The 528,303-nt window shown below is 42.8% G+C and overlaps 3 protein-coding genes and 1 long non-coding RNA gene across 6 annotated transcripts; 2 read left to right on the top strand and 2 right to left on the bottom strand.

The window, feature by feature from the left end:
- Positions 1–18,413: 18,413 nt before the first annotated feature.
- On the top strand, positions 18,414–33,669 carry LOC118912026 (uncharacterized). Of its 3 annotated transcripts, none has more exons than XR_008993673.1 (5): positions 18,414–18,888; positions 19,758–19,792; positions 24,919–25,008; positions 29,583–29,697; positions 33,473–33,669. It is a non-coding gene; the product is annotated as an uncharacterized LOC118912026 (long non-coding RNA). The 3 variants fall into 3 exon arrangements; XR_008993672.1 differs by having other exon boundaries at positions 18,414–19,028; XR_005024700.2 differs by lacking the exon at positions 19,758–19,792 and having other exon boundaries at positions 18,414–19,024.
- Positions 33,670–79,624: 45,955 nt separating this feature from the next.
- On the bottom strand, positions 79,625–83,366 carry FOXI1 (forkhead box I1). The gene is made up of 2 exons (XM_036884827.2): positions 82,739–83,366; positions 79,625–81,238 (listed from the first exon to the last, which is right to left on the bottom strand). The coding sequence occupies exons 1-2, from the start codon at positions 83,313–83,315 to the stop codon at positions 80,679–80,681; spliced, it is 1,137 nt and encodes a 378-aa protein (XP_036740722.1). The 5' UTR covers positions 83,316–83,366; the 3' UTR covers positions 79,625–80,678.
- A 17,851-nt stretch (positions 83,367–101,217) lies between these two features.
- Positions 101,218–513,599, bottom strand: DOCK2 (dedicator of cytokinesis 2). Its single transcript, XM_036884746.2, has 52 exons — positions 513,483–513,599; positions 485,554–485,637; positions 462,981–463,021; positions 461,739–461,794; positions 461,159–461,255; positions 458,420–458,568; positions 453,329–453,464; positions 452,608–452,762; positions 448,917–448,998; positions 443,526–443,661; positions 441,215–441,290; positions 440,184–440,260; positions 439,482–439,607; positions 438,120–438,244; positions 432,955–433,053; positions 431,126–431,198; positions 430,907–431,010; positions 428,947–429,130; positions 428,704–428,801; positions 427,478–427,567; positions 426,311–426,411; positions 425,336–425,470; positions 400,425–400,533; positions 391,537–391,607; positions 389,682–389,788; positions 354,693–354,841; positions 323,814–323,909; positions 197,373–197,471; positions 186,610–186,704; positions 176,533–176,611; positions 166,496–166,596; positions 166,351–166,409; positions 156,319–156,467; positions 149,215–149,300; positions 143,022–143,178; positions 141,078–141,118; positions 136,886–136,976; positions 136,121–136,240; positions 132,184–132,273; positions 130,461–130,565; positions 128,052–128,193; positions 123,416–123,497; positions 122,102–122,186; positions 120,914–121,000; positions 115,217–115,393; positions 113,689–113,772; positions 108,337–108,474; positions 106,581–106,708; positions 105,475–105,646; positions 104,334–104,454; positions 102,668–102,789; positions 101,218–101,799 (listed from the first exon to the last, which is right to left on the bottom strand). The coding sequence occupies exons 1-52, from the start codon at positions 513,523–513,525 to the stop codon at positions 101,737–101,739; spliced, it is 5,472 nt and encodes a 1,823-aa protein (XP_036740641.2). The 5' UTR covers positions 513,526–513,599; the 3' UTR covers positions 101,218–101,736.
- INSYN2B (inhibitory synaptic factor family member 2B) lies at positions 283,248–306,847 on the top strand. The gene is made up of 3 exons (XM_036884747.2): positions 283,248–288,351; positions 289,486–289,560; positions 304,344–306,847. The coding sequence occupies exons 1-3, from the start codon at positions 287,009–287,011 to the stop codon at positions 304,525–304,527; spliced, it is 1,602 nt and encodes a 533-aa protein (XP_036740642.2). The 5' UTR covers positions 283,248–287,008; the 3' UTR covers positions 304,528–306,847.
- Positions 513,600–528,303: the final 14,704 nt, after the last annotated feature.

Here is a 528,303-nt window from a genome sequence, read left to right as displayed (position 1 = left end):
CTCATTGTTTATCATTGCACCCTGGGCCTAGTAGAACTCCTGGAACATAGTAAATACTCAATAAATCTTTGTTCAATGACTGAGCGAATGAACTGGCCTGCTGCTCTAGCAGTATCTTCGAGAGTCAGAAAATCCAGGGAGTGCATCAGCACCTGCCACTCTGCTGGACTCGCAGCAAGGCGCTGACAGCACACATCACCCTTCCTGGCTCCAAGCCCTCTGGAGGGCAGAAGCCCCCACCAGAGCTACGGCAAAAAGAATGAATGACAGCATTCTGAACACTAAGGATTCCCCCATCTGCTATTTGACCAAAGCGCACAGCCCAAAGATCCACGAGAGCAATGAGGGGCAGACTCATGGCCATCCTAGAAGGCGACAGCAGCCGGAACGGGTCAGAGCAGCCTTGTGCGGGAAGGATTACAAAACTGTTCCCTGATAAGAGAACTATCTTGGCTGTGGATCATCATTTGAATAAACATCAAATGACTTAGAATCTGTCCAAAATGAAGGATGTTTTAATACCTTGTGTGTAAAAACATGGATAGTTTGCTTCTTTTTTATTAAACAGATTTTATTATTTTTCAGAATCTTGTCAGCATAATCATTTTATGGGTGGATGAAATATTCAGCCCTGCCGCTGCAGGAGTTCTTTCACAGCAATTACCTTGTGGCACTTTCACTGTAATTAGGTTTTCGCCGAGGATTTTTCCCCCGGTCTGTGTAATAAATGAAATATGACCAGAATTTAAATTTGTCAATTACAAGCAAGCATAGTGCATAAACACACAACAGAGCCATGAATTCCACACTACAGGCTGTTGCTGGGGGGCAGACGCTCTGAAAATTAAAATGGAAATAAAACTACTGACTGGCAAGTGGAAAGTGGGCCCCAAAGAAAGCAAATCTCCCCTAACACTCATGCATGATTCTACCCAACAATGAGGGCTCCTGATTATAAATTCTTCAGTGTGAAACTGACAAATCAAGGAGCAAGCAGTGGATTTGTGTTAAAATAACCTACACAGGCCTCTGATATGCTGCCTTACGAATTTCTGTGTTTCTTGAGGACAGAGAAAAATAATAATCATGCCCCACTACATTACGCAGCCCAGTGTTGGTGTACTTGAGTGGCTCAAGGATACACAGGTTTGGGGACATGGTCTGCTGTCTCCCAGCAGTTGCTCTTTTCACTGACCTGACTTCCATTATCGCTCCTCTGGGGCCCTCTGCCGACCATCTCTTGCAGAGGGGAAAATTCTAGGAGTCTGCACTGTTGAGGACTCAGACAAATCATTTATTTCATTAAAAAAAAAAACAGAAAATAAAAGCACGTTTTGTGAACTTACATATATAAGAAGCTGTAGGCAAGGAAAAAGGAACTCATGTTTTTGTAAAGTTACCAAGTAGCAAGCATTTATTCATGGAACAGATCTTTCTTGAGTATCTCTTCTATGTCAGACAGCAAGTTTTAGGCATATAGTGGTGAACCCAAACTGATAGGTCTCTGCTGGTGTAGAGACAGACATGGACTGCTCATGGTCTGGAGGAGGAGACAGACTGGAATCCACAAATGACACCCATTAAGTGACAATCTGATTAGTCATTGTCCAAGAAGAAGATATGTCATGGTGGGACATGTGAGATGGTGAGGGCAGCTTTCAGGGGAGGTGTTCCTGAAATAGGGACATTCAGGCTGAGATCAGGAAAGAAGAGCATTCCAGGCAGCGGGAACAGCAATATTCATAGGCCCTGCATTCAAAGACAGCTGAGTGGATGAGAAGGCTTGAAAGAATGTCTGGCAAGGCTGAGGTGCAGGGAGACAGGGCATGCCTAGGGCAAGAGGAGACTGGAGAAGGGGGCAGGGACAGGACCATGGGGGCTATGTGGAGGATTGCGGTTTCTCCTGATGGCCTGTGGGAAGCCACTGAGGGTTCATACAGATGTGGAGGATGGGAGTGGTCACCATTGATGTGATTATATTCGTGATTTGGAGGATGACCCTGGCATCATGTTGGAGGACAGACTGAAAGGAAAAGAACAGACTCAGGGAATCTAGTTAGGAGTCTAGTGCCAAGTGCATGTGAAAGATGGCAGTGCCCTGTTTAAAATGGTGGAAGAAGGGATAGAAATGAGATTAGCTTGTATTTACAAGGTAGAATCAGGTGATGCATAGTAATGGTAGGAGACAGGTGATGCATAGTGACAGGTGACGCATGGTAATGGAAGGAGAGGGATGTTAAGCATAGCCTATACTATCTCATTTAATTGTTAGAGCCTTACAAAATAGCATTATCCCCATTTTACACATGAGGAAATTGAGGATCACAGAGGTTTAGTGTTGGGTTTGAGAACACTCAGCTGGGAAGTGGTACGGCCCTATGCCTACTACTCCCCCAGAGTGTCTCTGAGGTTGCTAGGGGTATTTGCTAAGGGATATTTGCTAGGAACTTATTTTCTCCATGTCCTTTCAATGTATCACCTACATTCTTGAGAACATCCCAAATCCTACTGCATTTGTTTCCTTGTCTTTCTTTCCTGCTAGACTGTGAACTTGTTGAGGCTTGCACTTTATTTGCCCATTCACTGTCAGTACTTAGTCCGTTGCTTGTCTCAGAGTGGGAGCCAGGGAATGTTTGTTGAGTGAATAAGAGACTTTCACCAGTCTCCTATAGAAGAGAGCCAATTGGAGGGCAATGTGTGTTTTAACATTCTCGCTTAGTTCTCTCTCACACTAAGACCACAGTTTGGGAATTTTTGCTGGAATGTTCAAAAAGGACTTTCAAAAAGGATCTAAAAGTTTCTACCAGCCTGGTGTGGTTAAAATACAGGCTTTGGAATCATGTGGCTCTATTTAAATACTAGTTCCTTGATTTGCAAGCTGTGCATCCTAGGATTACTTTTCCTGTCTGAGTATTCAGTGTCCTCACATGTAAAATGAGGCTAATTTAAGTATTATTTAATAGGACTGTTGTAAAGATTGCATTTAACTATCTGTGCAAAGTGCTTGGCACATTAATATATGAATTTCCTGTTTTTGTAGAAAAGAAGGGTTAACGATTCATGACTAGCTAAGAAAGTGGATGGCTGGGAATTACACTCCACTTGGCCTCAAAGTTCCTGTCACTTACAGACTCGTCTTCCTGTGGTTTTTTTCTGGAATGAGGAAAGAGGAAGTTGGCTCTCTGGGGGTCCCTGACAAGCTGACAGATGTCCCCTAAGGCAGCTTTCAACAGAGAGCTCTTTTTTATTCTTATTATTATTCTTTGTGATTTACAGTGTATGCCTACAAGCCTCTGGGCAGGATCATGGAATAGGAATGGAATTAATAAATCGGATCTGGTTTCTGCTTAATTCATGGCTCTAACAAAATTAAGAATGGAGACAGGTAGGACAGCCTAAGCAAACAAAGTGTCCCAAAGCCTTGATTCCGAGACTCACAGGACTGTGGGAAGAACACAACATGGCCAGAACTGCAGCTGGATCCAGACAGATATCCAGATGGAGCAGAGGAACGGGAGGACACCCAGAAGGCAACTAACCCTTCCAGTCCAAGCCTTTTGATTTAAGGAATCCAGGACTCTGGGATTATAGATGCGTGGGTTCAAATCCTGACTGCACTGCTTGTTTCTACAAACTGGGCAAATGGCTCAAGGTCACAAGCTGATTATTTGCAGAACAGAGTTTAGATGCAGATCTAAACCTGAGCCTGTGCTTGTTAGCCACAGTAGGAGAGGAAGAATGATTTTCCCTTTACACTTCTAAGTTCTTGGCTGAGACCCCCTATAATAAGATGGATTAAAAAAAGAAAAACAAACAGAAGCTATTAACATTGTTAAAACACAAAATTCAAGTGAATAAATATTAAAGATCTTATTGGCTTTATTCAGCCATTCCCTAGTGGGTCAGCCTCCAAAGTAGCAGAGGGAAAGGAGCTCCGAGGAGCCACGCAGAAGGAATACTTGTAAAGGCAGAAGGGAGCAGGAACAAGGAAATTATGGTGGGAAGAAAGGGAGTTGGTTATTGCAAGGTTCCTTTCCTTGAGGGGATGGCAGGGGTCTACCAGGCAGATTACCTAGCTTGTGCTGATTAGACAATTCCTCATTGACAGGTTTAAGATTCCATTTCTGGAAGACCTGAAACTGTAATTTAATTAAGTCTCCATTTGGTGATGTGGGGCTTAGCATAAGCAACCCCCTTTTGAGCCTGTTGTCTGTTTTTAAATAACATGTATACCTCATATACACATGGGAGATACCTAGAGAAACTAACTCCTCAAGATGTCCCAAGCCACCAGCTTAAATACCATCTTCCCCTAAAGACAAAAAGGAAGATGCTGGAGCCCAGTTACGGGAGATTACTAGGATAAGTGCAGATTTAAGTCAGTGCTTTTCTCCATTGATAAGCATCTTTTGTGACTTAGAGTCATCCTCCTCTTCCTACGACAGAGAGGGAAATGCTTACAAACTGAGACTTCCTTTATAAAGGTCAATGTCTTTTACAAAAGGATAACTTCTACTATGTTTCAGAGCTTTTCCGGTATCTGCAGTTTCTCAAAAATAATCAGGTCTTTTTATGCCAAAGAGGCATATTTTGCTACCCTCCACCATTATATTATATTGTTTATGAATATAGCATGACATATTATTGTTGCTTATATATTTACTTCATAACTATAAATTCCTTAAAACGAATGCCTAGTATACAGAAGGAGTGCAATAAATGCATGTTGAAAGTTGTTCTGTCTTAGATATTTTTCCCCCCTGAAAATTCCTTCCTCCTCAATGGCCTACTCCACCCCACAGATAATTATATCAGTCACTGGAAAAAACATCTTAGAGAAATTCCTCTTAAGACTTTCACAAATTACCAAATTCATGATATAAAAATAAATATCTGCATGGGGTTGTCTTTCCAATCTCATTCCCGTCCAAAATCACGAGATCCCTGGGTATAAACCCTCACACCACATATTGACCACTTACTTTTTTTTCCCATTACCCAGGGGCTGTTTTTCCCAAAGAAACAAGGTTCTGATCTTAGCAACTGACCCATCCATGCTGCAGTCAAGTGGTGATGAAGTGGTGGAGTAGGCAGCATCCAGCTCCCTTCCTCCATCCGGGGACACCAGGGTACAGTGCCCCCTCAGTACCATGCCAGGGGGCCCTATGGGCCATTCCTTCCCCAAGGCCAGGCCCAGCCCTCTTTCAGACTGCAAACACCCTCTCCTATTTTGAACCGGAGCTTTCTAACATTTCCAGGCTTATGTCTTACCATAGTTAATGTATTATTTTTAACATAAATTTTTCCTAGTTACAAAACCAAAACCATCATGGAAGACTCAGAGGAATACCCACAAAGCAAAACAAAAAATTGCTTGTATTCTCTCCACATTGGGAATGTAACTGCTAACATTTTTGCCCAAAGCCTTCCCATCTTTCTCCCCCCACATTGTAAAGCTTTTGAAAAAGGATTATTCCTTCAAATGTCCTTATGTTTAAGGAAAGGGGAGGAAAAGAGTCCTTATGTTATTCCTTCCAGAAAGAACCCACATAATCCCTATTATGTAAACTCTTTCACAGAAACAGCCTGTTCCAAACTGTCGCTAAGTCATTTGTTGCTATAGCGATGCTTGGCCCAAGAGCGCAATAAAAAACCACCCCGACTCCAGCCTTCCAACAGAAGCCACCCTCCCATCCTCTCTCCAGTTAGCGCTCTGCCCCAGCCTCCTAGGGCAACTGATGCGACTCCTCGGCCAGGCTTTCCCAGCCACCTCAGTCTTACACAGCTCCTGTGCTCTTGTGAGACCTCTTACTCCTCTTCCTTCCTAGCACCTGATCCCAACTGGAGAGTTTCCTAGGAGTTCCATTGTTAATGCTAGACCTCCCTTTATACCCCCAGCTATAAGCCAGGAAGGCAGGCATCACCACTAGCTCATATGTCACCATCTTCCTGGTCTCCAGCAAGATGCCTAGCTCATAGCAGATGTGCATTAAACATTTTGTTCTGTCTCATTGGAAGACTGAGGAAATGATCAACTGAACTCAAAGATCACCAACTGTTTTAGTGAATTATCTTCCTGCCCTTGGGCCCTTGGGCAGAGTTGCTTGTTCTATCTTTCTGACCCCTCTTAAGGCTTAATAAACCATTACTGTGTCACAAAGGCAGAGGCCATGCAATATTCATCAAGGTTCCTCTAGAGCTTGAGATAACATAGATGTTAAATAAATACAAGTGTGTTGAATGAATAATTATTAAATTATTATTATTATTAAATTGGTAACTAAAAACCAATTATACCAAGTGATAGATGTTTTCAGTTTATTAATTTAAAAAAAGGGATAACAACCTTTGTTTTTGAGGGAATTAAGCAAATAATGTATATAAATCTTACATTTAAGTGTTCAGTGACTGGTAATTGTTGTTATAATTAATAATAATAATAATAAATCATATGGTATCCCCAAGTTCTCAACACCAAGTTCATCTGAAATAAAGCAAACAAGCAGACAAATAAAGGGAGTGAGCAGTAGTTTGTCTGGACTTCTTTCCAGAAGGGTAGTGAAGGATGTAAATAAAATCCCCACCTGCTCCAGGCACAGCTCAGGTCCTAAGCTCTAAAGCAAATCTGGCGATAGTCAGGAGTGACAGCAGGGTGTGCTGTTTCCTTAATAAAGCAGTGGCCAACTCCACAGCTCAGCTTTTATACAGAACTTGAGAACTGAGTTTGGTGGAAATTTCAGGAGCAGCAGGTTCCTTGTGGCAGGAGCTGCACAGGTTCAGCACAGAAAGCTGTTGGCTGATACTCCTGAGTCTAAGGCCCTGAAAAGCAGCCTCTTTTTGTCTTTGGGGGGCTTTGGGATGGCGGGCTAGTAACTTACTCTTTCTTGAATCATCAACTTGAGAGAGGCATCAGTGTGTATGGGTGAAAGAGGGAGAGAAGCAGAGGAGCAGGACCTAAACTGTCCAGGGGCCCTTCCCACTGTATCTGGGTTCTGCTTCTCTCCCCAGACCAACTAGGGCAGGTGGGGGAAGGGAGCGGTACTAAGGCCACTGACGGCCACCTCTTTCTAAGTCTCACTTGCACAAAAGTTCCCTGTAGAGCATACCTGCTCTCCTCATGGTGACCTCTGTCTCAGATTGGGATGGTTTCCCAGTTGCAGCAAAGCTTTGCCTTGGTCCTGCCCCCATGATTGTTAACCACATGGAATAAAGCGTAGCAGGCTCAGGCAGCAGAGCCAGTGGTGCACAATAGCTGGTCATCTTCTCTGATCTCAATGCCCATGTTACGTCCTCCAGAAATCTTCCCAGGCCTCTAGTATGGTTTAGATGGCCATTTGTGCACTGAGCAACACCATTCTTCTCTAACCACACTACTGACATAGAGTCATCAGCTGTTTACTGCACGTTTCCTCCTTTGGCCTATGCCATACATTCTCAAGGACAGAGACGAGTCATTCATTTTTGTGCCCTCAGCATGGGGTTTGACTCAGAACAGTTGCTTGGGGAATAAGAAAAGTAGGGAGAGAGGGATGGAAGGAGGGAGAGATCAAGAGAGATCAAGAGAGAGAGAGAGAAAACAAAGCTTGTGAAAGATAGCTAATGTGCTGAATAATAAAGACTTAAAAGAAGATGATACTCAATGAGAGTTGTTGAAAGAAGCAAGACAAAAATTTATCCAGATTAATCGTGAAGTTCTGCTCTCCGTCTGAAGAAATCAACTGCACAAGGGTAGGACAGACCAGTGCTGGCTTGACAGAGGCTATGCGCCTGTGGTGGAGGATGAAGAGGGGAAAGAGATTAGAAGTGGAATCTTAGAATTAACAGTATAGTGTGCAGAGCATGGAAGATGACAGCCTTTTCAGAGTCTGTTCTGGTTTGATCCCATCTGGAGTCCAGCAATGTGAAAGTGGAAGTTGTCTGGGCGCGGGCTACACTCCGCGTATTAAACAGAACTGGATACAGTTGTCTTCAATGTCACAGAGGAAGGTGCTCTCTCAAGTGTTTTACTGATAATGCTCTGTGTTTACATTTCATTTTCTCACTTTTGATAGAGACAAAAGGAGCTGCAGATAAATATTTCCTGTTATGAAAAAAAAAATATCCAGCTAAATAATGATCAGACAATGGCCATGACACTAGGCCTCTTGTGAGGGATGTGACAAAGGATGGGAGAGACTTGGTGAACTAAAGAAAGCAGGTTCTGTTCCCAGAGGGCAAGCACCCTTCAGCTCCAATCAATTGTTACATGGGAGAGCAGGTCCTATGTTGCTAGATCTTCCAATTTTTCAAGAAATTCAGAAATTCAGAGGTTTAGGTAGAGTCTCCTGAACTTTTTTTCTTTTGAGGTTGTCTGAAAACATGCACACTAACAGTCCAAAGACTTCACATTGGTCTGTGGAAGATCAGTTTTCAATTGTGGCTTACCTGAAAGCCAGTCCTTAGCATGATAATCAAAATACATCACTGATTATCTATTGCCTAATCTCTTGGACTCTATACAGCTAGCTACTTACTCCTCTCAAATATTTAAACCTTTTTACCTCCCTGGGGCCTCTGGCTAGACCACCCTTCCTGCTCTTATCTGCTTGACAGACTTACACTCATCCTTGAAGGCCCAATCCAATGTTACTTTCTTTTCTCTTCTGCAAGAATTGCCTAAACGTGCTTACCTGCCACATTCCATTTATCGAGTTCTGATGTTGGTTGGCATTTGAGAATAATAAACATCACCTACCAATTCTACTCGATAGCCTGCCTCTTCCTGTCTTGATTTGGAAAGATTCTCAATATTGCCAAGTAAAATCTTGGGTAAAGAATTATGTATCTTATTTTGAAAAACTTTCAAATACATTCAAAAGTAGAAAGAGAAGTACAATGAACCCATATGTATCATCACACAGCTTCAGTAACTATCAACTTGTGACCAATTGTATTTCATTTATATTCTCCTTCACTCTGGTCAAAATTATTTTTTAAAAATTTAAAACATCATATGTTCTCATATATAAATATTTCAATATGTCTTTCTAAAAGATAAAGCCCTAATTTTATTATGGAAAATTTTTAAAATATACAGTAGTAGGTATACTACTATAATAAACTTCCATATGCATATTATCATAACAAACCTGTTTTATCTATATACTCTATTTTCCCCTTCCATAGGATATTTTGAAACAAATTCTAGACAAAATATCAATCCATTTTTACATATTTTTATGTATAAGAACTCTGAAAATTAAATAATTCACATGCAAAACACTGGATTTGGACCTCTATCTCACACCACATACAAAAATTAAATTAAAATGGATCAATGACCTAAATGTAGGAGCTAATACTAGAGAATTCTTAGAGGAAAACATAGTGCTAAATATCCATGACCTCGGATTTGGCAGTGGAATCTTATATATGACATCAAAAGCACAAGCAATGAAAAAATATATGAATTGACAAATAGATAAGTTAAAAAATTTTTCATCAAGGGACATTATTAAGAAACTTAAAAGACAATATACAGAATGAGAGAAAATATTTGTATATCATATATCTGAAAAAGGTCTAGTATCCAGAATATATAAAGAACTCTTATAAATCAACAATAAGAAGAAAACAATCCAATTTTAAAAATGAGCATATTCAAGTAAAAAAGACTTGAATAGATATTTCTTCAAAGAAGACATGGCCAACAAGCACATGAAAAGATATTCAACACCATTAGTTATTAGAGAAATGAAAGTCAAAACCACAATGGTATACTTCATTCATCACATGCACTGGAGTGGTTATGATTTAAAAAATGAAAGATTAGAAGTGTTGGTGAGTATGTGGAGAAATTAAAAACCTCACACGTCACACATTATTGACGGGAATGTAAATGTTACTGTAGAAAATGGTGTTTTTTTCTTCAAAAAAAAACATTTTTCATACATTTTTTCATACATAGAATTACCCAGCAATTCCACTCCAGGCATATACCCCACAAAATTGAAAACAGGTACTCAAACAAGTACATGTACATTCATATCATAACAACATTATTCACAACAGCTATAAGATGGAAACCGCAAATGTCCATCAACAAATGAATGGATAAACAGCTATGGTATATACTGCAATTGAATATTATTTAGTCATAAAGAAGAATGAAGTACTGGTACATACTACACCATGGATGGACCTGAAAAACACTATGCTGAGTGAAAGAAGTCAGTCACACAGGTGACATACTGTATAATACACTTACATGAAATATTCAGAATAGGTAAATTCATAGAGGCAGATGAAACAGACACAGAATGGTAGTTGTCAGAAGAAGTGGGAAAGAAATAATGAGAAATGATTGCATAATGGGCACAGGGTTTCCTTGTGGGTGGAGGGAAATGTTTTGAAGCCAGATAGAGGAGTTGTGATACATTCACAACATTGTGAATGCACTAAATGTCACTGAACTGTTCACTTTACAATGGTTAATTTTATGTCACATGAATTTCACTTCAATTAAAATAAAATAATACAATATCATTTCATATCCAAAAATCTAACAATAAATTCCTTTAATATCACCAAATATCCAGTCAGTATTTCCCTGATGTTTTTTTTTAAACGGATTGCTTAAATTGGAATACAAATAAAATTCATACATCCTAAATGGTTGATATATTTTAAAGTCTCTTAATCTGCAGAATCTATAGATTTCTCCTCATTCGCATTCTCCCTCTCTCTCTCTTCAATATCACTATCCTTCTTCCAATTTTTTAAACTAAAGAAACTGTGTTATTCATCTTGTAGACTCTTAATCTTGCTTACTGTATCTCTGTGGTGGTATTGAACATATTCCTTTGTCCTCTGCATTTTCTCTAATCTGATAGTTAGACCCAGAGTTTTAATAAGATTCTGTGTTTCTGTTGATTTGGTTTGTTTTGTCTATGTTTTTGAAGGGGCAAGGTAACTTCATAGGCATGTAATACATGGTTGTCTGCCTTTGGTGATGTGAGCAACCATGGATGATCATTAACTAGACCCATCAATTCATTAGGAATTTGCAAAATGTTTACATTCTATCATTCCCTCTGTGCTCATGAGCTAGAATCCTCCAGACAAGGAAACTTATCCTACTTAACTATTTGATTATGCAGAGGAACAGTTCATGGAGGAAAAGCAGGATTTTTTTTCCTTTTTATTAACCAGCTTTGAAAATATATGAGTTAGCTCTCTAGAATCTTCCAATGGAGGTCATTTTTCTGGTGTCCTTTTTCAACTCATGGATTGGAGCGTAGCTGATGTTGTCCAGCCCTTTGCAGTTATTATCACGATGCTCATATGGTTCCATTTTTGGCTAGTGCAAGCCTCTTCAAATTGTCTTCTGAGTCCTTTTGCCACAGTCCTGCTAGTTTGATGGCAATCCTGATGACAAGATGTCCCAGGCCTATCTTGTACATTTCCTGCCCTAGACCTGGTACCAGCCTTTTTTCCCATTAAGCCTGTTTTTTTTGATGGTTAATGGCATTTAGAAATTATAATCTGGAAGAGTCTCTTCAAAAACATAGCCCTACTTCCATTATCATACCTGGAAATTTAATAAGCACCCTTTAAAATATGAATCCATTTAAAATAATACCCCTCATGTGAAATTTTCAAGGTACTTTCACTTAACTTGACTTTCACATTCTATTCTCATAATATAATCTTCAGAACTGATTGTGTGAGGTAATACTAACAACATGTGCCACTTACCACCTGAGGGGCTTCACATAATTCACTCACTTAAAGCTTGTAATACGCTACGAGGTAAGTGATATTATCCCCATTTCACAGGCAGGAAAACTGACACCTAGAAACATGGAATCACTTGCTTATGAATAGAAGCTCATACAGAATAATGTAAATTACTTAATTCTATTCTTTATTCTGTAATACATAAGGAATGGGCATATGTGGAAGACAGATAAGATATGCAAATATGTCTTCAGATTTTTTAAATGCCATTTTAATGTATAGTATTTGTTGCTGGTTATTCTTATTACTGCTGTCTTATTCTATATTTGAATAACTCTTTTTTAAAATAACTTCATAAAATAAACTACCTTTGACTTGGGTGTAAGTGGTCTATCTCTTAAAAAATTATCATTATTATTGGAAATAATGAAATTTCACCTCCTAACTTAGAGAAAAGCTTGCATTTATTTTTGTTTTCTTTATAGAGGACTTAAAAGTCAGAGATCTTAGTGGAATCAATTTTAGGGATTTGCCAGAGAGGGTTGCAAACTGTTTATTAAATTCCCATTGATTTCTCACTCATAGGAATTGCCAACTGCACTGGCAGAACAAAAGGGATTTTCTTTCTGCCTCCTTCCTGCCCTCCTAAACAGATACCTTTGAAACAAAAATGCAGAAATAAACACACATCCATGGTCCCCAAAACTCTGAGGTCACAATCTGTAGTTTTTGATCTTGTTTGAGTTGACCACAAAGTACTCGTTTACTTTATTTAGCAAACAGTATGAGGCACTGTTTAAGCACTTTACAAGTACCTGCTCATGTAATCCTCTTATGAAACCCTCTGAGTTAGGCTATCATTAGCCCCATTTTACAGATGAAGAAACTGAAGGGTGTAGAGATAAGTGATTTGCCCAAGGTGCTTCAGTTAGCGAACCATGTCTGAAGTCTGTGTGCCTGACCCTATGCTGTGCTGCCTCTCCAGCTGCAGCATTCAAGCCTGCAGGACTGAAGACTCTGTAGCTCGTAGCACATCTTCTCTTGGTAAGGCTACCTGAGAAAAAGGACATTTGAGACACAAAAGAACTGTCCTGCCTGGCTCAAGGCTTCAGACCAGATTTAGCAGAATTCATCTGGCTTGGTTCTGGACGCCAGGAACCAGAAATTTGAAATGATGTGCTTTATTTTTCCCTAATCAAGTTTCACTTTGACAAAGGAAACAGAAATCTTGTTGGCAGAGGTAGATTCTGTTTGAGGCAAGACATCAGATGCTGCAGTACATCCAACATCTGGAGGAAAAGTAGTCACACTTCAAAGTGTTTAGCCGGGTTTCCATGGCAGCAGTCCTCTGAAAGTCCGTGTCTGATTGTTTCCCATTTAATATGGTTTTAACAGTAATAATTATGATGGTAATTATAATAACATAACAAATCACAGTCATAATGGCCAATATTTATCTAGTATTTGCCAGGGTCAGGGACAATGCTAAGAGCTCCACGAATCTAATATTCGATGCTCACAATAAAACTGAGGCAGAGGCAATGCATATGTGCATTTTATAGATGAGGATACTGGATCGGAGAAAAGTTAGGTAATTTTCTTAAAGTCACAGAGAGTTACGTATCTGTAATACAAAGCCTGGTCTGTTTGACCAGGGACTGGCTTCGTTCTCTAAATTGACTCTCTCACTATAGTCGTGGGCATAACTCAAAGCCCTCATCACTGCATATGGACATTCAGCTGAAGATCACTCTGTTGTTTTACTTCCTTTATTTATTCATGGACCAAATATGTCCCCAGTCATTAGCCTCTGCTAGGTTATGACCAACAGATGGAGGAACAAAACATAGTCCCTGCTTTGTGGGACTAAAAAAAGCCTGTAAAGGGAGAGAGATGGGCCTTCACAAAGAGATTAAGAAGGAGAAAAACAAAGTTAGTGCCTTGGTGCCTGGAGACCCCACAGAAGGGGCACCTACACTGTTCTATGATTCAGGGAAGGCTTCCAGGAGGATGTGACATCTAGGCTGTTAGAAAAAGAATAAACCAGAGTTTAACAGGAAAAGTCAGAGTTAGGATATGGGGTGTTCTGGGCATAGGGAAGAGCATTTGCCCAAATATGAGACAAAATCAGACACTTCCAGGGAAATGTAAGATATTACCTGAAGGCAAGGTTGAGGGGGACAGTAAGAGATGAAACTGAAAAGTTAAGGGCTGATTTTTCAGGGGCTTATATGCTTTGCAAGAGTTTATAGTTGATTCCTGGGATGGCAGACCCCTACTAAAGGAGATTCTGTCTTTGGATTCCCATAAGCTGTTAGCTACAGAGGTCAGCCTTTTCCAATCCACTTATAAAGACCTGCGGTCTGACTATGATACTGGGCATTGGACCAGTCTGTGACCTCTGGCTGTGCAGCAGTGAACTCGGGGGCGGGAGCAGTCCATTCACCTTGTAATTCCTCCTTGGTCATGACCTTTTCGGCAACAGCCTGCTCTTCCTTTTCAATCTCTTCAGGATCATCCGGGAAAGTCAGAATGCCTGGTGACGGCAAGGATAGCACATGGGAAGTTGCCAGGAATTTCTAAATTCCCTGTGGTTTCTCAGAAGTCAGCTGATGTTCCAAGCCATTCATGATACATTTCCGAAGAAACTTCTCTAGAGAATGAATATTTACTATCCCAGCACATAAGAGCAGTGCCGGAACTCTGAGATTAGGAAATCAGGTGTGCCTCTTGGCAAGAATGCAAGTTGATATATTGATTAGTATCTAGTTTATTCTTTTGTTTTGAGAGCAAGTTTATTTGAAATATGACTTGTTTGATGTATCAAACTTTTATAGAAGTGAAGAATTTGGGCTTTGGACTCAAACATGTCTTAGCTCAAGCCTAGGCTTTTTTGCTTATTTGCTGAGGAACTTGGGGCCAGTTCCAGCACTCTCTGTGCCCAAGTTTCCAGGTCTTTAACATGAGGATAGTAAGAGTATGTACCTTTTATGGCATTTGGGAGTAGTAGGTGGATTAGGTGAGACAGTTTAGAGAAAGTGCTTGCTACCCTGCTTGGCATATAACATTCAATAAATGATGGTGAGTATTAACATTGTAAACTCAGTCTTCTTAATATCTGAATGACAATAACTCTCAAAGGTATATGCATTTAAAAACTGGACATGTAAATCTGAAGGAATGAATTAATTATGGTGAAATTTCAGACACAGAGGAAGAATCAGGACTCATAAAAGGGTGGAACCATCCTTGGAGTAGGACTCAGGAAATACCCATGAGCTCATTTATGTGACATCTGGCAACTCTCTCTCTCCCACTCTCATTTTAACTTCTTTTGCAAACCATTTCAAACTCACAGGAAAGTAAATATACCCCATCTACTGTTACTTTTTGCCTTATTTGCTTTTTCTCTCTCTATATGCACACATACTCACATGCACTCACACAATGTTTTTTTTTAACCATATGGAGAAGTATCATATACTGTAGCCTTTTACTTCTCAATATTTTGTGTGTTTCCTAAGGATGAGGATATTCTTCATCAACAGTATAAATTCAGGATTGATGGAACACTTTTATCTAGTCTACTATCCACATTCTAATTTTGTCAGTTGAACACAACATACCTTTTTTAGTACTTGCCCTTCAGTACAGCTTCCAGTCTAGAATCAGGCTTTGCATTTAGTCATCATGTAACTTTGGTCTCTTTTAATATGGAACATTTCCATCTTTCCCCCTCTTTACCCCAGTTTCTCTTTCTTAAAAAAAAAAGTGGGAGAGTGTATTAGACATATCTGGACTTGTATCCCAGCTTCAGCACTTAGGAGATGAATGACCCCAGACAATCTACTTCAACTCCCCAGTGTTCTCATCGGCCAGATGGGAGCAATAATAATAGGTAGTGAGAATTTGGTGAAATCATACGTGACCCTGAGTTATCTAATAAGGAGCCTGGAATGTAGTAAATGATCAGTACCTTTGATTAATGTCATTAATGCGATATAATTAGTGATTAGTTCTGGTTCTGCCATTTCTTGCCATGTGAACTTAAGGAAGTTGCTTTGCCTTCCAGAGACTCAATATCTATGGCTATAAAAATGGGGCCTTTAATACCTTCCTCTTTGACTGAAGGAGACAATATAGGTGAAGTATCCCGCTCGAAGCTGGCACACAGAGGTGTTCAATTCATGCCAGTTCCCTTTCCCCTTACAAATACCAGCTAGCCTCTATTAATAATAAAGCCTCCTGCCTCCATTTCCTTTATCAGCGGAATTCTCAAAAGACAGGTATAGATTTTGTTGAAATCAGCTCCAGGGGCAAAGCCCTTACAACAGGTGCTATCCTGTGAGAAGTTCTGAAATCACGAGATGATCACTGGTTCAGGGAGAAACTCTCACCCTCCCCAGGGAGGCTTTTCACCAAGTGTGTTTTGGAAAAATCTTTTCTCTGTTGGTCAAATAAACTGCCATCATGCATGTGGTGGGTGTGGTAGGGGTGTGGGGTGTGGGATGTGGTGCTTGAGTGATTGTGATTCATTGTTGATTGAAATTAGAGTCTGGGGTTCCTTGTGACCTTCATGTCATCATGGAAACTCTGACGTAGTGACTGCCCAAAACAGAGCTCTCCACAGCTGCCCAGAATGCCCAGTCTTCCTAGGGCTGCTCCTTCCTGGCATCAGGTCTCAGCACAGTGTTACCCCCTCAGGGGAGTCTTCTCATCTAATATTACTTGTCCCCTACCACCCAAGATCACACCTGTTTTACTGTCTTCTTGACACTTATCATGATCTAACAGCTGGTCTGGTTTATCTGTTCACCTGATTCTCATCTGTTCTCTGACTATGATGTAAGCCCCAGATATCAGGGAATGTGTCTGTTACTCTCCACTGAATCCCCAGCCTATAACACGGTGCTCACAGTTTAACTGGTCATCAATATTTGTTGCTTGAATAAATGCATCCTCTCCCACTGTGGCCTCCTTGTAATGATGGGGCCCAGTGAAAGCAAACTGGCAGAGCTCACCATGCTTTGAGTCCTATCATGACTTTGGGACACACAGGGGAAACTAAAGAGGGGATCTGTGATGGATGGGGCAGGACGGAGTTAGGGGATCATGGCATTTGACCCCTGGGAGCAGGGAGACCTGCTTCCTCTCTGGAGTGGAATTTCCCCTTCTCCTTCTTTAATCAATGGTCATGAGCCCTTCCATCCCACTGTGGATGCAAAAGCCCTGGGGACTGCCAAGAGCTCCTTTCTGAACCATCTTCTCAAACATGGGGGATGTTCCCTGTGCAAATAGCTGCAAGTAAAAAAATAGGAATTTTTGAATGTGAAATGAGGATCCCGAAAGGAATGCTGAAACTCATGAAACTCACCCAACATGTAAGACTGATATGGGATGTGTTGATCTAGAAACCACAACATATTTAAACTTTTATTTTATACCCCACATGATTTGGAATCAGGGCTTGGGGTCCAAGTTCCAGTCACTACATAATATCTGTGTGACTTGGGCAAATGCTTTTCCTCTCTTGAGCATGAGTTTCCTCCTCTGTGAGTCGGAACTGTAACATGTACCTGATCTGTGAAGAGTGAATGATCTCCCCGTGTCTGGGCACCCAGCAGAGACCACAAAGGGATTTCCTAATTGGTGGGCAGGCAAGTTAGGGTAGAGTTCAGGATCAAGGTTCCTGTCAAACAGACCTGAATTAGTATCTCAATTCTCTTTACAAGCTAGGAGACCATGGAGAATGAATGCACTTCATTTCTCTTTGTTGTCTCATCTCTGAAGTGGCTATAATATTACCTGCATATTTCTTTGGGCTATTATTGGGAGAATCCATTAGAACTTTTTTTTTATGCAAGATGTCATTCAGGTCATTATTACTGTTTAAACCTTATAAATTCAGATCCTTTCCTTTCAGTCAGAAATGGAACTATCATTGTGACCAGGTCTGATATAACACCCAAATCCCTTAATAGAATAACAAATTTATTATTCAACCATAATCATGGAAATAATTGATTTAATTAGATGTCAGTGTTCTGTGCAACAATGAGGTTGATGGTGACCTTGAGGATTTAGGGGTGAGAGATATGTAGTAGGGATGTATCCTAGAGAAAAGATGACAGTCACTGCCTCCTGTCTTTGGTCTGCTGCATCTCCTGTTTACAACCTCCCTTTGCCCAAAGCAACATGCACCAGCTATTTACCCAACCTCTCCCACATCTCCCTTTAATTCCTCAGGAAGCCAAGTCAGCAACAGCTCAGACAGCTCATCCTGGGATGCGCTAATCGGGTATGGCCGGCCTCAGAGGGCCTCTCCCTCTGAATACATCCATGTTGTTTGGTTTGTTTGTGGACAGAGGTAGGTGGCCTGTCACTCAGAGAGGCAGGCTGGAAGTGACCTTCTCTAACTCAGCTCCACGGCTTTGTTTGCAAGAACACAGACACACAAGTGGCCACTGACAATATGTGTTCCGACATCATATACAGGGCATATTTTGCTCAGAAACATGCCCTGTTAGTTGTTGAAACCTTTTTTGCATTCCCTGAAACAAATGACACTATGGTGTATTTTCTTTTGGGGGGCAGTAAATAAAAGTCTTTTATGTTGACAATGATAATATTATATTCTACAATCTATTTGCATTTCTCTATTCTGTGGATTTTATTGCTTGGTATAAATCCCCAGGCTGAGGCACATTAAGCTTCACTCAGGGAGAAAGAGTGCATTTTATCATAGGGCTGGAGACCTACTAGCACAAGATATCACCCGCAGGGACTGGACTTTGCCTAGCTGCACAGGGGATATACACGGGCAGAAAGAAATGCATGCGTGTGTGCAGGTTTGAGCACGGGCATGTGGAGCCTGGAAGGATTTTCTCTGGATCCACAATCAAAATGGATTTCCAAGAGGGAGCTGGCTGGATCACACGCCTCTTTCACGGGCTGCATGTGGCCCCATCCTGCCAGTCAGGTCTTCAGGAAAGTGATCCGCAGCTGCTTTAGCTCTGGCCAGAGCTCTTTGGCCCATGTGGTGAGCAGAAAACTGGAATGAGGACAGAGAAGCACCTCAGAGACTCCCAGAGGAGCTGAGTCTTTTCCACCACCTTTCTGCAGGTCTTCTGAACACTTCTGAGTGTAGGAGCTTCTTCTCCCAACAGGCAAGTCAGTAGCTGCGGAGGTAAATCATGACACAAGCCTGAGCCAGTTATTATTAACCACTGGCCGTCTACTGAGCACTGACTGTGTGCCATGCATTATGCTAAGCACCCTCATTTAATCCTTACAACAATCCTATGAGGTAGGTGCTTCTCTTCTCCCCATTTTACAGTTGGGGAAACTGAGGCCCAAAGTTCCACAGCTGGACGCTTGCAGAGGAAGAATTCAATTCCTGGCAGTCTGGCTCCAACTGCACAGGGGATATACTCATAGCAAGAGGAAATATGCTGTCTACATGGGCCTTAAGTAACCATCAACGGTGGTCACAAAACCATTTGAATGCCAGGAATAAAAATACAAAGAAAGCATAAATTAGTAGCAGTTTTAATGGGATAATTATGTCTGTTTGATTGTCTGGCATAAGTTAATTTCCATAATGTTTTTCCATTTCAATGAAGACTGCCTTTTTTTTCTTTTCTGGTAAAATTTCCTAGGAATAGGAAGTAGGAATATGTTGGGCAAGTACATCTAAGAGTCTTTGGCTTTTCTAAAGGGATTGGTTGTAACTTCACTCCAAATCCCTCGGAAAAGAGCAGTCGGTGCTCCAGCTCCGTTTGGAAGAAGACCCCAGACGTGGTGGTTTCTGAGTCAGTAGATTGGTTAAGTTAAACAAATGGGTCTTCTAAACCCCCAACTTGTAATGAAAAAGTTTTTTTGACTTGGCTTATTGAAACCATAAAGTGCTTATTTAATCGTGTCTCAAGCCCATTTATTTATCTTTTTTGAGTCTACAGAAGATTCACTCAGTCAGAAGGGGGAGGATGTAAGGGGATTCATAAAAGATTTCCTATTTTTTCCTTTTTAACTTAGCCCAGGGAATCACTTAAATGGCTGTTTTCAAATCGAACTTGTAAGTATGACATTTGTAAGTCAAATTGTTCCTTTTGTTTTCAAGGTCATTGAATCTCGTTTTTCACTTTCCATTTCCTTCTAGAAAAATCAAAATGTTTTTAGAACTTAGTTTCTCAGTGGGTGATTTTATAGGGTGGCAACTCAGTATCACAAAAAAGATGGGTGTGGCGGTGACATTCAAGGCAGGGGCAGTCAGGCCTGTCCTCTGCAGCTGGACTGACCCCACCGGTCAGCCTAAGACAGCATATTGATTTCAATGTGTTTGCATTTGAAACACAGAAGGAATGTCCATATTTTGTCCTTGGGCCATGGCTGGGGGATAGGAGAGCTAGAAGTCTGTCCAGAATTTTATCATCCATGAAACAGCTGAGAGTCAATATTACTCAGAGGCAAAGCCTGGAACCATGTGCTGAATCGGCTTAGATCAGTGTCTCTCAAAGTGTTGGACAAATGGGAGCTGATTTTAGGTGGCACTTGGACAGGACTTTAAATAACATGGAATCGCATAGTGACATAATGATTGTCTTTCCATCATTCTGATTATATAAAGGACGAAGTCTCAGTTTGATGCTCTGTGTCTTTGACGTTTTTCAAGACAGACCAGACCTGGGTTGTGGGTCTTTAAAAGATCACAGTTTCTGGTTCAGATTTAATAACATTGTTTTATTTTTCCTTATTTTGTTTTTATGATAACCTTTAACTGATGGCAGTTTTAAAGGTAGGATATAAAGTTTCATTTCAAGACAAATGAGCCAAGATTTTTTTTTTAACTGTTACGTAAATGATTGTTCATGGATGTGGCAAAACTCCCCTGCATGGTGTATGACCCCCTAAAGTTTGGGATGTGCTAGTTTATGTGGCCCAGCAGGAAATTAAAGGGTTTTGGTTTCTTTCCAACTCACAGCTGTGGTTTCCAGTCTTCCCTCTGCCCTCAGTGCTGTGCGCTTTAGCTTCCTGGAGCTTCAGTTTTCTCATCTGTAAAGTGGGTATTATGAGCAGTTAGAGGAAAGTGGATGAGCTTCATTTCCTAAGACAGGGTGGGCATCGGGGTTGATAGTCATCCAAAAGGTACAAGAGCAAAGAGGCCGACCCCGGCCTGCCCTCGGGAAGTGCAGTTTCTCTTCCTTCCAGGTTAGCTGTGTTCTGCTTTCTTATGGCCAAGGCTCCGAGTTTGCTGCTGGGTGGGAGGGAAAGTGAGATACAGTTCAGAACCACTGCAGCCTGGTGAGGAGATGTGCTCGTGAGGCCAGAAAATCAAACAACCCTTCTGGCCAAGATGGCTCAGCAACCTGAAGGTCAAGGCTTTTGTGCACTGGCCGGCTTTCCCCTTCTCATGCTGCAAATCTTTGGCAATCGCAGGCAGTCTCTGAGTTAAGCAAACTTAATTAAAATTCACTCTTAATTAGAACCATTACTTAAAATGAACACTACATAATGAAGCTGTGTAATCGTAATTAAGCCCCAGAAATAGAATTAGGAAGCACAGAATGCAGAGGCCAAATGCTGATGGACTCAGAGCCGGTGGGGACAGCAACGGGACTTCTGGAATCAACAGAATTTTCAAATAGTCAAGGATCAGTGAGTGGGCTGATGAGAAGCTTGGGGGCCTTCAGGACAGCGAACTCATCAGAAAGAGGAGTAAGGAAGAACAGAACCCAGAGGGGAAGAGTGTGGGCAGCCTTACAGGCGAGAGGCAGGGACAGCATCCGGCCAGCATGTGGTCAGGAGAAAGAGGGGCTCCTGGGGAGGAGGACCAGGGCCGTGCCCCTATCCTGAGGCGATGAAGGCCAAGTCTGCCCCCAAGTACAGACCCCATTTTCTCAGTTGCCAAATCAGGGTGGAGGGCAGCAGGTGCCCAGAAGGACACCTCTAAGGACTCTCTTCAAACTCATGCAGCGCTCTCTTCATGGGATTTCGTGGTGGCCAAGCGTCAGCGCCATCTGCTCGTGGACGGCGGTACCCCTGGGGTTTAGTTTAGCACCACTGTACTTGTTGGCACCATTTGGTGATGGAGGTTCATTTTTTAACTGAAGAAGAGGGGGTGGTGAAGTGTCAGGTGGCAGTCTCCTGTTTGTGCATCGAGAAGCATGTGAAGATTAAGAGTGTGGGTTTTGGAGTTTGAACTCTGAATGTGTCAATTACTGACCAAGTGGTCTAGAGCAGCATTTATTTCACTTGTCAGTTTCTTCACCTGTCATGTGAGAATTAGAATAGTAGGTATCTCAAAGGTTATAATTTTGGAGCATTACACATAGAAAATATTTATAACACAGTGCCTGACATAATAATTAATTTTATATTGAGAACTTACTATGTATCCAGCACTGTTCTGGTTTTTTTTTTACTGTACGAGTTGATTTTATTCTCACAATCATCCTATGAATTTAGATATCAGTATTTTCTGTGACTTACAGGAGTCTGCGGCTCAGAGAGGTTAAGTAACTAACTCAAGGTCACATATCAAGTAAGTGGCAAATATTAAGAGCTGCACAGATGATAGCTATTATTATAAAGGTAGTATCTGTCTGTCTATCTGTTTGATCTGTTGGTCAGTTAGTAAGGCCTATAGATAATGACATGCCAAGAAGCTATACTAAGTCCCGAGGCAGGTCACTCACCCACGTTTGTCCCCAGATCCCAAGCCTGTACCTCTGACACTGCAGGTAGGCCAGGCATTTGCATTCAGAGAGGAAGGAGCTGTTGGGTGCTGATTCTAGAGCTGTGGACATGGAGGGGGAAGAGAAAGCAAGAGAGAGCTCTATCCTGTATCTGTTTTTTGATAGCATTTCAGTTTTCCTTGCTCAGGAGACCCTGGGAATTACACTCAGGAGGGGTGAGAATGAAAATAGCTGCTCCCCCTTCAAGCCCCCAATTATTCAAAGGATGCCTTATACCTCTCATGCCACATATGTGAGTGCCAACTGTATGCCTAGCACTGAGTTGGAACCCACACATATTATCTCATGTAGTTTTCACCACAGCCTCAAAAGTCAGGAATTATTACTCTTGTTCTGCAGCTGGGGAAACTGAGGCTTAGAGAAGCAAAGCTAGTGGCTCGTTGGCCAATTTGTAGTATAATTTACTCAAACATCATTTTGTCCCAGAGATGCTGTCCAGGCTGGGGTGCCTCCCACACTCTGTCCCTGCTCCAGCCAAGTAAGGCCAGCAGGAAGGACCTCTCTCTGCCCAGATTTGGAACCAAACATGCCTTTGGTGCTGTGAAGGTCCTGCAGTTCATGTTTCCCAAATCTCCAGGCCCATGAAGTGATTCCTTTCAGTGGCAGTCACTCTGCTTGCATGCCTCCAGTGGTAGGGACATCACTACTTGCTGAGTTAAAGTCTTCATGTTTGGACAACAGTGCAGAGCAGGAGGGAAATTTGGCCTAGGCTTAATATTCATGGAGGCCTTCCAATTCAGACTTCTGATATCATCTCTACGTGAGCTATACACATAACAGCATGTGAGCTCATCTGTTAAATGGAAGTGTTTCAATTCTATCACATTATTTTGCAAAGCTGTGTTAACATTTCCTCATTTTTAAAAAATAAACTAGGAACCTGAATTGAAAAGAAAACAGGATGTGGCCTGGTCCACTGTCCATGTCTAGGAGGCCCTGAGAACTACCAAGGATGTTCCTTGTTGGGCTCTGATCTCAACGTTTGTAGTGTTTCCACTCCCTGCGGAAGGTTCAGGGAGCACTGGTTCACTTAGGGCTTCTTGTACCCCTGCTGTCCTTAACACAGAGGTGTGGGAACTGGACGGAGGCCTTGCCCTCATAAGGAGAGCTTCAAGTTTCCTGCCCATTACATGGTGAGGAACCCTGCTGTTTTGGACAGGAGTGTAAATGGTTGGGGATAGAAAGGCTGGTGGCCAGTTCAGATTTTTCAGGATCCTAGAGGGTCTGCTTTGCAGGGAAGGGGAGCAACATGCCAGGCTGCTCCACAGCACAGCTCCAGGAGTGCCCTTCACAAGGTGTTTGCTGTAAATGGCTCCCTACTGAGTTGTGTTACATGGAGGCCCTGATACAAACCCCAGTAGCAGAGAGCACCCCTAGAGTGAGCTATGCTATGTTGGGAGGCTGAACCCCAAACTGTCAAGGTGTTCAGAGACACTGGCTGGCGCATGAGGAGGCCACCATCCCTATCCCAGCTGTGACCTCTTTGACCTTTATCCTGAGAGCATTTACCTCTATTTACACTAAATAGACCCAGTGCCACTTGCTGGTTCCTGTATTTTGGGCTAGCCAAGCTGGAGGCCCCTGAAGCCAGTCTGAGCAGGTAGCTGTTCTGGCGGTGGTCACGCAAAAGGCCCTGCTTTTACAACAAAGTTTAGCAAACACCTTATCTCCCACAAAACAGGTGAGATAATGTTTATGAAAGATCACTCTGTCCCCTTGTGCCGGGCTGTGGGGGTGAGAGTGTGACTGACACACGCCAGAGGGTAGGTTCCCCTCAGCCACCTCGCTCCCCTGTTCTCCTCTTCTGCTCCCTTCGGTCAGGCAGAAAACCTGACTGATGTCCTTCTTCACGGCAGGTGTTGGGAGAGCAAGACTGTCCATTGCCCTTCCCATTGACCCCTGTGTCTCCACTTTTCCAGGCACATTTGCAGCTCCCTTGGGAGGTATTATGAGCCTCATTTTGCATATGAAGAAATTGAGGCAGAGAGAAGCAAGGTATCTTGGCTAAAGTTACAAAGCAGGTTGGTGGCTGGGCTGGGGACCCAGGGTCCTATTCCTACAATGTCTTCTGAACTGCTTAATTTGTGGTAACTATTCATTTAAAGACTCCTGATTTTTGATATGGGTGAGTAGCTGGTTATAGAGACAGATGGAAAAAACACAGCTGGACTAGTGAACATGCAGGTGGAAAAACAGATAATTGTGTCAACGTGGACAGCTCTTGGAGGACACATAAGAAAGTATGGACAGTAGTTGCCTCTGGAGAGAGAATGGGGAATGTGGGTGAGAGAGAGAGAGATTACTTTTTATTTTCTTCCTTTGCTTCATATGAGTATTGGAATGTTTTAAATTTTAATTTAAGTTTTATATACAAATAAAATTTAAGTTTTAAAAACTTCCTTTTCTACCTTTTGTCCTCTGTATACCTGTTTGTTTGTCCACAAAGGAGATCAGAAGTCCTCACTTCAGAAAAGTTGCAGGAGGCTCATAGGGGAACCCACAAAGTCACTTCCTTGTCAGAAACCTGCCCCCCCAGGTGAGTCAGCTCCATCAGCTCTCTCGGGCCCCCGGGGGGGCTCAGGCTTACACTGAAAGGCACAACAGCGGAGTTGGGTAAAACCAGCCTTTGCAGGCCAGGAGTCCACATGGCTGCCCCAGTTACCCCCCTCCCTGACTCAGTGACCGGGGAGCCCCTTCACAGAGGCAACAGCAGAGATGTTTGTTTCATGGGTGCTTATATATACGACTGATTGAAAACCACTGCCACGCCCAACAACTTGGAACTGGTGAAATGATGTTCAGCTAAGTCATTCAATGGAGTATCATGTAGTCATTAAGAATAAATTTAAAATCTTATACTTTTCACATTCAGTGTTAGATTAAAATAATGGAACAAACACCTCTGCCTTACGTATGTAGTCTGGTTTCACGGATTGCAGAGAAGCTCCCTGGCTGATTTGAACCTCAGTCTGGGCCCAGGGGGGGCAGCTGTTCTGCAATCAGGGTTTCTCAGAATGGAATGCAGAGAAGTGAAGTCAAAATATTGCTAAAGATGTTAACAATAACCATCTCTTGGTTGTGATATTTATGCCAAAGATGTTAACAATAATTATCTCTTTGTTGTGATATTTTGAGTAACTTATATTATTTTTCAGTTTTGTCTCCCATTTCCAATGTGTAAATATACTTTGTTGTAAAAAAATAAACATTTATAAAGAATCTCTTAGATCTCTTCTCAGGGAGATTGAAAAGAAATAAGACAACATGATACCTTTGGGTGGTAACATCATAAATTATTTTCTCTCCTTATCTTTATTTTTTATGAATTTTCTGCATTTGATATGTTCCCATTTATAATGGAGCATTCATATTTAAGATACTTTTTTTTTTTAATGGGCAGAGAGGGAAAGAGATTACGCTGCTAAAAAAGCTCAAACTTCAGGCTTTCTAGCTTGTTCGTGGTAATCATTTGCTATTTCACAGGCCCCTAAAATGTGCAAGTCACTAGGCCGCAGGATACAGAGGTGAAGGAGATGCAAGTCAAAGTACTCATAGTCCAACGGAGGAGATAAGACCCTTCCTGGTACAAGATGCAGGTCTTATCCTAGAGATTCAGGCTATTAAGATTAATAATCAAAATACTGACAATATGCAGAGGGGCCAGGAGCTCCAGCTTCAAAGCTCCCTCATCTGGGAAGAAACTCATCTCCATTCCTTAACCATGTCACGTCTGAGCCTCAGTTTCCTCTTCTGCAAATGTAACCTACCTCATGGGGTCCTTGTGAGGATTAAATGAGGCCTGCACACGAAGGGCTGGGCCAGGGGCTTTGCCAATACTCCATCCTCAGCGTGAATCACCATTGTCACCATTCGGCTTTTTGTGCAGGCCTGCTGGTTAGCAGTCAGGCTCTCCGGGGTGGGGGTGAGGAGTGGGGGTGGGCAGAGCTGGGTGGGATCTGAGCCCACGTTTATCTAATCTTGCCAAGGGTCTGGCCCCGACCACCTGCTGCATTTCCCAAGTTTAACTTAAGTTTCTTCTAAACCTCACTCTGTGATCTTGCCAGAAAGAAAATCTAAACTTTCGTGAAAACATCAATGGAGAAAGGAATCTGTTTTCAAAGGACATCCGAGGAAGCTGGACTCATCCCCTCTTACAGGATTTTGCAACGTTGTCCATTTTGCAGTTTGTGTCTCAGTGCAGGTTCCTTCTGCAGCCTGCGTGGTGACGCACTGCTGGGTGAATACCCAGCTGTGGACGTGACCAAGGCTGCAGGTCTGCCCTAACCAGAGGGAAGATGGCCACGAAGGGACAGAAAGAGAAAGCACAGGGAGGGGCTGGGGGCCTGGGAGAGCCCTAAGGAGCGCCACAACCGCAGCCAAGAGGTGTGCGCTAACTGCCCACAGGCTAAGGTCTGGGGTCTCAGGGAGCTGAGACAAAAGCCATGGAGGCTCAGGAAGGGGAGCAAGAAAAATTAAAGCAGAGGGAAAAGTCCGCTTAGGGACCTCCATGTTACTGCCAACTGCTTAGCTCCTTGAGAGATGCTTAATATGGATAGTTTCTGCCTGGCCCTCTCATCAACTGTCTTTTTAAGGGATCTATGTGACCCAACTAAAGCTCAACCTGTTGCATTCTCTTCTATTCTGTCCACCCCACTCTGGGCCATGCCCTGTGCTTGGTACAAGGAGTGCAGATAAGAACACTGGTGGACGGTGCTGGGATGTAGAAAAAATGAGGTAAACATATCAGGTGACAAATGCAGTCCTGGTGGTAGGCACAATGTGCTGGCTAATGGGGGAGGTGGGCAGGAAAGGCTACCCAGAGACACAGGTACTGAGCTTGGTCTCCAGGGATGCTGTGAGCAGTCTCCCCATGGATCTGAGAGAGGAAGGCGGTTCCCAGCAGAGGCACAAGACTGGAGGATGTGCCCATGATTGGCTGGTGGACTGCAGCATCTGGGTAGCAAATGCGCAGAGATCTAGGGCAGCGAGGCTACCGCACAGGTGGGGTGGTGCCCAGAGGGCCTTTACTGACCTGCTGAGGGACCTGTAACAGGGGTCCTGGCAAGGGAGAGGCAGCTCTGATGTGTCCCTGACAGTACTGCCCACGATGGACAATATGAAGATGCAGTTCTCTATCCTCTGTATCATGTCTTCAGTTTAGGGAGAAGACATTCTAAACTTCTCACTTAGTCAAATGACTTTGGAAAAGCAGGTATCTGGGTGCTGAGAACATCTGTTCATCCATTCCTTCCTTCTTTCTGAACTGTTCTTGTTATATTCAGTACTGCTGATGTTTCTGTGGGAGCTGCACAGGTTGTTAAGACTTGGTTCTAATCTCAAGAACCTTAACAGCCAGAAGAGGAAAAGGTAAGTACTAACCCCATGGCCTTAACCCACAAACTGGGCTGGTTGCATTGCCTCCCAACATCACTTAAAACACTTCAGTGGACTTCAGTTTCCCTCAGGAAAAGTGCCAACTCTTCTCCAGGCCAAAGCGTCCCTATGTGAGCTGACCCCCTCTCACTTCCTGAAACCTCTCTCCTACCACCTTCTCCTCAGCATTCTGCTCCAGCCTCTTTGTTCTTCTCTAGTGGTCCTCACCAGATTCCCTTCAACCACAGGACCTTAACACATGCTGTTCCCTCTGCCCAAGTCAACTCCCCTGCCTCATGGCCACTTACCCTCTAAGCTCAGACCAGTGCCGCCTCCCGAGGGAAGGCTTTCCTGGTCTACCTGGATCCACCCTGTCCTTATTACACTCTCACACTCCTTAAAACATCTTTCATCATTCTTACTCCAGTTATAATTATTCTGCATTTATTCACATGATAACTTGATTAATATCTGTATTCTCCACTTTCAGTGTAAGCTCCATGAGAGCAAGGACTGTAAGTTTAAAAAAATCAACTTAATTGAATTATAAATCTTGTACAACAAACACACCCCTTTGACATGCACATTTCCATGACTGCTGACACATTTTTACAAGAATTTATACCCTCGCGTAACCACTACTGTGATCAAGATATAGAACATTTCCATTTCCTCAGAGGTTTCCTCTGAGCCTCATCCCAGTCAGCCTGCCCCCGGCTCCCAGCGGCCACCGTGCTGCCTCCTGTCTCTGTAGATCAGTCTTCCCCAGAGCCTCACATAGCAGCATCACGCTGCAAGCACTCTTGTGTCTGGCTTCTTCCACCTCACCTGTTTTCCAGAGTCATCCTGTCGTTGGTTGCTTCTCGTTGATGAATAATGCTATCTCCTCTTGGGTCATGGGAGGGACCTCCGTCACTTCAGGTAAGCCATCAGCTTCCTGAGGACAGGGGCCACTTGTCTGATGCCTCTGATCCTTGATATGGACCTGGGTGGGTCGATGGCCCTTGGGAGTGGCAGGTCCATGTTCATGACCCAGGGCATCTGAGTGACCACTCTGTACCCCCACACGACAGTTACTCGGACCCTCATACCTTCCCCTCCATATCTGCAGGCTGACCTTCCAGGCCCAGGATCCCAAGCGTGTGTTCTTCCCTTCAGGATCACTCTGATGTTTCCTACAGTCATGAAGAGAAGTTCTGAGTTGGCCACAGCAACTGGGGTCAAGGCCATGTGATCACGCGTAGGTCCCTCCAACACCGTGAGCTTTGACATCCTCAACTGGGAAACGGAAACCCTGTTATCTATCTCTGGGGCTCGCTAAGTGGGCATGTGTGTGTGGAAGTGCTGTTGGAAATAGAAAATATGATGCAGTGACAGTCAGCTTGATCCTTTGAGTGGATTTATGACTCCCTGTGTTACCTGGGACTCCCTTTCTCTCTCTTTAATTTCTTACCTGTCAGAAGGTTGAGCTAGAGTTCTCTACTGTGTCTTCCATCTTGAACCTTTCTGTAATTTAAGGTGCTGGAATGCTAGAGGAAGGGCCTGGTTGTCTAGAATTGAAAAAGTTGTCTGACGTTTTTTTTTTTAGAGAACAACTGGCTTTTCTGAAAGCCATCTTCCCGAGTAAAGGACTGAACTCTAGTTTTGAGAACAAACCAGTAATTTTCCACCAATAGACTCAAATCTGTAGCTATTTCCAAGGCTATTATAGAAAATAATAGAGCTCCTTACTTCCAGGTGTGCAGGCTGGTGCTCCCAAGCATGCCTTTTGCTGGGACCTGGATCTCTGATGGTGATAAATGTGCCCCCAACTTGCTGGAGGGGCAGGAGCAGCCTTCTACTTTGTAAACTGGTAATTTAGTTCAAACCACCTCTACATGGGCCCTGCCATTCAACAAAGGATTCCTGAGGGCCTTCTCTGTGTTAGGGGCAGCATATGCATTGTCTTTCTCCAACATCCCAGTGATGGAGGTATTAAACCACACAGGGCACCTCAACACTGTGCACAGGGACTACTCGCCCAACAGGACACAGGCTTCCCGCAGGTGGGCTGGTTCCCATGGATGACCCAGGAGGCAAGACAATGAAGTGGGGTTTACAAGCCAGGCAAACAGGGGCTCAGACCCAGATTCCACCATCTGAGAGCTAGGTTTTCATTTCTTCAAGCCTTGGTTTTCTTGCCTATAAAATGGGGCCAGTATAACCTACCTCAGCATTACTTTAGGTGCTTTAGTGAGAAGACGTTGCCTGAAACATGGAAGATGGGAAGTGCTTACTGATTGAGATGCACCATTCTTGCCATGTGGCAGATGATCTTCTAAGAGTCCCCTTGGTCTTAAATTGAAATGTCCTATTCTGCCTCCCTTAGAGTCTGGAGCACTGTAAGACTATCTGGGGCTCTAGCCCTAGTCAGTCTTGCTCCAGCCTCCAGGTCCAGAGCAGCCCCCCAAGGGCCACAGCCATCACTTTGCAGTCGGGGCAGAAGCATGTCACCCCCATGTTGGGACAATGGTACTAGACCGTTGACCCAGAGAAGGTGGCAAGCAAATCAGTTCAAGGCAGCAGAGACTGGAGAAAGGATGAAGGAGACATGTGGGAGAGAGACAGGAGAGAGAGAGGTGATGGCAGAAGCTAATTTCAACTTGCTGGGAGGCAGCATGTTCTGGTGGGTGAAGGACATGGGGATAGCACAGATCTGGGCTGCAAAACTGGCTCTACCCTTCAGTAGGTGTAACTTTGGGTAAACCATCAACTCTCTCTCAGCCCCAGTTTTCTCTTTTATAAAATGGGAATACTAATTGCTCCTCCTTCAGAAGTTTGTTTTCAGAGAGGATTTAATGAGATGATACACATAAAGCACAGTGCCTAGCTCATAATAAGTGCTCAATAAAAGCTAGCCATAACCATAATAATTATTATCTCCTCCTAGTCAAGTGATCAGCTCATTCTTTCAAAGACCAAGTGTGGGTGCTACCACCAGTGTTCCCATTTTACAGAGAGGGAAATCAGGGAGTGGCAGAACCACCCCAAGGCACAGATCCTTTCACTTGCACCCATTGCCATCCGGGTGGGCTCCGGATGCTCGGGGGAGAGTGGTGCCACATGCAGGAACAGAACTATTCCCAGCCTTCTCACTGTCCTTATCCCCGGATGCTGTCTGTCCCAAACTGGGACTCCCCCACCGCTTCCAATGACAGGGCTCAGGAGCAAAAGCAGCACAGGCAGGCCTCAAGGGGGCAGCAGCCGCCTTGGAAACCGCAGGCCAGCTGCAAGGTGGAGCTGAGCTGGTTGAGTTAGGATGCTTGGCCTCCTCCTCCACCCTGCTGCCATCTCTGTGCAGTAAATAGGGGCAGCACCCGTCCAGGCTCCGTGGGAGGTTAGATGTGTCCGTGCCTAGCCCTCCAGGCAGCGGAGGAGTCCAGTGCACCTGGGGTGAGTGGGCCTCAGCTGGGTCGGCCTCGTCCCCAGGATCCCCGGGCCCTGCCACTCGCCTGGGGAAGAGAGGGTTGGTGTACATCATGCAGGAGTTATCCCAAACCACTAAGGACCATGCAGAGCCCAGGGCATTTCTCAGGACAGCACTTGGACCACTGCAGCCACTGCCTAAGGAACTTGTTCACCACCATGTGATTCTAGGGTGTCCACCAGGGGCCAGATTCCTGGGCATTCCCCAGGCCTCTGAGTCAGAAGTTCTGTCGTTTTGGCCAGTTGTCAAAGGGATCTTTATGCAGGCTCACATCGGACAGCCTCTGCTCTGTGCTGGCAGCTGAAAAATGTAATAGAGGGGCAACAGAAGGGCTGAAGATGGCTGTTTATTGATCAGCCCTTGCCAGGTGTTTAGCTAAGTGCTCTACAGATACTGTTCTATATTTTCCCCCTTCACAATACTCCTTTATCTGCTCTTTATGATCTGGATGGAGGCTCAGAGAGGTGAGGTGATGTGCCCAAGGGTGCCCAGCAGCCAGTACCTGAGGCAGGATCAGAACTTAGGGCTGCCTGGTTCTGAATCATGAGTGCTTTCACTTTCCAGGTTGGGGAGTCAGCAAAGGCTGTGGGTCACGAGGCCCCTCAGAGAGGTACCCACCTTGGACTGTGCACTGGGGAGCCAGGCAGATATACAACACTGGAACACTTGGCCTTTTTTATTTTTATTTTTATTTTTATCATTTGGTGATAATAGGACAGCTAAGCCTGTATTCTTTCCTCCACCCTGGCCTCTGCCAGAGATGGCTCATCCTCCTAATCAGACCAGAGTCCATGTTATCCTGGGCTTTGGTCCCTGTGCATTTGGCAGGGGGCTGGGACTGGGAGGCGAAGGGCCTGGGTTTGAGGCTCCTTGGCAGTCCAACTTCAGACTCCTTCAAGTTCTGCTTCCTTTTATGAAAGGTTTTCAGCCTCAGTTTCCTGATATCAAAAATGGGTCTCCTGCTTCTGGCCTCACAGGAAAATTACAAGGATTCCAGGAGATCACATGGCAGAAGGGCTCTCTGAGAACTCGAATGTATATACGAACGTCGATTACCCTGGCGACTGCTGTGTGCTGTCTCACTTTGGGATCAGAAATCGAGATCAGCGGGGGACCATCCTCTGGCCGTACTGTCTCTCTAGCCCACTAGTCAAATAAGATTAAAATTGCTCATTGACGTGGTCCTTGTGCCGACCTTGCAGATGTTTGGCTCTAACTCTGGTAACTCAGACAGCCTGGCTCTCATTTATGTTTCCTCTCCCTGTTCCATGTCTAATCTCTCTGTCTCTGTATCCTCGCCATTCAAATTCTTTATTTGAATGACTAGAAGCCAGAAATTTCTTCTCAGGCCCCATGGCTCAGAGCTTGCCCAAGAATTCTCCTCCCCCAGGTTTTCATAGATTAAGAAACACTAAGTTTCCCACTGTGCTCTGGCCAATCCTTTTGCCACTTGAGATTTTTGCCAATTCAATATAGTGGGGCTCACAGGTTATCAGCAAAGCTTGCTCCCTGGCCAATAGAGATAAGAAAAGAGGCCACGGAGCATCCTTAGGCATTCTAGACAGACGAACTGCTTCTGTCTTTTGGTCAAAGGTGGCACTTAGCCAGGATGTTGACTGATTGGTAACAAGGAGAAGAGCAGACGGAGACATTAGTAATACTGATGATCCTGAGCAAAGCACTGGCCCTCAGAGGCAGCCCAACTGCCCTGACACCAGACACCTCTCACTTTTGGAATCCTTCTGGTCTTCCTGCAGCTGCTTCTGCGTATGACTCACCCACAGCAGCAACCGCTGCAAGGTGGTGGCAGCTCTTGGGCTCCCAGGAGTTAGGCAAAGGTTTCAACAAATCTCTGACTCCTCAAATAAGGGACAAGTTGTACTTTCACTTTGACCAGAAATTTCATTTTTGGGACTCTAACCAGGAGGCATGAAGAGGAAACTAGAAAATCCCTACAAAATATACATCATTAGGAAAGAGGCTGAATAAACTATGGTACATCCACATTATTGGATTAAGTGGCTATGAACAGGGGTGAACTTTTTCTTTTTCTTTTGATCTGGGGAGATAGCCATGATCGTATTCATTGAAAAAAATATATAGGGAGATTTGTGTACCTTGATTTTTTTTAAAAAACAAACCACTTTCCTTTTCCCTATAGATGGACATACGTGGTTCTATGAACTTATCAAGAGATGCAGAGTGATCCACACCAGCTGTCAACATTGCTTCTCCACAAGGAGGCTTGAGGAGAGAAAAGAGATTTAAGAGACTATTACATTTATTTCTATTCTTATCTAAATGATTTGCTTTTTCTCAAACATATGTATCATTTTCTTTTGTAATGAAATAAAGTTGTTAGAAGGCCACTGCACAGAAAAGTGCTGCATGAATAAAATAAGTCTGAAAATCCTACCATTTCACTCTTTTGGAATAGGAAGTATTTTCATGTTCCAGATGCTCTACCAATATGCAAATACCTCTGAGGGGGCTAATAAAGCCAACATTGTCACTGATCACCGACTTGGGGCTTGCCAGCCTCAGCCCAAGATCAAAACAGGGGTGTGTGTGTGTGTGTGTGTGTGTGTGTGTGTGTGTTTGGAGGGAGGAGAAGAGAGAAGTATCATCTGACAGATACTTTCTGTTTGTCCAGCAACATGCTAGGTGTCCTCATACACATGCCAGTTCATTGAATACAGACACAACCCTGTGTGTAGTCTCAGACTCATTTTATGAACAAAGAAACTAAGGATTAAAAGGTTTGTGATCATCTTGCCTAAGGTTATGTCCCTAAAGGCTGAGCAGGATATGAAAGCCAGGCATCCGACTCCAAGGCAGAGTCAGATGCTTCCAAAGTCCCTGATACCAGAAAACTTCTGCTTTAAAACACTCCTCGTGCTGGAAGTAGAGGAAATAAACAGCTAATATATTGAGTCTTTGCTCCATCCTTGCCAGACTTTTTGCAAGTATTCTAGATGATTATCTTAATTCACCCTCATGAGGACCCATTGATGAGAACCATTATTATTTCCATTTAACAGATGAGGCAACTGAGGCACACGGAGGATAAGTATATTGCAGAAAGACACAACCTCAGAAAGTGAGGAGAAATTTGAACCCAGGCTGTCTGACTCCAGAGCCTGTCCCTTCGACCTCCCAGGGGACACGGATTCACTGTGACAGCCCAAGCCCTGGAAGTCCCCATCCGGTGCACTCTTTCTACCAGGCCAAGTCAGTATCAGTCCCCAGGCGCTGCTCAGTAAAAGGGGACTTGGGCAGAGGGAGGTGGGCAGGCCCAGTTGCTCTGATTTCCCTCTGGCATGCCCTGACAGGTTTTAGGAAGGCTTCCAGGGGTAAATTTGGTCTTTTCTGGGTTATCTCAGAGCATTGTGGTTCCAACATCTTCTTAGACTGCCTGCTGCCCCCTCCCCAGAAGTCCAGCCCAGTGCCACCGCCTAGGCCTTGGTGACGTGCCTCCGTGATGGCTGGGCAACTTCCTTCGGGTCTATGCTCAGGAGAAGGCCACTCTCATCTATCCAAGACAGTGGGTGCCAGAATTCAGACATTTTCTTCCCACTAGAACTATTGTTGTCATTTCTGCCAATCCACCAGTCACCAGAAATATTATTTATTTACTAGTTTAATTTAAATAATCTTACTGTTTAAATTTTTAAAAAACCAAAAGAAAAAAAACGATGGCAAAAACACAAGAAATAAAGTTTATTTTTAAGAGGAAATCTATATCACTGCTATAAATGGGAAACCAGTGTGGCTTACCATAAGAGGAAGATGATAAAAACAGAACCAAATCATTCAGTGCCCCGAGACACCACAGCCGCACAGGGCTGAGCCTAAGCAGGCCTGCCGTCAGCTCGTAGAAGGGGAGAGCACGTTGGAGAGCCAGTCAAGACACACCAGCACCTTCTGAGACTCTCTCCTTGATACCACCTGAAGGCTGGAGAGAGAAGCAGAGACCAGCCCCACGTGCCTGGGTGCTGGCCATCTGGCTCACGGTTGCCAGCCACTTTGGGGGAGCACCATCGCTGACGTTGTCTTCCCTCCTGATACTGAGCATTACCCATGCAGTTCTTACAACCACTTTAAGGATCACCATGCTCTTGAGCCTCTTGGCCAGAGGGCCCGTCTTGCACAGGGATGACCAGTCCAGCAGCCCTGGCCAGCTCATGAGGCTGCTTTGAAAGCCTTTCCAGCAAAATATAAGGAGGTGACATTACTTTTAATGGTAATATTGCTCCTGAGAAGGGGTGTGGAGTTAGGGGAGACAAACTCTATATCTTGTCAATCATCTATTTATTTTTTGTTAATAATGAGAAAATATTTACATGTTGTTTAATAGTAGACAATAATGATGATGATGAAGACTTTGCTGGGACAGTCTGGCGTCCCGGTGCACTACCTGCCAAGGGTTGGGGTGTCCTACCTGGGCATTTGGAAGGCAGCTCAGGTGAGCAGGTTGCAGCAGCAGCTGCTTCTCCCCAGTGTGGCAGGGTTTGGAGCAGCATGAGCCTCAGACGCTGGGTCCCAGTCCCCTTGGAGCTAGGGAGACAGTACGGCTTGTCCTGGATTTTTAATCCAGGCTGGGAACTCGGCAAATCACCTGAGTCCTCTAAACTTTCGTGGGATGATACAACCTACTTTGAAGAGCTGCTGTGAAGGTTGGTTAACAAGCTAGCACACCATGGTGCCTTCATCCACAGTGTGACTTTGATGTCCTGGCAATTGATTGGCTGTGCAAGACTGGGCAAATCACGTTCCCTCTCTGGACTTCAGCCCTCTCACTAGCAAACTGAGGACAGGATTAGATCAGAGGTCCCCAACTAGGGCCCACGTGTCAGGCCCAGTCTTCAGCCATGTTTTTGTAGACTACAGGGTGTTTTCTGATTAGCTGCCAACATTTAAAAATCAGGTGACTGCACAAAGAAATCCAGGTTTTCCATGTCTCCAGAGAAATCTATAGCTCTGACAACACTGGCCCATGTGGCACATTTGCTGAGTGCTAAGCAGGGTCTGCCCAGAGACAGGATTCACCCACCTGGGCTTTTTTAGCAATTTCAGTTAGTAGGTGTTTAATATTCACACCAGCTGTATTTCAGAGGTAGAAAACAGGCATGTGGAGAGCTTAAATAACTGGCCCCAGGTCACACAAAGATGAATGGGAGATTCAGGAGTCAGTTGCACACAGTCTGGCTCTGCGTGTATTTTGTGTTTACTTCGTGATGCTGTCCCTCAGCCCGAGATCCAAAAACTGAGCAGCATGCTGGGGAGACAGATGGAGGCAGTGAGCCTCCCAGTGTTCTCTCTGCAGGTTCTCTTCCCCCTGCCTTTGCTGGGGAGGCAAGGGTTAACTCCACCTGCTGTCTCACCCATGCCAGAGGCTGCCAGGATAGAGTATGCAGGAGGTGCATGAAGCCAAGTTTCTCCCTCTATGACAGCTAGCGTTGACCCTGACAGCAGACCCCTGCTCAGGCTGGCCCCCAGCTGGCCCTCAGCTGTGGCTTGCAAGGTACAAGGGGAACCCCGCACTCACTCTCTGTTTTGGTTTGGCAGAAGAGCATAGCTGCCTCCCCAGTGGCTCCATCCCTCCTGTTTACCCTGCAAACAACCAAATGCTCCACACCAACATTTAGAGGCCAGGGGGCAGCTGCCGCAGGGCACCAGGCGGTCCAGGCCTGTTTGAGCTCTCCTGGGACCTGTGCCTGCACGCGCGCCCAGAGCCCATTTGCCTAGGAATTAATGGGCCCCCACACCCCTGCTAGGTGCAGACATGAGCCTAGAGCCTAGGCAGGGAGCCAGCTAGGGAAGGTGGAGGGGAGGGGCTATGGGAAGGGGTGCTGCTGGGCTCTGGCTAACTCAGGTCCTTGTGAGCCCCATGACCTTGAGCTTCTCAGGTTTGATGCCTCAGTTTCCTCTTCCATATCCAGCCTTCCAGAACTCCAGAAAGCAGTAAGTTCATGGACGAAGAAGATTCTGGTGAGGGATCCACTATGGGCATGGCAGTGGGGTAATGATGCCATTATTTAACGTCTATTATAGTTAGAAGCGTGGAACTAAATCTCTGAAAACGTGTCATTGAAGCATAACATACTTTCGGAAAAGTGTGCAAATTATAAATGTTTCGCTCAATGAATTTTCACACACTAACATGTCTGTGTGCAACAGCCAGATTAAGAAGCAGTATCCCCAGCACTCCAGAAAAAGTCCTCACGTGCCCCCATTGGCCACTAACCACCATCTGACTTGTATCATCTCTTCCTCATCACTACAATTCCACAGAGCAAGTACCAGACCATTTCTGTTTTTAAATGAAGGAATAGGGGCTCAGAGGGGTTGATCACACCAGATAGTTATTGGGCTGAGATTTGAACCCAGGCCCTTTATCTGCAGAGCCCACATGCTAACTAACCACTGTGTTGGGGAAAGGGGCCAGGTAGGGGGTCTCCCTCTCCAAGCTTCGGTTTCCTTGGGGCATCGAGATGATGGTTACAGGTCCTGTGCACTGACATCCCAACTCTCCTGTAGTTTCTTTGGACTGTGGGGAGATATTCCCTCCTCTCCTGTTTGAAGGTGTGTCTCATTCTCAATTGAAAATGAATTTTATCAGGAGAATTTTCTGAGGCATTCATTGAAAGGGTTTCAAGAAGACTGGAGATCTCCTACCAGTAACCAGAACACAAATGGCAACAAAAATCACATTTATTTTTGGAGCATTTGCTTGTGTCAAGACCTTACATGGCAACACTCTGTGAGGCAGGCATGTATGTCCCCATTTATAGATGTGCATGCTGAGGCCCAGAGAGGAAAAACAATTTTTCCAGGCTTACAAGTGTAAATAATTGGCAGAACCAGTATTCCACACCCGGTTGGTTCGATTTCAGTGCGTGTGATCTTAGTGATGAAAGTAAGCGCTAATCTAGACCCTCCTGTGCCAAAGCATTTCTACCCTTTGAAGCCTTCTTAAAACCATAACTGCTCATTAATACTTGGTGTCAGAACCAATGAGGCAACATGATGAAGACATATTAGCTTCTCCTTCAGAGAAGGAAACGGGCACAGGTAGGTTAGTGACTTGCATAATACAGTGGTGCCCAATATTTCTGTGTTCATGGACACCTTGGAATATTGGAATTTGAGGGGCAAACTCTAAAGGATTACAAAGTAAACACCACATTTTATAAAAATAAGCTTGGGAGATACTAAAGTTTGGGGTATGTTTATTAAGTGCATGAATAAACACCTGGATAGAGATGGGTGTTTTCAGCTCTGCATCTTTCCCACCTTCTCCTGACCGTGCTTTAGGCCCAGCTGTCTACTTGGTTGATAGAAAGGGTAAGTACATCAAATGACACTAAAGATCTTAGTGACTTACCAGTTCTGTCTGGAGGCCTGCAATGTGGGAGGTAGAGTGTCTTCAGATCCACCAGACTTCTCTGAACTTTTACGGTCTACAATTCCTACCAAGCCAGAGAAGGGCATTAAGAGGCTCTGGGAACAGTTACTCTGTAGTCCCAGACCCACCACAGATCACGATGCCTTTTGCAGGTCCCAAAGCTTGTGCTGTATGTTTTTGGATTCAAATGATGAAATACCCGGCAAAGGTGGCTTGGGCAGTGAGTTCATTTACTCTCCCACACTGCAAGAACCCTGGAACCATGAAAGCTTCAGAAAGTTCCCCCCATCTTCTTAATCCTTTGCACATTGGTTTGTCTTGGGCAACCTTGTGGTCACAACATGGCAGCTGCAGCTCCCAGCATCAAGGACACTCATGTCATGTCTGGCCAAAGAAACATGTTTCCATTCTTGTGGATCCCATGTCCATGTATGAGGAAGCCTGGGAAAGACAATGTCTAGCATTTCCAGTTTCTCAGATGGGAAGTGGGCTCTGCCTGCAAGGGAGAAATGGGTGCAGGTTGCAGGAGAACGGCTGTTGGTAGGGTAATCAACCTGCCACAACTAGCAAAGAGGAGTCTATTGTCCACTCCACCAGTGTGCTTGTGCAGCTGGCTCCCCTGTGGGCCGTGCACTGGTATAGCCAAAGGATGCTCCTGCTGGGGTCAACTGCCCCAGCAGAGGCGTGTTCTCCAGTCTCATCTCAGACTGCTCAATTCATACATGTCGCTATTTCATGTGAGGAGGGGGGATGGAAGCATAAAGAATCCATTATTACAAAAACTTGTTACCTTGAGTATCCACAATATGCCATCTTCTGTGTGGAGCACCTGATCTATTGTTTCATTTGTCCTCACAACAATTCCCATTTTACAGATGAAAAAGTTGAGGCTCAGAGGTGGAGGGACTTGTGCAAGGTCATACAGATGATATGAGAAGAAACTGGAGCTGGAACCCAATTCCCTTTGACTCTAGGCTGACCCCTTAAAAGTTATTATTAAATTGCCCTGACTTAAAGGCTTGGACCTCCAATTCTACAGTCTGAGCTGGAGCCCTGATTTCTGTTCTGTCAGCATCTCCCTGGCTTAAGGCTAACCTGGCAGTGCCCTCCTCTCCCCTAGGCCTAGACTCAGCTGATGCTTAATCTAGGTTCTGTTCCCTGGCTGGATCCTTTGCCCCTACTAGTTTCTCTGCGTGTGTGAGATGGGGAAGCTGGGGAAAGGAGGGGTCACTTCTACCTGCCACCTTTAGGAGCACCTGTGTCTGGGCAGCTCAGACGCACAGCCACTCTGACCCTCCTGCTTTGCCCTGGCAGACCTCAGAAGATGCATGGGCAACCAGATGTGATCTTGGAGTCGCCCACATGGAAAATCCAGAGGAACAAATCCTGTTGGCTCCAGACAGGTGCAGCTCTCACTGTCCCCAGCCCCAAGTTCTGGCTGGCTGACCCCTCCCTCAGGCAGGAGAGGCAGGGAGCAGGGTGCTGTGTGTGGTCTAACACAGACACACACACTGGCCCCAGCAGCCCCCTGCTAGAACAAACCTGTTCCCCACCCTGTCAGAAGAATCCACTGGACAGAGTGAGGCCACAACTACCAAATAAACACAATTAAGTTTGTTGTACACGTTCCCCCAAATAAAGGCCACCAGACACCCACCCCCATTCTCCATGGCTAGGCTCTTTAGGAAATGACCCCCTCCCCTAACTAGTCCCTGTAAGACCATTCTGGCTCAGGGGAGAGCTGTTACACATAGGAGACAATGTGCTGCAGCTTGTCCATCTCAGTTTCTGCATCCCCTTCTCTGGAGTTGAAATGCCCTGAAAGGAAGGACACTCACCTTCCTCATACAACAGCCTCTGTTTAAGGGGAGGAGGTTGGTCACGCATAAACACTTCTGGAGCCCCTGAAGTGGACTTGAGTGGTCCTTCCCATCTTAAAGCACTTGCCTGGGCCAGTATGCATCCAACCATCCATATATTCAACCTTCCATTTAACAAGCATTTTTCATGACAAGATATTATTGCTATCCTCCCTTTACAGTTTGGGGACTGAATTCTTGGAAGATTAAGGAACTTGCTCTAAGAATTATGACTGGTTTGTGGTAGAGTCACGTGGCAGAGCCCTGGTCCTTCTGATCTCAGAGCTCAAGGTCTTGGCCACTTAGAGGGACCCCTGTCCTGCTCTTTAGTACCTCCTGCTCATACTTAGCACTCAGTTCCTACCACCCTCTGTCTGTTTGCCCCAGACATCCCTTTGAATTTTACCTTTTTTGAAAGTGATCAGCAATCAGCCCTGGGCTTGCTCAACATAGTGGGGAGGAGCCTTTTATGGTTCCAGGATGGTGGGATCCTGAGAGATGGCAGCCAAAAGCATGTTCCTATGGAGCTCAGATAGGAACAGACAAAGCAGGGCAGTCCCAGGGCACCACCCAGACCCCAGACAGCCTCCTAAGGGCACTTCGTACTCAGCAGACAGGATCTCCTTGCATTGATATGATCAGGAAAATAGAGGTTCAACCTGTTCTCTGTGAGAGGCTGTGGACATGTGTATCAAAGGAAGAGGAAGAGGGAACCCGAAATGACATTTTGTGAAAGGTGCACCCTGCAGGAACCCAGGAGGTTCATCCCCCTCCCCTAGTTTCCTTTCCAAATTTCCTTCAATGAAACCAAGTTGAATGGCTCCAGGGAACTCACATCATAACAAAATGCAGGCCAGTGGATCCCTCTCTCCTGGGCACAGACCCCAGGGGGACCTGTGCATTAGTGCAGGGTGCCAGCAGACCAGCTGAAGCCCTCACTGTCGGCCCTCACCCTGAACAACCAGCATGCCTTGCATATTTATGCTCAACTCTTTTTCGTTTCCATTTATCTACAAATACTCCACAAATATTCATTGAGCATCTCTAAAATGGCATTCATTGTACTGCAAATGGAAGTCAGAGTGCTGACCCAAGCTGACAAGACACAGTCTCTGTCCCCAGGAGTACTGAAAGGGAGCTGGTTTCAGGGCTACTGTTATGGCTGGCAGTGTGGTCTTTGGCCTCCAGCAGGAGACAGCATCCTTCTAGGATGGGGAATGTACTGAGATGATGGTATCAGGCACTCTCCACATTCATGGGAGGTCCCAGAAGTGGTGGCCACTAATCAGACAGCATTTTCACTACCCTTTAGGTAGAGGAAAAAAAAAAAAACAGACCTCTCAGCCAGACATCATGAAGATTAGTGGAAAGTTGCCATGTTCTGGATTCACTATGACTTCCACAGTCACAGACAGATTCATAGGGCTTCAAATAGCACTGGGCGGAGTTGTTCCCCAATCACTCACTTGTTCATTCAAGGGACATTTATTGAGTGCTTGGCACCATGCAAAGGGCTTTACATGGATTCTCTCACTGAAGCTTTGCAGCACTCAGTGAGGTAGGTACAAGCACTGTGTTCAGATATGGAAGCTGCAGCCCAGACAGGGCAGGGACGTTGCCCAAGGTGGCACAGCCAGTAAGTGGTACTAGGTTGACTTAGGTCAGTCCTGGCTCTGCCATCTCAGCTGTGGGAATCTGGAAAGGGATAATTTTACAAGCCTTGGCTTCCTCGTGTGAAAAATGGCTATGATGGTCCCTACCCCACAGCTGCTGCAGGTGTAAGTGTTTCCAAAAGGCCGGGCCCTTAGGTGCCTTTAGTACACTTCAAATTGCCTTCCCTGTCCTGGCTCCCAAGGCTCTGGGTGGTAACTCCCTTCACAGCCAAGCAGGGCTCTGAAAATTAGCACCCTCAGTCCTCAGACCAGCCATGCCTGGCCCTCTGGGTGCCTCCAGGACAGCCGAGGGGCCGTGTCCTGGCCCAGGCCTGGGCGGAACCAGAGGGTGCCCATCCCGTAGAGCTGCGTGTGCGGTGGGCAGCAGCTTCTTTCGGCCAAGAATGTAAGGATTCAGCTATTTCTCATATCTTTGTTGCTGGGCACTGCTGCCAGAAACTAGCAGGGCAATAAATGTTTTAATTGTACAGTAATAAAAAACTGGGAATAAGTATTAAAATCCTGCCTAAGTGCTAGCTCCTAAAAGGGCCCGTTTGTCTTACCGGGAGCGAGGAGAGCCAGTTTCCGTGGCCGGCAGAGATCTGGCTCAGCCAGGGAGGATCCCATTGGCTCCAGTTGCTGGGGCTTCAGGGTCCTAGTGTCAGTTTGGAGGGGGCTCCCTGAGAAGCCTCCCTGAGCCCCACTGAGCTAGAAGACTCAGAAACCCAGTGTGAGTAGCTGGGAAGGAGAAGAGAGGAAGATAGAGGGAAAAATAGGGATTTCAATCCAAGTTGAGCTCCACACTACTTAGCCTTGTCTCTTGTCTGGTATTGGTACTGGGTGGGTCCTTTAATAGAGAATCCTCTCAGAGCCTTACAGCAGCCCTGCCAGGTAACAAAAGATGGACTGGATATCAGATACACCTGAAATTTATTGGCTCTCTGAGCGGGGGGGCACTGGGGTAAGGCAAGCTAGGTACCCCCCAGGGCACACCATTTAAGGAGGCCCCATCTCAGGGTGGTGAATATGCAGCGTTGGCACTTTTCCAATGCCAACTTTTGGTAGTTACTTTCCAGGTCTGGATTTCCCCAGCTGTGAAGCTGGGTCCAACAGCACCCACCTCCAGGGTCCATGTGTGGACGAAATGAGATACGCTGTGTTCAAGTACTTAGGTCATGGCGAACACCTAAGCGGTGATTGATATTATTACCAGGCCACTTGACAGATGAGGAAAGTAAAGCTTAGTGAGATCACACAGCTAGGAGGCAGAGCTGGAGTGAACCCAGGCTTGGGGGTGATGTTTAGAGTGAGGTGAGGACAGAGACCTGGAAATAAGGTGAAGACATAGGACTGTTACAAGGTCTGGAGGCTTGGACTTGGTGGCAACGGCACTGGGACCTTGCTGTTAGCTTCTGGGTCTGTCACACAGCTTTCGCCTGCTTTTTCAGGAATTTAATGGACACTGGTAGCCATCTCCCCCCAAATTGTATCCTCCGTACATCACATGACCAGCTGCATACAACCTCAGGAGGTATGGCCCGCGCTGAAGCCATCCTTGGTGTGCACATGAAGGAAGCTCTCAATTTTGCGTATTCCAAAGGCACGGCACAACACGTGTCCTGGCCCACCCCTTGCTATGCCCACCCTTGCTTATGCCCTTGCCCTCCCTCCCCCTTGCACTCCCTTGCTAGGGCCTCTTTGGACAGGAAGGTAGAGCTGCTGGGGTTACCAAGGGTTTCCTGGGTGGCTCTGGCCCCTGCTTGGGAAACTCCTTGGGTGGGCACAGTGGTCCAGGCTGAATTCCCATGTCATGAGCTACACCCTAGCAGCTCTTCCTGCCCTCGGCCTTGTACATAGTGTGGGGCCAGATCAGGTTACAGAAATGGATGGGTGGGGTGCAGAAATGGCATTTACTGGGCACCCAAAATAGTCAGCAGAATCTGTACATACTTTTGCTATGGTCCTGACAATAAAACATTATAGTTATTGGTATATGGGCAGTGTCTTCCCCACTAAATTGTAAGATCTTGAGGGCAGAAGATAGCAATGTTGTTTTACTCATCTCTGAATAAGAGGGATGGAAGGAAGGGAATAAAAAGGGTGTGAGAACAGATTCTATTGGCCTAGCTAGAACCACTTTTTCTACAGGCCAGTAAGGTTGAAAGAATATAATCTGGTAGGACAAAATGGTTGCAACAGAGTGGTGGAGATTGTGAGCCTTAATATTATCTGAGCTTCTGAATCCAGCTAGACCTGAAGGCACTTCCTGGTTGTATGAGCCAGTGGTTTTCTTTTCTGTCCTTTTATCTGTTCGTTTTCCTTAGAGCTAGTTTGCATCGGATATCCATCACTTGTAACTAAGAATCCTGACCCATTCAGAAGGGGAGAAGTCAAGTGGGCAGAGTGAGGGAGGGACAGAGGGATGTATGCAATGGGCAAGGGAGCACGGGGCCATGCCAGCTCTGCTACAACAGCAGGGTCTAAGGCCTCTGGGACTTCTCTTGCTGTGGGCTGAAGGCTAGAATGCAGCTCTCCATGGTCATACAGAGAAGAGGGAATTAGGGTGAGCGGGAGGTGGGCAGGCAGAAGCCCTGGGAGGCGTGGAGACAGGATTAGTGGCAGTTTGAACAGCAGCTCCCGGTATTTACAGCAAACAGAAGACGGGTGGCCAGTCGCCCTGGAGCTCAGAGGGGAGGGAATGGTTGATGGAAAACTCCTCCTCCCTACCCCTCTGGGTTATTAAGCAATGGTGGGGAGGGATGAGGAGGTTGGAGAGAGGGGAGGCGTGTAGACAGGAGCGGCTGCCATAATCCTCAGGGTTTTATCCCCTCTTCCCCAAAACTTGGCTTTTTTCTGCCCTTGAGTTGCCCTTGACTCCTACATCCCAACAGACCCCAATAAAGGCTGTAGCCTAGGCCTTCCCCTCACTCTTGACCAAAGCCTGGTGCTTTCCATGGGGCCCTGTGTGGCATGGAAAATGCAAATGCTAAAAACCTTCTTTCAATGGCATTGAACTCTGTGCTGTCACCCAGTCACATAAATTAAATTAAAGCCCCTTCTGATCATAACATCTGTTTCTAGCCAGACCTGACACCCCAGTCTCCCACCACCACAGCCTAACCCCAAGAGCCAGAGGTGAACAGTCCTGAAAGGGTGCTGGGCAGTCCCGGCCTCCAGCCGCAAGAGATGGTGGTCCTCCCTCCTCTGCCTCTGGCAGTGGCTCTCAAAGTTCTTGGTTTCGGAACCCATTTTACATTCTTAAAAATTATTGAGGACCCCAGATAGTTTTTCCTTAAATGGATTTTATAATTCATATTTATTGTATTAGAAATAACAATAAGAAAAAAATTAAATATTAGTTTATTAAGCATATAAAAAATAAACACACATTAAGACAAAGTGTTTTGTGAATAACTGTATTTTCCAAAGCAAAACAATTACTAGACAAGATGACATTACCTTCCATTTTTGCAAATCCCTTTTGTCTCTGGCTTACTAAAAGGGAGCTGGGTTCTTACACCTGCTTCAGCAGGCAATCTGTTGAGATATGTTGTTTTGGTTGAAATATATTAGAAAATCTGAATGATGCTGTGCTGAGTTATTCTGAAACATTTCCTTTCTTAATAAATTTTTTTATTTGGTAATAATATCAACAATCTTATCAGGAGTCTTTAAGTGGCAGGAAGTTGTCAAGCTCACTGTTCTGAGCTGTGTACGGGATCGTCCGCTCCCCATACTCATTCATGTGCATTAGATAGATTCTGTATGCCTCTGTTTTCATCTGGAGAGGAGGACTCAGTATTGTCCAGATGTTAATTCTTCCCAAATTGAACTGTAGATTCAATGCCATACCGATAGAAATCCCGCAACGTTATTTTATAAATATCAGCAAGGTAATTCTAAAGTTTATTGGGGGAAGCAGAAGACCCAGACTAGTAAATAAAACATTGGAGGAGAAGAACAAAGTCAGAGGACTCACACTATCTGACTATAGAAACTATTATAAAGCTACAGTAATCAAGACAGTGTGATATTGGTGAAGGAACAAATAGATCCATGGAACAGAATAGAGAGTCCAGAGATTGACCCCCATAAATACAGTCAACTGGTCTTTGACAAAGAATGACGGGCAATAAAATGGAAAAAAGATAGTCTTCTCAACAAATAGTACTGGAGAAGCTGAATAACCATGTGCTAAACTATGAATCTTACACGTTTCACAAGAATTAACTCAAACTGGATTATAGAATTAATGTAAAACACGAAACTATTAAACTCCTAGAAGATGATATACAAGAAAATCTAGATGACCTTGGGTTTGATGATGATATTTAGATACAGCACCAATGGCACCATCCATGTAACATGATTTCAGTAAATGTTTACTATTCTTCATGGTGAAATTCTTCTGTGTATATGGACAAAGACTACAGAGAGTCCATTTGCTATTGTGACAGAATTTTGGTAGGCTTTTTGTTTTTGTTGTTGAGATTTAAATTATGTTACTGTTGCAAAAAATATATTTTTAATCAAAATAGTCCCTTCCTTCCTGTCCCTTCCTCCCAGCCACCTCCTTCCTTTCTTCATTTTTTTGGAAAAAAGCCAAAAGTCAGCTCTAAAGGCTGCTGATAGCCTGCCCAGAGGCAAGAGACAAAGCAAATAACCCTTCTAAGCCTGAGGCTATGCTGGAAGAGCTCAGTCAGGATAGCTTTTCAACTAAGAAAATGAGGGCTCTTGTCTAGGAAGAAATAGGCCTGGAAGTATGAATCTAGGCAACACAGAGGTCACAGATGACGCTCCCCTCCCCATTCCAAGGGACTTGATGTCACATGGGGGCATTTCTGGTTCTCAGGGCACAGCATTCTGGCCAAGGGAGGCCTGGGTGAGTTGTCCAATGCAAATAGTCAGAAGCTCATTTCAGCATCTGTTTGCCTAGAAGGACAGGTAGACCCCGTTCATTCCTTTCCCCACTTGCCATCATGCCTTAGTAGGCCTTCTGAAAACTGTGCTGGAGAAAGAAACGAGAGCTCTTGAACATCAAAATGATCCCAACAAGTGAAGAGCCTTCAGACCAAAGCAAATGTTGGCTTTTCCTCCTCGCAAGCTAATATTCAAAGACTTTGGTTGAGACAAATTGAGCAATCCTGGATACACCCAAGTGACATATTTCAATATTTAGGCTACAAACTAGTCTTTGATCTAGAAGAGAACAGCGTAAACTTGGGGAAAAAGTCAATTGAAAGTTAGCAGGCCTGACCATGTTTAAGGCTGATGGAAGATAGATAGGAAAGAATCATATTGTGAGGCTTTTCCTCTCAAACCAAAGCAAAGCAGGTGAGAAATAGCCATCAGAGGCAAGGCAGTTTCTGGAAAATGCTAAGTAATAAAAAGCCTGCAGAAACAAACCTATCAAAGAAACTTGGAAATTAGGAAGAGCGGCTGGGCTGATGTCTTCTTCCCTATCTTAGACAAGAAACTCAGGCAAAGTTATGATGCTGACTCCTCATGACCCTCTGGGGACCTCGGTTCAAATCTCCCCCAGCACACCCCAACTGCTAGCTGCTGTGCCCTACAGCAGGATGGGAACCTCACTGAGCTGCAGGGCTCTTGTAGGTAAAATAGAAAATGGGAACTGTAACACCTAGTGAGAGAAAGAAGGGAGATCAACACAACTGCTCTGTTGCTGAATGCTCACCGCATGTGAGGCATAGATCATCTCACCCTCATTGCTTCAACCTTCTCCCCATCATCCCTGCTGTCAGGATGTATAAGCCCTGGTACATATACTAGCACTATTTATATTGTCATTTTTATTACAGGAGATGTGCACACCTCATAGTCCAGGGTGGGAGGCAGCTTCTCTGAATCTATCAACAGTCTGGGAAGCCTTTAACCACACAGGAATCCTAAGCAATCTGGCTTCACACGAATCGTCCTCCAGAACGTGTCTTTGGACAACCTCTCTTGCCCTTATGTTCTAACCCTTGAATGTATAAGGCAATTTTAAATGCAAATAGGTTGTCTTTTTTTGAAAGGAACTTTGAAGATGTTTCTTCTACATCTTTTACCTCTCACATAATACTTGCCCAAGTCCTGGGCATGTAATTCCTGCTAAATAAATGTTGTGAAAAATAAGTTTATTGTGTTTCCCTTTATAAAAGCAATTTAAGTTTGTTATAGTAAACTTGGGAACTATAGGTAAGTGAGAAAATATGCTCTGAAGGGTCTTTAGAAAGCAAAATGCAAATACCAACCTGGAGACTGGAGGATTGGAAGGTGGCTGCTCTCTTTGCCAAACCCCAGTAAGCTGGGACCCGTGGGTTGGTTTGCCAACTCAGCATGCCCCGGGCCTAGCACAGTGCCTGGTGGGAGGCAGATGCTTGTCCTGAGTGTCATACTGCCAACTCCTTTGCCCAGGTGTGGGCTCTGGCAAGTCATGGCAAGAGCAAGGAGTGTGAGGGACAGTTTCGTGCTCCGAAATGCCAGGAACTATGTGCACAGTTACACACAATTCTATGTGCATAAATGCATGGGGCGAGTCTCGAAGAGCATGTAGCCTGAAAAGCTAATGGAGGTGACCCTCTGGGCATCAGAATCATGGGAGCTTTAGAATCACCTATCCTTGTTTTCACTTTATGTATGTGTGTTTTAATTTTTTCCTACAAAGAACTTCTGTGATGTATGTGATGTGATCAGTAAGAGTATTATTGTATTTCCCTGCAGATTTTTTCCCTAAAGATAGGTATTATTCGCAAATACAGTTGAAAGATTCACATAGTGAATGATGCAATGATTAAAATAAATCACTTTATGATTACTAGAGTAAGGAACCAACAGATGGAGCCCTCCTTAGGGGATGTGGTACTGTCCCCCTGCTCCTCACACTTGACCTCAGTGGAACCAGGAGGGACATAAAGAGTCCTTTATCTTCCCAGGGCCCACCACAAGCAGGTGGCTTGTTAGTCACCAAGGGGCCAGTGAAATGGAGACGGCTGCTTATCAGTCAGGGCCGGGCAGATACTATCACCGGGGACCAGACCCACACAGAGGCTCAGCCCCGACTTGTGTTTCTAGTCTGTTCCCCCAAGATTCCCCGACAGCCATCTGATAAGATGCATTTAGCTGTCTAGTTTGCATGGTCCTGACAATTTTTATTCAAAACATATGCAAATACTGGGGGTTGGTTGCTGGGGACAGAGGTTGCGGTGAAATGCTTCTAAACTTTTAACCAAATGAATCTATTAACCTCAAGAAGAGGAGCTTTTGATTTCGGCATCTATTTGCATCAAAAGGACAGTTAGACCCCATTCATTCCTTTTCCCATCTGCCAGTTTATCTCATCTCTGGGAAGATGAAATAAGCAATGTGACCGGGTGACTTTTCCAAAGTCCCTGGGTAACTTGGTTAGTGAGGTTGCCACAAAGGCCCTTGGAACTCTCCAGCAGGGCCCTGTGTGAGATGGAAGCTGGGCAGACCCTGGGCACATTCCCAAGCCACTAGGCAGTGGTTGGAGCCAGCGCTTACCAGAAGCAGCCTTTCGGGTCCTTTGGGGCACCTGCCTAGTGTGTTTATACAGTGGCAGGGTCAGCCGGTTGAGGAATTAGTGCACAAAGAGAAAAGGCCTGCACAAACCCTGCTGATTAATTAATGCTCTGAAAACAGTGCCTCTGGAGCAGTAACCTGATACTCTGACAAGGGAAGGGGCTAATCTCCAGGGAGGCCAAGGGAATTTTGCAGAGGTGTTTCCTGCTTCCTTCCTCAGGCATGGTGGGCTCAGGCTGTCACCTCCTAAATGCCAAATAGGACATGTGTTCAGATCAGTGGCCTTGGGCAGCACCAGCTTCTTGGGCATGCAGCCTGTGCACACAAAGGCCCTGGCTTAGTTTAATGCTCTGCTGTTACTTTCTTGAAATTCTTAATTTTTGAACAAGACGTTCCTTATTTCTGTTTGCTTTGGGCCACATAAACTATGGAGCTGGTGCTGGGTCTGGGTTACAGCATGGGGCCCTGGGGATTGCCAAGGGTGGCTGCAGCTCCTTATCTTGGCATTCAAAGACCTTTCCAATTTGGTTTACTGAGTAGCTTTCCAATCATCTCCACATTCCACATGCTCAGGAACTTGTTGCCTTCAGCCAAAGATTCTGACACACACCTCCCGGCCTTTGTATTTTTTGTTCCCTGTTGCCTGGTAAACCTTTCCCTCTCCTCATCTCTCTGTAGACTCCTATTCATCCCTCAAGACCCTGGAAAATAGTCTTTTTTCCCCCACTGAAAGTTTCTTTGAAATCCTGCAGGTAGTTAGTGGCTTCACCTCCGGCGCTTTCAGAGAGCCCCTTAACATTTCTTTTATTGCTCTTGATGAATTGCAGCATAATGATGCATCTGTTTCCCAGAAGTATTTTAAAATATTTAATAGTTGGCATGGCAGATGCACTAACCAATGAGAGCTGATGGAAGGAGGCCAGACAAAGCCCAAGAGCAGGGTCCCTGGAGGTCCACTGTGGGGCCTGGGGTTAACCCTTCACTTGCTGGATCATGGGACTCAGAGGGCCTTAGGAGCCCACGACAGAGTCTGTTTACCAACTGTTAAGGAGTATTTCAATATCTTAGAAGCATGAGCTGCTGCCCTGGTGCACCCTGGCTGACAAGCCTCCCTGAGAGCTCCCCACCATAATATGAGCTAACTTTCAGCAGGGTGCTTGTGTGATTCATCTCTCTGTCCAGGTGTCTGGGGCAGGGCTTGGCCCAAAGTCAGCACTCAGAAAAGGAGGACGGAAGGGTTTGGGGAAATAGTCACTGCTCACTGGGGTTCCAGGCATCCTTCTCAGGGGACGGGGAGTAAAGGGACTGCTCTGAGATCTGGAGACACCCACCTTTCCAGCTTTCCCCAGAGAACCTTCTACAGCTAATGAGTGCAGCATGTACAAGGTGTTCTGCAGTGGCTGGGAGAAAACAAAAGAAAAGGAAGCAGGCAGGCACACGAGACACAGCAACACACACTAACATATACTCAAACATGCCCAGGACACATGTGCATGCACACAGACATGCTATTCACACACACCACATACTCCCAATTATACCTACCCACCCCTGAAAGCCAGGAGCGACCCACAGGAGCGAGAGTGTGGGCAAGGCTGGCATCTATGCTGGGTGACAGGGTGCCAGGGCCTGGGGGCTGCACGGGTGCTCTGGAGGGGGAGTAGCCTGGGTCCTGGCAGGTTTGGAGAGGCAGAGAGCCCCAAGGAGAGGCTGGCTGTGCAGGGGGTACAGCGAGTCACCACCCTGGCTGGGGCAGAGCACAGGTCTTAGAAGGAGGGTTTGCAGATGGGAAAGTTGTGGAAGGAGAGGTATGGGGCATGGAGAGGAGGCTGGCACATGCAGAGAAGCTTCCATACACCAGACACACACCAGGTGCCTCACAGATTCTACTTATCTTCACATCCATCCCAGGAGGTACGGATGACGATCTCATTTCACAGATCAGGCCCAGAACCACGAAGTGGCTGGCCTAGGGCTCTGCAGCCGAGGAGTGAAGCCTGCACATGGATGCAGGTTTGCTGGGTTCCAAATCCTGTTATTTCCCCCTTGCACCCATGGGTGAAGAGCTGTGTATATTGACCTTTATTCCCCACCCCATGCTTCTCCCCTTCCAAAAGAACACACCTGGGGTGACTGCCCTTCCTCCTCTGTTACGTAACTGCAAACTCCAACTGGGCAAAAGCGGGCGAGAGCTGCAGTGCAAGGGGATCAGGCTACAGCCGTCTTTCTCCCCCTCAACACTATTGTTATTTTGGATCAGATCATTCTTGGTTGTGTGGGGCTGTCCCGTGCCTTGTAGGATATTGCAAAGCATCTTTGGCTAATAGCATGCACTCCTTCCACTCTATCCTGAGTTGTGACAATGAAAAATGTCTCCAGACACTTGCAAATGTCTGCAGGGGGGTAGAATCAAGCCCCAGTTGAGAGCCACTGGGTTGGACAGACGGCTAGCTGTGAGGATCGGAACATGATTCCACAAGCCTCCTAGCTCCTTCTGCAATGATTTTTCAGTACTCTAGCAGACACCTGTCCTTCTTGCTTAGATGCTGATGAGTCAGGTCTAGTGGCAGGGGGATGGACACCATGACCTCTGCAGGGCCTCCTGGTCAGCCCTGGAGATTTGGGCGGGCACAGCCCCACCCTCCCCATGGGTGACTGGGCTCCCACAGAGACACTTTGTCCAGTAGCTTCCGCTGCAATCCCAGGACGTGCAGACCCAACGGCCAATTATGAAAATGAAAAATCCAGGTCTTGGCCTCAGATGAATATTTTCCTTTGGTGCTTTGATTCTCCTGTAATAAGTGCTGGTCACCAAGGAATCCCAGGAATGTGGCCTTGATAATGAAAAGAGCACCTGTCCCAGGGGGCCCACTCACTGGCCTGGCACAGAGGCCTGAGCAGGCAACCTCCAGATCTCCAGCTGCCCCTCCCCTGCTGGGCAGTCTGTTTCCACCTCCCTTCACCCAGCCGCCTGGCTGCAGCGACTGCCTCCTGAAGAAAGTGAGAATCCTTATGAGCATTTGGCTTCATATCAGGAGAAACAAAACTAAATACACCTCTACCTCCAACCTAACATTTTTGGACTGTTTACTTTCTCATTTACTATCACAACAATGGTACTATTATTATTCCTGTTTTCCAGATGAAGCAGCCAAGGCCCAGAGGTGAAGTCAGTTGCCCAAGGGCTTGTACCTGGCAGTAGAGCGGCTGGGGTTTGAATGCAGACAGCCGTTTCCAGAGCTTGTGCACCTAAAGAACTGAGCCTCATCTGCAAAATGACCAAGTTTTCCGGGGCCCCTCGGGCTGGGGTCTGAGTATAACAGGCCTTGGCTTTGAGCATACCCTGCGTGGCCAGGGTGGCCTAGCTTCATTCCATGTTCCCCCGGCTCCGGCAATCTTACTACACTCTGTAAATGAGGATAGATGGGGTAATAAGAAGAAAGGCCTACTTGGTCAGGCTGGCCAGGGAAGCCCACCTTCCTTGGGACTCTTCCTGAGATCTTAATTCTTCTATGTTTTACCTCAAAAGAGGATTCCCCCAATTCAGGATGCCAGTCAGTGGTATTTCTCCAAGAATCAGTGTTATCTAGGTGGTTTCAGGCACAGGCTTGGACCCTGAGGAGCCAGAGGGGCAGGCTCATCTCTGCTACCTGATACTCTGTGCTGTCGGGCAGGTCACTAACACGTGGGCTTCTTCGTCTGTACGCTGGACAGAATGAAGTCAACTTCAAAGAACTGTGACATTTAGTGAGATAGTGAATGGGAAGCCTGGCACACTGGGCTTTTAGGCCCTTGGGTGTTAGGAGCCCCTGTGTACCTGGGACAGGTGGCCAAATGTCTCTGGGGCTCAGCTGGCTCACCTGCAAAGTAAGGGAAATAATAAACCCATTTCACAGCACTGGGAGCACCAGGTGGTGGGGATGGCACAAGTAGAGGCTCAGAGGTGGGAACTGCGCTGCCTGGTTCAGGGCTCTGGGGAGCTGGAGATGCCCTGGTAGGGATACCTAGAGGCAACTCATGAGAGTTGAGGCTACAAGGTGGGCAGGCTCCAGTTTTGAGGTTGAAATCCTCTGCTGGCTGCTGAAGGCCAGGGACTTAGAGATACAAGAGATGGTGACGCACTGAAATGTTGCTGCCTGTGTGTGCTTTTGATCCCAGCGTGCCTGGGGCCCCAAGCTGCGTTCCCAGAGGAGTGCAAGTCTGCAGAGTGAAGGAAACAGCGAAACTGTGGCTGGGCCAGGAAGGAAGAGAATTCCAGGGCATGAGGCCCTGGGGGCAGACCTCCCCCTCCTCCCCTGTGCCCTGGTCCCTCCCCTGACTTACACACCATTATGTGGTGCTCACAGTGGGCTGATTGTGGGGCACTGAGGACCTGGGGCAGGTACTGGGCTGGAACACACTACTAATAATAGCCACTATTTATCAAGGGCTTGCTGTGCACCAGGCACAAAGCTAAAAGCTTCCCAGGAATTATCTCATTTAATCCTTACCAAGGCTCTGTGGGATAGGGATTATGTTCCTGTTTCAAGAGGAAACTGAGGTTCAGAGAGGTTAAGCACTTTGCCCAAGGTCACACAGCTGGCACAGAATAGAGCCAGGATTAAGTTGTAGGTGATCTTACACCAAGGCCTTAACTACTATGCTTGCTGCAGGCCCTTCAGAGACCTGTTTTTCTTAAACAGGTGGGCACCCTATAAACCTCCTTTTCAAGTTTCCTTAAGAGTTTATCCCATTGTATTTCGAGTCAATTCAACATACAGTGAGTGAATTCTATAAACTTTTTTCTATATTCAATGTTCTAAGACATATAATCTGTTTTAAGATGCAGCTTTGGTTTCATGATGACTTTCTGCGAGGAAATGAAAGAAGAGCACATTAACAGAAAGTGCTCTGAATTCTGCCACTTTGCATCATGGGAATATGAGTGTCTTAGAATGGAGGAAACAGTGGGCCAGGCTCTGTGCTAAATACCTGTGATATGAATAAGAACAATAAGGCACACAGGTAAATTCATGCATTTAGCTGCTCTTTCAAGTATCCTACACATTTTTTATATAATTTTTATTAAAGCATAATTTATCTGTGGTAAAATATACACGTACTAAGTGAATTCTTATGTGTGCACCCACATACCATCCCTTTGATGAATATTTTTTAAGTACTGTTTTTTGAAGGCCAGGGAGACAATGAATGATGAACATCATTGGCAAGGTGTCCTCCCTCCACAAGGTGCAAAGTCCAGCAGACAGGAAGCAATAACCGAGTAAACAAAGAAGTCCACAAAATGATTGCAATTGTGTTGTGTTATGGGAAAACCAAGTGGTGTGAAAAAATGAAGAAGAAGGAGGAAGAGTGTGCATTTTCAGTAGGGTTGAGGAGGGGAGAATCTCTCATGCAGGCAACTGGAACCTGGAAAATTAACTTTTAAAGAAAGAACAGAAATTTTGAAGTCCCTGAGGTGGCAAAGAGCTGGTATTTGGGAAGACCAGTGTAACTGGCATGATGTGGGTAGTGGGGAAAAGTGGACATTGGTCAAGACATGCCAGGCCTCACCAGACAGCCAGACATGGTGGAGAACTGGGAGTTACTTGTATGTACAGATGCATACCATCTGTGCTGGTGTAGTGATTGCAAGGTTGGAGAAGGCTTTTTAAGGACTTCACTTGGAGTGGGAGAGGCTGTATCCAAATCCCAGTCTTGTCTCTTATTTACCATCTGACTTGGGAATATTGATTGGGATTAAGTTCATGTGCAAAATAGTAATAAGTAATAGAACTAAATAAGATTGAAGTAAAAGTCTGAAGGTCAATAAGTCTATGGTTGATAGTGCATTCTTGGTGCTGAGGACGCCTGGTCTGCCATGTATGAGTCCTTTCCAGAGTCATCTCATAGGCCAAGATAGCTGCTGAAGCTCCAGCTTTTACATCCACATCCTAGCTGACAAGGAGAAACGAGGGAGACCCATTCTCCTTTTAAGGACACTTTCTGCAATTGCACACACCACCTGAACCTATATCCCATTGGCCATCCTTAGTCACATGGTCATCTCTGGACATAGGGAGGCTGGAAAATTCATTATTCTGGTTGTCCACATGTCCAGATCGTCTATAGCTAAGGAATTAAGGATTACCAGAAGGACAAATAGCAGCCTCTGGCACCACTGGGAAAGCCTGCTTCCTCTCATTGATCCCCTTTTTCTTCATCTGTAAAGTGGGGTTCATAGTAGTCATTCATAGCATCATTAGGAGAGGTAACCAAGGTTCTGTATGGTACCAAGCACATCACTGGGCATCTGGTGACTAGTTGATGTCTTTCAAGAAATATTCATTCCTGTGACCCATGGCTCTCACCTTAGAATATCTGCAATAAGAAGCAGAGAATTGCCCTTGTGGAACCCAACTCAGGCTGTATACAAGCCTGCTCTGGGCTGATTTAGTGTCATATTACCTCACGGGCAGCACCTGGTTTGGAAGGGAAGCATGGAGGAAGCTCCCAGGGATCAGCTGTAGGTATTGTCATTTCTCTGATTTTACAGATAAGTCCACTGAGGCTCACAAAGGTGAAAGGGCATACCTAGCTAAGCAAGAGAAAGTGCTAGAATTTGAACCAGGTCTTTTCCTGAGCCTCGGCCCTTAACCACCACACACATTACCACTCTTGTATGAATGTCGGTGGGCAAGTGTCCTTATGGCCGGGAGACTCCAAAGGGAAAGGTTTTTCTTGAGAGGTGTGTTTCAGGCTGCAGGGATTTTTACAGCTCATGTGGTGCTCCAGTGGGATGGTACCAAAACACCCCGCCTGGGGAGCTTGGAGCCCCATCAAGTGCCCCAGGAAGCCTGGAGTCCCAAGGCTGTGGCAGGAATCTGGGTTGCAGTGGGACAAGAGCTTCCTTGTGGTGGTCACCAGCCTCCATGCTCCCTCTGGTCATGGTGCCATAGTGGGGGGCTTGGACAAGTTCCAGCCTGAGCCCTGGGTGACATCCCTGTGCTTTTACTTTTCCATGGTCGCTACCAGGGGGTGCCCATCTGGTGCAGGGGCTTTGGTTAGGGTTCCGGGTTGGCTGAGATCCCCAGAAAGAACAGTTGCTCCAGGCCTTCCACCTACAGGAGCCAGGGAAGCCAAGCCAAGGGATTCTGCCAAGCCTGGCTCTGCTCTGCCTACAGAGGGACTGGTGGGAGCAGGGCTCCCTCTGCCTTCTCCTGAGCTCGACATGCATGTCTGGGAACCTCAGGCCGAATCCAGAGGGCCCAGGCCTTCACGCAGCTGCATCTTAGTGATCTAGAAGGCCTTCAGAGTGGGGGGTAGAGGACCTGGAGGACTGGAGAGAGAGGTCGGCTTCTGAGCCTCCCCGGGCTCCTGTCCTCACAGTAACTCCTCATGGCTCAGGCTGGCTGAAGAACGGTGACCACGAGGGACCGGGGAGGGGGATGTCCCAGGAACTGGGGAAACTGAGGCTGACAACCAACCAAACTTCCACCCTTAGAAATCACCTAGGGAGGGGTGGATTTTTATTCCAGGAGTATGGGGAATTGAAGTTAGGTTTAAGTTGGAGTGGGACCTTATCTAACTAGACTGCCAAAAAGATCTCTGGGGCAGTGTGGAAGTGGATGCCAAAATCTGTATCAGTTAGGGTTCTCCACTGAAAGAGAACCAATTTGGAGGTATATATCTATATCTTAAGATTTATATACACACACACACACACACACACACACATATATATATATATAGAGAGAGAGGAATTTCTTTTAAGGACTTGGCTCAAGTGATCCTGGGGCAAGTCTGAAATCTGTGGGGCAGGCTGGCGGGCTGGAAACTAAGGCAAGAGCTGCTGCTGTGGTCACTGGGCAGAGAGATACCACCTGTAGGCTGTGGTGCACACCAGAGGCCTCTAGGGATCTATGTGGGTCATGTCCCTGGGTTGAGGGACAGTTTCTGCCCAAAGCTGACCTGGGACTGGGCCAGTCTTCTCCCCTGCACTCACCAGTACCCATCAGTGTATCTGTCCCATCTGAACTGTGAGCTCCTTGAGGGTGAGGCCCCGTCGTACGCTGGGATGCCCTGCATCCGCACAGGGCCTGGTGCCAAGGAGGGGCTCTATAAATATGAAAGAACCAGTGGCTTTCCATCTGGAGCCTGTCTCTGTGTCAGGAGGGTCTCTCATCATCCCTCCCCTTCCTCTTGCCCTCTGGCCCCCTGGACACTCCATCAGTCACGCATCCCTGCAGGACAGAGGTGCTTACAAGCCATGGGGTTTGGCATGAAGCAGGCCTGGGGCTGAATCACAGTTTTGACATTTACATGCAACCTGTTCACAGATAAGTTTTGATTGCTTGATCAATCAATTAACTGATTCATTCTTTTTATCTACACATGCCTATTCATTAAACTTTCATGGGGTAACTAGTAAGGCACATTCAGGTGCTGGAGTGGCACAACAAAGAGCTAAGATAACTATCTTAACAAGGTCACTCTCTGGACAGGGATATTTACAGAGAAAATGACAAAACAATGCATCTTGAAGGCAGTGGTAGGAGAGCCGAGTGCAGAGTATAAGGGAGCATGGGAAGGCACAGCTACCTCAGAGGTGGGAGGGCCTCGGGCTTCCCTTTGGAGGGGAGAGCTGTGCTGACCCTGAATGATGTATGAGAGTCATCAAAGTGGACAGCAGAGTGAGGGCTGGTGGAAAGAAAATGGTTCAGGAAAGGGTCCATCTGGCTGCCCAGGAACCCAGTGCACGGCAGGCGAGACGTTTCCCAACAGAGCAATTCTTTGGCACTCCTGGTGAGAAATGGGTTATTTTTTTACCCTGGGTTTTCAGCATTCAGGCCACCTGCGCTCATCAGGTTCTTGCCATAAAGAGTTCACCTTGTGCCAGGCTCAAATGAGGCTCCTCTCCCCTCCTCCTCTTCTCCCTCTCTGTCCCTCATCCTGGCTGGGCACATATTCCTTCAGGGAGGCTGAGCCAGTGGGGAAGAGCTATGGGGTGCTGCTAAGGGAGGCAGGAAGGACAGTGGGGATGACCTTAGCGAGCTGGCTACGGGGATGTCAGGCTCTCCCCAGTCACAGAAATCCACACCTGTCAAGTGCAGCCTTTGGTGTTCTGCCTTGCTGTTCCCATCTATAAAATGGGGTTAAATAATCACATTTCAATTAAATGATGGTTTATCGGCCATTTTCTCCCCTGTGCCTGGTACAGAACTGACCCAGAGTAGCAGCTAAAACATGTTTGTTGAGCAAATGAAAGGATTTGGGAAGACAAAAAAAGTGTTAAACATTTGATTACAATGCAGAGGAATGTTCTCTCTGCCAAGGAAACTTCACAGGGGCTGCTTGCCTTCAGGATCCCCTGAGGTTTAGAATGCACCAGTGGTTTTGCTAGAAGAGGAGAAGGCCATGGAAAACAGAGAGAGAATGGAGTTATGCAGCCGCAAGCCAAAGAATGCCTTTATATTCTGCAAGCTAGAAAGGACAAGAATACTCTCCTCTAGAGCATTCGGCAAAAATATGGCCCTGATTTTGGACTTCTGGCCTCCAGAACTGTGAGAGAATAAATTTCCTCCATTTTAAGCTACCTAGTTTGTGGAAATTTGTTAAAGCAGCCCTAGAAAGCTAATAGAGTGGGCTTCTCAGGCTTGGTAGGAAGGAATGCCACACTTGTTCATGGCATCTGCACGGGCGGGGTGCGTAAAGTGGCAGGGCCCATGCTAAATCTTGGCAAACCTTGATTTAGATCAACAGCACTCTGGCTGGGGTCTTCCTCTGTGTAGGTAGATATCAGCTCATTCTGTCTCAGGGATTCAGCAGTAAATGCTGCAGAAGCCCTGCAGGGTTTATGTAATTAGCCAGAGGAGGACAGAGGCGTGGGAAGCAATGGCAGCCTCAGTACCTTCATTGTCATCTTGTCATCAGCTTCACGAAGCAATCCTCAAGGCAGAAAACTTTTGGGAACTTGGGCAAAACAAAGGTGGGGGCTGGCCATCTCTTTCACTCCCCCTCCTGTCGCCTCTCATTAGGACCACAGAGAATCATCCAGAAAACATCAAGCCCGTCGCTGGCAGGGAGGTCATCCTGGACAGAGTTCTGCTTTCATTGGAGCTACCCATTCCAGAGTCTAACCATCCTTTCTGTCAGGCTTCCCCTTCACTGCTGACCCCTTCATACCAGCATTTAAACCTTGGCTTGCCTGTCCTATCCACTGCAGAATAACAGGCAAACTACCTCCTCCATGTAAGAGGACAGCCTGGTGTGGAGACAAGTAGCTGGGGACATGGTCTCAAACTCCAGCTTTTATCCTTTCTTGCTGTATGATCTTGGAGAGCTTTATATCACTGGTCCTCTGTTACCTTTTCTGCAAAATGGGAAGAAAATAGTAATACCTACTTCCTGTTTCTTTGAGGATTCATTTGATCACACATATAAATGTATCCAGCACATACTCTTAATACCTATGCAAAAATGTTTAATCTAAAAACAAAATATTGAGACAAACACACACATAAAATCAGTTGTCCTACTGTATACTATGCCTTTTTACCTGCCTTTACGGGTTTTCTTCCCTGGACCTTTAGTAATTACCATTTATTGAGTGCTGATCGCATGCCAGGTGCTGTGTCAAGCTCTTTACATGTCACCTGTTTTGGCCCATGAAGTAGGCACTATACTAGGCCAGTTTAACAGATGAGGAAACTGAGGCTCAGTGAGGAAAGTGGCCTGCCCCAGGTGACATAGCAAATGGAAGGTCTGTCTCTTAGCCATCAGATGGCTCAGCCTCCACACTGCGGATTCCCCTCTGAGCGCTCCTTCACTGTGTGGTGTGGCCGGTAAAGCTGAGGGCCCCTGGGTTCCTCTTAGACCATGGGCCCTGTAAGGAAAGGCTATGAGCTCCTTTGTCTTTACACCCCAAGCACTCCATGCTGAGTCTGGCACAAAGTAACCATCACCAAGTACGTGAGACAAAGTAAGTGAATAAATAAGTGAATAGTGGAGGGTTTTTAAATAAAACTGTCTTGTTTTTCAACAACATGAAAACTTCCTGCTCAGATGCAGGAGATCTGAGTTCTCATCCACCTTCTACCCTTTCATCTGGTTGACCCTGTGGGTGTCAGTTCTGTCTTTTATAAAATGGGGATAATAATAGACTTTCTGCTTCGGCATGAAATGGGGTCAAGGGATCATTTAAAAACCCTTCAGCTTGCACATAACTAGATGGTGCTGCTCCTGTTCATATTACAGCCCCAATAGCACCCAGAAGACAGTATGTGTTCAGTGGTGATTTGCCACATGGGTAAATGGACTCTGCGTCTTTCTCAGCAGTTTCAGAGTTATTTAAACTACAAAACCAACATTACATGGGCGGTATCATGGATAGGCTGTATTGTCCTGATTTGGAGCAGGGCAGGGCTCTCTCTTCTCCTGGAGGAACCAGCTGAAAACCCGGGGGTGGTTAAATCAGTCCTTCAATGAGGATGGTATTTATGCACTCACCCATTGCAGCCTAGAAAGGGTTAAACCTTAGGCCGTCTGGCCTGGGTGTTCTCCAGCCATGCCTTGCCCCATTACCTTGCCTCCAGCTGAGATTAGGCCATTAGTTTACTCATAAACAGGTGGCACACTTCACCTGAGCAGATGGAGATAAGGGCCATTTTCCTGCTGCAGCACTAAATGCTGCTGTCTGCGCCCCAGCCTGCCCTCCACTGTGGTCTCAGCAGCCTGGGAGGTTGTCCTTTTCAGCCAGCTCTGCTCTGTCCTTGGGAAACCCCCGTGTTTGTTTTAAGACTTTGGGAAGCCCAATGGCCAGTTTTTGTCTGCAATTCATGATCAGCCTTCCAGAATCGAAGGAGCCTTGGGCCAGGAGAGTACTGGTCAAGTCCTGCCAAACCCACCAAATCAGGGGCGGTCTGGAGAACTCCCATTCCAGAATTAAGGCTGGGTCATCCCAAAGCTCCAGAAACTTCCATAGCTATTTATTTCTAGTCCAATCTAATTTTGACTAGCAGGTCTTCCTGCTGGCTACTTCCTCCCCGCCAGTCAGATATTAGGGATAACCACAGAGCATCAGAGCAACACAATACCCTAAATTTTGCCTCTTGGCCCACAGAGCCTAAAATGTTTGCTATTTGTTCCTTTACCTAAAAAGCTCGGCTACCTTTGACCTAGACCATTGGACTGTGCCATAAATTTCTTTATTTTGTTCCCCCAGCTCCATGTCTTAGGTTGTCTGACCCTCATACATGTTCTTTAACAATACTGATCGTGAACAGCTTAACTCCTCATGTAGACTGTGGCCTAGGAGCAAAATCTGGCCCACCACGTGTTTTGTATGGTCCATGAGGTAAAAATGGTTTTAACATTCTTAAATGATTTCTTAAAAATCAAAAGAAGACTATTTTGTACATGTGACAATTATATGAAAGGCAAATTTCAGTGTCTATAAATAAAGTTTTATTGGAACAGGGCATGCTCATTTGTTTACCTACCATCTGTGGTGGCTTTTGTGCTGTCAAGGGCTGAGTAGTTGCTGGTGGTCTCCTAGCTTAGCTGCACAATGCGCTACAAATCACAGCAGTGTCATGTGTATCCCCTACCTGCATGAAAGACACTGTCAAATATGAAATACAGAAAATCCATTATAGATCAGCGTTAACAAATGACCATTTGCAATTGATTTTGATAGGTGAAACTCACTTTGAGTCCCAATTAAATGAAATGTTACCTCCCACAAAGAACCCCACCTTCTCATTCATAGAACTTTATTTCAAAACACAGGATTCAATTATTATGATCATGTTTTTTCATTAATAAAAACTCTGAAGAATTTTTTTCTCTCTTCTATCTTCATAATACCCTAAATTTTGCCTCTTGGCCCACAGAGCCTAAAATATTTGCTATTTGTTCCTTTACCTAAAAAGCTTGGCTATCTTTGACCTAGACCATTGGACTGTGCCAGAAATTTCTTTATTTTGTTCTCCCAGCTCCATGTCTTAGGTTGTCCGACCCCCATACAGAGCCTAGGAATCCTTTACAGATCACAGTCAAATCTAGGTATGAATATTCTTACCACTCTTAGAGGGACATGAAAAATTAACAGGAAGATCCGTGCAAATGCATTCCTTGTCCTGGCCTTCCAGATGCCTCTTTTCTGCCCTCTGGGCATATCCAGTAGCCCCCATGCCTTGATGCTCCCAGGGAAGCCTCTCTGACACATCAAGGGCTCATTGATTTTCCTCTCCTCTGTTCTGAATCCCCATAGGAGAAATTTAATTAATCCTGGTCACTTGATGGATCAACTGATACCAAAGCAATGGAAAATTAATTAATTATATAAACATTTATCAAGCATAGTGGGAGATCCTATTTGGCACAAATCGCAACCCCAGGACCAGGGTGGCTCAGGGGCACTGGATTCCCCTGGGAGTCTGGAATCTCGAGCCAAGACTTAGCTGGTGCTCTGTACTTCCTGTGTGACCTCCTTGAGTTGCTCCATCTCTCAAAGTCTGCATTTCCTCATCAGAGATGATGGGACTCAGGTTGCCTGAGGATTTATTATAAGCTGGCTAAACTGGCAACGAGGCCCCTCTACAGGGATGGTACTGAGTGTTGCCAATGTCCTCTTCCCTTCCAAGCCATAAACCCAGTCCTCTGGATGTGTCCCTCCCTGTCTTGGACAAAATGTCTCTTTAAGCATTTGCAGCCACATCCCTCAGCCCTATGCCCCCAAGGAACTCTGGAGCTTATTGCCTCCCATAGCCCCAGGCACAGCCAAGCCCAATTTCTTCATCCAGGATCAATTATTTTTTTCTTCTTACCTTAAAGAATAATAATGAATCACACTGTCAAACCCACAGTCTCTTCTATTATCCCTCTGTCTGCCTGTGGATTTCCGCTTTGATTGTGTAATTTGGCCTTTACAGTATCTTTCCTTGCTAACAAAAATGAAGGACTGGGGAGGAGGTGTTTGAGGTCGTTTGGTTCTGCTACACCAGGAATTTGGTGAGTTCTCGACTCCTGCTTCTCTCATGTCCCTTGTTGCTTCTGTCACCCTAGCACCCTTTTCTCTCAAGCATGTCTCAAATCCATTCCTCCTTCCAAGCTTCCAAGCATCTGAATGTGAATTCCCATAAGGTTCTTACTCTGTTCACCTCTTGAAATGGATACTTGTTTTTGTTTTTTTTTATTTTTTTTTTCAGATTGGCATTCAAGCCCCTTTTTATTAGGAAAGAATCCCATGAGAGTCTTGAAGAGGCAGAACCCCCAATGCCACCTAGTCCTACCCAGGCAGAGTCTGGGTACAGCCCCTGCTCAGTCAACTGCATGTTGTCCTTAGGCTCTGTGTCCTGAGGAGTGGCCCAGGTAAGGAATTCCCCTGGAGAAGAGGCAAGTGCCAACACTGTGGTTCTAACCACAGGGCCCAGTGGCTGACTCAGACTGTAATGCCCACACCCGCTCATCCTAGCCTTCACCTTCCACTGGCCCTCGTTCCCCAGCCTTATCTTTGAGTCCACTAGCCACTCAAGAGCCTTCCCTTGCATGCTTTGCCACTTATGATTACCCAGAGTGAGTTTTGTGGCTGCAAATGAGATTCCCAGCTGGCACCCTGAGTCCATGCCGTCTACAGCCCCACTTCTCCTTGAGCTCAAGGCTCTGGCCATGCTCCTTCATGTTGCTAGAGATTTGCCCCTGCCAGTGGTGGTGGGAAGGCAGCCAGCCCTATGGTAAGAAATTTCTGTTACATGAGCCAGTGAAATGTTCTTGGGTGAGGTTTCTATCGATTGTAACCAAAAGAGCCCTGGCTCATACAGACATTAAATAATAAATTTCATTAAATTTAGGAAACATTTCCTGAGCACCTGCTATAGGTCAGGCTTAAGGAGTGACTAGTCCTGAGTTGTTTCCCAAGGGAAAAATCTGGGTGCTGTTACTTAGGGGGGAGTGGGAGAATAGATGCTGAGCCGACGAGCACAGTCATCTCCATGGGCCCTGATGGTCATCATTACCTCATTAATTTTGAAATTAAGGCAATGTGCTTTCATTAGGAGCAGACAGGAGACAGGCTGTGAGAGATTAGAATGTGCCTTGTCCACTGGGGTTTAGCACTAACGTCCCCAGTGCTGGGAATAGAGGACAGGCCGGACCATTTGTTCTGAGGTCGGCCATCAGCTGACTTTCTGCTCACATGTGCTCAGAATGCGGTCACAGTCAATGTTACCAGACAGGTCAGAGAGAGAGAGCATGGGCCTTTTTCTAGCACCCATTTCCTTATACTCCTTCCCACACTCCATTCATTCATGGACAGATTCAGGTTCCTCCCAAGGGTGAAAGTTGGAGTTAAAGACCTTGCCCTGTCCAGTCAAGCTCTCCTGTGTCCCTGAGCCTCAGTTTTCTCATCTGTAACATGGAATAGAGTTTGGACGGCATTATGACCTTGCTGATTGCTGAGAACGCCAAACCTGAGATTCCAGTTTTGAACACACTGAAATGCAGAGTCTCACAGAAACATTAGTCAAGGGGATTTCAAAAGGTAAACGTGCTCATGTCTTTACCTGAATTCAATTGTTCTGATGGTGCTGCCTTGTCATTTGACTTAAAGCCATTTCTCAGGTCCACTAAGCCCTGCCTGACCTGATCCCTGCCAACCTCCAACATTATTGTGTGTACCTTCACCCTCTGTCCACCTCCCTCCCAATCCCTTCAAATACAAGGGTCTGCCCGGACTGGGGCTTGTGTCGTCTAGTTCCTCTGCCTGCATCAGAGTTCTGCTCTCCTCTCCTCTCCCCACCCAGGCTCAGTACAAACCTCACCTCCTCACAGAAGCCTTCCCTGATACCCTGGTCCAACTCAGGTACCTTGATGGGCATATTGCTAGCACCTGGACTTGGTCTTGTTTGTTCTGATCTCAGTGACCTTAATTAGTTATTTGTAAAATGAGCTGATTTATTTCTGTCTCTCCTGCTAGAATATAAACTCCTGGAGGGCAGGAACTAGGAAAAACTTACTCCATGCTCAGCATCACTGCCCAATTGAAAGTTCTCAGTAAACATTTATTGGAAAAAATAAAGAATGGATAACTGCATTAATTAAAGATATTAATTTAATTCCTTTTCTGTACCATGTACTGGGATAGATGATGGTGGCATCATATATTCTACCCAAATCAACAGATTGGGTAGAAAAGCCAAAGGAGGTTTGTGATGCTTTAACAGATTTCCAGGCAAATCTGCTCATTCAGAGGGAAACTTCATGGAAATAACCATCGCTACTAACCTTAACATAATACAGATCATGCAGTGGTCATTTGGATCTGACAGAGAAAATCTTCTTATAATATTTAGAAACTAAAAGATCCTGAAGCTACACCCAACATTGTATCTGCAGATAATTAATAAACATATACTATTCATTCATTGAGCAAATAATTATTGGTGCCTCCTGGGAGCCAGCCACCTTGGGATGGCTGAGATGAGTCAGACAGGACCCTACTTTCAAGCAGTCCACAGCTGGGGAGACAGAAAAGAAAAAGTAAATAAATGACCAGGTCCTGAACAAAGTGTTTATAAAACCCTCAGTCTTGATTAATCATGAGCCAATCTATAAATCGGGACCCTTACAGAGGAAGGAATTGAGGCTCAGAGAGAAGAGACTCGGCGAAGGTCCCCTCGCTGTGGCGCCAGGCCAGGATTTGCCCACTTTGTCATTCAGGGCCGTGGTTTCCCTCTGTGTCTGGCACACCCTGCAGAGGTTCAGCTGAAATGTGGCAGGGGCTTTGGTGAGTGAAAGGGAGCTGGAACTTTGCATAAGAAGGATTTAGTGAAACCAGACCAGGGGCCATTGCCAGCCTGCTGGAAGACCAGTTATCACCATCTGTATTTTGGAAAAAACAACCAATCGAGGCATTGTTATCTGCCCTTTAATTGGCAGACCTCGTCAGGAGTGCTGCGGGCTGCCCCTAAGGGATGTTCAGTGCTGCCACCCCCCTTCAGAGAGTCCTGAAATAACTCTCTTCTGTCTCTCCCTGCACACAAATTCTTGCCCCCACCACTCTCCCCTTTGGATGTAATAAAATCCAAATTGTTGCCAAGGCCTGTTGCCTTTGCTGTCCGCATTGCCCTCCTGGAGTAGCCTTCTCTCAGAGCTTTGCGTGGTGGGCTCCTTCCCATTCCTCAGTCTCCACCCCAGTGTCACCTCTGTAGAGAGCCTCCTCTCACCTGCCTGTCTTCAGTTATGTCTCCAGTCACTGTCTAACCCTGACCCTGCTGTGATTTACTTCATCGCAATAGTCACTACCTGGCTTGTATTAAATGTTAATATAATGATATAACCTGCTTATGTTTTATTGGCTGTTTCTTCCATTAGAAGGCAAGTTCCATGAGGGTGGGGACTTTGTTCGCTGCTGTATCTCCTACACCTAGTTCAGTCCCTGTCATTGAGTTGGTACTAAAGAAAATCTTGTTGAATGAATTAAATCCACAGGGCTAGAGGGATGCCACTCTTTCTCATCTGCCACTCAGTGCTTCAGTTTTACAAGGAGAAACTTCCCCTTGTTAGAAGAGGTGACACCCCTCACATGGCGTCCTGTGTGCGTGGCAACCCCTGGAGCCCACACAGCTCTGGAATTCCACTTGAACCATGCTTCTCAAGGCGAGCCACAGGGCATCCTTGGTCACATGTGAGCCCTAACATCAGACAGCTCTGGGTGGGGATTCTGCCTCCCCTACTTACTACCTGGGTAAACGTAGGCATGTTCTTAACCTCTGTGTGTCTCAGCTTCCTCATCTACAATATGGGGATGACAACAGGACCTGTTTCTTAGGGTTGTTATAAGAATTTAATCAGCTAATATATGCAAAGTGCTTAGCAACATGGCTTGCCTATGGTAAGTGCTCAAATATAAAAATAAAACTGCATATGCTTATGCCTGATAGGAGTATAAGTCAGATGCGGAAAGGCAACCCTTAGAAACTATAGGCACTAAGCTAGATAGTAAGTGGCAAACACTACTGTACTCTAGCACTGGGTCCCAAAATCAAACATTTCCAGGGCTGGGCAGGTCACATAAAAGAGTGGAGCTTGCAGGCTAGCCGCTGCAACGGGGTGGTGGGGTGGGCGGAATCTTGGCTCAGCACTGCCAGAGTGTCCTACTTTTCAGAGGAGCTGAAATCTTCCTATTTTCCTGAAATCTCACAGGTTTTAAATATTAGCAACTACTTCATTCAGTGTTCTGGAACCAGCCTCTGCAAGGGTTCTAACCATCTCTGTCATTTCTTGCTATGAATTCCAAAAGTTTCTTTTTATTTTAACCACCTGCATTGAGGTATAAAAATGCACCTAGTTTAAGTTTACAGATCTATGAGTTTTGACAAATTCATGTACCCATGTAATGACAAAAGTATCAAGAAATAGGATGTTTCCATCATCCCAGAAAGTTCTCCTGGGGTCTTTTACCAAACAGTCTTCTCCTCTGTCCCTACACCAACCCTAGACAACTGCTGATCTGTTTTCTGTCACTACAGATTAGTTCCCTCTATTCTAGAATTCCATGTAAATGGAATAATACAGTATTTACTCTGTGTCTAGCTATTATTCTTTGTGACCCAGAAAAATGTTTTAAAATCCTTTAAAATGTTGTGAGACTTGTTTTATGGCCCAGCCTATGATGAATGCACCGCATGCCATTGAAAATAATATGTATTCTGCATTGTTTGATGTAATGTTCTAGAAATATCGATTAAGTCAAGGTGGTTGCTAGTGTTGTTCAGATCCTCTAAGTCCTTACTGGTTGTTTTCACTATTTATTCTATTGATTGTTGAGAGAGAAGGGCTAAAATCTCCAAGATTGTGGAGTTGTTTGCTTCTCCCTTTCATGCTCTCAGTTTTGCTTCATGTATTTAAAATTGTTCTATTTATGAATGTTTGTGACCAGATGAGTTGAACATCTTGTCATTTTAAAAGTCCCCATTCTGCTCTGATATTGCTCCTGGTCTTCAGGTCGATATTATCTATGTTCATACAGCAGCTCCTGCTTCTTATGCTTACTGTTTGCATACATTTACTTTCCATCCGTGTCCTGTTTAACAGCATATACTTGAGTTGTTTTCTTTCATTCATTCGGTAAATCTCTGCAGTAAACTTGTAGTGTTTAGTTCATTAACAATTAACATAGCTGATGACGCGGTGGGATTTAGAACTACTGTGTTATAGTGCCTTGTTTGTTAGTTTCTTCTAAGTTTTTCAGTTGTTTCGTACTTTCTTCCTCTGTTTCTGCTTTTTAAAGAATTATTTGAATATTTTTAAGGTTTCATTTCATTTTACATATTGGCTTTTTAATAGGACTTCATTGCATAAATTTGCTCTAGAAATTTTAATAACTTCCTTAACTTTTCAATTAACAGTCTGTTTAGAGTTAAGGTTGTACCACCTCACAAAGTATGCAGAAAAAGTCTTACAATCATATGGATCCATTTACTTGCAAATCTTATCCCTTATAGTAAAGTTGTCATTCATGCTACAACTGGGTACATTATAGATCCTACAAGACATCGTTGTAGTTTTTGTTTCAAACAGCCTTGTGTATTTTAAAGAAATTAGGAAGATAAAATAGATTTTAGTATTTGCCTAAATTTTTTACCATTTCTGATGCTTCTCATTCCTTCTGAAAGATTTGAGTTTCCATCAACTATTATTTCCCTTTAACTTGAACAAATTCCTTCAGTTCAGGTCTGCTGGTGATAAATTTTCTTAGTTTCATTTTATCTGAAAATTCTTTACTTAAAAATAGAAATATAATTCACATACCATACAATCGTCCATATAAAATGAACAATTCCGTGTCTTCTACCATATTCAGGGATGTGTACAAACATCACTATGGTCAATTTTAGAAGATTTTCATTAACTCAGAAAGAATCCTTGTACCCTTAGCTGTCAGCTCTGTATCACATTACTTCCCCCACCCCAAGTCCTAAGCAACCATGAATCTATTTTTTATCTCTATAGATTTCCTTATTCTGAGCTTTCATATTAATAGAAATATATAATATGTGGACACTGACTGGCTTCTTTCATTTGGCATAATGTTTTCAAAGTTCATATAAGTTGTAGCATGTATAAGAACTTCATTCCTTTTCATGGCTGAATAAATCATTATATGGATTTGTCACATTTGTTTATTTGCCTACTGGTGGACATTTAGGTTGTTTCTACCTTTTGACTACTGTAAAAAAAATGCTGCTATAAATGTGTGTGCAAATTCTTGTCTGGACATATATATTTTTTCATTTCTCTTGGTTATATACTTATGAATGGAATTGCTCTTTCATGTGGCACCCCAATATTGCATTATTTGAGGAACTTTCAGACTGTCTTCCAAAGTGACCTTAACATTGTACATGCCCACCAGTTGTGTGTGAATGTTACTTCTTCACATCCTCACCTGGCACTTGTTATATGATTTGACTTTGATTCTAGCTATCCTAGTGAGGATGAAGTGGTATCTCATTGTGGTTCTGATTTGCATTTCTCTGATGACTAATGATGTCAAGTATCTTTTCACGTGCTTTTTGACCATTTGTAGATCTTCCTTGGAAAATGCCTATTCAAATCGTTTGTCCATTTTAAAATTAGGTTGTCTTATTATTACGGAGGTTTAAGAATTCTTTATTTCAGATTCAAGTCCTTTATCAGATATATGATTTACACATACTTTCTCTTATTCTGTGCATTGTCTATGCATTTTCTTGTTGGTGTCCTTGGAAGCACACAGTTTTTAATTTTGATGATATTCAATTTATCTATCTTGCTCTTTTATTGCTTGTTCTTTTGGGATCATGTAAGAATTCTTTGTCTAATCAAGGCTATGAAGGCTTATCCCTGTCACCTTCTAAGAGTCTTATACTTCTAGCTCTTAAATTGAGATCTTTGATCCAGTTTGAGCTAATATATGGTGTGAGGTAAGGGGTCACTTTCATTCTTTTATATGTGGCTGTTCAATTGTTTCAGCATCATTTGCTGATAAGAGTGTATTTTTCTTCCATTGAAGGATCTTTGAACCCTTGTCAGAAATGAGCTGACCATAATTGTATGGAACTCTTGATCCTATTTCGTTGGTCTCTATCTTTGTGTGTCAATTATCATTGCTTTGTAGTAAGTTTTGAGATTGACAAGTGTGTGTCCTCCTACTTTGCTCTCCTTTTTTCCAGGATTGTTTTGACTACTCTGGGTCCCTTACTGTTGCTTATGAATTTTAGAATCAGCTTGTCAATTTCTACAAGGAACTCAGCTGGGACGCTGATAAGGGTTGCATTGAATCTGTAGATCAGTTTAGGGAATATTGTTATTTTAACAGTGCTAAGTTTTCTGATTTAGGAGTATGGACCTTACATCTGTGACCAAGGCAGCCAGTCAACAATGTCAATTGTGTGCTTTGCATGGGCTGGTTAGAAAATGCTGAGTGGTCCACCACGGACTCTTGGTTACTGCAGGGTAGTTTGATCCTGGGGGAAGGACCAGGAAGTCAAGGTCTTCTCTATAGCCTTTTACTGGAGGTAGTAGAGAAAATTTCATCAGGCCAAGGATAGAATCCATGTAGGTGACAGAGACCAGGCTTGATTGGGGTAAGGGCCTATTACCACTGTTGCCAATATCTCCCACAGTGCTGGCCAACTTGCTACTTCCAGAATGCAAATCACTCAGTAGCCCTGACAGAACAGACCCCTGGGGGTGTCTCATGGGAGGGACCACCCGCTCGAGCCTCACACAGATGTGGTGGTCCTCTCTGGGGAAGGGAACAGGAGAGAGCTCTCATTTCAAGCAACTGTCCGGGGCAGGAGCAGGTCTGACACTACCTCCAATGACAGTGAGTTGCCCAAATGCCATCACTTACTTGTTTTCATTTTGGTTTGGTGTTGATTTGTTTCAGCCCTAATCACATATTACCTATACTATCATTCACACAATATTTCCTTTTTAAATCAGCTCACTTTTTTCTAAAGTTTATTTGAAAAAGATCCTTTAAATCATTACTAGGGAAAGTGAACTGGCAGCACTTGCTATAGAAAGAAGGTAATTGTAAAAATAAATACAATATAACACTGTTACTCAATTATTGGGTACCACTTCCCCCAAGGGCTTTGAGCCTTTGTTAAACAGGGGGATTAGCAAGTATCAGGAGGTGCTGAAAACAATAAGAGCACCCAGTGGGGGAGGGGGATTTCTCCTTGGCTGAATGGAGAAAGGAAAAGCTTTCTGTCTGGGATCAGTGTCCTTTAATGCCTTGTCTACAAGTCACCCAAATTCGTCCTTGTGCCCAGTGCTGGGTGTCTCACAGGCTCAGAAATGGTGTCATACCTCGTGTAGGTTTCACAGTCACTTGGCAAATTGGTGAGGAGGGTAAAATGCATCCATTTTTATACATGAGAAATTGGAGGCTTCCCTGATTGTCCAAGAACAGTGGCAGGAGCCACGGTTTGGAGTGGGATGGCCACTTTCCAAAATACACAGTCATTTCATTGTCTGCTGTGTCCTCTCCCCTAGCAGCTCAGCTCTGGGATCCCATTGTGGAAGAGATGGACTCAAGAGCTGCCTCTCAGCTCCACTGGCCTCAGGTTGATTCCATGTCTCTCTTTGTGTCTATGGTTTCTTTTGCACACAGACTGGACTGACCTGCCCCGGCCTCACCATTCTTATGTTGAAGCCCTGCTCCAGAGTGACTGCATTTAGAGGCTGGGCTTTCAGGAGGTAATTAAAGTGAAATGGAGTCATGTCTAATCCAACAGGGTTCAAGGTCAGAGATTCTCTTTCTCTGACCTGTGAGGGCACAGCAAGAAGGTGACAGTCTGCAGGCCAGGAGGGAGCTCTCCCACCACACACTCAGCATGCTGGCACCCTGATCTCGGGCTTCCAGCCTTCAGACCTGGTGTTTGAGCCCCCTAGTCAGTGGCGTTTTGTTACAGCAGCCTGAGCAGGCTAAGAACTGAATTTTGAGGTTTGGAGATCTGCATTGTCCCTGACATGCTCTCACCAATCCTCTGTAACAATGCAGACAGTGCACAGAGCTACGCCGGTGCCTGAAACCTGCTGTCACCAACGTAAGGCCTCACCCTCTCTGCGCCCATCCATCCGGGAAGTGGAGATAACACCTGTCCTCATCTTCCTCCCAGAGTCTTATGAGTATGAAAATATGATCAGGGATATGAAACGCCAGTCAAAGTCACAGGGAGTTAGAGTGCATTCTGTCCTGCCCTTTCCTCCTTCAAATGAGCAAGCCGAGGTCCCAAAGGGCCTGGGCCGCATCAAGAAATGCTCGGGCAGAACTCTGGCACGGGGCGCCTCCCAGTCCAGTGCTCTCCTCAGGGCACCGCATGAAAGGAAAAGCCTCTCCTACTGGCTAAAGTGAGAGTAGTGCTCTTCTCAGCAGCAGAAGAATCTGCAACCTCGCTCTGTCTTGGATGACACCGTCTTCCTGCGGGCTCCCAGTGCTGGCTGTGAGATGGCTGGCTGGTTGAGGTCTCTTCCCACAGCCATCCTGGAGTAGCCATTCCTCTCCTGTCGCTTGGCTGCAGGTGTCTGACAGCAGAGACGTTGCTCCTACTTGCCCCAGATCCCTATCCCATCAAACTCCAGAATCTGGACAGTGCCCTTCCCACCCCTCATCATTCCAACAAAACTCCTGCCTAAAGAATATTCATCTTGTATTTGTGGCACTGTTTATTTCTCACAAGTTTTCCTTCAAAGTGCATGGCTTATTCTAAATAGCCATCTTCACTCCTTCCTCCCCAGAGGGGAGGCAGGTTGAGAAAACTGGCAGGACAGGGTACAGCTAGGACAGAGGACCTGGCCGCAGACCCAGCAGGATGGAGGAACCTCGGTTAGGTGTGTCTGGGTATCTGGTACTGACAAACTTGTTCTGAGCTCCACGGCCTTTCCTAGGCAGTCCTGGCATGAACACTATGACCACTGTTGTCTCTAGTATTTTTATTGTTGAAAGGACCTGAGGCTTTTGAGCCAGACAGACCTGGGTACAAGTCTTGCCTCTGTGGTGATGTGAGCAAAACCATGTCTCTAAGTTACCTTCCCTTCCCTTTAAACAGGGATAATAGTGCCTGCCCCATGGGATTTAGTGTCTGGCTTATAAAAATGTAACAGCTGCTAATATAAGCCCTTGCTGGTGTCTAAGGTTTCTAAAGCATTTCACATCCAATATCCAAATTCATGCTCATTTTATAGAAGTGGAAGCTGAAGAGAGGGGGTGCTTTGCAGTGCACAGTGTCTAGTGGCAGGGGTGGGACTGCCAGCCGTGGCTGTGGATGAAGGGTCAGTACCTCTGGGCAGCTGGGAGCCTACTCTCTTTCCTGGTCTCTCCATCACAGGAGGAGAAGCAATGGCTCACCCACTCTGTCCTCCTGAGCCTTTTATCCAAGGTTAAGCTGGCAGGTAGTCCCAGGGAATTTAAACCGGAGGAGGCATGTCTGAGTCTAAGAGCTTGAGAAATTCAGCCTCATTTATTTCCTTCAGTACTGTGTGCTGGGAGCTCCAAGGATTGTTCTGGATCTTGGGGGCCAGAGTTGGGAGGAGGGTCCTTAGGGGCAATGGGGCTCTTGGAAGAGCTGGCAAGAGTTCTGGTCTTCACTGGGGACAATGTAGGTCACTGAGCCCAGTGACCATATGCTGAAGTTCAGGACCTGTGCAAGGCCAACAGGTTGGGGAGAAGTCTGCAGCCTCCTCTCAGGTGAGACAGATGACATTTCTAAGACCTGCTTCCTGTCCTCAGATCTCACGGTCTATAGAAATCCAGACAAAGAGAAAGGAAATGATGACACATGGTAAGGGTCTCTTGCTATAAGACACCCCGGGTTGTACCTTTGCTGGTCAGGAATGGCTTCCTGGAACAAGTGGCTTCTTAGACAAGAATTAAAGGCAGGCCATAGAACAGTAGGAGAATGGGGAAGAGGAAAGGAGATTGACAGAGAGACTCACAAGAGCTGATTGCTAAGTTTTCAGGAGTTTTATGAGCCATTTGTTAAACACAGCTACTATTAAAAACTTATTTAAATAAACTTGCAGTTAAATAAGTTAAGAACAAAGGTAGTACATACTCAAACTCATCACTTCCCAACCATTTTACTACATTTGACCATTGTGTAAGCTCTTGATGTTATTTATATCTATTGTATCTTATAGCGGAAATAATACTTAATGTTCTACCTCATCTATCTTCCCACCTCTGCCTTTGGTTACATCATATGGGTCACTTGAAATCAGCCATTAAGGGAGTATTTACACTATGAAAATGGGCAGATACTACAAACCTGGACCCTCCATTTCTTCTCCAGAGAGCCAGTGGTTAAACATTTACCTGAATTTAATGAACATACATAAAAATGCAGAAATCACAAGTGTAATCTTAATGCATTTTCCTGAAGTGAACATACCTGTGTGTCCAGCACTCAGATAAAACAGTAGGAGATTACCAGCACCCCAAAGCCCTCTCACACCCTTCTCAGGTTGCTAGGCTCCTTACTCACCCCCCACAGGGGTGCTGACTATTCTGACCCCCTCAATACCTTTTAGGAATTCTTAGGAGGGCTTCTGCCAGCCCCTCATTCCCATAGCACCCCCCCTCCACATTTTGGGGTTAGCATCTGGGTATTTCTTTTCTCACTAACCTGTTTGAAATATTTTAAAATTGTACTACAAATACAGAATCACAGAGAAGAGATTAGAAAACACATATGTGGAAGTCGTCTCTTGAGGTAGCTGCCTGCTTACACTGGTTCCCCTGGACAGGCAGAGTGGATCTGAATCCAGTTTGGTCTGATGCCAAGCCCAAGGCCTTAACCAGAGAAAGGCAGTGACTAGATCATGAAGGGTTGTGTGAGCCATGCAAATTAACATGCATCTAAAGGAGAAAGGACCACCCAGGAGGAGGAGGGAGGTGTGACCCACTTTGCCCCCGGAAGCTCATTCTCTGCATGGAGAGGGAGGTACTGGAGGCAGGTGACCATCTGCAGGCTTCGCTGATCAGAAATGTAGAAAGAATAGTGGCCTGAGCTGGCCAATATCCTTCTGAAGACCATTCTCCCCAATATCATTGTTCCTGAGCCTGTGAAAAGGGAACTGTCTGTACAGTTAGGACAAGAGGAGTGGAAGGAAATCTGCTTCCTGTGGGGATAACGGCTCCTAATTCTTAGACCATGAGCTCTCTCTAGCATTCAGGTTAAGAGCATGAACTCTGAGCCAGGCAGACCTGTGTTTGAGGTCTGCCTCTGATACTTACTGGCTGTGTGAACTTGTATAAGTTACTTAACTTCTCTGAATCCTGGTCCACCTTCATACCAAATTATAATAACTGCGGCTCCATCCTCAAAGCTCATTGTAATCATCAGCTATGAAGTACTTAGTTCATAATAAGCACTCAATATATGTTCCACGTTGCTGTAGCCTCGGCTGCCTGATCTGAAAGAGAGGAAGGAGAATTTCCCAGAGAGCTGTACTACTTTCAGGACAGACCCTGCGTGTTTGGTCTTCTGAAAGCCAAGGTCAGTCTCCTTGGGATCCCAGAGGCTTCTGCAAAGGAGGATCATATGTCCAAAGGATTCTCTGGGGCCTGCAGGAACCTGGAGGGAAGCAAACGGTGTCTGCAGCATTGCGGGATTTCTGCCTCACAGAACCTGAAAGGTAGCCCCAGGTTGAGATCAGAGACAAAGGCTGAGGTAATGATTTTGTGGCAGCCCCTGATAGGCAGGTCTGCAGAGAAGGCAGCTCAGGCCTCTTTCTTTCTGGGCTGGAATGAATCAGGAGGCAGGGGGCGAGTGTGTGTGTGTAAAGGCAGGGGCTGAGCTAAGGCTTCCAAAGGACAAGCTTGGAGCCCCGGTGGGCGTCATGGCTCCACTGGATTTGCGTGCCGTGCCCCTACGTCCCTCCAGTAAGGAGGCTTGGACTGGTTTGTTCACAGCAAGGCTCAGCGCCCCTTTCCAGGGGGTGTGCGAGCCGGAGATTTATCACATAGTCCGGGATCTAAATCTCTGCGCCCCTGTTACTAACTTGTGAATCCTGAGGTTTCCTGAACCCCCGCAAGTCCCAGTGCTACGTCAAACGCACCCAACATCAGCACGCAAACCTCCCTGCTGTGAGGGTGACCGGGCGCCTCCGCAGCCCCACCCCTCTGGCCTTCAGCTCCCGCCCTCTCCGGAAGGCCCCTCTCTCACCCACATCCACCAGGGGCGCTAAGGAGCGCCTCTGCACCTGGGTGCCCAGGAAACTCCAGCCAGCCTGGCATTCGCATTTCAGGGACTCTGCCCCTCCTGTTTTAGATAAGCGGCCGACCTCCCACTGATCCCCCTTGCTTTCAGTGCAGTTCTAACAGCGCCGCCTAAGGGCCATGCCTGCTCTGAGGGAACCTTTCCTGGGCCACAGGCGCGGGAGCTCAGCCTAGCTGCCGTCGCGCCGGACCAATCCGCGCGGGAGGCGGGGCCTCAGAACAACGGGGCGGGCCTCTGGGGCTCCGCTGTTGCCCGAGCGGCGTTCTAGCGAAGGCGGGCTGGGTTGACAAAAGGTTCACTGCGCGGAAGATGAGCGCAATGACTAAATCATCGCCCACTGGTACATCCCCCAGACAATGACTTAATATTTGCATGTTGTATGTCTTTTCCCCTGGCAATTTTATGTCTTAAAATAAAGTATATTATGATATATTCATATCTTATACATACATATTCTGCTTTGAGGTGTACTTTTTACCCCCTACAGGATAGACGTTTAGACACTCCGACTTAGGGTTTGGGAGGGTTGGAGTTCGGTGGTTGAGGGTGAGTGTGTAATGCTCACTTCCACTGGCCTTGGGCTCCAGTCTCAGCCCTCCACGCAGGCTTCCTGAACACCTGCGGCATAACCAGCCCTCTGTCATCCGTACCTCCCTACCTACTTGTCTTTCTTCCCTCCCTCTCTGCAGCTCTCAATTCTTCTCCAAGGAAAAGAGCCAAAAGACGGGTAGGAGGCAGCCCATGGAAGCTGACCGGGGACACCTTCTTCCTGCCTTAGTTTCCCCCACCTGCAGTGCACACTAGGCCCCTCTCCCAGGGCCCTTCTCTTGAGCTCCTTGTGCGGCTGCCAGCAGCTCCTGGCACCCATGCCACAGATGAGAGTTGGCAGGGTCTTCCTGGGTCCCTGCAGACATTCCCTTTACTGCTGGGCCCATTTAGTTCAGGGCTGAAAAATGGAGACTTGAGTGTTGTGGACCTCAGTTCTAAGTGGCCACCTCCTTTCTGGGTCAGGCTGGTTTCTCTGGGCCCTTCTACACCCAGTGCCTCAGGCTACTGCACCCGCAGGCCTGCTGTGGAGGAGTGGGGTTTGAGGAGCAGGTGGTCAGCTCCTCTGTAGGGAGGGTTGGATTGCAGGGTCAGGTATGGCAAATTTGGTGGCAGTGGATCTAGTGCAACAGAAGGTCCTGGTCTGGGCTTCAGAGACCTGTATTTCACCTGTGCCTCTGATGCTATCTTCCCGGTAACATTTGTGGACACCCTTCCGCTCCTAGCCTCAGGCTTGCTTTGTGTGCAGCAAGGCGGCAGCCTATGCAAGCTTTCTAAGGCTTTTCATGGCCTGATGCGAAATCCCTTCCCTTCAATTCCCCCACCCACTCCCACATGCACCTCTTCTGCCAGGAGAGGTCTGGCTCCCTGCAGAAGGGGCTCCCAGGACAGGAACTGACTGGTTTCTAAGGAGGTCCACTTTTTCTCTTCTCTGTTTCCCTGCATTTGCTCTCTCAGGTGAGACCTGGGCTCCTCAGCACAGGGTGCAGCAGATGAATCTCTGCCCTGGCTTCAGTGTATCCACATTTGAATCCTGGCTGTGTGTTCTTCATCAAGTTACAGAATCTCTCCAAGCCTGTTTTCTCACCTATAAAATGGAGATAATAGTATTGATTGCAATGGATTATTCTGAGCAATAAATGCAATAAAATTGAAATGTAATTAAGCAGGTCAAGTCCTAACACAGTGCCTGACACATAGTAAACCTGCAATGAGTGTTACTGTTGTGGTCATCGCATCATCGTTATTGTTATTTACTGCCCACCCTCTGTTACTGCAGGGAAATAGACCCTTCCTGCAGGGCGAGTGGGCAGCTTGGCATGGCTAGTGCCAGGGGCCAGGGCACCCTGGCTTGAGCCCTCTGTATGTACGTCCCAGGAGCAGACTCCAAGGAGAAGCCCTCCTACTTCCAGGCACAAGTCCTTCTGTGTGCATTGTGCCAGGCCCCCTAATGAATTGCCACTGTACCTACAGGTGGGCTGCTGTGAGGATAAGAGTCCCCATCTGCATAGCACTTGGACCAAGGCCTGCCCACCCCTCAGAGATTGCAGCCAAGGGCACTGTTGTCATTGCCACTAGGATCAGCCACGTCTGAGGCTGTACTGCAATGGGATGATATGCAGGAGTCCAAAGATCTGGGCATGAACTGGTGGTGGGCTTCAGGCAAGTCATTTAACCACTGTGATCCTCAGGTTTCTCCTCTGTATAATGGGACTGTACCATCCCCTTCACAGGTTATTAATGTGTTAAATAATCACAGCACAGGTATGAGGATTGCATAAGCTGTAAAGACTGGGATATGCTAGTCCATATTTTGTGTTCAGTATAGGTGGGTACCTAGTACATTCTATGCACCTATGCCATTTGCAAGCCTCCCTTTTTTCATTGGGGGCCTTTGTCCTGTCTCCATGCCCTTGTGGAGGAGGACAAGAGCCTGGGTACCCATTTTTCCTCTGCTTCCTGTCCCAAAGCTTTCAGCTCCAGGCTGCACTTGGCCCAATGTTGAGTCAACCAGCAGCTGAGAGACAGGAAAACTCACAAGGAAGGGACACATGCAGATATTTTTTTAATTAAAAACTAAAATAAGAAAACAGACACTTCCCAGGGTGTGCCATGATGAAGTACATACAAAACAAGAGAAAACCCCGGATGCTGCCTGCACAGACCCTTGTGCAGCAGGCTGCTGGCCCCTCCCGAGGCATTGTTTTCTGACATTCACCTCTCCTGGACTATAAAAAAGGAAGGGCTTATTCAGCCTTGTTTCTCTTGGAAGACCCAGCCACCTCTAGCTCACTGGTCCATGACGTGCACACAGGAAGCGGACTTTACAAGACTTTAGTAGGTGGGCAGCACTGGGTTCGGGTAGGGAGCTTGTGGTGCACCCTCCTCTCCTGCTCTGCTCAAGGCCTCTCCAGAGCTGGTGGAGCAGCATCCCCCTGTGGGGAGAGGCTGGACATGCTGTTGGGAAGAGATGTGGGCCTCCTTGAGTGTCAGCAAAAGGAGCCACAGAATAAGGACTTGGACCAAGATGAGATATTCCCAGGGCTGCTGCTAAACGCAGAGAGCTGGAAGGCAGTGGAAAGCTTGCCATCATCAGCTTTCACACTGATCTTAGCTGCTCAACTAATACCTCCACCTTGCCTTTGTTGGCCCAAACTTTGGGGGTCACATAGACTCAGACTTAACTCCTGGTCCTGCCGCTTACTAGTTTGTATGACCTTGGGAAGTTACTTAATGTCCTCAAGCCTCAGTTTCCTCATCTGTTAAATGGGGAGGATCATATGAATCCTGCAGGGTGACTGTAAATAGTAAGTGTGATTGTGTCTTTAAAAAGCCTGGGAAGCACCCAGCACATAGTAAGTGCTCAACAAATGGCGGCTATGGTTACTGGTATCCACTTATCAGAGTTTCCATTGCAAAGTTGTGTGTGTGTGTGGATATATATGTGATAAACAGAAGGCTTACACAATATCCTAGAAAAAGGAAGAATTGCTCTGAGCCTCCTGTCTATGGCTGAACAGTTCAGAGGCCTTGGACATAGGGATGCTGGCATGGAGCACTCAACTGCTTTTCTCTCAGGCATGTCCATCTGGCTCGGGAGCCTGTTCTAGACCTCAGTGCCCTCCCTGGGGTAGAGGACAGTGTTCGTGTTGATGCTGTTGTAGAAATGAGGACTGAACTGGTTGAGGACAGAGCTGCTGTAGCCGAGAGCGTTGGTGGGCACAGGGTTGGCCCACTCACCCCCGCCGCCGTGGCTGCTGAGGTTGGTGAGTGGGGTGTAGGAGCTGAAGTTGAGCAAGTTCTGTGCCATCTTGTCAGTGGGCTCAGGGCTCAGTCCTGGTGTCGCCACAGGGCGGCTCATGGGACTCGACCCGCTCACATAGGCTGTCATGGAGGAAAGGAAGTTGTTGAGGCATGGGGTGCCTGGCGGGGGAGGGGAGGGACGCTTGTCTGTGGAGCTGGTGGCTCCTGGCGAAGTGCCGTCCAAGATGTCCTGGGCCTCTGTGGCCTTGGGGCTGCCCACCAGGAGACTGGTGTCTGTTTTCTCTGAGGCCAAGGAGCCCACGCCAGAGGAAACATCTGATTTTCTCTTCCTCTTCCTGCGGAAATTTCCATTATCAAACATCTTCTCACAGTTGGGGTCCAGGGTCCAGTAATTCCCTTTGCCTGGTACAAAAGTGGGAGAATGAAAGTAAAGAGATGAACAAAATGCTTTGCTTCTGTTCCTCCTTATTGTCATAAACTAAAAACAAAGGAAACAAATGCAGAAGACAGAAAAAAGGCAGGGACAGGGAAATGGAGAAATCCCACACACCAACCACATGGATCTTTATTTAAGCACCTGCCTTGCAACTAGGCACTCCTGGGGCACAGAGGGATAAGCCATGAAGGAGCTGATGATATAGGTCTCTGTAAGTTCAAGTGCCAGGGGAACAGTAGGAGAGGGGTTCTTCCTTTGCTGGTGTACAAGAAAGCTCAGGAGAAGATTCAGGCTCCTGGGAAGTCCTGGGCATTGGGTTTGAAGATGCACTTGAGTCTGGGCTTTGCTCCTAACTGAGTGGGGAACTTTGGGCAAGCCTCAGTTTCCTGGTCTGAAAAGTGGGTCCAGTGTAGCTGACCTTTCTACTTCAGGCTGAGTGTGAGAAAAGATAAATGCTAGATGTGCAAAAAGGTTTGTAACCACTAGGTGTAATCCCAAGGTAAACCCTGAACTCTGCCTGCCACCATATCTTGTCCATGAGTGAGGCCATGCCTTGGGTAGGACAGGTGCCCTCTTCTGAGGGACCAATAGCCTGGCCCTTGTGAGCCTCAAAGCAGGCAGAGGTGGGGCTCCTCTGAACCGTACCCTGGCTTCTTGTGGTGGAACAAGAATGGACTTCAACTCTGGGAAGTGCATGAGTAATTAATCTACTATTCTATGTATGTCTCTGTATTTTAGAAATTCATCATTAAAAAGAAAAGCTCACAGTCTTTGGTATTAGAGAGACGGCCCTTCAGATTCACACTCCATCAGTCATTTCGTTCTGGGTCGCCTTGGACAGGCTGCTTTACCTGAGTGCTATTCTCCTCTGCAAAATGGGTTTAGTAAAAGCTGCCCTGCATGGGTGGATTAAAGGCGATTCTGTAACTAGGGTGACATCACACCATGGCCCTTACTGGTTATTCAGCAAAGTCTCAGAAGGCTTGGGATGCACATGGGCTGTGTGTACTCCAGTCGCTCACTCCCAAGGACTTTCAGTAGCTGGGTGCCAGGGATTCAGATGCACCCTAACAATCACTGCAGTCGCATGGGCACTTGTCAGCTGCAAAGACTGCATTCATTGTCTCGTGGCCATCACTAGCCTGCAAATGAGCCACTGCTGCCATCCCTATTTAGGGGGAGCATCCATATTTATACCATTCCCTATATGAGGAAACTGAGGCTCAGAGGTCTAACCTGCCACAGGTCTCTGATTGGTCAGTGGCCCACCCAGGGTGGAAACCCGAATCTGTCTTCAGGGCCCACATCTCCCCTCAGCCCCGAGTCCTGGGGTCACAGGCATATCAGAACTTTCTAGAATGGGGTGTTGGGGAGGAATGAAGTGAGCCTTCCCTGGGGGCACCAGTGACTTGCCCAAGCAGCGGGCCTCATCCACCCACTCGGAATGGCGCCAGCAGCCCTCTTACCCGGGTCGTCCTCGTCGCGGGGCACCTTCTTGAAACAGTCGTTGAGAGACAGGTTGTGGCGGATGGAGTTCTGCCAGCCAGCCTTGCTCTTATTGTAGAAGGGAAAGTTGTCGGCCACGTACTGGTAGATCTGGCTGAGGGTAAGGCGCTTGTCGGGCGCGCCGTGGATGGCCATGGCGATGAGAGCCGAGTAGGAGTAGGGGGGCCGCACCAGCTTCATCAGCTCCTCCTGCGAGGGGATGGGCAGCCAGCCCAGGTCGCCGCCCCCCAGCCCGGACATGCTGGGCAGCAGCTGCCTCTGCACTCCGTAGGCCTGGGGCAGGAAGGGGCTGCCGTTGGTGCCCGGCAGGTAGGGCGGTGGGGTCATGGCTGGCCCGTTGAGCCAAATGTAGGGGTTGGGGGTGGCCCCATACTCGCCGCCACTCTCGAAGGAGGGGGGCCGCTGAGGGCTGGGCACCCCCTGTGGGTGGAAGAAATTCTCGTAGTACAGGTTCACCTCCGGGGGCTCCTGGCCGATGCTGGGGAACTGGGGACCGCAGCGAGGTGGGGAGGGCGCCTGGAGGTCGAAGGAGCTCATGCTGGGGCTGGGCTGGTCGGAGCCACCTGCCTGTCACCTGCACAGGGGAGATGTCCCTGACAGGTGCTCTGCAGGCCCCAGCCTCCCACTTATACCCCTGCGGGCTTGGCCGGCGGGCGCCACCCAGGGGCGGCCACCTGCCGCAGACCCGCCCCTCCGCCGCCCGCCCGGCCGGAGCCAAGGGGAGGGGGCCTCCCGCGGGCAGGTGCCGCTGGTGCCCAGCTCAGCCCCGGGCCACAGGGGATGTTAACAGGACTGGGCGCGCTTCTTTCCGTCTCTCCCCTCGGATTTTCTTCCTCTTTCCATCTCGGTCTTTCTCCCCACCTTTCCCTGTGTTTCCCTCCATTCTGTCCCATTTGCCTTCTCTCCTCTGGTTTCCCACCCCCCTCCTTCCCCCTTCCCTCTGCGGCCATCCTCTCTGCATCTTACTCTTTGTTTCTTTCCCTCTTTCACATTTTCTTACCCTTCTCTTTGCCTCTTACTTTCTTTCTCTCCCTCCTGTTTCTTTGCTCTGCCTGGCCACTTCTCCCTCCTTATGTTCTCTGAGTTTGTTTCTAGCTCTTTCTGCCTCTCTGTCTCCTCTTGCTCACATCTTGGTTGTCTCTTCTTCTCTCCTTCCTTCCCATCTCAGTCTCTCTCTTTCTCTGTGTCTCTTTTCCCATCCCCTCCGTCTCCTTCTCCTTTCCCACCCTGACCCCTGGCTCTCTGCCCAGTCCCCCAGACTGGATGAGACACATATCAGAAGCTACATTTTTTGGTCTTTGAAGTGAAGACACACTTTCTGGATTTTCTAGGAAAGAACCTGGCTCTAGAGAATCTGAAGAGCAGAAGGGAACTTGGCCTCTGGCCCAGTTTCAATAAGGCCGCTAGTTATTGGGGGCCTCCCTCCCCTGGCACACACTGTAGGCAGGCAGAGAAGGCGCTGTGGACAAGGCCTGGGATTCTCCCAAAGGAGCACAGGGCTCATAAAAATAACAAGAGGAAGAGAGTGTGAATGGGCTTTCAGGGAAAATGAGGGAGAACTGGCACTCTCCAAGTTTCTTTTGGCTGCAGGGACAAAGCTGGCTCCCTGGGCCTTATCTGATCAAAGTTTTTGCATGTTTCAGATTGCAGAGGCCCTGGAAAGCCAAAGGCCAGGAGGAGAGCCATTGACTGCCCAGCTCACCCTTCCCCTCACCCCATTTCTGCCTCAGGCTCCAGAAGCAGGAGCTCCAGCCCCTCCAGCTTCTCTGTGATGGGTGACCAGGCCCTCCCTCTCCGGCCTCCATTCCCTGTCCATGGCCTGGAGATGCTGCCTCTCCTTCATCCCAGGGCTGACTCTGGGCCTGGGGAGTGTGTGGTGGCTGCCTTCTCAGAGGGTAGGCAGCTGTCCCCTGAGATGACTGAGATATTCAGGAGCAGACAGAGATATTTCTCTGGTATCAGCAGATAGGAGAAACTTTCATGCCAGCTTCTCTGCCACCACCTTCCTCTTGCCCTCCTGCCTCTCCTTTATTTCCCCATTCCATTTCCTCCAGACCCCCAGTCTGTGGGGCTGGTCAAGTAAAAGGAGGTCATTTACTGTCCCAGCTGGAAGAGGGGCTTCCCAGGGAATCCTCCCCTGCCTGTCTCTCTGCTTTTCTCTACAGTGGCATCAGGACACGTGTGGAAACCTTGAATGCCAGGGAATGAATCTTATTTTGCAGCATATTGGTGCCCAGAGGATGAGTTTAGGTAACTGAGTGGAAGGGTTCCTTCCAGGCCCTGAGGACCCACCTGTCCCCACCAGGGAACAGCAAATGAGGGGTGATGCTGAGAGGGCCCACTAGCCCTGTGAGGCCTGCTGTGAGCACACTTGCACTTTCTCTCTGAAGAGTAAAGCAAAAGAGGCCACCCTTTGGTTTAGAGGTTCTCTACGAGACCTGGCTTACTGAAGGTGGGGCCCTGGCTTTTCAAAGAACAGTCACACTGGAGCCCACCAATACAGACCCACAGCCTCACAGGTAACCTGGCAACTGCACGTCTGATAGTTCATCCCACAGAATTGAACAGAGCCATGAATTATCTACAGGGGTGTCCACCGCAGCTTTCTTTATGGCTGCAAGAAACTTAACAAACCTGAATGTCCACCAGCAACAAATTGGTTAAATAAATTGGGTATTATCCAAATGATGAAACATTATGCTGCTATGAAAAAATTGATTGTAGAATATTTAGTGATATGGAAAGATGATATGTTCTAATACTATAATTCAGAGAAACAGGGTGCAAAATACCATGATTTTTTTTTCCTGGTAAAAACATATGTTTATACGTGTTTATGAGCTTTATGACTATAAATACCAAACTGTCAGTTATTATCTCTGGATGGAGAGCTGGGTGTGATTTTTGTTTTTATTTTTCTGTAGTTTCTGATATAAATGATTAGAGAAAGGCAAGCAAGCAGGTGAGATTCAATAAAAAAGCCCAGCAAGAGGCAATACAGCAGACTTCTGGCAGACATGGGTGCTGAGATCAGGACCCGGGTTCAAATCCCTGGTTTGCTGATGAGTAGCTATGCAAATCTGACAAGTGTTTTCTTTTTCTTGGCCTTGGTTTTCTCCAGTGAAGATGGGGATGTTGCCATTTAACCCATAAGGCTGTGAGCACTTACTAAGGTAATCAATGTACGTCATTTCACATGGAGCATAGAAAGCACTAGTAAATATTAGTGATTATACAGCATAGTTAATACACATTTGATATGTACAATACATTGCTTAGTTTACAACCTGTCAGGTTAATCATTCCCTTTCAGCAGTCTGTGGTTAGGAGGGGGTGAGCAGGAGGGGGTTACAGTGAGGAGCAGAGGGAGGAGTACTCAGCACAGATGCCCACTGTATAGTCAGACCCTGCCACCTGCAGCTGACGGTCAGAGAGGGCCTTGAGTCACATAACAAGTTCATGTGAGCTGGGCAGGACCCCGTGCCTGCTGCTGGGGTCTCCTCCCTAGAGGTGTTTCTTGAAGAAAGCTCACTTGAACCTCCCTGTTGCACCACGGTCCTGGCTTTTTCCCCTGGGGATCAGGGAAAGCCTGGCCTGCCTTGAGAGGCCTTGTCCATGTGGAGCCTCTGACCTGGGGGCCCAGTGGCTGGGTCACAGCCTCTCATACCCTCTCTGTGCCTGGACCCAGGGTCAGGCTTCCAGTCCAGCGGTGCCCAAAGCCTCCCCCGAGGCCCTATTCCCAATCTTCATGAGCACTGGCTGCAGTCCTTGGGCTGGTGACAGGAGCTGCCTGCTCCTACCCACCCTGGAGGTTTGGGAGTTACAGTTCCGGAGCCCCCTACCAGTCCCAAGGCCTCTGGGAAAAGAGTCAAATGTCTCTATTAAGTGGAGTCATTTTGTGGATTAAATTATTTCAGTCTTTTTAATTTCCCGGAAGTGGAGATCTAAATGCAGGAAGGTAGGCCCTGCTCAAACTTCCGGGGAATGAGGGCTACGTGGTGGGGGCCTGAGCCCGCCTAGGGACCGCTGGGCTGCAGCTTGCAATTACAGCCCAGAGGGAGGCCTTCTTAGTGAGAATGACCATATATGCTGAACCCCAAGTTGGGATGAGGGAACAGAACATGAAAAACATGGGTTCTGGGATTTGGTGGAGCTGTGTTCAAATCCCTGCCTTTCTCTTTGGTTAGCTGTATAAGCTTGGCTACGTTTCCTAATCTCACGAGGCCTCAGTTTGGTTACCTATTAAATGGAGCTACAAATAGAATCTGGCTCATTTGGATTTTGCAGGGAAAAATGATGTGATATGTAAAGTGCGAATCCCCAGATCTGGCAAAAACTGCTGCTGCTGAGGATGAAGACGATGAGTGTGGAGGTCCCAGAAGTTGGATATTGACGAGGAGGTAGGAGGTCCAGCATCTGTGCTCCTCCTGCCAACATTTTGCCACTTGCTCTCTGCCTGGGAAGATCTTGTCACCTGGGGGTGATGCCTGGGGAGAGAGGGAGGCCTGCCACTCTCCCAGAGTGTGTGCCCAGTAGTCAGCTGTGTGCTCTGCCAGGTTCAGAAGCCCAAGCTGACTTATGGCCTGCAGGAGGGGTGAATGTGCCCAGGCCACCACCTCTGGCCTTGACTTTCAGGATTGTGTGAGGAAACAAGCAGGGAGATGAATAATAATCAGAGACAAAAAGGCCAGAGGGGCCTGAACTGGCTGCTGCCGCATCACAGGGCCGTACAGGCAGCAGCCAGCTGACGCTATGGAGCCTCTTCTCCTCAGTAGGGCACTCAGATAGCATCCGATTGTTTACAGTGTCCTCATCTGTAAAATGGGGAAAAACAAAACCCTCGAGCATTGCTTTGAGGACTAAGTTCCAGGCACATAGTACAAACTCAGTAAATGTGAGCTCTTGCTATGGACCCAAGGGTGAGGGGGAAGCCAGTGGGCCACCTGCTAGAGGGGACCACATCCCCAGACTCAGGGACCTCACCTGCCTGGCCCACAATTCTCCCTTTGAGGGGCTTGGCTTCTAGGGCACCTCTCCTTTCTACACATGAAACACAAATAGCTTCTGAGTTCCAGGGCTTCTGGAAGCCTGACAGGGTGGAGATAGGTTGGGAGGGGGAAACAGGGGTTTAGAAGTAGCTGACTTCTAACTTAAACCCTCTGCCACAGTTTCCTTATCTGTAAAAAAGGGGCTTACAAACTGCAGTTTTTCTTCCTATTGTCTATGAATAATTCTCTATGAATAGCTATGAACTGTTATCTGCACTTCCTGTCCCACCTGGATGGCAACCTTCAAGGCAGCTGTCTCAGTATTACTACTTTGGGGCTCTGGGAAGTCTGGCCAGGCGGTAGCCAGGTGGAAGGAAGCTGGTCGTGGTGCTGTGTTGCCTTTTGGCTTCTGGCTGAGCATGATGCTGGAGAAACACAGATCAATACCGCCTTCTGGTGGCCATCTCTTTAGAGGCAGGGAGCAGAGTGCAGAGACCACATGACATTTCAAGGCAGTGCCTGAGGATTTCTGAATCTCTGTAAGGAAGAAGCACCCAGAATGAACAGCAGCCTCAAAGAGAAGATGTGCCCCTGTAGGAAAACAAAACACCTTAACTCCACTGTGAATAGTGGGAACTGGGTTGGCAATGGGGCCAAATGTGTTAGAAGTCAGCCTTGTGGCTGTTGGACTGGCCTGGATTCAAATATGACTCCTCCAGTTATATTTTCTGAGTGCCTTGCTGTTGTTTAACATCGGAGCCTCTGTTTGCTCATCTGTAAAATGAGGGTAACCAGGGCTACCGCCCTCAGAGGGCTGTTGCAAGGACTGAATGAGACAATGTAAGAAATGCCTCTGGAGTGATGCTTGGCAATAATTTATTCCTTCACTTTTTCTGCAGACACCCATCAATTGTCTCCATTTCCGGGGTGTGCAGGATACTGTCACAGTCAGTGTTGAGGCTCACACTCCTTGTGATTTGCCATCTTTGTGCAGTGCCTGAACTGTTTGATTTACTTGTAATTTTAAAATTGGCTCTTGCACTCTTTGTTTTTACTTAATAAATTTATTTTAAAGATGAATTGCATAAGACTTCTGGAAGTGACATCAGTAATCAGTATCACTTGGCATAAATAAAATGAGAATAACTCACCTTTATTTGGTGCTCACATTGTGCTGGGCACAGTCTGAACTCCACCGTGTTATCTCCTTCAGTCCTCATGGCAACCTTGGGAGGTATATACTGTAATTATCCCTACTTTACAGATGAGGAAACTGAGGTAGTCCAGGCCTGAGCTTGCTCACTCTGCTGGAAGGTGAGATCAGCAAATATTAGGGTGGTGATGAAACACCAAGGACTTTTTGTTTGAAGAAGGCCAAAGGATTGGAAGAGAATTGGAAAGGGAGCCATTTTTCTCATCATGACTGTGGTGGGCAGAATAATGACCTCTCTCCAAAGATATCAGTGTCCAAATCCCCAGACTCTGTCTTCCAAGGAACCTTGCAGAAGTCACTACGTTAAAGATCAGATGGAGCGATTACCTTGAACTATCCAGGTGGGCCAGTGTAATGAGAATTGCCCTTATAAGAGGGAGACATGGAGGTTTAACAATGGAAGATGTGACAATGGATGTAGAAATTGGGCCATGTGGTCATGAGCCAAGGAGAGTTGAATGCCTTTAGAAGTTGGAAGAGGCAAGGAAATGAATTGTCCCCTGCAATCTCTGGAAGGAACCAGACCTGCCATCACCTCGATTACCCATAAGACTTATCTTGGCTTTCTGACTTCAAGAACAGTAAGAGAATACATTTGTGTTGTTTTAGCCCCTAAATTTGTGATAATTTGTTACACTAGCAATAGGAAACCAACTGGATTCTACGTTACTAAATCCGCTAAGGCTTTCCTCCCACCCCTCAGTGACCTTTGTCCTACGCCTAGGGAAACAGAGTCTGCTCAACAAGGGGTTCCCCTGCCCTTTCCCCCTTTTTCAACCCTCCCTGTCTCTTCAGGTCCTCCACCCATTTTTTAATCTGGTTATTTGTTTTTTTGGTGTTGAAGCCTATGAGTTCTTCATATATTTTGGATGTTAACCCCTTATCAGATAATCGTTTATGAATATTTTCTCCCATACTGTAGGATGCCTTTTCGTTCTGAAGATGGTGTCCTTTGCTGTACAGAAGCCTTTAAATTTGGTGTCATCCCACTTGTTCATTTTTTATTTTGCTTCCCTTGCCTGAGGAGATGTGTCCAGGAAAAAATTGATCATGCTTATTTATGTTCAAGAGATTTTTGCCAGGCAGCCACATTTCAAGGAACTAATACCTTTCTAAATGTTCACTGGTTTAAACATTTTGTAATTAACATTAGATTTTTTAGAACATTTAACACCAAATATGTTGTTCTTTTACATTTTCAATTATTTTTCAGATCTGTGTGAATTTGTAGGTCTGTCATAGGGACTGATTTTTCATAAAATCTACTTTCCTCCCCCAAATTCATAAATATTCATATATAACTGGATCCAACTTTCTGAAGTTTTTCACTAGAGTCATTAAGAATTGAATCTGTGAAAAACATATGGTTAATTGTGCTTATTATTATAAGAGTTTGGGTTATAAGCCCTTATTATAAGGGTTATTATTGGAAACCTCTCAGTAAATAGAACATAATAATATTTTGTAAATCAGTATGAAAGTCACCCAGCACAGTACTGCGCTGCAGTTTGCCTCTTCTGTACTCTGCACTGGGTCCCTGAGGGCAGGAGGAGCCCGCCCTAAACTCCCTGCCCCATGCCCTCAAAGCGGGCAGTTTCCCTCAGGACCAGTGCCTCTGTTCTTCCCCTGACCCACACTCCTCCTTCTTGAGTCTACCCCAGGCAACAATCTGTGAAGACAGAACTGGTCCCTCCCTTTTCTGGTACCTCTTACCCACTCCAGGGTCTCACCCCAGTGGTCTTCCTCTGAGCAGTATTTGCACTTCTCATCTGCCACATCTGCCACTCACAGCGCTGTCCTGTGGTGTGTTTCTGTCCTTGGAACATTTGAACCTTGGACAGCAAACTGGTGGTTGCTTTGCATCAACTATCCCCGACGCATGAGCTCCACACAGGCAGGGTGCCATTCTTTAGCTCTTGATCTCAGGACAGTGATCTCTAATGAGTACAAGCGTCAAGCTCTACTGGATTGTCTTTTCTTCGGGAAAGCAAAAGTGAAATTTTCTGGACTCAGTAGCCCTTTATGATAATCACAGCACATACCTTTAAGAATCTAAAGCAAAGCTATGTTCTCCTTGATCCTGTATTTAAAAAATAGCTCCCAGAGTGCTACTGGGTCCTAGCAGAGGCAGAACACCTCCCTGGAGGACACCGAGCACCAATGCAGTGTTCACCAGGGGTGTCTCCAAGTCATCAGGGGGGTAGACATGGCAGAGATTCATCATATTATGGAAGTGGAAGATTGGAATCTGCATCAAGGAAGTCTAGAAGGTATGAGTTAATTATGTGATCCACTGGCTCAGAATCCCATGGTATCTCCTTTTGCTTCACTGATGTCTCTCCTTCAGCCCACACCTGTGGCCTCCTGGAGGGGTTACCTGTGGGGAAGAAAATGACTAATACCTTGCTTATGGACAGGCAGACCTACCGCACTGGTGCTAGTCAGGAATGGACTGGATTTTGTGGCCGTGTTACAGCCCCACTCAGGGCTGGATGGAAAGCCTCCCAGGGGCAGAGCAACATGCAGTACACTTGGCTGTCCTCTTTATTAGTAGAGGGAGAAATAAGCTGAGCTATCCTGGGCAGTAGAGAGAATGGCTTGGCTTGTTGGTCAGAGGACTGAAAAGGAGAGTACTGGAAGATCGCTGAGTGGGGTCCAGGGAAGAGGTACAGGCATAGTCCAGCAGGAGATCCAGGTTGTAATGCCCACAGAAGAACTGTAGATCAGAGGACGGGAAAGACTGGTCCTGTCAGTCAGCCTTGCTGCCCAGCTACCGCCTGCTTGCTCAGTGGGCCCAGGAAGCAAGCAGGGACAGAGGCTCTGCTTGGGCCCAGCAACATGGGATCCTTTCCATCAAAGATGATGTCATTATTGCTACCTTGCATGTCCTACCTGCCAGCAACAGAGACTGACACTAATGAGACATGGCTCAATTCCTCAGGCAGCAGAGTAGCTCCCCACCTCCCATTGCTCCCTACCCCCTTTCCCCCTTTCTTACACCCCAGGAGGGCACCCAGCCCCTCAAAAGCATGGGCATTCAGTCATTGCCTGAGGATCGGTTTGCTTGGGAACTGGAGCTAGGACAGGAAGGCAGAGGCACCCAGGGTTCAGAAGGAGCATCAAATAGACGTGTTACAGGTTAGGATGTCTGGAGGGCAGAGCTCAGCCTGATTTTAGATGCCCGGAAGGCCATTTGCTTCTCTGAATTTCTCTCCTACTTTCTGACATAAGCCTGAAGACCTGGAAGAAGGAAGGAAGGAAGGCTTCCAGTCTATGCTTAGAGAGAAGGCTCCAAGTGCCCTCCCCAAAGGAGAGGAGACTTAGTGCCCCAGATCCCTCTAAAGCGTGAATGGCAGGTATCTGCCCTGTGTCAAAGGCAGAGGAAGGGAAAGTAGAAAGCAAAGGTTTCTGGGTGCCTAAAAAGAGGGTGAAGGAGTATCCCCGAAAGCCAAGTACCTGGAAGGAAACCAGGCTGAGTCAAGCAGGCCTGATTCCAGAGCGGGTCCTGCTGGTCACAGCTGTGTGGCCTTGGGTGAGACATTTAACTATAAATGAGAGGGTTGGATGAAAAGGTGTCTAAGGGTATCTAAAAACTGCATCAGGAAAGGCAAAGACACAGCAAGTGGCTCCTTCCTCCCACTCCCCCACCATCCCAGGCCAGCCCACCCTCCCTCCCTGGGAGCTCTGAGGCACACATACATGCTTCCTTGGCATTAGTAACCACTTTGGACAGACCTGGCTTCCCAGAAGGGAACAGCCCATGGCGCCAGGGAGCGGTGTTCTGGAGACACAGCCCCGACCCTCACTTATCCTGGGTGCCATGATTGCCGTTGTGGGGAAACTTTCAAAACAGGTATAGGACGTGCAGAGTCTGCCACTGCTGAGGTCAAAGGCCAAAAGTGCACAGGTAGATTCAGGTCAGAAGTGAGATTAAAATAAGGATTAAGAGCCTAGAAGCAGATGCAGCTGGCTGCCCCCGGCTCGCTGGGTGACGAGGGTGTGAGGCCAACTCCCCAGGCCTGGGTTTTCCATGTGTGGTTGGAGCTTCGACCTTCCTGGTGGGACTGGTGTGAGGATCTGGGGAAAGGATGCACGGGCAAGTGCCCCAGCAACGGCAGCTGTGTCATTAGTGTTGTTTTGTTATTATTGCTGGTGGTGTTGCCTTGTACCTGCAGCGCCCGGAGTTCTGCCACAGCACCGGGCAGGCTGTCAACCTGGGGACAGTCCTGATGAAATGAGATTCGACTCACACTTTAAATAATCATCCAGTTTCCCTTTTTCCTCCATTTCTGTGGGAAAAGGAGAAGTGCCCAAGGCCCCGTCAGGCTTGGTAAACAGCCCACAGATGCTGGCAATTGTCAGAAAAGGGCACTCAGAAATATTATGATCAGGACCACACGCTGTTGAGTGAGCAGATCAGAGCCACGGAAATTTTGGAGGTTAAAGCTGATTTTCCCAGAACGTAGCAAGAGTCTCTGAGTCTGGGAGTTTTGCAAGACTCCTTAGTGTGAAATGACACTTGCACTTTCAAGGCATAGGATCTGGTTTTCCGCAGCTGTGGGAAAAGGGGAGACCGTTTTCTTGTCTTTGCTGACATTTTTTCCCACTAGTTGGAGAAACAGACATTTTGAGATTAAACATTGGGATTTCATTAACATGCCCTGAGAGGAAAAGCAGGACTCAGAAGCTCAGTCCTACAGCTTGGACACGAAAGGGCAGAACAGGATGCACAGGGGCAATGGGGGCTTACCAACTGTGAAGGCGTGGAGATGCCCCCAAGCTTTCAGCTCCTCTCCTTCTTGGGAACATTCCTCTGTCCACATGCACTTTCCTCGCCCATTAGAAAGTAAATTCAGTCAGATTCCCAGCCTCCACTGGACCCCACCCTAGGGAACTCTCGCTGCAGACAAAACCCCACTCACCACCATAAAAGAATATTTTGGAGTTGAGGGAATTGGAAGCTGGGCCGGCACCAGGAAGACACTGCAATGGGCAAAGTCTACAGGACTCAGGATGTTCTGTCATGAAGGTGCCAGCAGATAGCACAGCGTGGGGGCTTCCCATCCAGCTGTCCAGTTGGAATCCCAGACTTTCTACTGACCAAGGGTAGGATTTTAAGTCATTTTATGCCTCTCTGCCTCAGTTTCTTCATCTGGGTAATAATCATACCCACTTCTTAGGGCTGCTATCAAGATTTGAGATTCTTTTTTTATTTATGTATTTATTTTTATTAAGGTATCATTGATATACACTCTGATGAAGGCTTCACATGAAAAACATTGTGGTTACTGCATTCACCCATATTATCAAGTCCCCTCCATATCCCATTGCAGTCACTGTCCATCAGCGTAGTAAGATGCCACAGTCACTACTTGTCTTCTCTGTGCTACACTGTCTTCCCCTTGACCACCACACACCATGTATACTAATCATAACACCCCTCAATCCCCTTCTTCCACCTTCCCCACCCACATGTTCCCTCCCCACCCCTTTGGTAACCACTAGTCCCTTCTGGGAGTTTGTGAGTCTGCTGCTATATTGTTCCTTCAGTTTGCTTCATTGTTACACTCCACAAATGAAGGAAATCATTTGGTACTTGTCTTCCTCTGCCTAGCTTATTTCACTGAGCATAATACCCTCCAGCTCCATCCATGTTGTTGCAGATGGTAGAATGTGTTTTCTTCTTATGGCTGAATAGTTTTCCATTGTGTATATGTACCACATCTTCTTTATCCATTCATCTACTGATGGACACTTAGGTTGCTTCCATATCTTGGCTATTGTAAATAGTGCTGCAATAAACATAGGGGTGCATATGTCTTTTTGAATCTGGGAACTTGTTTTCTTTGGGTAAATTCCTAGGAGTCGAATTTCTGGGTCAAAAGGTATTTCAATTTTTAGTTTTTGAGGAACTTCCATATTGTTTTCCACAATCGTAGAACTAAGTTACATTCCCACCAGCAGTGTAGGAGGGTTCCCCTTTCTCTGCATCCTCACCAGCATTTGTTGTTCCTAGTCTTTTCAATGTTGACCATCCTAACTGGTGTGAGATGATATGTCATTTGTGGTTTTAATTTGCATTTCCCAGATAATTAGCGATGTGGAGCATCTTTTCATGTGCCTGTTGGCCATCTGAATTTCTTCTTTGGAGAATTATCTGTTCATATCCTCCACCCATTTTTAAATAGGATTATTTGCTATTTGGGTGTTGAGGAGTGTGAGTTCTTTATATATTTTGGATGTTAACCCCTTATTGGATATGTCATTTACAAATATATTCTCCCATACTATAGGATGCTTTTTTGTTCTGTTGATGGTGTCCTTTGCTGTACAGAAGCTTTTTAGCTTGATGTCATCCCATTTATTTGTTTTTGATTTTGTTTCCCTTGCCTGAGGAGATGAGTTCAGGAAAAGTTGCTCATGTTTATATTCAAGAGATTTTTGCCTATGTTTTCCTCTAAGAGTTTTATGGTTTCATGACTTACATTCAGGTCTTCAATCCATTTCGAGTTTACTTTTGTGTATGGAGTTAGACAATAATCCAGTTTCACTCTCTTACATGTAGCTGTCCAGTTTTGCCAACACCAGTTGTTAAAGAGGCTGTCATTTCCCCACTGTGTATCCATGGCTCCTTTATCATATATTAATTGACCATATATGCTTGGGTTTATATCTGGGCTCTCTACTCTGTTCCATTGATCTATGGGTCTATTCTTGTGCCAGTACCGAATTGGCTTGATTACTGTGGCTTTGTAGGAGAACTTGAAGTCAGGGAGCATAATTCCCCCAGCTTTATTCTTCCTTCTCAGAATTGCTTTGGCTATGCAGGGTCTTTTGTGGTTCCATATGAATTTTTGAACTATTTGCTCTAGTTTGTTGAAGAATGCTGTTGGTATTTTGATAGGGATTGCATTGAATCTACAGATCGCTTTAGGCAGGATGGCCATTTTGACAATATTAATTCTTCCTATCCATGAGCATGGGATGTATTTCCATTATTGGTGTCTTCTTTAATTTTTTTCATTGAGTGTCTTGTAGTTTTCAGGGTATAGGTCTTTCACTTCCTTGGTTAGGTTTATTCCTAGGTATTTTATTCTTTTTGATGCCAAATGGAATTGTTTTCTTGATTTATCTTTCTGCTAGTTAATTTTTAGTATATAGGAATGGAACAGATTTCTGTGTATTAATTTTGTATCCTGCAACTTTGTTGAATTCAGTTATTAGTTCTAGCAGCTTTAGCATGGATTCTTTAGGGTATTTTGTGTACAATATCATGTCATCTGCAAACAGTGACAGTTTGGCTTTTTCCTTACCAATCTGGATGCCTTTTATTTTTTGGTGTTGTCTGACTGCTGTGGCTAGGACCACCAGAACTATGTTAAATCAAAGTGGGGAGAGTGGGCATCCTTGTCTTGTTCCTGATCTCAAAAGAAAAGCTTTCAGCTTCTTCCTGTTAACTATGATGTTAGCTGTGGGTTTGTCATAGATGGCCTTTATTGTGTTGAGGTACTTGCCCTCTATACACATTTTGTTGAGAGTTTTTATCAGGAATGGATGCTGAATTTTGTTGAATGCTCTTTCAGCATCTATGGAGAAGATCATGCTGTTTTGGTCCTTCTTTTTGTTGATGTGGTGGATGATGTTGATGGATTTTTGAATATTGTACCATCCTTGCATCTCTGGTATAAATTTTACTTGATTATGATGGATGATCTTTTCGATGTATTTTTTAATTTGATTTGCTAATATTTTGTTGAGTATTTTAGTATCTATGTTCATCAGGGACATTGGTATGTAATTTTATTTTTTGTGGTGTCTTTGTCTGGTTTTAGTATTAGAGTGATGCTGACCTCATAGAATTTGTTTGGAAGTATTCCCTCCTCTTCTATTTTTTGGAAAACTTTAAGGGGGATGGGTATTAGATCTTCACTAAATGTTTGGTAAAATTCAGCAATGAAGCCATCTAGTCCAGGGGTTTTGTTCTTAGGTAGCTTTTTGTTTACCAATTCAATTTCATTGCTGGTAATTGGTCTGTTCAGATTTTCTGTTTCTTCTTGGGTCAGACTTGGAAGGTTGTATTGTTCTAGAAAGTTGTTCTACATTATTCAGTTTGTTAGCATATAATTTTTCATAGAATTCTCTAATAATTCTTTGTATTTCTGTGCTGTTCGTATTGGTTTTTCCTTTCGCATTTCTGATTCTGTTTATGTGTGTAGACTCTCATTTTTCTTGATTAGTCTGACTACAGTTTATCTATTTTATTTATTTTCTGGAAGAACAAGCTCTTGCTTTCATTGATTCTATTTTTATTCTTCTCGATTTTATTTATTTCTGCTCTGATCTTTATTATGTCCCTCTTTCTACTGACTTTGGGCCTCATTTGTTTTTCTTTTTCTAGTTTCATTAATTGTGAGTTTAGACGGTTCATATGGGATTGTTCTTCTTTCCTGAGGTAGGCCTGTATTGCAATATACTTTCCTCTTAGCATGGCCTTTGCTGTGTCCCACAGATTTTGCGGTGTTGAATTTTGTTGTCATTTGTCTCCATATATTGCTTGATCACTGTTTTTGTTTGGTCATTGATCCATTGATTATTTAGGAGCATGTTGTTAAGCCAACATGTGTTCATGGGCTTTTTGTTTTCTTTGCGTTATTTATTTCTAGTTTCATACCTTTGTTGTTTGAGAAGCTGGTTGGTAAAATTTCAATCTTTTTAAATTTACTGAGGCTGTTTTTGTGGCCAGTATATAATCTATTCTTGAAAATGTTCCATGTGCACTTGAGAAGAGTGTGTATCCTGCTGCTTTTGGGTGTAGAGTTCTGTAGATGTCTGTTAGGTCCATCTGTTCTAATGTGTTGTTTAGTGCCTCTGTCTCCTTACTTATTTTCTATCTGGTTGATTTGTCCTTTGGAGTGAGTGGTTGTTGAAATCTCCTAAAATGAATGCATTGCTTTCTATTTCCCCCTTTAATTCTGTTAGTATTTGTTTCATGTATGTAGGTGATTCTATGTTGGTGCATAGATATTTATAATAGCTATATCCTCTTGTTGCACTGACCCCTTTATCATTATGTAATGCCCTTCTTTGTCTCTTGTGACTCTGTTTTGAAGTCTATTTTTGTCTGATACAAGTACTGCAACTCCTGCTTTTTTCTCCCTATTAGTTGCATGAAATATCTTTTTCCATCCCTTCACTTTTAGTCTGTGTATGTCTTTGGGTTTGAAGTGGATCTCTTGTAGGCAGCATATAGGAAGGTCATGTTTTTTTAATCCATTCAGTGACTGTGTCTTCTGATTGGTCCATTCAGACCATTTACATTTAGGGTAATTATTGACAGGTATGTACTTATTGCCATTTCAGGTTTTAGATTCATGGTTACCAAAGGTTCAAGGGTAACTTCCTTATTATCTAACAGTCTAATTTAACTCATTTAGTATACTATTACAAACACAACCTAAAGGTTCTTTTTTTCCTCCTTCTTCTTCATCTTTCATTCTTTTATATATTAGGTATCATATTCTGTATTCTTTTTCTATCCCTTGACTGACTTTGGGAGTGGTTGAATTGATTTTGCATCAGGTTATTAATTAATTGGTCCACTTTCTTTACTATGTTTTTATTTTTCTTGGTGACAGCTATTCAGCCTTAGGAACACTTCTATCTATAGAATTCCCTCTAAGATAAACTGTAGAGATGGTTTATGGGAGGTAAATTCTCTCAGCTTTTGCTTATCTGGAAATTGTTTAATCCCTTCAAATTTAAATGATAATCTTGCCAGGTAGAGTATTCTTGGTTCGAGGCCCTTCTGCTTCATTGCATTAAATATATAATGCTACTCCCTTCTAGCCTGTAAGGTTTCTGTTGAGATGTCTGGTGGTAGCCTAATAGGTTTTCCTTTGTATGTGATCTTTTTTCTCTCTCTGTCTGCTTTTAATACCGTCTTTATCCTTGATCTTTGCCATTTTAATTATTATATGTCTTTATGTTGTCTTTCTTGGGTACCTTGTGTTGGGAGATCTGTGTACCTCCATGGCCTGAGAGACTATCTCCTTCACCAGATTGTTAATGTTTTCAGCAATTACCTCCTCAAAGACACTTTCTTTCCCTTTTTCTCTCTCTTCTTCTTCTGGTACCCCTATAATGTGAATATTGTTCCATTTGGATTGGTCACACAGTTCTCTCATATTTTTTCATTCCTAGAGATCTTTTTTTCTCTCTGTGCCTCAACTTCTTTCTTTTCCTGTTCTCTAATTTCTATTTCATCTACTATCTCCTCTACTTTATCTAATCTGCTTTTAAATCCCTCCATTGTATGTTTCATTTCAGATACTGTGTTCTTGAATGTTTGTATCTCATTTCTGAATTCCTCCCTGAGCTCTTGAATATTTTTCTGTAGCTCTGTGAGCATGTTTATGATTTTTATTTTGAAATCTCTTTCAGGAAGATTGATGAATTCAGTTTCACTTGGCCCTCTTCTGGTGTTTGTGGAATTTTGGTTTGACCCAGGTTCCTTTGAGGTTTCATATTTGTATGTGGCACCCTCTAGTGCCCAGAAGCTCTACTCTCTGGAGCTGTTCAGCCCCTGGATCAATGGTGGGGGTTGCAGAGGAGCAGTGCTGGTGCCTGTCTGGAGGAAAGAGGTCTTTCCTGCCTCTTGGCTGCAGTGTCTGTCTCCTCTGCCAAGGCTAGTGGGCCAAACATGCAGGGAGAAGCCTCTATGCTTTGCACTTGTAATTGCTGTAGGCAGTGCTGCCCTCTGGCTGGCCTGGGGCAATGGCAGGGACAGCCAGTTTGCAAGCCAGTGCTTGCCAGGAGGAAGGCATAGCAGGCTGTGTATCATGGTGGGGGGCCTTGGAGCTCCATAGCTAGCCAGGGGGATGGAATGCCTGAAGTCCTGAAAGTTCCCAACCTGCTGGGCAGAGTGTGCCCAGACAATTTTTCCACCTGCCCTTTCTCCTGAGCACCAAGCCCTGTGCAATCCTAGCCCCTATAGCAGCCTTCTCACTGTTAGGAAGTCTCTCAGACTGTCCACCTTTCTTTTGTCCCAGAGCAGCCAGATGTGGATCTCTGTTTTCCATAAGCAGCTGGCTTCTCAGTCTGCCCAAGTATTCCATCTGTCTTAGCTTTTCAACACCATGAATCTCCAGAGCACCATGTAATGTAAGTTCGTGCTCCCAGAGCAGATCTCCAGAACTGGGTGTTCAGCAGTCTTAGGCCTCCACTCCTTTCCTGCTCCATTTCTCTTCCTCCCTCCAGTGAGCTGGGGTGGGGGAAGGGCTTGGGTTCCTCTGGATCATGGCTTTGTTACATTACCCTTTTCCTTGAGGTCTGCTGGTTTCCTCAGTGGAGAGTTTGCCGTAGCCTTTCCTGTTTCTCTTTCAGGATTTGATGTATTTGTTATTTTTTTATAGTATATGTGGTTTTGGGAGGAGGGTTCTGTCTCACCCCTCATGCCGCCATCTTTAATTCCCCACCCACCCACCCACATTGGGAAGTTAATTCTTGTCATGTCTCTAACACTGTGCTGGGGAAATTCAGAGCTCAATAAATTTGAGTTATTATCATCATGTCCCATCCCTCATTATCTCTAGAGGGTAAGCCTCTAAGAATGAGCATCTGCCCCAAGGTCTCTAGATGGCCCTAGCTCTGAACCTCATGTTGCCATGCATTTCAAATTCTCCCAGGATTGATTTCCTCTCCAAATGGTGTTCTCAGCTTCCTGTCAATACTCCTCCCAGCCCCCTGCAGGCTGTGAAGGTGGGCCTCTACTTCCATCCTCTCTTCTCTGCCTGGATAAGCTCTTTGCCACCCTTGGGCTTCATATGAGGAGCCTGGAGATTCCTACAAGAAAAGCTACCACTTTTGACTGATTGACAAGATACAAAGCCTGGACAATTAGCCCACTGGACCTCAGCCATCTCTTTTAGTAACTCTTGAGCATTTGGTTGGGTGGTTTTGCCATCTCTTTTCAGCAGAGAAGAATGGGAGTATCAAATGCTCCACTATGCAGATTACAGAAGGAAGATTCTCGCATCCCTGTGCCCCAGCACTCAGCCTCTAAGGAGCTGGAGTTCTGAGGATTCTTAGGAGTGGCATAAATGGAGAGATTCTGCAGTGGGACAGGCTGGAACCAGGTCCCTTAAAATCACTGCAGGACTTGGGTTGCCTGCCTTCCTGACCCTCACCTGCCCAAGCCTGGACTTGAGGAATTCAGCTGAAAGAATTATGCAACAAGGCATACTTGAACCATGGAACCATTTTTATTGTCAGTAAGAAATAGTAACACTTTGGGGACAATCAGCTAAGAAAAAGACTGGTTGGTTGTATTAAAAAATGTGAAGTACAAAATTGTCAACCAAAAATAAAATAAAAGACTACTTAAGAGGCTTTCTGTTAAGTGTTAGGACTTAGAAAATGAAATAAAAATACAGCTCCTTATACCTAAGAAACTGGGTTATAAAAAGATATGCCTAGGATGCTGGGGACAGCATACTGGGAGAAAGCATTGTTGGTTCCTCATGTGGCCAATGGTCATGGTGGGCTGTCCTCGCCCATCACCTGGACACCTGGATCCCTGCCCCCATGGCACTGGGTCTGCTGTCACTCAAGTTCTGGGGCCTGGATCAGTGCTGTATCCTCGTCTAAGTGAGAGTGACTGGCAGAGGTCTCTCAGTCTTTGAGGCATCAATGTCCCATGGTATCTCTCTTCTGGAAATTCCTCTCCCTGCCCCCAGGTACAGGCCTGGTCAGCAGCATCTCATGGGTCAGATGACAGGAAGTCATGGATCTGCTTGCCTTCTTCACCAGATTTGCTGGTCAGCTTTCAGAGGGAAGAAAATAAACAAACACAACACCAAGATGGATGTCTCGTGAGCACCAAGGTGCAGCTTCTCTGCCCCAATTACACGGACTTCTAAACTGACCCCCACCTGAAGCCCATGGCACATGAGCTACTGTGACCTCAAGTGTATTCAGAAAGGCAGTGCTATGCAGTGGTTAGAGCACACACTTTGCTGTTTCATGGACTGTGTGCACTTGGGCAAGTTGCTTACCTGACAATGTTGAGTCTTAAGAAATCCTCACAGGGACAGTGGAGGGTCAAGTAGGATCATGTTTGGAAAGTGCCTGATCCACTGAATGCTGGTCATCAGCTTGTAGGGGTGGAAGTACCTGAGTTTTGCTTTTATACCATCTTGAAGATCAGAAGTGTTGACACCACCACCATCTTAACCTCAGGCAAAGACCAGCAAAGTACTATAGGAGGTGGCACTCAAGGAGTCAGGGCTTGGGAACTAACTTCTAATTAGTAGGATTTTGTAATATATATTGACAAGGAAATCTCTTTCAAAAAAATTAAAAAGCACTTTCAGCTTCCAAAGACAATCGTCTCCTGTGGTTCTGATGGGTGCACCAAATGCCAGTTAAGGCAAAGGACAGCCTCCAGTTCTGAGGTCTCAGGGCCCTGCGTATCCCTTTGGCATCCCTGCAACCCAGCTGGGGTCAGTCCTGCTCAGAGGAGTGACCAGGGCCCAGGAGCTGTACTCTGGGCATTGCTGACCAGTGCCCCAGCCCTTGGGGGCCCTGATCTTTCCCTGGGAGTGGCCACACAGGTGCCCACACACAGGCCCCCATTTCTTCCTCTCTTGGCATTGCTCTCTTCCCACCCTTCCACCCATCTGGCTCCTCACCATTGTCTTGAAGAACTGATTTACTTTCTTCCGCTTGAGTGTCTTCTTGTCCCCATCTGAGAGAGGGAAGAAGGTCTGGCTGAGGCGGGGGGATGAGCTGGCATCCTCCATCCCGGGCATGCCTGCCACCGAGAAGGGTGGGAGGAAAGCAGAGAGATGGTGTGAGCAGGTGGGCAGAGGATGGGGTGCCCAAGGGATAGGAGGGGCCCAAGGAGGCACATGGGAGACGGTCCAGGGGACAGAGAGAGGATGAAGGGAGCACACGTCATGGTGCTAGGCAGGTGCTGAGGGCCCATGCAGCTGTTCTCTTGGGTGAGGTTTGCCAAACCCCACAGTGGCCTGCCTGCTGGCCCCACTTAAACCTCATCTGAGAGCTTCTATGCTGGCAACATGGAGGCTGAGGTGGAGGAAGGCCCTGGCCACTTGGACCCTGACTTCCTCAGGGGCTAAAACCTTTTGCTTCAAGGCAGGGAGACCATGGGAGCATACTCTTCCTTAGCCTCCCAACACCAGGAACCTGGATTTCTCATTTTCCCTGAAGGCAGGGGCCTGTGGGGAATGCTGGAGCTTACAGCCCCAGCATGGGGTCACACAGACCTGAAAAATCAGCTACCTTCTGACCCTCAGTCTTGACATTGGTAAGTTGGGGGGAAGAGCATAGCCTTCCAGGATGCTGAGAGGGCAGCAGTGAGAGACTGCATGCTCGGGTACACACCATCGCCAGGTAGGGGTCATTCTGCCTGGCGTGGCTGGGTGGTGGTTGGGGGCATGGTTCAAGGGCACAGGGTCTGGGTCTGAAATCCACCTCTGCCACTTACTAGCTGGAGACAGGCAGGAGATTGAGATCTGCAGCGCCTCAGCTTCCTTATCCACCCAGTGGGGCTGATGACATTATCTATCTCACAGGTATGTGTTGAGGTGTAAGTGAAATCCCGAAGGAGAAGCATGAGCACAGAGCCTGGACTGACCAGCCCCCAGGAATGAGCACGGGTCTTCACTGAGCCCTGCCTGCTGAGCTACGCGGGGCAGCCCCAGCCTGCCTTGTCCCTCTTTCCTCTGGCCCTTGGCACAGAGAGCCTGGCACAGAGTGGCAGACGCCAGAGTTGCTGCCTGCCAGATGCAGCGCTCATGGATGTGCATGTTCCCGGGCAGGGCCTCAGGTTCTCTCCTGGGAGTTGGGATAGTCATCTGTGTGCTGCTGACCTCTGCACCAGGCGTGGTGAGTGGCAGGAAATAGGCAGCACCTGTGTAGCAAATGCTCGCCAATGTAGATGTGGCAGGATTACTGTAAATTCCAGAAATAGTCTTCCAGTCCACAAAGGAACCACAGGGCTTAGGCACATACCAGGGATGGACCTCTGGCCCCTGGGGAGGATTGGCTAAATGAGAATGCAGGGCCACCTGGTGTGACAAATAGATTCCCACTGAATCCAGAGGACCAGAATGACAGCAGGCCTCCACCCCAGCCTCAAGGTACAACCTGCTGGGGTGATTTCAGCCATAGATGGGTGGGTGTGAGGGGGATTCAGAGGATGGGGGCTCTGAGCAGAGCCTCTTGCCTCCAGGATGCCTGGCCAACTTTGCTGTGTAGACACAGTCCCCACCCATCCTCCACCCGCTAGGCTGGTGGTCTGGACTATACATTGTGTGCTCACAGGGTGCATACCTGGGATGGTGGGCATGGACTGGCTGGCAAAACTCATTTGAGAGAGAATGGATGTCCTGTGGGGGATGGCCGCATGCTCCGAGAGGTTGGTGTCACTCATGAACTCATGCTTCCTGGAAAGCTGAATGAATATAACACACAACACACACACACACACACACACACACACACACACAAGCTTAGCATGAGGTAATCCTAGGCCCTAAAAAGTCAGTGATGAGGGTTTGGCAAGGCTTCTGTGGATCCAGCTCCAAGTTCATTATTGTTTTACATCATGCACTGCCAGCCTGCCATATGTGGTTGCACAGGTTGCCTACTATACAACTCCAGGGTTGGGGCAGGTGGGTCAGTCACCTAGACTACCCTGTGAATGATATCCTATAGAACTGTAAAACATAGAACTTATTTCTAGTCTTCTCTCTTGGCAAGCCTCTGAATCTACTGGGAAGTGTGCAGAGGAGCCTTTCTCATGGGAAGGCATCTCAGCTGGCACCTTGCCCTTCAATCTGGCGCCCCTCCCTTGCCAGTACAGCTAAACCTTCTCTACTCCCAGGATCTCAGAATGTCTTCAACAGATTTCTTTCAGGAGGAAGCTTTCAGGGGTTCAAACCTGAACCCAATGCTAATAAGTCTCATTATTAAATAGTTACTAGTTTACAAAACAAAAACTCTCTAAGCGAGGGCAGTGAGATTTTCCTAACTGCATCCCCAGTGGGACCCCTGGCACTGAAGGAGCCTAGTGGAGTCTGAGTGTCAGGGGTTAGAATAGCTCAGGGCTGGGGGAAGAGGACCCAGAGAGGGGGAAACAGCAGCCCAGCACAGGGAGGGCTGCTCGGCTGGTCAGTGGGTGCACAGGTGGCCTCACTCCATCCTCGCACAACTCTGTTGAAAAGACACACACAGGCTGGATGGAGTCTGATAGCCTGGGTGCAAACCCCGATTCTGTCATGTGCAGGCTGCATGGGCAACGGCAAGTGCTTCAGCGCCCTGCTCCCCAGGTGCCCACTGCCTCTGTGACGCCCACCACACCACAAAGGTGAGGCTTGGGCGGGACAGTTTCTCGGTGCCTGGCGTACAGAGGCCGGCACACATCAGAGACTTGCTGACAGTGCTGCAGAAATATCCTGCCATAGCTGCTCACCCGCTTCAGGTCCGACTCGGCCGCGGCCTTCTCGTCGGCGAACACCACGCTGCTCCTCTTGGCCCGCTTCTTGGACCTCCGCAGCTTCACCTCCGGCAGAGTGTTCCCGGGGATGATTGGCTCCATCTGCTCCGCTTTTGGAGTCTTGGGGGATGCTAATTCCAGGTCGAAGCTGAAGGGCAAGAGGGACAATAGACAGAAACTGCAGTTAGAGCTTTAGTGGAACTGCCTTGCAGGGACCCAGCTGTCACTACAGGGGTGGGGGCAAATCAGCCTACCTGGCAGACTTTGGGGAGCTACTTGATTAATTTTCAGACATTCAAAATACAGGGTAAAGTGAAATTGAAAGAGGTCAGCTATTAGAAAGACAGACTGTAGTGAGAAGAGAAAACTGGTTAAACATATGGATTTGGATTCAGATCCAGACACTGCCCCCTTTACTAGATGCATTTGAGTTAATCACTCAGCCTCCCTAAGCCATTATTTCCTTTCTGTAAAAGGGGACCTTGCTGTGTGACCTTGAAGCATGGCCATGAGATGAGTGTGAGGCCCCCCTCAGCATACTCTGCGTGGGCACAGGCTCAAGATTCATGGTATCTGGTATCTACTCTAAGAGAAGTCGGGTTGGGCAGGTAGGGCAGAGCGCTCCCGGAAGGTGGGAGGGGAGAGCCGTTTCTCGGGGTGGAGGCCGGGGCCCCTGACAGATGGGTGGGTGCAGGAGGAGGAGCTCTGTGGTGCTAATCCTGGGGAATGGGCCCCTGGCAGCAGTGGGAAGATGCAGGACTGTGCAGGCCATGTGGGGGCCTCTGGTTGGCTGAGGAAGATGACTTGGCCGGGAGAAGGAGGCTGTGGGCTAGCCTTGCAGGGCCTGCCTCAGGAAAAGCTGCCTAACCTCTCAGGGTCAGATGACTCTCTCATGATGCACTCAAGTCAGCAGCTTCACAGGGCGGTTGTGAGGGTTTTAATGAGGCACCAGGCAGGGAAAGGCTTTTAAACAGAAGGGCTGGGAGGCAGACTTAGACACAGAAGTTGAATTGGCGAGGCTTTGCTGGGAGCTGAGAGGGGAGAGGGTAGGGGTGCAGGCGCTGCCTGGGGCAGGGACCTACCTCTCAGTGGGTGTCTTGCTGGGGGTGCTGCAGTCAGAGTTCATGGAAGCCATAGAGATAATGGACATCTGCCTATAGGAGCGCAGCATCGACCGGGGACGGCCTACTCTCCTGTCCTCGAAGTCGGGCTGCAGGTGGGAGAGAAGAGTGAGGTTAGCAGTCAGGCCCAGGGGTGGGGTGGGAGTTAGGTAATGCGACTTCTACCTTATTGCTGTATCCTTCCCCATCTGCTGGTTCCTGCCTCCCACATCCTCCCAGCTGGAGCCGTGGGGCAGAACACGGCACTAGTACAAAATCTTTCTGGCTGGTTGAGGCTAGGGGGTTGTTGTTTAATAAGGAATTTGGCTGGCCTTTATTCCAGGTTCCTGGGAGGTGATCTCTCAATTCTTGCAATTTCCCCAGTGACAGGAGTGTCTTTGTTATTTGCGGTGGCCCCTTTTTGCTAATGAGAAGACAGGATGGAGTAAAAGACTAGCCTTGTGACTACAGGGCTCGGGCTAGGCTTTGAGCCAGGTAATGTCAACTCAGCCACCACAGAGGGAATGGGGCTAGAGACTGATTTCAATCACGAGACAAACAATTCATCTCATTTTGACTATATAATGAAACCCCAATAAGAGCTCTCCACACGTAGACTGAGGGGAGCTTTCCTGGCTGGTGACCCACACTGATATGCTGGTGGGGACCTAGGGTGATGTGTTCTGAGGACACAAGCTGTGTGTTTGGGACCCTCCCAGACCTCACCCTAGGTGTCTTCTTCATTTGGCTGGTCCTTATTTGCATTCTTTATAATAAAACTGTAATCACAAAGGTAATGCTTCCTTGAGTTCGGTGGAATTCTTGAACCTGAAAGGGCAGTGGGAACCTCCAAATCTGTAACCACTTGGTCAGAAGTGCAGGTGGCCTGGAAACCCTATACCCGAAGTGAGGAGAGTTTTGTGGAGGGCTTTGATATTGACCTGAGAAATCTGACCTACTTCTGAGTAGTTAATATCAGAATTGCACTGCAGTGTCATGTAACTGTTGGGAGAGGAAACTTGCCTCATAGAAAAGCTCCTGGACCAGAAGATGAAAGACGTGAGTTCACCTTTACACTCTTTCAGTCACTCACGTTCCCTCTGTGGGCCTCAGTTTTCCCATATGTAAAATCAGAGGATTGGGCCAGATGGCTTTAAGGAACTGCACAGCCTTGATGTTTTATGACTCCACTTTCTGGGAAGAGGATAGTGAAGATGTCCCTGAGAGCACCAGACCAGTGGCCTCTTTAGGTTACGGAGCTTATTGGTGGCCCAAAGCACTGGGAGGCCAACAGAGCTGGTGAAAGGTCTGCCCTGCGCTCACTTACTATGCAGTCTTTGTGTTATTACTTAACACTTCCAAACCTCCAGCACAGATACAAGGGGTTGAAAATCATTCCTACTTCCCAGGCTTGTTGTAAGGACTACATGACCTAGTAGGTGAGACCTAGATCAGGCCAGGCACATAGTAGGGATTTTGTCAATGTGACTTTTATTATTAGCAGGGACCCTTAAGAGCTAAGGGCTCCATTTGCACCTGGTGTTTATGTGGGGGTGACTCAAAAGGGCACATTTATAGGAAGGTCCCCTGGATCATCAGCTCCAACAATGCTGGCCCTCAGGGTCTGCACCTTACGGGCAGGCTCACCTGCTGGGTGCCTGCCAGTTCCATTCCCACCATCCTCCGCCCCCCCACTCCACCCTGGCTCAGCCCTCCCAGCCACAGGCACCATCCATACCATCTCTCGGACACCATACTCCTTTTCCACTTTCACTTTCAGGTTCTTGAAACATTCTTCCATCCGGTCATGGAAGGGCCGCAGATTTTCTGACACTCTTTTCTCATGGATCTTAATCCCGGCTCCCAGGAAGGGGATCTGGAGAGAAAGGTGTGGTGAACAGTGAGCCAGAGGCTGGCTACCTGGCCTCAGCCTGGGACCCGGCCCAGAAAGGCAGGAAGTCACGTCTGCCTGGTAAGAATTCATTGAGGGCCTTGGGGTCCTCGGGGATCTTCACACAGGTTTGCCAATCCTGAGAAGTGGGAAAGCTGAGGCCTTGGGGTTTGCTCTGGAAATGGGAGAAAGAGCTCCAGCTGCCCTTGCCAAACAGGATGGTTGCTCCCCCCTTTAGAGGTTATATGTCTGGGAGTGTCTCCCCCTTATGGAATCCACTGTGAGGCAGCCTTCAGGGCCAGAGGAGGAGAATCTGTGTTGCTCTGACTGACGTGTTGCCCAAGAAGTTCTTGGTCATGCAGAAGGGAAAGTATGACTGTCAGAGGCTGGGGGATAGAAGGGAAGGGCTGAAAGGAAAAGGAGGGGTGGGCACAGCCTCTTACGACACGGGAAATCCGATTATACTTTATGTGGGTGTTGGAGAAAGATACAGACAGAGTTGTTAGTACACCTAGTTAGACAGCCAATAGAGAATTGTTTAAAAGTGATATAAAAGCCTTGGGAGGAGGATGGAGGAGCAGATGACTGATATGAGGGAGTTAAACTTTATTTATCAACAAATGAGATCAGTGGATACTGTCTAAATGGTAGATAGAAGGGAGACCAGCCAAGCTGAGGTGGCCACTGCTAGAGGCAACAGCTGAGGAAGCAGTGTGGCCTTGGGGAAACATAACTAGGGGTGCGAAGAGATAGAATATATATTATTTTGAACAAAAAGGTCTCCATGATGGTGACATAAAGACATTTCTGCCTCTTCTTAGAGGTCTCCCCACAATGACGAGATAAAGGAGAAACTGAACTCTTCAGTGAAACTAGGAGACATCTGTGAATGTGACCCACAATCTGTCAGGAGGATGGAGTATGGAAAGAGACCTTCTAGGGCAGAGGAGGGAATTGGTGATAAGACGAGGCCAATCTGCCTCTAGGAACCCAGGAGGGGCTCAAGGATTATAGGCACTAGGAATCCCAGAAAAGCTAGGGTGAATTGAGGGGCTGAACATAAAGGCATGAGTTGAAATTGTGACAGGAGCAGTTAGAGCTCCAGGTTTTTGCCACGTCACCTGTAGCCAAGCATTATGCCCACCCATTTCCCCAGCAAACAGGAGCTAATCCTCTAGAACAATCAGAACAATGAGGTGTAGGCTAATGGTACCAGACATACAGAGGACAGGGTGAGGAGCTGCATGGGAATGGGGTTGAAGGGAAAGTCCGCATACTGGCAGTGGGACCTTCACTTCTCAATCCCCAAGTTCCAGCAGTACAGCGGGCAGGTCACCTTCTTGTGCAGCAGCTTTAAGAATCTCTCTGGAGATTAACTGTCCCAAGTTATACAGACATTCATAGGTCACTCACTTACCACATGGACACCCCAGTTGACAAAGCCATCTCTCATGTACACAGTTCCATTCAGCTCTTAGTGCCTTGCTCTTAACTATGAAGAAACTTCCAAGGATCACCCGACATTGGAGGAAAATCTCAAATATGAAAGACAGAGATCAGAACCAACAGGTAGGAAAGAAATCAAAAAGTAAGGAAGGAATGATGGAATGAATAAACTAACTTGAAAGAAACAGAGAGAATAAAGAGGGCCTTAAAAACATTATTTAAAATTAGTTAATGTATAGAAACAGACAAAAATTTCTCCATCTATGAGACAAGACAAAGATTTAATTTAAAAAGAAAGGAATGATAACAGATATATCACATATAAAAACTAGTGAAATATAGTTAAAGTTGTAAATGGAAGTAAGTTTATAGCTGTGGTTTTACATATTAGAACAGAAAAAAGTTAGCTAAACATTCGTCTCAAGATATTAGTAAAAGGACAAAAAATTAAACCTAAAGAGGGTCAAAGAAATGAAATAGAAGTAAGAGTAGACATGAATGAATAGGAAAACAAACTTACAACAGAAAAGATCGACAAAGCCAAGGTTGGTTCTTTGGAAAACTTCCTTGGTATTCAGTAAGGCTAAGATCATGACCTGGCAATCCCACTACTAGACATATACTGAGGGACTTGAGTGCTTATGTCCATCAAAAGACATGAGTGAGAACTTCATTCATACTACACAAAACCTGCAAGCAGCTCCAGTGCCTACCCCAGAAGAACGGAAGAATAAATTGGTATGTTACTGGTATATTATATAGTCATACAATGGATATTGGAAACAAAATAGACAAACCTCTGATATATGCAGCAGCCAGGACGAATCTCAAAGGCATTGTGTTGAGCAAAGAAAGCCAGACACAGTAGTACCTACTGTATAGTACTATTTATATGAAGGTCAAGAACAGGCAAAACTAACCTTTGCTGAGGGAAGTTTGGAAGTACCTACTGGAACCAGATATTCACATATAACATAGCCAGTTCCATGCCCAGGTACACATCCAACAGAACTTGTGCATGTGTGTGCCAAAAAGACACATAAAAAGATGTTCAGAACAGCATTACCTGTAATAGCCTTGACTGAAATCAACCTAAATCTCCATAAGTTGAAAAATAAATAAATACATTTTGGTACAGACTATTAGATATCAATGAAAATGAATGAATGATGGCTATGTACAACAAAATGAATGAATTTTATAAATGTAATATTGAGCAAATAAGTTAGACACAAAAAAATCCCTATGTATATAGGTCAAAAATAAGCAAAAGTCAACTACAGCTTTCAGGAAGGGTGCCTGAGTGGTAAAACACTATTTTTAAAGCAAGAAAATGATTACTGTAAAAGCAGGATAGTGGTTAACCTTGGAGAGGGCTGGCAGTGACTACAGGAAGACCCAGAGTGGGCTTCTGGGTGCTATCGGAATTCTATTTCTTCATCTGGGCAGTGGTCAAAAGGGTGTATGCTTTGTAAATATATCATCAAGCTGTATATTTTTGGTATGTGTATTTTTCTTTATGTGATATTTCACAAAATGTTTAAAGAAAAATGTATTGTAGACATCTTTCCGTGCCAATAAATATAATCTTCTTAAAGAAAAAAATTCAGAAGCAACCGATCTTAAAATCTGTGAAATCTTGAACACAAAAAGTACTTTGAAAGCTGTACCTTTTGTTGGATTGCTAGACTGGATGCAACTACACCCAATGTTTTGAGAAAATTCAAAGTGTATCTGATTTTATGAAACCAAGATCCAATCTAGAATTAAGCTCCAAGAGAGCTGGGGGCAGGCCTGATTTTGTCCAGCACCATCTTTCTCTTGCCAGCATACAACAGGGGCTCACTAAATATAAGGAGCAAGAATGAATCGAATGGATGAGGATGAGCTTATTTGCTGTCTGTAATAATGTGAAAAGGCTGCCTGCACCACGGACAGGGAAGCATCTTTTGAGTGCAAGTGCCCATAGTTAGGGTGCCTGGACTCTGGGCGGAAGGGACATGGCCCCTGGAAATCTTTGTGCTGCCGAGTGGCCTTGGTAGCTTGGTGGCAAGGGGAAAGGGGCCGTGCTAAGGAGAAGGTGGCCACTAGGGGGCGTCCTCCAAAGAGGTCTAGCCAACGGCTCTTAGAAGCTGCAACATCTAATGCTGTATATGCTTTCAAAGTCTCCCTTCTTTGTATTGTCCTTCCATGACCTCCAAGATTTTGGCAGAATTTTCTTAGAAGGCACAACCTCATATCAACTGTGCTGTGAGGGTGAGGTCCATGCTTTGGGGGACATGTGAGCCCTCCCAGGGCACCCCAGAAATATCTGGGGAAGGGAACCAATCAAAGCCTGGCCTTCCTGCTTGCCAGGTTGGGGGTGGTAAGGGGGGAATACCATCTTTGAATGACCTTGAACGGCTGGGGATTCTGGGGGATGTTTGGGTTTCACAGATGGCACAAGGTAAGAAGGCTGAGAAAATTCCAGACACACAAAGTGCATTCAGGAAACAGCATCTGTGCAGCACTTGGTATTTCATTTTTAAAGCCTCTCTTTGCATTAATTGGCAGAGGCAGAGAGGGACCTGAATTAGGAATCCTTATTTTAAGAAAAGAGGCTGCACCCAGTGTTTCTCGTTCCCTGATTTCCCTAGAGTAACAAAAACTCCCTACCACAATAGCAGGCAGGCTTTTCTTTGCATGGTAACTGGCATGAAGGGAGGGAGGTAGGACAGCCAGCGGCAAACTGCTGCCCCTGCTCCCACCTGTGCCTCCTCCAGCCCCTGCCCTCTGGAGCCCAGCCTGTGTGCTGGGTGCCGAGGGCTCCACGGAGAGCAGGTGGATGTTTGAGGAGGGGCTGCCGCTGGCCTGGAGGGAGAGCCTGTCCTTTGAAAGCCTCTAGTTGTTGGGTGGTGGGGGGGCTGTATCTGATGGATTGTTTCTTCTCCAGGGAGTGGGGAGGAGAGGAATAAAGGGAGAGAGAAATACAGGGAGAGAGAGGGAAACACGAGAGAGAGAGCCAGAGAAAGGAGGGGAGGAGATGGGAAGTGAGGAGAGAAGAGGAAGAGAAGCAGAGGGGGACAGGGGCACAGAGAGAGAGATGCACAGAAGGAAGTCAGAGAGGAGGGCATGGAGGAGAGGGGCACGGTGCACAGAGAGAAGGATGTAGGGAAGTCCGGCAAAGACTGGGGGTGGGGGTGAGCAGCGGTGGGGAGACGTGCCTGCCGATTCTTTGACTTGGCCCCGGAGGGCTGAGCAGCTCCTGCAGAATGCAGGCCCTTTAACTGAAAACCAACCGAAGGCCTCACTTATTTTCAAAACCAGATATCCATCTGAGCATTATCTGCCGCAAGCTGGGTCAGCCTTAGAAGGAGGAAAGGTGAGGCTGGGGGTCAAAATCCTCTATGGTCTGACTGGCACCTGCTGGGTGGGGGGTAAGGTGGTGGTGGGTGTGCGAGTGCCTGGCTTTCATTTTATTCCCCTGGGAAAAGCCACCTTCTTTGAATTCAACACCCAAAGGTGCAATTTCAGTGACACGCAGCATGGCATTGCCATCTGGCACCTATAGAGCACCCCAAGGGTACAGTGCCCCAAATCCTGCTTCCAGGATGAGCCTGCTGAGAAAAGATGCAGAGTCAGAAGACAGGCTGAAATCCAAGGGACACAAGCAGAGGTTAAATGAGGCCATGGCAGCCAGAGGCTACCTAGCAAAGGGCCAGGGAACCCGGGCGAGGGAGGGAGAGGGCCTCTCCCGGTCCAGCGCTGCTTCACCTGCCAGGCAATCAGGTCCTTGAGGCGGCTGAGCTTGTCCTGGTCCTCAGGGTGGTCCCTGGTATACTCTTCAGTGAAGAAGGCCTGGGGAGGACAGATAGGCATTTCGGGTTTCCTGCGCACTTGGCATGGATCCCACAACCCACCTATGGCACTGGGAGAGGATTTCATTTGAGAGGGACAGTTTCTTCTTCCTGGAGGCTCAGGTCAGTACCCAGTGGGAAGGATCACAAATCCCAGGGATGTAGTTCTCAAAGTGGGGTCCCCTACCGGAAGCATCAGCATCACCTGGGAACTTGTCAGCGATGTAAATTCTTGGGTCCTACCCAGACCTACTGATTCAGAACCTCTGGGAGCAGGGTATTTGTGTGTTCGAAAGCCCTGCAGGGGATCCTGGTGCACATTCAAGTTTGAGAGCATTGCCCTGGGGAGAAGAACTCAGGGAGGAATTTCACCTGGGGGTGTTCCAGCTCAGTTCACCACTTCCCTCACTGCATGTGACCCTGGCAGCCCCTAGCTCTTTCTGGGACTCATGTCCTCAGTTAGTGCACACATACATGTGCGTGTGTATATATATATATATATATATATATATATATATACACACACACACACACAAACATATTTTTCAAAGCTGAACAAAGGGTTACCAGCGATGACTATATGGACTGGTAGCAGAAAAACTGATTGGGTAACTGGAATTACTGTCCCTGGAATTATTCTACTGTGTTGTATTCTTTTTTTTTATATCAATGGATGACACAGAAAAAATAACAGGGAATTCCTCATGAGATTTATTAGAATGAGGAGTACTTTTTTCTCCTCAGTGACCCACTAATGTATGGCCTAAGTGGAAATCAAATATGTACTTTCTATTCTGCTTCAATGCTGGGAAAAGCTATTGAGAAATTGATATTTTTCTTTCAGTGGGAACTGTGACTGATATGACCGATGGCATTTCCCTTTTTGCCATGGACACCAGGAGGATCAAAAACGCAATCTGCAGCTCCTATGTGTGGGGATTCCTGGGGAGCCCTTATGACCTGGATGTCTAGATCACAACTTGACCCACTTTTGTAGCTGTTCTCCTATCCTATCTATATTTTCACAGATTCTTGGTTTCATTCTTTCCACTTGTAGAGGTCTTTTCAATTGTCTGTATGAGACATGTGTTTACACGAGCAGCATGTACTTTGGTTTGTGGCTCCTGTACTTTTATGATCTGGTTCGTGGTCACTCTGGAGCCTTTCCTCAACAGAGGTGCCTGGATATGCCCAGTGGGGTAAGGGCCAAGACCCCTGCCCCTTCCTGCCACCACAGAGTGTGGCATTGAGAGGGCGGGGTGGGAGGAAGGGGTCACGAATGAGGCTGTTGATGCTCTGAAAGGTATATGAGGTACAACTGAGCTGAAGTGTCCCTTTGGGGGAAAAAGAGTCACAGAGATGAGTGATGTGCAGCTGCACCTGCCCCCTGGGCCCTCCCACCACAGCTCTGTCCTCACTGCAGCCTGGAGAGTGCAAGTCCTCACCTTCTCGTACTTGGCAAACCCTCCCATGACAGCAGGGTCCACGATCCCATTCAGGAGCATGGAAAGCGGGTTAATGGGAAGGCTGTCGTCACTCTGGTACTGGTTTATCATCATCAGGATCTTCTCATTGGCTGTGGACATGGTTTCAATCGCATTCTCCAGAGGGCTAATTGTGGTCTGTTGAAGCGAGATCACCAAGAAGAAAGGGCCTTAGCAGTTCACTTTAAATTAAAAACAGATTATTATTGGTATGGATTTCATCTGGAGCTGGAATTCAAATGAGGCAATGCTCCCCAAGGGGCTGGAGCAGGCTCTTAACTGTAGGTAGTGAGCTCTGAGGGCTGTCTGCAGTCTGGGGAGAGACACACTAACTTTCTGCTTAGTGAGAAAGGGAGGTGGAGGCAGGGGAGGCGGGGACATGGAGGCAGGAAGTGTCAAGCACTTGCTAGGTTTTCAGCTCAAGGGAAGGTTTTCTGTCATTACTTGGGTGAAACACTCCAATTCAACCCGTCTAGTATTGCTTGTGCACCTACCATGTCTGAGCTATTAGTTTGAGGCACCAGAACCACTGGTGATATGATCACCTAGCCTGGCCCATAGGAGGTCCTAGGACTGGCTGTTGTATGAACACTCACAGCTCCAAGGTAGACTCGGTTTAGTTGGGAAGATAAAATCAAACACTGTAAACTAAAAGCAATATAAACAGAGTGCCATCAAATGCTAACTGGCAAAGCAGTGAGTCAAGAGCATGGGATCGGGAATAAAAAACTAAACAAGGCGTCTGCAAATATCAGTGAAAAGGTCAGTTAGTAATTATTTTAGGGTTTGTGGGGCAATGTTCTCTATTGCAACTACTCAACTCTGTTATTGTAGGGAGAAAGCAATGTGTAAACAAGAGAGCATGATTGCTCCAATCACAGTATTTACAAAAATAGGTTTGGGTGTGATCTGGCCCACAGACCATGTTTTGCCCACCCCTGAGCTACACTAAAGGAAACTGAGTGCAAATCTCAGCTCTGCCATTTTTCCTAGCTGTGTGACTTTGGGCAAATTTCCTGAACTTTCTGGGCCTCAGTTGACTCACTGGTAAAACGAAGATAAGAAAATCTACCTAAGAGAGTAGCTGGTAGCTATTGTTATTAACTCTTGTAGGTGTTAGGACAGAGAATAACAGCTTTCCTGCGAAGGGAAGACTCCCTGGCTGAGGCAGGGTAGGGGCTGCCGGGAAGGGTCAAGCAACCGGAGAAAACTTCATGGAGGAAGGAAGGGACACTGAGTTGAACCATCTGTGGAATGGTGGTGACCCAGTGCCTGCCTCATTGCATAGTAAAGGCTATTTGGGATAATATGACTCTGTACTCACAGCACAGTTCTTTAAAAATTGTCACCTGATTGTTATTATAACCACTGGGTATATGAGAAGGGCAGAGCCAGTCTCCACAGCCATGTTCTTGGTCATCTTTTTAAACCATTTCTTTGAATCCCTGGGAAATTCTTAGCCTTTGCACCTTCTTTCCTTCTTTTTGGGCATTTTTGAAGATGGCTGCTCTCTGAAGTAAGAAGGCCCTGGGAATAGATTCCCTTCTATCTGTGTCACTGTCACTCTCTCTTTGTGTTACACACACACACACACACACACACACACATTCACAGACACACACCTCCAAACATGCACACACATATAGGCTTACACACACATACATATACATACAAGGAGGAGAAGGAAGTGAAGGGGAGGCTGCCTGGCCTGGTGGGGGCTGCAGTCCACATTCCACAAGCTACAACCCATGGTCTAGTTTCTTTCAGGCACACAGACCAGTCCTGCAGAGGCTTTATGAAACTGAGGTCTAGACTGAGTTCTGAGGAAAATCTATCACGACCACTGGGATTGAACCCAGCACCACACCTGGATTTCAATAATAGCCTGGCATCACTGAAAGCCAGGCTTTAAGGTGAGTTATTAAAAATGGAAAGTCCTATTGATTGGCTTTTCTCCTCATTCCTAAAGCTATTTTTGAATCCCCAAGACCTTAAACTCATTAGAGCCATCAGGAACAGAGAATGAGAAAGAAAATTCTCCTGGTTTCTCACCTATGGGTATTTGTGCAGACTGAGTTTACAGCTCTCTGAGTGGTTATGGGGGTTATATATTTGGTGGAGGGCCTGGCTCTCAGGAGTTGCTAACAGGAATAAAAGCAATGATCATGATAATGGAGAGGGCTCCATTTGACAGTTGCCTCCTGCGTGCCAGCGCATGCTGGGAAATGTCACATACAGGCTCCCCTTTAATTCCCCTGATAGCAGGTTAAGTCCCTTGCCCAAGGGCAGATGGTGGCAGAGCTGGGCAGAGAACTCAGGTATTCCTGAGTCCAAAGGTGAGCCTCTCCCCCCACAGACAGACCCTGCTCTGCTACCAAACTTGTCTTAAATTGGTTGTTAGGACTTAGTTAAACCCTCAAATCACTGGTCTCTTTCCTAAACTGGGTCTCAGTTTCCTTATCAGCAGTGTAGGTGGATAACCCTTGCCAAACTTGCTGTGAGGGGAAAATGACTATTGGGGGAAAGCATTTTGGAAACAGTTTTAAAGGAGAGGAGGATCATCAGCCAAAAGATGACATGCAAGTAATCCCTTGCCATCAAGTGGCGTTTCATAGTCTTCAAAGGCATTTCCTCTGTATCACCTTCTCAGACCCTCTCAGGAGCCCTGTGGGCTGCATAAGACAGCATCATCGTCACATCTTCTTTCCACCATCTAACATGGTCAGGGCAAGTCCACTCTATGGGCTTTTTTTTCCCTCATAAGCAAAATGATGGCACTGGACAAGAACCAGATGTGGAGAGCCACACTGGAGATCTGTAGGCCAAAATGGGCCTGGAAAGGTCTATCACTCTGCCAGCACATGAGTTATAATTTCTTAAAATTTAATACAAGTGGTGGGAGTTTGTCACAGCTTCAGTGCTTTCTGTTGTCTTAATGTGACTGTTTCACATATTTCCATTATCTTCTTGGGTTCCGAAGGTATTTGCATTTGTAGCTCTTGGACTAAATGACCTCCAGAGGGTCTCTCAGTAAAGATATACAGCGTTGGTCCAACAACGCACAGCTCTTTTATGACCAAGTTCAATTTGGGTTTCTGACCCTCAGATCAGGGCTTCTTGTAGAGATAACAGGCTCTCAGGGCCCAGGACAAGAAAAGAAGCTTCCACAAGCAGAACTTACATTTGAATCCTGTCAGAAAACGCCTCTGTGCAAATAGTACTATAGTCATGACAATTCACCAAGGGAGCCACCGAGAATGAGACACGAATCCACGTAACACGAAAACCAATGCTTGGAAATGAACTCACTCAGCAGGCATGAGACTTTTGTATCTGAGATATCCTGAAATTCTTGGTAACTCAACAGAGGGAGGCTATGAAGAGATAAATTCACCCTGGTCAATTTTTTGGAGGTTTTTTCCAACCCTTTATCAGAAGGTATTGGGATAAGTGGAACAAAGCAAAAACATTGACAGTTTCCTAACTTCAGAATCTTGAGTTCAAAAAATAAAGTTACTAGTTCAGATATTATGGGTTTCTGCATGTTAATTGAGTGATTGATTGATGGATTTACTTAACGAATATTCTTGAGCACCAGTTATGTGCCTTGGACTATTCTTTGCACTTGGAGATACAATAGGGAACAAAACAGACAAAAATCCACCTTCCTGGAACTTTTGTTCTAGTGGAGCTTATATTCCAATATATTGTTATATTCAAAATCTACATAATAAAAATAAACATGCAGGCAAATTATGTGCCTATTAGGAGGTGATAGGTGCTTTGAGGAGAAATTCCGGAGTGGAGAGAGGTGGGAAGTGCAGGCAGGGATGCCTCAGTTTGCCTACAGGGTGGTGGGGACAGCTGCAAGGAGAGAGGCACTTTGCTGACCTCAGCCAGAGGAAACGGCACAACCGGGCCAGTGGGCAGACACTGCAGATTAGCAGGAAGTTTCTGATTCCTCACCTCAAAAATGGGATTAGTAATAGTTTGCACTTCACAGGGTTTGTGAGGGTTAAATAGGATAATGCTATAAAGCCCTTGGTGCAGTGCCTGGGACACTTGGTGAAGCTTATCATGTGTCACTGTGTCCCATGAGTAAAGGGCATGAATAGTTTCTTCTTTTCCAGGGTACTACTTATTGCTGGGGTGGCCTGGGGATCCCTGAGGAAGAAAGAGAGAATAAGTCCAGTCCAGATGCCTGATATGGCAGGTTGAAGTCAAATCCCACCTCTTTTACTAATCTTTGAGCAGCCAGCTAATTTACTCTGCACCTCAGTTCCCTGATCTGTAAAACAGGAGAATAGTAATATCTACCTTCCTGCATTGCTGAGGGGTTTAAATGAGATCATGAGATTTTAGCACATGCTTGATAAATGCTTGTTGATGTCATCATCATTATAATACCTTCCCTAAGGTCTAGGCCATACTTATGAAAAGGAGATTGGAGGGCACCTATGTAAAGGAGATTAGCAGGCTGCTGGTGCCAACCAGGAGGCATTAAGGGCTGGGGTGAGGGGGTCTTGATGCTGATAATACAGTAACTCGAAATGTCAGACATGTCTGTCCTCTGCTCATGGCTGCAGGCCAGTCAGTGGAAAAGCCACAGTCCCTGTGGTGGCCTTTAAAGTGGTTTCAGACTACCACTTCTCACCCCTCACTTGTTCTGATTCAGACACAGGCATGTTCTGCCCCAGGGCCTGCGCCCTTGCTGCTCCTCTGCTAGAATGTCTTTCCCATCAGTATCCGCATGCATCACTCTCTCAAAAGCCCTCCAGGCCTTTGCTCAGAAGACATTTTAGCTGGGAGGCCTTCTCCGGCCACACCCTTCTTAAGATAGCAACCCTTCCTCCATCACCTTTTGCTTTTATTTTTCTCCGTAGTCAGCATCTGACATGTTATATATTTACTTTGCCCTTTTTAGTACATGTCTTCCCCACTAGAATGTAAGCTTCACTGCAAAATCTCCAGTTGCTTGTCATGTGTTAGGTACTTATGAAATATTTATTGAATGAATAAATGAATAAGACATCCTGAATATGTCCCTACTTTTCAGGTTTCCTCACAACTACCCTGGCTTTTTCTTTGCATCCTGGGAGATGTAAGATCCTTGGCTATTTGAGGACATGGAGCTCCTGAAGTGTGCTGAGAAGCAAAATACATGCTATCTGCACAAGGGAGTTCAAACATTTGCATTCTAGCCAGAATTTTTGCCTTGGCCTCTGTGGGATTTCTTCTCTTTGAGTCTCAGTTTATTCAATCATAAAATGGGTTCTTGGCAGGATTCTGTAGAGGTGCCTCAAGGGACTACCGGGATGGGCAGATATTAGTGAGTGGCTGTGTGGATGGAGTCCCAGGCCCTCTGCCTCTGCCCTGCCCCCAGCTACAAAGTTCCCCATTTATAAGCTTTGTTCCTGGATTCTATGGTAGGTTTCATTTGCATGGAAAAAACGTTACCTGAAGCTTAAAAGGAAAAATACCTGACAGAAGGTAATCTGGAGGCTGCCTTGGGTCCCTTCCTGCACTAGAATTCCAGAGCTCCCACAGTGGCTTCCAACAAAAGCTTGTCCCCCTTTTACAGTCAAAGAGGCCTTGGGAGGATGGCTGTGTCCTGTCTATCAGCAGGGAGTGGGTGTGCCTGAAGGCTTGGAAACTCACCTGGGACATGTGAACCACTTCAAACCAGCGCAGGATCCCTGGAAGCTTGTACGCAGTCATGAAGGAGGTTCTCTCGATCCACATCGACTGTCCCACGGGCAGGGGATGGCAAGGGCAGGAAAGCAACACACTTAGAAACCTGGCTATCAGCGAACACAGCCAAGCGCTCAGGCCTTCTATCCACCCAAAATCAGAATAAATATTGCAAGATCCAGAAATGCACTCACACCTTACTCTTCAGAATTCTTTCCCAACAGGAAGTTCAAGTTTTCCACTGATTTAGGCCCAGAGTTTTAACCTGGATCTCAACAGTCAGAATTTTTAGACAATATTGAATGCATCCATGTGCATTTTCTGTGGAGATGTAAGATCCTTGGCTATTTGAGGACATGGAGCTCCTGAAGTGTGCTGAGAAGCAAAATACATGCTATCTGCACAAGGGAGTTCAAACATTTGCATTCTAGCCAGAATTTTTGCCTTGGCCTCTGTGGGATTTCTTCTCTTTGAGTCTCAGTTTATTCAATCATAAAATGGGTTCTTGGTAGGATTCTGTAGAGGTGCCTCAAGGGATTACTGGGATGGGCAGATATTAGTGAGTGGCTGCGTGGATGGAGTTTTCATTTGCATGGAAAAAACGTTACCTGAAGCTTAAAAGGAAAAATACCTGATGTGCTCATTAGATTCTCAAAGGAGCAGTGACTCCCAAAATATGATGAACCACAGTCTAAGACAAAGAGCTGAGAGAGAGGCTTGGGGCCGCCTTCTCATGCCAGCCTTGGCCCTTGGGAATAGAATGTAGGTCCTACCTGGGAAACACACAGGGGCCGGTGGGGACTGAAACCACTGTGGCTTCTTACTGGTGTTTCCTGGAAGGTCTGACTGCAACACCCCTGCTGAGCCTGAGGGCCCCTGCTCCCTGGAAATGCCTGAGTGCCTCGTGGTTGAAAAGCCATCCCACACAAGGCCTGGGTTCTATCTTGAAAGAGGAGAGGCTCAGGAAATGAAAAACAAACTCAAAGGAAGAGACTGAAGAATGCATGTCGCCCTATCAATGGATGTTAGTTCTACTTCCTTCAGCTTTGGATCAAATGCCCCCCCATTCTGAATTTGGCGGGCACAGGCTCTGCTCTGGCTGGTCAAGGTGACCCGAGGGAGTGATGAAGGCTGCTGAAGGGTGGGGATACTCACGGCAAACTCATTCTCGGGGTCAACAGCCCCCCTGCGCACTGGCCGAGAGTAGTGGAACTTCTGCACGTGGTTGGATTTATAAAAGCTGCAAAACAGGAAGAGGCTGTGGCTTCTAGTGGCATGCCTGGCTGCTGACACAGACCCTGACCCAGCCGCATGCTGGCCGGAAAGGCCCCGGACAGTAAACTTCAGGTTTGGCAGAGTTCTTCTGGTCGCGTTTAAAACCGGGCTTTCCTTTCAAGGTCATTTAGAAGCTAGACTCTTATTGTTTCCTCAGGAGAACATAGCACCCCTTAGGGCACCCAAGGAGTTGGAGTCCAGCATTAATGCACACAGTGTTGCCTGAGTCATTATTTCCTGTGATCTCAATAAAGGATGTAGATATACCTAAGGTCCTAGCCTAATGTCCCAGGGGTATTTCCCAAGGATTTTCTTAGGTGTCCCCGCCACCCCCAAATCACTCTTCCTGAGTCTCTAGGGTGATTCCAACATTAGAGCAGGCAGGGCACTGTGCTAGCTGCAGTCTTGCTGCCTGCCCACAGTGCCTGGCTGAAAGGGTATGGGAGGCTGAGATCCAAGTTGAGCTATACCTGCTCAGCCACCTGCATTGATGTGATGCTGCTGAGAGGGGCTGAAGCACTTTTTCCTCTCACAAAGGAGCTCCTGCTTCTGACTGGTCCTTCTAGAGGAGAGGGGTTTTACTGAAACACTCAAGGTGCCATATTTGGTACCTGGGCCTGAGGGGGGCAGCCTTATAAGATCTTCAGGAGGTAAGGTCTCATCACTGACCTTGCAATCTGGAATTAAGCAGATTGACACTGCCTTCATGCTGCTTCCTCTGACGCCCCTTTATCATAGAGCACAACCATTGTAAATGCCTTAACAAATGCTGAAAAGAGTCTCTTTGAGAACGTGCTCAGCATGAGCACCAATTTCTTGTCCCCCACTCTACCTGTTGCCTGCCCAGCTCACACCCTGTGGCTATGGATTCTTTGGAACTGTTCTGGGATCAACCTGACCAATAAGCTTTCTATGTCCAGTTCAGTGAATCTCATCATTGCTTACCGAGGATTTACTGTGCCGCGAGCAGAGCCATACCCTGGTTCCTCCCATCCACTGCTCATTCAGCCTCTAAGGGACAGAGCCCAGGTGGATAACTGGGGGTGATTCTTTTCCCAAGGGAAAAGGGAGAACAGGCTGGCTAAGATAGAGAAGGAACTAGAAGGGCACTAGGGCCTGTCCTGCCACCAGCTCAGCTTGGCGGCCCCATGGGATTTCTCCCCATCCCTCCTTCCAGTGGGCTGCGGATCTTACTTTATAATCTGGTCAGGTACCGGCTTATTCTTGAACCTCGGGTGTTCATCCAAGACAGGCTGGACCATGAAACACTGGATGTCTGGGATTCCTGCAGTTAAGGGCTCACAGGGTGTCGGCTGGTCACAGCAACAACAGACCTCCTAGCACAGCCCTTCTGGGGTCACGTTGTCATTGAATGACCAGTCTCAGGCTGCTGGCTGCCAACTAGGTCCTCATGACCAGTTAGCAGTTACCATGGTCCTTATCAGAGCTTCCTGTCACTCGAACCCTATCCCAGGGTTTAGCCCCTGCTAATAGTTGGTTAGAGGTCCTTAATCATCATTGTCATTTGCTATAGTACAGTGATACCATCTAATGAATTCACAGCTCTCAATCAATAGAGCATAGTTCCCCGTGGTCTCTCTTCATCTGTTCAATTCTACTAAGCAGCATTACTAAGGTAAATCATCCCTGTGTCATAGATGAGTTCATCAAGTTCAAAGAAGACAGCTGGCTGAAGGTCACACAGCCTGTGAGCACAGAGCAGAGGTTTGTATTTGGGTGTTTTAACCGTATGTTCAGGGTTTTTTGACTCTCAACTGCTACTCAGTGCAGGCCTCTAACCAGCAGCACCAGTATCTCCTGAGACCTTGTTAGAAGCGGTGAATCTCAGGCTCTACCAGACCTACTGAATCACAGTCTGTATATCTTCAGGTGAACTCTTAGGTGTCTCAAGTTTGAGAAGCACTGCTTCAGAGCACGCAAATAGGTATCATTTTACACTCCAACTCTGAATGTTTGAAAGTAACTGCTTTCAAAAGTGTGAAAGTTTGGCAGGATTGTAAGGCAGGTCCAAGTTCAGCGGGAAAACGTTCCATGATCAATTGGGGATGCCTGCCATGGGCACAGGATGTCAGAGACACACTGCATCAGCCAGATCTTTGTCATACTATTCTAGACCATTATTCATTTTAAGCCAATAATATGGCAAGCCAAATGAACAAAGCCAGTCACCACTATTCCCATTCGTGACCTTGCCTCCCTTTTCCTACCTTCCTTGTCTCCCTCACCCATCTCTCTGTTAGGCATGCAAATTCTCTCATCCCTCTCTTCTACCCAATGACCAACCTAACTCCAAAAACTCTTTTCCTGGGCCTGATATTTCTGCCCACCAAGGAATCACAAACTCTTCTTGTTGGCATTCAAAGCTAACTCCACTGTGACCCCAACCCATTTCCCACCATTATCTCTGGATATAAAAGATTCTACCCTTCCCTTTGCTTGAAATATTTTCTCACGTCACCATCTCTCCCCATGAGCCCTTTCGGCAAATATCAAATACCACAGCCTCTATGAACATTCAATTTACCGTCAGGCAGGTGTCATTTTCCTTCCTCTGACTCTCCATACATTCTGTCTGTACTTAGGACTCTTATCTCCCCAGCTCCCTGTCTTCTCTCCCCACCCCAAGCCCTCCCCACCAGATGGTGGGCTTTCTGATGGCACAGGCTATGATTCTTTTACACATAGGAAATGACTATAATATAATTCCAAGTTAAGTTCAATTGTCCCCCTAAACTCACTCCATACTAACATGTAGGGGATTTAGTTGTTTTACCTCTGAAGAATATTTCCACATTAAATAAGGGTACCTTAGAGAGAGAGAGAGAGAGAACAATGCTTAACACAAATGAACAAACCTCACTGAAAGGATTTCTGTCATATTCAGGAGAGCCATTTTATTTCTCAGACCATTCAGCCAACAGGCTTTTCTGGGAGGAAAACTACTCTGCATTAAGTCTAGGGCAGAAGTTGGCACACTATGGCCCTGGGGTCAAATCAGGTTCTCCACCAGTTATTTTATGATTCACAGCTAAGAATAGTTTTTATATTTGTAAGTGGTTGAGAAAAAAAAGAGTATTTTGTGACCTGTGAAAATGATATTAAATTCAAATTTCAGTGTTCACAAAGTTTTATTGGGACATAGCCACACCTCTCCATGGCTTCCTTGTCACCTACAACATAGGTAAGTAGTTGTGAAAGAGACCACACAACCCACAAAGACTAAAATATTTCCTATCTGGTCCTTTAAAGAGAAATTTCTAGGTCTGGTCTACTGATCTCAGCAACTGGCCTTGGCCCAAGAGGACCTGTCCTGGGGAAGCCAGTGATGCCAGAGCCCTCAGGTCATGCCTAGGAGGCTGCATGGCTAGAATCACCACATATTTCATCTACACATGGAATTGCGGCTCTGAGGTCAGGAAAGAGGGGAGAGTCGAGGACAGGAGACACCCTACTAAGAGACCTTCACTTTCAAATGTCTTCCCTTATTTAGATCCCTAAGTGAAAAGACCTGAGATTTGTCACCTTTCCAAATTGTCTGTCAGCTTTTTAACAAGTAAAGGCAAGAGAGCACAGCATTAAAGCTCAGATTTGGGCAAAAAGCAGACCTGAGTTCAAATCCTAGCTCCATCACTTGCTGGTACCTGATGCAAACTGCTTACACTTTTTGAGCCTCAGTTTTCTTATTTGCAAGATGCAGAGAGTAATATCCAGTTCTTAGATTTATGAGAAGAAAATTAAACAAGGCATGAAAAATGCCTAGTACATGATGGACAAATAATAAAGAACATTCTGTCCAGTAATCTTAAAATGATGGCATTAGAGAAAGAATACCAACTTTGAGACACATAGATTGTGAAGTTTAAATCTCAACCCCATTACTAACTAGCTTTGTAACCTTAGGCAAACCTCTTTACTTCCCCTGCCATACATATTCCCTCTCCATGAAATAGGGAAAATTAATACCCATCTTATAGGGTTTTGTGGGGATTATGGAAATAATGGTGCTAAAGTATTCAGTCTTAGGCATGGCATGAAGAGGACACTTAGCAAATGCCAACCCTTCCTGATTCATTTCCTACCTGGTTTCTGGTGCTGACTCAGGCTCTGCATAGGATGAGATAGCCCAGTAATATATGCTCTCTCCCATACTGAGTGAAAAGGCCTGAGCTGGTCAACATCTGGGTGTCTACTTAGCAGGGCCTTAGTAATAATCCCATGTCTCAACTAAAACCAGATTCACATTTGTAACCAGTCAGCTCCACCACCAGTTCCATTTCCTCCTGCAAATAATCATGGTAGAGCAGGCATGAAGGGCAGGCAAGCATAATGAAAAGGTTACAGATGAATATTTATCACCCGAGGGGAAAATATTTGGATTACGGTTTGGCAGACTTAGCAGACCAGCCATGCAACCTGTCCCCCCCATTTTAAAGTCTATAACTTAATTTGTGCTAAAGGGTACAAATTGGGGAGCCAGGCTAGGTTAATGCACCCCTGCTCAGCTGTCTGCCTTATCCTTGGGTTTATGCACTCCCTGCCTCCTGCCCAGCAAGAGGTCCCGGCCCTGGAAACACCTCACCCAACCCCATCCCACTAGCACTCCCCCATGGGACCCGTGCCCTCCTGTGTACTCCAGAGAGCTGGCGGGCTCCCTTTTGCCTCCCTCATTCCTTTCTCTGTTTGTCCATCATGCATTTCTTTCTCTCTTGTTTTCTTTGCCTTTCTATTAATCCACAAGTATTTTCTGAGAGTCAGCTTTGTGCCAGGTGCAGTGAGAGATTGGGGGAGCTCAGGGGCTCAGTGCAGTAAACAAGCAGGGCCAGTCCCTAGCCATCCGGGAGCTTATGGTCCAGCTTCTGCGCAGATTTAATGAACACAAAAGGACACAATGGATTGAGATCAGTTTTCTAAAAAAAACAAATGAGTTTGAGATAAGAGGCTCATGAAGATTTCATAAAAGGCCACTGTAGATTATGTGACCAGGAAAGGCCTCTTTTGGGAGGTGACACTGAGTTAGGATCTAATGGGTAAGGAAGGAGATGGAGAAAGGCACCAAGCAGAGGGAACAGACATGCTCAGGCCCAGAAATCAGAACAAGCTGGGTTTATTTAAGGAACAGAAACAGAGGAACATGAGAAAGCAAACAAAGAGTTGGGGGGCAATGGCATTGGAAAGACAGGCAGGGGTCAGAGGACAGAGAGCCTTGCAGGCCTCATTCAGGAATTTCGATTTTATTAGAAGAGCCACATGGTGCCATTTCAGTTCTTCGAACCTGCTATGCTCCTTCCCACACTCAAGGCCTTTGCACAGGATGATCTTTCCCTCTGTCTGAGACACTTTTCCTACTGTTCACTAACCTCTGGCTGGTTACTGACCTTACACATCATCTTTCTCAAGGAAGCCTTCCCTACCTCCCAATCACAGTATCCTGCATTAAGGATACTGACATTGATCACATTTTTATAAATACGTATTTATTGGGGCAATTGTTCAGTGCTTCACTTGCTGAACTGTAAGCTCCCTGCAGATACAACTACTTTGTGAGTGTAATCTTCAGTGCCTTTCACACTGCTTGGCACAGAATCAGGGTTTGATAGTGTTCATTAGGAGAATCAAGGCATAAATGTGAATTAATCAATGGATGCAACATTTAGCATTTTCTGAGGTAGGCTTTGGGATCCCACTCTTGACACCAAAATTGGCCCCACAGCAGTGATTCTGGTAGCTCTGATCTCTAAGGTGGGGTGCTGGTGGTTAAAGTCCCTGCAGAGCTGCCCAGCTCCAGGGTTGAGGCATTCTCCAAGGATACACTGGCCTAGGGCGCTCTTCACATCATCCCCGGGAGCAGAGGTCGTGTTCATCTTCTCCGCATTGGGGAACTGACTCATCAGTTGCATTTGGAAATCTTCTCTTCGCTCATACTCCTTTCCTCGGTAGATGAACACTTTGTTCTGCAAAGAAAGGACACTCATCAGGGATCTCAGGGCCAAGGCTTGGAGGACATTTCCAAGCAAAGCTGGGAGGCTAGTGACATGAGCACTGGGCTATGGTGACCCCCACTGATCTAGTAGTTGTTGAATGTCTCTTTGACTTGAGGACTGTAAGCTCCCTGAAGCAGGACCACTTTGTGAGTATAATTTTCAGTGCCTTGCACACTGCTGCTTCCTCACCATGGAAAGGAGGAGCACAACTCACTGTCCTTCTCACTGGGTACACTGCTTCTTTAAAAAGATTGATTTTAAAAGGAGAACAGATTCTGGATGCTAAGAGCTTCTTTAAACCATCCTATGTTCAGCTTTCAGAATAATTCCTCATGCAACTTTCACTGTGTCACACCTACTTTCTTATTTACACACTCACAAAATGTCCCTCCTGCCTTTAATGGGCCATGTGGGCTGGGCCTCTGGGATGGAAGGGACCAGCATTTTGGTCCTTTACTACCTGGATTCTGGCCCTAGCTCCATGGAAACACACCCATTACACTTCCCTGACCATGTTAGCCTCTTCTAGATCAGTCCTTTTCATAGAGGCAGTGATTTCTCCTCTGAAGGACACTGGCAATGCCTGGAAACATTTGTGGTTGTCACAACTCAGGGCAGGGGGCTATTGGGACCTGGTGGGTAGAGGGTCAGGATGCCACTAAATATCCTTCAATGAACAGGACAGCCCACAACCAGGAATGACCTGGTCCAAAATGTCACTAGAGCTGAGGTTGAGAAATTCTGTTCTAGGCCATGGCTGTACCATCTGTGCTGCCCCTAGTGGCCCCTAAGTTCTTCTGCCCAAACCCACATCTATCATCTTTATGTATATCAGTGCTTCCAAATATGACGAATCATCAAATGGGCTTGGGAGACTTTCAGAAGTTTAGATCCCCAGGCCTCACTCCAAACTTGAAATGGAATCTGCAGGAATAGGGGCCAGGTACATGTATTTTTAACAGGTTCCCTGGTGGTTCTGATGTGAGATCAGGTTTGGGAAGCCACCCCTCTTCCACTGAGGAAATGCTCAATCCCTTCTGCTGCTCGTGGTGCTCACTCCCATAAACCCACTCTGATTCCCACATTGGTTGGTGACGGTAAGTGATTTATCTCTCAAACCAAAAACCAGGTGAGATCAGAGATCAGATTTATGTGTCTTTTGTATCTCCCTGACCTCAGAATTGAACCACAGAGCACAGGCAGGAAGAAAGCTCATAGCCGACCTAATCCAGCTCTCGCTGTGACAACTGGATAACCCATGAGAGCAAAAGCAGCAGTTAGGACACTGCTCTGGGGGTCCCTGGGGGTCCCCAAGACCTTTTCAGGGCCTCACAAGATCAAAACTCTTCTTTTACTAATTGTAAGCTGTTCCTTGCCTTTTTTTGCTCTCCTTCTGTCCCGCGTGTCGTAGTTACTGCGGAGGCTTCGTGGTGTGTGCTATTGCAATGCACTGCATGCAGAAGCAGGTACAAGAATCTAGCTGTCTTCTCTTAATCCAGACATTAAAGGGATTTACATAAGTATGAAACAATCTCACTGTGTGCACTGATTTTTTTTATTGGAAAGCATAGCTATTTTTCATAAAAATACAATTAACTCATAGGGAGTTTGTTGTTATTTTTAAGTAAGTTGATAAATATTTAAAATTTTTCTCAGTTTTAATTTTTAATTCGGTAAATGTAGACTACACATAGAGAAGTTCTTAGGGAACTTTGATACTTGTTGAGAGAAAAGGGGTCCTGAGACCACAAGTTCTGAGAATTAGTGCCCCACCGTGCTTGTTGGGTAGTAGAGGTCTCCAGCCTTTCCCTGAACAACTCATTCCAGAGACCAGGAGCTCACCACCTCACAAGGCGACTCCAGCTGCTGTCCTTTCAGAGAAACACAGGTCAGGGGGCAGAAGGTGGTGGTGATGGAAGGGGGATTGAGGGGTGTGCTGGGTGCAGGCCAGCACTCAGCAGAGGAGAGCTCAGCATCCTGTCTGCTATTAGCCAAACAGAAATAATGGCAGGACACATAAAAAAGAACAGTGCACCTCATAAACAATGGCATCTTAAATTTGATACAATGTGTAAGATTAATGTGCATGGACCTGGATACAAGACTGTGCAGTGTGGGATTGGTGCACAGATGTGCATGTACATCAGCATAAGTAGCTACTCAAAGCACAGAAGGACACTGGCCCACCACGGCCCCCAGCCTCAGTCTGTGCCTGAGTCACCCACAAACCCACTCACCCGCAGAAAGGAGGGGAATCCCTGGCCATAGTACCCGACAGCAAAGTAGTCTGGCTTGGGCCTCAGGATTTTCATGATGTTTTCATAGAATTTTGCCTGCTGGATCTGAAAGAAGAAAACTCACAGCTTGTTGACAACATAGATGTGTATCAAAGGTACATTCCACTCAGAGAGGCCCATAGATAAGATACGATCACCATACCAGAAACCAATGTGCCAAATGCACATATTTGCAACCCCACGGATATGTCTGTAACCATAACAGTAATAAGACCTACATTTACCATATACCAGGTACTACGTTAATCACTCCACTGCACTAACTCGGTTACTTGCTTCATCCTCGTTACATCCCACAAGATTATATCTCTGTTTTAGAAATAAATAAATGGTATCTCATAGTACATATGAGCCAGTAAGCATGGAACTGAACCCATGTAGAACTCCCACCATCACCTCACTGCTCCCACCTCCAGGCACACTAGGTGTGTATTTGTGATCATCTGTGGATGGAAAAGCATCTAAGGATATAGATGTCTTCCTAACATATTTCACCAGTTCAGAGAAGTGTGTGTTTTTCATATTTCCATTATCTCCGAAAATAGTTTGTATCTTATTTTACACCTGATGACATCTTAGAATTGCTATTAGCCAAACAGAAATAATGGCAGGACACATAAAAAAGAACAGTGCACCTCACAAACAATGGTATCTTAAATTTGATACAATGTGTAAGATTAATGTGCATGGACCTGGACACAAGACTGTGCAATGTGGGTCTGGTGCACAGGTGTGCACATACAACAGTGTGCATGAATGTGTGTGCACTGGGTGTGTGGGGGGGTGCGTGCACATGAACACATGACATTAGAAGGCACATGTGCCTCCACACCTAAAAACCTCTGTGTGGATGTGTGTATGGGGTAGATATAAGTATTTCTTGGTGTGACTACGTGTGTGTGTGTGCATCATATCTCACAGGCAGTGCAGACAGCTTGTGACTCAGTTGTTTTGAAAAACATGATACTCCATACCCAATGCCCACTACAACAACAGAAACCAAAAATCTTCTCCAAATATACCAGCTCTCACAGCTCCCCAGACAGCTGGGCTGGCTGATTGTCCTCTCAAAATAGGCTAAGATGGAGCCCTGATGTCCTGGTTCTCAGGTCTCCAGGAAATATGGGAGGCGGAGGTGCTGGCCTGAGAAGCCAGAAAGTTTGGCATTTTCCCAGCAGAGGCCACCTCTCTGCCAAGCGTTGGCCTCTGCAGTATAAGTAGGATAGGCTGCTTCCCCTACTTTCCATTTCCCCCACCAAACCACAAGCAATGAGCATGAGGAGCTAATGGGGAATGGCCAGATGGGGAGCATTTTATTGTGATTTATCTGTTACTCACAAAGCACAAATTTGCGTTTTTATTTAATTGGCTTTGTGATTTGTGGGACTTTTACTGCAAATGTAGCACAGTGTTTACTGGGTGTGCAACAGTATCAGCCTCAGCACTGAGCAGGTACTTAACACTCCCCCCGAGAAACTGTCACTGAGTTTTCCTAGCACACCTCCCTTCAGAAATATTCCCAACCAGGAGGCAGACGCTCAGCATGGCCTCTCTTGGCTCAGGCCCTACTTCCCTTCTTTTTCTGGTGCCCTAGCCCTGCCTGCCCTCTTGCCCCCTCTCCTCTGCCTCTCTGGTGGGCTGAGGCCCAGAGTGCTAGTCTTACCAGGTTCTGGCTCAGCAACTCATAGTCAAAGATGTCCATCTCGTACTGTTCCGCCAGCTCCTTGCACAGACTGATGGCCTCTTCCCACATCTGCAGGAAGTCATGGAGACAAAGGTTAGGGGGCACCTCCAGGCTTGCAGCCCTTGCTGAGGAGTGACCCGGGCAGCTCTGCCCCCTGGGACAGAGCAGCAAGCCTCACTTTAGCCTAGATGTGGTCCCACACACAGAGCAAGATTCTTCCCAGGGAGCACAACCCTTCCCCTGCCTCTCATACTAGTTTCCCTGCTAAATAAAGGAACAGCTAGCTACACAATAGGCTAAAACCTTTATTTACATGCTCTCTGGATCTTCACTAACACTCCAAGAGGTGACTAGTAGCATCTGAATTTCCCAGGTGTGAAACAGAGATTCAGATGGGCAGAGCAGCTGCCCATGCCCAACTGAAAGCAGGGCCAGGACAAACACTGGGCGTGACCCACAACCTGCACTTAGATGTGCTTAATAAATGAACGTTTGCTGTCCCAGCCTCCCCCCGCGCAGGCAGGGAGGCATTAGCTCCGTTTTCCAAAGAGAAACGGTTCACAGTAGGTGGGCTAAGGTCAGAGAGTTCCTGGGGATAGAGCTGGGCCGGTTCTCCCGATGTTCACTCCTGGGATTTTTCTTTTCTGCCAGTTCTGTCACTTTTTTTTTCTTCCATTCCTCCTTTCATGTTGCTCTTTCTCTCACTCTTGCTTTGTGCGTGTGTGTGTGTGTGTGTGTGTGTGTGTGTGTGTGTATGTGTGTGGTAAGAACACTTAAACTGAGACCTACCCTCAATCGATTTTAAGTGCAGGATACAGAATTGTTGACCACAGACCCAATGCTGTACAGCAGATCTCCAGAATGTATTCATCTTGCATAACTAATACTTTATATCCATGCTTATTAATAGGGTTATTTGGAGTGTGTGGATGGGCAAGGGTGGCACAGAGGTGGAGGTGGGACTGGTACCAGGGTATTAAAAAGAGTTATTAAAACTTTTTTTTTTTATAGGTTTTTTCTATCTTTAAAAAGAATTCTGAAAAAAAAAATACAACAACAACCCTGGACATAGGGGATCCTTTCCCTCTGCTCTGTCTTTGGCTGAAGCCAACAGTTCATCTTGGACCAAAGGGGTAGAGAACCTCTCAGAGCGGGGGGCGTGCAGAGTGGGCTGGAGACCTGGCAGTCTCCAGGGACACCCATTACATATCACATGCGGTTTAAAATGGAAAAGCACCTAAATGAAGAAGCTGGGGGAGGTGAGAGAAGAGAGAAGAGAGAGGGAGGTTGCCAAAATGCAGTGTGTGTGTTGTAGCAAAAGTGCTCTCTCTGCATTCAAGCATAAAAATAAATAAAAGCAAGTGCCGAGTGGAGGAGCCGGGGCTGTAAACCCATGGACAGCTTAGTGAGCAGCATAAAAATGGTTTATGTGTCAGGAGGGCCCGAATCAATGGGCCAGACTGGGCTGGGACCTTCTTTCTCTTCTGCCTGAACAAGAAGATGGGTAATGCCTCTGGGTTGGGCCAGGGGACTGTTTGGCTCAAGCACAGTTCTTTGCCACCCACCCAGCCACCATAATATACCAGAAATTCTCTCTCCATGTGTTAAGAGATAACCAAGGGGCCACAGAGGGGGCTAGTCAGGGAGTCAGATAACTGGAATTTCCTTGCAGGTCTGAGCCTGTGGTCACTGGGATCTCTGATAGTCAGTGACCCCTCTGAATTTCATAAATGACTGAGTACCTGCTGGCTTCTAGGCATGATATCATATACAGTGATAGAGCAGATATAAAGATGGATAAGACCTAGTCTCTGCTCTCATGAAACATAACTGGGTAAAGCATATATATAAATAAATGTAATAGTTGGGTTTTGAGGGATGTAGAGGAGTCACCAGGTGATAACAGATGGACTTATGGAGCACAAAGCCATTGTGTGTGTCTGGAGCAATTAATCTCCATGAGAGGAGGTGTGGGGAAAGGAAATTAAAGGGATGCTAAAGAGTTTGGGCTTCATTCCAGATGCTTCTATCACAGTGGCTTTCAGAGTGAGGTGTGCCCATCTTCTCTCTCCTCTCTGCCCTCAAAGTACCTTGACACCCTTCTCCCTGCCCCCATTTTGCACATCAACAAAGAATAATGTGCAAGAAAGAGTTGTGATTGGTATGCCTGTTTTGCCAATTAAATGAAAAGCTCCTTGAGAACAGGCATCATGCCTTTCTCATCCCTGCTCAGCACAGGGAGGGTTGAACTGGATGCTCTGCAGAGAAGAAAGCTCAGTATGTCCTACAGAAGCTGTCACACTGTGAGTGACTTAGATGATAAACCAGTAGTAAGTTCTGACTTGATGCCCAGCATGGCAAGAGGTTCCAGAGATGGCAGAGTCTCTGCCCTCAAGAGGCTTACAGTTGTAAATTATAAAAACAGTGTTCTCCAACTGGGAATTTATAAGCTCTTCCACAGACATTACCTCATTTTGCCTTCCCAGGGAAGGTGGGGAGATAAGACTAAGACAGATGTGATGAGCTGCAGTGACAGACCAGACCAAAATTAAGTGTTGAAATAAATTGGTCTTGATGACTGTAAGAGCCTTTGCCATCTAGAGGAGAGGCAGGGCTGTAGGTAAACAGTAGCATTCAAGAAAGGTTTGACGGAGGAAGTGGCCAGTAAACTGGGGCCTTGAAGGAGGAGCAGGGTAATAATGATAGTTCAAATTTAGTGAGATATTCCTGGGTGCTAATTCCTATGCCAGGCGCTCTACATGCATTTTTCTCAACCAATTCTCACAATATAACTAGGAAGTGGGTGCTACTGATACCTCACTATTATGAGTGGGAAATTAGAATCTCTGACAGGCTAAGGAAACTGTAAGCAGTAGAGAAGCAAGGTTTGGAACCCAGGCGGTCTGGCTCCAGAGCCTGAGAACTTAACTGCCATGCCTCGCCTAGTGGCAGCATTGGGTTGGGTGCTTCCTGAAGGTCCATTAGGGATGGGGGGATGGGCAGCAGCTGGCCTGGCCAGTCTCCTGACCAAACTCAACCGAGCACTCTGATCTCAACCAAGAGATCAATGATGGCACCGTCATGTCATTCATATATTCAATTCATTCATTTATTCACCATGTATTTATTGGGCCCTGCATGTCAGGCTCTGTGCTAGCTACTGGGCATTCAGCAGTGGACAAGCCAACTCTCTGTATTCATTGCATTCTGGACTGGGGAGCCAAACAATGAACAAGTAAAAACAAAATGAATAAGGTGATGTCGGATAGTGACAAATGCTTTGAAGAGGCAGTAAGGGTAACTCATGGCAGGAGTGCTGCTTTGTCTAGGATGGTCAGGGAAGGCCTCCCTGAGGACATGACAGCTGAACAAAGCTCTGAGCTGTGAACAGTTGCCAGCCACAGGAAGCTATGGAGGAGGAATGTTCTAAGCTGGGAAAAGCAAATGCAAAGGTCCTGAGGTGGAAAAGAGCTTGGCATAGAGCATGTGAGCAAGAGGGATTCTGGCATGGATGAGATGAAAGAAGCAGTCAGGGGACAGCTCATGTGGGGCCTCCTGGGTCATGGGAAAGATACTGTAATTTGTTCTAAGTGTAATGGGGGAACTATTGAGATAATCATAAGCAGGTGAATGGTGTGATCCAATATATGTTTTATGATCATTCTATTTCCTGTATAAAGTATGATATGTTGGTGGCAATAGAGGAAGTAAGGAGACTGCTTAGGACCAGTTGGGTGTCCAGGTGAGCAATGATGATGACTTGAATGGAGATGGTGAGAAGATAGAAGTGATCAGACTTTGGTTTGGGAGGGATAGCTGACCAAACCTGTAGTGCAATTGGGTGTAGACTATAGGAGAGAACCACGCTTCCCAGGAGCCAGGGTCCCCACAAAGAGGAAGGGGAGGGACAAATTACCTTTCCTTTGTCAAAGTAGCCTATGATGATCTCATAGAGCGTCTCCTTCAGCTGTCGGTGAGTCTGTGGGTGCTGCTGGCCTGTCTGCATGACCTGCGACGCACACTGCTCGTCTGACCACTATGGAGAGAGAACATGTGGAGTGTCATCTGGGGCAGAAAGGCTGCCAAGGGCAGGTGTCTCTCCCACTGAAGAGGAGCAGGAGGAAGCCCTCTCAGCACCCCTGCTGGCTTCACCATTGCCCTGCATGTCAGTGACCAGAGAGCTGCTTGTTTCCATTTGGAAACTCCTGATTTTTGCCAAGTTGTGCTTATTGGACTCTCCATTGGCTTGTGTGTTGGTTTGTAGGGATTTTCTCTGAGCCCCTGAAAAACACAGTCTTAGCTCTTTCAAAGTCAAAGGAAATCTTTCAGACTTTGTCCAGCTACAGCACCATTTTCAAGAGGAGGAAAACAGCTCATTGGGCATGCTAATGATTTATAGTCAATGTTTGAATGTTACATAAAACTGTTTGGATGTTATATAAAACTGCAAAACATATCTCTGAGGTTTATTGTTGCTGCTAAATGTGAAGGTCACTCAAAACCTTGTGGGGCCAGGCAAAGCAGTGCAGAAAAGTAACCAGCTGGGTCAAGAGTTTGGGGACGCAGCAAAACAAAATTTACTTGGCTAACTCTTTTTCTTTTCTTTTTAAAAACTCTTTAATGTACTGTGAAGGCCCCATGGGGATTCCAGCACAAATCCCCTTTACTGGAAGGGCAGTACCTTGAGAAGCCAGGTGTGGAGAAGGAGAGTGTAGGCAGCCTCTGTGTAATTATCACAGTCCAGGTGAAGATCACGGAGTTTGTACAGGTACCTGTTTGGGGAAACATGTTGAGTTACCAAATGCAGTGATAAGGAGGCAGGAGGTAGGGCCAGGTAGGAGTCAGACAGCACAACTGGGTACCTCTTGCATGGGCGACAATGACAGCCCTTAGCATTGGTGGGCACTTAGTGTGTGACAGATACTATGATTAGCATTTTGAATGCATAGATCATTTAATTCTCATGGCAACACTGTGAGGTGGATTCGTTAAGAATTATCATTTCCAGATGAGAAAACTATGCTCTGGAGAAGTTGGGTATCATCCTATCAAGTATTCAACTCAATACCATTGAGTCTGGCCAATGCAATATGACAAGTAAGGAAAATTAAGGAAGGAGAGATGAATAACTCTTCAGAAGTCTGTGTGAGTAAACGGAAGAGCTGGAATGCAATCCCAGGCTAATTGCCTTCAAAGTCCATGCTCTCTCTGGTCATTGTACCATTGCAAGAGAATGAACAAACCACGGTACTATAAAGGGCAGCTCCTATCCTCTCTTTAGTGTTCTCTGCAAAGTACATTGTCTAGTAAGAAAAGGAAGTGGACCTAGAGATTGGATATTCATGTGTAGGCCTTGAACTGTCAGCAGGAAGAATCTGCTATTTGACCATAATCACATTTCCACTTCCAATCCCTTTGCAATGGGAGGTTCCAGTTCTGAACCATGGGATGACTCTACAGTTTAGGGGTGTTGAGGACAGAAACAAAGGAAGGGCTCTTTGGTCAATTCTTAAATATTTGATACAGAATAGGTATTAAGGGGCAGCGAATTAACTTTTCTGTGCCTTAGTTTGCTCATCTGTAAAAAGACAATGCTCGAAGAACCTTCCTATAGAATTGCTGCACATATAAAAGTCTAAACAGATAACACATTGAAGGCTCAATGAAAGCTAGCATTGTTGTTAATAAATGCAAGTATGCACTGAAAGTGATTAGTCCATAGCCAGCACTGAACAATGATGGCTATTATCTATTATTACTGTGAACTAGGTTCTTCTACAAGACATTCCCTCCTGCCACTGTTGGAAACAGAGTTCATAGCCAAAGAACTACTGCTTTAGAAACCTGCATGTCATCAGGATCATTTATTTAAATCCGATTCTTAGAATTTGGTGAAGGGAAGATGCTGTGATAGGATGTCCTTGGTCCCTTCCTATAAAAGGAAAGGTATTCTCCATAATCATTCCAAGATTCTGTCCTGACTGCCTAACAACAGGGAATAAAGACATTTCAAGTATCTGTGTTCAAAGAAGGTCTTAATGCTTACTTAGACTTGATTTCTCTTAGAAGAAATTTTTCTGCACAAAATGTCACTGGAGGAGGAGCTGACATTTAATATCCCTGGCCACATGAAACATGGCTGGCAGGCTGAATGTGGGTTGCCTGACCTCTAGGTAGGGAATGTGAAAGACTTTTTTCAGGAAGAAAGGTCACCTAGGGGTTTTTGATAACTAATGAGCCAGGACACTCTAGTGACCTTTTGCTTATTCATTTATTTAATTGGCAAAGTTGTCTTGAGCACACAGACTGTACCAGGCACTAGAGATAAATGGTGGCAAAAGCAGATACCATTCTCAGGGTTTGGAATGTATCATCTAGGAAAAGAGACAGATGTGAATCAAATAATCAAATCAATAATTCTAAAAATACAGCTGTGTTCAGTGCTGTCTAGGAGAATATGGTACTATGACATCAGGACTTATCTAGGTGGGTAGAGGAGGGACTTCCAGAAAGGTTTCCATAGTGTGACAGTTGGCTAGGATCTGAAGGTAAGGGGATGAAAATATCTTAGGTAAAAATATTCATTCATTCATTCATCATGCATCCAACAAGTGGGTACCCTAAATATTATATCGAATCATCCTTCCAACAATCCTTTTGTAGATAAGAAAACTGAGATCTATGTTAAAATAGACAGCAAGAAATAGACAGAACCAGGTTTCAACACCAACTATTTCTGCCTCAACAGGCGTGGCCATACCACTCTGCTCCCCACCTCTGATCTCCTCTGATCAATCAGTTATCAGTGAAATTGCACATGGCCTGCACATGGGAAGTGTTGAGCCTGTGGTCTACCTTTGGAAATTTCTATGTACATGGCTGAATTTGGTCCCTTAGAGATAGTTGGGTCCAAAAACCTTGGAGAGAAAAGCCAGAGAAACAACTTCCCTGTTATTTTCAACTCTTTAATCAGCCAAGGCATCCTCTCCTCTCCCTTGTCAATTCAAGAGTTTGGTGATCTATTACAGAGCCCAAAGGAAGACATCCTGATGGGCTTGACTAGGGATTCAAACACAAACACCTGCAGATGACAGGTGGGCAGCTTGAGTGAGGTGGATGGGGCGAAGCTCAATGGGGAATAGAGACAATGTCATGGCCTGAGCACTCCAGCTCCTTCAGGACAGGACAAAGGCCTAGTGTTGCCATACCTTCTGAGATTTCCAGGAGAAGAAGGAAATTTCAATTTTGATGTAAAATTTCTAGATTTTCAAATTTTGGCAACTAATTCAAAAATGTTTTTAAACACTATGCCTGCCAAACAGAACAGGTTTTCAGACTGTATCCTGTTTACAGTGTCTGGTTTAGGCAAATATGGTTTTCCTAGATTATTATAGGACTCAAATCTCCAAAGCTTATGGAGATCTGGGGTTTGCCATCTGTGTTTCTAAAATGGGAAGGAGAGAAAAGGGGTTAGAGGGGGGAAACCATGTGCCAGGCACTTTATCTATGGCATTCATTTAATCCTCAAAAGAGAAGATAGAATAGAAACAGTCTACAGCAGGGGAAGCTTAGCCCAGAAAGACTGAGTGACCTATCCAGGGTCACAGAGAAAACCAGGTGAAGATCCCAAGCCTTCCCAACCCCAGAGCTTTGTGCTACTACAATATGTTATGTCTAGTGATGTTATAAATACTGAGTTCAGGACAACCTATGGAATTATCTTTTATCCAAATGATAGTTCCTATTCCTGGAATAATGCTAAACTAAGTACCTAAAAATATCTGCAGTAATAGCAGAGTAGGTTCAGTCTTGGAGTCTCTGGTCTTTGATAGAATGGGTCAAAAGCCTTAAAAACACTGTGCTTGTTAACCTTCTGGTCAATTCCACTTTGTGGGCTCTTGTCCCATGAGGATATATGCCTATATATATGTATTTATATGTATATGTAAATGTATATGTATATGTATATGTATATCTATAGATTATCACTGTGCTATTTATGATAGAAAAAAGCTGATAACAAGTGTTCAACAATATAGGACTGGCTATATAAATTATATTATATTCTGGAAAGAGAACTTTATAGTTTCCTTAAGAATTATGTTGAAATAGATCAATAGACGTGGAATTCCTGTTAAAGAAAGAATAAATTATGAACAATATGGTCCCATTTTTTCAGAAATGTGCATGCATAGAATGTTATCTATATACAAATATAAAAGGATCTGGGAGTATGTGTGGATTATGGGAGTTTATTTCATTTTTTTGTTTTTCTTGTCTGTATTTTATAAGGCTGTTTTGGTAATAAGTATGCATTATTTTTGTAAAGAGTAAAAATAACAATAATAAAAACTTTGGAGAACAAAATATGAGATTCTGAGACAAACTGGGAGTTTTTTGCTTCAGGCTAATGTCCCCAAAAAAGCTTCATGATATATTCAAATAAATATCTTTTAAATGCTTACAAAGAAGCAGGTATCATGTATCCTGGTATCTTTTTCCCTTGGAACTGGGCTGGCCAATGGTTAACTACATGCCTTATAAATCCTGGAATGGGGCTTCACAGGCCAGCCCTAGAACAAATACAAATGCTATTTGCCAGCTCAACCCACAGGGTAGGCTAAGGGAAGTATGATCTGTAGAAACAGAAAAACAGCATGGCAGGCCGGAAGGCCTCCGAGTGGTCCTGGGGGCTGATTGTAGCAGAGTAGAAGGATTGAATCTGGGAAGATTGACAGGAATCAGAACACAGAGTGACAGAGTATCAAGACTATACGTTCAAATTCTATCCTGAAGGCAGTGGGGAGCCACTGGTGGATACTGAGCAGGTGAGTGGCACAGCAGGTACGGGTTTTAGACAACAAAAATCTTACCTTATGTACATCTCTTCCCGATTGTTATCCTTGTAGAAATTCTAGGTAGGGGAGGAAGAACAGTGATGAGTGTTTTTCCTTGCAGAGCAGCAGGGGTGGAAGGTGTAGTGGTAGAGATGAGAGGAAGATTGCTATTTACTGAGTGCCTTGAGATAGGAGCAAGAAATTTATTTCCCGAGAATGCATCAAACAGCCTCATTAGGAGATTCTGAAAGTCACTTCCCTGATCCTTGGACTATAAAGCGACAGAGGAAGCATCTCAGCCGCCATATCAGGCGTGCAGTTGAGCTACTTGCTGCACTGAGGTGGGCTGCTAAGAGTGAGGCAGTCCACTTAGACAGCATCTGTTATGAAAGGAGCCCAACTTGATGCTTAAAAGCTCAGACCCAGAACTCAGATGGGCCTGAAATGGAATTGGAGTCATAGTAATAGATCCCAGTAATAATAGCAGATCACAACTCCTAATAGTGCAGAACTATCAGGAGTTATGATGAGATTTCATAGCCCAAAACATTTAAACTAGAAGTCCGATTCCTCCTTCAGCTCAGGGGTCATTTAAACCAGCAGTGGTCCTGGGCTCCACCACCAGAGAGCCTAATTCTTGACATTTTTAAACAAGTCCTTACAATTCTGAGCCAGGAGGTTATGATCTGATGTGTGAACCACACATTGAGAAAATTCTGGTTTAATTCAGTGACACCCATGCACCTGAGGCTCAGAGAGGGAGAGCTGGTATGTTCTAGGGCACACAGCGGGCGGCAGAACCACACCAGACCTAGCTCTCCTGACAGCCCCACCTCTTACCCCAGGATCCTGTCCTCCTCTCTGATACCATGTTCAAGCCACAGGCTGAAAAGTAGCAGGGTCAGCTGCTGGTGGGACTGCCGGTCCCAAGCTTCCTCTCTGGCCAGAGTCTGACTGTTGAGGATCAATGTCTTCAGCTGCCTTCTGCCTCTCCATAGAGGAAAACAGCTAAACTCCTGGAGAACCCCTCTTCATGTCTTTACGTAAATTGGACCTGGTGGAGTTATCATGCTGTAGCAATGAATATCTTTCTGCTGTAATCAGGATTTTTAAACTACCCTTGGCATTTTAGAGAATCAATGGCAATATCTAGGCTCTTAAAAAGGAGCCCAGTTAAGGTAAACAGAAGTCACACAACAGAATGGCAGGGATAGGCTTTATATTTCTGGAGCATCGGGGCTGGCAAGGAGGTTGATGGGATGGATGCCACATGGCCTTTTGGTCAACTTTATTCCTTTAAACTATTGAGGGCGGACTGGTGTGGGTATGAAACACTGTGGTTGCTACTACCTGTCTCATGACCACTTCACAGGATGTATTTGGGAGCTGGCCTACCGCAGGTTGTGTGGTTAAGAACCTGGGTTTGGGATTAGCTGCTCTGGTTAGCCTGGCCCCTAGCTGTCTATAAAATATAGTTATTAGTATTACTCCATTCTGTAAGAGAAAGAAATTAACATATAGTAAGCATTTAACCATGGGCCAGGACTGTGCAACGTAATGGAACAGGTAGTGGTACTTTCTCTATAGAACAGATGAGCAAGCCAAGCCTTTAGAACACTTCCTTGACTTGTCAGTTCTATCAGTTATCAGAGGCAAAGTAGAACCCACGGGCTCTGTGACTTCAAGGCTCACAGTCTTAACCACTTCATCCTGCCACCTTCCTGTCATGTGATGTGTTAAGTGCTAAACTCATTCTCATTTCACATGTAAGGAAACTGAAGCAAAGGAAAGTGAAGTGATTGGCCTCAAGACACAGAGCCAGCAGATAGAAGAGCAGAGATTCAGTCTCACGTTTGCCTGATTTCCAAAGCCCTTAGCAGGAACGTCCTATGGAAAGCAATAGTGAAACTCAAAGCCAGGTCTGCCCCCAGGCTCTGGTCTGAACTTGGACCTTGGGGAGAGCTGGCCAGCCCCACATACCAGCAGGTTCACAGTGCAGCTCATGCGGTTATCTTTGCTCTCGTCTGTCATCACGCCTCGGTAATCTAGCAGCTTCTCCAGGAGGCCTTTGACCAGGGTCACGAAATTCTCCACCGACTTGGAAATAGTTGGGTGCTCTATAGCACACTCCATCAGGCTGTGGGCAGGGATGGGAGGGCAGTGAGCTCACACCCAGCGGGGAGAGCATATGTCAGGGGTGAAATAAACCAATGAATCCAAGTTCCTCTGGTTCATGTGTTGGCTTATGTTATTCATTTATTCAATTACTTACTTATTTACACACTTATTTATCCATCAAATATAGCAAGTAGTTTTTTCCTTACCATCAGAATGGGAAAAAAATAAAAATAAAAATAAATTACCAGTGTGGACAATGGCATAGGGAAATGGCCGCTTTCAAACACCCACACTGGGAATAAATCAGTACAATGTTTTGGGTAGCAATTTTCACATCTATCAAAATTGTAAATGTATATATTCTTTGACCCAACAGTTCTGCTTTAGGGTATCTATTCTATAGAAATATTCCTGGAAGTATGCAAAGATATATTTATAATACTTATAAACTGTGTCTAAAAATGAAGTAGTTGGAACCACCTTAAATGTCAATAGGCAAATGGTTAAATAAATTAAAGCATATTCACAAACTGTAATTCTATGAAGCTATTAAAAAATATGAGAGACCAATATGTTTTGACACAAAAAGCTCTATAAAATATACAGTTCAGTGAGAAAAGAATTCTCAGAACAATATTTGTTCTTTTTATTTAATCAAGTCATATACAGCCTACCATGTCCTGGGTGTTACTATAAATATCTTACAGATTTTAACGGCTTTCCATCACATTTTTAGGAGAAAGGATGTTTGTAGTTGGGGGGACTAAGTCACAGAGAGATCAACTAACTTGTCCAAGGTCACACAGTTGATAAATATCAACATTCTGGCTCCAACGTCTGTGCTCTCAACCGCCAAATGCTGTATGTGAATGGAAATGCATGTATGAGTCATGTGTCTGCATTGAAAAATGTGCCAAATACGATCAGGAAGGATAAACACTAAACTCTTAATGGTGGTTGCTTCTGACAAGGGGTCTATGTAGGAGAATAGAGGAGGATAATGTTGTCAATTTAAATCTGCATATTTATTTGAAAAGTTCACAGTATTTGTTGTAATACTAATATTCTAAATTTTAAACGCAAAAACAAAAAATGTGACATTCCTTAAATATCTGTTAGGTGCGAAGCACTGTGCTAAGTATTGTGTGGGGTTAGGATGGAGAGTTAGAGACAAAATTAAAAAAGAAATCTAAAAAGAATCCTGCCTACCCTCAGGCAGCCCATAGGCTAAGTAAGGAGAGACAGATGGATTAAAATTTTGATTAACGATTGCTTCTCATTAATCATTTATTATGTACCAGATGCTGTACTAATCACTTTTTTGTAAGAAATCATCACAGTAATTCTGGTAAGTAAAAATTATTTCCCTCATTTTACAGATGAGGAAATCAAGGCTCATAGAGGTTAAATGACCCTCCCAATATCACTCTGGTAGTAAGTGGTGACCTTGGGGATCAAGTCAATCATTGTTCAGTACTTTCCCGCAGAGAAACATTTCGGTGTGTCCTCAGGTGTCTCCAGTAGACTGGCATTATCCAGGCTGCTGTTTCTGGCTACCCTTCCCCATGGCAGTTTAAATCCCAAGGGGTCCTAGGAGGGGACAGGTGACAGAGGCAAGGACCTCGGAGAGTCATTTCCTTCCAGAAGCCAAATCAGGCAGCAAAGAGGTAACATCTCAAACTGTGGCTGTGATCAGACAAATCCATTTTAGCCGTGGGAGAAGCACCTGTTCCCTGGCTCTTGGTGAGAGATGCCGATCGCCCTGTGATTGAGGCCTGTCTGGCCTAGTCCCAACAGTGCCTGACTCCTTCTGGTAGGGTCACTTCCAGCCCTGTTTCCTACTGTAATGATGAAGCTTCATCCCAGGGGTCAGGGCGCGATTCCCCACAGCCTCCCAGGCAGCTCATGCCCCGAAGGCATCTCCCTGCTGAGCACAGCCAGACCAGTGGTTCTCCGCCATGATGGTAGACTCACCAGGGGAGCATTTACAAAGCTCAGTGCTCGCTCTAGGTCAATGACTTTGTCTTTGGGAGTGGAAACCAGGCAGTAGTATTTTGTTTTTTTAAGTTCTTTAGGTGATTCTGCCATGCAGCCAACATTAGAAACAACTGGGTTAGTTGAATGCTCTGCACGCCCCAGTGTCCAAGGGAATTGCCTGGGCACTGTGCTCATTCTGATTTAGCAGGGCTGGTGGAGAGCCTGAAATTCTGCATTTCTATCAAGTTTTCAGGTGCTGCAGATGCTGTTGGTCCTTGTAGAAGACAGGGTTTAGAAAAACAGTCTTGGCTTTCTTAGTCTCTCTAATCTTTAGGCATGAGGTAAGAAGGCTGCTTATATATGGTCTTGGATTGGTGAGGTGGAGTGGTGGACTGGTTTGAAATCACCCATCTGCTCACCCTCCACCCTCCACTATCCATCCACTCAACACGGACTGTTCTAGGAACTAGATTCAGTGTCATGACACTGATCAGGAGGTCACAGTCTAGCAGACATAGACATAAAACTAACCACAATATATAGTTATACTACCACTTATTGAGTATTTCCTGTGTTCCAGCTGCTATGCTAAGCCCATTTCATTGATTATCTTGTTTAACACTCACAAAATCTCCTTACCTCAGGCATCATTAAAACCCTGAGTTTACAGATGAGACACGAGACTCCATGGGCTGGGTTCTAATCTTGGTCCTGCCAGGCTGACACAGTTGTTCCTCTCCTTTGGGTCCCACAATGGAGTACACATGATAATAAAAAAGAGCTGTGGGCATCTGCAGCTGAGGCAGGTAATTCCTCACTCAGCGGATGGGGCGTGGCCGAGCCCTTGCCCTTTCCTCTGGGCTCCTGCCTTGAGGAGACTGGAGGGGGCTCACACCTCCCCCATGATTAGCGATCAGCATTGCCTTCGCAGGGAGGAGCCCAGCCCACACTGTCAGTGCCAACAGACAGGATTTTCACGTATTCCTTTAAAAACCAGGTATGGATTGTCTCTTTTGACAGATCTTTCAGGTACTGAACTGGTTGGGTGGGATCCAGTTCCCCAAAACACACCTTCTCTGCCACTTTCAGCCTTCTAGAAAATCCCCTCACCACTTCTAGTAAAATTCCAAGGCAGTTGGAATACAGGCGTATGAAAAGGAGTGTGTCTCATTATCCCATTGTGTGGGATCCTCACTTTGAGACAGATGTGGCCTAATCGGGGTGGGCACCGAGGACGGCTCTGAGGATAGGGAGGAATGGGATGTTATGGTAGGTTGTCTAGCTTGTGTACTGCACAAGAGCACAGGAGGGCTGAAATTCAGCCCCACTCTGTGCCCTAAGCCTTGCACCCTAATGCAGGGCTACATACAGCTCCCTCAGGAATGGAAGCCCTGTTCTGTTCACAAAGACCACTGAATTGCCAAGCTGTGTGCCTGTAGGATTGTATCTGCCCAGAGCAGGCCCTATATTTCAGTGGAGGCCCTGAATGAGGGGCTGAAAAGAAAGGCTGGAAGAAATGAGGATAGTACTAGCCTGGAGTAAAAGTGACTTGGCTCATTGCTTCAAATAACCACCTCAGTGTCTACCCAGAGAATAATAAGAAAGCTAATATTTCTGGACTACCTGTTAGGCACCAGAAACTATGCCAAGCATTTTTACATGACTTTTCTTATAGAATCTCAACAAAACTCTAAGAGCTGAGTACTATTTTTATCCCTATTTTTCAGATAAGGAAACTAAGGCTCAAAAAGCTCAAAGGAAGGAGCAGGGACTGGGCCCCTGGATGTTCTGATGGGGCCCTAACTCCTTGGTTTGGACTTGATTAGTTTTGTAGAAATTATTCACACCTCTATCTCAGTAGAAAAATAATAGCTGTTTTTAATTTCCTTGATCTCTAAGTGCTCCTTTTGTAAATAATCACTCAGGAAGGATTTGAAAATCCTGCTGATCATCTGAAGACTGCTGCACAGCCCCACCTGCTTACAAAAATGGAAATTGCCAGCACTGTATATGGTTTCGTTCGGGTCAACATTTAGCTTTTCCTTCTTAGACCTTCAAGGTAAACATTGATTCAGGAAAAATGTCACTTTTCCCCTGGGCAGTCTCTCTACCTACCAGAGAAGCAGGCAGTGGGTTTCTCCTGGCTGAGGCATTTGCATTCTAGGTGTTTAGTGAGGGCTGTGCACAGTGATGGGAGGGGGCGGGGCAGCTGGGATGGCGCTGCCGAGGACTCCACTCTATCCCTGGGCAGGGAGCAGGCAGGGCCATTATGGGGGCTGGACAAGGCCTTGTTTGCTTTTGCTGTTAAAGTTAGAACACTGAGAAAGGATTGGGGGAAGAATCCAAAATGAGAGTTATACCACGGAATCATACATATCAGAGAATAAACAACTAAGAGGAAATTTGGGATGCCTAAGCCACATTCCTAAACCTTGGAAGGAGCCCTTACAGGGGAAAGGGGGCATTTACCATGGCGTCAGAGACAGAAATAGGGAATCAGGCAACGGAGCAAAGTATGTTTTTATTTACTGAGCTTTTACCTTCTGTGTGTTAGATGCTTTATAGTTATTCAGCATTTAAAACAACCACAGGAAGCTTATCTCCCCCATTTTACAGATGGAGTTACTGAGGCCAAAGATGTGTAACTGGCCCGATGTTGTACAGCTGCTAAGTGGTGCAACCAGGATTAAAACCCAATGTCTTTCCCGAAGGATATACAGTTGGCCAATATGCACACAAGAAGATGCTCAATATCATTAGCCATCAAGGAAATGCAAATCAAAATGACATGAGATATCACTTCATACTCAGTAAGATGGTTACAATCAGTAAGACAGATATTAACAAGTGTTAAGGAGGATGTGGAGAAATTAGAACCCTCACACACTGCTGGTAGGAATGTAAGTGGTGCATTTACTTTGGAAAACAGTCTGATAGTATCTTGAGAAATTAAGTATAGAGTTACCATATGACCCAATGATTCCACTCCTAGGTAACCCAAGAGAATTGCAAACATACATCCACACAAAAACTTGTACATGAATGCCACAGTAGCATTATTCCTAACCATCAAAAGTGGAAACAGCCTAAATGTCCATCAACGGATGAGTGCATAAATAAAATGGGGTGTATCCAAACAATGGAATATTATTTGGCAATAAAAAGAATGAAGTACTCACAAATGGTACAGCATGGATAAATCTTGAAAACATGCTATGTGAAAGAAGCCAGTCACAAAGGACCACATATTGGATGTTTTCATTTATATGAAATGTTCAGAATAGACGAATCCATAGAGACAGGAAGTCAGGGGGGACAATGGCTAAGGGCCATAGGGTTTCTTTTGGGAGGTAGCAAAATGCGCTAAAATTGGTTGTGGTCATGGTTGCATAACTCTATAAATATACTAAAAGCAATTGAATTGTATACTTCAGGTGAATTGTATGATATATGAATTATATCTCAACATGCTGTCAAAACAAAACAAGTGTCCTGACTCCAAGTTCAGTGCTGTGCACTGTCCACTGAGTCACCCGGACCTGTGAGCTAGAGGCAGGCAGAACTGGGTTCGAGTCTTAACTTGTCCACTTGACTAGCTTGTCCTAGTTTTCTCAGACAAGACAGTTTCCCTGAGCCTCTGTGAAATGGGCATCAAAGAGAGTAAACCCAACCAAACAGGACTCTACCGCAGAGCACCTAGCAAAGTACCCGTGCACTGCATGGTCTCTATGCATGTTGCTCATGATCAATATCTGCCAAGGATTAAAAAAGAAAAAAGGGAAAAGTAGCAAGAGTTATTCCACAGTTAAGAAAAAACAAAAGCAAACATTTTGGTGGATTAATTCCCTATTTCCAACACAGCAAAGTTTCTTTTTATCTGGCCTATTCCATCAATATTAAAGAAATAGCCATTTCAGAGAGATTTGAGGTTTCTTCTAAAAATGGAGTTTTCCCAATACCCAAGGGCTGCCCAACTGATCTTCAGAAAAGGGCAAAGCCATTGCAGCCCCCCAGAGTTCTGCACCTTCCAGCCTCCGGCCGCCTCTCCTGGCTCCTCCCACACTGGGTCTGAACTTACATTGACTCCAGCAGTTGCATGTACTGCTCGTCCCCTCGGCCTCCTTCCACCTCATGGTCCAGTTTGAGGATGATTTCATTTTCAAACTGAAGAAGTAGGAGATGAAAAATCAATAAAAATAACATCAGAAGGCTGAATGTTGAAATGTCAATTCATTATTTTAACCAAAGCTTTAGGGGACACCCGTCATGTCCCAGGCTTAGTGCTAGAAACTGGGAGTGCAAAATGGAACAGCATATTATGTCCACATTTTAGTAGTTCCCAGAGAGCGGAGAAGAACAATAGATGAGTACTAGAATAGAAAGACAGACATGAGAGAGAGAGAGAGAGAGATGGGAAAGGGCAGAGGGCACAGCATGTGCTAAGGCATAGAGGTATGTGACAGAGTATTGCATCTTCAGGGAATGGTATTTTGTCATGGGCAACTATAATTTCTGCCCTCCTAGCATTCCTTTCTCCTTATTTTGGTGACCACACTGGCCCTGTCTCGGTCTGGGGGACTCAAATAAGCTGACCATACTTCCATAGCTCTAGGTATAGGTACATGACCTGGGCCTAGTTCTCAGTCATATCTTTCATTATCTAGCCACTAAGATTTATAATAAAGGCCCAGGCTAAGCCAGTGAGACTCAAACCTGAAACTTTGTTGGAACCCTTAGCAAAAAGAGTTTTCTGCTCTTGAAGTTGGGAAGTTGTAAGCCTGAGGCTACTGGAGATGATCACAGTGAAAGAGCCTGCCTGGGAGGATATATGACATATGATACAGAGGAAAGCAGAGAAGAGGAGATGAAGATAGACCAAAACCTGATGCCATTTTTTGAGCCCCTGGATACAGCCATATATGAAGTTGTCATATTTACATGAGCTGCTGCCTGAGAAATTGGTTGAAAACTATAATGGTCAGAGATCAGACTAGTTAAGTCATCTGAAAGTATGTACCTGTGGTTCCACCAAATCTTATTACACTGAGGCTAGAGAGTATTCGGTCTCCCTACTTTCAATATCAAGAAGCAACTTAACTAGCTGAATTTATAGCTTATTCAATATTTTGAAGGGCAGTGCATCTTTCACACGGCTGTAATGCAAAACAGTTTGTACTTTCTTAATACTGTACCCTGATGAATCCATCCAAATCATGCAGTCCACCCCTCTTCCATTTTATCACTGAATGAGAAACTGATCCCTGGAGAAGAGAAGGAGGTCTTTGGTGAAGATCACTAAGGTCAAGGGAGCCCTTGGGCACTTAAAATAACTCCATCAGGTCTGCAGGCCAAGGAGTGCCTTTGAGTGTGAAAATACATGAATAGCAGACAGTCTCTCCTTGGCACCATTCCTCAGAAAGTGTCAATTATTACAGAAGAAGTAGAGGCTCAGAGAGTGAAAGTGACTTGTCGAAAGTATCACATGAATGGCAGAGACCTTCATCAGGCTTTTTCCAGTGCACAAAGGATCAAGCTGAGTCCAGTTAGTTGGCATCTTTAGGTGATGAAAGCTAGGGACCAGGCTCACTTTCCTCCAGGTTCACATATCATCTGTGGTGCCATTGTTCTCTTACTTTTGTGTGCTGAGGGCCAAGGGAAAGGACCAGAAGCTTGTGCTGATATAGCACAAATGAGAAAGAATTTCTTGTGAGTTTCCACTGTTGAGGAGGATATATGGAAGGAGATACACAAAGCCTGGCAGATGAGTAGGGCTTTGATAAGTGTGAAGAGGAAGGGCACTGCAGATGAGAGGGATTGATGAGCAAAGGTATAGAGGTGGGAATGCGGAGAAAAATAAGGAGAGAGTTTAGTTGGAGCAGAGAGTTCAAGAAAGAAAGGAAAGAAATAAGAACAGAGACCTAGATGGGGACCAGTCCAGCAAGGCTGCCAGTCTGCACATGAATTATGCCTCTTCTATGATGCATTTTGTTAATCATTTCATACATGTCAAGTATTATCCAGAGTTGGGGGCTGGGTGCTATCATGAGCAGAGATGTCTACTGGGCCAATCCTAGGGTAGGAAGAAATACAGTTGTGGGACTCTAAGAGTGGGCTCTGGTGTTAAACTGTCTAGCTTTAAACATCTGCTCCATTCCATCCCATCTGGGGAAAACTAGTAGGTCTTTCCAATTCTCAGAGTCCTAGTTTATATCAGAGGTCAGTAAACATTTTTTGTAAGGGGCCAGATAGTAAATATTTTAGGCTGTGCAACTCAGACAGTCTCTGTCTCAATTATTCAGCTCTGCTGTTGTAGCACAAAAGCAGCCTCAGTCATTCATAAACAAATTGGCATGGCTGTATTCCAATAAAACTTTATTTATAAAAAGAGGTGGCAGGGCAGATTTGGCCTGCAGGCCTGAGTTTGTCAGTCCCATATCAGTATTAATAGGCATACTAATAGAACCTACCACATGGGGTAGTTAGGACTGGAGGAGATTTTAAGCTTCAAGTATGAGGGGAGTGCATAGCCCAGGTATGAGCTGGGCCTGCTCATTTTCTTAGGAGTACTGCTAATGTTATTCCTGCTGAATGCTACTGGAAAGCAGCTCCAGGGGAGAAAACCAGGCCTTTTTCCTGTCTGAGTTGTTCACTGGTAAATGTTGGCACAATTCCTCCTCGTGAGATGAACTTTCCTTTGGAGCTGAGAATGGATGGGGTAAATAAGCACTTGTCTCAGGGTCACAAAAGAGCCTGCGGGGAGGGAAATTACCGGGTGCCAGCAATTCTGCAGAGCTGGGTGATGCCTTGCCATGCCCAAGCCCTCTGGTGGGGGGTTGCGGGGCTTAGAGAGTGAAGGTCTCAGTCAGACGTCTCCTAGGGCAGACTGTGGCCCGTCCTACTCCCTGGCAGGTGCCGTGCTCAGAAGTGCCTATGACCACAGCTTTTGGCGTCAAACAGACTTGACTGGAGTTTTGCTTTGACTTTTTCTCAGCCATGTGGCCTTGGGGAAGTTGATAGACCTTTTTGAGGATCAGTTTTCTTATCTATTAAGTGACAATTTAAAACAGCACCAACTTAATATTGGTGCTGGCAAAAGTTAACAGGAAAACATATATGAAAGGCCTAGCACAGCACTTGGCCGTGGTAAGAGCATGGTGAGTAGTGTCAGCAATTGTCATGATGACTCTGTGAACACTGGCATCATCATGAGCGTCATGATCTCACGTGATCTTTAGAATAGCCAAGGGAGATACGTATCACTATTCCCATTTTATGCATGAGGAACCTAAGGCAAAGTAGGATGTTCATCTTGGGTTTCAAAGGGTGGATGAACTTGACCTGGGGTAGGTCGAAGGGGTCAGCATATGCTCCCCAATATATACTACACCATGCCACTGTGACAGGCATCACCCCAAACACTGTCACTGTGCAGAGTTTAGGATGAAGCTCTGGCTCCTCCAAATGAATCCATGTTCATCACTGCTACACAACTGGGTATTGAGGGGCCTTGGGTTGGCCACTGCGGCTAGCATGGCCAATACCCTAATCTGGGTGACGTGCTTGCTGTTCTTCCCACTTGGGGCTGAGGCATATCAGTTCTCCCACTTAGCATGATGACACCACAGGGCTTGATGTAAGCTGGGAGCAAAGGGCCTGCTAAGTCTTCTTCTTGGCTCTGCTATTTTCTTTAAGAAATCTACATTTTAGAAGGGGAACTCAATTACCTTCCTGGTGCCTGGTTCATCTCTTAGCTGATTATTTTGGCATCATACACTAATGCTGGCCTGCACACAACTCCTGGGCTTCAGACCCCAGTGCTGGGGTTCACTCTGGATCTGGCATCAGGGCTGCCTGGGGCTCACAGGGGCCTTGCCCCCTCCTTTTCCTGGGAACACTTTCCATGGCTGCTTACTCTTAACCAAGCAACCATGCTTGGGTCTGCTCTTCCCACAGCTGAACTCCCACCAAGCATGCCAGCTGTTTTTCACATGGGAAGCCTCCTCATCAGTCAGCCTGATTGTCCTGTCTCCTTTGATAAGGGAGAAATGAAGAGAGGTACTTGGGAAACGTTCTTACAATAAACACATGCCTGGAACAAGGAGCCCAATGATGACTCCATTCATGGAAATCAAGTTGGTACACATGGCAGGGATGCTGCAATAAGAAATCTTTAGGGCAGGAAAACCACATTACAGGCAATTCTTTGAAGCCAAGAGGCCACTGTCAGATTATAATCCAGAAATAATCAGAGCTTGCTTTTTTTTTGGACCTTGTGTACCATCAGATACATGGAGTGGCTTTTATGTACATCAGTGCCAGGACGCCTTCTGAGCCAGCTGGTGTGCATGCCCTGGGAGGGGGAGCCAACCCGAGGGTCAGCACGACGCCCTTCTTCTCATGTTGCGACCTTGTCACACATTCCCAGGTGTCACAGACTTTGCTTCCGCCTTGAAAGGCAGCAGAGTCCGCGCTGCTTTCAGACTTAGTACAAGGTTTCATCTTTCACTCCTCCCCTCACCCCAACTGGTTGGATATGGTATCTTTCTCTATCTGAACTCCTCAACCTGATTTCTTTCCAGGCTCTTTGCAGAGGGGACAGCAGGCCACTGGCATTTCTGGGACAAGAGAGCTCTTGCTAATTATCCCTGATGTGAGAGAGTGCCCTCTCACACCGGTATCATTACAGTTAACTACAGTTCTCCCTCAGCTTACCAGGGGGTTACCTTCCAATAAACCCATCATAAGTTGACAAGTCAAAAATGCATTTAATACACCTAACCTACTGAATATCATAGTTAGCCTAGTCTATCTTATACCTGCTTAGAATAGTTACATTAGCCTTAATTGGGCAAAATCATCTGAAACAAACCCATTTTATAATAAAGCATTGACTATCTGATGTAATTTACTGAGGACTGTATTATAAGTGAAAAATGGAATGGCTATATGGAGGCAGAATGGTTGTAAGTATATCAGTTGTTTACTCTTGTGACTGCAGTGTGGCTGCCTAGGAGCTACAGCTCAGCACGGCTGCCCAGCATCATGAGAGAGTAGCAAAAACTATATTACATATCACTAGCCTGGGAAAAGGTCAAAATTTAAAATTTGAAGTATGGTTTCTACTGAATGTACATCACTTTCATGCACCATCATGAAGTAAAAAAAATATAAGTCAAACCATCATAGGTTGGGACTGTCTATAGTCTCTTTTCCTTCTTAGAACAATGTTTTCCAAAGTGATTGACAGAATGGCACATTCAATAGATGTTTCTTGCACGAGTAAATCTGACAAATTAAATGGGTCTGTGTATTGCAGAATGCCTTAGTGCCTTGACTGAATTAATGTGCACTGGAAATCTCCAAGAGCAGTTACGATACACAGTGGATTCCAAAGATATTTAACCTTAAACCCTCTTTCCAAGAGCATCTGGTTGGGAAGGTGCTTCATGAACATATTTTGAGAAAGCTCTGCTGGAGAGGATGCTATTCATTCTTAGGCTCAGACACATCCTGCATGCTGTTGACGGCTGGATAATGCAGTGGGTGCAGCATGGCTCTGAGACCGCAGTGACCAGTGTGTCACAGCATCTGCTCTGCCTCTTCCTTGGTGTGTGACTTTGGGAAAGTGATTTCACTTTTCTAAGCCTCAATTTTTTCCTCCGTAAAGTGAGACTAATAATGCTACCTAACTCATGGGGTTGTAATAAAAAAAGATTACATGAACTAATATGTGAAAAGTCCTTACGGTTCCTGACACATAATAAACACCCTGTTTATGGCATCATCATTGTCATCAGCATTACTTTTGTTAGATGAGGATAAGGAAGATGAAGAAAAATGCTCAGAAATGAGTATATTATATACTGCACAACAGTATGTAATGATCGTGCCTCAGACAGATAAACTGGCATAAGAACAGAGAGCAAGGTCTCTTAAAGGATACAGCATTACAACGGGCTTTGCAGGATCAGTAGGAGTTTAGGTGTTGGCAGGCAGGACTGGGGTAATGGCAGAGAAGTAGCAGAAAGAAGCAACGCATGAAGGAGGATGCTCACCGGAGGCGACACAAGTCAGGTGTGCAGCGAAGAGAGCGGAGAATAGGTGAGATGGGGGAAAGAGCTGGAGATAATTGCTGACAAGTTTGACTGAAGGCCCAGGGCAAAGAAGGGCCCTGAATCCAGGATGAAGGCTTTGGACTTGATTAAGTGAGGCTCAGAGGACCAATGAGCAAGGGAGGGGTGAGATCCAGAAGGATTTTAAGGAAAGGAAATTTGGAATCGGCCTTGTAAATACCTAACTTAAGGAAAATTGTCAGTGGCCAGGAATGATATAGAATGAGAGGCAGAAACGCTGGGGAAGGGGGGAGAGGAGCCCATTGGGGTCGAACAAGGTAAGAAGGCAGGGTGGAGAGGACAGGCAGATGAGATCTGGGGAGCTGCTGAGGCTGTCCTGATAAGGCTGCCCAACCTTCCTAAACTGGGGGAAACCACTGGTCATTGCCAGGAACCTACTGTGGAAATTGTGCTGATTCTACTGGCAGAAGTTTCCATGATGACTGGGCCTAGGAAATGGTCTGCACCCTTCACAGTTGACTGGATTTTCAATGAAAATACATGGCCACTGACCCTTGCATTTTATACAAGTTGTTTGCTCCCTCCATGCTGGGGAAAGCCTGCTATTCCCATGACAGATCCACAGGTCTCTCCTGAGCAGCAGACCTCTGACACCATTTCCTGTCAACTCTGACACATGGCCCAGTGTGACACCCAGCAGGGTCAGCTTTTTCTAGGCAAAATAGATATTCCAAGTTGTCCCAGAAGAGGAAGTGCTAAACAGAGGTGGGTATGAGATGAGGGCAGGTGGGAGGGTGGGTGAGCTAAGCCCCTCAGGCACACTTTGAGGGCACTACTAGGTAGGAAAGTTGGATTCTTATACTACCAAGAAAGGGACCAAGCAGATACACAGCAAGTAAGTGCATTTTAATCTTGGCCTTGGGCAGAAAAGCATGATAGAATACTGACCAAATCGGATCTGCCAGCTCATTCAGGGCATATGAATAAATGACCCTATCCTATCATCAAGCCTCTGAATGAAGCTCAGGCAGATGAAACGAGGATATCATTATGTGGAAATGGGCTGGGGATTAGGGATGCTGGCATGAGTTTCCAGCCTCATTTTTTACCTTTTTGAAATCCCCATTCCTTTGATATTCACATAGCATCATGTCGAAAAAGATTGGTATGGTGGCTTTCCGGAGCTCAGCCTCAGGGATAAGTGTCATCTCTAATATAGGCCCCACCATGCCTGGGATGAAGCAGATTTTGTTCTGGCCTGAAAGAGAAAAGGGACATAGACACATAAAACAGTTTCATGATATGCAGGTCCTCCTCAGACCAAGCCTGGGAAAAGGAAAAAAGAGAGGCAGAATAGTAAAAACAATAGTTACCACTTACATAGTTGTTTGCCAGGGACCAAGTGCCATTTTGAACACTTTACATATATTAATTCCTGTAAGAGGTGCATGTATCATCCAGCATGAGCTCCTTCACTAAGGGTAATAACACAGGCGTGTGTAAAGCATGTCACTGTTTACCCGGTTTTCCACCTGCGTGATCTCCTTTGAGATGGAGCCCTAACAGAATATGTCAGGGCTGGCAAATCACAGGTGTTTGAAGGTATGCCTGTCTGCAGCACAAAGCATGTTTCTGAGATTTGGAAAACGTGCCTTTACTGTTTTGTGAAATAAGATAAGCAAAATTTACTACTAAGAATCTGTTACATTAGTACAGTCAGTTGAATAGTGACGGTTAAATCATCACTTTAGTATCAGATGACTTACAACCTCTCATGTTGTTTTTTGCCTCATTTCAGAACATTCCAGTAGCCCTCCCCTTGTTCTTGGCATTCTAGCTATGCTGGTCTGGTTCCAGTGCCACAAACTCACCCGGCTTCCTCCATGACCAGGCTTGTGCACACACTGCTCCTTGTTGATAAGAGTTTAAAGACAGTTTTCTCTACCTGTGCCCAATCATCCCCCTTTACCACATGAATTTTCCTGGATGGGTCCCACTAGATGGATGTGCTGAGAAAAGCCCTTTTCCCACATATCCATCCCACCCCAGCTGGGCCAGGTACTCTGTATTGGCTTCTTGTGTTGTGCTTTCTCCCTCAACTTTGCAATGATGGCTTTTTTGTGGGAGCATGTAAATAATGATAATCTTCCTCCACCACTGAGAACTTCATGAGAGTAGAGCCCATGTCTGTTCTCACCACTGTATCTGTGGCACTGAGCACAGGACCCCTTATATGCTCAATAAACATATGTTGAATGAGGAAAACAATATCTAGTTCCTACACTCACTAGCTATATGACTTGGGTATGTGTCTTATAAAAATGCAATATCAAAGCCCACTTGTTGAGAAGACCATGTGAAAATACGCCTGTGTGTACTTAGCAAAGAGCCCAGAAGAATCAGCATCCACAGGCATGGGTAGCATGTCTCAGTGGTTAAGGCAATGATTCTGGAGTTGGATTGCCTGGATTTATAAACTGATTCCATCCAAACAACTAGCTGTGTGATGTTGGGCAAGTTGATCTCACCTCTTCAGGCCTCAGGGTCCTCATCTGAAACATGGGAGAATAATAGTATTTATTTCATGGGGTTGTTATGAAAAATAAATGAATTACTATTTATTAAGTGTACATGGCACACTTCATGCAGTGTTAGTTTTACTGTTGTGATGTGTGGCCAAAATGAACGATGAAGGGCAGCCTTGCTGAGCAGAGTGAGTAGCAGGCCACCCAAATATAACATTAGATGAGGCAGAGAAGTGGAATGGAGACGGGTGCCTAGGAGGTGCAGGGGTTTCCCGGGGCCTCTGGGGCAGCCTATCCAAGCAACCCTGCCATGAAAGCTGACATGCAGATGTTTCATCACCAGAGGCCTCTTTCTCCTCTTGAGTTTTAGAGCCCAGGAAGCCCATCCTGGTTTTCTCCATTGTCACAACAAACACTGGTGGTCTCAACCTGGGCCAAAGAGTTCCTGGGCGTGCAGAAACTCAGGTGGTATGGTGTGTAGCCTGGCACTGTTGCTTTGATTAAAGCTGAGGAAAGGGGCCAAGAGGCAAGGCAGTAAGAAAATGGATTTTCATTCAGCCAAAATGAGGCTTAATTTTGGAGCATTTCCCCAGAATTCAGATAAAAAAAGGCACCATCCTAGGAATATCTTCAGTTACTGAGAATGAAGTGGTGAAGTCAGGCAGAGCTGAGTGAAATATAAAGAAACTTTTCTAGGATATCAGCTTCATTCTATAATGCATTTGGATACTTGAGCCTCCTGTCTTGCTTTGGCCTAAATAGAAAAAAATCTTACTTTCTGGCAGGTTTATAGTAATTGTTAATCTGGGTTTCTGATTTTGTTCTTCAAGATCCTTTAAACCCCCAGTAGGGTTTTAAAATTCAAAGTCAAGTGCAATAATAAGTAGAAGGTAAATGGGAAACTGTCAGATAAGACACCATGGAATGGAGAAATTGCTTATGCAACAAAGGCCTTTACAATACTGGAGGGCATTGGGTATGATAAGAATATATTTAAGATGGTTTAAAATAAAGAGCAGCCATGCAGTAGACCATGGATTTCTTGGATACTTTTGACCTGCCTTCTTTGTAGTCAGTTGAAGAGATGTTTGGAAGAATAGGGAAAAAGGAGATAGAATGGTGCTGAACTGTAAGTACAGTATGATCTCAGTGGCCCTTATAATGCTCCATGAAGAAATTTTATTCATCTACATCAAAACTGGAATTTCAGCACATTGAATTTGTGTTCAAGTAAGCTGAATGTGTGTATATGTGTGTCTTTATACACACAGATGCAAGCACACACACACACAGAACATAGTTGTGGCTAATTGAATGAAAACTCATTTGGAAAAAAAATCCTCATTCAAGAGACACACCTGCTGCTGTATTCAAAAAAAGGCAAATGAGGGAATCAGTGAGAGGGACTTTTTTCATATAATGGAAGCTGAATATCACTGGGAACAGATACCAATTAGAAAAGGCTTTTAAAGCACCAATAAGCCAGCAGGATAAATTCAAATACCGAATTACATAGGCTTTGGGAAAGGATCTGCTGGTAATGAGAGTGCAGAGAAGAGTTTAGGAGTGTGGATGGAAAGGAGTCCTGTGTGTCATCTGTGCAATGGTCTCTTCCCCCACCCCCCCGCAAGAGGAGACTGTAAGGTTGAATGCACAGAGTCTGAGGGCACGAAGGAGAAGAGCTGGTGAAACAGAAAGAAAGAAAAAAGGGAGGGTGGGAGGGAGGGAGGAGACAATTTTGTGGATGCAGCTGAGAATGGCACATCACTGACCTGACGAGGCTGACAGGGGATAGAAGGGGCACTCTTCTGAGAGTATAAGGCTCTCTAAAGGCTGGCACAGACTCTGAAATGAACATGGAGGAGAGTAAGTTATGGCCCCCTGGGTTTCGGAGTCCCACAAGCCTCCTGGGGACTCTGAAATGAAGCTGGGCTGATCAGAAAAGAGGGGGAAGAAAGAACACAGCTCTCTGCTCCTCCTTTCAGGCAGGGAGACCCTCCCTCCTGGCACTGCTCTGGACAGGCAGGCAGTTCTCTCTTTACCCCTCAGAACGTGCCTGGCCCCAGCCTCCCTCCAGGCCCTGTAGAAGCTCTGAGCCTGACAACCTGGGTAAGGTCCCACCATTGCCACTCACGGCCACGTGGCTTTGTGTCTGTCACTTAGCTTCCCTGAGCCTCTGTGATCGCATCTGTAAATGGAGATAATAATTCCTGCCAGATAGAATTGTTGAGAAGCTTAAAAGAGTTAATACAAACATAGGGCTTTGCATAGTGTCTGGGTCATAGTGAATGGTGATGATGATGATGGTGAGAACTGTAAGCTCAGCTTAAGCTGCGTTCTAGGAAAAGCAACATGAAAAGACATGATTCAACCTTATGGAGCCCCCTGGAGCTTTCCATGGAACTTCTCAGGTCAGTCAATTATTCGTTCACCTCCAGAGTAAAAAGCTGGCATTGGCAGAGGGTCAGGATGGATTAATTTTCTCTCCCATGGCTGGCATTCATCACCTTCCAAAACCTTCTCTATCTCATCTAAATATACTTTATATTTGCCCCCAAAAATGTTTGGAAAGCTCCAGCTAATATGTTTATCCACAGCTTACAGTTCTTCCATGACTTCCATTGCTCTAGGGATGGAATTCTGCAGGCCTCTTGGGTCCTGTGCGCCCCCTCCGTCCCCTACGCATCCTCTTGCTTGCCTGCCCTCCCTCCACAGGCCTCCTGGAGCTCCTCCGTACACCCCGCTCCCTCCTCCTAGGCCTGCTTACCCCTGCCCACCATCTCTCTGACCCCAGTCCTACTCCGAAACTTACACCCCTTATACCTTCACAGGTAAACCCTACTCGCTACTGGGCACATGTGTCTCTTGAGCCCTTGAAATGTGGCTAGTCCAAGTTGAGATGTGCTCTGAGTATTAAACGCCCACAAGATTTCAGAGAATGGGTTCTGGAAAACAAGAAAAGTGACATAGCCCAATAATGTTTTATTTTGATTACGTGTTGAAATGATTACACTTTGAGATTTGGAGTTAAAATATATTATTAACACTAATTTTACTTTTTAAAAAATGTGGACACTAGAGCATTTAAATTGAGACAAATGGCTCACATTCTAGTTCCACAGGATAGCACTTCCCTGGAGCTCGGAGCTCGCCACTCTTCCCCAAGGCCACCTTCAGTTCACTCACTAGGCAGGAGGCCTTTATAAACTCTCTGGGTACCCCAAGCTTCTGTTCTATAGTTATTTCACCTTTGCAACCATAATTAAATAGCTTTGTAAAGTTATGATTCGGTGCAGTGATCAGCAGTCCATGAGGTCAGGGGCTCTGTCTCTAGCCTGTTTTCAGCGGTAGCCCAGCCACTAGCAGAGTACCTGGCATTTACAGGGCCCTTGTATTATTTCCTGTTGCTGCTGTTAGAAATCACTGCAAACTTAGTGAGTTACCACAATACAAACTTATTATCTTATATTTTTCGAGGTCAGAGGTCTGAAATGGGTTTCACTGGGTTAATATCAAGGTGTGATCAGGGCTGAATTTCCCTCTAGAGGGTCTAAGGAAGAAACTGTTTCCTTTCTTTTTGCAGCTTCTAGAGGCGACTCGCACTCCTTGGCTCAGGGCCTTTCAAAGCCTGAAGTGTATCATCTTCAGATCTCTGATTCCTCTACCTTCTTTCTTTCACTTATAAGGACCCTGTAGTTGCCCTGGATGCCCCTGGATAGACCAGGATACTCTTACCATCCTCAAGATCCTTACCTTAATGATGTCTGAAAAGTCCACTCTCCCGTGGGAGGTAATACATATGCAGGTTCTGGGGATTAGGACATGAACATCTTTGGGGAGCTATTATTCTGCTAACCACTGTGCTCAATATTTGTTAAATGAATGAATGAATAAATGGCTGGATGGGTGGATAAGTAGATGCCTCTCTATTCCCATTTCCTATTTTTTCCCAGCAGCTTCTCTCCAATCCTAAGAGGTCAGGCTTGCTCAGGCTGGTTGTTCTTCTGGAATGCCTGCGCTTCCCTCTTCTTCTTTCGGTTCTAACATGAGCCACCCTGGGGTCTAATTCAAGAGCCATTTACCCTAGTGGAGCCATTGTTATTGTCCTAACTTATCTTCCATTTGCCTGAACTCCGGAGTCTCTACCACACATTTCATGTTAAAGAACATACTTCTCATTTGTTCTTTAAACTCTTAGTTCATTCTACTCTTAGAACTAGAAGGTGAGCTCTTCTTGGCAGGGCAGGGACTATGCCTTATACTCCCCCAACTCTCCCACCCTTCCCTGGAGCTTAGCGCTGAGCTGGGCACTCTGTAGATGCTTAAAAAGTTAATGGCCCAGTTGCTCTCACAGCTCTGCCAGGACCAACCTCCCACATCTGAGGCCATGATGCCAGCTGCTGGAATTTATGTTTCTTTTCCATAAAGACTGTTAACACAGCAGCCTGATGTTAACCCAAGTGAATGTGCAAAATGTGCATTGTTTCACTCCAAGTAGAAATCAAATGCTATGATGCTACACTGTCAGGAAAGTACATTCCATTTGGCATAGTCCCAGGATCCAAAAACACAAATGGCATTAACCTTAGTAGCCAGGTCCTGGTAACAACATGTGGTCCTCCTCTCCATAGAGACCTCCTTGCATGTACTCTCTCTCACAAAGGCACACAAACACACATTTGTCTAGACTTTTCCCTGAAGAATGTTAAATGATCTTAAAGCCTGAGATTATCTCTGTAATTAGCTTTCTCATAATCACAGGATTGCTCACATCTTTTCAGATGAGAAGAAGATGATACTGATGATCATGGTGATGATACCCTGATTGCTTTGGGCATTAAAACAAAATTTTAAAACTTAAAGTGCAGTATGATTTACTCATTATCAGTAGTCTTTGAAAAACATAGTTGGCTATTTCACACCCTTTGAAAATAATTTGCATATTTGGAAAAAATTATTAGTGAGAATATTGGACTTGGGGTCAAAAGACAGGCTTTTTTGCCTCAGCGGGGTCACTGATTTGTTATTGACCTTGGGAGTGTCCTTGTGCCTCTCTGAGCCTCAGTGTCCTCACCTGTAAAATCAGGGGATTGAATTAGATGCTGTATCATTTAGGGACATAACAGAAATCTGATTACTATGGCTAGACTGAGTAAATTCCGTTTCAGCGTTAGTCCTTAACAGGAAGTCAAGGCACAGTCCAGAGCTGCCCCTCCATACTTAGCACATGACTTTTGTCTTCATAGATTCAAGGTGGCTTCCATACCTTCAGACATCTTTTTTTCCAGAAAGGAAGAGGAGGGAAGTACTATAGGCAAAAATATATTGTGCTCATTGAATTTGTCTCTCTCACTTCTGTTTTATTTAGGAAAAAGTAGTCCCTGAAGCCCCAAGTTTCTTTCTGCTGATTCTCATCAGACAGAGCTGAGTCACATGACTAACATCTGCTATAAGACATTGGTAACTGAGAAAATTGTGATCACAAAAAAAAAATCAGTGCTCAGTTAGTCAGGAAGAAGGGCACAATGGCTACTGTGTGGGCACTCAGCCCTGTCTGCCATAGACAGTTTCACTGTGTCCTGGATTTTCAATGAAATTGCACTTTAAAACCTATCATCATCAGGAGCCAAGATGGTGGCGTGAGTAGAGCAGTGGAAATCTCCTCTCAAAACTACATATATTTTTGAAAATACAACAAATACAACTCTTCCTAAAAAAACCTACCATTACCCATGCAGTGTTCTCACTACCGTGGTCCCTAGTGCATATGGTGCTTAGCCCTGGTTTGGGTTAGCAGGTTAACTTCACCGGTTTGCTAGGAAAACGCATGCTAATGCCAACATGGGTGGGGTGGAGATGGGCAACCAGCCACTTGCTCTGCCTCCTCTTTCTGTTCTCTTATCCCTGAAGGAGACAGGCAAGAAGGCAGCCATGTAACTGATGAGTAACAGGAAAGCCCCTTCAGGCTGACACGCTTTCCTCCTTGTTGGAGCCCAGACCAAGAGAGGAGAGGGCCAGCTGTCTTTGCCAAAGCATCCTGTACTTGTTTTCTTCAGTGGACCTGTGGCTGTTGGACCTTTCCATTGCTCCACAAACATTTCACCTTGGGGAACACTGCTTCCTTCAGTGTATGTAGGCTTGGTAGGAACATCAAAGGAGAGGTCATACAAGCTAGGTCAAAAGAACCACACCCCTTGGAGACAGTCCTTTGGCAGAGTGATGCAGGAGCAGGACAGCCTGACGGCAAAGTTGCGCTCCCCCCACCCTGGATCCTAGCATGGCCCTGGCCCTGTCTTTGGGAGCCTGGTTCTCTTTGCCCTTCCAATAAGCACCTACTCTAATAAGGCAGGCAAAGTCGGCATCTTTTCTTGCAACCCCAAGCCCTGACAAATATATCTAGTAAGTGCATTCATTCATTTTACAGGTATTTACAAACAGCAAGGAGTCTTCAGGTTAAGATTCAGGCCGGGATGCTCGACTTGAATCTGTCTCCAGTGCACTCATGACTTTGCACACACTTCTTTGCCTCTCTGTGCCTTGGTTTTCTCCCTGGTAACATAGTGAGTGGCACCAGATCTGTGTCTTCAAACTCTTCTCTGGAGTGCTTTAAGATTTCTCCCCAGAGAATCCTCAGGGGTCTTCATGGGGAGCTCAGGAATGGCCCATCATAATGGGTTCTGGGCACCGCACCCCACTTCAATTAGAAGAGCTCAGCTTTCATCCAATTTAGGTATGGAGCATGAATTATTTTTATTGGCCTTCAGCTAAAAATAAATGTTTGAAAAATGCTGGACAATATAATCTCTAAAGGGCCTTCCAGCTCTGATGTTCTGTGATTCTAAGCAGGTGGAAAATTTGGTAACATCTTTTCATTCATCAGCATAATTGGGAGCACAGGAATGCCTGCCAAAACATAATCTATATCTAAATAAAATCTGTGTGCAAAACAATGGCAATGAAGGACATTCAGAAAAGTGCAGGCTGTGTGGAAGAAATAGAGACAGACAAAGCACAGATTCCTGTTTTGCTATTCTGGCAATGGCTGGGGTGTAGATCTGGGAAAGCAAGCCCACCAAGGCTTTATCTAGTCTTTCTCTTGTAAAACACAGAATGCAAACTCATATGCAAACTGAATCTGGGCCCTATGTTTTACTGGGCATATTCAATGTTTTAAAACTTCCAATTAGCGTAATATTCATAAATTGGCAAATGCATTTAAAAATCATTTCCTGTCTTCTTTTGAAAAACTAGAAGAAGCAACAATGTTGTTCTTATGATCCTTATAAGCACCCTGGGAGAAGGTGCTATTTCCCCAGATTAGGCTCAGTGTCACTCAGTCCTCTTGCTTTGGGCTTTGTAGTTTATAAATGACAGTGCAAAGCCCAAGGAAGAGGTATGGCAGTCTGTTCTGGGCCTGGTCCCCAGCTCTCCCTTTGACTTTGTGAGCCAATCCACAGCCTTCCTATTACCAGTTTGTACTCTGAGCTGGAGTCTAAAGTGGCTAGCAAGCACAGAACCCAGACTGTCTATCCACGCTGCTTTCCCTGCAGTGAATGGGCCTTGCTGAAGGGCAAGAAACTGCTGTCCAGGAAATCAGATGGGGCCTGAAAGACACTAAAAGGTCTGAGGAAGCAAGAAGTGAAGTCAGGGTGGGGGTGCATGATACAGGTTGAATCTAAGAGATGGCACAGTCCTGGCAAGTGCCTCAACTAAAGAAGGTAGTGTCCAAGCCCAGGGCAGAGCAAATCAGCAGAGGGAGACAAAGAGGGTGCATACAAATCAGAGGTGAAAATAGTCTCTTTGTTCATCCATCCATCTATCCGTTCACCCTTTCAGCACATATTTGTGGAAGAGGATTTAGGCCTTGGGCAAAGTATATGGCCCCTGTCCTCCTGGAATCAAAACCAGGCTCTAGGACCTGCAGCTGTTTGCTCTCAAGCAAGTTACTTTCCTCTCCAAATTTCCTGATCAATAAAAAGAGGGGGGGACGTTTTCCATCTTGTAGGAGGCGATGTGAAGATTAACTAAGATCTTCTTAGCACAGGCCTGACTCAGACTCTCAATAAATGTCTCCCTGATTTTCACTCCCCTTCTTTCCTCTCATGGGCACCACTCAGCTCACACATGATTCCGGTAGCTCACCAAGGCAGGAACTGCCTTTAGTGTCACCTTCCAGCTCAAATTGTCACAGAAGATCCTCATCTTCTACAGAACTAATTTTACTCCCAAGAGGCAAGGGTGATCTTATAGATCACAACATCACATAAGAAGCAGGATGCAGAACGGCCCACCAACCCGCAGGAAGCATCAAGGTGACATGTGAGGACATGAGTTCCCACAGCAGTCCTGCCCTTCCTGCTTTTGTAAATTCCAGTTTGATTTCTTAGGCCCACAGGGACATGAAGCAGAAGCAGACCTAACAGCTGTTTGTGTGGTGGGAGGTGGTGATGAACACTGTCTCTCATCAGGCACTTATTAAGGACCCAGGTCACTTTCAGTGATAAACTGTTATGTTAAGCTCCCACTGCTGAAACCCCTGTGGCCTCTAACAGATGGTCTTCAAGAAGGAGCTTGGCGTGTGCAGATGTGTCTGTCTGGGTGTGTGTGCCGACTCACCAAGCTTGTACCACATGTCACGGATGGAGAAGCCAATTAGCCGTCTCATGTCCCCGTACCTAAGAGGAACAAAAAACGTCTGCTTCACGCGCCATGTCAGAGATTCTCATGAAACCCCCCTTCAGGAGATCCACACGCAACCTACTTATTTAGGATTTTGTTGTACTTGGCATGCGAGAACTGCTCCAGCTGCAGGGAATCCTGAGTGATAAAAGCCACTGCCAGATGAAAATAGTTGTTCCACAGCTGTAAACGAAAGGGTAGAGAACAGTCATGGAGAGGGCCTGAAGTGGGAAGGCATATTAAATACTGGGTAATGTGAATAATTTATGAAGATGGCAGATGATAGAGGCAGAACCAGTTCAATTCTGTGCATGCAATTTTCTAACTGGCACTGACTCTGAAATTAAGATCCTGGCCAAAGCACAGACAATGGGTGAATTTCTCTAGGCGATGACCATGTCCCCTGTCTGACAACAGGATCTGGGCAAAGAGGAGGATTTTCAGGCTGCTCTCTGTTTTTTGTTCTTGTTTTGTTTTCTGAAAGATTGATAACGTGCTCCAGCTGGGTGACCTGGTGAGCTAGAATTAAAGAGTGGTGAGGGATAAGTATTTCAGGGACTCTCAGCCTTCCTGGAAGTCCTTCCTAATTCACCTGACAGCTCAGAGGACCAGCCTGCAACCCATTCTGTCTTACAATATTTGGCCCTCTCCTTCCTCTTAATTCAGTGGTTTCTCAAAGTGCGGCCCTGGACCAGCGGCATCTGCATCACCTACAAACTTGTTAACAATGCAAATTCTCTGTCCCCACCTCAGATCTACTGAATCAGACACCAGAAATCTGTGCTTAGAAGCACTCCCGGTGATTTTGATGCTGATTTGAGTTCAAGAACCACTGAGGGTTCATTTTATACATTGGCTTGTCATAATTTTAACACTTACATGTGATCTGTTGGTGCTAAGTGCAAGGACTAATACTAGAACTCAGTCCACCAGCTTGGGGTGAAATAGAGCTGGCAAAGGGTTCAGCGCATGGCAAGTGTCCCACAAGGTCAGTGGCAGTGATGGCAATACTGATCCCGGCTACATAATCTGAGACACGGAGACCCAAACCAAGGGGCTGTTGAGCCTCAGTGAACCCATCTGCCAAAGGGATACTGTCTGTGCGCACTGCGAGGGCTGCAGTAAGGATGACGTGAGATGATGCATTTAAAGGGCATGAGTCTTCATAAGAGCTCAAAGCACTTGAGCCTTATTATTCTTTCCATTATTCTAGTGATTTCTTTGGTACCAAAGAAAATTGTACAACCTGGCTCCTTGGGTATTCAAGGACGATCATTATATGATGCCAAGGCCCCACAAGGAGCAGGTGGGGGAGAGCTTTGTTGAACAATCCCCCCTCCCTGACTTTTAGTGCCCTCTCAACACTGAATAGCAAGTGGACGTATATGCTAGCTAGAGAAATCACCCACTGTTGAGACTTTTATCCTTATATCAAAGATCTTCATCTGAGGTTTCAGAAAGCCGAAACTAAATGAAAGGCAGCGTTACCCTTGATAATGTTACTATTGCTGCCCAGAGTATTACTTTCAAAGGGACTTGTGGTTCCAGTTTCAGAAAGAAGTAAAACAAGCTTTCCCACACATCCCTATTTTCATCTCAAAACTTGGTAGCTATCAATAGTCCCATTTTACTATGATGAGTGAGGCTTAGAGGGGTTAAACATTTCACTGGCAGTTAGTCAGCTTGTTATATATACAGCAGAGCTGGGCTTTGCCCCCAGGCCTTCTGATTGATGTTCATGGCTCTTTCTACATGCCACAGCCAGTCTTGGCTAAAGACGCATTATCAGGTATTTTTTGAGCATTTTCTATGTTGCAGCACTGTCGTCGTGTCGGGATAGGGCAATGGTTATATAGAGGGCAGTCTCTGCCTTCATGCAGTTCACACCCCAAGGAGGGAATATGCTTTCCTTTACTTGAAACTTCATCTTCCACAGTCTGAAAGACTAAGCCACTGCCAGGGTACAGTGAGCTGCCTCCTGGATTGTGGCCCCCCTAAAGTCAACTCTTCATACAGAGGCCAGAAGGATCTTTTTAAAGCAAGTGAAAGCCTATCACTCTCTTCCTCGAAGCTCTCCAAAGGCTTCCTATAACTCTCAGACAAAGATCTCAAGACCTTGTTTCCATAGTAACCTTGCTTATCCAGACACACAGAGCAGGTCAGGTCTCCCAGTGGCCACTCCAACTGTCCTCTTCTTGGTGCCCCCATGACTTGCAGGTTCTGAAAATGTGCTGCTTTGGTCTGCTTAAGCCCAGAGCTCACACCTGCTTCCATTTAAGACCGGGATATGAAACAGCAAGCCAGGGAAAGGCAAACCCTGGTCACAGAACATGGAAAGGGTTATTTTTAAGATGAGAAATTTCTGATTTTAGGAGATTTCATAGGAGTAACCAGGATACAATAGGAAATAGATACATGGCAAAGTAGGTTGAATTGCTGCTACTTTTGAGAATAATTCCAGAAATATCCCCACATGTTTGAGTACATAAACATGTTGATACATGTGACAACATGGATTAGTCTTGAAAACATCATGCTTAGTGAAAGGAGTCAGACCTGAAAGGTCATATATTTTATGATTGCACTTTTATGAAATGTCAGAATAGGCAAATCCAGAGACAGAGAGTAGATTAGTGATTACCAGGGGCTGAGGGGAAGGAAAGAATGGGAAATCATTGCAAAGATGCAATGCTTGGCTAAAGATGCATTATCAGGTATTTTTTGAGCATTTTCTATGTGCCAGTTGGAGTACACAAACATGTCTCTAGCCTCTATTCTATCTGACTTAGTCCTTCAAAAATGTCTTCCATCACCCCATTCTGGACTTTCTTAAAAATTTGAGATATAATTCATATATCATAACACTCCTTTTTTAGAGTGAATGATTCAGTAGTTTTTAGTATATTCACAAGGTAGTATAACCACCACCACTATCTAAATTTAGAACATTTTCATTACCCTACCCCCCAAAAATAGCCTACCCGTTTGCAATGATTTCCCGTTCTTTCCTTCCCCTCAGCCCCTGGTAATCACTAAACTCTCTGTCTCTGGATTTGCCTATTCTGACATTTCATAAAAGTGCAATCATAAAATATATGACCTTTCAGGTCTGGCTCCTTTCACTAAGCATGATGTTTTCAAGACTAATCCATGTTGTCACATGTATCAATACTTCATTTATTTTTATTGCTGAATAGAATTCTATTTTACAAATATACCACATTTTGTTTGTCCATTAAGCCACTGATGGACAGCTGGGTTTGCTCTTATGAGTAATGCTGCTATGACCAGGTACGTACACACGTTTTTGTGTGGACTTAGGTTTTCAGTTCTCTTGGGTATATACTAAAGAGTGGGTCTGATTCTCTCTTGGCTTCTCTCCTTGAAGATCTCTGTGCATAAGACCACAGATCCAGTGCCTCCTTTTCTTAGTGGATCAGAAATGGTGCCCCATAGCATCTCACCCACAGCCCTTGCCTGGTTCTGTCCATGGGGCTCTGTGGGACCAAGTTTCGAACTGAGGGATGGTTGTCCTGTCAGTGGCTCTGTGCAATGCGCTGAGAGGTGAGCAGGGCACAGCTAGACCTTGCTGGGCACTCATAATGTCTCTGCCCCGAAACGTCCTTGACTCTTGCCCTGGAAGAATCAGGACAAAGTGCACTAGCCTGGCTTTGCAGGCATCATTAACTTTCCAGTGTTTTCTCCCTGACAGACTTCCTGTTCTAGCGGGCTGCTCTAGTGCAGACTCCACATGCACATGAGCAACTTGGCCTCACTGGCTTTGCTCGCAGTGGTTCTCACACCTGCGACACATAAGCTCTATTTTTTCATCACATCCCAGTTTGAGACCCACTTCCTTCCAGAAGGCTTCCTAGATGGCAGAGCATATCAGGTCTGCTCAACCTCTCTGAATTTGAGTGGTGCTTAGTATGTGCCACCGGATTTGGGTCTGCTGTTCCCCACCCGGCCTTGTGCACACTCAGTTCCCTTGTGGTTAAGAGCACAAGCATCAGTGTCTCATAGGCTAGGAGAGGGACACCAATTCCATCTCTTACTAGCTGGGCTGTCTTCAGCTAGTTACTTGACCTTTCTGAGCCTCATTTTCCTTACCTGTAAATGGGAAAAATAATGATAACTACCGTAAAGGATTCTTTTAAGTGCTGGATGAAATAATATGAGCATGAAGGTATCTGCCATTTGCTTGGTACAAGCCAAGTGCTCAGTAAATGGAGAGGTGGTACTACTGCTGGTCATGGAGTATTTGCATGATCTGTCTTTTCCAGTTGTAAGCTCCATGAGTACCAAGGGTCCTATTTCATTTATTTGAATCCCTAATGCTATATTCAGCATAATAGCTTGACTATATATATAGCTGGGCTCCAGAAAATATTTATTTATTGACCACTGCATTGTTACATAAAGTCTCCAATTTCTTCAAAAGTTCAAGATTTTTATTTCCTCCTTCCTCCAAGATGCTTGGGAACATTTCTACTAGGTGCCCAGCTCAGCTGGCTCAGAGATGTCACAGGAGCTTTAGCAATGCACACAGGTCCCTTTTCCCTAAGGAACAGGTGAAGTGATTCCTGATGGTAATTTAACATTTTGAAATCATAGGACAAAAGAAGATCAGAGTTAGAATAAATTTAAAGGTCATTTCGTCCAACTCCTGTATTTCACAGATGTAATCACTGAGGTCCAGATAAATTAAGTGACCACCCAAAGTCATACTGCTAGTGGGTGTAAGTAGAATTTAGTTATATTTAATTAATTCTCAAAAAACTTGTAAATATAATACACACATGGTAAGAAAAATATATGTAGCAGAAAAGATTAAATAATAAAAAGTTATTTTCTATCCTACCTTGGACCCTAGTCTAATTCATCAGAAGAAAATGTTGTCAACAATTTCCTGGATATCCTCCCCCCAATGTTTTATGTATAAACAAACATATGTATAAACATCTTTTTTTAATAGTCTGCTATATTTTGCTTTTTCCTTTCATCAGTGTATCTTGTAAATGTTTCTATATTAGCTTATACAGATCTCCCTCATTCTCTTTTATTGCTGCATGATATTCTGCTATAAGGGTGTACTTTAATTTTAACCCATTCCCTATTTATAGACATTTAATCAGACTCCAACTTTTTGTTCCTTAGCATCAGTGCTGTAATCAACCTCCTCGTTTACATATCATTATGCATGAGAGCCTATCATGTAGTATACATTCCCAGAGTTGGACTTACTATGACACAGGGTCTATACAGATTTTGTTGTTGTTCATTATGATTCTTGTTTGTTTCCACAGACACTGCCAGGTTACGTTCCAGGATTCCAGTCCAGCTGCCATCTCCATTATCACGGGCAACTTACCCTACCTCTCTGAGCCTCAGTTTCCTCACCTGGAAAATGAGGCTAACAGCATCTAACAAGGATAGTTAAAAGGACTGATTGAGGAAACCACTGCCTAGTAAGCTACTCATTTTGCAATCTCAGTTCAAAAATCACTTGCTGAGGAAGCCTCCCCAACTTGCCTGGACTGAAGTAGATCTATTCATTATTCACCCTCATGCCACCCTGTTCACAGGATTTGTGACATACCTTAAGCAGAACGAATTAACTTTCTGTCTCCTCTACTGGATGTAAGCATCGTGAAGCCAAGAACCTCATCTTTTTATTCACTGTTGTATATCCAGTGTCTAGTGTTGTGCTCAGGGAAATGTTGTTGAGCCTAGGCCTCTGAGTGCATTATCGTTAGACCCTCACTAGAAACTACGAGATCTGTATTATTATTATTATTACTCCCATTTTAGAGATCAGGGAACAGAGGCCTAAGGTTGAATAAATTGCTCAAAGTCACACAGCTACAAATGGTAAAGGTGGCATTTGAATCCAAGCACATCTCTCTCCAGAACTTGTATTCTTTAACCACTCTGCTCTTCTGCTAAAATTGCTTTTCTCTTCCTTTCTCAGTTTTTGTTGATTTAGGTTTGGTGTTGGTTAAGGTTTCCACTCATTCATCTGATGTTTTATAGTCATTAGAGCAGAGACATCAAGGATTTTTGATCCTATAAGATTCTTTCTCAATGGCCTTGAATTGTTATTCACCCCAAATTCCAATTAAAAAAAAAAGCATGTTGAAGAAATGCAGTCAGCATGCCCTTCTCAGACCTGCAAAGCCACAGCTGCCATGGCCATTCTGGGGATGCTGCTGAATCTGGGAAAGATTCCACTTATGGACTCAGGTTAGGAACATCAGGCCAGACAGTCTGTGGCCCTCAAGCGGAAGCAGGCAGGCCCAAGAAGCTGACCCCAAGCATGTGATCACTTTCTGCCTGGTGGAGCCATTGCCCCATAAGCCTTCCTGTAGGGGTGCTATGGGCCTCTTTAAGGCTTCACTGAGTGCTCCCTTTGTGTGTATTCTTCCTCTCTCATCTTTTAGCCATCGTTGGTTACATTTCCCATTACAAAAACCAAATTTGCTCTCCTTCTCCCACTAATGGCTGGGAATAATCTGGAAGCTTTTCATTTTACAGGGTCTCCTACACAGGTTCAAAAATGATCCCAAGGTGGTCTGGTGCCTAGAATCTAATCCTGAAGTGCCTCAAGACCAAGGCTGCAACTACCAAATGCAAAGCCAATTAAAGTTTCCCAGGTAGAGAGAATGATCTTAGTAGCAATCAGACAGCTGCCTAAGATGAACAATTTTCTTAGAGCCAAAGAGTACATCAGAGTATAACCACTGATTCCTGGATCAATTCGAGTTTCCAACATGGAGAGTCTAATTCTATAGCTAATCATCATAGAGCTGTCTATAGCAGGACCAGCAAGAGCTAACCAGGACAGACAGTATTTCTGGAGCTAAGTAGAGCTGTCTCCTAGATTCAAAAGGCACACTGTTTCTAAGAGATAGTGCAAAAGAGTGGAAAGAGCTTGGGCTTTGCAGGCAGGCCTGGGGTTGAATCCCAGCAGCCCTACTTGGTGGTTAGATGCTCTTTAACAGAAATGTGAACTACTTCTCTAAATCTCAGTTTATTCACCAGTAAAATGGGTATATCCCAAACCAACAGGGTTTTAGTGAAGATCAAATGCCTTTAGTAGATGCCTAATAAAGGTTAGTCACCTTCTTCATCAGTTTGGATGTTAGAAGATGGATATACAGCCTACTATCAAGACTCTTAAGGTCCCTGAGGGCAGGGCAGCATTCTGCTTTGCTTTTGAATTCCTCAAAGCATGTTGCTATAGCCTGGACCCATGAGAACCGCTCCTAAATAAAAATCCTTGCTGAGGTGAATTCAAAATCCTCTCACTCGTGTGAATGGATGTGAATACCAAGGCCCTGCACCCTAAAGAGGGCGTAGGGAATGCAAATAATTTAACTCCAAGCAGAAAACATCATTTTTGTAATTCCCAGCTCTTGTCTCCTACAGAGTGGCACCCACAGAGCTTCTTGCTTTTTGCCCTTTGAATTGTAAAACCACAGTTCCAGAAAAGATATTAGGGCTAATCTCATTGCACCTGCCCCTCCTCTGGGCAGCAGCTGCCAGGGCCAGCAGTGCTTAGTGATGGATGCTGTCCCTGCTGATATTAAATGCATAATTAATGAAACTGTAAGAAGGAAACAAGGCGTGTTCCAGGCAGGGCACAGAGAACAAATCCATTCTCTCGCGGGGTGAGGGGAATGTAGGATAACAAAGATAAGGTTGAAAAATGATCCTGTTCTTGAGTATTCTTCAGTAAATATCTATAGAAGTCTCATTAGAAAAAGACTTAATTTCATTTTGTAACGTTGGTCACTTTCCTGTATTACAAAGTCTTGTGGGCGTGACAGCTCTAGGCAATGTTGTGGCGACTAGAAATATGGCTCCCTGCTTTCTTGTTTACTGAGGACTGGCAGAGGAGTCTCCAGACCTGACACGTTTAGGACCACCATCATCATCATCAGTATCAGAATGATAACAATTATTATTGTTATAATGAGCTAACACTTATTAAATAGCTACCACGTGCCCAGCCTGTTTTAAGTGCTTTACAGGAATTAATTCACTTAATCTTTTCAACAATCTATGAGGTAACTACTACTCGTGTCATAAATTGATGTGGAGGAAACTGAGGCACAGAGAAGTGAAGTAATTTGCCTAAAGACACTCAGCTCCTAAGGGCACACTTCCCATGTATGATACTCTCACTTCTCTGGGCATCTCTCAGATGCAGATTTTCTTTTGGAGAAACAGGATAAAACCTTACAAATGGCATGAAGGCCTGAAGCTGAGCTTCTCTTGGAAAATATTCCCCAAGACCATGGAGGAGAGCCAGTCAGGAAACTAGGCTGAGACTGTAATTGTTGGTGCCCATGGAAAGGGAAGAACAAACCGGCCAGCAGTTTTAGACCCAAACTGCCGCACCACTGGCCCTAAGGTGTGTTGCTCCAAACTGCCCCTCCAAAAAAGCAATGACCTTATTAACTCCCTGGACACACTTGTAACTGTAGCCTGCAGGCATCTGGACACATTTGGAAGAGGATCCAATATTCTGATTTAAAGAGCCAGCGTGACATGTTTTGTTCTCGTGTCAAAGATTCCTAACCCTCACCCAAACCCTGCTAGGCAGTCACCCCCAAGCCTTGGTGAAATTCTGTATGTAGCATGTGGCTAGGGGGGTGGTCAGTGGGCTCTGGTGCCAGTCACTGCCATGCTGTAGTCCTGGCTCTACACTGCCATGCTGTGCCACTTCAGGCGACCTACTCGTCACCTCAGAGTCTCAGTTCCTGCCGTCCTGCTGGCGGAACAATCATAGCAAAGGTAACTAACTTGTAGGGTAGTTATAAGGACAGAGAAAGGTGATGCCCACAAAGAGCTTCTCATGGATCTGCAAGGATAAGTCAGTAGAAAATGGCATCTCTCCTTTTAATCATTATCATTATAGTTCAATTGCTTGCCTTGCCTGCAAGGTGGTGGGAGAGAATCTATTCAAAGATAATGTTTATTAAATACTTATAGGATGGTGTTCTCCAGCCCAGGCATTTCCCCCCCTCCAAGGAGCTCTACTGTGTGCTCCATGAGCCCATAAGTACAAGGTCTTCTCACTCATGACCCTTATACACTACGAGAGGAAGGAGAGAAAACATGCATACAGATAAAACAGGAGGATAATTTCAAACAACATTTAGTGCTATGAAGACACTATGACTGGCTAAGTGGTGATACATAATGACTGTGGGGTCAGTGGGGTACCCCTAGAGAGGACTCAGCCAGGGGAGGCCTCTCTGAGGAAGTATTGAACGGAAACTGCTAGGACCTTACAAGTAAGTTCTCCCAACAAACCAGTTGGCAAGCTTCAGTTCTGGGATAACCTACAGGTGAGTCAGCTGAGGCACGTGCACAGTCCAGGCCTTCCTGCTGTTGCTCAGTTGGTCATAGGCCAAAGGACACTGACCCCAGATGAGCAGGCAGGAAACACCAGCACCCCATTTTACCAGCTACTCCCTAAGGCTTCACTGCAAGAGCTCATGGGGGTCAGGGACTTCCTCTTTGGGGGAACTGCTCTCTTACATCTTCAGCTAGAGGTAGCACTCCGGACTTCTCCACAAGGCTTTGAAGAGTTGGTTCTTCTTGCCTGGGCCTTGAGCAGATGTGTCACTCTGTTTGCCCCAGGGACATGCTTTGAGGCCCCCAAATCTCACAGAAGCTGCCAGTCCTGTGTGAGCACTAAAAGTGACTTCTGGAGGAATCAGGACATCACTGAGATGTACCAGTGAGCTGTATTTTTCAGTGTCTATAAGTGGCTGCCTTTCTAGGCTCCAGCGAACAGAAAAGAGAATGTGACACATTTTTAAAAAGTGGTGCCTGCTCATACAATGAATGAATGCCAAGTCTCTTCTTCAGCACAAGATACATTATACAGTCACATTTATATATGCTTGTCAGTTAATGTCTTTGAATCAAGGGCCAGGTTCCAAACTCTTAGTACTTCCCTCCCTGCTTACACCCTGCTGTGGAAACCCCTAGGAACACCGGAAACCTACGTGTGCTTTGGAATGTGTCTGCTGAAGCGGTCTGCCCAAGATGCTAGAGCAGCCTTACCAGGGCACCCCAAGCACACCTGGGGAGCCATACACTCACCTGGAACTCAAAGTTTGTGTGTTCCAGGAACTTCTGGTTCATGGTTTCTGCGAATTTGTTGATAGCTCTCAGGAAGACCCTGGAAGAGGGGGAAAAGGTCACCAGGCCATCTGAGTTCCCCTACTCAGGCATCCCTTCCCACACCCCATACCAAAGTTCCTGCAGGGAGGGACTCAGAGACCAGAGGGACAGGTAATCTGATCCACCCACTCACACTGTACACCTGGGGCCATGTTTGTCCTCAAGGATTCAAGAACTGTCTGACTTCCTTAGGAAATTTATATTATCTTTTTTTTAAACTATTACAGGCTTATAGCAGAAAATCCATGCCATGCAGAAAGGCAAAAAGAGAAATTGCCTCCTCTAAAAACAAACAAACAACACACCACAAAATCCTAACACCTAGAGGAAACCATCATTGAGATTTTGATGAACATAATTCCAAAAAACTCCCTAGACATATATACAAAATGAACGATATTTGAAAGATAACATTTTGATAAATGGGGTTAAATGATAAATGCTGTTTCATAGCCTGTCTTTTTGCTCAGCAATAAATTGTGTGTTCCTTTCATGCCAGTGAATACAGACATACATCATCCCTTGTAATCACCAAAGAGCATTCCACTATATGAATATATCACCGTGTATTTAATCAGTCTTTTACTGATGAAGCTCTATGTTGTTTCTCATTTTTTTCTGTTAGAGTGTTTCAATGATCACTCTTCTATGTATACTTTGCACCTCCTAAATACACTTCTCTAGTCTTCTCTATCAGATGACAGTACTTATCGAACATTATGCACATTAACATTTTGGTACCTGTTGTCAACTCCTTTTCTCCTGAAATGTCTTCCTGTCCATCTCTTCCTTCCTTGCTCCCGCCATCCTCTGCAGACTGGTCTGGCAGCCTCCAGCCTCTTGGCCCTTCCACCCCAGGAGTGCCTTGCCCTACAGGACAGCTCCAACTGTGCCAAACACCCACCTCAATAGCTCCCCACTGCCCACAAACTTTTTCTCTTAACAAGTCAATTCCTTCTGTGACTGGACCCAACATTTCTAGACTTATTTCTCACTATTACCCTGTGCTTCTGGTTGTTTCCTGAGCTCACAGCCATGTTCTTCCTTTGTCTGGAATGCCCCTTTCCTTCTCATCTCTTCAGGACAGTGTCTACTGCATCTTTATTTTCCCCAAAGGACAATCACTACGATCCCTTCCCAGCATTCATCACGGTCTGGGATGATTTATTTGTGTGGCTCAATGTCTGTCTCTTTCACGAGACTGTACTTTCCTTGAAATCAGAGACTCCCTTGTGATCTCATCTACTCTCCGATCTACGTGACTTTGACTTCCGAACTTGTATCGTTACCCCTGGCTTCTCCCCTGAGCTCTACCTCTCCAATCTATATCCTCACTTGGACAATGATCAGGCATCTCAAACATATGGGTCAAAAACTCAGCTCCTGTTACCTGTCCTCTTTCTGTAATCTTCCATCTAAGTAAAGGGCAACTGCATTCTTCCAATTGCTGAAGGGGGAAAAAAGTAACTTTGGTAGCATCCTTGACTTTTCTCTTTCTCTTACATATTACACCTGGCCTGTCAATAAAGCCTCTTAGCATTACTTTGAAAATATATCCAGAATTTGACTATTTCTCATCACCCCACTGCCACTGACCTGAACCAAACCAAACCACCATCGTCTCTTTCCTGGTTTTTTACAGTTTGTCATATGCCCAACTGTGGTCAAGTCTCCATTGTGTGTGTGTGTGTGTGTGTGTGTGTGTGTGTGTGTGTGTGTGTTTGTAAAATCTTAGACAGCAGTGACCAGATCTTACGTGTACCACTGTCTATCATTTTTGATTAATAGTGGACAGTCAATAACTAGTTATCCATTGGAAATGTCCAGGGAAAATGCCTATTTAGCCTACCTGAGGCATAATAGAAAGCCAGTAAAGGAAGTGTTGATTTGAAGGTTATTGCTCTGGACAATAATTGGGGCTCAATTCTGCTTGGGAACCACTGAGAGACTAGATAGAATGTACCTGCACATCAGAAGTGTCCTCTCCCAGTGGGGGAGAAACCTGGGTTATTTTATCCACTAACACCAACCCCACTCTGGTTAAAGATTGCTCCTATGGACATTAAGTCCCCAGTACTCCTGTCCTGTCCTGTAGGGGAGCTGAGCACTCTCCTGCAGCCAGAGAACACCAGAGAATGAGAGAAGTAGGAAGATCGTAGAGTGGATGGTAAATATGCACTGAAGCTGCAGGTGTATTTTGAATGGGCCCAAAATTTGGGCAGGGCACCTGTACATGTGCTACACCTGGCGTTGCTTATAAGGAACCCTGGGCAAGGTGTCTGTTAAACACTAAAATGTTTGTTGAACAAAGAAGGCAATGCATCCTGGTATAAGGATCACAAAATTTGTACATACACATATACACTCACACTGGATGTGATTTCTGGCTTTTCCACTCCCCAGCTGTGTTGATTTGGGACATATTAATAACACCTTTGACATCTCAGTTTCCCTGCTTTAGGCCAACATAACCCCTTTCAGGGTGCTGCTGCCGGGTTTAGTGGTGGATGCATGTGAAGTGCTGAGCACAGTGCCTGACAAAACGTAATGTGGAGGCGATGACCCCTTTGGACCTCTTTGGTTGCTTCACGCTTCCTTCTAAGGCAGGGCTGATAGCAAAATAGGCAGACAAGACAAGGTGCAACCAGCACCCAGTTCTGAAGCAGGTAGGGGCCATGTGAAAACAGTAAACGAAAGTCCCACAAAATTCACCACCCCATCAGGTTGTCAAAAAGTGAGATTTCTTTGGTTTTGCTATTCTGGCATTGGCTAATATGCCTTTGAAAAAAAAAATCTGTATTTTCTCCTTAAGTATTAGTATCTGATTCCCCAGATGGAAATCATTGAATGGCTGTCATATTATGTATAAACATCTCAGAATCTCTACTATGAGACCAAAATGAGGGGTTTTACACATTCTCAGCAGCAACAAAGCTATCAGTAGTTTTAGTAACAGTTATTAATTTTGATTGTCAGCCTAAACCTGTCCCCAGCGCTCACACTCCAGTCTAATAACCAAGAATTGATCAGCCCCCTATGCTAATGGTGGGGACTAGTGGCAGATGGGGGCTGGGGGGAGTAAGTCAAGTTTCCTCCCTTTCACTGAATTCTTCCACAACTACCCCCTGGGAATCAAAATATTACTTAATTTTGGATTGCCATGTATGGGTTTGAAAAAGGGCGTCTTTTGTCTTTTCTTAGAAAACAATTGTACTTAAAGACTAATATAGTAAAGTGGGTTGGATTGAAAGCATACTCAATTCTTTCTATTACTCTCAATAATAAAATTGAATTGTTGAAACAAAGTTCATGATCAGATCTCAGTCTAACACTTCCTGCCTCTCATCCATGATGCTTATAGCAGGTGCTATAGAGCCTGTAACAGTCACAGCCACAGTTACCAACTATCCGTCTGGCTCCATGCTAAGTATTTTCCATGGAGTCTTTCTGTTTTTAGTTTTTCTTTTTTAATTCTCACATTAATCTCTGAGTCATATTTTGTTTCCACTTTACACATGTGAGTTTAGGTAACTTTCCTAATAACCCAGCCAACATATGGAACCAGGATTTAAACAAAGGTGTGCTGTCTTTAGAACCTAGTATTTAACCACTATGCTGTTCTTCCCACAAGGAAATCTCTGTGATTCTGTTCAATCCAAGCTGTGAGGTCACCTTATTAATAGCAGTGATGGAAGTATCATAGTTATTGTTCAGGTAGCCTGTGTTTAATTGTAGTTCACTTAGTTCTACAGACTGAAGTAGGTACTATGGTTATACCCATTTAGCAGAAGAGGAAAGAGATCAAATAATTTCCTCACATTCACATACTATATAATAAGCAGGAGAGTCTAGATCCAAACTCAGGTCTGTCTTTCTCTAAAGGCTTTACAATGAGCCCAAAGGGTATACGGGCACCCTTGAAGGCCAGCTTACATAGCCTTTGGCCCCGGGCATGCTCCTACCCGTGCCCACCATGCACAGAGCCCCGCACACTTCGTCGCTCTCATCCTGCTGCCCTGCCCACAGCTGACAGGTGAAGAACCAACACTAGGCTCAGGCAGTCTTGGCCTGTGGGTGGCCAGTGGCCTAGGGGTGACCTGGTGGGTACCTGGGCTTGGAGAGTACAAATCAAATCTTTGTAGGCAGTCCTAAAGAACCTGGGCCCTGAGGAGAAGCCATTACCAGTTGATTCTGGGAGGAAGCGGAAGCCATATGCAAGAGAAATCAGCTGCAGAGAACAGGAAGAAGCTGGCAGAGAAGGGGCCAAACCTGAGGTTGGTATGCTGCAAACTGCTTCTCATTAGGCTTCACTGTGGCCCCTGGCCTGGATCCTCAGCCTCCTACCTGTCTGTGTGTGGCACAACAAATCCTTATTGCCAGAGGCAACCAAGAGTCCCTATGTTTTGTTTTCTGAGTTAGCCTGAATGCACCATGTACACTAGTCCTTGGACTGGATGGGGTAATGGAAGGTGCACACAGACTCCTGCAGCTGCTGGAGGAAGCCTGCCTGAGGTCAGATTCCCACACTGCCATGCTTCTGCACTGGGGCCTGGAGCTGGCTGCCGACCTCTGAGAATCTCACCTGCCTGATATGTGAAATGAGCCACGTGTGAAGATTAAATGAGATGCAATATATGAAGTCAATGGCCCAGTGCCTTAGCACACAGGAATCTTCAATAAAAGTCAGTTGTTGTTATTACATCATTATCCTTAACTGCCCAGCCACCATGTAGCTCTGAGGCAGGAGGATTCGAGGCTAATAAAACTCTCATGTGAAAACCAACCTATGCCCACAGATTGTATGATGTGAATAAAAGAGGGTACAGGAGGTGGGCATGCCCTTTCCTGTGAGGATGCCCGTGCCCAAGGGAGAAAGCTTCTCTGAATCCCATTCGCCTTCCTGTTGTGGTTCATGAGATGTAGTTGAGTCTACTGGTCAAAACTTCAAGAGGAAATAAAATAGCTGGTCAGGAGAAGGGAGCTTTATTCCTTCCCTTGAGACAATGAGAAATCTATTCTCCCAGAGCCTTTAAGCTCCTTCCCTCACAACCCTCAAAAGCTCCATGCACCAAGGGGTCATGGTGAGTGAGCAGATTCCCGCTGCGTCAGGGCGCAGCTCACCCCCGTGGGCCCTGATACTTCTTGTGTACTTTGGGATTCCTGTGAGGATCTGGAATCCTGTGGCCAGCTGGACCTCTGGATTAGGTGTGCTGTGCTGGCTAAAGAACCAATGGAGAGGCCCCCTTCTGGGGGATATGTATGGGAAGAAGTGGGGTCTACAAAAAGGAGTAGGCGCTACAAATAAATGTCCTTAGCAGGAAGGGGAAGCGGGCACCAGATATTTGCCAGCACACTGATAGAGCCATAATAGGACTGCTGGGCACTGCCCTACTCAACTTCCTAGGGTCAACTACCTACTATATGCCTGTTACGTGCTTAAGATAATGTTAGACCTTCAGATATATCACTGATAAAGGTGGACAAGATCCAGTCCGGATTTGCCTCTCCTGTGAAATATTTTGGTATTCCCAGACCATAGGAATGTGAACATAAAAATAATAGCTAACACTTATGAAATGCTTCTTATATGCCACTGTTCTATTTTATATATATTGTTTTTTTTCATTTTAGCCCTCATAAGAGTCCTTTGTGGTATGTACCATTATTAGTCCCATTTTACAGTGAGAAAAACTGAGTCAGACTGATTCAGTAACTTTGCCTGAGGTCACATAACTATTAAATGGTGGATGTGGGGTTTGAACCCTGGCAGTCATAACTCTAACTTCTCAGAAATTCTCTGTGCTCTGAACTCATTACAGAGACTGCAGCACTTGGTTATATTTCTATGGGCATATTTACTATTGTACCAACTGGCCTATAAAGCCCCCTGCCTTCTGGAACCACGATGTAAATGGGCCTGTCCACTCCCTAGAGAGAGAACCCTGGGTGCCCAGGACACTCAATTAACATGTGTTGGTTGATTCCATTTAAAGAACTTTAGGGATGTATATAAATTCCCGAGCCCCCTCAAAATGTTGGATTTCCAGATACAGGTGCTGATGAAAGAGGAGAAAGGATATTCCTAGGCATAATTTTGTTAATTTATAATATTATAAAGAACTTGATCATTTACAAATTAGATATGTCAAGTAAATCAGATCCTACTGAACGGTGCATCTTACTAAAAAGAAAAATGCTCTCACAGGAGGTATTTCTTGCAGTAGGCATGTCATTATGTCTGCATACACAAGCGATACACAGCTAAGGAGACACTCAAATCTGGAAAACTCCAGTCCCTCTTCCAACAAGCAGATAAATTATATATGACTAATATATATATATATATATATATATATACACACATACATAAATCTTAAGTGATAATAGACAAAAACAGATAAATTATAACAATACATAAATAATAAAGAATAAAAGAAAGAATAAAGGGATGGAGGTAAAGAAGGAAGGAAGAGAGGGAGGGAGGAAGGAAGGAAGGAAACTGTTAAGTACAGACAAATCAACATATTAAGTTGCCTTGGCCAGGTGAATGAATGGAGTTTAGGATGCATATATTTAGAGAAGAGAATGGTGTTCTGGGGAATAATGATCTAGGCTAAGCCATGGGGCATGTTCTGTTCGTCCAATTTACACTGAAATCTTCCACTAACTAGCTGCATGACCTTGGGTAAGCTACCTCTCTGGGCCTCTTTCAGCTATCTGAGCCAATAAATATGCAGGGGACACATCTGTTTCATAGTAACTTCACTATTTTACAGGATGAAACAATAGAGATTAAGAACATGGGCTCTGATTGCATAGCTTCCTGGTACTTATTAGCAACGTACCACTGAGTAAGTTACTCATCTACTCTGTGCCTCAGTTTCCTCATATATTAGATGTGGATCATAATAGTTCTGTATGATAAAGTTGTTGTAAAGATTAAATAAACTAACTAATACATGTAAAATATATACAGGGCTATAAAGTATATAAAATAAAGGGTTATTGTATCATCTCTGAGGGCCTATCTCCAAAAAAGACTAAAGTCTAGCTGAGATTTCAGGACGAAACATTCCTTCAAAGTTCTTCCATGTGTTTCCCCTAAGATGACTATAGGCAACTCAGAAGGGGAACTGGCGTGGGCAGGGCTCCAGCCTCTCTAGGTTCCCATCCCCTGACTCTGTATCAGTGATGGATATCTGTGCATTTATTTACCCATCCATTATCTATTCCTCCTTCTGGTAATAACTTCTAGAGTTGCCTTTGGAAAACTCTTCCCCCATCTCCCCCTTTGCTCCCAGACTTTATGATTTGTGGAGAAATAATTCTAGTTTCCCTGGTTGCAAAGGTGGGTTATGTGACCCAAGGCTGATGAATAGATTATCAGTGTCCTGGCCTCAGAGGCTGATGGATAGGCATTAGCCCAAGACAGACCTTTGAAAATTAGTCTGGACACTTCTGCTGCACCTATTGAAGAAGAGGCTTTTTTTCATTCTATTGGGGTTTCAAATCCAACAAGACATATATCTGGAACTCCTAGAACCCATTTCCCCACCACAGAGAGAGCATCTGCCTAAGAATGAAGCCGAAAGAGGAAAGGGCAGAGGCAGAGGCACCGATTCCCTACAGCCCTGTTGGAGCACCTAGACATGCCTAAAGCCTCACCTCTGGGACCCTTCAGTTGTCTGAGCCAAGACATTATCTTTTTGCTTAGGCAAACTGGAATTGGATTTCCTTAAAAATACTAATCAGTAAGTACCCACTGGATACACAGAGTTTATTGTACATATTTATGAATGTTAGGCTCTGTGCTAGGAGCTGGCAACACAGGGATAAACTAGACATAGTGCTCACCCGCAAAAAGGCCATTCTTGAGGTACAGACACAGTCATAAGAAGAAATAATCACAGCACAGTGGATTACGTGCTATAATATGGGTATGTATGGAAACAGAGAAGAGAACAAATTCTCTTTTCATGAGGGAATCCTAGGAGGATGCACATAGGAAAGATTACATGGTCAAGAATTTGAAGAGGGCTTGCATGTTGAGTTTGGTCTAGATGGGAGGAGAGCAATAGTTTATGTGAAGTCATAGAAGTATAAAATGGTAGATAACAATGAATACTTGAATGTCTCTGAAGTATAGGGTGAGTCAAAGATGATTCACCTAGGTGTTTCATATAATTTGACAAAACTCCAAGACATTATTGACCAGCTGGCAAATAGTGAAGGGATTCACACACAGGTGAGAAGCTGGCTACTACAATAATGCAAGAGGACTGAACACTGCCATAAGGTTTGACCAGCCACATAATTTAACTCAGTGCACAATGAAAAGATGTCTCCTTATTCAAAAAAAGAGAATGACAACATGGTGACAACAGGGCATTAAGCCAAACATGGGGTCCTTCAGAATACAGGGCCCCATGCAACTGTATAGCTTGAATGCCCAGGAAGCTGGCACTGACATAAGGTCTAGGGAGAGCTGCCTTCATGGAGGCTATCCATGATGTGGCCTAGGCCTTATTCTCACCAATACTATTTAATCCTTACAAAGTCAGCCTCCCAGCTGTATGATGAGAACAGCAACATTTTGTTGCTGGGCTGATTTTCCTTCTCTCATCATAAGCTCTAGTGCATAGACAGACACTTCTTTCTGCATTGACTAACCTCTCTTCCCCTTCACCAGCTCCTAAAGCTGACCCCAGGAGCCTATGGGCAAGTGAGCCTATCAGGTCATATGGTTAGGCACATAGGTATCCAATAGTGGAAGGCCAGCTTTTCAGAGGACAGAAAAATAAGGACTAGAGGCCACTTGGGCCTGGAGTCAGCTCTTAGGCATCCACGAGACAGAAATTCTCAGATGGTGATGACTAGTGATGACAAAATCACTAATATATAAATGTTTATAGTCTTCCTCTTTGCCTCCCTCTAAAGAGAATTCTGCTTTTGCCTCTTCAACTTCTCCTTTTCTTCTACCTTCCAGAGATATTTCTGTCTTTGCCAGCCAATTCTTGACTTTTGCGATATAGAACAAGGGAAATAGGTAGAGAGAGACAAAACTTCTAGCAACTGTAGAGTGGAGGGAGTTCTACGGGAAAGACCTAAAACAAATATAAGAAGCCAAAGGAAAGTGAGAGAAAGGGAAGAGGAGCCAAGAATACCCAGTTTTAAAGGAGGTTGTGGATAAGAATTGAGAATAAGATTCTAAGAGAAGTGGGTAAACCATGGGATGTGAGAGAGTGAGATGCAGAAGAATGGAGAAAGGGCATATTAGGAAATATTGCTGAATATTATGATTGAATTTCATTTTGACGAAGTAATATTATTTGAGAGAAAGAATTAAAGACTGAAACTGCTTATAATTACTTTTATCTAATGTTGTACTGGGCTATGTGGGATCTGAGTTATACTTAGGTTATAGTGGTTTTCTATGGCATGGTTAACAGGCATTGTATATACACACAGATATATATTTACCAAATAAGTCCATGGGCAAATAAATCTGTGAAATGTTGTATCCTAAACCCTCCTCTTAAAGAATCCCATTACTGTATTAAGAGCTCTGAGTACAGAAATTTAAAGCTGTTTAATCCAATGCTTCCTAAAGTTATTTCACTATATGTGACACAATATAGTTTATTATTTCGAATAAATTTTAAAATATCATTTAATAAAGCTGACCTTAAGTTGTTTTGTCTCAAGAGTTCAGGGAAGGCCTCACAGACAAAGTATGATACTTTCACTGGTATTTGAAGAATAGAGAAGGTGGCAAGGAGCTAGCTCAGTACATAAAAAGACCTAAGGAGTGAAAAATTTTAGAAAAGAAGGTTTGAGGTTGGTCAGGAGTTCCCCAGGGTTTAAAGAAGAAAGAAAGTATCTGTTCCACTTCAGTCTATTTTCAGCAGGGAGAAACTGTCCCCCTTTACCCTGACCCGTGCTCTTGAAGGTGATTGCTGGGGCGACACGGCTGTTAGGAAGCAGATGGCAGCTCACCTGTTCTGAGCCATACTCATGGCCATCCAGTCTACTGGATACACATTTTTCCCGATGAGGTCCTTGAACATGATGAACGTCTCCATCAAGAAGTCCTGAAACAGTAAAGCAAAACTCACGGGTCATCTCGTTTTGTAGGAACTGACTAAAGTGCCCAGATCTTGTTGGCTGTATAAATGTCTTCTGTGTTATTTTTTTGGCAGGGCAGAAAGGGAAGGGGCACAACCTCTCATTAAGTCAATTCAATGGAACCAAGAGCAGTGGATTTTTAAATGGAAGCTTAAAGTTGTTTACTGGGAGACTTTCACAAATATAAGTGGAATGTGAATATGGAAGCAAAAACACTCTCAAAATAAAGCACTATTAATTCTGTCTTTGGGAGTCAAGAAGTAAGTGCATTCATTAATGTGGTGATTTTATATTCATCTTCCCAAGTAAGTATTTGAGAAGGAAATAATCTACACTATATGAAAGCATCTCAGGTCATTGAGCAAACAAACTGTTATTGAAATGAACATCTAATTATCAGTACTGTAAACACAGCTAATTCATGTGTCACAGACATGCATGGGCAAATCAGAAGAAACACAAAGGAACTCTCCTCTCCTTTCAAGAGATTCAAAGTGGACCTCAACATACCCCACTAGATTTGCAGTGGGCTAAATTTTTCTCCATCTTTAAAGAACACAAATTTAAGACAAATCCGGATAGCAAAGACCATGACCACTGGCACTGGGACCCTCCTGAGCTGGAGGAAATGGAGTCGTACCACCCGTATGTTTTAAGTAAAGTTTAAAATCCATAAGAAACCTGTTCAGAGTTCTTTCCTTAGCCAGTGGTTTTCAAATTATTTTAAAAGCAGAATTCTTCGTTCAAAGAAAATATTATCTGAAACCTAGTATATAAAATAAATGAAAGGAGAACAGCTGCGGTTGAAATATGTGCATTTGTGTGTGTGTGTGTGTGTGTGCACACGTGCACGTGTCTATGCATACATGCATGTGTTTATGCATGTGAGGCTGGGAGGAATATAATTTGAAAATCACTGCTTTAAGCTAAATTGCAAAATTCTGGAAATGAGACTGGCTCCTTTCCATAATCTTCACTTCTAGGGAAAATTACCTCAATGCTTTAAGTCCATTTCCACACCAGCAGAATGGGGATAATATCTTCCTCAAAGGGTTACTTTGAGGACTAAATTCACACTGTCTCCAAGATGCATAGCACAGAGCCTGGCCCATTGTAAGTGCTCATTAAATGGGTGATGAAGTTGGTGAATATTTTTATTCAACCTTGAGATTACTTGGGGAAGTGTGGATCTCACCACAGTTTTGTTCCATTTTTGTGGGAATGGAGAAGGCCTCTAGCTCAGTAGATGAACAACCTAGCTTCTGAATGAGGAGATGTAGCATGGTGTAAGGGTCAGAAAAGAGGTTCAGCTCCTCCCTCTGCCACATACTAGCCATGTAGCCTTAAGCAAACCGATTGTAGACTTCCAAATGTGACTACTAACATCTACTCATCCTGTTGTGAGGATTATATAAGAAAGTATGTATGTCAATAAATAAGAATTACTTTGTCTACCTTCCTTTTCACCAGTCCTTCCATTGAGGATCAAAAATTAGGAATCTGGTCTTTCTATTTCCATGTCCCATGACATAGAGAACTCAAGGGGGGAAAATCCTGGGTTATTTGGCTCTCCTTTTATTTTTTGTATATCCAGAAAAAGGTTCCTTTTCTTGTCAATCCTACTGTAATGAGGAGACAGTCTCACTGCTGAATGGATGAAAGAATAGGACATAGGCTTCCTAATGGTTCCATTTCTGTGGGCTACTCTCTGAGGTTGATCCAATTTGGTTCCCTTGGTCACTCCAAGGAGAGTTGAAGGTGAGCCCCCAGCAGCAGGACTCTTGAATCCAGCACCACCTTGAGGGCAAAGGGACCGCCTGGGCTGGGCCACATGTGGAAGCCATCTGCAGCAGCAGTATGAGCTCACAGGCCACAGTCCTCAGGCAGACAGTCCTGTAGCAAATGAGTCCTGGGAGGCTAGAAGAGAAGGGGGCTCAGGGACCACTTTTCTCTGTGTATTTACTATCATAAAATTATAATAGCCACCTTTACTTGACACTCAATATGGGAGAGCTACTGTGCCCTCACTTACCCCTTCATGATACTGTGATGTAAATGATATTATCCCCACTTCACAGATGAGTAAACCGAGGCATAAAAGAAGCTAACCTGACCACAGTCACACAGCTAGCCAGTGACAAATCTTGCATTCAAACCCAGGGCTGTCTGACTACAACACTCAGGATCTTAAACCCGTGAATACCCATGATTCATCAACAAATATTTATTAAGGCATATCTAGACTAGACATTCAGGTCTCATCACTGACATGGAATGAGGATGTGTTCCAGAAGTGATATATGCAAGCCTGAGTGGGAATGAGAAAGAGGGAAGAACATGAACATGTTTGTAAACTTAGACACACACATATTCAGGTCTGTGGGGAAGCCTTCTCGCCATAAACTCTTTAAGAATCAAGAATGACATATCTGAGGAAGGGCGGAAGATGGCGGCGTGAGTAGAGCAGCAGAAATCTCCTCCCAAAACAACATATATCTATGAAAATATAACAAAGACAACCCTTCCTAGAATAAAGACCAGAGGACACAGGACAATATCCAGACCACATTCATACCTGAGAGAACCCAGCGCCTCGCGAAGGGGGTAAGATACAAGCCCCGGCCCCGCGGGAGCCAAGCGCCCCTCCCCCCAGCTCCCCGCGGGAGAAGAGCAGGCAGAGCGGGAGGGAGACGGAGCCCAGGACTGCCGAACACCCAGCCCCAGCCATCCCGGCCAGAGTGCAGGGCCCTCGATACTAGGAAAACAGGGCAGCAAGAACAGTGAGCAGGCACTGGAGGCCGGGTGCCAGAGGACATAAGAAAAGCGCGAGCCCATTTTTTTTTTTTTTGCTTTTTTGCTGTTTTGCTTTGGCGAGCGCTTTTAGGGAGTTTTAAAGGGATAGGGAACCCCAATACTAGGGACACAGGGCAGCAAGACCGGTGAGCAGAGGCCTGAGGCTGGCACCGGAGAATAAAGTAAAAAGAGCAACCACCTTTTTTTTTAATTAAAAAAATTTTTTTTTTAATTTAAAAATTTTTTCTTTTTTTCTTTTTTTTTTTTTTTTTTGGTGGGCGTTGTTTTGTTTTGGCGGGTGCTTTTTGGAAGTCTTAAAGGGGCAGGGCGGGTCACTTAATCCAGAGGTAGGGAATCCGGGGATCTCTGGGCACCCTAACCCCTGGGCTGCAGGGAGCAGGGAGGCCCCTTACGGAGATAAATAGCCTCCCAGCAGCTCCTGCTCCAACGCGACTCCACCATTTTGGAGTAGCTGCCCGAGCCAGGCCACGCCCACAGCAACAGCGGAGATTAACTCCATAGCAGCCGGGCAGGAAGCAGAAGCCCTGTCTGCGCGCAGCTGCCCAGCACAAGCCACTAGAGGTCGCTGTTCTCCCAGGAGAGGAGGGCCACAAACCAACAAGAAAGGAAGTCCTTCCAGCCGTCACTCGTCCCAGCTCTGCAGACTATTCCTATCACCATGAAAAGGCAAAGCTACAGGCTGACAAAGATCACAGAGACAACACCAGAGAAGGAGACAGACCTAACCAGTCTTCCTGACAAAGAATTCAAAATAAGAATCATAAACATGCTGACAGAGATGCAGAGAAATACGCAAGAGAAATGGGATGAAGTCTGGAGGGAGATCACAGATGCCAGAAAGGAGATCGCAGAAATGAAACAAACTCTGGAAGGGTTTATAAGCAGAATGGATAGGATGCAAGAGGCCATTGATGGAATTGAAATCAGAGAACAGGAACGCATAGAAGCTGACATAGAGAGAGACAAAAGGATCTCCAGGAATGAAACAATATTAAGAGAACTGTGTGACCAATCCAAAAGGAAAAATATCCGTATTATAGGGGTCCCAGAAGAAGAAGAGAGAGGAAAAGAGATGGAAAGTATCTTAGAAGAAATAATTGCTGAAAACTTCCCCAAACTGGGGGAGGAAATAATCGAACAGACCACGGAAATACACAGAACCCCCAACAGAAAGGATCCAAGAAGGGCAACACCAAGACACATAATAATTAAAATGGCAAAGATCAAGGACAAGGAAAGAGTGTTAAAGGCAGCTAGAGAGAAAAAGGTCACCTATAAAGGGAAACCCATCAGGCTAACGTCAGATTTCTCAACAGAAACCCTACAGGCCAGAAGAGAATGGCATGATATATTTAATACAATGAAACAGAAGGGCCTTGAACCAAGGATACTGTATCCAGCACGACTATCATTCAAATATGACGGTGGGATTAAACAATTCCCAGACAAACAAAAGCTGAGGGAATTTGCTTTCCACAAACCACCTCTACAGAACATCTTACAGGGACTGCTCTAGATGGGAGCACTCCTAGAAAGAGCACAGCACAAAACACCCAACATATGAAGAATCGAGGAGGAGGAACAAGAAGGGAGAGAAGAAAAGAATCTCCAGATAGTGTATATAACAGCTCAATAAGCGAGCTAAGTTAGGCAGTAAGATACTAAAGAGGCTAACCTTGAACCTTTCGTAACCACGAATTTAAAGCCTGCAATGGCAATAAGTACATATCTTTCAATAGTCACCCTAAATGTTAATGGATTGAATGCACCAATCAAAAGACACAGAGTAACAGAATGGATAAAAAAGCAAGACCCATCTATATGCTGCTTACAAGAAACTCACCTCAAACCCAAAGACATGTACAGACTAAAAGTCAAGGGATGGAAAAACATATTTCAAGCAAACAACAGTGAGAAGAAAGCAGGGGTTGCAGTACTAATATCAGACAAAATAGACTTCAAAACAAAGAAAGTAACAAGAGATAAAGAAGGACACTACATAATGATAAAGGGCTCAGTCAAACAAGAGGATATAACCATTCTAAATATATATGCACCCAACACAGGAGCACCAGCATATGTGAAACAAATACTAACAGAACTAAAGGGGGATATAGACTGCAATGCATTCATTCTAGTAGACTTCAACACACCACTCACCCCACAGGATAGATCCACTGGGCAGAAAATAAGTAAGGACACGGAAGCACTGAACAACACAGTAGAGCAGATGGACCTAATAGACATCTATAGAACTCTACATCCAAAAGCAGCGGGATATACATTCTTCTCAAGTGCACATGGAACATTCTCCAGAATAGACCACATACTAGGCCACAAAAAGAGCCTCAGAAAATTCCAAAAGATTGAAATCCTACCAACCAACTTTTCAGACCACAAAGGCATAAAACTAGAAATAAACTGTACAAAGAAAGCAAAGAGGCTCACAAACACATGGAGGCTTAACAACATGCTCCTAAATAATCAATGGATCAATGACCAAATCAAAATGGAGATCCAGCAATATATGGAAACAAATGACAACAACAACACTAAGCCCCAACTTCTGTGGGACACAGCAAAAGCAGTCTTAAGAGGAAAGTATATAGCAATCCAAGCATATTTAAAAAAGGAAGAGCAATCCCAAATGAATGGTCTAATGTCACAATTATTGAAATTGGAAAAAGAAGAACAGATGAGGCCTAAGGTCAGCAGAAGGAGGGACATAATAAAGATCAGAGAAGAAATAAATAAAATTGAGAAGAACAAAACAATAGCAAAAATCAATGAAACCAAGAGCTGGTTCTTCGAGAAAATAAACAAAATAGATAAGCCTCTAGCCAGACTTATTAAGAAGAAAAGAGAGTCAACACAAATCAACAGTATCAGAAACGAGAAAGGAAAAATCACGACGGACCCCACAGAAATACAAAGAATTATTAGAGAATACTATGAAAACCTATATGCTAACAAGCTGGGAAACCTAGGAGAAATGGACAACTTCCTAGAAAAATACAACCTTCCAAGATTGACCCAGAAAGAAACAGAAAATCTAAACAGACCAATTACCAGCAACGAAATTGAAGTAGTAATCAAAAAACTACCAAAGAACAAAACCCCCGGGCCAGATGGATTTACCTCGGAATTTTATCAGACATACAGGGAAGACATATACCCATTCTCCTTAAGGTTTTCCAAAAAATAGAGGAGGAGGGGATACTCCCAAACTCATTCTATGAAGCTAACATCACCCTAATATCAAAACCAGGCAAAGACCCCACCAAAAAAGAAAACTACAGACCAATATCCCTGATGAATGTAGATGCAAAAATACTCAACAAAATATTGGCAAACCAAATTCAAAAATACATCAAAAGGATCATACACCATGACCAAGTGGGATTCATCCCAGGGATGCAAGGATGGTACAACATTCAAAAGTCCATCAACATCATCCACCACATCAACAAAAAGAAAGACAAAAACCACATGATCATCTCCATAGATGCTGAAAAAGCATTTGACAAAGTTCAACATCCATTCATGATAAAAACTCTCAGCAAAATGGGAATAGAGGGCAAGTACCTCAACATAATAAAGGCCATCTATGATAAACCCACAGCCAACATTATATTGAACAGCGAGAAGCTGAAAGCATTTCCTCTGAGATCGGGAACTAGACAGGGATGCCCACTCTCTCCACTGTTATTTAACATAATACTAGAGGAGGTCCTAGCCACAGCAATCAGACAAAACAAAGAAATATAAGGAATCCAGATTGGTAAAGAAGAAGTTAAACTGTCACTATTTGCAGATGACATGATACTGTACATAAAAAAACCCTAAAGACTCCACCCCAAAACTACTAGAACTGATATCAGAATACAGCAAAGTTGCAGGATACAAAATCAACACACAGAAATCTGTGGCTTTCCTATATACTAACAATGAACCAACAGAAAGAGAAATCAGGAAAACAACTCCATTCACAATTGCATCAAAAAAAATAAAATACCTAGGAATAAACCTAACCAAAGAAGTGAAAGACTTATACTCTGAAAACTACAAGTCACTCTTAAGAGAAATTAAAGGGGACACTAACAGATGGAAACTCATCCCATGCTCTTGGCTAGGAAGAATTAATATCATCAAAATGGCCATCCTGCCCAAAGCAATATACAGATTTGATGCAATCCCTATGAAACTACCAGCAACATTCTTCAATGAACTGGAACAAATAATTCAAAAATTCATATGGAAACACCAAAGACCCCGAATAGCCAAAGCAATCCTGAGAAAGAAGAATAAAGTAGGGGGGATCTCACTCCCCAACTTCAAGTTCTTACTATAAGGCCATAGTAATCAAGACAATTTGGTACTGGCACAAGAACAGAGCCACAGACCAATGGAACAGACTAGAGAATCCAGACATTAACCCAGACATATATGGTCAATTAATATTTGATAAAGGAGCCATGGACATACAATGGCGAAATGACAGTCTCTTCAACAGGTGGTGCTGGCAAAACTGGACAGCTACATGTAGGAGAATGAAACTGGACCATTGTCTAACCCCATATACAAAAGTAAACTCAAAATGGATCAAAGACCTGAATGTAACTTACGAAACCATTAAACTCTTGGAAGAAGACATAGGCAAAAACCTCTTAGACATAAACATGAGTGACCTCTTTTTGAACATATCTCCCCGGGCAAGGAAAACAACAGCAAAAATGAGTAACTGGGACTATATTAAGCTGAAAAGCTTCTGTACAGCAAAAGACACCATCAATAGAACAAAAAGGATCCCTACAGTATGGGAGAATATATTTGAAAATGACACATCTGATAAAGGCTTGACGTCCTGAATATATAAAGAGCTCACATGCCTCAACAAACAAAAAACAAATAACCTAATTAAAAAATGGGCAGAGGAACTGAACAGACGGTTCTCCAAAAAAGAAATACAGATGGCCAACAGACACATGAAAAGATGCTCCACATCGCTAATTATCAGAGAAATGCAAATTAAAACTACAATGAGGTATCACCTCACACCAGTAAGGATGGTTGCCATCCAAAAGACAAACAACAACAAATGTTGGTGAGGCTGTGGAGAAAGGGGAACCCTCCTACACTGCTGGTGGGAATGTAAGTTAGTTCAACCATTGTGGAAAGCAGTATGGAGGTACATCAAAATGCTCAAAACAGACTTACCATTTGACCCAGGAATTGCACTCCTAGGAATTTACCCTAAGAATGCAGCAATCAAGTATGAGAAAGATCAGTGCACCCCTATGTTTATAGCAGCACTATTTACAATAGCCAAGAATTGGAAGCAACCTAAATGTCCATCTATAGATGAATGGATAAAGAAGATGTGGTACATATACACAATGGAATACTACTCAGCCATAAGAAAAGGGCAAATCCAACCATTTGCAGCAACATGGATGGAGCTGGAGGGTATTATGCTCAGTGAAACAAGCCAAGTGGAGAAAGAGAAATACCAAATGATTTCACTTATCTGTGGAATATAAGAACAAAGGAAAAACTGAAGGAACAAAACAGCACCAGAATCACAGAACTCAAGAATGGACTAACAGGTACCAAAGGGAAAGGGACTGGGGAGGATGGGTGGGTAGGGAGGGATGGGGGGGGAGAAGTAGGTGGTATTAAGATTAACATGCATGGGGGGGGTAGGAGAAAAGGGAGGGCTGTACAACACAGAGAAGGCAAGTAGTGATTCTACAACATTTTGCTATGCTGATGGACAGTGACTGTAAAGGGGTTTATAGGGGGGACCTGGTATAGGGGAGAGCCTAGTAAACATAATATTCGTCATGTAAGTGTAGATTAGTGATACCAAAAACCAAACCAAACCAAACAAAACAAAACAAAAAAGGGCAGTTCCTCTGTGGTAACCTCCAATGAGTTCTACACAAGGGTATAAAGGGCATATAAAAGTGTAGGCAAAGGGTCTGTTTGTGTTTATACACAGGATCAAAGCCTAATTGGGTGCCCTGAAAATGAACTAAGATACGATATGAAAGAGAACTTCCAACATCAGCACTCTCGGGAAGACTCATGCCAGAAGATGATCATCAAAAAACCCCAACAAAGATCCACGCACTGCTACAGGTGTAGATGCACTCATCCCACCAGTTCCTGGACTTGCCATGGGAATGATGAAGGAGATATCTAAGCTGGCCTGTGCATACAGTAAAACAACAAATTTGACTGGATCTATACTGTTGGAACTCAACCAAGAATTAGGAGAAGTGCAAATTGTAGCGCTCCAAAATCTTACAACTACAGACTATTTACTGTTAAAAGAACATAAGGGTTGTGAACATTCCCCAGGAATGGGTTGTTTTAATTTGTCTGATTTCTCTCAGACTGTTCAAGTTCAGTTGGACAATATCCACCATATCATAGATAAGTTTTCACAAATGCCTAAGGTGCCTAACTGGTTTTCTTGGTTTCACTGGAGATGGGTGGTAATTACAGATATGCCTTGGTTATGTAACTATACTCCTATTATGTTAATGTGTGTGCGCAATTTAAGTAGTAGCTTAAAACCTATACATGCTGAAGTTACTCTACAAGAAGATAGGTCAAAGAAATAATCAATCTTCCCATGTTTTCTTCCGCCTGCTACTTCTATAGCTTTTCTTCTTCCTTCCTAATTACAACCCTTAAATAGAATTCGTGCCTCATATCAAATTTACCGAGTATCATAATTCTTCCAAGTGGTAAAGATACCTCAAGACAAATGCTGGGCATAGAAGCAACAGGGCATAAATATGCAAAGAAATAAAAAGCTAACCATTTCAAACAATAAGGTTTCTCTCTCACTTACCAACTTTACATTTCCCTGTATGGCCCGGAAGATGACTGGTTAGCCAGAGATGGGTAAGATTCCTCAAGGGAGGAACAACCTAAGACAGGCACAGTCGCAGGGGGGTCATCAGGTGAGAAATTGGGGATCAACAGAGGTGAGGCTTAGAACCTCACCCCCCTGTTCTGAGAGAAATCTTCTGCATCCGTGGATGTTTTATTGCCCTGGTCTAGCTTGGATTAACACATAGTCTACAGGCACACACCTGATGATCTACATTTGCTCTCTTACAACACTAAATTATGTTTTCTACCTTTATCTTGTATCTACCTACCACTTCAGCATTTTGTTAAAAATAATAATAATAGAGAAATGTGGTATCCACATATAAATCAAGTATAAAAATCAAATGAGTATTCATATTTGAACTGACTGTTTATAGTTCATAATGCATGAGCAAAACCAAAAGTTTCTGTGATGACTGCCCTTGTACTGTTCACCATGTAACTTATTCACTATGTAAGAATTTGTTCTCCATGTAAGAACTTGTTAGTTATGCTTCAGAAGATTGGGGACTGACGAAAATTAGGCTTGGGGTGGATTAATGATTGTGCATTGATCATTGACTCCCCTATACAGAATTTTATTGTTGTTAACAACCATTTGATCAATAAATATGAGAGATGCCCTCACAAAAAAAAAAAAAAGAAGTGCACACTTCCAATTGTAAAATAAATAAGTAACCGCGATGTAATGTATAGCATAAGGAATATAGTCAAAATATTGTAACAACTTGGTAGGGTGATAGCTGGAACCTAGAATTATGTATATAAATATTTTATCACTGTGTTGTACACTTGAAACTAATGTAATGTAATACTGTGCATCAACTACCCTTCAATAAAAAAATAATTATCTAAAAAAAAAAAAAGAATGACATATCTGCCCCATGCTGGTCCACAGCATCCTGTAAACTCACCACAAGTTCAGAGCTGGTCTGGAACGTCTCAATATAGAAGGAATAGTGCTGGTCACCCATCTGGTTTAAAATGGCTGTCATACATGCCACAAAGTGACTCTGTAAGAAATAAAGAGAAATGCCATGAAATAGTAGAGAGAGGATCATGATTTTCGTCTTCTCCATTTCCTTGATTTCAGACAAGAAAATACCCTAGCCATCCCAGGTAAGTATAAAAAGACCCCCTGTCTTTACCAGATTGGCAGGTGAAACTTCCCTATGAGGACGTACCTCCTCATGGCTTATTTATGCACTCATTCTTCCAAAAGCATTTAATGAACACCTGCTATATTATATGCCTAGGACTGTATTAGGAGCACCAAATATAGAAAATAGGGCCTGATCCATAGCATCTTCAGCTGCTTGTATGCTGGGAAAACAGCAATATGTTGATGTCAGGAGAGCCAGTTTATGTCAAGATCCTAGAGACCGTTTGATTTTCTGATAAATAGTTTTACATGTCTAAGTCCCAATTGTTTCATCTCTAAAGTGGGACAATAATCCATCCGTATCTACCCCCAGAGTTGTATAAAAAACTTCAAATGGCTCCTATAGCGCCTTGAAAGCACTGAAGTTCTCTGCAGAGGGACCAGTTGTTGGACTACCGTGAATCAGCCAGTGAGAAGTCAGCAACTACTGGGATCCAGCACTTGGTAAGGGCTGTGGAAGATAAAAGAAGGGAGAAGAGGTGGTGCCTGCTCTTCAGGAGCTCATGATCTAGTTGGGAAAGCAAGATGAACATCCATGAGGGAAAACAGTACAAGACCCTTTATCTGCAAAGCAGACTAGGTGCCAGTGGGATTCAGACAAGTGGGGAATCAATACAAGGACTGAGAGAAGAGGTGGGTTGGATGTATCCATGGGATCAGAGGAGCAAGAACCATATCCTTTCATTCACCAGAATACAACACCACAGACCTTTTTTGGCTTTTTTCCTCCCAGATTTTATGAGTCTGTATCAGGGTAAATGTTCTGTTTGGGCCAGTGTCTGCAAGCAGCATTTGGGGAGATAGGCTCTAGAAACCTGGTAAAGGAAGTACTGGCTACAAACCCACTCGGGGTTGAAGCCACTCAAGATTGTCTCTTGCAAAATTCTGCTGGGGACCCCATGTTAGCCAAAGAAGTCCCAGTAGGCTGGGTCAAAGGCAAGTTGTAGAAGATGACCTGCTTGGTGTGATACAGGCATCTCCAGGGCACTCCACTGCTAAAGGGCGTCAGACATAATGCACACCAGAAACGTACGTCTAGAAATATTATGCTTGAACCAATAAAATGGGGTTGGTATCACAAACTGCTGTCTTTGTTTAAAAACAAAAAACTCTTTGCTAAAATATATAACCACTATGAGAAAAAAATTTTCCCCCATGACAGGTTTACAGTTTAGTTACAGTGGTGGAGGAACACCCTTGACGTCCCTACGCATCTTCTGCATCCCTACACAGGAAGTTTTTTGGGTAATTGAATGTTCCTCAAGTTCACAGTCCCAAAAGTAACTCCTAAAGACACCAATTCTCATTTGCTTCTAGGTTCTTTCCAACCAGGGCATTAAGGATAGATGTTTTCCCAGTCAGCAGGACCAACTATCCAATTTATGGGGCTCGGAACAAAATGTAAATAAGGAGTGCTTGTTAAATATTATGCAGAATTTCAAGACAGCCATGGGGCCCTTCTGAGCATCAGATCAGGTCCCATACCCAGGAAGCCAGCCCTGCCTGCCGGTGGCCACCACACTCATGCACCATAATTGATTAGAAAACATGAGAAGCTGGCAGAGAGTGGAAAGCTGGGACTGTCAGCAGAAATAGCAATGACACTATGTAATGCAGACCTGGAGCCTCTACACTGGGGCAACGGCCTTAGGCATCCAGGGAGCCAAACCCTCCCTTCTCCGGGAAGTGGGGGGGGTGTTGTGAAATTAACCATCCCTTCAAAACCAGGCAGAACACTACCACCACTGCCAACTTAGGCAGTTCCCACTTAAACCACCAAACAAGTTTTATTATTGCCTTTCCCTCCAGCCAGGCTGGATGCAAGAAAAGAGAAATCTCAGAGTTTGAGAGGTTTGAGTACGTGTGTGGGTGTGAGCACACACGCATGTGTTTGCTGTACTCCGTCCATCTCTTCTCCTTCCCTAGAAGAATTCAGCCTGTGGCCACTAGAGGTCTTTCCTTTTCACATGGTAACTGCCGTTCAGTTTGTTCGGCTTTTATTTATTCCTACGTGAGCAGACCCACTACACTTCTTGCATATAAACAGTGAAAATTACAGTATAAAGGACTTATTATTTCTTCGTTTGGAGTAACTCTGCTGCTGGCCAAAGCCCGGCTCATTTTGCAAGGAAAAGGAGGACATTCTCTGCAGGTAATTCCAGTGTTTCAAGGTAAGAGATTTGGGTAGGTTTTATTTTTTGTGATCGGTGGTCCTCTAAGAGAAAATGCTGTCGTCTCTTGGACATTAGTTTACTTTGAAAGCTTTCACTTAAATGAGTCCTGGGATTGAGCCCGTCTATGAGTGTGTGTGTGTGTGTGTGTGTGTGTGTGGTGGTGTGTGGTGGAAAATCCACCATTGTCAGAACTGTAGGCTGCCCCAAATGCATAGATACGGAATGCTTGTTATTTCCAATGGCTTGATTTGAATTCGAAGGGGCAATAAAAGCAAAACACTTTGCTCAAGTTGCCTGGAATTACCTTGAAAAGGTTGCATTGTCTTAAGCCTTGTTTAGAGAAACTTTCATGTTTCATTTTAAAAGATAATTAAAGGGGAAAGGGGTCCCGGTCCCCATCTAGAGAGAGTGACCATTTTATTAAAGAAACCAGTATCTTTTTATAAGGACTTGCTCTGGGCATTACAGTTCACTGATCGGTCAAAATTACTTTTACCAGCTTGTTCATTTCTTCGTTCTAACTACCACATGGAAAAACCCAGCTGAGTGCCTTTCAGTACGATTTGTAGCATGATGTGACTGAAGTTTGGACAAGTTACCTGCATTTAGCTGTTAATGACAAAATGACAGTGTTTTACTTCCAACTGGAAGTACCCCTTTTTTCCTACTACAGTGTCTAGCCCACTTCACTATCAAATCTGTCAGAAATCACACCAATGTGACTGACAGGTTCCTGAAATGGCATGAGACAACAGCAGCAGGTTCCTATTCAGAATAAGCTTCTCTCTGACATTTAAATTAAAAAACAAAACAGAAAAACAAAAAATCTCTTTGTCCTGCAGTGATAGACTGATGGAATAGCATTATGCTTCTCTGATGTTTACCTCTTTTTCAGGAGTACCCTCAACAGGGCAGTCCACCTCTTTGCTTCCTGCCCCCTTCCCTTTTTATAAGTTTGAGACCTTCTACATCCACCATGTTTTAAACAATTAGAAAGAGATATAGGAATTGGGGGTGGGGGTGATAATCAGACTGTATTTGCCCTAGCAACACAGACATTCCTAACACTGACATTGCTCAAACTTTGTAGGAGCCCAGTGCCTCAGCCCCATGAGCAACATGAAAAAACCTGAATGCTGCATGGGAGACAGCGGGGTGGAGGGATCCCCTGCAGTCCAGGCTAGTGAGAATCCCCTTTCTTCTCATCTCTGGCAGAAATTTTGTAGTCGACATATATTTACTACCAAGGCATGAGGCAGCCACTCATCCATACCCAAGCAGCATGCCAGGTGCCTGTCTGGGAAATTGCTTCTTAAAACAGAATACCAGAGGGACCTGCATATTAAATTCTGGAGAGAAATTATACCTGAGATGCTGGCACAAACCAGGCAGAGTCAACCTCGGCTGCATTTGGGGTGGCTTAAAATGTAGCTAATGAAATCACAGTGTGAAGCGAAACGATTTGAAACTAGGTCAAACGTGTAAAAATAAGTGCAGTCATCACAGGCACTTGGCTGATGAGGGGCTACTTAACACCTTGAGTGGCAGGCTTATTTGCCATATAAAACCCTCTTCAGTGATCTGCAATAATCAACCCTCTTAATTAATTCTGTCCATCAGTATGGAGGGGGGTGGTTCTTGCACACCTGGGTATGAGTTGAACCTCCCAAGGAAAACAGTCGGAGTCTCTTCACTATGTGATAGCAAGAGGAAAAGAGAAACCCAATACCACGTGGTTAACATCAATTAGCTGGGATACTGGGTAATTGCACCCAGGAGAGCAGTCCTCCCCAAATCCTTCTACTCCTTTGCATAAAAACATCATCATCACATTGATAAGGCCAGTAGTTTTGGTGCACAGCTCTCAAACATATCTATTTAACCACCTCTAATGCAAAAAACACCTACACACACACACACACACACACACACAGTCAGGACCCCTGCAGGGCCCAGTGTCCCCAGAAGAAGCTGTCAGTTTGCCCTGCCCTGACAAATGAACACAATGGGGTAGTGTCGGGGGAGAGGGGCATGGCTGCTGTGGATGCATCCCCCACTCACCTGAGATTAGTGGGAGTGACGAGATCGCAGAGGGAGGGAAAAAACCAACTTCGGGAGCTTGCTATCTAAATGCCAACATTACTACGCGATACCAGCTGGTGACACGTTGCTATAGTTACTTCAAATAATGTGCATGACCAAAATAAAATAAAATATGGAAAGCGCCAAGGAAAGGAGATGAAGGAAAGTTTGCATGCCAGGGAGGCTCACAGAGAGATGAAAAGTTCTATCTGTCTGGCCACCTATTTTCTTTGGAGACTGACAGTGGCCAAATGCCACTCCCAGCTTGCTTCTCCATTCACCCGCATGTCTGTGTGGTTATATAACGTAGTTTTTTTCTTGGGTGGAATTGACACTGTGTGGTGGATCTAGGACCAGAGGTGGGAGGTTATGGTGTCATGAAAATAAGGATTCTACAACCCTGTCATCTTAGAGCTTTGTCAGGCAGCTCAGTGCTGTAGTCCGTGGCAGTCTGGGGTAACGAGTGAGCATATTCTCCCTTAGCAATCATCAGGTTCTAGGCACTATGGGAGGCTCCAGGTGCATCAGTGAGCAGGACAGATAAGGTTGTGCTCCAAAGAGCTTATTCCATCTGGTTCTGCCAGGATGTAGAGCATCAGAGTGGGGGCCTCAGAGCCACACGGCTTAAGTTCAAATCTCAGTTCTGCCTCTTCCTAGAAGTATGACCTTGGGCAGGGCCTTGTGGCTCTGTGTCCTCCTCTGTAAAAGGGGATGGAAATATTCCTTACATCATATGGTTTTGGTGAGAATTAAATCAGTTTGCACAAAGCACTTAGAACATAGAAACCCCTCAGTAATTATCAGCTATTATTATTCTTGTCATTGTTGCTGACTCTGATCCAGAGAAACTACGCAGACTAGCTAATGGAAATTCCTGATGTGGGCACAGGCAATGTTGATTCTGTCCACCTACCTGTGACTATCTGTGGACATATCAAGTGCTTGCAATCACTGGGAACAAACAGTTAAGTGCCTTTGACTTCGAACATGCCTTTGGTTAACAACATGCCCCAAGTCTGGCTGTTTAGTGAATTGAGTGTGTGCCTCTTGGAGCAGAGCATCTGGGAGGCTTCTTTTATTTGGGGATAACTACTGGCAGGTAGGAAGAGTGACAACAGTGTCCAAATTGTTCAAAAGCAAGAAATACAACTGCCTTCATCGAAAATTTAGTCTCCCAGCTGTTTGGCTTTAGGAGGCACCTGTCTTTGTATGCAGTGACATTCTTTGGTTACCCAGGGATCCTGGTGTGTGGTAGAGAAAATTAAGTCACCTTCTTTCAGGGGGAAGCTTCTTAAGGGGTACAGATACAGGGGTTTAATGTGTCCTGCTCCATGTCAAAGGCACAACATCACAAAAACACAAAAAGGTACCACTTGGATGCTGTATACCCTGGGTGCGCCCTGATACATTTCATCTGTACAACATGGCAACTTTTACAGAGTTAGTGGTGTGCGCCCCTGCCTGACACATGAGCATTTTTGATGGATCAGCTCTCTAGCATCACTAGGGCCAGACCCACAGGCATGGTGTCTCCTCAGAGAGCTATCCTCATTGACAAGGAGCAGGAGAGCAGGTGGGGTAACATCACTGCTTTGAATCAAAGCTGGAAGAGGAGCCTGAATTGGTCACACACTCCTCCTTTGAAACTAATACCCTTTGATCCTGGTTGGAGACAGTGCACGTGGCTCTGTACTGTGGGGTCATTTTAAATCTTCCAAAGGATACAATGGGACAATTCAATCCCAAGGGGATGTGGACAGCCAGCATACATTCACTCAATCCTTGTGCTCAGAATTCTGCATTCACCATATCACTGAATCATCTCAATAATCTTATAAGGTCACTTTTATGCTCACTTTGCAGATAAGGAAAGTGAGATACATGGAGGTCAAGCAGCCCACCTACACAAACACTTAGTATATGTTGGGGCAGGAATTAAGCTCTCAGTCTTTCTGACTCTAAAACCTGTGTTTTTTTTATAAATACACTGTAACTCCCATGTCAGCACTGTCAGCTCTACCTGGGCAGAGATTTTTATCTACTTATTCATTGCTGTAGTTCCAGAATCTAGAACTGAACTGCACATAGTATGGGCTAAAGAAATATTTGTTACATGAAAGATTGAATTTATTATAGCATTCCCCATCTCTAAAAGAATGTTACAAGGTCCCTCCTCACAAATGGAAAAGTTTGAGTCATGTGTAGACCACTTTGCCTTAGGGGAGGCCAGATATGAAAGAATTTTTGTTCCACTCCTGAGCATATTCCATCTCAAATTACATTTGATCAAGCCAGAATGAGATCATTCTTTCACACATTCCTTAACTTAACAAGTATTTCTTGAGCACCAGCTATGTTTCAGGCATGGTTCTAGGTGCTGGGGCTATAGCGAGGAATGAGATTAACAAGGAATTTGTTCTTAAGGAGCTCTCATCCCTGCCGGGAAAAACCACCAGGGGTGGGGAAACACACCATAAGCAAGTGAATACATAAGTAAGATCACTTTTAGCAGTGATATCTGCTACCAACGAAATATTACAAAATAATGAGTTAGAGATGGAGTGAGAGGGGACCTATTTTCAGTAAGAGAGACAAAGGTGGCCTCTTAGCTGATATTTGAGTGGATATCTGAATGATGAGAGTCAGTCATGCAAAAATCTGGCAGAATAGTATTTTGGACAATGGAACAGAAGGTGCAAAGGCCCTGAGGTACCAGTACTTGGAGAGCTGGAGATTCAAAAGAAGGCCAGCATGGCTGGAAGGTATGAAATAAGGAAAGGTATGGCATAAGATGAGGTCAGAGAGACAGGCAGGAGCCACATCCTGTGGGCCCTTAGGGGCCAAGGACAAGGGTTTGGATTTTCTTCCAAGTATGAAGAGAAGCCATTTATTTGGATTTTAAGAAGCTAACTTTGCTTGCTGTGTATTTTAGGAGCCCCTCTTTAAAGAGGTGACTTCCATGTCTTGGAAAACAAGCCCATCTCCAAGACATTATTCTGGAATTTGTTACCAGGGTCATGGGTCTGTGGAAAGTATGAATTATATTTTCAGTGTTGACTCTCATTCGTGGTAGTGTCACCACTCCTCAGCAAGTGTTTCTCACAAAAACCAATTATTTTATAGCATACTCTGGACCTCCTTTGGCAGGCATGGATATGGACTCTACTTTTATGTGGATCCCATTTATCTTTAAATTTAGTGCTCTTGCTTCCCTGTCACTCAGAGGTGGATGAAGGGGAGCCTGTTCTGGCAGCTCCCAGTTCTTGATTGAAGCCATTCTAGCCCATGGGACTTGGGAAACCTGTTTGCCAAGAGATGGGCTATATCATTCAGGGCATTCCAGTTCTTCACTGAGCAGAAGGTGATTTTCTATATGTTTCTAACCACATCCATGTAAGTGTCAGTGGGGAAAGTTCACAGATGTGATTGCAAAAAGAATAGTTTCAGAAACAAGGATTCGTTCTCAGAATACACACAAATGATGGTCTTCCAAACTTCATACTGAATGCCTCAGGAGAGGCTGTGCAGAATATTCTGTTTTAAGTCCTGACAATACATACTGCCCTCAGCTTATGGCTCCCTGAGATAAACCAAAGCCAGGAACATTGCTAGGATGTGAGCTCTGGAGAAGTATCCTAAGCAGCCCCTCTCCTCCTCCTCCTGCAAATATTTGCATCCAGGTCATATATGATGCCAAGGTCAACCTTCAGTGGGAAAAGGTGTCACAAAAGGTTATTATGTCTCAGGCAGGAGGCACTGTGGGCTAAAGGATAACAATAATAACTACCATTTAAAGAGCTGTATGTCAGGCAGTGGGCTAAACCATTTATTTATCCATGAGCAAGGAATTTTTAGGGTTGTGGCAAGGGAAGAAAAGGACTGGAGAAGCTAATATTAATTGAACATAAAAGGTAGGAGAAGCTAACATTAATTGGACATTTATGCATGAGTCGCTATGCTAAATATGCTGCTGGCACAACAGCCACCTGGTTATTGGCCATTTATTTTGGGCCGAACACTGTTTATGTTTTCTCTCATTTTATCTTTCCAACATTTTGTCAGTGTTGGTAAAATGATGTGTACTTTACAGATGAGGAGACCAAGGGAAAGAGAGATGACATGACTTGCCTAGATCAGCTTGATTCCAGAATGCTTTTGTTTTCTTTAGAAAGATATAAAGACTATTTTGTAAATGTGATATAATCTTATTAATATAAAAATTAAGCAACACTTCAAAGTACAATGAAGAAAGGAAAAGTTAGTGATACTTCACCTCATCCCCTGCCTAACCTTGAATATTCAATGCTCAATTCAATAAACCTCTAGAATATTCAGAAACAATACAGACATCTCTTGTGTTCATATAGAGATGGAAGGATGGATGGATGGATGGATAAATGGATGGAGCTAGCTTGGCAGATAAGACACATAGCTACATAGACAAGACCAGCCCTCTTAACAACTATGCTCTATATAAATCTTAGGGGTCTCCCATGATTTTAGACTCAACTGAGGATAAACCCTCCATTTCCTGCATTGCTTGGGGCTTTAAGGGCCAAGAATAGTTCACTGTGCGACACCAATACCACATACTGGGAAATGTATCTGGTTTCCCATAGCGGCAACTTTCCTGGAAGGTGCTGACAGAGCATCCTAAGACCTGGGCAAATCCCAGCTCTCTTTGACATGCTCTGGAACTTTGGGCAAATTGCTTTACCTCTCTGAGCCTCAGTTCATGCATCTCTGAAGGAGTGACAACAGTGCTGACTATAGGACTGTTGTAAGGATGAAGTAGAAGGAGGATGCGGAGGGTCCTTTGTGGAGTCTGGCACACCTAAGGCGTTCAAAAAGCCTTCCTGCAACACTCAGCCACCTTTCTGGCTCTTCAGGAACAATTTGATGATCAGCTAAGGAAGTGAAGAGTTAGCTTTTGGTTGACTCATGTGAGATGATTTAAACCTCCCTGTGGACCTGGAGAGCTGCACTGCGGATGATGATTTAAACAATCTCACTGCCTTTTGTTTCCCTTTAGGAAGCATTCATGTTTAAAGGAGTGGAGAGGCAGGCAGGCAAATATGTTCATGGGAAACCAGGCAGCCAGGCAAAATAATTTTCATTAGTGATGATCACTTGTGGATAAAAGGATTTCTTTAGTTTAACACTCATGTTTCCTTCAGGAGGGATGAAAAAGAGTGAAGGTCTCTTACATTGTGCTTTAAACTTCAAGCCCAACTTTTCAGCCAGGCCTCTCTTAGCACCTCTCCAGATAGGACTAGTTGTCTCTGCTGCAAATGATCTGCTAGTCTAAGCACAGTCAGGTCCTAAGGTCTGATAAGTTTATTGGGTGTAAGTGAAGGTGGCCACTTTGCAACCCCCCTCAATTGTTCAACTCAGCAGTGTTTAACCAAAGCAACCAATTCCACTGATGGTGTAATCCTTAGTCCACATTAGGGAAGCATTTCCCCCCTCCTAGACAATTATTTACTCCTTATGCCCAATTAACCAATCAGCAAATATTTACTCAGTACCTATTGTGCATAAGGATCTACATCAGGTATGGTTGTGATCCACACCCTGAAGGTCTGAGACTAATAGGGCTGATTCTTTCTATCTATCTATATCTATCTATCTATCTATCTACCTATCTATCTATCTATCTATCTATCTATCTATCTATCTATCTATCTATCTCTATCTATCATCATCTATGTATCATCTATGTATCACAGTAGTTCTCAACTGGGGGCGATTTTGTCCCCCAGAGGACATTTAACAATGTCTGGAGATATTTTTGTTTGTCATAATTGGGAGACAGGGAAAGGTTGCTACTGACATTTCTTGGGTAAAAGCCAGGAATGCTGCTAGCCATCCTACAATATGCAGGCCAACCCCAACAGCAAAGAATGATCCAGCCTAAAACGTCACTAGTGCTGACAGCTGAGAAATGTTGATCTGTAGAGATATACATTGTGATGCTGAATGACAAGTGCAAAATGAGTGTTATAGGTAAAGTTTTCTCCAGGCTTTTAAGGATTGGGAATGACTTTTGTGGGAGGGGACATTCAGGGAAAATTTCACAAAACATGTGAGATTTGCAGAACTACAAGATTGCAAGAGATTAAGCTAAGAATGGTAAAGGTTATCCTAGATCTATAATAGAAAATACCCTTCATTTTATAATTTGATTAATTTAATTGATTGTTAGTAACTGTCTAAAGAGCTGTATGGGGAATGATTCTAAGGCCAAGTTCTAGCTCAGCAGGAAAGACTGTGCTGATCGATTAGTGATGTCAGTTACAGGCATGGGAGGGGGAGGTTTAGCACATATTCTGAGAAATTGCTGTCCCACTTTTGCATGTGGAATGGCATGAGGAAAGAGCAGAGGTGGGAATGAGCAAAGTGTTTGGGACAGCAGACGTTCACAGAGGGAGGGCATGAGAGAGATTTGGAGGGGGCTGACTGGAAGGGCCTTGAATGCCAGGCTGAGGACATTGGATCCCAATCTGTAGATAATGGGATGCTATGCAGGCACCTGCCCACTGGGTTGCCTCCAGGCCAGCTCTGCTGACAAGGTCTTGGGAACTAAAGAAAGCTGCCCAAAGTCCTTGCTCTTCATTTCTATAAAGGGAGTACTATTTCATCTGTTAACAATAAAAACCAGCAGAATCATCATGCTCTGGCTTTTATGAAGCTGATCTCAATGATGAAAAAAATCCTATGAAGCTGAACTCAGAGGTAACTGTTTGAAAAGCTGACTCCAAGGGTTCACATTAATGAGCTCCTGTAAAGCCCTTTTGGATAAAGAGTATTCCTTCTGATGTGGTTCATGTAAAAAAAAAAAAAGGCTGAAGGAGGAGGGGGCAGAAGGGAGTGGGATCCATTCCTGGGGCCCCTGTCAGCTGACCCCAGGCAGGGACACTGCCCTGCCTCCTGATTTTGTGCTTCCTGTCAGCCCTGAGCTCCCCAGCACTCTGGCTCCTTAAGCCGTTTCTTCTCGGCCCTGGGAATGATACCTCATTGATTTATTGGCTTGCAATTTTCCAAATGACATCATATTCCTTTTTTTTTTCCCTCTGTTCACCTCCCTCCTCTTAAATTCCCGTTTGTCCCACTTTCACTTCCCTGTCCTTTGGAATGGTAACAACACCTTCCAATTACCACCCTCTGCAGTCTGCATTAGCTGCCTGCCGACTCCCTCTCCCCGTCATCATTAATAAAGGTGACACTGCGGCTTGGCATGAATGCAGATCCTCCCCACCTGCCCCACCCTCCCCTCTCTTGGAGCAGAAGTCTCCCTGGCCACAGAGCCCCTGCCTTTGACACTTTCATCCTGTACCTAGCTCCCATCCCTCTGTTCTGATCCACACTCAATTAAAGAAAAATCAAGTGACACAAAGAAAAATGCCATCCAGAAAGCTGACCTGGTGGTGCTCCGATGTCAGATCAACTTACGACAGCCTTATATCTACTAATTCCATCTAGAAAAGAAAAAATGATGTCACAGTTGTCTGGACTGATTTGTTCTTTTAAACCCCTGCTGACTCTCACCCTGGCAGGCCTGGAGAAACCCTAGCAGAAGTCTAATCAAAGTAAAAGCTTAGAATTAGAGAGTTGATGGGGAGGGTGATCCTTTGGAGTCCTTGCAAACCTTCCTCCTTGCCACACAAATGGGGAAGCCATGTACCAGAGAGGTTAGGGGGTTTCCCCGTGGTCACATGGAAACTAGCAGAGCTGGTGCTCTCTAGCTGTTCTGACCTGTGGTTATATCACTCTACATTTACCACTTCCAAACACTCACCCCTGAGCCTCTAAGCTCCTCCAAAGCAAAATGACTGCTCTTTTCCAATCCTATCTCATCTAGGGTATTATCTTGATACTCAGAGTAAATGGACATCAACTAACAACTAAGGCTTATTTTTGAGACACGCATTCTTCTTTCCCACCACACAGGATTCCAAATTTGGGGAAGAACAAGTCATTGAGCACTAATTTCATCTTTCAAAAAAATTGAATGGGTGTCTCTATTGCCACTATCCATCCCTGCTTTGATCTACTACATTCTGCGCCCGCATCTAAATCTGGTTAAGAACATCAAATTAAAAACCAAACGATTGATTACTGAAGTCACTCTGTGTAATGAAAATTGTCTGAATGTGTGTTTAAAGGCCCTCAGGGCAGGAACAGCGTGGGATGTGGGAAGCTTTGCTTACGTCACTTTGCCCAGAGATTCTCAAACTGGCAGCCCACAGGACTCACACAGCCCACTGAGATGCTTTATTTGGCTAGTATGGTGTTTTTCAAACATTTGAGGTTTTGGTCAACATTTAAAAGCTAGAAGTTATTGCCTAAAATTTTGGATTTTCAGTTTCTCCTAGGTATCTGGAATAAAGGGAGATATCATTCTGCATTCCCATATGGCAGCACTAGGAGCCATCTCCTGACATGGGCTGGAGAGGGCAGGGGACATGCATCCAGAAAGCCAAGGCCTGGCCTTGTTCCAGGGTGACCAACTTGGCCTGGTTTGCCTGGGACTTTACTGATTTTAACACTGAAAGTCCTATGTCCCAGGAAACCCCTCAGTCCCTGGCAGGCCAGGGCAGTCAGTCTAGCCAGTCCTTCTATGTACCTGCCTGGTCCCTGTGGGCACTTGCACACATGGTCTCCTCCCCACTGCTTCCTTCATGCCCACATGCCTCCCCAGAATGACAGTCAAGCTGCCCACCACCTGAATCCTGCTTCTCCCCACCTCCTTACCTAGATGTCATCTATTCTACATTTTTCTTCACTACCTTAGCATTTGTACAAGCCAAGGATGCCCTCTTTTACACATGATGAAGTCCATTTCATTTTTAAAGACCCATGCAGGTGCTATTCCCTCCACCAGGAAGCCTTCTCTGATTCTCCCCGATGTTCTTCTGCCCCATACAGAGCTAGGCACTCTCTCCATCTGCTCCAACAGCCCTTAATTCTTTCTCCTTTCATTGTATTCATCACCATTAACACAGTATCCAGGTAGTAGACCCTGGGGGTGGCCTTTCTAAGGACTCAGAACTGCGATAAAATTGAAAAATATAAAAATCATGAAACTTAATTGGAAGTCCTAGTCTCTGTACAGTTGTGAATTTTGCATGATTCACCAAAATGAAATGTGAAAGCCATCCCCCAGGTAGCTGCTCCTGCTCCATGGCACTATTCAGCATTTTAAAGTCTGAGAACGTCTGGGTCTCCTGAACATTGATATCTGCCTGTAACATGGAATCATAATCCTATGTCCCATCTGTGTTCGCCAGTCATCCTGGGGAGGCACAGGGCAGGGCCCTTCCTCCATGCCCTGTATACTCAATGCCTGGCACAGGGAAAGGGCTTAGTAAAAGGTCTGCCCGAGTGAGTGAGTGAGTGAGTGAATGCCCATCAAAAAGACTGGGAAGATTGTCTCATTTGCCATGACTTTAAATAAAAAAAGGTCCTCATATCTATGCCAGTGCCCCCAGGGCCTCTGTGGCTTAGCTGATTGCCCTGAGCCACATTATGAGCTAGAACAACCAGTCTTGATTTCATTCTTTTGGTCATTTCTCATAAGGGCATAAGATGCAAAGTGTTGACAGCTTTAGGGTTTTTCTGATAAGTAAAGGGAACTCTAGGAGTCCAACTTCTTACTGGACATTTCCTCTGGGACACTACGTACACAGTTCTTAATCGCATGTCAACACCACCCTTCCTATCCAGACGCCTCTTCCTCCCAGCTGTGCGCTTCTTCTCAGAACACCCCGCTAGCTCAAGACAGTAACCCAGCCCCAGCTCTGCATCCCAATCCCTCTCTCTCTCCCCTGTCACGTTCCCTATATCACCAAGCTCTGGAGGCTTAGAAATTTGTCTCGAATGTGTTCATTTCTGCCCCCATTCTTACTGCTCTGATGGAAGCTGGTGTGTCACTGCTGCTTGGATTACTGTAATAGCCTTCTAAGTGGGCCCTGCCTCCAACCCTGCCCCCTCCAATCTCCATATTGCAGTCAGAGTGTGATCTTACTAAAATGGAAATGAGACCAACTCTCACTCCTGCTTAAAACCTTCAACAGATACCATTGACTCTTAGAGTAAAAATCCAAACCTCTTAGCACAGGTGCAATTCCCTGCATGATCTGGTCCTTTTTCAACTTCATTTCTTCCACTCTTCCTTACTGCTCCTTTAAACTCTACCATCAAGCCACACAGAATTTGTCCTAATTCCCCTCTAACTCACTTATCCAGATCATAGTCTGATCACCTCTGACAGCTGGTCCACTTGCTCTTCTCAGACTCAGCACACATGCACAAACACACACCTTTAAACAATTTGCCTCATTGCTTCTACTGAACTTCAGGTCTCATATTGGAAATCACTTTCTTGAGAAAGTTTTCTGGGAATCTGTCCACCCTCATTTGGGTTGGGGACCCTTCTCTGAGTGGTCACGCCCCTGGATTCTTCACTCTGATGGCACTGATCACAGTTTTCAGCAGCCTTGTCATTATCTATCTTTGCCATAGGATTGTGAAAGCAGAGACTGGGTTAGGATCCTACTTTCTTCTTATCTCTTTATCTGCAATATAGTGCCTGGCATATGACAGGTACTCAACAAATATTTGCTCAGTGAAAGGATATATGGTCTCACATGGAAGAGTAAATGGAGCATAGATTGGGAAGATACCTAAATGGCATGTGTTAATTTGGTCTGCTTTGAGGGGACATGCAGACTGGTAAAGGACTCTCTGCTAATAAAATAGTTTCCTTAAGTGAATTGGACTATAAAGTCTGATCTGTCATGGCAAGTAACTTCCTCACTGTGTATTGACTTGAGCATAAGTGGGAATGGGAGCAGCTTTTGGAGTTCTGGTCATTCTTTTTGGCCTCATGCCCCATGGGCATAGATGGAAACTGGGCCCAGAGTTAGCCACTTGTTTCCTGTGTGCCCCAGGGTAGGTTGCTTTCTCTTTCTGGTCTTAACCTAAAAAACAAGGCTACAGAGCCAGATCCTTCTACTCTGAGTGTGGTGACTACTTTGAGCGTGAGATACCCACAGCTGAATGTGCATCCCAACTCCCCATCTCCGAACTATGCAGGCCTCTGGAAGTAATGCTGACTTTATGTAGATTAAATGTGATTCTATTCCTTAAGGATAATGCAGTACTGCTCGCAGAATAAGTACTCAATAAATGGTTACAATTAAGAGTATAGTTATGTCATATGGCTAAGTTATCAATTGTTATGAGGTAAGCTACAAAGAAACAGCTAAGATTTGGGCTCTTCAACTCTGAGTTCTGTCAACCCACCACACTCCCACAAAAAGGCTGATTGTACATATTTGCAGTCCCCTGTATTTTTTAAATGAAGCATGCAACAAAACGGACATTACATCAAGATGAAGACAATAAATGCTTATTGCACTGAATCAAGCCACCAATCATGCTCTGACCGTAATGTGATTATATATTTCATTTTGGAATTTTAAAGCCCTTACAACTTCAAAGAATGATCTGTCACATGTAATCATTTCAAGATTGAGGAGATATTGCAAAGGAAATCTTCCCTACCCTTGTGATGTCAGATAATGTTCCCCCAAGGCCCCCTAGATCTCATTTGAGTCTCCAAGCTTCCAGCTGGTAGAAGAACATGAAGATGCCTTTCTAATGAAGGTCCTATGTTCCTGGAATCTTCCTCTGGCATAGAAATCATGTGGCTTGTCACCCTTGAAGCTGGTTAGAACAAGGGGGCATACAGAAAGTGGGCGTAAAGAAGTCAGAATTCTGGTTCTAACTTTGCAATTAATGAGTTGGGTGATCTTAGATAAGTCTCTAAACCTCTATAAACCTCAACCTCCTCATCTGTGAAATAGAAAGGAGGCCCACAGCTCCAAATTCTGAAAGTCTATGTTTGGTATCTAAAATTAGAGAGATTGCAAAATTAGGCCCCTTCCTTTCTTATTCCTTGGATGAGGCTGGGCTTGGAAGTTGTGGCTTCCAAACTTTGCTGCACATTAAAATGATCTGCTATCCAATTCCCCAGACATCAGATTTTTGATGCTCACTGGGTGATTCTAATGTGCAGGAAACTTTGGGAACCACTGCTCTTAGTGAGTCAGTGTAGCTCAATAGGCAACAATGAGGCAGGCTGCCCTGACTCCAGACTGGCCAGCTTTTGAAACAAGCTACTCAATCCCTACAGCTCTATTTTTCCCTATTTTTAAACTCATAAGGGTTTTGCAAACAATAAGTGAGATAATAAACGGGTACCTCGTGCCTTGCTATTCTAAGTGTAGTCCATAGACTAGCAGCATCTGGGTCACCTGGGAACTTGTTAGGAATGAAGAATCTCAAACCCCACTCCAGACTTGATGAAGCAGAACCTGAGTCCAAGGAGATTCGCAGGTGGGTAGTGGGCCCACTGAAGTTTGAGAAGCACTGGTCTCGCACTCAGTGCTGTTCAATAAAATGGACTTTTTGTAACCTCATCAGAAAGAAGAAGTCCTCTTCTTTCATTCATTAACCACTCGTCCACACTGCCATACCATGTGTAGGGCCAGGTGCTGGGCTCCTGACACATAGTAGGGCTTCAGCAGATGTTTGGTGATTGAATAAATGCACATGAAAGGGAATCAGACCTGACTCCTGTTCTCAAGGAGCTCATGGTCCAGGAGAAAAAATTAAGACATGAACTCAAATATCCAGAACAGAGTGATAATAAATGATGAAGAAACCCTGTTATTTTCACACTTGTTATGCTAAACAATTTACATGCATTCTCTCTGAAGACCCACAACAACACTGGTGGTAGATGCTGTTATTATCTACCTGTAACAAATGCAGAAACTTTGTCACAGAGAGGAAGAGTAGTTGGTCCCAAACTGCACCCAGCTGGTACATGGCACTGGCAAGTCTGAAGGAAGGGCAGACCAGCCTGACTACCCTGTGGTCGTGCCTCCGAGAGATGAAGTGCTAGCAGCAATTTCTACTTAACAACTTTGACTGTGATCCTTTCAAGGGCAGTCCCATCCCCAGGAGCTGTGGGAGAGGCAGAAGGAGGCCCTGTAAGGGAGGGACGCTGCTTGGTTTCTGCTGCCTGCCAAAGAGCCAGCCGGAGGGCTGAGGAGCTCCTGCAGGCTGCTTGTCTGACATAGTTCACCGCATGAATCTGCTCTCCCCCGCCTCTTTCCTGCCACTTGGACATTTTACTTGCAAATACATTGAGCAAATGATGCCAGACTGCTCAATGACAAGTCTAGGCAACAGAAAGAAAAATCATGGTCCGATCTTGCGGGTAGAAGCAGAGCTACTTTCTGAAAAGCACCTGACAAGGAGCAGAGGTCAGGAGTTCCAACCCAGCGGTCCCCAGCTCCAGCCTAAGGAGGAGTTACGAACAAGGACAGGCCTGTGGTCACCAGGGATAAAATATGTAATGTAATTCTTCTGGGCCTTTCTCATCAAAAGAAAAATTCCCGAAAATCTGCACCTAAATCATGTTTTCGGTCAATGTAATTTTATCATTCAACGTGAGGTGGTGGATGGCATGGTAATTAATTGAAGTATGTATGTGTGCTTCAACCTTCCTGTAAATGTCCTTCCCTTCTCCCTCCCCCATCCCTGGCATGTACATAGGGGTAGCCAGGAAGTGGGTTCCCTCCGCTCGGAGCAGGGCTCTCACAGCATGGCCCAGTAGCATCGGCATTCCCTGGGACCTTCTCTGAAATGAACAGTCTCAGGCCCCAACCCAGGTTGGCTGGACCAGAACCAGGAGCAGGCCCAGTGATCTGTGCTTAACAAGCCCTCCAGGGGGCTCTGAGGGGTGCTAATGTCCGAGGTCAGCTGCCTTAGAGAGGCAAAGCCTTCTCTGCCTTTGGGGCAAATCCGCTCCAGTAAGGAACTGATGCCAAGAGGAAGAGGGACACATGATGATGAGGGGGAGGAGGAAGAAGAAATTGAGGGGGAAAGGGTGAAGAGAGACTCCCAAGACTAGGAGGACAGTGGAAGGTTGAGGATCTGAGTAGCAAAGATCAGTCACTTGTGCCCGTGGTGTGCCCCAGAGGGGACTGTGCCTCTAGACCCCCAGGCTGCAGTGGTATTGAGCCAGCAAGCCTCCGCTCTCAGAGACATACATGATCATTCAGTAGCTAAAGCAGCAGTGACCAGGCTGTGCCTAAGACCAGAAGGGCCTCCATGAATAGATAGGCATGAAACCCCAAGGACTTTCCTAAAACTCTCTGGGTACGGAGGGAGAAAGCTGAGGCTGAGTCCTTGTCGACGCCGGCTGAGTCAGAGCAGGGCTGCTCTGGGATAGATTTAATTTGATTTATAGAAAATCAGGGATCTGTCATCTTCTGTCTCACAACAGTTCACGTATCTAAATTTATACCCACTACACCCAGACTCCTTTAAAGAGGCTCATCTTCAAAGAACATTCTGAGACCCTCCCAAATGCTGTTTAGGCAAAGGCAACAATGTTTTTATGAACACAGAACAAGAGTTTGGGATGTTTTGTTTCCCAAAACAGCAGTTCCATTGGCACCCATTGGAAATCCAGGGGCAGACACTGGGTCTGCAGAGACAGACAACCCAAAGCCCCATCTCTGCTCTTCTGACTTCTAGGGAAGAGGAACATCAATTTCTCTAGAGAAAACCTGGCACAAATATCCCTCCTGCTACTTGGCATCTTCATGGTAGGGAGATTCCCTCCAGACCCTCATTTTAGCCATCATAATGTCAATTCTCACACCTAGGGCCTTAGTCTAGCTGTTGCTGAGAATCCAGCACTCTTCCATCCCCGAGCCCACCCCTGGCCAAGTGATGGGTGCAGAGTGCGGCCCAGTCAGGTCTCGGTGCCAACACGTCCTCTGTTGTGGGTGATGTAAGTTCTAATTCATCTTGAGTCTGGCTTCAGTGCCCTCTCTCCTCACTCTAACTTCTGCCTTGATGTCCACCATCCACCGTCTCAGCAGAATGCTTCCCTTCTCCTCTCAAGTCATACAGCCATATTTTGTTCTTGCTCTCTCTCTTTTTAAAAAATCATTTCCTATCTTTTATTACAATGTTTTATAATATGTCATTCTAAGTAATAGGCTTTAAGTTCACAGAGCTCAGGGATCATGTCCTACGTATATTTTTGTATTACACCCACCCCAGTGCCTGATACAAATTAGGTTTTCAATAAATATTTACAGAATAACTCTGTATACAAGACTACCTATTTGATGACTCCAGGTGCATATTTTATAGGCATCTCAAATGCAAGATGCTCAGTTAGCATTCTTGACCTTCAAGTCCTCACTCACCTCAACTCTGATCCTCTTCTTTATCTTAGGAAATGGTACCTCCAGTCTCCCACTTGTCATATGGAAAGCTTTGAGCATCTTAGACACCTTCTCCTGCTGGCCACATCCAGCTGTTGACCAAGTTCTTTGCAATTCTACCTTCTAAGGAAGACCAGACTCCCCATTTCTCTCTACCCCAGTTCAATCCACCAGCATATCTCCCCTGCAATAGCCTCCTAAGTGCTATGCTGCTTCCAATCTTGTTTCTTCCCTCTAGAAAGCAACTAGAGTTTCATTTTATTTTGTTTGTTTTAAATCCAAGTCTTACTACTCATGTCTACTTAGCCATAGTAAAACCTAAAGCCCTTCCTTTGGTTTCATCTCTCCCTACTCGGCACAGACACACTCACTGGCTTCCTCCATGTTGGACAAATGAGTTTGTTCTAATATGTTCTTCATTTTATTCTTCTAACAAAATTTTGTTTTTCCTTCTTAGCACTTGTTATAATTCTTAATTAGATATTTATTTATGCATTGGCTTGTTTAGTGCCCATTTACTTTTCTAGGTGGAGCTCCTTGAAGGCAGGGACAATGTCTGCCTAGTTCACCAGCATCTTCCCAGTACACAATATATTGCCTGAATATAAGATGTGCAAAATAAATATTTTTTGAATGAACACGTTTAACTTCTAAACATTATGCTCAGCATGCTATGTTTACTCTTGCTCTTTCATTGGAGTTGATAAGCTAACCAAGGGGTGACATTCCCTAATGTAAGGCAAGGCTAGGGGATTCAATCTAACTCTGTTCAGTGAAATTCAAGTCATTTCAATTATATTCAATTCATTTTAATTTAACTCAGCAAACTTTAATAGTTATCAGAAATCTGACAGCCTTTATGCTAGGTGTGGAGAAATAAGTGATGAAAATTATCCATTCCCTGCCTTCATGGGGCTTCTCATTTATTGCCCCATATCTATGGTCAATGACAATTATAGGACATATAACTGAACTTACATATACTCATGAAATTACAAATAGACAACTGGTTGACCTAAACTGGATCTCATTGACATCACTTAACAATATAATGTGTTGGGGTGTCTGATAACAGGTCTAGAAGTTTAAATATTGCATAAGACCGGTAAAGGTGAATAATGAGATGATGACCAAGAGTGAGTCCAATGATTCACCCCACTCATTGGTCATCGCCAGTAAGAGAAATTCTCCAAATTGTTTTGAAAGCCTATCCTAGGAACTCATGTTCCTTTCAATTGATGATTTCTCCCTTTTGTTCTATTTTAACTTGAGTGGGTGAGATCTTAGCCTACTCACTTCCCAAAAGATGTGAGATTAACAGATTAAAACACAAGACATATTATCAATGTCCTGAAGTGAATTCATCTATTACAGAAATCAGAAATAGTGACTTTAAGGTACCACCACTGAAAAGGTATGAAATACTCAAGAATGTGGCTCTAAGTTCTCAGGCAGCTAAGGAAGACAGGAATATATCAATTAACATAGTTTCAATTTTCTGACATGTAAGGCAATTACAGCTTTCTATAAGGAGTACATTATTTTAACTACACTGGAAACTATACTGTAACTACACTGGCAGGGATTTATCATGAGTCCTTACAAAAGGACTTAGAGAAGCAGGGTAAACCTTACCTTAGTCAGTTTCATAAAAGCAACAGATGCAACTCAATATGAGTCGTCTCATGTCTACCCTCAACAAAGGCAATTCTTTTGAGTTTGCATGGGATCCAACACTCTGGCTTCTGATGATCTAGCTTTATATTAGCTTAATTTAACCCCATTTACTCTTATCTGGACCTCAATAGAAACCAAACAACTGGTTGCCCTCCTTCCAAGTATTAGCAGACTTGGCTATCTGAGATGCTTGTTTCCTCTTTTCCAGGCTAAATCATCTTTTCCATCTGGTCATTATATTTCCCGTTTTTCCCTCTGAGTATACACACTACTCTTTCTGGGTCTTTCTAGATCTGTGATGACTCTTCAGTTGTAAGAGACACAAGTAGGTTAGCATCTGCTAATAAAATATCTGGCCAAAAATAAGAAACTTAAAGTCAGGGGCTCTCAGAGCTGGAAGGACTCTCTAAGGTTATTTAGTACAACAGTCACTCCCATGCAATCCCCCTCTGTAGATCCCCAATAAGAGATCCAATGACCTCTGCTTGAATAACTCCAGAAAGAGAGAAATGACCATCTAGTCAGGAATTCCTTCCCCCTGAGGACAATTAGAATTGTTAGACAGTTCTTTCTTATGTTGGGCTGTAAACTTCTTTCTTGTAATGTCATGACTTTGAAACGGTTCTGCTTCTGGAGAATGATCCTCTGATTGCCTGAATATATTCTGAGAAGTTTATGCTTTTCATACACACCCACCCCTGGCTTACTGAAATATTCTGTGATGCCATCTAATTTTCATATGTTGTTTCCACCCAGGCCTGGGCTTTAATCATTTGGAAGTCAGTAATTTGTTAACAGAATTTGATCTGGATTCTAGGAGTCTGTGCCATTCCTTACCAAACCTACCATGAGCTGGTCATGCTGATAAAAAGCAGTCATTTGAGAGACACAAAGCATACCATATATATTTTTCCCACTGTCTCAAGTATTTTTGGCAAAATAGAGCAGTGTGAAAAGGTGAGAGCCCTTTACTCTGAGTCAATTATGAGGGTGACTGGGTGGCTGATAAATGACAGCTCCTTCTGCATGAATGGCCTCTTTATTGCTGGGCATTGCTGGCACACCAGCTTTTTCCCTGGCTTTAGTACTTTTTAGCAATCTTTAAAAGAGCGCTATGCTCAACACTGAATCTTAAAATGTGACACTGTTCTTATAAAATGAAAATTTAAACCACATAATACAAATTCATAGCAAAAAAATGGGGGGAATACCCTCTTTGTCCTCCACTGTAATAATAAGGAGGGTGGGGGATGCTGGGGTGAAGAGAAGAGTCAACCAGTAAGTGTATGGAAAGTTATAAATTAAATGTGCACACCACAGTTTCAACGAGAACATTCTAAAGCATCAGCGCTGCTATTCAGATGATGGGTTTTTCAGACTTTCTCTTTGCCCTGCTCTTGTTTGTTCACCTATGGGGCTTTTCATTGCCCCCAGAAATTCAAGCCTAGACTGGGGCAAGAAGGCAAGGATGGTTTAACAGTCTCATCAGCTCCGCATTAACAGCAGTGTACAGCAAGGTATGAATGTGGTAGGTTCCTTAACATGCAAAACAAAGTTTCTGGAGTATGTGTGTCCATTTAGAGAGGACTTCTTCCCCATTGTGTGGGCAGATAATGGTATTGACTAGAGACTGTGCTTTGTCCCTTAAGTGTGTGTGGACACCATGTTTCCCACATGCCCACCTATCCACTCCACAGACAGAATATCCACCAGGTAAAATCAAAAGTGCCTGCACTGCTTTAATTTTCAAGAGTATAGCACATCAACATCTCGGTCGAGATGAGCTGCTAGGGCCTCTCCTCAGGGTGTACTTTGCAGTAGAAACCTCCCCTTCTGCTCAGCTCCATGTGTCTCTGTTAGTGGACTTACTTAAGGAAATAATAAATGCCCTTGAGCTGTGGGCAGGTAGGAGGATGAGGAGTACTAACTGGAGCCCAACCAACCCTGGAACCAGCAGATGAACAGATCAGGAACCCAGAAAGGTTAAAGCAGTTTGCTCAGCAAAGCCAGGATGCTCTGGGCACCTGGAAAACCCAGAAGGATTTCCCTAGATTCCTGAGCCTTCTTAGCACATTGCCTCTGCTGCCCCATTAGCAGGAATGAGGTCTTTCTGTGGTTTTCATTCACTGTTCAGCAGGAGTAAGAGTCCCTGTGACCTGTCATCTCCGGTAGGTACCTGACACCTCTGGGCCTCAGTTTTTTCATCTGCTTAGTGGGGATGGTTACATTTATCCTCACAGTGCTATGAAAAGGACAAAATAAGAGCTTTACAGTGAAATAATAATAGCTAATGTTGGGTGAGTACTTATTATACGTCAGGTAATATGGTAACTGCTTTCCATATTTTATCTTATCTAATTCTCATAACAATTCTTACTATTCCCATGAAGTGGATGCCCAAACTGGGGCTCAGAGCAGTTAAGTACCCAGCTAAAGTTTACATAGGCACTAGGACTGATGGTGCCTGTTCATACTTATTCATTTACTCACCACTACTTGTCAAGTGCTTGCTCTACACCAGGCACTGAGAAGCAAAACCTTATGCAGTCTCTGCCCTCATAGCTCTTAGAGTCTCATTATTGGAATGCATGAAGTGCAGGGCAAATATAAGTGGACTAGAATTCCAAATTCTACTCAACCCCAGAGGGCCCCAGACTGAAGCCTCTGGGACAGGTGTGCCTGGGCTGATGAGTGAGATGTGCTCAGGGAGACAGTGCTGGTTCTACACATTCTGCAGGGACAGAAGCCAGGCACATTGCCCAAGGCAGAAAGGTCTTGTGATTTCCTAATTTTCCAGACTTATTGGTCTGAAAAGAACCTTGAGAATGAATCAAATCCATTTCTACCTCTGAGAAAGACTGTATTTGAACTCTACTTTGCTAGAGAGAGTCAGTCAGGGAATTTTTAAAAATCTGGTTAAACAAATCTGTATTTACAAATAAGGTGAATTTAAGGTCAGTCTTGTGCTTTTAAGTAGTAAGCACTCCCAGTGCATTTTAAATAGGATTGATTCAATGAGTTTTCTTAGCACACAGCTTTTCAGGAATGCAAAATATACCTGGGGCTAGCATTTTAAAGCCTCTAAAAGGTAGATGACACCTCTCTCCCTGTTTGGTTACATGCTCATACCTCTAAAAGCATAAACATGGAAACCCTTCCTTAAGTCTAACCTGATTCCTACCTGAAATGCTTAAGGTCAGTTCAATGACCTTTGTGATACAACCCAAGACAGAGGTACTGAAGGGAAGAAGTGGATCTGGGGTGGATCACAGCCTTACATTGAAAGACTTCTGTGATATCTGGGGCAGCCTCTTGGGGGTAATAACATCACTTGTTCATGAATCTTGGCATCATTTCCCTAATTCCATTCTAGCTGCTTCCAGACACTCAGCCCATATCTGAAAATCCTTTTCTTGGAGACATTTAAATCAGCATCCGTAATATGTGTCACTCAGTGTAGCACTTGCTCAACCAGAATGGATCTTAGAGCTCATCAAGTCCTGCTCTGGCAGGACAGAGGAGGGAGCTGAGGTTCCAGGAACTAAAGTGACTCGACCAAGGACACAGCAAATTGGCGGCAAAAGTGGGAAGACTATCCAGACTCCAGCTCCCAGACCTGGTGCTCTTTCTTTTTTTTACAAATCTCCTTTACTGAAGCCCTCATATGACTCTGTTTCCCTAAGGTCAGAGCTGTATCTTATTCTTTTTTAGAACCCCCATAGCCTAGGCTGAGGCACATTAATTGCCCAAAAGCACATTTGGCTTGCTTTAACTTGAAGGAGTTCAGGCAAGGTCACCTCGGCCATGAGACGTGAAGAGGAACTGAATCTATGGAGCCTCTGTACCTGTTTGTAAATTAAGATTTTGTTTAACTAAGTTTTTAAAGTGATGTTCTCTGGCTAAATGTCTCCAGTAAAGAGGAGTACAGGTATAGCCTTGCTCTCTTCGGTTTTTATGCACTTACTGAGTATGCTCATTAAGTGTCGGAGCCCGGAACCTTCCTACAGGAAGGAAAGGCCCATCACTCTGTGAGCATGCGCTGTCCAGATGAGCTTCTGCCCCAAGGGTCCTGGGCAGAGGCATCCCCCCATCTTCTCCTCCAAGACCACTCTGAACCCTAATTAGGTGGAGAAGCCTGGCACTCTGGAAACGGCTGTGCAGCTCCTCAGCTTCCTGTCATTTCTGAATCTCCCACAAGGCTATGGGCCGCCTGGCTCAGGAGGGCACAAAAGTGCTCCAAGGCACAAACCTGGGAGGTTTGCCGAGTCACAGGAGGCACTGTTTGGATGGATTCCTCAGGTCCTTGCTAAGTGCTGACAATGTCTGCTTGTATTTCATGGACACTCCTGTGGCTGGGGACTCAGTCATTGAGTTACACACTCTGCAGCCCAGGTGGAACTCTAGGAGCCTTCCCAGTCATTGGTGACTTGGACCACTCATGAAGTCATTTCTGTTGACTTGGGAGCCACCCTTTGAAGATATTAAAAAAAAAAAAAAAAATTGAAGGCCCAGGACTGCATTTGGGGAATCAAACCATCTTCTGGGTATGTCACTCTCCTCCTTGAACCTCAACTTCCCCGTTCATAAAATTGGAGGAAAGGGATAGATGAGCTCATGGGTCCCTTCTGTGTATAAGTTCAATCTAATTGCTGAGCCATGCTGTGGGGAGGGAAGTCGGAGGGGTCTTTCTGGCCACTAGCTGACACCTGTCATAATTACCTTACCTGAAGCCTGAAAACAATTTTTTCTTGCTTCAAAATACAAAAAGAGAAAACTCTTAATCAAAATGAGCAAATGTTTAATTAAATGTCTACATAATATAACACTGTGTAAACACCATTAATTGTTAAATTTGATACTTATAAAAATTTCATTATATTTAAAAACAATTTGTTCCTTAGCATTTCTCACAATGAGAGAATTTTCAAGTATGCCTGGTGATTGCTAAGGGCTTATAGCCATAAGTTATTCACAGCCAAATGCTTTCAACACCAGATCATAAAAAAATCCCTTTTAAATATTTTATAGCAAAAAAGATTAATGTAGAATGTGGATAACTTTCAATGTATTTGATAAGATGTGAAGTGAATTTCCAAAATAAGAATGCCTAAGGCCTTTGAAAATCTTAAAATTGTTCTAGAACCAGAGTGTATAATACTAAGAACTAATATTTATTAAGCACGTATTCTGTGGTAGGCTTCTCTTTCTAAGCCTTTTGCATACATTAGCTCATTTAATCCTTGAGACCATCTTTGAGGTAGAAACTGTTCTCACCTTACAGATGAAGACACTGGCATGGAGGTAAGTAACCTTTCCAAGGATGTGGGTTAGTTATCAGCACAGCTAGGATAGAAACTAATGGCTCCAGACTCATGCTCTTAGCCACTCTCCTGTACAAAATGCCTGCTGGCCCTGGGCTTCCCCAGAAGAGCAAACACGTGCTGGCAGGGCAAAAAGGAAGGCATGTGCATGTTCACAAGTTAGGAGTGCGATTTACATGGCATCAGACAGAGCATCCCTCGCTTGGCTCCGTGCTACTGCCCCCTCTTCTGTCCACAGAAGTCACCCCGCCAGCTGACTCTCAGTCGCGCCTACATACTATTAATAATGCAAAAAATAACTTATTTAAAAATGAGCTGACAGCCATTGACATCTCCATTAGCATTTTTACAGTACGTAATCTCACTTGATCCTCGCAACAAACCCCATCTTATGAACAAGGGGCTTGGGGTTTAGAGACTTGAAATAATTTGTCCCTGGTTTCACAGCTCTCAGAAGTAGTGGAAGCCAGGACTTATACCTTTGGTCTCACTCTAAAGCCTAAACTCGTCTTTATATTAGGAATATATGTGCATTATTTAAGCACTTTGACTAATAAGGGTTATATTGAATAAAATAGTGAAACTCTTCCTTTCCTACAATCAATATACTCCTCTCATCCTGGCTTGATCCCATCTCTTTATGTTCACTGTTAAGAGCGTGGTGGGCATTCTTCAGATTTCTACCTGTTTAACATAACTACCTAGGTATCAGTCTGTCCAGTCCTTCCTCACTTATTTGTTCTGGTAGGGTCGTTCTCTGCATGTGGCAACTGGCAGGATGGAGAAGGCAGTGGCAACCCCTTACCAGGGCTGTGGACATCCCAAGGGCGAGTCTGACTACAGCCCTGATGTGCGCCACGGGTTCAGGGAGAACAGCTGGGCTGCTCTTCACCCCTTCAACCTCCCTAGCCCCTGGCAAGGTTTCTCCGGCCACCATACCAGTTTTGTCTACTCCTGCAGTCCTCATGTGCTGAAATGGCACAGTCAGTATGTTCCCAGCCTGTTAGGTCTCTGGGCTCAGCTGGCTTAGATCCCACATGTGGGGAGCTTGAGAAGAACAGGTACCTGCATAAGACAAGTGGCAAAACTCTGACACACTGCTCCTTCTCTGTTTTTTTTTAAAGAGGAATCAGAATTAGAATTATCCAGAAAAGAAAGCCAGACAATAGACTGAATAACTTGGGGACAGGACTATGCTGCATTGATTTTTGCATACCCAAAGCGCAGAGTATCTAGTGCACAGTAAGGCACTCAATAAATTGTCAAATGAGTAAGTTGTAGAATAAGAACACAGTCTCCTCCCAGTGTTGCATGCAGAAAAGCTCTGCTACAGTGAATATTTTATTTGCAAAAATGAAAGGTTTTCAAGTCCTCTAAAAGGTGAATTTCTTTTCCTTGCATTTTCATAGCCATAGTTCAGGGGCAAACCAGAGCTTCTATCTCTCTGAAAGAGTAGGAGAAACCCATGGGGTTTGAATGACTTAAACTACAAAGTTCTCTTTCTCCTTCACATGTTGCAAGGATAGGAATATTTAACAATTGCATGGACAATGTCATTTATATAAAAGGAGTGACTTCCTGGCTGAGAAATGGTCCAGATACCATTGTGTCTAGGAGAGGAGGCTGGGTAGTCTGTGAGCTCAAGGCTCTGTTTCTGCTACCTCTTTCTTGGCTATGTGATCCTGGTCAAGTTACTTAACTTTTCTGTTTCTCAAATTCATCATCTGTAAAATGGTAATAATCACAGCACCTACCTCATTCAGTGTGTGGAAGAGGATTAGGCAAGATGATGTAAGTTAAATAGTGAAAACACAGTGCTTGGTGTGTGTGTGTGTGTGTGTGTGTGTGTGTGTGTGTATAATAGGACCTCAAAATTATATGTTATTATTAATAAACTCTGGATCCTCATCATAATGTTATTTACTCAATATCCAAGAACTTGATTTCTATTGACAACTCTTTGTTAAATGATTAAATGAATGCACTATATTGACCATGGTGAGATGCTGAGGCAGGTATTCTACCTAATCCATGAATAAATTCCTAAAGTTGAACAGGTGGCACATAGTAGCCTTTCCAGGTGAGTTAGGTGAATGTTCAGAAGACTAAGTTGGGGAGGAGGAAAAACTCAGAATTTTTATCCAGAAGCTCTGGATAAAAATTATCCAGACTTATCCCCAGTCTGCAATTTGTCATTTTATGTGGAAGCTTTAAGAAGTCCTCGGAATGGGTCCACATATGCAGCTTTGGAAGGAATGTCCATGGAACAAACAGAAGACTCAAAGAATATAAGCCAGAGGGCCTTTAATGCTGTCCATGCTGGGGGTGATAAGACCCAAAGTCTTTCCATTTTTGATAGAGAAATGGATACAATAAACACTCTTCTTTCTACTCTATCTCTGAAGAGTGACAATAAATAAGAGCAGTTGGGAATGGTGGGGACTAAAGTAGTCAACCCTCATCAGGTTTAGTCCATTTTCATCATGTAGGAACGCAGGTCCAGCCAAGCCAGCTAGTCTGACTTCTGAGAAGCTGGAAATTTGGACAATCATATGAAACCTCCCAAATTTTATATGTTCCCATGTAACTCAAAGTTAGTTGTACAACTTTGAATGGGCCAGCACCACAAGGGACTGTCAAAACACTGCGGGCCAGATTCATCCCACGGTCTGCCAGTGTTTGACCTCTACTCCAGGTTAACAGGCTCACCCCACAAAGGAGGACCCTGACGCCCAGACATATAAGGAGCATGCCTAAACTAGTGTTCAGTCACGCAGAGGCAGGGATAGGATCTGGTCCCAATACTCTAGCTAATCAGAGGAGATAGAATAATGCTGCAAAAGAATGTGGCTGTTACAAGGAATAATGACAAGATGCCCAGAAAAACACAATACTAGATATATTTCATAGGTGAAAATAATACAACCAAGGCTTTCTGTCATGCAGAAAACCCACAGCAGAATCCAGGTGTGTGAACCAAAACTAAAATAGAAATTTACACAATCCTCAGTGAATGATTCTTCTGCTACAAAGAAGGTCATGTTATGTGCCCACAAACTCAAGCCTTTCAATCCTGGTCACGTAGTGATCTCCACTCCTGTCTACCCAGATTTGTCTTCTAAAACTTCTGCTGTTTGGAATTCCCAAAAGGCTGTTGTGCTGAGATAATACTAATATTTATTGAGCTCTTAGTACATGCCCAATGCTGTCTAAGCTCTTTGCATGTATCAGTGCACTTAATCCTCAAAAAACCCTATAAGGCTTACTGGTTCTCCTATGAAGAAACTGAGGCCCAGAAAAATTACTACCATCATCAAGGGCTCAGAGCTAGAAAATAGCAGCTCTAGGGTTTGAACCCAGACAGGCTGGCTCCAGAGTTCAAGCCTTTAGCCACCACGCATGATGGAAACTGCCTAATCTTATAATACCAGGACAGAGAGTGTGTGAGAAGGGCACCACCACCTCCTGAGGACATTGCAAGATGGGCTACAGGATTCAGTTTGGCTACAGCTTGAGCATTCTTCAGAAGATAGGTCAACAGATCCCATTGCATATAGTATCAGTTATCCCTGAAGGGACAGACCCTCCTCCCTCATGGCTTTATTTCCCCAGTGAGTGTGAATTCTGTCAGAGGATGATCTAAACCAGTACTTCCTCAAAAAGAAAACTGGGAAAAGAGGTTACTTGCTAACTGATGTGAGGACGTACGTATGTTCCAGAGTCTATTTGCATTCCCACTTCAAAAATGAGACCTCCAGCTCTTTTATCAAGAATGACAGGGTGATATCCTGCTCCATCAGCTCCTTTAATTAAATGAAATCTGAAGTTACACCTCTGTGTACACTTAGAAACTCTCATAGTCTGTTCCTGTTTGATCTCTGTAATTTATTTTAAAGATCACATTGAACATATTATTTGCTCTTGAGCCACGGCCTAAGGAAATAAAATCCTAACCTGACAACAGTGTTTCATTCCATGTTGTCCCAATCATTAAAAAGATGACGTGCTCCCCACCCCACTGCCCGTTACCATTGCATCCAAATTCAGTCTGGAGTTCCCAGGCTCCAGCCACCTTTCCCAGTTATTTTCCACTTTTTATTGACTAATTCTCCTGCCCTTCAGCTAAACTAGGCTACTGGTTGTTATCCCCCTCAACAAATATTTCAAAACCATCCCTTAATGCAGCCCTATGGCAGAGGGTATGGGCTTTCTCCTCTCATGGGTCTCATGAGGCTTCCTGGCACCTGGAGTTATAACTGTGTCCATGCTGGAATCTGCATTGTCATGATTCCCTCATGGGAGATAGAAGCAACAGGAGGCCGAGGATTGTATCTCCAATGACTCCCTGTCATATTTTAACATAGTAGGTATTCAGAAAATGTTTCTAAAGTTGAATTGATCATCTGGAGAACTGATGAATGAATGGAATAGTCTTCGACTTTTGTGTTATGTTCAGAACAATGCCATGGAAATTCTATCACAAAGCTATATACCTTTACCTGCATGCTCTCATTTTCGCTGAATAAAAGAAGGGTGGGGGAGACTCTCAGTGGCTTCAATTATGTGCCTGAAACTGGATGAATGTAAAAATAGTATGGGGATATTCTTCCAATTTGGCAGCTTAACCAACACTTATAATGCATGCCTTATGCTGAGTGGCGTGCTGAGTATGGAGGAGACATGGCGGAATAATGAGATATCAGTCACTGGGGAACTCCTGGGCAGCCAAGGAGAGAGACAACCCACCGTGAGGATCTGGCCCTGAGCAGGGCCAAAATTATCTGTGGAGGGAAGGAATAAGGCAGGGGAGAAGAGAAGGATGGAGGGGGAGAGAGAGAGAGACTGAAAAAGAATATTTAAATGCCTGTGTGTCTCTCTGTGTGATGATAGATGATAATGTTGATAATGAATGGATGTGAAAAAATACAGAAAGGTACAAATAACCATTCTCCTCTCTCTACCCTAAGTCTTTTTCTATAATATCCTATTTTATCTTCTCTATAGCATTTACCACAATCTGAAATTAATTTATTTACATGTTTATTAGTTTACCCTTTATTGTTTTTTTTTAAATGTGATTAACCCTTACTAAAATACAAGCTCTGTGAGACCAGGCACTTTATCTTTATTGTTCCTCACAGTCTCCCCAGAGCCCAGGCCATAAGAGAAAAATGACTACTTGTTAAGTGAGTAAATGAAAGAAACTGTCCAATGGAATTTTCACACCTAGAATTTAAACTAGGAAGAAGAGGGTGTACATGGAATGTTGGCCTGGTTTCTCTCATGGTGCCTTACAAGAGGAACTCTCTGGGTCTCATAGAAAGTGGGGTCAGCCCCAGGGGGAAAGGCCTGAGAGGAACAAGAATGGCAACTGCTGACCCCACCTCAGGCCACTGCCAGGAGGCTGCCCGCACCCCCCACCCCAGGCAGAGCTTTCCAGAGTGCTGCATGGTGTGGCATTTGTTATTCATGGAATGCTTGTGTGCTCATGCCAACCCAGCAGGCATCAGGGCACAGAAGGACCCATTCCTGCTCCTCTCCTCCAGATAACAGGCAGTCTGAAGAACAGTGCATGCATGCCGACAGCCAGCCATTCCCTTCTCCAAAGCAAAGGCATTCATTGTTAAGGTTTTGCCATAGTTAGGGGTTTTCTTCTCCATTTTAGAGGGAGAGAAAAAGAAATAATGAAACAAAAAGGGCACAGTTGAATGTGGAGGTTGGAAAAGCCCAGGTTCTAGGGCAGACAAACCTGAAGCAAATAAGGTCAATCTCATATTAGCTGAGTGGCCCTGGGCAGGACATGTCACATCTCTGAGCCCTGCTTTCCCATCTGTAAAAAGGGGCTAATGAAGTCCACCTTGAAGGGTTGTGGTGAGGATAATGGATGAGAAAGCACAGAGCCCAGTGCTTGGCACTTAATCTGGGTACTGTCAGTAAATGCCAGTTCCCTATTTATTCCCCTTAGAAATTGCTCCATCCCATTCCAAGATTCATCTCCTCTTACGAATCTTGGCTCAGTTCATTGATTCAAGTGGGTTCACAGTGACTGTATAATGTACCAATTAAAAGTATGGCTTCTGCTATCAGAGAGCCTGGTTTCAAATCATGGCTCTATCTATCATTTGATGTGTACCTTGAAAGTTTGGGCAATCTCTCTGAACTTCAGTTTCTGCAACTCTAAATGCAAACAATAACAGGGACTCATAAAATTGTGTGGGAATTATGTGGATGTTGTAGATAAGGTATTTCGAGATGTGCCAAGTACATCATAAATGTTCTCTAGTATTGTGCTGCAACTCCTCTTGACTTTGTTCTGTCCCTCCAACATGACAAAACTCCTTCCTGTCCCAGGGCCTTTGCCTATGCTGTTCCCTGTGCTTCAAACACTGTGACCCTCCATCTTCCTGGCTCCATCTCAATATTCAGGCCCCAACTAAAGGTTCCTCCATTGTGAGGCATTTGCTATCCATTCAGTCTCAATTAGCCTTCCTCAATCCTGATTCTCTGGGAGAAACTCATTGTGTGATTTTCAGAGCATTTATTACCACATGCAATTATTATTCCTATTTCATCTGCTCATTTATCATTTCTACCCACCCTGCTAGAATGTAGTTCCATGAGAGCAGAAGCCAGTCTGTCTTATTCCTTGAAACAGTGTCTGATCCATTGTGAGTCCTCTGTAAATTTGTGGAATGAAGAAGTGACTGAATGGGCGAAGGGATGAAGGGATGGATGAGCATGCCCAGGTGAGAAAGCCAGCCGGGGCACCTCATTCCCTGCAGTGTGTTGCTTGGGGTTCAGCCCACCTGATGTCCGACACAGGAGCTGTGATAAAGGCCAATTTCCAAAACTCTCCTGCCCTTTCCTCCAAATATGAAAAACAGCTAATGATACTTAATAGATCCTAAAGACAGCTCCTGGGGGAGCCCTCTGGGACTTGCTGTGACTAATCACCCTCAATCGCCCAGTTAGAGGCGCTACCACATGTCATTCCTCAGAGTCCTGCCTCATGATGCTGCAAGCTGGGCTGGACACAGGGTTGGGTTGGGGGAGGGAACACTACTCTCCCCACTGCCGCCTTCCAAAATTGTTCTGTGGGGCTGGAGGCCTGCTTTCCGTCTCAACTTACCAGAAGCTTGGGTCCCTTTCTCCCCTGAAGGGTTGACAAACTGTTAAATTATAGCTTTTGCATATTTATTGTTGCTGAGATTGCCTGTGGAATGATCCAGGTCCTCTCGGGTACACACAGCTCTGGTTCTGAACTGCCTCACTCAGCTGGTGGCTTGTGAATGGATGGTAGGCAGCAGCGAGGAGGGGAAGGCCCTGGGGTGCTGCACCAGGACTGAAGCCTGCCTGGCCTGGCCGTGCGGCTTCCTGGAGCCAGTAATGTTGGGGGATGTTCACTTTTCTGGAAAAGAACCACATCAGTATGCTGGTGACTCTTATGCAAATAAGGACAAGTCTTGGGGCCCAAAGCCAGGAAAAATCAGGCCGCACAAAGGACCAAGGCCATGGACAAATCAAAATAGTAAGCAGAAACCAGAGATGCTGGCTGCTGGAAAAATGGCTTGGGGGCTAATACTTCTAGAGGGAAATGTTCTCCAGGCTGGAAGAATGATTGATTTCAGTGGGGAGAAGCACACCCAGCGGACTTCTACTCCTTAGTGTACACTGCAAAGAGGATACTGTAAACCGACTGGCACAGCCCAGCCAGTCATTCACTGAGGGCCTTGGGTGACCTACTTTACTGGTTTGAGCCTCGATTACCACCTCTTACAAGGGGAAACAGTAATACCTCCCTAATTCAGAAAGAACTCTTGGGAAAATTAAATGACAATATATACAAAATGCTTAGCACCACACTGGGCACAGATTAACAGTTCAATTAATGGTACTGATTATTATCATTTCACTTGAGTTCAACCCTACTAATTTTTCACTCTAAGACCCAAAGAGTTCAAATGGGTTCTACTCTATCATTCTGATCTTTCTGCACAAAATGACACATCTCCCCTAATTGGAGGTGGGAAGGGAACTATCCTTCATTATGTGCCTGCTACAGCGTTATTAAGGTACTATTGACCCATTGAATAGACTACAGCACAGCCCCAGAGAGGTGAGCTGACTTTACCAAGACTACACAGACAATAAGTGGCAGAGCTAGGGCTGCTTGACTTGTGAACTCACACCTTGAAGCATGCCAAAGGGGCCTTCCTGGATGAGGAGGAAAAGAGGGGAACTACACTGTACCCCCTAACCCAAGAATGGAGGACCTCCATGGAGACGGTGCTGTTTTGTCCTGGTCATGTCAAGAAGATTACTCTGAAGTTGCAGTAAGGAACAAAATCTGCCTCCAGTCATGTGATAACCATTCTCAGGTAAGACAGACACCAGAGAGGAGGTCTGGAAGGAAAAGAAATTAGACCATTTGGCAGATGGAGACAGGGTGATGAGACCTCTGGGAAATGAAGTGTTCCAAGCAAATGAAGCCCCCTGGACTAACCGCGGAGGTGAGAGAGTGCTCAGCTTCTCTGTTGCCATAGCCAACCCTCCAAGGCCCTCTGACAGCTGCTCAGAAAGGGAGAGGATGCTCGTATTGATGACAGCCATTCTGTGCTTTTTATAAACCTGACTGCTCTCTTAATGCTCCCAAGCATTGTGAAGTGCGTGCCATTGTCCCCATTTCACAGACAAGGAAACTGAGGCTCAGTGTGGTGAAATGTTCTCCTAAGGTCACCCTTCATAAGGGATAGAGCTGGGGTTCCACCAAGGACTGGGGAGTTCTGATTCCAAAGCCTGGCTGGCCTCCCTACAGGCTCGTTTGCTCTGCCTCCCTCCCAACCTCCGTACTCAGTCTAGCGTGGCTCCTAGAGTCATTGTCTGCTCCTTGAAACTGGGGCAGGGAAGGCCACTGCTGCCATGTCCTATTTTTGATAACTTTCCTTGCTCAGCAGAACATGCCTCTCCCTGCCTTGAAGGGCCAATCAGCTTTGTGCTGAGGTGCGAGCTGCACCACTATCTCTGCCTTCCAGACACCTCTCCATGCAGACAGACCACAGAGGGCAGAATGTCAGGGAGTCAAGGGCTCCTCAACACCCCCAGGTTACATAAGATTAGGTCCTCTGTGGCAGGGACTTTGGCATGTCATCTCACCTCTCTGTGCCTCATTTTTCTCCTTTGTAATTGGGTCCTTCAAGGGGACCACCACACAAGTCAGGGCTAAATGACATCTTCCAGCTGAAATGCTTAGCCCAGTCAGGCACATGGCACAAGTACTTTATATATGCTAGTTATTAGTCCACAGACCTGAAGAACGTGGAATGATACTGTGCTAAGGCCAGGAGGACCTTGGAAACTTAACCCCCACCTCTTTCACTTTCCAGAAAAGGTAAATAAAGCCCCCAAAGTAAAGCAACTTCTCTGTTTTCACAGCAAGTGACTGAGATGACATCTGAATGAATTCTCTCCAAACATGTGCTCCTTACCCCAGGATATGGGTTTTCAAATACAACCAGCATCAGTCACCCAGAGAGTGGGCTAGAACAAAGACTGCCCCACCCCACCCCACCCCACAGATTCTGGTTCAGTGGGTCTGGCGGGGGGTGGGTGATAATGTGCATTTCAGGGCATACCAATTCTGTGGGTCCTGGGACCCCAACTTGAGAACCATTGCCACAGGGTCTGCAAAAGTTATTGTCTGGTATGGCCAGGAATGTAAGTTACTAAAACAGATGAGCTAGGAGCTGAGGCCAACTAAAGGTCATGCCGGGTCTTGTGGGAATAGCCACTACTCCTTCACATGGGATCATGTTGTACAGAAATGTGGGTCCTGTGTTTCCAGAACTTCTGTTTTCTCAAGAAAAGCCATAAATTTGTCTTTGAACGTGAAAACTTGTAGTATTTAAATGTTTGCAGCAAGTTCATATTTTCTAAAAGTGTTGGGACTGATAAATCCCATCCATGTGTTGAATTTGGCCGACAGGCACAAGTTGAGACCTTAGGGTTGCCCTGTCCACAGCGTCTGGATCTGCGGGTGAGACCTACCCTACAGACAGCAGCAGCTCACTCTGCAAGAGAAATCTAATCCACAAATCATGGGTTTTCCCCAAAAGGGAATGTACTAATGAATATTTTAAAATCTGTTCATACATTTCACATTCCTGATGCATTCTCCAAAGCTGAAACTCATACAGGTACACTTCGAAGCAAGAGCATTTAATCTGGGTGTGGGGAAAATCCAGTATTGCCTTCCATTAATGGCTCAGAAAAGCTGCATTCCAAAGCTGTGTGGGCTCATCTGGCTTATCCTGGAACATTCTTATACTTATTCCTCTTTTTATGGCTTACTCCTCTTTTTTTGGTTATTGATATCAACAACAGTGTTTGTTGAATGTATGTGATTTGCCAGATATTTTACCTATAGTGCCGCATTTAATCCTACCAATATTGTGAAGGAAGTATCAGCATCCCTGTTCTTCAGCTGAGCAAGCAAACCTACACTCAGAGAGCACCTGCAGGGGCCAGAGGTGGAGGGAGAACTCGTACCAGGCTTGAGAGCATCAAAGACAGTTAACCTTTCAGGAGGCTGCTTGGTGGTTTAACTGGTTCCTGAGCCCAGGCGGCCTCCCTTATGCAGAGGGCAGGGACTATGTCCTCTATTTCTCTGCATCCCTTACCGGGCCAAGGTCAGACCCTCCCTGACTTGTATCCTTCACGCATAAAAGCTGCAGCCAGTGGAACCAGTGCCACATTGGTGAAAAATTCCTCCTCACCAGAGAGGGAACTTGCAAGGAAAAATTGTAGTGTTCTATAAAATATGGAAATAAATGCTTACAAACAAGTTCAAATTTATGATAATTTCCCAATACCTCAAGACATCCTCCTTGAACATCTGTGTGGTTCATGGACGAGTGCATGAACTGTTGCCAATCAGAAACGAATTGTGCCAGCTCCACAGACCTGCGTTTCTTGCATTTTTAGATTTTTTTTCCCCTCCTACCCAGTCTCATTCTAAGTTAATTAGACCATAGGAGAGGCATGGATTCTCTTCCATGTTTAAGAGTAGCCAGAAGTCACTGGGGAGGGAGAATAGACCAAGAAATATTTTTCTTGCCTTGACAGATGATTCTTTAACTCCCTTTTCTACCACCCATACATACAGTGCCATAAGTAAGATACACTACAGACTTTCTCAGGTGTCAACATCTTAATGAGAGAATCCGCTTTCTGACACCTAAGAAAAGGTCAACAAAGAAAAAAGAAATTGGAGACACGCCTGCACCACATCCTTCTCATGTTGAACTTCCTCCATTCAAATTAACGGCAGCAGTGGAATTGTTATTTTGCAACTGTAGAACAGATGTGAAGCCGAAATGATATGGTAGAGTTTTATTTTTGAATGGTGCATATTTTTAAATTGGAGGAAAGGATGGGGCTTGACATTTATGGGAGGCAAAGTTTCTGTTGCACAGAGACCCTGCTGTTAAGCACAAGCTAAAATTGGCAGCCCCAGAAAAGTAGGGCTCTAGTCTAGAGGGGCCTGTCCCCATCCCATCCTTCTACCTGGAGAAAGCTCATGGTGTTAAATGTCTGCTGCTTTCTTATCACTGTTCTTACCCCTCCAGTCTGTTTTCCACACAACAGAGAGATCTTTTCCAACCCAAACAGAATGGTGTCAGGCCCTGCTGAAGACTCTTCAATGGTATCCACAGCTTTTAGTATAAAGTCCAGAATCCTTAAGGTGGTCAAGGGTTCTGCCTGGTTTGATTCTTCCCTTCCTCATCGGTCACCACACACTTTGCCCTCTCCATTCTAGCCTGAGGGCTTCAAACAACAACTTGCCCTTACATAGCCTTTGTACCTGCAGGGGCCTGTGTATAGAACACTCACTCCACCTGGCCCCTGCAGTCTTCTGACCTCAGGCTCCCCAGACCAGGCATCCTTGTCATCTCCTCTCCTTGTACCCCATGCTTACCCTTCAGAGCACTTCTTCAGTTTGAAATGTAATACTCAATTGTAGGTAACCTGATTAATGCCTGTGTACCACTGAGCCACACTCCACGAGGGCAAGCTCTCTGTCCGTTTTGCTCACCTCTGAATACCTGAGACTTAGCACTGGATCAGGGTTCCTCAAACTCAGCACCATTTACAGTCTGTCAAAAGATGTCTTCCAGCTGGAGATCATAAGAGCCATCAAGACTGATTCAGATCACAAAATGTGGGCAGGGACCTTGAGAGAAGTCACCTAACCATACCTGGTTACCCAATAACACATGTCTCCTCTCAGAGTGTGCAACCTACTGTGTTTGCAAAGCAGCAGCAGCGGGTGAGGTGGCGGGAGACCTAATCCATGATGGAGAGCTTTGTTTGATTTTTCTCTAAGTATGTTTGAATTATTAAGTGTCTGGCTCATTAAGTGAAGGGTGCTGTTATAATTCTATCACTGGAGACAAAATTGCTATTTAAATTGAGTTTTGCCAGTTTAGTTAATTTACTAAGTTGCATTGCCACATCTTAATTATTATCCTCTGATCATAGATTATCCATGGGAACAATACAGTGCACCAAGTCTATACAGGCTGGGGTGCACCCTGCTCAGAGGTTTGTCCACTCTGGGAAGTGCTCTGTCCTGCAGTGGCTTGGTAGCCAGACTGGTTTCTCTAATGAAGTCCAAATCTTTGCTAATTCATAAAAGAGAAGTCTGATAATCACAATAAAGATGTGCTGACTCTCCCTGCCCCAACTAAAACACACACAGGGTAGGTAGATGTTGACATTCATTTTGATTATCCTGCAGTCAGCTGTGTTTCTCCCCGTCCCTTTGGCACTAGACTTACTATTGACCAGCAGTGAGACCTTTGGTAAGTCACTTTACCTCCTGGTGCTTGTTTTCTATCCTAAAATTGCCAGGTGAGTTCAGAGGTTGGCTGAGGGATGGGACTAAGGGGTGAGGGGCCCTGAGCTTCCATGACCCTCCTGAATGCTGCCTTTTGACAATGTTGCCCACTGGTACATCCTCCCAGCGCCCTAGCCCCAGCTCTGCTGTAGGAGCACAGACATTCCCACCTCTGTGAAATGATGGCTCACAGTGTTACCATACTTTGGTCTCTTAAAAACAATTCTGTGCTTCTGTGGGTAAATTCTGTGTGTTTAGTCAAGATGCAGATTTTGTTTTCTATCTCCTGAAGGGCAGACAGGTGGTTTTATGACATTTTCAGACAACTGGGGAACTATTTTTTTCTTATTTGCAAAAATACTTAGGAAACAGAAAAAATACTTCCTCACAGTTGTTTTATCCCCCAAGAAAAAATTCCTGCTCACCTCCTAAAGGCTTGTCTGCTTGGCCTTTTATTAGTTGTGTTTAAAGGCATGAAAAGGTAACCATTTAAGGATATAGCTGATAGAGAATGTTTCCTGCATGCTCTGCTGAGTAAATGTCATTCCTAATTATTATTTATCCGCAGGACTTTTGAATTATAATGTCTCGTTCTACCAGAAATGTCTGATTTTTGATATTTTTAAAGAACCTGCTTTTCTCCTATGAAGTCAGTGTACTGTGCACAATTTGACAAGTTTTAAGACATAATGTAGCAGTTGGAGCTCTAAGCAAATAACAGAGCAATGAAGGATGACTTCCCCGCACCTGCGATGTTCATCACTGCCTCACTCTGAAGACCTTCATTCCACCTCCAAGTAGGTAGGACATGATAAAGCACTGACTTCCCAACTACCATATATTAGTGTTTGCATCTCAATACAGTCTCCCAAACCTTGACCCAGTATCTGAGTGGCTGCTGTCCGAAGGTGCCAGTGGTTTCAAACAGTGGTTCTCAATCTAAACCTCTCCATTCAATTGCCCTTCTGGCATGTCAGACTTTGGTGACTCAGCACAAAAGAAGGGAAAGAGAGCTGGAGCAACCCCGGCTTCTGTGATGGCTCAGCAGGATCAGAAGGACACACTTGACTTTAGTTTCCCTACGTTGCCATATGAGTTGAGGTCTTCTTCTCCGCTGATTTTAAATTTTGATCCAATAACGTATGGGAGGGAAGATCTGGGCTGCTACTCACAGATTATGGTCCTTGCAAGCAGCATCCCAGTTCACTCAGGAATGGCAACAGCATGGTGAACTGCAGACCATCCTTCTACGTCGCTGCTCCCTCCAATTAAGAGGGCTCTTCACGGTGCAGGCCAGTCATTCTATAGAAACTCTGCCAAGTTGTCTTGACTGCCACTTAGCTGCCTGCCCAATGGACTCTCTTTGCAGTGCTCTTTCTGTTAATTATCAGGACATCCAAAGATTAAACTCCCCATTTCAGATGGCCACAACCAGTGTGCTGGCAGCTAAGGTTCACGTCTGGCTAATGGTGTATCAGCTTACTCCTGCAGGGCACTTTCACGTTACAAACCACTTTCTCAGGTTGCTTGCTGTTTTCTTTTCTTTAATCACAATTAATATTAAGGCTAGATGGTTAAAGTTGTTTTGGCAGCTTAAAGTATCATACTTTATTTGCCTATTTGCAGATGATGCTAAAATTAACTGAGTACACAGATAATGAAATTAATAATAATAATGGTAGGATAACTAACATTTATTGAGTCCTGACTCTGAGCGGCACTGTTAGTACACTATCCCATTCAATACTCATTTGCACTCAGATACGTAGGATCCTATCACCAGCTCCTTGTAGAAATGAGAGAGACAGGCTTAGTAAGGTGAAGAGTCTTGCCCAGGGTCAGGCAGCCTGGAAGTAAAGAGCAGGATTTAGACCTAGGTCTGTCTGAATCTAGCGTGGGCAGTTATGCTGGGAGGAACGTGGATGCTGACAAGCATTCCATTCTTAGCATGTCTGTACACATTCCCATACTCCGTGACAAGGGCTGTGGTGTGCTCTGGGGATACCTGCCCTCCAGGGTTTGTGTCTGGTGAGCATGACAGGTAATCGGTGGGAATAACCCAGGGTGGTATCAGCTACGTTAGAAGGGGAATGCAGATCAGACTTGATCAAGAAGTGTTCCTGAGGAAAGATGGGGGAGGAAGATGGTCCCGAGAGAGTCACAGTTCTAGCCCATTTCTACGAAATGAAAAGTAAAATGATGAAGGCTCTGCCCAGTTCCTGGTTACTGCCACCCCAGAGCTGGCATCCACTTGGACCCTTGCTGTGGCAGTTCTTAACCCCAGGGACACCTGCACAGACATCAGGTGACTATAAATCCAAATACCAACCAATGTGTAGTGCAAACAAAGGGAAGATTGGTGTTCTCTGCCCTGAATGGTGAAACCCAACATTAGCCATAGGCTCTGGCCAAGCTGAGTGAGGAAAAAGACAAAAACGCAGGGGAAGTCCTTACATCAGCATCACTAAAGATGACACCAGAAGTACGGCCAGGAGTGTGGGCACTCCCTGAGGCCACTGGGTTCATTCTTCTCAGTGATTACCCTGAGTCTGGACTCCAGCTGCCCCATCAATTCCCCACCTTGTAAATCTGGGTGTTAAAGGAAACCCCAGAAGGAAATGCAAAGGCTGGCTGTTGCCTGGAAGCTGGAGAAATGGATGCCTGACCCCTAAGCTGCTTGAAAGCTGCTGCACGCAGGTGATCTCCTAGCATGGCCAGAACAGAAGCCCACAAGGTCCCTGGATGTCCACATATGTTGTGCTCATCAGCAAGAAGATACACTCAAAGGAAAGAGAATGAGTTGGGGTAGAAATGCATTATTTCTGAAAGGTGGACAAATGAGCAGACTGTTTCCCCAGCTGAATGTGATATCAATATTAAAATAAAATGAAGTACTGAGTTCATTTATGCTGATGCTCCAGATAATGACTAATTTACCATAGCAGGGAGACTTCACCTATAGCAGTGGTTCTCAATCTTTGCTTGCACATTAGAATTACTTGGGGATGCCCAGGCTGTGACACAAACTAACGAAATAGACTGGCTGGGGGTGGGGCTCAGGTATCAGTATGTGCATAGTCCAGGTGAGCCACTGTCCCACAGACTAACCTGCCACACTCCAAAGAGGAAGCTATTAGTAAACAGAACCTGATTTCCATGGTAACGTGCAGCTCAACACCTCTCCCTTTCAGAGCACACCAAGAGGTGAATTATTTAGTTTCCTGGTCCTTCTCTCTACTGTTGCAGGTGATAAGGCCTCAAGTGGCATGGAATCCCTATTTAATGACTGGAGGGTAAGCTGGGGGCCATAATATAATCTTGACTATAGACGTTTTCTGGAGAAACCATTTCTTTGCACAGAATGGCAGGCAAATGAGGAATGTGGAGAGGAGTGGTTAGGACACAATAGTAGGAGCAGGAGGGAGGCTTTTCTTTGAGAATTGCTGTAGTCTGCGGATGCAGCACAGGTAATAGAATATTCCAGTAGTCTTTCTTCAGACTTTTTCATGGAAAACTATGATATCGGGTCTCTCACAAAACAAAACAAACAAACAAACAAAAAGTGAGAGAGTAATCACTGTTTTTTTTTTAGACCACATGTAAGCCATTGCACTAGGAGCTTCATATCCCTTATGTATAACCCTTATTGCCACCCTCACAAGGTAACATTAGCTCAGTTCAATAAATAAGGAAACAGGCTCAGAGACCTTTTGTCATTTTACTGGTCAAATAACCAGCAAGTGACAGAAACGAGATTAAAACCACCAGTTGGTTTGACCCCAAAGCACTTTTCATGAAACCATACCATCTCATAAAATAAGCAAATCTCATTTTATATGCTAGGGGCTTAGTGCACTTGGATAGGTGGGAAGGGTTTCTTCAAAGAAGCCTGAAGCTCCAAGCAACTGAGCAGTCATTCTACTGCTGAGAGGCAGCAGTACGAAGCCAAGCCTGCTAGGGTACAGCTGGTGTCCGAGTCCTTCCCACTGACCCACCGGGGGTGGCAAGGTACGTGCACTGAGAGCCTTTGTTAGCAACACGGCTGAGTGAATTGAGCCATCCTTCTCTCTGGGCTTCCTCAGCATGCACATGTATTTGTAAGATGGCTTCCAAGGCTGGGCTCTGTACAAAGGTGACCTTCATAAACTGAATGCATCCCATACAAGGCTCAAACCTGAGATCAAGGATGTCAGTAGCACAGTGACTTCACCCAATGAGCTGACCAGTTGAAGTCATGTTATCTTTCACAGGAGGAAAATGACCTCCCACCAGTTCACTTTTCCCAGCTTATGTGATCCCCTCTGTGTGGCACACACATGAATGCATGCCATGGCTATGAGAGGGCACCTTGTGAAGGAGACCAGCCCATGAAATTTGATGGGGATACTTTCTCCCTTGTTGCTGTTTTTTTTTAAAAATTTATTTATATAGCTCAAATGTTGCGAGGGTGGTAAGAAAAAGGATGTCAGTAGCACAGTGACTTGGAAGAAATGCAAACCTTGATGAAGAGCTGAGAGTATGAGAAAAGAAACCAAGAGAGAAAGTTGCTCAGTGATCTAGAAAGAGAGGCTCGCCCATAGAGTGCTTTCTACTAGACACTAAGGGTGAGGAAGATGTAGATTTAAGGGAGAGAAACAACCCTTTTTAAAATTAATAATTCAAGGCAAGATCACAAAATTTAATTGCTCCCTGTCAGCCACAGCTCATACTTGTCTTCCGTTATTTTGCACAAATTGATTTGGCAGCATTAAATAGCCACCATATTCATTTTTAAAGGACTTTCTTGTTATCTACAGCCTGTTAATATGTTCATCCTTCACCCCCTTAAGTAATGCTGGGCAGATTTTACTCATTTGGAGTGAATGAAGCTCTCATTCAATAGAAGGAGGGAAATTGTCCAAGATGTAATGCCATCCTAAAGGACACACATCACTACCCTAAGAGGCTCTGAGGCCCCAGACAGGCAGCCCTGGAGATAAGTGCATAGGAAGCAAAGCCAGAGTGTCTTCTGAAGCTGTGCTTTAACCACTACTCATATGTAGCTATTTAATTTAAATTAATTAAAATTAAATAAAACTAAAAGTTCTGTTTGCCAGACACATTAGCTCCATTCTAAGGGCTCAAGAGACACTCATGGCTAGTGGCCACCATATTGATAGCACAAAAATGATTTTTACCATTCCAAAAGGGTCTATCGGACAGGGCTGGTTCAAAGTTTTCAGACTTGAATAGAATGGCTTCTTATTGTCTTATCTCATTTCATGACAAGATAAGCTAGGTGTTCCACACAGTTTGTCACAATCCACTTGGAGGAAAATCCAGATGAAAAGCTCTGAGCTTTGTGTCTGTTCTTCTCCATGTGGGATGATCTTATTTGTGGCAACAGGGCAAGAAATGGGAATGTTTATCATGGGGCCAAGGGTGGATGAGGCAGTGAGGAGAATACTGGTCCTTGGGGGCATGGCTTACGAATGTTTTATGCATTGAAGCCGAGAACACCTTTACCCCTGCTGTGCCTACATGCCATTTGCCTACACACTGCAGGTGGACTCTGAGTCTGTGTAGGCTTATTGCATAGACACTGTTATCTTTTCAAGGCAGACAGTGGAAGAATTTCAGTCTACTGGGCCAGTTATGTGCTCAAGTTGCCCTCAGGCATTCTATCTGTTCTTCTCAGGGTGCAGGGATAAAAGGAATGCATAGCTACCCCTCATCCTACATGTTTGGCCTTTAGCCTATCTCTAAGCAAAGCGTGGCATAATTAATAGTGAAGTTATCTGCCAATTATTCCACTATTCAAGCAGAACTAGAAGTACCCTGTATATAGAGTGAGCATCATGTGCACAATTAATAATTTTCATCACTCAATTACTTGTGTAGTATTTAACCTAATAACATTAGATGCGCATTATTGGGCTTTGATTGCTGTTTTCTTCCTTCCACCCCCTCTTGTATAGCTGTTCTCTATGAAGTTGTCATGATTTGTTGACAAATCATGTTTGGTGCTTTCTTTTTTTTCCTAATTTCTTACATTTTCAACAGTTTGCATGTATCTGGGTCTGTCTCTTTTAAAACTCTGCTCTCCTTCATGCTCCATGATGCTTTTCATGGCTTCTTGGCCTCTCTTTGAGTGGACCATACTTCATGTCACTCACTGGTTTTGTTCTCCTGCGCAGCGAAGTTGCTCTCATCATTTGGATTCACCCTGAGCAGCACACAGTGATGGGGAGGCAAGGAAGGGCACACTCAGACCTGTTCATTCAGATGGAGAGTGGCTGTCCCTGGTCAGTGTGATTGGTTAGAGGAATTAGTTTTCTACACCTTAGAATGAAGGAAGTAGAAACCAGTCTCTTACAAGATGACAGAGGAGGGGGGATGGCAAGAATGAGCCTGCCTGCCTTGGCGTCACTACGTGTAGGATGAGTGGCAGCTGAGATCAATGAATAACCCCACCTGCTAGGAGACCAAGGTTGTTGCCAATATTGGTTTGGCCTTGGGTAGGGCCCCAAGTCCGCAGGGGAGCACAGCTGGCTGAGGGGGCCTGGAGAAATTCCACATCGACAGTACTATACTCCTGCTTCTCTGTCTTTCTGTCCTACATTTATATCTTTTCTACCACCCATCTGTGAAAGTCTTGTGGATCTCTGAATTCCCGTATTCACTGAAACCCATGGAAGATTCCTTCAGGCCACATGATTTCATCATCCAACAGCAACTGAAGAATTTTTCCTACAGATTTTGCCTCCTGATCATATGGGATTGCATCTTTGGAATTATCTTTGATTCTTTTCTTCTTGAATCCCATGCTTAGCTGGTTACCAAGTCCTGCTAGTTCTGTTAAGCATCTGTCTGATAGGCTTCTCAAGACCTTAGTGCAGTGGATCTCAAAGTATGGCTGCTTGACCAGCAGTATCAGTGACACCTAGTAGAGCAAATTCTCGGGTCTTGCCAGCAAACTCAGAAACTCTAGGGGCTGGGCCCAGCCATCTGTGTTTAATGAGCCCTCCAGGTGATTCCAATTCATGCTCAAGTTTGAAAACTACTGCCTTTCATCACAGTTCAAACCCCTCACTTTGGCCTCCAATGCTCTAGATGATCTGGACCCTCTCTACCTCTCCAAACTCACCTGAAGCCTCTCCGCCCCTGTGGTTCTCCAGTGGCTTTCTTTCAGGTCCTGGAGAGGCCCGAGATATTCCCACCTCAAGTCTTTGCAAATGCCAGTTTCTTCATCTGGAATGTTCTCATACTCTTCTTCCCACTTTTCACATGGCAAGTTTCTTTCATCTTTAAATTCTTAGCATAAATATCATAGACAATACACTTGGCCACCCTACCTAAAGTGTCCACCTCACCTCTGTCCTTTTAATTCTTTCCTACATCTGTTCCTTGGTTGGTAGTTTTGTATCATCATAATTTACAATTGATTTTCTATTTCCTGTCTATTTTGAAAAAGAAGATGACTTAGGGGCAGGGACGTTATCTGTCTCATTCAACCTTGTGTTTCCAGCATGGCACTTAAGACACAGTGAAAGCTCAATAAATAACTAATTGTTGAATCAATGCATGTAGCCTGTCTTCACCTCTATCCACAGAGCTACAAGCCTCGGAGGCTTTGGTTTACCTTCAAGTGACTTGTGTGGTCCCCTCTAGCTCTATGCCATAGTACGGTGGGTGATATGAGATATAAAATCATGTATCCAGCATCACTGGCTGTAATTAAATCCTAGTCCATTCTGCCTTGGCTAGCCATTGAGCCAGGTCATTGCTCCCAATTTTCAGCCTTATGCAGATGTCAGAGTCATCTCCTCAGTCATCATTTTCACCATGCCCTCCTCGGTCTTGGCTATCAGAATTCAAAGGAGATCGATGCAGACCATTCCCCTCTGAGGCTCATACACTAGGAAAAGGCGCCTATTTGTTAACAGTAATGCCAAGGCTTGTATGGCAGTTCAAAAATGTACAAGAGGTTCATTCTGTAGACAAACATCGTAAGTGGGAAAAGTGCCCTCTATGTAAAGTGATATCCTTTGACAGCAAAGAAGGAGCAGGGTGTGAGGACAAGGTCTGCATGTGGCAGGTGATAGGCCGTGAGATGAATAGCTTTCCCTGGTGCCTGACTTGGAGCCTGGCTCTTGGTCCTGATCCCTTTGGCCTCGCTGACTTTCCAGACTCATGATTTCCCAGAGCATCCCACTAGATTCTGAGTCAGAGATTCTCTTTGCCAGCTCTAAGCAGTGGGCCCAGAGACCAGAGCCGATGACACCCTGACAAGGCGTGTGGGTTGTGTGGGCTCCTGGACACGTGGTTATGTTCACAAAGTATCTTTAGGAACTTCACAGTTTGCCTCTGGGGAAATGGGAGACCTAAACCAGGGCGTGTTCGCAGGAAACACCTCTTCTTCAGAGTAACAAAACTTGCTAAATTCTAGGGATAATGATAATAATGGTCATAGATAACATTTATGGAGGACTTACTCTATTGGTCTGGCACCCTGTGAAGCACTTTACACAAATGATCTCTTTTAATCCTCCCACCACAACCTCACAAAACAGGTGCTGTTATTACTCTGTTCTGCAGATGGAGAAGCTGAAATACATAGATCCCCACAGGCTTCCACCCAGGGCAGTGCTCTTGACCCTGACCCACCATCATAGCATCCCCGTCACCTCTCCCACGAGGCAAGTACTTGCTTTGCTTTACAGACAGGGACACTGAGAACCAGCTAGGGCTGTCTGGCTGCATCAGGTCCTCCATGCCCTACTATAAAGCCAGCTTTTCCCTCTTTACTCTATGTTAAGCTTTTTGGCCTTCCATAAAAAGAAAAGAGCAGATGGATGGGAAGCAGGGGAGGATAGTAAAGAAAAAGCATCATGGAGAAAAAAAAATCTAAGAAAAAAGGAAGTCTAATATTATAGGTGGTTAAATTACCAGGGCAAAACAGTCTGAGACAGAAGTGAGCCACCCAATAAGACTGCAGCCTTCCAAGAAGATTGGAAAGGAGCAGTGGGGCCTGGACACAGACCGTTCTTTTCAGGCTGAGAGGCCCCTAGAGGAAGCAGTTACTAGTGGAGTCCCGAGCTGAGGAACTGTAGCTTGGCCTTCAACAGTATGTCTACCTACCCATGTGCCAGGCTGAAGAGAATGTTAGAATCCTCCAAATTGACTTTGTTATTCTATTTATAACCCTTCTTCTAGAAAAATATCTCAGACCTGCTGAAATGGCAGAGAAGAGGTTTCCCAAGTTTTAAGCAGGATGGAGTTGCTAATTAGATTCTCACTTCCTTCAAATGAACTGCAACATGACTGAACAGAGACAAAGACGTGAAGAGGTGTCCAATGAGTGTCTAAATTGCTATGCAAGAAGTGGCCAAAAAATCATCAAGATTTTCAGGTCCTTACCTCATCCCTGTTAGAATGGCTATTATCAAAAAGAAAAGAAATAACAAGGTGAGAGTGGAGAAAAGGCACTGCTTGGGGGAATGTAAATTGGTGCTACCACTATGGAAAATAGTGTTGGGGTGCCTCATAGATCTATATATAATCTAGAAATTCCACTTCCAGGTATGTGAAGAAAACAAAAACTCTAATTCAAAAAGATATGCACTCCTTTGCTCACACAGCATTATTTACAATAGCCAAAATATGAAGATGTGGAAACAACATAGGTATCCATTGATGGATGAATGGATAAAGAAGGTATGGTACATACATATAATGGAATACTACTCAGCCATAAAAAAGAATGAAATCTTGCCATTTGTGACAACGTGGATTTACCTTAAGGGATTTATGCTAGGTGAAATAAGTCAGACAGAGAATGACAAGGAGAATATGATTTCACTTATATGTGGGATCTAAAAAACAAAACAAAACTTACAGATACAGAGAATAAACCATGGTTATTAAAGGGGAAGGAGGTTGGGGGGTGGGCAAAAAGGGAGTCAACTATATGGTGACAGATGGTAACTAGACTTACTGTGGTGATCCCTTCGTAGTGCATGCAAATATAGAATTATGTTGTACGCTTGAAACTGATATAATGTTACATACCAATTTTATCTTGATTAAGAAAAGAATTTCCAGTTCCTAATTCTTCTCAGAAACAAATTAGTGAGAAAAACCTGTCCTACTTGAGCGAGCACATGGTGAAATCTGACTCGCCAATGGGATGGCTGGAGGGAGTAAAACTGGGTCATTGGAGACCAAGAAACTGACAAGGCAGAGGTTGGGCTTTGGGGGAGAAAAGGTGAGAGGAAAGGAGGATGGGTACAGAGAATTCCTATTTGCATTAAAGCTATACCTTGCCCATAGCCAGATGGCTTCTATGGCTAACTTCATTTCCTACTAGCCCAGGGCTGCAGGGCTGGAGCTCATTTGCTTGGCTGGCATAACTTACCCTTGATACTGACTCATCAGATGGCTGTGGCACACCGGGGCTTTCTGGACACCAGGTAGGGAGCAACACAGTGAGAGCAAGCAGGTGGCTTGGCCTCTACATTCAAGGAGCACAGCAGGGCGGGAAGGAGAGGGGAATGGCAGGAGGGGGCAAGGGGGTCAACTAATTACTAATTACCAAGCCCTTTGCAAACACAACAGCTCCACCTGAATAATAAATGTGATTGCTCCAGCTCCATTTTGCCAACTGCGATGTTTCGACTTGCAAATTTAGAGAATTCTCCAAGGGACCAGCAGATTGCTTATCCCACAATACTTCTACCCAAGCTTACATCCTGACTGGCTAAGAGCTGCAGGAAAAAATTCTTCCTGACAAACTTTTCAAAATACAAGCTGTGTAATATCTATGCAAATAATGGAGAATGGGAACTTGAAAAAACATGTCATAAATGTCTTTACCTAGCCAGAGTCATTTACATTTTTATGGAACTTTTAAACTTACAAAATATTGCACATCTAGTGTCTCTCTTATCCTCCTAAGCCTCTGTGAAGTATTATTATTCTCCATTTATCAGATGAGAAAAAAGTGGCTCAAAATACTGCAGAGATACGCCCAAGGTTACAAAAGGAATGTGCAAAAAAGAATGAATAGAGGCTTACATACAAGTTTCCAGCTCAAAATTCCCCTGGCATGAGTGTGTGTGTGTTTTGTGTTTGCCAGTGTATCAGTTTCAGCACCTAAGATAAAAGCTGCGATCCTATATTAGAATAATATGTTTCCTGTAGATACTCGTAATTATGAAAGTAACACACAAATACTACAGGAAATTTAGAAACTATATTAAAATATGAATTAAAAAGCCAAGAATCTTCCATGTAAGCTTACCACTTAGACATCTCATGTTTAGAACAAACAAAAAAAATCACTCAATCTGAATCATCTTCAACATGATTTTTCTACCTAATCTCAAATTTGCATAAACAGAGAAGTAACAGGAGGAGCCCGGTGTCGTGGTGAAGAGCACAGACTTGAGCCAGAGAGCCTGTGTGCAAATCCTAATTCTGATAGGTGGTGGCTCTGTGTCATCAAGTGAGTGATGTAGCCTCTCTGGTCTTAGTTTCCATGTCTAAAATGGAGCAAAATTATATCTGCATTGTAGGACCAGTAAGAGAAATCCACAGCTGCATAAGTATTGTTAAATAAAGGGGTTACTCAACCTCAGTATACAAAGTCCAAGCCCCTTTTCAAATGATTCTCCTTGGAAAGCTCCTTAGAATGTATCAGCTACTTAAAAGAGATAGCTTATATCCAATCAAATAGCTCTGCTTGAGGGGCTCTGGGAAATGAGACGGTACAGTGGTAGGGAGACACGGGTTTTAGAGTCTGGCTTCAACTCTGTTGAATGTTAGCAATGTGACCATATACATCACTTCTCCCAGTACTGTATCTGTAAATTGAAGTAACTCTACTATGTAGAGTTGATGATGTAATATAGGTGAGACTCTGTATCTTGATTGCAGAATCCTCAATCATTATGATTGTTTCTCATTGCTGCTATTATTATAAAGGTAATGGCCAATATTTACCTTATTGAGATAATTAAATATATCACATCTGGTTTGGATACAACACCAAGGACATTAAGAAAGGTCCAACCTGACAAGGTAAACCAGTTTTAGGTCATCAAATCTAGATCATAATGGCTTCAGTATATTGACATTATTGACATTGTTTTTATTTGTTATCATTATTTATTATTCCAGTTAAATATTATTATGGTTCTACCTGCATAAATTAGAGCTCATCTTCCCTGAGCCTCTACCTCTTCATACATGAAATGGGAGGATTCACTCTTTGGAAGCAAGAAATACCTTAGGCAATGTGAATACTCTATTGGTATTCTTTTGGGAAACCTTCCTCTAAAAGCTGTGACTATGCAAATGCTGAAGAGTGATGTTACTGAAATTTGTGTGAACATTGTCTCTCAGAAGTGGAATGGTACGAAAGCTGGAGAAACGAGTGAACTGAATAGAAGGTCATTTGGGTTGTGGCAAAGCTCTTAAATAATATTTGCCTAATCCCAGGATATACATGGAATTCTGATAGAAAAATTCTAACCTCCCTCTACTCTGGGGCTTTCCTTTGTTAAGAACATCCTTCCATTTGCAAGGGGTCACCTCGGTATTATTACGCTCCTTTTGGCAAAGGGGCAAACTATTGGGTTGTGCACTTCATAACTAAGAAACTTTAAAGTTCAGTTCAGATCTTGGGAAAAGACTGCTTGTCATTAATGCTGTTTATAGCCTGCTCTGAATCATCAGCAAAAGCAATCATCTCAAAGGACTCCATAGGTAGAATTCCATCTCTGAAAGCGTCTTCTCCTGAGCACTGCCTCTCCATAGGGGCTATTTAAGGACTCCGGTGAAATGAGTTTGGAAAATACTGAGTTAAAGTTAAACAGACATCTTCAACTGGATGCAGCTTTAAAGTATGTGGCAAACTGTTAAGAGCAAACTGTTTAACTACACATTTTGACTATAAGAGCTGCCAATCGCTAGCTCTTACAACAACGCTAACCAAAAACAGCTTTGGTTACTGGGCTTGAAAGAGCTCCATGTTTCTTTTAGTGGAGGTCAGAAAGCTGAGAAAAGCCTTTCTCAAAGATTCTGGTAAGATCAGCCATTCAGCTCTTGGGTTTTCCTGTAAATTTAAAGGAAGAGACAAATCCCAGATACACATTAAATCTGCAAAAAGAGGAATGAGCACAGAGCTGATGTGCTCAGGGTTATGCTGTCAATCACCTGCCATGGGGGCTTTCACTAACATCAGCGGAATTCTTCAGATGAGTTACAGCCATACCCTCTTACCAAACTCATCAGTTACTGCTAGTTACTCAGTAAGTGAGCTACCTTGCTGAGCTCACTGTGAATGGTGTGAACTGTGAGATCTGGGGTTGCATTGATCTTCCAGGTATGAATGCCAGCCAGCAAATTGTTGAACCAACAAAAAAGGGAGGAGAGGGGAAGGAAGTACCTTATAAACTTTGCCCAAACCCATTTAGTTTCTCAAATTCTATTAACTACCAGAGAAAGTGTGTTTCCCCTTTGGCATTTCTAAAATCAAAGTATGCAAATGAGTCCCCACACAGCAAATTGCATGTAATTATATCTTACATAATATTATATATATATTGTATTACATTATGTTTTGTACAATCATAATAATTACATAATCATTATTATGGTACAAACAATATGGCATGGTGGTGAAGAGCTGAAGCTCTGAAATCAGATTGTCTGGATTCGAACCCAGCTTCACCTCCTACTGTGTGACCTTCCCAAGTTGCTAAATTTTGAGAAGCCGATCTTTTTCTCAATGTTTATCTATTCAGTGGAGATAAAAAATAGTCTCTATCTCATAAAGTTGTTTTGCCAATTAGATTGATTAAGTGACATTATTCACATAAAGCATTGGGCTCTAAATTTAACAACATTGATGACAATGATTACTAAGCTGTGTATTAATGTTTAACAGCGAGTATAGTCAGTGTAATTTCAGGAAAACTAGGAAGGCAAAAAATGTAAGTTCAATAAGACCCTTTTCACTAATACTAATCTACTGTTCATGTCTAAGCTTCCACCTTTAAAGCACCATCAAATTTAACTTCAGGTCCCGATCTTGGTTAACACACAAACACTCCAGGGAAGAACAATGTTTTAGCTGCTTTCAGTAGCCTACACATTTGCAGGTTTCACTGGGGCTCAAAGAATTGCTGGGGAGAAAAAAGCCATGAGCACACTGCTTACCTGAGGAAAACGGTGCCACAAAGGCAGGTGACCCCATGGTCATTGTAATAAAAAGTCAGGAAAATCCTACTGGCCATACTCACCACCTCTTCAAAACACAATGACCACTTTAGTGTCTACATCAAATTAATATGTGCTGGAGAATTAGGGTCGAAACAAAACCAGATAGACACTCCAGAGAATAAGCCAGGCGGCCACCAGTCTGGTGTATGCTGATGGGCTCAGCAGCCCTGGCCATTACTTTTTAAGTCTGGGGTTTAGAGGAAGTAAAAGTTGATGATAAGCATGGTTAAATTTGTGTCCAGCCATTCATTTCTATGGATTTAACTTAATAAATCTTCATAAACATTGGAGGAGAGCATCGTCTAGTCAAAGCATAAGAAACAGGTGTCAAGAGATTCATTTGGACCCCAGCTCTACCTCTCATTGATGCTATGACCCTAGAAAACTTATGTGGCTTCTCTGGACACCAGTAATCTCAATTCCAAAAAATGACCTGAGTGACATCACCTCTGGAAAATTATTTTTAATTTAAAATTTTATCTCAACCAATGACCAATTCCACAACCCATATGAGATTAAAGTGACCTTTTGAAAAAGCAGAAATGTGATAAAGTCATCCTTGACCACTACGTCAAATCCAAACTTATCACTCCTATCCAGATTAGCCACTGATACCAGCTTGGTGAATGCTCGTCATTTTTCTGTCTTTACATACTCATATCTGTGGTGCCTACAATATATTTTAAATTTGTTTGCATTTTGAACCTAAACATTATCATCTTGGACCATATTCTGAATTTTTTTCCCTCACATTATCTAGGACTTATCCATCCCAGTAAACACAGATCTATTACATTCTTGCAAGTGCAAGATGGTGCTCCTTAGGGTTATACTCTGTTGTGCATTTGGCTATTCCCCACTAGTGGGATTCATGTAGTTTTCTATGTTGTGAGATGCAATAATCTTCTTGTGCATGTGTGTGAGTATTCTCCTAGGTTAGATACTGAGCAGGGCATAATTTATCTTCCAAACAAGGACATTCTAAAAAGATACTAATAATTATACTAGTAAAACAGGCAGAAGCTGGGACTATCCCAGGCAAACCAGGATGTATGTTCTCCCTAGATAAGGAGCATGTGTGTATGTATGTTGTTTGTTTTTTAAAATTTTAACAGATAATGACAATAGCATCCAAAGAAAATTGACTGAGATATTTTTAAGCTTTCAAATTCTACTATCTAAAGTTTGACATTTTTTCCCCCAGAAATGAAGGGTAGAATATCAAAAGCTTATGCTAATCCTCAGAAGACAGCTAAACACCTTTCCTGGCTGAAAGGCAGAATCCTTTAATAGAGGGCACGCACGAGCTTGGAGGTCCTTCAGTCCTAGTTTTGATAGTTTGTAAGCAAGCCCCTCCCCCTGGAATATTTAATGTCCATTGCAGCCTTAGCACAACTCCTCCTTAATAACCAATCCTATCTCTCTACTGAGAGGTCATTTTCTATGTAGTTTGGCCAGAAAAAGGCCCTTTCTGAGTGTGGCATTATGGCTTCTGTCATCAATTACTTTTCCTGTGGGCCTACCCTATGGACATGTCTTTTCTACTTCTCTTTTTTATACATATCTGGTTCCTTTGGGACTTTCTAATGTTGCACAATCACTAAAAGGAAACAAATACAGCCAATTTTCATTTTATTCTATAAATCTCTTGGTTGGAAATCAAAGATTATCGGCAGAACCTCATTTCAGTAAAGAGCTTTTTTTGCAGACATAAAAGAGATATGATGCTTTCATTATCAACAAGTAATTTGCTCTACCGATATCCACAGGAATTAGAAAGCACTAGAACTCCAGCTCTGCACCAAAGGAAACTCTAGAATTCCTACATTAACTACTGGAAAAATCTATAAGCAACAAGGATTGTTGATATTAGAGTGTACAACAAGTGGAACCAATTCATTCACCGGTATTTATTGAACCTTACAGTGTTCAACATTCATAAGTGACATGGGAGATAAGTAGTTGTATAAACATGACCTATCCTATCAAGAGTTTATAATCTAGTTGGGAAGCCAACACTGGTGAAAGCAATTGAAAACAAGATGTCAAGAAGCACATGGAATCCTTAGCCAGATTGTTTGCTGAGGATTTTCCTTCACTAGAAAGACTGAATCTTGAAATGCTGTGATTTGATGTCTTGATTATAGCAACCTCACTGACTTTAAACTGTGGGTAATAAGGGAACAATACACATGCCCATCTTCTCCCCCAGGCTCTCAGGAATCCAGCATATTTGCAACAAATGAATTTCATCTTGGATTTGGAAGAGTAAGAGCAAAGGTGGTTTGCATCTCTTTACAGCATAGTGATTACCAGCATGAGTTCCACTTTAATGCCTGCTTTCAGGTCTGGGCTCCATTACTTAATTAATATGTGTGACCTGAATATATCACTAACATTTCTATGCCTCAGTTGCCTCAACTGAAAATAGAGATAATATTATCTTGTATATTATGTGTATACATCTTATATATTCTGAAGATTAAATGAATATATACTAAATTCTTAGACTGGTGCCTGGCACACAAAAGGGCTCAAAATACTATTCATTCTTAAAACCAATATTCCACACTTTGAAATGTTATTTAACAACCCAGAACCTAACTTAACTCATTATGTGCCAGGTACTATTTTAAGCAGTTTAAATGTATTAATCTGTTTGATCTTCTAACAATCCTACAAGGGAGGTACTATCATTATCTTCTTTTTACAGATGAGGGAACTGAGGCAGAGAGGTTACCCAAGAGCGAGCTAATGGCAGAGCCAGGGTTCAAATCTAGTGCTCTTAACCACACACCACTCTAAGGTTCAGTGTCTGTATGGTGACGTTTCTTCAGTTCCAGAATAGGGATAACTGGAAGGGACAGGAGCACAGTGTGACCAGAGACATTGACAAAAGGGCCCCTGCTAAAGTGGCTGGTCCCATAGGTCCGTGTGTGTGCAGACATGGGTCATAGATTACAGGCTCTCATTTTGACAAACATACATGCAATTAATTTGCCCCTCATATAGGCAGCAGACAGCTTGTTTAGAATAAGTTCTTTGTGAATCCTATACTCAGAGGACTCTATTCTCAGGATTTTGGCAGTTTATGCTTCATTCTGGTGAGTAAAACATGGGAGTCAGGAAGACCGCAAATCCAGTTTGAATTCTCTATAACTGCCTGAGCAACCCTCTGTTTCGCCTTGAGAGTTCCATGTGTATTTGAGTATAAATGTGAAAAAATGAGAAAGGGAGAATAAAGGACCTTTAATATGTTTCTGGTCTAGTGTGACATATTACTCATTATCTTACAAAATACAGCACAGAGTTTTTTGAGAGGTAGGATTTTTCCTGATTGTTTTTCTAAACCAAATTATATTCTTCAATTAGACTATGAGGATGGAATCCCAAATTACATTTTATTTATTTCTCTTGTATTTATTTACCAGCTTGTTTTTGGTATATTATCTCATTCTCTATGTGGACACTCCAGGGAAACACCTTGATCTTTGGTGGACAAGTATTAGCCCTCGATGGATTAATATGGCTGAATTGATCATGATGAAAATTTCATGTAAATGTTGAAAATGCATCTGGATGATAAAGGTCAGTGGGGAAAGAATCTGCTCAGCTTCTGACAACAGAGGTTTCAGCTCTGTTCATAGAGGTTTTATACTAATGGTGTGTGTGTGTGTGTGTGTGTGTGTAATCTCTGTCAGTTCCCCAAATCATATCTCCATATGGTCAGACAAATTGAGAAATGAGCCAAAATAATTAAAATATTTGCAAGATTGAGTACATTAGTTAGATGACCTTAGACAAGTGACAATGTCCTTGGGTCTCTGTTTCCCACCTATAAAGTGAGAGCAGTGAGTTAAATCAGGCGAGGCGGCACACAACCGGCCTGTAATTAATATCAGTTCCTGTTGTTGCTTTTGCTGAGGATTTTGAATTAAGATTTTCAAATAAAACCAAAAACTAAATTTATAAATAGTAATAATAACCATTAGTTTCTACAAATATTAGCCTTTCTGGACTTTTGTTCAATAGTTTTCTTCTTATTTCACTTCTGATTCATTTGGTTCTTACCAGGAATAATTTCTAATTTTCTGGTTTTGTTGGTTTTATTAACTTGCATCAAATCTTATCAAAGTTTCAAGTCGTAGGGCCTCAGCATCAAGGTCGGTAATGGATAATAACCGATGACCCTAGAGTGAGGACAGGTGGTCACTGCCCAGGGTGTAAATGCGCCTTGAGCTTTCCCTGTGATGATCCAGTCTCCTCTGGGCCTGCACAGACTCTCTTTGTCCCACTGTGGGCTCTGTCCAGGGACTGCTATGGGGACATGCTACGGTGGTATCGCCAGACAACCACAGTCATGGCAGGAGGTGAAGGGACTTGGAAGATCATTTACTCTGGGGACTGTAAAAATCTAAGATGTCTGCAGGGATCATCAGATCATGTAAATGAATATAGCTGGCTAGGCCCAAGGTGGTGATAGGCCCTGCCGCATCCCAAGGACACGGAACTGCTCGTATCACAGGGGTCGTGGATGGGTGCTTTGTGGAGATGTGGGTCTAGGTTACCAGTGAGATGCCAGAAATTCAGATGGTTTTCTATGTGAAATCTCTTGGTTTTAAAGTGTTATCAATTAATTCCATTTTTAAGACCACTGTATAGGCCATTTTCCACATCTGCTAGTTTTCACATTCTGACTTAGCGTTAATATTGTGAATTTAAATGTAGTGCTTTCCCAATGATCCCTCCACCCTAGAATGTAAGCTCCATAAGACAGGAACCTGTTGGTCTGGTTCACTTATATATCCTAAGAGCAGTTCTTGACTCACAGTAGGTGCTCAATGTTGTTTTATTTTCTGAATGAAGGAACCAATGAGATTAATCTAAGCAAGGTTGAGGAAGATAAAGTTATTGATGTGGGTTATAATAGAGTCAGAAAGGGTAGTGCAAGGCTACTTGAGCTTTAGGACATAGCATGAGGGGAAGCATCAAGATGGAAATCAACAAATCATGGGGGTTGGAGGAAAACAGATCAAAGAGAATAAAGGAGCTTAGAGCCAATGCTTGCTTCAAAGGGTTATCTTCAGGGTGTAAAACCCAGAAGCCATCCATACGACAGAGCTTCTGAGGCATGAAGGCAAGTGCAGCTCGAGGGGCATCCTCAGTAAAGCTAGGGTGTCAGTCCAAGTCTGCACCCGACTGCTGTGTGATATGTGTCAAGACGCTCGAATTTTCTGAACCTATTTCCTGATCTGTAGAAATGGATATGATACTACCCACTTTATCAGTTTGGCAGCCAAAACCAAGGATTAAAAGAGAATGTTCTCAGAGCACTGGCAGAACACAGCAAGTTCTTAAGTGGGATCAACACTCTAGTTGTTATTATAATCCGTCTAAGCATGTAATCCCTCATTGGTAAAATGGGAGGGTTAGACCAGTGAAATCATTTGTTAGACCTATTTTGGCTAGAAAATGATCAGGCAGAGCCTGTGATAAGATTATACCATCCCCACTATGAAATAGCTCTCCTCATGAACTACTCAATCCCAGAAAGCCAAAAGCATAACAACTGCCACAAATATCATAGGGAATTTCAACATGCCTGTTTGTTTTTGCTTTATTTCAAAATTTTTGGAGCTCCTTTTAGGTAATGCACCTAAATATCATCTTCTAGAGAGTCTAAGAAGCTGTGTGAAGATAGGACTGAACTGTACTCCATTGCAAAGAGTTTCCTTGGCAATGAGCCTGCTCTACTCCTGGAGCATTCCTGGGGAAAGAGGAGGAAAGGGGAATAGTAAATAGGTCCGAGTGAGGCTCTATATTGCCCTAGTCATGTATCAGGCTGATAAATCAGACTCAAGCTGAGAGGAATTTAAATGGAGCGACTTTGTGTACAAAGAAAAAGATTATCTCTACTCTTGGGATGGTTTCCATCAGGAACTGGAAAAGCTCTATAAACTTCAGTAGCATATTCTGACTCTCCTAGCCCACTAATGAAATAGTAAAAGTATAGTTGTCCTTTAAATGTTTGTGCCTGAAGTTATGACCTGTTTCAAATGACAGGAAGCTGGAGACAACAGTTTCATGGTAATGAATGCATTTAGAAAGAAGCCTAGGTGTCTGATGAGAGTTGAGAAGGCACTACAATTGAGGAACAATTTACTACCAAGAAATCAATTTGAAAATTCTATATAAGATTATCACCCCTTAAATTGTCTTACTTCAAAACTGCAGGCCCTAAAATGTTACTTCTGGACAAGGAATTTTACAAACAATAAATGCTAATTAAGTAATCTATTCAAATGAGTTGACTGAAAGAAAAAAAAAAAGGTAATTACCTCCTGTGAAAAAATCCCAATACTGGCAATATTGCTGCTGTTGCTCCTCTTGGCCTTCCTTTCTTTATTGGAAACTAGGGCTGCTGGGCAATAAACTGGACTCCACCTTCATACATAACGGGTATAGCGCAATGTGACTGCATGTTCACACTCACAAGTTCACACACACACACACACACACATTTCACCACACACACATAAAGACTTGTTTCCAATGTAAAGAACTTAAATGGACAGAGAGAGTTACATATTGCAGCAGCTCTAGAGGTAGAGGAAAATGTCAGTGTCTGAGTAGGATACTGAGAAAACACCCCTGTACACATGTGCCCACACACACACATACTCATCACACAACAAAAAATGAGTTTATGGGTGACCAAGATTATTTAAGACCTTTTGCAAGCAGGGCAGCAATCCTGAAAGGCAACAGATAACAAGAGAGGGCATGTGAATAAGAGCCACCTTTCAGCCAAGGAAGCCATTATATTTTCTAACCAAAATAAAGAATTGCCTGGCCTACAGCTGAAAGATAAAATAAAAAACATTTAAGCAGACAAAAACATAAACACTTTCCTCTTCTCATAGCCAGGGTCCCTTGCATCAAGAGTCTTTCAGTAGATGTTGTTTTCTAAAAGAGCAAAGTGCTCCAGTTGTTCCAGCTTTGCAGCACTGGGTACCCAGTTAGCCCTGCCCTCTGGTCTCAGAGATCTCGGAGGATCACACTGTGCAAGAGATGAGACCAACACTGAGCCAGCCAACAGCGATGAAACCAAAGCTAAAAAGCATTTAACAGCCTTATGGCCCTTTAGAAGTAAACATGATGGGGCATTTATTTTCCCCAACAGTTGACTAAAAAACACATCCCTCTTTTCATTCTGTAACCTAGTGTCTAGGCTTTCCCTGGCACTGGCAGATATGAGTTAGTGACCCCAACACCTTCTGTCTTGTGTTGCTTTTGCACAATTAGGGAAAGGGCATGAGTCAGTTTTTATTATTTGTGTGGTATCAACTTCTTGGATAATTATGGGAAACTTTAATATTGTGCCCTTTAACCTGACCACAGACAGAGAAGTATTGAATATAATCATTGATTTAATATCATGTGAAATTAAGCCTGAAGGACATTATGTCCTCATAAAGCATAATTACTCCTGAAGTTTTATCTCAAATTGTCTCAGAGGAACTCTCACCAGCAGGTAATAAACAGACTTGGAAAAATGTCATTGGCCACATTAAACATCCCCTCGTTGAGACATGGAGGGCAATTTTATATGCAGCTAAGTGTAGTGGAAACAACTGTTGGTTCTAAAAGTTACACTGTCCCAGTGACTTGTGAACACAACAGGAAACAAGAAACAAAGAGAAGGTTCTCTGATAAACAGCTGATTGTATAAGGTCTATATGTATGTGAAGGCAATACAGCCTTAATAGGATATGAGGAAGGCACAAAACTCTTGAATTAATAATAATCTTTCTTTTCTAATCCTCTTTTTCTAAGTATAGCACATACCAGACCTGCAAAATAAATTAACTGAAGAGAAGATATTTTGTCAGCATAAAATAAAATAAAATAAAAACAAAAACACTAGTGAAGGAGAATAAACCCAGAAAAGAAATGAAATCACTGAAATATTAGCAACCAAAACCATAGCTACCTACAAGTTTGCCAAAACCAACAAAAGCAGAAACACTTTTCAGGGGCAGTTGGAGGGACCTGAGGGGTTTGTTCATTGCTCTCACCTCCAGATGACTCACACTCCAGATATATGAAGAGCTCAGAGACTGCTTTGTCCAAGACAGTGCCCGTGGGACTGTTGACCTACTCTGGATGATAAACCAAGTGAGCGGGCTGGAGAGAGACCAGAACTGGTGGCCTCACCAGAAATAGAAAGGACACCTGCCATTTTCTCTGGGAAGCTATGGCCTGAAAAATTCATAATCGTCAGTCCAAACTCCTCCAGGATCCAACCTGAAATGGCCTCTCTGTTCCCTTAGTCTTAGAGCTGGAGGTGTAATGGTTCATTCTGGGGATTTGGCTGCCATGCCTCCCTCTGGGTCATCTGCTTTGAATGTGGCACATTTTCACTTAAGGCTAAACACCTAGTGCCGTGAACCTCAGAGAAGCTCCCTGGCACAGGGAGGGGTGGTGCCAAAAACAGGTCAGTGATGTTTTATGAATCAGGCCTGAGAAAAAGTAAGCACGTCTCCAATCATAGGCAGTACAATCAATCTGCTGATATATATTTTTTTAAGTTAGAGTAAGCAATAAATCAGTGGTGAGAGCTAGTTCCTTTGCCATTGAACTGTCTTGAGATTCAATTTTAAATGACTTTGTAGTGACCTTGCCTATGTAATTTCAGGACTCACGAGAAATTTTCCTCACATATTCCATGCAGTGACTCTCTTGGAAAAATGCCCTGCTTCTCTCAGATGGCCACTTCTGACAATTAGATACCTGCCTGGTAACTCTCCCCTCACTTGTAAATGGGCAGACTTGGGATCTGGATTTCTGATTCTAATCATCTAAAGCTGAGAATGCCATCTGGGTCAGAAAGATGTGTCATAGGAACATATGGTTCAGCCAACACCAGGAGACAGACATGAAACAAGTCTGGCTCTGGTGCCCTAAAGAGTAAACTTTAAGTGTCACCACTGCTGTTCCATGGCAGACTTGTTGCAAGAGTTGCAAGAAAGGCAACCTGGTGACATGTAGACTCAAAGAGGAGCAATGCTGGTACAGAAGTTGAGTGACATTTTGAAATGCAAGCACTACCAAGGGCAACTATGTGACAGGAAAGAAAAGAGTAGAGGATCAGGCCCCAGGAAAGGACTCAGTGATGTTTGGCATAAAGTATGTTTTGTGAGATTCTGCTATTATTTATCCACTCAGATCCTTCTGAAAGCTCCAAATCTTGTAAGTGCTGATATTTGAGTGTGTCTTATTCAAAGCAATATTAACTTTAGAGTAGAATCAAAGTTCTTATTTTTAGTGAGGATTCATTGTGTAGAACAATATAGATGTATAGGTTTGGAAAGCAGATTTGAATTTGAATCCTTAGAAGATGCATATGTTGGTCAAGTAACTAAATCTCAGTTTCTTTATCCATAAAATGGGGATAATACCTGCTTTGCAGGACTGTCATAAGATCAGCATAAGGAAAATATCCCCTGCCTGATACCTGACTGAGAGTGGGTTCATAACAAACAGTTAAGCCTTCTTCCTTAAAAAGCAAAAAGTCAGACTTAAAAAAAAAATTCATTGCAAATTGAGTAACACCTTTCTGAATTACTATGTATCTCACAAATTTTATTTCCTTAATTTAATCACTGATTCAGTGTCAGTCAGTAGAGGGAAATGGTATATGCACTGTGCAATATCGTAGCCACTAACAACATGTGGCTACTAGCACTGGAAATGTGGCTAGTGTGACCAAGGAACTGAATTTTTAATATTATTAAATTTTAATAAAATGTAAGTGGTTCCTGTCATTTTGGACAGCACATCAATGCTGAGCCCTGACAGGTAAAGAAGAAAGGATTTGAAAATGTAGACATAGTAAAGGTGAGGGAATCACCCACAGGCTCTTACATCAGCAGCAGACACTGAAGGCAGGCAGACTGTTTCAGCCTTGCTCATAGTCACTCTAGGGACCGGCCATTATGACAGAAACAGCACCGGACAGTGGCTCTCTCTGCCAGAGCCAACTTGTGTGGCTGTGGACATGTTCCCCAATTTTTCTGAACCTGATTTCTCATCTATAAAACAGGGGGCAGTGCCTCAGGGTTGTTTTCAAGGTGAAATGCAATAATAGATATCAAAACATACAGAAATCTATAACATGAGGGACAAAACGAAACACAATTCTCCTTATCCTTTGTTTTGTAACATCGGTCATGATTCAGTATCTTTTTTTCCTGCTTTATTGGCAAATAAAATTGTAAGATATTTAAAGCACACAGCATGCTGATTTGATACACCCATATATTGTGAAAGGATTCCCCCCCACTGACTTAATTAACTCATCCATCACCTCAGACTTTTGCCTTTTTTTTTGGTAGTAGGGGGAGGGTGGTGTGTGAGAGCATTTCAGTTCTACTCTCTTAGCAAATTACAATTATAAAATACAGTGTTATAAACTACATTAGATCCTCAGAACTTTTCCATTGTATAGCAAAAGTTTACACCCTTTTTACCAGCCTCTGCCTATTTCTCTCACCCTCTAGATCCTGGCAACTGCTCTTCTACTCTCTATTTCTATGAATTTGATTTTTTTAAATTCTACATAAAAGTGATACCATGCAGTATTTATCTTTCTCTGTGTAACTTACTTCACTTACTTTAATACCCTCCAGATTCATCCACGTTGTTGCAAGTGACAAGATTTCCTTCTTTTCTAAGGTTGAATAACACTCCATTGTATAGATAAACCACATTTTTAAAACATTCATCTGTCAACAGACACTTAGTAGTTTCCATACCTTGGCTACTGTGAATAATGCTGCTATGAACATAGGAGTATAATTTTCTCCCTGAGGTAATGATTTTATTTCCTTTGAATATATAATCCAGAAATGGGATTGCTGCCTGATGTGGTAGTTCTAATTTTAATTTCTTAAGGAACCTCCGTATTCTTTTCCACACTGGCTATCTCAGTTTCCATTCCCACCAACAGTGCATCTGCACTCCCTTTATTGCCACATCCTTGCCAATACATGTTATCTCTTGTCTTTTTTATGACAGCCATTCTTCAATAAGTGTGAGGTGATATCTGATTTTGGTTCTGATGACTAGTGATGATTAGCATTCCCTGATGATTAGTGATGATAAGCAGCTTTTCATGTACCTGTTTGTCATTTATTTATTTTTTGGAAAAATGCCTATTCAGCAAATCTGCCAATTTTTTAATTGGATTATTTGGGGGCTTTTGCTTTTGAGTTGTATAATTTTCATACATATTTTTGAGTTGACCCCTTACCATATATATGTAGTTGACAAATATTTTCTCCCATTCCATAGGTGGCCTTTTCATTTTGTTGACGGTTTCCTTTGCTGTTTAGAAGCTCTTCAGTTTGGTGTCGTCGCACTTGTTATTTTTGCTTTGGTTGCCTTTGCTTTTGGTGTCAAATAAAAAAAACATGGCCAAAACCAATGTCAAGGAGTTTATGCCCTGTTTTCTTCTACTAGTTTTATGTTTTCAGGGCTTACATTAAAATCTAATCCATTTTGAATTGATTTTTGTGTGTTGTGTTAAGATAGGGGTCTAGTTTTATTCTTCTGCAGGTGGCCATCCAGTTTTCCCAGCACCACTTATTGAAGAGACTATCCTTTCCCCATTGTATACTCTTAGCTTTTCTGTAATAAGTTAATGGACCATATATGCATGAGTTTATTTCTGGCCTCTCTATTCTGTCCCATTCACCTGTGTGCCAACAACATACTGTTTTGATTTCTAGAGCTGTGTAATAAACTTTGAAGTCAGGCAATGTTCTGCCTCCTGTTTCAGTCTTTCTCAAGATTGCTTCAGCTATTTGGGATATTTTGCGGTTCCACAAAAATTTTAGGATTATTTTTTGTATTTCTGCAAAAACACACCATTAGAATTTTGATAGGGATTTCACTGAATATGTAAATGACTTTAGGTAGTATGGACATTTTAACAATATCAGTTCTTCCAATCTGTGAATGTGGAACATCTTCCATTTATCGTATCCTCTTCAATTTCTTTCATCAGTGTCTTATAGTTTTCAGTGTACAATATTTCACCTCCTTGGTTAAATTTATTCCTAAGTATTTATTTTTTTGATACTATTGTAAATGGGATTGTTTCCTTAATTTCTTTCTCTGATAGTATGTATAGAAATATAACTGATTTTTCTATACTGATTTTGTATCCTACAACTTTACTGAAATCAGTTTAGTTCTAACAGTTTATTGGTGTCTTCAGGGTTTTCTATTTGTAATATCATGTCTTCTGCAAATAGAGACAATTTTACTTCTTCCTTTCTGATTTGGATGTCTTTTCATTCCTTTTCCTGCATAAGTGCTGTGGTTAGGACACCCGGGGCTACACTGAATAAAAGCAGTAAAAATGGGTATCCTTGTCTTTTTCCTGATCTTAGAGGAAAAGCTTTCAATGTTTCACCATTGAGTATGTTAACTGTGATCTTGTCATGTATGGTCTTTATGTTGAAGTATATTCCCTCTATACCCATTTGTTTAGATTTTTAAATCATGATAGTGTATTGAATGTTATCAATTGTTCTTTCTGTACTTAATGAGATGATTATTATCCTTCATTTGTTAGTGTGGTTTGTCACATCAGTTAATTTGTGGCTATTGAACCATTCTTGCATCCTTGGAATAAATCTCACTCGATCATGATATATGATCCTTTTGTTGAATTCAGCTTGCGAACATTTTGTTAAGGATTTTTGCATCTGTACCTCAGGGATACTGGCCTATAGTGTTGTTTGTTTATCTTTTTTTGTAGTGTCCTCATCTGGATTTGGTATCAGGGCAATGCTGGCATTGTAATATGAGTTTGGAAGTGTTCCCTCCTTTCTGCTTTTTTGGAAAACTTTGTGAAGGATTAGTACTATTTTTTTTTTTTAAATATTTGGTAGAATTTACCTGTGAGGCCATCTGGTTCTGGAATTTTCTTTGTTGGGAGATTTTTCATCATTGCTAGTAAGTTTTTCACATTTTTCATCTCTTCATCCTTCAGTCTTGGTAGGTTGTATATTCTAGGAATTTATCCATTTCTCCTAGGTTGTCCAATTCATTGGCATAATATTGTTTATAGTAGTCTCTTATGATCCTTTGTATTTCTGTGGCCTCAGTTGTAATGTCTCCTCTTTTCATATCTAATTTCATTTATTTGGGTGATTTGTCTCTTTTTTTTCTTTGTAAATCAAGCTAAGGGTTTGTCTATTTTGTCCATCTTTTCAAAAAACCAGCTCAATTTCATTGGTCTTTTCTATTGTCTTTTTAGCCTCTATTTATTTCTGCTCTGATCTTCGTTACTCCTTTCTTTCTACTAACTTTTGACTTAGTTTCTTCTTCTTTATTTAGTTCCTTGATTTGTGAAGTTATTTATTTGAGATCTTTCTTTCTTCTTAATATAGGTGTTTATCACTGTAGGCTTTCCTCTTAGAACTGTTTTTGCTGTATCCCATAAGTTTTGGTACATTGTGTTTCCATTTTCATCTGTGTCAATATCTTTTGAGTTCTCTTTTGATTTCTTATTTGACCCATTGGTTGTTCAATGTATGTTACTTAATCTCTATGTATTTGTGAATCTTACAGTTTTCTTCTTGAGATTGACTTCTAGTTTCATACCATTGTGGTTGGAAAAGATGCTTGATATGATTTCAGTCCTTTTAAATTTATTAAGACTTATTTTACAGAACATCCAGAATGTTCCATGTGTACTTGAGAAGAATGTGTATTCTGCCACTGTTGGATGGAATATTTCCGCATATGTCTGTTAGGTCCATCTAGCCTAATGTGTAGTTTAAGTCCAATCATGATTCCATCTTACAGATAAGTTGTCTTTATGAGTAAGCAGAAGTACCATCTAAAACCCATATAATTTGAGGAATTTTCCCCCTAGCATTTGGAATTTTATTTATGTTCCTTTTTCTATACATTCCAGTCTTTGCTCATCTCATAACTTGGGAACCTTAATCAGGAGATCAATTGTCCTGATTTGGAAGTCAATTTTTAAATATAGAGCAGTTGAAAGCGTATTCTTAGAGCATATGTGAATATGCCTATATGTCCATGAGGAATCAGAATTATATTTACAAATAGCACAAGAATCACATGTGCTTATGTACTTTTTTGATTTTCCTCAGCTGTTAAAATGCCTTAATAAACCTATTTGTTACCAAAAGACTAGCTATAAAAATAAGCCCCAGCTTAAATTAAAGGTGAAGCTATTAACATTTGTCCTGTGGCCTATAAGACTCTAAATGAGTTCCTTTCTGGCATTAGTGAACTTGAACCTTAGCTGAAATGGGGCTGAAAAACCCATTGGGGTTTCCCTTGTTCTATTCTTCATTAAAAGCTTTTCCTGGGAATGGCTTGGTCTAAATTGTTCTGTCATGGGTACTTAGATGAAGACAGAGCAAACGATGATGTAAACACAACACTTCGACAAAGATTGGGAATATTTTATAAAATACAAAATGTTTCAGCAAGAAATTCCTGCACAAGAGATGTTTAGTGACGGAGGCAGAACAAGGGTATTTCCTGGGGATCTACTGTAGGGCTTCTCAAATGTGACTCTATTGTCATTTTGGGCTGGATAATTCTTCATTGTAGGGGCTCTCTTGCATATTGCAGGATTTTTAAAACATCCCTCTAATCATTAGATGCTAGTAGCAACCTCTTCCCAACTGTGACAAACAAAAATGCCTGCAGACTTTCCAAAATGTCAAATTGTCAAAATTGTCCCTGGATTAGATCCATTGCTCTAGACAAAGTCAGACCTCGTTCAGTACCCCTCTGCCATTTTTCAGCTGTGTGTCCTTGAGCAAGGATTTGATCTCTCTGAGCCTTAGTTTCCTCATGTGTAAAACAGGATAATTGCACTTTCAGTTGTACTGGTTTGTTTGTGAGGATTAAATTAGATAATGCATGTAAAGCATTCTCCATTATCTCTGGCAAATAGTCTTCACTAAGTAGTAGTTATTATTATTAACTACTTTGACTTTCTAAAATGTTCCAAGCAAACAAGTCATAGACTTTAGCCCCTTCCCTGCACGTGCCCAATTACCAAGCACTTGGTCCAAACAGAGTAAACAAGAGAATTAGAAATGGCCAAAACAATCTTCCCAAAAACTCCCTCTTAGAAATGAATTGTCTGACTCCAGGTGAAAGCAGTCACTTCTCCTAAGATTAGGCTTGTTGATTTGACCTGGACATTTTGATTTATCTTCAGGCATCCTAAGAATGGATGCAAACCGAACGCAAAATCAAGTTGCCTTTGTCTGTTAATAAGCAAAAATCCATTTCATTAATGAACAAAATGACTCAATGGCCATCAGATGTAGGTCCAAAATGCATTTCCAGCCACATCTTTTGCTTCATTTTGATTGGGGTTTCTAAAACCTTACCCTCTCATTTGGAGAGACTTCCCAAAGTCTTCCCATCTGCAGATTGTGACAGACCATAAAGTCTGTGAGGGAAGTGACTTTGTTCTGTTCACTGCTGCATTCCTAGTGACAAGGACAATGCCTGGCTCAGAGAAGGATTCAGTAAATATTTATTGAATGATAGTATTTTCCTCTAAATAACATTTATATTCTCAGCACCCTGAACATTGCCCTTTCTCACATTTCCAGCAGGAGAGAGATGGCTGGCAGTCTTTCTTCCTCAGCTCCCAAATTCCCTGTAGTCTTTACGAGCTTAAATTTAGGCCTGCTTCCAATTCTTTCCTACAGTAAAGCAAGAAGGCCAGGAATAGTTTGCCCCAGCAGGGTGATTTGGTAGAAAGACAATGGGCACTGGTTCCTGGCTGATTCCAATTCTAACACTTGCTAGGTGTCTGACCTCAGACAAGTTAATCTATTGTTTTATAACTTGATTTTCTCCTCTGTGAGATGTGTAGATAAAAGTAGTAATCGCAAAAGTTGTGTGATAATTAAGATGAATGATCATGTGATGGTTAATATTTATTGAATGCTGGCCTTGAGTATATACTGCCTTGTGTAATCCTTTGAATCATGTGAGTTAGCACTATTATCATCCCCATTTAACATATGAGGAAATTGAGGCTCTGTTAGCAAGCATCAAAGTCTATATTTGGTCTCAGAACTTTCTGTCTATCCAAGGTCCCTGCACAATACCTGATGTATGGTACTCAGTATTTACTGATGAATTAATTAATGAATTAATGTAAAGAAGGTCAAACTTGGGACCGCTTAGTAATTCTTAGTGTGAGAAAAGTGTCTTTATAATCATTTACAATTAGTACCCAATTTACATCCAATGGCCTAATACCTGATGAGATATTAAAGCTAGCATAAGAGAAAACATTTATGAGTAAAATGGAATAGTGGCTTTTTCAAGGCAACAGACATTTTAGATATAGTTAGGTTCAAAAGACTTGATTTTAGGAAATCAATTTGAGTGTGCAAATGAAAGTTTAGACATCCTTTTGTTAGAAAGTTAAAATTATCTGGCTGCTGTAGTTACCCCAAACTGATCTCTTTGATCACATCTGAGAGGGACCCAGGAGCCACATCACAGGACCACAGCACACACAAGTGATTTGGAACTCTTGGATGAAGGTGCCACCATTTTGCTGGTCACCTGCTGGGGACCCTTTACCCCAGCCTACGATACAGTATTTGTACAGTCTCTGCCCATACCTCTCTATTTCATTTTGATTCTGCACATTACACAAGTCCATACATAAGACCTGATGAGTGAGCTGTATTAACCTGGAAGGAGTGGGAGCATTTCATTGCTTCCAACCTGCCACAGATAGAGTTCACTCCCAACATGCTTTTTGCTGGCAGCCTGGAGCTATTTATATTTAGGTCCTAGTTTTAAACCAGTTATTGAAGAAAGATTAACCCAGAGGTTGCCAAGGGGCAGCTTTCAGATGTATCTGGTTTGTCACACAATCCCCCTACCACCCAATTGTTTAAAAATATTTACTTAGTTAACAACAATTAAAAGTTGGGATACTTAACACTAAATTCTGGCTTTTTCTCAAAAATTGTTGGCTCTAATAATATTGCATCTGGATTTCATTTGACAGTGAGGGTTGAAGCTGAGTGGCAGCAGCCCCCTTGATGATATCTTTCCCCCAGCCTGCTTGGTTCACTTATGTTACCCTGAAGGCATCTGGGTTTGAAACCCTTATTAAATGCACTATAGGGAAAGAAAAAAAGATGATAATGGTACTTCATATTTATTCAACACTCCACGTGGCCTCATATAATTCTGACCACAACCTGTGACAGGGTTATGACTAGTACCTCCATTTTGTAAATTTGTAACTGAGGCTCAGAGAGGTTCAATAGCTTGCTCAGGGTCACACAGCTGGAAAGTGCAATAGCGGGGATTCAAACCTGGGTCTCCCTGGTTCTGGAGGCCAGGCCTTTCCCTAACACTGAACTGCCTTATTTGGGGAGCAGTTGCAAGGTGCTCTTACTTCTCTGTGCAGACACTCCTATATGAGGATGAATTCTTGTTAGGACTGATTTGAGGGTTAATAAACCCACAAATTATCTCCATAAAGTGATACTGATGGAAATTTCAATGTGGCTAATAGAGTTCATGCTGTGAGCTGAGGCCACCCGCGGTGTCTGTATCCAACTGTCACTGCCAGTTTAAATGATGGGGAGCCTTCTTAATTGACTGAGAAGCCCTCATTAGAGGGAGGAATTGATTGGGGGCCTCCATGTGAATGAGAAAGGATGAGCTGAGGGGGCTTCTGAGGCCACCAGTATCCCAAAGGCCCATAATCCCTGCCAGCCCACTCTTTCCAGCTCCTACAGGACCCCCACCTACATCCCGTTCCCCCAACTGCTATTAAGCATAAACTGCCCAGAAATGAGTTACAGAGGTGTTTTTGAACACGCTGGGAGAAATTCCTTAGACAGAAGATGATATAGAGGGAACAAGCAGCTCTTTAAAAAATGAAACACATCTCAGCTACTTGGCAAGCCCAGTGTGGAGACGAGGAGGGACAACTTCCATTAAGACTCAGAGGGAAAACCCTCCTCAGAGCCAAAAAGAGCCACTTCCTGGGGGCCAGATCATCAGGCCTCGTGCCAAAGACTCCATCAGTGCATCACTTTAAACCAAGAAATGTACAAATGATCCAGGTGCCCCAGAAAATGTGTCACCTTCTCCTCCCCTCAGACCCACGGAGGCTTTTCGCTGCCCTCAGGGTGAAGTCCAGCTCCCTGACACAGAGGACCTAGCCCCCACCAACCCCTGTGCAGACTCACCTCTGCTCTCATGCCTGTCCTGAGTGTGTCCTACCTTCCACTTCCTCCAAAGAACCCTCTCTGTCTTATTTCCATACCCAGAGGCCTTTGTGTCTAGTCTTTTCTGATGCGATTTCCCCCTCCCCCGTTTGCTCCTGTCCCCCCGTGCCTTCTGCTGTGTGAGTCTCCCTCATCTTCCATGCACACACTCAACGCCCCTGCCTTTGGAGAAGCTCCCACTCAAACCACCACGAACACCTGTCAGGGATGTGCGCTGCTCCTATGGGTGCTTACAGCCTGTGTGACTTCTCGCGCTGGGTGCTCATCACTCTGCTTTAAATCAGCCTTTTTCTTGAATGACTCCCTCACCATCCTGTGAGCTCTGGGGGAACAACCCAATTCCAGGCTGTATCCCCAGTACCCATCCCATTTCTGCAGATCAAGGTGTGCTCAGGAAGGACGTAAGGAAGGCACACTTGAGAGGCGGAGTGCTCTCCCCTGCATAAACACACTGCATCACGCCAGGACCCCAGTTCCCAAATGGCCCCACAGAACCCCAGCACCACGCAGCCTATAGAGCAGTTGAGACTCAGTATTTCCTACTTTTCTCAACCCAGGTCAAGGTCTTCCCCTTTAGGAGGCCACTCTACATGATTTAATCTGTAGAGTACGTAAGTCTCTGGGTTCAAACCCCTGTACAGCTTACGGCTGTGAGAGCTTAGCAAACTCACTCAATTTCTCTTTGCCTCAGCTTTCTAAAATGGGGCTTACCACGTAGTTGTGAGGATTAAATGGAATGGCATTCAGAACCTTTAAGAGACGGCCTGGTCAGTGATGCTAGGTATTATCATACCTTTTGCCCCTGTGAGTGGTGGGTTTTCTTGGCAATTCATCCCCTCTTTTCTGGGACAGCTGACATGTGCCTTGACTAACCTGTTACTACTCTCCTCCACTTTCTTTGGTCATCTAGTATTTCTGGGGGTTTTTCCATGAGAGATGCCACAATCCCTGTAGGTCAGGATGCAGTATCATTTGTGTCATGGCCCCTGTAGTAACCCTGCAGAGAGAGCTGGAGAACCAAGCAGTTTGATTGACTGTGCATTCGATGGTATGGCGTATACCACTCATGTTCCAAACATGAACGCAGTGGAAAGAGCCATATACTCTTACAAGCTGATTGCCACACAGCAGAAGAGGGTGCCTTCCTTGCCAAAAGATGTAAGCAAACGTGGTCGTCACATCATAGTCCATGGCTGAGAACCCAGAAAATCTGTCCGAGTAGCCTTGGCAAATCCCAGTTGAAACCATCACTCTCAGTAACTCAAAATGTTGCTTCTCAAGGCAATTCAAATCAATTGTGTATCTTTTTCCTCCTCACCAACACCTTGAATAACTAATCTGTTACTAAGATTACTCATAATATTTAAAAAATTAATCCAATTTGCACCATCTCCACCATTTCTCACCTGGGTGACTGGAATAGCCACTTTGCTGGTCACCTTGCTTCCACTGTTGTCCCTGTCCAACCCAGTTTTCTTAGGACAAGAAAATCATTTTAAAATACAAATGTGCTCATGTGCATCTCTTTATCTCTCTCTCTCATACACACACCACTTAAACTCCTAAAGCCATCCTATTGTCTTCAGGGTCAACCAAAAATACTTAGCATGGCCTCCAGGACCAACTTCATTGCTCCTGTTGTCTCTTTAGGGCCGACCTTGGCCTCCTCCCTGGGCTGCAGCCACAGTGGCCTCTACTCAGCTGTTACACAGGCCAAACACCTTCTTGCCTTCAGACCAGTATTCACCTTCTTGTCATGACCGTGCCTTCACTTAGATAATGCCTACCATCCCTCCTGAACTTAAATGTCAGTTCCTCAGAAGGTATTTTCCCTTACCTCTGATGTGAATTCAGTCTCCCTATTATTCTCTCATAGAATCCCATTTTTTTCTTACAACACTTGGCACATTTTATAATTACACATTTATTTGTGTGTTTATTTGCTAAATATTGATCTTTCTGACCCATAACTAAGTTCCAAAAGAAGACCATGACTGTGGTATCCTAGGGTGACCCACAGTGCTAGGCACATGGTGAATTCCTAACCAATTGTTTGCTTGTATCTGTTTATCAATTTATTTAAATTCAATTCCAGAACAGGTCATAGGTGGAAATAATTTTTGGTGGCCCTGATGACCAAGTTAAGTATTTTGGTTGACTCTGAAAACAATCGATGGCTTTAAGAGTTTTAAGTGCTATGCGTGTGAGAGAGAGGCAGGTCGATAGACGCAGGAGCACATTTGTATTTCAGAATGATCTTCTGGTTGCCCCAAGAAAAGTGGCTTGGACAGGGACAAAAGTGCAAGCAGGGCAACTAGAAAAGTGACTATTACAGTTATCCAGGTGAGAATAATTATAAATTGAAAAAATAGGTGAAATAAATGTTTTCACCATGAAGAGCCTTTTGTTGCTCTCTCTGTCCCCAGAGACTATATTGAAAGTTAGTAGATACCAAATAATACCTATTAAGTCATAATTAACTTGTTTTAACACTTTATTAATCAAGGTTGTGTGCAACTGCTAACCAAAGCTTCTAATTAGTAGCAGTGGACCAAGGAGGCAACATCCCTGATACAGTAACAGTTCATAAATATATAGTTTACCTAAGCTTAAAGATGTCAAAAGTAGCTCCAGAGGATGTGTTTGGCCTACAGAGCCATTCATGCCCCGCCTCCTGCCAGCCGGTCCTCCCCTGACATATTCCCCTTGGCCCTCCTGCCACCACGACCAAGATCAGGTGGAAGGAACATCTTTCACTTCTCTGTAGAGACTGGACACACCACTGAGTCTGCTGCTTCCTTCTTCTTCACCTACGTGGACTCAGACTCACACTAGAAAGTGTAGCTCAGGCGTGTCTCCACCAGGAAGCATCACCTGACTACAGCAACAGGTTAGGCACCCTGAGGGTGGATTCGCACAGTACCCTGACCTTGCTCAGACCGTACCGTCTGTAGCTTGCCCATCTCATCCTTTAGACTTGAGAACTTGAAGGTACTCTTGATGCACATCACAATTTTTGGCGCATAGTGGGTGCTTGACAGACGTACATGTAAGGGAGAAAGGAAAGATGGAAGGAATTAAGGAAGGAAGGAGAAAAAGAAAGGAAAAGAGAGTTTGTGGTTTCTAGTGTTAGGGAAAAAAGGTAGGACATTTTGTGAGAATCCCATGAACTTAGCGGAGAGAGATGACATAATTAAAAATCAATATCAATTAGTATATGATTAGGGTAGAGATGTGTGATAGCCTTAATTAGGCTGGAAGAGCCCAAATATTTTTTTCTGGTCACTTGAGACAAAGAAAGTACAGCAAAAAACTTCTGGAGTTTAAAAAATCAGCAAAATATGAACATGAGGGAGACCTATTTGTTAGGCAGTCTTTGGGCATCAACACAGAGTGGAAAGGAACACTGTGAACCTCACCTTTGACAGCAATATCTTCCCTGAACAAAATGTGATATGCAGAGAGGTTTGTTTCCAGGACACTAATATCAGACAAAAGCAATCCAAAGCTAAGGGCTTTCCCAGACCTGCTCCAAACCCAAGTCTCTAAGCAGCTCAGCACAGCCCAGGACAAAAATTCATATTCTCCTTTACTGATCTTTTGGCCCTGCTATCCTCAGATCTGCTTGAGGAGGGAAAGACTGAAATGCCAAGGCTCAATTCTGACTCACACAGGGCCTGCAGGCATTGATATCGGCACTGACTTCTCAGAGGTAGGTGGTGGGCAGGCTCTCCCTCCACCGTCTCATTATAGCTGCCTCTGCAGGGAGAAAGCCAGGACTACTGGCCCCATTTACAGAGTGTAATAAAAGGCTCAAGGCAGGGTGCCAGGCACTCTCAGGATCAAAAGCCTTTGCTCTACCTAATGAGCCATACTCTCTGGCATCCTTGAGGCAAGGGGAGGCCATGGTTCAGTTTGGTTTAGCTCAGTTCAAAAGTCACTGCATCATCATCACCCTCACTGCCAGTGTTTATTGAGCTCTTACTAAATGCCTGGCCCTACATCTCATTATCTCTCTTATTCCACACATCAGTCATTTGAGAGAGGTACCTTTCATTTGCCATTTTGCACTTAATATATTAGGAAACCAAGGCTCTGAGAGTATATACCATTTACCCAAACCAGATTTAAACCTAGATCTATCTGACTCTACAGCCTGAGTTCTTAACCACTGGGTACTACTGTTGAAATCACCATTCTACCACCTTTTGTTTCTTCCCTTTAGCTTTTGTGATTGCTTAAGTTTTCCACCTGGTCATCTGGCTTACTGCTTCATATAATTACATTAATCAGCAAACTATGGTCAACATCTTGCCGACAGCCTGTTTGTATGAATAAGGTTCACTGGAATACCACCAAGCACATTATTTATGTGTCATCTAGAGGTGCTTTCATGCTACGATGGCAGTTGAATAATGCTAATGGAGACCCGTGGCCTGCAAAACTGCAAATATTTTCTATTTTACCCTTGATAGACCACCTCAAGTCACTCCTCATGGGATTTAAGAGGTCCTGGTATTTCAGATGGCAAGAGCCATGCTGTGGCCTGGTAAGGCTCTGGACCTTCTCCTGGGGAATGGTGATATGACCTTTGGGATTTGTTCATTATTGCTCACAGGCAGTAGCTTCCCCATGATGGCTCACTCCTTGCCTGCCATTTGCTCTGGGCACTCCTTTCCAATCGTAGGACCTGGTCCACTAGCCAGGCTCAAACACAGGCCTGGGATACAGAGAGGGCACCCCAGTCATCGGCCCTGTGTGGACCATGGAGGGCAGCCTGGCTTGAGACCATGTCATTCATATAAAGATCCATGGTCTGTCAAGACAAAGGTGGGGTAGAGGGGACAGTCAGGGCACAATGTTCAGGCCGAAGGAAGAAAGAAAGCCAAGTGGTCTGCTGGCTGATCCTTATTATGCCTGTTGTGTGCCAGATACTTCATTATATAAGCCAAATATTCTCCTCATTCTAAAATGAGGAAACTGAGCTCACAGAGATTAGGTGACTTTTCTAGGTTATTCAGCAAGTGTAAGTGTAAACACAGGAATAATGTAGGAAAAGAGTCCTCACCAAATAATTATAAGTATTTCATTCCAAGAGATGGAATGCCATCCCTATTCCTGGGGGCTGTGGTTGGAGTTAGGGATATGGAAGGAGGCCAGAGCCCTTGGTGGCTAGAGTCAGGGAATCATGGGACACTGGGGGAGTTCAGGGAGTATGGGCCTGCCTACTCTTAACAGGATTGGACACATGAATGCCAGCTTCCTCTCTCCAGAAATGGAACAGGGGAGAAGACTTAGGTGAGTGCAGGAGGCAAGGAGCAAGGACACCCCAGGTCCTCAGGAAAGGGGTGTACCCAGCTCAGTGCCTTCCTCTGTCTCTAACCCTAGAAGGTAGGAAGAGGGCTGGGGTGCAGGCTGAGCTGCTGCCATAGGTAAAGCCTGGCTTTCTCTACCCATACACCCATCCCCTTGTAAAAAGGAAGGGAAGGAAGCTGGAAAGAAGGAAAGAGAAGGAAAGGAGAAAGAAAGAGGAGGAGGGAAGATATTTAAACATGAGTTTTTATGCTTCTGTAGTTTGATGAACATCAGTGTGTCACAGGATAGCCTTGTCATTAGACAAAGGCCATGGGCCTACTAAGTGAGAGGCAATGAAGGGCATCCTCACTGATTTGTGGTTTGCCTGGGAAGCAATGGGATTTCATCACAAGCATTGGCAAAGAGCATATGGGAGGGCAGAAGGGGGCACTGATTCCAGCAACAGCCTCAGATCTCTGCACCCGAGCACCAGGAAGCAGTCAGAAAGGAGGAAACAGATACAGAAAGCCGCAGAGACATTCTTGGTCCCTTGGGAAAAACCTGGCCTCTCCAAGAACACCACCAAAACTATAGGAGACATTGACAGCATTTTCTCCTCAAACTTCATTTTATTACTTCTACCCTTAATGTTACTTGAGATTTCCCATAATCTCCAGCAGGGACTTTCAAGTTCTGAGATTCCGTCCTATTGCTGCTTGATCTGGTTCCCTGTGGAAAGTGGTAATCATGGTAAAAACAAGAACAGCAGCAGCCATTGTTTATTGCATACCTACTATGTGCTGTACATAATATTGGCTGGGCACACCATTTGCTTGTCTCAGAAATGAACAGTGGGCTCTTTAATAGCTCTGAAGTCCTGTACTTCTGCAACTGCTGGCTGCCACTGAGTTCTCAGTTAATCTGTGATTAGATCAGACCATAAACTTTCCCCCCTTCCCTTCTCCTTGTAAAAATTCTGCAGTGTAGGCAGGGATCCAGAAGCAGGAAAGCCTTCATTGTGGCTGTCTGCCAATGCTTTGCGGTATCAGGATGGATGGAGCACTGCAGAGTCCACGACTTGACAATTGTCCCTGGTGTGTGATTTGTGTTGGGGGTAGGGGTCCCCAACAAACCGGTGCTATGGGACACTCTGCTGGCCCTCACCCAAGGCACCTCTGATGGACCCTTGATTTCCTCCAGGCCCCGTGGAGGCTCCCTGACCTAATAAAGTGCTGAGTCCTTTTGGCCCTGCCGCTCACACTCACCCTGGGCAAACTTGCCCCTCCCTTCCACAGTGTCCATATTTACAAAATAGGAGGGAGATACCTGTCCTCGGCAGAGCTTGTTGTGCAGCCACGTGGGGGAGTGAATCTGAAAACACTTCGGAAACCTTAGTATTGCTATTAAAGGGCAAAGAGCCACTGGAGTCATTTTTATTTTTAGTGTAAGTACTAGTATTTTAACCAATCAAATATGTTCTATTGGTTTACATAGGAGCATAGATCCCTTTGGAATGGGAAGACTTCTCTTATTTTATCTTAACTTCAGACAATCTACAGGATGAGATTACCAAGGACAAATTTGGACTGATTAAGAGAGAAAGAGCTCCTGGACATCACAAAACCAAAGAAGGTGATGCTGAGATGGGAAAGGGGTTGTCACTGGGTCCTCACTCTGCACCAAAACAGGAAGTACTGATGACATCTCAACATTGAAAAAGAACTAAGTGGCTGGAGCCATCTCTATAGCCTGTGAATAAATCTGTTAATAGTGATTCAAATCACTGGCTGTCCCACTTCTTATTGGCTTTTCTGGAGCTGAGCTGACGGAAAAGGGGAGTGAGATATAACCACTCAACTCTGTGCCCCCACCACCATCTGACATAGTGTTATTCCTCTGATGATAAATCCAAAAGGTCCAGATTCTCTCTATGTCTGAGCAGGCAACTCTCCCAGTGTCAAGAGTAAATCAAATTCTTTAAAATCAAAATAGTATAACCTAAAAAATAGTAAGAAAATGTCCCCAGTGATGTAGTGAAATAGAAATGCAGTGAGAGACATCAGAAAAAGCTTCTGGAAAGAAATCAAAATGCTGAGTAAAATATAGAGATCTATCAGGCTGTTGCTCTTACCTCTATGCAAAGCCGAATGAATGAGCCAACAATTGCATCTGGCGGTAGTAAAACTTTTACCCTGGAGACAGCAAGCTGAAGGCGACCTCTCAGAGGGGCAGCAGCAACACTCAGGGCCTCTCTCCGGGGTCAATGTGGACCAAAGCACTGTCTCTGTAGGGTAGGGACCCCAAGTTTGGAGGAGAGGCAAGTCCAAGAGATACTGAGTTCCCACTGTTGACATTGAACAGCCGAAGGAGTGAACCACTGACTCACACACACTTATTAAAGATGCCAGGAAAGGAAGGTTCGAGAATGGGAAGAAAGGAACGGGGGAAGGGGAAGAGGATAAGGAGGGAGGGGTGTGATAAAGAGGGAAGCAAAGAGAGGGAGGGAGGAGACAGAGAGGAACCAGGCAGAGAAGTGCATAAGAAAACAGAAAAGGAGAAGGAGGGGTGAAGACAAAAGGGGGAAGGAAGGAAGGAGAAGGAACAGAGGAGGAGGGGCTCTGAGGGCTCCGGACATTGTCTTTCTGAAGCTAGGATGTGGATTCACAGAGTTTGCTGTGTTCACTATACTCTCCTCTGTGCTGTTTTGCATGCCTGAAACATTAAAAAAATTTTTTTAAAAGGAAGAGAAAAAAAAAAAAAAGGGAGAAGAAAGAAGAGGAAGTAGAAGGAGGGGTAATCATGCAATCATATCTTCCCCAGTTTCTCTGACAGAGGGCTGGGGTGGTAGGAAACATAATGTCGTGTCCTGCCCATCCAAGTGAGAGGCCTCCAGGAGCAGGAAGCTGGCCTCGCCCACTAGGTCTGGTTTCAGATAAGGTGTCTGAGCTTGAACCAGATGGAATCCATGGTCGCTGCACCATCCTCACTGCTGCACCAGAGAACAGAGGTTCTAGACATCCAGTTCTACTTCTGTCTTCAACTCAGTGTGTCACCTGAACAGTTCAACAGCTCACTGAATTCCTGCTCTGTGCCAGGGAACACATGCTGGAGTCTGGGATACAAACCAGTGATCCTGTTCTTCTTGAGGACTTTACAAGTAGAGGAGAGCTGCTTAGAGCCTCAGTTTCCCCAACTGTAGAGTAAGAGGGTTTGTCTCAGTAGCTTTCAATCTAGGCTTGCATAGAGCCCTAGGATTCCAGGGCTCTAAGTAACTGGGAGAATACTGCACTGCCCACTTTTTCTAGAATAGCTCAGCTTTATTTTGTGATAAATATTGGGATTGGGCTTAAGCTTGGATTTGGAAATATGATTCATCTGCTAAAGACTCTAACCACAAGAATTCATTCACTCATTCATTCAACAAATGCTTATTGAGGTTCCTCAATAAATGGGGACAGAGACAGACAATCAATGAATAAATAAACAAGCTAATAGAGAAGCTGGGCCCAGAGGACAGAGAGGATGGAGGAGGTTAGGGAGGTCTTGGGGAGAGAACATCCTTGTTGCTGAGGCTTCATAGATGGAATACCACCCTTGGAAAGATCTGAAGGAAGAGCAGTCCAGACTAAAGGGACAGCCAGTGCAAAGGCCAGATGATAAGAATGAATCCAGCATGCCCAGGGTCAGGGATACAGGTCATAGAAGGCTAGAAGAAGAGTTGTATGACATGAGGTGAGGTGAGCAAGGTAGACAGACCAGATGATGTAGGTTCTTGAAGATTTTGTAAAGAGTTTGGATTTTAATTTAAATTCAGTAGGATATCTTTGGAGACTTTCAAAGAGGGGCCTGACATGATCTGATTAAATTTTATAAAGATCACTCTGGCTGCTGTGTGGAGGATGGATGGCAAAAGGGGCAAGAATAGAGACCTTTCTTTCAGTGGTACAGATGAGAGATGATAAAAACCTGAGTATAAATAGCAGAAATTGTGAGAGATCAAATGTGGCATGTTGAAAAATGAGAAAATTATTTCATGATCACTAACCAATACCTTTTTAGACTCCAAATATATGAGTTTTGATCTTAACTTCGCCTGTTGGTACCTAATTCTGTCCCCAAGTACACCTATACTTCGTAATTCCAGATGGCAAAAAGAAACCCAATTCTCTTAGGCTTCTTGACCATTCAGGGGAAAGCATAGATTCAGACAGACCCCCAAAATTTACCAGCCCTCTGTTCCTTATTGAGAAGGCTGCTGAGGAAATTTTCAAATTGGAAAGAAAAACAAAGTCTTGTACCACAAATATTAACTCTTTCAGATGGGTATGCAACATTGCTTGCCAATGTATTTGACCAAGCAATTCACTGAATACAAATGGAAGGGAATGGAAACTTTGATGTGAAGAGCCACAAAAGGTGGTGAGTAATCCATAGTTATTTTTGAAGTGCCTCTGACAAACATAGCGCTGTGCCTTATACTGTGGAGGATACGAAAGGAGCATAAGACATATTCCTACCCTTTAAGAATACACCCTTTGGCTGGGGAAAAATGACCGATACATGAAATAGCTAGAATCTGGCCAGCTAAATGGATTGGGGTTAGTTGCTGGGTGGCTCCACTAGAGACCCAAGACTGAAGTCAGGGCATTTGGGTTCCAGTTCTACCTGTGTGACTTAGGACAAGCCATCTAACTTTTTAGGGTTTGATTCCTCTTCCTTAAAATAGGGGTAATGTTTCCCAACCTTCCTAGTAGGGTTTGCATGGGATTTGAAAATGTTTTGTAAGTTACAAAGTATGTATAAATAGTAAGGGTTATTATTACTTACTCTAAGCACAGAAGGAGAAGGGAGATGGTAATGTGTCAGCAAGTAGAGACTTCAGAAAAACAAAAACCTGATCAAGTGGCTCCTGGTCAAAAACCACCAATGACTCCCCATTGCCTAAAGTGGGGGTTGCCAAATCTGTTGCATTGCCCGTTTAATAAATTGTTTTCTTGGAATACAGTCACAACCCTTTGCTGATGTATTGTCTATGACTGCTTTCTTGCCACAGAGGTAGAGTTGAATAGTTGTAACACACACTATATGGATGACAAAGCTGACAATATTTACTATCTGGCCCTTCACAGAAAAAAAAAATTGCTCAATCTGTAAAGTCCCCTGACATTTGAAGCAGGATTTGAATACATGAAATGAACCAAATATCTTCTTCCAAATCATCCCCAACTCTGTACATTTTGTACACTTCCCACAGACTGATTCCATATGGGGTGACATTACCAGGTCCCTTCTTTGTGCTACAATAGTGCTCAGGCATTATTCCCTTTGTAATCTCCACAATGTTTATCACAGTGCCTGGGTCATAAGAGGTTCTTAATAAAGTTTAACTAAATTCAATCTGAGTCATAAATAGAAAAACATAATACATTAAAGGAAGACATAGTTTGTTTCTCCCGGAGACTTGTTGATGATATATCATCGATAATATATCATTAACAGGGAAAGCAAGTTGGAAGTGAATTAATTAATTTGCTTTTAATTACTGAGTTATAAAGATATTTATTCCATGACAATTATAAACTATTCAATGTCATAGAAGTGAAGGCAAATGAGGTAATATGGAATTATACTCATTGCTTTGACAAAAATTTACTTAACACCTGCTCTGTGGTGATTCAGAGTGGACTGTGGCTTTTTCTGCTCTCCAGGACCTTGCAGTCTGGTTGAGGAGGCTGAATATCAGCAGATAATCACTGCACAGGGAGACAAGCATAATACCAAGGCGTACACAAAGTATGGAGGTGGCAGGTAGATGGGCAGGATTCCTGGGAATGCCGTCCTTATAAATTTACAGTTTACTCTCCCAAGGGAAAGTAAATGGGAGAAGGCCCACTCAGGAGTTTCTCATGGTCTCCAGTGGGATCTATCCAATGAAATAGCATTGACTTTGCTGATGATTTTACGTAGATTATCTCATGTAATCTTCATAATAATGTTATGTAGCTATATGAAGGCCAAATCACTTGTTCCAGGTCAAAGTCAGAAAGTAGAAGATGCTGGTCCAAATCAATCATTAGCTAAAACCTGTGCACCTAACCCTTCTTTCACTGTATAGACAAAGTACATGCCAGAGAAGAGAACTGGAGTCTTTTCTAGAGAGTCTAAGGTTTGTGACCTCCAGGGTTAGTACCAAATGTTTGTACCAACTAAATGAGCACTGATTTCATCTATCTGATGTGGACCAAAGGCGAAGTCCGAATGTAAACAGTTTGTGTTTAGTAAGTCAGTAATCAATGGAGGAGAGAATAAAGTATTGCAAAGATCAGCAATAACTCCCAGCCACAGGGCATGCAGTGGGCTGCGGCAACCACTTCCAGGGAGTGATTCTGGACTTGGGCCAGAATATTTATTACACCCTAACCACCAAAGCCCAGGGAACTCCCTATCAATTAATGGCCAGCAGGAAGCTTATGAGACCTGAGGCTTAGAGAGGGTCATTCCCTTTGGCCAGGTGTACTCCCCAGGACATGTCTGTATGAAAGTCATGGTAGGCATTAGGGGCACCAGAACTGGAATATAAACATGCAATTTTTTTAAAGCAGAAGTCTTTATATTTGCTGAGCTGCTAAGACTCAAGAGTTTCCACATTAGCTTAATTGTTCAAATTGTCACTTTCAACTTTTCATTCTTTACCTATACTAATTTTATGTAAAACCAATAAACACATGGAAAAATGCCCAATATTAAATTCTGTAATGAGAATAATGAGATACAATTTCTCTCCCATTTTATTGGCCATAATGAAAAAAGTCATCAGAAACTGACTAGAGTGACAAAAAGGCTCTGATGAAAAGGCCTCCTCATGCAGTAATAGTGGGGCTACACATTAGTAGAACTTTCTAGAAGGAAAGATGATAATATCAACAAGATATAAAATGTATGGCTACTTTGACCCACCAATTCTTCTTCTAGGTATTTATTCCAAGGAAACAGACAAGTGCTCCAAGGTTTACATACCAAAAATTGTTACTTACAGCATTATTAATAATATCAAATATTTAGGAACAACATAAATATACACAAAAGGATACTATTTAAATAGTTCATGGTATAACTAGAGGGCAGAGTACTATTAGCCTACTGAAAAGAAGAGAGTGAATCAATATGCCATAATGTGGAACTTTCTCCTGCTCTTAGGACAAGCCATCTTTTATAAACAGTTTCCTAATTTATAAAATGAGGACCTGAACACGTCTTCAAACTCCATACACAAATCAATGATCTCACCTGACCCACACACCAGGCAGCTCTCAAGGGACAAGGTCATAGAGTCACAGCTAAGAACCCAGACTCTGGAATCACAGACTCCTGGGTTCACATCTCATCTCCTCCACTGAGTACTTACCCTCTCTGAGCCTCATCCATCCAACAGGGCTCATGATACCTCTCGGGTTTGTTGTAAGGATTAAATGAGATAATTCACCATCAGAAAAGCAATGGAGTGTAGAAGTTAAGAACACAGGTCCTTGTGCCATATTGTTTAAGTTTAGGCCCTGGCTCTATTACTAGCTGTGTATCCTTGGGCAAATAACATAACCTTTCTTTAAGTTTGCTTGTGTATGCAATGTGCATAGAATGAACGTGCAAATGCTGAACAGCAAGATGCCTAGAATGAATTTCACCAAACCCTTGGTGTACTGTGGCTCTTTCTGAGAGGTAAGATTTAGGTGATCTTTTTCTTCTTTTTTAAATTTATTTACCTTATTTAAATTTTTACAATGAACATATAATATCTTTAAAAACGGAAAACCTATTTCAAAGATCAAAAGGAAAAATGTCAAGGGTACGTAAATTTAATGGAGAAAAAGCAAAGCTAAAGTCAGAATAATGGCTAACTTTCAGAAGGAAAATGTGAAGGGACTTCGAAACCTGCCTCCCAGCCTCACACAAGATCAGTCCTTTCCTAGTTCTGGAGAAGGCAGGAAGCCCACTGGTTCAAATAGGGTCAATCACTGGGTTCAAATGCTGGCTCTATCCCTTATCAGGGAAAGGTCTTGGGGCAAATTATCTAACCTTCTGTGACTCAGTTTCCTAATTTATAAAATGAGGGACTGACAGCACTGCCTCTAAGATTGTCATGATGATTAAGGAAAAGAATAAGTGAAAAACACCTATCATAATGCCTAGCACATAATCAATGTTCACTAAACATTAGATCTTATAAAAACCAGCTTCAGACAGTTGTAACCTAAATGAGTTAAATTTCCCAGAATGAAGCACAGTGAAGGAGAGGGAGATGGTAGAGGACAAATTAAGCATAGAAATCCACAAAAGTAGATATATAAACATGTAGGCTCGGCAGCACAAGAGTTAAGGGTATGGACTGTGTGGTTTCAGGCATGTGACTTAACCTTACAAGTCTTAATTGCTCATTCTGCAAAATGGATATCATATACAGATGGCTAGTTTAAGGATCACCAAGTGCCAAGTGCTAACAGAGTGCTTGTAATAGTAAGTTTTCAATACATATTTGCTACTATAAATAAAAATGATTATTATTCAACTATGAGATCAGGTAGTGAGTTCCTAGTCACTGCAGGTATCCAGGAAAGCTAACTTGCTACATGAAGAGTATGCTACAGAGAGTCATGGAATGAGATACAGACTACTAGATTCTTCCAGACCTAAAAATTCTGCAGTCATTGAAACACGAAACTGATTTTGAAAGTGGAGTTGTTTGAGATGATTGTGCAGACTGAAGGGGAACTCACTATCTGCAGGCCGTCTCCCCAGAGTGTGAAGGAATAACGCAGGTCTCAGAGGCCAGCCCTGCTTTTCTGATGGCTGGGGCAAGTGCAAGGTGGTTCCCCCAAACCCTGTCCATTCTCTGTCCCAAGAGTACCTCTACCTGCTCTCGTTAAACTGTGGATGGTGGTTCTTCCACACACTGTGTGGCATTCGCAGCAAGGAAACCTGACAACAGACGATGACAGGATAGTAACAGTAATAGCTAACCCACACTGATTGCTGATGACATGCTGAACGCTGTGCTGAGCACTTCTCGTGCCCTGTCTCATCGCCTCCTTGCATTGGACCCATACATCTGTGTCTATATGCTATGAGTGTCACCTGCATTTTACAGATGAAAAACTGAGGCTCAGAGAGGAGAAGTATTGCTCCAAGCCCTTCAGCCACTAAGGGTCTGAGGTTTGACCCAGATGTAGGTACACTCAGAATGTGAGTAGTAGTTTCAGGGCTTCATGAGAAGTCAACAACTCATTAGCATTATAGATGGATCCCATTGTCTTTCAGGGCCTGTCATTAACTGCCCCAGTCCCACTGGGCTAGTTGGTCCCTCTCAAAGTAGCCAGGAGCAGGGAAAGACAACATTGCTATTGGCATTATCTAATAATTCCTGGGAAAAGCAGAGGACTGAGAAGCAAGGCTTAGGTTGCCTCCATAAAAAGGGTATCTCAAACAGCAGGATGAAGCACGTTTTGAAAGCAAAGCCCCCATACTTAGAGAAACCAGAGGTTTCCACCCTTATGATAATAAGGCCACACACTACAAACAGAATACTCAAAGATACCCAAATACTTGTGGACTATTTCATTATTTTCATTTTCTTTTCAAATTCCTTGGTCAGCCCAGGCAGGCTTCAAACTTGCCATACCCCGGTTCCATGAGAGCCCTCAGACTTGAAACAACAGGATTGCTGTGCCCTGGCAAGGCCAAGGGACCGTCCCCTACATCTCTTCGGACCTGAACACGTCTTCAAACTCCATACACAAATCAATGATCTCACCTGACCCACACACCAGGCAGCTCTCAAGGGACAAGGTCATAGAGTCACAGCTAAGAACCCAGACTCTGGAATCACAGACTCCTGGGTTCACATCTCATCTCCTCCACTGAGTACTTACCCTCTCTGAGCCTCATCCATCCAACAGGGCTCATGATACCTCTCGGGTTTGTTGTAAGGATTAAATGAGATAATTCACCATCAGAAAAGCAATGGAGTGTAGAAGTTAAGAACACAGGTCCTTGTGCCATATTGTTTAAGTTTAGGCCCTGGCTCTATTACTAGCTGTGTGTCCTTGGGCAAATAACATAACCTTTCTGGGCCTCAGCTTCTTCAGCTGTAAAATGGGATTATGACAGTACCCAGCTCTATAGGTAGGAAATGAATGCATTATTGCTTGGAAAGTGCTTAGAACAGCTTAGAAAGCACTTAGAATAGTACTCATTTAGTGAGTACTCAGTAAATGTGAGTTGTTATGATTAATGCATGTGAAGTTCTCAGCATGGTAAAAATAAGTGTTCAACAAAAGGTAACTTATTTTTACAAGGTACACATTCTGTGGACCATTGTATGCACACTGATCTCCTGGAAAGCAATTAAAAAAATGAAGACATCAGGGAAAAATCTTGTCCTCAATTAAATGATACAGTTAACACAGAGAGAACCCTCCATTCTGTTGCCCTGGCATAATACCCTAGGGACCCCTATGTCCAGGCTCCTCTTTGCTTCTGAAGGATCTGCCCTTCATTCAATCAGCCACTCTTACAAGAAATGTTCATTTTTTTTTTTTATTAAGCACCCAGAGTGAGCCTAAAGGATTGCTGGAAGTACCCAACCAGTGAATGAATGGCTCCAGCCCCTGCCTTCCTGGAGTTTGCAGGGTAGTGGTAGGGGGTGGGGAGATACACCCTAAATAAATACATACACAAATGATTACTTAAGAATAACTGCAACTTATGTGAGGAAAAACGTCATGAGAAGGTATAATGGGGTCCTGATGTGGTCTCTCACTGAAAGCATGTATGAAGGAGGAGTCACTGGAAAGGTTCTCTGAGAATGACATGTAAACTGGGACTTCATGGGTGAATAGGAGCTGGCCAGGTAATGCCTAGGAGGGAAGGAGGGAATGATCCAGGCAGACAGATATTTTGTTCCAAGGCCCTGCAGCCACAAGGTGGCTGGCTCACTAGGAAAACAAAAAGCTCTTAGCTGGGAGGTTGGAATTGGGAGAGAAACCCAGGTGCATAAGAGCTGTGTTCTCAGTTGCAACTATTGTCTCTTCCCTTTCAGACTGTCTACTGGCAAAGACTGCTGGGCCCCAGACCCCTACCCCCAAGGCCAAGCGAACACTGTTCTCTGCTCAGATTCAAAAAAGCTGCAGACATGGCTCCCTTTCCCCACATGTGAAGTTCAGCCAAGATAACACGTCAGGGACTCTGCCTTCTGAATGCCCTCGGACGCCTCAATCCTGCCCTGGTCACACCCCACTGGGTTTTGTGAGATTATTTAGGAAGATAAGTTTCCCTCACTGAAGGAAAGGGAAATAGCATGAAAGAAAACAATGGCTCTCAAGGAGGAATTCGTGGTTGACATAAATGGGGATGTTCTCTTAGGAACATCATGGATCATGGAAGAAGCCAACCCCCAGGTCATTTATTTCTCTGCCTGTTTACATGCTATGGTAAGAAGATGTGTGTAAGTTTTCTGTAGTTCTACGCTGAAAACTGATGCTCTTGGAAAGAAACTCATATGCTCCAGACGTAGCAGGTTTCTTTCAGATTTCACACGTTGGGAGTCTGTGCTGTCTTCTAAATGGTACTTTGGTTTTGTCTTTTTGTTCAAGATAGCAAGCTTCCTCTAGGATCAGAACTGCCTGCTGGCCTCCCTTGATAAGCAGCCCACCAGCTGTCTTGGTAAATCACTTGTTTAATAATTAGCCTAACTCATTGTTTATCTAAGTAGCAATCATCACCCTAGTGAAATAATATTTTAACTGCAGGTGAAGCATTACCAGGTGAGCATTAAGTAGCTGCCAAGTAGAATCTACTGGCTGGGAATGGCTGACAGAGTTGCACATACTCAGAGGACAAGATCACTCCATCCTAGCTGACAGATCTCCATGTCTGAGATGCCATCATTAGTTGCTGCAGCAAAGACCTAAGGAAATGTGCGTAGGAGAAGTGTATGATCCCAATCCTTTCAACTGAGGCTCAATGGCCCAGCAAAATATGAAAGTGCGACCTGTGCTTCTAAAGCGTAACAGTCTAGAGTCAGTAGAGTTTGTGAAGCAGCCACACCACCGCAGGAGCAAATCTCAGCAGGTACGATTCAAAGAAGATGGGACCAGTAAGACTCCGTCTGGCCTTGCTGAGGTTGATGTCCAAACTTCTGAGGACCTGGCTGTAATGGGCACGACTCAAGCACCCAGGCACCATCACCTCCCCACTTACTCGCTCTCCTTCCCCAGGTCCCAGAAGGCAGGGGGCTTTAGGAACATTGCAATCCAAACCTCCCCTAGTCTCAGGAAGCATTTCCCGGTTTTCAAGAGGAAGAGACTCACAACTAGCAAGTCCCTGGTGGAAATGCCAACAGCATCCCAAAGTGCCATCCAGGTCAATGGCAACCTGTCTGAACAGGACATTGTATCCTCTGACCTTGCCTACTTAAGGCTGGCTCAACATCTTGAGGATGGGCTTCAAAGGATCAAGGTGCCCCATCCATTTCTCCCTAGAATGTCCAAGGTGCAAAGCAATGGGCCTGTTAGTATATGCTTGGAAGCAGGGACTTGGAGGACCTCAGAGAAAGCAACAGCTGCCACTCAAGTACCAGATGATATTTATCACAGTCCAACCTGGGCAGCTAGCAAGTCCACTCTCAGCCCAGGCAGGGCAGTGGAGATAAGCAACTCCCGACACCATTTGGTTGACATGTGCCCAGGTGATGGGAGAAGAGTGCCACTATCAGATTCAGAAAGATTCCCCTCCTGCTCAAATGCCACCAGCAGTGCCAACCTTATGCTAGGTACAGGGGAACTTAAATCCGAATTGCTTTTGCCCAAAGACAACTCTGACAACAAAGATCTTGGCCCACTGTCTCAGTCAAAGGCAACACGTGTTGCCTCACCTCCACGGACTTCCAGCTCCCCCTCACCTGGTTCCCACAGCCAGCCAGCCTGTCCAGGAGGGCCATCAGAATGTTCTCCATCGAGTACCAACCATCAGGATCTGCAGTCACTCAAAACTAACAGCGCATCAAAATCTACCCCCATGAGTCCTAAGCAGACAGCAGTGAACCCCACCCAGTCGGACACCCCTGAGTTTCAAAACTGTCCAGGAAGCAATCACCTCCCATCTTGTCTTCCAAGGAGGGAGACCAAACTTCACAGCAACAGGGAGGTTGGGGGGATTAATCAAAATCACCTGGCACGGGGTGAACTCTGTGACCTCCAAGGTAGGCTGCAATCCGTGGAGGAATCTCTGCACTCAAATCAAGAGAAAATTAAAGTCCTTTTGAATGTAATTCAAGACTTGGAGAAAGCTCGAGCTCTCACAGAAGGGTAAGGTGAAATTTTTTTTTTTATATTGAAAACTACTGGGTTAAGTCATTTGCCAGGACAGGGGCAGAGAGAGAGAGAGCATTGGTTTCTGTTAGTAAAATGGCTCCAAAGTGTTTGAAGTTCTGTGGTTTCCCCAATCATACCTAATGGCCTCCCTTTGTTCTGACAGGGTTTCATTTGCTTCTAGGCTTTGGTGGATTTCCACTGTTATTTGTTTTTGTTTACAGCTAGCAACAGACTGCAAAACGGAGGCATTGAAGTGGCAGGATCAAAAACGATTTTTATGAAGGTGGGGGTCCAGTTGGTTAATGATGGGAGAAAATGATAGCATGTGGGCACTTCCCTCACCCCATCCTCTTAGCAAGTTCCTATATTTCCACAATATTCTAGGTATGTATGTTTGTTACAAAGGACTTGAAGTGACCACTAAGCTTACTGTTGACCCTCCCCACCACTGACCACTTTGATGGCTCAGGTCAGTCCATCACTGATCAGCGAAGTAGGAAATGAAAGGAGATCACAATTCTGCAAAGAGAAAAAAGTAAAAAAATGCTTTCCTGGGTGACTCAGCACCAGTCTGGGAAGAGGAAGGCAGTTATTTGTTTGGGTATAGAATGCTTGTCCCTCAAGAAAGTACTCCCTAAAGACTGAGAAGAAGAAATGGCTCAAGCTAATCAACAAAAGGGTAGGAGAGAGAAGAAGTAATTAACTAGCATTTGCTGATATGAATCAGAACCAACATTGCCTTATAAACAGAGAAGCAGTGTGGTGATGCAAGAGAAATGCACTAAACTGTGGGGTCAGGAGTTTTAATAGTTTTTCGACTCACTAGCTAATTCTCTCAGTTTCCCTATCAGGTGGGGATAAGAATAATTGACTCATCTCATAGGATTGTTGTCAGTATGAAGAAAACCTCAGATGTGAAAGTACTTAAACATTTATAAAACCCTCTAGAAATGTAAGGTCCTATTATTGTGGGTCTCTTGTTTCTTTATTTGTAATGGTCGTGCAACTCCAGAGCACTGTTACCTGTCAGGGTAGCAATACTGTGACTCGGGAAATGAGCTGGTAGAATGCATGCATCCCATGGGACTTTTGCCCATAGATTCATATAGAAAATGTTCTATCTTGCAGGCGCAACTTTTATCGAACTGGCCAAGATCTCAACAATTGCAGTACCTGCCAGAACACTGCATGCATCATATACAGGTACCTGGCCACAAATGAGGCTGGCTCTGTAGAGCATGGAAGCTGCCGGGACCACAGAACACTGTCATAAACTTAAGACACAGACAGGGAAGAAAGAGGCAAAGACAGAAGGCCTTTGACTATTTGAAACTTAAAAAACAAGGGGTTTAACTATGAAATGTTTGGCATCTGGTTCCAAGGCAGGCATTGCTTTGTTTCCTTATGATAAGGTCTGCGAGCAAATTGTTTTGAGGTAATCACCCCTACATGTACTGAACACGAGGTAAAGGTGCTGTGCTGAGCTCCACATGCATATCTGCCTCTCATTCACAATTATATTTTGCAAGGTAGGTGTTAATGGCCTCATGTAAGTTAAGCCATTTGGCCCAGCTTGCAGAAAACATTTTCAGAGGGAAGGACTATCCAGAACATTCTCCTCAAATACAGATCTTTCTGCTTCCAAACCCTGTGATCCCGATTATTCCATCACACTGCCTCTTCCTCAACAGTGACTATTACACACAAGCACTTACTCTGTGCCAAGAACTGTGCTAAGCCCTGTGTGTTCATTTCTAAGTACATCATTTCCTTCTAGCAGAGGGTAAGATTGCTGCAATAAAGCAGATATTTATAAGTGATAGAAGGGAAAAACCAAATAGTGGTCAAATCATATAGAGTCAAAATCTCCAAGTCTGACACCTGCTAATTTGTCTGGAGGCAGTTTTGTCATCTGTAAAGTGGGGACAATTACCCCTATTAAGAGTTGTGATGAGGAGCAAGTGAGATAATACATGTGAATGCCTTTTGTTAACTGCAAACCTCTGTACAAATCTCAGGGCTTATTACTGTTATTACTGGAAAGGTCAATGCCCCCTTAGCTGGAAGACTAATGTGGTATGGTAGAAAAGTGGTCAAAAGCAATTGTTTTAGTTGATGGCATCTAATTTTATTTGACTAAAGTGTACAGTTCTGCTTTCTCTACTACTTTTCTTTCTCAGATGAAAAAGACAGCTAGGACCTGAGCAAAATGAGACCCCAATGGGTTGCTTGTGTCTCCTTTCTCAAATTTCTCATTCTCTCACAGAATCCCTAGATCATCCTAACAAGGGACGGGAGACCTGGAAGTCAGAGGCCCCTGCACTTAGGCAGGGGCTTGGGCATTTTGTCCTACAGGCTGTCAACTCCTTACACCTGGGAGCCATAGGAACACACATTTTCACCAAATAACAGAAGTTTGAGGGCCACTCACAGAAAAATTTCTTTACTTTAGGATAAAATATCCCCTTAGTAAAAGGAACCTGAGAAAGGCTTATGGCATTGGAAAATAGAAGTATACAGTCTCATCAATTGCTTACCTTTTTTCTCCTTTTTTTATATCTACTCTGCTAAGCAAATTTCCTAACCACTAGAAGGACAAAAATTATTAATTATCTAGGCAGCTAGGGAGGACAAAAAAATTATTCATCATGCACAGAAGAATAATTATTAACTAATCTCCATTTAATGTGCTTTCTATCACATTAGATAACTTTTATTTAGACTATATAAGTGAAAACTTTTTGTTTAGACTATATAGGTGAAAAGGACAAGTGGTTATTTTCTCGTTTACTGTGAGCTTCAGAGCCTGATCTTGGGCAAATCATTTCTGGCCTCTGAGTTTCCTCATCTGAAAAATGATGGCTTTTAATTAGATGGTCCCTATAGTCTCTTTCAGTTCTGATATTTGGAAGTTTTATGCTGAATTAAAAGTGGCAATATTTAGCTAAACTGTGACCTTCCAACAAGTCTAAGAATGTTTACCTTTTTCTAGTACTTACTTCAAGCATCCTAAGCAAACATTCTAAATTGTTACACCCCTGGCTGGGTTAGCAAACTTTCATGCACACATCCCTTTCCAGTTTTCCAAGGAGAACAGCCATTGTATGCATCCATCCCTCATTACTATTCAAAACCAGACTGTTCTCTCTGATGGTATCTATAGCCTTGTATCTAAGCCATTGTGAAGGAACAGACAATTAATTTGATGAAAGCCAAAGAGATCAGAACAACATCCCTGTCATAGTAACAGTGGGACAACGAGAGTTGTCTTTTTTTTTTTTTTTTAACATTTCAAATGACTTCAAACCCTGTGTTGTGTCCTGGGAAGTCAGATCTAACAAACTAATGTGAAATATTCATCCTCAGGCCTTGTTATGCTGCAGTCCCTCACCCTGATGATAGATGGGCCCAGGGCATGTCATTGTACATAAAGCACATGGGTGACTGATGGATTGCCTGCCAGGTTTTCTTTTCCAGAGAGGTTACTGCAAAGTTAGCAATACATAAGGTTTTCTAAGTGGTCTCATCAGCCAAAGGCCATGGCTATGTTACTTGCTTCCATTTAGACATGGGTCATCGGGTCTTTCCAACGCACTCTCTCTGCTCCAAGAGGAGACTCTGCTCCGTTCAGCCAAAGCCTCTGGCTTCCCTCCTAGCAGGGATCGCTTTGGTAAATCCTGCCTCCCCAAGGAGAACAGCACCAACACCAAAGCCTAAAGCTTCCATACGTGGCTCCCAAGGGCTTCCAGGGCTTCCAGCCGGGGAGAATGGACTCCTCTGAGTTCTGACAACCACAGGCTCCAAGGGAGTGTGTGGAAACTGGCTGCATGCCTCAGGCTGGTGCCAGGCTCTTCAGTCCCCAGCCACCCTCCCTACCTGTCTGCAGCATTGATCCTACAGGTGAAACAAAGGGTTAGGTGAATGCCATGTGTGGTATACCAAGGATTAAATAACGTTGAATTACTTAGTGAGAAGGCTGTTCTCTTTTTAACTTATTTCAATCCTTCCAATGATCTAGAGGAAAAATTTGAGTTTGATGCTAGGATGTCTTCAAGACCTTTCTAAGGCTTGCTCATTACACGTCTTTGCCAGGAGAGAGCAGGTCTCACATTAATGGCCATAGGCAAAATGACAACATCTGGCCAGTATGTAAGCATTAAAATTTTTTTATTGAAGCTCTTAACTTTTAAAACTAGTTCCCTATATGTTCATTGTAAGTGATGCAGGTCTCCATTTTCAAAAGTGGTATTACCTGTTTGGTATGAACATTTTTAAGTTTAGAAAGTAAATTGATTTAGGAAGAAAAAATTAACTAAATAATTGTGCAGATGGGGTGGGGAGTTTTGCAAAAACTGTGAAGGTGGGGAACCAGTGATGGAAGTCTGGGAAAGGGTGCCCTAAGGAATCAGCTCTCCTTTCTCTTCTCAAGGGCATGTGGTCCCTCAGCCACATCCCTCTTCTTTCCCTCCCCTGCTCTCTGCTCCCCCAGCCATACCTCCCTGCACCTGCTTCTCAGGTTCACTCTAAAAATAATCACAGAGCTTCTTAGGAGGTCTTTGACTACACCAATATGCATTTATTTTCTAGATGTAGCTCCCAGGAAAAATCTGCTTGGTTTAAGTTGTAAAAATGCCTGAAATGTTTTAAGAGAAAAGAATAGGAAGTCTTTCTCAGAAAAAATTTTCTTCTATCATCCAAGCATGTTGCTCAAGAAATGGAAATAAAGAGCAAGTGGCCAACTTAGTGTTTTCAGTGGCTGAAAGAGAGGTTGGCCATGGAGGATTTGAAAGGGGCTAGAAGAGTTGTTTGTACGGGGATCGACCTAGACAGGCTGTCTTCTCTTCTCATCCTTAGCCTCGTTTCCTGCCTTCAAGTGCAGTCATGAACTTCAAAAGTTTCCTTGTGTGACATCACCTTTCCCTACCTTTTTCACAAGTGTTTCAACCCATTTCTCTAAATATATTTATATTGAACTACCTACAGATATAGCCATTTTGATATCTCAAAGGTACCTCAAATTCATACCATACCACAACACACTCATTTCCCCCCACAAAAAATTAATTCTCTTTCTATATTCCTAATTTTGTTCAACACCATTAACCGTGACTCCATAAAGAAACTACAGTTCCCATTGCCTCACTCTTCCCCTTTATGACATACATCAAATTGGCAACTGTTTCTACCTTGTTTCTACTTCCAGCCCCTTAGCTTCATCCCCGTGGTCTCTGGTCAGTAAAGGCCCTTATGATTTGTCACTTGAATGCTAACTCATCTTTTGGCCATTGGCCCCTTTTGTCCCATCCCAAGTAATCTCAACATAGACTGTTAAATTAACTGGAAAGTGGGATCTGACTGTCTCACTCCCCTACTAAACATTCTTGTCCTGGTTCCTGTCATTGCCTTGAGCTAATTTTTCAAGGCCCTTTGAATGTGATACTAACCTCACCTGCTGAGTCTCCTCTATTTCTCTCCAGCCACAGGGAACTACTCACTGGCTTCAAATACTGTGTGTTCTCAATTCCTGGAATGCCTTTTCTGCCCTGCTTTGTCTGGAAATTTCCTAGTCTTGCAGCTTAAAAGCCAGTCCCTCTGGACAGTTTACACTCCTTCCTGAGAAGGACCCCCAGGCATGCACATTCCTCTGTTATACCATTTACCCTATTGCACTGTAATGTAGTTTATGAATTTCTTTCTTTCAGCAAATGCTTAGTATCTCAAAGTTGCAAGCCAGTGTCTAATACATAGCTGGTGCTTAATAGAATCATCTCAAAGAAGGAATGACTATATTGACTCGGGGAGAAATGAAAAGCAGTGGTGAGCTTGAGTCAGCAATTAGATTGCCCAAAGTCATTGTTATCATTTGTATGTGTCCCTATTATTGGATGGGAAAGAGGATCTCAGTTAATCAGATGTTGTTATTAGGGAGGGATGGGCAGGTCCTTGGTAGAACTTCTTGAACTGAATCAAATAACGACAGAAGGTAGTACATGATTGTCAGTATCCAAATACCTGGAATGCTAACATAGTCTCAACAAGATGGAACCTAATCCGATATTCCTTTGATGACTCAAAGAGCTTGTTGCAATTTCATAGATCCTCATTCATCATGGCCATCCAACATTACTGTCTAGTACTTCTGTACTGGCTGTGGTAGGAAAGGCAAGTTTGATTTGTGGAAAACCAAACTCCCTCCAGGCTAAAATAACTCCCTTCTATGGTATCTGAACTGCCCCAGTGGTCTCTTTGAGAGAGGGGTGTTAAGGCATTAGATCTGCAGGTTCTCTTGGTAAAACATCAAATATCAGTTGTGATGGGCAGAATAATGGCCCTACAAGACATGCGCATTCTAATTCCTGGACCCTGTTAATGTGTTACCTTACATGGCAAAAGGATTTTGCGGATGTGATTAAGTTAGGGATCTTGGTTGAGTAGCCTGGATCATCCAGGTGGGTCCAATGTAATTATAAGGATCCATATAAGAGAAAAAAGGAGGCAGAAGAAGCAGAGTCAGGAGGTAACAGAAGCAGAGGTTAAAGTGACATGGTCATAAGCTAAGAATGTGGACAGTCTCTAAAAGCTGGAAATGGCTAGGGATAGATTCTCTCTTAGAGCCTCCAGAAGGAACACAGCTCTGCTGACACCTTGATTTACAGTTCTGGAGGACCCTGAGCTCCAGAACTCTAATAGTAGAAGCTGTATCATTTTAAACAACTAAATGTGTGGTGATTTGTTTCATCAGAAATAGGAAACAAGTACGCCCAGCTTAAATCCTTATAATTCATAAACTACTCCCATCTAATTGGAGGTCAGTTTATTTGATTTCATTTGATGATTCTTACAACTATGATACATGAGGGCAGGGATCTGTTGGGATGAAAATCAGGGGAAAGAAATAAGAGGAGAGCTGCCATTTATAGGGTGTCTATCATAACTGGTCATTATAAATACCTTTTGAGTTTACAGTTAATCCCCACAAACATGCAAGATAGATAAAAACAGTCCCATTTTACAGATAAGGTAACTGAGGCTCGGGCACTTGCACAATCTTTAGGTTAGACAGTTGAGACAGAGAGTGAGGCACTTGCACAATTATTCTGAAACGAATAAGTGATAATGATAAGATCAGAACACAGTTCCATCTGCCTGCTGGCCAGATTCCACAGCATGATGCCTTCAGAGGTCAGGTCTGGTTGTGGGGTAATAGGGCTCAGCAGAATATCATGTACTGAGTCCTCTTCAGCCAAAAGCATCATGAAAATTTAAGATGCTGTCCCTAAATATTGTTCTCAAAGTGTGATCCTGGACCATATGCATCAGAGTCTCCTGCGTATCTGTGAATACTGGTTGCTGGCCTTTCCCCAAAAACCTGCTGGATTAGAGGTGTGGAGTAGGAGATGGAAATCTGCAATTACAGCGAGTCTCCTGGGAAAGTGTGATTCCAGTGAAGCTTGTGAAACATTCAGCTAGGTAAAATCAGGGTCTTAAAAGGAAGATGTGGGGCCGTTGATTTAATAGAAAACTTTTTGACAACCAGCCTACATGATCATGAATAGGAAATTCTTGTTAACAGCCCAGAAACTAGCTTTTGCTTTAAATACATCATTGGAAATATAATTTACCATTCTCTGTAGCTTCAGTTCTAGAGTTGGGTGATCACATACAGCCCTAACTAAGGGTGCAGGTGAGAGTGGAGGCAGACGGAAAAGGAAAGGGGGAGGGGGCTTACTCATAGAGTAAACATATTATTTTGATGCCTACTATTTCCAATGAGAAGAGAAAACGCGTCTCTGTCAGTTCATTCTGGGGCCCAGGCTGCATTATAAATGACTTAGGGGATTCATTTGTAGCTTCTCCTGCCTCCCACATCTCCCAGCATCTTGGGCTTCATCTGAGATCAGGAACAGAATGGCAATCCCTGCTGACAATTCTCCTCTAATTAAGGTTAAGACCAGTTAAAGCCCAAGTCTGCTCACAGGCCAAAAGCTCAAATATGAAGAACTGCCCTCTGGTGAGTCCTGGAGAAGCAACTACAATCATCTGATAGGGTGGGTGTGCAAAGTGCTGCCCAGCACCTCCCCTTCAGGAGAGGAGTGTATCACCCCATACCCCTAACCTAGGTAATTTGCAGGAAGCTAAATGTCTTATCCTCCACCACCATCCTCTCACATTCTCAAACTCACAGACGAGAGGCTACTTTTTCATTACTATTGGTTCCTCCGTGGTTACAACTCCTTCTGAATCAGAAAGAGAAGAAGCTATGGATCTTCAGTAAGGGATTCACCACAAGTGCCTCCCTTTGTACCTAGCAACCAGTATTCCCATTCCTGGCATTGCCCCCTCACAGTTTTGTATTCAGAACTTATTATAGGATAAGTTATCTAGGATTTTCTGGAACAAAGGCCAAAGCACAGCTGTGTGCCCTGCAGGAGAAAAGCCAGGCCTTTTCCTTCGCCATACCAAGGAAAGAGGTTCTGAAGAGTTACCCGAGTCTCCTAGGCTTGTGCAGTCAGTGGTGCTGAAGGCCTTTCTTGTGTTACCTTCTATGGTTAAGCTTTTTGGCTACTGAGTCTTGGCCTTGCCTGCCACTTAAAGCTACTGCTAAATCAAAGAAAAAGGCATTTCACTAGAAATGTAATACAAATCCAGGCCTGTGGCTTTAGCAACCAACTTTCCACTTAAATTATTTCATATTTTCCTTGTGTCTACATATGACATTCTCCCAGCATGGAGCCAGGTGAACCATGAGAGTCTTTTGCCTTCCAGCCATAGTCCTCTCTCTGGCCAGCAGTGAAGTCCACAATGATAAATAATTATAAAGCACACAGCATATCTGTTCTTTCTAGTAATCACAGATGCATTTTGCAGTTCTCACCACATTTCAGTATGGACAAACAGCACTCATTTCAAATGCTGGGATGTGAATGTGATGGAATACCATCCAGCATCCCCCAAAGGGTCTCCTTAGGAGTTGTCTCAAACTGTCTCTTTAGGAAACAGGCATAAAGTTTGGGGTACATGTGGAATTTCTCTGATCCCTGACAGGTCGATCCCCAAGACAGTGGCCTCTAGTCCCTGTTTCTATCAGTAGCTTTATCCCTTTCTTCTCTCTGGAGTATAAGGAGAAACAAGTAGGATTTACAGCATCAGCAATTTATCTGCAATAAAAATGAAACCTATTTTAATGTATTAATAGCTAAAGAGGCTGAAACATGCCATAAACATAAAATCAATCAAGTTGAGAATTTCACAGGAATAACAAATGGATGGCTGCTGGCACGGAGGCCACAGCTGACCACAGAATGACACAATCTTTATTTCTCTGTCAAGTTGATGTAATAATCATTACCATTTGTTGATCCAGGCACTGTGCCAGGCATTTTGCCAAACACTGTACATGTATCATTTCATTTCAGACTCCCAACAAACCTAAAGTTTGGGTTTGGCTATTATTCCCATTTTACAGATGAGAAAACTGAGACTCAGAGTGGTTATGTGACTTGTCCAAGATCCAACAAAGCCAGGGCTTAAACAGGCCCTGCTTTCAAGAAGTGTTCTTGTCCCTTCCCCTCTTACCTCTTGACCTGACATATTCAGTGAATATATGTGTTAAAGTTCTCTGAGAAAACCTACCCCTTCTGAAGGCTTAACATGAAGAGCATCTGGATACAGAGCCACAGAACCCAGAGCACAGATCTTATTCACACAAAGACCATCAGCAGTGAAGATTTCTGCAGTTTGGTCCTGCTTATTTACATGCTGAGAAAAGAACCTGCAATTCTCTGAGGACTTGTCAGCAGACAGATGCCCTAGGAGAAGGGGTGCATTTGCCAACTTGAAATGGCTGCAGGTTGTGAAGCTTAAATTATACCCTATAAATAATGAGCAAACTGGTCATTAGAAGAAACTTTTAGGAACAATATCCCTTCCAGGCTGGGGGTGACAGGGAACTAACTAAAGCTCTTACTTTTCACAGACTGTAATTCTTCCCTAAAGACACTTTCCAAAGTGATGTGATTTATCCAGATGGACAGGAACCAAACTACCCTTGCTGATTCCATTGATTCACAGGGCTAATTCTTTAAAAAACAAAGTTGCAGGAGGTCAATAAATCTGTGGTTCACCTGGGTTCTACGGCAAGCAGGACCACAGAAACACTCCAACAGAGATGAAGAGATGGAAATGAATTTGGAAGATGGTTCTTCTTCAGGGGAATGTCATGAATTATTCATTTCTCAGCCAACTTTTTTGGAGTATATGTTTTATAGCAGTGGCTTGTAGCCATTTCTCTTTACAAAAGAGCAAGACATACCTGCTAAGAAGGAAGTGTAAAGGGCCCACTGCAGACCTCAGCAGCCTACACCACAGCCAAGATTGCTGAGCTCAGATCTTACCTTGAGTGAGCTACCTCCTAAAGGGGTGCCCATCTCCTTGAAGTATGCATCCCACTGGTCAGAATGACCCTATAATCTACAAACACTATTGCAGAGTGAGCCCGGCAACTGGGTCATAAAGGGCACCCCATGCAGCCCACTCCCAGGTTGTGTCTGGTTCCACAGGGGGCTCAGAGGTCGTTTAGGTGCACCAGGCCTTGTTCACCACCATTCCACCACCCCCACCTCACACACGTTGGGCAACCAGGAACTCATACAAATAAAGGACTGTGTTATTTCAGAGCATTATACCTTAGTATATAAGCTTTGGAGCCAGACAACCTAGGCTCAAATCCTGGTGCTGTTACTTACTCACAGGAAGCCCCTTGCCTAAGTTTCTTTTTGAAAGAATTTGTGAAATAAAGATACTATCTATCTCATGGGGCTCTGAGAATGAGGCTCTCATGAGACACATGAGAATTACCAAACTTTTGATACAGCCTCTACAATACAGATTTCACTCCAAAAATGATAGTCATTCTTCTCCTCCTCCTCCTCCTCCTCCTCTTTCTTCTTCTTATCATCATTATTATTCACTTAAATTACCATGTGTCCTCACCTTATATGTCCAGGTATTCTCTTGTTATTTCTTTCTTCTTAGAATAAGACCGTGGTCATAGCTAAGCCCTGAGCTAAAAGCTTTGATCCCTCTTTAAGAGAAACAATAGACTAGGAGTCAGGAAACCCGGCTTAGATTCTGATCATAATTCATGGTATGACTTCCCTTGGCCAACTTGCTTGTCCATTAAATGGGAATAACAACCTTCCCATTTTCCTGGACCATTGTGAGGATAAAATGAATACACAGTTCTGAAGTGTTTGCAATTTGAAAGTGAAATATTAAAGTGAAAGGTTCCTATTGTTTGTTTCTACATAAACTTTTATCTCCTTTGGCTTCACCTAACTTCAGTTTGCCCAGCCAATATATTGCCTCCAGATCCTGGCTTTGATGTTTGCTTATGTGTTTATATATTTATCTACTTTTTTGCTTCTCACTTTTTCTTCTTCCAGACAAGCCATGACTTAGGTTTCTCGCTGCTTCCAATTACCTAGAAAATCATCTTTCTGCTTTTCACCTAGTAGGATGGCTGGAGCATTGATCTGTCAGCTAGATTAGTGAGGTGCCCTCAAGAGGTAAACCTGAAAGCTCTCTTCCATTCCCAGTTTACACACAGCTCACTCCCTAACTGCACTGCGACACTGTGCACAGACGTCATGGATGGGAAGGGCTCTAAGGCTCCCTGGTCAGTTAGTCAGGAACCCGTGAACCAGGAACCCTTGAACCGTATTCTGTGCATCCTCAGAGGACCAACTTCACAGAACTTGAATGCTCTGGCTACAGACTATCTCCATGGCTCCAGGCCTGAGTCCTGTATTGTAAACATTTCTTGATGGCCATTTGGCCTCCGCTTCCCACTGTGAGCCAGAGCTCTGCCCAAACGAAGCACTCAGCCCTCCTCTTCATCTACATGGAATATGGATGGCAGAAGACGGTAAGGGTGGGAGCGTAGGAAGATTAAAAGGAAGGAAAAAAGGGGAGGGGAGGTTGGAAAAGTTACTGGTATTCTGCTTTGACACCAGACCCAAGGTAGTCATTCCCCAGAATGAACAAACAACCCTGTGCTACGAGTTTACTTGAATTCTCATCACTTATTCTCCTATTCTCACTTGTTCCCCTACTCAAGAGGTTGTTGACTATGGTATGGGTTGGCAAAGGAGGAAGTTGAGGGGTATCTCCTCTACTCCACCCAACCTCAAAATGAAAAACAGATGAGAGAAGGTACTGCCTCGGCCCATTTATACAGCAGCTGCTACCAAAAAAAATATCCCTCTCTCCCCTCCAAACTAAACAGTAGTTTGTCAAACAGATAAATAGGAAGAAAAGTAACAATTTTGCTTTATGTTAATAAATTGCTTTGGCCTGAAAAACATTAATCAATTTCTTTCCAAAGCACACAGGCTTCTCTATATCTGCTATTTGCCTGGCCTTGAAAAGAAAGTCACTTTCAATCCTCTTTAAATTGTCAGGACCAGTGGGGGCAGTTTCAAGAGGGGGTGTGGAGCTCCCCAATCCTCCATGATTATAATGGAGCCCTGTGGTGTTTCCATAGAAACATAAAGAGTGTATTCTTCCCTGAATATATATGGTGGGGGTGGGAGGTGAAGACTAATGCTGTTGGCAATGTGTACAATTACTGAAGAGCTGAAGAAGGTCTGAGTGAGGAGGAAGGTCTTCACTCCCTAAGACAGGAAGACAAAGGAGTGAAGAGTGGAGTGGGCAGAGACTGAACCCCACATGAGGGCATGCCATCTGTTACTGTGCCCCATCTGCACAACTACCCAGTGAGGCAGCGTCATAAACCCCACTTTCAAATGAGTCTCAGAAAAGAAGCCCGAGGTCACAGCCAGTACGCGGTGCAGCCTTAGTTCAAATGCAGGAGTGTCCCTTTGAACCCTTGCTCTGTCCTCTATACTGAGCTGCACTTTAACTTACGATGATGAGAGAGTTCACATTCTATCTCCTGGCTCTTCTCTCCCCAGGCCTGCCAGTTCCATGCACATTCTGGAATCACCCAGATCATTATTTTCTCCTAAGTGGTGTTAGGACAGTATTTGTGAGTCTTGGTAAACTCAGGTGGTGGTGTTAGTATCATTTTTTTAATTTGAATTATGAAGTCAGAGAAATAGTACATATAAGTAGAAAGCTTGTATATGTGTGTATTCCTATAATTTGATAGAGTTTTGTGGATGAAGAGCTGGACAGAAAGGGTAGTTGAGATAAATACAAAGCATATTGCTAAAGCACTTATTAGTTTAATTATCAGTCTCACTCACATGCTGGGAAGGTCCACACAGGAGCAGTATCTACATCTGTCTGTCTTATAGACAGATCCCTGCAACTGAGTGTAGTGGCCCTCAACTGAGTGCAGGGTCAGTGCAGGGACATATGGATGGATGGATGGATGGGTGGGTGGGTGGGTGGATGGATGGATGGATGAAATGTGCTATACCAGACAGCACAGGGAATTCCTAGAATGAGGAGGTATCCCTTTTCTTTGGCTCCATCTGGTGCTCTTAGATGAAGGTGACTTTTCTGCCTCAGGGTGGGGAGGGCAGGGCTATTTCTAGAGCTAAAACTGTGAATGTGGCTGTTCCCTACCTGTGAACTAGTGCTAGAGGGGGTGAGAATCAGAGTTTGCAACTCGCTTAAATTCAGTCCTTGAAGAAATGTAGTTGTTGCAGACAGCTTTTCCCATGTCCCTGAGTCCAGTTCCATAAATTTCCACTGGGGAGAGTATGGTAGTGCAGACAGAAACTCACCCTAGGCCCAGAGACAAAGAGGGGTGTATAGTGCTGTGGAGTATATCCTGGAAGCAGGAGACTCAGTGTGTGAGTCTGTGGAAGCCTCTGCCCACTGAATTGGCAAATCCTGAGTTTTGGCAAGATCTCTAATAGCTCTTGATATTGGCTCGTGTTTGCTCAGGACACAGAGCCAATGGACCAGTGCCAGGAGGCCAGGGATAATGTTTGTCTGTCTGTTTGTCTACCACTCTTCCCCTAATACCTGGTACTGAGACTGGCATATGGGAGATAGTCAATAAATGTTTATTGAATGACTGGATGAATACTTGGTGCTTACCTCTGAGCTGTGTGTTGTACCTGTGTTACGTTATTTAAACTTCACTGAGATCCTATGAGGAGGTACCATGCTCATTTTGCAGATGACACTGTGGCTTGAAAATGAGAAATGACTTCCCCAAGATCTCACAGTTAATCAGTTGTGGAGCTTTGCTTTGAGAAACAGCCTGTGTTTCATCCATTATATGGGTCACCCAGCCAGAAGTATGTCTCTATAGAGGGAGCCAGGGAGGAACAGAAAGTGAAAGGATATAATCCAAGGAGAAAATGTGGGTGAATCTTATAAAAAATACAGAAGCAAAACAGACACCCCTTCCTGATGTTCTGTAAGCACTGGCACCCCATTGGTCTGGCTGTAAAAGAGGCCACCTGGCTCTCCTGACTCTGTAGCTTCTTCCATCCCTCAGTGCTCAGTGACGAGGCACCATCTAGGGGCTTCACCGGTCATGTGTGGCAATTATGATTTTCCCTTTCAGCAATACTTACCTAATCCTGGGTCTCTAGGAGATGACATGGGGATGGTAGACAAGGACAAGTGTCTCTTTAATGACACCTCCTTTCTAGCCCTTGCTAGGTAGAAAGGCTTTGGCCAGTCATGTCACATCACAGACAAATGTGGGGTCTTTTATGTTCCATATGAAACATTTCATTTGCCTCCTTGCTAAACAAGGAGAATGCGCTGTTTTCATGATTTTGTATTTACTCCACTTTCCACACTCCCACCCTGGCTTCTTATATCTTTGGGCCTCCCGAGAGCTCTGGTATGAAACTAGGTAACAAATGCAGTAACAGCTTAAGAGCCTTCCTACAAGCATCCCAGCACTGGAAGGAAACTCTTCCATGAGGAAATCTATGGAGGGAAGTGGAGGATGATTAAGGGCAAAGGGGGCCCAGGCACAGCCTGCAGGGATGTTTTCAGAATTCATTCTTTCTGGCCCAACTCTCCAGGTCCTGAGAAGGCCGAGCCAGACTTTTGAATCAAGCTGAGAGTCCCTAATGTTTGCTAGCCCTGAGAGGTGTGGGGGAGCCTGAATACCCCTGGTGAGCAGGCCAGGGCTTCTGCATCCGCCAGCCTCTGACTCTGTCAGTCTTGGGCAACCCTGGCCCCAATGCATCGTATTTACCTCAAGAACCTGCATACAGATGATGGAATGGACTCTGTACATTAATGACACACAAGTACAATAGAAAAGAAATGGAGATTAGGAACTACCAACCCTAAGAGAATGTTTAAATATGTCTGTGTTAAGGAATACTATGAGGTAAGCTCTCCAAGACACATTGTTCAGAAGCAAGACAAAGAGCAAGACACACTATATTATTAGTAGTAATATTAATGATAATAACAACAGTAATAGAAGCTAACACATATGGAAGGCTTACTACATGCCAGGCACTGCTCTAAGCACTCCATTTATAATCTCTCACCTAATTAATATACATGTTAATTCCAAAGAATACCTTTGAGACAGGTGCTGTTATTATGTCCATTTTATAGTTGAGGAAACTGAGTCTCAGTTTTATTGTATATTCCTCTGTATTAATAACTCTTTTGTAATGAGGCAGTTTTTGTGCATAACGTGTAAAAGAATTAACCATTAGAATCATTAAATAAATGCAAGAAAGAGATTGGAGCAATATTTACTGAACACCTACTATCAGGCTACCACATTACAAGTCTTAAACTTAATATCCCCAAGAGGAAGGTATTACCCGTGCCAATTCAATCAATGAGGAATTGAAGGTTCAGAGAGGTAAGACAATTTTCCCAAGGTCACACAGCCAATGGGTACCTAAGCATCTGGGATTTGACCTCAAAGCCCATGCTTTTCCATGTCAGTTGATGTTTGGTGTGCTAGATCAGGATGTGCTAATTTGAATTTACCTTCCTTCTTTCCTCTCTGTGTTTTTCAGTGTAGAATATGATTTTCGGCAGCAGGAAGGCAGGTTCCATGAAGTTCTGCAGAGTCTGGAGGAAGTGGAACCAACTGAGGAGGCATCTCCCCCACCAAAGTCCACAGCAGAACCAGTTGCTGAGAAACAGGACTTACGGCGGAAAACTAAGAAGGTGAAGAAGAAATGCTTTTGGTGGATCTGAGCTTGTTGGGACCATTCTCTGTGCCCTCCCCAAATACCTACCGAGGTAGGGAAACCACTGCCCTCAGGCCTTCTCTACTTCTGAGCAAAGGCTCCAGGCTGTGAGCCACTTGACCTGAGAAACAGGAAAGACTTGGGCTGGTTTCGCTGCTGCTGGACACCTGACCACCAACCTCACCTAAGAGAGGGCCACTGTTGCTGAGGACTTCACAGACCTTTGCGTGACCACTTGCCTAGTTCCCTGTCACACGTCCTGTTCCTAGGCCAACGTCCTGGTTTGTAAGTCTAGATTCCAACCATGAGCAAAGCCCCCATTGCATTTTCCAACACCTCCATGATGCTGAACACTTTCTCCCCATCCTGGGCTTATCACCCCAAAAGAGAGAGAAAAAAAAATGTTGTGCAGAGCAGGAAGACAGAGGAGAGTTATAAGCAAATACTCCCCACACTCCAAAAATAGACGTATAATCCGGCAGTCTTCTAAGATTTTGGCATATATAAGCACAACAGAAGAGGGAAGGGCATAAAAATGTGAGACCTCCTGGTGGGTTGGGTCATTTTCATTTTTAATTAGCACCTTGATCCCCAAACAAGGGTTTGTCGTCTCCTGCTGTGTGGGCCTTGCCGGCTGTGGCACAGTGAGGTCACTGCAGGATACAAAGAGCTTGGTATGGCTCTCCTGCCGATACAGCTGCTCCAGGGCCCACCTGACACCGTCATGCTTCTCATCCTGGGGCCTGAGATCACTTAGCAAACGGGTGGGGCTTGAACTTTAAGAGTCCACCACTAATTTCCCTGCAACATTTAAGATCATAAGATCCAGTAGCCTATTTCATCTCACCAATAACATAAATAAGGCCAAGATAAAAATGCAACATTGGTTCTTGTACATTCATCCCTGCATCAGCCTTGTAGATACATTCCAAAGTATAGCAATCTACACCCTCTCCCTTCACAGTGACCAGGCAGTGGTCACCTGATTGAAGAAGCCGCAGGACTGGGGATGAGGATATATTTTTTTCCCATTTTAGTATGAAAGATGTTTCCTTCCCAAAGTCTGAATTCTTTTAAAGTCTGGCCTCATTCTTTTGATAAGACCCCCATACATGTGGGTCCATTTAAACTTGCATGGCTAAAAAAGCTACTGAAGTAATCTAATTAAGTAATTGCTACATACTCTTGAAGATGAGGGGTAAGTTGGCAAGACCCACAGTCTCTCTTATTAAATTCTCTACCAGCCTGTGGTTGGATTGATGCTGCTTAGAAAAGGAATTCTAAAGCTCTACATGCATTCAGTGAAGAAGGCATTTCATGACCCTCTTTGCTGGAGATGAGGCATCTGAGTCAGAGTCCTTGCAGAATGCAGCATCCTGGCTGAACGTGGGTTGCACGCACCCCACTGCAAATTGAGACTAATTGAGCAAACCACTCCGACAGTCTCACCTTCCCCTGTCACAGTGCTGCAGTGCACAGAGCTATTTCAGTGAGAGTGAGATGGAAATCTGGCAAGGAATCTCAGCTTGCACTATTTAAGTCTTGGAATGTCATTCAAAATGTTCTTTCTTCTGTTTCTAGTGTAATGTTTAAAACCACAAAATGAGACCGGAATATATAACGCTAAATTGGAATTAAGATAAATACACTTGTCATACTTAAGAAGCCGCATTTCAGTAAGATACGTTACCACTGGCTAAAAGCCACAGATCTTTCTGTATCCACACAATCAACTCTCAGTTGGCCCCAACAATGGAAAAGAACAGCACAGAGGATAATCCAATAAAGCAAAATCATTTGGGATTTCTTATATAATTTTATATTGTAATAGAGCTTCCATCTTAATTTCTTTGCTTACGCTAATTTTCAAATTAATTTACATTCTCGGGCAGCAAGATAGAATGAAATAATCCTGTTTCCGGAATTAAGAGACCTGGGCAACAGAACAGTTTATTTCACTAACCTTTGGCAAACTGCTTAAGTTTTCAGGGACTGTTTGTCCATTCTCAAATGGAGATAAAAATACCTACTCTACCCACTTTATAAGCTCTGTGCATGTTCCAACATCAAACGAGCAGAACAACCCGGAGCGGAGCTGCATTGTTTGCCAGTTAGCCTGGAATGATGGAGGAGAGGAGGAGGTAACCCACACAAGCAGGATAATCCAACTCTTGGAAAATTAAGCTCACATTTTCATATGCTTATGTAGAGTTGGGGGCCTCAGATATACCCTCAACTGAATTAAGTGAAATCAGGGTTGGAAAATGTTGACATTTCTAGAAACAAAACCAAATGAGACTATAATAATTCTATACCAAAGCACAACACAGCACTGCTTGGGCCACCAACCTGAAACTGGAAAGGAGGTCTCTTCTCTTCTGAAAATTGAACATTTAAAATTGTTATGAGGGAAATGGATTCAGTAAATACCACCCTAAACAAAAATGATCATTTCTGTGTTTAAAAGCAACACATATACACATGTACCAAACCTCTAAACTTATCTACTCATGTTAAAATCACTGCTTTGTAAAATATTATGTAACATCTACCATGATATTCTACAGAAATGCTGTACTTGAGGTAATATGGTTTTATGGAGAGATATTAATTTAGCAAAAATTACTTTTATAAAAGTGAAGGGTAAAAGACTAATACATCAACTTAAGTTGCAGGAGTTTATGTAGCTGCTTTCTCTGTAGTTAAAAAAAAATGTGTACTCGAATACTTGGAAATTAATACCAGCTCATCTATAGAGCACCTTCTTAAAGACTATGTACTAATGTAAGGTTTTGTAAATTTCTAAACTGTTTTAAATGGAATATTATCTTTTGCAATAAACTTACATATTTTTCTTAGGTTTGAAGACTCCATTACTAGCTTGAGTTGATTTGGATTATAAAAATTCAACTTAAGAAAGATACCTCAATGGTTTTAATGACAGGGATAGTGTCCATTATAATTGCTTCTGTATGTTTTCCAGGGAAACAAACGAAGATCAGATTCAGAACTTCACACTGCAGTGATCACATGAAACCCCACTTGCAATGGGAGCAAGGGAAGTAGAGTAAAGCAATGGAATAGTTCCCAGCTTAAATCAGATGGACACACATTCATGATTTTTTTCATTATTATGCCCATACAGCTGAACTATAATTTATTCAATATTTTTTATTTTTCCCATAATTTTCTTCCTTGAATGGCAACTTTTTACCATCACCATGGGGAAAACAAATATGATGTTCCAAAAATAGAAGATGAAATAAAAATAATTTTATTAAATTCTTCCTAGAGACTGTTGAACATTGAATGTGCTAAGCTTGAGAGCAGTTCTCCTTGTTAAAAGGGGAGATTAGCAAATATTCCACATGTGCTAAAGCCACTTTAACACCAAGTACATTTTCTACTTGACTAATCAGGATGTTTGGGAGAGACTGGGAAAGAAAACAGCTTTCCCAAGTGATTCCTTTTTTTCCCCTGCATTGAACATGAGCCATCTAAAACCAGCTTGTTTACTAATTTAGGGAGGAAAAAACAAAACACCTGATCATAGAATCAGAAGTCTTGGGTTTGATATTATTCTGCTATCTTCTTGCTGGGTGGGTAACCTTGGCAAAGTTAACCTCTGTGAGCTTCTGAGTTCTTTTCCTAGAATGCTGACTATAGCCCTTGCCCTATAAGAGTGTCTAACAATTAAGCAGGGTAAAGCTCTGAGCACAATGTAGGGCAAACAACAGGTGCTCAACAAATGAATATTTATTTGTTGATTGAAGTAAACTGGGAGAGAAGATGGAAGATGCCTTCATGGGGCTGCAAAGGGTTTTCAGAAACTGGCTTAATAATTTTCTCAGGGCAAAAAGTGGTCCTGATGTGGAATGAACTCTTCCTGGCTCATTAAAACCAAAAACCATGACAGGTAACATTAAATAATGAAAGTCTTCATTGCCCAGAAGAATATGAAGACATATCGCTCTGGGGAATGAAGGATTCTCTTGTGGAATCAAATATCCTAGCGGTGAAAGAGAATGTAAAGGCTGGGTCCCTGCCACTTTAAGCATCAGGCAATTAAATAAGACTAGGTGATTTGTCCAACAGTTACAGCTATCACATGGGAAGTCAGTGTTGAGAGCAATGTGATTGGTGGGTGGAATGTGTTATAGTCTACCAGACACCATGGCCCAGGGCAGCCCTAGGAGCCACTATCTAATAGACTTGAGACCCATTCTGACCTACAGTAGTTTCCTCATTAGCTGAATAGAAGCCTCAGTATAGCCTGTGCTTGAAAAGCCTCTCATTTTAAGCTGCTCAAAGCAACTTGCAATATGCTAAAAACATATTTCTATATTTAAGTCCCAAGAAATGTAGATATTTTTTGGTCATTATGCACGTTAAGTATGGGTTGCAATTAAGAGCTGAGGGAGAAATCCACACCCAACAATGTTCACACTTGGTGCAAACCATGCTTGCCCAGCTTAACGCTCATAACTCCTTTTGAGTGTTTCCATCCCAGCTTCCTCCCTGTCTTCTTCCAACTGATTTTCAGACTGAATTCCTATTGATTATATCTATCTCCCTACTCCTAAGGTTTCCCAAATATATGATTTCTTCCTGCCCCCTGCAAGGCCCTCAGCCCATGAAGGGTAAACTTAGAACTTGTTTTTCTGAGGACCAGACTAAGCCAGGTTCTGAGGTTAGCAAGCCTCTCCATGCCTGCTCCAAGCCCCTTCTTCTCTAAGCTGGCCTCCATAGAAGTCTCCCCACATGTGCTCCCTTTCCCTTCCAGCACATTCTCCACATAGCAGGGAAAGCAATCACTGCAAATTTTAAATCTGAACCATGATGCACTCTGGCTGTCACAATCTGGTTTCCTAATAAACTTAGGAGGTAAGACCAGGTCTGTCACTATGACCCTGGTGGGCCCACACGCCTCTCCTGTGGAAGCTCCCTTCACTGCCTGCTCTCAGTCACACTGAGTCACTCTAGGTTCCTTGGACCCACTATCCTAACACTCCCTATAGGGTCTGTGTATCCTCTTCCTTCTGCCTGCAACAGTCCCCTCCACAGCACCCTCCCTGCCCAGTTTTCAGCTCTTTTGGAGTTTCCCAGGAAAGGCTTTCATTGACTACCACCACCACTAACCCAGATCACACCAAACACCCCTCTTATGCAGTCACCTGGCCCCAGGGAAACCTCCATCAGAGTCTTTGGCACAGTTGACCTTGTACATATATTTGTGTCACTCTTTGATGAATTCATTTCTTTCTCATTAGCCCATAACCTTTCCAAGGTAGGAATCCTGCCTATTTTTGTTCACCTTTATCTCTCCAGCATTTAACACAATGAGATTCAACTATCTGTTGCAGGAATAAATTGATGAATGAATTTGATCCAGTGGAGAGACAAGAAATGATTTCCAGTTCTTCTCCTGTCTGTCAGTCAACACATGGGGATGGTCCCATAGGTGTGCACAGGCTCCAGCTGTGCTCCCAGGAGCATCCAGCCTTCCATTGTTAGAACCTCCAGCAGGAACGTGCCCAGGGCTTCTAATCCACTGTGATCCACATGGCATTCAGGATCCAGGAACATCAAGCCACTACCACCCTCCCCCACTGCCAACCCGCCTAACTCCTCTATCCTGAATATTGATTGACAGCCCAGCTCAACCTTGTTTCAGAACAAATTGCCACAATAATTAAATTCCAATGCATTTTGCACATTTTACTAAGATACTGCCTTACTGTATGAAAGAGAAAATTAGTTTTGAAATTAATGCAGATTGTTAACTATTTTCTCTGTAATGTTTCCATTAAAATGCCAGAATTTATTACATGTGACCTGGTCCTTTTCAGACAAATGCAGTTTAAAGGAGACAGGGTCTATTTAACTAACGAAGCATTTCCATCAGAGCATTCTGCCTTGGCTTAAACCACAACTAAAATGAGAAGATAATAAACAGCATACAAAAGGATTATTTGCTCCAAAGCAAATAAGAGCTTTATTATTATGATTGGCTTTTATAAAATCTCAGAATCTGTAACTGTATTACATTAAATTTCACTCAAATAAAACCCACATATTTTTTTTCTGGCAAAACCTCAATATATATATTTTAAACCATCAGGTAAACACAGGAGTGACCTCTCATCTATGCTTGAGCCTGGTTTCCTAGGTAGCACATAGAGTGTGGTGATACTCTGGTCATGCTGACAGAAAACCCTACTTTACCCTGAGCCAAATGGGCTGAGTCACTTTAATTGTTGAATCAAGAGTGGTTCACACAGCACTTCTACGGAGCACACCAAGCTTGGCTAGGCCTGACCTAACAGGGAGAAATCCCATACGGGTGCTGGAGAAGAGGAGAAGTTATATGTTGCTGTCATTGTTTTTTGTTTTCCTATTTGTTTCAAGATAAAAAACATTATGCCTTCTGCAATTAGGGAATGAAGGCAAGCAAAATCAAAGCCATGCAAAGCATCAGCCTTTACCAATTCAGAACACTGATCTGATTGGATTTCCTGGATTGGCTCCCTCCCTCCTCTCTACTGCTACGCATTCACCAGCTCCAAGGAAACTTCTCTGATGAACCTTAGCCCATGATCACCTTTGTTTCCAATAAACAGTTATTGATTCCCTTCTCTGTACCAAGTAAGAAAACTATAGATAGAGCCCTTCTTCATAGAGCATTTAATGGTCCAGTAGATGGGGGTGGGGTGTCTGACTACAAGCACCTGTCCTTTTCTGATTAGACCACCCGCATGTCATGCCCCCTCATTTTGACCCTCTTAATCCTGTCCTTGTTATTCTCTTGTGATGATTGTCTTAAATTAAAACAATTTCTATTTATGCCCCCTTTTTCCAGTGTACATTGAGTGTCTGAGAGAAGGGACTACTTTCCTCAACTGTAAATTCTTAAGTCTGGGAATTTTTTGTTTAATTGAAATGAAAGACTTCAACACTGTGGATAAAGTTTCCTAAGACCAGGATTCTCACCTGGCCCTGGTCGGCTTGCTCACTCCACACGTGTGGGCAATACATTGCTATTGACTCTATATAATGAGCTCCGCCCAGTGCTCTGGGCGACAGGGTGGCACAGCTGAAGGGCTGCAGGAGAGCAGGGACTAGAGTGGTAGCCGCACCGTGGACAGAGACTGAGACGGCTGCAGCCCAGAGGCAGAGACCAGCTTGCTGCATGTAGACTCGCTCTAAGTGGACAGGATTCTAGTGATTGACCTGCCAGTATGGAAATAAAGTTGAGTATAAACCTTTCCCCAAGAATATTCCATTGTCATTTTTTGGTCTCATTGAATCCATAGTGAACTTGCCTGGGGCTGAAAGCCATTGGCAAAACAAACAACATGAGCCTTTGGCCATCCCTGTGTACCACTGCCCTAGCCTTCAAAGTCTACTTCCCCTTACAGGTTTCCAGCCCCCTCAGATCTGGCCTCTTCCCAGCTGCCTGGGGATCTCCCTAGGACAGACATCTGGACATGCCATTCTCTGGCTTTTACATCTCTAATCATACCGCACCACCATCCTAGGGCATAAAATGCCTCCCAAAGCAAACAAGGTTTCTTACAGTCTGACTCCAACCTAGTATATACAGCCTAACTTTCTAATACACCACCTTCTCCTATGCCCATCCCCTTGCCACTTTCCAAAAAGTCAGAGACTATTACAGGTCAGTGATTTTGCACATGCTGTTCCCTCTAGAACACTGTTCCATTAGTGATCTACTATGGGGAATAATTTTCATTTTGGAGGAATAAACAAATAGTAGCTATGTTACTACTAATTGTGTTATAATAAAGACTGATTTCTTGAAGTTACAATGGGCTATTATTAAATACTTTGATTCCATTATTTTGTTTTTTCCTCAAAAAATTACCATGAGGTAGCTTATGACTACTCCTATTTTCCAGAAGAATAATCGAGGCTTGGAGGGAGATAAGTAATTTGTCAGTCCACAAGTATGAGGTAGTAAAGGCTGGAGTTCTTTCAAGGTCTGCCAAACTCGAGAGCTTAGGCTCTTAAATCCTATGCCAGACAGCAAGTTGCAATTTAAATGTCATCGCCTCTCTATAACTTTTTCTGATCCTCCCCCGCCCCTGCCATAGGATTAGTCACTCCATCCTCTGAGTACTCACAGCACTTTGTACAGGCTGCTGCTTATATTATCTTGACATTTCTTTTGTCAATCTCTCACACTCATCTCCACAAGGAGCAAAGTCCTAGAGGACAGGAGTTGTCATCTGCATCTCTGAGACTCTCCAAGTATTTATCATATTGCCTGAGATGCTGTAAATGCTTCATATATGTTTGTTGAACAAGCTGGGAGAAAATATGAAGATGAAAATGTTAAGAGGAAAAAATAATCCAGGGTAGGCAGACAGACCAGAACAAGACCAGTCTTGGCTTCTGCCCCTGATTTTCTGCATAATTTTGAATAAGTACCTTCACCTCCATCCCCCACCTCTATCTTTAAAACAAAACCATCTGCCTTTCGGGCTTCACAGGTTGGTTAGAAGAAAAGGGATATTACATACATGAAAATGTTTCGATAAGTTTGCCTATCTCATTAATTCCTACTTTTAAAGAAATAGCATTTGAGTTTTTTTCCCTGATTATGAAAGGAAAGCAAAAGTGAAAATACAGAAATGTATGAATCATTTAAGCAGTAGATACAATATAATTTTAGCTCCAGAACAGAGTCCCTGGGCCTAACCTCTGGAAGATCCAGGGCCTTTGGTAAGAAGCCACATTTCCTCCCTTCCCTTACCTTTGGGGTCCTTGATAACTCTCTTCTTGTTGTTTTTATATTCCTATAATCTTTCCTTTACATTTAAGTCCAAGAATTCCCTGTTATTAAAAATTCATCATAAATCTTTAATGTCTGCACAAATGCATCATTTTATGAACGTAGCAAAAATCTAGAAAAGTGGGTTCTGATTTTGAAGGATCATTTGACAAACTGATTTCTGAGTCACTTAAGAAGGTCAGTGCCCCAAGAGGCTGACAGGGACCTGAGTCTTGGAGGGAGCCTGTTGCACTTGTAGCTGTTTTAACAGAGTTTCCCTGTGGGCAGCCCCGTCCCTCAATGGCATCCCCAGGGAAGGATACTCCTTGAGGGGCTTGCTCTTTCCAGTCTGGGATTCAAGTGTTTGTAGCAGATATATGGTAGATGGTTTCATCTTGGTGGGGAGGCAGGTGGAGTTGGGGCACAGGGGGGGCTTTATTCACAGCCCAGCTGTAGCAACAGCTTAATACTTCACAAATCCAGGAGAGGTCCCAAATCAGGACTATCAAATAGTTTGTGATCCAAAACATGTCAAAGTAGAGAGAGGACTAATAATGGCTCTTATTTACTGAGGACCTGCTATGTGGTAAGCCCTGTGCTGTAAGCTCTTTTATTCAACCCTCACCATGAGATTGACAGGTAATAACCATTATTAGCCCCATTTTACAGATAAGGGAACTGAGGAGCAGCACTGGGAAGTGACGAGACTTTCTGGCTGGGGAACAAGGCCTCCTTGCTCCTTGAGAAAAGGACCAGTCAGTAAAATCTTTTCAAACTATACCTTGTGCTTCAACTCCATTGCCCTTAGAAAGCAGTGTTGGGGTTGAGGGTGCTCTGTCAATCCCAATGGCAGACATTCTAAAATTTTAAAGTTTCTAAAGTTCTCCAAGGACTAGAAAAAGCTGGCCTGTCTTTCAATGCCAGGAAACAGAGTGGAGTCTTACCTTTAAGAACACACTGAACATTACTTGTTTAAAATCAGATTTGTCCAGCTCCAGTAACAGAAGCCATTCGGAGGTAATTTCATTAGGATGATGACCCAGTGGTCATGCATTTCCTAGGACTCACTGTACAATTCCCAAACTCTGTCTCTGTCTCTGTCTCTCCCTCCCTGGATGCCGACCACAGCAGCCCCTGAGTGGCCAGCGGAGGCTGCAGCACTGCCATCAGATGCCCCAGGGCCTGAGCTCACCTCCCCTGCAGACCGCGAGGCTTGTGGCACTGCACCGTGTGTGACGCAGTCATGGCAGCAGCCCCGCAGCATGTTTATTATCCGGGAGACCTCTCCCTGCATGGCGAACGTCTGCTCTATTGGAGAGAAATTGGGGCTGTTTTAACAAATTTAGGAACCTCATATTTCCTCTTCATTCCCATTTCTGTGGCCCATCATGGAAAAGAAGGAAGATTTGGAGAATGGAACTACGTTTTCTATGCTCCAGCTCTAAAACTTTAATTTTTCTAAAAGAATTCTACCACACAGGGCTAGTAAAACATTTGGAAATTTTATAAAAAAAGAGATCCTTAAGGGAAAGACTGACAAGAATCTCATTTTGTTTTTTAAATTCTTATTCTTTGAAAGCTAGACATTAATTTGTGCTCCAGTTAGTTTTTTATTTCCATTTATTCACTTCCAGAGCTGGGAAAGTGCCTGGAACATGACTTGCTCCGGGTCTATGGGCAGGAACTTCAAAGATAATAGGACACAGTCCCTCTCTTCAGGGATCTTAGTCTACTGTAGAACATAGACAGGTAAAGAGAATATTCCATTATGATATGGTAATGCTGTGAAAAATGGACAAAGAACAATGAGGTCACTGAAGAAAGATGACCTTGAGGAATGAAAGAAGGTTTCACAGACCAGGAGATGGAGATAAAGCAAGAAATGCTGCTCTCTCTTATAAACCCCTAATCAACCTAGTCAAATGTTTCCTGCCATTCAAGAACTAGACCCAGCTGTATAACGTCTACCTTGGTAACTGATTTCTGCCCATATGTGCCATGGGTTCCTTGGAAGTTGAGATAATAATCCTTTTTTTGCATATGTATTTTAGGCCAAGTCCTCCTTGATATACAATTACCGAAATGCTTATTAAAGCAAAGCTTCCCCACCCACAGGACATAGGCAACACCCACAGTACCAAATCAAGCAGCAACCAAGCTAGCCCAAGCTAATGATATCACCTTTTGATTACCAGCAGGAATTTCAGGTCTCTTATATAATGTTTATTATGCCTATTAACCTTCTAACATACACACACATTTACTCCCTCTTGGGAATCTTCTCAAATTAATTTTATCCGAGGGAAACAATTTTCCAGACACATACAATGATATGCTTAAGATGTTGGCTTCCCACTCTGTAGGCCCGGGTATGGACCCCACCTTCCTTCTTCCCAGCTGTGTGATGTTGAACAAGGGTTTAAGCCCTCTGGTTACTGCTTCCTCTTTAAGACTGGAATCATAATTTTTGTCAGCCTCAAAAATTAAATATGATAATACCCTCAAAGCACCATCTCCATCACACAATAAGTACTCTAGAAACATTGACTTTTTATTACCAAAATATGCATCCTCTGAAGAGAATGAATACATCCTTTCCCCATTCCTCTTCTATTTGGACCAGTTATTCAATAATGAATCTCTCTCCTTCTTTACTCTCCTAGCCTAATCATGTCACAAGGGTAATAATGGTAACACTTGCATGTTAAGGAAAAGAAGAATGGTTTATATGCAAATAAAATAGAGAGCAGAAATCTGTCTTCCTTCGGTATGTATTCATTGATATCATTCTGTATGCCAGGCACCCAGTATTTCCTGTGGATGCAGAAGATGCAGAAGTAATGAAGACATATTGCTCTGCAGTGCCAGGAAGAATATTGTCACAACAGCATCATGAGTACATGAAGGAGCTTCAGGCTGAACAGAGCCAAGTGGAAAGTGGACTGTGGTCAGGATGTGCATCCTAAGCCAAGACACAGAGGAGACAGAGGAGTTTGTTAAGTGGAAGGTCACGGAAGGAAAAGTAAGAGTAGTATGTTCTAGACAGAGGGAAAGGCACACAGGAGGACACAGAGGAGAAAAGGAGCTTTCAGGAACTAACAGAGCAGTTCCATGGAGTTGGCATAAGAGTGGGAGGTAAAGAGTACTGGGGAGAAAGGGAGGCCCACGATGTGTGCTCTGAAAGCCAGGTGAGCAGCTGGACCTTCATCCCCAGCCACTGTGGGGCCACTGATGCTTCTCACCCAGAAAGGTCTACTTTAAAAGACCACATTGGCTACAGTGTGAAGAATACAAGAGTGGAGGGAGAAGAGTGGAGGCAGTGTGTCTTATTAGAAGATGTAGCAATTGTAAAATAAGAGATAGTCATGACTAGACCCAGGTGAGTGGCACTGGTGGTGGAGAGAAGCATTTGGATTTGAGAGGTCATAGGCCTAAAATGACTAGAACCTGGAATGACAGGGATGTGAAGGGAGAAAGAAACTCTCTCCCTCCAAAACCCTTTAGAATCTCCACATCTCCAGTCTACCTTTGTCTCTTCTGTTAAACTGGCTATTTCACAAGTACCAACAGTCAAGTAAGCAAAAATGCTTGCTTTGATTTTATAGATTTTTATGGTTTAATTACCAGAATGGAAGAGCTTGGTCCTAAAAATATTATAGTCATCATAAAACCACCGAAAATTCTGTGCCATTTTATAGGTTTCTGAAAGTTGCCACATACATCATCTCATCAGATCCCAAGGTCTAGGGCAGGGCAGCAGCTGGGTTGAAGGTGCTCATTATTACCTTTAAAATATTTCGTGCCTAAAGAGCAACTTAAGGTATTAATAGTGTAGGAGTGCATACTATGCTATTTAAGAGCAGGGACTCTAGAAACTACTTTCTGGGTTCATAACCTAGTTATTTCTCTAACAAGCTGTGTGATTATAGGAAAGTTATATAATTTCTCTGTGCCTCAGTTAACTCATATAAATATGAGTACCTGATGCAGGTTAAGTCTCTGTCTGGAACACAGAAAGTTTGCTCAATAAATGATAGCTTTATTATCAATGCATTTTCTGACAAGGCATTGGGTCACTGAGAGGAGGGCAAGAGTCTGCCAACCACTTCTGGCCATAGGAACCCCACCTCTCCAGGCCTCAGCTGTCCTCACGCCTGCTCTGCTCAGAGCAGTGTGGGGTGGAGTCGGTGCTGTCTGGCTGCAGCCCCTGCACAGGCCTGTGGGCTGGAGTCTGTGGGCTCATAGTGTGGCAGAGAGTGGCCAGGTAAGTGGGGTGTTTTTCACTTCTATTACGAGGTAAAGCAGTAGAAAATGGAGTGATTTCCACTTTTTTTCCCCTTTTTGAACAAACTGCCCTGAATTTCTTGAGCTGGCACGATGCCATCTGCATTTACTTTTATTTAATCACTCAGTAGACTCTTCTGTGAAACCAGGGTAATTAGGCCCAAAATATATCACCCAGAGTCTCATTTTAATTAGCCAAAATAAAAGCTAGATCCCCATTTCAACAAAATTACCATATTGTTTCCCTTCTAAGAACTTCTGGCTGGCAGTGTATAAGTTTCCCTGGTTGATTCTCCCAATGAGATTGTCCATCCTTAGCACGAGGGAGGCGGGAGGCAGGGGGCAGCCTTCTCTAGAGCAGTCAGCAGCAGGACGCACTGTCCAGGGAAGGTTCCCTGAGACACGTCCCTCACCGGTACAAACAAGGTCTCACTCTGCTCAGAGGCCTATGGGATAGCCCAAGGTGCACACGCTCTGGGTCAGACCTCCTGGGATCACATCCCTCCTTGCTGCTGACTGTGACTTTGGCCATGGTGATTTCATCCTCTGATGCTCAGTCAGGCTGTTCTCCTGAACAATGGGGGGTGATGAAGATTATCTATGAGGACTCAATGGTATGTTCCACAACAGTAGGGATTTTCCATCAAGTTTTCTTTTATATTCTAACATCTCTGAAAATTACAATTTATGTGATAATAAACCATTGTCACAATTTAATTGGTAGGATGTTCTATTTCTTATGGCACATATAATCATGAAGCATCTTACATTTGATAAAAATATGATATGTGGCACATAGAAACCATTCCCTGATAAAATGTAAACTCTCAGATATTGTTTTTTTCCCCCATTATTCTTCTGCTTTTATACCATAGCCCTCTTAAAGGAACCAAAAATATGTGGAAGAGAGTATTGATTTTAAACGAGTTTTTGGATAGGGCCAGAAAAGCACCAGTGATTTCAGTCAATAAATAATATTTGCAAGTATCTTGCATACGTCTCTATTCTCTAATCTTATGCTTATGACAGATATCACCAATCAATTCAGCACTTCTTGCTGCTGAGCCAAGTTGCAGCCTCTGTCTCTTTCTCAACACAGTACTGGGCAGCCATTAGCCAGCCACTGGAGTTAGCACATGGAGAGAACTCTATCTTCTGTCCCTGACTCAGAAGCATGGGAGATAGGGAAAGAGGATAGGCACTGGCCAAATCAGGAAACTTAGACATATGAAAAAGATCTCAAAAATGGTAAGAGTTCATCACACAGAAGCAACCAAGGTCTAGGAAGGTAGAAGTCATCAGTCACACAGCCAATTCTCTGCAGAACAAGTACAAAACTTTCTCCTGTTCTCCCATATCTGAAATGTCTTTTCTACCAAACAATGCTGCCTTTCTTAGCAACCAAGTCAAACTCCTTGGTAACCTAAGTGAACAAACATATATCTGATAGAGCAGACTATGGAAATTGAGGGAGAAAAGGCAGCAGTCATGTAAAAATTTCTTTGCTTTTTGTTTTCATAAAGTTTCCTTTTGCTCATTTGTTGCCACCAATACTTCATTGTTCAGGCAGGCAATCTATAGAAAAAATCAGGAGTGGTTATTTCCAGCAAACTATAATTACAATGCATTGTGTGCAAGAGGTGGTCCATCCTAGCCCTATGGTTCCTATAATTTTAATAGCTTACGTTTTTTATCACAATGTTCCTACTCTGAAAATAAGTAAAAAATAATGTCACTATTTAATCCTACATAATGACAGGAGAGCAACCAGCTGCCCCATACTTGATGGAAGCCTTCTCAGGAATTCAGAAGCACTAGACATGTCTGGTGTTTGCTGTAAATATTGATTGTTTAATATTCCCAAGCAATGGAAACTAACCAATAAAGTCCTATCTGGAAAATTAAAAGTGATGGTCAGAATGGGGTTATTTCCTCCTTGTCAAATTTCAATTTGAAATTAAATTGGGGCCTTCAACGCTGAGACAGAGACCCCTGACCTCTGAGTAATTGCTTTCCGAAATCATCCTCTTTAATTTTGAAGCAATATTTCTATTCTAAGAATTGCTGGAAAGGCCCATTTTATGAAAATGAAGCTATATGTTATTTCTTCCTTCCAGTTCAGGCACATTCTTGCTCTTAGCAAGGTATGCTTACTACAAGCTTCTAGGACTACCCACTCAGCACTTCCATCGCTGTAATTACACGAGCAAACTCAAGAGTCATTGAGAGACTAATGACACAGCTTGCCGCTTAGAACCTCGGCAAGGCTCCTGGAATCAGCCCAGGGAGCAGGGAAAGTATGAACCGGCAATTTCTCACACAGCTCCCACACTGAGATGTGGGTTCCTGATATTTAGAAAACAAAACATTCATTGAAGAAGGAAAAGCAATCCAAAATGAGAGAAAAGCATATGCAAATATGTGAAGGTATGGAATAACACATCATTCTTAGGATTATTTCAGTCATTCATTGCTCAACAAACATTTATTTAGCACCCACGATATAACAGGTTCACTGCTGGAAGGTGACAGTAAGAGAATGAGTAAAACATGGTCCCTGCCCTCAAGGGGATCCACAGAATATAGGAGGGCTGGAGCACAAAAACAGAAAATCACCTTAACGAACTAAGTACAATGAGCCTGAGAACTGAGTATATACAGGGGCTCTGGGAGGGTGTGGGAGAAGGAAGCAAGGGAAGGACTCAGGTCAGATGTGCTGAAAACAGCAGGACTTAGCGGGTGATTAGAAGTGGCAGGCAGGTGACTGAGAGTGGTGTCCAGGGGTTCCAGAAGGTTAGCACTGTAAACTGGGATGGTGAACACAGGGAGAATGCGGAGCAGACTCCAAGGGGCTGATGATGAGTTGGGTTTGGGACACAGTACATTTGCTGTGCTTGAGAGACAATCCACTGGAAGGCAGAATGGTTTCCTTTAGGGCACAGACCATGCCTAACTCATTTCTGAATCTTTGTGCTGAGTATGTAAGAGAGAGGTTCTTGTAAAACACTGAATGATAAATTAGTTCGAAATTATGTCCAAGAAACACATGCACAAATGCTTTCCATGTATTATTTCATTTAATTCGCACAGCAAGTCTGTGAGAAAGGTCTATTACTACCCCATTTTGCAGACAGGTCTAAGCCTCAAAATTCTTATAGTATAAGAAAGGAGCTATGAATGGCAAGGCATAGATAAAAATGACTCAAAAAAAGAGGGAGACCACATGGAAAGATGTTCAACATCGTTAGTCTTCAGGGAAATGCAAATTAAAGCCACAATGAGTTATCACCAGAATGATCATAAATTCATTAGAACTATAATCTGAAGGACTGAAAATACTAAGTACTGGTGATGATATAGGTAACTAGAGCCCTCAACACTGCTGGTAGGAATGTAAAGTGGTATAGCTACTATGGAAAACAGTTTGCAATTTCTCATAAAATTAGACATATTCTTCCCATATGTCCCAACAATTCCATAGCAGCATAATTCATGATAGCCAGAGTTGGTAACAATTCAAATATCTATCAGCTACAGAATAGATAAACAAAATGTGGTATATTCATACAATGTAAACCTATTCAACAATAAAAAGGAATTAAATACTGATACATCCTAAAATATGGATGAACCTCAAAAACATTATGCTAAGGAAAGAATCCAGACACAAAATACCTCAAATTGTATGATTTAACTTTTGTGAAATTTCAAGAAAAGGCAAACCTATAGGGACTGAAATTCGTGGCAGCTTGGGGCTGGGGTGGGGTAGAGGGTAAGAGTGACAAGGAGACCAACTGCAGGTGGAACTTTGGGGATGAAGTGTCCTCCCCTCAGTTGTGGTGATGGTTGCACAACCATATACACTTATGGAAATTCATCAAATAATATGTACAGTGGTTAAATTTTGAAATTTGTAATTCTACTTCAGTGAAACTTTTTTTTAAAAAAAAGAAGAAAGATGTGATTTAGAAGAAGCAGAGAGGTCCCAACTAGGTGGGTGAGATTCAGGCAGCTTCCTGAGGGGGTACATGTGTGTGGGGCCTTGAAGACTAGGTAGAATTTCCACAGATGGAGGCGGCACACAAAGGACTCCCATGCAAAGAAAACAGCATGAGCATGAGAAAGGGCCAGGCACGTTTAGTCATCGTCTAGACAGCCATTTTGGCTAGAGATTTGGATGGAGAAAAGTAGAAGAAAAAGCTGAAAATTTTGGCAGGGTATCAACTAAAAGGTTCAGAGAATGAACTACACGACTAAGGACCAAAGTACACACACTTACCTTTATCAATAATGCAAAGGCCCAAACAGACACACTGTACCAGATAGAAGGGAAAACGATAATAGACGCCAGTCATTTGGTGCTTTCTGTGATGCAGGCACTGTTGTAAAGAATCACACTGTTCTAAGGGAGAGACAGAGTCAAGAGCCTGATATATATGGAGTAAGCGTAATGGGTTAATGATCATCTTTTAAGTCTGGCTCCAAAGAGAGGGAATAAAGATTAGGGAGGTTATAAAATGCTTATCTAAGGCATGTTATAGAAACCATAGATATGGAAGTTTGTAGCTGACTAAGAAATGGTGACACCTCTAAGGTAGAATGATGGTAAGTGAGACAAACAACAGAGACCAATTTACGTGGCTGTCCACCCCAGGAAGGCAGGAGTACTTGGCACTGCTAGCACTTTCTATGGATGTCACCACTCCTTTAAATGAACATAATATACATTAAGTAAACGTGTCAACACAAGGAGGAGAAAAATGGATATAAAGAAGATGGTTACATTGGCTTCTTCTAGGGATCAAATCCTCGCCCAGCTACTGTTAGAATAACACTCAGCACTTTATATTCTGTATCCACGAAGCAGGGCTATAGCGCTTCAATAATCAACATCCCCAAATCTGGCTCACACTGTATCAGTTTAAAGCAGAAATTTCAAACTGGCTTTCTGAAAGGTGAGTCCAGTTGTTCTGAGATCATATAGTGTTTATAAATGTATATTTTTTAGTTAGTTGCCAACATTTAGATATCAGGAAATTTCACGGGGGATTTTCAGCTTCTCTTGAGAAGTTGGGATTTCTAACAGTTGTATGGCTCAATCCCACACGGTGTCAATCAATCACAGCTGAATAGCACTTGTCTTCATTAAACATTAGAGTCCCTGCCTCATATACTTCACTCATTCATTCACTCAGTAAGTATTCATTAAGAACCTTCTAGATGCCAGGCACTGTTGTAAGACCTGGAGATACAAATGAACAAAACAGACAAAAATCTTTATATTCTGGAGCTCATATTCTCACAAGGAGAGTCAGACAATAAACAAATAAATAAAGGGATATTATACATCTCAGGTAGTGATATGTACCAAGGAATATAAAGTAAGGTGTAGAGATCAAAAGAGGAAGGAAAAATACCAGATATTGTAGACAGGGTAGTCAGGACAGACAAGCCTCTCTGCTTAGGTGATAACCAAGATCTGATTAGCAGGAGGGAACAAGCCCTCAGAACTGAGAGAGAAATAGTCCAAGCCAAAGAATAGCAAATGGAATCACATTTTATTTGTGGGAGGAACATGTAAAGGAATGATCGACAGACAGAGGGTATTTCATGCCCTAGCAATGGTTGTGATTTTATTCTGAGTGAGATGGGGAACCACTATGAGTTGGAGCAGAGAAGGGACATGGTTGGACATATTCATTTACTTTGATGACTGGCTCCTGTAAGCACTATTTTTGTCTGTTGGTTTAAAGCAAGATGTGCAAAGAATAAAGGGTTAGAGATGGGCTTTAGCGGTAACTTGAATTAACTCACATCTAAGGACAGAGTTAACACACGATGAAACCACTTAGAAAACCATGCTCACAAGACCCTGGATGGGGTACCTCTTGACTAATCCAGAAGAAAAGGCTCTTAGTAGATATGAATGTGGGGCACCCAGCCTGGCCCAAAGCCTCTCTTACTTCTCCAGCTTTACCAGTGACATTCCATCTGCGCTGCTGCATTCAATCTGGTGGACAAGTCCTAAGTCTTGTTTTATTTCAGTGACTTAACTCTTACATTCTTTCAATTTAGACAGGAAAATCTAACCCTTGTACTCGGCAAACAAAGCAATAATTGGCACTGGGTGTTCAATGTGATCTGGTGTTCCAGGAAATCCATTCCTTGGTCCTGAACATTGTGAAATGTTTGAAAAGAGGAAGAGATCTACTCACAATCAGAATGTGATCCCGCCCCATGGTGATGACGGTCCGGTTCACCGTGCGAAGCAGCTGGACCATGATTTCTTGGATGTGGTGGTAGGTGAAGGCCTGTAAAATAGTCAGAGACATGAGTGTGATGCTCAGGACATTGTATCTGCACACCTCTTCCAGAAGATATACACAATGGTCAGACACAGTGATCACCGAAGCCAGCACGACCCAGTACCGGCACCACCAACACCACTATCATGTCACCACTTGGCACTGGGCACTGGGGATTCTACCAACCACCTTAAACATGAGTTAGTGATTAGAGCTTAAGCTCTGGAATCAGCAACTTCTGGTTTAGAATACTAACTCTGTCAAGAATTACTGTGCTATGTTGGCTGAGTTACTTGATTTCTCTGAACCTTGGTTTCTTCATTGGTGTAATAGTCGGGATCTAACCTGGAATAAGGAGATAATTTAATGCAGGAAATTGGTTACGCAGGTGATGAAGAAGCTGAGACACAAATGTAGGGATCAGCAACAACAGAAAGCCACTGTAGGGATTAAGAGAGGAGGCAGTGCTTCTAGAGCCCAGGACTGGAGTTACGTGTAGACACTGTAACCCTGGGAGAGCTTATGCAGTAGAAGCTGCATTATCCACCTTGGGGGAAATCCAGGGTGAACCAGGTTGTAACATTTATAGGGTTCTGCCCACTTTGAATATAAGTCCCTGACACTTGGGTAGGACTTGCAGATGCTTTTTGAGCATTTGCTGTGGTGGGCAAGGGTTTTGTGCATATTCAGACACTGATTCATTACATCCTCAGATCTGTTTATGGGCATAGCCTTAAAGCTCAGAGTTTCATCCTTACGTACCTGGCAGGGTGATGATAGCTGAACGAAAAGGCCCTGAGATTTTAAGTTCAGCAGCTCTGGGTCTGAGTTCCAACTCTGCCATTGCCAGTTGCACAACCTAACTTACCACTTAACCTCTCTGAGCCACAACTTCTTCATTTATAAACTATGAAAGGTCCTCTGATCAGTCTTGCAAGATCATGTAAACATAAAAGTGACACATGCGATTCTGGAAAAATACACTTGTCTAATTCCAAGCAGGAGATTCTGTAGGACTGACAAGAACCCTGCACATCAGTAATTTCTGAATTTCATGTGGGTTATTCTGATGGCTAAGAAGCAAGACACAACCCCTGTGAAGCTCTGGAGATGGAGGCTTGCATTTTGGAACATTCTGTGTCTCTAGGACCTAGCCAGAACTTGACATAACAAAAGGGCTAAATAAATGGTAGCTGAAAAAGCAGATGACCACTCACAGTCATTCATAAGCACCTTATTAACCTTTGATGCATTCAACTTAACCACTGTGTGTCTCAATGTAACCAATGAAAGGAAAATAGACTGGCAGTTGGAGAAGGGCAAGAAAAAGAAAGATGTACTTACTAAAAACATTCCCTCCCAATGTGCTTTCAGTGACTACTGGCATCCAAAGATGAATAACCCAAAGCTTGCTTTCTCTCTCTGCCCTACATTCACTTCTGTACTTCGACTAATTCCCGATTCTCCAGCCCTGCGGTGCTCACCAGCAAAACTTTCATCAGAACATGTATTTTAAAGAAACAACTTCTCACACTCCATTTAGTCCAGCCAGACCTCAGTCTGTTGCTAGACTTGAGCCCCTCCACCATCCAGCCTTTTCCACACACTGACATTTTCCTCTTGATGCTCAGGGCTGGGGGAGAAAACATCTCTCTTTATTTCTTAGCTGCAGTGAACTTATCTTCTGACTTTCTTCACCTTTATTTCTTCAAGCCTCTTTACTGACTGACAGTCCCCTACTTCTTGTATTATATGAACGTGATACTTACGGTTACAAATAATAGTTAACATATGCAAGTACTTACTAAATGCTGGGCACCCTGCCAAACGCTTTACCTCATCTCACAACAAGATGGGTAATATTATGATAACATAACATGATGGATGAGGAAAGTGAAGCCCAGAGAGGTTACGTAACTTGTTTGGGGTCACTCAGACAGGAAGGCAAGGACAAAGGATTCCATCCCAGCAGTATGGCTCTAGAACATGCTTCTCACCCAAATTTACCTAGGCAGACGGAAAGACAAACACACATCTCTAGTTGCTACTTTGGGGCCTCCTCAGCTTCTTTCCATCTATCAAGAGGGACATACCTTTCCTCCAGCTGAATCAATATCTAAATGCCTTGAGTGACCTCTGATCTTTCCTTTTTAGAAAATCTTCAGTGTTGTATATTTTTTACTCCCTTATCTTCTTTGCATTCCTTTGTAATTTCATCAAGCTAAACCCACTGCAAATTTATATAATGGCTTCTGTTTGATATTTTTTCCAGTATTACATCTCGTCCTTTACCAGTAGAGATAATAAAGCCCCTTTTCTCTTGACCTCCTGCTCCCTGCTTCTTTTAAATAGCTGTTTCTTCTTAGTCCAAAGAGCAGCAATTAGACTGTTCAGGAAATTTGGTATTTAAAAGTGGAAAACTGTCAATGAAACTTTCAGTATGAGAGGCTGTATAACAGTGTTTTGGGATCAGACAAACTTGAGTTTGAATCTCAATTCTGCTAATTTGAGCTGCGTGACCTTGGACAAACTACCTTTTCTCTTGAGTTTCAGTTTCTTTATCTATAAAATGTGGCAAACAACAGAAAGTTCAAAGTACTGGTTTGATGAATAAATAAAGTAAGACTGGTAAAGCCCTTGACACTAAGGGTTGGCACATAGTAAGCCTTCAATAAGTGGGGCCTGTAATTCATATTCCCCTAGGTCTGCATCAGCATTCCAGCTGGGCTTGCAGATTCCCAGCACACAGCAGAAAGTTCAGAACAAGGCAATGCAGAAACTAAACTCTGGATGGTATCGAAATGTGACCCAAAGAATGTACAGCATATATGCAAATGGAAAACTTTCAAGATGATAAACCTGTGCTAAGCAATAAAAATGCAGCCACAAATCACCTGCTGTTAATTGCTCCAGTGCCAGGGAAGTGGAGGGAATCACTAGGAAAGTGTCTTCCAGGCTCGAACTAAATGGTGGCTTACAATTGAAAAGACAAAGTCAGTCTTCCCATTATGTCCCTGGAAAAGAAATTAATCTATCCAACCTAAACACACTGCAAATCACAGTGATTCTTTTTCTTTAAATAATTATAGGCTGTGCTATCTGGATGGAACTTGGAGTCCTTTCTTTAAATGAAATCTTATGTATAAGCCTAATACATAGCATAGTAGAAGGTGAGCTGGAAGGGGATAGTGGTGGCAACCCCTGTTTTCTTGGCTCATCCTAGGCCCTGTGGCAACCCTAGGACTTGTAGAATGCAGTTAAAAACTACAGATCTCCCACAGTATTTCCAGAATAATAATAGAGCATATCATGTATGAGGTGATTTTAAGTAATAATACACAGACACAGCATTTCATAACATTGGATCAAATTACGTGAAATACATCCCCTTATTTTTCTTTCAACCCTTGTGATGATACCAAGTAAAGGAATATCCTTTGAGTGATAATAATATGTATAAAACACCTGTCTACTTCATGCAAAACTCCTTTTTCAACAAAGAAGGAAGTACTCAGGTTAGAGCAGACAATATACAACAACATATAGTTAGCACTTAATAACACTGCTTTAATTTTATTGTGATTATTTTTAAAGTTCTATTTATAGCTAGTGTTTAGGGAAAAAAAACCCTGTAAAATAAAGCAAACTAAGAATGCATAATTTTTCATTAGAGCATTTCTGATAAGTATGGTGGGGAAAATTTAACTCTGATTAACCATCCACAATTGATTAGAAACCAGAAATATTATAGACTTGTAAAAACCAGAAATATTAGAAGTAGACGTTAACTTACAGAAAAATGACAAAGTGTGTTTTCCTGCTGGCTTTCTAATGGTTGTAATTCTATTATCTGTAGAAAGTTTGTCTTACATCATAAGGACAATTTTACATAGGCATTTCTTTTCCCACAAAAAAAATCAAGAATCCTGAATACTTTTGAACCAGCTCTATCATTGTTTAGCTTGTTCCCTGGTTTACTAAATAAGATGTTGACAGTTGACGTGTGCTCACTGTCTAATTGCATAAGATATTTTTAACCATTTGAGAATTCGGTTTATATAAGTGCTGCTAACTACTTTTTATCAAAGTTACAAATGTATATAGTTTAAAAATGTTCTCCAAGATTCATAAAAGGAACAGAAAAACAACAGTAAAACAGTGGTCCCTCATGTTTCCCTTGCCATCTTTCAGCTGAAGTAGCTGTTATTTTGGAATTTTTGACCATAATATGCTTGCATTATTCCTTTTTTAAGCAAAGGTCTTCTTCTCTTTTTGCTACTATCTATTAACTCTCCACCTAAAAAGACAAGGATTTCATTCTTATTCCTGGTCCCCCGGCCCATTAGGCACCTGCATCCTTCCCCTGTCTCCTGTTTCCCATACAGGTATAGTTTAATTTTAGTTTGATCAATATTTAGTGTTTAAGATATTTTATAAACTATGATGAATTCCCATTTCTTGTACAACTTTTATGCCCTGAGAAAAGTAAGTTTGGGGAAAAAAATCAGAGATTCCTTTTAGTTCTCTGAATGTGTGTTGCCTAGACTATGTTTTCCCTGACTCATGATTACCTCTTCTATTTTCCAAAATCCTCTCTATTTTAAAAAGTTTGCTTTGCCTCACAGACTCTCTGTTTCCTCCAAGTTACTTCTCTTCTGTGTGCTTGTTCAGCACTCTTCTTTCACATTAGAGTTTTCCTATGTTCTGTGTAATCCTCTCTCTGCAGTGGTATGTTCATATTTCAATGCGAGTGACTCAAAATCTGAACATGTGAGTAGAGCTTGTGGTCTGGGGGCTTAACTGCAGGGTGATCTGGTTGGGACACTTGGTTGGAGAGACTCAAATATCCATGCATTCAAGTCTTCTTTCATGGGGTTCCTTCGGGTCAGATTCCACAGATGAGAATCCTCTGGTCTCTTATCTGAAGGTTATGCTAGCTGCCAGCATTCCAGGAACTGAGTGGGTGGAAAGTGCTAGAGGCTTCAGCTTCCAGGATGCATACTTTGATTGAAAGCTTGTTTTGAGTATAGTATCACTGCCTTCGATTTTGCTTGGTTATCTCCTAGTCCAGCTGCCCTTGGTTTTATTCTCATAGAATAGACCCCCAGTCATACAGTGGCATGGAGTCAGTTTCTTACACAGATCTGCAACTGCTTCTCCTTGTTAGAGCTCCTCTTCTATATCCCTTCTCCAGCGGCACCTGGTATGACCATTTCATAAAAGTTCAAGAGAATTTTTGCTTTGGATCAGGTGAATTCTCAGTTTTCTCTGCTACTGGTTTATGAATTGCTCTTTTTCGATCTGCTAAGTCATTTATTACCTTTCTGAGTAATATCTACCTTCCTTTTAAAAAAATCCCTGTAATTGTTTTTTCAGAAGACTTTCAAAAGGGATCAAAATATTTTTAATTTATCATCTTTACAGGGATTTCTACCCTAAATTTTCATGTTTATATGCTTATAAGTGAGCAGATTTAATTAGAAATAGTAAAAGTACATGTGATAATGTTAAATAATAAAAAATGTGATAATATCTGAGGTTTCAAAAAGAGTTCTAGCATAACCCCTGATTTTACAGAATGAAAAAATTAAGCTTTGAGAAGGAGGCTTGCACAGGGTCATATGGCCAGTGACAAGTAAACTCATTAGAGCTAGAATGAAAAGCCAGTTCTGCTGAGTAATTCCTGGTCAACTGTTCCCTCTACTCCAGCACACAGGCAGTGTTGGTCCTTGTGTTCATGCCAAGAATGATCCCTGTTCCTCCCCCTGCTTCATGTTTAGGTCTCCTAGTACTAAGAGGAAGATTGCAAAGTCACAGCTAATACAGTAAAATCCAAAGACCTTTATTTTTTTTAATCAAAGAGAAGTAATGCATATCCTGACCATGAAAACAGCTGCAATCTATGGCCACCTCTATTTTTCTCTGCTCTGTGTTCCTACATAAGAGTTCTTTTCAACTTCTTGCGTATCTTGAAAAAACCACAGACACTCATGTAGAAAGAAAATATCCTAACTTTCAAAAGAGAATAACAGTTATCATCAAAAGCAGTCACCACCTCTCTTTCTTTGGCCCCTCAAAGTAATACGATTTTTGCATGAGTTTAAGGTTTAGAGTATTGTCTGCCTTCTTTCCTCCTGTCTAAACTGGTTTCTATCCTGAAAGACCTGATTTCACTGTACAATACATCACTGTATGAAGGAAGCAACACAGGGAGCTGGGGACTCAGAGAAGTGGGAGTCAGGTCGATGTAGGTTCTCATTCTGACACTGCTATTACCTAACAAGTCTGAGGTCATACCATATGCCAGGCACTGTGTATATAGACTCAGGTGATTGTTTCAAAAGCCCATGGAGTCCCAGATGTGAAATATGAGGATCAGAGGGGTTTAGTAACTTGCCCAGGAATTGTCCACTCACAGGTAGCCAAGCATGAACCCAACCAAACTCAGTTCTGTCTAATTCTATGCTCCTCCATGATACAAAGCGTGGTGGAGGGACCAGGATTGGGGACGTGCTTTAGGCTTTCTGCATCCTCTCTGGTGAAGTTTTTCTGGACAGTTGACCTTTAAATGCCATGGGTCTGAATTGCGTGGGTCCATCTTGTATACTGATTGCTTTTAATAAATACACTGGAAGAATTTTTGGAGATTTATGACAATTTGAAAAACATGTTCTTTTCCCTAGTTTAGTTTATTGTAACAATAGAGTATGTAATGCATTTAACATACAAAATATGTGTTAATCAACTATTTATGTTATTGGGTAAGGCTTCCAATCAACAGTAGGCTATTAGTAGTTAATTTGTGGGGAGCCAAAGTTTATGAGAATTTTCAACTAGATGGGGGTTTGGTGTGCCTGACCTTCATGTTATTCAAGGGTCAACTGTATTATGAAAATACAGAATCTCTCCTTGCACAGAGATGATGGAGCTACCATTAACTATGCTCCTTCCCTCTGTGGACCAGTCTTACAGCTCTGAGCATTAATTTCTTCACCTGTATACTGGGCATAATGGCACCCACAATATAAGAATTATTTTGAGAACCTACAGCTAGTTTCAATATTGATAGCAAATATTTTTTGAGCTTTTAACATGTTATGTACTCTTGTAAGTGCTTTGCTTACGTTAATGTAAGGATTCCTGTAAGCATCTTTGAACTGAGGGAAATGAAATACTTTTATCTTCTCAGATTAACACATGAGGAAAATGAGGCTCTGGCCATGGTCACACACCATGTAGAGCTGCTACTGGTCCTAAGCCAGCCTCTACGACTCCAGAGTCCGTGCTTATAACTGCCAGTGGCTCCATCTTTAAGGCTCACAGAAATGAGTGGATATAGCAGCAGTTTGTAGATGATAAATGATTTTGCAAATTTGCCCAAAGTAAACAATAAGGCAAACATTTCTGTGCACAGCTGTTTATAGCATATTATATTGTTTTTAATATCCAAATGTAGCAGGCAAGATAAATGTTCCCAAATCAGGGATCCTATCATATAAATGACAACTTATTCATACAAAGAAGTAGGAGAAGGTAAATAAGTCTTGATCTGGAATGATATCCTTAATGCCATTTACTGAATATTTAATTCAGTAAAAAGAGACTACAGAGCACCACAAATAATATAAGCCTATTTATGTTTTTGAAAAATATTTTTCTATGTCTAAAAAGTCTAGGAAAATGTATGGCAAACCATTAACAATGGTATCCCTCAGTGGGGAGAAGAGGAAGAGATGCAACGATAAAGGGATAATTTTACTAGTTATGGTTTGTTAGAAATTTTTGCAATAATCATATACGATAAAAAAAAATAGAACTATTTCCCAACTGGAAAAAAATGAAAGTCATTCCACACTCCCAAGGAACCCTGTTCACGTGGGACCGAGTGGATACATCGCAGGGACTACAGAGCTGCAGGCAGCCCTGTGTTGAGGTGTGAGGGTGCCTCCCTTCTCTGAGCCTTCCCACCCCACGCTGGGGTGTCATGGGACCTTGGTGCTCACAGCTGGAGTGGTATTGTCCACGTTTCTGGACTGACAAAAGAGCACTCTAAAGTACTGTGGATTAACACTGTTTGAAAAGGCACAACCACAAAATATTTTATTCCACTTACCAAATGCTTTCAACTTCCATTTTACGTAAAGCAAACAGGGAAAAACATAACAAAACCATTGCCTCCAACAAAAAAAGCCCATTATGCTTAGAGAGCAACATTGCTTTTATGTGTATCCTGTAAGTTGTTTTGTGGGGGCTTTTATTAAAATGCACTGGAACTTTCAACCTGCATCCTAGAACAGGAAAAAATTAAACATCTCAAAGTCTGTAAGTCCAACATCTTAATGCTGATAAATGGAAACTGGTTGGAGCCACTTACAAAGATGTACCTCAGAAATGCTCTACTTCTGTGTTTTGCTCTTTAAAACAGGAGTCGTCTGTGGAATTATATAAGGAGAAATGGATAAAGAACACAACTAACATTCTTTGAATTCTTACTATGTGCCAGGCAATGGGCCACGTGCTTTTTTTTATAATCTTGATACATCTTGGGAAAACCCTAGAAATAAGTATTATCTCATTTTAAGATGTAAAATAAGATCCATTCCAATTATCACCATTCAATATTTGTTGAGCACTTAATAGATGCCAGATACTATAATAATAGTGCTTTATATGCATCATTTTGTTTAATTCACAAGATGATCTTATCAATCTGCTACCGTGGTTCTCCCCATGTTACAAATGAGGAAATTCAGAGATTTACATCACTTGCCCAGAGGCACAGAGGCAGGTGATGGAGCTGTATTTGAATCCATGCCTTGTGGTGTCAGACTTATCTGTTGTATCAACAGTTATTTATAGCAATTTTTATATTGTTTATAATCCAAATATAAGCAGGATGAATGTCCAAATGGCCCAGTGGCAATGGGCTCCTTTAAGGTTTCTACTGTAGAAATAGGAGTCTATAAACTATTTGTAATATATCAAAAATACTAATAGACATTGCACACTCACTCATCTTAAGTATTACCACATAAGCTAATGAATTACAATATCAAGATAAACTCCAGGTAAGGTACTCTGTTAACTCTGCTGGTCAAAAAATTCAGAATGATACTTATATATTATTACTTTTTTGAGTAAAATAATTATTTAAAGTTTAATACATGCCACTTGTTTGGGAGACAATATGTTTGAAAACATACATTCATGGGTGTATGATAAGAAATGGTGATAAAACTTCCTGGTGATAAAAACCTTTGCTACTATTTATCCAGAAAGGCATTCAAAATATGGCTTGCATTCTTCCAAGCCCCAGCGGCCCTAAGAGCTTCCTCGCTCCCTCCATTACTGTCTTCCTCTCTTTCTCTCTCCCCCTCCACTGGCAACCTAGTGTTCTCTATTTCCTTTGTTTCCTTTTGTTCTATTCCTTTGCTTTGTCACCAGTCTTCATCCCCAGTCCTGGGATGGCTCCAGCCACAGGCAGAGAAGGTGCTTGCAGAGACCGCGTGATCTCCCCGACCCTAAATGATTCTCCAAATATACCTCCAACTGTTTATTGATATCTGAAATTCCAAATAATGATATTCTTTTATTTAAGGCTAGTTCTCTTGTGTTAAAATGTAGCCCTGATTGGGAGCATTAAGATAGGGGACTATGAACTTCTTTGTATTAAAGGTCATAACATATCCACCCCTACCCCCTTTCACTGTTGAACAAATAGATTGTACATCATCTCTCAGTTCCTTGAGGATAGGGATTAGATCTGTGTCAATCATTATTTTAGGTTCAACACCTAGCACAATAAGTAATCACCACATTGATTTCATTTAATTAATTAATTAGAGAAGCTTATATGAGGTGTCAGGTAACTACTATAGTAAGGATGGATCTTAGATGAGGGGATGGAATTAGAAGGATGATCTAGAAGCTTCTGGGCATGGATTTCCTCTACTGTACTGGCAACACAGCTTGACCACACACAAATTACTGAGGGATTCTTAGGGGGAGAGAGAAATAAAAAAATATACATAATCTTCTACCCTCTTTCCCACAGTCAAAATACCTTAATCACACAGCAATCCTCCAGAGAAAGAACATAGACATCAATCCACTCATTCAGTTATGATTGATCTAGTTTCCTCAGCAGGGTCTGCCCAAATCAAAACTCTACTGATCTGTCTTTTTTCAAATGGACTCTTCCCACTCAAATCCCTCCCAAGTGAGGCAGGCATGAAACTAAGTTCAGAGACAGGTCTCATGAAACATCCCACGATCCAGTGTCTTGGCCAGAATTCAGAGCCCTCTCTCCTGATGAGTGCATTTAAGGGTCAATTACACCAGAAACTTTAGAAAAATTACCATCATCAGACAGCTTTAAAATCTTATCCTTGAGTCTCTTTTCTGTGCTGGGAAATGATGGAGAAAGTAGGCCAATCTTAAGTGTAAGAAAATTGGTCAGAAAAGAGCCATAAATCTGAGGAATGAAGGTGTCTCCTCTGATCTATGTGTGTGGTTACATAGACATCAATGTTGATTTTTTTCAGCTTATATTGGATATAATTAAACCTCTACAGAAACTTCTCAGACCAATCAGTAAAGAACAAGCACTGCCTCCTAGAACAAGGGCATTTCTCCTCATCTTAAGAAATAAGGAGTCCTTTACAACTATCCATCTACCTACCTCTCTAACTCTAGCCCTTCCTCCTTGACCCCACAGCACGTGTGTGTGTGTGTGTGTGTTCTCTGCTTTAAAGCATGTGTAACTTTTTCACTGTCCCCCAATTGTAATGATGATTTCAATATATTTTTACAGTTCTATCACGTCTAATATTTGCTATCAACCCCACCCAACTCTTCTCCACTTAGAAAGTTTAGTTTGTGTGCTGTCTCCTCTCCCCAGCTATCCCTCCCTGACCAACCTACATACCTACAATAAATTTGGGAGAGGGAGAACTAGCTTATTTTTCTGATTTATTATAAATTTTCCAACTTGATCTATGGTTTCTGGTGGTTTTGATGGATGAAAAGAAGATGACCACCTTATTGCCCAGATTCCATAATATACTCAGTGCCAACACTTCTAATCCATAGCTCTGATCCTTCCCTGAGCTGTAAACAGGAAAGCCTTTCTTCTGAATGCCCATCCCCTTCATATTCTCTTCCAATGAGAGCTCAACCTAGTTGGTTAGTACAACTAGTTCTTCTTGAACCAAATCCATGTGTTTATTCCTAGAAGTATATTAAGAGTTTCTTTCCAGTTAAGTGTGTAGCATGTAGAAGTAGTCTTCTGCTCCCAGTGTTCCCAGGTCTGGGATGAATTTAGATCCTTGGGAAGCTGCTTGAACATTAGGTTTTTGCTCCTCTCCAAACCACTACCGTACTATAAATGAGAAGGGCAGGATAGAATTCATTATAGTTCAGTATCTCCAGAAACATTCTTTGAGCATCTACCTCAGTGGTTCATAGCTATGGCTGCATTTTTACAATAACCTAAGGACTTTATAAATGTATTCATACCCAAGTCCCGCCTCAGATTAACTCTAAATATCCAGGGCTAAGGCCTGGGCATTGCTCTTTTTAAGGCTCTAGACATAATTCTGACATGCAACCAGGGCTGAGTACCACTGACTCACTATGTGCCATGCTCTGTCCTGAATGCTGGGAGGTGGCTTTCAAAATCTGTTCATAACATTTCTAGTGCCTCTTCAGAGCTTTTCTGAGGCATACCTGACCTTTGTTACCCACCACAGCTATGGTGATGCTTGTCAAGCCACAGGGGGACATAAACAATATCAGCCTTGCTTGCATTTTTACATTTCAGGTCCCTCACAAAAATGTATAGGATAACTTATGTCTAACAAAATCAGCTATCTCCTTATCTATTCAGATTATACCTCTAAACTATGAAGCTTTGTTTTAGCTCATTATTTATTGAATAACATTGTCAAAAACCAAAATGCCATTATATACCCATAAGGGCAGCACTGCCACACAGCTAACTTCTCATTCTTTCATAATGCCTTCAAATTCCTGTGCATGCAAAATCTCTGTGCAACATGCAGATAATCTGTGTTCTGCTTTTGCCAGTTAACATGGCATAAAAATTTTTATTAACATACTGGATGGCCAAAGAGAAGTCTTTGTTTTACTTACTCTTTGAGGAGGCATAGGAGAAAGGGTTAGATTAAGACAAATTGAATTCTGGCTTTGCTGCTAACTTGCTATGTAACCTGAGCCTATTTAAACTCTCATAAACCTCAGGTCACTCATCAGTAACATAGGCATGATAATAGCTTACTTGCAGGATTACAGTAAAAAACTGACACCATTTGGCTTAAAGTAGGCATTCATTAATGGATGACTCACAAACAATAGTAACATTTTTTAAAACATGTACCTATCATAAATTAGAATATAAAGTATACGTGAATAATTAAGATAAAACACAGATTGAATTTAAATAAATTCAACCTTTGGGCTCCATCCCCAGAACAATGAGAGTACATTCATTCTTCTGAAGTCAGAAATACTTTGGTAAAAAGGCTTGAAAATAACTGAAATTCATCATTACTCTCACAGATAATATTTTAGTGACCTGCCTCAAATCACACTGTCAGAACTAGAGCTGGAAATAGAACTCACCTGTTCCAAAAGCTGCTGAAAGGCTTTGATACCAAATACCACATGTCCTATCGCCACCACCTCAACCGCTACAGCATGAAAAGTGGACATCATAATTAATCAAATACTTGCTTGAGGATTACAATGGGGCAAGAGGAAAAGAAAGAAGAAACATATATTAAGTATCAACATGGTAGTCATGACTAAGAAAATATTACGAAGAGGTCATACAACTTCCTCAAGATCACACAGCTAGTTAGTAGTGAAGTTGGGATTTAAATCTATCTCTGTGTATCTCCAAAGTTCATGATCTTCCAATTAGAATTTAACTGAATGACAATCAACAGATATTTCTGAACTGCTTAATCTGTGTCAGATGCTGTGGTAGCATAGAGCAGTGAATGGGACAGATGCAGTCCTTGCATCCATAAAGCTTATTGTCTAGATGAGAAAACAGACTGTTTGAAGGTGAGCAAAGTAAGATGAGTGTCAGGTAAGGTGAAGCATCTGTATCCACAATGTTTGTAAACTATCCATGCAAAGAGGATAAGTAACTGGGAGCCTCTAGCCTCTATTCCAGAAATCAGTTGTACTATAGACTAAACATACTCACACAGGCTTGGTCTGGGAATTTGGCCACCATTATTCTTCTGCATTATTGCTGTGAGAAACTGCATGCTGAATTCTAAATGGATGTATAAACAACTTTGGGAGCACAACAATACTCAAAGCTGGTACCTGCTTTTTATATGATGTTTTAATGCCACAGCAGCAGATTTACCTTTCTCATTAGGTTCTGCTGAGTACAAGAAATAAAATTAGTGTCAGCATGTATTTCTAGAAAGTAGACTAATTGAAGATGGGAGAATCAATCAAACCATGAAGACTAATTATTGAGTATCTGCTCAGAATTTGACACTATGCCCAGGCAGTGTAGAAATACAGGGCAAATATGAGGCTGGTTCAGCCCTCTCCTTGGAGAGTTGTTAAACCAGATATAAGTTGTTTAAACAACTATAAGAGCACTTCAGTAACTGACAGACTATGTCAAAATTGCAAGAGACTGAAGTGGACACATCAGCAGAATAGGCTGGGTGGATCACAGATCAGGGAAGTTGACCGAGGCTTCAAAAGAGATATAATTTGACATTTAAAGAGAGTTCACCGTGCAGTGGGAGGACTTCTAACTGTGGTGAAAGGAATAGGACAAGGAGGGCTGCTCTGAAAAAATGAATAGACCACTGAGGCGAATGTTGGAGAGTATTGGGAATAGTATCTCAGAGGTAGTTTTGAATGAAAGAATGTTTCGTCTTAATCACCTTTGCTTCCCCAGTGTCTAGAATGGTACCTGACAAACACTAGGTGCTCAGTTAATGTTTAATGAACTGTGGGATGGAAAGACATCACCTTAATTGAAAAGTGAAATAACAAAAAAAAGTGCTAGCCCTGTTTCAACATATGCCAGACAAGCCTAATAAGACAAGAAAAAATGTACATAATTAAGTGATAAATTCTGTGATTCAAAAAAGTTGCCAGAATACGGAAGAGAAAGTGATTAAGATATGGTGAAAATAATCTGGGATTATATCTTTTATTTTATTTTTATTTTTCTTATTAAGGTATCATTGATATACAATCACATGAGCAACATTGTGTTTACTAGATTCCCCCCGTTATCAAGTCCCCACAACATACCCCATTACAGTCACTGTCCATCAGCATAGTAAGATGCTATAGAGTCACTACTTGTCTTCTCTGTGCTATACTTCCTTGTCCGTGACCCCCTACATTATGTGTGTTAATCATAATGCCCCTTAATCCCCCTATCCCTCCCTTCCCACCCACCCTCCCCAGTCCCTTTCCCTTTGTTAACTGTTAGTCCATTCTTGGGTTCTGTGAGTCTGCTGCTGTTTGGTTCCTTCAGTTTTTGCTTTTGTTCTTATACTCCACAGCTGAGTGAAATCATTTGGTACTTGTCTTTCTCTGACTGGATTATGTCACTGAGCATAATGTCCTCTAGCTCCATCCATGTTGTTGCAAATGGTAGGATTTATTTTCTTCTTATGGCTGAATAATATTCCATTGTGTATAAGTACCACATCTTATTTATCCATTCATCTACTGATGGACACTTAGGTTGCTTCCATACCTTGGCTATTGTAAATAGTGCAGCGATAAACATAGGGGTGCATCTGTCTTTTTGGGATTCTATACTCTTAGGGTAAATTCCTAGGAATGGAATTCCTGGATCAAATGGTATTTCTATTTTTAGTTTTTTGAGGAACCTCCATACTGCTTTCCACAATGGTTGAACTAATTTACATCCCCACCAGCAGTGGTGGAGAGTTCCCCTTTCTCCACATCATTGCCAGGATTTGTTTTTGTTTGTCTTTTGAATGCTGGCCACCCTAACTGGTGTAAAGTGACATATCACTGTGGTTTTAATTTGCATTTCTCTGATGATTACTGATGTGGAGCATCTTTTCATGTGCCTGTTGGCCATCTGAATTTCTTCTTTGCAGAAGTATCTGTTCATATCCTCTGCCCATTTTTTAATCGGGTTACTTGCTTTTTGGTTGTTGAGGTGTATGAGTTCTTTATATATTTTGGATATCAACCCCTTATCAGATATGTCATTTATGAATATATTCTCCCATACTATAGGATGCCTTTTTGTTCTACTAATGGTGTCCTTTGCTGTACAGAAGCTTTTTAGTTTTATATAGTCCCATTTGGTCATTTTTGCTTTTGTTTCCCTTTCCCACGGAGATATGTTCATGAAGAAGTTTCTCATGTTTATATTCAAGAGAGTTTTGCCTATGTTTTCTTCTAAGAGTTTTATGGTTTCATGACTTACATTCAGGTCTTTGATCCATTTTGAGATTACTTTTGTGTATGAAATTAGACAGCAATCCAGTTTCATTCTCTCACATGTAGCTGCCCAGTTTTGCCAACACCAGTTGTTGAAGATGCTGTCATTTCCCCATTGTATATCCATGGCTCCTTTATCATATATTAATAGACCATATATGCTTGTGTTAATAGCTGGACTCTCCAGTCTGTTCCATTGGTCTATGGGTCTGTTCTTGTGCCAGTACCAAATTGTCTTGATTACTGTGGCTTTATAGTAGAACTTGAAGTTGGGGAGCATAATCTCCACTGCTTTATTCTTCCTTCTCAGGATAGCCTTGGCTATTCAGGGTCTTTTGTGGTTCCATATGAATTTTAGAACTATTTGTTCCAGTTTGTGGAAGAATGCTGTTGGTATTTTGATAGGCATTGCATTGAGTCTGTATATTGCTTTAGGCAGGATGGCCATTTTGAGAATATTAATTCTTCCTACCCAAGAGCATGTGATGAATTTCGATTATTAGTGTCCTCTATATATCACTCAAGAGTGTCTTGTGGTTTTCAGAGTATAGGTCTTTCACTTCCTTGGTTAGTTTTATGCCTAGGTATTTTATTCTTTTTGATGCAATTGTGAATGGAATTGCTTTCCTGATTTCTCTTTCTGCTAGTTCATCATTAGTGTATCAGAATGCAAGAGATTTCTGTGTATTAATTTTGTATCCTGCAACTTTGCTGAATTCAGATATTAAATCTAGTAGTTTTGGAGTGGATTCTTTAGGGTCTTTTATGTACAATATCATGTCATCTGCAAACAGTGAGAGTTAACTTCTTCTTTACCAATCTTGATGTCTTTTATTTCTTTGTTTTGTCTGAATGCTGTGGCTAGGACCTCCAGTACTATGTTGAATAAAAGTAGGGAGAGTGGGCATCCTTGTCTTGTTCCCTATCCTAAAGAAAAAGCTTTCAGCTTCTCACTGTTAAGTATGATGTTGGCTGTGAGTTTGTCACATATGGCCTTTATTATGTTGATGTACTTGCCCTCTATACCAATTTTGTTGAGAGTTGTTATCATGAATGGATGTTGAATTTTGTCAAATGCTTTTTTAGCATCTATGGAGATGATCATGTGGTTTTTGTCCTTCTTTATGTTGATATAGTGGATGATGTGGATGGATTTTTGAATGTTGTACCATCCTTGCATTCCTGGGATGAATTCCACTTGATCATGATGTATGATTCTTTTGATGTATTTTTGAATTCAGTTTGCTAATATTTTGTTGAGTATTTTTGCATCTATGTTCAACAGGGATATTGGTGTGTAATTTTCTTTTTTGTGTGTGGTGTCTTTGCCTGGTTTTGGTATTAGATGATGTTGGCTTCATAGAAAGAGTTTGGAAGTATTCCCAGCTATTCTATTTTTTGGAAAACTTTAAGGAGAATGGGTATTATGTGTTCTCTAAATGTCTGATAAAGTTCAGCGATGAGTCCATATGGTCCAGGGGTTTTGTTCTAGGGTAATTTTTTGATTACTGATTAAATTTCATTGCTGCTAATTGGTCTGTTCAGATTTTCTATTTTTTCCTGGGTCAGTCTTGGAAGGTTGTATTTTTCTAGAAGTTGTCCATTTCTTCTAGGTTATCCAGTTTGTTAGCATATACATTTTCATAGTATTCTCTAATAATTCTTTGTATCTCTATGGTGTCTGTAGTTATTTTTCTTTCTCATTTTTGATTCTGTTTATATGTGTAGATTCTCTTTATTTCTTGATAAGTGAGGTTGGGGGTTTATCTATTTTGTTTATTTTCTTAAAGAACCATCTCTTGGTTTCATTAATTTTTTCTATTGCTTTATTCTTCTCAATTTTATTTTTCTTCTCTGATCTTTATTACGTTCTGCCTTCTACTAACTATGGGCCTCATTTGTTCTTCTTTTTCCAGTTTCAATAATTGTATATTTAGACTGTTTATTTGGGATTGTTCTTCCTTCTTTAAATAGGCCTGGATTGCTATATTCTTTCCTCTTAGAACTGCATCCCACAGAAGTTGGGGCATTGTGCTATTGTTTTCATTTGTCTCGATATATTGCTTGATCTCTATTTTAATTTGGTCATTGATCCATTGATTATTTAGAAGCATGTTGTTAAGCCTCCATGTGTTTGTGAGCCCTTTTGTTTTCTTTGTACAATTTATTTCTAGTTTTATACCTTTGTGATCTGAGAAGTTGGTTGGTACAATTTCAATCTTTTTGAATTTACTGAGCCTCTTTTTGGGGCCTCATATGTGGTCTATTCTGGAAAATGTTCCATGTGCACTTGAGAAGAATGTGTTTCTTGCTGCTTTTGGGTGTAGCGTTCCATAGATGTCTGCTAGGTCCATCTGTTCTAATGTGTTGTTCAGTGCTTCTGTGCTCTTACTTATTTTCTATCTTGTTGATCTGTCCTTTGGAGTGAGTAGTGTGTTGAAGTCTCCTCAAATGAATGCATTGCATTCTACTTCCCCCTTTAATTCTGTTAGTATTTGTTTCACATATGTAGGTGATCCTGTGTTGGGTGCATAGATATTTATAATGGCTATATCCTCGTGTTGGACTGACCCCTTTATCATTATGTAATGTCTTTTTTTGTCTCTTGTTACTTTCTTTTTTTTGAAGTCAATTTTATCTGATACAAGTACTGCAATACCTGCTTTTTTTCTCCCTGTTGTTTGCATGAAATAACTTTTTCCTTCCCATAACTTTTAGTCTATGTATGTCTTTGGATTTGAAGTGAGTCTCTTGTAGGCAGTGTATAGATGGGTCTCGCTTTTTATCCATTCTGTAACTCTCTGTCTTTTGACTGGTGCATTCAGTCCATTTACATTTAGGTTGAGTATCAATAGATATGTACTTATTGCCATTGCAGGCTTTGGATTCATGGTTACCAAAGGTTCAAGGGCAGCTTCTTTACTATCTAGCAGTCTACCTTAACTCACTTATTATGCTATTATAAACACAATCTGATAATTCTTTTTTCCCTCCCTTCTTTTTCTTCCTCCTCTACTCTTTATATGTTAGGTGTCATATTCTGTACTCTTTGTGTATCCCTTAATTGACATTTTGGGTAGCTGATTTAATTTTGCATTTGGTTAGTATTTAGTTGGTTTACTTCCTTTGCTGTGTTTTTATTTTCTCTGGTAATAGCTATTTAATCTTAGACACACTTCCATCTAGAGCAGTCCCTTTAAAATACACTGTAAAGATGGTTTGTGGGAGGTAAATTCCCTCAACTTTTGCTAATCTGGGAATTGTTTAATCCCTCCTTCAAATTTAAATGATAATCTTGCTGGATAGAGTATTCTTGGTTTGAGGCCCTTCTGTTTCACTGTGTTGAATACATCATGCCACTCCCTTCTGACCTGTAAGGTTTCTGCTGAGAAGTCTGAGGATAGCCTGATAGTTTTCCTTTGTTGGTTATATTATTTTTCTCTCTGGATGCTTTTAATACTCTGCCCTTGTTCTTGATCTTTGCCATTTTAATTATTATATGTCTTGCTGTTATCCTCCTTAGGTCCCTCGTGTTGGGAGATCTCTGGATCTCCATGGCCTGACAGAATATTTCCTTCCCCAGATTGAGGAAGTTTTCAGCAATTATTTCCTCAAGGACACTTTCTATCCCTTTTTATCTCTCTTTTCCTCATGTACACCTATAATGAGAACATTGTTCCATTTGGATAGGTCACACAGTTCTCTTAATATTCTTTCATTCCTAGAGATCCTTTTTCCTCTCTCTGCCTCAGCTTCTCTGTATTCCTGTTCTCTGATTTCTATTCCATTCACTGCCTCCTCTACCTCACCTAATCTGCTTTTAATTCCCTCCATTGTCTCATTTGTTATCTCCCTCCTGAATTCATTCCTTAGCTCTTGAATATTTTTCCATTGCTCCATTAGCATGCTTATTACTTTTATTTTGAATTCTTTTTCCAGGAAGATTGGTGATTTCAGTCTCAGTGAGACCTCTTTCTGTTGTTTGAGGGATTTTGGATTGAACAAGGTACTTCTGCCTTTTCATAGTCCTGGAGTGATGAGAGCAGTCACTGGTGAGTGGCATGGGTGTCAGCTGGGAGGGCAAAGTCACTTCCTGCTCTGCGGTTGCTGTCTCGGCTGTTTCTGCCAGTTAACTGCATGCAGGGAGCAGCCTCTGTGTCAATTCCCTGAACTGCCATGGGTGGGGCAGCCCTTGGGATAGCATAGGGCACTGGCAGGGGTTGCAGGCAAGTGGCATGGGTTCTGCCTCAATAGCAAAGCACCTTCATGGCTCCCAGTCTCAGCGCCCATCTCTGCTGTCTGTGCAGGTCAACCACGTGCAGGGAGCAGCCTCTGGGTCTGGGCAGGTTAGTTTCACACAGGGAGAAGCCTCTGCATTAAGCTGTGTAGTTGCTGTAGGCAGGGCTGCCCTCTGGCTGATCTTCAGCGGTGGTGGCGACAGCCAGTTTGTGCATAGGTGCTGTCAGGGAGGAAGGAGCAGCAGGCTGCTTATTGCAGTGAGAGGCCTTGGGGCTGCATTGCCAACCAGGGGGATAGGGCACCTGAAGCTCTTGAAAGTTCCCAGCCTGCTGGGCTGAGTGTGCCAGGACAATTTTGTCCACCTGTTCCTTCTAAACCCTTGCCTGTTTAGCAGCCTTCTGACTGTTGAGAAGTCTTCTAAAGCGCCTGCTTTTCTTTTGTCCCAGGGCCACTGGTTGTGGGAAACTGTTCACAGTCTTAGTCTCTGACTTTGGTTTTCAGCCCCTCTAATCTCCAGAGCACCATGCAATGTGGATCTGTGCTCCCAGGGTAGATTTCTAGGGCTGGGTATTTAACAGTCCTGTTTCACTCGCTCCCTGCTCTGATTCTCTTCCTCCTGCTGGTGAGCTGGGGTGGGGTGATTGCTCGGGTCCCACCAGGTTGCGGCTTTTTACTTTACCCTTTTCCATGAAATGTTGACCTCTCCCAGATATAGACTGGCTGGTGTGCTGTTACTTCTGGTCACTCTTCTAGGAATAGTTGTATTTGCTGTATTTTCAAAATATATGTGATTTTGGGAGGAGATTTCTGCCATACTACTCATGCCACCATCTTTTTTTCCTGGGATGATTTCTTAATGGAAGAGGAAATGAGATTGGGCCTATTAGGAAAGGCAAGGTTTGGCTCTCAGGAGTCACAATTCAGATGTTTATCAGGGTGAGGAATATAACTTAAATGCATGCGTTCAGTCATCTAAAAAACAATGGGAAGTGGAGGGACCATGGCTTTTATTAAATAATTTGGCAAGCCAAACAATGGATCTGCGGGCTAGATTCAATTTGTGAACAATTACAAGTCCTCAGGACAGCTAAAAGGAAGAAAAAGAGTGTCTTGCAGGTAGAGGAAAGAGGTCAAGGACAAAGAAAGAGGAAGAAGCATGAAGGCTTGGTAGGAGAACGAGAGACTGGTCTCACTAGAATGCAGAATGCCAGCTGAAAATAGCAGCACACATGGTTGAAAAGAAATGCCAAGCTGAGTTTGAATTCTAGGTAGAGGAATAGGTAATAAATTGAGAGACCAAGGTAACTTTAGCATGTTATGTTACATGGAGAGACTGTGAAATAAAACATTTTTTTTTTCCAATCTGGGATGCCAAATCGTGTTTATCTCTAATGACTAATGTTATCTAAAATCTCCCTGAGAAAATATCCATTCTAGAACCCTTGGATTATTTTCTAGAAACTTCTCTGGTGTCACTAGTTGCTGCCAACAGAGTGTATATGACAGCTGGGGCACTATAGACAGAGGCTATGGATCAAAGGCATCTTCAAAAACAGAGCCCTTCCTCTCTCACTTAACACATTTCACTTAAGGATTTACATTTACACCACTTGAGCAAATCAAAGTTATAGTTCCCTCAGTAACTGTAACCTGGACCAAACATAGCTATATTTTTCTGTGGCTGAACGGGCTTTTAACTTATGCCTCCCAACTGTGAAAGGGAGATTTAATTCAAACATTATGCAAGAAATGCTTTTGAGGAAGCAAATGGCTGGCTCAGTGATGGTTTAGTGTAAATGGCTACTCTTTTCAACTTGTGCTTTTAAGCAAGGGTTCCCTGCAGAAAGAAATTTTCCACAGCCCCTCCACAGTCTTGCAGGCTGAACAGAAAGGTACCTTCTCCACTCCTCCAAGCTATCTTGCTTGCTTCTTCAGGGGATAGAGCCTAGCTTTATTATTGCAGGCACCCAGTGTCAATGAAAGGGCACTACACAGAGCCTGGACTAAGGTGAAAAAGTAGGATGATTGAGGCAGTTGCCCAGGGGCAAAATTTAAGGGCCATAAATGCCATATTTTTAAATATATAAATTAATGCAAAAAATTCATGATGAACAAAGTATCAAAATATTGATTTTTTTTGAAATGTTGCATTGGTAGATTATTTTTCTTGATTACTGAATTTTTGGCCCTGACCCAGGCAAGTTCCTCACTTGTGTCACTTTCATCCTGGCCCTGAGAGGCAGTCAAGGTGGGGTGGGATAGAGGGCAGGAGAGAGCAAGTGCAGAGAGGTCATCATGAACTTGGCTGTAGGCAAAGTTTGTTAAACTTAGGTCATGACAGATAAAGAAATACTGAAGAACATTTCAAAAAGTATTTCTAGGTTGTGCTGATGGAACAGAATGTGCTGGATTATTAATTTTATCAGGAGGAGCTCTAGTCAACCAACAACAAAAGCTGTCTTCTAATTTTCCAGGTAGATCACCTGAGAAAAAATACCCAAAGGCCATCTACAAAGTTATGCCAAACTACTCACTTTCCAAGACTGCCAAAGATCAGATGACTTTCAAGTCCCACATGTTAGCCTAGGAATTACCACATGGGCAGGGCTGTCAAATAGCCAAAGTGAAATTCTACAAGGTCCTTGGGACCAGAACAGCTTCTTATGGTCCTTCAGGTAACCAGTTCCAAAGCCTAGTCTTGGGTTGGTGCACACTAATGCTGGTTTAGTCAACTGCTCCTGACAAGTTGGGGCAGTTAACAGGATGGAATCCTCTACCAAGATGAATCATTTGTCTGTGGATTTTGTTGTTTTAGCTGATAAAGCAGAGGAAACCCCTTATCTGTCAGCACCCCTTCACTCTGGAATAGGTATGTTTTGGGGAACTACTCATCATCAAAATGCATTCTTTGTAAGGAGCAATCATCCTTTTAATACTTCATATATAAGCTTTTAATTTTTTTTTGACATAATGGTTGGTTTATAGGAAAGTTGAAAAATAGGGGAGAGAGTTCTATGCACTCTTCATCCAGCTTCCCTTAATGTTAACATCACCAGAACACAATTACCAAACCAGAAACATTCACACTGGTACAATACTATCAACTAAACTATAGACCTTACTCTAATTTTGCCATTTTCTGGTCCACGATCCCATTCAGGATTCCAATTTGAATTTAATTGTCATTTTTCCTAAGTCCCCCAAATCTGTGATAGTGCCTCAGTCTTTCCTGCTCTTTCATGACCTTAACTTTTGAAAAGTACTAGTCTATTCTTTTGCAGAATATCCCTCAGTTGAGGGTTTCATTGAATGTTTTCTCTATCATATTGAGGTGGTGCGTCTTTGACAAGATACCCCACCTAAGGGGTGTTATGCCCTTCTCAGTACATGTTTCAGGAGGCATGTGATGCTGATATGCATCCTTCCTGGTGAAGCCCCCTTTCATCATCTGGGTAAGGTGGGGACTGTCAGGTTCTCTGCCACATAGTTACTCTCTTTCTTTATGTCATACTTCTATATAAGAAACATACGTCTATATATATCTGCTCCAGGTTGAATGTTTAGTTTGTCCTAAAATTGCTACATCCCTGGAACATCCTCTCCCTGATTAGTACCACGAGAACCGTTAGACAGCAGATGCAGGGCCGCTGGGGAGGAGAGAAGTGCACAGGAAGCTCCCCTAGGCTTTTTGGTTTTTCCTGTTTATGGCAACTCCACTGGGTCCCGGCAGTGGTATGCTGGTAGCTGTTTATCATGTGGCTCTCCAGGAAGGAACAATAAAGCTTGGATATACAGTGTGAGCCAATTCTGTGGTGTAACCCTTCATGGCTGACTTCAAGCTACCGACGTGCCATCACTGAGCAGAGCTGGGGTGAGATGGGCAGCAGCAGGCAATAAATGACATTTCTGCCATACAGATACAATAGAGGTAAAACACCTCAAGCACACAGATAAGAATGAAGTATAGCAAGATACTTATAAAGTGATGTGTTTTGAGGATCTATTCCTTGCTTTTGATTATAATATAACTCCTTTAATTATAGACATAAAAATATAATATACATATATATTTGAATAATGGCAGTTATTGTACAAATAACTCACCAAATCCCTAAAAAGTTAACACCTAGCTCTTTTGAGCTGGCTCCAACATCCATGGAGTAGTTAATCCTGAGCCCTGCAGTCCCGGAACATCTGAAAGGAGTTTCTGCAGAGCCTCCAGGAACCCACCTGAGGTCCACCCACCCTGCAGGGGATGCCACGGCTCCGGCAGAGGCATGGCGGCCCCTTGCAGGCCTCCTGTGGGAGGGCTCCGGAGCCTCTGGCTGCCCCACAGCTGGCCTGAGGGCTGCCCTAGTGTCAATGGGGTACAGCATCTGCCCCAGGCTCAGTACCTGTTTGCCATTCTCCCCAAAAGGCCACCTGGCCCTGTGCTGTTCTTAAAAGAATTACAGGGCTGTTTTAGAGGCTGCCTAGAATAGCGGAGAGACACAGGAGGGAAGAGGAACAGTGAGGGAAGAAGGAAAGCCACATACATTGAGTATGGAATATGCCAGGTAGAACCCTGTGTATGTTCTCACAGATGTTCCTGTTTACCATAAACCTCACACACCTGGGAAAATAGAATTTGCGTGTTGCAGAGAGATTACACGACTTCCCAAGGTTGCCCACCTGATGAGACTCAGAGGTAGGACGTAGTCCCAGCCTGCTCATCACTATCGCCCCAGCTATAAAATAGTGCCCATGACAGGAGGCCTCTGAGTGTTTGCAGGGTGGAGTGCATGAATGTGACTGACTCCAAAGCTTGTGTTCTCACCTCCATGAGGGAAGCGATTAAAGCTAAAGTGTACATAACAAGTGGCAGAAGGCGATGTGGAGAGAGGTGGCTGAATTTGGAATGAGGTGGGGTGACTCTCTCCAGGCTCTCGCTTTTACTAAGTCTCTGACCCTAGTTGGGGATGTCACCTAGCCTCTCTCTCTGAGGCTTGGCTTCCTCACATGTAAAATGGGGCTAATAAAACCTACCTTGCCATGTGGTGGCCAGAAACTCACAATTATGATATATGAAAAAGCACTGCAAGCTGAAGTGTGCTGGGAAAGAATGTTTATCCTATGTCGCCATCTATGATGTTGTCACATAATTCTGTCCTAGGAAGGGCACATTTAACACCATGGAAACAGAGGAAGAGCAAGGGGTAAAAAGAAACTGACCTTCGACACAGCAGAAGGTAGAGGTTTCTTATCTATTTCAACTTTATGCTTGGGACTTAATTAGCTGCTCTCTATTTGGAATTCACCACAGACAAAAGAATTTCAGTAACCCTTACCTCCCTACCTTTTATTTGAAATACAAAGGAACTATAGGTTAGAAGAAAACCCTGCCACTTTTGCCTGGCAGTACTGATTCCTGGGAATTACGTGGTGTGCAGAAGTAGCAGCATCCTGGGGACCCTGCATCAGACAGGCTGCCTGGCATCATCAGAGAGCCCAGGTGCCCAGGGGCCATGGGGGTGCACTTCAGAAGAGGACACCGGGCACAGACCTATGGGATCTGTTTCTTTCCCATCTGGCAGGTCAGGGGCATCACTGGACCAAGAAAGCCCTTTAGTCTAGATTACTCCCTATAGGATCTAGGATCTAGTATCCCTAATAGGGCTGAAAATGCTAATGTCCTTTAGTGTCAATGGTTGGTCCTCTTAAAGGAGGGGCATAGTGTGTGTGTGTGTGTGTGTGTGAGTGTATGTGTGGAAATACATGCACCCAAAAATCACACATGCATATTCAACACATTGGACAAATCACCCATAGTACATGGGAAAGAAAGATGGGAATGAAAGGCAAGAAATATACACATATTCACACATACCAAGGGAGGGTGTGGCACAGACCAATGAAGGTAATGTGTCATAAACCAAGTGTGATTAATTCAACCCTTGTCACTGACACCCAAAGAAGACACAACGAGGAAGGAAAAGACCTCCTAGCACTCAGAGCAGAAGACCCCAGGGAGAAATCAGGCCTTGAACTGACTTGGGCAAGTCACAGTCATTCATTTATTCATGTCTTCAACAGATAGCAAGAGCCAGGCATTGTGCAGGGTGGGCAAGGACAGTGGGAGAGCTGCTGCTGATCTCTGTCCTCACAGCACTCCTGGGCCTGCAGGCAGACAAGTGCACAGAGGATGACGACCCAGATGCTACAGTACAGCAGGCCCTAGCTGCTCCTATGACCACCAAAGGGGTAAAGGAAGAGGGTTAGAGAAGGCTTCCTGGGGAGAGTGACATTTCATCTGACTTCTGGTAGGACTGAGCTAGACAAAGAGTGGAAGCGTACGTCCTGACAGTGAAAACACCACGCATCCAGCTGACAAGTGAAAGAGTGCAGTGCAGGGAATCTGAAGGGTTGAAAGAATGTCATGGAGCAGGAGGATGGGGTGTGAAGGTGGAACTGGCAAGAGGCAAGGCTGGAAAATGTAAGCTCTGCATAGTCAGGGGAGCACAGCTTGCTCAGTGAGCCCCTGTGCTCAAAGCATGGTCAGGGACACACGAGTGTAACATAAAGCCATTAGGGCTGTGATTGAGTCAGAATACACAGTAATGAAAACACAGAGGAGGAAGTCCTTAATTCTGTCTGGGGCTAGGGCAGAGAGGAAGAGGGCAAGGGATTGAGAAGACTTCAGAAAGGAGTATTACCTGAGCTGAACCTAAAAGGAGTTCAGGATTTTACCTGCGTAGAAAGAATAGCAACCGAGGGCATTCCAGGCGAGGGAAAAATGCATGAGCAAAAGCCTTCATCCCCAGTGTCTAAGTCGATGAATAAAAACATCAGAAAATCCAAACTGTTCATGACTAATAGAACGCCGTGGTTAACCACCCCCCCCACCAAGAATAGTCAACGGACTTAAAGAGTTACCAAAAAAAAAAAAAAGAGAGCCGATTCTGTGCATTCTCTACCACGATGCAGATACAACCAACACTATTTCCTCCTCAGAATCAGGAAGCATCTTTTCCCACTTTATGATTGCTAAGCAGGGTACAAGATGATGACTCTCCTTTCTGTTAAGAGGAATGAAACATAAAAAAGAAAACCCTGTTCTAAGTAGGGGGAAAAAAACAACTTCCTCTGGGTCTGGGGCAAAATTAAATCTTCTGAGTTACTCAGCAGCCAGCCAGGCACTGAGTGAAGCCAGTATGAAACCACTTTTCAAAGTAACCAGAGTTAAAACTAAACTTGCTGGATGAGGGGAGAAAAGGAGTTAATAGAGGCAGAAGTCCAACCTTCCACCTGAGCCTGTCTTATTCGTATGCTAAGTTCAGCCCAGGCAAGCTGGGTGAGGGAATTTAACACTATCATTAAAAAGACATCAACACCCAGGCTAAGGCGGACATCTTCCCGCCTGAGTCATAGGCCACCCAGGGTCACAATGAATAAGGTAATAATAGGAAAACAGAGCTTCCTCAGGCCAGGTCTGTTGTGCTGGTCTGTAATTACCCAAACAATGACAGTCAATTGAAGACAAGCCTCCCTTCCCATCCCCTAAACACACAATGCCCCAAAAGGACGCCTGGCACCCTACTCTATAATTGCCGGATTTCCACACGTGGTTCTGGCCCTGAGCAATGGTTCTGGCAGGTATAGACATAGTGGGGAGGTGAGCTGTTCCTCGATGCTGCCAAAGTGCCAGTAAAAAGTGGATGGCTGTGCTTTCCTAGATCAGCAGAGAGGATCCAAACAACCAGAAGAAAAATGCAGGACATTTACCTTGAGAGGCTTTTTTATTTTTCCCTCAAATCCAATTTTGGGAAGCTGGTGCTTGTTAGAAACCAAACAGCACATCCGATGGTCTGTATCTTTAAAGTCAGATCTTTGCACAGGCCATGTCCCCACTACTGCAGGAAAATGAATTTATGAGTACCAGTGAATGTATTTGAAGATTTTACCATTTTACAGTTTATTAAATGCCAGACTGAAAGATGCTAGGTTTTATAGACTGGAAAGGGCTCTTTAATTAAGAAAGTAAAGGACTGAAGGTGAGCCCAACTGTTCTTCCATTTTCAGTGCGTGCTGAAGATGAAAAAAAAATTAGGTTACATTAGAGTAGTGGTTTAAAGTGTAGTGCCTCGACTGGCAGCATCCACATCACCTGGGAACTTGATGGAAAAATAAATGGTCAGGCCCCATTCTCCAACCTTAATGATCAGAAACCTGTTTTAACAGGTCCTCCAGGTCACTGCGATGCATGCTCAAGTGTAAGACCTTCTGTACCACAGCTGTGGTCCTCTGCCCTGGCTGGCTTTTATCATCACCTGGTAAACTTATTGCAATGCTCCTGCCAACCTCAGACAGATTAAATCAGAACAACTAGGACTGGAACTTAGTTACAGCTGCTTTTAGAAATCTCCTCAAGTCATACAAATGTGCAGTCAGAGTTGAGAGCCACTATGTACCAGAAGAGAGATTTAGAGAAGATAATTTGGGACTTGTGATTTTTAGTTAAGTTTAAAGTAATATTGACTAGTGAAGGAATCTCCTTCATTGAAAAAAAACCTTTTGAAAATAAGAAAAATCTTCATGAGCTGGAAAGGAAGAATGTGAAGCTCATCAAAAGCTTCAGAATCTTATACCAAACCCAATAGTAATAACAGTATTTAATAACTCATCCAACAAATACAGTTGCTCACCGTGGGAAAGGAGTGAGCTAGTCCCCACAGTCAGAAGTCATTATAAAAGCAATGCAAAGCCAGTGAAGAGTGACAATATAACCTCTCCCACACCTCAAGTCCAGATGCCTCAGTCTTCCAAGGAGAGCTCAGTCTTCTCATTTCTTGGCTTTGAAGCCCCAAGTACCCAGGACACATGAGACAGCAGCCTCTTCTCAGCAGTGTCTGGTGCTAACCAATGAACGAAACAGTGACAGCCCATCAGGATAGAACTCTAGGAGGCAACTCCCATGAATGGGCAGAGCCTCAGGATTGCTGCTTCACAAATGAATTGTGAACTTGGGCCACTCTTCTACCCAAATCAGGAAAACTGGCAGTTAGCCCATTCTAACTGTGTTCCTCAATCTGGGGGCCAATGGCATAGTCCCAAGGATCCAGGGTCTTTTCCCCATGAAAAGGTATCTGAGCATAACTAAAATGTAAAAACATCATAAAAATTCTTTCCAACAGGAAGAGACAACATTCTTTAGGATGTTTCTGGAGAAATGATGGTCCAATCCTCCTAATATAGTAGATGCCCCTCTACTATAAATGAGAGTAAGACCAAACTCTCCCTTAAAAAAATATTTTTAAAGATCAAATAGCAAAGACTGGAGCCAGTTCAACAGTTGGCTAGTGAATATACTTATGAAAACAATGTTGTCATGAAATTTTCACAAGTGAATCTTAAGTATCCAAGCTCTTGGGCATAATACCTCCTCTCCCCAAGAAAAAGGTGAGGATAGGGAGAAAATGAGAAGGAAAAGACCATGCTTTTGTATCCTCCATGCCGATGATTTTGCAGACTTTGGAGTCTGACAGACATGGGTTTGAATTTTGACCCTGCCACTTCTTTGGTACTGGTCTTTGAACACTGTCTATGAATTTTATCTTTTTCATCTGTATAATGGGATAATAATCCTTAGCACTGATCAGGGTGAGCAGACAGAAGGCATGGATTACATTTAACACAGTGCCTAGAAACAGAATATAAAATAGCAGCTGTGATCATTAATTATTTAACCCTAGAACACACAGTTGAAGTTTCATTTCCTTTGTAAAGGTTTCCTTTCCTACACACACACACAAACATACACACCAGTCTTTGTAGCTCTAATATTCCTAAAATGCATCCGGATTTTAGTCATTATATTACATTGCAATTGCTTATACATGTGTCTGTAAAGATTTTCTTAAGGAAAGAAACCATGCCTTTGTGTCCCCAATGCCTGACACACACCTGGTATATCACATGTACTTATGAATGAATGAATGAATGAAGCAGGCTACTGAATTTAACTAGTAACAAGATAAGAAGCAAGTTAATTAGGATGTTAAGAATGGAAAAGATGAGACAGAAGAGAGATACAAGGAAATTGATAATAATGGTTGACCATGGGTTTTGAGAAGTAAAGGAGTATTGTTCTGCAGTTTTCTAATTACAAGAATATATACAGTTCATCCAGAAAGCCCTTTTCTGGGTATTTTCTAGGGAGAAGAGAGAGCAGAAGGAATGCTTGCACGAATATTTGGAAAATATTTTTTGTTTGGGACTAGCCAGTCCTCTGAAACCAGCCATCTAGGGGAAGATACCTCCTGGACATTACTAAAGGACAAATGAGGTTGCCAAATGAATCAACACCCTTACCTCTTTATTCCCAGTTTTAAGAATTCTAGGCCTATGTATAATCATTGCCTTTCAATCTTTACTATTATCACTACTCTATCTTCTTTATCATCTTCTGCAGACTCTGCCCTTTGGAATCCCTTCACTTACTCCCCTGAAACTTTCCTTTTGATCCCATCCCTGCCTAATCTCTGAATAATATCTGTGAAATACACTGGCTTCACTGCCATAGCCATCTCCCTACCATCATCCCATTCCTCCCCGTCTCTAGAGTCTAGGCCTTAGCAATCTGTTTATCCAGAAAGTCTTAACCATTTTCACCACTGTAGAATAGAACTAGGGAAACAAAACCAAAGTAAATCAGCTAAGAAAGCAGGTGAGGGGGACTGCATGACTTTGGAGGCATAGAAAACTCCCCCTCCTGCCAGTCTACACCAAAGCTTTTATAGTAAATGGACAAGTCATCTAAGAAGTCTCCAATGTGTCTATCCTTACCCTGAGAGAGCCTGTCCACCAAGAAATAGAGGGACAAAATGCTACAGTGCTTAGCTCCAGTCCCTAAGCCATCTTTTACAGCCATAGGGGTTAGTCACTGGAAAACAGGCCTGCTGAGCAAGCCATTGACTTTTATCTTTAGACTTCAACTGCTATTCATCAGCATCAATATTTTAGAGCTTAATCAACTCAGTCCTAATCTGAGTCCAGGACATCTACATCATCATGAGGACTCACCGCATCCTGACAGCTGAGGACCTCCAAAATGCTGTTGAGTAATTCGACACAGTACTTCTTCTCCTGGACCTGGTGTTGCATTTCATCCTTCTGATCCAGTAGCTCCCTCAGTTCTTTGGTGATGACAGGAAGCAGAATGTCCCGGCATTCTGGAATGGAGGCAATTCAGAGGCATTTGACCCTCCTTGTTTTTTAGTTTCTTTTCTTGCTTTTAAGATAATTTTTCATTAAACAAATAATTCCTGAATATAGCCTCCTCATAGAAACACTTAAATATTGAAGATTAAGTTAAGATTTCACAGTTATGGTCCCTCCCACTACCTCTGCTCCCCAGAGGCAGCCAGTTATTTTATTCTATACATATGTATATTTGTATAAAAATTATATATGTATAAACATATAAAAATGTACTAGTATAATTTAATATCATTTTAATCTTTTATTAAGTAAGACATATCATACCGTGATGATAAAGCTTCAAGATCTTATATTCTACATATGTATGTTTCAGTATAAAACATAGTATTCATTCTGCTTTTGTTTCCTTTTCATAAAAGGGGACTCTACTGTATGTATTGTTCTGTACCTTGATTTTTTTCCCTGACCAGTATTTCTTGGAGTACTGCCTATGTTATCACATATATAGGTCAACTTAATTATTTGTATCTCTTTTATAGTATTCTCTGTTATGGATGTATTTATTTAGTCATGCCCCTATTGATGGACATTATTTGCTGGTAAAAACAATACAAAAAATGAATAACTTTCCATTTGATCCTTGTACACAATGGCTTTCATTTTAAATAAGTTAAAGCTTTTGCAAAGAACAGTATCTCTCTTGGCATTGCCCTCCCAGGAAATGTCTGGGAAGTTCTGAAATCCTGCAAGGTTTTCTCTATTTCTCTTGAAAATGGAAAACCTTGAGGGACCAAAAATGAATCCAAATGTTTTTCAAACCATTCCTACCTGAATACTTCTAGAGCTGTGATGTGAATCATATACACCAGGATTTAATTTAATTCAATACAACAGATAAATGCTGAAGGCATTGTACTTTTGGAAGTACAGAGACAAAATATGGTTCTCACCCATTAGATACTGACAGAGGTAGTTAGCAACAAAAAGAGCAGTGGCAGAAAACAGACTAAGATAAAGGTGGGAAGAAGTAAAGGACATCTCTTGTTCCATCAGTCCATCACCTACACCTTCTTCTGGCACAATAACATGGTTTGCTCTGGGGAGCCACAAACTGCTATGGGATATAATCCTATGAATACTCACATAAGGCTCCCTGCTCGCCTCTGAATAAGGGCAGAGCACCTGATCCTAATTAGGATAACTCCTTGAAATTTGAGTCTTGAGGGAAATTCAACCACAGTAATTGCTGACTTGCTAACATACTGGGAGCTTACAGTATGCCAGATGCTGTTTTAAGTGTGTCGCATAAATTTCTTCAGTTAATCTTCCCCGTGACTCTAGGAGGTAGACACTATTCTTTTTCCCATTTTACTGATGAGATAACTGAGGAAGTTTCCCAAGAGCCTATGCACTTAACCACTTCATAAAGAACACAGGCTTACTTGGAGCTCAGCTGTCTCATGGAAGCACTCTTTGGGTGCCTGTTGCTTCTTACACAGGGCTCTTCTGGGTCTCTCCTCTCTGCTGACTGGTGCTCCAGTTTTTCCTCTGATTCTATGAACTATCCTCTACCTTCCAAATACATTGTTTTTACCTAAAATTTACCACAGTAGTGTTTTGTTGCTCACAACCAAAGAACCCCAACTGGTAGAATCATAAAATGCCATGAGGGCTTCAGAAGGGACAAATGGTCTCTGGTTGGAAGGTTCATGGAAGACTTTACAGGCTCTGATAGAATTGTGGTCCTTCTCTGAGCACCAATCTTCTCACCTTCTGAGAGCACCAATCTCTGCTTATAATTAAATTATTATTAATGTAATTAGTTTTATCCTTTCAACCAACCAAATTGTAAGCTCCATGAGAGCCAGACTAAATTTCAAGTGCCTAACACAGTACCTGGATCATAGTTGCCACTCAATAAATTTTGGTTGACCTTGGAAGAACTGTTGAGATAGCCATTGATAATTAAATAATCGTGCCATAGGAAGAGTGGAGATTCAGGGAACAGAGAGTGATTTACAGTACATAGATCTGGGAAAGTAGAATAGTATCTTGGAAGTACAATGATGGGAGATAACATTTAAAAAGAAAGTTCTTAAATGCAGTAAGAGGGGTTAGGTTATAGTTCTATGGAAACAGAAAATTTTAACTCTGTTTTGCTTAAAATTATAGATGAAATCATAGGCCATAGGTTTACAGTACTTAATTTGGACTCAGCAAATTATTGGCCTAAAGGCCTAAGAACTTTTGAAAATACAAGGTACTGAGTTAGCCATTTAAACCCTTTGTTTAAAGAGATAAGAGAAAAGACTGGAAAATATTTGCATACAGTTACCATTACATTTAACTTAAATCAATACTTAGTCTGTATCTTATCACTGTAAGGTTGAATTTTTATCCAGATTTATTTATTGAAAGGGATAAAGAAATTTCCTGCAATGTTCATTCAGACATTTTAAAAGTTATCTTCTAAAGGATGTTAACTTGTGACTTTGAAGCTTGTTTGTTAGAGGAAATTATATGTGTTAAAATGCTTGTAAAAAAACTGTGTGAATTCATTTGAAGTTGTAAACTCTCTATCACCGGGAGATAAATGACCTCACCAGCTTCATGAAATTTGACTTCCCTCTTCTGCTTTCACTGATGCTGTCATAATTAAGCCCAACCAGAAGATAAGAATTGTGCATTCTCTTATTAAGTTAAATAAGGATTGTAAAGTCTTTCTCTTCAAAAATTACTTTTGCAAGTAAAATAAAAAAGAGATTCTAATAAAGGAAATTTAAAACACAACAAAAACTCTTCAGCTGTGATGGGCAGGCATGTAATCTACCACAGACCTCTGGGCAAAAGGAAGTTACCAAAAGATGATTCACCAAAAGGTGATTCGAGTAGCTGAAGCAGAGACCAGTGAATATGCTACTACAACAGTCCAGGTGACAAATGAGAATAAAAGTGCTGGGTTCCACCCCCTGGATTCCTAGCTTCTGATATAATATTCTTGTCTTCTGTGGAAGCTAAAGATTTGATAAGACCTTAGATAGTAAGAAACAAATCAAGAGCAGTCAATTGTTTTGAATTGAAAGCAAAAGACAAGGTTTTAAAGTCTAAAATAGCCTTTTGTAACTCAAGATTAAAAATCTTTTACAACTCTCTCCATTTGCTAAGTGGGATCGCTAGGACCTACAGGAAGGAGAGATGTTAATGCAGAAAAAGGGTTAATCCATTCCGGCAGTTAATTGATGTTTTCATTCACTTAGCCAGTCAGCCTTCCACATTTATTAAAGCTCCCTAAGTGCCAGTCACTATTCTGGGGATTACATACCTGCCCATCACAGCTAACGAGACAACAGAAATAAGAGGCAGACCTAAGCAGACAAGACGAAAACCTAGTACCTTTATGGCTTAGGAGTGCTGACCTGTGAGGAGTGTTCATAAAATAGAGCTTTAAGGTATAATAAAGGTCAGGTTTTTCCTTAAAAGTTCAACCTGTTGATATTCTAGTTGAGATACCTCATATCCCATTACAAAGATACGAATCCAAGAGAAAAGGCCATTTGGGAGATTCTAGATATTAATGAATATCCCCTTGGGAAGTCACCAGATTTTAAGTTCTACTTAAAACTGAGTAAATTAGTAGATGCTCATGGAAAAGTCTGGTAATGAGCTTGCCAACTCTAGAAATATTTAAGCAGTTAAGTAGCTGCATATTGATAGGATGATGAAGAGATAATCAAAGTATTAGTTGAAGAGTTGAACTGAATGATTGAGTCCTCATCCAAAATACTGTGACTCCATAAAATATAGATCCAGAGGAAGTGGCAGGAGGAAGCATATATTTGCGAGGTAGAAAGACAGTGGGCATGTGTGTATTGTTTACAAACCACTGAGGTTGTAGGAGCTGCAGACTAGGCCCCAGCAGAAGCAGTGTTTTATTAATCTGAAAGTCAATCTACTTTCGACTTATCAAAACCAGCGTACCCACAAGATGAAGGCTCTCCCTGCTAAGAGTTAGCAAATTTTTTACTGAGGAAGCCATTAATAATGGGGCCTGTTTTCAGAAAGTACTTTGTCTTCTCATTAACTTTGATTCCTCAGAAACATCTGGCTCCTCTGTTTTGAGATGAAAACATTTTTCTCATTTGTAATTGGAGCTGTGAAATTATATTAGTCTGTAAAGCTTCAGGAAGCAGCATTTCTAAACTGTGGCTTGATTATCAAGCAAACAAACATAAATGGTTTAAAAGATAAATATTGCAGAGACTTAAACCAATCTTTATAGACAAAGACAATGGATATCAGAGACCTGTAAACCCAACCTGGGTGCCTGATACCTGACAAAGGCTGGGAGCTCTGCCATCAGGGAACAAGTCCAAATTGTAATTCAGACCAGGTGCTTGGGAGCTCACAGAGTTACTCAACTCTGCACTTTTATACAAAGGAGTTTTCTTTCATCAGAATGACTGCAGAGAGGAAAATATAGTTTTGGGGCTCTGGTTTCTTCCTCCTTGGAGAGAGTTTTTTTTCCCATGGAGGAAGGTGCTACTACTTGAATTGTCTTGAAGTGGGATATGATTTTGCAATAATGTCATGACTCAGGGACACTTCAAGTAAGATGGCCCTTGTCCTTGCCTCTTTTCTCCACACCATCAGCCCCATAAAAAGAAGGAAGTGGATCATTCTTGGGGTATATCAGGACAAAAATACATCTGTGACTACAGCCACAACCCAGCTCCAAAGGGAAACACTCCGAAGAACCCCATCTGAACTTGCCATTCTCCCCACAGGCTTCTTCCTCTTCTGCTTGCTCTGAGAGTGAAGACACCCCAGTCCCATAGTCAACCAAGTAAGTGAATCATTCCTCTGTCTATCCCCAACACCCAATCTATCATGAAGTCATATCCTTGCTACCCGCAAGCAAGGATTGGCCCTTGCTCCTTTCTGTTCCAAGTCTCCTAAACAGATCTCTCCACTTGTAGTTTCAGTAGCTGGAATTTCCCAAAACTCAAACCTGAGCACAGCATTTCCCTGCTTGAAGTTCTTCAGTGGTTTCCTATTGCCTTCGGGGTGAGGTCTGTAAACTCTCCGGCATAGCTGAAGGTCTTTTGTGACCAAGCCCTTCCTTACCTCTCCCCACCAACCTCACATGCCATCATAGCCGTGGTCTCGCCATCTCCTGTTTTTGAATTTTTGTGCATTATTTTTGCATGTTATTTAATTACTGTATCCCCTTATCTTCACCTGAACTAACCCCTTCTTGTCTTCTAGGTCTTAAGTTAGAAGCCAAATCCCCTAAGACAATGTTCAGTTCAGGATACCCCAACACTGTCTTGGGTGACACTCTTGTTCTATCCTAGAACCCAGGCTCACTTCTGCCCTACTATTTGTCACAGTATGTGACACTTGTCTGTGCAATGGGATGACCAGTGAGGAGTCTTGTCATCACCCCCGAAATGAAGCTGAGGCCGAAGGTGATGACACAAGTACAATCACCCTACATCCGAAATTCAAATTGTTTCCAACAGTTGGGGTACACCAGCACCCTTCAGGGGGCATGGTTAAGTGCCAGCCCTGCACCAATCTGCATGCACAACATCCCAGAACTGGGGGAGGGTCAGCAGAGGCCTTTGGATGTCACGTGACATCAATAAAGGGAAAGCACTACCTCTGCCCCCTGAAGCTGAGGCGGAGGGAGGGAGAGCCAAAGGAATCACTCAGGAAATGCATGAAGACAAGACTGGCACCTTACACCCCCATGAGGGGAATGTGTGCCAGCTTTTAATGCCAGGTGAACAGCAGAACGGAGAGACAAAAACGGTCAGGAGCACCCTTCCCCTCGCTGTGTGGAAAAAGGTTAAACACCGGCAAGGTGTCTGTGTGAGGGGCTCAGTCACATCCTCAGTGTGCGTAATCTGTTTCTAACCTGCCTGTGGCAGCTTTCACTTGGCATTTCACTTCACCGATAGCTAGCCCCATACTGTGTCACCAACACAGGTTAATCAACTCTTCAGTCCTGTTCAATATTTCACAGGCTTTAAGATGAAATTTTAAGGTGAAGCAGAGTTTCATTTTGCTTTGACCAAGTTCCTATTAACTGAAAGGTGAATTCAGCTCAACTCAACCCTCTTGGGGGATGGGAAAGACATTCTGCCTATCAAGGCTTACCCTCTCCTCCCCACAGGCCTTTTTGTAAGCAGGGAAAACCCTTCATTGAAACCCCAAATTCTCCCTGGGCAAGGCTGAGCAGCTTAAACCCAGATCTGCTAGGGTGCTTTGCTTTCCTTCGGTTTGGGGAGCATATGTGGATGTCAGAGGCTATTTGGTTCAATCAGCTAGACATGAAGGAGGACCTCAATACACAACTCTAGTCTGACAGATAGCAATTTGTCCTCACAACCTTCTTCCTCCAGCTAGCGGGTCATAGAGAAAAGTAATTCTACCCACTGGGAAATCAATAACTACCCATAAACTTCATATTCCCGATCAGGTTACAAACCTTGTACAACTGCACTAGCAGTTTCCCCCAACGCATTCTTCAGTGGCTCCTCAGGATTCACTGTCCTTACTTCGCAGAAAGCATGCCTAATTACAATATCCAGAATCACCACTCACTCCCCTTTCCTGCTTGTCTCTGCTATGGTATAGTTCTCCACTTCATGAATCCTGAAGGCCAAACTATGTCTCCCCAGCTAAACACACACAGTCTACTTGGAGACTTCAGAACTCAGCCACTGTAAGAATTCTCTTCAGGTATCTTAGAAGGGTTAAAAGGTTACAATATAATTAGGCAGTAAATTCTAAACAAGAAATATACTTTCACAATAGTATTCTTGATACCCACCTAAAGTCCAAAGCAAGCCAGTGCTTCTACTACATACTATTTATATATAACTTAAAACATGATGTTGCGCTAAACCTATGAGCAAATGCCCTATAATAAATTGATGTTTGCCATTCAGAAGCATAGTGATGGCAGGAAGGGTATACTGATATACAAGTGTTAGAATCATTAAGAGGATTTGTTTGTTTATTTTAAGATGTATGTATTCATGTTGTTTGTAAGCTCTGATAGTCTATGCAATATATTTATATCCTTAAGCATATATAAATAGTTATTATAGCAGGCACTGTTCTTGGGGATATTATATTCTAGTGGAGTATCAGAAACAATTCAAGAAGATAAGAATTGTCTTAGGTTGGATTCTCCAGAAGCAAGCTCTGAGATGCAGTTTGGGTGAAGGTGACTGACTTATAAGGAGGTATCCCAGAAAACAAAGGAAAGGGCGCAGGGGAGTGGGACCATGAAGGGACTGCAAAAGCAGGCAAGTGTTATGGAAGGAGGGTGCTCTGAAGACAGTACGGGCGGTGGAGACAAAGCAGCTGGAGTGCTTGGGCCCCAGGGAGGATGGTCCCATGCACTTTGAATGCTCTCGGGGCCCAGGCCAAGCAGGCCCCTGCAGCCTGAGGGCAGCCCTAGGAGGCAGGTGCTGGCTGTGGGAGAGAAATTCCCCTAGTAGCTGTTCGGCACAGAAGTGATCATTGGTCACAGGAGACATGGACAGAGCCCTGGGGGTTGATGCTACACCAACTAACATGGGCAGCTTCCAGCAAGACAATTAACTAGGTAATATGAGAGAGTCTGGGGATGCAGGGCAAACTATCCGCATGGGGCAGTTAGGGAGGCTTCTCTGACATAGAGACAGTTCGATGGAGACCTGAGGGTGAGATGGCAACACCCTACAAAGACCTCAGGGAAGAGCATTCTAAGAAGAGGAATGACCCTGGAAATTTGCCTAGCATGTTGGAGGAATCACATGAACACAAGTGTGGCTGGATTATAGGAAATGGGGAGCATGATATGAGACAGCTAACCTGGAGAGTTGAGCTGGGACCAGGTCTCACTAGGCCCTGTGGCCCAAAAGCAGTTTGGCTACTGGAAAAAGATAAACTTGTTTTGTATTTTTAATGGGGGTTGGGAGTGGACCTAGAAAGGGAGATAGAAGAACAGTGAAGAGGCTTTTTGTAGAAGAAGAGGTCTGTGCATAAAATGAAGGTACCTGTGGCCAGGATTCTCACCTGGCCCTGGTTGGGTTGCTCACTACACACATGTGGGCAATACGTTGCTATTGACTCTATATAAAGAACTCTGCCTAGTGCTCTGGGTGACATGGTGGCACGGCTGCAAGGCTACAGGAGAGCAGAGCAGAGGCTGGGGTGGTGACAGTGCTGAGCACAGAGGCCCAGAGGACAGCTGTGTGGGCAGAGGGGCCCGGAGGCAGAGACCAGCCTGCTGCATGCAGACTCGCTCTGAGTGAACAGGATTTTAATGATAGACCTGCCACCGTGGAAATAAAGTTGAGTATAACCCTTTCACCCCAAGAACGTTCTACTGTCATTTCTTTGGTCACACTGAATCCATAGTGAACTTGCCCAGGGCTGAAATCCATTGGCAAGACAAGGTCTAATGTTTATTGAGCCCTCATTCTTCATCAGGCATTCTCTCTATGAGGAATGTCATTATACCTATTTTATTGATAAGGAAGCTGAATCTCAAAGAGGTTCAGTAACTCGCTTAAGATCACACAGCTGGTATTAATTGGCAGAGCTGGGATTGAAACCTAGGATATGTGATCCAGAGCCCACGTTCCCATCTACTAAGCTATCCTGCCTCCTTACTTTAACAGTGAAGGGGAGAGAAGATGGAAGCTTGATTCATTTGTGGCAGGAGAGATAGATGGAAATAGACAGACTTGGGCTACAGCCAGGAGGCAGAGTCAATACATCCTGCTGATGGATAAGATATGCTGTAGAGATGTATAAGCAGATGCATTTTGAACATCTGAATAAGAGAACAATCGATTCATTTAAGGGTTTATCAAATTAGGTTCTAATCATGGAGACCATTTCATTGCCTAAACTGGCAAGTAATGAAAGACTCCTATCAACATTCCTCTGATGGTACAAAGTGGCTTCAGAAATGGCCTGTCATCATGCCTCCTGAAAGCTATTAGGGCATAACTGGTAAATTCTGACAGGTACTTGCACTTTCAGTTACCCTTTTGCACTTTTGAGATCATTTACACTGCCATTGCTGACCAGTCTTCTCCCTGCCGGCTCACTCATTAAACTACAGTCCTGCTCTATAGAAAGTGCTTTTAGGAAAACAAAGGTCCAGATATGGCCAATTGAGTTATCACCCAAAATGTGACTTGTTCCCTATTGCTTTAGAAGGATTACATTGTGACGCCATACCAGATGAGAACCGGCAGCCTGTTAGAGGACTGTCTTACCCACCTCCTTATCCTGGCTAATGGATAGAGAAGCAAATGAAAAAGCTTGGGGCTGAACCAAGTCACCTGTCTCCTGGTAATCTGGGCAGTCTTTAAAGGAAGATTCCCTTCACAGCAATGTGCTCCAGGTCAGTCCAAGAGAAGAAATGAGTCAAGGTAGCTGTTTGACTGCAGAGAGTTATGTCTTACATCCCCCAGCCCCATTTGATTCCAGTCCAGGGACATCCAGAATTCAGATCAGTGTATAAGCACTTAGGACACCTACTATAACAGTTAGTACCATCCACGCCCTTTCAGGGCTTATCATCCCTGATCCACCGCCTCTCTTCTGCACCATGCTACATAGGTCCCTAATCCCTTCACCCCAGCCCCTGACCCTCTGGAAACTCAAACAAATCCCTGGCTCCACAAATTTCAAATTTTACTTAACCAGGAACTCTTTCACCTTAGATTCTTTCTGATCTAGTCTGTGGTTACATACTCAAATAGGGTTTTCTGAGTAGTAGGAGTCATTATAATATATATTTTTTAATAAAGTGTAGAAACCATCTGTCTAGAAATCTATTGAGAATGAAAGGGAGTGTGAGAGTGGAATAGAGAATGTGAGAGCTATGTAAAATGTCTTAAAATCATACTGAGTTCCAGGCACCATATTGGGAACTTATTTAATCTTTACCAAAAGCCAGTCTATATATTATGTTGTCATCATTTTTCAGATGAGAAACTAGGAGCTCCAAGCAGCTTGTCCAGGGTCATTTAACTAGTGTGACCACAACAGAGGCAAGATTCCGATGAAGACCCTGTCTGCCTCCAGTGCCAGTACTACTCCAACTTCACTCACACGATTATTCCCAACTCCAAGATTGCACAGCCTTAAGGCAACCACCCTTTGGATTTGTTAGCTCCCTTAAACTGGCCTCAAATCCAAGCCTCTGTTTGGTTAGTTTGTTTAGTGGTTGATTGTCTCATTTTAGTAAGGGTTACAGTCCCAAGGGACTAAAACAAACAAATCTGAATTCTAGAATCCCAGAATTAAACAATTCTGAGCATTCATCAAATGGTGATGTAGTCCTCAGATGTAACCACTCACTTCTTTCATTTTGTTAATTCAACCAATCATTTTCTCATCTACAATTGATCGAGATTACCCACCTCACAGCAGTTAGCTAGCAAAGAGCAACTACGACCTTCCAATCAGTCACTACCTTTTGTCAGAAAACAGTAAGAGCCTGGGGCAGGATAGATCTCGCTCAACCAAGTCTTGTCTCCTACAGTTCCTGGCACAATGTCTGCCACAGTATAAGCTCCTAATAAGTGTTAGATGACTGAGTAGTGATTTCAGAGAGGGATCCCGGCTGCCTACACTGAGGGCAACTCTAAGACTCAAATCCCTATTTGGTGTTGGGTTATGTCAATACTTATTACTCTGTGCTGTCCTTGAAGAAACCAGGTGGCAGTAACTGGGGACTGCAGGAGGGATGTTTAAGGGGGAAAACTGTATGTGTGTTCCTTTACCTTCACCTCTTCCCCTGAGCAGCCCTTCTAGCAGTATCATACCATCCTTAGCTTTACTCTATCCCAGAGGCAGGTGTGGGGAAGTGGGCAGAACTCTGGACTGAGGGTCTGGAGACCTAGATCTGCATTCCAGTCCAATTACTGCCTGACTGTGTGACCACAGATAGGTCATTTTATCTCCCTTCCTCTAAAAATGGGGACTAAAAAGCCCATTTCATAAGAGAATCCAAATAGAACATTATGCAATTTCAGTTGTAGTTACTAAGTGTAATGAGGCATGGGATCTGATGCTACATCTAAGAAGTTTTTGAGTCCAGAGCAGAGCATGTTGAGACTTCAGTTTCCTTCAGCTGCAGCTGATGTTTACACTTGACAGAACACCTGGACCAGGCATGCTGGAATGAAACAGACTCAAAGCTATTATGTGCATCATTCCCAAAGTAAATTTTTGTCTGAAGTACCAAACTCAGAGAACTGAGTTCCAGGAGGTGCGTATAAATTGAAATGATGGGGATATATGCCTCATCTTCACGTTCCTTTTTATATGTGGACAGACTAAAGGAGAGCTCAGGCAAGCTTTCTCAGAACATCTTTTACACTTCTGTTTGGTACTTAGAATAATAATGCTACATGCCAGCAATCCTCAAGCCACACATGAACAATCCTATATTGCTGCCATCACAAAACTTGCAAATACCAAAAATACCAAAAAACAACAGCAATGTTCTGGATCAATATGAGCAGCCAGAATTCCATTTCTGGGAAAAGTGAACATTAAAAGCCTCCTGTTTACACTTTAAGGATAACAGAGGGGCCCTTCATTTCAGAGAATTAAATGAGAAAATTCTCCTGGATTCAAGCATTAGCAAAATGGAACGGTTGTATAATTGTTTCCAATCATCATCTGATTCTCTCCTTCCCTCACCTTCCTCATAACAGTTCCAAAGGAGAAGCGACTAGGGTTCCTCTCATTTATAGCCCCACATGTTTAACATCCAGTTTTGTTAATTACAAAGGGAAAGCAGAGAAGTATAATATATTTCAAACAAGCTGAAGAATTGGAAGCAAACTCCAGGGAGAAAGGGGGAAAGAAATCACTGTCATGTTCTGCCCCTATAAATAAAAATGGAAATGTAAAAAAACTTCTCCTCTATCCTCATTTTCTTTTCTGAAAGCACTCAGCTAAGAAGGTGGAAAACAGTAGCAGTCCTGAGAGGCAGGGTTCTTTGCCTCTTTAATTTCTCCATTCATGCAACAGAGTCAATGTGAGTCCTCCCCTGAATACCCAAAGTAAGAGTGATTTAAGAAATGAATCACACACTTAGGCCCAGTATTTAAATGAAAGGATCAAAGCAATACTCTGTGGACTCTGAAGCCAATGATGAGGAAACTGGGTAAAGGGAGAAGGAGACTGAAAGGGAGTAAATGACATGTAATGTGCTTTCATATACAAAGGGAGGACAACATATGGTCCTTACCCTTGGAGCAGCCCAAATGTAATGAAGAACAGCACCAGTCAATTGACAGAACAGTATAAAAAACACATACAATGAAACATACTGCATTTCCAATTATGTTCAGTCCCTACCAATAAATATCAAATTGTACTCCTATGACACTGACATTATTTTATTTTGGGCATGGCATGTTGATATAGTTATTAGTTATATGTATTTCTTCCTATGCTACCTTAGACCAAAGAGAATACAAGAAGATGACACACCAACATAAAAACTAACATAAGGGCTTTAGTTGCCCAGAAAATGTGGTTCCTCATTTGTGTAATGAACTGTCACAACAACAAAATTAATTGTCCAAGTTCTAGATTAAGTTGATCATTAAAATAGAAGAGAACTCCTTGAAAGAAATACAGCTTTTTCTGGCATTAAATTCTTAAAGAAATTTTTCATATTGAGTTTTAGTGTTAATATTCTCCATTAAGTTTAGTAGCAATTAGCTGTTTTTGATATTAAATTGTAGTTTTAACTTGGCAAAGAACCTAAGGAAAGCTAATGGTTAGACTCATTTGACTGTGTTATATGCTCATATAAAATATGAAAACAATAAATGGAGGAAGGTTCATGATTGTGTGCTTGTCCTTACATGACACCTTCATTTATGTTTCATGTGAGCAAATATTTACCAAGTACCTAGCAAAAGTCAAGCATCATATATGGCACAGAGATGTATAGGATCAGGATGGAAGTGGTAAAGACAGAGCCAAGTAGACAGATTTAAGGTATATTTGAGAAAGATTCAAAGGCCTTAGTGATTGATTGAAAGTGAAAAATGAGGAACAAGATCTAAGAGCTAGCTCTGAATGACTGGCAGAAATGTTGAGTTTAAGTACCTGTAAGACATTCAAATGGAGATGTCCAAGGGACAGCTGGCTAAATATGTCTAAAGAAGTTCTAGTATAAATGGGCAAGCATGAATTCAACTATATGAAAGGTACATTGAGCACGGCCACTTCCCACAAGGAATTTATATTGGGCAATCTGCGTGCTTAGCAAAGAGGTTTATTTAAAGCTTATCTGGTGGTGATCATGAAGAAAACCCTGTTGAAATGAAAAGAAGAAGAGGAAAGAAGATATAGGAGACAAGGAAGAGGAGGAGGAGAAAGTGAAGATGGACAAGGAAAAGCAGCAAAAACTGGGGTTCTGAACGGGGACTGACTGGGGACACATGAATACAGGAGGTTGGGACAAGGGAACTTAAAGGGGCTTAGAAACATGAGGGATTGTCACTTGAAATTTTTAGATGATCCCAGGACAAGGTTTAGGCAGAGATCCAGATGGTTAAGCAGCTGAACTGCCCAAGTGATGTAACCGGTAAGTTCGTCAATATCGTCACTTCACCACGTAGTGCCGGCTGAGCAGGAGCTGGAGGAGCAGGTGTTCTGGGAACAGTCAACGACTAATTCTAGATCACCTGACCATTGAGTCTGAGATGGAATAGTAATTAAAGCCTGATCCTTCCCCTCAGGGACTCTCCTGCAGGAGCATAATGCACGGTCTACTAGCCCAAGACTAGGAAGAGTGATAAACTGGACTGTGAAGAGAGGAATGTAAAGAAACAAAAGCTATTAAGGAGGCTCCATTTCCTCCGATGCACTTAATAAGTATCAGGCAACAGAATGAGTGCCATGTAGTCAATGGTGGAGCAGAATACGGAATTGTAAGAGCAGGGATCTTTACTACTATATGGGTGACCTTGGACAAGTCACCTAACCTCTGTCTTTGTTTCTTTATCTGCAGACTGGTGAAAAGAGCACTTCCCTTCACAAGGCTGTGAAAAAGAAATACATAAAACACTTAAGTAGCACAGCTGGCCTATGGTAAGCACTATGAACATATAAGCTATTATTAATTTTTAAAATTGCCATATGTAACTTTCTGGGGACTGTAAATATGCTATATCTTGACATGGGTGGTGGTTGCATGGGTGTATAAATGTGTAAAAAGTTCACTGAGCTGCAATTCACTATATGTAAATTATACCAAAATTTAAATATATATTGCTGTCAGGTATGTATTATTATTTACCCTGTTCAACATGTGTACACAGTGAGGCTTGAGGAAGTCAAGAAAATTGCCAGCAATATCACACTGGGTCTCACAAGTCCAGAAGGCAGACTCCAGAACCTGTGCCTTTAAAGACTGGGCTGGGTTCCTGTGTTAGCTGAGCCTGTGGTCCTTGATACGGCTCAAGACAATAGTTACCCAGCTCTACTTAGAGAATTTCCTGCATGAAGAGAAAGCAGCTCTTCCCTCCTCTCTCCCGTTGTTTATCCTACCCACTACCCTCTTCTCATCTCAGCTGTTCCATTAACTCATTAACTATTCTTACCAAAATCTCTGTCAAGTAACAACCTGGCTGGTGATAAGAGCATGCATCCCAGGAGGGAAACACCAGCAGAGAATTGCCAGTGATTAAGGACTGAAAGGAATACACCCCTGAGCTCTCCAAATTGTTCAGGGGCCTAAGATGCTCCAGTATGATCTGAGGTGAGCCCACTCTAAGAGTGCGTGCAGCTCTTGCCAAGATAAAGAGCATCAGCTAGAGAAGAGCGAGTGATCATAATTTATGAGGTGCTGTAGAAATTAATTTTGTATGCCTTGTCCATTAGCAGTGTGTCTGAATTAACTTTAATATGCAAGTTATCATGTTAATCTTTGATACTAAAAAAGAATGTATCATCATTAAGCTTCCTAGTCCTAAATTCAACAATGCAGTCTTTTGATTAGCTATAACAGAAGTAGCATTATTTCTTGGCATCTCAGTACTCTACCTATCTGTATGGGGTTCCACTAGTCACTTTGCAAAATCTCTGCAGATTCAGAAGCCCATTTTTCAAACATTTGATTCTAACTGCACATAAGTCACCAGCAGTTGACTCCACCTTCCTTTTTTTTTTCCAGATTCCTCTAAATGAAAATAAATTTTCCACTGAAGCATTCCACAAAAAGCAAATAATGGCCAGTATAAGGAGGCCTATAGTGCAAAGAGGCATGAGTAAGTTCTGTGTGATATTTATGAAAGGAAAGCATATACTAGGCTAAGCAGTAACTGGTATTCAGAGCTCCAGGATGTCTGGCTAACTAAGTTATAGTTTTGCTTCAGGGAACAGGAAAACAAACTAAACAACATTAGAAGATTAGCTGTTAAAGATAATAGGACAATCACCCAAATAGTGTAAACTAGTACATTTTTCTTTGCATGTATTTACTTGATAGGGGTTAACAGTAGAAAAATTTTGATGAATTGCATTTTGCCACCTTTTTCTTCCATTTACACCCTCTCACTGAACAGAAATATAGTCAGAAATTAAAGAACTTCTTAGAAGGGGAAAACAAGACAAGATAGAAATCTGAAATAGAATCTTAAAATAGAGCATCAGTTCCTGAAAAATAAAACCAGTTTCTGTTCTCAATAAATGCAACAACATATAATTTATAATTTAAAATATACACAAAAAATACCTACATACTGAAACTAAATTGGCTACCAGTCCCACTTTTTGGCTTGTAGGAAAGTACCAACAATGAGATTGTCAACATTTGCATTCATCTCCGGTATGTGGGTAGTTCATGTGTCTCCTGTTAGATCTAATCATTGTTTTTCTGGCTGCTACATAAAAAAGACATGACATGAATAGGAAGAAAATTAGAATCAGCCACATCTACCCTCAAAATGCTTAGAAAATTCTAAAGGACAGAATAAAATATTTTCCAAGCGTTAGTTAACCATTACTTCTGCCAATGTGAAACCCACCACATATTCCTCATTTACATCCCACAATGTTATTTACTTAATTTTTAATTTTTTCATAAAATGGGGTTGTTCTAGTCTGCTTACATTTTAAAATGAAACTCTCCTATTTTAAGTGGAAAACCAGTACCACTAGCCATAGATGGAAAGTCAGTGTAACAATCAATGCTATGAAAACAAAACACTTCCCTCAAATTCGAGGAGGTGCTTAAGCCTGAGGTCTGCTCCCTCTTTGTTAGCAAAGGAGATTAGTAGAGAAAGATTAAAGACAAAATAGCAAAGGTATACAATCCTTGATATATTCAGAAAGATTGAAAAGCTGTTGAAAGAAATGAATGATCTTCTGCTTCATGATAGAGTACTTTATCGGTGTGTACCTTCAAAATTATCCTTCATGCCAAGGAAAATAATTTTGCATATGGTGGTATGTATGCAAACTTTGAGAAACACAGCTAGAAAGAAAAAAATTACAATCAGTATCATTGGCTTCCCATCTCTACAGCTAATGCATGTGTGACCTTGGGCAGGTCATACCCACTCTTGGAACCAGTTTCCCTGACTGTAAAATGAGGAGGTTGGATTAGGTAATCTCTCCAAGGAGCTGCTGATGTCTATGTATCTGTGTTTTATAAAACCTTTAAACATGATCTAGAATATCTCACTATCTAAAGTATGTGGTTGTTAATTGCATTTACCTTGTTATCTGAAAGTCTCACCAGGAAGGAAAAGCAAAAATTTGAAAAGATCATGTAGTCTGGGGCAAAGAGCCTTTTGAAGCTGTTGTGTTGAAAAAAATCAATAAAATTGACTGCAGTTCAGGCACAACAGAAGTTGACTGTCCAGGACATATCCCTGGGCTTTGGAAGGCAGTGGGCAAAGAGCTGTCTTTAAAATGGACTTACAAACCATCACCTGACACTTGCCTGGGTCATGTGGTAGCTCATACCAGTTGAGTACTGAGAGGGTGCTGATTCAAGCTATGGGTCTTACTGCCCCCTTCCTATGAGAAAAGTAGACTGAGGGGAAAAAAGCCAAATGGGTCAGTAGTTAAAAACCAGCTAAGTAACTGTAAGCTTGCTCATTTGCAAGACCTGGTATAGTTAAGCAAGTTTCTCCATCTCTGAAAGAATGATAACAACCCACTTTATAAAGTTTCTATAAGAAATTATAAAAAGTAACTATTGTCAAAATTATGGCAGCACATATGTGTATTCTATTTTTCAGACAGTATTTTCTCCTGTCTTGATATTCAGAAAAAGTTAATTTAAGCATCATTTTATTGATAATGTTCTACATTGGCTACAACTGTGAATTGATAGTAATAAAAATGAATATAACTATAAAGGAATAATTTATAAAAATAATAATTATATTAATTTTAAACTACCACTTAATGGAGCTTTTCTTTTTTGCCATCAAGGGACTGTACTAAGCATTATTTCTCTTAATATTTACATCAGCCCTTTTATTACCCCCATTTTACAGATAAAGAAACTGAGAACAAAAGAAGTAACATGACTTTTCTAAAGTCACTGATGGATACAACTCAGAGATTATGAAACAAAATGAAGAAATTTCCTAGTGTCTCTCCAGAACTCAGTAAGTCTTTGGTAAGGGGATCATACAAGACACCAGCATCATACATGTGGGACAAAAGTCAAGATTATGGAAAAAAAAAAGAGAGAGATTATGAAAATCTAGGTTAATCTGAGAAATGCTGAATATTCACAGTTCTGAAGTTTTCTGCTATTTCTTGTGTTGTTGGGATTTTTTAAAATATTTTTTCAGATGTTGTACATAACCAGAAAGACTTTAAAATCATCTAGCTGTCTACTCTGAAGTCCCATGGCACTTTGCTTATGACTCTAGTATAGAATAATCATCCAGCATTTTAAGAAAAAATGCTTCATTTTGCTAATGAAGGCAAGCTCCTTGAGGACATCACCATGTTTTTGCCAACTTTGTATTTTCTAAATGGCTACTCGGTGTTTTGTTTACAGAAGATCAATAAACAATTGTTGAGTTGGACAGCCTGTTCTAAATGTTGCCCCCTTCATTAAAAAGGTGGCCCCATCTATCCTGTATGGAATTTGAGACGTCAGAGTGGCAGTTAAAATGATGTCTTGAGGTGAAAGCAAAGACTTAGACTTTCTGAGCATGGGGATTCTGAGCATGGAGATAACACTGAGCCACTAGGGTGGATGCACTCCCCTAGGCAAGAGCAGGCAGAGCAAAACTGGAATATATTTGGGAGCTGGAGCCCGAAGTGGCTATTGAATGAACCGAATTGGCTCCAAGGCAGTATTCCTCCTCTCTCTGTGCCCCCCACTTCTGACCCTCAGGCACAGAAAGAAGATGGCAATCTGAAGCCATGTAGGATTGTTTCTGTTTCCCAGGATCAACCAGGAAAAAGAAACTATGCAAGGCTGCCCAGTGTTGTCTCCTAGGGTGGCAGGAGAGAGAGAAAGGATTTGCTGGTCAGATTTAAGCCTGGGGAGCAAAAAGCTACAAGAAACTTGGCCACAAGGAAGGATGGAGGCTTGGCATCCAGGGTTGTTCTCGCTCCATAGAATAAGAGCAAGAAAGCCATCTCTGCCGCTCTACTCCACAGACCCCAGAGTCTGTGTCATGATGCATGTGACTGATATCACCTGATAAAGTAGGAAGAGGGGGCAATACATCTTATGCTCAAAAAACTATTTTCTCCTTTTCCCACTGAACCACAGTACAAACCATTCTGCTATTCACAGACTAGTCTTCCCATCTATCAAGATTTGCAACTCACTGTAGGCCCCTGAAACACCACAAATTTTCCTGAGAAGTAACTGGGACCTGCTTGATTTCTAGCACTGGCCTCAAACAGACAGCAGGGCACTGTAGTGAATCTCTTGCTACCTGGTCTGTAATTGATTTTAACAACTACAGCTGCAACTAGAGAGGAGACCAGAATTCCCATAAACCAAACCAAACCAAACAAAGAATCTTGCTGCACACATATAGCAAAGTGCTGTATCCAGCAAATCTGGGACATTGGCAGAGGCAAACCTATGTAAAGACATTTTTGAGACACACAGAAAATTTGTATGGAGACAAAAATCCACTAGCAAGTGGACCTCTTTTGTCCTGACTGCTGCCCACTTTCCAAAGTCTCAGAAGACAGGTGGAATCCCAGGTCCCCCCAGCCAGGAAAAGCAGACCTAGTCCCAACAAACCTCTCGATGACACACCATGGATTCAGCTATGGCCTTTATGGATGACACACATCTGAACATAACATGTCCTTTGGTGTCTTTCATGTCAGGTTGACACTAGTGTCCTCAAAACCCCAGGATAATAAAATGCCTTTCAAGCAGTTTTAATCATACTCAAAGTTGCTACCTCTCTTTCTATATTGTTCTGGCAATTCAGAGATAGTTAGCTCTCTAAGGTCCTATCTGATGACACATATTAGGAGTAGAGTCCAGAGAGATTAGATGGTTTTTCCAAGGTCATACAGCTTGTTAGTAACCTTCCTGGACTAGAGTTTAAGGTTTTAAATTTCAGTTTCAAATTAAAGTTCCTACGGCCAGGATCCTCACCTGAACCTAAACTACTTGATCATGTAACTAGCCTATGGCTAGGCTACTGCTTCCACACCCTAGGCAATAAGCTATTATTGACTAAGTCACTATATAAAGAGCTCTGCCCGGGGCTCTAGGTGGAGGCAGGGATGGAGGTGGGTTACAGACCTGCAGATTGTTAGATGCAGACTGTAATTCTAGTGCTTGACCTATCACAGGAGAACAAGCCAGTAACAAACACTTTTACCTCAAGAATGCTCCATTGTCATTCCTCAGTCTCACTGAATCCATAGTGAACTTACCCGAGTCTGAAACCCTTTAGCAAGACACTCCAACAGACCAGTTACCTTCCTTCTATTAAGGTAATTGTTTCTTCATTTTTTAAATACTTACTGAGTATTTGCTCAGTGCCAGTTATTTGGAATACAGAGAAAACACTCTTTACCTGAACTCAAGAAGGTGGTGCTGTGCAAATATAAGGAAAATCTCAGAGAAACATAAGGAGAGCCTTCCCAGATCCAGAATGTATAGAATCTTATTGCATTTGTTTGACTTATGATAAACCAAATATGAACTGGGAGGAACCCCCTACGTGGCCAAAAGCTGCCAGCATAAGAGGCTCATAGGTATCATATTGGGTGCTGTCTCGCCAATGGGTTTCAGCCCCGGGCAAGTTCGCTATGGATTCAATGTGACCAAAGAAATTGACAGCAAAATGTTCTCAGGGTGAAAGGATCACACCCAGCTTTATTTCCAGGTGGCAGGTCAGTCACTGAAATCCCATTTGCTCAGAGCGAGTCTGCAGGCAGCAAGCCGGTCTCTGCCTCTGGGCCCCTCTGTCCACACAGCTGTCCTCTGGGTGTCTCTGCACAGTTGTCCTGCACAGCCGTCCTCTGGGCCTCTGTCCTCGGTGCTGCCACCACTGCAGCCTTGCAGCCGTGCCACCGTGTTGTGCCCAGAGCACTGGGCGGAACTCTTTATATAGATTCAACAGCCATGTATTGCCCACGGGTGTGTAGTGAGCTAGTCAACCAGGGCCAGGTGAGAATCCTGCCACAGAAACTCTCATTTTATCCACAGGTGCCACCTTCCTTTCATTCATCATCATGGGAGGAAGAATTAGCAATTTTTCTTCACCTAACCCTGGGGAGCCTGTAAAGATTTTACTAGGGGAAGGTGTGTCAGAATGACCCAGCACACATTTTAAAACAAAATCACCCCCAAACATGCTTTTGTTATTTGGTGGGAAGTGGGTATTTAAAATTTAAAAATCTAATCCAAGCTGACTCTGTCCCTCCTAGGTAACAGAACCAGTTGCAGCTGGGGTACAGCGGCAACTACTCTCAGGGCAAAATGGACTCCAGGTTGAGGGGGTGGGGGCGGTGTGTGTTCACCACATTTTTAACATTTTAAAAAGTGACTTTGTTTTTTATAGCAGCTTTAAGTTCACAGAAAAATTGAACAAAGTACAGAGTTACCCTGTACCCCCCTTCCCCTACACATGAGCAGCCTCTCCCACTATCAACATCCCTTATCAGAGCCAGATCAGTTTTTCAGAGATTTCTTTAGACCTAGAGTTTTTTGTTTAAAACAAATTATCTTGGATGTGGAGAGAGAAAGAGAGAGGGAGATGGAGAGGGAGGAGACAGAGAGGGAGAGACTGCAGAAGGTGGAGGAAGAGGGAGAGGGAGAGAGAAGAAGGGAGAGGGAGAGAACTATTACTTTGGCAGAAGCAGGGGGACGTGGGCCTTTGTGCTATTCAGGCACAGGTGAACCCTCTTCACAGGTTCTCTGAATTGCTGAGCTTAACTATATCTGGGCAACTGATTGCTAACATCCCTTCCAGCTCAGACATTTGATCTACCCATTGTACTAAATTCTTTAATACATACATGCATATACAATCCTTCAGATAACTCTCAAAATAACCCACCAGCAAGTGTTTATCAGCCTCATTAATTTTGATATAGACCTGAGGCAACAGGAGCTGCCCCCAAGTTTGTCAGAAATCTCCCTGTGGACTTTTGTGCCTACAATTTTAGGAGGATTGAGTAAAAGATAGAAGAGAGAAGAATACAGTATGAGCACAACCCTGAGCTTCATCACCATCCCAGTCATTCAAAAGATTTGGGTACAGTCAACAAATATGTATGAACGCATGCATATTACCAGTTACTACACTGACTGCTGGGGACTTGCAGACAGTTAAGGATGGACAGTTAACAAGCAAATAGTTAAGGATGGGTTTAGGAGCCTGGAATTGAAGTCCAGATCCCTGTCTAAGTCTCAAGTTCAGCACCTGTAAAAAAAGGACATAATAACAATACCTCTAAGTTAGGGTTGATGTAAGACTCCCTGAAGAGAATGATATATAGTTCTTAGCACATGTAGGTATACAAGCCTGGGATAAAAGGAACTGACATAACCCCTAATCCAAGTTTCCCATTTGAGAGACAAGGAAGATACAACTCAAGAGACTCATTCACTTGTAAATTGGAATAAATAGAAAACTACCGAGCTGAGAATCCAGGTCTCCTGTGTTCCAGTTCCACATTGTATTCCACTATCCATCACATCATTACAAATAATAGTAATACTAATGGTAGTGAATGACAATGATGATTCTCCATATCTGAGCCCTTACTAAGTACCACTACACCTCTCACAGCATTATCCCATTAGTACCCACAATAAACCAACGAGGTAAAGCAGAAACTGCTCCCACTGGACAGAAGAGGAGTCAGATGCTCCTGGTGAAGTGTTTTGTTTAAGGCACCAAAATCAGGATTTGACCCAAGCCCTTATTCTGAATAACTGTCCTGAGCTGTGCCTACTTCAGAAATGGGATGTCTCTTCAAATAATTTTATCCTCTTCAGCTAAGCCATAATTAGAGCCTCATTTACCCCTGGATAATTGGCTCCCCTCTTTGCTCTGGTGGCAGTCGCTCCAGCCTGGAGGGTATCAGGAGCAGCAAATCTACTTTGGCTGCCCAGGGCTAATGAGGGCTCTCAGTGTGGTTGCCTTGAAGTGCCTGGTTGCAGAGAATGCCCACACACAGCCACACCCCTACCATCAAGGATGATGGTGGAGTTGTAAGAACATGTCCTTCCCCAACTGGATCACACAACTCCAGCTCTGTACAGAAGGATATGGTCTGCTTTATGATGAGTCTATCACATAAGGAGGAAGCAAAATCCTGTGTGTGTGTGTATGTGTGTGTGTGTGTGTGTGTGTGTGTAAAGGGGAGGAAGAAGGAAGAATCAAAATCCTTGACAAGCCCTGGGAAAGGTGGGTGAGATTCATGCCCAACAGTGACGAAATACTGAGCACAGAGGACAACAATTCGTCTTGTAAAACTATGAATTATAGTAAGTTGTTCTAGCATAAAATTAAATGAACCCAAATGTCTCTAAATAGAAAAACAGTAAAGTCAATTATAGCCCTCTGCACAACAGAGTCCAATGAAGTCCTTAAAAAATAACATGGGAAAATGTTCCCAATAATCTTCAGTGAAAGAAACAGATTACAAACTTGGTAAAACATTATTCCAGTTATATAAAATATAGGACACAAAAGAGAGGAAGAATAAATAATGGTTGCTTCTAAATTATGAAAAAGCATAGGTGCTTTTATATATTTCTAAGTGTTCCACAAAAGCATAATATTTTGATATTAATTTTTATAAACAATAAATGACATTTTCCCCAACACTAGCCCAGCATTCTCAAGAGTATGCTTGATTGAGCTTGTGGTATGGTTGAGGCCCCCACTAGCAAGGGAGTGTGTCAGGTGAGGATGAACCCTGAGTTTTCTTGAGGCTTGAAAGGTGTGGTCGGCCATGAGCCAGGGCTCCGGTCTGACACCACAGGCTTCCCCAAAGACCATTCTCTGGAGGGTGCCTGTACCACTCTCACTATCCTTTGAGGTTCAGCTGACATACTGCCTCTTGCATAAATCTGTCGCCAGCATTCCAAAAGCTCTGCTCTCACTTGGTTCCGGGGATAGTCACTTAGAGTTGCTTGTAAATGACCCTATCCATTTATAGTAAATTTATTAAAACCCTATAAATTATAAATTTGCACCAGAGGCTGCTGTCCTGGGTCCATATGCAGGTTTTGTTTTAAAGTATAGCTGATATATATTACATTGGTTTCAGGTGTGCAACATAGCGATTTGACAATTATATACATCATGAAATACTCACTACAATAAGTGTATTTACCTTCTGTCACCATACAAAGTTATTATGATATTATATTATTGATTTTATTTATCCTATGTGGTACTTTTTAATCCCTGTAACTTATTTATTTTATAATTGGAGGTTTGTACCTCTTTATACCCTTCTTCAGTTTCACTCATCCCTCCACTACCTCCCTATGGCAACCCCCAGGTTCATTCTCTGTATTTGAATCTATGTTTGTTTGTTCATTTGTTAGTTTTTAGATTCCACAAATAAGTGAAATTATATGGTATTCATCTTTGTCTGACTTATTTCATGTAGCATAACCTCTAGGTCCATCTATATTGTCACAAATGGCAAGATTTTGTTCTTTTTATGGCTGAGTAATATTTCATTATATGTGTATGTTTCACATCTTCTTTATTCATCATCTATTGATGGACACTTGGATTGTTTCCAGATATTGTTTTAAAAATATACATATTATCAAGTTCCCTCCACACCCCATTGCAGTCACTGTCCATCAGTGTAGTAAGATGCCACAGAGTCACTACTTGTCTTCTCTGTGTTACACTGTCTTCCCTGTGACCCACACACACACCATGTGTGCCAATCATAATGCCCCTCAGTCCCCTTCTCCCTCCCTCCCCACCTGTTTTTCCCTACCCCTCCCCTTTGGTAACTACTAGTCTCTTCTTGGAGTCTGTGAGCCTGCTGCTGTTTTATTCCTTCAGTTTTGTTTCACTATTATACTCCAAAAATGAGGGAAATCACAGGTTACTGTAAGAGCCACAATGTTTTTCATGTGAAACCTTTACAAAAATGTACATCAATGATACTTAATTTTAAAAAAGCATAGGAATTTTCAGGGGAGTGTTTACCTCTGTTATAGAACAGAGAAGATTTGATTAAAACATGGGAGCTTTAGCTAAAAAATATATATGTATATATACACATATACAGTATAAAAACCCATTTGTGGGACTTCTCTCCAAAAGAAAAAAAAAAGGGAAGGTCAGACAGCATTGAGCCCACATGCTGACACAGTAACAAGCAGCTGGCGCTGATTCACAGACATGCTGTCCCTCCATGGTGCAGACTCTTCCCCAGTTGTCACCATTCCCTATTGTCTCCTCACCCTGAGCTGGGTATTGATCAGTCACTCCCATTCTTGTTTTCTTAGTAGTAGAGAAACATTTCTCTGATTACTTGGCTCTGTAAAGGTGGGGAAATGAATGACTGGCCAAATGGTACTATGTTTTAGGAAAAAACGAAAGGAATCACATTTCTTTCTGCAGTGAAGAAAGTTCTCACATGTTTAATAGGCAAGGGAAAAATCTGTTACAAGAAATAGAACTGAAGATGAGGTTATAAATAGATAGTTGATAAGGTTATCTTATTATCTTATTAAATGGCATAATCATTACTGACCTGCACCATCATTTCTACTACCTTTATGGCCTGTGTGGACCCAAGCTTAAAGTCCTTTAGGGTAAATATTTTCTCTCTCCAAATTCTAAGCTCCCTGGGGCATGGTGGGGAAGGATGGGGAGAAACCCTTCTGTCCCAGATGCCATATTGCAGTGTTCACAGACCCCCCTTTGGAAGCAGATGACCACAGCTGGAACCCTGGCCCACACACGCTATTTGCCCTGCAATTGTTAGCAAGTTTCTCAACCTTTCTAGCCTTCAGTTTCCTTGCCTATTAAATGGGGATATTAATACATACCCTTTACAAGGAATCATGATAATGAAATGAGATAATGTGTGAAAAAGCTTAGCACAGTGTCTGGCACAAAATAATAGGGAAATAAATGGTGACCATCAAATTATTTATTACTGTATTTCTTTTATATTTCCTATAGCATAGTACTGCTCACATTTTTAGATTTTCAATAAATATTATTTGAATTGAAGTTGAATCTGCAGCTGGTTTTCAAATCAACTGTATTGTGGTCTTAAGGAAATCTTCTATTTTTAGGATGATGTTGGGGGGAAAAAGTCAGCAAAATAAAACTTAAACAGGCCAATATAAAAGGCTCAGAACATTCTAAAAACCTGCCTCAGTATAATTCAAAGAATCCATGGTTGTAATTTCACAATTAAAAAATAAATTTTGGAGTAAACATATAACGTTTTAAAGATTTACATAAACTCCCTCATTATGTGTTTCCATTATATAATCATTCTAAAATTGGAAAAGAATCCCACGGAACATGATTGAAAGGCAGAAAAACATGCTGATTCTACTGTTCTATAGTTTTAATGAGGTAAATTAAAACAATGATACTAATAATTGCAAAAGAGTTTATTTGGATTGCCACATAAGTGATCTGGGATTCTCCCCCTCCAGTTAAACCATACTTCATAATGTCATTAAAAGCAGCTGTTCTAAGTAATTTTGGAGATTCAAAGGAATTCTTCTCTGATGGCATGCCAATTTTTTTTTACTTCAGCCCAAAAAAAATACAGAGAGGGCACTTCAATAAATTTCTCTTGGATTTGTTCTGCAAGTTATAAAATCACTTCTCTGATTCTGGATCTGAAGCTTTCTTTCTGGGATTGAATTCTGCGATCAGTCACACAGAAAAGGGAAGAGATGTGAGGAGCAGCCCCTTCTCACATCTCCAAGTGCAGAAGGAATATTTTGGAACTGGATGTGGCTTTGTTGCTCTGTATGTGGGAGGGACAAGCCCCTATTCAAAGATCTTTGAGGTCTCCAAATGTTCTAATGAGAAAAAACTTAGGTCTTCACAATTCCACAGCTCTTTTTTTGAAGAAAATTAATTGGCTCCAGTATGGAAATCCTTTTACTTTTTTCAGAGTTCTGGCTGTGTGACCTGAGGAAGCATCATGTAATTTCCTTTCATCCATTTAACCTTCTATAAAATGACCTCATTCCTTGTCCCCAGATCAGGCAGGACATTTAAAAGTGTTAGGGGTGATATATGGGAGGAGGGCTTTTTAGGCACTAAATGGTGTTAGAAAGATTTAGCAATATTATCATTAAGAGTCAGAGTCTGATTTTTAAAATCACAGATTTTCATGTTGGTAAAGCTCCAGAAGATCTCATTCAATCTCATGACTTTACAGTTGTTCTACAGAGGCAAAGTGATTTGTCCAAGATCACCTAATCATGCAGTAACTGAGATAATACATACATTAGTGTTTTTAGCACAAATTTACTGGTGCATAGTAAGCACTCGGTAAACATCAACTGCAGTTGCTAGTGCTGATATCGTTGTTGTTGTTCTTATCTGTGTCTTTCACCTTGCTCTCAGTTCAGTGACCTTTTTATCAGATACTAGAATAACTACAAGAAGTTTGCCCTATGGGCCCAAGCAACTTCTTGCCATAAGAAAAATGATCATTCAAAGACACCATCTCATTTTTTTTTGTAACTGAGAAGGTCCAAGCCTGGGGAAGAGCTGTTTCTTGAGCTAATTCCCAGGATGCTAACATAACACAGGAGCCTAAACTGGAGCTCACCTTGGGTAGGATAGGCTGTCCCTTTTTCCTGACCCTTTGGACCCTTCTAACCTTAATTAGCAACAGCACAAAGGAACTGTACACCATGGGCCAGGATGAATCCAGGCTCTGGCAACCCTGCCCTCAAAGTCCCTGGGGAAAAATAATGTCCTGGAAATGCAAACTGACACTGTATGGGGAAAAGAGAAACTGCTCCACACTTGAAACTCAGAACAAAGCATGACCAAATAGTAAAAGAAATAAAATAAAATTCCTATCTCACATATAAAATAAAACATATAAAATAAAGCTCTATAGATTAAGAACTTGTGTATCAAAAACAAAATTATAAAACTCATAGTAAAAATATAAATGGAAACCTTTTAGATTTGAAAATGGAGAAAGATTTCTTAAATGAGACACAAAAGATTTGACCATTAAAATTATCAATAAATTGGCATTAAAAGTAGGAACTTCTGTTAGAAAAAATACAACTTAAGAAAATTAAGACAAGTTTTAAATGTATAATAGGAAGAAGATATTCACAATATATAAAGTTGGTAGAAGATGAGTATGTGTAATACATAAAATATCCTGAAATCAATAAGAGAAACACAACCAATCCAATAGAAAAATGAATGAAAGGCATGAACAGTCATATCACAGATGTGAAACACAAGTGGAAAAGAAGCATAACAAAATATTTTTACCAGCATCACTGGTGATCAAGGAAATGCAAATGAAGAGTGATGATATATCTTTTTTTGGCAAAAATAAGAAGTGGGACAATATACAGTGTTGAAGAGAATTCATATCCACAGACTCTCTTTTGTATTACTGGTAGGAATGTAAATCAGGACAACCACCTTTGAAAAACAATTTAGCACTATCTCCTGAAATTATTCAGATCCCCTATGACCAAGTAAATCTTCTAGTAGTTGTATGTCCAAAGAGACTTGGAAATTTACAAGAGTCATGTACAAAAATGTTCTTAGCAGCAATGCTTACAATAAAAAAAATTGAAATAACCCAAATGCCTTAAATCAAAAGTATGAGTAAATAAACTATGATTCATTCATACAAAGGAATTTTTTTAGTCATGAAAACAGTGAACTCCAGCAAACTGTAATATGGATGAATCATAATACATTATTAAGTAAAAGAAAAAAAATAAGCTCCCCCCTAAATTACTCACAGTTCAATATCCTTTATATAAAGTTAAAATAACTAAAACACTAAGAAGATGATAGATGACAGATATATAGACAGTACATAGATAGATAGATAGATAGATAGATAGATAGATAGATAGATAGATAGATAGATAGACAGATAGATAGATAGAGATAGAAGTGATAAAATGGCCTAAAAAGAAAGCAGAGGAATAATTAACAAAAGATTCAAGAATATGGTTACCTTAGGTGGAGAAAGACAGAGCCACAAAGGTCATATGTATCTTTTAAATCTCTAGTTTTTGTTTTGGGTGATGAGTGCATGGATGTTTATTACTAAAAATAACTAACTTAATATGTAAATAAATACAAGCAGGCCCCTGTGTGGACCAATGATGAGGTGTATTATGAATCAAATCTTGTGACAACTCCAGTTCTGTACAATTAAGGTCCTTTCTTTCCTTTTCCTTCTTTAAGGGATGCTGGCCATTTAATATTTTACTGCCATGGTCCACAGACTAGTTTCTGAGAAGAGATACCAGTAAGACTCTAAGCAGTCAGGACATGAAGAAATAAAGCATATTCCTTGTCCGTAAGGAGTTCACTCCGTCAGCATGGACAGTCCCATAAACAGACAAATGACAGAGCAAGACGTCAAATATCACGATGCAAGTTTGCACTCAGCACTGTGGGAGCCACTTGTCCTGCCCACACTGTTTTCCTTTCCTCCATGCAGGGCTCCACTCGCATCAGCCAGAGGACCACCTGTAGTAGCATCCCCTTGGAGGGCTGATACTGTGAACATCCCTGGCCCCCTCTCCAGAGCTTCAGAGTCAGAATCTTTGGGGTAAATTGCAGGATTCTGCAATTTTAAGAAACTCCCCAGGTGCACCTAAGGTTGGAGAAATCTTCTTCTCGGAGGTGATATACTTTGTTTTATCCCCTTTGTGAATCTGAGACAATATTTTGAAAGTACTAAACTCTTTCCTGTCATGCCTTCTTCCATTAGTCAGGTACATGGCAGCCAGTCCACTTTTATAACCACAGGGAAAAGAGATGAAGAAGGCCTCCTCACAGAGAAAGTAAATGTGATGAAGGGGAAGGGCAGGCAACACTTTGGCTTGATGTTGAGCCCGGAAGCCATAAGACGTGTGTCTCAACATCTCCCCTTGAGCTCAAGTCCCAAAAAAAGCTATTCTTTCCTTTCCTAATTGGGTCCTTGGGATATGATTCCAGATGCCATTTTGGAGAGGGGGAGGGGAATTTTTTTAATTAGAAAGACTGGTTAAATCTTTAGCCACAAGATATCTTTAATTTAAAATTTTTAATTGCTGAAGGATCCAAAAAGATTAGGTTAGATTAAATGAAGAAACAAAAACAAGAAGCTTCATCATTTTTGCACATTGAGTGTGATGCAGAAATTTGCAAACTTGTAATGGTTGCATCCCAGTAATGCCCCTGGGGCTTGACAGGCAGTAGGGACTAAGTGTTGAGTGGGGCTGAGCCAAAATGCCTGAAACATCAGGGAGGACTCACTGCAGAGTGGACCTTTGGTTTGGGTCTTAAAGGGATAAGTAGGAGTTACTGGTTAGTATATCTGGGGGTAGGGGAAGAGAATGGGGAGGCAATAGTAGGTATTTCAGGCAGCATTTGCAAAGCAAAAAGTTGTGGAAGGCATGTACGGTAACAGGAGTGATGAGAAGCTATCCATGGGGCTGGAGCATGTTTGGGAAGGAAGACAACTTGTTCCCTTGCTGCTCCTACCCTTCAGAACAGTCTCAGTGACCAGCCTGATGTGACCATCCCAAGCCTCAGGCAGCCTGGGTTCTGAAAAGTTGCAGAGACACAGCAGCCATGGACATCAGGAGTCCCACCTCCCGCCCGGGCAAAGGGCCCTGGACATAGCTGTCAGAGAGCTGCCCAGCTTTTGGGACAGGGCTGTGTCAGGCCCTCTGCTACTTGTTTTACATATCTTATCCCATTTTTGTAGCTAAAGAAACCAGAGAAGTTACTTGTTCAAAGAAACACAGCTAATGACCAAGCCAGGCTCAGGGATTGCCTGAATCAAAAGTCCATATTCTGATGGAAATGTTCCTATTCATGTTCTTCAGATGTGGAGCCCTGGTGGCTCAGAGATATCACATAAGTTCAGCAAACAAAGTAATAACTGCTACAGTGGGAGGGCTTTTCTCTGCACCAGGCCAAGCTGCAGTGATGTGATGCTGAGAAAAGGTGAACCCCCTACTGGTCACAGTTATCTGGGCCCCCACCCCCCACAGGTGTCCAGCCCTTTGTGAACAGAGATCCCAGCAGTTCCACATACTGTGGGCAACAGATAAGAAAGAGGGGTAAAAAAGGAAACTGTCTTGATAAAAGAAAACTAGATGCTTTGTGCTCACAGTGTTCAGCTTCTCAATAAAGTTTCTAAAGGAAAATCCACTAGCTGAAGAAAAATATTGTAAGAGTTTCCAAATCTCTCTTAGGTCTCTGTCTCTGTTTCCCTGTCTCCCTCTCCTCTGCCTGTTTGTTTTGGAAGTTGGGAAAAGCAATCACTGTGGATCCTGAAGCAGTTTACACTGAACCAGATGGCTCATCTGATTAGCATCAGACTAAAAAAGACACATCACTTAGAGATTAGGTTCTCGCAGGGACATATCTGTTCCAAATACACAGAAGGATTGTTTTTCTCATGGACTGCCCTCAGAGCATTCCCAGGGTGCATCTATTCCTCCTTTCTCCCATCATCACCACCAGGCAAGTCTGAGCTTGGGCTGGAGAAGACAGCATATTAGTCCCCACAGGCTCCCCACTTCTACTCTCCCTGAACCCTGAAGTCATTCACACAGGACAAACTGCTCCCTGAGGGACCTTGGCTGCTGCTGACTCCTGACCTCCTCATGCCCTAGGCTAAGAAGCCACATTAGGACACTGAGTCTGCACCACAATCCAATGAGACCTGTTCTGTAGTTATTCTCACTTTACAGATGAGAAAACTGAGATTTATAAGGATTAAATAATTTATTCAAGATCACAGGGCTAGTAAAAGTTGAGACAAATTGCCTCCACAAAGAAAAAAGGGGTAAAGGAAATATCTGAGTGTGTTTTAAAAGAGCCCCAAGGAACAAACCATCACAAAGGATGGCTGTCAGGTGTCCATACAAGATAACTGTGTAGAGGCCCACAGCAACACAGGCAATGAAGTGTGAGACCACAAACCTCTCACCTGACCCATATTTCTGGGTATACATAGCATGGGTCCTTTGCAAAAACACTCTAGGAAAGGAATTTAAGATCTGGACAAAACATTCAGAACAAGAAAGGGAACAGACCAAGGCTCTTTTATTCGTTAAGTACTACATCTGTCACACCCTGAGGAAAAACACTTCCGGAGCAACAGGAAGCTTGGCTTAGGGTTATGTGCAAATATCAAACATGAAGAGGCTCCCTTTTGCAAGGAATCTGGATTAAAGGATAGAAGTTAGGAAAATGAAACTAGCAGTAGAAATTAATGACCACAACGCCAATAATAACAGTTACAGCTTAGTATGTATGAGGTATTATGCTGTGAAAAGCACTTTAAATTAATTATCTACCTCATTAGCTTACACAACAACCTTTGAAGACAGACACTGTTCTCATTTTTCTCATTTTATAGATGAGCTTACTGAGGATCAGAGAGGTTAAGTAAATTGCCCATTGTCACACAGCTGATAAGGGACTGAACCAGGAATCCAGTCCAGGACTGGTGAGACCCAAGAACCAGTGCTATAAACCAGTAAACCTCCTACCTCTTCTCTATATGATTCTCCTGAAAATAGCTCAATAAGATAGTCTGCCAACATTTTGGAAAGTGTTTAAAATAGCCTTCTGGTCCCTAGGCCTGATGTCAGTACAAATGAGTACATACAGGTTAATGTCCTCAACAACACTCAAGGTCCTTTGCACATCTGGCAGTTAAATGTGTGCAGGCTTTAAGCAAATCACATCCCTGAGGCACAGGGTCCTTCACAGGGAGAACAATGGGAGGGATTTCATTACCCTTCAGACGTGGCTAAGACATCAACTTCACCTTATTTTACCGGTATGAAGGACACAGTCACCCAAGAGCTGTGGACACCCAATGAAAGCGTATGAATTTCAAACTATTCATTTGGAACTGAGCACTCAAGAAGGAGCAAGAGCTGAGGTTTCCCTTTGGAGTGATTTTGGGAAGAGGGTTCACTTAGCAAATAAATACTGCCTCTTTAAAATGGGCCCCCACAAAGGATTTCTCTGTTCCTCCACTTCTAGTCTCTATATATTTAAAGGTAAGAATTTTGCATTTCTTTTATAACCATGAACAATGCTGGGGCTAGTCTTCATCTGTTACTATTAATCAGAGGGCTTTTACTGAATCTGAAACTCAAGCAACACAGCAGGACAGGTGAGCAGCAGCTGTCCAGGCTGCCCTATGATGATGCTAACCCTCAGGGGCCTCCGCCTGGCCCATGAGGTGTGACTCCAGTAAAGGAATTACTTTGATTTCCACCAGGCTGGAACTGACACCACATGCCCAATCCAGGATGGTACTAGCACTCCATCTGGCCTTGCTGCTAAGCTGGGCCCCTGACAATGACGGCCGCTCTGAACAACAAAGGGGAGCCAAGCAGCCACGCTCCTTGCTGCCTGCGCAGTGCGGTACCATATGCAGCTGAAGTCACCCGTGTCAAGTCCCTAGGGTGGGACTCAATCCATTGCTACAGTGATATCACTGGACAGCCAGGAAGGGACTGCCAGGGCAGGAAGGGGCAGGCATATTTCAAAGCTTTCAGAGTGAGGACAATTCACTCTGATGTGGGAGTCAGAACCTGAAAACCACAGAAGGCTCACTTTAAAAACTCAGTAATATAGGAAATGCAGCAGGATTAGTTTCCAATCATCTTGCACAAAAAGACCATTTCTGCATTACATCATGCATAATGGTCTGTTGTCACACATCTGTCTAAATAGTCAGGAAACTACAGACATGAATATCAAATCACAAGAACATTTCTTGCCATGTCTTCCTACCCTTAACTCCAGGGACAGGATTCAGACAGCAATTTTGGATGTGCCATGTTAACTCAGCATTGAAGGAAAAAAATCTTCATGGTGGAGTGGTTCCTGAATATTTCTGTGATTTCCAGGCAATTTACATTAATATTCAAGCTTCAACGTAATTCCAGTTGGCTGATGACTGATCCTCCACTTTCTATGACCTCTTGTTTCTTGCAACTTTGCATTTTATCACTGACACCAGTACGGACAGAAAAGATTTTAAAATTACAAAGTGTTGGTCTTAGAGTACAGAAAACAGCACTGACCTCACAAATTTTTTTTTTCCCTCACAGATATAAGTGATACCAGGAATGCTGAATGTTGCTGGAAATAGGGTAGATGGTGAATATTGACTTCTAAGTCCTGTCTAGTCATATCTGGAGGAGGTGAGGTCATCTTGCTCAATGACCTCAAAAACAAGGCAGTGACAGTGGGGTACTGGTCAGAGAATGGTGGTTATCAGAGATCAATTAGGGTGAGGAGAAGCTCTGACCACAACTCCTGCCCAAATCCAGTCATTGGCCACTCACAGGAAATACCATTAAGTAAAGAAAGGCAAAGTACAGAGCAATTGTATAATATGGTACTATCTGAGTTATACCAATAATAAAAGATCAGAGGAGAATATATAGTATATATGTACTCAGTGGCTCATATAAGGAGTGTCCCTGAAGGCAAAGTCAGGAAACTAGAAGCACTGGTTGCCTCTGCAGTTGGGGTTAGAGCCCCTAGGCACAAGGTCCGGAAGGACCCTTTCCATGGGGTACCCTTTCATACCTTTGCATACCTTGTAAGTGCACTACCTATTCTAAAATAATTTACATTTTTAAACATTATTTTTTTAAAATCTCATTCCAGTCAATCAGAGTCTCTGAGATAGGTCACAGAAATTTGCATTTTAACAAGCTCTCCAGTTTATTTTTACACTCTAGAAATTTTGAGAATATCTCCATTACAGGTTCTTTCTAACAAAAGAAAGTTCACCTACTTTTACTCAAGTTGAGGACAGAAAGTATAAAACATACAGGGAAAAAAAGCCTCATAGCACAATGACCTGAAGTATATGGCTCCATATTTACCACTCCATTAAACTTTCTGGAGAGAAACAAACAATGCAACCTAAGCTTTCCTCAAATCATTTTAGATTCTGATATCTAAGTTATCAGCTACTTTCTACTTTTCACATTTATTCAGACCAAGAGACTTGTTAGAAAAAGAAATGTTTTAGTAATTGGGCAGGTGCTCTGTCCTGCCGTGCATGTGAAGAGCACATGGGGTTTATGGCAACACCCACCCAGCCAGGATGTTTTGCACTCACCTTGCTTTTTAAAAAGGTTGCTCTGGACTATCTCATTCATGGACTGGACTTTCTGCTTCTGGAGTTTCACTGGGGGAATGCAGGTGTAGAACTCATACAGGAGCTGGCTGAGGGCAGGAAAAAAATAGGAGCACAGAGAGCCAGTTAGACCAAAATCTCCCACCTCATGGTACTTACAGTCCATCCCCAGACTGCCAGCTCTGCAGAGGCAGAAACAATATATATCTTGCTCCCCAATTCCTGGCAGGGCATCAGGCACATGGTAAGCCTTCAATAATTATGTGTAGTTGGTGTTGGTGTTGAATACTAACAGCCTGCAAAGAGATGTGAAAATCAGCAAATAATACCAATAACCCTGCACACCTCCGGTGGAGTAGGTACACTCTTGCCTACTTTATATCCATTACACCATTTAAGCCTCACAACTCTATGATGTAGATCCAATACTTATCCTGTTCGTATAAGAGGGAAAACTAAGGTTTAGAAAGGTTAACTAATTTTCCCAGGTTATCCATTTAGTGGGTCAAATAAACAAGGGTTTAAAACTAGGTTCTGACTTCATTACCATACCATTTTATTTACTAATGTTTTATGCTTAATAATGCTTTATGATAAGTCTTAAGACCAAAAATGGCCTTTAACTTGAAAAAAAAACTATGAAAAGTTGTGGCTAAAACCAGTTTGGAACATGAAAATGGAGATAACTCTTTCCAAATAGAGAGAAAATAAAAATACCACTGAATAAAATTATAGCCCCTGTCAGCTTTTCAGAATAAACTCATTGTGTTCATTCATTCTTTCAAGTACTTGTTAAGCATCTTTTTAATATGTGACAGCCAAGTAAAAAGTAGAGATTCAATGGGAACCAACTTGGTCCCAGTTGGCATGGAAGTTACATTCTAATGGAGGTCAGTCAACATACAGCACAGATGCATATGAATCAGTACAAAGCAATATATGCAATTCAGGAAATAAACAGGGAGTCATTTCACAGAGTCATGGTGTGTGGGGTTAGGGGAGGAATTTAATTTCTTTATAATATTCAGAGGCAGTTCCTCCAAGAAGATAACATTTAGTTTGAGATTAGAAGGATGAGAAAAGAAGCCATAAGAAATCATCATATTAACAGAAAAAGGACATCAGTGCAAAAACTGATGAGATCTGAATAAAACCTGGAGTGCTGTGAACAGAATTTGTGAGCATTAAGGGAAGCTGGATGAAAGGCACATGGGAACTGTCTACACACTATCTTCGTAACTCTTTTCTAAACCTAAAGTACTTCATATATAAAAAGCTTGCAAAATCTTCTACGTGTTATCTTGGAACTTAAGTGAACCTACGAAAAAGAAAAAAAGGATATCTCTGACTCAGATGTACCTATTCTAATGGCATAATCTCTTTAAAATAGTGTGTTTGTCTCATGAGACGGATGGAGTAAAGACAGAGAAGGCAAAGGGAGCCCATCTCATTATCCCTTTAAGTGTCTGCAGGTTTTTCTCCATCTGTAACTCTCTGGCTTACAGGGCAGAGACTAGAGTCCCCAAATAATCTTCAAATCCAAGTGACATGGAGACATTCACACCGAACATCGATTTTTTAACCTATGTGTTTGCATTCTGTAGCATTTGTACCATCAAAGCAGAATACTTATTTTATACTTGGTTTTCACTAAAATCTGGCACAACAAAACCAAAATAATAGGAATCCTACACGGAAAGCTCTATACAAAGCTTCTAACGGTGTCCTCCCCTCCCAGTGCTGAGGGCTCGTCTAGAACTCCCCGCCAGAGCACTCCTCTGCCTTTCAATCCGTGGCGTGCTAACAGAGCCCAGCAAAGTACATCATAAGCTCTCACCTGAGTAACTTCGCATCAAAGACTGTTTCCACATCATGGAGAACAGATGGGATGTATTTCAAAGCTGCCACCTAGGTAGAAAGTGAAATAAACATGAGTGATGCCCACATCCAACAAGTCCACATGGCGAGGAGGATACTTTGCAACATGACAGGGATCAAGGCAAAATGGCCCTGAATCCTGGGCACTGCAACAGAGATTCAAGCCTCCGTTTGTAGACTGAAACATTAGCATATGCAGAATTCTTCATATACAGGTCACAACTTCCATCTTCAAGGAGGCAGTAATGTATAGAAAGATCATAGACTTCTAAGTTATACACCTTCAGTCAAATCTTGTTTCTGCTCTTAGTAGCCAGGTAGCTCTGCATAGAACTCTTAATCTTTCTGATGTCTCAATTGCCCTACAAAATAGGGCAAATAATACCTATTGTGCAGAATTGGGGAGATTAAAAATTAAATACATGAGGCATCCAGTAGAGAGCCAGGAATATTTCAGGTGCTCAGTAAGTGGTAACTTTTAGCATTATTGCAGATAGTGTGCTTGAATTTTTCTGCTGGTAGCAAGGATGGCATGGATTGAGTTCTTTCTATTTTCTCTCTAGCTTGATTAGTAAAACTGGACATTGTGGTGGATCATTTCTCTTCTCTGTGCAAGTTAACTGATGCATCCAGAGGCAGGAGACACACCCAGCCCCTAGCAGCAGGGTTGAGTGCAATTTCCACAGAAGGCATTGTAAGTCACATGGCTGGAAAATAATGTTCAAGAATCTAGTGGAAGGATGCACTTTGTATTTTCTTTTTTTATTTCTGTATATTCTAAGTGTTCTTAGACAATGTGTATTACCTTTTAACAATCAGACCAAAATAAAAATAGTGAATATTCCTTTCTTAAAGTAATCTCACTCCTAGCTATATACAACTAAGCTTCTTGGTTAACATATTAACAATTATGATTATGAACTTTCAATGGGGCAGACACGGTGCTAAACACTGTTAATAGATTATCTTGTTAAACCTTATTTCAGCACTACAAGGGTAATACTATTTCCATAAATAATGAACCTCTAGTGCATCAAGATTAAATAACCAGTCCAAGGTCACAAAGTTAGCAAGTAGGAGAACCAAGATTCAAATTCAGGCAGGCTACTTGATACCCCTGATAACCCTTAAGCCATGCGCCCACCTCATTCAAACAGCAACTGTCTCTTTCTATGCCTCCATCTTCTTTTTTCCTTGTTGTTTATGATTTTTAAAAATCGGTGATTCAAAAAAAATTTCACACAAGATAAGCTATTAGGATGAAAATTGTCCCCTAAATCCCACATCTCCATCTCAGTCCCCATACCTAGTCCCCAAAAGGGACCGCTGTCGATACTGCACTGAGTTTCCTTCCGGACTGCTTTCTGTCTGTGCATGTGTGCGTATTTGTGGGGTGTGTGTAATCTATACAGTTCTGCGACTTGCTTTTGCTAGCAAACCATACACCACTGAAGTCTTTGCATGTCATTTCATAGAGTACACTTTCTTCATCTCCAGTCTCTACTCAGCAATGCCTGTATGAGCACACCAGACTTTCTTCAACCTCTCCCTTACTGATGGACCCCATGCTATTTTCAGTTTTTCTTTATTATAAAATACATAGTAAGAAAATAATTAACATATGTATTTGTGTACTTATAAGGCTTCCTGAAGGATGGACTCCACAGAAAGGAATTCGTGCATCAAAATGAATATACATACAAATTTTAGGAGATATTGTCTAATTACCTTAGAAAGAAACAGTAATCAGTTTCCTTTTACGCCTTTCCCTGGCTAATGCTGGTATACAAATCTTTTGAGTTTTGCCAATCTGATATAGAATTTGCAACTGTGTAATTTACAACTCTGGTTTCTAGCACATTTAGTCACTTTTTTGTATTTATTGTACATCTATATTTACTAAAGTACTTGTTCATATCCTCTCCCCATTTTTCTTTTGGGTGATTTCTTATTGGTCTGTGGAATTCTTTATGTATCATTAATATTAACCCTTTTACAGTAACACATTTTGCAAACATGTTCTCTTGCTTGTCATGTTGCTGTCTTTTGCTTTATCATATCTTTCACTGCACAGAAAGATTTTAATTTGTATGTTGTAAGATTTTTTAGACTTTTTCTTTATAGTTATTAGACTTGTTGTCTGATATTTATTCTTTACTCTTTCAAATCAAGTTGACAGAACATAACAAGATTCCAAAGTTGGTGTTTCTAAAACTATGTGCTATTCGAACACCCTTGTCCCATAGGATGGTGCTAGGTATCCTGTGGGGGGGAAGGTTTGTAAGCAAATAATTTTGGGAAGCTTCAGTTTAAGCAAAGATAAACCAGTGAGGTTTTTTTTGTTTTGTTTTGATTGCAGAACTTTTCAGAATATTAATATGCTAAGACACATTATGACATTCCTCCAGGCAGTTAGAGTATACAGTGCTTTCCAACCTAGCTGGTCAAGGCCATCTTTATCAGGAAACATCAAGCAGATATAGTCAAAGCAGATGCCTGCAGAGCTGGGCAAGCAACAGAAAGGAGTGAAATGGGATGCACATAAACCTGTGGGAACGTGTGCAGAAGCAATGCTCTATCTAAAGAATGAACCATTCTTGTTCATGTCTTTTAAGACTGTGCTAGCCAAATCTAACACACCTGCAGGTTGCGCTTCTCCCATGGATGCCAGTTTACAATATCCTAATTCTAAAGAGAAACTGTATGCTGAGGCACATGCCCTGAAAATGGCTGGCCCAAGCATTCCTAGCAGTGTTCCTTCATTTGCTCTTAGGCCAAAGAACATGGCCTCTGGGCCTACAGGAACATGTTGATTATAGAACACTTCAGAGTCCCAAGCTCCAGCTAGTACATGCACCTCAGCCTATTTCTTCACTCCCTTAGCCTCCTCATATTCATGTGGGTAAAGGGGAATGAAGTGAAGTAATGTATATCATGTGCCAACTGTAATGCCCACCACACAGTAGGCCCCAAAGTTGTATGTGTGATGGATCTCACCTTATCTTATCTATAAAGCACCTGACCTTATTCCCCTGCTCTTGGACAAAGTATAATTGTATTCTCATCATAATTAATACCAAAGAGAACAAAAAACTGAAAGTCCTCGACAAGTCAGGAAAAGCCAGGACTTTGGTGTCTGCAGCACGTTGCTGGTTTTCAAGGGTTGCATATCATTCCAAGGTTTTGGAGTAAAGCTACAGAACAGCAGTCAACAGAGTCTGCACTGACACTCAGACTTTGTTTTGGCTGTTAGTGAGGAGGAGTAAGACAGGGCTAGGAAGAGAGCTACTTTGAAAGAAGCCAATCTTCCCAGATTCTCAGCTCAGGGCTGGCAGTAAAGTAAAACAAACTGAGTAGCTGTCACCCTGAGACTCAGAGGATGCTATCAACTCAACTGTGGAGTATTAAACTTCCATCTGGTCCAGGTAGCCTCACAGAGAAGTGGCAGGCCTGTGATTTTCTTTTCCAATGGGGACAGCCCATCTCTGATGCAAGAATTTTGCCAAACCTTTGATCACAGCCAGCACTGGTGGCCAGGCTCCTGCTCATAGTCTTCCCCTCACACAGCTCTTACACATCTGAGTGTCAAGCAGCAGGAGTGACAGCAGGTAGGTTCAGCAGCCACCAAGAACCCCAGAAAGCAGAGCTGCTCAGCCATAAGACACACTAGATACCTCATTTGTTACGTGTTTCTAAGGCCCGGGAACTGGAAACAGCTCAGCTTTCTAGACCTGCTGGCCTCCTGGGAACTAAGCTGCTTTACTGTTACCATAATTTGTACTCTTATTAGTACTACTATTATACATAGACTAATATTGTCATGTTATTACTTTCATTAAATAGTATATATTCCTATATTGCATATAATATTTAAGAAAATGCACAGATGTTTATGTACATATACATGTATAATATAGGATTATTAATCATAGGATTTTGAAATAATAACCATGATTGGAAACTTTATATGGGTCAAATACTTTACATGCATTCATGATCTCATTTCATTTTTACAACTACTCTGTGAGGAGACACTATCATCCCATTTCATCAATGAGGAAACTATGGCACAGAGAGGTGAAATAATTTGCTAGAAATGACTGAGCTAAGAAGCAGCATAGCAAGGATATGTACCTGACTCTGCCCAACGGGCTCTTGACCAGTGTACTCTGCTACAGCTTACCCTGCTTTAGGAATGGCTTCCAGCTGGCAAGGGGGGATGTTTCGATGGGGGACAGAAGGCTGATTTGTGGAAGAGCCTTTCCCCCTTTATGAGGATAGGTTTTGAAAAGAAGGTATAGTTTTTCTGACATTCCCTCAGGTAAGAATCCTCCTCACCACATATATTAAGAGGTTGCAAGAATGGCGACCAAGAAAACGTCTGCCAGCTTAGTAATTAGTTTATCATGTGGCACCAAGTGAATTTCCTAGATTAATCAACTCTAGACTCCTCTTGACAGAGGCAAGGTACAGCTCTCAAGAAGCAAGTCAGACCCACCTAACAACAGTGATTTCCCTAGCCTAGAGAACAGCCATGGGAGGACCCCTAAGGAGACTGCTTTCTACATGAACTTCATCAGAACCGATAATCCTGGGCTGCTAACACACAATAATGTTTAAAAATAACAAAAGTCAAAACCAAAGAATTGCACTCTCTCAAATTCAAAGGGGATTTTTCTTCTGAGTGTTTCTAGGCCCCCACCCCTGTCTTTCTCTCAGAGTAAGAGGGAGTGGTGTCAATGCCAGTAGAAACACTCTTCTGGCCAAAAAGAGCATGTCTTGCAATGGTGGAAGGTTATATAAGAACACTAAATATCTTCCTCATTCAGGAACACAGACAATATTCCTATCCCACTAATTTTCAATTCTTTTATTTTCGCCAAGTGATTGATAGTCAAGGTCCGTAGAAACTGGACAATGTCACAGAGTTCACCACAGCACGACCAGAAGAAGACACCTTCCTTAGAGGTGCTGAGCTGTCCTGAGGAAATACACACAAATCTCCCAGGATGTTCAGCCTTGTCACTAATCTCTCAGGGGGGAAAAGGGAAGAGGGACCAACAGGTTCCAGAAGATATGTTTTCATGCTTTCTGTCACACATTGCCTGAGGCTTGGCAGGAGAAAGGAGAGTTCAGCATTTAAAAATGGCTGGCTGAAGGGCAGACTGTCTAAGTTCAAGTCCAAATGGATCACTTTTGTCTGTGTGGCCTTGGGGAAGTTAACTCCCTGTGCTCCAGTTTTCTCATCAAGAGAATGAATGGAATAAGGTTACCTAATTTATAGGGTCGATCTGAAGATTCAGTGAAAAATGTGAGCTATCAGTGTGACTACAGCAGCCTCACCGAAGAAAATGCCATTCTACCTGCCACTGAACCATCACCCCAAACACTAGCCTCAGTATGGAGTTGACAAGAGGTAAGATTAAAGCATCATTGAAAGGTTTGAGGTGACACTCCTGCTCCTGCTGTTAAATATTGAGTCTTGTTTCTCCAACCTCTAGGGATTCAGCATACAACCTGTGGACCAATTCTTAAGAATAGACCACTTTCTTCCCCCTTAGTTCAGACATTTGAACATTTTATACCAATAAAGAATAAGAAGAAAGAAAGAGGCATCCTTAATTAGCTTGCCTTCATGACTATGGATCAAACATCTCTTCATCTTTACTGTTGTTTACTGTTGTTTATAGCGTATCCACCTGGCATTTTGCCAGAAGATTTGATCTGTGATGAAACTGTACTTTGTTTGGTGGTGATTAAGAACTCAAACTCTGAGCTTACATGGCCTAGATTCAAATTCCAGACCTGCCACTTCTTAGCTGTGGTAAACCTCTCTAAGCCTGTATTTCCTCATCTGTAAAGTATAGATAAGAAGGGTATTTGCCTAATAAGATTGTTGTCATAAAAATCAAATGAGCTAGCAATATATGCAAAGCTTTTAGTTTAATGTGTGACACATAATAAATGCTAAAACACAAGTAGTGGAAGCAACTATTCATTCTTTCATTCAGCCAAAAAACATTCAAATACCTACTATGTGTCTCAGATATTAGGGGTATACAAGACAGAGTCCCCTGCCCTCCTGGATACTCTAGTGGCTTTATTAGCATGAGTGGTAATCATGGTGGCCAATGGAGCATGTCATTCAATATGAGCTTTTCATTTATTTCTATTTGTACCATCAAATTAGAGCACTACAAAGATACACAGACCCAAAGGAAAATAGAACAAATGGGTCTGCACAAAGTCACTAAATGCCCTACACTCGAGTTTGAGCTACATCCAGTTCTCAGGTGTCTGGTGCTGACCCTCTCGACCTGCCATCAATTTTATCAGCAATGCTCCCAAGGCTGGCACACACAGGGACTTCTAGGCATACGGCACATTATTGAAAATACATGGAAACCTCAGGCCTAATCCATTCCTGTGGCCTAGAGAAAACCACATTAAATTATCTTCAAATAGTATTTCTCCCTATTTTTGAATCTGAATTTAAATTTCTTCTTGATAACTTTTCAACAACCATATAGAAATAGGTAGAAAGTATCATTGATTTTATGTAAATCTTGGAAGTTAAATTTGGCCCTTCGGGGAAATCAAAAAAAGAGATGATGCCCCTTTCAGTGGTTCTGAGGTGGAAAACCATGAAGAAAAACCAGCATAATCTGGCCCACAACCCTGGGAAAATGAGGCATTTCTCACACAGCTACCCAGACAATGAGAACCTGGGTAAAGAGACTGATGCCAAAACCATAATAATCATATTAGTTCTCTGCAACTGTACAGCATTTTATAATATGCTCTTTTGTAGACAATGTTTGATCCTCACCAAACAGTGAAGTTTTATAAATGAGGAAGCTGAGAACTGAGACAGTGGAATACGGTCCCACCACTGGTCAAGAACACTCCTGTTGAGCCAGCTCTCTGCAGTACCGTAAATGCTCACTAGCTCGTCTTTGCTGCCTTGTTTCCTTTCCTTTCCTACCTTCGAATTCCCTCTATCCCTTTGCTCCTTCCCCCAAGGTACACATAGTTCATCATAGGGAAATAGGTGCTGAAATGGGGAAGAGTAGCTCCACGATGGTCTGTTCCCTCTGTCTTTTCCAAGGGCATGTGGTCTCTCCCTGGGCACCCCTACCTCTCTGAGGAATCTGCTCCTTTCTCCTCCCCACTAACTGGCCTCTTCGGTTTGTTCATTTGCCTATTTCAGGTCTAACTCAATGCCAAAGCTGCTCTCATCGCAGCCAGTCCTCTTCAGCTCTCACTGGCCATCCTAACACCACGTGCCCTCTCGCGAGGAGCTCAGCTGCTTCCAACGATACATGTGCGATGACAGGCTCAGGCTATTACCACACTTCTTTGTGCTATCCCCCTGCTCCTGTTATTCCCTTTGCTTTAAAATGATGAGGATCTGAGGAACAGAGGGGAGACTTAAAAAAAAAAAAAACTCAGCCAAAGGTAAGAGAAGGTGGAAACTGTAAGACTGCAGTCCCAACTCATCCCAGAGAAAACACCCATATGCCCAGTAGGCGCTAAATGCAGAGTATAAAGAATAGTGCAATGCAGCAGCTCAGAGCATGGTCCTTAGAGCCAGGCAGGAAGAGATCTGAACCCCAGCCATACCCTTAACTACAAGAGAGATTAGAGGATGGTATCAACTCTCTGAGCTTGTTTTCTCAGCTATAAAATGAAGATCTTAACATCTACACAGAGGGTTATTTATTCAACAGATATTTATTAAGCAACAACTATGTATTAGGACTGTTGCAGGTGCAAATGATCCAGTGATGAATGAGACAAAGACCCCTCTCCACATACACGCACACACAAATTCCCAACATTTGTTAAATCAAAGGAAGCAATAAGCAGAGTGATCCCCAAACTTCACTTCAAGTTAAAATCACCTGGGGAGATTTTTAACTCTCCTTTCCCTGGTCATACTCCATACCAATTAAATTACACTGTCTGGTGGTGGTAACCAGGCATCACAATTTATTAGAGATCCTCAAGTGATTCTAATGTACAAAGTTTGGAATCTATAGTATTGGCAACAAACGCTCCCTACAGACTTCTGCTTCTGCCTCCTTACCTCTATTCGAGTTAAACACTAGCATATCATTTTCTAACTAGAGACTGGGCAGCCCCTGATAGTGTGGACATTTAAATTAGCAACTAAAATGATGACTTCAATTAAAAGCAGAAATAATCTGCTTTAACTCTTTGGTTCAGATAAATGTGTGTGGGTTTTCTTATTTACAACGATGAGGAAGCCCTTAACGAACACTTGGGAATAAACTCTGCAAAAGTTAAGTCTCCCTGAAACAGCTTTGTCATTATCCTCCCTGCTGCTAAACACTTCCGTAAACCTAGGAGCAGGCCTCAAGGCTTCTCGAGGATTTACAGAGTTTGTAGATTAGCACCATAAACCACTAAAGTAGAGGACCCCTTCTTTCCAAAATATCTCGTATTTATTGAGGAGAGTCTCTAATCCTGAAAGGGGATCTGAGTTTATAGTGTGGAGAATCAAAGGTGGATGATTTTAAAGCCTGCTACCTTACCTACCCTCACCATTACAAGTGGACTGGGTTTGACCTATTTCCTTCCAGGTGGCAAAGCTCCAGAGTTATTTTAAAAGATGCATTGCTACCTTCCTGGGAAACAAACAATAAGCAGGCTTTCTCCTGCCCTGAACAGCCCTTGGTGTTCATGATCCTCAAACCATGTAACCAGCCCACGGCTTCAATACAGGGCTGCAATTCAAGCAGAAGTAGACATTATCTCACCATGCTGTTATTTATCAGATGACCAAGGGAAAAGACAGATTTTTTTTTTTAAGTGTAAACTAACCTGCAAAAGGATAGTTGTTTTATACTGACTTTTCATCAGGTTGTTGATAGATTCAAAAAGCCGCCTCATGGATTCTTCAAACTCCATCTGTTCTTTGCCTTCATAAAGCCTGAAAGAAGACACATCTGGGTCATTTTGCAAGCCAACAGGCAATACCTTTGAAAGTGTATGGCAGCCACAAACCTCATTTAAAATTTAAAAGATAAAGGGGTGGAAGAGAGAGACTTGAGGGGAGAGGGAGTTGATTTGGCAGTCACTGCATGCATAATTCACTGCAGGGAAAACCCTGTGTCCAGCGTACAGAACAGACACCTGCAACAGACACACCATAATAAATCTGCCTATCTTCTTCTTAAACCCTGAAGAACCTCAAAGGAATAATATTTATCCAAGCTGAGAGGACATTAATAATTTCACCCTTCTGCAAGAATCAGAGGGGAGACTGTGATCACCATATTGTCAAAGTATCTTGAAGGCATCAAGGCCAGGGATTGTCCAAAGCACTGCCCTTCCTCTTAGCCATTGCCTGCCTGTCAGATCAGTGCAGATGTACTTGTTCCCTATCAGGCACCGTTGTCTTCCCTGTCCTCTCATTCCAGGAGTGTACTTATCGCCTAGTTGAAACCCTTTCTTCCTCTGATTATAAAGGCTTTATGCTGTTATTGTAGAAGTTGTGTACGTAACAGAAATACATTAGTCAGAAAGTGAGACTTCCCATTAATCCTACCACAAGATTAGTGATTGCTAACATTTTGGTTGATATCCTTGCAGCAATTTCCAAGGTCTGTACCAATATATATGTGGCCTTTTATAGAAACCATCCCTTCATATAAAATCAGCCTCCAGGCCCCCGAGTCTTATTGCCCTCTTGGTCCAGCCTTGGAGTGTTGTTCAGCCAAGGCCTCTCCACACAAGCCTTTATCACCAAACCTGAAAAATTCGCAGCCCAGCCTGTGGCATCCTGCACAAAATACAGAGAGAGAGTGCGCCTGTCTCCAGGTCCGATAAAGAGCGTCTCCTGTCACAGCCCTGCACAGGCAAACACTGCTCGGCAGCCGCCTGTGCTAAAGGTGCATTCCTTAGATAAAGTGCTGACACACTTAACGGGTTTGTTTGCTCCATCAGCCACAGGACAGGCAGTCCATCACAGCCATCTCAGCGCTGTCTCCACTAAATCCCCCCCAGCCCCTCCACCCTCTCTTCTGTTCTTTCTGCTTCTCTTCTACTTCTGGTCTTTAAGTGTGTGTCTCCCCATTTGTCTTCTCAGGATTATTAACTCTGTCTGTCTGTCTGGGGGTCTCTGTGTTGACCTCTGCTTTTCTCTTTCTCTTTAACTCCATCTGTCTCTCTCTGTCTTAGTCACTCTCTGTCTCTGTCTCTCTTTTTTTTTTAACTAACCCCTCCTAAAGCCCTGTTGAAGTAAGAAGCTTAACAGAAAGCCAGTGCCAAATGTTCCAGTCCATTACAGGAACCTGCAGTTGCTGCCAACTTTCTGGGTATCTAGTTCACGGTCACAGAGATAATAAGGGTGTGAGAGGAGCCAGGGGTCCTCAGCTGGCTTCTTTTCTACTCCTCCCCTCCCTTCCCTCTTTCCTGTCCCTTCTCCTATGCTACTCATTCCTGAACTTTCTTGTCCTGCTAACAGAGTGATATCTGCCAGAGAGTATGTTTTAGAGTCAGTCAGCTCTGGGTTCCAATCTCTGCCCTGCCCTGTACTAACTGAAGACCTTATTACTAATAGCAAATGTCACAGGGCATTACTCTGCCCCAGACACTGTCTGTATGTATATTAAATCACTCACCCTCCCAACCACACTGTGAGGCAGGCCCTATCATTATCCACATCTTAGAGATTGGTGAAGCTTAAGCAACATGCTCAAAGACTCCACACCAGTAAGTTAGACCAGGATTCAAACCCAGCAATCCTGCTCCTGAGGCCCCCTCTCAATTTGTACACTACCTTACACTTCATTGCCTCTCTTAATTCCTATAAGCCTTGGTGTCTCACCTGCCAAATGTGGGCCATGATGGCAGTGCGTCCAAGAGCTGTGAGGAGACCAGTCCCATGTGAAGTGCTCAGCACGGGCCGGACACCAGCAAATGTTAGCTGCTGTCTTGCTGCTGTTAACTGTAGGAGTACTATTACTATTGCTAGCATTCCCACTTTACAGATAAGGGCATAGAAAACTCTCAAGCACTTGAAACTTGCCTAAATCCCTTAAAGTGGAAAACATGGGACCAGATAAGGGAGGACCCTCAATCAAAGTAGTAGCTGTTTCCCTGTGTGATGACACTGTCAGTTTTTCTTTATGCCCAAAGCTGAGTTAATGGATGGTCCATCCCCCAAGCCTTTTGCCTTGAAATCTATTACCCTTTCCACTGACCACAGCTGCCTGAAAATGTCTACTAAATGATACGGCGATCCCTATCACTGGTGTACAGTGTCCCCACTCACATTTACACCCAGATGTGGCTGCCCAGGGTAGAGTGGTCATTATTTACACACATAGACTTTATCTGTAAAGAACACTTATTTGCTAATTTGTATGTGGGGGGGGGGGCGGCGGGTGAGGAGGGAGGGGGCTCCCACCAGGTCCTCTTCTTGGGAACCACGTTTGCAGCCTCCAAGTATGGCCTCCAGCTGCTTTATCCTGCTTTATCCCCACCCGCACCCCACTGGTGGCTTTCTCTCTGAAACTTGTATTTGTTTAACAGAGTAACATAAAAACAGGCTTTGTTGGGAGCCATATTAATGGCAGTACTCTGGGGGAAATATTTGTGAACTCCTGCTGAAGAGATCCCTAAGGCTGCAAGTTCCTAACCTTTCTGTACTTTTTGGATTTTATGAGCTGTGCAATATCCTTCCAGTAAGCTCCCCTTTTTCTTAGACTAGCCCCATTGGATTCGTTGCAACTACTCTGCAGTCAGAATTCTGCAAGGTGGGACAGGTTTCTTTCTGCAGCTCCTTGGAGTTGTAAACCAAGAGCTGTGGGGAAGGTCAGTGAGCGCTTAGTCTATGCTTCTCGTTGTACAGATGAAGAAACTGAGGGCCAGAGTGGGGAAGTGACTTGGCTTCACTGCCATCTTTTAAATCTTATTTGACTGAAGTGGGAAGGAATAGAGACATTTAGGCTATAAGATCAAGTCAAGGCTGTCCACTGGTCTTTAAACTTTGTAGGAAACTGAATTTAATTTCTACCACCAAGAAAGATGTGATTTTCTCTAGGTCCCAGACTGTACCAGTGGTATAGTTTGAACCAGAACTCAGCATTCTTCTCCTTCTGTTCTCCGAGAATCTAACAAGAGAGGGCAGCTGACACAGATCCCGTGAGGCCAAGACTGGGAGCATCTGCCTCAGGGGCAATCCAAGCTGCCCTCTGTTATTCATGTCACAAGTTAAGTACCTTAACACCACACTCCAGTCTATGGAAGGAAATATGTTCAAAGTGTACCTAAGTTTTATAAAGGATAAAAAATAATTCTGTGGGGGAAATGGCTTGAATTTTATAATGACCATATCATTAAGCAAAAGTCTTGCAGTCATCAATCTCATGTGTGTGTGTGTGAGTGTGTGTGTGTGTGAATTCTTAAACCTGAGGTTTTACTTGGTAGACATGGTGAGAACAATTGGAAGAAGTAACTAAAGTTGGAAAGAAGAAATGAAATGAAATCTATTTAGTGTAAAGAGTTTTCTATCCAGCTGGACTCTCCCATATCAACTGCATAGCCTCAGACAAATTATATCTCTACAAATTTTACTTTCCTTATTGGCAAAATGGAAATACAATGCTCACTCAAAGCGTTATTTTTAGGTGGCAAAAAATGAGATAATGCCTTTCATGTACATAGTATTATAATTGCCACTGAGTTGTATCAGCAATTCATATTATTGTTGACTCCTCAGCACAGAAATAATCATATTGGCAAACTCTCTAATCTGAGGGTACACAGTAAAAGGAATATTCCCAGGAAGGAGTGACTAAAGGAAAAAATACGTAAGTGCTTTAGATTATATGGAAGCAATAAAATGATGATGGGGGGCAGTCAGCGCTCTGGGGCCTGAGAGGCTTGAAAAGAAAAATAATGCCTCATCTATCTGCATGGCTTTAAATGTGGCCTTTAATTCAAGGTCATGCAGATGTAGTTTTGAGGTCCTTTTTTTAGCGCTTGGTCTCTGTTACTGCTTCCAGAGGGAACATCTTTTTCTGGCTCCAGAACACCTAGAATATGCTTCAGTAACCAGCTGATTCTGCCAGGGAACGAATTATTGAAGGGCCCCAAGCCCCTGACCACAAGGAAAACTGGAGCACCCTGCAAAGCACTGTTCTGGGGCATGCAAGCCTGACCAGCAAGCACTCCAGCTCCCAGGGCTTGGATAAATATAGCGATGCTCGGCTTGCATGTGATTCATTAAGGAGACACTGTGCACAGCCGAGCACTCACTAAATGCAAACGGAACCCCATGTGGTGTGTACAATGCTTTGCACCACCTCTTCTACTCAGGTATATAAAGCCTTAGCCTAAAATGGAGATGCCAGCCTTAGGCCAGGGGTCCAGGGTTGCACATTCTAACCAAGGCATCATCAGGTTTGAAAAGCCAGCAAGAAGATTCACTTTAGAATCCAGGGATGGATGGCTTCCTGACACACCAGCTCCATTTCATTTTCTCTATGTCAGCCACTTCCAGCTCCTGTGAGCCACAGTCAGAGGTATCCTCCTGATTTCTTCCCTGCCTCTTTGTGGCAATATAGAAATGTAGGTAAGACTGCATGGCTTCCAAACCCTGCTCTACCACTTATTAGTTGGGTGACCTTAGCTAAATTTCTTAATCTCTCTAAGGCTCATTTTTCTTTTTCATAAAATGGTACTAGCCCATAAGGTGGTCCTACAATCAAATGATGTATGTAAAGCAATTAGCACAGTGCCTAGCACATGATAAAAATTCAATAAATGTTAGCTATTCTTATATAGTATGATATTTTTCTTCTGGATCCACCCATTTTTACTTCTTAAGCACTAAGAAGAAAGAAATCAGCATCTTCATAAAGGCAATTATCATTTATTGAGCACCTACTGTGTGCCAGGCCCTGCAGTAGAGATAAACATGAGTAAGACTCAGCCTCTAACCATGAGGCAAGCCAACAATTGTATATAATGAGCAAACTTGAATAATAGAAGTTTAACATTATTGAGCACTTACCAAGGGTCAGGCACAGGGCTAAGCTCCGCAGATGCATTAGCCCATTGGAGAGAGGCCACTACTATCTATACTTTAAATACAAGAAAAGAGAAAAAAGTGAAGAGGCATGAACAAGAGGAAATGGGAGTACAGAGGAGGGAGGGAGACCTCCTGGCTGACACTGACCTCAGCCACCTATTTGCTGGCACCTCTCTGCCCTGAGCAGCAACCCAGCCTATGCCACCAGGACAGCCTGCCCCCCACTCCCTTCGTCCCTCCTCCCCAACCATCCTATGACTTCCCTGCAGGAGGAGACCAGGTACCAACTTTCCTCTGTCTCCCTCATGTGACCACATCTTTGCCTAAGTTTGCTCTTGGTGAGACACAAACCTGACTCATTTCGCAAGTGCCTGGGTGCAAGATCAGATTAACTGGAAGTCTTCGTAAATGATTTAAAAAACTATTTTAAACATCTCCATAATCTTACATGGTGCTGAGCAAAATTACTCAAACAATGAAGTTGCAACCACACCATTGTGTTACTTTACCACACAAGTGAAGGTACTTTTATGCCCCCAAATATGATGCTAGGCACTGGAAGAACTCTATGGAAGGGAGGCCACTTATTTAGTGAATTTCTGCAGAAGAATGATATGCACTCCACAAACCATTAATGCAGATTATCAGAGCAACTGAGGCCTCCTGCCTGAACACTTCATTCTTTATCATTACCACTTACTTGCCTATCTTAGCCACTAGAGTATAAGCTCTATGCAGGCAGAGATCAAGCTATCTTTGTCATAACATCCCCATCCAGCACAGGCCTGGAACGTCAAAAGTGAGTTACAAACAAATGCATCACAAAGCAATAAATTATTAAATGAATGAACTGCAGCACCTTCAATGTACCTGTACAGAAATGCCTTACCAATCCAGAATTCATAGCAGTTCAACTAATTCTAATGGCACTTAAACTAGATCTCAAAGGATAATAGTCATCTTCGCTATGCAGCCTTATTATTACCTTTACTAAGACCACCACTACTACTACTGCCAGCTGCTATTACACACCAGCACTGTGATAACTACACAAGGTCACCTGATTAGTAAACGGCAGAGTGAGAGCTGAGCCCAAGAGCATCTGGCTCCAAGAACTGAGCACAATAATAGTTGATTTCCAGGAACCGGAACAAATCATGGAGGGTAGGAAAGTATCATTTGCTCAGGGGATGATGCTATGGGACTGTCAAGGAAGCTAAATGGTTGGCTCTAGCCTTTTTCTGTTCAAGCTCTAAATCCAAGGTGACTTGGCTAGCGTTCCTCCTCCTGAGTCAATAATAATTCACTGTATTACAGTAGATGTAAATTAATGACTTCACATAAAGAACGAATAAACCATCTGTGGTTTCAGAAAAGTGATTACTCTGGAAAAATCACAACACTCTAAAACCAAACCTACCTACTTCTTTATCTCTCTCCCTCATCTCAACCTGGGTAGCCAAACCAGTGGCTGAGTTTGTCTGAAAATCATCCTTGCACTTACGGATATTACTTACAGGAAAAAAAATCCCCAGTGCACTCAGCAGGCACATTTAAGTCAAAGTAGTAGTGCTGGAAAGGATTCATGAATGAGTGGGTCCCTTTCTGATCCACTTCTTCCCTGCGTGATCATTGTTACCATCCCTACCCCTTTCACCACCATCAAGGTCTAGGGTCCCAAAATGAATCAGAAATTACAGGTTAAGACAGGAATTTTGGTGCAGTGTGCCTGGAATGAGCTGTCCTCAACAGTGGACAGAGGAATTTTCTTTTGAAAGTTGAAACAAAGTTGAAAGGTATTCTATTAGGAGAGAAAGAGTAAAGCCAGCTGTATTAGAAAGGGGGTGCATAAGGAAGGGCGAGGATAACTACCATGCTGCCAATGTGAATTGTTAAGAAGCCATGGCGGCCAGAGAGAATGCCATGCAAGCTTCATTTAATTGAATATGACCAGCAGCAGAGAGGAAGGGCTCAGATGAGCTCCTAGTGCAATCCTTTTGTCAATAACAAAATTATTTCCACTTGAGCTGTTACTTTCCCAGAATCTTGAGATTTGAGGAGGGATCGCCCCTCAGTGCAAACTGTAAAGAAGTCTCACTAAACAGTCTTCTTCCTGTAAATCACCCCAGGAAAGAACGATTGTAGATGAGAGGAAAAAAGACAAACTTAACATGTGGGGATCCTGTTTTTTAAAATGTCTAGAATGAATGTACAAAATGTAATGCAATTACTGAAGAAAAACTGCCTCAGGTGGAAGTATAAATAGCCTAAAAGAAAAAAAAAGAAGTCAACAATATGGAAGAAATGGAAGAAAAACAATCCATCTAAAACACTCTCTTGCCTTTAAAATATGGCAACCCTGTGTAATAAATTAATAATAAGTAGGTAATAAGATGCAGCAAAAGCCTTGAAAAGAACTCTCAGTTATGAATAGAGTGTGATGTGTGCCCCATGCCACCCTTCATTCTACTGAGAGGAGCTGCAGTATTTATGTAATTCGGCAGGAAGAACTAAGTTTCATAATTCTGCATTTAAGTAAATTTCTCCATTAGCATGAAAAATGGCATTCATGGTTTTTTCCCTCAATATAATTAGAAATGGAGTGTTCTCAAAACAGTGTTCCAAAGGATAGAAACACACACACACACACATTATTCCATGGTTCAAAGACACACAGAGAAAAATTCAGATTGCCTCATGCACTTGAAAGAGAAGCTAATATTCAGCTGAGTTCTTTCAGTTCTTTCTCTTTAGGCCCAGTTGGTCTAAAAGTTTGGGTACCAATAAGAAATTAGGTTTTGACTGGTTCTCTTGTTATTCCTTCCTTCAGGTTTTTAATGACCTAGTAAGTGTCCATGATATCTTAAGTGTTAACAGAAAAAATGAAGTCACAGAACAATTACACACACACACACATACACACATACACCCCTAGTAAAATCTGGAAATCTGTATATTAAATTGTCAATTTAATTACCACTTAGAAAAGGGATTGTATATGCCAATGGTTCCTTTACACTCTTTTATACTATATTCTGATTTTTAAACAGTAAATATTATATTTAATTTTGAAAAGAGGTATCTACTCTTTCTTTGGGGTAGATGTTTCCCATCCTCCATTCCTTTCTACAGCAATCCTTTTCCTCAAAGTCTTTCCTGAATTCTCTCAACCTTACCGTGGGAACTAGGGCTGTAACCAGGGGATCTAATTCAAGATCACACAAGTGGAGGCAGTTTTCCTTCTAAAATTATAGAATTGAGATGCAGGGTTTCCACCTACCTCCTGGTTCCTGGCATGGGCTGCAACTAGAGAGACAACTGCCTAAAAAAAATGTCAAGTTATTATTACTCTAAACAGCAGTAATGCCAAGAGCATCTGAACTTTGTCCTTTCAGTCTGCAGTTTCCTGAGAAGGGTAATTAACCCCAGGTTTCCTGCTCTGTTCCACTGAGAGCTTTGACATTTGGTGTTTGGAGTAAAACAGACTTCTTAACATTTTCCTTACTAATGGTGCTGGTTTTAAAAATACATGTGCAGTTGAACTCTTTGTTTTGAAATCTGAGAACACCTACGGAAGTTTTGAGTTCAAACACACCAAAAGTTTACATTACTGGAGACCTCACTGAGTAGTACGATGGCTAAGGGCCGGACACACTGCCAGCACACAACAGCATGGCAGAAAGGGCAGTGGTCTGGGTCTACAGGACTGAGGTCTAAACCAGATTCCAGCGTTAGAGTGTATTGTGACCTTCAGCAGCTCACTTCACTTGGGCACCAGTTCCCTCATCTCTTAACTGGACCACATTACCAGGGAAGAAAACCTCCAGGATTCTTAATTGGCTTCTGTGGTCAAAGAGACAGATACGACATGCTGATCATCCAAGACCAAGCCTGCTTCACCCTGCAGAGTTCACAAGCACTGCGTAGGGCCCATGCGTGTCCAAGTCAGAGCCTAAGGTAGATAGGGGTGGACCTTGAAAAGCTCAAATGTCACTCATTCATCAGGTCCCATTAATTCCATTTCCCAAAGCCATTTTTTCCAGCTTTACTGAGGTGTAATTGACATATAACATTGTGTAAGTTTAAGGTGTACAATGTGATGATTTGATAGACTAATATATTGCAAAATGATTACCACAATAAAGTTAGTTAACATATCCATCACCTCACACATAATTACCACTTTGTATGTGTGTGTGTTGAGAACATTTAAGATTTACTGTCTTAGCAACTGTTGAGTATAAAATACAGTATTGTTAGCTACAGTCACCAAAGCCATTTACTACCCTCCAACTACATCAGCTCTACCTTCATCCAAGTTCCCATCACCTCTCACCTGTAAGAGTTTCTGAATCCACCTCCCTTCCTTTACTCTTACCCACTTTCAACCCATTTTCTACACAATGGTCAGGGAACTATTTTAAAAACAAATGTGATCATATCATTCTCCTGTTTAAAATCCTTTAACAGCTCCCCATTTTCCTCAGGATAATTTCCAGATGCTATTGCCTAACTTTCAAAGGTTTTCAAGATCTGCCCCTCCTTATACTTCTAGGCAATCTTCTGATACTCTATTCTTCTGTCACTTAATTCCAGCCAGCCACCTCGGTCTTTCCACAGATCAACTGAGTTAGGCTCCCTCCTACCTCAGGGATCTTTCAGTTTTATTTTCACCAGTTACACCCTACCCCTCTTCACCAACCAACTCCTACATGCTCTCAAGACACCTGAAACATCTCTGCTTGATCTCACATGCACCCGCATGACTGTCTGCTTAGTAACTCCTTTCCAAGCTAGACTGAAGACTAACTAGGAAGGCTAGGTCTGAGTCTGTTCAATTCATTGTCAGATTTCCAGTGTCCGGCAGAGAGGCCTAGTGGCTACTCAATAAATATTTGTTGGACAAATACCTGATTGCTAATGTAAGCCAACATCTACCTCAAATATTCTACCTAGACAGAGACTTTCATAATCACTAAAGGATTTAAAGAGTAACCAAGTTTTAGGGTTCAGCATGCATGGGTCAGGTATGTAATGTGTTGGTGCTGCATGTAAGGAAGAGTAAATGCTGAGTTAAATGCCTTTTAGAAGTGTAGGCTCTAATGGCAATTCTAAAAAAGTTGAAAGGCACTCATATACCAAAAAGCTGTTTGTTATCTTTAGATTTCCAGGCCCTGAGATGACCTGTGAATTAGTCCCAAGGTACACATTCCTCCTGCCCCATGGATGCCTTCCAAAATGGGGGAAAATAACAAAACCCGAGGTTCAGCAAAGCAGGGAATACAATGCATGCAGCAGACAAAAGATTCCACTGTGAGTTAGTGCGGGGCCCTCACATGCTCTCTCTTGGCTTCTAGGGTTTAGGAAAGACCACCTTCTCACTTTTACTACAGTGGAGGAGGCACTAGATTATTACATTCAGTCATATTGGAGGACAAGGATGAGGGGCCCTGACCCAAACGGGTGAGCTTTAAAATTCAGGGCTAAATTTTAGTCACCAGTTGTGCATAGCTGCCCTAAAACCAAATGCAGAAAGCAATCAGTTACCTCAGGAAGCAAGCCATGAGACAAGAGAGAAGAAGAAACTAAAATACAGTAGACTTCTCTAAAGTCTAGAAGGGCAACTTTTACTTGACTTAAGCAAGTGTGTGTAGGGTTTCCATAAGATAATTTATTCAACTAACAAATATTTGTCAAGCACCCACCTTCTGCCAATTACTGTGCTATACAGGAATATATAAGAAGAAATAAAAATTGGCAACCAAATATGTAAAAGGGCATCTGTGATATGTATTTGGGCTTTGATTTTTATTTCTCCTTATAAATTCTGTGACAGTACAGTGCTTTGTGCATAGTAGGCACTCAACAAATATTTTTTGTTGTATGTACTTGAAAGACAAAATACATGGGCAATGAGAATCTAAAGATACTTGAACTAGCCAGAAAATACAGGGATAGATTCCCTGAGAAACCAGTGCTTGAGGTGACCCAGCAAAGGAGAATATGAGGAACCTAGGAGAAAAGGACAGGGAAGGGCATTCCATTCACAGGAACAGCAAGCACACAGGCCCTGCAGGGGAAGGGAGACAGGTGGGTCAGAGGGACTGAACAAAGGCCCCTGAACCCAGAGTGGAGAAAATCTGGGTAAGTCAGGTAAAAGGAGACTGGCAGGTAGCTAGGGACCATATGCACAGGCTCTTATAGGCCACAGGAAGTTTTATCTCTATCCTAAGAGAACTGAGAAGAAATTAGAAGACTTTAACAAGGTGAGCACCCAGATTAGATTTGGGCTTTGTAAAGATCATTCTAGCTGCAGAAGAATTTAAAGACTTCCATTTCTGACAGTTGGTGGACAAAATACCCTGGAAAACCTCTCAATGAAAACCACTAATAAAACTGGATTTTCAAAATAAGTCTAGTAAAATGTCAAGAAAGTAAAGAATACACAGAGGACAAATACAAAGCAAAAGAGAGCCTCTGGGTAGTTACAGACCAATAAAACCACCTTCTACCCCCAAAGCATTTGCTCAACCCTAGTGTCCTCAAATTTCTATTGATTGATTGATTGGAACTAGAGATCTTTTATTATGAAATTTTTTGTTATTACTAGTATTAGTTAACATTCATTAAATGCTTACTATGTACTAGACACTGAGCTAAATACTCTTTGTTTGCTTTTAAATTGAAGCATAATTGATTAAATGGGTGAAGGGGATTAAGAGATAGAAGTTTCCACTAAAATTTCTATTTAGATGGTTGCTTGTAGAATAAAAGAAATGAGATGACTCCCAGGGCCTGCTTACTGGAGAACCTAACATAAAGCTTGTATCCCAGATTGTGACACCTGCTTGTAAAGAAGAGTGAGAAATAAACCTATTGCATGAAAGGGAAAAGTAAGGAAACTACCTCCTCTTTGATGCTGGATTGAGAAGAAAAGCACATCTCCATTGAGATTTCTTAACCGCAAGCCAGTCTTCATCTGGATTTTACTTTGAGCTTTTGTTTGTTTTGTTTTCCAAATTCATGCTTCTTGTTTGGATCCACAAACAGAAATTTTAACTTAAAGAAATCTCTGGTTGTTAGTGCCCCAAGGTGAGTAACAGAAGAAAATTCTCATTTTTTTGCAGGAAAATAAATACTTTAATTCAGGACTAAAAATATATAACAACTAATAAAGTTCCAAGGAAAGTTAGCTTTAAAAAATAACAACAAAATGCACAAGGAATCAAAGTCATCCAAACAGAGAGCAGAATCAGACCCACAAAGATTCCCCTTATTAGAATTATGCTAAAAAGAATCTAAAATCTTATAGTTAATATGCTTCAAAATATAAAAATGATGCTTGAAAATATGTAAGAAACAAAGAAATATAAAAATTAAAATTTATATCTGAGTAAGAATTAAATGGAATTTCCAAAAATAAATAGTGCAATACTGAAAACAAAAAATTAAAACAATGAGTTAAATAGCATATTAGACATAGCTAAAGAGAGAAACTGGTGAGCTGGAAAATGGATTCAAAGAAATTATCCAGAATGTACCAAAAAAGACAAAAAGGAAATATTATGGAGAACATAATAAAGTCTAACATACATTAGCTGACATTTCAGAGAGATAATATAATACAGAAGGAAAATCCAAATGTTCAAGGACTGTTATGTTTAATGAGAATTTTTTTGGAATCAGTATTAAAAATAAAAACTCCAAATCCAGGAAATCTAACATATTATCTATATAAACAAACTTATTCCTAAACACGTCATGGTGAAACTGCAGAACATCAAAGACAAAGAGATCCTCTTAAAAGTCATCAGAGAGAAAAAAACACAGTGTCTATAAAGAAACAGCAGTAAGATTGGCAGCTAACCTTAACAGAGGATCAGAGTTAAAAAATGAGCTAGAAGTCTATATGCAGGAAAACTTCCTTCTAAGCCTCAGAATAAAATCAGAGTAATTAAACTTGAAAACTTTACAAATAAAATTTGCTAAGGTTAACTATTAAAGATTTACTCCAAGAAGGGAAACAAATATGAAAACTCAGAGATGACAGGAGGAGTGAGGAACTTCTTTGCATTGTGATAAGAAGCATGTAACAAAATATTTACCATCTTAACCACTTTTTAAGCATACAGTATAGTAGTGTTGATGAATTTTTAAAACATATAAACAGACGCTTCTTAAAATAATAGTAGTGTCTAATTTGTGGAGTTATCAAAAAAAGCAAGACTGAAATGCTCACAATCCACACACTTGTCTTAAAATCCTTTTATTATTCAAGAGAACTCTAAAGACATTAACTTTAGATTTTATTAAGTTAAATAAGTATGATAGAATATCTAAATAGCCACTATAGAATTGAATATAGAATTTAATTTTCAAACTAGAAAAGGGGAAAAAGTGAGTAAGAAAATTTTAAATAATATAAAAGAAAGAAAGATAAAAAAGGACAGAAAAACCAAAGTGGCAGGAAGCCTGCAAAACTAAGGTGGTAGGAATAAATTCAAAATACTAGTAATCACAATAAAATCTAATATTGTTTCATAATGAACATAATTATCAAATTAGTAATAGAAAGGGACTTCTTTAAACTGATAAAAAGGCATTTAAATTTTTTAAAAAGCCAATAAGTAATCATGTATCACTATTTTTTATCCAACACTGACCTAGAATCCTAGCCAATGCAATAAAATAGGGAGAAAAAGAACTAGGATTAGAAAGGGAGAAACAAAACTTTCCATATTTACATGTGTTGAAATTGTCTACCTAGAAAATTCAGACCCCATAGCATATAGATTATAAGAGGACAAGGATGGAAACAGCAAGACCATTGGAGAAAGCCAACACGATAACCCAGAGTGAGGCGAACAGAACTTTGAAAAAGATGTTGGTTGTGAATATGGGAAGATGTGAGTGAATCTGAGACACATTTAAGAAGAGAAAAGGTTGAGATCTGACTGTGGATTATATGAGAATAAACAGAAAATGAGGCATCAAAAAGTCCTATTTTTCTGCCTCGTGCAACATGTGGAATCAGTTGTAGGTCAGTGAGATGGGTGACGTCATGAGTTTGGTTCTGGACATGCTAACTTTGAATGCTTTTGAGATGCGAAAAGAGGAAGTATCAAGTAAATGACTGGAAACACAGATCTGGAAATCAGTAAAAAGGTCCGGCTGGATTTGGGGGTTATCTGTATAGAAGTGATAACTGAAGCGGTGGGTTTGAATTTATTCACCTTGGGAGAGGGAATTGAGTGAAAGGAAGAGCAGGCCAATCTGAACATTCAGGACCTCCAAAGGGTCTGAGAAGTATAAGGAATATGAGAAGAGTTCTGTGGTATAGAAGCCCAGGAGAAAGCGTGCTGAAGAAGAGAGCGAGACCAGCAGTATAAAATGCTGTGGCTGTGCTATCTGGGATATTCTTAATTGTTGATGTGATAATATTATCATTTATCTATGGTTTATTCACAAAATACACTTGATTATGGGCAAGCTCTTCATTTTTATTACCTCTATTGTACATGAGACTGGCAGTTCTGCCCTCCTTCCAGAATGCCCATCTGAAGGGACATCAGGAAATAATAATTAATGATACTTTCTAGTCCAGTGAATTGTGATTTTGAAGAACATCCTTCTGAGGAAAAGCTCACCTGTACCCGAGAATGCGTCTCTGCATAGTGCACTCAGATGATCAAAGCACATCAATAATTTTGACATTATCTGCTACTTTGCATAATATGCATCTTTAGACCTACATATTAATAGATAATTGTGAGGTGACTATAATCATATACTTTAAAAAAATCAGTTATCTAATACTGCAACCAAAAATTCATGTGGCTGAAACATATGTGGCTTTAAAAAATAGTAAAAGTGGTGATTATAAGACAATGATGCTTAGCGGAGTTGAGAGACTGCAGAAAAAAACTAAAGGGATTACTCAACGATTTCAGCAACACAGGCTGTGTCTACCCCCTAACCCAACTATAGAATGGGCAGTTCCTGTCACATGTGTCTTACGGGAGGCAATCAAAGAGACTGGTGGAGTTTTGAACACACATTTTTTAACTTTAATTATAGAATCACTATAATCTAAAACACAGATGCTTTGCAGAATAATATGCTCTCTGCTTGAACTCAGAGCCTTTACTCCTTTCCAAGGCTGTGTACTTAATCCAGGAATTAACAATTCAGTCACTCCCTGCTTAGCTGCCCAATTCAGGTACCACTAACCAGTTACAGCTCCCTGTACAGCTATGTCTAAATTCAGCCTCAGTGTCCTCCTCAGTGTGAGTTCAGGTGGCCACCACCAGTCCATGCACATGGCATACCTTAAATGCCTTCGGAGGACTTTGTGATACATTAGAATAAACTCTGCCAATTGCTCCAGATTCACCTTTTTCCTATTTTCTCCTTTGCTTACTATACTTCAGCCACACTAGTCTTCTCTAAATTTCTGAAAAGCTTCAAGCTTTTTCTTATTTGAGAGAACTTCATCAAATTTTTCCTCCACAAAGGACTCTTCCTTCTGTCCCTTGCATGGCTGGCTCATTAGCATCCTTCACCTTACCAGTTTAACAGTCTTTCTTCAGACTCCACACAAAAACACTACGAGGTAATCCAAAATCTAGATGAGGAAACTGAGGTACAGAGGGTAAGTCATTTGCCCAAGTTTACACAGGCAGCTAGTCACTGGGATTTCTCACCGCCATGCTGTATTACCTATTTCAACAACTTGCTTTTTTCCCTTACTGGCATTTATCATGGTTTGCAACCACTAGGCGTATTTGTTTGCTTATTGTTTTGGTTTCCCCAGTATTACATAAGGGCAGAATGAGGGCAGCACTAAATTTGTCTTGTTCACTGCAGTACCCTAGCACAGAACTTGACCAAATAGTAGGACTCAAACATATTTACTCGAATAAATAAATGAATTGAATTGAATTAATGTGTCTTTGCAGCCAGCTACATTAGAAGAATAGACCTGAGAGAGAGGGGGGGCCTGTTTGGGGACTTGAAGGACATCGTCCACATGTGCCTCATAACTAACTCCTTTTTAATTTTCCATCCACCCCAAAGACACAATAGGCAGCAAGTCCAATAACTGAGCAATATACTATATCCTATGAAGGAAAGAAATTCTACTTCAGGGTGATGCCTGCCTCAAGTGCATTTGAAGGGGATTACAAAGTACATCTAGTCATCCTGATTCAGCTGGGTATCCCTGACAATTATATTAGCTTGGTGATTTCACCCCTCTGGCGAACTAGACCCTTTATTATTCTGCACGTTTGTATTTGGTTGCAGGGGATTTACAAACACATTTCCTTAATCTACATATATATTCAGTAAATTGATCTCCCTCCCAAGTCTGTCTCTGAGAAACTGTCAGCCTCAGCATTTGACAGAAGCAACCATTTGTGCACAAAGGCCAGGATCCTGCCAGCAAGCTAGTGTCTAGACTTCTAACAAGGAGTTAAGAAGAAAATTCAACCTGTAAGAATAAATATCTTGTGTCCTCCATGGCCTTTCCCTTAACTATCTTACAGCACAGATAGTCTTGTTCTGCAAAATTAAGCCATTTAAATGGACAATGGAGGCAGAAGAGACCAGTGTGGGCACAAATAGGAAACTGCTTACACAGCGTCAGAATGATCAGCAGGGGGGATCCAATCTAGGATTACTACCTGGCAAAGGATAATTCACATGCAGACGATGGGAAACTGAATGCACCCCAAAGCCCTGATCCCTCTGTCTGCTGATGGCCTCCAGACTGGATATTAGGAAAGATGTAAACACTGGAGAGGTTGTCTGTCTAATTCACCAAAGACCTCCTAATTGCAAAATCCCTTACCTCTGATTTGTTTTTAGTCCCCATGAAATCACAGTAGCAGTTGATGCTGCTGACACTCCCTCCTTGAAATGCTCCCTTTCCTGGCTCCTGGGATGGCAATCCTTCTTCCTCCCTCTCCTATGTCACTATCGACTTCCCTAGGATTCTCCCTTTGTCCATCCCTTCAACACGCTAATCCCCAGAGTTTTACAGCATTGCTCACCTTGAGCTATAGCTTCAAAAACCTCTTTGGATCAATTTCTACCAAAACCGTATTTCCATTCTTCACTCTCCTACACTCCAAATTTGTATCTAACTGCCTGCTGTACATTTCTACCTGGCTTTACCAATAAACATCTCAAATTTTACATGTCCCAAACTAAACACACATCTTCCCCCCAAACCTGCCTCTCCCCTGATTCTATCATGCTGATGGGCAATGCCTGATGGAATGGACCACAAACATTCAATTAGTTTTGGCACTCGTGCCAGCCATACACCCTTATCTTCTTTCTTCCCTTCTTCTCCAGCCTCCCTTGTGACCACCCTCAGTTCGAGTCCTCTTGCCGGGATTATTGCAATGCCGTCATTACTGATCTCCTGCCTCCCCTGTTCTACACCATCTTCTAGGGGCTACTAACCTTACTTCCGCAATAATCTTTCTAAAGTGTAATCAGGTTAATCCCCTGCTTTAGAACTTCAGTGGCTCCCCACTGCCAAAAGCAGAGGTTTCCAAATTGCTCTTTTGAGAAAAAAAAAAATGTAAGCATGTTTCTCAACAGATGCTTACTTATTTATAAATTATATCCATGTACTAATTATAACTTAAATGTTTATAAAGTTTAATTTCTTCATCTTGGGACAACGTAAAGAAACTTTAATATTTTTACCTGATCCTAGTGAATTTGCTTGGACACCACTGAGCTACTCACTCTGTGCTCTGAGAATAGAGGGTGGCATTTATGCCAATATCACCCAAACCTCTTGCTCTGGCATTTAAGGTTTTTCACAATGTAACTTCAACCCACCTTCTCAGATGCATCATCCCTTCATCTCTGCTCTCTCACCATTGCAGCTTCACACACCAGCCACTCTTCGCCACATTTCATGGGTGGGCCCAGCAGAGAACAAAGAACTTAAGTTAGCTGTCAGATCCCTCCCTGTCTAGGTATGTGACCTAGAATCACTTTCTGTGCCTTTCTGGGCCTCAACTTCCTCTTCTGTAAAATGAACATAACAATACCTATACTTTGCTGGATTGTTGTGAGTGTAAAGGGAGGTAGAGTGAAAAGTGATGCCGGGCCAAGCACAGAGACTTTATAAGTGGCACCTCAGAGTAGCCAGAGTAATTGGAAGTTCTGTTTCATACGTTGTTCCCTCTACTTGGAATTTGTGATTCTTTTTTCGCCCATGAGCTAGCTTCTTAAATACCTTTCAGTGGTTGGCTTAAAGCATCACCTCATCTGAGAAGAATTACCATTGCTTCTGAGATGGAGTTTGTCATTCAAACTGATCTGCCCCCACAGAGTCATTTGTAAGCCTCCACTGTATTGTGCTACTGATCATTGCTTATTGCAGAGAACTGTGATCTGGTTGGTGGAACGTCGATCTTGCCTACTAGATCGCCGTTACTTGAGGAAGCCTTAGTTATTAATTTCAGAGTCTCCAACACTTAAAGTGCCTGGCACATAACAGGTTCTCAGAAAATGTTTACCAGTATTTCTATACAAAAGGGCAAAGAGGACTGTCTGAATTACATGCATATGCATGATTTTGTGCTATAATAACAGAAACTTACTTGATGGTCTACAAAGTGCTTTCATATATGTTTGTAAGAAACAGGCTGTTAGCTTTTCCCCTGCACTGTAGCAACTCATAAAATAGATAATAAATTAAAGAGAAGCAACTGTTTGACAATAGCACTTTGACGACAGTGTTCTCTTCCATCCTGATCTGGTACCAAGTTAATGTTATCATAAAATAATTCCATTAACTGAAATTGTACAGTTTACTGAGCCATTACTGTCATCAAAAAGTGAAATTATATTCAAAACTGAAAACAGAGGCTTACATGGGAATAAATGTCATTAACGTGCAAACAAATTGCATACAGGAGAAACAGAAATAGCAATGTGATGGGCATTCTAGCCCATGCTCAGCATAAACAGATGATCACATTTTAATATTTATTCATACATGAACAATGAAAGCAAATCACACTGGCAAGTACCTTTCTAGTTAAATTCGTATTTGTTTAAAAAGGGACCGGCTTATGTATTCCTTCCAACCACAGGCTATACTAAGCATGCCTGAGGTTTATTCAGACAATCTTGCTTCCTAACAGATTATTCATGATTTAGAGAATGAACTAGAATATAATATTTACATAAGAAGAAATTGAGCTGATGGGAGGATAAGGTCGGGGCTGGGAGGTGGGGACAGTCAGAATAAAGTGAGATGCAAATTTAAAGGCAAAAGAGCATCAGAGCATCCAATCATCCTGTACTGAAGATAGCCGGAGAAAGGGCAGTGACAACTGGCCTCGGGGGAAGTGGGCCAGAGTGGGCGTGTCCACTGGAGGCATGAACCCTGTGCCTCTGATGCCTGTGTTAACGGGGTGGTGGCCCAGTGCAGGGGAATGGCACTGTGCACTCCAGGGCGACCCCTCCGGACTCCTCAATGAGGGCAGGGGAGCAGCATCCTAAGTGCATTTATCTTTCCCTGACCAGTGACTCACTCCTTCCAAGGAGTGTGAGCTCATGGATGCTGGCCCTATGTCAGCTTTTCTTTACTCATTTCTCAGGAGATAGGATAAAGTCACGTTTGCCTAGACAGCTTTAGCATAATGGCGAGGACTACTTTCCTGACAACTCTTGTTTCAAGTCATCTATTTTTTACTGGATCCTACTGTGTGTAGGGATGATAGTGCCTCAAGTCATGCAGTCCTGGGCCTCTCAGCAACCCTGAGAGCCCCCAGCAAGTCCACCCTTCCAGCTGGAGCTGCTCTCTTCAGGACAGCCCCTCCTCTTGGCCAACCACACTTAACACTTGCATGAGTTGGCAAAAATTAGTTCTTAAATTAAATTAATCAGATGAGGTAGAATATGAAGCCTCACTCTGCTAATTCTTAGCTGGGTGACCTTTGAGTTTGTGTCTAAGGTTCAGCTTCCTTATCTGTGAAAGGGGGATAGAAACGCTGTTCCATTTCACACTGAACAAGTGCTAGCTACACGCCAGGTGCCATTTTTAGTGCTTGGAATACAGTACAAAACAGTCAGACTCCTGTCCTCGTGGATCTGACATTCTAGCAGAGAGATGGAGTCAACAAAAGCATAATTAGTTATTGTATATTAGCATGATTAGTTCTTTAGGGAAGAAAAAAGACAAAAAGCAGAATGAAACAGAGGGGAATCAGAAGCACCAGGGACAAGGGCAGCTCTTTTAAATACATGAAAGGGATGAGGGAGTGAGCAAACGGATATCAGGGGAAGGGTATAAAGGCCCAAAGTCAGGAGCTAGAACCACAGCCAGGATGCCTGTGTGGCTGGCACAGAGTAAGTAAGGAGTAATAGGAGATGAAGTTCTCCATAAGATTTTTGGGAAGACTGAAGGAGATAAAGTGAAATAAACTTAGCAGGTAATAATAACCATGGGTGCTTGCTTTGTGACAGGTGCTGAGTTAAGTGCATGACATCCATTAGCTCATTTACTCTGCATAATAACTCTGCAAGCGTTTTTACCAGCATCAGTTTTATACATGAGGAAGCTGAGCTTCAGGCAGACTACATAATTGGCCCAAGGTCATAAACAATAAACGGTCGTGGTAGGATTCCAATGCAGATTTCAAAGCTGAGTAGCCTAGCTCCAGAGCCTCTGCCTTTAACTACCAAGCTGATTGCCTCTGATAAGTAAAGGGGGCGGTGAAGGAGGAGTTTGTGGATGGCAGAGCAGCCCCCTGAGACTGGGATTGCATGTAGAGGGAGGAGGAAGCAAGAACTGAATAAGCAGGTCTGTAATAAGAAATGAGGATATGATGCAAAAGAAAAGACAGGCAGAGCAAGCAGGGAACAGAGAGCACTGCTTGGCCAAAGGAGCCTGACCACATGCACTAGAGAAGTGGGAGCAGCAGACATAAGCAGGATCCCCAAAAGGCCAGCAACAGACCAAGATGAACTCATGAGGCCATGAAGGTCCCTATATTGTGGTCCTCAAAAGATACAGAAATGTGATAAAAATATCCCTTCCTCTTAAATAATAAACAGCAGGAAATATTTATGATATCATTAACAGTAAGCAAAATTTAGAGCGTGAATCAAGACACCAGAATTTCCTTTTACTAATTTAAATCTGAGTTTTTGAAGCAAGCACTATTGTAGTCTCTCCAAGAGAAAACACGATAGCAGCTAACACTGATTATGTTTATGGAATCAGTGCAGATGCTACATGGAGAACTTTGTACTTGCGATCTCATTACATCATCAAAACACCAGCAGCTGGTTTACCCCCATTATGGTTGAGGAAACCGAGTCTCAGACAGGCTGGGTCACTCACTAAGCCAGGCATTCACAAGGACAGAAATATGACTTCCTCTTCCCACTGTGAACACTGACCATCACTGACCAGCACAAGTTGAATATAACCATTATCCCATACTGCATCCTATGCTCTAGACTATGGCAGGATTAGGATTTATAAGGAACACACAGACAAGCAAGAACAAATCTTGTTATAGCACCATGCTCTGGATCTTCTCTCTCTTAGAGAGCCATCCTAACAGAAGCACTGCAGTCTCATCTCTGTGTGCCTGGCCAGTAGGAAGGGAAACTATTCAGTGTCCATATCATGTGGGTCAGGACAACACAGGTTTCTCTGGACTCTGAGCAATTATATAGCTCAGAAACCTTTGGTATCAACTCAGCTCATTCTATGAGCTTTAGGATAAAAAAGCACTGCGAGGAGTTTTATTAAGCTCAATGCCTAGAAGACAGTCACGTCAGCTCTTTCTGGATGATCTTTACTATACGCTGTATCTCCCAGGGGCTCAGTCATCCTAGAAAAGCCTAATGGATATTGGTCTTATTTATGGCTATACAGCATCTTTTGGACACACTTCCTATAATTTAGGTATTTCCCATATTTTAAAGCCTGCCTCCCGATGGCAGAAGCTCTAACCTACTCTGCAGCTTTTTTTGCAGCTCCAGCACAAGAATATGCCCAGACACACCTGCTCTAGACTTTGACTCAGAAGAACTAGTGACATAAAGAGAGGGGACAGCAAAAATCACACACTTTGGCTTTGTAATTAAAATGAATAATCCTAAAAAATATCCAGTTCTTCTCAACAACTCCTTGTCTTCCCTTCCCAACTGCATCCTGCGTATTGATTGATACAGGAAAATCTCTAGCTCTTGCAAATGTTCGTGTGCAGTACGTGCAAAGAAAAAATGGTATGGGAGCAACTAATGGGAGTTAGATCTGCTGCAATTATGCACATGAGGAAAAAAGACAAAGGAATACCAGGAAACAGAAACACAATACCAGACACAATAAACCTCCAAAGCAATAATTATGATTTCCCACCAGCTGGCTTAGAAATCTCAATGCATTAAACCTTCTTTTCTCTGGTTCCCATGTAAAATGCCCTCCTATTATGGGGAAATATCTTCTTTGCTTCCCAATGTCCCTGATGGTCCAATGGAGAGCAAACCATTGCTAAAACTTCTAAAATGAACAAGACACAGGAGACCTACTTGCCCTCAGCATGAGGTCTTATGCTGTCCCTGCAGGTCAGCCTACATTTGTGTTCATGAGAAAGGATCCAAGATTAGGCTTAGGTCACCTTAGAGACAGCTCTTCTGACCAAATGCATTCTCTTAGCCCCCAAAATGCACCTTTTCCAAAAGGCATTTTATGAGTGTCAATGATGTTCTGTATGATGTTCTATATGCTATGCTGGAGACACAACAAGGAATTAGAGATCACCCCAGTCCTTTAGAGGCCAAAAGTCACTTAGAGTTCTAGCAACACTGAATTTATTATGAATGAAGAGCAAGATGACATGTCTTGAGACCGAGAAGAAGAAAACTAATGTTTGCTCCTATGGAGAGAAGAGACAAAGACTAAGAGAGATAAGACAAGAAGGACAAAAAGAAGGAAGGAAGGAGCGCAGGGCGGGTGGGATGGAGGGAGGGAGGGAGGGAGGGAGGAAAAATAATAGAATAAACCAAAAGGAAAAACTGGGTCAGATAATGTGATAAATGGAAAAGGTATGTTCTTGTAGATCTGAAGTTCTCATTTACAAGACGAAATAAGATATTCTTGCCTGTTAATCTGGAATTACAATATCTGAATCCCTGAACTCCACCAAGAAAGTAAACCCTTAGAAAGACCCACAGTTGTCTCCTATATTCAAATAATTGGCAAGTATCTCCTGAACTTGGAAGAATACCCCCAAGTCTTCATTACACAGTCTGCCTTGACTAACTAACAAACCAGGCGAACTGAAACAGATGTATTATTTTTATAATAACCTAAGTGACATGTTTTGTGACATGGTTCAAGACACTCATGTCTTTCTATTCATCACCTGAAATCTCAAAGAATGTTTTAGGAGAATAACAAATGATTATGCATTTTAGATACCTTGTCAAGTATGAAACTTTCACAGCCCACCCATGGTCATGATCAGTATGATTATTATAGACTCCTGCTTTCTTTTGGGAAACCATCTGTTCAGGAAACCAAGTATGCAAGTCTACACCTAAGTGGCTGACCCAACTCCTGGCTCCCGAGGTGCACCTGTGACCACAACTACACAATCTGCATATTTGTTCCCCTGGTTTCATTGTTTAAGACCTTAGCACATGATTCAGGCCAGTTCTTGGCATAGGATTTAAATGGAACCTAGGAACCTAGGGCTTCTTAAGCTAGAATAAGAACCTGAGGCTTCCCATGGCTTCCATGTATAAAACTTGCCTCAGAAGGTGACCAACAATAAGAAAGCAGAGCCAAGATCTAGAAAGAACAGAGACTATCCTGATGACATTGAGTATATGGACCCAGCCATGCTAGAGACCAATATACCCACTGGAATTTTTTTAAATGTATAATAAAATAAAGTCCTATTCTCCCTAAGTCAGTTTGAGTTGAGTGTTCTTTATTTTCACTGATAAGAATACAGGGACTATATTCCCTATAATGCTTTTTTCATACTTCCCATAACACACATCCTACCTGATCACATGCACAATCAATCCCTTGTCTAACTTTGCCTATGGCCAAGGTGAATGTAAATTGTTCTTTTGAAGGTTATATTTGAATGCCTCCATCTCTAAAGCCCTTCAAAAGAACAACTAACCTCTGTAATACTGACCATCCAAACTCAAATCTCTTAGGTGCTCTTACATATCAGTTGACATTTTGGCCACTAGGATCTCAAGGACAGACAGGTCAACTGCAAATACCAGCACATCTGTCATGCACAAACCTCCTACAGCCAATATATGTCAAATTCCCTGAGTTTTGCCCTCTCCACTCCCCACACTTCTATAATTGAATACAGATTCCTGGAAAGTTTTCACCGTATCTCAAGAATCAAATGAAGAATGATAGTGAAATGCAGGAGAGCCTCAAATCACAAATCATGTTCATTAGATGAAACATAACCCTACAACATGTTAAGATTTTTTTTTCCCAAATGAACTCAGAGGGAACAATTACTACCTATTTCTAACTCTCTAAGTTGAATTTTTAAGTTGTTTTTGATCAACGGCTGGTTATAATTTTTTAACAGTAGCATAAATTCTATTGTAACCCACAGGAATTGCAGAGCTAATCAATCACTCTTACATAATAAGCACTTACTGTGAAAATAATGTCCTTGACCGAACAATGAACTTGAATACATATTCCAAAGCTTTCAGAGTTCTTAAGATTGGCTCACATTGCTCCCCTCTGCTAGAAGTATCCAAGTAGGTCTTCAGCACCGTCATCAACTTCCTGAATAAGGGATTATATTTTCAAAATACATCTCTTTCCAACCCAGAGCACAGTAATTAATTTGCTCAGTAAATTATAAAGCATTCAATCAAACATTAAGGGTAGTGGTACAGCTAAGCTCACTCATTTGCAACCATAAAAATAACTCTGCTTAAAAAAATACATATTTAATGCAAAGAGTAAAGAGGTATTCCCCACCCAGAAAAAGCCAGCAAAGGAAAAGCAAGTGATCAAAAATAAATCTTTTTTTTTTACTAGGAAAACTAGTCACATTTAGGATGCATGTGGAAATAATAATGGTGATAATGTCCTTTTCTGTGCTTGCTTCCTACAGAAAATATTTCTAGCATGCAACTCCCTTGCCTAGGAAATTTCCATGTTTCTTTATTACCAGCAAGGCAGACTTCAAATTACTTGGTCTGCCTTTCAAGGCCCTCTCACAAACTGGCATCCACCAACCTCTTCAGCGTCACTTCCCAATTATAGTCCTCAGTTCCCTATCCCAAGCTACAATGAGCTGTTTGGCATGTGCACTTTCTTTTCTTGAGCCTTTGAATCCCTTTGTCTACTACAGGTAGCTGCTGTGTAAATAATAATTGACTGACTGAATGAATGAATGTTTTCATGTACTTCAGCCACCATAAAATATTCATCCCAACCTTGGGTTTGAATGATTTTATTTAATCCAAGTAAACCAGGCATGGATTGAGTTTTGTCAGAAAAGGGAGAACTCACACAAACTGGTAACAAAAGGAAAATACTCAAGTTCCTTTTACTTTAGGCATCCTGGCAGGGCAAGTAGGAGCTGGACAAGAAATCTGCATATATAGAGTTACTTACTTATAAGCCAAGGTAGCACTGAAATGCTGTTGAATGTAAGCCTCCAGAACAGTGTTGAAGTGCTGGAATTTCCGGTCAGCAATGAGTCCTATTATGTAGATCTGAGGAAGAGTCAAGGAATCAGTGTTTGGGGGCAGACCCAGGGCAGGAAGCCATATTCACAAGGTATAACTAAACCTCTGTTAAAATTCTTTTGCCCATGAATTAGCTCCCTAAGATATATGGTTAGTACTTTTCATAAAGGTAGTGTCTCTCCTAAAAGTATTTCATGAAGTGTGCTACAGGGCATTGTATGAGTTTCATGGTCAGATATCTTTGAGAAATCTCAGGTTACCATCATTAGACTGCCTTCTTTACTGCAGGACTTTTCAGAGCCTTTAACATACTTACACTGTGAGTCTCCCAGAGTTCATGTTACGTTCAATGCTTCCCTAAGTTCTTTAATCAAAGGATTTTTCTCACAAAGCATCTTTCCTTATGACTAGCTTTCTCCAAGACCCTCTGGGAAGCATTAGATTAAGTCACAGTTGTCCCCAAGCAACCTCTTTAAAAAGGTATATGTCACTGATACAACTTATTAAGACTCTGTTAACTTATTAAGACTTTCTTGGTCACTGATACCCTAATGTTGATGTTTCTGTTTATTTTAACATGATATGAGAAAACATGAGTTGGGACAGAGGGAGGAGGAAGAGACCATTTGGTAATATGGAAAATGGAAAGATCTGGATGGAGTACCACTGTAAAATGTTCTGGGTAGACAGAAGGAGTGCGATGACTCTGGTAAGTTGGAGACGACAAAATAGAAGAAGGTGAAAGGGGAGTTAGGAATCATTTTGGGTGCTTCACAACATGGCCAAGGACTCACTCCCAGCACTCATGGAAAGTTAAAGTAATGATTCATGATATCCAGCTTTCTGTGCTTGCAACCAGTGCCAACCTAATATCAACATTTAAAATTCCCCTTTCACTCACTCTGCCCATGCTTTCCAATGAACATGAAACAAATAAAAGGAAACAGAAGCTCATTCACTGGTCTGGTTGCCAAACACTACGATGTCTCCAAAAAATTCATGAAAAGGGCCAAGATGGCCACAAGTTCTGTGTTCTCACAGTGAGATATACATTCATGTCTACTGTCACTAATACCTGTCCCCTCTCTCTTACCAAAGCATCAAAGACGAGGATGTCATACTCATTACTTTGAGAATGCTCCATCATGATGTTGAAGAGGGCGTCCAGAGTGTCCTGGAGAAACTGGACAAAATCATGAAGATCATGTTAAGGAAGAGAGTGCGGGTAAGAGAAAAATCCCACTCCTCAGTGTATGCCCAAGAGAATCAGAGCACATATTGACCACATGCCATGCTCAAGAGGTTCAGGGAGCTTTATTCACAAGAGCCAGAACCTGGAGGAACCCAATTGTCCATCAACAGCAGAGTAGATGAATATACGGGGGTATTTTCATACCACAGAATATTCCACAGCAATAAAAAAGAGGAAACTACTTTTACATATAACAATGAGGATTACCTCCATGAAAATTGTATAGAGTAAGATAAGTCAGACACAAAAATGGACATTCTTTATTACTTAGTTTTTATGAAATCCAAGAACAGGCAAAAACCCATCTTTGATGGGTAATCAGCATGGAAACAAGATCACCAGGACCTTTAAGAAACACTTGTTCCAATTTGTAATGCTGGAGAGGAGGGTTGCTTTAGTTAGATCTGCACTTCAGACACTATATTCTCCACTACCACATGGGCACAATGATACGCCTGACATTTGCATTGTTTTCTGCTTGTTTCATTTAAAATGTGAGCCTTGATGTCTTTCCCTTTTTCATGTTTAATGCATATTGCTTTCCAAACACTGGGGACCAGGAATATTTTATCTCTAACAGTAATGTGTAGGTAGTATTAAGCAGTCATACTACTATAGCAACTTATACAACAAAAATAATTATATTTATTGAACTTTACAAGTTTTATATGCTTTAATTATTGTGTACTATGTAAAAGAGACTATGCTGAGTAATTTTTAATACTATTACCTTGAATGCTCATAACCACCCTCTGAAATGTGTCATATTCATAATATTATCACATGAAGTTGGCAAGTGGGTGAGCTGGAATCTACAGCCGGGCTGATCTATTTCCAGAGACTGAGCACAACCATAGTTTTTATGCCACTCAACATTCAGCATCACTGAATCAAATTACCCGCCAGATTTCCCAGGAAAGGTTTCTCATGGCAACTTGGGACATTATGCCTCATTATTAGAGAAAAGGTCCCACTTCCTTCAGTACTTCATTTCTCCTCTGAAGACCTTCACGATTTAAAACTGTGTCACTGGTAGGTGAATACCAATAAAATGAAGCCCCACTGACCTTCACCACTTCCTCTCCATCGACAATCTTCAATTTTTCTAAATTCTCCTGTAGCAGTTGAGGCTTCATGCGCCATTTCAGCAAGCCCAGTAAGCCCACTAAAATAAGAGTCCATATGAGCAGAATTACTATTACTGGCCTAAACTGTCCATATCAGGACCTCCCTGGGCTTACACATGCATTCACACACACATATATGCATAAACACGCACATACACTCACAACTCTCAATGGTTCCATTACCGTTCTGGGTGAGCTTTGTGGAGCACACCAGGGTGGAAATAGAGAACACATCCCGGGAGCTGACAGAGAGTCCCCCGACACTGCTGGAGCTTCTACTCAAGGTGGCCCCCTTATTTTCCACATGGTGTCGATAAGAAGGAAGAGTCAGGTAAGCACTAGCATCTTCCATCTTCTTGCTCTCCCCCTGGAAACAATACCTTGGTTACTTCTCCAAGGCATAGTACTTGCTCAGTGCTCAGTGTCACACAGCTTGCAGTAGCTAGCTTACACATGGTAAGGTTGGATGGTCCGAATTAGGAAAATCATCAGACAAACAATAAACATCAGCTGGTGTGGCAGGGCTGTTTTTCCACACAATAGGCAAAAACCCACAGTTACATTATGGAAAAGGAGTTGATCAACCAATGGAAGGCTCTGTACACTTCATTAACAACACAAAGGGAATTGAAAATTCCCAGACAGGCCATTTTAATTCCTTCTATACTTTTTGACATCTTAACACGTGCCCACCAGTGAGTTAAGGAATCAGCATAAAGGAGAAGCTAACAGCAAAGGCACTAGAGTCTGAAAGTCCTGGGATCTAGACACTATTCTACCATTCACAAGTCTGTGTCATCATGGGTACATTACCTGGCATCTCTGTGTCTCATTTTTCTCATGATTAAACTGGAGATTAATCATATTACCTACTTCCTAGAAACTTTAAGCAGAAAAAATGGGCATGATGCATACAGAGCCCGTAAAAGAGTTGATAGACATGTAAGTCTCTTGGCATGCTGAAATGAATGATTAGGCTTTACAGGAGTTAACATTTATTGAGCCCTTACTCTGGACCAGATGCTGCACTAAGGGCTTTAGTTCATTTCATCTAAGCCTTGCAACAATTACTACTGTCACTGTTACTGTTCTTGATACTGCTATCCCCCTCAGTTTCAAGATGAGGCTGAAGGAAGGTGAGTAAACTGAAAACTGGTTGCAAGTAAGACTCTTCCCCTAATGAATTCACAATCTATTAGGGAAGAAGGGCTTTCAAGCCAAGAACTACCTTGATGTGTCATATATGAGAAAACAGAGGCTGTTCAGAAGAAAGGGAGGGGACTTCTGGAAAAGTTAAAGACTCAAAAAAGAGTGCCATGTCATGAAAATTACCATGTGAAGCCATTTGCCATGCAAAGCACTAGCAAAAGGGTGATTTCAGCCTCCAAGGTTGAGAAAGTCAAAGGCAACGGTTTGATCCCTGGGCCAAGCATTTAGACTTGCCCTGTTTCATAGCCATACGCTTTGCTTCTAGTCAGGCACAAGCATAGGCATCCTTCTGTCACAAGAGGGGTTGTGGGAACACATGCATGTAAAATCGAGGCAGATACTTCCCCACTTCTCAAAAACAATCCAAGTCTTATGATACAAAACAGCAATGGCTGACATCTGTATGCCCTTTATACATGACCCTTTCACATGGGTCATCTCATTGGTTTGTCATAAATATTACAATTACCACTTAAGAAGAGGAAACTGAGACTCAGGAAGACATGTGAGATGATTCCAGTTTTAGTCAACAGCCGTATCAGATCCCCAAATTCTAAGATTTTGCCATTAGTGACAATGAGGCCTCTCTCAAATGTTTCTTGCTGGTCTTCTACACAAACCACAGGGGGACTTACAGAGTCAACAGCCCATTCTGTTTATAACAGTAACCTTTTCCATTTAGTGAGCACTTCATATACCCATCATTATAGTGTTTATGTGACCTGTCTCATATGATCCTCACAATTATTCGCTGAGGGCTCACAGATGAGGAAACAGAGGCAGAGAAGTTAAGATTCTGTCCATGGCCACACAGCTGATAAGCCCTGTTGTGTGTGATTCTAGGGTCCCTGGTATTAACCACTGCGTGATCCTGCCATCTCCCCTTCTCTTCCTGCACCCCTCTCATTGCAGAATTAATTCCAACTCATGGTACCTTTAGGACAACCAAGTCGTGGCATCCATCATGCAGAGTGGTCCCATCTTCCTTCATCAACTTCACATAGGACATAGCAAAGTTCTTTTCTCCTTTATCTTTTGCTGAAATAGCATCAGAAGGTCAGGAAAGAGAATAATAGCAGTATAGGCCACCCAGCTACGCCACTCGCCTCCCCCGGAAGGGAACTGTAGAGATAAGATTTGACTGGCGACTCACATTCCAAGGACGACCGATGTCGAAACATGAATCGCAGATGGATCCTCTGCATGTCTTCAATAGGGACAGCCACCTCAACAGGCATAAACCAGAGCAGCTCAGGAGACGACCTGTTAAACAGCCCTCTCCACCCCATCCCCCCAAAAGGCAGCCTGACCATTTAACTGAGAGTGAGTGCCACATGCCAATTTATTAGCCGTCCATCAAGCCTGATGAATGGTAAATAAATAACATAAGAACTACCTATGAAGAGAAAATAAAGTACCAAATGTAATCCATTTGATAAACTGCACTCACAGCCAATGAAAAGAAGACTATAAGTTATAGTGAGGAAAAATGAATCTCCCCAAATTGATGTAAAAGTTACATAACTTTAGCACAGGATTTGATGCACTGCAAACTGCACAATGCACATTTTCTTTATAACTCCAGGAGTTCTGGCAACTGCAGCAGGCTTAGCAAATTAACAATGGTCATTCGGGGGTATGCTTGAGGACTCTTGTTTATACAAATTACTAAAAATGCTTAAACACAATAATATATGGGAAAATTCTAGGGTTCATTCCCATCCTTGGTTGGATACATGTCCAGATGTTTTTGCCTCTGAGGACACTTGGTCAACCCAGTCTCACTGTCCAGTGGATGGTCTGCTGCACCCTTGACTGAGATGCTCTAGGCCTGCTCTGGACAGCACTATCTCCTGAAGCCTCGCAGCTCTCTCTGTAATGTGCAATTCAGGCCAAAGCAGAGAAGCTTAGCTACCTGTGAGGAAATGACTTTTTTAAAAAAAAGGACAAGTTTACACTGTAAAGGTGACTATTAAAAGCGCTGAACAAATATAAACTTTGGACCACTTTCTGCTCCAAAAAATGAAATCTGAGCCTGAAGAGGGTCTACTGTTTTTGTGTTTGAGACAGAGCAAAAGAACTGAAAACCTCATGGGCAGCTGCAGGCCAATTCATTCTCGCACTATGTGTTGAATTGTTCATTTAAGCCCCAACCATGTGAGGCACCAACCATGCTGATGTAAGGCAGAGCCCATGCAATTCAAAGAGCCCATGGGCTGCATAATTATAACAATCATGTGATAAGAGTTAGCAAAGAGATGCAACTGGGATGCAAGAGAGCACCGAGAAGACAAAAGCAACCTGGTCCAATAGCTTTCTGACCCCAAAATGGGCAAGTTATCATTTTGAAGAGAGTGAGTACAGGGAGACCCACTGAGGAAAACAGGAAGATAGGTGACGAGGTGAGAATCACAGAGGTTTGAATTGCTACCTCTGAAAAGAAAGTTTTTTGAACATCTTGAATTTGGGTTCAGAGCAGAGGGTGAGTAAAAACTGCTACTAATTACAAGACAGAGATTTGAAGTTGTAATCAAGCTTCACTGTTCATTGAATTAATTCCAAACTCTTCTTCCAATATACAATATTCCTTCTGTTTAATGTGACGATCTAGTGTGTGAATATTTGTGAAAGTGCCACTTTCATCTGAGGCATCCTCCCAGTAGGGTACCTTTCAGGCATTAAGTGGTCATTTATAGCCTCACATTTTTTCACAGGCTCTGTTACTCCTCACTGCTGAGTGGAATGACACAGCTTCATGGGTTGGACACTGTCCACAAGAGGACCATCTAACAATTCCATGGTGACTTCGTCCTGAGCCAATGAAGGGTGAACAGGAGAACCAGGGTGCTCACCCACCGGGCCACCATTTCCACTGCCCGACATGCCACCAGACAGAAGCCAGGGTATTGCTTCAGATCTTAGGATGGTGTCTCAAAGCCCCTAGATACGTTGGTTGCTATTATTACTAATTATTATTATTACCTTGACTGTTTCCATCCATCGTGGCTGTTTGACCTGATAGTACACAACAGACCGGTATTCGTTCATGGGCTTGTCCCCAGCTCCTACGCAAATTGCATTCTGATACAAGAAAAAAAAACAGAGAAAAAACACTACAGGATTGCCATTTTCTGTGCTTGGACAATTTTGATCCCAAGACCAATACTGGCCTTCGAGTCTGGAAAAACTCTACCTTCACCAACCCTTCTGCCAGATGCCCTTCCATCTTACAGATTTATACATGAACATCCCGGGCTCCAGGAGTGACAGCTGCTTAACTACAGAAATTCCATTATTTGCATTCTGGAAACCACTGGAGCATGCCAGGTGCTGACGTGACTGCCTTATTGTAAATGGTAACCAGCCTTGGAGTTACTGCACGCTGACAATCTTATTAATCCTATTTGTTTCCTAAATCTGAATGTGCACAAAGTTTACAAACAGGCTCAGTTCAGCCAAGCAGCAGCTTGTTCAGATGGATTTCTGATGCTAACAAACCAGAGTGCCAGTGGGAGCTGGACAAAGGAAGGAAGCTCAGACTTCAAACAGACAGACAGGTATAGAGAGGGATGAGGGAGGCCACAGCTACAGAGCATCTTCTGGATATCAGGCCTATGCTGAGCACTGGGGTATGGGCATGAGTCTGATGCTAAATCCAACATGAGAGTTCACAGTTTGGTGGAAGGGTCATTAGACGAACAGACAAATCACTAAGCAATGCAATGTGATGACAGACTAATGTCCTTACTACTACCAGACACAGAGAAGGGACAAGTAAGTGCAGTCTTAAGATTCAGAGATTTCTTGGAGGCAATGACAGTGGATGGTCTTGAGGAAAGATTTTGAGTGGCTTTGAACAGAAACGTGGGAAGGACATTGTGAGTAAAGAGTGCACAGAGTAAGCATACCTGTATAGGATATTCTTTGTCATGAAAATAACCGTCAGAGTAACAAGGGATTATCTTCTAATAGAGTTTGCCAGTTCCTAATTCTATCTCTGTTCCTTCTACTATTTGGCCCCCAAACAAGATCCAGGTAGGGTCACCCAGAAGAGGACAAAGTGTGGTTTTTATACCAGACCAACAGAATTTAACCTCAAGTCTCCAAAGATCTTGGGACATGAGGATTGATTTTGGAGTTCCAGGCCCAAAAATTGCAAAACTGTGTCTCTGGACATTTTTATGGTGAGGGAGGTCATGCCTCTCACCAGATCCCATCAGATGTGCCAAGGGATCCTTGACCTCCCCTTCTACCATCAGCTTGAATGACCAAAACTGGTCACCAGCAGGCAACCTACTATCCCCAGTGAACCAAGTTAGCCTGTGGGAAGGAGAATCCTGCCCTTCTCATCGGAATGCTCCCTCTTTACTTCTGAGCTACAGGAAAGAATGAGTTCAGTATTAACACTGATGGTACTTGCAGCCAAAATGAACCCATCTGAAAATAAGGATACAGTGTCCCTTCAGAACTTTTCTCTAAAAAAACGATAACCAGTGAACTAGAAATGAGGGAAGACACATAACTCTTTGTATTCAATGGGATGGAACCTTTCAGAAATCATTGAGTTGCTGAACTACAAACATGCTTCCAATGTTTTTCTAACATTCAGGGAGTGCTTTTTGTCTAGTATTATGCTAAGCCCTTTCACACAAAACCTCACTTAAATCAATCCTCATAACCACTTCTGATGAATACTGTCATTATCCCCATTTCACAACTGAATAAACTGAGGCCCTGAGAGCTTAAGTCACTCATCCAAAAAAGTAGCAGAGCTAGAACTACATCTCAGACCCTTTAACTTTTTGTCTAGTTCTCCTTCTATAACTACCTAGATGCCTTCAGTCTCCCAAGATTTATATTTAGTGACATTTATGGGCTTAGAGTTTCTGTAGCTCCAGTGAATCCCCTATAGCTTATAAAATCTGGAAATGCACATATATCTCTGGTAAAAGTAAAATTGTTGTACAGCAGGGAACTGAATCCCAAAAAACTATCTTGATGAAAATTTCTTCTTGCCTCTGGCTGGAGTAAAACATCTCAGTATAATTCTGAGAAAGGCCTGTGACAGGGCCCTTACCCTCAGCACCTCAGAGATAAAACTGAATGGTGCCAAGTATGGTGAGAGAGTGTTATGACCAGGGACTGAGCCTAGATTTAGGGAAAACATAGATTTGTATACATCTCAAGTAAGCCTCTTCAATAATTTTCCCCACTGCCCAACCCCATGGTCTCCAATGAACAGAAGAGCGCCTAGTTGGCTTCAGGTCAGTTGAAGAAAATCTAAGTAAGAATCAGGAAGCTTGGAGGCTTTAATGCTGACTTGGGCTAGGCAGACATACTGTAGCAGAAAGAAAAATCAGGTTCCTAACACAGGCCCTGTTTATCTCACAACAAAGAAACAAATAATTCCATGGATATGAACACATTTTGAGAGCCAGAAAATGTTCTACATGGATAAAGCTATTATGGGAAGATGTCAATTAGTGTCCACAAGGCAGGGATCAGAAGACCACTATAGTGCCATACTATTACTGTATTCTTGTACAAATGTCTGCCTTTAATAAACACCTACTATATAGGATATCTCATTTGATATTCACAACAGTAAGTTGTTACTGCTAGTCTAGTTTACAGACAGAGAATCTAGGGATAGAGACATTATGTAACTTGCTCAAGGTCATCCTGCTAATTTAGGCTGATTTGGGCTTCGACCCTGGCTGCCTGGACCCAGAGGTCATGGCCTTAACCATTATACCACACTGCCCCCATTCCTTGCCGCTATCCCCTTAAACTAGCTAGTATTAGAAGAGCAGAAGTTTCTTGGCCTGGCATCTGAGCCTTTTTATTTCTCCTTCAACTTGCTTCAGGCATCCACACTGGATTCTCCATTCGACCCCCTCAGTTCATGCCCAGCGCTTCAACCTGCAGTTAGTCAGTCTTCTTTGAGTGTGACCTTCCCTCCTGCTACCAACTACCTAAGTGCATTCCAGCTGCCTTACACCTACCATTTTGTTTATTCTGCAACCCCACAAAGAAGAGATTATTATTCCTTTCTTATACACCAATAAACTTTCCCAAGATCACACAGCTAATAGGAGAGGCTGGGATTTGAACCCTGACTGTTTGATCCTGGAACCCACTGTGTCAGCTTCTCGGCTGTGGCCTCTTCTGAGCAAAGTTCTGAGGCACCAATGTGAGGCAAGGACAAGTGTAACTCACTCTGTCCTCTAGGCCCTCTCTGCCCAGGGTGGTGTACGGCTGGGGCAGGGGGAGAGGTCAACATCCCTGGAGGAGACTGTTCTCACAGGATCCCACCAGTATCAGACAGGAGTGTCTGAGGGTGCTCCCTGACACTTAGGTAGGCAGTAATATTTATTTTTTGCAGATAGATAAAGAAATGTCTCCCACAGGCTTCCTTAGCAATTTTTCAACTCTCAGTCAGCTGAACTCCCCCATAGTTCCCCTAACAGAGGAAACAACAAATTATCACCATGCCCCACAGTTACCTCTCCATTTCAGTCCCCAGAATACCTGCTTATATATTCATCTTTGATACGTACATCTGCTCAACCTGGTCGGGTGTGACCCAAAAGAGTGGCAGACGTAGAAAAAGAATGGTTCAGAAACTAGATAAGACTCTGGCTTTCCTGTTAACTGTTCCTTCTAATTTGTCCCTTGGCAGCACTTGAAGGCAAGAATATCACTGTTCTAAAAACTGAAGTTGAGGTGTAAAACTTCTCCAACAGGTAGCTGAATAAAAAGAACTTCAAAGCAATGGCCTATACATTCATGAAATGCAATTTCCCTTTCAGATAAAAACCCTCTGCTCTTCCTTTGTGCTCCTTTGAGCAAAGTATCTCTCATTTATTTCACTTTTCAGAGAAGTTTCAGGATCCAGTAGAAAGAGGATGAATTAAACACTTGGATTTTGCTCAGCTAGATATTAACTAATGGGACCAATCTTTACCAACAAAAAGGCAATTGTGGGGATTTCTTTAAATTTAAAAAATAATTTTGAATCTTTCCAGAATTTGATAGAAGTGGTTATTAGCTTCATTTTTAAAAATGAGAAGTAAACTGGAGTTTTTTTTTAATGTATAGGCATTATAGTGAGGTGTTTTAGAGGGCCTGCAACCTGGAGTCAAACCTCATCTCTACCACGAACTGACTTTATGACCTTGGAAAAACTGTTTCACTTGACAAAGGTTTAGTTCCCCACTGGAAAAACGGTAGTAATAATGGAAATGTATTACACTTACCACAGTGCTTGGCATGTGGTAATTCCTCTATGAATGCTAGTTATTCCTAGGTAGAGGATAACAAAATCTGCCTGAGCTCCAAACCTCACGGTTAGACTGTATGACCTACCAAAGACCACACCCTCACCCTATGTGCTACCTGATCACCTACTGTGGCCTAAGAGGACTGTCTGCCCATGCTGAAATGTCTGCTGAGAGCTGATTTTATTTTCAGATAAGTATTCCAAAAGGAGAAATTGAGAAGCAAAACCCTCCCACACACTGGACACAACTGCTGACAACCTTAAAGGAAATATAAGTAAATAAATGTAAACACACATGACAAATATTGTACAGGACATATGCTGTATAAATATTTATAGCAATGAGCTTTGCATTCTTGAATACACTCTGCTGGCCCTCTGGAGACCAATTTACGAATAAGGCTTTCCACCAGAATTTCTGGCTGAGCACTAGGGAGTTAGATTAAGTGTCGGGAATGTCTGTTTTGAGGATATCCTGAGTCTCCACACCAGCCCAAGGCTCTGTATTGATCCTTTTTCTTGCCATGAATTTTGCCTGAATAAACCAGCTCAGGTTTCAATAAGAACAACATTTTAACTGCAAAGAGCTAACCTATAAGCTGAGGCCAAGCCAAAAATGAAAAAGAAAAAAGAAGGGTCATTAAAGGAAAGGAACAGACAGTGAAAAACTGCACTAGTGGAAAGAAAGAACAGCATGAGGTCTTATGGGTTGCTGTGCTAACCAAGCTCTAAAGATGCAGATCACATTACTCCACAGCATCTCCAAGGCACCTGATGTTTAGAAAGCAGAACTGGGGAAGGGAAAAGCAAATCTTGATGAGCAGAGGGTATCCCTGTCCCCCAGAGGAACAGCCGAGTCCCTTACAGGCAGGGTTTTGCCATCCTCCGCGCACACACACATGATCACTTCCATGTTCCTCTGAGTGGTTTTGTTGTACTTGTCAAAGTCGCCTTGCAGGAGAGTGATGTAGATGTCGTTCCTGACATCCCCTGAGGGAGAGGGAGAGAGAGACAAGTGTTGGAGTCTCTGTAGCAGGAGAGACATTGACTAACGGGCATGGAGAGGGCATAGAGAGGGGAAGTGCCCCACCTGGACGTCTGTTAATGAAAATAAAGTCAGAACTGTTTGGAAAAAGCATTTTTCATTTTTACCTCATCAGGGAGACTGGAGTAGTGGGTAACGAGGGGATAGAGGAACACCAGGAAATCAGTTGCAAAAAGATAGGTAGGATGGTCAAAATTGGCCATATTTTTCTCTCCATTAAAACATTTAATTTTCATCCTCTAGTGACACCTTCTGGGAAGGCAAAGGAAATCTCCAATTGAACTAATCTTGGCCCATGAATAATAACCATAGACGTCACAGATTTTTTTATTTTGCAGAAGCAGATAGAGTGACTTTTTGTGTGTCCCAGGAACACGGAGTCAGGGACAAGGTGGGGTGGGTCTTCAGGAATGTGTGAGGGGGGGTGGGGGATGGGGGCAATAAGAACAGAAAATCCAGCAGGGGAATGCACAAGGAACTGATGTCTTCTGTAAAGCAGGTATAAATAAATCATGATACAGGCCCCAGTGCACTACCGTACAACTGTGGAAAGAAGGGGTAAAGCAGCAAGGGCAGGACCCAGGATCACAACAGAAAGGGAGGTTTCCAAAGGTTTAGCTATAGAATCTTGTTTGTTTTTATTTTATTACATACACATTTGGAAAATGTTAATAGCAGTGGTTACTTCTGGAGACAAATGTTTGAGGGAGCTTTTAATGTTTCGCTTTACACTGTTAGTACTATTTGAATATTTTACAATGAACAGGGACTTCTCTGGTAATAAAAAAAAAATAGTTTAAAAATTTAAGAGAATGACAATACTCCTCCAAAACGAATGGAATTATTCTCTATGTGGTTAAGTAGAAAGGATGCCCATGATAAAGTATTAAGTGATAAAGCAAGTTGCAGAACACTATATAAAGTATATATAAAGTAATGGTATATAAGGCATATAAAGAGTGATCCCATTTGTAGGAGGCTCAAGTGCATGTGTGTATATTTATGTGTTTGTATTTATTGTTTGAATGCATAGAATATTTTTGGATACAAAAAAATTGTTTTCAATTTTTACCGTCAGGGAGAGAAATAGAAAAAGGCAGTAGAAAAGGAAGGAACTCACTCTTTAGAAACAAAATGGGTTAGACAAGCTGGACCACCATCCACCCCAGGGGAAGGCCAGACCTGGCATGATGATCTCCGGGAAGCCCAGCTTCCTGGCCACCACAGTGGTCCTGTCCACCAGGTGCGGATAGTCCTTGCGGATCTGAATGATGTCACCCACGAGCATCTTCATGGTCACCCAGAGCCCTGGAAGGGAAGGCGCACCATGAGGAGCCACCTGCTTCAAGATGTGCTCTCAGTCTCAGCCTCCCACCCTCACTGCCCTTGGGGCCTCTGGAGGACACCGCTGCAAGCAGACACAGCAGCTGTGGCTGCAGTGACCCAGCCAAGGGGGAGGAAGGTTGGTAGAAAGCAGAGGGTCTCTATAGCCAGACACTGATGGGTTTGAATCTCCCTGGTTGCTTCTAGCAGTGGTAGCTTCTGGCAAATTATCCCACATCCCTAAGCACGGCTTTTGTAAAGTGGGATGGATATCATCTACCTCATAGGACTGTGGAAAGGATAAACTCAAATGAGGAAACATTAATTAAAGTCCCTGATACATAGGAGAGTCAGACACACCAGTTCCTCTCTTCCTTTGGACACTAGGACATGCCTTCCAGCTTTAGGACATGTGCTTTCCATTTATATAGATCACATGCTCCCCTTCTTCACAAGAGTCTGTCTGGAAGGAAGGCTACATTTGCCAGGGTTCAGGATTTTGATATGTTTTCCAAAGAATCAAGCCCTCCCAAGCTGGAGTCCCACTCACTGACATTGTACCTTGCCCTCCACTATCTCCCTTGGAGGCCGTGACTTTGCCCAGCAGGCTGTGTAGGAAGTCATTCTCAGCTGTCACCCTGGAAAGGAAAAGAGAACACAAAATGACCAAGTGATGCTCTGATAGGGTCCTCAAATTGTGGTTTCCTTTGCTCCAGAAAGTTGCTCAGCTCCTCCATAAACCTCAGGTGAGAAGTGAGCCTGCCCATGCCAGATCAGAGAGCGTATCTGCCATCAAGAGCCACATCTCTCTTTTTCAAAATCACCATGGCTCTGAAATTTGGGAATACCATGCAACAAGTAGGACCATTTTTCATTCCTAGGAAGACTCTTAAAAAGAAAGGATTCCCAAGCCCTCAAAAGGAGTATCTATTTCCTCAGCAAGGTGGCAAAGACTTTACTGAGCCTGCTAAGTCCTAATGACATACCTTAACCAGTCACTGACATCATTATCTGTAACAAAACACCTCCTCTTTGGACCATCCTTGAGGGTAACACAGTGAGGACAGCTTTCTCAAACTGGGGTCCTGCTTTCTCACAGACTCCTTTTAGGAACGGGGAAAGGACATTTACCTTCCTCACTACCCTTCTCTCAAGTCTTGGATGTTTCTACTGTGAGATCCAGGTTAGGACTCCCTGTCATATGTTCCTGATATGCTGCTGCTTCACAGACTCATGGTTCCTGTCATATTTGTAATTAATGCATTGGTGTTTTATTGATCATCTGTTTAATTATAAGCTCCATGAAGACATGGCTATATCTATCTTGTTCACCTCTTCATTCCTTGTACTCAGCCCTCTGCCAGCTTTCAAATTCTGTTGAATAAATGACATTTGATATATGAATGGATAAAAAAAAAACGGATTGGTTTCAAGTGCCTTGGCACTAAGACCATCATTCTCATCCTGCCCTCCTCTTGGGAGACCCCACCTGGCTATCACCAACTCAGGGAATCAGTTCATCTGCTTTTGAGCAGCTCTCAATGAGAAAGGGTACAGTTTAAGATAATGGAAGGAAATGGGAGGTGTCTCACGGGTGAAAAGGAATGAAATGCTGCTTTTCTTCATCACTCTCTGCTTTCCCCTTGATGATGTCTGTTATATCCATAACTAGAAAAAGAAGAGAAATGAATTAATGGTTTATGCCCTCCCACTCCCAGGAAGGGATGACAATTAGATTGGTTGGCAGGGCAGGAGGTAGGGCCAGGAAAGTCTAGAAAGGCAGTGAGCCCCATCAGGTAATATACAGGCAGTGAGTGCTGAGAAGATGCAGCACCAGGCAAACAACTCTGGGCAAAGTGAGCTGGGAGGTCGCCAGGCCAGAAGAACATCTCAGAACCCAGGATTTAGCAGAGGCCAAGAGCAGAGAGAAGACTGGCTCTGCACTCCAGCAGTTAGGCTTAGATTTGACAGATAGGTATTTAATGTTTTCTGTGCCCACAAAACCCAAGGGCAGTGCCTCCCTGTGGGATGTGAGAATCTAATGAAATTTATTCACCCTGTTTACATAAATGTGCCCATGTGCATAAACACATGACTGTAGGATCCTTGAATTCTGCAATTCCAGAGGGATACTCAATTCTCTGTAACTTCTCCTTAGATCAGCCATTAAAAGTCCATAAAACCAAGGTGAAGAACACCTGTATTAGAATGGACATTAAAGAAATGGTGGATATGGGGGAGGAACAGTGAGAAAAGCTAGTCAAATGGAGCCAAAACCCTAGGAACATGAAATACTTCAAGCACTCCTGGCCTTGGTCAGAGAACCATTAAAATTCCTTAGATAATAATCAACCTGTGACTTCTTACAGCTTAAGAGGGGAGTTGGGGAACTAAGAGAAGGAGGGGAAACTATTAATTGAACCTGACCAGCAACCATTCTCTATGACTAACAGACCCCCTTTGCCCATTCCTCAGTGACATGGTTGGCTCCAAAGACATTCATAGGACCTGGCCAATCAGAAAACCACGTCCACCTCCCCAGGGTAAGTGCTATGGGGATAAGCAGATGGTCTATATTTAAGTTCTTGGAGGTTTTGCCAAAACTAATGGGAAAGTGTTCTCTTTCTCCTGGACTGCTAAGCTCAAAGGATGCAAACGTAGGATAGCTGGCCAATATCTGGCCAAAAAATTGGACAGCCATCTTCAGAATAAACCAGCAAGAGGAAAGACGAGCTGAGAGATAGTGAAATGTAAATTCATTAGAATTCCTGGATTTAGCTATTCCTGAAGCAATCTATCCCAGAAACCTTTCAGTTCCACCAGATTGCTATCACCTGAAACCAAAAGAGAGAGCAAACTACAACTGGGGGCAAAGGCACAGTTTAAGGTCAGCTTGAAGGACCTCACTGCCTTCACAGGAGCACTGTAATGTCAGGAGTGTCCCTCAGATGGGATCCAACCTTTTTAGAGTAAGTCATGGATCAACCAGGTCTAAGTGTCTCATTTTGCAGATAAGGAAACAAAGGCCCCAGGACCAAGTGAAAAAACCAGCTAGCTTCATTTCTTCCAATCCGTCACCCTGCAAGCAGTGCCAGAGAACTAGCTGGGGAGCCAGCTGGTTTGTGAGTACAGATCAGAGTATCCCGAGTTAGGAACCTGGAACACTGGGTTTAGAAATGATATATAGAGATTATAAATGATGCATGACTAAAAATGTATATTTTAATAAAAGAAATAAAACTGGCATAGCAAATGACTGTTTCCACAGGTATTTAAATTGTCTTTTAAAAAAAAAGAGTACTTCAGTTTAAAGAATGCTAATTAAAATAAAGTCCATTAGGTAAATAATAGTGCAAGTGTTAGTCAAATATTACAAAAACTGTAAAAGTGGGACAAGAATGATGAAGTCTTGGAAACCCCAAGAGAGCTGAGGGTTGGAGAAAAATGCAGAGGTGATGTTGCCCTAAAGCAGCCTCATTTGGGCACACCAAGTGTCCAAACATCCACTTCCATCTGGAGTTTAGATGTGTGGTGGGTGACTCATTCTGTGTAACTGGATTTCCTGTCTGGATATTTTTTTAATGATTTGCTGCTCATAATTAGATCTCACCCATATTGTCCCTCCCTTTCACCAAGCTGGGCTGCAAAGGCACCAACTGCTCACAAGGTGCCATGCTCCCAAGCTCCAGACACAAGGATCCCATTATTCACTGTCATCGTCTTAAGTCTGGACTTAGTCACCAATTATTTTGATTTAGTCACCAGCAATGTTGTTATTAGGAGTTGTCTGGCATAAATTTTGGGGGGTAGAGGGTTAAGGAGGAGAGGAAAAGAAATAATCTTTAAGATTAAGCCATATAGGATGTGCACTCCAAAAGTTAATGGTGTGGAGAGTGTCATTACCTGCCACCCCAAAAGGCCGCCTCAATCCCTGTGTGCACTTCTTTGTATTAGTATCCTTAAGATCCATCTTCCCAACTCGAACTATTTGACAAATCAGGTAAATTTTATCTCTGTTGAGGTCTTTGTTTCCAAGATCCTATAGGGCAGGAAACAAATAGTTATACATCTAATGAAAAAAGTAGAAAAGGAAACCTAGTAATAGTAAATTCTGGGGAATGTGCTTAACACTTAGTATACATGCACCAATCATACAATTAGTCCTGGGAAATGTAGAAAACAAAGCTATCTCATCCATTTCACATATAAGAAAGGTGAGTTTGGGAAAGGAAACTGAGTGACAGGACTCTGGTGTTCAATCACAGTTCTTCCACCTCACACTAATGGGAAGAGGTGGAAAGAGGTACAATATCAGTTATATGGGCAGGATTCCCTATATGCCAGCTGGTGGATCCAAAAATAGCATTTGCTTCAGATGACTCCATCCATCTCATCATTGCTTAGCACCTCTCAGGAAGAAGGCAAAAGGCAGAAGGAAAAATCCTAATAGTTACAGCTCACTGAGAACCTAATACATATAAATCACTCAGGATTGGGTTGTTGTGGCACCAAACAACCCCAATATCTCAGAGCTGATAACACATCAGATGTTTGCTTCTAGCTCAGGTCTACAGGTCCATTGCAAGTGGGTGGGGGTTCTGCTTACTTTCTCTGGCCCCCTGGCTAACAGTTGATCTATCTCATCACAGTAGTGCTTCCACTGTCTCCACAGCAGGGGAAGGGAACCTGGCAAATAATTTCCTGGCTCTTAAAGATTCCACCCAGATTTTCTGCTCACATTTCATTGGCCTAAGCAAGGCATGTGGCCACAGCTAACTTCAAGGGAGACGGGGAAGTGCACTCAACTGTGCCCTCAGAAGGAGGAACAGTGAAACTCGTGAACTACACTGTCTCATACATTGTACTAAGTGCTCATGTATCACTGTCTTGCTTGATCTTTAACAACTCTCTGAAATAGATACTGTTATTGCATCCCTATTTTACAGATGGGGCAACTGAGATACAAAGAAGACAAGGACCCTCTCCAAAGTCATGACCTTAGCCCTTGGAGACACTATCCAGTTGCTCTGACACCAAAGACCTTAAACCTAACTACCACAATCTCTCTCTCACCATCAGAAAGGCACTCAGGAGAGCACCAGAACACCTCAGAATCTGACTCCTCTGCTGAAATCTAAAAGCTTCAATGTCCCTGGGACTTCCTTCCAGGTGGGATCAGCTGGAGAAGGAACAGCAAGACATGCTATTGGCATCAGAACAGAGAACCTGGGCTTGATCTCACTAGGAAGTAATTGCTTCTCCTCTGAGTTAATCTTCACACAGACATATACACTGGGGAGAACCTGTCAGCTCACAACAGAGCCAGTCCCACGCAAAGCGGCCATCCCCAGCCTCTCACTTGACTGGTGTGGGAGGAAAAGAACAGGAGTATGTAGAGTCTCTGGGAATAAGGCATGGCCCTAACATAGCCCTCATCTTCCTATTTGGGGCCCATGATGGTTAAATTTTATGTATCAACTTGACTAGGCTACGGTGCCTATTACTTGGTCAAACACTAGATGATGCTGTGAAGGTATTTTGTAGGTCTGATTAGCATCTATAATCAGTTGAATTTAAGGAGATTACTTTTCATAATGTAGGTGAGCCTCATCCAATCAATTGACGACCTTAAGAGCAAAAACTGAAGTTTCCCAGTGAAGGACTTCTGGCTCAAGACTCTAGTACAGAAATCTTGCCTGAGTTTCCAGCCTACTGGCCAACCCTACAGATTTCAAACTTGCCAGCCCCCACAATCACATGGACCAGATTCTTAAAATAAATCTATCAAATCCTACTGGTTCCGTTTTTCTGGAGAACCCTGACTGACACAGAGCTGTCCTTTCAACAGCTGGAGGAATGGACATCTGCTCCCCCACTTTCCAAAGTCTCCCTGCTGGGTAGGGAGAAAGCGAAGGAAGGGGAGAAGGGGGCTTTCTGACTAAAGAAGCCCCTTCACTCATTTGCAATCCCTGCCTTACCCTGCAGGCAACTGAGTTTGAGATCCCAATTACCTCACATTCAGATGGTTGGACAGCCTCTTTTCTGGCCTGACTCCTTCCTCCAATCTGCCCCAAAATCCCCTACAAACCCATCTTTAGAAGTCATGTTCATCATTTCATTTCTCTCCCCCAACAACACTAACAGCTCCCTATTTCCTACCCTATTCATGTTAATCTTCCCTGGATGACGTGGAAGGTCCTAGACACAATATATTTCCAGCTATTCCTATCCAACAGATTCCCCACTATTCCCTGCATGTAAGTCCTCTATTTTTGTCACAGAGATTTCTTTATTGCTCCACAAACACACTTTCAACTCTGAATCTTCTTCCTAAACCCTCTTTTTGTACCTCAGCCTCAAATATTTACCTCTTATTCCTCTATATATCCAAATCCTTTCCATCCTAAAAGGTCAAGCTTTGCTTCCTTTATAATGACCTCCACCCCTAATTACTTTTCTCTTCCCATTAGGATTTTTCATATTTTTGAAATATCTAGATGGGTATCTTTCAGAGGCTTTCCAGAGCCACAGAGCTCCTGGCACCTGACAGGTTCCTTCCTAGATGTTATGGGCTGAATTATGTCCACCCCGACCGAATTCTTACGTTGAAGTCCTACCACCCAGTTCCTTAGAATGTATTTGGAGACATGGCCTTTAAAGAGGTGATTAAACCAAAATGTACTCATTAGGTTAGGCTTTAATCCAATACAACTGGCGTCTTTTTAAGAAGTTATTAGAACAGGACAGATACAAGAGAAGACGGTGTGAAGAAACCAGAAGAAGACAGCCATCTGAAGACCAAAGAAAGAGGCCTTAGAAGAAAGAAACCAGCCCTGAGAACACACTGATTTGGGACTTCCAGCCTCTAGAACTGTGAGAAAATAAAATTCTGTTGTTTAGCCACCCACCTGGTCTGTGGTACTTTGTAAGGGCAGCCCTAGCAAGTAATACACTAGATAAACCTATAGTGTTCCTAGATAAGTCCCCATTCCATCCCTCTTCTCTGTAAAGATTTCATTTGCTCAAATGAAGACATCAACCTTAAAAGGTACCTCATGGAGACCCTGGGCACTGGAGAATATTAATATATTATGTAAGCACAGCAAAATGCTTGAACACAGGCTACTGTCTAGAGGGTAGGTAAATGTGAAATCCTCATTCAGAACTGTCACCATCTGTGGTGTCTCCCAATCATTTCTAGTTTGGCCTTACAAAACTCAGACACATTAGGGAAGCTGAGGCAGGAAATAAAACTTAAAACACATGCCACCTGATTTAATAATTTATTAGTACTCCTTTTATTGTTCAGTCTTGTTTTTTGTGTGTTAATAGCAACCCCAAACTGGACAAAGCCTTAGGGAAACTCATTAGGGTATATGCTACTGTCCTCTTAAAAGGCCAAGGAGATAAATGCTTATAAAGCAAAAAGAGGTAGTCCACCATCAGCCTGATGCATGTGCCATCTCTTCTGGCTCTGCTCCCAAAGAGGATACCAGAAAGAGCTAACATCCAGAGACAAGAGAAATAAGACAAGGCAGGCACATACCTACCAAGTCTTATCTCTAACTTAAACATCACCTCGGTGCCCAATTAAAAGTAACTCCCAGTCAAACAGTATCACACCACTCTGTTTTAATCATCTGCATTACATAGCTTGCCTTCTGATATTTCTCTTGTCTTTCATTCATTTACTCGTTTTCTGAATTCCTCCCATCAAACCATGAGAGCAGAAGCCTATCAGCTTATTCTGTGCTATATCCCCAGCACCTTGCACAGAGCTTATATACAGTAAGTACTCATTGGATAGCTCTTGAATAAATAAAAGAAGCTAGAGCACCATGACCTTCCTGTCCCAAGAAGAAGACTCCCATCATTTCAAGAGAGGGAAGTGTCAGTCTGCTGAACCAGTCAACAAGGTTCTCAAGTTCATTTTCTGGAGGAAAAGGAGGTGGTGACAAGCAGAATTCCATGAAGGCAGATCACATTCTCATTAATATTGAGTGACACAAATTTACTGATGCCCTTTCCCATGTGTTTACATCATGAATTGGTTCTCTGCAAAACGAACCACTGATTGATACCCTGTCCCTCTCCCTCTCATGAAACATCTGTCTCTTGGTTTAATTAGGAAGCCCCATGGGACTCTCCTATTTATCAAGAAAATAAATAGGCTCCTTCTTATAACTGATAATAGATAAACAGGATTGATACACATTTATATATGCCAAATAAACTCTGTCAAAGCAATTAGGACCTATGATCTTATTCCAGGTCTCTAGCCCATTTTTCAGGAAATAACAAACAAAATAAATCAGCTGCACTCCAATCTAATTGTGATACAATGTAAGACATTGCACTTAATGGGCTGTAACTGGAAAATTATTGTAGAGCAAGGTAGGTTAATCCAGCATGTCGGTCACTCTTGGACCAAACTCATCTGTTCAGACAATGACCAAATCCCTCCCTGGCTCCTCCTCTGTGATTTCCCTTGCAAACACAGTAAAAAATCTCATTAATGTGCTTCTTCCCAAAGGATCTTGCAGATAACACCAGTATTCTTAGATATCTTAAGATCATACTCTGAATACACTCTTGTGAAACAGGACAAGAGAGTGCTCTCTGCTGGAAATGACAGCGCTTACAGCCATCCTTCCGCTGTTTCTCCTTTCCAGAGCTAAAAAGTCAAGTTCACTCTCAGAAATAAGTCATACAAATAACAACTGACTTCAGCATTTCTACATATGTCTTATCCAGTGAGTATTGGCATTTGGAAGGATGATCCCAGAGTCCCAAAAGATCTGCAGTATCTGTGACTTAGTTATGTTCAGAATATCCAATTTACCGAGTCAGTCAAGGTTCTAAGAAAGCATATCTGAAGTATTTTAGCAAAGGTTTTAGAAGGTCTGAACCAAAGAAATAAACTCTGGTTAACTGTGACTTAACCAGAAAATCAGAATAGTTGCTGTACCCAGTTCACCTACACATTATTGCTGAAAGAGGTATACACACTGATTTGGGACTTCTAGCTTGTTTACCCAGTGCTGTGCTCTGCATGTGTTTTCTGTGTACATGTGAGTGAGAAAGAGGGAGGAAGGAAGACATTGAGAGGAGAGGACCACCCCTCCAATAGCTTCCCGGTACACAGTGCTCTCCGTCTTCTCTGAATCTCTGCAGAAAGCCCAGAACAGGGCTCTGTGAGGCCAAACTCCCTCCTTACCAATCGACCAGCCTCATTTCCAAGATTGTATCCTTATGAATGAGGAATATGGTAATGAGAAGACAGTGCACACCCACCGTGAAGACCACCTTCAAGTTGTTGAGCATCTCAATCTCCTTCGGGAAGCCTTTGCTGCCCCAACGCACCAGGTAGTTCTCACTGTAAGGAGAAGAATGGCAACCCGTTACTGTCAGGGGGCTCAATATTCACTCAGTAAAAATGTTCACTGGGCCCTACTGTGTGCCCAACAGCATGCTGGCTGCTGGAGACACAGCAGTGCTTGAGACAGATGTGGTCCCTCCCTCTAAGAATCACAGTTCCATCAGGGAGACAGATGTTAGACAAGCAGGGGCAAACTGTGACGGCCCATAGAGAGCCTCAGCCATTAACTGAGATACACTTAAGTAACTATCTAAATGCAGTTGTGACAACTATTCAGATGCAATTGTGCTATAAACAAAGAGTTCAGTATGTTGTGAGCATGTATATCATAAAAGCCTGGCCTACTCTGGTCAGATTAGCCTTTGCTGAGATATGACATGTAAACAAAGTTGGTCAGGGAAAAAGTGGGAAGGATAAATGTTTCAGGAAAAGCAAACATACATACATACAAAGGCCTTGAGGCAGGCCGGACTTTGATGCATCTAAAATACTGACCCAAGAGGATAGTGGTAAAAGAAAAATTAGAGAGAGAAGCCATATCATGTAGGCTTTGTAGGCCATTCAAGGATTTTGACTTGATCCTAATAATAACAGAAAGCCATTTAAGGGTTCTATGAGGAAAGTTGCATAGTGTTGACATATGATCACTTATTATCTCACATCTCCTAGCAACCTTACACTACCCTAATGGTTTAATACTAGTCAATCCATCTGCACTGGGAAAATCGAGAATTAGGAGAAACTTAGTACAGTTTGCGGAGTTGAGTTATTAGGTTTTCAGTGCCACACAGGAGCATAGAGTTCATGTTAAATAAATGGCTATTATTTTGAGGTAGGACAAAAACAAAATAAAGGTCAAAAACCAAATCATCCCAAAAAGGCATGGTAAAAGACTTCAGCAAATTTAAGGGGATTTGCCTTCTTTTAGAGCTTTGTTCCCTCTGACATCTTGTTCCTCTCTCCTACCTCTAGAAGACTAATGATAGTAATCTGGGCAAAATTAAAGGGAGAAATGGAAATAGTAACAAAATGAACACAGCCTCAGATTGACCAATAATTAAAATTCAGTTAAGTTAAATATACCATTTTTCTCATTTTATTTTTTAGTAAGATCTAAAATTTGTAGAGGAATTTTCAGCAAACTAATTAAATGGCCTCCAGTCTCCATCCAAAATTTTTTTTCTAATTTTTTCCCATTGTTATTTCTGGACTGTTACAGTGAACTACTTGGGTATTTCCCAGGATCTTTCATCACATATAGCTTGCCAGATAAAGAACCAACCTGGTAGGTCTAACCAGCAGGCACAAGCCATTTTATTCTAGGGGAAATAGAATCATAAGTAAGAAAAGGAATGTAGAAGGCTGATATGGTTCCATCCGTCCTTGCCTAGGAAGATCTGAGTGGTATATGCAAAGGCCCACCTGGGACCAACACAAGTGACACCTCCCTTCCTCCACATGCCATCTTCTTCAGGGGAAAGGGGAGGACCACTCCAATTCTTCCTCCAGCTCTTTGTGACAATTAGCCTTGCTGCTGGCCTGATGCCTAAACTGCTTCTTCTTTTGTCCTACAAAAATTTACCTTAAATTTCCCAAACCAGATCTCTTCAGCCAATCACTAGCATCAGCCATGATTCATCCCAGCATTGAAAGATCAGTCCCGAATTCTGCCTAGTCCACTTCTGGGCCACACAGAGGGAGGATGCCTTAACTTCCCCATGGTTCACTGTCTATCGACTGTGCCCAAGGTGGGCTGGTGTGGAGAAGACTGCTTTCTTAGGGAAAGAACCGTGAACCAGAGCCAGGCTGATGTGGGGAATGAATCCCAGTTCGCCTCCCCTTTCCTGTATCATGCCTCTTCTCTTCTTTGTTTTCTACTCTTTTTTCCTCTTCTTTTGGTTTCTTCCCTTTTTGTCCCCCTCCTCTTCGTCTCTCATGCTCCCCGGGGCTTGTGTCTCTGGCATTCTCGGAGGCATCGCTCCAGCACGCTCTGTCAAGCACTCACCGGTGTGGCACACCAGGGAGCAGAGCTGCCATCTCACTGATCCATCGCCTGCCTCCACAGAGCTGGTTCAGGCCATCCATCACTTAGAAGGGCCAGGAGGCCAGCACACCTGTCACTTCAGCCACGAGGACCCCAATATTTTCTGAGAGGCAGGGAAGGTCCTGTGAGTGTTTTTAGAATCTTTGTCACGGGTGCCTTGGGAGCAGCTGACAGGGAACAGCAAGGGGCCTGTGACACGCAGGCCATTTCAAGGTCGGTTCCCTGGGAGCAGGAACACTAACCCACTCACAGTGTCCGGTGAAGCTTAACCAGGTGGATTGGGCTAACTCTTTAATATTAGGGACTTAGTTCTGCCATAAAGAATAGCTTTCTACCTGAAACCCTGACTGAACTTGGTTCCTAGGGAAAGAACTGCTATTTGAGACCCTGGTGAGAACCACTCAGGATATTTGATACAACTATTTCCTTGGTGACAGACTAGTGGGAATTAGCTTGTCTTTGGCATCAGATGGATCTGGATAGAAATCTCAGCTGTGCCACTTAAAAACATGAGTGACTTTGGGCAAATCATCTGACCTCCCTGAGTCTCATTTTCTCACCCAGTGGAGTAAGGAGGATTGAATGTGATCACGTGCAGACATCAGTTCGGTCTTCTTAGATGGACAACCCCCTCCATATTTCATAAATGTCTCCAGGAGAGATACTATTTTCTAAAGCACCACTATTCACTGGGCACTGTACATTATCTCATGTAACCATCATAACAACTAAACTAGGAAGACATCACTTTCTCCATAAAGGCAGAGAAATTATGTGTCAGATCCATCCTAATATGTCAACTGGGACCTCAAATATGGGGCCATGTGTTGTCCCAAAAACTCACAGGAGGGCACAGATGGGGGGCCACCTGGGAAGGATAGTCTGAGCCACAAGCAGAAGCCAGGGGGCCAGCAGTGGGGGCTGGAGTGTTCTAAAGTATTTTTCCTGGAGATTCCCAAAAGTGCTTTCCCTTCGTCAAGCTGAGGCACCCAGAATTTCCCTTACTCTCTCTATTCTCAAGAGCAATTAAAGTAGTAACAATAATAGCCACTGTCATTTGGAACACCTGAAAGAAACGACCCCATGGGGTTGGCACTCAAATTTTGCAAATGGAAAACAGGCTTAAGAAAGATGAACAACATGTACAAGTTAAGAAAGGGGACATGGTAAGACCAGAACATGAACCCAGACATTTTTCAGAGCCCACAGTCTTAGTCTCTTACTGCCACGGAGGATATGATGCTTTACCATTCATTTCTTCATTCCCATTTTAAAAGCAGGCATTTTTATTCTATGCTATGCTACTTTGTTACTTCTGGCTTTCCCAGCAGTAAAAAACTCTAGTGTGTAACCATAACTCCACTGTGGGAAAAATTCTGTGGTAAGTAATATCTCCACCTGACTTCCATACCATAAAAGAAATTATTTCCATATTCTCAGGCTCAGTTTCTCGTCTAGGTGGGAATTTCTCCATAAATGATGATGGAAAGAAAAGATGCCTCTGCTATGCCAACTCCTCCTTCCCACATATGGAGAAGTCAGGCAATTCTGAACACACCTACCTGATGACCATTTGCTTGTTGGGGTCATAGAGAGACATGAAGAGTTCGGAATCTTCCCCGATTCTGCACACAAAGTTTCTTAGGAAGACATAGAGGCTGTGGGTGGGGGATGAGGAGATCCGAGAATACATTCCATAATCTGGCTGGTCTTTTGACTGAGAGGTGGAAGGAAAAAGGGAGGAAGGTGGAGAAAATTAGCCTATCACCACTAGGAAAACAGAAAGATGGCCTGGGATATTGATAATCATGTAGGTCAAGCCTAAAGATAGCAGCGTTATATGCAAGTCAAAGTGACTTGGCTCAGATTGTGGAAACTTCGGTGAGGGCTTTCCTGATGATACATTTTAAAATAGCTCCTATTTCACTGTTTCATATAACTTTAGTTTACTGCCTTTTAGAAACTTATCATCATCTGGAATTAATTTGGCCATTTATTTATTTATTTACTTTTTTGTCACCTTTTTTCTTTTTGACTCTCTGGGATATAAAAGCTCTGTAAGAGGAGGAAACTTGCCTGACATTAAACTACCTGTGAGGTATGTTTACATACATTTCCGAGGACAGAGACACAATAAAATGCATGTGGTAATTGATCATCTCAGATCATAGGACAGATGTCCTCTTAAATAATATACAGTCTAGTTAATTAGCTTATTATTTTAAGTTTATGATGCACTAAATGCCTGTCTTGCTTGGCCAAAGCCTGTTTTACATAGCTCACCATTTCTTCCTTGATACGTTCTGTGATTTTATCAGTTGCTTCCTCGTGTGCATGGAACAAGCTGATGACGCTGGTATTATCAGGGTCTAAAATGTTTCCGTCTTCATCTCTGACAATCAGATCAAGCTCAAGGATTCTGAAAAGCAAAAATGGAGGTCAGGATAAATCAGGGGAGGCTGAAGCCTTTAGGACACTGGTGAAAAGTTTCTACCAGAAAGTCTACCTGATTTCTGAGGATCTAGACTCTCACAGAACAGTTCTGCAAAAAACAGAACAGCTCTTGCAACTGGCAGTCACACTGGGATAGTTCAGCCTCTTCAGGAGGTGCTGCAGAAATGCGCAATAAACTTTTTTAAAATGTGTATATCCTGAGATATTAAACCTAGAGAAACATCTGCTCTTGAACAAGCATGTGATGTGTGTTGCAGCATTGCTTGCCTCAGCAAAGTGTTGAAAAAGACCTAAAAGGTCTGTCAGAAGAGGATGGCTAAAGAAACAGTGATATATAATGGAATTCTATGTAACAGGGTTCGAAAAACTTGATAGGTTTTTGATATGTTTAATGATATATCTCAGTGAAAAAAATCAAGTACAGAAATATACATAGTGTTTTTATGTCAAAACAAACAAATAAGCCAATGAAGCTAGCTATATTATCTGAGTGCATGCACTTAAGTGACAATGAACAGAGAGAAAGGTCTGGACAAAATGCACCGAACTGCGTATCTGACCAACATGGGCACCTGTGAGGAGAGGTAGGGTCCTTGGGCCTATGAGGGCTAGAAGGGTAAAATGATGCATGTGCCTTATCTTAATGTGTTTAACATTAATATTATATATTACAATAGAGGGAAGCTATCCATGAGTTATTTATTCAATAACAATTTGAACATAGTTGCTGGGGAAAAAAATCTCAGACATATTGATTGTTACCTACAGCCTGCTCTTTAACTCTGACTTCCAGGCCACAAGCTTTCCCATTTGGCATTGAGTTCTTTCAACTGCATCTGCCATTCTGACTGGCACTGAGAATACTAATAACAGCAAGTACTCACAGAGCACTTGCAGTAAGCTCACATGTGTTAAATGTTTTACATATGTTAATGAAATGTATTTAACCCTTGTTAACAACCCTATGAGACAGGTACTATTAATACCCCCATTATACAGATGAAAAAAGACCATCACCTAGCTAGTAAGGTCATATAGCTAGCAAAAAGTAATATGGTGTCTTAGTCTGCACTCATAACCTCTATGTTATACTTTCTACATAGGAGGCACTTAGGAGCAGTACTGGGTTGGAGGACAAGAAGCAGGGTTGCAGAGTCCTTAATTTGAAGCTGCTTTTGCACTTGATGTTTAGATGGAGGACCTCAGTTGTCCATGCATACAAAGAAGGTAGGGGGAGTAGGCTGATGGAGACTCCAGGAGGGTTAACAGTGGTCCTGCTTAGGCAACACTACTAAGTACCACATTCTGGAACAACAGCAAGGACAGATGAAGGAGACTGTTATCATCTCTTATTTGAGAATCTGACTGAGAGGCACATCTGTCATCTCATTCAAATGCAAACAGAAGGGAGCCAAGTTTCACCCATTTGTCCACATTCATTAGGAAATTAACTTCCAACTAGATATGACTCATAATGTTATACAGCCAAGCTGCCAAATGACAATGCTAAGGGGGAATAAATGCATTCAGCTAATGCTGAGCAGAGGCTCAAGTGACCCCGGAAAAAGATGGAGCATAGTTGATACATACTTTAATGCCAAGATCTCTCTAGCTTTTTCTCTTCAAAATTTATCAAAGTGGATTCAGTTCTAAGTATAAGAATAAAACATTCTCCCAGGTCCAGTTATCTTGGGATCTGGAGAAGTCATATAAGGATTCCTTACTCCTTGGATAGCAAAGAGTTGTCCATTACCAGTCTCACTAGGAACTTTGGAAGCTTTAGAAGTCACAGGGAAGGACTGCTAGGATTCCCACTACCCAGGGTCAGGAGAGGCGGCTCCCAATAGGACAGCAGACCATTCATGCTGGAGGAGGGAGTATTATGACATTTCGTCCTCATGTGGTAGCCCCAATGCTCTCTTCTGTTCAAGAAAGTGATAAAATGAACCAAGACAAGGGAAGGAGGCAAATCCCTAAATGTATGCACTTAAAAAAAATTTTAATGGTAAAGAAAACAGAAACAGCTCCTTCTATGGTTCCCTATCACCCTCTAGACAAATTCAAAATTCTTTGCTTGGCACCCAGACCCTCAACGTTCCAGCCTGTCTGCCATCCTCTCCATGTTTACGTTCATCTATCAACTTCTCCCATATTCTCTCTCTCTCAATTTCATCACCTAATAATTCCTGCTAGTTTTGTTATATTCAGGGCAGATATCACCCCTCCCACCCCCATGCCATATCTCCCAACCAGCCTCCCACCCTCTCATCCATGCTTTCTCCTATCATGAAGTGCTTGACTTCCTACTCAAATGTCTGTTTATTTCTCTCTCCCTTAATAATACACATAAGTCCTGGGAGGCAATAGAATGCAGTGGCGAGCACTTGAACTCTGGAGCCACACTACCTGGTTCCAATTCCAGTGTATCTTGGGTGTGACCTAATCACTCTGTGAGCCTTCCAGTATCCCCATCTAAGAAACAGGAATGACAACAGTACCTGCCTATAGAGTAGTCATGAGACTTAACTGGGCTAACACATGGGAAGTGCTTAAAACAGTACCTGGCAGATAGCAAGCACTCAGAAGGCTATTATCAGCTCTCACTGCTTCCTTTAAGTCCCAGAGTGAATGAGGGAAGAACTAGGCTGATTCTGATCAATTCTCCAGCACTCAGTCGCCACGGTGCTGCCCAGCCCATGCTCCTCAAACTGTTCCTAACACTCTGCCCAGAGGTTGGACCTTCTGGCTCTCAGGGAACCACCCACCCACAGCAGAGCTCTGAGCCCCAAGATATGAGGCCAGTGTTAATTTAAGGTGTCCAAATCTCTCTCACTTCCAGCTGAAGTCATCAGGGAAGGGATGCAAGAAGCAAGGCGCCCCTGAGCTCAGGGCTTAAGCCTCCATCTCCGAGGATGATTATTTCCCCAAAGAGAACAGACTGAAACTGAAAGCACAGGGCTGGTGGCCGCAATGCTGTGCAGGTAAGGCTGATTAAGGAGGACCCTCTTTCTTCTCTTTTTCCCATCACCATCCTTCATGCACTCATTCAGTTATCTTTCACTGAGCACCTAACGTGTGCAGAGCCAGTTCCTGCACATAGAGATGAACTAGACAGTCTGTGCCTTAGGAGCTCCCAACACAGCAGGGAAGACAGGCCGCTAATGAAGCAATTACTGTTCAGGGTGCTGAGGGGGCTGCAAGAGAACCTAACCCAGTGGGGCTAGGTAGGAGGAAAATCAGGGAAGGCTTCTTGTGAATGGTGACCATTTCCTTAATCCTTGCTCCTTTTTCTCAGGAGCCCCTGTGAGGAAACATTTGAAGGGCACAGATGCCATTATTGGAAAGCAGAAAACTCAATTCCCACATTCCCAGCTGTGACTATATTCAGCTAAAGATGCTACGGCACCAATGGTAGCAGCAGCTGCACGGCAAACCCTTCCTGTCACTTTGGGATGATGTGAGTTATAAGCAAATTTGGACACGCTTGTTAGCTGCCAGCAGGGGAACCAGCAGAGGGACGGTGCTCCTGGGAGGAAACACAGCTGTAAGTTGGACCCACTGACTTTCCTCTTTGGATCATCTTCCTAGGGCAGATGACTAAGGCAAGAAACCCTGGTTACTGAGAAAGTTTCTCAACTCCCATTGATGAGTTCTTTCTACTTCCCCCTCAGGCCCTATGTTTTAGCCTTCTGACCCACTTTGCAGTCTTCTGAACATGCCATGTTCTCTCACATACTCCTACTCTTTTTCCCTTCTTTTTTTTAAGCCTATTTAACACTTCTTCACCATTCACATTTCAGCTTGGGGTTACCTCCTCCAGGAAGCCTTCCTTGAATTCTTTCTCCAAGTTAAATTAAGAGTACTCTTGCTTCCTAAGCCATCAGACTTACCACAGTACATATGAATAGTTTCCTTGCAGCTCACTCCTGACTTGACTGTGGTCCCATAGCAGACGGGGCCATTTATTTCTATAGCCTTGGCACCAACAGGAAGTCAGGCCAATCATAAAAGCTCAGTACATGTCTGTTGTTGGGATAAATAAGCACACAAGTAGGATGTCTGTAGAGCATTCAAATAACCAGGAGGGAGGAGAGGCCTTTATAGTTTTCAAATGCTATCTGAGCAGCACAGTGGCATGGCCCATGGACTCAGGAGCCAGACTTCCTGGGTCAGATTCTGATTCTGCCATTTACTAGTTGTATGATTCTGGGCAAGTGACTTAACCTCTTAAAAAGCCTCATTTTCTTCACCTGAAAAAAATGAGGACAATAAAACTGCATGCCCCATAGAGTTATTAAAAGATTTAAATAAGAGATAATGGATGTAAAACACTTAGCATCAAGCCTGGTGCATAATACATTGACATTAAGTTTTAGTTATAATATTATTATTACTACTATTATTATCAGTGGGTTGTCCTGCTTCAAAAAATTGTTCCACAGCATTCAAATTCAAAACAATTTCTGCTTCTCCTTTCTGAAGAAACACTTTTGCAACTGTGCATGAGTTAGCTCATCGCATGAAGCCTGGATAATTTAGGATGGGGGAAGGGACATTAAGTCTCATGCTGGGATTCAAGGGAGAGTTTTGTAAATGGGGGGCTAAAATGACAACTAAGCCAAAAGTGCCCCCATGTAACCGCGTGCTTCCCAGCCCCTCGGAAGCAGGTTAAATGAGTGTCCTAAATCTCTCCACCCAGCCATAAGCACTGTGCAAGCAAGCCCTCTCTCCACTTGCATGTCCCTGGGTCCCACGGGGGTGACAGCAAAGACACAAAGCATGGCCATTGGTAACAGCCTCCTCCCAAATAGAAAGTGGCAAACACATCCAGAAATGAAACCAGTCTTCTTGGGAGGGAGAAAGGGAAGAAACAGGTTGGGTGGTGGAAGAAAGTATCTTTTCAGAGAAAAGAGCAGTTACTTGTTGCCATAGTCAATTTTGGATGTGACTTTCTGCTTCAGTTCTTTCAGTTCATCCTTGGGCAGAGTTCCTGAGAGGAGCTGAGACCGCCACTCCATCAGGTCGTACATCATGGCCTGCACCTGTAAGAACCGTTCCTTTTTGCTGGCCTAGAAGACAGGAAACAATCCACAATCACCTGCACCAAAGGTGCTGGGACATCTACCTGTCAAACTGTGCCAAAGTCCAGCAAGCATGTTTGGGGGCCACAGCTTGCATATCTCTTCCAGCCCCTACCCTGCCACAAAGGGGGTGGGTGGTGGTCTCAGTCAGCAATGTATTTCCTCCCCCTGGGCTGCAGGGGTTTCCAAAAATAGAAGTGATAATCCCAATCACTTCTTGGTTAAAGAAAGGGTGATTTCTGACTCTTATCTAAAAAAAATATTTGTTAAGCAGGAATGCCATGAGCATCCTCTATGATGCAGGTCCCAGATCTAACAAACACCCTTCAAGGCTAGGAACCATGGCCATTTCTCTGGTGACAAAGGCCCTTTTCTAGGGCAGTGTTCCCCCAAGTGTGGCATGTGTGCAACCTGTGGGTCACAAGATGGCTTTTGTTGGTACAAAGACACATCAAGTAACATGGACCCATATGGTGATTCTCTTCCATTTTCTGCCCATCCTTCTGTTTAAGGGGAAGAGAAAGTTGCATTTTCATGGTAATATCTTTATCCCCTCTCTCACATCTATTGATTTCTTTTTTTAACAAAGAGAGAGAGAGAGTAGGTCTTGGGCTCAGAACTTTTGACAGGTATTAGAGCAAGCATATAATAACATTGTCTTGTTTTTGTTGTATTTTTTTTGAACAATGTTCTTCTAATAGTGCCAAGTACTTTAGACTTTCCATTTGGGAAAGTATGTGCAGTACAATAAAAAATATATCTACTTGTTCATTGTCCCTGCTTCTTGACACAGAGCTCCTAGAATTTCCTGAGTGATAGAAATCTTTTCTTATTCATCATGCACCCCTTCCGACCATACCTGAGTCTATGTTAATGACACTGCCTTTGGTGGGTCCCTAGATAGCTTCAGAATGGGGGCTAGATGCCCTAGAGGAGTCCACCATGTGATTAGAGCTGGCACTTTCAGCCCTATTCTTCTCACCTCCCCATCCTCAACCTCCAGGAACGGGACAGGGACTGGAGAATAAGCTCAATCACCAGTGGCCAATGATTTAATCAATTATGCCTATGTAATGAAACTCTGATTAAAACTCTCAAATAAGTTTCAAGGAGCTTCCCAGATAGTGAACATATCTATGTGCTGGGAGGGTGGCAAAGAAAAGGCACAGAAGCTCTGTACCCACTTTCACCCCAGTACCTTGCCCTGTGTATGTCTTCCATTTGGCTAGTCATGCATTGCATCCTTTATAATAAAACAGTAATCATAAGTACAGCTCTTTAAGTTGTTCTAGAGAATTATGGGACCTGAGATGGGGACAGGAAGGAATTGTGACAATGCCTGAATTTGTACCAAGTTTGGACAAAAGTTGTGGGTAGCCTGGAGACTCCAGAAATTGGGATTGGCATATGAAGTGAGGGCAGTCTTGTAGGACTGAGCCCTTAAACCTACAGAGTCTGACACTAACTCTGGGTAGTCAGTGTTAGACTAGAATGGGATTATAGGGTATCCCAGTGGTGGTGGAGAACCGGAGGATCGTTGCTGGAATGACGCAGCATGCAACGAAGTTCCTCATGCAAATCACTTAAGTTTACTAAAAAGGGAGCCAATTTAAGTATCAAGTAAACATTACACAGGTGATACACAGATATGGCAAGATTCATGAAGGTGATTCAGGAATACAGGAACTTTATACTAGAGTAAAGGGCATAGTAGACTTGCTAGTCAAAGATTTCTCAAGGGAAAATGCTAAGGTTCATAGTGCATGTGTATGTGATGTGTTAAAGGGGTCCTGGGGATGAATAATTAACCAATTTAAACTCAAGCCTACTTTTTGCTCCCTAAAATTTCCTAAAAGTTTGGGAAAGGTATAGAATTGGATGTGTCAATTACCATATATTATGAAATATCCACATCGGAGTCAACATTTATAACTATTAAAGGTAAGTCTACAAGTAGCATGTGTACATGGTGCTGTAACAAACATGCAAAAAGCCACAGTTGGCATTTTTACTCTCGGCTTAATGGTTTTCGTAGCTAGTTGCTTTCATTAGGAGCTATTAGAAGCATCAAAGGGGGACTTAAAACTAGATCTGCTTCAGTACAGGGAAAACATATGCAAAATGCGCTGTTTTTCCAGGGTTAAAGCTTCCTCAGAGATCTGAGGACAATAACCATTAGTTAATTAATATATGAGAACAGTATTTCTCCAGGGGTTATCAGTAGACCACCAAATCAAAATCCCATGAGTTTATTAAAATGCAGAGCTCCGTTATAGAAAGCTTTATTTTTTAACAGCTCCCAAGGTAATTTGTAAGCATACTCAAGTTTGGTAATTTCTGCCCTCGTTTAAAGACAGAAGGGTCACATCAGATTCCCACTTATGGCTCCCTCACTACCTTGCTGTGTGACTTTGAGAAAGTCACCTAACCTCTCTGGACCATGATGTCCTCTTTCTGTTTGTTCTACTGAATCAGTGAAGCCACTTTGGCCTGCCCTGCTCAAAGCTAAATTCCAAATCTGAATCAAACCAAAACCTGCAAAAAGCTTCTGTTTTAGGGAGGACGTTTTGAGTCTTACCACATAGAGTTGTTTCCAGATGCTCCCCCATTCCCAAAGTGTTGTTGTCACTTCTTGTGCCAGAGGAATTTCTGCAGGAATGATGTTTTCAACATTTCTATTTAAGGTGTGAGAGAAGATGGTGTGAAATTGAGACCCAGGTGTTAATGAGATAAAATGCTGACCAATTTGCTTTAAGCTGCAGCTGCTGAGAGGAGGTTAAACTGCCTCCCAGAGCCACACCAATTACAACATGCAAATGCAAGGGACTTCCTTTTTAATGTCCTCCTCCACCAGGGTGGGCCCTTCAAGCTCATTATTCAGGATGGATATACTTTAATACAGTTTAAAGGCAGCTGCCAGTGAAAAGTGTGGTTCTCCAAACTTCTTAATAACCCCTCAGAATAAGATCTGAACACAAATAAATTTGGAATAGATCTCCCATTGCATGGGACAAAGGAGAAACACAAATAAACACAGGCATGAAGAAGATGGATCAGCTGAGTATCTTCACATCCGCCAAGTCAGGTTGTCAAAGTTGACAGGACAAAGACATTCATGAGCCACTGGAAGGTCAAAGCTGGCAAAGAATGGCAAATACCTTCTTTTCTCAATTGTCACTTCCTTGATGTGGATAAAGGATTTAGGAAAAATGCCCTGTTGGAGATAAGATAAGATAAAATGACATATCCCTGCAGAAATAACTGACCCTAGATGTTCATGATTTTTCTAAAAGCCACTGACTGGTAAAAACCTCAAACTTGAAAGGATTAATCCCAGAGTCTGACCAAGGATGGGGTGGATTCTAAATCCATTCTTTGAGATCTAATTCCCCTCCAGCTGTCCATCAGTTCTAGATCCCACAATAGCTCTAGACTGGAAAGGATGCTCAAACCCCATTGTGGGTGCACATCTTATCAGATTCACTCCTTGCCTCTCCCTCTCTTGCCCAATTCCAGGAAAGCAGTCACCCTTACAGTAATAAAAAGCCGCAAAATCAGGTCCTGAAGCAACAGTGTCCTCGGCTGCATGTGGCCTACTTTGATTTGAGAGCTGTTTCTCCCTGGATTTATTTTATTGTTCTTTAGAGAGCAGAGTAGGATTATGCCTCCTAACACAGCATGTCAGGAGGAAGAAAGAAGCCTCTATTATTCCTTGTTCCATAAGCTTGGCTCAGTTAATAAGACAAGCTTGCCAGTTACTTGGAAATTCCTCCATAAATTCAACCAGCGTGCCTAGTGGGAACACTTGGTTGTTGCACTAGACACTATATGAGTGACAAGGAGACAAGCATAGCAGGTGATGATGTAATGTGGAATTGGAACAAGTTAACGCCCCTAGGGCAGAGACTAGACCTGTCCTTTCTATGTCAGGTTTGATATATAGTTAAGGAAATGATGAATGCCCCAAACAGCTTTAAAGAAAGGTAATAGAAGATAAATTTCAAATTAATGCACAATTCCATGGGGACCTGAGGTATGATGCAATCAAATGTGATTGGCACATCAGGAAAAGTTTCAGGGAGAAGACAGCACTGAGGGTTGGCCTTAAAGGGGAAGGGAATTGAGGCACAGCAAGTACCAAGGTGTAGTGGTAGAAAAGCATACAACACAAACAGGGAGGAATAGGATCAATTTTCTGAGGAGCAGCAGGGGGCAATAACTGCCCAGAGGGGTGGCAGGGCCATGTAAAGACATCCAATTATGTCCTACATAAAAACAAATCTGGGACTCTCTTGTCCCCTCCTGGCATGAGCCAGGAGCTCTGTCCTTTCACTTTATCTCTAAATAAAAGCCTGTACCTTGCTCTCCTAAAAAAAAAACAAAAACCCAATCTACCTTACCTGTAACGTTTTATGCTTTAGGAGGTATCCCTTAAACCAGTCTGCAAAGAGAAAACAAGGAAACAGGTTTCTCATCTATTCTTACAAGTTCATTGCTATTTTTGTTGCTGTTGTTCTGTCTGATTATTAGTTTTTAACTAGCAAAGAAACTACTGCAAAGTGCTTCTGACTTTAGGTACAGATCAAAGCCTGGGAGCCCGTGGGCTTCAACAATCTGTTGAGTTAGTTGCCAACATCTCCAAAGAGCATCTAAAAATACAGAGATTTCACAGAAAAATGCAAATTACCTCCTTCTTTTGAAAAATCAGGGGGCCCAGAATTGGTGGCTAGTGGCTTCCCCACAGCCATGGTTGGCTGGCAGTAAGGCACAACTGGTCCCATCAGACAGAGCAGGTACCTCCAACTCAGGAGCCTCTACCTAGTCCCTCACTTATTTCCATTACCTACCTGGGTCCGGTGCTCATATACATGTTTTCATCTTTGCCTTAGGGACATAGAGACGCTGAGGGAATTTGGCAAACTTCCTAAAATAATATCCACAGTTCTAACAGCAGCAAATGGTGTCTAAAATGTGATTTGCAAAAGTTAGTCATTACAAAACAGACAAATTCAGGAATGGGTAAAAGGACAGGAATTTTAAAAGATTCTTCCCTTTGCAGGAATATCAAAAATGGTTCAATTAACACAAATCCAAACTACACACAGTCCTTGGACAAAATGAGCCTCAGTGTAGCAAGTATTAATGACTATAATGAGTCCACTGGCCTTTGAAATGATTCAAGCACAGCCAAGTAGTGACATTTGTCATCTTTGTAAATAAAAGGTGTCTGTGAGGAGCCTCATTAGCAAACCCTCATTACTGGGCTGACAGGTTGTTGCTGAAATACATTCCCAACAGACATACATACAAGCCCCCAAACAAACAACTTAAAATGCAAAGTCACCCCTCACAGTCATGAGACAGCTTGAGGGTGTCTAAAGAAAGTTCTAAAGCAACAGGGGCCCACAATGGCTCCTATTTTGAGAGACAGAAAAAGAAAGGAATGAGAGAAGGTGAAAATAAAGTAGAGAGGGGAAACAAAAGGAAAGGAATGGAGGTTGGAGAGGAAGAACCTCAAATTTGGAATGAAGTACCATTCTAAACACTCTTTGTAAATGAAACCTTTTAATCTTCATAAGAATGATGTAAGATAGGAACTAAATTTATACCATTGTACAGAAGAATGGCCTGCCTTGAGACACAGATAAGTTAAATAACTTGCCCAGGTCACACAGCTACTAAGTGACAGTGTTAGGATTTCAACAGAAGCAGCCATCACACTGTGCTTCCTGTCTAATGGTGGAAGGATCATGGTGGCTGCCTAATATTTCCATCCTCCCAACATCTTAATCTCCCAAACTAGATCCTCACTAAGCTACATTCCAGCTGAGTGTTTCCAGTAGTGGAAAACTTACTCCTTCGTGAAGCATCACATTTTATTTTCACATTCCTTTAATAAATTATCCATAACTACTGGTAATCATTAACCATTAATACAGTGCTAATCCTTTTGAGTACTTGTTGTATGCCAGAACTCTGGTAAAGTTTTTGTTTCAAATTATAAAGTAATCTTCCCAACAATCTTATAAATTAGGTACTATTACTGCCTCAATTCTGCAAGTGAAAATAAAGAGGCACAGAGACATTAAGCAACTTGCTCATGGTCACACAGCTAGTGGATGATGCAATTAAAATTTGAACCCAGGCAGCTGACTCCAGAGATGACACTCTACAGCATTGCACTATAACAATCTCCTTTATTTGTAGCTCTTCCCCATTCCACACACTAGATATAAGAGCATCTCTGTAATGCTGACAATCTGAATGCTGACATTCATTGATTGCCTAATGCATGCAAAGCTGCATGCTGTTATACATGCATTCTTTCATTTAGTTCTCATATCAATACTGTGAGCTAAAATTGATGAAAAAAATTGAGATTGAAGTCAGTTTATGTACTGGGGTAAATCACACAGCCAGGGTTCAAGGGCACAGAAGGCTTCACAGCCGGCCCTCAAAGCTGTTCCGCCACATTTTCCACCATTCAATGAACAGAAATACAGATAGAGGTCTCTTGGTTGCATGACTTGAATTTACTTGATGGCCAAGGCCACTAAATCCGCCAGAAAGTAGGAAAACAATCAAGGGACCAATAGTCCTTACCCAAAGCTCACGTCCACATCTGCATCCCTGTGATGGGGGATCCATCAGGGTTCCTTGATTTCCTAGTCCAGGGATTTTGCCTACTCTGACCCTGGAGACTCAGTTACTTGTGCATATATTGTATGTTTCCTGGTTCTCAGAACTTTGGCTTACTTCTAAGCAAGGAATCTATTGACTTTTGGCACCAGCACATACAGCATATTCTGACTCCCAGATTCAAGTTCAACCAACACTGATTGTGAACCTACTATGTACATGATACTGAGCTAGGTGATTTCAGAAATATATCTCCAGTGACCCTTGAGAAGAAGGGCTTATTACCCTTTCCACTTGCTAGATAATGATGATACATCAACTGCATCAGACTGTCCTTAGGATTTGTTCTGACATCCCCATCCCTGCTGGGTCACTGACCTCTGTGATCCTTGATGTCAGCTCCCTAATCTGGTCACCTGTTAGCTATATTCAACTGCACCTGAAGATCTGACATGGCAGATAGCAATAGTTGGCACACATAACCAAATCCATGACAATGAACTCCATGATCATAAGTAAGCTCAGTGTAATACAGTACTTAACCATATTCCAGAACTTTTCCTCGGGCTCAAAACTCTTTTGAGTTAAATAAAAGCAAGGGCTTCTTTGCTAACTCGATCCATGAGAGAAGCACTTTTTTTAATATCTAGAAAACTCACCAAGTGTATCCTGGGAGATGATGAGAAACAGGAAATTTTTTACCATTCTTCTGGACAAATATGAAGTGCCAACTACTCAAATTGTCCTCCCTTCCCACATCTCAAGTACCAAAATGAAATGTACCTAAATTCTCTAATCACCTAGAAGCGGCAGCATCAGAAGGGAAGAGGAGAGATTAAAAATATCCCAGATTATCCAAAAAGAATCTACAGCCTAGAGATCCAGTCCTCTCTCTGCCATCTTTGAGTAGCATGATGTTCAGTCATGTCACTTAACCCTCAGTGTTTTCACCTGACAAATGGGGGAAATAATACCTAATCCATACAGTTGTTACAAAAACTATTTTTTAAACAGCATTATGAAGATAAACACATCTGGTAAAGGCACAAAACCTTAGGTGGGAAGAAAACATACCAATTTCAGGGTAAGTGTTACCTATAGTGTGGACAAACAGACAAGAATGGAATAGAGTAACCACATTGTTTTTTCATGTGAAACCTTCATAAGAGTGTATATTAATAATACCTTAATAAAAAATTAGAAAAAAAAGAGAATGGAATAGAGGATGAGTGAACAGGGGGTTTCAACTACAATTAAAATATTATTTCTTAAAAGTAATCTGAAGTAAATGGAAAAAAATATTAATATTTCTTTATCTGAGTGGTGAGTGTGTGGATGTATTTTACTTTCCTGTATGATTGAAATAGCTAATATTAAGATCAAACAGAAGGTGGTACCTGTCAGTGGTTATGAGTGTGAGCTCTGGAGTCAAAGCCTGGGTTTGAATATAGATTTACAACTTACTCTCTGTGTGATCTTAGACAAGTTACTGGATTTCTATGAGCCTCCGTTTCCTTATCTGTAAAAATAGGCATAATAATAGTATCTGTCTCAGAAAGCTCAAATTAGATGAGGAATTCTGAGCTTGCCCAGTGCCTCGCATATGATAAGGGTTCAAAAATTAGTAAATACCATCCTCTTTTAAAAATCAATCATCATTATCATCATCATTATCAACCAGAGAAAGTTAGGCATGTTTTCTATTTTATTTCCAGAACCTACAGATTTTGAATACTATCATTTTATTTCAGTGAAGTCATTTCAACATAACAAAGTAAATGGCATATGTTTCAAAGTCAGCATAATGGAAGTTTAAGCCTCACCCTCATTTAGAAGGGAAAAAAACTTGACTTTTAAATTGTCCATAATAGAACAGCTTTACTTAAGAAAATGTAGCAACAAACCTGTCTCTAGAGCAGACCTGAACAAAAGACCATCTCCCTGCAAAGTAATGCTTTAAAAAGATACTCTGTTGATCAGAGATGGATTAAAGATGATGGAATAGGAAGGAAAGACAGAAACCTCATCCTAAAAACACATAAAAGAGGAAAATAAAGCAAATTCACCTAGACCTGAAAAAGACCTGAAGACTGCAGAACAGACCCCCTGCACCTGAGGAAGAGGAGAAGACCACAGAGAAAAGGGTGAGGTGGTGAAGTCGAGATAGAGTGGGACCCAGGCCTTCCTCCCACCCCAGACTATAGGCAGGAGAAAGAGGCATGGAGTGGGGAGGAGGTAGGATCCCAGGAGCACTGCACACCGGGCCCTGGAGATCTGCTCTGGGAGCATGAGCCCACATCACACTGGGTTTCAGTGCTTAGCAGGGCTGGACACCAGGGACAGACAGGACACTCTGGGAAGCTGAGATTCCAGCCAGTGTGGAGGGCAGTTGTGCTCTACCAGTCCTGAGACCCAAAGCACAGGCGGCAGTTTGAAAGACTTCCCAGTATTGGGAGGGGCACCAGAGAGGTGAGGGTTGGATGGAACTCTCTCCTGAGGAGAAAGGGCAGGTGGAAGATACCCCACAGACCCTTCCTCACCCAACAGATCAGGAACTCCTAGGAGCCCCAGATGCTCCATCCCCCTTTCTGGCAATGTAGCCCTGAGGCTCCTCTCTGCATGTACTGCTGGGAGCCAACCCACTGTGCTCGGTGGCAGCATCAGACTTTGCTGCCTGGCAGGCAGAGAGAGACTCTCCCAGCTTGCTTGGCTCCGTTTCAGCCCAACTGGGGAGGTGCCTGGAGGAGCCAGCACCAGAGTGCCTTCCTCCCTGGGGCTGTCCAAACCCGGTATTATGGGTCCAGCTAGGGCACATTGGTCTGCCCACCCCATTAACTCTGCAGCCCTGCCATTCCAGCAGGCCAGGCAGAGGGCAGCCCTGCCCACAGCAAGCTCAGCAGAGATTCCTGCATGGAGGCAGTAGCTAAAGCAAACTGTCTGCTCAGACTGAGACCACTACAGATGCCAGACAGACAGACACCCAGTGCACAGCACACCTACAGCTAGAGCCCCCCACAAACTAGAACCAGGCAAGAGAGAGTAAAGAATCTTGAGCTTCTGGGCACCACAGCACACCTTCTTCATAAAGCTATTATTCTACAGGCCAGAAAGCATAGCAGACATTTAATACAAAGAAAGAAACACAGAACCCCTGACAATATGATGAGGCAGAGGAATATGATCTAAACAAAACCACAGGACAGAAACCCAGAAAGAGAGCTAAATGAAAGAGATTACCAATCTTCTTGATAAAGATTTCAAAATAAAAATCATAAACATGCTCATGGATTTACAGAAAAGTATTCAAGATCTCAGGGGAGGACTTCAACAAAGAGATAGAAAATCTGAAAAAGAGCCACTCAGAGCTGAAGAATACAGTATCTGAAATGAAACATAAGATGGAGGGATTTAAAAGCAGATTAGAACATGTAGAGGAGACTGTAAATGGAATAGAAATTAGAGAACAGGAAAACAAAGAAGCTGAGGAACAGAGAGAAAAAAGGATCTCTAGGAATAAAAGAATAATAAGAGAGCTGTATGACCAATCCAAACAAAATGACACTTGCATAATAGGGGTACCAGAAGGAGAAGAGAAAGACAAAGGGATATAAGGTCTCTTTAAGGAAATAATTGTTGAAAACTTCCCCTATCTGGGGAAGGAAATAGACACTCAGGTCATGGAATTGCAGAGATCCCCTAATAAAAGTAAACCCAGGAAGACAACACCAAGACATATAATAATTAAAATGGCAAACATCAAAGAGTAGGGGAGAGTGTTGAAAGCAGCCAGAAAGAGAAAAAAGATTACTTCTAAAGGAAATCCCATCATCAGGCCATCAGCCAACTTCTCAACAGGAATGCTACAGTCAGAAGGGAGTGACATGATATATTTAATGTACTGAAACAGAAGGACCTCCAAACAAGAATCCTCTACCTGGCAAGGTTATCATTTAAATTTGAAGCAAGTCCAGATAAACAAAGTTGAAAGAATTCACCACCATTAAGTGAGCCTTACAGGATACGTTAAATGAACTACTGTAGATGGAAGTGATCCTTAGGCTAAATAGCTTTCAACAGTGAAAATAAACCCACAGTAAAGGTAGTAGACCTTTAGCAAGTACAAAATTAAAACAAAACTAAAGAACCAAAATCAACTATACATGAAATCATTCAAGGGATACACAAAAAGCACAGGTTATGACACCTAATATGAAAAATGTGGAGGAGGAAGGAGAAGAAGGAAAAGAAAAAGAAGTAACTTTAGATTGTGTTTCAACTACAGTAATCAGCAATTTAAGATAGACTATTACATAGTAAGGAAGCTATCCTTGAACCTTTGGTAACCACAAAACTAAAGCCTACAATAAATACACACAAAAAAATAATTTTAAAAAAAGAGAGAAACTGATTATAACACTAAAGAAAACCATCAATAACAAGAGATGAGTATAAATGGTGAAGAAAGGTACAGAGAGGAGCTATAAAAAACAGCCAAAAAACAATTAATAAAATGTCAATAACTACATATCTATCAATAATCACCTTAAATGTAAATGGACTGAATGCACCAATCAGAAGACAGAGTGGCAAAATGGATAAGGAAACAAGACCCATCCATATGCTGCTTACAAGAGACTCATTTCAGACCCAAAGACATACACTTCTAAAAGAGAAGGGAAGGAAAAGATATTTCATGCAAACATAGGGGGGAAAAAAGCAGGATTAGCAGTACTTATATCAGACAAAATAGATTTCAAAACAAAGAAAGTAACAAGACACAAAGAAGGACATTACATAATGATAAAGGGACCAGTCCCACAGGAGAATATAACCACTATACATATCTATGTATCCAACATAGAAGAACCTTAATATGTAGAACAAATATTAACAGAATTAAAGGGAGAAATAGATTGCAACATGTACATTTTAGGAGATTTTAACACAACACTCATATCAATAGACAGATCAACCAGATATAAAATAAATAAGGAAACAGAGGCACTGAATAATGTATTAGATCAGGTGGACTTAACAGATATCTGTAGAGCACTCCACCCAAAAGCAGCATGGTTTTCTCAAGTGTATATGGAATGTTCCCTAGAATAGATTACAAAATAGGCCACTAGAAGAGCCTCAATGAATTAAAAAACATAGAAATTGTATCAAGCAGTTTCTCAGACTACAAAGGTATGAAACCAGAAATAAATTACACAAAGAAAACAAAAAGACCTACAAATGCATGGAGGCTAAACAACATGTTTCTAAATAATCAATGGATCAGTGAACAAAAGAAAACAGAAATCAAGCAATACATGGAGACAAATGAAATCAAAAACACAACAACCCAAAATCTGTGGGGTGTGGCAAAGGCAGTTCTAAGAAGAAAGCACATAACAATACATGCTTACCCCAAGAAACAAGAACAATCCCAAAGAAACAGTCTAAAATCACAATTAAAGAAACTAGAAAAGGAAGAACAGATGAAGCCCAAAGTAAGTAGAAGGAGGGACATAATAAAGATCAGAGAAGAAATAAGTAAAATAGAGAAGAGTAAAACAACAGAAAAAAATCAATGAAACCAGGAGCTGGTTCTTTGAGAAAATAAACAAAATAGATAAACCCCTAGCCAGACTTATCAATAAAAAAAAAGAATGTATAAATATAAACAGAATCAGAAACAAAGGATGAATAATCACAATGGATATCACATAAATACAAAAATTATTAGAGAATACTGTGAAAAATTATATGTCAATAAATTGGAAAACCTGGAAGAAATGGACAACTTCCTAGAAAAATACAGCCTTCCAAGACTGATCCAGGAAGAAACAGAAAATCTGAACAGACCAATTACCAGCAATGAAATGAAACTGGTAATTAAAAAACTCCCCAAAAAACAAAACACCATGTCCAGATGGCTTCACAACTGAATCCTACCAAACACTTAAAGAAGAGCTAATACTCATCCTTCTTAAAGAATTCCAAAAAAGTAGAAGAGGATGGAACACTTTCAAATTCATTCTATGAGGCAGCATCACTCAAATATCAAAACCAGATAAAGACACAACAAAAAAAAAAGAAAATTACAGACCAATATCTCTGATGAACATAGTTGCAAAAATTTTCAACAAATATTAGCAAATCAAATTCAAAAACAAATGAAAAGATCATCTATCATGATTAAGTGGGATTTATCCCAAGGATACAAGGATGATACAATATCTGTAAATCAATATTATACACTGCATTAACAAAAAGAAGGATAAAAACCATAAATTATCTCAACAGATGTTGAAAAAGCACTTGACAAAATTCAACAACCATTCATGATAAATACTCTCAATAAAATGGGTACAGCAGGTATGTACCTCAACCTGATAAGGGCCATATATGGCAAACCCATAGCCAACATCGTATTTAATGGTGAAAAGCTGAAAGCTTTTCCTGTAAGATCAGGAATAAGACAAGGATGCCCACTCTCCCTACTTTTATGCAACACAAGTACTGGAGGCACTAGCCACAGCAACTAGACAACACAAAGTGGTAAAAGGCACCCAAATTGGTAAGGAAGAAGTTAAACTCTATTTGCAGATAACATGATATTATACATAGAAAACCCTAAAGAATCCACCAAAAAACTACTAGAATAACTGAATTCAGCAAAGTTGCAGGATACAAAATTAATACACAAAAATCTGTTCCATTCCTATATGCTAACAATGAACTAGCAGAAAGAGAAATCAGGAAAACAACTCCACTTACAATTTCATCAAAAAGAATAAAATACCTAGGAATAAACCCAACCAAAGAGGTGAAAGATCTGTACTCTGAAAACTACAAGACCTCATTAGAGAAATTAAAGAAGACAAAATAAATGGAAATCTATCCCATGCTAATGGATAGGAAGAATTAATGTTGTCAAATGGCCATCCTGCCCAAAGCAATGTATATATTCAATGCAAAACTATCAAAATACCAACAGCATTCTTTAATAAACTAGAATAATTCTAAAATTCATATGGAACCACAAAAGATTCTGAGTAGCCAAAGCAATCCTGAGAAAGTAGAATAAAGCTGAGAGAATTACACTCCCCAACTTCAAGCTCTACTACAAAGCCACAGTAATCAAGACAATTTGGTACTGGCACAAGAACAGACCCATAGACCAACGGAACAGACTAGGGAGCCCAGATATAAACCCAAGCATATATGGTCAATTAATATGTGATAAAGGAGCCATGGACATACAATGGGGAAAGGACAGTCTCTTCAACAGTTGGTGTTGGCAAAACTGGACAGCTACATACAAGAGAATGAAACTGGATTATTGTCTAACTCCATATATGAAAGTAAACTCTAAATGGTTCAAAGACCTGAATGTAAGTCATGAAACCAAAAAACTCTTAGAAGAAAATATACACAAACATCTCTTGAATGTAAGCATGAGCAACTTTTTCCTGGACACATCTCTTTGGGCAAGAAAAACAAAATAAAAAATGAACACATGGGACTGCATCAAACTAAAAAGTTTCTGTACAGCAAAGAATACCACCAACAGAAAAAAAAAAAAGCATCTTACAGTATGTGAGAATATATTTGTAAATGACTCATCTCATAAGGGGTTATGTTATTATCTGATAATAGTCAAAATATATAAATAACTCATGTGCCTCAATACCCAAAAAACAAATAACCCAGTCAAAAAATAGACAGAGGAGGAGGCGGAGCCAAGATGGCGGTGTGAGTAGGACAGTGGGAATCTCCTCCCAAAAACATACATATTTTTGAAAATACAACAAATACAACTACCCCTAAAAGAGAGACCAGAAAATACAGGAAAACAGCCAGACTACATCCATACCCACGAGAACCCAGTGCCTCGCGAAGGGGGTAAGCTACAAGCCCCGGCCCAGCGGGAGCCGAGCGCCCCTCCCCCCAGCTCCCGGTGGGAGGAGAGGAGTCGGAGCGCGGAAGGAGAGGGAGCCCAGGACTGCTAAACTCCCAGCCCTAGCCATCCGGACCAGAGTGCAGACACACAGTGCGTGGGGTGCTGGATACTAGAGAAGCAGGACAGTAAGACCTGTGAGCAGGTCCCTGCAGCCGGAGCCCCTGGGACAAAGAAAAGCAAGTGCTTTTTGAAAGTCTTAAAGGGACAGGGACCCCACAGCTGGACGGAAGTGTCCCGGGACACTTAGCCCAGCAGCTGGGAATCCCGGGGAACTCCGGGCACCCTAACCCCCTGGGCAGCAGCCCTGAGATCCCTCATGGTGATAACAGCCCCCGTCCATTCCCCCTCTGGTGCACCGCCATAGCAGAGCAGCAGCCTGAGGCTGGCCATGCCCACAGCAAGGGAGCCTCCTCCCTAGCGGCTGGGCAAGAAACAGAGACCCAGTCTATGTGCAATTGCCCAATACAAGCCGCTAGGGGTCGCTGTTATCTGAGTAAATAAAGGCCAGGAGCAAGTGGAAAGGGTCTTGGTTCTCCCAGCTGACAGACGAGTCAATAGCATACCACTGCATCTATCAACATGAAAAAGAAAAAAAATTTGATCCAGACCAGACTAACTCAGACATCTTTCACATCCTCCCCTGAGAAGGAATCTGGGGAGATAGATTTAACCAATCTTCCTGAAAAAGAATTCAAAACAAAAGTCATAACCATGCTGATGGACTTGCAGAGAAATATAGAAGAACTAAGGAGGGAGAATACAGAAATAAAACAATCTCTGGAAGGACTTCAAAACAGAATGGACGAGATGCAAGAGACCATTAATGGACTAGAAATCAGAGAACAGGAATGCAGAGAAGCTGATGCAGAGAGAGATAAAAGGATCTCCAGGAATGAAAGAATATTAAGAGAATCAAAACAGAACAATATTCGCATAATAGGAGTACCAGAAGAAGAAGAGAGACAAAAAGGGATAGAGAGTGTCTTTGAAGAAATAATTGCTGAAAACTTCCCCAAACTAGGGGAGGAAATGGCTTCTCAGACCACAGAAGCACACAGAACTTCCATGACAAGGGACCCAAGGAGGGGAACACCAAGACACATAATAATTAAAATGGCAAAGATCAAAGACAAGGACAGAGTATTAAAGGCAGCCAGAGAGAAAGAAAAGGTCACCTACAAAGGAAAACCCATCAGGCTATCACCAGACTTCTCAACAGAAACCTTACAGGCCCGAAGAGAATGGCATGACATATTTAATGCAATGAAACAGAAGGGCCTTGAACCAAGAATACTGTATCCAGCACAATTATCATTTAAATATGAAGGAGGAATTAAACAATTCCCAGACAAGCAAAAGTTGAGGGAATTTGCCTCCCACAAACCACCTCTACAGCATATCTTAGAGGACTGCTTTAGATGGGAACACTCCTAAAAAGAGCACAGAACAAAACACCCAACATATGAAGAATGGAGGAGGAATAAGAAGGGAGAGAAATAAAGAATCATCAGACAGTGTTTATAATACCTCAATAAGCGAGTTAAGTTAGACAGTAAGACAGTAAAGAAGCTAACCTTGAACCTTTGGTAACCACAAACTTAAAGTCTGCAATGGCAATAAGTACATATCTTTCAATAATCACCCTAAATGTAAATGGACTGAATGCACCAATCAAAAGACACAGAGTAATAGAATGGATAAAAAAGCAAGACCCATCTATATGCTGCTTACAAGAGACTCACCTCAAACCCAAGACATGCACAGATTAAAAGTCAAGGGGTGGAAAAGGATATTTCATGCAAACAACAGAGAGAAAAAAGCAGGTGTTGCAATACTAGTATCAGACAAAACAGACTTCAAAACAAAGAAAGCAACAAGAGATAAAGAAGGACATTACATAATGATAAAGGACTCAGTCCAACAAGAGGATATAACCATTATAAATATATATGCACCCAATACAGGAGCACCAACATGTGTGAAACAAATACTAACAGAATTAAAGGAGGAAATAGAATGCAATGGATTCATTTGGGGAGACTTTAACACACCACTCACTCCAAAGGACAGATCCACCAGACAAAAAATAAGCAAGGACACAGAGGCACTGAACAACACACTAGAACAGATGGACCTAATAGACAAGTATAGAACTCTACATCCAAAAGCAACAGGATACACATTCTTCTCAAGTGCACATGGAACATTCTCAAGAATAGACCACATACTAGGCCACAAAAAGAGCGTCAGAAAATTCAAAAAGATTGAAATCCTACCAACCAACTTCTCAGACCACAAAAGTATAAAACTAGAAATAAATTGTACAAAGAAAGCAAAAAGGCTCACAAACACATGGAGGCTTAACAACATGCTCCTAAATTATCAATGGATCAATGACCAAATCAAAATGGAGATCCAGCAATATATGGAAACAAATGACAACAACAACACAAAGCCCCAACTACTGTGGGACGCAGCGAAAGCAGTCTTAAGAGGAAAGTATATGGCAATCCAGGCATATTTAAAGAAGGAAGAACAATCCCAAATGAATAGTCTAATGTCACAATGATCAAAATTGGAAAAAGAAGAACAAATGAGGCCTAAGGTCAGCAAAAGGAGGGACATAATAAAGATCAGAGAAGAAAAAAATAAAATTGAGAAGAATAAAACAATAGAAAAAAAATCAATGAAACCAAGAGATGGTTCTTTGAGAGAATAAACAAAATAGATAAGCTTTTAGCCAGACTTATTAAGAGAAAAAGAGAATCAACACACATCAACAGAATCAGAAACAAGAAAGGAAAAATCATGACGGACCCCACAGAAATACAAAGAATTATTAGAGAATACTGTGAAAACCTATATGCTAACAAGTTGGGAAACCTAGGAGAAATGGACAACTTCCTAGAAAAATACAACCTTCCAAGACTGACCGAGAAAGAAACAGAAAATCTAAACAGACCAATTACCAGCAATGAAATTGAAGTGGTAATCAAAAAACTACCCAGGAACAAAACCAAATGGATTTACCTCAGAATTTTATCAAACATACAGAGAAGACATAATACCAATTCTCCTTAAAGTTTTCCAAAAAATAGAAGAGGAGGGAATACTGCCAAACTCATTCTATGAAGCCAACATCACCCTAATACCAAAACCAGGCAAAGACCCCACCAAAAAAGAAAACTACAGACAAATATCCCTGATGAACGTAGATGCAAAAAGACTCAACAAAATATTAGCAAATCGAATTCAAAAATACATCAAAAGGATCATACACCATGACCAAGTCAGATTCATCGCAGGGATGCAAGGATGGTACAACATTCGAAAATCCATCAACATCATCCACCACATCAATAAAAAGAAAGACAAAAACCACATGATCATCTCCATAGATGCTGAAAAAGCATTCGACAAAATTCGACATCCATTCATGATAAAAACTCTCAGCAAAATGGGTATAGAGGGCAAGTACCTCAACTTAATAAAGGCCATATATGATAAACCTACAACCAACATCATACTGAACAGCGAGAAGCTGAAAGCTTTTCCTCTGAGATCGGGAACAAGACAGGGATGCCCACTCTCCCCACTGTTATTCAACATAGTACTGGAGGTCCTAGCCATGGCAATTAGACAAAACAAAGAAATACAAGGAGTCCAGACTGGTAAAGAAGAAATTAAGCTGTCACTATTTGAAGATGACATGATATTGTACATAAAATACCCTAAAGACTCCACTCCAAAACTACTAGAACTAAAATCGGAATTCAGCAAAGTTGCAGGATACAAAGTTAACACACAGAAATCTGTGGCATTCCTATACACTAACAATGAACTAATAGAAAGAGAAATCAGCTAAACAATTCCATTCGCAATTGCATCAAAAAGAATAAAATACCTAGGAATAAACTTAACCAAGGATGTGAAAGACCTATACCCTGAAAACTATAAGACACTCTTAAGAGAAATTAAAGAGGTCACTAACAAATGGAAACTCATCCCATGCTCCTGGCTAGGAAGAATTAATATTGTCAAAATGGCCATCCTGCCCAAAACAATATACAGATTTGATGCAATCCCTATCAAATTACCAACAGCATTCTTCAATGAACTGGAACAAATAGTTCAAAAATTCATATGGAAACACCAAAGACCCCAAATAGCTAAAGCAATCCTGAGAAGGAAGAATAAAGTGGGGGAGATTTCACTCCCCAACTTCAAGATCTACTACAAAGCCACAGTAATCAAGACAATTTGGTACTGGCACAAGAACAGACCAACGGAACAGAATAGAGCCTCCAAACATTAACCCAAACATATATGGTCAATTAATATTCAATAAAGGAGCCATGGACATACAATGGGGAAATGACAGTCTCTTCAACAGATGGTGCAGGCAAAACTGGACAGCTACATGTAAGAGAATGAAACTGGATCACTGTCTAACCCCATACACAAAAGTAAATTAGAAATGGATCAAAGACTTGAACGTAAGTCATGAAACCATAAAACTCTTAGAAAAAAACATAGGCAAAAATCTCTCAGACATAAACATGAGTGACCTCTTCTTGAACATACCTCCCAGGCAAGGGAAACAAAAGCAAAAATGAACAAGTGGGACTATATCAAGCTCAAAAGCTTCTGTACAGCAAAGGACATGATCAATAGAACAAAAAGTTATCCTACAGTATAGGGGAATATATTTGAAAATGACAGATCCGATAAAGGGTTGACATCCAAAATATATAAAGAGCTCACATACCTCAACAAACAAAAAGCAAATAATCCAATTAATAAATGGGCAGAGGAGCTGAATAGACAGTTCTCTAAAGAAGAAATTCAGATGGCCAACAGACACATGAAAAGATGCTCCACATCGCTTGTCATCAGAGAAATGCAAATTAAAACCACAATGAGATATCACCTCACACCAGTATGGATGGCTATCATCCTAAAGCAAACAAAAACAAATGTTGGCGAGGTTGTGAAGAAAGGGGAACCCTCCTACACTGCTGGTGGGAATGTAAATTAGTTCAACCATTGTGGAGAGCAGTATGGAGGTTCCTCAGAATGCTCAAAATAGAAATACCATTTGACCCAGGAATTCCACTCCTAGGAATTTACCCTAAGAATACAGCAGCCCAGTTTGAAAAAGACAGATGCACCCCTATGTTTATCGCTGCACTATTTACAATAACCAAGATATGGAAGCAACCTAAATGTCCATCAGTAGATGAATGGATAAAGAAGATGTGGTACATATACACAATGGAATATTACTCAGCTATAAGAAAAAAGCAGATCCTACCATTTGCAACAACATGGATGGAGCTAGAGGGTATTATGCTCAGTGAAATAAGCCAGGCAGAGAAAGACAAGTACCAAATGATTTCACTCATACGTGGAGTATAAGAACAAAGGAAAACTGAAGGAACAAAACAGCAGCAGAATCACAGAACCCAAGAATGGACTAACAGTTACCAAAGGGAAAGGGACTGGGGAGGATGGGTGGGAAGGGAGGGATAAGGGCAGGGAAAAAGAAAGGGGGCATTACGATTAGCATGTATAGTGGGGGGGCACGGGGAGGGCTGCGCAACACAGAGAAGACAAGTAGTGATTTTACAGCATCTTACTACACTGATGGACAGTGACTGTAAAGGGGTATGTGAGGGGGACTTTGTGAAGGGGGGAGCCTAGTAAACATAATGTGCTTCATGTAATTGTAGATTAATGATACCAAAAAAAAAAAAAAATAGGCAGAGGACCTGAACAAACATTTCTCCAAAGAAGAAATACAAATGGCCAACAAGCACATGTAAAGATGCTCCACATCACTAATCATCAAGGAAATGCAAATTAAAACCACAATGAGATATCACCTCATACCAGTCAGAAAGGCCACTATGCAAAAGACAAGAAATAACAAGTGTTGGAGAGGATATGGAGAAAAGGGAAGTCTCCTGCACTGTTGGTAGGACTACAAATTGGTGCAATTGCTGTGGGAAACAGTATGGAGGTTCCTCACAAAACTAAAAATAGAAATACCATTTTACCTAGTAATTTTACTCCTAGGAATTTACCTGATTCGAAAATATATATGCACCCCTATGTTTATCGGCACACTGTTTACAATAGCGAAGATATGGAAGCAACCTAAATGTCAATCAATACATGAATGGATAAAACAGAGTTGGTACATATATACAATGGGATATTATTCAGCCATAAGAAGAAAAGAAAACCTGTCATTTGTAACAACATAGACGGATCTAGAGGGTATTATGCTCAGTGAAATAAGCCAGGCAGAGAAAGACAAATACCATATGATTTCACTTATTTGTGGAACATAAAAACAAAGCAAAACAGAAGGAACAAAAAGCAGTAGCCTCATAGACACTGAGAAGCAACTAGTGGTTACCAAGGGAGAGGGGTTGGGATTGGGTAGGAGCAGGGGAAGGGGAAGGGGAGAGGGACAAAGTGGCACAATAATTCACAATCACAATATAAGTTGATCACAGGGACTACTGAACCACTGTGATGTACATTGGAAACCAACATAAGATTATATATTAACAATACTTCAATAAAAGTACTGTTTTTATTAAAAGTGTTCCCCTCTTACCCTAAAAGCAAAGCACCGAGATGGGTCAAAATCACTCTCTGTGGAGTTGTGAGTGTGGAGATTGCTACATGGCTCTGGGTGCATCCCACTCTAAAGTGGTAGATTCAAAATTTCTCAGAGCTCTTTGTAACCAAACCAAGAATGAGGTAATGCACATGTGCTATCTTAGAAAAGCTATGCCTTACCCTAAAAAAAGCAAAGACCCTGCATCAACCTCTTCTCTCACTCCTTCCCCTTGTTTCATTTTACCATTAAGTGAAAAGAAAAAGCTCCTGGGGAACCACTGTCTAGAAAGACTATTCTCTTTCCCAATAAAAGTGGACCCCCATGACCCAGACAAGCATGGGATAGGACTTTTCCTGTTGTTCCAGAAAGGTAGGCTCAGTTAAAAAATGGGGTGGAGCAGACATTCCCTCTGAAGAACTTATAAAGAAGAATCTAAACAAGTTGGGTCAACCCCAAGGAATACCCCCCACTGTAGCCTATGTAATCAGAAAAGACAGATCTTTGGAGGTGGCATTTCTGCCTTAGGAATGAATGGTTATGGAGAAAGTGAAGGTTCCTATGGCCAGGATTCTCACCTGGCCCTGGTCAGTAACCACTCACTACACATGTGTGGGCAGTACGTTATTACTGACTCTACAGAACAAGCTCTGCCCAGTGCTCTGGGCTGCATGGCTGCAGGGCTATAAGGCTGCAGGAGAGCAGAGATTGGAGTGGTGGCAGCGCTGAGGACAGAGACTGAGATGGCTGCAAGGACAGAGAGGCCCAGAGGCAGAGACCAGCTTGCTGCATGCAGACTCGCTCTGAGTGGACAGGATTCTGTGATTGGCCTGCCGTCAAAGGGGATAAAGTCAGGTATGAGTCCTTTCACCTCAAGAACATGCAACTGTCTTTTTTTCAGTCTCACTGAATCCATAGTGAACTTGTTCAGGGCTGAAACCCATTGGCAAGACAATGATATAGCTCAGCCACCCTCAAACCAAATCTGAGTATGGGGGTGCAGCCCAGGAGATTCACTCAGAAGTGTTGGGGGCATCTGGCATCTCAGTCCCAGTTGTATGGCAATTTGTGCAGGGGACTGGCAGATTTTTTAGCTTATTTGGTTAAGGAAGGCAGAGAACTGGAAAGAGAGCACCCCAAATTACCTTCCCCCGACTAGCCTTGTTTAAGCACAGGAAGGTGGCATTAAACTGGAGATAGGATTGTAGTCTTCCTTTGAGATGTCATTAAATATCAGGAAAGATGTCAACCAAATGTGACTGAAGGAAGCGATCAGAGAAAAATAGTACTACTTTTTTATGTTTATCCCCCCATAAGGAGTTCTGACTGCTCAATAAACATATGTTTTTCTTCACATCTAAAATCAGGACACAGAATGTTTATGCTTCCTCTAGGTATAAGAGGCAGCCTGAGATATGTAATATGGACAAAGAAATAAGCATTAAGATGTTTAAGGCTTAACAATGGGTATCCTTCTCAGCTGTTTTTATCATGACAAAATATGATCTTTATAATAAAAAGTTAATCAGAATGTTTGAGCTCTAATAAAAGGAAATTCATTCATGTCTAAGGTTCCAGGTCAGTTTCTTATTTTCCCCCATTTATCCAGCTGCATAAATTTAATAGAGAGGCAAGGAAAGTCTAGCCTCACCCATTCCAGGCAATCAGAGGGCCAGCTTCCAGGTTTCTGGGTCATATTATAAAGATACATACCTGCCAGTCTTTATGTAACTCTGTATAATGGGGTAAGAGATAGAATGAACAAAGAACACCTGGGAACCAGGTATAGAACTAGATTGCTTCTCTACTTTCTACACATAACAAGCCAGGAGCAAGATAATTATAATACATTTCACAAGTGAGAAAACTGAAGCCTACCTACCCAATTTCACACAGCTAATGGGTAGTAGAGGAGAGAATAACTTTCTGATTCAAAAGCCCATGTTCTTTCTACCATTTTTTTTAAAGGAGGGAAGATTTTAAAACTATTGAAAAGTAAAAAGAATATAACAATTACTTTCCTACCACCTAGAATTAATCATTGCTAATATCTAGGGAGATATGTGCTTTGAATCTTCAAGACTGTATTATTTTTGTCTAAAACCAATATGTGCTGTTTTAAAGAATTTAAACTAAGCAGAGAAATACCAATATAAAAGCTGAAGCAATCATCACAAATGCCATTACCCAGAGGAGAAAGATAAAAAACACTATTAACATCATTTCAGTCAACTTTTCAGTTATATTTATACACAAAGAATGAGAGATGGACAAATAGATAAAACATGATTTTTAAAATAATCTCATAAAAACCAGCAAATAGTAAAGATATTACATAAATAACAATCTCAAGCTTAATCTTATTTGTATTTGACAGAAGAAAAACAAATCAAGTAAAATTAAAGGAAATGTTGAAATTTCAATCAAATGTTTCTTGTTCTAAAAAAGATTTCCTAAAATGTCCTCTAAAATGAAAGTAGTTAAGAAAAACATTAAAAGATCACAGTGGTTATGGGTTTTTTTAGTTACATGTTGTGGGGAAAATGGGAGTTCCTGTGGCCAGGATCCTCACCTAAATTACGTGATGATGTAACTGGCCTGCTGCTAGGCTACTGCTTCCACACCCTAGGCAATAAGCTGCTGTTGACTGAGTCACTATATAAAGAGCTCTACCCAGTGCTGGGCGGAGGCAGAGATGGAGGTGGGTTATGGACTTCAGACTTGCGGGATGCAGATATGAATCCAAGGCTCAACCTCCTAGGGGGAGAATAAAAACGGGTACAAACCCATTACCCCAAGAACATTCTGTTGTCATTTCTCCATTTCACTGAATCCATAGTGAAGTTGCTTGGGGCTGAAACCCTCAGGCAAAAAACATGTTTTTTTTATAATCAGTATTGACCAACTCAAAGAGACATCATTGACTTAATCTATTCTCTTCCATTCTCCTCTCCACTTCTCAATTTTATTAATTTTTTCACATTGTCCAGTTTCCTAACAATAATATTCTTTTGGTTACCACAAATGCTTTGACTTTTTATACTAAATTTTATAAATTGACTCATTTGGATTGAATGTTTCCTTTTATCACAGATTTTCAATTTCTATATTTTAAATTTTAACTCATCTCAATCAGCTGGATTTTATTTTTCAAGTAGGTTTCTGCAAAAGGGTTGCATGGGCATGCACAATTTCTTTCTACTACACCATTTTGACTAATTTTTACTAAGATTGTGGTTTTTACTTTTTTTATATTTGCAAGGAACTGTTTTTCAATCCGAATCATAGGTAGAATTCCCCATCTGCAAAGCAGACCCCAGGCCTGATCTCAGAGCCTTTAGCCATCCAGGGCCCTCAGGGAAATCCAACGATCCCATAAATTCTAGTTTGGAAACCCTATATGGGTATATCTATGATAAGTTCTAATAATTTCCATACCAATTCCTCAGATATCTAGACTCATTCTAAGAGACTTCTGAACATTGTATTTTCAAAGTATTCATGAATTGCCAATCACTCACTCAATTAGTATGCCCAGTTCTTTCCAGAAAGGTATTGTGGCTACTTATTGCAGAGACTGTAAAATAAAACTAATAAAAGAGAATTAAAAATGGAAGACAAAAAAGTTTTCTAAAAAAAAATTCTAACCAAAGAGGTTAGAAGCAAGGATGCTTATCTAAAAGACAGATAAAACTGGCTTGAGTCAGCAAGTACAGCCTTTCTAAAGGTCAGGCTCCAGGCCAGGCAAAAGTAACAGGAGGCTCTAAGTACATACAACCTGTGTGGTCAGTTGTTGCCCTCAAACACTTTCCCTAGGGAAACTGCATGAAAAGGAGGAGAAAAAACTCATCTAAATTAAAAAATGTAGGACCCCAGAAAATAATTACTGAGGGTTTTTCACTGTCTGGGTAGGCATGGGGTGGAGGAAAGAATGTAGGCCTGTGGGCATGGAGTGGAGAACACAGCCGCATTTACTGCATGACCTTAGGCGAGTTGTTTCTCTTCCCTGAGCCTTGGTTGCTCACTTGCAAAGCTGAGGTCTCATGCCTGTTCCTCAGGATTAGCATTCAGTAGCACATAAGAGACACCAAGGAGTGGTCTTGCCATTTGTATTTTCATTATTTGCCTTGATTGCTTATCTACCACAGGATAGAACTAAATGTACTGCATTGTGGAAAGGGCATGGGGTTTGGAATCACATCCCCTTCCCTCTCCCTACTCTCAAGTCTCATTCACTCTGTGTAAAAGGTAAAGGCCAGACTGGGATCTTTTGAGGTTCAGACATGGAAAAGTGCACGGTATTCTCCTGTATATAACCCAAAATAACAATAATACTATAGCATAAAATAAATGTAGGAAGGTGAACCAAGTTCCTATTTCCCCCATTTGACACTTTTAAAGCTGTTTTGAAATATCAAATACTAAATTATTCCCCCGCAAAAAAGGTTTTCTGTTTGCTTTTAGCTTCAGATTTGTGTGTGTGTGTGTATGTATCTGTGTTTAGGTGTTTAGGTGTGTGTATGTTTGTGTGTGAATATGTGTATATGTATCTCTGTGTGTGCATGTGTTTGTGTGCAAATTCTGCAGAATTTTTCAGAATTGCCTTGGAAGTTACGTAGAACTAATCCAGCTCTGGAGATACTACCTATCCTGCAGGTGGCTGCAAGGAGTAGCTAGTCTAATATATTATAAAGAATTTAGCACAGTGCCCCCATCTGTAGTAAGAACCTAAAGATGGCTAGTTCTGTAGACAACCTCCTTCCCTCTGGCTGTGTTTTTCCCCTTGAGGAAGCCTTCTTAACAGCCTGCCTTCTGCCCATCCTTACTTCTATCCCAGGACAGGAGATTTTCCCTGAGAGATTAGCTGTAGGAGAAGGAGAGATCTGGATGCTCAGTCCATTCTGCTCTTCTTTCTCGTTATTCTGCATGGCCACAAGAAGGACACACTCTATGCCCTCCATGCAGTAGCACTATAGGCAGTCCCAGCAGGAGGACCATAGTGGTCCATCTGGGCCAGTGATGGCTGGAATAGCCTGCCTGATTGTGGTCGACATATTAGCAAGCTCATCTGACTCTTACGCCCAAGCTGTGCTACCAATATCAATTTTACCAGTGACACAGATGATATATTGATTTCATGGGTCCAAGGTCATTAGCCTTTGTGAAAAATTTTTAAAAGCATCCCCTATCACCACCACTATAGGTGGACACATCCCAGTAGACAGTTGGCTTCACGGGAGGATGGCATCTCTAAGGGAAAGAGGAGATGCTACTTTACCCAAGACAGGGCTTCCAGCTTGCAAAAGGAAGTATGCTCTTCTGCTTGGACCAGATGTAGTGTCCAAACCACACAGCTGTACACAGTAGTCCTGGAATCAGGGTATAATTTACCAGGCCCTTCAAAACCCTAGTAATGCTGATTTTCCTTTTTACTGGTATTGATACTAATAAAAAAAAGTGTATCTAGAAGGTATCAGAGGCCCAAACAGCCCCTTGGCTATGGCAAACAGAGAACACAATGAACATCAAACCATCCATTCAGGCCTTTGCTACTAACACAAATTCCTAAGATAAAAAAGCATCATTTTTAGTAAATTCTAATTAGTAGTATTAAGAAAAGGTACTCAAACAGACTGTACAGTCACAGGTTCCAAGAGAGGGCTGGAAGTGCTGGGTGTGCACTGTAGGCATCTCATCAGCACCATCAGCCAGGTATTCCAGGACCCATGGGTCACCTGGGACACTGACTCACCTCCACAGGTCTCCTGTATTCTCACGACATCGCCAATCTGCAGGGAGAGTTGGGGGACTCCATTCCCTTGGAAGTTGTATATGGCTGTGAAATGAAAGAGAGAAGCAGCCTGGTGAGACCTCTGGATACCGAGAATCACTGCTCCTTCCTGCTGTGCCTGCCTTGAGTTAATGCAGTCCATACAGGCTAAACAAACACATTTCAGAAACTCACAGGAGTCAGGGCAGAGCCAGCCTGGCTCCTAAAGACTCCACTCATTAACCAAACCTCACCTGTCTTTAGCACAGGTCTTACACTCCAGTCTGGGTGACAAGAAGGGTGTTATATCATCTACCATTGGTTGACATCTTACTCTATGCCAGGCATGTGCTCAGCACACCTCATTCCATTCTCACAGCAACCCTGTGAGGTATGAACTTTGATCCCATTTTACAGAAGGGAAAACAGGCACTGAGTGGTTAAACAATTTGGCCAAAGTCATCAGGTTAGGAAGTGATAGGAAAATCAGTATCTCACTTCCATAATCTCAGCCACTATGATGGGCTACTTGCTGGTCCCCAATGACTCCATCCTGGTGTCAACTGCCTAAACTGCCAGTCTCGCCATCACTCAAAGGCCACACAACCTTTATTGTCTACGGAAGCCATATATTTCTTTTACCCACCTCTAAACAACCTTTGTTCCTCTACCTAAAGATTCCTGTTTCTTGGCCTTCACAAAAGCAAATCCTTCAGGTCAGAGTCCTGCTTCCTCCATGAGACCCTCTCTGGCTTTTCCAGGTCACAGTGACTCCCTACTTTCTAATGATTGGCAGGACTCATGTAAGTACCTAACATTCAAGGGTTGCTCTGCTTTCCATTTACATTGTCAGTTCCTGGGGAGCAGTAGCTGGTTATGAACACTTCCAGAATCCTCTCTGTGTTGCCAATGCCTCACGAACATGAGACCATGCCCTGCCATTGCAGTGCTCAGGCCTGGCACAGCATCACTTGCTGAGTGAGGACTAGGCCACACTGTTAACCTAGATTAGGAAAACAGATTTTCCAAGGGCTAAAATGGAACCACCAGCTTGGGAGGCCTTTAAAAACAGGATAGGAAACAATATGTGTGGCTTAAGGTAAGCTTCTCAGGAGAATGGACAGTATGATCCTATAAGGCTGTCATCATCTTTCATACAGCAGACATTCAGTAAGTGCCTACAATGTGCCAGGCACATACTAGGTGCTAATTTTGCTCTTTTGGTAAACACACAAGTAGATATAAGTTTATAAAATATAATACATGTGATGGACAAAACAAATAGTGTCTCCTAGAGAGCAACAGGGGACATTGATTCTTATTGGTATAGTTAGGAAAGACTCTACAAGTTGATATATGAAGTATTCAAACAAGTCAGCTATGGGGACAGCAAGGGGAAGGACATTTCAGGAAAAGGGAAAAGCATGTGCAATGGCCCGGAGGAAGGAAGATACTTAGCATATTCAGAGAACATAAAGGAAACTGCTGAGTGGAGTATGGTAAGAGAGGAGAGGGTGACAGAAGACGAGTTTGGAGATGCGGGTCATGCAGGGGTATCATGATGAGTTTGGGCTTTATCCCAAAAGACTGGGAAGCTGGAGGGATTTTATGTATTTATTTAGAAATCGTTTTATGGAGATACAATTTGCCCATTTAAAATGTATAATTCAATTATTTATTCATAGAGTTGTGCACCCATCACCATGATTAATTTTAAAACATTCTCATCACTTCAAAATGTCCCCCTGCCCCCAAATAGCCACTAATCTACTTTCTGTCTCTATTGATTTCCTTCTTCTGAACATTTCATATAAATAGAATCATATAATATGTGGTCTTTTGTGACTGGCTTCTTTCACTTAGCCCAATGTTTTCAAGATATGTTGTAGCACCTATCAGTACTTCATTCCTTTTTGTGGCTAAATAATACTTCATTGTATAACTAAACCAACTTTCATTTATACATACACCAGTGGATGGAAGGTTGAAAGGTATTAATTAGGGGAGTGATATAACTTCATTACACTGACTATTATTCTTGCTGCTGTGTGGACAGTGGATGGATGCAGGCAGAGTGGACATGGGGCGGCCCATGAGAAGGCAGTTGCTTAATTTCTCTAATCCCAGTCTAATCTCGGTGGTCTCCAGCCTAAGAAGAGACTCCCTGCTAATGAACTATATGACCAAAAATGGCAGAAGGCAGATAGAACTAAAAGAGAGGAACCAAGAGTCCTCCTGGTAGTTCTACCACTGACTCAATTAATTCCCTCTCTTTTTGGTTCTCAGTTTCCTCATAGTCAAAAAAAACCAAAATGCATTAAAAAACTACTTTGTAGGGTTATATTAGCAAATTGGTGGAGTAGGGATCTTCAAGTGCCTGTCTCTCCAAAGAAGCAATGAAAAATCTGGCAAAAATGTCAGAATCAACTTCATCTGAACTCTGCAAAGTGCTCAAATTTTAAAGCAAGCCAGGCAACTGCAACCTGGTAAAGCTTTGCAACATTTTAACTTATCCTTGTCTCATCCTTTACTCCCCATCTCGGTGGCAGTATTAAAGATAATATTCCATGTCTCTGGTGTGGATTTCTGGAACCAGAGGGAGCATAGTGGACCTTGTCCCAAGAAATAGTAGTTGTCTGTTTTAATTTCTCTGTGGGCTCTCTGAAGAGCTAAAGCCATTAGTTTCCATTTATTTCCTTGACTTGGGACTGTAATAGAGCAGGTAAACATCTATTTTAAGGGCATTGGTCAAAAACATTTCAGGCAAAAGAAATGCCTGCTCCTATGTGAGACAAATAACACAGGTTGGGGCAGACAATAATCCCACCAATAAGCTTAGAAGGAAAGGCCTAGAAGTGAAATGTTTTGGAGAATAAGAGCTTTGAAGACTATCCATTTATACCAGGGATCTAGAAGGCTATTTACAAGTTGGATATATGTTGAGAAAGGATATTAGAAAGCTGTAAGCTCTCAACCCTGGTTGACCTTCAAGCTCCATGCAGGCAGGAAATGCAGACTAAGGCAGACTTGTAAATGGCCTGGCTATGTGTTTAAGGTATACCCCAACACACACACACACACACACACACACACACACACACACACACACACACACACATACACACACACACACACACACACACACACAGAGTCCAGATGCAAAGACCAGATTTTTTTTCAACTCCAGGCATTTGGAGACTTTGGTGACCTCATGCAACAAATAATATAATCTTCACAAAAATATTTATAAAAGTCACTAAACAAACAAATTACTACAATTGATATGCAGTGACAAGCCCTTACAAGGATGGAGAATGTGACATTCAGCTTAGCACATTGTAATAGTCAAGATATCCATTTTTCAACACTAGATTGAGGCATATAAAGAAACAGAATGACCTATTCACAGGGGGGCAAGAAAGAAATTAATGGAAACCATCCCTGAAGAAGAATAAACTTTGGACTTATGAGGAAAAAACTCTAAATTAATTGTCTTAAATAGGCTCAAATAGCTAAAGAAAACTATCAACAAAGAACTGAATGAAACCAGGAGAATAATATTTCAGAAAATAAAGAACATCATGAAAGAGACAGAAATTATAAAAAGTAATCAAATAGAAATTCTATAACTGAAAAATATAATAAAAAATGTGAAAAATTCATTAAAGAGGTTCAGCAGCAGATTTGAGCAGACAGAAGAAAGAATCAATGACTTTGAAAATCATTTTGAGTTGAGATTTGCCAGACCTGAGGTACAGAAAGAAAACAGAATGAAGAAAATTTAACAGAGCCTAAGTGACCTGTGTGGCACTATCAAGCACACCAACATTCATATAGGAGTTCCATAATGAAAGGGATGATAAAGAGTCAGAAAAAAAAAAATTTGAGGAAATAATGGCCAGAAATTTACATCTGATGGAAGGCATAAATCTGTACACCCAAGAAGCTCAATGAAATCCAAGCAGGATAAACTCAGAGAAATCCACAACGAGACATAATAGTCAAACTGTCAAAAAAGAAAGACAAAAAAAAGTTTTAAAAAGGAAGGGAGAAGCAAGTCATCATATACAAAGAATCCTTAATAAAACTAACAAATGATTTCTCTTTAGAAACCATAGAGGCTAGAAGGCAGTGGGATGACATATTTAACGTGCTGAGAGAAATTAACTGTCAATCATGAATTCTGTATCTCACAAAATTATCCTTCAAAAATGAAAGAGAAATTGATAAACAAAAACAGGGAGTCCATCACTAATAGACAATTGGGAAGACAAATGCATAAAACAATAATTATAAATGTATTATAATGGGCACGCATTGTATAAAGGTGTAATATGTGACAATAACAACACTAAAGGGAAGAGATAGACTTGTATAGAGGATATTTTGTATACTATTGAAGCTAAGTTGGAGCTGAAAAGTACAATAAAACAAACTATATTTTTAATGTAAGATGTTAATTGGAAATCTCAGGTCAACCACTAAGAAAATAACTAAACAATATAGAGAAAAAGTAAATAAGAAAGATTTAAAACAGAAAGCTAGAAAAAAATCATTTAAATACAAAAGAAAACAATAATGAAGAATTGAGGAATAAAAAAAGATGTAAGATATGCAGAAAATAAATAGCAAAATGGAAGAAGTATGTCCTACCCACTTAAGTATAAATGTATTAAACCCTCTTTTCAAATGGCAGAGATTGACAGAAAGGATTAAAAAAAAACAAACATGATGCAATGCTATGCTATCTGCAAAAGACTCACTTTAGATCCAAGGACACAAATAAACTCAGAGTGAAAAAATGGGAAGAAATGTTCCAGGCACATAGTAATGAAAAGAGCACTGTGATGGGAATATTAATATTAGACAAAATAGGCTTTAAGTAAAAAACCGTTAAGCAACCAATATTGGCAAAACGGTCAACACAACAAGAAGATAAGACAATTACAAACCTATACATACTAATAACACAGCACCAAAATACATGAACCAAACATTGACACAATTAAAGGGAGAACTAGACAATTCATTAATACTTGGAAACTCCAATAACTCACCATCAATAATGGATAGAACTAGGCATAAAATCAATAAAGAAACAGAGGACTTGAACAACACATGTATAACCAGACGTAACAGACATATACAGAACACTCCATTACACAACAAGAGAATGCACATCTTCTCAAATGTGCATGGCACATACCCCCAAATAGATCATGTGTTAGGCCACAAAACATGTCTCAATAAATTATCTAAATCATAAAAAGTATTTTTTCCAAAAACAAAGAATGAAACTAGAAATGAATAACAAAAAGAAAACTGAAAAATTCACAAATTATATAAAATAAACAGCATACTCTTAAACAACAATGGGTCAAAGAAGAACTCACAAGGAAAATAATAAAATATTTTGCAGCAAATGAAAATACAACCCACCAAATTTCAGGATACAGTGAAAGCAGTGCTCACATAGGTGAAGGGACCTTAGTGAAGAAATGAGATAAGAACCCTCCTCAAACATAAATAAGAGACATTTATGTTGGTTGCTCTGGCAGAGAAGCATATTCTAAACTGCCCTTTCTTGTCCTCACAACTGCTGCATGACGTGGGTACTATCCCCACTGTTCACAAGAGGAAACAGGTTCAGAAGGTTTGAATGGCTCACCCAAGATCTTCCCCTGCCCACCCAGTGGTAAGTAAGTCACAAAGCCAGGACTCAAACCTGGCCCTGTGTCCTGTTCATTCTCTTTACCCATTACTTCTCCAAGACACCTGGATGGCAGGATTCAGGTGTTCACCAGACCCTGCTTCATACTTCAGTCTTATCACATTCTCTGAGCTGCATTCACTAAGAAAAAAGGAGAAAACTTAGAGGCTATTCAGTCCAAACACTTACACAAATCAGCCCTTTCACCAAGGGACCAAACTAATCTTTGTAGGCATTCAGAGGAATGCAAGTCTCAGTCCTGAGAGACTATCAAGTTTGGGAGTTAAGAGCCAGTATTTTAGAGTCAGGCAGGTATGGAACTTGAGCTCAGTTATGCCTTTTCCTGGCTCTGGCCTCAAGCTGAGGGCTACAGCAAGTGAGTGCACAGGCTTTGCCCTTCAAGGTGCCACTCAGTCAAATGAGCAGTGGAAGCTGGCATTCAACCTGTGATCTGCTTGCCAAGACCTGCACTTTTCCAGGTTCCATGTTTACCAGGGCAGGGGTTTTTTTTTGTTTTTTGTTTTTGTAATCAATGCAAAGTCAATGTAGGGGCCAGTGGCAGCCTGCTTGAGCAGCAACCCCACCTCCCTGAGCATCATTTTCCCCAGCTCTAGAATGGAGCAAATGACGGTCCATAATCTGCAGGGTTCCTAGGAAGTTCATCTGAGATTAATGCACAGAAGGGTCTTAACTCATTTCTGGCCACAAGTTAAGTACTTAATAAATGGTGTCACTTTTCTCTTTATTAGCATTATAATACCTCCTAAAACAATCCATTCAGAACTGCTTCAGAGCTCTTAAGGTCACCTTAAATCTGCTTCCCTGCAGTTTGTAACCAATGGCACTGCCTGGTCAAACTGAATAAAATTAATCCTTTGTCCAAAAGCGATCTTTGAGAGGACCCTCAGGGGACTCAGAAATCTCTTCCCCTGCATAAACATGGTCTATGTCTTCATTTTCCCCACACTCGGCCTGCTTTCAAACCCTGTCCCCACACAGGTTGCTGGCGTCTGCACACACTCCAGCTCGCTGGTAATCCTGACTTGCACTCTCCACTCCCTGCCCCCTGAAACCCCAGCAGTCTGGCTAAGGATATGTCTGCCCCATGCCTGGGCAGGGCCATGGAGGTAACTATTTCTAACAGAAGAAAAACATCCAGAATATGTTTGCCTCTGGAGCCCTGGCAAATTAGGTCTGTCCATCAGGTATTTGGAGGGCAGGTCAAGTCTGTTTTGTTCCCTCTGTCTTCCCATCTTTATCTCTTCTTCACCCTTTGCCCAGTTCTGTCAGGTGAGAAGGTTCCAATCAATCAGCTTAAGAATATGTCTTAGGCAGATCTTGAAACTTGGTACTCAACATGAAGGTCTGTGTTCATTCCAAGGACTCACATCTTAGGAAAATATATAAGTAATTAATGTTGCCATTTTATTTTATAAATGTATGTCTGCCTTTGCATAAGGGCCTCCATTTTCAAGGCTCATTTGGGGAAAAGCAGACATTACTGACAAAGGAAGTGGCTTTGCATACCAATGCCCAATTCTGTTAAGTTTTCTAAATGACTAACAGGAAACTTTGAACCAGAATGCCACTCTTTGCTAAAGTTTGACTGCGTATCTATGGTCCTCACCTAAGTTGTTTCTGAGCAGTGAAAGAACAGATCATCTTTTTCCCCATTCCCTGCAGGCCTAACAACTCTCAACTCTTGAGTAAGAAGTGGAAACAGCAATAAAAGATAAGGAAGATATAAGGCAGAGAATAAGTAAAAATCACTGAAATCAGAGTCTGACCCACCTTGGCCACACCCACCCACTGAAAATAGACATGTGGCAGAAGAATTCCCTCAGATGCCCATTCTAGGTTCCTTTTCATATGAGGTCCCAGGCCCTGGAGATACTGACACATCCCCATGGAGGATCTGACTGCTCCCTGTATCAAAGTACTATACTCAGAAACCAAGGCAGCAGCTGGTTCCTGACAAGCCCATCCAGACCGAAATACTTATGGCCAAAGATCAAAGGGATGTTTCAAGTTACCAGGGCTATCTGGGATCATCAAACCCAAGGAGGACTCTCAGGTTGGAAATCCCAGGTTGGCAAGCCAGTGGGAACAGCTACTTTGAGACAGGTGAGACTTCCAAAAACCCTGGAAATCAAATCTAATGATTAGTCACCAATTCTACTTAAACACATAGAACACCTTGATCATCAGGAGCCCAAATGCAGAGAAATAAAGAAAAAGTAATCACCATTGTTGTAGCATGCAGCTCCCAGAAACAACTAGGGTGGGGTTTCTGTGCTTTGTGCAATGTTAGGAGGTAGTACAATGTTTCCCATAGTTTCATAGGTGAGGAACTGAGGAACAGGAAGAGTAAACAGTTTATCTACTTAATTAGATAGAGAGAGAGAGAGAGAGAGAGAGAGAGAGACTGACAGATCCAGAAGTCTGAATTCTAAACTACACACATTGTTTGCCCCTCAAAAATGGTAATCATTTATTGAGCACATACTATATACCAAACACATATGATTTTGCAACACATATTCATTTGAGTACCTACTGTATGCTAGGTACTGTCCTCAAAACTAGGGATGCAATGATAAATAAGACAGCTCATTTAATCTTCACAGTAACCCTTTAAGGTATTACCCTGCATGTAACACATGAGAAACTCAAGGAGAGATTAAGGAATTTGCCCATGGCCATTTAGAAAGTGATATAAAGTTGATTCAAACCCAGTTCAAAGTCCTTGCTTCCCTGACCAGCCCATTGTTTATGTCCCAATTTATTGTGTGTGTGTATGTTTTTGTATGTATAGGTTTATACGTATATACACATATACTGGGTCATTATCCCTGTCTTCCCCAGCCTCAGTGACAGTGGAGACTGAGTCTGCCTTGTTGACTGCTGAATATAGTACCTAGCCCACAGTAAAGGTTCAATCAATATTTACTGAGGTTTAATAAATACTTGTTGAACTGAAGTGATGCAGACATGAAGGGTAGGATGTCCCTTCTTCTGGCTAAGCTTTTCTTGTATTTCTTGAGATTACTTCAGGAAATACTGGCCCTGCTTGGCTGCCAATTTTGACTGCTGCCATCAAGTGCTCTGTGACCCTTCAGGATGGATTTGTATCTCATCTGGGGCCTGGCATTTGCTGACATATTTGAAAACAAAAACCTTCCGTGAACACCAAGTGTTAATAGATTTTAGACAAGTGGCTGCATAAGAGAAACAACAACAATAATGGAGAAAAAGAGTAATTACCTGAAGCTCACTTCTCTAGACCCTGAGCTAGGCTTTGGAGGGTCTCCACTCCAGGGGAAAATAGAACTAGCCAGCAGGTACACTTTGGATTCAAGTGAAATATGCTCATTGAAATGCACGAGCAGTTTGCCTGAAGTCTCTGGGCAAGGTGTTGACAGCCTCAGAACCGATGCAACATCCTGACATTGCATCAGGGAGGGTGACTGCGATGACCCAGCAGAAGCTTCCAGCAGTAAGGCCAGAGCTCAAACCCGGTGCAAGTCAGCAGTGAGTGGGGCAGTAGAATCACAGTCAGAGTGAACAGAGGAGGAGGTGCTCCCCTGCTGACCAGAAGAGGACAGAGGAATAACAACTCTATTGAGCACTTTCTATGTACCAGATACTATTTCAAGGGCTTTACCCACACCAACATATGTAATCCTTGCTGTGATTCTTGTGGTGAGTATAATTATCATCATCATCTCCATCTTGTAGGTGAGGAGACTGAGGTAGTATGAGATCAAGTGAATAGCCTAGGGTGTCCGTCCCAGGCAGGCTGGCCCCAGAGCACACGCTCTTACCCACCGCAGCCACTGCCTCTCACCGACGGATGTGTGCTGATGCCTGCTCTCCGCTATATGCTCCAGGGCCCCTGCTGGACCATCATAATAACGTTATGTGTTGCATATCATTGTGATCAGTTTTTAGTGATCCAAAGTGATATGCTCAGCCAACAAGAGAAAATTGAGACTCCCTTCAGTTCTTTAGAACAGTGATTCTGAGCTGGGAACAATTTCCCCTGCATGGAGCATCTGTCAACTGTATGGAGACATTTTTGTTTGTCATAATCTGGGGGTGGGAGGGTGGCAGTGGAGGAGTTCCTAGGAGGTGCTTAGTAGATGTCAGGGTTGCTTCCAAGCATCTACAATACACAGGACAGTCCCCATAACAAAGGATTATCTGGCCCCAAATGTCAATAGTATCAAGGTAGATACGTCCTGCTCTAAAATATCACGCTGGGATTCACTCTGTGCTTCCCAGTACTCCTATAGGCACACTTACACACACACACTCACACTCCCCTATATTCAAACATAAACACATATTAGAGCTGGAAGAAAGGTTTTATGATACAATCAAGTGCTGACTTCTTAGCCCCCCATTTCTAATGCAGGGAGTGAATGGTACTCTTCCAAATCCTGCAGAAGGTTAGAAAAGTAGGGTAAGAGAGGATGGCTCCTGTCTGCCCTCCTGGAGCTTCTGTGAAATCTAGCTGAAGAGACAGTCACAGGAGAAACAAGAAGCTGTCTGAAAGACGAAGAGCTAAGCTGTGGGCCACAGCAGCTGCGGGTTCTCAGAGGACAGAGATCAAGAGAGGCCCCATGAAGGAAGTGAGAGCAGAGGAAGGAGGAGGGGCAGAGAGAGGGCAAAAGGAAGGGCTGGAGTGAGAGCCCCAGAGGAGGTGGGTGAGAGGGAAGGCAGTAAGGGCAAGGAGGAAGGAGGGGAAATTGGCTTGATGTGGGCACAGTCCCTCAGAGGGACAACAGGGGCATCGGAGTGGAGTCCCCACGGAAGAACTGTGGGGTTTGACACAGTGGCCAATTGTAGAGGTTCAGGTATTTGGAAAAGAGCACAAGAACACCCATATCTTGGGGTGCTATTCTCATAGGACTTTGCCTCTTGATAGGGAATGAGATAAGGATGAGCAGTGGAGGTAAGATGGGCAACTCAGTCTACCTTAACCCCAGTTCCCCTCTGCCCCCACCCCCCTCCCCACCCACTCATTCACCCAGCCACCCAGCCATCCAGTCAGTAACTGTGAATTGAGCATCTGCTCTGTGTTAGATACTCTGTGCTGGAGAAAAGAGATATTGTCTTGCTGCCATGGAGTTTACATTCTATGGAAGAGGCTGCAATGAAGTACCGTAAGGGTGATGTCAGGAGCTACAGCGACAAGGGACACACTCATTCCCAACCTATTAAATGGGGACATTAGTATTTATAATGGTGTTCTTTGCCCCCTAAAGCAAAAAAAAATATTGTTCTTGTGTACAGATGTGGAGGGGATTACTGTTAGTCTGCAAGCTTCCTGAGAGCAGGGACTGTGCTTTTTTCAGCTTTGGGCCCTGATACACAGCTCAGGACCATCACTTAACACAGGTTTATTGAATTTAATTTATCTCAATAGACTATAAAAAGGTTTCTTATTCTTGGCAGCTCCCAGCAATAAGAATTCTCACCGTGGGCACAATGTTTTGGCTGCGTCTATTGGACTTATGTTTTACCAAGGCCCTTAACAGGCTTCCATGGATGGGCCTTGGTGAAACTGTAATGCAAAACTGCATATGAATGTGCATGTTTGGGTAAGAAAAGGGTTTATAGCTTCCACTGGATTCCCAAGAGATCCCATGTTACAATAACAATGAGTTTCTCTGACTTGCCATGTTCCTGCTAGTGCCTTGGGGCTGGATGGACTCAAAGTCGACCATCAACAGAGCTCTGGCCTCAGACTATATGCCATCCTGTGGGGGAGGTGACAGGTGGCTACGTAACTAGAAGACAAGGTAAAAAAAGAGGCCCTCAATAAAACAGAAGAGGGTTCTTCCAGGAATGAGGTATAAGAAAACTACCTGAAAAAGGTTGCCTTTCAGTGAGACCTGGAAGGTCTTTGCTCCTTAATTTCCTTATCAGTGAAATGAAGATAAAAGATTTTCCTCTGGTGGTTGTGAAGGTTAAACATGATACCATAAGGGTTTGTAAATGTACAATGCTGAAAAAAGGTGAGGCAACAGTATTTATGACAATGTGGGTGACAACTTAAATCAAGGGTTTAATGAAGAAAGTCTGGTATGCAATTTCATTCTTCCAGCTGCTCAGACCAAAAACCATAGAGGTTCCCTGACTCCTCTTTTTCTCTCATACCCACATCTAATCCCTGAGGAAAATCTGATTAGCCCCACCTATAACACACACATTCGGAATCTAAGCACATCTTCTCACCTCCTCCCCTGCTGCCTTCCTGGTAGAGGCCACCCATTTCATGCCTGGGTTATAGTAATAGTTGCCTTACTTGCCTGCCTGCTTCTACATTTAATACCCCTCTATCTGCTAGAATAATCTTTTTAAAAACAAGATAGAACTTTCTACAGTTCTGTTCAAAATTGTACAAGGCCCCACCACCTACCATAGAGTAAAAACTAAAGACATTATACTATACATACTATACTAAGCACCACACAATACAACCTCCCCTTGGAGAATCCATTTCCTTTTTTTCTGCCTCCTGTTTACTCTCCTCTAGCCACACTGGCCTCCCACACATCAGAGGGATTTCTCCTCAGGACGTTTTTCACTGGCTATTTATTCTACTGGGAATACTCTTTCTTGAGACAGTTCCTGGACTGCCACCACCCGTGAGGCAAGCAGCACGATCCCAGACCTCGAGCAAATCCTCAGGGTTCAGCTGGCACCAGGTATGCCCCTCAGCAGCAGCCCAACACACAAGTCAGTGTCTCAGGCCTGGCATTGTCACCACTAACTGCAACCTGACAAACACCTCCTCAGCATCTGCTCTATTCAGCCCCTGTTGGATCCTGGGGCATCCATGTAAGGTAATTATCTACTTAGGGCTCCTTCCACCATCCTAGTTTAGGCTTTGACCCCAAGGGATCATGTGCTGCTGGGGGAACTCTGAATGCCCTGGAACAATGCCTAGAGAGGAATCTGGATCAGTGCCCACACTGTCAGTCATAACCTCCTTCAGCCCCAGCTTCTGTGACTGTAGCTTTAAACCAATACAGAAGCTGACAGTGTCCTACTAGAGTCGGAGGAGCAAGGGATTACTTTCTTTGAGAGCTAAAACCTGAGTAAGACTTAAAAGTCTAGGGGCTCACAAAATCAGCCTGACTACTTTTCAACTCAAACCAATTAAAGGAAGTGGGAAGAAAGGAGAAAGTGCCTATTAAAGGAAACATCTGTGGTATCTCTACCGATTCTTCTGGAGTTGGGTGGTGATAAGTATTATCATTCCCCATTTGAAAAGCATTTGCTGCAGAACATAGACTGTGGCACCCATGTGTAATTGACCATTAAATTAAAGACCAGCAAACTTAAAAAAACAAAAACAAAAGGAAGTCCAAAGGTCCCAAAATTAGAAGAATATTATGCTTTTGAGACTATGTTGTCTGCCTCAAAATACAACAGGAATATAATAAGGATATTGATCTCAAGAGAAGCAAAACTTAGCAAACACAGTCTGTCAAGGGGAATACAAACACAAATATTATAACTGGGGGCAAGATGGCCACTAACTAATGTGGCTCCCATAAACCCAGAGATTAGTGCAATCTCCTTACGTGGACTCAACAGCCAACCCAGCAGGCATTCCTAAACAATCCTCAGTTGCTGAAGCATCAGAAAGTAAGAGGCCCAGGCACTTAAGAACTAGTGGTAGGAAGATACTTCTACAAGCCAAGAAACCAACACCAACGATTGCCAATCCACATGTTTTTGTTGCACCAAACTAATTCCTGGGGACCAGTCCAAAGAGGCAGTTGGCTTCCATAGCAAAGATAGATGCACAAAGATCCCTCTAAGCATTTCCCTCAGAATTATTTTCCCCATTGTTCCTCAGAGGCCTACTCAGGCCATTCACTTTCCAATATTCTCATTAATATAATCTTTTATTACAATAAAACAAATCACAATTTGTAATTATATGCTTATTGACTTGTCCACAAAGTTATTTTTTGTCTTCTCCAATAATTCTAGTAATCTCAGTGTCTAGCATAGTGCCTGGTACATAGGAAATGCTCAATAAATATTTAAGAAATGAATTAAGAATGAATGCATGAACAAGTGAACATATTAGTGAGTGAATCATGCTCTTTATCCCTCCTACTTAACTACTACCTTTGGCAATAAGAGCGTTATAATTGGTCCTTCTATAGTAGAATACATGCTGGGTGTGTTTGGGATACATGTTCCACTCATGCTTCCTACTCAGAGCATCTGTCCCCACTCATGGCTTCTGCTAAATGAGTACCAAGCCTCTTAACCCCACCCCATAGCCACAGTATATTGGACCAGGATAGGGCAGCACCCTGATCAGAGTGGGGTCCATTCTTAGGCTGGCAATGACCTTTGACTTGGGTGGCCTTTCTTGACAAGGTTTATCAGTCCACTCAAACCTTCTGTCTTAGACTTTGAAGAAATAAACACAGACTAAAGATTCAGTGGATACTTAATCTGCAGAGTCATGCAGAGTTGCAGTGAGTGGCACACCGGGGCCACCATGACGGTTTTATCAGAATATCAGCTATGAAAATGTGGTAGAATTAGGAGGAGCTGTTGAGGGGAGAAAGGAGAACAGAGTCGGTGTGTTCTGAGCACTGGGAAGCCATGAGAAGAGAGGCAAGGATCTCGTCTCCTTCAGTTCAGGCCCTTCCGGAGGTCTGCCACTCAGCATTCCTGGATTTCCCCTGGCCCTTAAAATATACCACTCACCCTCTTCATGTACACATACACACAACACACCTCTTCATTGAACTAGTTTGAGTGGATTTTGTTCCTTGTAATGGGAACCATGCTGCAAGGGACCCAGACACACACTGTTTACTCCAAATCCATCCTTCACAGCATTGGCCGATCATGGGCCAATTCTACCTGGGGTCCTGAGCTGCAAGTGTGTCACCCACATTCCTGGACCATGGAGTGGTCTCAGATTCATCCATATTTCCCAGTCAAGATGTGGAAAAGGTCATTTTGCTACTTTGCAGAGCCCAAAAGAGTTTGAATGGTGTCCCTCCCCACAAACAAAAGATGTGTTTGGGGTCTTAACTCCAGTACCTCAGAATGTGACTTTATTTAGAGACAGTCTACAGAGGTAATCAAGTTAAAATGAGGTCATTAGGTGGGCCCTAATTCAATACAAATGATGTCATTACTAAAAGGGAAATTTTGGAGGGAGACACACACACGCACACAGAGAATGCTGTGTGAAGATGGAGGCAGAAATTGAGGTGATACTTCTACAAGCCAAGAAACAAACACCAAAGACTACCAGCAAATCACTAGAAACTAGGGGAGACACATGGAACATACGATTCCTCACAGCCTTCAGTAGGAACCAATCAATACTCCCCAAAACCACACACACATACACAACCACAACTTGGGGGAACTTGCATGGAGATTTCTGAGCATAACTGAAGCCTCCACATAAGTCCACCCAGCAGGCTCAGCTTGAGGGTAAACAAACCTTTTTTTCTACCCTCCCACTCTGAGAACTCCTGCCTTGAAACCTTCTTTTACACTCCCTAAATATCATACCAAAGGCCATAGGTCATCTGTTAAGGCTCAATTGTTTTCCCCTCTACTGCTACAATTTCATATGTTGAAGTTCCAAGTCCAGCACCTCAGACTGTAACCATATATGAGATCAGGTCTATAAGGATGTAGATGAATGGTGTCTTTCCAAGGAGAGGAAGAGACACCCAGGGCAAGTATGCACAGAGGAATAGCCATGTGAAGACAAAGCGACAAGAAGGTGGCTGTCTGCAAGCCAAGGAGGACTCAGGAGAAACCAACCCACTGACACCTTGCCTGGACTTTGAGTCTCCAGAGCTGTGAGAAAATAAATTTCTGTTGTTTACGGCACCTGGTCTGTGGTATTGTATTACAGCAGCCTGAGTAAATTAATACATTATCCCCAATATCCTTCTTTCCCTCCTTTCTTAGCAATGGCACTCCTAAGTTTTAGCTGGGTGCATGGCTGCCTACATTACACAGCTGCTAGATTCGGTCATGTGGTTAGGTTTCAGCCAATAGGATTCAAGAAGAAGTGTCAAGTGGGCTTTTGGGTAAGTGTCCTTAAAGAGAAGGGCCATGCCCTTCTTGTTCCCTTCATTCTTGTTGCTGGCTAGCAGGTGACTCTGACAGCTGAAGCTTAAGCAGGCAGCTTGGTTCAAGAGGTAGAAGCCTTGTGCTAAGGAAGCCGTGCAGAAGACAGAACAAGCTGCTCTACCACCTCTTCCCAGACCATTTCTGAGCTTTCAATGTGAAAAAAAATAAACTTCTAGCTTGGTTCACTATTTTGGAGGTCCTCTGTTAACACAGTCATGCTTAGTTCTGATACTATTACTCAATCTTTCTACCTCCTCCTTTTCTGCCCTTTCTTCTCTCCTACAAAGAGAAAACTTTTGTCACTGACAAGTCTCAGGCAGAGAGGATTAAGGTAGTGAAGGCCAAAAGGAAATGTTAATTATGAGTTGACTCCTGCAGGATTAACTAATCAGGCAGACAGTAGACAGGTAAATTGTCATCCTCTTTTGTTCTTCTACTCTATATCCAGTGCTGCCCGTCTCCCAGTTAACTATATCAATTTCTTATGGGTGACATGCTTGCTCAAAAACTCCACTGTTCACAAAATGAAGTCCAAATTTATAAGCTTGGCATTCAAAGTCCTTCACAATCTGACTGTAATCTACCTACCAGTGTTCTTTTTCACTATAAACATGTATTAAAACCAAAGTGGACTATTTGTTTTGACCCAGATGCCACATGCATTCCAATATCTTGCCATTGTTTATGAGATACCTCCTCCCAGACTCCCTCCTCATGTGGTGCGAAGAGCACAGAATCTGAAGTCAATTGAATTTAAGGCCTGGTCCAAGCACTTCCAAGTTACATGAACCATGGGCCTTATTTTCTTCATCTATAAAATGAGAGTGAGGGGGTGGAGCCAAGATGGCGGCGTGAGTAGAGCAGCGGAAATCTCCTCCCAAAACCACATATATCTATGAAAATATAACAAAGACAACTCTTCCTAGAATAAAGACCAGAGGACACAGGACAACATAAAGACCACATCCACACCTGCGAGAACCCAGCGCCTTGCGAAGGGGGTAAGATACAAGCCCCGGCGCGGCGGGAGCCAAGCTCCCCTCCCCCCAGCTCCCGGTGGGGAGAAGAGTAGGCAGAGCAGGAGGGAGACGGAGCCCAGGGCTGCCGAACACCCAGCCCCCGCCATCCAGACCAGAGCACAGACACAATGCGTCCGCGGCGCCCTGGATACTAGGGAAACAGGGGAGCAAGAATGGTGAGAGGGTACTGGAGGCCTGGCACCGGAGGACATAAGAAAAGCGAGCGGCCATTTTTTTTTTTTTGCTGTTTTGTTTCGGCGAGCACTTTTTGGAAGTCTTAAAGGGACAGGGAACCCAATACTAGGGAAACAGGGCAGCAAGACCGGCGAGCAGGTATTGGAGGCTGGCGCTGGAGAACAAAAGAAAAGTGAGCGCCCATTTTTTTTTTTTTCTGTTTTGTTTTGGCGACCACTTTTTGGAAGTCTTAAAGGGATAGGGACCCCAATACTAGGGAAACAGGGCAGCAAGACTGGTGAGAAGATGCCTGAGGCTGGCGCTGGAGAATAAAGAAAAACGAGCGGCCATTTTTTACTTTAATTTTTTATTTTTTTTAATTAAAAAAAATTTTTTTTTTCTTTTTTTTTTCTGTGGTTGTTGTTTTGTTTTGGTGGGTGCTTTTTGGAAGTCTTAAAGGGGCAGGGTGGGACACTTAATCCAGAGGTAGGGAATCCAGGGATCTCTGGGCACCCTAATTCCCTGGGCTGCAGGGAGTACGGAGGTCCTTACGGAGATAAATAGCCTCCCAGCAGCTCCCCCTCCAATGCAACTCCACCACTTTTGAGCAGTAGCCCAAGCCAGGCCACGCCCACAGCAACAGCGGAGATAAACTCCATAGCAGCCGGGCAGGAAGCAGAAGCCCTATCTGCGTGCAGCTGCCCAGCACAAGCCACTAGAGGCCGCTGTTCTCCCAGGAGAGGAGGGCCACAAACCAACAAGAAGGGAAGTTCTTCCAGCCATCACTTGTTCCAGCTCTGCAAACTATTCCTATCACCATGAAAAGGCAAAACTACAGGCAGACAAAGATCACAGAGACAACACCAGAGAAGGAGACAGACCTAACCAGTCTTCCTGACAAAGAATTCAAAATAAAAATCATAAACATGCTGGCAGAGATGCAGAGAAATAAGCAAGAGATATGGGATGAAGTCCGGAGGGAGATCACAGATGCCAGAAAGGAGATTACAGAAATGAAACAAACTCTGGAAGGGTTTATAAGCAGAATGGATAGGACGCAAGAGGCCATTGATGGAATTGAAACCAGAGAACAGGAACGCATAGAAGCTGACATAGAGAGAGATAAAAGGATCTACAGGAATGAAACAATATTAAGAGAACTGTGTGACCAATCCAAAAGGGACAATATCCATATTATAGGGGTACCAGAAGAAGAAGAGAGAGGAAAAGGGATGGAAAGTATCTTGGAAGAAACAATTGCTGAAAACTTCCCCAAACTGGGGGAGGAAATAATCGAACAGACCACGGAAATACACAGAACCCCCAACAGAAAGGATCCAAGGAGGACAACTCCAAGACACATAATAATTAAAAGGGCAAAGATCAAGGACAAAGAAAGAGTTTTAAAGGCAGCTAGAGAGAAAAAGGTCACCTATAAAGGAAAACCCATCAGGCTAACGTCAGACTTCTAAACAGAAACCCTACAGGCCAGAAGAGAATGGCATGATTTATTTAATGCAATGAAACAGAAGGGCCTTGAACCAAGGATACTGTATCCAGCACGACTATCATTTAAATATGATGGTGGGATTAAACAATTCCGAGACAAACAAAAGCTGAGGGAATTTGCTTCCCACAAACTACCTCTACAGGACATCTTACAGGGACTTCTCTAGATGAGAGCACTCCTAGAAAGAGCACTGAACAAAACACCCAACATAGGAAGAATGGAGGAGGAGGAATAAGAAGGGAGAGAAGAAAAGAATCTCCAGACAGTGTATATAACAGCTCAATAAGTGAGCTAAGTTAGGCAGTAAGATACTAAAGAGGCTAACCTTGAACCTTTGGAAACCACGAATTTAAAGCCTGCAATGGCAGTAAGTACATATCTTTCAATAGTCACCCTAAATGTTAATGGGCTGAATGCACCAATCAAAAGACACAGAGTAATAGAATGGATAAAAAAGCAAGACCCATCTATATGCTGCTTACAAGAAACTCACCTCAAACCCAAAGACATATACAGACTAAAAGTCAAGGGATGGAAAAACATTTTTCAGGCAAACAACAGTGAGAAGAAAGCAGGGGTTGCAGTACTAATATCAGACAAAATAGACTTCAAAACAAAGAAAGTAACAAGAGATAAAGAAGGACACTACATAATGATAAAGGGCTCAGTCAAACAAGAGGATATTACCATTCTAAATATATATGCACTCAACACAGGAGCACCAGCATATGTGAAACAAATACTAACAGAACTAAAGGGGGATATAGACTGCAATGCATTCATTCTAGGAGACTTCAACACACCACTCACCCCAAAGGATAGATCCACAGGGCAGAAAATAAGTAAGGATACGGAAGCACTGAACAACACAGTAGAGCAGATGGACCTAATAGACATCTACAGAACTCTACATCCAAAAGCAACAGGATACACATTCTTCTCAAGTGCACATGGAACAGTCCCCAGAATAGACCACATACTAGGCCACAAAAAGAGCCTCAGTAAATTCCAAAAGATTGAAATCCTACCAACCAACTTTTCAGACCACAAAGGCATAAAACTAGAAATAAACTGTACAAAGAAAGCAAAAAGGCTCACAAACACATGGAGGCTTAACAACATGTTCCTAAATAATCAATGGATCAATGACCAAATCAAAATGGAGATCCAGCAATATATGGAAACAAATGACAACAACAACACTAAGCCCCAACTTCTGTGGGACACAGCAAAAGCAGTCTTAAGAGGAAAGTATATAGCAATCCAAGCATATTTATAAAAGGAAGAATAATCCCAAATGAATGGTCTAATGTCACAATTATCGAAGTTGGAAAAAGAAGAACAAATGAGGCCTAAGGTCAGCAGAAGGAGGGACATAATAAAGATCAGAGAAGAAATAAATAAAATTGAGAAGAATAAAACAATAGCAAAAATCAATGAAACCAAGAGCTGGTTCATCGAGAAAATTAACAAAATAGATAAGCCTCTAGTGAGACTTATTAAGAGGAAAAGAGAGTCAACACAAATCATCAGTATCAGAAACGAGAAAGGAAAAATCACGATGGGCCCCACAGAAATACAAAGAATTATTAGAGAATACTATGAAAACCTATATGCTAACAAGCTGGGAAACCTAGGAGAAATGGACAACTTCCTAGAAAAATACAACCTTCCAAGACTGACCCAGAAAGAAACAGAAAATCTAAACAGACCAATTACCAGCAATGAAATTGAAGCGGTAATCAAAAAACTACCAAAGAACAAAACCCCCGGGCCAGATGGATTTACCCCGGAATTTTATCAGACACACAGGGAAGACATAATACCCATTCTCCTTAAAGTTTTCCAAAAAATAGAGGAGGAGGGGATACTCCAAAACTCATTCTATGAAGCCAACATCACCCTAATACCAAAATCAGGCAAAGACCCCACCAGAAAAGAAAACTAGAGACCAATATCCCTGAAGAACGTAGATGCAAAAATACTCAACAAAATATTAGCAAACCGAATTCAAAAATACATCAAAAGGATCATACACCACGACCAAGTGGGATTCATCCCAGGGATGCAAGGATGGTACAACATTCGAAAATCCATCAACATCATCCACCACATTAACAAAAAGAAAGACAAAAACCACATGATCATCTCCATAGATGCTGAAAAAGCATTTGACAAAGTTCAACATCCATTCATGATAAAAACTCTCAGCAAAATGGGAATAGAGGGCAAGTACCTCAACATAATAAAGGCCATCTATGATAAACCCACAGCCAACATTATATTGAACAGCGAGAAGCTGAAAGCATTTCCTCTGAGATCAGGAACTAGACAGGGATGCCCACTCTCTCCACTGTTATTTAACATCGTACTGGAGGTCCTAGCCACGGCAATGAGACAAAACAAAAAAATACAAGGAATCCAGATTGGTAAAGAAGAAGTTAAACTGTCACTATTTGCAGATGACATGATACTGTACATAAAAAACCCTAAAGACTCCACCCCAAAACTACTAGAACTGATATCGGAATACAGCAAAGTTGCAGGATACAAAATCAACACACAGAAATCTGTAGCTTTCCTATACACTAACAATGAAACAACAGAAAGAGAAATCAGGAAAACAACTCCATTCAAAATGCATAAAAATAAAAAAAAACCTAGGAATAAACCTAACCAAAGAAGTGAAAGATTTATACTCTGAAAACTACAAGTCACTCTTAAGAGAAATTAAAGGGGACACAAACAGATGGAAACTCATCCCATGCTCGTGGCTAGGAAGAATTAATATCGTCAAAATGGCCATCCTGCCCAAAGCAATATACAGATTTGATGCAATCCCTATGCAACTATGAGCAACATTCTTCAATGAACTGGAACAAATAATTCAAAAATTCATATGGAAACTCCAAAGACCCCAAATAGCCAAACCAATCCTGAGAAAGAAGAATAAAGTAGGGGGGATCTCACTCCCCAACTTCAAGCTCTACTATAAAGCCATAGTAATCAAGACAATTTGGTACTGGCACAAGAACAGAGCCACAGACCAATGGAACAGACTAGAGAATCCAGACATTAACCCAGACATATATGGTCAATTAATATTTGATAAAGGAGCCATGGACATACAATGGGGAAATGACAGTCTCTTCAACAGATAGTGCTGGCAAAACTGGACAGCTACATGTAGGAGAATGAAACTGGACCATTGTCTAACCCCATATACAAAAGTAAACTCAAAATGGATCAAAGACCTGAATGTAACTTACGAAACCATTAAACTCTTGGAAGAAAACATAGGCAAAAACCTCTTAGACATAAACATGAGCGACCTCTTCTTGAACATATCTCCCCGGGCAAGGAAAACAACAGCAAAAATGAACAAGTGGGACTATATTAAGCTGAAAAGCTTCTGTACAGCAAAAGACACCATCAATAGAACAAAAAGGATCCCTACAGTTTGGGAGAATATCTTTGAAAATGACACATCCGATAAAGGCTTGACATCCAGAATATATAAAGAGCTCACATGCCTCAACAAACAAAAAACAAATAACCCAATTAAAAAATGGGCAGAGGAACTGAACAGACAGTTCTCCAAAAAAGAAATACAGATGGCCAACAGACACATGAAAAGATGCTCCACATCGCTAATTATCAGAGAAATGCAAATTAAAACTACAATGAGGTATCACCTCACACCAGTAAGGATGGCTGCCATCCAAAAGACAAACAACAACAAATGTTGGCGAGGCTGTGGAGAAAGGGGAACCCTCCTACACTGCTGGTGGGAATGTAAACTTGTTCAACCATTGTGGAAAGCAGTATGGAGGTACATCAAAATGCTCAAAACAGACTTACCATTTGACCAAGGAATTGCACTCCTAGGAATTTACCCTAAGAATGCAGCAATCAAGTTTGAGAAAGACCAATGCACCCCTATGTTTATTGCAGCACTATTTACAATAGCCAAGAATTGGAAGCAACCTAAATGTCCATCGATAGATGAATGGATAAAGAAGAGGTGGTACATATACACAATGGAATACTACTCAGCCATAAGAAAAGGGCAAATCCTACCATTTGCAGCAACATGGATGGAGCTGGAGAGTATTATGCTCAGTGAAACAAGCCAAGCGGAGAAAGAGAAATACCAAATGATTTCACTCATCTGTGGAATATAAGAACAAAGGAAAAACTGAAGGAACAAAACAGCATCAGAATCACAGAACTCAAGAAAGGACTAACAGGTACCAAAGGGAAAGGGACTGGGGAGGATGGGTGGGTAGGGAGGGATGGGGGGGGCAAGAAGGGGAATATTAAGATAAGCATGCATGGGGTGGGTGGGAGAAAGGGGAGGGCTGTACAACACAGAAAAGGCAAGTAGTGATTCTACAACATTTTGCTATGCTGATGGACAGTGACTGTAAAGGGGTTTATAGGGGGGACCTGGTATAGGGGAGAGCCTAGTAAACATAATATTTGTCATGTAAGTGTAGATTAATGATACCAAAAAAAAAAAAAAAGGCAGTTCCTGTGTGGTGACCTCCAATGAGTTCTACACAAGGGTATAAAGGGCATATAAAAGTGTAGGCAAAGGGTCTGTTTGTGTTTATACAGAGGATCAAAGCCTAATTTGGCTACCCTGAAAATGAACTAAGATATGATATGAAAAAGAACTTCCAACATCAGCACTCTCTGGAAGACTCATGCCAGAAGATGATCATCAAAAAACCCCAACAAAGATCCACACACTGCTACAGGTGTACATGCACTTATCCCACCAGTTCCTGGACTTGCCATGGGAATGAAGAAGGAGATATCTAAGCTGGCCTGTGCATACAGTAAAACAACAAATTTGACTGGATCTATACTGTTGGAATTCAACCAAGAATTAGGAGAAGTGCAAATTGTAGCGCTCCAAAATCTTACAACTACAGACTATTTACTGTTAAAAGAACATATGGGATGTGAACAGTCCCCAGGAATGGGTTGTTTTAATTTGTCTGATTCTCTCAGACTGTTCAAGTTCAGTTGGACAATATCCACCATGCCTAAGGTGCCTAACTGGTTTTCTTGGTTTCACTGGAGATGGCTGGTAATTACAGGTATGCTTTGGTTATGTAACTGTACTCCTATTATGTTAATGTGTGTGCACAATTTAATTAGTAGTTTAAAACCTATACATGCTGAAGTTACTCTACAAGCAGATATGTCAAAGAAATAATCAATCTTCCCATGTTTTCTGACGCCTACTACTTCTATAGCTTTTCTTCTTCCTTCCTAATTACAACCCTTAAATAGAATTCGTGCCTCATATCAAATTTACCGAGTATCATAATTCTTCCAAGTGGTAAAGATACCTCAAGACAAATGCTGGGCATAGAAGCCACAGGGCATAAATATGCAAAGAAGTAAAAAGCTAACCTTTTGAAACAATAAGGCTTCTCTCTCACTTACCAACTTTACATTTCCCTGTATGGCCCCGGAAGATGACTGGTTACCCAGAGACGGGTAAGATTCCTCAAGGGAGGAACAACCTAAGACAGGCACAGTCACAGGGGGGCCATCAGGTGAGAAATTGGGGATCAACAGAGGTGAGGCTTAGAACCTCACCCACCACCCCCCATTCTGAGAGAAATCTTCTGCATACGTGGATGTTTTATTGCCCTTGTCTAGCTTGGATTAACACATAGTCTACAGGCACACACCTGATCATCTACATTTGCTCTCTTACAACACTAAACTATGTTTTCTACCTTTATCTTGTATCTATCTACCACTTCAGCATTTTATTAAAAATAATAATAATATAGAGATAAATGTAGTATCCACATATAAATCAAGCATAAAAATCAAATGAGTATTCATATTTGAACTGTTTATAGTTCATAATGCATGAGCAAAATCGAAAGTTTCTGTGATGACTGCCCTTGTACTGTTCACCATGTAACTTATTCACTATGTAAGAATTTGTTCTCCATGTAAGAACTTGTTCGTTATGCTTCAGAAGATTGGAGACTGACGAAAATTAGGCTTGGGGTGGATTAATGATTGTGCATTGAGCATTGACTCCCCTATACAGAATTTTATTGTTGTTAACAACCATTTGATCAATAAATATGAGAGATGCCCTCACAAAAAAAAAAAAATGAGAGTGATAATATACTGCCTTACAGAAATGTTCTGAAGCCATACAAAGACATTGCTTGAAAATGGGTCCTGTAAACCATAAGATACTAAATTATTGAAGGCATTACTGTCCTTAGCCTGGCATTAAAGTGTCTCCCTTGGCTCCACAACTATTAGGCAACCCCCTTAACCTCAGTCATTGATGTGCATTGAGCCAGCCACATTACTAAATGTGTTTCATGCATTACCCCATTCAATCCTCACAACAATTTCATGAGATGCATATTATCATTATTGCCCCCATTCTAACAATAATAAAACATGCCCAGATTTGAACTCAGTTGTAACTTAACAGCCCAAGCTTCTGACCTTACTTATATTTCCTCAAGGGCAGAGGCTGTGCCTACTCTTACATCATAGCCACACTGTCTTGTCCATGGAAACTCCTATCCCACTTCTATTTGAGAGTCCTCTCTAGAACTCTAATGGATCACATGTTAAAGTTCCATCAAGGAAGCAAAAATAACCTGGCCAGGAATCTATATGAGGAATCTGACTGCCCACAAGACAGCAAGATAAGCAAGAAGTCAAGTGGTTCTGGTGATGAAACAGCCTCCAGAAAAGCCAGCCCCCCAGACCACCAGACACCAGCAGCTCTCATCAATTAGGCCAGAGGAAGGATGGCTAAATGCCACCTGCATTGAAGAGGAAACCAAATGGGAAAGCAAAGCTCAGGTTCTCCTTGTGGTATTGCGGTGATATTCCAAGAACACTCTAATCCTTTATGTGGCTCTAAGAAGTCTTCTTCCAAGCTTCCATACTCATTATCTCAAATGCTCTTCATGAAAGAATGTTTTGAAATAGAAAAGCAGTAATTCCTAGACTTGCAATGAGAAAACTAGAGCACAGGTTTGTTTGCGAATAGTTACAGTATCAGAACTGGAACCCAGACTCCTCACTCTCAGGCCACTGTCCTCCTGGATAGCTCCATTCTCCCATCTCACCATGACCTAATCCTCGCCTTTCCCTCCCATCTCCCCAGAGCCTGCAGGTGAGGGCTGAAGATTACCTTCCTTGGTTCGGACATTCATCTGCAGAGAAAAGTGATCCCTTTTTCATGAACAGGAACCTGCTAAGTGCTCTCTGGCTCCCTAAAGGGTCATAGACCACATAAAATAGAATTCTCATAAGTAACAATGAAGACTGTCATCTATAGCATTAGATCAAAAAGCCTCCAAGCCTGGGGCCTAACGGAGTTCCAAGTCCCTGAGCACACAGGCAGGATTCCCTCTTCCAGGGAGGTTAAGAAGCCTACTCCATCTTGTAGTCCCATCCCAACACTTGAGGTCATTTCCTCAACTAGGCCCACATGCAGAGGACAAAGTCTAAAAACAATTGATAACACTTAGTGAGGATTACTTAGTATATTTATCATTGCAGGTACTTTATATGGATTAACTCAGTCCTCCTGCAACCCTGGGAAGTAGGTGCTATCATTATTTCCATAACACAGACAAGGAAACTGAGGTATGGAAAGAGTAAGTAACTTGTTCGGGTACCAGGGCTGGGGAGTGTTGAAAGCTGGAATCTAGAGTCCATGATCTTCATATTATAGCATAGGGTCTACATAGCAGGAACACACTACAGCCCTTGGGATGGAGGGTGGGACTTTTCCACCATACACAACCTCCCCCATTAACTGTCCCAGTTACCCTGGAACATAAATTCTGTCCTGTCTGCCACCCAGGCACCTTTGCTCTTTTGTCCACCCAGCCTCCTTCCACACTGGTTTCAGCATAAATCTTCTCCTGCCCCTTCCATACTCAGAAGCCCTCTATGGATCCCCAATGCCTAAGTGGGAAAAGTGTCAGTTTCTTAGCTTGGCATTCATAGCCTTCCAAAATGTGGCCCAAACTTACTTTGAGCAAAATCATTCCTTTCAATGCACTCTCTTTTCAAGATAAAAAGACCTACCACTCTTCTTTCCTGGATATACCCTTCAGGTCCAGCTTTCATCTCCTAGACCACCTGGGTCTCTACACCTACAATAGCCCACCCCATTTAACAGTACCCGTCTTCCCCTGAGAAGAGTTTCTGCCTGATTCCCCCAGCTGGAAGGGCCAGAATTAAAGAAGCTTTGAAATTAAAAATGGTCCTTATTGAGTCTGGTTCAAACTTCCCATTTTATAGATGGGGAAATTGAGCCCCCTTGAGGGTATAGATTATTATTTGTTCTCTGGATGGGGACCATGTATCTTAAAACACTCCAAGCACCCAAAGCCCAGTAAGTGCATGAATACATGTTGAGTTCTCCAGGACGTATTTCTCCAACAGTGGCCTGAGACCTGCTATATCTAATCACCTTAGGTGCTTTGGCCCTCCAACTTTCTGACCTGCTCAATCCTCATCTCTGGTTTTGCTTGTGTAGCAAGACATACAGCAGTTTTTAAATTCACACTTAAGTTTGAAAACCACAGTGAGTCTACAGGGATTGCACCACAGATGCCACTTAGTAGAAAGACTCCCAGCACCTGAAGCCTCCCTTCCCCCAACCACCACTTCCGCCCCTCGGCTCAAGACAGAGGCCTCTGGGAGCTTCGATGGCTGTAGCTGATGAGGCTGGTTTCTTGGATCTCTCCAGATAACCTGGTGAGAACCTTTCTCCCCAGAGGTTCTCCAGGACTGAGAGAAGGACCCCGCCTCCAGCTTCACACCCCAAGCAGGCACAGCCCTCTGGATACTGCCAAATCAGGGGTCATCTGACCCAGGAAGAACAGACAGGGGAAGCAGGCAGATGGGTGTTGCTTTGGACAGGGGTTTAGAGCGGCATGCAAGGCCAAGCCAGACTGTGATTCTTCCATGAGGCCAAGTTTCCGCATGGGGCAATGGAATCCACTCCTTGGAACACTAAGAGAGCCTGGCACATGGAGCCAGATTGCCAAGCATTCAGTTGGCCCCCATCTAGGAAGTGCATATATATTTTCGGGTGGGAGAGGGCTCTGGCTGGGCAAAGCCAGCTGGGTGGGGTGCTCACCTTCCTCTCCCCCTGCCCTCTTACATGCCCGTTGGCCCCACAGTAAGCTGAGGGAGCCACTGCACCCCAGGACCTTGAGTCAGTGCTCCCTGCCCACGCCAACCTCACCAGTTCCCGCAGCATCTCACTGCTGTGATTCTCCAGCTATCTGCCCTTCCCTGCTGTGGGCCCCATGTCCGCACCTACCCACACCGTGCCTTTCCTTGTCAGTTTTGCGCCAAGGGGCCATGGCTGGGCTGGGGGCCTGCGGGCGCCTCGCGTCCTCCTGTGGGGAAGCAGCAAGGGGGTGGCTCAGTGCTTGCAGGGCTCCACTTCCTTCCTCTTTTCAAACTCCTTCTCAGGGCCCGCCCTCCCCTCCTCAGGGCGCCCTGCTCCTCCTCCTCTTCCCTCCAGTAGCACAGGGGCACATTTTAAGGCAAGTGGTTAGAAAACCAGAAGGCCCCAACAAAGTTTAGGGGCCTCTCCCGACTTATCTCCTCCCCAGGCAAGTGGGCAGACGCCAGGTAGGTACTTGGGGCCACCCAAGCCATGAAAGTACAGGAAGTTCCCCATAACTGACCCTAGAGATTGAACCTAACCCCTTACACCCCCACCCCAACCCCACCCTGACCTGAGCTTTGGTGTTAGATGTGGTTAAAATCCAGGTTCTGTTGCCTATCAGCTGTGCAACTAGGGAAAATTGCTTCATTTTTCTAAAATCCAGTTTTCTCATCTGTAATATGTAATACTAGTACCTACTTCATACAGTTATTGTATTAGAGAAGACATGAAGCAGGTGACACATAAGAGTTACTACAAGGATTAGAAGAGATAATGTCCACAGTAGGTGACACACAAGAGTTAAATACACACCTACAAGGGAGGTCTTTGGTGTTTTTTATTTTTTCGGTGTCACAGACTATAAGCCCAGGAAGAGGAAATCCTGGGACAAGATACCTCTAAAAACCGAAATCAGTCAAAGGAAGAAAAAAAGTTTAAAATCTGTTTATTGCTTATGAACTGCAGTCTGAGGCCATCTCTCTCCTCTGCTCTGGAAGAAGCCAGCCAGCAAGCAAGCCAGCCCCCTCCCCTTAACCTCTCAGGTTCAGACACGCCCTCGGTTGCCTAGGTAATTACCCACTGATACTGAGATGAACTTCTCTCCACCCCTGAGGAATGATGCAAATGACCTAAAGCCATACTGCTCTCCACCCTTGAACATCTGTTGATATGCAGATATACTAAAGCCAGGTGAGACATTCTGGAAATATTACAGTTTTACCCACACAGACCCATTTGAAAATCTGATAAAAGTTTGGGAAACTCTCCTCTGAAAATATACATGCACAAGATTTATCGACAGTGCTAGGAAGTCAAGAGTCCTTCAAGAGCCACCAAGAGTGGACCCTAGGAAAAGACTCCTAGGGTTAGGTTAATGAAGACATTTCTCAGAAAAATCTCATTTTTGCTATGGCAATAGGTTCTATCAAGAAACAAAAATGTCTCTTTGATCTACAGTGATGACTGAATTAAAGTCTTCCTGAATTCTCTTCTTTATTCATAACTTAACCCCTTTCTGCCTTATACTATAGAGTCAGTCAACTAGATTAGTCAATATCACAGCTGACAGGCAGCTATGGCAAAATATTAATTTCATTTTATCTAAAGTTATTTCCTTTTCAATTTTCTAGCAGCACAAATTGGGTAATATCTTTTATAGTGAGCAGTTGAATCAGGATTCCACCAGAGAAACAGAACCAGTAGTAAAAATATATAAACATATATATAAAGAGATTTATTGGAAGGAATTGGCTTATATGAATGTGGGGCTAGCTAGGCAAGTCCAAAATTCATAGGGCAGGTCAACAGAAAGTACAGGCTGGCGTGGATAAAGTGAAGGTTCCTGTGGCCAGGATTCTCACCCGGCCCTGGTCGGCTAGCCCACTACAGACATGTGGGCAGTACGTCGTTATTGACTCTGTAGAAAGAGCTCTGCCCAGTGCTCTGGGTGATACAGCGGCACTTCTGTAAGGCTGCAGGAGAGCAGAGATGAGACTGGCGTGGTGGCAGCACCGAGGACAGAGACTGAGACAGCTGCGGGGACAGAGAGGTCCAGAGGCAGAGACCGGCTTGCTGCATGCAGACTCCCTCTGAGTGGACAGAAGTCTAGTGACTGACCTGCCACTGGAAATAAAGTTGGGTATAACCCTTTCACCCCATGAACGTTCTACTGTCATTTTTTTGGTGACATTGAATCCATAGTGAACTTGTCCGGGGCTGAAACCCATTGGCAAGATAGCTGGAAACTTAGGGGCTGAAACTGCTGTCCACAGACAGAACTTATTTATTTTTTCTTTTTCAAAGAATGCCCAGTTAAGGCCTTTCAGCTGATTGGATCAGGCCTCCTCAGATTACTGAGGATAATCTCCTTCACTTAAGGCACCTGAGTGTAGATGTTACTTACACCTACAAAATACTTCCACAGCAACACCTAGATTGGTGTTTGAATAATTAGGGTTTATAGTCTTACAAAGTTGACACATAAAACTAACCATCACAGCAGCATTACAAATTGGTCTATACACCAGAGGTTGGCAAACTTTTTCTGTAAAGGATCAGATAGTAAATATTTCAGTCTTTGTGGGTCAGTCATCAAAATTGATTGCAAATGTTTGTTAATGCAGATGTATAATGAAAGTATACATGTTTGATCTTTGAAAATATCTTTTCCCACAGGTTGTGTATAAAGAATTAACTTGCCCAAAAGAGGTCTGATATTTGTTCTCAGCTACTGGGAGATGACCTCAGGTCCTTGGAATATCAAGGTCTGCCTGAATGTCTTGCCAATGGGTTTCAGCCCCAGGCAATATCACTATGGGGTTCAGTGACACTGAGGAATGACAATGGAACTTTCTTGGGGTAAAAGGGTTTGTTACTGCCTTGTTCTCCCCACAGTAGGTCGAGCAATAGAATTATGCCTGCATCCAACAGTCTGCAGGTCTGTAATCCACCTTCTTCTCTGCCTCTGCCCAGCGTATTTGGCAGAGCTCTGTATATAGTAACTCGGTTAATAATAGCTTATTGCCTACTGGTGTGGAAGCAGTAGTCTAGCAGTAGGCCAGTGTCTTGCCAATGGGTTTCAGTCTCTGGAAAGTTCATTATGGATTCAATGTGGCCAAAGAAATGACAGTAGAATGTTCTTGGGGTGAAAGGGTTTATATCCAGCTTTATTTCCACAGTGGCAGGTCAGTCACTAGAATCCCGTCCACTCAGAGTGAGTCTACCTGCAGCAAGCCGGTCTCTGCCTCTGGGCCTCTCCGTGCCCATAGCCATCTCAGTCTCTGTCCTCAGCACTGCCACCACTCCAGCCTCTGCTTTCCTGCAGCCTTGCAGCCATGCCACCGTGTTGCACAGGGCACTGGGTGGAGCTCTTTTATATAGAGTCAGTAATGACATATTGCCCATACATGTGTAGTGAGCTAGCCAACCAAAGCCAGGTGAGAATTTTGGCCACAGGAACCTTCACTTTATCCACAGCCAGTTTACACCATCAAGTAGTTTAGGTTCATATGAGGACCCTGGGAAACTTGGGCCAGCCTAAAAATATGATTTAGACTGGGAACTGACCATACCAGAAACACAACCAATGAGATGTAGGTGGAGAATATAGGCTATGCTGAGATACTTTTCTTTATCTGGGGAGTATTCAAACTTTTAAGCCAAGTTGCTCCTGGCCTTCAAGCTTTTTATTTTTAACTGGTTAACTCTTTGAGTCCCTTCTAGTGGGTTTACTGGCTTTATTTTCTTTCCACCCTGCTCATATCTGTTTTCCTGCATAACATGTAGGTGAGTGCTTATGTTGCCAATGGGTTTCAGCCCGGGCAAGTTTGCTATGGATTCAATGTGACCAAAGAAATTGACAGCAAACGTTCTTGGGGTGAAAGGGTTATACCCAACTTTATTTCCAGGTGGCAGGTCAGTCACTAAAATCCCGTTCACTCAGGGCAAGTCTGTATGTAGCAAGCTGGTCTCTGTCTCTGGGCCCCTCTGTCTGCACAGCCCTCCTCTGGGCCCATCTGTCCACACAGCTATCCTCTGGGCCTCTCTGCACAGCTGTCCCACACAGGGATCCTGTGGGCCTCTCTGCACAGTTGTCCGCACAGCCATCCTCTGGGCCTCTGTCCTCAGCACTGCCACCACTCCAGCCTCTGCTCTGCTCTCTTGCAGCCTTGTAGCCATGCCACCGTCGCACCCAGAGCACTGGGCAGAGCTCTTTATATAGAGTCAACAGCTATGTATTGCCCACAGGTGTGCAGTGAGCTAGTCAACTAGGGCCAGGTGAGAATCCTGGCCATAGGAACTCTCATTTTATCCACAGTGCTTTTGTCCATATGGTAACAATTGACCTGGAGGTTGAGATCAACAATAGGAGCAATCAATCAATCAATTAATCAATCAATCATGTCTATGGGATAGAGTTCCAAAAAAACCTCTGGACAACAAGGTTTGGGTGAGCATTCCTGGTTGGTAGTATTTCACACATATTGTCATACATAGATGTCAAGAAAGTAAGTAACACACCCTGACTCCGTTTGCAAAGGACAACAGACATGTTTGATACATCGTTGAACTCTGTTCTATGCACTTCTTCCTCTAGCTCAATTACATCTGCATCCTTTCTCAGTAACAATTGATAACAGCATAACAGCCTTTAGTTGAGTACTGTGAGTCCTTCCAGTGAATTATTGATCCTGAAGGTGATTTTGAGAACCCATCAAACTTGCAAGTGGTGTCAGAAGTGAGGATAGCCTTGTGTGAACTTTCTAAGTGGCTTACTCCCACAGTAGGCTAAAACTTTCAAAGAAGTTACTGCTAAATACTAATGTCAATCTATGAGCATAAGATCCTAGTAAGCATTTTCATTGCTTGGAAGGCATGTGTAGAATTCCACTAAATCTTCTTTGGATGTTTGCCTTTTAGCTTATACTGCAGATTAATCACTTCCAGTTGAAGGTCGGATGGAAGCTCCTCAACTGCACAGTTAAGTGGGTTTTGAAATTTATAAGTATCTTTTACATTATATAGAGGTCTGAAAAACACTGGCAGAACTATAGTTTGAGCCTTTCAAGTATGTTCACTGAAAATTTGTGTAGGAATAGAGATCTCATTTTTTATTGTAGTTTTTTACAGTACAGGAGGTTTTAAACGCAGCTTGACATTACTTGTGATTTAAACAATAACTGTCATCAAAATTATTTATTTCAGTGTTCTACATATAACCATTGTTTTGCTTTATAATTTTGACTGAATCTATTATGAAACATTATGAACACTGTAACAAAAGCTAATTTCAAAAGTCATCCAGTGTTCAATAATAGTAGTTGAGGGCTGTTCCTCCTAAAAAAATTTCAGTTTTGACCCTGAGCTCAAAAAGTCACAGATGATTTATTTTGTTAAGCCATCAGACTGGTATGTGATTGGTAGGACAAGTTAAGATATTTATCTTCTGTTTTTGACAAAAGTTCACAAAACAGACAATGGGTAAGTCCAGAAGAGCTAATGTAGTTCATCTTTCACACAACTGGTTCAATAATATATGACTGATAAATTCAAATATTTTCCACAAAGTAGTTTCTGATGAATATTACAGTAAAGTAGCATAGGCTTTAAGCACTTCACATTTTCACAAGCTTTGTAAATTCGGCCACAATGACTTTTTCTTCTCCACACATATTTTACTACCAACAATTCTACACATGTAGCAGATTTCACTTCAAGTTGTACTGAAGGAGTGTTTCCTCACTGTCTTTGAAAATTACTTTTGCCCATAGTATTTCTACAAACTATTCATAAGATATTTCTTCATTCACTTCAAATTCAGCATTTACTCATCAAGTAAACAACTCATCTGTATGGTAATATTTGTCAACTTACCAAGAGCCAAGAAAAATCATTAGAAATCATCTGTATTGTTTTTTAAAATGATTATGGATGCTATTCCCAATGTTCTCAACTCCTGAGCAATTACTATTACAAAAGGCTAGTAGCTTTAAACTACTTTATTGTGTATGGACACATTTTGTCTGCTGTTATAATCTAACATAATTTAGTTAACTCACCACCAATAAATGCCTTTTTTGCATGGTTAATGAATGCAACCCACTTGAAAACTTGCACTGATTGTAGTCTCATTTGCATTTTTATGAAGAAATTGTGCTGTGATGAGATATTTTGTTTCAAATTTTATAATTTTTATGGCCATTATTTTTCTTGAAGTTGGGAATATTGTATTCTCTTAGCACTGTTATATTGTATTCTTTTAGCACAGTTGTAGCATCACTGATTTATACATACAATGTTTTCCTGCCTAATTCCATAACAAAACAATCCACATAAAGTGAGACATTTGGAGTCTATTATTCTCTTCTTGTTTTGTTTTGTTTAGTTGTGCTGAGATAACTGTGGCACTGGTAATTAAAATAAAATAAAACGTACAGTGATATGAATGGCACTTGAAACACTGTTGAATTATAACCACATCCCTGAGAATTGTAGGCTGCTCTGAACAATACTGCAAAGCAATCAGAGTACCATATACAATCTTTGCTGCAAGTAGTCAAATCTGCCATTTTAGCAAGAAAGCAGCTATAGATGATATGTAAATGAATAGGCATAGCTGTGTTCCAATAAAACTTTACTCCTTTGTGGACAATGACATTTGCATTTTATACAATTTTCACATGTCAGGAAACATTATTCTTTGACTTCTTTTCAACCATTTAAAAATGTAAAAACTGGAGAGGCAGGTCCAATATGGCAGTGTAAAAAAAGCCTGAACTCACCTACTCCCAGGTATACACCAAATCTATACCTACACACAGAGCAGTTCATCCTGAAGAACTGAGGTCTGAATGAACATTTTTGGTATAACAAGGGATCAAAAGACTACATTAAAAGTGGCAGGAGAAACAGAGACACAGTTACAGAGAGAGTCCCATCCCCAGCATGGCCCTGTAGTAGGGAGGGAAATCACTAAGGGACTGGAGCACAGATTCACCTGCCCTGGGGTACAGAAGAAAAAAAAAAAGCCATGATTTAAAGGTCAACCACAGTACAAGTGCAGGAAATGGATTTTCAGGACTAAAGCACTTGCCAAATGGTTGGGGAACTGCTAGAACTCCCTCTGGGACCAGAGGAGCTGGTGAGCATCATTGTTTACATTCTCTCCTCACATTGATAGTGCAGGGTGAGAGCCATTGTTTATGTTTCCCACACACACTGATGGAAGTAGAGTCAGGGCTCACACCCAACTCTAGAATTAACCAAAGTGGCCTCTTGGACACTGCCAACAACCAAACATGGCCACCAGAAATCCAGCAGTCCCACCAAGGTGGCACTAGAACAGTATTTATGCAGATTCATCCTGCCAATGCCTCTGCCATTCCTAGCCACCTGTTAGCACAATCCTAACTGACATGCACCCAGGAGACCCCCATACCATGCCCTCGTAGCTCTGGCACTGGGACACCCTAGCCCACACCCATTTGGCCTCCATCCAGACAAAACAGCCAGGCATACACAGTCTACCCAGGGGACATTCCTACAAAAGGCCACACCTTCAAGATGAAGGGGTAGCCCTTTCACCTAATCCATAAAAAACAAACACAGAAAGTCAAACAAAAGAGGACAGAGGAATATGCTTGAAACAAAAGAATAATGCCAAACTTCAGAAAAAGAACTAAATGAAACAGACTTAAGCAATCTATTGGATAAAGAGTTCAAAATAATGGTTACAAAGATGCTTACTGGATTTGAGAGAATAACAGATGAACTCAGGGAGGACCTCAACAAAGAGATAGAAAATATTAAAAAGAACCAATCAGGATGAAGAGTGTAATAAATGAAATTAAAAATACACTAGGGGGAAATCTAGCAGATTAGAAGATACAAAAGAACAGGTCAGTGATTTGGAATACAGAGTAACAGAGAGCAATCAAGCTGAACAGCAGAAAGAAAAAGAATGAACAGAAATGACTTAAAGCAGAAAAAAATAATAAAATGAAATGAGGTTAGGTTAAAGGACCTCTGGGACAACAAATATTCTAACATTCACATTAGAGGAGTCCCAGAAGCAGAAAAGTGGAAGGAGTAGAAAACTTATTTGAAGAAATAATAGCTGAAAACTGCCATGACCTGGAGAAGAAAACACATCCAGGGGCAAGAAGCACAGAGAGTTCCAAACAAGATGAACCCAAGGAGGTCTACACAAAGGCACATAGTAATTAAAGTGTCAAAGATCAAAGACAAAGAAAGAATCTTAGAAACAGTGAGAGAAAAGCAATGAGTTAACTACAACAGAAACCACATCAGTCTATAAGCTGATTTTTCAGCAGAAACTCTATAGACCAGAAGAGAGTGGCATAATATTTCAAAGGGCTGAAAGGAAAAAAAAACAACAAAGAAGAATACTGTACCCATAAAGATTATAACTCAGAATTGAAGGAGAAATAAAGAGCTTTTCATATAAACACCAGTTAAAGGAGTTCATCCATACTAAACCAGCCTTATAAGAAATGTTAAAGGGACTCTTTAAGAAGGCAAGACAAAGCCATAATTAGAAGCAATAAAAGTATAAAAAGAAAAAAATTCCACTAGTAAAAGCAAACATATAACAAAAGTAGCAAACCAATCACTTAAAAACTAGATGAAGGTTATAAGACAGAAGTAGTAAAATCAACTACTTATAAAAATTAGTTAAGATATTCACTAAATAAAAAGATGTAAAAGAAAACGTCATACAAATAAAACATGGAAGAAGGGGAGTGAAAATATGTAGTGCTGTTAGAATGTTTTAGAATTAAAGTAAACATCAACTTAACATAGACTGCTATCTAGGTAAGACACCATATATAACCCCAGGGTAAGCACAATCCAAAATCGTATAACAGATCAAAAATAAGGAGAAAGGAATCCAACCATGACACTAAAGAAAGTCATAAAGCACAAGGGAAGAGAGTAAGAGAGGAGGACTTGATATATACAGAAAATTACATCCCCAAACAGGTTCACATGTTAGGCCACAAAACAAGTTTCAATATTTTAAGAAGACTGAAATTATACCAAGCATCTTTTCCAACCACAACAGTATGAAATTGGAAATCAATTACAAGAAAAATAAAAGGAAAACATAAACACATGTGGAAGCTAAACAGCAAGCTGCTAACAACCAAGGGCAAACAAAGAACTCAAATAGGAAATAAAAAATACTTGGAGAATAGTGAAAATAGAAACACAATGGTTCAAAATTTTTAGGATGCAGAAAACCAGTTCAAAAAAGAAAGTTTATAGCAATGCAGGCCTACAAGAAATGAGAAAAATCTCAAATAAATAATCTAAACTTACACCTAAATGAACTAGAAATGGAAGATCAAAAAAGCACAAAATTACTAGAAGGATGGAATAATAAAGATCAGAGTAAGAGTGGAAATAAGTGAAACAGAGACTAAAAAAGTAATAAGATAAATGAAACTTAGAGCTGGTTCTTTAAGAATATAAATAAAATTGATAAACCATTAGCTGGACTCATCAAGAAGCAAAGAGAGAAGACTCAAATAAAAATCATTTGAGAAGTTACAACTGACACCACAGAAATACAAATGTTTACAAGAGCTTACTAGGCAAAATTATATGCCAACAAATCTGACAACTTAAAAGAAATGGATAAATTCCTACAAGCAGGCAATTTTTCAACACTGAACCAGAATGAAATAGAAAATCTGAATAGGCTGATTACTAGTAACAATATTGAATTGATAATAAAAAAACTCCCAATGAACAAAAGTCCAGGACCTGATGGCTTCAGAGAAGACTCTTACCAAACATTTAAATAAAAGTTGATACCTATCCTTCTCAAACTATTTCAAAAAGTTAAGAGCAAGGACAGTTTCCAAATTCATTGTATAAAGCATCACCTTGATACCAAAAACAAAGACACTACAAAAAAGGAAAATTATAGACCAATATCCCTGATAAACATACATGTAAAAATCTTCAACAAAATATTAGCCATGCAAAATTTTAAATACATTAAAAGGATCATTTACCACTACTAAATGGGATTTAGTCTATGGACACAAACATGTTTTGATATCTGCAAATCAATCAATATGATATACTACATTAACAAAAGGAAGGATAAAAACTGTATGATCATCTCAATAGATGCTGAAAAATCATTTGACAGAATTCAGCATCCATTCATGATAAAAACTCTCAACAAAGTGGGTATAAATGGCACATATCTCAACATAATGTAAGTTATATATGACAAACCCACAGCTAACACCAGACACAACTCTAAAAAGCTGAAAGCTTTTGCTCTAAGATCAAAAACAAGTCAAGGATCCCACTCTTACCACTTTTATTCAACATAGTACTGGAAGCCCTAGCTACAGCAATCAGACAAGAAAAATAAATAAAAGGCAGCCAAATTGGTAAAGAAGAAGTAAAACTGTCACTATTTGCAGATGACATGGTACTTATATATAGAAAACCCTAAAGACTCCACCAAAAAACTATTAAAACTAATAAATTAATTCAGGAAGGTTGCAGGATACAAAATCAAAATACAGTAATCTATTGCATTTGTGTATACTAATGATGAACTAGCAGAAAGTGAAATGAAGGAAACAGTTCCAACAATTGCATCAAAAATAATAAAATAACAAGAATAAACCTAACCAAGAAAGTGAAAGACATTGAAAACTGTTAGACAAAGATGAAAGAAATTTAAAAAGAACCAAATAAATGGAAAAATATCCCATGCCCATGGATGGGAAGGAGTAATATTGTCAAAATTTCCATCCTGCCCAAAGTAATTTACAGAATCAATGTAATCCCCATCAAAGTATCTATGGCATTTTTCAATAAACTAGAACAAATAATCCTAAAACTTATATGAAACTACAAAGATCCCAAATATCCAAACTAATCTTGAGTAACAGCAAAGCTGGGGGTATCATGCTCCCTGATTTCAAAGCTACAGTGATTAAAACAGTATGGTACTGGCACAAGAATAGATATAAGGATTGATGGGACAAGATAGAGAGCCCAGAAATATACCCAGGCCTATATAATCAATTAATATATAACAAACGAGGCAAGAGTTATACAATGGGGAAAAGACAGTCTCTGCAATGAATGGTGCTTAGAAAACTGAACAGCTACATGCAAAAGAATGAAATTGGATCACTGTCTTACACCATACACAAAAGTAAAATCAAAATGCATTAAAGGCTTAAATGTAAGACATGAAATCATAAAACTCTTAGAAGAAAACATAGGTAGGAATCTCTTAATCAGCATGAGTAATTTTTTTTCTGGATACCTCTCTCCAGGCAAAGGAGAAACAAGCAAATGAGAAAATAGCTAAAATAAACAAGTGGTACTACATCAAACTAAAAACCTTCTGCACAGCAAAGGAAACCGTCAGCAAAACAAAAAGGCAACCTATTGTTGAGAATATATTTGCAAATGATATATTCAGTAGGAGCTAATATCCAAAATATATAAAGGGCATATATATTTTCATACAACTCAACAACTCATACAACTCAACACCCAAAATAAAACCAGTAACTCAATTTGAAAAAATGGGCAGAGGACCTGAATAGACATTTTTCTGAAAAAGACATACGGATGGCCAAACAGGCACATGAAAAGATGCTCGACATCATTAATCATCAGGGAATGCAAATCAAAACCACAATGAGATATCACCTCACACCAATTAGAATGGCCACTATCCAAAAGACAAGAAATAACAAGTGCAGGTGAGGATGTGGAGAAAAGGTAACCCTATTATACTCTTGGTGGGAATGTAAATTTGTGCAGCCATTTTGGAAAGCATTATGGACTTTCCTCAAAAAGTTAAAAGTAGAAAAAACATACGGCCCAGTAATTCCACTTGTAGGAATTTATGCAAAGAAAATAAAATCCCTGATCCAAAAACACATGCACCTCTATGTCTATTGCCACATTATTTACAATAGCCAAGATATGGAATCAACCAAAGTGTCCATCAATAGATGAATAAAGAAAATGTGGTACATATATACACAATGGAATTATTATTCAGCTATAGAAAAGAAAGAAATCCTATTATTTTCAACAACATGGATGGACTTAGAGGATATTATGCTAAGTAAAAAAAGCCAGGCAGAGAAAGACTAATACTATATGATTTCACTTACATATGTGCCGTCTAAAAACAAAACAAAACAAAATGGACAAAACAGTAGTAGACTCATAGACACTGAGAAGTGATTGCTGGTTACCATGAGCAAGGGGTTGGGTGGGTGGGTGAAATAGGTGAGGGGGATAAAGGGGTATAAAACCTCAATTATAATGTAAATTAGTCATGGGAATGAAAGTACAGCATAGAGAATATAGTCAGTAATTCAGAAATAGCTCATGATCATATATCTTTACCCCAAATACCAAACACATAGTAAGCCCTCAAATGTTCTACTGTGTAAACAACACAAAAATTTAATTTAAATATACCGTGAGAATTCTTATTCTGATGACTCTTTCAAAGTCCATCCTAAAAAAGTTATTATTTGAATCCAATTGACCTAACTGATTTTGTTCTAAAAGGATCACTGTACTAGGAGGTCAGTTCAGAGACCATAATCTACTCTAACTGATTTAAGAAAGGAAGTTGTGTTTTACAGAATATTAAGTGGATCACAGCATTGATGAAGGGCTGAATACCTGGATTTCCAGGAATAACTACCAAAGGTACACTATGGAATTTTGCAGTTTTTACAACTGCCATGTTTGATGTCCTTCTGTGGTAAAGCAGCAAGATAAAAAACAAATCCATCCAACAAGAGAGGTGCCAATTATATACCAATGCAAACTTTTAAGTCGTTTTGTTAAACTGCTGCTTAGTTGATAGAAAAATGCTATTATTGAAAACTGTATTTTTTTGTACAGGGTGTCCACAAAGTCAAGAAATATGGAACAAACTCCTTTATAAGGAATTATTAGTTGATTTGTCAAATACTATGTTCAATATATTTTTCTTCATTCTGATACCTTTTCAGGTGAAGTACCTTTAAATTTAAGAAAAGGGTTCTATTGTTAATTTTTGAAAATATGCAATAAATACTATTTTTCCTATTATTATTTTCCCCCAGGTTAGCAATTAAACTAATTGCTTTAAATTTACAGTGTTTCACCTGAAAGCATATGGAATATATTATTTGAAAATGTAACTAATATATGGTCTAAACACAAATGTATCCTGTTTCCCAACTTAGTGGATAGTTTAGTTTGCACAGTAAAAACAGCCAACTCTCTTCTCTTTACTTCCAATACATAGAACCAAAATGAAGTTATTCCAAAAAAAGATGAGAGGGTTTCACAACCAGAATCTAGAGATAATGTGAGTAACACATTATTTATGGTAAAGAATTCATTGTAACCAGATAGGAAAAACATTGTTTCAAAGGGCCATCTGTTCAGTTAGGAGAAATCACTTTATTAGGTTTTAAATTTCATTAAATTTTGCCTTTTGCATTATTATTCTTTGTGCTTTTTATAGTTTATTTACTGATTTTTCCTTTATCCTCTTTTACCACATAAAGTATTTCTCAGGTTTTATAAGAAGTTCCATTACTAAAAGGAATGCTAGATATGGGTCAAAATTTCTGGATTTAATACTGGGTTTTAAAGGAAAATTATCTTGTCTCTCATTTATATCTGCAATACATTTAGAATTGATATTTCTGTTACATGGAGATGGTAATCAATATTTATTTTATTTATTTTTATTTTTTCCCATACATTATACAAACTGACCTAGTATTATTTGTTTAAAGAGACTGCCCCCCTTTCCCAACCCCTCTGCATTCACAGTGTCATTTCTTGGCCACAAATCAGCAGAGCATATGTGTTTGTCTCTGTTTATGGGTTCTGTATCCTCTTCCTTTGATCTATTTCTCTATGTCTGGATTTACATCACACTGAATTAATTTTCATCTTATAACATATCTCTCTATTTGTTAATGTAAGTCCTTCACCTTTCTTCAAGCTTTCCTTGGATATTTTTGGCCTTTTGCATTTCCATATAAGGGGGAATCAGCTTGACATGTTCCAAAAAAAAAAAGAACAGCTTGCTAGGAATTTTACTGGAATTATGTTGAATCTTTAGATCAACTTGGAGAGAAGTGATGTCTTTACTATGGTATAGTCCAGCAGGGTAGAGGTCTTATACATCTTTTTGTTCATTTGTCTCGAGGCATATGATATGTTTTACACTATTATAAATAGTATAATTTTAAAATTTCATTTCTATTCATTTGTAGCTGGTATAATTAATATTTTTAATTAACTCTGTATTCCATATGATTTTCTGAATCATTTGAGAATAAGGAACAGATATAATGCTCCTTTACCCCTAAGTCTTTCATTATACATTTCTTGAAAACAAGGGGAGTGCAAAGAGCAAATTCAGGAAATTAACATTAACACACTATCAGATAATCGAAGTCCTCACTCAAATTTTGCCACTGTCCTAGTACCGTTTTCTGATGCAAAAGAAATTCCGTATTACAAGTTGCACTCATTTGTTAATATCTCTTTAGTCTCCTTTAATTAATTAGGTTCAGTTCCTCCACCTTTACTTGTCATTCATGATCTCAGCATTTTGAAGAATATAGACCACATATTGAAGAGAATGCCCCCTCAGTTAGAGGTTCACGATGGTTCCTCATGATTAGATCCAAGTTACGTATTTTATAGCAGGAATGCAATATAAGCATGTTCAAAACTTTTACTATAGCCCTGATGCTTATATAATAGTTTTAATGCAAATAAAATCCTTCGTTCACACTTTCTTTCGTTAGGGATTTTTAAAGGCTGTATCATTTAAGTGGCTGGATGTTGTTTTGGGGAAGTCTGATGTTATACTGATCGTCTTGCCTCTGCAAATTATTTGATTTTTTTTTTGCTGGAGTTTGAG

This window comes from Manis pentadactyla, chromosome 2 (genome assembly GCF_030020395.1).
Source record: "Manis pentadactyla isolate mManPen7 chromosome 2, mManPen7.hap1, whole genome shotgun sequence".
In the NCBI taxonomy this organism is placed as follows: Eukaryota; Metazoa; Chordata; class Mammalia; order Pholidota; family Manidae; genus Manis; species Manis pentadactyla.
This window is presented reverse-complemented; position numbering and strand designations above follow the sequence as displayed.

Coding starts and splice junctions, on each gene's coding strand:
- FOXI1 (XM_036884827.2), bottom strand. CDS start 83,315: ATGAGCTCCTTCGACCTCCAGGCGCCCTCCCCACCTCGCTGCGGTCCC. Junction 81,239..82,738: donor CCGCGACGAGGACGACCCGG/GTAAGAGGGCTG, acceptor CTTTTGTACCAG/GCAAAGGGAATTACTGGACC.
- INSYN2B (XM_036884747.2), top strand. CDS start 287,009: ATGGCCCAGCAAAATATGAAAGTGCGACCTGTGCTTCTAAAGCGTAAC. Junction 288,352..289,485: donor GCTCGAGCTCTCACAGAAGG/GTAAGGTGAAAT, acceptor TCTATCTTGCAG/GCGCAACTTTTATCGAACTG. Junction 289,561..304,343: donor ACTGCATGCATCATATACAG/GTACCTGGCCAC, acceptor TGTGTTTTTCAG/TGTAGAATATGATTTTCGGC.
- DOCK2 (XM_036884746.2), bottom strand. CDS start 513,525: ATGGCCCCTTGGCGCAAAACTGACAAGGAAAGGCACGGTGTGG. Junction 197,472..323,813: donor GGCGGGATCACATTCTGATT/GTGAGTAGATCT, acceptor TATTTCTTACAG/AGTCACTTTGTGGCATGTAT. Junction 106,709..108,336: donor AGTATGGTGTCCGAGAGATG/GTATGGATGGTG, acceptor TCCCACCTGCAG/CCCGACTTCGAGGACAGGAG.